Source organism: Macaca thibetana, chromosome X, assembly GCF_024542745.1.
Source record: "Macaca thibetana thibetana isolate TM-01 chromosome X, ASM2454274v1, whole genome shotgun sequence".
NCBI classification, from domain to species: Eukaryota; Metazoa; Chordata; class Mammalia; order Primates; family Cercopithecidae; genus Macaca; species Macaca thibetana.
The window spans coordinates 107,182,698-107,759,413 of record NC_065598.1 but is presented as its reverse complement, the minus strand read 5'-3'; the positions used below and the strand labels follow the sequence as shown (position 1 = coordinate 107,759,413).

At 39.1% G+C, this 576,716-nt stretch overlaps 3 protein-coding genes and 3 pseudogenes across 17 annotated transcripts; 4 read left to right on the top strand and 2 right to left on the bottom strand.

The window, feature by feature from the left end:
- The first annotated feature begins 113,098 nt into the window (after positions 1-113,098).
- Positions 113,099-439,286, top strand: TRPC5 (transient receptor potential cation channel subfamily C member 5). Its single transcript, XM_050776763.1, has 11 exons — positions 113,099-114,038; positions 236,609-237,007; positions 285,679-286,200; positions 347,471-347,807; positions 349,149-349,288; positions 354,142-354,464; positions 367,730-367,925; positions 424,425-424,628; positions 425,353-425,394; positions 427,495-427,584; positions 429,868-439,286. The coding sequence occupies exons 2-11, from the start codon at positions 236,630-236,632 to the stop codon at positions 430,558-430,560; spliced, it is 2,925 nt and encodes a 974-aa protein (XP_050632720.1). The 5' UTR covers positions 113,099-114,038; positions 236,609-236,629; the 3' UTR covers positions 430,561-439,286.
- TRPC5OS (TRPC5 opposite strand) lies at positions 294,471-324,708 on the bottom strand. 5 transcript variants are annotated; one of them, XM_050776778.1, is made up of 4 exons: positions 324,568-324,708; positions 304,139-304,284; positions 303,732-303,820; positions 294,471-298,636 (listed from the first exon to the last, which is right to left on the bottom strand). In XM_050776778.1, the coding sequence occupies exon 4, from the start codon at positions 298,324-298,326 to the stop codon at positions 297,991-297,993; it is 336 nt and encodes a 111-aa protein (XP_050632735.1). In that variant the 5' UTR covers positions 298,327-298,636; positions 303,732-303,820; positions 304,139-304,284; positions 324,568-324,708; the 3' UTR covers positions 294,471-297,990. The 5 variants fall into 5 exon arrangements, with proteins under 5 accessions (XP_050632735.1, XP_050632734.1, XP_050632737.1 ...); XM_050776777.1 differs by lacking the exon at positions 324,568-324,708 and adding an exon at positions 324,484-324,561; XM_050776780.1 differs by lacking the exon at positions 324,568-324,708 and adding an exon at positions 318,786-318,821.
- A 6,231-nt stretch (positions 439,287-445,517) lies between the features above and the next one.
- ALG13 (ALG13 UDP-N-acetylglucosaminyltransferase subunit) lies at positions 445,518-527,246 on the bottom strand. 10 transcript variants are annotated; one of them, XM_050776748.1, is made up of 27 exons: positions 527,065-527,226; positions 526,074-526,236; positions 523,309-523,447; positions 500,564-500,930; positions 499,919-500,002; positions 497,219-497,269; positions 496,411-496,457; positions 495,658-495,730; positions 488,177-488,258; positions 487,830-487,992; positions 486,552-486,627; positions 485,489-485,597; positions 484,319-484,383; positions 483,277-483,377; positions 482,122-482,249; positions 480,436-480,682; positions 480,046-480,159; positions 479,724-479,880; positions 479,197-479,317; positions 477,001-477,033; positions 476,848-476,903; positions 472,275-472,346; positions 470,570-470,735; positions 462,189-462,425; positions 453,172-453,212; positions 448,266-448,440; positions 445,518-446,433 (listed from the first exon to the last, which is right to left on the bottom strand). In XM_050776748.1, the coding sequence occupies exons 1-27, from the start codon at positions 527,143-527,145 to the stop codon at positions 446,168-446,170; spliced, it is 3,414 nt and encodes a 1,137-aa protein (XP_050632705.1). In that variant the 5' UTR covers positions 527,146-527,226; the 3' UTR covers positions 445,518-446,167. The 10 variants fall into 10 exon arrangements, with proteins under 10 accessions (XP_050632705.1, XP_050632708.1, XP_050632709.1 ...); XM_050776751.1 differs by having other exon boundaries at positions 526,074-526,132; positions 527,065-527,208; XM_050776752.1 differs by lacking the exon at positions 527,065-527,226 and adding an exon at positions 526,938-527,055.
- On the top strand, positions 488,902-491,546 carry LOC126946462 (protein DEK-like; annotated as a pseudogene). The gene has a single exon (XR_007722672.1). The product of XR_007722672.1 is annotated as a protein DEK-like (transcript).
- Positions 527,247-537,824: 10,578 nt separating the features above from the next.
- LOC126947084 (uncharacterized) lies at positions 537,825-537,944 on the top strand (annotated as a pseudogene).
- Positions 537,945-571,279: 33,335 nt separating this feature from the next.
- LOC126946466 (60S ribosomal protein L18a-like) lies at positions 571,280-571,770 on the top strand (annotated as a pseudogene).
- The last annotated feature ends 4,946 nt before the right edge of the window (positions 571,771-576,716 follow it).

Below are 576,716 nucleotides of genomic sequence, written 5' to 3'. Positions count from 1 at the left end.
GAACTGGAGAGAAAGTTGTAAAGAGAAAGCAATGCAAATAAACATCTTTTCCCCAGTTGTTTAATATTGTCACTGGAGACGACGTCCAGCCCAGCAAAGTTTAAAAGATTAAGTCTTTGATTTCTCGGGAGCTAAAGACAATAACATCACCACAGATGTGCCTAGAGAAAAACATACTTCCTCTCCCACCTTAAGAGAAGAGCACAAGTCAATAAAAAGACATTCAAAATGTGCACAGGGAAAAGCCAGTATTACCTGTGTGCAAACATTTACACCATTTCAGCAGAAAGATGTGTAGGCAATTTAAAACCATGACCTATATTTAAGGAACATATCCTAAAAGCCCCAGTCCCTTATTAATATTACAGCATATAATTATCCCTGATGCCCAGCCTATCTTGCTAGACCATGTTTAATCAGATCTTTTCTTACTTACTTGGCTGTTTCCCCTGTATATATCCCCTAACACATGGTAGAGATAAGGCTTGTGATCTATACTAGGGAAAGAGATTTATGATTACCATTGGGCACTCCTTGCTGGCCAATTTAAAAATAAAGAGTCTTTTTACAACTGTTGGTCTAAATTCTTCAATGGAGAGAGGTATGTGTATGTGTGCGTGTGTGTGCGTGTGTGTGTGTGTGTGTACCTGCACATGTGTATCTGTGAACATACACTCTAAAATCCAGGCACACTGCACATTCGGGAAATGAGATATTTAGGATGATCAACCAAGCTGCATTTACCTCACTTAAAGACCAAGAATTGGATTCAAACTTTGTTTTGTATAGGTATATTTATAAAATTATTTGATATATGTTTCCTTTTCTTAAGGTAAAATACATTTGTATAGCTCCACATTTTTTCTTAGGTCTATTAAGAACCTCATTTTACGACCTAAGACTCTTAGGTCATAAAATGACTCTTATACAAGGTAAATCTTAATGACCTTGTATAAGAACCTTAATTATACAAGGATGTTTTGAGGGAGTATAATTTGCATGTTCCCTTGCCAAAGAGTCTCAGAGCTCTGTGCTTTTGGGGTTTTTGCATCTATCTAATAAAATTGTATCCATTGTACCCTCTTCCTCTCATGTCAGTATTACACTCCTGTAAGTGCATCTGCCTAAAGCAATCCCTCTCCCTCCTAATTATCTGCAAGTTTGGAAACAGGATTCAGAAGCTGTTGAAACTATAAGTGGAATAAAAGTAAACAGGTATCAGCAAGATTGCAAAATAAAAGCTCAACACAGGAGAATCAATCACATTTTTTACATACAAACCATGAATATGTGGAAACTAATATTTTTAAAAAGTTGTGGGTGCATATGTGTATATATTTATGGGGAAATGATATGTGTCAATCCAGGCATGCAATGTAAAATAAGCACATCATTAAGAATGGGGTATTCATTCCCTCAAGCATTTATCCATTGAGTAGCAAACAACTCAATTATGCTCTATAAGTTATTTTAAAACGTACAGTTATTATTTACTATAGTCACTCTGTTGTGCTATCAAATAGTAGGTCTTATTCATTCTTTCTAACTATTTTTTTGTACCCATTAACCACCCTCACCTCCCCTGCAAACCCCCACTACCCTTCCCAGCCTCTGGTAACCATCTTTCTACTCTCTATGTCCGTGAGTTCAATTGTTTTGATTTTTAGTTTCCAAAGGTAAGTGAGAACATGAGATGTTTGTCTTTCTGCACCTAGCTTATTTCACTTAACATAATGATCTCCGTTTCCATCTATGTTGTTGGATATGTCCAGATCTCATTCTGTTTTATGACTGAATAGTACTCCATTGTATAGAAGTACTACTTTTTCTTTATCCATTCACCTGGTGATGGACACTTAGGTTGCTTCCAAATCTTGGCTATTGTGAACCGTGCTGCAACAAACATAGACATGCAGATATCTCTTCGGTATACTGATTTCCCTTCTTTTGGGTATATAGTCAGCAATGAGATTGCTAGATCATATTGTAGTTCAATTTTTAGTTTATTGAGGAACCTTCAAACTGATCTCCATAGTGGTTGTACATTCCCACCAACAGTGCACAAGCGTTCCCTTTTCTCCACATCCTTGCTAGCATTTGTTATTGCTTGTCTTTTGATATAAGGCATTTTAACTGGTGTGAGATGATATCTCATTGTAGTTTTGATCCGCATGTCTCTGATGATCAATGATGTTGAGCACCTCTTCATATGTCTTTTGGCATTTGGAAACTAAAATTTAAAACACAATACCATTTGCAATTGCTCCAACGACAATGAAATACTAAGATGTAGACAAAACAACATGTACAGCATTTCCATACTCAAAACTACAAAACGCTGATGAAAGAAATCAAGGACCTCAATAATTGGAAAGACATATCACATTTATGGATTGGGAGATTCAACTAGTGAAGATGTCAGTTTTCCCTGAATTGTTTTATTTTGTGTTTAAGCAATTATTATCAAAATTCTAGCAAAATTATTTTAGACATGGACAAGCTTATTCTAAAATGTATGTGGGAAGTCATGGGCCCCAGAATAGCTAAAACAACCTCAACAAAGAAGAATAAAGTGGGAGGAATCACTCTACTTGATATGAAGGCTTACTATATAGCTATATAGCGGATACAACCAAGACAGAGTTGTATCAGTGGAGGGATAGACACATAGATCAATGGAACAGAACAGAGAAGCCAGAAATGGACCCATATGAATATGCCCAACATATGAGAAAAAGGAAGAAAATTCAATCAATGAAGGAAAAGTAGTCTTTTTAACAAGTGGTGTTAGAACACTTGGACACTAGGGCATAAAAATGAACCTTGACCTAAACCTCACTCCCTATACAGAAAGTATCTCCAAATGGATTACAGACTTAAATATAAAACTAAAAATGTGATTTTGAAGAATAAAAAGTAAGAGAAAATCTTCATACTCTAGGAATAGGCAAAGATGTCTTAGCTTTGATAATCTACAAAAGTAATTCAGAAAAGAAAAATTTGATAAACTAGACTTCATCAAAATTAAATACTTTTACGCTGTGAAAGACCTTTTTAAGAGGATGCAAAGATAAATTACAGGTGGGGAGAAAATATTTGCAACCCCTATGTTCAACAAAGGACTAGTATTTAGAACTCTCAAAACTCAACAGTAAAAATACAAACCATCCAACTAGAACATAGGCAAGAGATACGAAGAGACAGTTCTATGAAAAGGATATGCAGAGGATAAATAAGCACATGAAAAGATGTTCGACATTATTAATCAGCAGAAAAATGCAAATTAAAACAACAATGACAAAATGTTGACACCTATCAGAATGACAAAAATTAAAAATAGCGAAAACAGCATATACCACGGAAGATGCAGTAAAACTGGATCACTTATATATTGCCATTGAGATTTTAAATGGTACAATCACTCCAGAAAACAGTTTGGGAGTTTCCTATAAAACTAAACATGCTGAGGCAGGCAGATCACTTGAGGTCAGGAGTTCAAGACCAGCCTGGCCAACATGGTGAAACCCTGTTTCTACTAAAAATATAAAAATTAGCCAGGCATGGTGGCTTGGGCCTGTAGTCCCTGCTGCTTAGGAGGCTGAGATGGGAGAATCACTTGAATCCACGAGGCAGAGGTTGCAGTGAGCTGAGATCGCACCACTGCACTCCAGCCTGGGTGATAAAGTGAGGCTCTGTCTCATAATAATATTAATAACAATAATAATATTAATGAATAAAACTAAATATGCAACTACCACATGACTCAACAAGAGCACTCTTGGGCATTTATCTCAGATAACTAAAAATTCATGTGCACTTAAAAACCTGTACAGATATCTGTACCAGCTTTATTTATAACAGCCACAAACCAGGAGTAAGACAGATGGTCTTGTGCAGGTAAAAGGTTATACAAACCATGTTATGTTTGCAAAATGGAATATTACTCAAAAGTAAAAAGGAATGACCTATTGATAGAAGCAACAACTTGGATGACTCTCCAGAGAATTATGATAGGTGAAAAAAACCCAACCCCAAAAGGTAACCCACTGCATGATTTGAATAACTTTTTGAAATGACAAAATTACAGAAATGAAGCACATATTGGTGATTGACAGGGGTTGTGGAAAGGGTGAAGACTGTGAGAGTGAGTTGAGTTTCGTTATTAAAGGGCAACACAGAGGATCCTTGTAGTCATGAAACTGTACTGCATCTTGACTGTGGTGGTGATTACACAAATATGCTCATGTCATGAAACTGCATAGAAGTAAACACACACACACACACACACACACACACACACACACACACACTACGGAGTCCAAGTAAAACTGAGGAAATCTAAATATAATAAGTGGGTTTTATCAATATTAATTTCCTGGTGTGACATGTTCTGTAGTTATGCAAGATGTCATTATTGGGGAAACTAGGTAGTGTACTTGGGATATCTCTGTATTATTTCTTACAACAGCATGTAGCTTCAATTATCCCTAAATAAAATGTTTTTTAAATCAATGCATATTTAAAAAGTAAATACATAATGTAAAACCCAAGTCATAAAACAAATGCACTTCTCACACAAAAGGAGGCTCTCCTGCAGGCTCTCATTTCAACCTATTTTGTTTTTTCAGAGGCTATTTTCTCCTTATTATCTGGTTCTCAGCTGTGTTCCCGGTGGGTTAGGTACTTTTCGGTCCTCCTCTACTTCACTGTTTATTACTTGTATTTCTCTGGTCCTTGACATGTTTCAAGTGCACTCTAACCACGAATAAAGGCACTTACTCTCTTAAAGATGACTTTGGTATACAGGTGAGTGGAAGAGAATTCCACTTGAGGGCTGTAAGACTGGATGCAAGTTATGTACATCGCTTACAACATACACATACAACAAAATACAAATAGTAGAATGGTATAACAAGAAGGAGGTGTGATATGGTTAGGCTTTGTGTCCCCCCCCCCAAATCTCACCTTGAATTGTAATCCCCATAATCCCCACGTGTCAAGGGCGAGACCAGGTGGAGGTAATTGAATCATGGGGGTGGTTCCCCCATTCTGTTCTCATGATAGTGAGTGAGTTCTTACGAAACCTGATGGTTTTATAAGGGACTCTTCTCCCTTCACTCAGCACATCTTCTTGCCGCCTTGTGAAGAAGGTGCCTTGCTTCCCCTTCTGCCATGATTGTAAGTTTGCTGAGGTCTCCCCAATAGAGCTGAACTGAGTCAATTAAACCTCTTTTCTTTTTCAATTACCCAATCTCAAGCAGTTCTTTACAGCAGTATGAAAATGGACAAATACAAGGTAGGATTCAAATAGTGGTAATAGAAGAGATCCTTCCTCATTATTCCTTTCCCTCCTCTTGCTTTGTACACTCTCTGAATTCCAACTCTTTTGCTTTTCTATCCTGCCCCTGAAAAATACAAAAGCCTACCTTCACATGGGGCAGCAACACCAGGATTTCAAAGGGAGCATGTCTTCAAATCACCAGAGCTAATCCAAATGATTGAGGACTCATGGATAATAATGGTGGTTCCACCCTGACTTCTGGTTCCTTTTGGCTTTTACTCAGGATCGCCTCACTCACTTTGGTGTTCAAATCTACCCCATTCAGGTTAGGATGCCCTGGGTAATTCACCCCATTATCTGAACCTATCCTTCTCACCAATTCTTAATTCAATAACTGGATTCTGTTGTCTACTTGTCAACTCCTGGCATTTTTGACCCCTTCGTTAGTTTTTGGCCAGAATTCTAGTTCTCCCAGCTTCAAGCCATTTATTCTCTCATACGTTCATTCAACAAATATTTATTGGGAGCCAACTATATGACAGACACAATTATAGGCTCTGGGGACACATGATAACAAATAAATTATGTATCTGATAAATAAATCAGACAAAAATCTCTGACTTCATGAAGCTTATATACTAGTAGGGGGAGAGAGAGACAGAATAAATCAGATAGGTAACTCTGATATGTGTTAGAAAGTAGAATATCCCAGTCTCTTTCCCACTGTCACATTGCATGTTGAAACTGACAGTCTGTGTTGACTTAGGTCACAACAAAGCCAAGTAGTTTTAGGCCCAATTCCTGAAGTCAGACTACCTAAGTTTGAATGATGAGTTCCCTACTAACATCTGGGGGACCTTAAACAACAAATTTACTCCTTCCTCTAGGTTTTAGTTTCCTCAGCTGTAAAATGGGGATGATCATGATTCCTACCTCTAGGTTGTGGTACGGATTTAACGAGTTATATAAAACACATAGAAGAGTGCCTGGCACATAACAAGTAAAATACTGCATAGAACACCATTAATAATGTGCCCATCACATAGTAAATGCTCAATAAAATTTAACTATTATGACTACTATCATTACTAGTCTTTTTACAATTAAGAAAGGAAATTATTAAAATGTGAGGATGATCCAGAGCAGAACTTTGCTGTGCAATGTGACTAATAGCTCCTTTTGAAAAGTATCTATCATTATTGAAAAAATGTTTGAGTAATTTTCTGGTACTGTTTAATGAGCTTGCGGGCCCCTTCTAGGAAGTGAGTTTCATCCAAATGGTCTTATGAGGAGTGACCTACACAGCAGTTAGTCTTGTGACAAACCTAATAACTTTTAACTAAATAATCCTTTCTTGAATCTAATCTAACAATGTCATCTACCACTCTTTCATTGTATACAAAGTCTCCAATAAAGAAATACAAAAGCATAAAGGGGAGATAGAATGAGGTTAATGGGGCCTCTTCCACCCACCATTCATTCATTCTTCCCCAAGTAGCTAAAAGGAAGGACAAGATGTGCCCATAGTTCGTTTCTTAGCACTGTTTCAAGGCCTTACTGGTGCATTTCAGTCTCTTGAATCTTACCTCATACCACTCTGCCCTTAGCTGACTAAATCCTTCCAACACATCTTTCTTTCCCTTATACAGGTAAAGCACTTTTCTGCCTCAGATCTTTATATCTGTTGTTACCTCTGCTTGTAATGTTCTACCCACTTCTGCAATTCCACTGCTCTCACGTAGTTAGCTCTTAATCTTCCTTCAAGTTGTGGCACAAAGAACAGTACCTAGCCCCTTAGCTTAGAGGTTATGTACAGCTATATACTCCACGACACTCCATATTTCTCCATAGTAACAATCTGCACAATTTTCATCACATGCTCTATCTCTGATATAAATCCTTCTATGTCTTAGAGGCCTTGGCACATAGTCAGCATTCAAGAAATGTTGAATGGAGGGATGGATAGTTAAATAGATGGATGGGGAGATGGATGGATGGGTGACTGGAAGGGCAAATGAATGAGTAAATAAATAGATATTTTAGATAATTTATAGAAAGAGTATAAATATTCACAGAACTATTGTAATAGAGGACAAAAGGACATGATCTTTTACTGCAGTTATCATCTTTTGTAACTTTAGAAACTGAGCCCAGAAAAAGGAATGTGGCCTGGTTAAGATCTCTAGCTAGTGGCAAAGTCAGGACGAGAATGCTAGTTCTTCCGGCTTCGAGCCATTTATTCATTCATACATTCATTCAACAAATGCTTACTGGGAGCCTACTATATGACACATACCATTCTAGGCTCTGGGGATGCATGATAATAAATAAATCATGTATCTGATAAATAAATCAGAGAAAAATCTCTGACTTCATTAAGCATATATGCTAGTGGGGAGAGAGAGACAATAAACCAGATAGGTAACTCTGATATGTGTTAGAAAGTAGAATGCCCCAGTTTCTTTCCCAGTGTCCCATTTATCTACACATGAAAGTATTTTCCTCAGAGCATGCTTCCCCCTGTGGGCAATACCAACCGCAGATCTCTTTAGTGCTCCATTTTCTGCTTAGTCACAATTTTCTTTCTTTTTTTTTTTTTTTTTTTTGGTGAGTCCTAATCTCCCACCAGCTGCTCAGTATCAGACTCTCAGACAAGGCCTTCTGCTCTGAACTTATCTTCTTCTGTATCCCTGTACTATACAGAAACGCAGTTAGAGATTAGCTATTTATGAAGCTGTGAAGAAAAATGATCATAAAAATCACGTCTACAGAAACTAATTTGGGACTTCTGTTTCCAGGAATATTCAGTAGATGTACTTTTCTCTATTTCCCCCACTAAGTACAACTATAATCCTGAAAAATACAAAAATACAAAGACAAACAAATGCAAAATACAAAAAAAAAAAAAAAAAACATGTAAGAAAATTCTGAAGGGTGGAGAGAAGAAAGCACAGCAGTGAAACACCTTGGGACCCAAGCAATGACATGGAGGGGAGGGCACTTGGTTTTTGTTTTGCCTCATATACTTCAGACTTGTGGCTGAAAAAGCCAGTAATGTCAATGGTGCAGACAAAAAAAAAAAGGCCCTCCAAAAGCTTTGTCTCTCTAACCAGTAAAGAAGCTTAGCAAGAGAAAAAACTTTTATACAATACTACTCTATTCCAGCCATACACCACAGAAAAAAATTGTGACCTCATGCCCCCACACCAGTAAAGGCTGAATAGACAGCTAAATTTCCACACTCACAAGGTTGCAATGAGGTGGCCCATCCGCCATGCTGAAGTTGTACCAGATAAGGCCAAGCAAGCAGCTGAGACTTTCATCACTGGGCAGCCAAGAATGAGCTGTCCCTCCACAGTGTCAGTGAAGACCAGATGGGGAACTTAGACTTCCATCTCTACCCCAGCATTAACAAGGACCTATCCCTCTGTTTACTCCACCTAACAAGTACAGACTACATTAGTGATATTGAACATTTTTTTTCATATAACTATTGACCATTTGTATGTCTTCTTTTGGGAACTGCCTAGTCAGGTCCTTTGCCCATTTAAAAAATTGATTATTTGTTTTCTTGCTATTGAGTTGTTGTTTTTTAAAAGGGCAAAGGACCTGACTAGGCAATTCCCCAAAGAAGACATACAAATGGCAAATAGTTGTATGAAAAAATGCTCAACATCACTAATCATCAGGGAAATGTGAATCAAAACTGCGATGAGATATCACCTCATTGCTGTTAGCATGGCCATTATCAAAAAGACAAAAGACAACTAGTGTTGGTGAGGATGGGAAGACTAGACTAGTGTCTGAAGTATATGAAGAAATTTTATAATTCAATGTTAAAAGAAACCTTAGAACAATCTGATTATAACATAGACAAAAGACATGAAGAGACATTCAACTAAAGAGTATATACAGATTAAAATTATTTCATGAAAAGATATTTAATGTCATTAGTCATCAGGGAAATGCAAATTAAAACCACAATGAGATGTCACTACACATCCATAAAATTGACAATTAAAAATTGTGACAACACCAAATGTTGGCAAGGATGCAGAAAAACTGTACTCATACATTGCTGGTTAGACTATAAAATAGTACAGTCATTCTGGAAAACAGTTTAGCTATTTAAAAAAAAAAACTACTATGCAAATACAATATGATCCAGCAATTGCACTCCTGGGCATTTATCCCAGAGAAATGAAGACTTATGTTCACACAAAAACCTGTATATACATGCTCATAGCAGCTTTATTCATGATAGCTAAAAACTATAAACAATCCAAATTCCCTTCAACAGGTAAATGGTTAAACAAACTATGTAACATTTATACCACATACTACTACTCAGCAATAAGAAGGAACAAACTATTAATGCATGCAACAACTTAGAGGAATCTAGAAAATTACGTTGAGTGAAAAAAAAATCCCAACGGTTACATACTGCATGACTTCCTTTATATAACATTCTTGAAATGACAGAATTATAGAAATAGAGAACAGATTAGTATATGCTAGGGATTAAGGTGGGGGTGGGGATGGGAGAAATGGGAGTGTCTATAAAAGAGCAACATGAGGGATTCTAGTGGCAATGGAAACATTATTTAACTTGACTGTATCACTATCAATATCCTGGTTGTGATTTCACACAATAGACTGCAAGATGTTACAATGGCAGAAAATGGGTAAAGAGTGCATTAGATCTCTCCCTACTGTTTCTGATAACCATATGTAAATCTATAATTATCTCAAAATAAAAAGTTTAGAAAATGAATTTGGGCCACTCAAAAAAATTATTTGCTTTTTTCCCCTCAAAGCTGTGTTTCTATCACTTTCATCATTGTAAGTATTTACTGTCTTTCTATCATGTTTGTCTAATGAGGTACCAGAACTAAACACAAAATGCCAACAGACAAATCCTAGGAATCAGGACATTGTACACTAAAAGATACATACCAATTAATACAGTTACTGTGGGGCAACTTCTAGGCTCCATGAACTAGACTCCTATGTGAAATACTCAAGCAAAATATAAATCTCATGCAGCAACCTCCGTACTACTTATCCCCCAATCAGCAGACCAGTACTTCACAGCCATAGTGTTTTGAGTTAGAGGGTCTGTTTCTTTAAATACCCAAGACTCCAAAGAGGACAACTTCATGCTCACCAAGCCTATAGCTTATTCACAATTAGGAGTCAAGTGGGACTTTCCAACTCAATTGGTGATGGGGCATGACAGAGGAATGAGTTGATTGTTTAAATGAGTAGACAGACGGGACAAAGCAATAAATGAAATGGCTCGAATGAAAGAGAATGTGACGAACTGAATGTCTTCTATAATAATACGTTCCTAGTCCCAATTCACAGACCTGAACATTTACTTACTTCACTCTTCAAATTTTTCAAATAGCTTCCTGTCTCTATGCTTGAAGTGAATGATCATCTTTGCTAGGGAACATCATAGTCACCATGTCAACTCTTTTCTTCCACCAACTAAAACAACTGAAAAGGCTCTGTACTTCCTGCAGAACAAAGTTCACATGCTTCACATTTAGGAACCTCCACATTCTGCCTCAATCTGTCTTTCAAGCCTCATCTATTCTTATTACTCCTATGTTGACTATCTTGTCCAGTCAAACTGGTCTGTTCACTTTTCCTAAAAACAGAAATCTTGCATTATCCTATTTCCATGCCTTTTGCTCATGCCATTAACAGTGCCTGGCATGCTTTATCTTCCATCTAAAGCTTACTTATTCTTCAAGCTCTGAATTAAATGGTGTATGCTCCATTAAGCTCTCTTTCCTTCAGAACCCCGTTGCTTATAGCTTTCATTTTAAACTTAGTATATTCCGCTTGGCATGTGAGTTAGTATTTCCCTAGTTATCATTTCATGTGTTCACAACATTATATAAAAACAATGGGAGGCCGGGCGCGGTGGCTCAAGTCTGTAATCCCAGCACTTTGGGAGGCCAAGACGGGTGGATCACGAGGTCAGGAGATCGAGACCATCCTGGCTAACCTGGTGAAACCCCGTCTCTACTAAAAAATACAAAAAACTAGCCGGGCGAGGTGGCGGGCGCCTGTAGTCCCAGCTACTCGGGAGGCTGAGGCAGGAGAATGGCGTGAACCCGGGAGGCGGAGCTTGCAGTGAGCTGAGATCCGGCCACTGCGCTCCAGCCTGGGTGACAGAGCGAGACTCCGTCTCAAAAAAAAAAAAAAAAAAAAAAAAAAAAATGGGAAAGGCTACACAATAACTGTTATGATTTAATTAGCATATATCTTTCAGTGTGTGGTTTCCTGTTCCCACTCTGCAAGAGGGTTGGTCTGTTGATGTTCACTATTTGGCTCTAGTACATTTTCAGGTTAAGGTCAGAGTCATAATATTAGGAAAAGAAGACTAATTTGTCAGCTAGGGCTGCCATAACAAAATGCCATAGACTTGGTGGTTTAAACTACAGAAATTAATTCTCTCATAGTTCTAGAGGCTAGAAGCCCAAGATCAGGGTGCCAGCATAGTTGAGTTATGGTGAGGGCTCCCTTCACGGCTTGTGAATGGCTGCTTTCTCACTGTGTCTTCATATGGTACAGAGAGGGGAAGCAAACTCTCTGGTGTCTCTTCATAAAAGGGCATTATTCCCATCTTCAGCCCAATCCTCATGACCCCATCTAACCCTAATTACCACCCAAAGGCCCCATTTCTAAATACTATCACATTGGGGGTTAGGGCTTCAACATATGAATTTTGAGGGAACACAAATATTTCGTCTATAACAGAGGCATATAATGAAAGACCCAATAATTATAACTAAAGTAACTAAAATAATTATATCAAATTAAAGATAAACTACTGGTATGCAATAATCACTCACTGGAGAGCAGAGAGCAAGCAGGCTACTCAGGTTGCACCTCCCAAAGTGCCCTTCCTGAGTGGACCCTCACAGGATCAGTATCAGTCTGGATTCAACTTTGTGTGTTCAAGAGCTTGATTTTTAACCATTTACCTCAGAGTAGTCCAGCCATAGGGGACTAATTAAATACTAAGGAAGCTCACGAGACCCTGCTTTATAAACCAGAATGCAAATTTGTTTATATTCAGGATATTCTCAATGAGTGTCCTGCTTTTCTTTAAATATAGAAGAGGTTCCGAGTGTCTAACCATGAGAAGAGTTCAACAGCGTATGTCAGAAAGCATAAGAATGACTCAGACAACTTGAAGATAGGTCAATTGAAATTATCCAATCTGAGGAACAGAAAGGCAATAATAGAGGAAAATAGACAAAGCCTCACAGACGTGGGATGCCATCAAGTATGCATAAAGGGAGTCTGAGAAGGAGAGAAATATGCAGAAAGAATACTTGCAGAAACAATGGCCAAAAACTTCCAAAATTTTATGAAAGACATGAATTTATACATTTGAGAAGCTGAACCAAGTCCACGAAGGATAAACTCAGGGATCTATATTTATATACTATATAATAAACTGTTGAAAGCAAATACAAAGAGAAAATTTTGAAAGGAACAAGAGAGGAACTCATCACATACAAAACATCAGAAAGGTAGTCAGAGGGAGGATAAATAGGGATTGGTTAAAGGGTCAAAATACAGTTAGATAGAAGAAATAAAATCTAGATTCAGTAGCAAAATAGGGTAACTATAATTAACAATAATTTATTGTAGATTTCAAAATAACTAGAATAGTAGATTTGGAATATTCCCAACACAAAGAAATAATAAATGTTTGAGGTAATTAATAACCAATTACCCAGATTTGATCATTACATATTTTATGCATGTATCAAAATATCAAATATACCCCATAAATATACACCACAATTATGTTATCCATAAAAATTAAAAATTAAAATTTTTTAAAAAGATTAGCAGCTGCTTTCTCACCAGAAACCATAAAGGCCAAAAGGCAATGAGATGACATAATCAAAATACTGAAGAATAAAAACCTGTCAACCAATAATTTTATATATGGAAAAACTATCTTTCAAATAGGAAGTACAAATGAAAATATCCCCACATAAACAAGAGCAGAGAAAGTTCATTACTAGTATACCTTCTCTACAAAGAAATACTAAAGGAGTTCCTTCAGGCTAAATGAAAGACACTAGGCAGTAACTTGAGTCCACATGAAGAAATAAAGAACTCATAATGGTAAATACATAAGTAAATACAAAAGATAGTATCAATGTTTTTGTCGTTAGTAAATTCTTCCTATTTTTCTATATAATTTAAGATATCTGCACAAAGCGATCATTATAAATCTCTGTTCATGGCCATACAATATATAAAGATGTCAATTGTGACAAAAACAGCATAATGGAAGGGAGAGAATGGAGCTATACAGGAAAAAAAATTTTTGTATATTATTAAAATTAATTTGGTATTAATCTGAAATGGATTGTTATAATTAAAGTGTTAATGATAGTTCCTAAATTAACCACATAGAAAATAACACAAAAACATAAGAAAAACTACAAAGAAATTAAAATGATACACTGGAATATATCTACTTAACACAAAAAAAGGCAGTGCTGGATGAACTGAGGAACAAAAATGACATAAGACATAGAGAAAACAAATAGCAAAATATCAGACATAAAACACACAGCTACCATCATACTTAATGGTGAAAGTCTAAAAGCTTTTCCCCTAAGATTGGAAATAAGACAAAGATATACAGTCTCACCATTTCTATTCAACATTGTACTGGAGGGTCTAGGTAGGACAATTAAGCAAGGAAAGAAATAAGACGTATGTAGATTGGAAAGGAAGAAGTAAAACTGTCTACTTAAAGATGACATAATCTTGCATATAGAAAATTCTAAAGAATCCACAAAAAACCTATTAAAGGTAATAAATGAATGCAGCATGTTTGCAGGATACACGATCGACATACAAAAAAAAAAAAAAACCCTAGTATTTCTCTGTACTAACAATAAAAACTCCGAAACTAAATTAAGAAAACAATTCCCTTTACAATAGCACCAAAAATAATGAAATACTTAGGAAGAAATTTAACTCAAGAAGTATAAGACTTGGACACAAAAAACTAAGAAACATTGTTGAAAGAAATTAAAGAAGATTGAAAAATATGTGAAAGACATTCCATGTTCATGGGTTGGAACACTTAATACTCTTAAGATGACAATCTTCTCAAACTGATCTACAGATTCAATAAAGTTTGTGTCAAGACCCTTCAAAAATCACTTGATGAGTTCACTGAGCATAACATGTATGAATTGGGGGTGAAGGTCACATTTACAGGCCTACTCTTTCCATCAGTCTTTCTTTAACTACCTATGCCCTTTTTCTTTGGTGACAGGAGAAGATGACTAAAGCAGAGGAAAATCTTATAGTGGTGAGAAAGGAAATTAGTCTTACCAAAATGCAGTCAGAATTCCAGTATAATTTGTGCTTACGATACTTAATGCCTAAGCCCATGGTGACAGTAAGCGTAAAATCAACAAAATTTCTAAAATTTTTTCAAGCCAAACGAGTCTAGGCTTTTCTCTGTGATAACCTAGGATGCCAGCGAAGCCACAGATACAAAGAGTGGTGGTTGTGGGCAGTGGTAGAGAGCAGAAGGCAAGGGCTTTCAGGAGCCATTTCATTTATAGTCTTTAAAGTTAATGAAGACTCTAGATATGCCAAATTCAAGTTTGTTGTTCTGTCCATGGTACATGTATGCCTTCTAATGGGAATATGTCAGAAACTAGGACTTTTTTACGGGAGGAAAGTATCATGAAAGGACACATACAACCTTTCAAGAGAACAGGCCAGGATGGGGCACTTGGAGAAGAAGCAATGGTTATAAGGAGGCAGAAATGTCAAGTAAGAAAGCATTAAGGCCACGCTTGACATTTTTGCTATTTTGCCACTCACTAGCTCATTGTTATGTACCATCCCTATCTTCCAAGACACAATTCTGCCAAATTCAGTGACTGGGTATTACGGCATTTTGCCAGGCCTGCTCCAGAGAATCGTTTTAGACCATTATCAGAGTATGGGGAAAGGGATTTTTCTATCTGAGTGGAAGTCAAATTGTGACCCTCTAGCTCAGGAGTCTGGCCAGAAGATCAGTACATGGATACTATTGCCATAGTACCAAGTTACCCACCGCCAATTACCATGTCAGTGACTAATCACAGGCAGGGAGCTGACCTCAAAAGGGGATGAGAGTTCCTTCCATCAGACAGCTATTTCATTTACAATGCCTCTGGCAGTGCTTCTAAACCACTCTCAGACTCAGAAAGAAGGAAATCAAACTGATATTATATCTAATTATGGCTCCTGATGAGAGAAGACAGACAAAAAAATTAGTGGAAAAGTGTTAATAACATTTATGAATTCTCCATGTGAAACGGCAAATTAGGAGCACCTCCTGTGGCATAAAAACTGCAAGAATGAATCTCCAATGAGATTTTTACCAACTCTTGGCTCTCAAGGAAAGAAAGAGAGTCAGGCTCTGTTAGAAAGTTTGTGTTTTGAGAATCTTTTCTGAGAATTAGACGATGTCCTTTGGGGAGCCGGACCTCTTTGATAGGCCCTTTGCTAAGTGAAAAGATTCCCATGTGGCCTTTCTATTGGACCAAAATGAAATTAAAGTAGAAAAGATGGTTCAAAATGAGCCAATGGCCCAAACCAGAAAGAGATCTGCTTTGCTTCAACCATGCATGGTCAACTGAACAAAAAAAGTTTAATAAATAAACATTTACTGAGAATCCACTGTATGCCAAGATCTTTTACGAATTTCATAGGTATACAAAAGAAGGAAGGAAGGAAGGAAGGAAGGAAGGAAGGAAGGAAGGAAGGAAGGAAGGAAGGAAGGAAGGAAGGAAGGAAGGAGAGAAAAAGAAAAAGAAAGAAAGAAAGAAAGAAAGAAAGAAAGAAGAAAGAAAGAAAGAAAGAAAGAAAGAAAGAAAGAAAGAAAGAAAGAAAGAAGGAAGGAAGGAAAGGGACAAGCTACTGTTTTAAGGAGAATTCTAGTACATTTTATGCGTTTTTTTTAATTTGACTCCACAAAGATGCATTATCGCATTACTGACTTTGTGTTTAAGCGTTGTGCACGTATGTAAAAATGTTGAAAATTCCTCAATAAATGAAGAGAGAAGGCTTGTCTTGTATATCTGCAATTCAGAAAAATAAAGTTTTTTGAGATAAGTGAATTTCTCAAGATCTGTTTTGTTGTTGTTGTTGTTGTCATTATTGGGTAAGTCCATATACAGTGGTGACCCATTGAGGTATTTGATCAGTCTCATTAAAAGGCTTATGTTGTTCATCACAGCATTTCAGATGACCACAGTTATAAAAGCTATTTCCTTTTTTTTTTTTGAAATGGAGTTTCACTCTTGTCGCTCAGCCTGGAGTGCAATGGCATGATCTCGGCTCACTTCAACCTCTGTCTCCTGGGTTCAAGTGATTCTCCTGCCTCAGCCTCCCCAGTGGCTGGGATGGCAGACACTTGTCACTATGCCTGGCTAATTTTTTGTATTTTTAGTACAGACGGGGTTTCATCATGTTAGGCAGGCTGGTCTCGAACTCCTGACCTCAGGTGATCTGCCTGCCTCAGCCTCCCAAAGCTATTTCTTTATTAATATAGTTCATCTGCTCATAACTGTTACACATGTACAATTGTCATTAGTATAACTGAATGTTTATGCTTACATTCAGTTATATGTATGCATATAATGTATGCATATAACTGAATGTACATTCAGTTACATTCAGTTATAATGTATATGTATGTTATTATTGCTTATTTTATTGTATAATGTGGTCTGTGAAGTGTCATGTTTTTATGTTTTTCAAATAAATCCCCTTTTTAAAATGTAAAGAAATTTTTTTTTTAAGAATTTTAAAATTATTTTATCCAGAATTATATTTTAGGGATTTTGATCTTTCAGGATTTCTTTTTCTCTTTCCTTTTTTTTGTTTTAAATTGAGATGGGGCCTTTCTATGTTGCCCAGGCTGGTCTCTAGCTCCTGGCTTCAAGCAATCTTCCTACCTTGACCTCCCAAACTGCTGGGATTTTAGGTGTAAGCCACCATGCTCAGCGTCAGAATTTCAACATTCAGGATTATGGCGTTTGGGATTGTGTCTTTCAAAATTATGATAGATTCTTTAGGAGTTTACACACTAGCTATAAAAATAAATCATAAATAAATGGTAAAAGGAATCAGGAAAGGACAATTGGTCTGGAGGCTGGGATACCTGGGCTCTAGTCCTGGCTCTAACAGGTTGCTGTGTGACTGTGGGCAAGCCCTTTCTTCTCTATTGGCCCCACTTTTCCCATTTGTAAGCTGAGAAGTTTAAACTAGATCCTGAAATGCTTTCCCAACTCCGACACTACTTAAAGTAATGAGTATAGGAAAATGGGAGCGGGGTGGGGGGGATAGTTGAGCTTCCCATGCTAAAGAAGATTTAGGTGTTTTTTTTTTTTTTTGAGGGTGAGTTTTTGCTTGTTTGTTTTCTATTCCAAGGACACAAGGTGTCTTCCCAACACTTTGGAGTCACTGAAAATGTAAGGCTGTAAAAGCCTAATGCCAGAACTAGGGAACATTTTCTCTCCAAGGATCAGTAAAATACAGTCAGGAAAGTTGGTGACTCATTCTAAGTAAGACCTCCTCAGGGAAATTCTGGAGGGCAACTCCAAAGTCAACTTCAAAGTTTCCAGACTCTCCTTTTTTATCATTTGCTGTCCAAATACAGAAGGATTAGAGTAAGATTTCTATCAGACCCATTACTTTGGCAGAGAGCCCAGTATCTGCCTGGGGATGGAGGCAGTGTTTGGTGCTCATTAATAAGGCTTGCTATTAATGCTATTCTTTGTAACATTGCTGAGGAGGCAATGCCACATTCAAGACAAAAGACCATCAGTAGACTGGAGATGAAGAGAAAGTAGTGGAATAATGGAGATGGTCTTTTATGGAGATTATGAGCAAAGGGTTTGGAGTTATTCAGCCCTAGGCTCAATTCCAGCACCAGTATCTTGAGCATAAGTGTTTAAACATTTTTCGAGCCTCAGTTATTTCATGTGCAAAATGAAGATAATAATAATACTGATTCTACAATGATTATTGTAAAGGTTAAATAAAATATTGTGTGTAAGGAGTGGGCACATGTGTCTGGCGCCTAGTAGATGCTCAGTAAATGGTAACTGCTAACATTAATTAACATAGCTATGATCATCCTTATCGTCATCATCATCATCATCATCACTGATTTCTCTCCATACTGGCAGTAAAGACATTCCTAAATAATGAAGATAACAAATGACTTACCAAAGATCATTGATATTAAATGCTCAGAAATCATCAATGGCTGTTCATTTTCTATGGTTTCAAATCCAAACTCCTTTGTTTGGCACTTGATGCCCTCCACAATTAGCCTCATCCAGTCTCTTCCATATCATTAATTTTGGAGGTTATTCACCTGCACTTCACTCCCAGGCCTGCTCAATTACAATACAAATTCTAACCATGGCTGCGGGATATAGTGGGAGCTTTATATCCTTCCGTGGGTAGGTTTGGCCTTAGTTACTATGCCCCATGCATGGTATTCAGTGAGCCTGGAGTAGTCCCTGGACTTACATCCCTGTAGCATATCGGGTCCTAAACCATGGTAATTTGATTCAATCTAGATAACTGAGTTTTGTCTTAGCTTCCCTAGAATGAAGGCTTATCTTGTCTGTCTGCCTAGATCTAACCAGTTCCTTCACAGAATGTTCGGTTCTGTACCATGGTGCCCCCAGCTTGCCTGGGGTTCTTAATACAAGACTGATGATTGAGAAACAGGATACCAAGACACAACGAATTCTGAATGTTGTCTGTCACCTAGATCTTCTTGCTTTCATGTCTCACAAATCCCAAAACATCCCTTTGAGAACTGTATTGGACCAATAATATTTTACTCCAGGCCACAAAAGGAAACAGAAGGCTCACTCAAAGAGAGTAACTGGGGAAAGTTTAATGAAATAGCTATTTAAATAATTTGAGAAGGGTTAAAAGAAACCAACAAAGGATGGTGAAGCCCCCCAAAGTTAGCAATACCAGCAGAGCCTTTATCATTCCTAGCCCTAAATAGATAAATGGAGGGAGTAGTTACTGGATCCCAGAGGGAAAAAGATCCATAGCTGTGGCTGGAAGAGATGACACTCCCCACTGAACAAATGTGTCTTTGGGGGAGGAATTCAGCCACTGACAACTAACATCAACCTGGGAGAAAAAATATCCTGACTTCACTCTCCTCATATTCACTACCACTGTCTCCAATTGGCTGTATCCAACGGATAAGTCAAAAGGCAAAATAACCCAGTTGATACATCCATAAAGGTCAGCCTCCTGGGACAAAGAGAAGAATGCAGAAAGGTAAGGGTTAGATGTAAAGGGACAAATGGAAAATATTCGGTAAAGGCAGGTACTTCTGTTGGAGACTACCCCAAGAGTTCGACCAGTTCTACAATCACAGCTCATAACCTGCTCAAACTTTCTTGGTGCTACTGAGATTTCTGACACCCCAACATCCAATTTCCCAGTCCTCAACTGCAAGTTATGCCAGAGACCAGATCTTATACATCTGTCTATATTCCCCCGTAACATTATAAAAACTTACTGATGCCCTGTTTTGCAAATGTTACAGATTTTCCAGTTTCTCTTTTTTCTGTCTGTCTCTCTCCTCATTCAACAATATTTCATAAGCTCCACCATACATCAGCAACTGTGTTAGATGGTGGGGATACAATGGTACATAAAAACATGTACATTCTCTCCTCTCATGGCACTTACAATCTAGCAGAAAAGAAAAACACGAATCCAAAAACACATTAGCAAGCAGACATTAAAAGAGCTAATATTGCCGGGCGCGGTGGCTCACACCTGCAATCCCAGCACTTTGGGAGGGCGAGGCGGGCGGATCACGAGGTCAGGAGATGGAAACCATCCTGGCTAAGACAGTGAAACCCCGTTTCTACTAAAAATACAAAAAATTAGCCGGGTGTGGTGGCGGGCGCCTGTAGTCCCAGCTACTCCGGAAGCTGAGGCAGGAGAATGGCGTGAACTCAGGAGACGGAGCTTGCAGTGAGCCCAGAAAGTGCCACTGCACTCCAGCTTGGGGGACAGAGCAAGACTCCATCTCAAAAAAAAGAAAAAAAAGAAAAAAAAAAGAGCTAATATTTACTGAGTGCTTATAGTATGCTACTGTGGTGACTTTGTGTCTAACTGGTTATAATCTGGAGCTATGTTTCCCGAAATTACTTTCCCTATATGATACCAAGTTAGAATTAGTCCCAGGAGACATATGCACAAGATTTGAAAGGCAAAAGTGAAGGTGCAGCCATTTGTAATACACTGAAGGTCATTGTGGTGGCAGGTGCTGTTTCAGTTTATGAACATGGCCGCTAATCTGCTGGCATGAAGCAGGAGTGCTGAAGGGTGCCAGCTTCTCCTGCAGGTCACCTACATCATCAAGAATGGAGGTGGTGAAAGGTAAGCATGGGTTTCAGATATCCTCATGGGATCCAGTTTGTCTTGCTAGGTTCCAATTTGTCTTTGTTATCCCCCACTTCCCCTTGTGACCTTAAGCTCAACACCAAATGCTGAAATTAACCTTATGGAAACTAATTAGCTCCCACAATTGCATAATGTCAATTCCTAAAATAAAATCCCTTACTATCTATAATCTATAGTGGTTCTGCTTCTTTGATCAAACCTTAATTGAGACTGAGATAGGTACCATTATTATCTCTATATTAAAGATGATACTAAGGCACAGAGAGATTAAGCAACTTGCCCAATGTCAAACAATTAATAAATAGAGAAAGCTGAGTTTTGAATCCAAACAGTTTAGCACAAGAAAGTGTGTGTGTGTGTGTGTGTGAGAGAGAGAGAGAGAGGGAAAGAGAGAGATTAACCACCATCCTATTACTATCTACCTTTCAAACCTGTTTGTAATTATGCACAGGTAATTATGCAGAAGTAGATAAACACTATGAGAAAAGAAACACAATTCTATGAGAGCACAGCATATAACAAAGTATCTTGTATTATATTATCTACCTGTCTGCCTACTTATCAGTCCCATTTATCTATCTACTAATATATATATATATATATATATTATTTTTTTTAATAAAATAGCTGATGCAGGAAGAAAAGCCTAACCTCCGTAAATTTGGGAAAAAGTGAAGAAAAAGCAGGAATCCTTCCCTCCACCACTATTTGGACAAAGTGTTGTCTATTCCATAACGGGGAAACTACCCTACTGAGAGCATAATTATGCAGAAATTGTTTGCAGTGCTAAACATTGATGAGGGGATAGTATAAAGTACACTAGATTGGAAATCAAGAAACTTGTCTTCTAATTCTAGTTCTGCCACTGCTTGCTGTGTAACTCTGGGCAAGTGATTTCCGTTCTGTGGAGTGTCCATTTCCTCCCCCTAAGATGATATGATTGAAATCTACAATCTCGAACACTCCTTCTAATCTGCTAGGAGACTATAACCATCGGCCTGTGAAATTACAGTCTATCCAAGTTTTCAGATAATTCAAGAAAGCAGTGGGATAATAAACCTGGGATTCCTGGGTGATTATTTGCAGTTCCAAAAGAAAACAATTTTGTTGGAACTCCTGAAGAGAAAGAAGGGATGGTAGAGCCGCTTTACCTAGTCATAAATCAGTCTGGCAATCACTGTAGGCTATACACCATTTTTCTTACCAAGATCTCTGATGAATTCTTGTGTTGCAATAAAAAAAAGATTAACACATTCATTTTGAAGAGATGATCTCTTCATCCCAAAAGTCCCCAGGAGAAATTTTACCAAATAGCAGAATGTGGAAGTACAGCATGATTCAAGGAAGCCACATGATCTTCTACCCAGAGAATGATGAATACTTTTTACCTTGGCTAGGAAGGAAACGTGGACTAGAATTGCTTTCCTCTCTTCTCTTGGGAGAAAGTGGGAGTAAAGGCGTTAGAAATCCCATTTTGAGAAGTTTGCATTAAAATCTTTGTATTTTATAGATATGTGAGAGTTAAGAGAAATAAAATACTTGCCCTGTTCAATGTCTGTTGTTTTGCAGTTTGAATTGAATACAATTATTTTCTAATTAATTTTTTTATTATACTTTAAGTTCTGGGATACATATGCAGAACGTGCAGGTTTGTTACATGGGTATACACGTGCCATGGTGGTTTGCTGCACCCATCAACCCATCATCTACATTTGTTTAAGTTCCTTGAAGATTCAGGATATTAGCCCTTTGTCAGATGGATAGATTGCAAAATTTTTCTCCCATTCTGTAGGTTGCCTGTTCACTCTGATGATAGTTTCTTTTGCTGTGCAGAAGCTTTTTAGTTGGATTAGATCCCATTTGTTAATTTTGGCTTTTGTTGCCATTGCTTTTGGTGTTTCAGTCATGAAGTATTTGCCCATGCCTATGTCCTGAATAGGACTGCCCAGGTTTTCTTCTAGGGGTTTAATGGTTTTAGGTCTTATGTTTAATCTTTAATCCATCTTGAGTTAATTTTTGTATAAGGTGTAAGGAAGAGGTCCAGTTTCAGTTTTCCACATATGGCTAGCCAGTTTTCCCAACACCATTTATTAAAGAGGGAATCCTTTCCCCATTGCTTGTTTTGGTCAGGTTTGTTAAAGACCAGATGGTTGTAGATGTGTGGCATTATTTCTGAGGCCTCTGTTCTGTTCCATTGGTCTATATATCTGTTTTGGTAACAGTACCATGCTGTTTTGGTTACTGTTGCCTTGTAGTATAGTTTGGTACCAGTACCATGCTGTTTTGGTTACTGTTGCCTTGTAGTATAGTGTAGTATAGCATTATGCTTCCAGCTTTGTTCTTTTTGCTTAGGATTGTCTTGGCTGTACAGGGTCTTTGTTGGTTCCATATGAAATTTAAAGTAGTCTTTTTCTAATTCTGTGACGAAAGTCAATGGTAGCTTGATAGGAATAGCATTGAATCTATAAATTACATTGGGCAGTAGGGCCATTTTCATGACATTGATTCTTCCTATCCATAAACATGGAATGTTTTTCCATTTGTTCGTGTTCTTTCTTATTTCCTTGAGCAGTGGTTTGTAGTTCTCCTTGAAGAGGTACTTCACATCCCTTGTAAGTTGTATTCCTAGGTATTTTATTCTCTTTGTAGCAATTGTAAATAAGATTTCACTCATGATTTGACTCTCTGTCAATTATTGGTGTATAGGGATGCTTGTGATGTTTGAACATTGATTTTGTATCCTGAGACTTTACTAAAGTTGATTATCAGCTTAAGGAGATTTTGGTCTGAGACAATGGGGTTTTCTAAATATACAATCATATCATCTACAAACAGAGACAATTTGACTTCCTCTCTTCCTATTTGATTACCCTTTATTTCTTTCTCTTGCCTGATTGCCCTGGTTGGAACATCCAACACTATATTGAATAGGAGTGGTGAAAGACAGCATCCTTGTCTCGTCCCGATTTTCAAAGGGAATGCATCCAGTTTTTGCCCATTCAGTATGATATTGTCTGTGGGTTTGTCATGAATAGCTCTTATTTTGAGATATGTTCCATCAATATCTAGTTTATTGAGAGTTTTTAGCATGAAGGGACGTTGAATTTTGTCGAAGGCCTTTTCTGCATCTATGGAGATAATCATGTGGTTTTTGTCATTGGTTCTGTTTATGTGATGGATTACGCTTATTGATTTGCATATGTTGAACCAGCCTTGCATCCGAGGGATGAAGCCAACTTGATCGTGCTGGATAAGCTTTTTGAAGGGCTGCTGGATTTGGTTTGCCAGTATTTTATTGAGGATTTTTGCATCGATGTTCATCAGTGATATTGGCCTGAATTTTTTTTTAATCTCTGCTTGGTTTTGGTATCATGATAATGCTGTCCTCATAAAATGAGTTAGGGAAAAGTCCTTCCTTTTCAATTGTTTGGAATAATTTCGGAAGAAATGGTACCAGCTCCTCTACATACCTCTGGTAGAATTCAGCTGAAAATTGATCTGGTCCTGGGCTCTTTTTGGCTGGTAGGCTATTCATTACTGCCTTAAGTTCAGAACTTGTTATTGGTTTATTCAGGGATTCAACTTCTTCCTGGTTTAGTCTTGGGAGGGTATATGTGTCCAGGAATTTATCCATTTCTTCTAGATTTTCCAGTTTATTTGAGTAGAGGTGTTTATAGTATTCTCTAATGGTAATTTGTAATTCTGTGGTCTCAGTGGTGATATCCCCTTTATGATTTTTTATTGTGTCCCTTTGATTCTTCTCTCTTTTCTTCTTTATTAGTCTGGCTAGCTCTCAATCTATTTTGTCAATCTTTTCAAAAAACCAGTTGCTGGATTCGTTGATTTTTTTGAAGAGTTTTTCATGTCTCTATCTCCTTCAGTTCTGCTCTGATCTTAGTTATTTCTTGTCTCCTGCTAGCTTTTGAATTTATTTGCTCTTGCTTCTCTAGTTCTTTTAATTGTAATGTTAGGGTGTCAATTTTAGATCTTTCCTGCTTTCTCCTGTGGGCATTTAATGCTATAAAATTCCCTCTACACACTGCTTTAGCTGTGTCCCAGAGATTCTGGTATGTTATGTCTTTGTTCTCATTGGTTTCCAAGAACTTATTTATTTCTACCTTAATTTTGTTATTTACCCAGTAGTCATTCAGGAGCGAGTTTTTCAGTTTCCATGTAATTGTGTGGTTTTGAGTGAATTTCTTAATCCTGAGTTCTAATTTGATTGCACTGTGATCTGAGAGCTATTTTTATGATTTCAATTATTTTGTACTTGCTGAGGAGTGTTTTACTTCCAATTATGTGGTCAGTTTTAGAAGAAATGTGATGCGTGAGAAGAATGTATATTCTATTGATTTGGGGTGGAGAGTTCTGTAGATGACTATTAGGTCCACTTGGTTCAGAGCTGAGTTTAAGTCCTGAATATCTGCCTTGTTGATCTGCCTTATATTGACAGTGGGCTGTTAAAGTCTCCCACTATTGTTGTGTGGGAGTCTAAGTTTCTTTGCAGGTCTCTAAAAGCTTGCTTTATGAGTCTGGGTGCTCCTGTATTGGGTACATATATATTTAGGATAGTTAGCTAGTTAGCTCTTCTTGTTGCCTTGATCTTTTTACCAGTATGTAATGCCCTTCTTTGTCTTTTTTGATCTTTGTTGGTTTAAAGTCTGTTTTATCAGAGACTAGGATTGCAACCCCTGCTTTTTTTTTTTTTTTTTTTGCTTTCCATTTGCTTGGTAAATATTCTTCCATCCCTTTATTTTGAGTCTATGTGTGTCTTTGCATGAGATGGGTCTCCTGAATACAGCACACCAATTGGTCTTGGCTCTTTATCCAATTTGCAAGTCTGTGTCTTTTAATTGGGGCATTTAGTCCATTTACATTTAAGGATAATATTGTTATGTGTGAATTTCATCCTGTCATTATGATGCTAGCTGGTTATTTTGCCCATTAGTTGATGCAGTTTCTACATAGTGTCAATAGTCTTTACAATTTGGTATGTTTTTACAGTAGCTGGAACCGGTTTTTCCTTTCCGCATTAAGTGCTTCCTTCAGGAGCTCTTGTAAGGCAGGCCTGATGGTGACAAAATCTCTCAGCATTTGCTTGTCTGTAAAGGATTTTATTTCTCCTTCGCTGATGAAGCTTAATTTGGCTGGATATGAAATTCTGGGTTGAAAATCATTTTCTTTAAGAATGTTGAATATTGGCTCCCAGTCTCTTCTGGCTTGCAGGGTTTCTGCAGAGAGATCCACTGTTAGTCTGATGGGCTTCCCTTTGTGGGTAACCCAACCTTTCTCTCTAGCTGCCCTTAACATTTTTTCCTTCATTTCAACCTTGATGAATCTGACAATTATGTGCCTTGGGGTTGCTGTTCTCCAGGAATATCTTTGTGGTGTTCTCTCTGTTTCCTGAATTTGAATGTTGGCCTGTCTTGCTAGGTTGAGAAAGTTCTCCTGGATAATATCCTGAAGAGTGTTTTCCAACTTGATTCCATTCTCCCTGTCACTTTCAGGTATACCAATCAAACGTAGGTTTGGTCTTTTCACATAGTCCCATATTTCTTGGAGGCTTTGTTTGTTTCTTTTCATTCTTTTTTTCTCTAATCTTGTCTTCACACTTTAATTAAGTTGATCTTCAATCTCCGATATCCTTTCTTCCACTTAATTGATTTGGGTTCATGAAGTTCTCGTGCTATGTTGTTCAGCTCTATCAAGTAATTTATGTTCTTCTCTAAACTGGTTATTCTAGTTAGCAATTCCTATAACATTTTTTCAAGGTTCTTAGCTTCCTTGCATTGGGTTAGAACATGCTCCTTTAGCTAGGAGGAGTTTGTTATTACCCACCTTCTGAAGTCTACTTCTGTCAATTCGTCAAACTCATTCTCCATCCAGTTTTGTTCCCTTGCTTGCAAGGAGGTATCATCCTTTGAAGGAGAAGAGGTGTTCTGGTTTTTGGAATTGTCAGCCTTTTTGCACTGGTTTTTCCTCATCTTCTTGGATTTATCTACCTTTGGTCTTTGATGTTGGTGACCTTCGGATGGGGTTTCTGTGTGGATGTCCTTTTCGTTGATGTTGATGCTATTCCTTTCTGTTTGTTACTTTTCCTTCTAACAGTCAGGCCCTTCTGCTGCAAGTCTGCTGGAGTTTGCTGGAGGTCCACCCCAGACCCTGTTTTCCTGGGTATCACCAGCGGGGGCTGTAGAACAGCAAAGATTCCTGCCTGTTCCTTCCTCTGGAAGCTTCATCCCAGAGGGGCACCTGCCAGATGTCAGCTAGAGCTCTCCTGTATGAGGTGTCTGTCGACCCCTGCTGCGAGATGTCTCCCAGTCAGGAGGCACGGGGGTCAGGTACCCACTTGAGGAGGCAGTCTGTCCCTTAGCAGAGCTCAAGCACTTTGCTGGGAAATCTGCTGCTCTCTTCAGAGCCACCAGACAGGAACCTTTAAGTCTTCTGAAGCTGCGCCCATGGCCACCCCTTTCCCCAGGTACTCTGTCACAGAGATGTGGGAGTTTTCTCTATAAGCCCCTGACTGGGGCTGCTGCCTTTCTTTCAGAGATGCCCTGCCCAGAGAAGAAGAATCTAGAGACGCAGTCTGGCTACAGCAGCTTTGCTGTGCTGCAGTGGGCTCTGCCCAGTTTGAACTTCCTGGAAGCTTTGTTTACACTCTGAGGGGAAAACCACCTACTCAAGTCTCAGTAATGGCTGACGCCCTTCCCCCCACCAAGCTTGATTGTCCCAGGTTGATTTCAGACTGCTGTGCTGGCAGTGAGAATTTTAAGCCAGTGGATCTTAGCTTGCTGGGCTCTGTGAGGGTGGGATCCACTGACCTAGACCGCTTGGCTCCCTGGTTTCAGCCCCATTTCCAGGGGAGTGAACAATTCTGTCTCGGTGGCATTCCAGGTGCCACTAGGGTATGGAAAAAAACTCCTGCAGCGTGAGATGAGATCTGGCCACTGCACTCCAGCCTGGGTGACAGAGCGAGACTCCGTCTCAAAAAGAAAACAAAACAAAACAAAAAAAAACTCCTGCAGCTAGCTCGGTGTCTGCCCAAATGGCCACACAGTTCTATGCTTGAAACCCACGGCCCTGGTGTTGTAGGTATCCGAGTAAATCTCCTGGTCTGCAGGTTGCAAAGACCGTTGGAAAAGCATAGTATCTGGGCAGGAATGCACTGTTCCTCACAGCACAGTCCCTCATGGCTTCCCTTGGCTAGGGGAGGGAGTTCCCTGACCCCTTGCACTTCCCAGGTGAGGCAACACCCCACCCTGCTTCTGCTCACGTTCCGTGGGCTACACCCACTGTCTAACCAGTCCCAATGAGATGAGCCGGGTACCTCAGTTGGAAATGCAGAAATCACCTGCCTTCTGTGTTGATCTCACTGGGAGCTGCAGACCGGAGCTGTTCCGATTTGGCCATCTTGCCAGCCATCCTAATTAAATTTTTGATAGAGTTTTAAAGGAAGTGAGAAGTTCATGTAGCATGGCTAAGGTTATAATTTAGGCAGCCATCTCTTAAATGAAGAAAAATAATAACTTCAGATTTAGTCTGATATTCTGAAGCATCTGAATCAGATAACTGTAAAACTGGGGGGAAAAGGTATTCCTCTTATCTTTAAAGAGAATGAGACAATTTAAAGAGATTGCTCTTAGTTCCATGAGGACTAAGGTCCTCCAAGTATAAGGATGGGATGAGATCACATTTCTTTGACCTACATCAATAAGGCACATTAACTAGTTATTTAAATGAACCAACCCCATTTAACAAGCTTGAGGTTGTTTCTAAAAGAAAAGGAAAGGCTTAAATAACCCCTTGTAAGTGTCCTTATTTCAAAAAATGCAAAATCCACAGTGGGAATTTGTGTTTAGAGAAAAAGTCGTATCACAGAATGCCATTTTTATCTCCTTTTCAGTTCTAGTTGCTCCTTTTATTGCAGCATTTGTTCATTCAAATATCTATCATGTATGGGTTTTACATCAGGTACTGTGCTAAGTATTGGCTTACCTCTTTGACTCTTGGATTTTTACAAGCTGCATTTAGATGTTGAGCCTCCAGAGCTGGGACTTCAATGTCAATTTTAAGATTTTTTTCTTTTGCTTGGGAATTTTCTCCCTTTCTGGTTTTCCTACAACAAATCCCTTTTATTCACACACAGACTATCAGAAAAGTGGAAGGGGGGCTGTGTCATACAAGATATCATAAGTGCATACCTCAGTTGGCATATAAAGGAATGCTTCCAAATGTCAAGACATTTTAGTGACCATATACAGCACTGCATCTCACCATCAATCAGAGGCAAAATATGCCCAGGTTCGTCAGACTCCTTTAGGACTCAGATCAATACCTGTGAATTCAAGTCTGCCACATCCAACAAAGAATAAACCACAGTGGGTAGCGATTGCTTCTACCCTAGAGCTAGCATTTGTCTTCAGCATTTCTTGCCCCTTAGTGCTAGTTTGCTGCTGTATTGGACTTTTCAGTCTCTATCTAGTGCCTTTCCTTGATTTTTAAATGTCATATCCCTTATCACCTCCTAATATATTATATTTGAAATATTATATATGCTGTTTGCAATCTGTTGAAGCCCCATGAAGACAGGGAAGTTTGTTTGTTTTGTTCACTTAATGCCTAGAATAGCACCTGGCTAAAAGTTAAGCCCTCAAAAATGTGATGAATGAATGAGTGATACCTGTTTGTTCCTTTTTGCCTTAGTTGACTCTTTGGGCGTCAAGCCTGCATTTGTCTAAGATCTACAGCAAAAACCTGATCCTACTATTCCTCTGGCATCAATCCTTCAGGTTTGTCCTACCTGACATGCCAGATTCTTCTTGGTGAACTGACCTAACATACAACCCAGAGAGGAATATAGCCAAGTCAAAGCATTTTTGCATACACAAGGACCCACACACAAAACTACTTGTTTTTTTCATTTGTCCTTAAAGCTGTTTTATTTTATGTCCCTATATATGTGAGTATGTAAAATGGTTTTGCCTTCAACTTATGGAACAGAAACATCACTACCCACCTCAGATCCCCTCTAGACCCCCACCCTTCATTCAGGCTGTTTAGCCTTACTTGATTTATTCTCCCTCCTTGGTATCAGCATTTTAATATTCCCTAGGCCTAACTTACAGGAACGAAAAACTATAGGCCACATTAATTAGGAGGCAACAAAAACCAGGGGCCTTTTAACCTACTGTAACGTCACTCTGTCTGTCCCTTCTTCCACAGCCACATTGGGTAGGCCATGCTTGACAAAGAGTTTAGAAAACATTGAATTCAAAGAATCTGTTCCTCAAGGAGAGTTCAATTCAACCAATCACATTTTTCTTTGCCAACTACCTTAGCTATGTCTGTTAGACCAGAAACCCAAGAGGACTCTTTTTTTTAATTGACAATTCAAGAGACTCTTCACACTCTTTTTGCTCCCTCTGTGTGTCGTGGATTTATTTTCTAAGAGGTGTGTGGTCAGAGGGGAGACACAGAATGAGCAATGAATTTATTTCTGCTTTGGAAGTGTCCCTGGCATATATGATGTGATTCTAGGGAAGCAATGTAGGAGTTGGGGTTGAGGTAAGGGGAGTTGCAATTCTCAGATGCTATCACAGATGAGATCATCATAAATGAGATAACTGTGATATCTGACAATAAAACAGGAGGGATGAGGAGGGGAGATCAGTTAGGCAAACAATTTTTTTAAAACTATGTATTTTAGAATAATTTTTAATTTACTGATAAGTTATAAAGATATTACAGACTGTTCCCAAACACCCTTCACTCAGTTTCCCCAGTGTTCACAGCTTACATAACCATGGTACAGTTGGCAGAGGCAAGAAATTAACATTGATATGTTCCTGTTACTAAACTACTAGATTTCACTCATTTTTCCACTAAAATCCTTTTACTGTTTCAAGGTCTAATTCAGGATTCTACATTGCATCTAACGGACAATTTTTGGCATAATGTGAGAAGATCTACTCAAGAAGCCAAGCCTAGGCCCATCGGGGAAAGCTGCTCACATTGGCCTGGGCTCTTTTTTTCCTGACTACAAGTCCTGGTTAATCTGCACTATATGGTGTAGCCAAGGGGAGCTTGGCTAAACAGCAGGGGTATGGCTCAGGCATCAAAAGGGGAGTACTGCTACACTGAATGGATTTCCTACCTTCAGCGCTATTAAGAATGACAAATCTGGCCAGGCGCGGTGGCTCAAGCCTGTAATCCCAGCACTTTGGGAGGCCGAGACGGGCGGATCATGAGGTCAGGAGATCGAGACCATCCTGGCTAATACGGTGAAACCCCGTCTCTACTAAAAAATATAAAAAACTAGCCAGGCGAAGTGGCGGGTGCCTGTAGTCCCAGCTACTCGGGAGGCTGAGGCAGGAGAATGGCATGAACCCGAGAGGAGGAGCTTGCAGTGAGCTGAGATCCGGCCACTGCACTCCAGCCTGGGTGACAGAGCAAGACTCCGTCTCAAAAAAAAAAAAAAAAAAAAAAAAAAAGAATGACAAATCTGTATTATGAAGCAGACATGTTAGAGTCACTATATTAAATATGTCAAACACATGGGACAGTCTAGACTAGGGGTTGACAAACTGCAGCCTTACAGGCCAAACTTTGCCTGTTGACTGTTTTTTTTTGTGTGTGTTTGTTTTTTAATGAAGCTATTTATTGGAATACTTAGACACTCCTGTTTGATTATGTATTGTCTATGGCTGCATTTGCACCACAAAGACAGAGTAGAATAGTTGAGACAGAGACTGTATGACCCACAAAGTCTAAAATATTCACCATCTGGCTCTGTGGAAATAGTTATCTAAATGTGATTAACAGGTAGAGAAATAAGAACCTGGATGGTCTGTATCTAGTAGAAGTTGCAAAACTGTTAGACAAAATGTACAGCCTATGTCAGAAGGCTGGGATATGGGATTATGTCAAGCTAACAACCTTCTGCACAACAAAGGAAACAATTAATAAAGTGAAGAGACAGTCCACAGAATGGCAGAAAATATTTGCAAACTACCCATCCAACAAGGGATTAATAACCAGAGTACATAAAAAGCTCAAACAACTCAATAGCAAAAAAAAAAAAAAAAAAAAAAAAACCCAAATAATCTAATTTAAAATGGGCAAAAGACTTGAATAGACATTTCCCAAAAGAAGACATATAAATTGCCAAGTATGTGAAAAAATGCTCAATGTCACAAATCATCAGGAAAATGCAAATTAAAATCACTATGGGGTATGACCTCACCCCAGTTTGAATGGCTATTATCAAAAAGATAAAAAATAACAAATGTTGGAAAGGATGCAGAGAAAAGGGAACACTTATATACTGCTGGTGGACATGTAAATTAGTACAAACTCTATGGAGGTTTCTCAAAGACCTAAAAAATAGAACTACCATATGATCCAGCAATGCCACTGCTGGGTACGTACCCAAAGAAAACAAAATGAATATATGAAAGAGATATCTGTACTCCCATGTTTATTGCAGAACTATTCATAATGGAAAAGACTGGAATCAACCTAAATGTCCATCAACAGATGAATGGATAAAAGAAAACACAGTGTATATACACAATGGAACACAGCCACAAAAAAACAAAATCCTCGCACTTGCTGCAACATGGATGGAACTGGATGTCATTATGTTAAGCGAAATAAGCCAGGCACAGAACAACAAATACTTCATGTGCTCACTCTATATGGGAGCTAAAAAAGTGAATCTCATGGAGGTAGCAAGTAGAATGGTAGTTACTAGAGGCTGAAAAGGGAAATGGGGAGGGGAGATGAACAGAAGTTGGATAATGAGTAAAAAAATACAGTTAAATACAAGTAATACATTTTAGTATTCAATAGTACAATAGGAAAATTATAGTTATCAATCATTTATCTTCTATTTCAAACTAGCTTGAAGAACTGTAATGTTCCCAATGCAAAGATAAATGTTTGAGGTTATGGATATCCCAATTACCCTGATTAAGTCATTACGTACTGTACATATCCATCAGAATATCACATATACCTCAAAAATATGCTATGTCAATTTTAAAAAAGAAGTCTAATGCATGGCCAGTGACACACCCAGTAATGAGTGAGGCTTCCTTGGAGATTCTGTGAACATCACATTGCTGAACTTGGCTTCTACCCCAGACCCAGCTCCTGAAATTTCTAATTAAGGGGAGATCACTAAACCTTGGAAAGGCTAGATGGTTGTGGAAGCGGGGAAATCACTTCTTACCAATGCTCTGAGAGTTCTTTGTTGTAAGTTAATACTGAGAAATGAAAATAAGAAAACCCATGGGTATAATCTATTTAGATATTTTCCTACTTTCCTTTGACAAGATTGTCTATTTAGGATGACTTTAAATTATTAGATTACCATAAGACAAGAGAATTTTTTATTACTCAAGTCATTATTGAATACTTAGTATATCTATGGCCCTGTGGGATTACAAAGAGGAGATAAGCCCAGTCTATGTATTATGATTCTAGTGAGAAAGAAAACACATGCACTTAACTACTTATTATAAAAGTACAATAAAGTATCAAAACATCTAAATGTCTCCATTTAGTCTCAATCCTTTCTTACTCCTAGGATGCCTCAGTCCTTCCTTTTCCTACAGCATCCTTCCAAATTTAGCTACTATGCCCTCTGAAGACACCATTTCAAGGTAAGCAAACTCCCTGACATGCTTCACCTCCTCACATAACAACTCTTTTTTTTAACTGAAATCTGGCCCTATCACAAGAACTCTGCATCCCCTTGAACTCTCTCAAGAGTAGGATGTTTATTCCCACATACTTCAGAAATCTTATGGCCACAATTGCTTTTATTGTCCCCATTTTAGTAATGAGAAAACTGAGGCTTAGAGAGGCCAAGTAAATTTCCCAAGGCCACACAGCCAGTAAGCGGCAGAGCTGGGATTAGGACCCAGATGAGAATGATGGAAGCATCATGCTCTTTACAACCACACTAGAGAGTCTTGCAGATCCTCTACAATCCTCCATCATCACTTGATGCTAAAGGTGAAACATCTAAGAAACAATAGAATTTTTAAAAAATCTAGGATCACGTACTTTCTTTTTTCCCAATATTACCCTGCACTTATTTATTCATTTGTTTTTTCTTGAGAACTTGGTCTTGATATGATTTTTTAAATCAACTTTTATTTTAAGTTTCAGGATACATGTGCAGAATGTGCAGATTTGTTACATAGGTAAACGTGTGCCTTGGTGGTTTGCTGCACTAATCAACCTATCACCTAGGTATGAAACCCAGCATCCATTAGCTATTCTTCCTGATGATCTCCCTCCCCTGACTCCCCAACAGGCCCCAGTGTGTGTTGTTCCCCCGCCATGTGTCCATGTGTTCTCATTGCTCAGTTCCTACTTATAAGTGAGAATATGTAGTGTTTGGTTTTCTGTTCCTGTGTTAGTTTGCTGAGGATAATGGCTTCCAACTCTATCCATGTCCCTGCAAAGGACATGATCTCATTCTGTTTTATGGCTGCATAGTATTCCATGGAGTATATGTACCACATTTTCTTTATCCAGTCTATCATTGATGGGCATATGGGTTGATTCCATGTCTTTGCTATTGTGAGTAGTGCTGCAGTGAACATAACATATCTTTATAGTACAGTGACTTATATTTCTTTGGGTCTATACCCAGTAATGGAATTGCTGGGCGAAATAGTATTTCTGTTTCTAGATCTTTGAGGAATTGCCACACTGTCTTCCACCATGGTTGAACCATTAATAATTTACATTCCCACCAAGAGTGTAAAAGCATTCTTTTTTCTCCACAAGCTCACCAGCATCTGTTGCTTCTTGACTTTAATAATCACCATTCTGAGTGGTATGAGATGGTGTCTCATTGTGGTTTTCATTTGCATTTCTCTAATGATCAGTAATATTGAGGGTTTTTTTCATTTGTTTGCTGGCTCTGTGAATGTCTTCTACTCAGAAGTGTCTGTTCATGGCCTTTTCCCACTTTTTTTTTTTTTTTTTTTTTGACAGAGTCTCGCTCTGTCTCCCAGGCTGGAGTGCAGTGGCAGGATCTCTGCTCACTGCACCCTCTGCCTCCCAGGTTCAAGTAATTATCCTGCCTCAGCCTCCCGAGTAGCTGGATTACAGGTGCCCACTGCTACACCCAGCCAATTTTTGTATTTTTAGTAGAGATGGAATTTCACCATATTGACCAGGCTGGATTTGAACTCCTCAATTGATCCACCTGCCTCAGCCTCCCAAAGTGCTGAGATTACAGGTGTGAGCCACCACACCCATCCTCTTTGCTCACTTTTTAATGGAGCTTTTTTTTTTCTTGTAAATTTGTTTAAGTTCCTTCTATACTCTGGAGATCAGACCTTTGTCAGATGGATAAATTGAAAAAGTTCTCTCTCATTCTATATGTTGTCTGTTCACTCTGATGATAGTTTATTCTGTGCAGAAGCTCTTTAACTTAATTAGATCACATTTGTCAATTTTTTCTGTTGTTGCAATTGCTTTTGGCATTTTCATCATGAAATCTTTGCCCATGCCTAGGTCCTGAATGGTATTGCTTAGATTTTCTTTTAGGGTTTTTATTTGTTTTAGGTTTTGTATTTAAGTCTTTAATCTATCTTGAGTTAATTTTTATACAAGGTGTAAGGAATAGACAGATCACTAGCTAGACTAATAAATAAGAAAAGAGAGAAGAACCAAATAGACACAATCAGAAATGATAAGGGGGATATCACCACTGACCCCACAGATATACAAACAACAATCAGAGAATACTATAAACAGTTTGGTGCATATAAACTAGAAAATCTAGAAGCAATGGATAAATTACTGGACACATACACCCTCCCAAGACTGAACCAGGAAAAAATTGAATCCCCAAATAGACCAATAAAGAGTTCTAAAATTGAGGCAATAATAAGCTGCCTACCAACCAAAAAAAGCCCGGGACCAGATGGACTTATAGCTGTATTCATTCAGAGGTACAGAGGATCTGGTACCATTTCTACTGAAACGATTCCAAACAATTGAAAAGGAGGGATTTCTCCCTAAGTCATTTTATGAGGCCAATATCATCCTGCTACCAAAACCTGGCAGAGATACAACAACAATCAAAAAAACAAAACTTCAGGCCAATATCCTTGATGAACATCGATGCAAAAAAACTTCAGTAAAATACTGGAAAACCAAATCTAGCATCACATCAAAGAGCTTATCTACCATGATCAAGTTGGCTTCATCCCTGGGATGCAAGATTGGTTCAACATATGCAAATCAATAAATGTAATTAATTACATAAATAGAACCAAAGACAAAAACCACATAATTATCTCAATAGACACAGAAGTGGCCTTCTATAAAATTGAACATCTCTTCACGTTAAAAAATCTCAATAAACTAGGTATAGAAGGAACATGCATCAAAATAATGAGAGCCATGTATGACAAACCCACAGCCAACATCATACAGAATGGGCAAAACCTGGAAGCATTCGCCTTGAAAACCAGCACAAGACAAGGATGCCCTCTCTCACTACTCGTATTCAACATAGTATTGGAAGTCCTGGCCAGGACAATCAGGCAAGAGAAAGAAACAAAGGGTATTCGGACAGGAAAAGAGGAAGTCAAGCTGTCTCTGTTTGCAAATGACATGATCCTGTATCGAGAAAACCCCATAATCTCAGCTTCTTAAGCTTCTTAAGCTGATAAGCAACTTCAGCAAAGTGTCAAGATACAAAATCAATATGCAAAAGTGCTAGCATTCCTGTAAACCAACAACAGGCATGCAGAGAGCCAAATTATGAATGAACTCCCATTCACAATTGCTATAAATAGAATAAAATACCTAGGAATACAACTAACAAGGGAAGTGAAGGACCTCTTCAAGGAGAACTACAAACCACTGCTCAAGGAAATCAGAGAGGACACAAACAAGTGGCAAAACTTTCCATACTCATGGATAGGAAGAATCAATATTGTGGAAAATGCCCAAAGTAATTTATGGATTCAGTGTTATTCCCATTAAACTACCATTGACATTTCACAGATTTAGAAAAAAAACTACCTTACAATTCATATGAAATCAAAAAGGAGGCCATATAGCCAAGACAATCTTCAAATGAACAAAGCTGGATACATCATGCTACCTGACTTCAAGCTATACTACAAGGCTACAGGAACCAAAACAACATAGTACTGGTTCAAAAACAGACACAAAGACCAATGGAATAAAGAATTCAGAAATAACACCACACACCTACAACCATCTGATCTTCAACAAACCTGACAAAAACAAACAATGGGGAAAGGATTCTCTATTTAATAAATGGTGCTGGGAGAACTGGCTAGCCATACACAGTAATGTGAAACTGAATCGTGCACTTTCTTACAGTACCTAATGCAAATTCCTGATGTGTCTGTAGGGGCAGGAAGGATTTCACAGGCTTATTTGATATTCTGGCAGTGGTGTCACCCACCCACTCCTCTTTTTTGGAGTCAAGACATTGTCATCAGCAATGTAATTATAGTCCTTAGGCCAATTCTCATCTGATAGAACATCTATCAGGAAGCTATATGGAAGTTGAAACCAGGAGAGGTCAAAAGAAATATAACCAGGAGAACTAGATGAGGTGTGTCTAGGAAGATGTTGTTAAACAGCAGTGCTTCCGAATAAGTCTGCCCCAGTGCTTGGAGTTATAAGTTTGCCAATAGATTAATGACATTGATCCCTCACCCCAAGGTCCCTTATTAACTCTGGTGCCACAAGTCTCTGTTTTTGTTTTTTTTTTGTTTCCACCAAGGTTCTATAGAACTATTTTCTACTCATACCAACATGGCAGTTTTATCAGACAGTGGTCTTGATTCAGACCCCAAGAGAGAGTTCTTGATCTCATGCAAGAAATAATTCAAGGGCCGGGACCGGTGGCTCATGCCTATAATCCCAGCACTTTGGGAGGCCAAAGCGGGCGGATCACCTGAGGTCAGGAGTTCAAGACCAGCCTGACCAACGTGGAGAAACCCGGTTTCTACTAAAAATAAAAAATTAGCCAGGCATGGTGGCATATGCCTGTAATCCCAGGTAGCAGGGAGGCTGAGGCAGGAGAATCAGTTGAACGTGGGAGACGGAGGTTGCAGTGAGCCGAGATAGCGCAATTGTACACTCCAGCCTGGGCAACAAGAGTGAAACTCTGTCTCAAAACAAAAAAGAAAGAAAGAAAATAAGAAAGAAAGAATTTAAGGCAAATTCATAGGGTAAAGTGAAAGCAAGTTTAATAAGAAAGTAAAGGAATGCAAGAATGGCTACTCCATAGGAAAAGCAGTAGCATGGGCTCCTCCGCTGCTTATACTTATCGTTACTTCTCAATTGTATGCTAAACACAGGGTGGATTATTCATGAGTTTTCCAGGAAAGGGGTGGCCGATTCCCGGAACTGAGAGTTCCTCCCCTTTTTAGACCATATAGGGTAACTTTCTGATGTTTCTGTGGCATTTGTGAACTGTCAGGGCGCTGATGGGAGTGTCTTTTAGCATGCTAATGTGTTATAATTAGCGTATAATGAACAGTGAGGATGACCAGAGGTCACTTTCATCACCATCTTGGTTTTGGTGGGTTTGGGCCTGTTTCTTTACTGCATCCTTTTATCCTATCTCATCATGTGACTAAGACTACTTTCACCTCCTGGGAATGCAGCCTAGTAGGTCTCAGCCTTATTATACCCAGCCCCTATTCAAGATGGAGTTGCTCTGGTTCAAATGCCTGTGAAAGCAGTGCACAGGTTTGGGCAACAGTGTTGTTGAAGATGGCTAAAGAGATATCCTGTCCACCAAAAATGTCACGCCTTATACACAATCTGTAACCTCTTTTTTCCTCTGTTCTGCTGGGATGTCAGAGGCTCAGGGTGCCTTTCAGAGGGTTTGAGTAGGGTACGGGAGGAAGTATGGAAGAGAAGCAGAGTACACCCAGAATTAGGAAAACTGATGACACACAAAGTGAAGTGGTACTTGGCCTTATAGAACAATTCCAGCTCTCTTGCCAGATCCTTTGCTCAGCTTGCATATCAGAGGCACAAGAAGAAATGAACCTATCAGCAAACAGGTGAACCTTTGCTGCAATATTTCTGTCAGTCGGATCAGCCATAATAGACATGGACTGATATCTTGAGATCACCCAAATACAAATGAAGTGATAAAGAAATAAATATAAAGATAGGTAAAATAAAACTGTCTTGGAAGGCTATATACTAAAATGTTGACAGTGGTGTTTTTTTGTTTTTTTTTTTTTTTGGCCCTTCTGTGTCACCTCATTTATTTTGCCATTGGGTATGCATCTGTCCTATAATAAAAAATGACATCAATAAAGCTATCTTCATTTTGGAAGATACCACCACCACAAAATTAAGTACTACATGACCTTGGACATTTCAGTAACTCATTTATACAGTATGAGCAGGATTGAAAAACAAAGGAAAGAAAAACAAAAAAACACCTCACTTAAACTTGGTTTCCCACCTATAAAACAGAGATAGTATCAGTGCCTGAACAGGTTGCTATGAAGAACAAAAGAAAGCGTAGCAGGCACATAGCAGAAACTCAATAAGCATTTCTTTCAAAAACAAGAAAGCCTTCTGAAAGGAGTTTCAGTGATGTAAATATGAGGTGCTTTCTGCAAAAAGTAAAACAAGAGAAGCCCTTGAATTCAGGGTCAGAGTATTTAGCTTCCTGTGCCTCTAGAGGTCAGGAAAAAGCAACAGAAAAAACAAGTCAAGTAGAATGTGGAACCTTTTGCCCAAGGGGGAAACTTACCCAAGTTCTACTAGCACAATATGCTTGGCCATTACTTATTCCCATCTTGTTTTTACCCCTCTATTTCTCCTTTCCCAGATGATATGAAAGAATTAGTAACCTAACAGTGTCCGCAAGTATGTCACTGAAAGATCCATTTAACAATCTGAGAATCTTAAATGGACAAGGGATTTGGTTTGGGCCAACTCGATCCTTTGTACATGCAAACTCATGGTTCATTTTTTGTTCTAAGAGGGTTTTTGTCTCATCTCATTCTTCCTGTCAGGTACACAAAGATAGATGCTTTCAGTGTGTTTACCTTTAAATATAAGAAATCACTTAAGAGAGCAGAATAGGGAATGCCTGCCAAGCCCACAGCAGAAGATAGGCAGCTACAATAGAAAGAGAATGGACTTAGACAGTCATCTTAGTTCAAAAAACATAATCAAAATTACTTATGTAATAGTTAATGTATGTTAGGCCCTATTCTTAATACTTGGTGTACATCAACTCATTTAGTCTTCACATAACCTCATGCAGTGGGTACTTTTATTATTCTATTTTGCAAATAAAGAAACTAAGGCACAGACACACTCAGATAATTCAGCTAGTAAGTGGTAAAACCAGGCAGTCTGATTCTATGGTCTGTGCTCATAAATACTACACGTCGCCTCTCTAGGAAACAAAGTACTTTCAAGCACAGGCTGCAGTTAACCTGAGTAAAAGAGAAACCCCCTAAGCATTCCTTCTGTTTTTTCCAGGCAATTTTTCTTTCCAAACATCCATTTTTATCCCTGCTTTCTCACTTCCTCTAGCCTGCAGTTATTCTCACCTGCATTCACTGATAGTTGAAATCTCCAAAAAGAATTTTCAACAGGGCATTGTCTCCAGCAAGTCCTAAAAATTAATCCCTTACATCTTTCCTGCTTTTTCATTCATCTGAGCTCACGTACTCTTGTCCCCTTGCTAGTTGTCAACATACAAAAAGTGTTTCTGTCTCCTGCACATCTACTACTCTTCTTCCTCTTGCCCATTTAAAAGTATGGTATTTCTAGGAAATGAAAAAAGGAACCAAAATAATTAAAGAATACCCAAAGAATGCACTGCATCCTATCTTTACATTCCCAATTAGTGGAGTCAGAGTCTACACTGGCACTTGGAGTGTTTTCACTGGACGGGGTCTCTGAAAGACATTGCTGAATAACATGGATTCTCATGCTGTTACTAATCAGCACCTTTGTAAAGAGCACCATCAATTACTCAGTAGGGCTTCTAAGAAAGGACTGATCCTTTGGATGGAGGAGGTTTCAACAAGTCAATTATTTCTTGGGTTGCAAATCTCCTTCTTCTTTAAGAGTGCTGTATTTTTGTCTATGAATTGATTTTAATGAACACATGTTCCATTTCTAATGATTACATTCTCCATTAATGGCATTTGAAAGAAAGGCAAAGTGCCACAATACTGCCACTCCTTGACAGGAAATAAACCTTAGAAGGCTCCTAACAATACACCTTCAGGACCCACCTATCTTGGGGCTAGAAGAGCATATAAAGGCAGAGTAAGAAAATATTTACAGTAACTGCTCATTCACAATGTTCCCAAAGGTCCCTTTTGCTGTTACCTGCTGGTCCAGGAGGGGTGATGCGAATAAAATGCCAAAGTAATAAAAAGTAAGGGAAAGATACTAGAGTCAAAAATATTTAAAATAAGGGGAGGTCAACAGGGGAAAGAGAGAGATTTAAGTCAGGGGACTCTGTCTGCAGGGCATAAGATTTCATATGGGTCTTGGCCCAGCAGGAGATAGGTGATTCAAGCTGATTGGAGTCTATTATTCCAATTCCCCAGGGATTTGTTGAGGACCTACCATGTGCCTGGAGCGGGAGGGTGGAGTGGTGGTGAAACCTGAAAAGAGGATTAAAAAGTAAAAAGAAATAAGGAAAAAAATGCTTCCCTTCTACAGATAGACCACTTAGCTCTGGAGACAAGACACACTGAGTAAGACAGAGGGCGGTTCATCTCAATCTATAATCAAGTGTTGGATAGGACAGTACAGTCTATTGTCTTTTCTCAAGACTAAGACCCATGTATTTCTTTTGGCATTTTACTGCTTCTGAAAATAAAGGCTTACAGTTGCTGTATACATTGTATGTAGTGCTTCAGTGTTTAGCTTTATTTTCTGAAAAGTTGCTTTTGAAATCAATGGTGCATCGTAGAAGGATGGAAATATGCTATATGGATTCTGAGTCTCTGAAATGGGAACAATCTCTGTAATCTCAGTATGAAGGATAGCCATGACGCGTGAGGCAGTATCTCATCAGGGACCCAAACAATGAGTGCAATAGGATTTGATTGGCGGAGAAGAGGAGACACCCCTGGTGTGGGGGATAGGAAAGGACAGAGAAATGGCACAAATAAGGTCAGGTACAGGAATGAATGTGGCCTGCTAATTGGCAGGGAAACCTGGCTGGAGATGAAGTTGTTTACAGAACTAGTAGGAGATCCGGCAGGAGAAATAGATAGGCCTTGCTCTTTCCCGGAGGTCTACAATATGAGGTGTCCTATATCCAAATACTCTTGGGCAGGAAGTGAGCTTATTGAGGGAGGCACCCAGAGATGATTCTTTTAAGAGAGTGAGCCTTTGAGACTCCTATGCAGCTGTAAGGAAACAGATGGGAAGCCAGGAAATATGTCAAGAGTCAGAGTTCAGGGATTATAAACCAACAGGAAAGAGTAGGCTGGAAGCACATTATACACAGGTTCTTGAATCTTGATAGGTAGAATAAGGAAGTGAGAGAGACAGTGACACTCAGCCTCCTCGGGCAACAGCCTTAGCCAGCAGCACTACCACAGTGGCATGCCTGCCAGGGCTATCTGTGGGCAGTCAAAACCTAACAAGTGTGAGGGAAAGTCAGAGAGAAACCAGACCTACCTATTCCATCTCCGCATGGTCTTAGCAGCTGACTGAGGTACAGATATTTGACTTACCTAATACTTTCTTCCAGAAAAATGAAATAAAAGTGGTTTTCCTAACCCACAAGTTCTGCAGTCACTGGGAACTTCAGCAGGATGACTGTGGAGGGAAGGACAGCTAAGGTGAAACTACCATTTTTAGGAATCACTCTTAGTAGATGACACACCTGGAGGCCAGGGGCTGGGATAACTGTGGAAAGCGTCTACCATGTACCCTTCTCCCCATGAGCTGCCAACAGAAGCAGCATCATAAAACTCTACCTACATGAGGTTGTTTTGAGCCAGTGGAAATCGTACAGGCTTTGGGGTTAGACTGTCTGGGCTTAATTCCAGCTCCACCACTTACTAATTGACTCACTATGAACAAATCACTTTAGACCTCTGGATTTGAGTTTCCTTCGCTATAAAATTAACAGCATTTTACTAACGGAATAGTTAAATTGCAAAGGGATGCATGTCATATTTTTTTATCTGTCACTAAACTATCTCCCCATGACTGCAGAGAAAGACAACGACTTGCCCCATTCCCAGAGGCTCATGCAATTCCTGCCAGCCTTAAAAGAACAGATGAAAGCCTCAGAGTGGGAGAGCATTGTGAACACCCACCCTACTCTCCTGTTTTCAAAGGAACTACCATTTAGTGACAACGTACCTTCTGCTAGGTACTTTGCATACTTCATCTCATTCAAACCTCCTCAAAACTCTATGCAGGTAGGTATTATTCCTCATCTCTATTTTATAATTGAGGAAATTAAAGCTCAGAGAGGTTACGTGTCTTTGCTAAGATCACAAAGTTCGTATTTGAAGATGTCTGACTCCAAAGTTTATACACAGAATTTTCACTCCAAATGTGACCACCATAAAGCAGAGTTTCTGGTTATGCAACAAAAGATTTTATCCTCAAGAAAAACACATGTAGGCCTCAAGGATTCCATGGTAGAAGTACTTTGTGAAGCAAATAGGATGTTCCCCACTATCCCTCTGGTAAGGGCTGTCTTTTGCCTGCAGCATGCAGAGATGAGACTGGACTCAGAATACAACCCCTTGACCAGATGTGAATACCACAATTTGCAGAATTTTAGGCCAAGCAATAATGCCGTCGAACCTCCCATCAACAACCAAAGGTACATAGGACTGCTATTATTACTCCCATTTTACAGAGCTAAGGATAGTAAGTCTTAGGAAATGAAATAATTTGTCAAGGTCACAAAGTCAAGAGCTTGACAGAGCCAACATTCAAATACAGGTTTTCTGGCTGATTTCTACACACTTGGGCTCTTTCTATAACTCCATGCTGTGCTTTGTACATCTCCACACATGGTATGAATGATCGACAAATAATCAGTGACATCTACTGCCTGGCTCCCAACCAAGAGTAGAACACAGTGAAAATGTGATCCATGCATCTTAAAGCACTGAAATACGAAGAATGGATAAATGAGGAGAACTGAACACTGTGTGCCAGGTGCTTAGTATTCATCATTTAGCATCAGCAGCAGGCATCAACACTGAGGCAATTCTATTTTCAGATGCCACTAAATAAATTCATCTCCTTTCTCTGGTATGACAGTAACAGTAATAAATTATCCTGACTTTTCAAGACAAGACTACCCCTTTAGGATCCTCTGGAGCAGAAAATACTGAACAAAATTGGAGAAAAAAAAATCCACAGCAGGAATTCCTGAATAAACTATACTTAGGGGAAACTCGTCTGTTGTAGATGGCAAAGGGCATGAAGTGAATCCACAAATTTCTGTGATAGAGTTAATAATAATTAACTAGTAGCTGATTGCTAAAATCACATTTTGCCCTTAGTCTTATCCTCCCCCATATGATTTTATCTAAAGAACTATTTCCATTTAATTGGGGCAGGTCAGGCCTAGTAGGAAATATAGTATACTGGAAAGTACTGTAGACAGGAGATTCTAAACCAAACCCTGTCACTAACAACGTCAGGCAAATCATTTCTCCTTTCATTAATGGGGATGTGTGCAAGGCTAATGTCCTCTCAGCTGGAAAAGAATATCTGACAGCTTTTATTGATTTTATATCCAATCATGTAAACACTGTCCCTACCACATTCATACCAGAAAATAATGTACCAATGAGAAGAGTGAGAAAAAACAAAAAGAAGAGTTTTCCTAGTAGTTAGGAGCAGAAAACCTGAGTCCTTGGAGAGCCATTTGTGTTGCATTGGAAAGGTTTCCTTCAGGCAGGGTTGATTCATAGTGAAACAAATGTTTCCTATAGCTTTATGGTTTTGTTGTTGTTGTTGCTGTTATTGTTGTTATCGTCATTAAACTAGGTTTAGTTTTCCACAGATCATATACCAATTCTTCTCATAATACAACTATCTACAATTTCTCTCCAAAACTTTCCTTTGTAAATAGCAAATGTAATGGTGTTTAACCGGAAGAAATATAAGTTATTTCTAAAAAATCTAGCCTGTTGAAGCAAATTATAAAAGTTGCTGGTTATTAGGGCATTATTGTATGAAGTCCTTGTTTGCATGTGGAAGAAGATATTGATGTGGAATGGGAGGGGATATTAGAACAGATTTTTCCTCAAAGTAAAAAAGAGAGAGAGAGAGAAAGAAAGGAAGGAAGGAAGGAAGGAAGGAAGGAAGGAAGGAAGGAAGGAAGGAAGGAAGGAAGGAAGGAAAGAAGGAAAGAAGGAAGAGAAAGAGAAAGAAAGAAGGAAAAAAAAGCAACCTGCCAAGCCCAAGGCCTAATAGGGTGTGATTTTTAAAAGACAAAGAATATGTTCTTAGCATAGTTCATGACACATAATAGGTGATCAACAAATCAGTAGTGGTGTTGTCTCTGTTAAACGTGTTTGGGCTGTTGCCTGTCTGCTTCTGCTTCAGTGCAGAGACAGCTCTATGTTCTCTGTCCTCCAAGGTTCTCTCCCCTCATGCTGTTCTCTGCACCCCTCAAGATAAAGCGAAACTAAATTCATTCATTCTGAAGGATGAGGGGTTGATGTGTTTACTGTCACAGAGATATTCGCATTTTGAAGGGAGGATGGCCAGGAAGGGGGAATGATTTTGCGAAAGGAATGAATCCTTTATGGTGACATGTTAACAGCTGATATACTGAACAACTGGGAAGAGATTTTTGATTTGAGAATAGGGACTGAGTGTTTTCCACTTTAGCAACAACAAGGACAATGTAATTGCAAGACTTTAGAGTTCAGCAAGCTCCTTTACATACACCACCACCACATAGGCACCTATAAGAACAGCCTAAACATTTAAATTTATTGAAAGGAACATGATTTTTCAAAAACTTATTAATATTATTTTTGATTGACAAAGCATAATTGTATATATTTATGAAGTACAATGTAATGTTTTGAGGTATGTATACAAGGCAGCATGATTAAATCAAGCTAATTAACATATCCATCACCTAGCTTACCTATCATTTTTATTGTGAGACATTTAAAATTTACTCTCTTAGTTATTTTGAAATATATATTGTTGACTATAGTCACCCTGCTTGGGGGTGGGGGAGAGGCATGCTTTATTATTCACTCCTATTTATCATTTCCTTTCTGTTTCCACACAGTTAACATTCTAAACCATTATGCCTTTCCCTAAATTCCTTAACATGGCATTGAAGACCCTTTGCAATCCATTTCTAGCCTAACTAACTCTCAGAGCTCTCCTTCCACTCTCTCACACTCTCCCAATATATAAAACACACACAGATACACACTTCCTCAGTTCCTGTAACATTTTGAAAAGTTATGCCTTCTTTCTCCCTTCACCTTCCAATTCAGTAACAAACTTGTCCAGTCTAAATGGCCACCTTCTACAAAGTCCTGCCTCCATGACTCATGCCACCAAAGCTGAACGCATCTACATAGTACTTGTCACCTAGTAAGCCCTTAAGTGTGGCTCACCCTCCCTTCCCCATGGCATTTTTTATGTACTTTTACTGCAGCACTTATCATATTATATCATAAATAGCTGCACATATATATGCTTTTGGCGGGCAGAGACTGATTTATCCCATACATCTTTGTATTCCCAATGCTAAGCACATTGCTTGACACATAAGAAGTTTAGATAAAGTTTGTGGAATGAATACATAAGATGATTATATGACTTTCCCAAGGTACACTATTAAGTTACTTGCAGAGACAAGTCTAAAACCTAGATCTACCTCCCACTGTGGACTATGAGTTCCTTGAAGGCTCAAACCTCTTAACATATCTAGCAAAGTAGAGACACACAGTAAGTGTTTAGTATATATTTCAGTGAAATCGTCAACTCCACAAATATCAATAAACAGCCACCAGTTTATAAGCCTCAGCTCCAGGTTAACTCATACTGATAGGGAAGAGGTATTCAGATTCTGCCCCAACACTAATCCCTGTATAACTCCAAACTACTAATACTTATCCTGTGCTTTGGGCACATAAGACAAACAACATGCAGCCCTAAGAGACAGGACAACATACAACAAAGCAACACTTGGTAACTAGGCTTTAAGAGGTAGATGTGAGGAGGAAAGGATCTATGAAAGCTGAGGCAGGGAGACTCCATGGAAGTGGCCCTCTCCGTGGACCCTGGAGGACAGGAAGTATTTATGTAGGCATGAGAAAGAGGAGGGGAAAGAGCGTGGCAAGTGTGGAGAAAAACAGAGGTGTAGGGACCGCTGCAGAGAATGGCACACATGGGATCCCTGAGAAGACCAATCTGAATGGGATGCATTCGGAAGGGTGGGGAGAAGGGCATGGAGCTGTGTGGAAGCAGATTAAGGGTCTTCATTGCTAAGGGGGGAATCTTGAACTTGATTGGAGACAATGAAGAACCACCAGAGGTTTGTGTAAAGAAGAATAAAGTAATAAAATAAGGTGAATAAAATGATCAAGTGTTTACCTTACCTTGGTCAGTCAATTATTAAATACCATGTGTATAACTGAGCTTCTGGGTTTACTTGAATCTAAATATGCTGGCATCAAGAAAGAGGTGTTTTTGCTATTTCCCCTCTGCATGTCTTTGGTACATGAGATTGGTACCATAAAATGACAATATTTGGGAAGATGGATGTCACATCTCAGATCAGCCACTGAACTTCACAGTGATGCTGGGTAAGCCACTGAACCTCTCTGGGACTTATTTTCATGCTCTCAAACATGTCTATCCTGCCTCTGGGCTCCAGTTCTGACGTACAGTGATGCTGAAATAATAAATGTGCAAAAGACTCTACTCCTGCCTATAACTGAAATTGCCTAGGACAGTTGTAGTGAAGTCACTTTAGACTTCTGTTTTCAAAATCTCATTAGAAGATATTGCAACAATGTGACAGAGGCAAACACACTAATGGAGAAATGGGCAGAAAAACACAAAATGGCAATTCATAGAAAAAGAAATACAAGTGGCCAATAAATATATGGCAAAATTAAAAACCTCAATGGTAATCAAAGAATGCAAATTAAAGCAAGAATGAAATTGCAATTTTTTTCTAACAGGCTGGTGCAATTTTAAAAGATAGACAATATTCAGGATGTCAAGAGTTCCCCCAAAACAGCCTTTCTCCAATATGCTGGTTAGAGTGTATATCTGTGTAAACCTTTTGAAAGTCAGTCTGGCTATACATTTCAATGGCCTTCAAAATACACATATTCTTTAATCCAATGTACTTGCTTCTAGGAATTGATCCTCAGAAAATTATTAGAGAATGATACAAAGATTTAGCCAGAGGGAGATTAATTCCATAATTATTTATAATAGCAAAAAAACTGCAATTTACATATTCAACAATAAAAGTATGATTAAATTATATCTTCATATGTTGAGAGTAGAATACTATGCAGCTATTAAAATGTTATAGAAGCATGTATAATGACATGGAAAGATGGACATCATATGTCATAATTGAGTATGATGTTTGGGAAAATATTATATACAAGCCAATCCTGTTTGGTAAAAAATTTGTAATTCTCTGTGTATATGTATGTGCACATATGTATATATACATACATATATATAATGACCTTCATATATATATATATGTATTATGTATGTATGTATATATGAAGAGAGAGAGAGAACACCAAAACATATGTACCTGGATAGCAGTCATCTCTCAGTGAAATAGTATTGCAAGGACTTTTTATTATTTTCTTTTCGCTACTACGTATTCTACATTTTACACAATAAAAACTACTATTACATTTTTAAAAGACTATTTTAAAATCATATTGGGTACCTTTTAAATATTCATTAAAGTGGCTGTTGTTTGGAAAGATATTAGCCCTTTTAGAAGACTTTCTGCTTTAGGCTGAGATTATATGACTCCTTGTTTTTATCAAAGGCAGGCAGCTTCCCTTCATCATTAGAGGCTGGAACCAAATGAGAGTCAATTTTCCTTTCTACACAGCCACCTAGGAAGCAGTGGGACACGGCAGGTTGGGCCAGGCCAATGTGGTAAAGGCAAGCGAGATCCCAAGAACTGTATGGCCTCAGGGAGCCAGGGACAGTGGCCAGAGCAGTCAAAAGTAGTGCCCCACAGATCCAGAGGGAACAGGCTAAAAGCAAGATCTCAGCAGGGGAGACTGGCAAAGGTGAGCTTTTAAACAGTCAGACTGGACTAAACTATAAAGGCAGGAGCAGAGTCCGCATTTAAAGGAGGGTCCAGGGTCAAGGCTTCAGATCAAGCAAGAAAGAATAGCTGAAGAACAGAGACTAGTCAGACTGAACAGGGACAGCAGCTCAGGAAGCAGCAAAGGAGGATGTGAGTGTTGAGGCTTTCTGTGCCGGGTTTGAGTAACACACTGCTCCCTGCTGTGTATAAACATAAAACTGCTGCCAGATGTGTGTTGCCTATCTGAATGCAGTGCTCACTAGGATATGTATGAGAGGTAGTTGTGAAGACAAATGCATGACACCTTTCTATCATAACCCACCTGTACTAGACCAGCTAAGCTATTGACCAAACTGAAGATGGTAAGGAGAGAAGAAACAAGAGTAGAAGAGCTGAGAAGCTTAGGGTGGGGTAGGGGAGATCACAGGTTTTTACAAAGTTCATAGGCCTCAGGCTGCTGCTATATAACTTCTCTTTCTTTCAGCTTCTGCCCTGTGGAAAACATCCCAATCTCACAAAACATCGGAGATAGAACTATACTTAGGGATCATTTAGGCCAAACATCCTAGATTTATACATGAGAAAATTCAAGCCCTAAGAAATAAAGGAACATACTTAAGGCTTCACTTAAAAAAATAGGGGAGGAAATAATCAAGTTTGTTCAACAGCCCCATGTCCTGCATTCAGTGGTAAAACATATTTTTAAATATTTACAGTGAAAAAATTCAGGTCAATATATTAAAGCTGCTATACTGGGTATCTTTTCAGGTATTGAATCGCTAAAACACAGACACACATACACACACACACACACACACACAAACAGTATAACAGACAACCATGTACTCAACACTCGCATATAACCAATTTTAATACCCTGTCAGCTTTGCTTTTTTGAATGTTAGTTTGCAGTCTCAATTTACATTGGAGCAATCAATTTGTTTTCTTTTATCAAACCTCTCTTCTTAGTAAGTTTGTAGTTGCTTCTACTCACTTACACCCCAGTCTCCACCCTCCAGTCCATAACCCGGTGGCTTAAGCCTCCTGTCCTGATGTGATATTGGTGGTATTACAGATATAATTATTGAGCCATCCAGGGATTTAGTCTGAGTCACTAGGCTGTGTCTGCTTCTTCCCATTTCCTTGGTATACAGCTTTATACAAGTCATAATGACAAGCAGTGGTGAAGCTGTTTTTAACTTTTTTCTAATGCAGGAAAGACTAACCAACCCCCACCCACTCCAGCCTTTGCTTCTGAGCAGCAAGCCTAACTTTAGTCTTTCATCTTATCAAGCACTTTTAGTGTTTGCTATTCCAAAAGTCAACCACTTAACCACCTCTGCCTAAACCTGGACCAGGAGTACTACGGCCCTGTGTTATCAACCTTGCTTTCAGTTTCCTGTGTTTCTGTCCAGATTTTCCACCATGGAGATATGTATCTTTTTGGAGTACAGTTATGTCTTCTAAATTTCCTCTGTCTAAATTTTAACCAGCATCGATGTATGTTAGCAGAAGGATTCTCCAAATATGAAATAACGATGCCATTTTGAATGCCTCCTGAAGTGCCTTTCATTTACTTTTATTTCTGTTACTTGATTTTCAAATAAGTTAGCTTTTTGACTTGCAACTCATTGGTAACATTTAAAATAACTGAAAGAAAAATTCCTTCTGGAGTTTGTGTCTGAAGTGAGGACATTGCTGTCTCTCTCTTCAGGAATAGTGAAACGGATTGAAAAGGACCACTCAAAAAAAGAAGGTGAAAACACTATGGAATTCTTTCAGAACAGGCTTTGAAGGAGGATAATATCCTCAATGATCCCACAATGATTCCTTGGACTGACACACAATAGCCAACACAATGGCCAATAGCCATTAAATACTGTAAGTACAATTTGATGCTGAGCTGCTAGAAACTTGGCCTAAAACTACCAGAGCCATCCAGAATAAGCCAAAAGAAACATTTCCTTGAAGTCTAAAGTTAAACCATGACACATTAATCAATATTAATAACAACATTAGTAATACCTAGGGGATACCTAGGGGAATGACTGTTGGCGATAATGTGAAATAAGGATATCCAAAAAGCCACTCCTCCATAAAAGCAATAAGAACACTGGAAAAAAATGGAAAAATCAATTTTTCTAGAACTCTGGAAATTAACCATAGGCTTGCAACAATCTAAGAAGCATTTTGCTCGTTCCTCCTAGGCCTAGCCTGAAGGTAGCCCTCTCATTTCAACTACAGAAGAAAGTGCCCCGGTCAAGTTATCATAATGTTATCCTGTTGTTATCTCTGACGGTCCTTGGAAGCCTAGAAATCTGACAGATAGAACCGCCCCGCTCCCAAATGGTATTTTGTTTTATGAATTGAATCAGACTCTCAATGACCACATGAACAACTGTGTTGTCCCACAGGGTCTACTTCTCCTTCCTTTGTTTCCCTGTAGCATTCTATTTGTAAACATGCATGGCTGTCAACATGAAAACTTTGTGATCAAAGGAGCTATGGGATCAGGGCTTGAAACAGAATTGCTGAAAAATAGTTAGATTAGTCATTGCTTCGAACAGATTAAAGCAGCATGAACACCTGCCATGCTGAGGGGACAAAAGGTAAGACTGTAGGAATAAACTAAACACACCTTACTTCCAGGGGAACATATAGGGCAAACTGAACATCATCAAATCTGTTTCTTCCTCTTCTGAGAGACTAATGAATGGAAATAGTGAAAAGACATTCGGCACTGACATGAAATCATTAGACTTCTAGCTAACTTCATTGCTAGAGGAGTAGCATAAATGTTTTTGTTACTGATATTTCTCTACGTAACATTGACATGATAAAGGCAGAGTTTGGTAATGAGCCAATATAAACTGAATGGTTAGTGCACACCAGGTTGTGGGATGGAGTTGGGGAAAGGAGTGGAAAGACAAGGAAAATAAGCATTTCCAAATAATTACCACTTGTCAGTCTCCAACTCTATAAGTGCTTCATAATTGCCTTTGGCTCGGCCTTGAGGTTTTTCCATTGAATATTTGCTGAGAAGATTAAATATCATGCACAAAAAAGGAAGCTTCTAGACAAAAAATAAAATGTATCCCCAATGTGAGACCATGCTCTGTGAGACCATGCACTGATATCAGCATTCACAGTCAGTCTGAAACTGTCTTGTGTGCCTGAACCTGGTTGAGAATGATATCCTTCCATTTGGAAAAGTTACAAAAGAAGGAGATTTAAATTCTTTGACATACTGTGACCACTCCTCTGTTTCTTGACTTTATTTCAGACAGTATGGCCAGATCTCTTTTCCATGGGAAGGAGAGAAAGCAGAGGGATCCTCAGAAGACCCTGCTTGATCTCCCGCTACAAATCCCTTGTGTAAACCAGATGGTCAGTGCCGAGAAAAGCAGAAACAAACAGTGCTTTTCTGAGTCCTGAAAAACTGGATAGGTGGGAAAATAACCTCAATTAATGCTAACAGAGTAATGGTTCTCTACTGTTTCCTCTCATAGTTCTCCATGTCCTACATTCGCCTCTATTAAAGCAAAAACCCTGGATGATCTCTTTGCACAGTTATGTAACCTGAATTCCATCCATGGATGGGCTGTGGGTACTGAGGGGGATCTATGAATCTATGCAAATATTAAGCAACAATTCACATGCATATGCCCATAGGTGCTTTTCTAAACACAGAGATTTCATAGCTTGTATCAGATTTTCAATGGGATTTTTTACTCTGAAAATTTTTAAAAACATAATTTTAGATGCCACCATTACTGAACATTTGTATGTTTTTCCTCTTGAATTTCAGCAGATTTAAAGGGAAGGGGGAGAAAAGAAAAGAAAAGGAAAGAAAAGAAAAGAAAAGGAAAGGAAAAAAAAAGAAAAAAGAAAGTGGGAACTCACAATGGTTGTGTCTCGACAGTTGAGAGGGCAATTCATCTCAGTCGGAACCAATTGGTTGGGATAATTAAAAAGAGATCGATCCACTGCCTAGGTCTCTGCCACGTTTTTTAATCTCTTTAAGATTCCTGTCTTCTCCATTCCCTCTGTTCCTTCCAGAAGGAAAGAAATCTCCAACTCCAATACAGACAAGCATTTTCTTAGAGGATCACTATCATTTATTTCAGCAGATAAATAAAAAGCCAAACTCCTTACAATGACTACAAGGTTTACATGCTAGCATTCCCATTCCACGCACCATTTTTCCGAGCTTACCTTCTGCCATCCTCCACCTGGCTCATGCTACTCCCACCACACTGGCCTTTTACTGTTCTTAAAACACACAAGCATGTTCCAGCCTAATATCCTTTATATTGGTCATTGGTTGCTCCCTCTATCTAGAAATAATCTTCCACCAGAAATCCCCAAAGCTGGCTCTCTTGCTTTCTTCAGTTCTTTACTTAAATATCACCTTCTCAGAAAGGCCTTTTCTGTCCACCTTACTTAAAATAGCGACTAACCCCCACCTCAGATTTCCCTTTCCCCCTTGCCTTGCTTCATTTTTCTTTTTAGCATGTCTCACCACCTGAAATGTAATTATTCTTTTCTCCTCCCACCAGACTGACTGTAAACTCCGTATGAAGGTAGAAACACCATCTGCCATATTCATTGCACCTTATGCCAGTACCTAGCACAATGCCTAGCACATAGTGGGTACTCGATAAATAGTTGCTGAATGAACAAGAGCAGGAAATGATGAGCAAAGGGTTCAATATCAAAGCTCCCAAACTGAGTTTCTCATTGTCAATTTAGGGTAAAAGAGATAAATCTATATTAATCATGCACTTCGTTTCAATTACAAAGCCAGATGAAACCTTGAAGTATAAGTTCCATTGCCAAGCACCCCAATCTAGATTAAAACTCTCATTATTCTTTGTCAAAGCCTCCTCCCTTTTTCTTTCATAGCACTATTCAAAATGTGTTATTATTATGTGTGTATTTATTTGCATAAAACGTGTTTAACGTCTGCTTCCTCTCATTAGAATGTAAGTTTATAAGGGGAGGGACTTGGTCCACCTTGTTGACTGCTCGTATTGCCAGCACCTAGTGCACTAATGGGGACCAGGTATACTCTCAACAAATATAAGTTGCACGAGTAAATGAACTCATGAAAGACCTTTATAGAAACAAATATTCTTTTTCCTTAGCTACACTGTCCCAATATCAAGACAAGTGTACACAGTGTAAAAAATAGATAATCCCCTCAAAATCACCATTTGAGGATTTAGAGTAAAGGTGGGAGGCATATAGGAATGTAAATTCCCAATTAACATGAATATTTTACTTTCCATTTACGACATTGTGTGGACATTGTTATGACTCCACTATCCATGTGGAGTCTGGCTATAACTTTAAGAAAACTAGTCCACAAAAGGAAGTGAAAGAAGATTCTCCCATTTGATTTGATAGATGGGGAAAATAACTTAACATCGATAACTGCTAACATTCTGTTCTCTAGGTCCATGAAAGACACAGACATGAAATCCAGCTGCAAATGTGTTGTTCTGGATTTGACAATTTTTGTTGACTGACTTGACTGTTCAAATCACTCAAAGTTGGTTGAAAGTTGTTTTGTTTTCACATATAAAACAAATGCATAAGACTTGCTCTCGTTTTCTTTGGAGATACTGTCAAATAAAATGAAATCTTGTATATGTATAGCTCTTCACAGTTTAACATTTTTACCTGTACTGTTTCTTTAATTTAATACTCACTATTCTGAGAGACAGGTACTATCAACATTCCCATTTTCCAGATGAGAAAGTTGTGGCCAAGAGAGGAACAATGACATTATTCAGGTTAAACAGTTGGTAGAAGACAGAGTCCAGATTTTAAACTAGATTTTTAGCTCCAAGTCTAGTATTCCTTCCATGACATCTTTCTGATTCCAGATTTTTCCCCCAGGGAAGTTTGGTTGTCTAGGCTGACTGGCTTGTCCCAGTTTGCTGGATCTTTCCTGGTTTTAGCACTGAAAATCCTATGTTCCAGGAACCCTCTCAGTCCCAGGCAAAATGGAATGGTTCATCACCCTAGTTGTCACTCAGACCATACATACAACCGTACTCACCTTTCTTTCCACTTTAAGTACCCATATTTCAACCCAAATTCAATGTCACTGAATTTGATATTCCTATGTTCCTATTTATCATACGTATATCCTGTGCATACAGAAAACAAAGATTTAGAGAGAACCAGTCTATGTACATTTTGTCTATCCCTAATATAGTGTCTAGTACAAACAGGCACTTAATAAAGACTGTTTAATAATTTTGTGATAGGCAATGTGATTCATGTCCCAGGAAGAAGCAATGAATTTGGAATTAGAAGACTAGATTCAAGGCGGGGGTCTGCCACTCTTTTAGCTACAGGAAAGACCCTTTCGCTCTTCTAACCCTCAATTTCCTCATGTGAAATAGGCATAATAATCCCTGCTTTGTTCATCCTATAACGAGATATGTGTGAAAATAACCTGAAATGGTCTGGGCACATCAGCAGTTTTGTATTAGAAAGGTGCGAAGCTGAGGATGAGCCTAGCATCACGGGTAGTGTGAGGTAGAACAGCCTAGTTCATGTCAGCTGTTTCTGCACTCATCACTGCCCGGGAAGACAAGCAGTGGATCATTAAAGCAGTGGAAATTAACAGATTAGCTCCATCACAATCACATCATTCAGTCTGCACAGACACAACTTTAACTTTATCCTCATTATAGCCACCTCGTGGCTAAGAACACAGCACATTTTCATCCTTCTTGGAGCCTATTTTCTTATTTACTAAATTTGCCAAATGTATTTCCCTGCCTCTGGGTGCAATTGGCAATGGGCAGGATGTGACATGCTGCCATTAGTACCTAGACCACTTCTCAGATGACAGGAAACCCAGAAATAGCCCCATGCTCATACTTCTAGATAGCCAGAGCAAATGCAATTTAACTAACAATATTCAAGCCTTGAACCTTGGAAAGCTTGTAACCCACAATTTCCTCATCCAGAGAGGAAATGACATATGTAACAAACTCATCTCTCAGACACCCTGTTTACACTAAGTAACCTGGTGATGAGTTTATAACAAAAGCCAAAGATTAAATCTGAGAAAAAAAAAAATCATGAAAAAGAGCAGAAGAATTTGCAGTTTTGCATTTCACCATGATCTGGGAACTTTTTCTAGAGCCAGAGTGGGACCCACAGTGATACTATTGTCACAGTGACCATGACAGCTGAGCTAAGGCAATGGTTTGAGTCTGAGTTTGGTGAAATCCCCCCACCAACTGCCAGGAAAAACGTTGACAACAGCAAAAGTATTAAATCAGTCATTGATACACCTCTACCTTCTTTTTTTTTTTTTTCTTTTGAGACAGAGTCTCGCTCTTGTCACCCAGGCTGGAGTGCAATGGTGCAATCTCAGCTCACTGCAACCTCTGCCTCCTGGGTTCAAGCAATTCACCTGCCTCAGCCTCCCAAGTAGCGGGGATTACAGGCGCCCACGATGACACCCGGCTATTTCTTTGTATCTTCAGTAGAGACATGGTTTTGCCGTGTTGGCCAGGCTGGTCTCAAACTCCTGACTTCAGGTGATCCACATACCTCGGCCTCCCAAAGTGCTGGGATTACAGGTGTGAGCCACTGTGCCTGGCCTCTACTCTCCTTTTTATGCTCCCTTGCTATACCCTTAACCAGTGATTGTATCCTGTCAAGACAACTTTTCTTCTACGACCTTCTTTGCTAATGACACTGAGTAAAATGGGCAATAACCTCCCAAATTAGAATCCTGCCCCTATTCTTGCCCCTCTGAATTCTAAACTTCATACAACAGCCAAGGAGATCTTTCTAAATTCTCCATAGCTCCCTATGTCATACTGTGTAAATGGCAAGTCGTGACTATTACCCACAAGGCCCTCACCATCTCTCCTTCGACTCCCCAGTTAGCTCTCTGGCCTAATTTCCTACTACTGTTTCTGTGGTTTACTTAATTTCTGCCATGCTGGTCCATTTGCTACCCTGTACATGCACCAGTCATTCTCCTACTTGAGGGCCTTTGTGCTTGTCCTGTACCCTCTGCCTACAATGTTCTTCCCCAGATATTTCTCTGTCCTTCAGCCTTTTACTCAAATCTCACCTTCTCAGTGATCCCTTCTCTGGTCTATCTAAAACTGTAACTTTGTCACTGAAGATACTTCTGATGTAATACTTCCTATCACCTCTTCCTGCTTTATTTTCCTAGCACTTAGCATGTCACATATAATAATATATTTTACTTAACATTTTTATTGTCTATTTCCCTCAAAAAGACTGTCAGCTGCAGGAAAGTGAGAACTGTTGTCTCTCTTCTATCCCTAGTGCCTCGAAAAAGGTCTCAGTCATAGCAGGCACCTATGAAACATCTGTGAAAGGAAGTAACAAGAAAACAAGTAAATGATTCATCCTATACACTAAGCTAAAGTAATAATCAGCCGGGTTTTGTTTCTTTCCAGGAGAAAAAAAATGACTACATTGTTTAACCAGTGAAAATACATATACTTCCATATACAGACAGATACAGGAGATTCTAAGATACTTGAGGGACAGGAGACTGCCTTCCCCCCTTGTCCTTAGAGGCACCATTCTCACCCACTCCCTGTACCTGAGGTCCTTAGTGGAAAAGACATATCAATGTGATGAGATGAAAGGACTGCTTCTGGTGCGGGTGAAACAAGTTTAATTATTTTATACTATCACGAATTGAGAAGTTACTATGTGCCAGGCCCTTTATACAACCACGCAAAATTCTCGCACTAACTTATCGAGATAGATATTATTATTCTCATTTTATAGAATAGGAAAGTAACACTCAGAGAAACCGAGTAACTATGAAAAACTCTCATGCCTAGAACTATTCCGAACTGGGTTTCAATCCCAGGTCAAAAGTATCCAGAGGCTCTGTTCTCTCTGCTCTATCGTGCTGCTGCAGGTGAAGGCAGGGTATGTATCTTTATCCGAGGTTTCCATTCTGACCAGTAGGTCAAACTCCTCAGACCTGACATTACTTGGCATTTTCCGTGAGCATTTTCAGTTTTCAACTACAGAAGGCCTCTGAACTGTCAGGAATTCAACTGTAGCCCTGCTCCACCCCGTGAAGCACATCATAACAAATATCAGTGTTCTCCCTTGCAGGCTATTGCCTGTGTTTCATTCCATTAGCATAATTGGAGCTGTAAGACCAAACCCAGATTTTTTTTTTGCACTCGGTCACACGGCAGTTAGATCACATTGGGAGAAGAGAAACACGTATTTCTGCTTGGTTGTGGCATGTTAATAGGCTTTAAGGAATCCCAAGTTCGCATCACTGCACAAAACAAGTTTCCAGAGACAAAATATTCCACTGAACAGCAAATGAAGCACCAAGATCCTGTGATATCTGTCAAATAATGCTCTTCCCATCCTTACAAGTACCTTCTCCCCAAAAGGAGAGTGTGTTATTCATTCAATGTATGTTGGTTGACCAGGTCCTGTGCTAGGTGAATGTGATAGAAAGGTGAATGTGATTCCGTCTAGTGGAGAAAAGAGACATGTAATCAGATGATGAATTACCACACAACGTGGCAAAGACTATGGTGGGGTTAGGAAGAGAGTTCAGGGAACACATAGAGAGGGGCAGGTCCGACTTTTACAGGCTACATGAAGAAAGGTTTCCCTAAAGAGATGATGAAGAGCCTGCCTCAGTCTCCCAAATAACTGAGATTACAGGTGTGCCCCACCAGACCTGACTAATTTTTTGTGTTTTTTAATAGAGATGGGTTTTCACCATGTTGGACAGGCTAGTCTTGAACTCCAGACATCAAGTGATCCACCCACCTTGGCCTCCGAAAGTGCTGGGATTACAGGTGTGAGCCACAGCACCCAGGCCGGAGTCATTCGATTCTTTTTTAATCAGTCAAATAAACCCAATTTGTTTTAAGGTGTGGTATTGGGCTATATTCGTCCAGAGGTTTACTTCAAAATGGGGGTTGTGAGGAGCTTACATTGTGACCAGTTCACTGAAGTGCAGTGGCCACAACTCTGTCCCATATGGACTAGTGGCTCTGTGGCCTGTGGTCCAGAGCCACAGAATTTCCTAACACTGACCAACCACCCTATAATTTCAGCACGCGGTCACAAGGGGGAGGCGGTAGCTGAGAACCTGAATTCTAGGATTCTAAAAGCTGAAAGTCACATAGAATCCATCCAGTTGAGTGCTTTGCAAGCCACGGGGCAGAGAAGGGGAAGAGAGGTCCAGTTCGGTAGATAGGACTACAGATCCTACACTCACGCTTGAAGCAGTGCAACCCTGCTGTTTTAGGTACTGAGTTTCTGTATCTACTTTTGTTTGAGATGAGAGAGTATCGTTGCTGAAAAAAAAAGTAAAGTAATTCACTTGCTCCTTTTAGAGACAAGAGAAATTCCCTCAAAGAAGGGAAATAATTTGCCCCAGATCACACGGTGTGACTTTGGAGCAAGTGACTGTACATCTGCCAGCCTCACTCAGCTCCCCCATCTCTGAAACGAGAATAATGTGTACCTCATCTGGATGTTGGGAGGATTCATTGAAATAATGCAGGCAAACACTTAGCACAATGCTTAAAACATACTAGATATGGACAAATATTGCTTACTATTACCATTTTGATGATGATGATGATGATGATGATAGTGATAATAATGATGATGATGATACAGTAGTTCCAGTTAGTCCTTGAAACTGAAGTTCTCTGCGTTGCAAGCCAGCGTTCTGTTCTATACATCACACTCGCTCAGCACAAGTCTTTCAGCAGAACTTGTCTGCATGACCTGACACAATTGACCATCCCCTCCTCCTGGATTCACCTGATTCATTAATATTTCAGGGAAACACACTCACTGATTTGTCCTCCTACCTCACTGACCCTGCTGCTTCCTCCTCATTGCCCTGACTATTAGCCTTTGGATTGCCTCAGAGCTCAGGCTTCAGATTTCTCTTCCGTCTTCTATGCTAACTGTCTAACTCACTCAGATTTTAAATTATTTCTATATGCTCAAAAATCACAAATGTATATCTCCAGCCCAAAAGCTCTTTCCTGGGCTCCAGAATTGTGATGCCAACTCAGCATCTTTACTATGTTCAACAGGCCTATCTCAAAGTAAATATGATCATAATAGAATTTCTGATTTCCCTCCTAAATTTGCTCCTTTCCCTATTGTTCCTCATTTCAGTAAATGCCCCCAACTTCCCCCCAGTTATTCAAACCAAAAACCCAGGCAACTTTCTCTTTTCCTTTCATCCCATCTCCAATTGATCAGCATGTCTTGTTATGACTCTAAAATTCGCAATCTTCACAAATTTGCCTAATTATCACCCCCTGCATTGCTAAAACCTTAGGCTAAGCCACCATTATCTTTGGCCTAAACTACAACAGCCTCCAATCTGATCTCCCTGAATTCACTCTTGTCACCATTTCTATAGACCATTCTTCATGCAGCAGCCAGAGTGATCGTTTTAAAATCAATAGTCAAGTAATTTGATTCCTCTGCTTAAAACATCCCACAGTGCCTTCTCATTGAACTTGTAATAAAATTCAAACTGTTTAGCACAGCCTACAAGCCCATATGTGATTTGGCTTGAGACTGCTCTCTCCTTTGCTTGTTGGCTTTTTTTGAGGGTATGTCCCTTGAATTTACACTTGTTTCTTCTGCTGGGATTCCTTCTTTCTCATCATTCAGGTCTCAGTTCAGATGTCACTTTCACAGAGTTTCTTTTTCCCTAGGTAAAGTAACATGTGCCTGTCCCCATTCCCAGTGTATTCTATATCCCATTGCCCCACTTCTTTTCGTCATAGCACTCATCATAACTAAAAATTATATAGACACTTTTTTTACTTGGTTACATTTTTAATGTAACCAATAGAATGTCATTGCCATAAAGGCAGAGACTTTACCTAGTCCACTACTGAATCCCCAGCACCTAAAACAGTGCCTGCACAGTAGACCCTCAGCAAATATTTGTTGAATACAAGAATGAAAAAAGAAACTTAGAGACTCAACTTGACTCCTTCTCAACATCCCCCTTGACTGTGTCTGTGAAGTCTCCTTTCCAAATGAACTTTCATTCTAGATTAGTCCAGAGAAAGTCAGGGAAGAACTTGTTCTCCATCCCACTCACACTCTGACATTAATTCACTCTGGTGAATTAAGCATTGATAGAGCTCTCTGAAAATATTCTTTTCATGGCAAAACTAATTTTTCCAGTCTACAAAACAGAGTAATTAAGAAGGATCCATCATGATCAAAAAGTATTGTTCCTAACTGTGGTCATAATAAATGTACCATAATTAAGGTATTCCAACTAGTGTCATTTGCTTGACACACTCCAATTAAGTAGGTTGCTATAAATAAAGAGGTTCAAAACATCACCTGTTGCAAACATTCTAAAGGAAAAGAGCTCCTGAACAGAACCCTTCAGGATAATAGGTCTGATGATGAATGGCTTATTGCTACAGGGGAAAAAAAGGACTTGTAGAACCACAGATACTGAGAAGGAGGGGAAGAGCATGCTGATGCGCAATGTCACCCTGAGCCAGCATCAGGAGCCCTGAAAATAGGTCATATTTGGGATTAGAAATCAAGATTGGCCCTAAGCAATATAGTTAAATCAGGGAAGTTGGCCAAGGGAGGAAGTAATGACTGCAGGGGTTCTTCACCTTTTCCATTTGTTATTCAGCTACATGGGAGGTATGTGGAGGAATAGATGAGCATTTGGCCTGGAGCTTCTAGCAAAATGAGATTAACATTGAATTCACATTAGAATCACCTGGGGATATTAAACAACACTCATACCTAGGCTTCACTTTCAGTTATTCTGATTTAATTAATCTGGAGCAAGTACCAGGCACTAGTATGTTGTTTAAGCTTCCCAGGTGATTCCAATGTGCAGTCAGGTTTGAGAGCCATTTTTAGCTGGTCCAAATCTTAGGCAGGCAGTCTACGTTTGTTCCTTTAGGAACTCAGTGGTTCTCAAAGTGCGATCCCCATACCTGCAGTAACATTACTCAGGAACCTATCAGAAATGCAAATTCTACTGAATCAGAAACTCTGGGGACAGGGCTCAGCAACTGGTGTTTGAACAAGCCTTCCAGGTGAAAATGATAAAACCACTGCTTTAACTAGCAGTAACAGATTAAATAAATATGCCCACTCTGACTGTAATGGAGTTAAACAGCTGGAGCTAAAAGGAGCAACTAGAGGCAATTTGACTCCAAACTGAACTGAAGTACTGCAGCCAGAGGTGTTTTTTTAGGGACCCCACCCCAAGAGAAGATGTTAGTAAATTAAATGAGCACTGAACTAAAATGCAACTCTAAGGTTAAATCCAAGGTTAGAAGATGATATACCTGGAAATACTTAAGATTAACAAAAAAAGGCACTGATTTGTACACAGAAGATTCTTTTCTTTATAAAAAATAGTTCTATGTGAGGTGATGAATATGTTAATTTTCTTGATTTAATCATTTCACAATGTATGCATTATCAAAACATGTTTTATGTTGCAGATATGTACAATTTCTATTTGTCAGTTACACCTTAATAAAGCTGGGGGGAAATCTTAAAAACTAGTTCTAAAGATGTGCTTTAAAAGAATTGTTAGCTTGCAACAGAGATCTATGGTCAGTGTGTTAAAAATGTAGATTCCTGGGACCCATACCCAGAAATTCTGATTCTGCAGGTCTGGAGTGGAGCCTAGAAATTTACATTAATAAATTTTTTAGGTGATTCTATAGTAGGTGGGCCTCTTACCAAACTTTAAGAAACGCTGTTCTATATGAACTTCATCTGCTTTATTAATGACTGCTCAAAAAAATTCTGATTGAAAAGTAGTGTCAGTGATCTAGATGAAACGTGATGCCTCATAGATTTAATCATGTGACCTTGCAAATAAAGACACCTCCTGGAATCATTCTAATGACCGTATCCTAATTGGGAACAAAGGATCTGATAGGAAGCAGTCCATCTTGAGTGCTGAATCTACATCCCCAGGAATACAGAGTAACAATAGTAATGGCAAAAGCAAAACCCACAAGGTGATCATGTGGAAGGTGACTGCAGCTTACTTTATATTTTCTATTCTTACTTGTGACCTACTTATTTAAAATCTATGAAAAAAATGCCTAAGTTCATCTGAGAGTAATTTTGAGGTGTTTTTAATACTTCAAAACATGTAAAGGCATAAAGAGGTCACAGCTACTGACTGACTTATCCTACAGCAGCCTAATACCATACATCTTCAGCTGTAACTATTACTATATAAATATTCAGCAATAGCAATATAATATCTAAAACGTTCTCCTTTGTCATCAGGATATGCCTGGCTGTATGCTAACATAAGCCATAAATGGAAGATGAAATAGTCTACCATTCAGCTTAAACAAGATATACTGCCACATCCCAGTTACACACACACAAACACACACACACACACACATCCCTATTACAGGACTGTCAAACTCCATGTAGCTTTGTAGTCTCCCATTCCATGGTTTGGATACTGATTAAAACATGGACAACTCATTTATTGTTTTAGACCATGGCCATTGTTTAGTCTCCTCAGAACCCTGCCTCAGGCATGGCCAACCTAGGCAATTGTTCAGGCTCTGATCTTTGACTACACATGGTGTCAGGGGGAAAAAAAATTATTGGGGAAGAAGGAGATGGTTCCAGATACCTATATGAATACGTGATCATAGGTAGAATTAAACAATCAACCCATTAAATCCTTCCACCATCGGGATAGGAATATTATAGTCCCCGTGGATTTTGTGACTTCTTCCCATGAAGCTGAGCCTGAAAGAGATTTTGAGTTCACTAAGACAGACACACTGAGGACAGGAACCTGTCATGCAATGTAGTCTGCCCTATCCTTCTCTGCTCTCCTCACCCTCATGGGGACAACCCAAAGTCAGTTGAGGAGGCAGCCCAGTGATAGTGCTGGTCTTTTCTTGTCTTCAAAGGTTTTATTTGATTTGTTCTCTTTGGTGGTTCTATTGATTTGTATGAAAGACCAAGTTGCCATCTTCTCTGATTTGGCTATATGACCCTCAACTTTATTCAGCATCCTTATTTAGTGTTGGCAAGTACAGATGGTAATATTGTAGTACCAGAAGAGAATGCAAGAGATTATCTTCCCAGTTCCTTGTTTCCTAAAAGGTATATGTCTAGAGAACCATAGAAATAAATAGCATCTCTTTTCTTTCAAAAAATCACCAGTGATAAAGATGCCAAAACCCTTAGTTATTAAACTTTAAAGATATTAGACATCAACTACCAATTTCCAAAGTAATGGAATTTATTAAGTCTAAACAAAATAAAAATTAAACAAATGTGTCACTGAAACTATCCATGTCTCCACCACCATTTATTTCCTTTTTTTCCCAGTACATTCCCCCTATTCCCTCAAGGCAGCCTGATAATGTCCTAGCTTAGGTTTTACTTGATATACTAGATATCTCTAGACCACGTAATATATGAACCCTCCAAGACACAGTGGCATTTAAGAAAAGAATTCTTGAGGCCACAAATAACCTTCAATACCAACAGAATTGGATCTCCAAAAGCAGAATTAGAGGGGACAGAGTTGATATTTGGAGGCAGTGGACTGGAAGCTTACACTGTAGACATCTAACATCATACTTAATAGTGAAAGACTGATTCTTTTTCCCTGAGATCAGGAAACATTGTGCCAGAGAATTTAGCAACTATATTTAGGCAAGAAAAAGCAAGAAAAGTTATTGAGATTGAAAAGAAAGATGTTAAACTTTTATTAGTGGATGACATGTAGAAAATATTTATGTAGAAAATTCAATTCAATCTACAAAAAAAAAAAAAAAAAAAAAAAAAACAAGAACTAATGAATGGGTTTAGTAAGGTTGAAGATAAAATATCAATATAAAAATTGTATTTATATAGATTAGCAATGAACGATCATAAATTGAAACAAAATTAGAAATACCATTTACCATAGCATTAACATATATTTAAGTACTTAGGAATAAATTCAACAAAAGATGTAAAAGAGCTATGCACTAAAAACAACAACATATTGCTGAAAGAATTTAAAGACCTAAATAAATGGAAACACATACTGCATTTCTGAGATAGAATCAGTATTGTCAAAACGTCAGTTCTCCCCAGACTGATTTATAAAATCAATGCAATCATCACAAGCAAAATTCCAGCATGAGACTGTAGTTGTAGAGAAGGAATTTACTACAAAGGGACAGAACTGGGCTACCGCTATTCTGTATTATATTCTGTATTCTGTGGTTGTGGATCCTTGTGTGGGCATTATCAAGCCTCATAGTATCATATAACATAAAGAGTGAATCTTAGTATGAAAATTCTCAAAAATGTGTTAGTATACAGACATTTTGCTATGGTATCAATATTGGTGTCCCTCCAAAAATCAAATGTTGGAACTAAATCCCCGGTGTGATAGTATTAAGAGGTGAAGCCTTTAGGACTCGGTTAGGTCATGAGGACAGAGCCCTCATGAATTGGATTAGTGCCTTTTTAAAAAAGGCTTGAGGGATCCTGTTTGCCCTTTTCACCACATGAGGACTCAGCAAGAAGGTGCCATCTGTAAAGCAGAGCAAGCCCTCACCAGACACTGAACCTGTAGGTCCTTAATCATGGACTTCCCAATCTCTAAAAACTGTGGGCAATAAATTTCTGTTGCTTTTAATTACCCAGTCTAAGGTACTTTGTTATAGCAGCAGCCACAAATGGACTAAGACATATACATTTCTAGCTCTGTCCACTAAAAGATAGAAGCAGGGACAACCTAGCAGCAATAAGCACACTTAGAGCCCAGATATTCATTTTTCATACCATTTTTCCAATCAAAGGAACCAGGGATACTTGGAGAAGTGTCTGATTTGGGGGCTGGGACAGGGAAATCACTAGGTGGGCCTGGAGCATCTTGTAGTGCCAAAAAGCAAAGAAGTTCTTAAAAGAACAAAAGAAGGGGCATGTCAAAAGAAAACATTAGTCAACCTGAAAGAGCTTTCAATGACCAAAATTTGAAAAATTTGAGCAACAAATCATATAATAATATTATTGGATTATAACTGTATTAGTCTGTTTTCACGCTGCTGATAAAGACATACCCAAGACTGGGAAGAAAAAGAGGTTTAACTGGATTTACAGCTCCACATGGCTGGGGAGGCCTCAAAATCATGGCTGGAGGTGAAAGGCACTTCTTACATAGCAGTAGCATGAGAAAAATGAGGAAGGTTGCAGAAGCAGAAACCCCTGATAAAACTATGAGATCTCGTGAGACTTATTGACTACCAAGAGAATATGGGGGAAACTTCACCCATGATTCAAATTATCTCCCACCGGGTTCCACCCACAATGTGTGGGAATTATGGAAGTACAATTCGAGATGAGATTTGGATGGGGACACAGAGCCAAACCATATCAATAACCCAAAGAATAAATATCTGTAATTCTATGCTGAGATAAATGATTCAATAAATAAAGAAATGAGAAAGAAGTAACAACTCTTCCTTACTGAATAATTCAAATTAATACATGTAGAAGGAATGGGGAAAATAGAAAACAACTTTTAGAATACCACAGTACCAGTTGCTGCAGGCAAAATACACTGATAAATGCTAAAATGAGTAGATAAAACTTTAAAGTGAAATTGAAATTGGGTATTAACATAACCTCAAAGTGTATTTTCCAAAATATTTATTAATTACTGTGGTAGTTTTAACATGTGTCCACAATTTTTTAAAAATATTCCTACCTCCTGGAGATGGAGGGAATTTAATTTTTCTCTCCTTGCATGTTGGCTGAATTCTGTGACTTTCCTTTTAAAGAATGGATTATGGAAACAGAAAAATAGCAAGTTTACAGTGGAGAAATCCATCAGACACAACCTTAACCAAGTGATCAAGGTTAGTATCACCCTTGATAAGTCATTTTGATATCATGCAACCCCTGATATTATGTGATATGTATGGCACTTTATGATATTTCGCCCCAAATCCATGCGCTCAGTCTAATAATGAGAAAACATCAGAAAAACTCAAACTGAAGGATAGTCTACAAAATGCTTGACAAATATGCTTCATAAGTGTTAAGGTCATGAGGAACATGAGAGATTGAGGAGCCATCACAGTTTGGAACGACAACTAAATGCAATGTGATATCCTGGTTTGGATCCTGAAACAATAAAGAGACATTATTTAAAAACAAAGAGAATCTGAATAAAGTCTATAGTTAATAGTATTGTACCAATGTTAATTTCTAAATTTTGGTCATTGTACCATGGTTATGTAAGATGTTAACACTAGGAGAACTTCAGCAAAGTGTAGATAGAAAATATTATGCACGATTTTTGCAACTTTTTTCTTGAGTGTTATGCTTTAATAATTAAAAAAGTATTGCAAGATTTATTGTATATAAGACTAATTCTAAAATTTGACAAACTGATTCTAAAATTTATTTGCAAATGCAAATGACCTGAAATAGTTAAAACAACTTTGGGAAATAAGAGCGAAGTTGTAGGATAAACACTATGTAATTTCAAGACTTAAAAAAACACTTTATTGAGGTATGATTGATATTTTTAAAAACTGTACAGATTTAATGTATATAACTAGATGAGTTCCTAGATAAGTATACTCTAGTGAAACCATCATTACAATCTATTGCATAAACATGTCTATCACCTCCAAAACTTTTCTCACTGTCTTTATTATTATTATCATTTTATAAGAACATTAATGTAAGATTTACCTTCTTACCCAATTTTGAAGTGTGTAAAACAGTATTGCTAACTATAAGTCACTATGCTATACAGTAGATCTCTAGGAGTTACCCAGCTTTCATAACTGAAATTTTATACCCTTGGACAAATACCTCCCTGTTTCCCTCTTCTTCCATCCTCTGGCTACTACCATTCTTATCTCTGCTTCTATGAGTTTGACCATTTTAAAAAGCAGTATCATATAAGTGGCATGATGTAGTATTTCTCCTTCTGTATACGGCTTATTTCACTTAGCATAATGTCCTACAGGTTCATCCATGTTGTTGCAAAAGGCAGGATTTTCTTCTTTCTTAAGGCTGAATAGTATTCCATTGTATGTATAAACTGCATTTTTTTAATCCATCTGTCAGTGGACATTTAGATTGCTTCCATGTCTTGGCTATTGTGAGCAATGAATGCTGCAATGAACATGGCTATGCAGATATTTCTTTGGGATTTTGATATTAATTCCTTTGGGTATATACCCCGAAGTAAGATTGCTAGATCAAATGGTGGTTCTATTTTTAATGTTTTGAGAAACCTCCATAGTGTTTTCAATATTGCCTGCAACAATTTACATTTCCACCAACAATGTACAAGATTACCCCTTTCTCCACATTCTTGCTAACATTTGTTATCTTTTTAATATATAATAGCCATCTGATATGCTTTGGCTCTGTGTCCCCATCCAAATCGCATCTCGAATTGTAATCCCCATGTGTGGAGGGAGGGACCTGTAATCCCCACATGTCGAGGGAGGGACCTGTAATCCCCACTTGTGGAGAAAGAGAGGTGATTGGATCATGGGGGCTGTTTCTCCTATGCCGTTCTCATGATAGTGAGTGAGTTCTCACAAGATGTGTGGTGTTTGACAGTTCCTCCTTCACACACTCACTCTCCTGACACCTTGTGAAGGATGTGCCTGCTTCCACTTCCTCCGTAATTGCAAGTTTTCTGAGGCCCCCTGAGCCATGCGGAACTGTGAGTCAGTTAACCTCTTCCCTTCATAAATTACCTCGTCTTTGATAACAGTATGGAACGGACTAATACACTATCCTCACTGGTACAAGGCAATTATCTCATTGTGGTTTTTATTTGAATTTCCTTGATGATCAGTGATGTTGAGCACCTTTTCATATACCTGTTGGCCATTTGGATGTCTTCCTTGGAGAAATGCATCTGCAGTTTTTTTGCCCACTTTAATACAATTATTTGTGGGGTTTTTTTTTTACTATTGCGTTCTAGGAATTCCTATATATTTATCAGGTAGATGGGTTGAAAATACTTTTCCCCATTCTGGAGTTTGCCTTTGCATTTTATTAATTGTTTCCTTTGTTGTACAGAGCGTTTTAGTTTGATGTAATTTCACGTGTCTATTTTTGCTTTTGTTACCTATGCTTTTAGTGTCATATTGAAGAAATCACTGCTAAGGCCAATGTCAAGATTTTCCTTATGCTTTCTTCTAGAACTTTTACAGTTTCAGGTCTTCATTTTATTCCATTGGTCTATATGTCTGTTTTTATGCCAATGCCACACTGGTATAAAACTGGCATAAAAACAGTTTTAGTTACTATAGCTTTGCAATATATTTTGAAATCAGGAAGTACAATGTCTCTAGCTTTGTTATTCTTCCTCCAATCTGCTTTGAGTAGGTGGGATTTTTGTTGATTTCATTTGAATTTTTGGACAGTTTTTTCCAGTTCTGTAAAAAAATGCTGCTGGGATTTTGATAGGAATTGCATTTAATCTGTAGATCACTTTGGGTAGTGTGGACATTTTAACAATATTACTTTTCCAATCCACAAATATAGGATGTTTTTCCATTTATTTGTGTCTGCTTTAGTTTTTTCCGTACATGTTTTTACAGTTTTCAATGTACAAGTCTTTCATTTCCTTGGTTAAGTTTATGAAAACACTGCAGCTAACATCATACTCAATGGTGAAAAACTGAAAGCTTTTACTGTATGATCTGGAACAAGGCATGGATACCCACTCTCACCACTGCTATTCCACATAGTACTGGAAGTCCTTGTCAAAGCAATCAGGTAAGAAAAAGAAACAAAATACATTCAAATTAGAAAGAAATAAGTATAATTATCTCTGTTCATAGATGCAATAATCTTATATGTAGAAAACCCTAATGATACCACAAAATTGTTGTAACAAATAAAAAAATTCAATAAAGTTGCAAGATACAAAATCAACATACAAAAATAAATTGTGCTTCTATACACTAACAACAAACTATCTAAAATGGAAATGAAGAAAATAATCCCATTTACAATAGTACCAAAAAGAATAAAATACTTAGGAATAAACTTAACCAAAGTGATAAAATACTTGTACAATGAGAACTATGAAACACTGAAGACCCTTTACAAAGCTAAAATAATCAAATCAGTGTGGCATTCATGTCAGAATGAATAAATGGGTCAATGGAGCCCAGAAGAGAGCCAAGATATACACATATATGTATGTATTATATGTATGCGTGTATACATACACGTATATAAATATATGTATATGAATATATTTGCCAAAAATTATATATTCAATTAATTTTTGGCAAAGAGTCAAAAGAAATTCAGTGGGAAAATGTATTTTCAGTAAGTGGTGCTCTAAAACTTGGATATGCATATGCAAAAAAATAACTTCAACCCATATCTCACATGATATACAAAAATTAACTCAAAATGGATCATAGATGTGAATGTAAACCTAAAACTTTAAAACTTCTAGAAGAAAATATAGGAAAATATTTTTAAGCAAAGATTTCTTAGGTACATTATAAGCTGTAAAACCCATACAAAACAATTGATAAATCGGACTTTATCAAAATTACAACTCCTTCTCTGAAACAGGCTGATAAGAGAATGAAAAGACAAGCTATAGAATGGGAGAAAATCATTAGGAAGTATATCTAATGAATGAACCACAAAACTCAATAATAAGGAAAACAATTGCCCATATTTTTAAACTGACAAAAAAATTCGAATAGTCACTTCAACAATTAAAGCGTACAGATGACCAATAAGCACATGAAAGGATGCTTAACTTCATTAGTCATTAAGGATATACAGATTCAAACCATAATGAGATATCACTACACAACTATTAGAATGCCTAAAATTACAAAGGTTGACCTTACTAAGTGTTGGTAAGGATGCAAAGCCATTAGAAATCTCATAAAACGCTGTTGGAAATGTAAAGTGGTGCAATAACTTTGGTAAATAATTTGGCAACTTCTTAAAATGTTAAAAGTTAAACATACACATCTGATATGATTTAGTCATTCTATTCCTACATGTTTATCTAAGAGAAAGGAGAGCATGTCTTTACAAACATTTGCATATGAATGTTCATAACAACTTTATTTGTAATACTTAGATACTCGAAACAACTCAACTGCCCATCCATATGCTAATAGACAATGTGGTGTATCCATACAATAAAATACTGCTCATCTATGAAAAGGAATAAGTTGTTGATACACACTACAACATAGATGTACTTCAAAATAATTACATTGAGTTAAGAAATCAGACCCAAAAAAGTACATATAATAAGATTCCATTTCTATAAAAATCTAGGAAAGACAAACTAGTTTATAATGACCAAAAGCCATTCAGCAGTTTCTGAGGGCTAGGAGGAAAATCCAAAGGAGCTTGCTGAAACTCTGCGGGGTGATGGATATATTTCATTATCCTTACGGTAATAACAGTTTCAGTGGGTGTGCACATATGTAATTATGTATCTAATGGTACAGTTTAGATTTTACAGTTGATACTGTATCAATTATGCCTCTATAAAGCTATTTTTTTTAAAGTACTATGGGGGGTCAGTGGAAGTAGACTCTAGATGGATCACAGCAGTAGGACATGGAGGCCTACCTTTCCTTTCCAGGGGGTGTAAGAATGATCTATAGGAGTGAGATGTCCGTTTCTACAATTTGCACTTTTCTAAAAATCATGGGAGTAAGGAAAATCCCAAACTGTATGTCCAAGTCCGAAATAATTTAGTCCCACGGAATCTAATACTTATAAGAGTTAGTGGTCCAGTGGTTTTCCAGTGCTTTGCTGCACTCCACAAAGCACTGGAGTTTCTCTGATTTCTCAAGTTTATGGTTGGGGGGATGGGAATATGGGGTTGTAGGGGATTGAAAAGACATAGAAGGTAATCCTGCTTCACTCAGTGAGGCTCCACTATTATCTGCTTTATATACTGAGTTTCAGAGTAACAATTTACTTAAAAATTAAAAGCATTCCACAACTAAGAAGAAGAATTTGAAAATCACAGGTATAGCTCAATCGGTCAGCTATGCAACTAAATTTTCACTACATTTGTTTATTGCAGTGTTGCTAAAACACTGGAGAGATTGGGAGGTCCTGCTTAATATTCTAGTTGTGTTAGCTCTAGCATGGATTAGGAAAGATGAAATTACTGAGTAAGACAGTGGAATGGGAAAGCTAGGTGAACTAATTTTTCAAGAGCAAAGCCTTTGTTTAAAACTATATAGATCAATAATGAGAATACAGCCAACAATTATTAAAGAATTATCACATAGCAGGCGCTGGGATAATCACTTTACGTATATTAATTCACTAAATTAAGGCCCCTTGAAAATCCTTAAGAATTTGTAGATCAGCTTTTCCATTTCTATAAAAAAGGGCAATAGAATTTTGATATATATTACATTGAATTTGTAGACTACTTCAGTTTATATTGTCACTTTAATTATATTAAATCTTCTAATCCATGAACATGGAATAGCTTTCCATTTATTTAGGTATTCTTTAATTTCCTAAGCAAGGTTTTGTAGTTTTCATTGTACAAGTCTTTTACTTCCTTGGCTAATCATTTATTCCTTTGTATTTTATTCTTTTTGATGATGTTATAAATTGAATTATTTTCTTAAATTACTCTTCATATTGCTCAGTGTGGGTATACAGAAACACTAACTTTCGTGCATTGGTTTTGTGCTCTGAAACCTTGTAGAATTAGTTTATTAGCTCAAGAAGTTTTTATAGGGGGATTCCTCTGAGATTTTCTATGTATACAATCATGTCATATGTAAACAAATAGAGTTTTACTTCATCCCTTCCAATCTAGATGCTTTTTATTTTTTCATCTTACCTAATGGCTCTGGCTAGAATTTCCACTACAATGTTAAATAGCAGTGGTGAAAGCAAACATCCCTGTTCCTGATCACAGGAGGAAAGCTTTCAGCCTTTCTCCATTAAACATGTGATGAGCTGTGGGTTTTCATGAATACCCTTCATGATGTTGAGAAAATTCCCCTCTATTACTAGCTTTCTTGGTATTTTTTTTTTTTTTTTTTTGTAATCACGAATGGTTGCTGAATTTTGACAAGTGCTTTTCCTGCATCAATTCAGATGATCATGTGATTTTCATACCCTTCATTCTATTAATTTGGTGTATTACATTGATTCATTTTCTTAGAATGAACCACTCTTGCATTTCTGGAATAAACTCCACTTAGCCTTGGTGTATAACCCTTTTAATATGCTGTTAGATTTAGTTTGATATTATTTTGCTGAGGATTTTTGCACCTATGTTCATAAAGGATATTGGTCTGTAGTTTTATTTTCTTGTGATATATTTGGCTTTTGTATAAGGGTAATGCTGGTACCATAAAATGAATTAAAAGTGTTCTCTCCTCCTCTATTTTTTGGAAGTTTAACAAGGATTGGTGTTAATTTTTCTTTAAATGTTTTGTAGAATTCACCAGTGAAGCCATCTGTTCCTGGACTTTTCTTTTTTGGGATGTTTTTGATTACTGCTTCAGTCTTTTTATGGGTTTTTAAAAAACTTTTTATAGGTCTATTCAGAATTTCTATTTCTTTTTGAGTCAGAATTGGTAGTTCGTGTGTTTCTAGGAATTTGTCCATTTCATCTAGGTTATCTAATTTGCTGGGATATAATTGTTCACAGTATTGTCTTATAATTCATTTTATTCCTTTAAGGTTGGTAGTGTTGTCTTCCCTTTTATTTCTAATTTTAGTTCTTTTCATCTCTCTTTTTATCTTAGCGTACTTAAATGCTTGTCAATTTTGTTGATCTTTTCCATTAACCAATTTTTGGCTTCATTGATTCCATTGTTTTTCTATTCTCTATTTGTTTTATCTTTAACTGTTCTTATTTCTTTCCTTCTGCTAGCTTTGGGTTTAGTTTGCTCTTCTTTCTCTAGATCCTTGTTGTGCAAAGTTAGGTTATTGATTTGAGATCTGCCTTTTATAGTGCAGGTTTTTACAGCTACAAATATTCCTCTGAGCACTGCTTTTCTTCATCACATAAATTCAGTATGCTGTGTTTTCATTTATGGATATTCTTTGGGAGTTAGGATGAAGGTACTTTCCTCCAGAGAGTATTTGTGTTTGCCTTGCAAAGCACTTAGGTACCTTTAAGGTGCTACTTTAAATTACATTCTTTTCTTCAATTTTTTTTCTACATTCATTTCTTGATGAGTTTTGTCTAACCAGGTGATAATTTCAGTTGCAAATATATGTGAGGACTAGCTTGTGTTAACAACTTCTTAGGGACTAGTCATCTTATCCCCATATTTTGTTCAAGGTTAAGGCAACTTTTCATGCAGTCTTCCAAGGGGGTGGAATTGCTGGGATGGGATGATCACCCTTACTCAAGGGCCTAGCCTCTTAAGATTCACTTTAATAAGGATAGTCTCCTACTAAACTCCCCACCTTAGGCTGCCGGCTGTGTATAACTTCTCTCCCACCTGCCACCATGAAGCTGTCAAAAACAAAATCTCCAGACACCTAGTTTGTCAGATCTCTTAAGGACAAAAGTGGTTTTGGAACTCAGCTTATAGCTCTCTGTTCCAGTGTTATCGTAGATGTTGGCCTTGTAGAGTATTGATATCTAGTCATCTCTTGGTTGTCTTTATTATTTTAAACAGTATTTTATACACAGTTTTTAATTCTTTAAATGGAGGGTTGGTTTAAATACATTCACCCTGCTGGTAGCTCTGTTTTTCCCTATCTCCTTTATCCCAAAGACATAAATGTTCAATTACTGAGGAATTTAAATGAAGTTGTGACCACCTCCATTGGCGGGCAGGGCTCTAAGTTAATTGTGTAATTGATAATGGATTTTCTCAATGGCTCTGTACTCATTATTAACATGTCTTCTCTCTTCCCTATAAGGATATAGGACATTTCTGTCCTTAAAGTTTGAACAACTAACAAATCAGATAATCCAAAGGGCATGTTCTATTTTCCAAGAATGATTGACAGTTTGGTACTAGGGTTTTGTGGGGGGAGTGGTGGTTTTTGTTTAACTTGTGTGGAATTGTGTGTGTGAGGTAAGGTTTTGATTGGTGCTTTTTTCTTTTTCATTTGTGAGTTGATAACGGAAGTAGAACAGTACATCTTCAAGTAAAGAAAGATTTCTTAATCCACTTTCTGTGATATCAGACTATAGGAGAAACCGTTGCAATTGTTTTCTAGATTTAATTAAATTCAGTCGGATATTTTGGATTAATAAATCTGAAGCCTCACGCCTATAATCCCAGTACTGTGAGATGCCAAGGTGGGCAGATCACCTGAGGTCAGGAGTTCGAGACCAGCCTGACCAATATGGTGAAACCTCGTCTCTACTAAAAAAAAAAATACAAAAATTAGCTTGGTGTGGTCCAAGTGTCTGTAGTCCCGGCTACTTGGGAGGCTGAGGCAGGAGAATCACTTGAACCTGGAAGTCAGAGGTTTCAGTGAGCTGAGATCGGACCACTGCAATCCAGCCGGGGTGAGACAGTGAGACTATCTCAAAAAAAAAAAAAAAAAAAAAAAAAAAAAACAAAAAAAACCTGAAGTCTTAATAGATTACACACTCCGAGAAAATACATCAAGGGCAGATAATGGACAGAAAATACTGACGCTTCAATGTGACACATATTTTTTTCTTTAAGTTCCAGGATACATGTGCAGAACGTGCAGGTTTGTTACATAGGTATATGTGTGCCATGGTGGTTTGCTGCACCTATTGACCCCGTTCTCTAAGTTCCCTCCCCTCACACCCCACCCCCCAACAGGCCCTGGTGTGAGTTGTTCCCCTCCCTGTGTCCATGTGTTCTCATTGTTCAACTCCCACTTGTGAGTGAGAACATGAGATGTTTGGTTTTCTGTTCCTGTCTTATTTTGCTGAGGATGATGGCTTCCAGCTTCATCCAAAATGTCCCTGCAAAGGACATGATTTCATTCCTTTTTATGGTTGCATAGTATTCCATGGTGTATATGTACCACATTTTCTTTATTCAGTCTATCATTGACAGGTGTTTGGGTTGGTTCCATGACTGTGCTATTGTAAATAGTGCTGCAATCAACATACATGTGCATGCATCTTTATAGTAGAATGATTTATATTACTTTGGGTATATAGCCAGTAATGGGATTGCTGGGTTAAATGGTATTTCTGGTTCTAGATCCTTGAGGAATTGCCATACTGTCTTCCACAATGGTTGGACTACTTTATATTCCCATCAACAGTGTAAAAGTGTTCCTATTTCTCCACAGCCTCGCCAGCATCTATTGTTTCTTGACTTTTAAAATCACCATTCTTTCTGACTGGCATGAGATAGTCTCTGATTGTGGTTTTGATTTCCATATCTCTAGTAGTCAGTGATTTTGAGCTTTTTTCATATGTATGTCTTCTTTTGAAAAGTGTCTATTCATATCCTTTGCCCACTTTTTGATGAGTTTTTTTTTTTTCTTATAAATTTGTTTAAGTTCCTTGTTAATTCTGGATATTAGACCTTTGTCAGATGGGTAGACTGCACAAATTTTCTCCCATTGTGTACATTGCCTGTTCACTCTGATAATAGTTTCTTTTGCTGTGAGAAGCTCCTTAGTTTAATTAAATCCCATTTGTCAATTTTGATTTTTGTTACACTTGCTTTTGGTGTTTTCGTCATAAAGTCTTTGCCCATGACTATGTCCTGAAGTTGGAGGCATGCTACCTGACTTCAAGCTATATTACAAGGCTACAGTAACCAAAACAGCATGGTACTGGTACCAAAACAGACATATAGACCAATGGAACAGAACATAGACCTCAGAAATAACACCACACATCTACAACCTCTGATCTTTGACAAACCTGACAAAAATAAGCAATGGGGAAAGGATCTCCTATTCAATAAATGGTTCTGGGAAAACTGGCTAGCCATATGCAGAAAACTGAAACTGGACCCCTTCTTTACACTGTATACAAAAATTAACTCAAGATGGATTAAATACTTAAATATGAAACCCCAAACCATCAAAACTCTAGAAGAAAGCCTAGGCAATATGACACATTTTTATAAAACATTTCTACCAGAGGGCACTGACTTGACTTCTCCTACAATGATCACACTGTGTTTGTGTTTAAATTAATGCAATTTGTGTAACTTATACTTGTGTATCTTCAAAGTTTCTCATTTTTATAAACAAATTTGAAATCATGCCGGTAAGTTAGATGTTGAATGTATGTAAGTAGCATTTGGTAACTGCTAAGAGGCTACAAAAACATTATTGGCAAAAAAGCGTTTAGTTCTGATTTGGTTGGATGATATTTTATTATGACCCTTTCTTGGTCTCAGGCTCTAATGTTTGAAAAAGAAGGGAATATATTGGGTTTTAAAAAATCAGTGTATTACAACTTGATAAGTTATTCTTCCACAGAGCTATTAGTGTTTTATATATTTATATATTTTTACTTTATTATTGTGAAAAAAAACCATACTGACTTCATAGAAAGCCAGTTTATCCTAATTAACAAAGGTTAAAATTTTACCTCTACCAATTAAAATTACAATAGATATTGAAAAATTTAAAAATAAATAATAAATTGACAGTCCTTATTTCTAGAAAGTAAGGTGTTATACAATATACAGGCATATAAACACATAAAATTGATAGATATACTAATTTTCTCAGATATAATCTAATATAATCTCTAATGGATACAATCTTAGAAAAAATACAGTTTCATTTCTTTTGAACTCTATTATAACTTCCATTTCTTTACCTTGTCTTACTCTTCTGGCTTGCATATCCTATCAACTATTTTTTAGGGTATTTATCCACCTCAACCATTTTTTGTGTTTCAAATAATCCAATTATAGTCTTAATTATTTTAAAATGTACCGTTATTTTTTTACTGTAGTCATCTATAGTAAAAAATTGTTTGTGCTATCAAATACTAGGTCTTATTCATTCTTTCTAACCAGTTTTTCTACCCTTTAACCATCCCTCACCTTCCCTCACCTCCCCACTCCCCTTCCTAGGCTCTGGTAACCATCTTTCTACTTTCAATCTCCACGAGTTCAGTTGTTTTAATTTTTAACTCCCACAGACAAGTGAGAACATGTGATATTTGTCTTTCTGTGCCTGGCTTATTTCACTTAACATAATGACCTCCTGACCTCCAGTTCAATCCATGTTGTTGCAAATAACAGGATCTCATTATTTTTATGGCTGAATACTACTCCATTGTGTATATGTACTACATTTTCTTTATCCATTCATCTGTTGATGGACACTTAGGTTGATTCCATATTTTGGCTATTATGAACAGTGCTGCAAAAAACATGGGAGTGCAGATATCTCTTTGATATACTGATTTCCTTTCTTCCTATAAACTATTGGATAGAAGTGGAGTTAGTGGCCTCCCTGTCTCAAAGGGATGCATTTGGAATTCAAACATTAAGTATAATGTTTGTATTAGGTTTTTAAAATCTCCTTAATCAAATTTAAAATATTTCCTTCTATGCCTAGCTTGCTAAGGGCTGATTTTTTATTATGAATATATGTTAAATTTTATTAAATGCTTTTACTGTATCTATTGTGATAATGTGGTGAATTACATTAATAGATTTTCTAATATATTAATTGCATAGATAAAGAATATTCACAAAGGAACCTAAAGTTTCTTTTCCTAGCATTTCTGAAATAAGACCATGCATATCTGAAATAAGCCCAGCTGGGTCTTAATGAACTATCTTTTAAAATGTTGCTGGAATCAATTTGTTAATATTTTTAAAAATATTTTACCTATATTAATGGGTGAGTTTAACCTATAATTCCTCTCACGTATATTTTACTTCTCTGATTTGTTATCATGGTTACATACTAACCTCATAAAATAATTTGAGAAGGGTTGCCTCTTTTCCTCTCCTCTAAAATACTTTATGTACAATTATTAAAACTTCTGGATCTCCTGTTTTACCTATGGAGAGATTTTCAACCAGTGAATAAGTTCCTTAAATGTTATAGTTAATAAATTTGTTTAGTTATCTTTCATAACTTACACTTTTCTAGAAATTTGTTCTTTTTGTTGTTAGTGTGTTAGCATAAGGTACTTCATAAAATTATCTTAATAATCTCTGCTGTATCACTAATTAAGTCCCTTATTTTATTCATTCTTAAATTCTTCATTCAACTTAGTTTTTATAGAAGCAATAATTTCATTTTTGTAGTCATGGTTTCATTGGTTTTCATAATACTAAAATTTCAGTATAGAATTGCAAAAATAGGTTCAATTGACTTAAGTTTGGGAACAAATACAACTATCTTTTTTAACTTTTATTTTAAGTTCAGGGGTACATGTGCAGGTTTGTTATATAGGTAAACCTGTGCCATGGGTGTTTGTTTTACAGAGTATTTCATCACCCTGGTATTAAGCCCAGTACCCATTAGTTATTTTTTTCTGATCCTATCCCTCCTCCCAACCTCTACCCTCTGGTAGGCCCCAGTTTATATAACTGTATGTTGACTCATATCTCTCAACTAGTGGCAGCAAGAGCATTCTGGCCTAATAAAGAGGCACTTAGTAACTGTAAGCATTCACAGTGCCCTGGGCATCAGCCAGTAAGTTTTACAGAGGGGCTGAAATGCACATACATAATTTTTATTGTATGTCAAATTCCCTGTCTTTATGCAGCAGGAAAAGAGTTACGTTTCAATTTGCTGAAAAGCATTTTTAACATACTTTTCAGCCACTATGCTTATGTATTTAGTGTCTTTTGTGTTCTTCAGTAACATAAGGTTTTGGTGCGTTTTTTTTTTTCCTAGAAAAATGGAAACTACTAGGCTTGAGGACTTGTCTTAAATGTTTATGATCTTCCAAGTGCTAAAAAAATACCCCTAAGTTTTGTGTACTTATGTGCAAACTCTTCATCTGTGTAATGCAGTCTTTTCCACCTAAAAATAATTCATGTTGTCTACATAAAATATCCTTGAAAAGATCCTATATTAGTGGCCATTTGGAAAAGAAGACCACAACTTTGCTTTTGATTTGGCTCCAAATAGGGACTAATAACTCTCATTGTAAAATTAAAAGTAGATACATCATGGGCTTTCTGTAAACATAATTCAAGAAAGCCAACTTAGCAAGTAGTAAGGAGAAATGCTATGAAAACATGTTACATTAACTCATTATAACTTTCAAAAAGACGTAAAGCCACCCCAGAGGCTTGCCAATAACGTGAAAGGTAGCAAGCATTTTAATGATTAACAGATGAACATTATTACACATTAGAGTTAGTAATGTTCTTTGAATTTAAAGATGACATGAGAGAGACACAAATATTATCATCTGGGCTCTCAAGTTTTTTCTACAGTCGTTTCCCTGGTTGGTGCTCTTTCCCATTACAAACAACAGATGTTTTAAACTTGCAAAACCCTCTCTAGGCCTTTTACCCATCCCAGTTAGACTCCACAGAATGCTTTGCTTCCTTTATCACTGAGGAAAAGGGAATCATTAAGTGTAAACTTCATCAACTTTCCTGCCTTAATAGTCTAACATTTCGAATAATGGCACTCAATTATTCCTCCTTTCATATTTGAGAGGCATGTGTGTTTACACTCCAATTCAAGCCTAACTACTATTGACCTAATATGTCCTGTCCAAGGCGTACACATTCTCATGTGTAAGGTCAATGCGTTTACATATCTACCCTTTCATTATTGCTCACTGCAATCATGACAACGTTCTCCACCTCTACGTTGAAGCATACTCCCTCACACATCTATCAATGGTCCGTTTTCTCTCCTGTTTCTGACCTTGACCTCACTTGCAGATCCTTCCCCTCAGCCTATAAACACATTTTTCCTTTAAAAAAACACAGTAATCAACCATGACTATTTCCAAAACTAAAGACTTTACCTCTCTGTCTTCCCTTGACTACCAGACCTCTTGAAAAAATAGTCTATACACACTGTATTTCTGCACCCCGCTCCTATTCATTCTTTTTCTTTAAACAAAAGTACAAAATGGGCCTGTATTCCCAGCACTTTGGGAGGCTGAGGCAGGTGGATCACTTGAGCCTGGGAGTTCAAGACCAGTCTGGTCAACATGGTGAAACCCGGTCTCTACTAAAAATACAAACAAACAAAAAAATTAGCTGGGTATTGTGGCACATGCCTGTAATCTGGGAGGCGGAGGTTGTAGTGAGCTGAGATTGCACAACTGCACTCCAGTCTGGGTGACAGAGCCAGACTCCATCACGGAAAATAAAATAGTACAAAATAAATGGTTGCTGGTTTTATCAAACATCAGTAATCCATTTTCATCATTAAAATTGGAAAACTGATAAAAAAAGAAACTAAGTTTTAAAATATCTATAATCTCATCATAAACATTCTTGACACTTTGATGTCTCTTTTTCCTCTACATCTTCATACTCACAAATATGTGCATATTTTTCTATAAAATTATATCATAGCACACATAGTTGTAGTATCCAGCCTTCAAGGTGACTCCCCATGATCCCATCTCCTGGTATTAACACCTTTGTATAATTCTCTCCCATATTGTAACAGGGTTGATCTGTGTGACAAATATCATATGAATTAAGTAATGTCATGATCCTTAGGGGATTAAATTATGGAAGACTGTGGCTTCCTTCTTTGACTATATCCCTACTCTCTTTTGGATTCCTAACTCTAGGGGTTGTCAGCTGCCATGTCATGAGGACAATCAGGTAGCCTATCACTTGGCTTATATGGCAAGGAAAAGAAGACTCCAGCCAATGGCTGAAGAGAAACTGAAACTTGCCAACAACCATGTGAATGAGTTTGGAAGTGGTTTCTTTCAACACAAGTCAAGCCTTGAAAACAACATCAACCCAAAATATTGCTTACAGAACAGATCAACATCTTGTCTGCGAACTGATGAAGGACTCTGAGTCAGAAGCCAGCTAAGCCACTCCCAGATTACGGACCCTCAAAAACTGTGTAATAAAAGTTTGTTGTTTTAAGCTGCTAAGTTTTGGTGTGATTTCTTGTGAAAGAAAAAGATAATTAATATAATAGTGTTCTGGAACCTGTTCTCTCAATTAATAATCTGTCAAGTACATATTTCCATTTCCATAAATATAAGCCCTACATTATTATTTTTAATGATTATATTACATCTTATTTTAAAGATATACCATAATTTGGCTAGACAGTCCTCTACTGCTGCACACTTAGGTTGTTTCCAAATGTTTACTATTAGAAACAATATTATAATTATGATTAATATACCTGTATGTTACACATTGCATATTTATAGAATTATTTCCTTGGAAAAAATTAGTGAAAGTGGAATTGCTCCTTTAAAGACTATAAATATGTTTTTAAACTTTTAAAAGACATAGTCAAAATGCCTTACAAAAAGTTCATATGACTTTATTACCCACTAATTGTACACATACCCATTTCCCCATTCCCATGCCAATACTACACACTGCTGTTCGCTTTAGCCTGTTGTCTTTTTTAAAAAAAAAAAATACATTTCTCTGATTTCAAGTAAGGTTGAGCATTTTTCTCATATGATTTCTAGTAATTTGCATTTCTTTTCTTTTTGTGAATTGCATATTAAAGTTGTTTACCCATTTCCATATAAGAATAATTAGCTTTTTATTGATTTATAAGAGCTTATTATATGTTAAGGGTATTAACACCATTTTTGACATGTATGTTGAAAATATTTTCTCCATCTTTTGAAATTTTGTTACTAATGTATTTATCATATAACAACTTTTAAGATTTTGTAGTCAAATCTATTAGTTTTTTTTCTTTTTAATGCTTTTTGTAACACACTTAGAAGTATGACACACTTATCCATCCTGCGTTCACAAAAATATTTACTTATGTTTCTTTTAGTCAATTTATGTTTTCACTTTATGTTCAAATGTATAACTAGAACTCCTTGTATGGCCTTTAGTGACATATGGTCTTTGTGACATTTATCTTCATGTAGGACCTCTATAATTTTATTTCTAAGTGTTTTAATTTTATATTAGTATGAATTGAACAGGTCCATCATATACCCTCAGTAATTTCTGCTGTTCTATAGGCAATATGCTGATTTTTCCACTTTGTTGGACTCTTATTGAGAGGTGAAGCCAGCTGGACTTCTGGGTAGGGTGGTAACTTGGAGAACATTTCTGTCTTACAAGAGCATTGTAAAATGCACCAATCAGTACTCTGTATCCAGGATTGCAAAATGCACCAATCAGTGCTCTGTAGCTATCTAGAGGTTTGTAAAATGTACCAATCAGCACTCTGTAAAAACACACCAATCAGTGCTCTGTGGATAGCTAGAGGTTTGTAAAATGGACCAATCAGCACTCTGTAAAATGGACCAATCAGTACTCTGTAAAATGAACCAATCAGCACTCTGTAAAATGGACCAATCAGTAGGACGTGGGCTGGGACAAATAAGGGAATAAAAGCTGGCCAGCCCAGCCAACAGCGGCAACCTGCTTGGGTCCCCTTCTACACTATGGAAGCTTTGTTATTTTGCTCTTCACAATAAATCTTGCTGCTGCACACTCTTTGGGTCTGTGCCACCTTTAAGAGCTGTAACACTCACCGCGAAGGTCCACAGCTTCATTCTTGAAGTCAGCAAGACCAACAACCCACCGGAAGGAACCAACTTGGACACATCTTGGCGATCACAAAGGGACTATCTCCAAGTGGTGAATACCATTGGAACCTTTTGCTTGCTATTCTGTCTTATTTTTCCTTAGAATTTGGGGGCTAAAGACCAGGCACCTGTTGGCCAGTTAGAAGCAATTAGCATGGCCACCAGACTAAAGACACGGGTGTCAGGCTTCTGGGAAAGGGCTCTCTAACAAACCCCGACTCTTTGGAGCTGGGAGCATTTGTTTACCTGGAACCAGCTTCCGCTTTTCCTGTACTTCCGGGCCGAGCCAAAGGTTGACAGAGCAGAAAGCCATTCAGCTCCGGGGTCCCGACAAAAGGTTGGTTGACCCTGCAGCCATGAGCGGAACTTTCAAAGTCATGTTGCCCAAGCGAGACTCACCCATCTATCCTATCTATCCTGATCCTGGCCTCCTGGGTCCTAATGCCTGTCAGACAAACTTCCTCCTGCCTCTCTTCTCTGTGGCTAGTTCCGCTTCTAAAAACCACTCCCTGTTTCTGGTGCTTTTCTAGTTTCTCCTGTAAGAATGATTTCTACTATAAATTTCAGAATTCTGTTCTCTTCCTTAGGCACCCAGACTCACCAAACAGAAAGGCATAATTTTTGCCCAAAGTCCTGTTGGGGGCGTGGTGGGGAGTTACTATCTGGAATTTTAGGATCCCTCCTCAGACTAGCAGGCCTAACAAAGGCTATTCCCGAAGCTAGGAGATGGGGAGCCTCAGAAATGATATCCTTCCTATTCATATGATGAGAAGTGAGGACAAAAGGTATCACTCTTCCAACTCTGGAGATCCCTTCCCTCCCTCAAGGTATGGCCCTCCACTCCATTTTGAGGCATAACATCTTTATAGGACAAGGGTAAGGTCCCAATACTAACAAGAAAAAGTGTTTAGGACTCTACCAGGCTTTCGAGAATGCATCAGTAAGGACCACTAAATCCGATTTTTCTTGGTCCTCTTTGTGGTGTAAGAGGAAAGGCAAGGGTGCAGGTTTTTGAGAATGCATCATTAAAGGCCACTAAATCCGACCTTCCTCAGTCCTCTTTGTGGTCTAATAGGAAAACTAGTGTTTCTGATGCTGCGTTGGTGAGCACAACTATTCTGATCAGCAGGGTCCAGGGACCATTGTAGGTTCTTGGGCAAGAGGGGTTTCTGCTGCTGCATCAGTGAGCACAACTATTCCGATCAGCAGGGTCCAGGGACTGTTGCAGGTTCTTTGGGGCAGGGGGGTGGGAGAAAAACAAACCAGATCCACAGGCAGTTTTTCTTTCAGATGGGAAACACTCAGGCATTAACAGGCTCACCCTTGAAATGCATCCTAAGCCATTGGGATCAATTTGACCTGCAAACCCTGAAAAAGAAGCAGCTTATTTTTTTCTGCACCACAGTCTGGCCCCAATATTCTCTCTCTGATGGGGAAAAATGGCCACCTGAGGGAAGTATAAATTATAATACTATCCTGCACATACAGCGAGATAGTCAGGCCCCTCTATACTCTAATCAAGGAGACCCAGAGGGCAAATACTCATCTAGTAGAATGGGAACCAGAGGCAGAAACAGACTTCAAAACCTTAAAGCAAGTCCTAGTACAAGCTCCAGCCTTAAGCCTTCCCACAGGACAGAACTTCTCTTTATATGTCACAGATAGAGCAGGAATAGCTCTTGGAGTCCTTACTCAGACTCATGGGACAACCCTACAACCAGTGGCATACCTAAGTAAGGAAATTGATATACTAGCAAAAGGCTGACCTCATTGTTTATGGGTAGTTGTGGCAGTGGCTGTCTTAGTGTCAGAGGTTATCAAAATAATACAAGGAAAGGATCTCACTGTCTGGACTATATGATGACTCATGACGTAAATGGCATACTAGGTGCCAAAGGAAGTTTATGGCTATCAGACAACCACCTGCTTAGATACAAAGTGTTACTCCTTGAAGGAACAGCGCTTCAAATACACATGTGTGCGGCCCTCAACTCTGCCACTCTTCTCCCAGAAGATGGAGAACCAATCGAGCATGACTGCCAACAAATTATAGTCCAGACTTATGCTACCTGAGAGGATCTCTTAGAAGTCCCCCGAGCTAATCCTGACCTTAACTTATATACTGATGGAAGTTCATTTGTGGAGAATGGGATACGAAAGGCAGGTTATGCCGTAGTTAGTGATGTAACAGTACCTAAAAGTAAGCCTCTTCCCCCAGGGACCAGCACCCAGTTAGCACACCTGGTGGCACTTACCCAAGCCTTAGAACTGAGAAAGGCAAAAAGAATAAATGTTTACACAGATAGCAAGTATGCTTATCTAATCCTACATGCCCATGCAGCAATATGGAAAGAAAAGGAGTTCCTAACCTCTGGGGGAATCCCCTTTAAGTACCACAAGGAAATCATGGAGTTATTGCACGCAGTGCAAAAATTCAAGGAGGCGGCAGTCTTACACTGCCAAAGCCATCAAAAAGGAGAAGGAAAGGGGAGAAAAAGGGGAAGGAGAGGGGATAACAGCAGCATGAGCATCTGGCAGAGGCAGGGAAAGACCAGCAGAGAGGAAAGAGAGAGAGAGAGAAGGAAAGAGAGAAAGAGAAAGACAGGGATTCAATGAGAGAAGGACACAGAGAGGAAGAGACAGAGAGACAAAGAGGGAGTCAAAGAAAGAGACAGAGAGAGGAAGAGACAGACAAAGAGGCAGTCAAAGAGAGAGAGAGAGAGAGAGAGGAAAAGACAGAGACAAAGAAGGAGTCAAAGAGAGAGAAAAAGACAGAAAGTCAAAGAGAAAGAGAGAGAAGTAGTAAAGAAAAACACTGTGTACCCTATTCCTTTAAAAGCCAGGGTAAATTTAAAACCTATATGATAATTGAAGGTCTTCTCCGTGACCCTATAACACTCCAATACCACCTTATTGTCAGTGTAAACAAGGGCATAGCCCAATAGCACTGAGGCCACTGAGAACCCATAGCCTTCCTATCAAAAATCCTTAACCCAACAGGTTTCCTAACAGGGGATCTAAATCTTAATTAATTACCATACAAAGGTTCAACCAGATCTAGGAGGAACTCCCTTCAGGACAGGAGATAGATGGTTCCTCCTGGGCAATTAAGGGAAAAAGGCACAATAAGGGAAAAAGACACAGTGGGTATTCAATAAGTGATAAGGAAACTCTTCTAAAAGTAGAGTTAGGAAAGTTGCCTAATAATTAGTCTGCTCAAACGTGTGAGCTGTTTGCGCTCAGCCAAACCTTAAAGCACTTACAGGATCATGAAGGAGCCATCTATACCAATTCTAAGTTAACACGGACTGAACGAGGTCTTATTAATAGCAAAGAATAATTGAAATCCCAAACTCACAAGGTTTTCAACAAAAGTAAAGTTTTCTAAAAGTTAACAGTGCAACATGTATTGTCCTAACTTCTAATCTTGTGGAAATTAGGCCTTATCAGTGCCTCTCAGAGCTCAAGTCCATCAGTGCAGGGCCATACAACTAATACCCCTACTTATAGGGTTAGAAATGGTCACTGCTACAGGAGCCAGAATAGCCAGTTTATCTACTTCACTATCCTACTACCGCACGCTCTCAAAGGATTTCTTGGACAGTGTACAAGAGATAACAAAATCTATCCTTACTCTACAATCCCAAATAGACTCTTTGGCAGCAGTGACTCTCCAAAACCACCAAGGCCTAGACCTCCTCACTGCTGACAAAGGAGTGCTTTGCACCTTCTTAGGGGAAGAGTGTTGCTTTTACACTAACCAGTCAGGGATAGTACAAGACACTGCCCGGCATTTACAGGAAAAGGCTTCTGAAATCAGACACCTTTCAAACTCTCATACCGACTGCTGGAGTTGGGCAACATAGCTTCTCCCCTTTCTAGGTCCCGTGACAACCATCTTGCTATTACTTGCCTTCAGACCCTGTTTTTAACCTCCCTGTCAAATTTTTTCCTCCAGGATCGAGGCCATGAAGCTACAGATGGTCTTGCAAACGAAACCCCAAATGAGCTCAACTAACAACTTCTACCGAGGACCCCTAGACCAACCCACTGGGCCTTTGACTGGCCTAGAGAGTTCCACTCTGGAAGACACTACATCTATAGGGCCCGTTATTCGCCCCTATCCAGCAGGAAGTAGCTACAGTGATCATCACCCAATTTACAACAACAGTTGGTGTGTCCTGTTTAGAGGGGGACTTGAGAGGTGAAGCCAGCTGGACTTCTGGGTTGGGTGGGGACTTGGAGAACTTTTCTGTCTTACAAGAGGATTGTAAAATGTGCCAATCAGCACTCTGTAGCTAGGATTGTAAAACACACCAATCAGCACTCTGTAGCTAGCTAGAGGTTTGTAAAATGAGCCAATCAGTGCTCTGTAAAAACGCACCAATCAGCACTCTATGGCTAGCTAGAGGTTTGTAAAATGGATCAATCAGCACTCTGTAAAATGGACCAATCAGCGCTCTGTAAAATAGACCAATCGGTACTCTGCAAAATGGACCAATCAGCAGGACATGGGTGGGGACAAATAAGGGAATAAAAGTTGGCCACCCCAGCCAGCAGTGGCAACCCGTTTGGATCCCCTTCCACACTGTGGAAGCTTTGTTCTTTTGCTCTTCACAATAAATCTTGCTGCTGCTCACTCTTTGGGTCCATGCCACTTTTAAGAGCTGTAACACTCACTGCGAAGGTCCACAGCTTCATTCTGGAAGTCAGTGAGACCAAGAACCCACTGGAAGGAACCAATTCCAGACAAAATAGCACTCTCCAGAGATTGTCTCCTCACAGAAGCATCCATTTGAACAGCCTTCTATGCACAAAAATACCTTTACCAGTGATAAGAAAACCAGGTAAGAGAGCAAAACACCTTGATGTAGCACAGCAATAAAAAAAGACACATAAAAGAGAATAGTAAGAACAGTTATACATTTCCTACATCACTCCTCCCTCAACCCCAGGCATCACAGCCTGAAAAGAGGTAACATCTGCTTGAGGGAAAGGGAAAAAAATGATCACAGAGTAACTTGGACCTCAATACTGGGCCTGCCACAGTAAAACCCAGCACTGGGTAAGCCTACATAGCCCACACCTTAGGCTAGTACCCACAGACTGAGCTTTCAGACCTGTCTCAGGGCCAGGCCAGACTCCACAGCCCCAGGTTTTAGGCCTGCACAGTGGACTTTATCTCCAGTCTGCACTATTACCAGGATGAATTTGGATGCCCCAGGTTTCAAACAGCACTCAGCAGCAAGTCAGCCCAAGTGATTGAAGACTTGAGGTCCATCCCAGAGCCATGCTGGCCTCAGCAGCTCTAGGTTTCAGTACTGCCCCAGTGGACATGGGCTTCAGGCCAGCCCCCAGAGATATAGGCTACAGGGCTATACCAGAAGAGTCAATCGATAGGTCTACCTGAGTAGGTCTAGGTCCAGTTCCAGACCTGCCCACCTGTTGACCCATGCCAGACAGCCCAAAGACTTCAGCAGCAAGCCTTTCCATGGACCACACCAGATAGCCTGCTGAGAATCTCTGGACAAGCAGACTGTTAAAGGGCTCTCCCAGATAAAGGCAGTCTAGAAAGACTGGAGTAGGTATCTACCTCTTAAAATTTGCAGATCCCAATCAAACAGCAAGAACAATCATGGAAACAAGACATCACCAAAGAGAAAATGTAAAACATCAGTGACTGACCCTAAAAATAGAGATGGATAAACTGCCACACAAAGAATTCAAAATAACTGTTTTAAGAAAGCTCAGTGAACTTCAAAAAAATACAAGAAACAATTAAATGAAATGAGAAAACAGTAGGTGATAAAAATGATAAATTTAATAGAGAGATTAAAATAATTAACAAATAAAAATTCTGAAGCTGCAAAGTACAATGAATGAAATAAGAAATGCAGCAGAGAGCATCCACAGCAGAAATGATCAAGCAGAAACAATCTGTGAACTTGAAGACAGGTTATTTGAAAATATACACTAAGACAATAAAAAAGAAAAAAGAAAAAAATGGAAAGAAGAAAGCTTATAAGATTTACAGGACAGCATCAAAAAGGAGCAAATTTTTGAGGTAAAAAAGATAAAAAAGTGAAAGAAAAGGAAGTAGAAAGATTATTTAAAGAAACAATAGGAGAAAACCTTCCAATCTGGAGAAAGGTGTAAAAATCCAAGGGGAGGATTTCTTTTTTTAACAGCCAAAGATTGCTAATCAGTTTCAATCAAAACAAGACTACCCCAGGACATATTATACTAAAACCGTCAAAAATCAAAGACAAAGAGAACACACTGAAAGAAGCAAGAGAAAAGAAGTAAACAACATAAGGGAGCTCCAACACGGCCAAAGGCAGATTTATCAGCTGAAATTTCACAGGCCAGGAGAGAGTGGGATGATATATTCAAAGTACTGAAAGAAGAAAACCTTCAACCAAAAATACTGTTCCCAGCAAAGCCGGCATTCAGAAATGAAGGAGAGATACACTTTCCCAGACAAACAAAAATTGAATGAGTTCATCAACAACATATTTGTTTTATAAGAAATGCTAAAGAGAGATCTTCAAGATAAAAGAAAATGATACTAATGAGTAACCAGTAAATATCAAAAAGTTTAAAACATGCTGAAAAAAGTACATATAACACAGTCAAATTCAGAATACTTTAATACTCTAATAGTGGTGTGAAAATCATCTATATACTTAGTATAAAGGTTAAAAGACAAAACCATTAAAATAATAAGTAACAAAAATTTGTTAAAATATAAGCATTATAAAAAGATGTAAATTCTGACATCAAAAATTCCAAATTGAGGGGAAGTAGAGTAAAAGTGTAGAGTTTCTTCTTGTGTGATCATAGTTAATTTGTCATCAGCTTAAAATAACCTGTCATATCTGTAAGAGGTTTTCTGTAAGACTCATGGTAACCACAAAGCAAAAACCTATAGTAATTTTTTGGGTAAGAACTCAAAACTACAGGCAATGAAAGTCAAAATAGACAAATAGAATTACATCAAGCTAAAAAACGTGTGCACAGCAAAGAAAGCAATCAACAAAGTGTGGAGACAGCCTGTAGAGTGGAAAAAACATTTGCAAACGATCTATCCAACAAGGCATTAATAACCAGAATATAAATGGAACTCGAACAACTAAATAGCGAAATAAAGAAAAAATAATGTGATTTAAAAAGGGCAAAAGACCAGAAAAGACATTTATCAAAAGAAGACATAAAAATGACCAATGGATATATTTAAAAAGTGCTCAAGATCACTAATCATCATGGAAATGCAAATAAAAATCATAACGAGACATCATTTCACTACAGTTAGAATGGCTATTATCAAGAAACCAAAAAATAACAAATGGATACAGAGAAAGGAAAATGCTCATAGGCTGCTTGTGGAAATATACAGTAGCACATCGATTATGGAAAACAGTATGGAGGTTACTCAAAAAACTAAAAATAGAACTACCATGTGATCCAGTGATCCCACTGCTGGATATATATACAAAAGAAATGAAATTGGTATACTAAAGCTATATCTGCATTTGCACATATATTCCACTCTGATGTTTATGGTAGCATCACTGCTAAATTCTACCAAACATTTAAAGAAACTAATACCTATGCCTCTCAAGCTACTCCAGAAAATTGAAGTCTAGGGAATACTTTCAAACTCACTTTATGAGGCCAGCATTACCCTGATACCAAAGCCAAAGTCCTGATGAAGACAGATGCAAAAAATCTCAACAAAACACTAATAATCTGAATTCAATAGCACATTAAAAAGATTATTCACCATTATCAAGTGAGATTCATCCCAGGAATTCAAGGATGATGCAACATACACAAATCCACAAATGTGATACACCACATTAACTGAATGACCAAACCATGTAACCATTTCAATAGGTACACAAAAAGCATTTGACAAAATTCAAAACCCTTTCATGATAAAAACTCCAAAGAAGGAGTAGAAGGCACACAATAAAGTTCATCTGTGACAAATCCATGGATAATTTCAAACTTATCAAGGAAAACTTGAAAACTTTTTCTCTAAGATCAGGAACAAAATGAGGATGTCCATTCTCACTGCTTCCATTCAACATAAAACTAGAAGTCCTAATCTGAATAGTTAGGCAAGATTAAAAATTTTTTAAAAAGTCAAACGAATTGGAAAGGAAGAAGTTCAGTTGTTTTTATTTCAGGTGACATTAACTTACATACAGGAATCTCTAAAGACTCCACCAAAAACCTATTGGAGCTAATAAACAAATTCAGTAAAGTTGTAGGATACAAAATCAACATACAAAATCAGTAGCATTTCTATACACTAACAGAAAATTTTCAGAGATAAGATCAAGAAAATAATCTCATTTACAAAAACTCCAAAAAAATATATACTTAGGAATCAATTTAACCAAGGAGGTGAAAAATCTACACTCTAAAATCTATAGGATACTGATGAAGGAAACTGAAGAAGCCACAAATAAATAGAAAGATAGCCCACAATCATGCATTGAAAGAATTAGTCTTGTTAAAATCTCCATACTACACAAAGAAATCCATAAATTCAGTGCAATTCCTATCAAAATACCAATGATATCCCTCACAGAAATATAATAAATAATCTTAAAAATTTGTACAGAACCACAAAAAACCCAGAATAATCAAAGCAATATTGAGCAAAAGAGCAAAGCTACAGGCATCACACTACTTTATTTCAAAATATGCTATAAAGCTATAGTAATCAAAACAATATGGTACTGGCATAAAAACAGACAGACCGATGGAACTGAATAGAAAGCCCAGAAATAAATACAAGTGTTTACAGCCAAGTGATTTTAGACAAAACTACCAAGCATACATAGGGAGAAAGCATGGTCTCTTCAATAAATTATTGAGAAAACTGGATAGCAAACATGCAGAAGAGTAACATTAGACCACTGGCTCATACTGCATACAAAAGTAAACTCAAAATGGATAAAGAATTAAATGTATGATCTGAACCTGGAAAACTATTAAAGAAAACATAGGAGGAGAGCTTGATGAAATTGGTCTGGGCAATGATTTGTTGGATATAAATCCAAAAGTGGAGGCAACAAAATCTAACATACACAGTGGAATTATTTCAAACTGAAAGGTTCTGCAGCGCCAAAGAAACAGCAATGTGAAGAGACAATCTACAGAATGGGAGAAAGTATTTTTAAACCATGGGTCTGATAAAGGATTAATATTCAAGATATATAAAAACTTAAACAACTCAATAGTAAGAAAACATAACCCAATTAAAAATGGGAAAAGAACGAAAATAGGCATTTCTCAAAAGAAGACATACAAATGGCCAACAAGTACGTGAAAAAATGCTCAAAGTCACTAATCATTAGAGAAATGCAAATTAAAACCACAATGAAGTATTACCTCACACATGCTACAATGACTACTATCAAAAAGACAAAAGATGAAAAGTGTTGGCAAGGCTGTGGAGAACAGGCACACCATTGGTAGGAAGGTAAATTAGTATAGCCATTATGAAACACAGTGTGGAGTTTCCTCAAAAAATTAAAAATAAAATTGCCATATGAGCCAGTGATCCCAATACTGAGTATATTTTCAAAGAGAATGAAATCAGTATGTTGAAGAGCTATCTCCACTCCAATGTTTAGTGCAGTGTTACTCACAATAGCTAAATTGTGGAATCAACCTATGTGTCCATCAAGAGATGAGTGGATAAAGAAAATGTGGTATATATACACAATGGAATACTTTTGAGAAGTGTCTGTTCATGTCCTTTGCCCACTTTTTAATGGGGTTGTTTGTTTTTTTCTTGTAAACTTGTTTAAGTTCCTTGGAGACTCTGGATATTAGTCCTTTGGCAGGTGGATAGATTGCAGAATTTTCTCCCATTCTGCAGGTTGTGCTTTTCTTTTTCGTTTTGGTTCTGTCTTTGTTGGATATGATTTTCCCAGATAGGCTAATTTTATAAAAGATTTGAGAGACATTCCTTATTTCTGGAACCACTAAAATTTCTCTTTCTTTGAAATAACTCACCTATGGAACTTTATGAGGTGTTATTGCTGCATTTTTGTTTTTGTTTTTTTACTTTGTGATGGAAGAATTGACAGTTGTTTAACAACTTTTTATGGTTACTAATTTTCTACTTTTCTTGAGTCACTATTTATAATTTCCCTAGGATTTTAAATTGATATCATTCTCTCTCTCCATGTGTATCTCTCTCTTTCAAAAATATACTATGTTTTTACTATATATATAAGATAAGATAGGAAGTTACATGTGGTGATTTAGACCGCAGACTTTGAAGTCAATCTAAATTTGAATTATTTGCTTGGACAAATTACCTAAACTCTCAGTAGGTTTATCTATAAAATAGCACCCACTTCATTAGATTCTTGTATGGATGAAATTAGCTAATGTATACAGAAATGTAAAACACATAGAGAGTCCCTATACTATATTTTGCCATCAATTATCAAGCTTTTATGTATATTTGTTTCCTAGGGCTATCATACAAAGTATGACACATTGAGGGGCTTAAAACCAAAGAAACACATTATTTTACAGTTTTGGAGGCCAGAAGTCTAAAATCAAAGTCTGTAAGGCCACACTCCCTCGAAAGGCTGTAGGGGAAGGGTTCTTTCTTTCCTCTTCCATCTTTTGGGGGCTTCTGGCAGTTCTTGGTGTGTGTCAGCATAACTCTAACCTTTAGCTCCATTTTCACATGGCCTCCCTCCTCATGTCTCCGTGCTTTTCTATATGCCCCTTCTATTTATAAGGACATTGGTCATTGTATTTAGGGTCCACCCTAATCCAGTATGACCTCCTCTTATCTTAATTACATTTGCAAATATCCTATTATTAATAAAGTCACATTCTGAGCTTCAGGATGGACATAAATTTGAGGAGGATACTGTTTAATTCACTGCATTATATTTCTAATATGCTTTTCAAAATTCTTTATTTCTTATATTCTTGATTACTTTTGCCAGGAATTTGTCACCTATGGGTCATTTCAAAAACTGGTTCTAATATTTATTTGTCAGTTTTTCTGGGTTTCTGTTTTCTGTTTCACTTCTTCTTTTATCTATAATAATTTATGCTTTCCAAATTTTCCTTTAGTTTGCCTCTTCTACCTTCATGCTTTATTTTTCTCCTTTTTTGTTTGACAAAAAGTCGTGCAGCTTTTCCTTTGAATAAAGCACTGGAGATGTTCCCTAAATTGTTAACATGCTTCATTCACCATTACTGTTTAAATAGAATATGCTTGAAGTTTTTATTTCTATCTTTGACTCAAAAATTATTCAGTAGAGTGTTATTTTTTTTTTTTTTATGTTCTGCATGGTTTGATTTTGTTTATTTCCCTTTGGATTTTCATGTCTAGCCTGATTGAATTGTGATCACAAACTATGAAATTATGGCCTAAACTATTTCTGCTTTCTGTAATATATTGTTTCCTTTGTGGTCTTAAATATGAAAATATTACTGTAATGTTTCATGAACATTTAGTAAAAATGTGTGTTCTGTATAGGGCACACAGGTGTAGTTATAGATATATGTATAGAGTCAAACTTACTAATTGGATTATTCAATTGACCTGTTATTTTTTGTCTATTTGGTCTGTCAAAAACTAAGACAATTGTAAGGCAGAAGTTGCTACTTGTCAATCCAACATCTGTTCTTACCTTTCTTCTTGATAACAGAGGGCCTGCCTGATTTTTACATGTGCATATTAACACCCAAAATAAAAGACTACCTTTTCCAACCTCCCTCACAGCTCCTATCTGACTAGCTTCTGGCTACTATGATTTAGGTGTGTGTGGTGGGGGTAGCTCCTCTTCCTCTTTCCTTCCACATGGAATGTAGGTATGATAGCTAGACTTCAAGAAGTAATACATTAATGATGACAGAATAGCAAGATATACAGCTCTGGAATGAATACATCCAGACTCTTTTTTCCATGGAAGGAAAATAAGCCACTATCTAGTTTAAGCCCCTGCTATTTTAAATTTTTCCTTGCCTGAAGCTAAAATAAATCCTAACTAATACAGGTGTGATAATATCTCCAATTAGGATTATAATGTTGCCAACGTTTTCTTGTAACAGTCTTTGTTTTATAAACTGTCATGCTGCATCATTCCATGTATATACATTCATGACTCATGTTTATTGTAGACTTTAGCTTTCGTCAGTAAAAAAATAACTCTCATTTTCCTAATAGTCTGTCTCTTGCTTCTTCATTTAATTCATGCAATATTAACTTTAGTATCTCTCATTTTTATTATTTGAGAATCTCTTTGTTTCTAAGTTTTCTCTTCTAAATTTCAAACCGATGCAATCTTATGTCTGCTCCCATCACTGCACTGAAAGTGCTCTTGTTAAGGTCCCTTCATTGCTAAACTCCAGTGGCCTGTTTTCAATCTTCATTATACTTTATCTTTCTGGAACATTTCACACTCTTGTGTTTCAAGATTCTATTATTTTCCTCTGGTTTTCTTCTTGAAGCCCAGAGCTATATTTTAACTGCCTAGCTGAATGTCTCATAGCCATCTCAAAATTCAATTGATTTCATCCCCTCTGAAACCTGCTTTCTTCAGTATGCTTCTTTTTGGTTAATGTCTACACAGCCACGCTTGATGTCATCCTTTATTTTTCTTTCTACCTCACTCTGTATCTCCAACTAGTTACAAATCTTGTCAATCCTACCTCAAAAATCTATCGCAAATTTTCTTAAATGTCTATTTTAGGTCAGATCCTTATTGTCTTTTGCTAGGACTGCTCCAAAATCTTATCTCCATGCCTCTAGTCTGTCTTTCATTCTCCATAAAGCTGTACCAATCCCATTCTCTGAAAAATAAAACCAAACATATTTGATCACATATTCATTTTCCTTTAAAAACAATCTCTGTTGATTCCCCACTGCCAAGCTCTGTAGTAGGGTGTACAAATTTTTTTTAAATCGGACATACTCTCTCCTACTTTATCTCCTGCCACACCTTCTCAGTCCACTTCCTAGGCTCCAGCACAATAGATTTCTCACATCACTAAAAATATGCTTTACGTAAATCCTTTTATGGCTTCCTAGTTTTGCACATGCTGTTCCCTCTGGATAGAGTACTTTCTCTATAGTCTTTCTTTGGCACACTTTGATTCATCCTTCAAGTCCCAGTTAAAATTTCACCTATTCCATGAAGCCTACCCTGACTCACAGACTGAGTTAGAAATTAGTCATTCTCTCTCTCTGCTCTAGACTCTCACTATGCTGCCCACACCGCTGGTATAGCACTAAGGCATGTCCTGACTATCTTTGGCAGCATCTATTTCCCGCCTATAGACCATGAGCTTCTCAAAACTAAGAACTAACTTATTTAAATCTAGAATCTTAGCACAGTGTCTAGCTCAAAAAAGAGGACCAACAGTCAGGGCCAAATTGAAAAAAAGATTTCTGGTCCTCAAAACACCCAGCCCCTTCCGGCTCTCTAATGCCTAAAATTCTACCTTTTCACCTTTGGCTTAAGGCACTCACCATTGTTAATACGTGTCTCCGGAATGGGCCAGAAGTGCTCATTGTCATTTTATCAGACATTTTCCAAAAGCGTACTTAAAAAGTGCATTTTCAGCATTCGGCATTAGGGAAATGGGGGGAAACAGACATTATACTTTGTTGGCAAAGTCTTTGTTTCTCTTTCTCGCTCTGTTACCCAGGGTAGAGTGAGATGGCGCAATCTCAGCTTATTGGAACCGCCACCTTACAGGCTCAAGCAATCCTCCTGCCTCAGCCTTCCAAGTAACTAGGACTACAGATGTGCACCACCACACCTGGCTAATTTTTGTGTTTTTTGTAGAGGTGAGGTTTTGCAATGTTGCCCAGGCTGGTCTCGAACTCCTGGTAAAGTGATCCTCTCGTCTCGGGCTTCCAAAGTGCTGAGGTTACAGGCTTGAGCCACCATGCCTGGCCTGTTTCTCTTTCAGTATAGTCTTGTGTCATCTTGGCAGGTAAAAATGAAGTAACTCATTATTTTTTAAATGAATTACCATGATTCTTTTGGTTGAATACACTGCTATGTGGTCCCTCCTCCTTTCTTCACACTAACTATACTGTAAATTCCACAGTGACAGGGATTTTTGTTTGGTTTGTTCACTGATATATCCCAGTAAATAATTATTTGTCAAATGGCTATGTGAATGAATAAATGAATGTATGTGAGGGTGGGGGTAAGGTTGGTTATATTATTTGATTTCAGAGTACCCATACACCTCAACAATCAAAGATGTTGCATTCTATTATATAACCTTCCCAAATTCCCAATAAAGGCATACTTTAATCTCTAAGGCTTCTTCTACATCTCAGAGTCTATCATTCCATTATTAGAATCACCTCATGGTGGTATCTGTTAGGGGACACTAAAGAATAAATGCTTACTTTGGGACATGCCCTAAAATGTTAAGTCATGATGGCATCCTCCAATTGTACACTCCAGGACAATCACTGATTTATAGTGATGTGTAACTCTCCCTCGCAGAGTATCTACTTGAGTGTGGCTTCATCCTCTTATCTTCCTATCCAACATCCTTGCTTTGCTATGTAGTGCTGGGCTCTCATAGTGTGGGGATGGCTAGTTGGTTTGTGGTTTGTGATTTCCCAATAGGAATGACTATACCATATTGTTTAGTGTAGATGTAAAGCTGCTGATGTAGCTCCTGTTGGGTCACTCTGTATATAGTAAGTCTAATGTCACTACCAATATAGCCTTTGGTGAGATAGGTGATACATTTCCCATCAGTCCTTTGCTCAATAAAAGTGGGCTTCAGAAAGCATGGCATCCCTGCTGTTGACGTGCCTGGATCTGAGGACTCACTACTGGAATGGGCCACTACTGATGTAGTCAACATATCTGTGATAGAACTAGGTCACAGATAACTGGAATAAAACCCCTCATTGACAAATGGGATGCCTATAGTTGGTTTAGACCTTTATATGAATATAATCAGAGCTGGGCATCCAGCCTTCTGTAAAGTAGAACCCTACATGAAAATTGGCAATTGTGTGGCAATTACTATAACCCAGCTACTGTTCTAAGTGTTCTTCAGCTATTAATTCATTTAATCTTCTTAACAACTCTATAAGGCAGACTCTAGTATCGTACCAATTTTACAGGTAAAAAATCTGAAGCAGAGAGGCTACATAACTTGGCAATCATCACTCAGGGTGGATGGAGCCAAAATTCAAGCTTTTGCAGTTTGGCTCCAGATCCCATATAAGCTCTGATACTTTAAGGCACCTGTCATTTGGCTAAATAGTCTCCTAACTTTCTTGTTGTTGTCATACACCAATATCTCTGTCACTTTCTCACTACTACTCCACCATCTGTATCTTCTGCTGTTCATTAGAAACTTTAAGTGCTCAACTTCCTGTACACACCAAATCCTTCCATCACCTTGGGTGACATCTATGGCAGTACAGATGATCCAGCCAATGCCCTGACCCATTGGTTATATTTTCAATTATCTCTTCCTTCACCACTGTACCTCAGCCATCCACTCTTACAGCCACAACCTTGACTTGGTCAGTATCAGAAGCTGCTCCTTCTCTAAAATGACAAATTCTGGGCCTACTGTCTTATCACAAGTTCCTATCTTCCATTGCACGCACTCTATCATTCTCAAGACAATGAGGCTCTTCCGTCTTATTGGGACCACCTGTATATTGAGCTGTCTATTTTTACTGTATCCATAGATGTCCCCTGCCTTCATTTATCTATATATTGGGCTTGGATTCAATGATCCATCACATTCCCAGCTCCCTGGATCCATTCAACTCCTATCATACCCACTTGGCAAAACCCTGGATAAATTAACCATTTTCCTTCACTGCATCTGCACTCAGTCTGTAGAGTAGTGTCAGAAGAACCACCAACCTGCTCTCAATACTGCCTGGTGATTCCAATTTTCTTAGTTAGCTGGCTTTCTCATTCTCAAAATTATTTTCTCCACTCTCATCAAACCTCCTAGCTCTCACGTCTTGAACCCTCCCTCAACAAATGATCTCATCTCCTACTACTATACAGAAAATATAAAAGAGTCAGAAGGAAATGGCCCCGACTTTGTGCCATGAAACCCACAAACTTATCTGAATCCATGTGGATACTTTTTGCTCCTTTCTTCATGTTACAATGGAAGAGGTGTCCTCCCTCCTCTCTAAGGTTAATCCTGCCATTTCTTGATCCCATCATATCATCCCCTCTTTCCTTGTCCTCTCTTTTTCTACTGGTTCTTTTATGTCAGCATATAAACATATCAAATGTTTTCTCATCTTGAAAACAAGTAAGAAACCCCAAACTCTCTTGACCCTACATCCACACTAGCTGGTCTCTCCACTTCCTCTCTTCTGCGGAATCTCTTGAACTATTTCCTCAACTCCCTCTCACTCCTCAGTCCAGTGCATTCGAACTAAAATCAAGGAATCAATCACCATTAGGTTATTAACCCTAGTAGTCACTTTTTGTCCTTATTTTGCCAGACTTCTTAGCAGCATCAAATACTGTCTATTGATCTCTCTTGAAACATTTATTCCCTTGGTCACCATATTCAAATGTTGTTTGAATATCAAACGATTCTGAGTTTTCTCCTTTCTCCCCAGTATTTTCAGTCTCCTTTGATGGCCTTTACTTCACTACCTGATCTTTAAACACTGAACCACTCCACAGCTCAGTCCTCCTCTCTCTTCTATTTATTCTCTCTCCCTAGGTGATATAATTCAATCACATGGCTTTACTATCTATACGGTGACAATTTCCCAATCTTGTCACTGACCTTGACCCCTCTGCTGTATTCCAGACTTATATGACCAACTCTCTAACATCTCCCCTTGGATGTCTCATGTCTTATACTCTCCACATCCCAAACTGAACTTATATTCTCCCCCTAAGATACACATATCCTTCAGTTTCCCCATTTCAGTGAAATTGTATCACTATTTACCTATTTGTTCAAGCCAGAAACTTGGAAGCCATGTTTGACACATCCCCCTGCCTTACCCACCATATTTGATCCGTCACTAAGTTTTATTGATTGTTTATATTAATTATCTCATGAGCCTGTCATCTTTTCTACATCCCAATGGTGATCAGCTTATTCTAAGCCACCATTACTTATTTCTGATATTATTTCAATACACTCCTAACTAGTCTCTCTGCTTCTACTCTTCTTCCCCAGCAATCCATTCTTCATAGCTAAAGTGATCCTTCTAACATGGATTTCTAGTCATATAAGTCTTCTTCAACGGCTTCTCATTGTTCTTAGGAGGAACTTAACATGGCAACAAACCCTCACATGACCACACATAATTGCATAACAGTCCCTGACTATTATTGCTGTTAATTTTTCTCTGTAGAATCTATGTGGCAGTTGCATTTCTTTTATTTCACTTCCTAGAACAGATTGTGCTTTTGCCTAGGTGTTCTCACATACACTATTACCTTTGTCTGGAATATCATCCCAAATCCTCTCTACCTGGCTTTTACTCATTATTTATGTTTCACTGTATAATAACTTTGGTAGAAAAGTTTCTCCAGGCCTCTGGACTAAATCCTGCTATCAAATCCTTCCTCTATTTTAACAACTATCACACAGCATTTAAGTTACTGATTCATTGTTTATCTTCTGAAACAGATTATAAGGTCTATGACAGTAGGTACCAATAACAGCTATATCCACAGTATCTAGCATATGCCTTGGCACACAAGAGGTATCCAACAAATATTTGAGGAAGGAAGAAAACTCTCTTGAAAGATGATTAAAGAGGCAAAGGAAGAGGGATACTGTAATTAGCATGAACAATGAATGTTGACTGGTCAGTGATGGGCTCTTACATGACATGAGAAGTTCAACATATCTTAACAGCAGTTGGGGAGAAGGTTACATAAACTTGAACCTGATTAGAGAGGGCTGGGAGTTTCCAAGACTTGAACTGATAGGCCATATATTAATAGTTATTATGAGTTCTTAAGTAGGGAAGTGTCTTGATTTAAAAGGATACTTTCAGAAGATTACTCAAACAGGATATATTGGAGGTGCCAAAACTCAATGCAAAGACATGATTCAGAAGTCTTCTGTAATTATCCAGGTGTGGAGCAATGAATATAGGAGTAGTAGTGGAAATGAATAGAATAAATCTAATCCAAGTGACAGAGAGGAACTGGCAATTGCACTTAGAGACTGTATGAGAATGGGGGACTAAGGGAGAGGGAGGAGGCCAAGATAACCTTAAGCCTTGAGGACTGGGATAATAGAACTCCCAGTTATATTTCACTTATTAAAGTGAAATGAATTTTCTGGTGTGTTAGTCCATTTTCACGCTGCTGATAAAGACATACCAGAGACTGGGCAATTTAGAGGTTTAATTGGACTTACAGTTCCACATGGCTGGGGAGGCCTCACAATCATGGCAGAAGGTAAAGAGGAGCAAATCACATCTTATGTGGATGGCAGCAGGCAAAGAGAGAGCTCGTGCAGAGAAACTCCCATTTTTAAAACCATCAGATCTCATGAGACCCATTCACTATCACGAGAACAATACAGGAAAGACCCGCCCCCATGACTGAATCATCTCTCACCAGGTCCATCCCACAACACATGGGAATTATGGGAGCTACAAGATGAGAGCTGGGTGCACACACAAAGCCAAACCGTATCATCTGATGGGATGCAATCAATTTCAGAACCACTGATGAGATGCAATCAATTTCAACAACCACTGAGTTTGAACTGATGGTTTAACATTTAAGTGAATAGATATGGGAGTGAGAGGCAGACTTGCATGTCTCTGAGAGAAAATGAGGAAGTACATATAGAAGTAAGGGTTTTCTGTTTCACAGTTATTGCATGAATATATGAGCAAGAATAGATTTACGGCTTTCCCATACTGGTCTTTTAAAAAGCAGAATCCCAAAGCAGAAGAGAAAATCAACCAAACCCAAAAGCAAGCAAATGAGAAATTGAGGAACAAAAAATATTTTATATATAGACAAAGACAGCAACGTAGCAGAAGTAAGTTCTTTCTTACAGTAATTACTTTAAACATAAATTGATTAAACTGTCCAATTAAAAGGCAGAGATAGGCAGAACAGATTCTAAAAGCAAGATTCAACTATACGCTATCTAAAAGAAGTAGACTTTAGATCCAAAGAAACAAAAGTGAAAGGACAAAAAAGATAGTCCATGCAAATAGCTAACAAAAAAGGACTGGGATACCTATAATAATATCTTACAAAATAAACTGTAAGTCAAAAATTATTACAAGAGACAAAGAAAGATATTGTATATTGGTAAAAGGGTCAATTAATCAAGAAAACAACAATTATAAACATACAGGCACCAAACAACAGAAAACCCAAATATATAAAGCAAGGATTAAAGGGAGAAATATGCAGTTCTACAATAATAGTTGGATACTTCGATACCCCACTTTCAATAATAGATAGAATAAGACAGACAATCAATAAGAAAATAGAAGACTTGAAGAAAACTATAAGCCAACTAGATGTAACAGATATATACAGAACATGTCACCCCAAAACATCAGAATAAACATTATTTTTAAGTGCACGTGGAACATGCTCCAGAATAGACTGTATGTTAGGGCACAAAACAAGTCCTCAATTTACAAAGACTGAAATAATGCAAAGTATCTTATCTGACCATGATGAAGTAAAGCTAGAAACAGAAATCAATAACAGAAGAAAAACAAAATTGTACAAATATGTGGACATTAAACAACAAACCCTTAAACAACAAATATATCAAAGAAGAAATCACAAAAAAATTTAAAAACACTTTGAGAAGAATGAAGATGAAAATTCAATATACCAAACTTATGTGGTACAGTGAAAGCAATATTCCAACTGATATTTATGTTATATACACATACATTAAAAAAGAACAACCTAAATTAATACCGTGGCTTACATTTAAGGAACTAGTAATAGAACAAATTAAACCCACAGCTAGCAGTAGGTAGATAGTAATTATGAGACAAGAGATAAATAAAACAAATATTAGAAAAACATTACAGGATATTAACAAAAGTAAAAGTTAATCCTTTGAAAAGATTAACAATATTAAGAACATTTAGCTAGACTGATAGAAAAAGAAGGAAAGATTCAAATTATAAAATCAGAAATGAAAGTGGGGACATTACTTTCAATATTAAAGAAATAAAAATAATCATAAGAGAAAACAATGAATATTATACACCAAGAAATTAGATAACCTTGATGAAATGGAAAAATTACTAAAAACATACAAACTATTAAAATTGACACAAGAAGAAATAGAAATTCTGAAAATATAACAAGTAAGGTGAATGAATCACTGATCAATCCACCCCTTGCCCCCTTAAGAAGCCCAGGACCAAATAACTTCATTGGTGAATTCTATCAGATATTTAAAGAATAATTAAGAGCAATTCTTGTCTAAATCTTCTAAAAAAATTATAATCGGGGAGGATACTTTCTAACTCCTCCTATAAGGCCACCATTACTCTGATGCCAAAGCGAGACCAAGATAGCACAAGAAACAAAACTACAGAGCAATATTACTTATTTATATGGATACAAAAATCCCCAATAAAATACTAGTAAACCAAATCTAGTCACACCCCACCATAACTGAGTGGGATTAATCCCAGGAACGTACAGTTGGTTAAACATTATTTTAAAATCTATTAATATCAATGCGATATACAAATTAATAGAATGAGGGAAAACACCACATGAACATCTCAATTAATGCAGGAAAAAAAGTTTTGACAAAACTCAACACCCTTTCATGATTAAACCACTCAACAAAGTATGAACTGAAAGCAGCTCCTTCAACCTGATAAAGGATATTTATTAAAAACCCACAGTTAACATCATAATCAGGGGTGAAAATTTTAAATATTTTCCCCTAAGATTAGGAACAAGACAAGGTTGTCCACATTTTTATTCCTATTTAACATGGTACTGGAAGTTCTATCAAGAGCAATTAGACAAGAAATAATAAATGGCATCTAAATTAGGAAGAAGTAAAACTACCTCTATTCACAGATTATATGATCTTATATATAAGAAATCCTAAAGAATCCATAAAACAATTATTAGAACAATGAAAAAATTTGGCAAAATTGCAGAGTACACGATCAACATGTAAAAGTCATTTGTTTCTGTAAACTAGTAATGGAAAATCAAAAAATGAATTTCAGAAAACAATTTAGTAATCAATAGTATCAAAAAGAATAAGATATTTGGGAATAAATTTACCCAAGACAGTACAAGACTTCCACACTAAAAACTACAAAACACTGCTGAAAGTAATTAAGGAAGAACTAAATAAATGGAAAGACATCATTGTACCATGGATTAGAATACAATATTGTTGAGATGCAAATACTTCCCAAACTATCAACAGATTCAATGTACTCACTATCGAAAGCCTAAAGGATTTTTTTGAAGAAATGGAAATGCTGATCTGCATTTGGATTTAAGGAATCCTGAACAGCCAAAACAATCTTAACAGTCTTGAAAAAGAATACCAATGTTGGAGGACTCACACTTCCCATTTTCAAAACTTAATTCAAAGATAATAGTAATAAAAACGGTGTGGTATGGCATAAAGGTGGATCTATAGACCAGTGGAATAGAATTGAAGGTTCAAAAGTAAGCCTGTATGTCTATGGCCAATTGATTTTTTTACAAGGTGCCAATATCATTCGATCAGGAAAGAATGGTCTCTTCAATAAGTGATACTGGGACAACTAGATAGTCACATGCCAAAGAACGAAGTTAGACCCCATCTCACACCATAAACAAAAATTAATTCGAAGTGGTTTAAAGATCTTAACATAAGAGCTAAAACCATAAAACTTAGGAGAAAACACAAGAGTAAATCTTTATAACCTTGGATTGTGCTACGGTTCCTTAAATACGACACCAAAAGCGTAAGTAACAAAAGAAAAACAGATAAATTGGGCTTCAATAAGCTTTAATACTTTTGTACATCAGAGGACACTATCACAAAAATAAGAAGACAACCTAGAGAATGAGATAAAATATTTGCAATATTTAGATATATTGGATAAGGGACTAGTTTATGGAACATTTAAAGAACATTTATAACTCAACAACAAAAGGACAGTCAACCCAATTTCAAAAGTGGGCAAAAGGACTTGAATGGACATTTCTCCAAAGAAGATAAACAATGGGTGCATAAGCATATGAAAAGATATTCACCATCACTTGTCACTAAGGAAATGCAAACCAAATCGGCAATGAGATACCACTTCACACACGCTAGGATGGCTGTAACCAACAAAATGGAAAATAACCAATGTTGGTGAGGATGTGGAGAAACTGGAACTCTTGCACATTATTGATAGAAATGTAAAATGGTACAGCCACTGTGGAAAACAATTTGGTGGTTCCTCAAATAGTTAAACATAGAATTACCACATAATCCAGCAATTCCTCTTAGGTTTATCTCCAAAAGATTTGAGAACATGTATTAAAATGAATACTTGTACACTAATGTTTGTAGCAGCATTATTCATAATAGGCAAAAGGTGGAAATAAGCCAAATGTCCGACATCTGATGAATGAATTGAAATATATTATATCTCTACAATGGAACATTAGTAGGTTGTAAAAAGAAGTGAAGTACTGATTATATGCTATAACATGGACGGACCTTCGAAACATTATATTAAGTGAAAAAGAAGCTAGACCCAAAAGGTCAGATATTGTATGACTCCATTTTTTAATGAGATATCCAGAATAGCTGAATCCACAGAAACACAAAGCAAATTAGCTGTCAACAGCTGGAGGGGGCATAAATGGGGAAGTGATTGATTCAGGGATACAGGATCTTCTTTTGGTATCATGAAAATGTTTTGGAGCCGGGCGCGGTGGCTCACACCTGTAATCCCAGCACTTTGGGAGGCCGAGACGGGCGGATCTCGAGGTCAGGAGATCGAGACCATCCTGGCTAACACGGTGAAACCCCATCTCTACTAAAAAATACAAAAAACTAGCCGGGCGAAGTGGCGGGCGCCTGTGGTCCCAGCTACTCGGGAGGCTGAGGCAGGAGAATGGCGTAAACCCGGGAGGTGGAGCTTGCAGTGAGCTGAGATCCGGCCACTGCACTCCAGCCTGGGCGACAGAGCCAGACTCAGTCTCAAAAAAAAAAAAAAAAAAAAAAAAAAAAAAGAAAATGTTTTGGAGCCAGGCGCGGTGGCTCACACCTGTAATCCCAGCTCTTAGGGAGGCAGAGGTGGGAGGACAGCTTGAGCCCAGGAGTTTGAGACCTGCCTGGGCAATATAGCGAGGCCCCGTTCTCCACAAAAAGGAAAAAAAAAAAAAAGACAAAAAAAGAAAATGTTTTGGAACTAGACAGAGGTGAAGGTTGCACAACATTGTGAATATACTGAATGTCACTAAATGGTATAGTTTAAGATGATTAATTTTATGTTACGAGTCACTTCAATACAAAAAGGCAGAAAGGGAGAAGAAAGGAAATTAGCAAGTTAGTGAGCTACTGCTATATATTAGGCTCTGCGCTAGTCGTATGCATTATGCAATTAAATCCACTAAACAACACTGTGAGTCATTGCCCCCAGCTTACAGATAAGCAAACCAAGGTCCATGTAACCTAATTTCCGTAGCTAATAAACATGAATCTGGAATTCAAACCCAGGTCTGACTTCAAAGCCTACACCCTTTACCACCACCTACTCTCTAGGAACCTCCCATAGCTCGCCTCTCATTGCTCTGTCCATAAGGACTTACGCCTTTGATCAAGAATAAAGCATGGCTCACCAACTACTCCTTCACAATGGCAAACTTTCCAGAGAGAAATGCTGAAATTAAAATTTCATTTTTGCACCAAGCCCTCCCTGATATCAAAAATTGCCCATTCTTGAAAAGGTGGGGAAAACCAACTTTCATGGCCCTACTCCCAGCCTCCACAGATTTTACAAAACATGATCTGCAGTTGGGGTGATTTTTAGGAGCTTCAGGAAGTCCTCATCCCAAGGACATGCATGTTCCCTCATGCTTGAACTCTTTTTATTAAAGAGATAGAGCCCTTTTCCCCACAACTGGAAAAAAATTTTAAAAAAGCTGAAGACCAATCTACTCCTGGGAGAGGGAACACATTAGTATAGGGTTTAGGACAGATTATATCACTCCATGAGGGATAGTTTTTAACGAGCTGGGGAGGGGGCCGGCAGAGTAAAGACTAAACCTACTCTTCCTGAGGTCCCACAAAGTCAGTCACAGACCAGCAAGACACAATTGGAGCCTTGTCTGTCACTATCCTCTAAACTCAGGCAAGGTGCTTCTCAGTGGTCTAATATTCTGCAATGTCCTATGATTCTGTAATTATACTTCATAAATTTGCTCAGAGCTGGCCCCATTTGCATTGCTATTAATGGTGAGGACAGCAAAGTCCTTAGCTAATCCATGAAGTGAAGCTCTGTTTACACATCTTTTATTAAGATTAATCATTAATGTAAGGCCTTATCCCTTGATTACAGGGATCCCATTCTGATATAACAGTTTAAATGTTATCTTGAAAAATGAAACATATTTTTCAATTACAGTCATTCATCGTCCCAATTCAGGCAAAGCTTTTATTTAAATAAATAATTAGTCTTGGCAATAGCATCATAATTTATGAATGTGTAAAGTTTCAATATGCTAATTGTTGGTCCCTGCATTAGTCTTTACAAGTGACATGTTGCTATGTATATGTGTGGTATTGGGCTGAGAATTATCCAAAGCGAGTAACACTGATGCAGTCCTGCCTGGCTCACTGGAAACTTACTTTCTAAGGCAAGAGCTTACTCAGCTGATTTGAACAGATATTCCATGATTCCTCCTGCGTTTTCCTTTGTTGAATTCCTGATCAAGATCCTACAACTTGCATTAGTGTTGTTTGACTTCCTGGGGTAGAGATAGTGCTGAGTGTCAACACCCATAATCACACTGAGATATTTTTTCAACACTTCACAGTATTTTAAGAATCACTTCTTTTTACCTTCCATTTCTTTTGTTTTTGCCATTGTTGGGTATTTCTCTAACATGCAAGTAGTTAGAAACTTTCCTTGAAAACAAAAACCTGCTTTCAAATTGCTCAATTTGTTACAGCCTTTGGGATGTCGTAGTCATTTTTATGCTGGATACATTGTTATGACACAAATGCCACATGCGGAGAAGTCACAAAAAAATTGTTGTAGGGCTATGCTAATTAGCAAAACAAAAATGCAATCTCTATAAGGCAGAACCTCAAAGAATAAGTCACTGTTTGGGGACAAATAAGAAATAGAAGAGGGGGCCGGGCGCGGTGGCTCACGCCTGTAATCCCAGCACTTTGGGAGGCCGAGGCGGGCGGATCACGAGGTCAGGATATCGAGACCATCCTGGCTAACACGGTGAAACCCCGTCTCTACGAAAAATACAAAAAAATTAGCCGGGCGTGGTGGTGGGCGCCTGTAGTCTCAGCTACTCGGGAGACTGAGGCAGGAGAAAGGCGTGAATCCAGGAGGCGGAGCTTGCAGTGAGCGGAGATCGCGCCACTGCACTCCTGCCTGGGCGACAGAGCAAGACTCCGTCAGAAAGAAAGAAAAGAAAGAAAAAAAAAAGAAAAGAAAGAAAAGAAAGAAAAGAAAGAAAAGAAAGAAAAGAAAGAAAAGAAAGAAAGAAAGAAAGAAAGAAAGAAAGAAAGAAAGAAAGAAAGAAAGAAAGAAGGAAGGAAGGAAGGAAGGAAAGAGAGAGAGAGAGAAGGAAAGAAAGAAAGAGAGAGAAAGAGAGAGAGAAAGAAAGAAAAGAAAGAAAGAAAGAAAGAAAGAAAAAGAAAGAAAGAAAGAAAGAAAGAAAGAGAGAGAGAGAAGAGGGAAAAAGCCAAGTTGGATTCAATCCAGAAACTGGTTATCTATGAAAATCAGTAACCTTTTACCTTTGGGGAAAGAAAGGCCAACAGTTTCCTAGCATACTGAAAGCTGGAATTCTGCCTTATAGATCTTTGCTGTAATCAATACCCTACTCATAGTGTGTGCTTGACAAGAATTTGATGGTAACCGGAAGATGGCATTGTTGATAACAATGAATTCCACCATTTATCAAAACTTAACTAATTTGTGAGGGTTCCATTTTATGTTGTTTCCTCACAAAATATTCATTATTTTCGAAGACTTCGTTCAATGCAAAATCTGGACATGCCATGTGGATAGAATTAAGGTTAACATATGGTCTTCAAAATGTGACATTACCTCAAATGGCACTCATTCTATATGGAGAGAGGATAATCTTGCTCCCTAGTGGACATTTGGCCATGCTTGGACACATTTTTCGTTGTCACAAATGGGGGGTGGGTTGCTATTGGAATCCAGTAGATAGAGGCGAAAGATGCTACTAAACATCCTACAATGCCCAGGACAGCCCCCCACCAAAAGGAGTCATCTGGCCTAAAATATCAATAGCATCGAGGTTGAGAAACCCTGCTTAATGACTGGGAAAACCCCACTCTCTGGGTTTCTCATAACAGTTTCTCTTTACCTACCATATTACATTAAACCCTGGTCTACATATACCATTTACCACTATGGTCAAGACTGTAAGAAGAGAGGAGAAAAGAATGTGTCTCAATTACATTTTGACAGTCATACCTGTCATGGTATTTGAATAAACCAGGCCATGTAAGTAAACCTAGCCTAGAAGCTAGGTAGTTCTGGGCTTAAATTATTCAGATAGTTGCTTCCATTTTTGGCTTTGAGCCACTTTTGCAGATGTAGCCTCTAGTTGCAAACTACCCTGGGAGGCATACACACTCAGTCACCAAGTGGAAAACCAGAATATTTCCCTATTGACAGAGAAGATGAGCCACCCAGCCCCGAGGCTGAGAAGCAACTTAGACAAAGCTTGGGTCCCTGCCTGAGTCAGCTTTCTAATTGCACTAGGAGATACTCTGCTAGGTTTGTTTTGAAATTCGTATAGTAATGCCTGGCATTTGTATGGTGCTTTTAACTTTTGAAAGGATTTTTCTTTATATATCCTTGATCTGAAGAGGTTAGAAGGATAGGGCAGAAACAGGATAGGGCAGGAGCAGAGAAAGAAATTTCAACCTTATCCACAATCCAATGAGAAAGCTCCAAATTTCAGAAGCACACACAATCCTCATATGTTAAAGACAAGTGCATTGTATAGAGGGGTCTTTGAAGGAAACAGCTCACAAGAATAAGGATTTCACTCTTCCTGAGCACTGCTTCTGGTTCCATCTGGGCTTGGAGTGGAAGTCTCAGCTGGACTGCAGTTTGGCTAAAGAGAGGGAAATGCCCCCAAAGTTTTATCCAGTCACATATTCTACTCACCCTCATGCCAAAGGGAAGATGACTTAATCACAACAGAGACCTCCCTTGTTTGGGAGACTATATATTAGTTGGCTGGTTCACAGTAAAACTGTCTTTGAATGAAAGGCAAAGAACCAAGTGATTTTTTTTTTTTCAGCGACCCTCTTGGCCAATCTTTAGAAACACTTCCTGAAGTATTTAAGTGGTTAGGCGGTGGAAGCTCCACCCTCACTTCTCCCTCCCCAGCACGCTTCCCCCCAGACACAAACTCTTCATCCCCCAGGGTATTAATTTTCTTTTCTCCAATACCTTGCTCCCATACAAAAGCCAAATACTCTCCAGAATATCGGACCGCCTCGGGACTAGGAGGACTAAGGACAAGGGGAAAATTTGTCTTGCTTGGTGCCCCTAGCGACTTTTCCAAGGTAGGCTAGGAGGAGAGTGTCTAGGGCTTCCACTAAACATAACTAATACCAGCTTCACAGGCTCCGCAATGAAAACACTGGGCCATTTAGGAAAGGGAGATGATTCTGGCTTTTTCAGGAGCTTACACTTAGGCTCCCAGGGTGTGCAGAGGGGGTTAAAGAGCAGCAGGAAGTTCAGTGGAGCTTTCTCAGCGCTAGGGATTGTTCTGAGAATGGGTAGGGAAAAGGGTTTCAGGTACCAGCCCAGCGTCCAGCAGAGACTCACATGCCCCTTTCCTGAGAGAGCTAGGAAGGGAGATAAAAGACAAAGCCGAGATTTGGGGCTGTGCGGCCGGGACATGAGATGCTGCCAGCTAGTGGACCTATGTGCCTGCAGGTTGCAGGTAGAAGTCTCAGGCTTGTGTTGGGGGTGGGGCTATGTAGCCCCTTCCAGTTGAGCTCAAGGGGGTGAACATTCTGGGCGCCAGGGTATAGGGTGAAAGATACAAGTGGAGAGGTGTTTCACGTGAAAGGAAGGCGTAAAGATCAAAGAGTCGCCCAAGTGTCCGGTGACACCGCCCCACTCCCTCCACCACAGACACCACTAAGCAACTTAGCCCACCCCCCGCACCCCCGCACCCCCGCCATCCTACAATATCGCTATCCCTCCCTGCATCAATTTAGGCTGGATCTTGGGAGACCGACCCTATGGGTGAGAGGGGTACGGATGGGAGAATTAGGTAGCTCCAACTAGATTAATCTAGATCTATCAGGGATCCAAGCCCGCCCGATAGGACCCCAGCGCTCCGCTGTCCCCCTGTCCTACCAGCCGCCCTCTGCCCTTACTCTCTCAGGTTCAACTCCCCTTCCCCCTGAATGACCTATGGTCACTGGAGCAGCCTGGCCACTACCGGCCCAGAGTCCGGGCTGAGGGGGGTGGGCAAAGGTCACTGCCCAAAGCAGGGGATACTCAGGCCAAGGGGCAGAGAGAGACTCTGCTAGCCCTATGCTCCGAAGGACTCCTGTCCCTTCTACCCGCACCCGAGCTTAGCCTCCCACCTCCCCTCCTGTCTCTGCCACCACCCAGGGGAGGGGGAGGTCTGGGGAAGCAAACGAACGAGACAGAAAATTCCGTACCGGGGGGGAGAGATGAGACGGTGGGACGGGGCAGCGGGGGTTGACTTGGGGCTGCGGCTGCGGCTTCCTTCCACCCCTGGCCGCCGAGCTGCAGAGAAGGCAGAAGCTGCTGCCCCTGCCGCCTGCCCCTTCCTCCCTCTTTCCCTCCCCCCTCCCCGCCTCCCCCGCCCCGCCCCGCCACTGGGAGATTGAGAGAGGCTTCCGCGGCCCGGGGGCTGGGGGAGGTGAGGGGTGCTTTTGCCTACCACGGTTGTCTCAGTCTCTCTCTCTCTCTCTCTCTCTCTCTCTCTCTCTCTCTCTCTCTCCCCCCCCCCCCTCCCTCTCTCTCTCTCACACACACACACACACACCCCACATCACAACCACGACGGGTTGTCCGCAGCTCGCAGCCACCCCAAAGGGAAGAAGAAAGAACAGGAGCAGAGGGAAGCCGGGCGCAGAAAGAAGGGAAAAGGAAGAGCTCAGGGTTGGACATTTTTGGAGACAGGGGTGGGGAGGAGAAAGGGAGCGTGCCTCCTTGATTTTCCCCTCCCCACCCCTCTTTGCTTTTCTCTCCCCTTCCCTGTATAGCATATTCCAGAAACGGCAGCAGAAGGGGACAGAAACCTCTAGTGTAGAAAAGGGTTTTGGAGGGGTGGCCAGCGCTCCCGCCAGCCGCTACCTAACAGCTGGAGCTTGAGTGTGAGTGTAAGAGTGTGAATGCGGCTCTCTCTCTCTCTCTCTTTTTCTCTCTCTCTCCCCTCTCTCTCCATCCCTTCCTTCCTCCCTCCTTCTCCCTTTCCTTCACACTACAGTGTCAGCTACCCCTGTCAGTTTCCCCGTGTCAGTTTCTTCCCTAGCTCTTATTGTGTGTGGCTGGCTGCGTGAAGGGAGTGGGTGCGCTTGAAGGGGCTCAGGTTGGGTTAGAGAGCTGGGAGAACAGGGCAGGGACATTGGTAGAGCAAAGAGTTTCGGGGCACTGGCGAAGGTGAAAGGTGAGGAGGGCCGATCTCTTACAGGGAAGTTTGGGAATAACTGAGCATCCAAAGGGGAAGCCAAGGTAGGAGCCAGTACTTGCGCTCGTCTTTACACCCCGCCCCTTTCCCTGTGCTTATCCGCCCACCCACCCGTCAGCCTAGAGGCCCCGGGCTGTCCCAGTCGGCTGCTGTTTGCGCGCCGCAAAAGAGGAGTCCGGCAAGACGCCGCACCACGCATCCTGGCCCGCGGACACCCAGACGACACAGATCTGATCCGAAGAAACCACTGGGCTCAGGGTAAGTCTACAGGCGGCCGGTGCGCTCCATTACGCTGCCTGAGCGCTGCTGAGGGGCAAGGGGCAGCGAAGTGCAGGTTGAATGAAGATGCTGGGCTGCTGTAGGCTGAGAAGCATTGACTGACTGGCTGTGGGCTCAGGGTGGTAGGGAGCAGAGGGAGGCCAGCAACAGATTGTTTTGGAAGAGGAAATGCAGTGGGGAGAAGCTCTAGGGGTGACAGGACAAGGTGCTGCCGGCGATGACCAAAAACATCCTTTCACTGGGAATATTTTCCTGAACCACATCTTTGTCCTGTCCCTGGAAAATGATTTGCTCCATTCTTGGGTAGATTTTAAGATCCCTGGGGAACCTGCTCCCAGGCCTCCTTAAAATCGATTAGTGTGGCCCTAGGACCAAGGATACCTGCCCTTTGTCAAAAGCAACCTTCAGAAATAGAGAGTCAGGAGCCGCATCATGAAGGTTCAGAAACCAGGGTCCCCATTTACCTTCTTTGTCTTGTATCCTTCGAACTTAAGAAATGGCCAGATTTGTTTGCCTGTCTTCCTTAAAGGAATCAAAAAATGCAAATGGAGGGGCATCAGTCAGATCTCTGCTTCAAAGTGGACACTTCCCTCCCTCCCTACACACACATCTACTGGGACAAATGGTCATGATTATGTCCCACATATGCAGGTACTGAGCTGAATTCACAGATGCTGATCTTTCTCCGTGGTCTCTTAGAATGAGATTAGGAGAAGGGCTTTTCCCCTATGACAACCTGGGCTCTTTGGATCAGTCATGTACCTGGTGATGGTTAAGTTTTTAGCAAGGTTATTACTCCCTCTGGAAAAGCCTGAAGCGGGTAACCAGCCTGAAAGATAGAATCTCTGAACTTTACCCGAGTTTATTATAAGAGTAGGAGAGACACAGACTAATCGATAATGCTCCTTTTAGAGATTATGCATGTTAACCATTGGCTTCAAATGAGAAATAATTAATACATTGACATGGCACACCCAGACCCACTTTCCTATTGCCATATATTGGTCTTCATGGTGTTTAGCAAGAATAACAAGTTTATATATCAGCATTCATAATTGTCTATTGTTGGTCTCATAGGTTTTTTGATGTTTAATTGATGATTTATATTATGTCTCCTTTCCCATAAACTCTTTAAAAACTGAGATACAAATGACGTCACATGATACCTTTCATCATGTTTTTAAAATCTGTTTATTCTAAATCAAAAGGCATGTTAATACATTTACATAGTACGAAGTTCGTTTCAAAGCAAATATATAGCCTGGGATAAAAGAAACTCACAGGGTCAAGGAGTCTCTGAAGCTCTCTCTGTGAGGTCGAAGGAAGAATTGAATGTCACCTAAAATCCACATTTTGGTCCCTGGAAGATGCTGTTTTCATAAACTTTCACTACATATATAGGGAGAGAGAGAGAGAGAGAGAATGTGTGTGTGTGTGTGTGTGTGTGTGTGTGTGTGTGCATATGTGTATGTGTAATTTTTCAAGGACCTCAATCAACCCCATACAATCTTGGTTCTGTGCTTTTGTAATAGAGGGGAGCAGGAGGTGAATTTGTGCTTCCAAAGCACCCAGGTTCTTCTGTTAAACTTTCTATTTATTACTACGTTACCAAAATGTAATGAATTGCCTCCTTCCAACTCAGCAAATAAGACAAACGCATTCTGCATTAAGTGAAACTGTTTATGTTGCATCAGGCAATTTGTTCTAATGTTCACTGCTAAGAGAGAGCAGAATGAGGATTACTCAAGTAGGATCTGAAAAGGTGCCCATTCTGTTACTTTTTAAAGCAACCATAAGTAAGTATTTTCTTAGGTTAAAATTACACTTTCAAATAGATATACTAAAGACCGGGTTGCAGACAGGTAGGAACGAACTGGCAGCATCATAACTGAGAGAAAACTCAAAATATCAACACGAATGAAGCCTACAGTATAGGTTTTGCTCTGTTCTTGGTGATGTGAGTATCTGGCTGTTGAGGTGAGTCCTGATGGTTACCCAGGGGATAAGCAGGTGAGCAGGTTCAGGGATTCAGAACCAATGTAGCCCCCAGCTTCATTGATACTAATTCACCTGCCTTCAGTGTACATCTCAACATGGAGACCTGAACCAGATATCTGCCATCCTTCCCAGCCATAAGAGCTATAATCCTAAGATTCTGTTCTTCCTATAGCTAACAACTAAAACCAGAATGGCATGCAGAACCACAGTACTTAGAGAAGACTAGGCCAGGAAATTAGAGATGCAGGAGGGAGGAAGATGAGAGGAATATGAGAGAACCAAAGATGTTTTGAAACAAACAGAAAGAAAACTATCCAGGTGTTTGCTTTGGCTGGGAATGGAATTAATCCAGAAATCAATGCATATGTGAAGCATCTTAAAATTGCCTGTATTTGACTTGCAAACACTGTGTAAACAATGATAGAATTCCATAGTACCAAGGAATTGGGAACCTTGGAGTACATTTTCAGTGTTGCCATCTCATTTCACTCCTTACAATATTAAATTCCAATCTGCAAGCCATTCAGGTGCTTAATTATTGAATGGATATTTCAAATGTGTCATGCTGCTTTCCTGTAGCCTATTTTTGAATGTTCTGATTTATCTTTTGCCATGGCTCCATCACTGAAGGTGGTAGACTGAAGCATTTCTGCCTGTTTTACTTCTGCCAAAGGTTCCTGTTTTCACCTTAGTATACTAAGCTGTTCAGATGCCTCCTGCTAACTGAGGAAGAATATAAGGTACAGAATCTCTCTCCCCAAAGCACTCTGTGCCACAAGGTGCCACCGGCCTAATTTGGCCCAGTCATTTTCCAGGTTTTCCGGGAAAGGTATGACGAAGTTTGCAGCCTATAGACAAAAATGATGCTCATTCTAGGCAGAAGTTATTCCTCATCTTACAGATCAGGGATAAGCTAAGGCCAGCCATCATGTCCAGAGCTAGTAGCTGATATATCGTAGTGTCATCCTTTGTAAAATTCAATGAAGCTTTTCTTCTGTTGACGGGCCCCTCAAGCTTTGTCCAATGAGACCAGAAGACCCATACTGCCAGCAAGGAGTGATTCCTGAATGACTCAGCTGTGGTCTTATAAACAAACATGTACATCATGCTCAACTGAGTGAGAAGAGATGATTTAAAGACATTATAAAAGCTGATAGGGGCTAAGCAAAAATTGCAATTCGCTGGGTGAAGGGAACTTGGCAAGTTTCTTAGGTTTTGTTCTCTGTCACCAACTGTGGAGTTGGCCCTTCGATGGAGGTGGCCAATGCAATTGCTCCAGGTTTTTGCCTTAGCAAAAGGAAAGAAAAAAATAACGACAAGACACAAGCAGGGATCTTGGCAGGGTCAATTCTCTCATTTCACCTATAGAGAAATTGAAGTCCAGAGAGTAGAAATGACTTGCCTAAAACAGACTACTAGCTAACAACAGCGGCAAAACCAAAACCCAGGACTGTTTGCTGATACTAAATACATTTTCTGAAGCTCTCTGGAGATCTTCCCAAGAAATCGAGAGGTAACTAAAGCCAAGTTTACCAAGATCATAACCCTCTACTTCCATTCCATATTTAGGGGTATACATGTTTATATTACATGCTACTATCATATCTTTGTGACTTACCTTCTCAACCATCACCTCCCCCTCACACACACACACTCACACACACAATCCTATCTTGCTAGCTAAGAAAACATTGTATGTGCCTACAGCTAGCATATTCAGATGGAAGGCAGAATTAAACATGACAAAAATTTAGCTGCTCACATTTATGTGTCTGATCTGGCTCACACCACCAACAGCAAGGCATCTAGAAATCCCAGTCTCTGCTGCACCACAGTAGTTTTGGGGAATGGAAGCTAGCAGAATCCAGTGACTATGGCTCTGGTTTTGTATACTCAATCTCAGAATCAGCACCCCCAAATGCATGTGCAAATACACACACGCACACAAACATGCACATACAGTCACACACTTTCCGAAAAATTAAAACAAAGAAAATAGAAAAGATAAGACAGGTGGTTTTTAGAGCAGAGTACAAGAAGGAAAGGTTTGCAAAGGGATATTATCACCTTCTCCCATTTTTTAACCTTACTGCCTAATTTTCATTAATTCCACCCTAATTTATTTTAGGATCTGAGAAAATAGGCCAATGCAAACATGTTTACTACAGCCAAGAAGGATGATCTGGAAAACCTCCACATTTTAGTGAGAATATCACAAGGATAGGGAAAAGGCTAGGACTTAGTGAGCTAGAGCCTTGCTACTCCAAGTGTAGTCCCCACACCAGGACTGCCACCATCCCCTGGGAGCTTTCTATAAATGTAGAATCTCAGATCCTTCCCCAGACCTACTGAATAAGAATCTGCTTTTCATGCAGATCCCCAGTGGTTCATTTTTATACTAAAATTTGAGAAGCACTGGGCTACAGCTTATCCAAAAAGCACCTGAAAGATACTTGAAAATAAACAATTACCTACCGAGCATGTAGGGACAATTCATGTGGCTTATCAATTAAAAAATAAAGTATAAACTTTTTCCAGGTCCGCTTATCTTGTTATTCACAGTAAAACCCTTGAGTGTGGGCAAGAGAGTTTCGTGTAAGGGGAGTAAGATCATAGGATTTGTCTATTTACCAGGACGACTTGGATTTGGGAACTCACACAGACCTGAGTTCAAATCCTGGCCCTGCTCACGAATTACTAGCTGTGTAAACATGCACTTTGCCTTTAAGCCTCACAGTCCCCATCTATAAAATGGGATTAATAATAGTACCAACTGGCACTAGGCTGTCATGAAAAATTAAATAAGACACTATAAGGCACTGGGATATGGTGAACAATCAATAAATAGAAGATACAATTCATATGATTTGGCCAACAATTTTAGTTTGGTAGAAAACCAACCACTAGATGTGAAGTCTTAGGGCACCTAGCATTGTTTCTAATGGACGTGAATCTTATTGGGTTTTCTACAGATAGAATGCTAAGATATACAACAGTAAAATATATTTAAATATAATGGAGGCCACTAGAAACAAAGATTTTTTTCAGAAGGAATTACAGGTGTCCCTAGTGGAATCACTCCATGGAAGAAGACTGAAGTCAGAAATGACCCTGTTCTATGAAGCATATCTCAAAATATGACTAAGTTAGAAAGTCAAAAGTGAGGCATTTTCTGCATGTTTGCATATATATGCAGCATGAAAAACACATGGATGCACACACATACATACACACACATGGACGCATCCTTTGATGGACAAACTATAAAATAATTCAAGGCTGAAATGACGTTCTAGGATCAGAACAAGGTTTCTGCCTGATAAAATCTTTAAAATGCATGAATAATAACCTCTACCTCGTAACTTGCTCATGTTGCACAGTTTAATGACTTAGGTATTACTATTTTGTGGGTGAAAAAAAAAATAAGCAACTCCTACCTCTTCCCAGCCCATGGTGCTACCCATCTGCTCAATTTTCTCACCAGTAAAATATGATACATGTGGTACTTATAAAGTCCAAGGAATCTCTAGGCATTTGATTCTATAAAGACTCATTGACTGGCATGTGCAATCTGGGCGACCTGATTGTAAAGACACAGAGACAGACACTACCACCTCTGGGTCCCAGTCGTTTGGTATGTTCCGGACCTCCAGCTTCCCCTGATTTTCAGTAGTATCAGATTAGTAAAGTATCAATAATCTTATAATAGACAATATATATCTCTAATTGTTAAGATTTCTGTGATCACTCTAAATAAACAATAGCAAGTGTTATCAGTTATTGACTATCTTTATATTAGTTTTCTATTGCTGCCATAACAAATTCTCACAACCTTATCAATTTAAAACAACACAAATTTATTATTGTTATAGTTCTGTAGTTCTGAAGTCTGACACAGGGATCACTGGGCTAAAATCAAGGTTTCAGCAGGACTGCCTTCCCTTCTGGAGGCTGTAGCAGAGAATCTACTTCCTCACTTACTCAGATTGTTGGCCTAATTCACTTCCTTGAGGTTATATAACTGAAGTCCTAATTTCTTTGGTGGCTATCAGCTGAAGCTCATTCCTAACTTCTAGAGACAACCCACATTCCTTAGTGCATGGCCCCATTCCTCTGACTTCAAAGCCAGCAAAGGCCTGTTGGGTATCCCCTTACACTTTGATGAGGGGGCACTCAGCTGGCTAACTCCTATCTCTTCTTCCTTTGCATCTCTCTCTGGCTGACTGTTCTGCCTTCCTCTTCTGCTTTGTTTTGTGCTTACATTGGGTCCACCGACATCATCCAGGATTATCTCCTATTTTAAAGTCTGCTAATTAGAAACTTCAATTATATCTGAAAAATCTTTTTTACCATGTAACATATCATATTCACAGGTTCTGGGAATAAGGGAATTGACATATTTAGGGGGTGGCCATATCTTGTCTACCATAATCCTCTGTGTGTTGAGTGCTACAAATAATGTGGTCTTAAATGACATTCACTACAGTTTCTATATGATAGGTATTATTATTATTCCCATTTAACAGATGAGGAAACAGGATGAGACAAGTTAACTGGTGTGTTTACCACTGCACAGCTTGTGAATGGTGGAGGCAGGGTTGGAACACAGGTCACTCTTCCTCCAAATCTTGAATTTTCCCTATTGGCTTACATTATGTAGCTGCCTCATTGTTGGAAAGCTCTTTTGGTGGTTTTTGTTTCACTTGTTGTCGTTATTTTGTTTTTTATCTTTTTTTTTTTTCACGTTTTTGAAAAGGTAATTTATATTCATGGTTTAAAAATAAAAATACATTAAAAGGTATTCAGTTTTCCATCTGCATGGCTGTCCCCACCCCTCCCTCGTTTGATTTGTTTCCCTCTAAAACTTCTGAATGAAAATACAGGCAATCATGAATAGATGTACAGAAATATCTTTACGTTGTAACAAAATCTCTCAAACTACAGCTCAAATCCATTTTGTCCTTTTGTTGCATTCTCATGACAATGCAACTTTGGAAGAACTAACATCTGTGTTAAGTGACAGATCTTTGGGCCAATCAGTTACCTAAGCAACTGGTGACTCCGCTTACTTTCTAAAATGCCTTATAATCCTTTTCACCCCATGATGCTCACTTGAATACTCTATACATTATGTAACCTTAATGCCTCAATATTATGTATGTCATCAATTTTATCTGAACATCCCAGAGTCCTGGAATTTTAGGAAGCACAAACATGAGAGAGAGAGAGACAGTGAGAGACAGAGACAGAAGAAGAGAAAGGAGAAGGACGTAGAGAAAACAGAAAGGAAAATACAAAAGAAGAAAAAGGAGGAGGAGGAAGAAGAAGACAGAGAGTCGGAGGAAGAAAAAGAGGAAGAAGAGGAGAATGTGGATGAGGAGGAAGGAGGAGGAGAAAGAAGAAGAGGGAAAGAGGAAGGAGAAGAAGAAGGAGGAGGAGGAAGAAGAAAGAAGAAGGAAGAAGAAGAAGGAGGAGGAGGAGGAAGAAGAAAGAAGACAGAAGAAGAAGAGGAGGAGGAGGAGGAAGAGGAAGAAGAAGGAGGAGGAGGAGGAGGAGAAGAAGAAGGAGAAGAAGAAGAAGAAGAAGAAGAAGAAGAAGAAGAAGAAGAAGAAGAAGGACTCCCATAATGTACAGTGAGAAAAAACATACACTTATGAAATATATTTTATTATTATTCCATATTGTAATGGGGTGATATTTTAGCATAAATAAGCATAATGTCTTATTTATAAATAATCTTTCATAAAATAGACACAGTTATGTATCTTGCAAAAGAACATGGAACTCTTACATAATTAGAAACACTGAAACAGACTACCATATAATCGGGTAGCATATCATATAGCAATAGGCATCGAAAACAAGATGACAAGTTTGGTTTAAACAAAGAATTGAATAAAGCTAGTAACAAAATCAGTATACCAGAAGGAATTATTTTGTTATTCCTACTATGAACATTGTTCTTTAGCTGTAATATAAGAACCTCTTCTTTCCAGCATGTCAGTAGCATACAGTATACACTTGCCTTCTAGTGGCACAAAACAGAGCATCCTATTATCTTCTGTTTGTTTTTTGTTTTGTTTTGTTTTTCTATCCTTTAAACCAGTGGTTTTCCAGCTGTGGGCAATGATTCTTTAATGCACTGTAAAATCAGTTTAGTAGTTCATAGCCACTATTTTTAAGTGAAATATAGTAAAAGAGAGAAATGTGAGTCTCAGTAAGAGCAAGTATTGTTTCATTAATCTTACTTTAGTAATGCATGTGTGTGAGTATGTTCATGTTTGTGTATATATTAGATTCAACGTAAAATGGTTTTCTTGCTGTGGGTTATTGTCCCAAAGTTTGATAAATATTGCTTTAAATTATTGGAACCACTGAACAGATGTTATATTTCAGAATACTTATAAATAAATGAATCTCTGCCCGCACCTAAAAACCTTGGCCTTCCTGAACGTATTTTCTAACTAAAAGGAGATTCCACACTGTCCCTTGGCATTGTAGTCCCCAGTTCCTGGCAATGCTCAGAAAATAGGAAGCATCCAAAGAAAAATTTAAAATCCCATAAAAAATGGGAATGTCTTTTATCTGTGGTGTATGAATATGTGGAGATTTGTAGCATCTCAAGATTTGGCATTGAGTTTCCTAGTTGTCACTTCCATTGGCATCTTATGGATACAGTAGCTCAGGAGACCCTAGTCAGTGCTGAACATGGCCTGAAAGTTTGCAACTCACATGAAATATTTAACTTCAAGAACCACCAGAGAACTTTATACTTTTGATTGTGGTCATCTTTACATAGTGGTCATCTCCAGAAACGTTTTCTAGATTAGTAGCTTTTAGTCTAATGATAAAGACCGAACAATGAAGAAAGATTGACAGGAATATAAAATGTATGTTTGTGGATACATCTAGGAAAATGCTGATGAAGTAGTGATGGGTAGGTGAAGATTGTCACAGGATATTTGATGTTGCCAAAGAGAGGATTTTCACATTTGTTACGGGGCAATTATGCCAAGGAAGAGGAAAATGAGAGGGCTAGTTGGAAGGATACAGACAAGAGAGTATTAAGGAGTAATTGAACAACTCAATCCTCAAAGTGGTAATTGAGCTCCTACTATCAATCACTTGACGAATATTCACTCAGTGTGCACTAGGTGGAAGGCACTGTTGGGAATGCAAACATCCTTGCTCTTCCTTTCCCCTCTAGGAACTTTCAACATGGTCAGAAGTGAGTGGGATGATGGGAGCAAACATGATGTGAAATCCTGGTATGGCCAAGTAGGGCATTATGCTTTAAGCCATTCATGGAAATAGAAATGGAAAGCCATTCATGGAAATAGCCATTCTCCAGGTACTTCCAGGAGATAGAGTGGGGAAGTTTAGTCTGTAGAGGCCTTTAGATGTTCAGGCTGTGCTGGATTTAATTTAGTGGATGAAAGGAAGATACAAAAGGATTTTGAGATTTAAAAAATGAAATAATGATAAGCATGTTTGGGAATGATTATTCTGGAAATGGTGTGTAGGAATTCCGGTTTGGTGGAGGAGCAAGCAATGGCAGGCATACCAGTTAGGAAGCAATTATAGAAATTTAGGCATGAAGAGTAGCACTGTGGTTAGGTACAGAATCTAGGTCCAAATTCGTCTGGGTGTGATTCTAACTGTCCCACTCTGAGCCTTAGTTTTCTCTTCTATGAAAAGAAAAAACTAAAAATACCTGCCTTAAAAGAATACTGTGAAGTTGAAATGAGTTACATGTACAAAGCACTTAGCCCAGTACCTGGCAATAGTAAATGTGTGCACGTTGACTGTTATAGTGTTGTTATTGCTTTTATTACTGCAGTGGTGCACCTGGAAAGGATGGGGTATAAAATACACTGTGAAGAAACAATAATGGTGAATGGCTGTGTGATGTGTGATGAAGGTAGTCAGAGATATCTGCAAGTTTTACCTCCTTGCTAGGTAACAGAGAAATGATGCCATAAGAAATCGTGAAGGCGAGGTGAGACAGGAAGATAATAAGTTGGTAATAAGTTTTGGTATAGAATTAAGCTCGGAGTCAGTGTGAGACATTCTAGTGAAAATGAAGCTTGGAGTCAGTTTGAGGCTTGCAGTCATTTGAAAATGACTACCAAAAAATTTTAGATGTGACACTGGAGCTCAAGAGAAAGTTTAGGGATGAAATGAAAATTTGAAAAGTCACAGATATAAGTATAACAATTTTTATCTCTGGTCTGGGCGTGGTGGCTCACACCTGTAATCCCACCACTTTGAGAGGCCAAGGCAGATTGATCACCTGAGGTCAGGAGTTCAAGACCAGCCTGACCAATATGGTGAAACCTCGTCTCTACTAAAATTACAAAAATTAACCGGGCATGGTGGCACGTGCCTGTAGTCAGCTACTCAGGAGGCTGAGGCAGGAGAATTGCTTGAACTCAGGAGGTGGAGTTTACAGTGAGCCGAGATCATGCCACTGTACTCCAGCCTGGGCAACAGAGGAGACTCTGTCTCTAAAAAGCAAACAAACAAACGAAAATTTATCGCTAAGAAATACATGTAAAATCTCCAAGAAAGAAAGAAGAGAGACAAAAGCAGATAGTTAAGGTTTAATCTGTAGTGCATGATTAGTGGAGGCAGAAGAGCCACAAGAAGAATGATTGAAGGCAAAAAGAGACCTGTTCAAGGCACTGCTGGGAATTCATAAAAAGAACATGCCCTGCTCAATAGAACTTATAGACTCAGGACAGAAGGCATTGTAAAGTATGAAATATGCAATAATGACATTCAATTTAAAAATATAAATTCTCAGTTTCAAAATATACCTTATTTTGTTGACTAGAAAAGACAGGAAGGCTTCATAAGTATTTTAGCCCTTGAATGATGAGTGACATTTGGAAATATATCAAGGAGCACATTTCAGATGAGAAGAATTATATGATCAAAGGTGAAGAGTTAGAAATGGGCACACCAAGTTTAAGAGAGAGAGAGAGAGAGAGGAGATCGATCTGACAAGAGTGAAGGAAGATAAGGAAAGGTAAGAGAGGAAAAATGTTCAAATTACCCCCATAGCTAATCTCAAGTCCCAACTGAGGGAGATTTAAAATGTTCAGTCTCATCTTAGCTTTAAAGCTGGATGTTTCATGTCATTTTTTTTTCTGACATGAAACTCAACTCCCAGCTTTCTCGGTTAAATGATTGAGAGGACAGTGATGCTATTAACAAGAATAAAGTGATAGAAGAAAATTAGCAGGTTAGGGTGAGGTGATAGGAGGGTAGAAAAGGGATGATGACTTATGTCTGGGACATGTTGAAGTAAAGGTGCCAGTGTGACATCCAAGCACAGATGTTAAACAAGCAGTTAGTTAAATGGGTTTAGAACTCAAAATAGAAGTCTGAGCTGTAGATATAGATTAGGGAGTCATTATCCCATAATAACAGGACAATAATAGCAGTGATGATGACAAATACTTACGAAGTATACTCTATCTAAGGCATGGTTCTAAGAGTTTTCCAAATAGTAAATCATTTAACCTTCACAACAACCTTATGAAGGAAATGCTATTTGTATCCTCATTTAACCAAAGGACTAAAACCAAGGCTCAGAGAGGTCTCATGCCTGAGGTCACACAAGTGGTATCTATTGGAGACAAGATCCAAACCCAGGCAAGTACAAATCCAAAGTTCATGCTCCTCATTACCACATTAAGAGTGAGTGTTAGTCTTAGAAGTAGAATCACTTACTCTAGCAGAGCACGGTGAAATAGGTCAGCTACCGATCCTTGAAAATACCAGTATTTCAGAGGTAAGTGGGAGAAAAGAATCTTTCAAAAGAGACTAAGAGCAATCATAGAGATAGAAGGAAAACTAGGAGTGAGTGATGGCCTTAAAGTCACTGAGGAGAGAATGCCCAAAAAGGGGAGTGGATATTAGCAGCATTAAGAGCTGCAGCCACTGGATTTGACAGTTCAAGGGGCTTTGAATAATGTAGTGGTTAGGAGAGGGGACAGCAAATCACAGGCCATGGGCAAAATTGGGCCCACCATCTGTTTTGGTGTGGCCTCAAGCTAAAAGTGGTCTTCACATTTTTAATGCCTGGAAAAAATCAAAAGAAAATATATTTCATGATGTAAAAGTTATGTGAAACTCAAATTTCAGTGTCTATAAATAAAGTTTTATGGGAACACAGTCACTCTGATACATTTATGTATTGTCTATGACAGCTTTCTTACTACGATGGCAGAGCTGAGCAACAGAGAGCATATGGCACAAAAACCCTAAAATTTTGTCTATTTAGCCCTTTACAGAATAAGTTAGCCAGCCCGTAGGTTAAAGGATTAGCTGTAAAGTCAGACTACCTCAGTTCAAATCCCAACTCTCCCCCGACTACACAATGTGACCTTGAAAAAGTCACCAAATGATCTAATGACCATTGTCAGTAAAATGGAGATTAAAATGGTGTTTATCTCATAGGATTCTATTTAGTTAGTTAGTTAGTTAGTTAGTTAGTTAGTTAGTTATTTTTGAGACAGGGTCTCACTCCGTCACCCAGACTGGAGTGCAGTGGTGTGATCATGGCTCACTGCAGCCTCAACCACCCCAGGTTCAGGTGATCCTCCCACTTCCCCGAGTAGCTGAGGGTACAGATATGTGACACCATGCCTGGCTAATACTATGGGGTTTTGGGGTTTCTGTTTGTTTGTTTGTTTTTGTTTTATTTGTAGAGAGGGGGGGTTACATCATGTTGTCCAGGCTGGTCTTGAACTCCTGGGCTCAAGCGATCCACCCACCTTGGCCTCCCAAAGAGTGGGGATTACAGGAATGAGCCACTTATCGAGCCCAACTTCATAGGATTTTTTTGAGGATCAAATAAGACAATTTGTGTAAAGGGCCTAACACAGTGTCTGGTGCATAGTTAGAACTTAATAAATGTCAGCTGCTGTTGACTTTTGATATGGTAGAAATGAAGCCAAATTGCAATAGGTGGCAAAAGGAATTGGAGATGAGGTCTAGACAAATAGAAACTATACTTTTGAAAACTTTCACAGTGGATTTGAGGATGGAGGAGGACGTAACTTTTGGGGGGGCCATTTTCAGTTTTAGTGGAGAGATTTGAACTCAGGGAAGGGGAGAAGTGAATGAAGATTGAGCATCTGGGAGGAAAGAAAATGAAACAACAACCTGATGAGGTAGGAAGATCAAGAGTAGAGATCAGAGATTAACCTTAGAAGGGAGTAGGAACAATTCTTCCTCAAGAAATAAAATCGAGTTCTATGCAGATATAAGATTTTACGTGGGGTGGGGGAAATTCATATCTCAAAGACTCTTTCCTTTATAAGGTTGGAGACAAGCTTTTCTGTTATGGGGCATGTTGTAGGGGAACTTGATGGAACACTGGCTATGGAACTTTCAGAAAGAAATTGACCCAGGAGATTCCAAAGAGGTATACGTATGAAATGGCCCTGTGGGCTTGACGGAGCTTGGAAAATCGAACTTGGTGGCGCCAATCTGCACAACCATGTGAATTACTCTAGAAGTGCTGAAAAACCTGAAAGAAGAAATCCAGAAAGCAGAGGGGTGAGTTGAGTCATGACTTTTAGTTGTGTTGAAATACTTGGAAAAGGTAATGTCACCATTGGCAAACATGTGAATCCCATACCAGCCTGTCATTGGAACCACTGGCTCTGGGACTCTGGTCTTGTCAAAAGGCTCTGCAGCTTGCTCTTCTTTATCCTGCCTGGTGTGGTATCATGTTTGCACAATGGCACAGCCTCCCCAGACATTTCTGGATTTCTTTCCCTGAAATCTCATTGCAACATAACAGAGACAGACGGTACATTGGAAAGCTCTGAGGAGGAACATAAACTGTGACTTTTGTGGAGACAGAATGATACTGCTGAAGCATGGGGGCTAGTGCTACAGAGTCTGAGTACCTTTCAGGACTCCATGAGCCTAGCAATAAAATCCCTATTAATCTGAGAGATTCAGGACACAAGCTTTATGGTGTCCAGCATAAATCCAAATAAAATGCTACAATGGCTGGTGTGCTGGGTTTGGCTCCCTTGAGACTCCAGGGCCAAAGTTACAGGGCTAACAGGCCAACTCCTGTCTGGGCAAACTAAAGGCAGAACAGAAGTCAGGAAAGGAGACATTGTCTGAGGAGGCCACAGATTCAGGGAACAAATGCTTTGGCTAGAAGTTGAGATGGCAAGGAAGAAATGGAACAAAGTTTCCTAAAAAGGTGCCCAATGAACCCCCTGGAGGCTTGCAGCTCAGCTGAAACTTAGCCAGGGCAGCTCTGAAGATTCCATTCAGACTTCCTCTAGAGAGCATACACATTCTGCTGGGGAAAACAGGTCTCCTGTAGGCATTTCCCCATCTTACGCTGACCTTTTGGCCCGGGACTCAGACAAGTATGCATTCCCCTTAGAGGCTTCCAGGCTCATTTGGAGATCTGCTAAAAGGATATAGAGTGCCAGTTTGCATTCAGATAGCATGCACATGCCCAAAGCACTTGCCCATCCAGCATTTTAAGCAGACTAGTATGGTGTCAAAAGCACTATACTGGGAGTCAAGAGTCCTCGCCCTGCTACTTACTAGGAGTGTGACCTTAAGCAACACACTAAGCCACTCTGAACCTCAACTTTTAGCATGTATAAACTGAGGATAATAGTAGCGCTGGCCTAATAGAGTTGTTGGGAGGATTAAATAATAGTGCTTAGCATAGAGTCTGACTCATAATAAGCACTCATTAGCTGCCATCCTCATCCTCATCATCCTCATTTAACATATAAAGAACTTGAAGCATAGATTAGGCTTAAGCCTGGCTCTGACACTTATGAGTCATAAGACCTTGGGCAAGTCACATCACCTCCCTGAGCCATTTCTTTCTTCTCAGTTTAAGGTAGACTTGGCTGATCATACAAGATACTGTGTGTGAAAATTATACAGTACTTTTCAAATACTATAGTATTCGTTTTCCTTTTCAGAGAGCATCATCTGTTTTTAAAGACAGGGAAAAGGACCTGAGAGGTAAAGGCATTTACCCAGTGAAGCAACAGCAAACCTGGAATGAGAACTCAAGGCCCTCTACTTGCAACCCAGGGCTCTTCCTAATTATATTCTCTGAGAGCAGTTTGGTCTTGTACTCAGAATAGTGTTTCACATGGTCCCAGCAGTGCGGGCTGTGCTGATGATGTGTGTGCTTCCGTGATGCTCACCAGCCAGAAGGCAGCAGTGCTGACTGGGCCTCTTGCAGGCAGATGTCAGAAGCCAGAACCTCAAGTTCTTTGTTTGCCCCTGTAGCGAGTGACTAGCATTCAAAAATAGAGAGTTTGGGCCATCTTCATACCCAAAATACTTTCTTCTCCCCACAACCACACAACCTTGGTGTATGAATCCCCATCATTCAAGCTTTGTTCCTTTTAAGCTTCAGACCTTGTTCAAAAGGTGAACTCCCTAGGACATGCATGCAATGCCTGCTACCAAGAATCAGCAATCAGAGCAACAGTATGAATGAAATTATTCAGTGCTTTTTCTCTCTGGAAGCGGGAAAGAGGGAGATTTCAAGTACAGGACACTGCTCAGTCTTCCTGGATAGCTAGAACAAACTAGAGACACCAGGAAAGATATTATAAATGGAGAGAGGAGCACATAAAGGGTAGGTTGCAAAAGCAGCCCATCCCTATCCATTTTCAAAGTGCAGGAGCAGGACAGACGGAAGAAACATCCCTGGAATGGTGAAAAGAGCATCCGTTTAGAATGACAAGGTCAGACTTCCAATATTATGGCAAATTTCCTAACCTGTCTATGCCTCAGTTTCTTCACCTGTAAAATGGAGTGATCATGATCATAGTGATCATCGACCTTACCAGATAGTTCTAAGTGTAAGAAGAAAAACATGTGTGTGAACATGCTTATAAATCAATGCCCAGATCTAAGTGATCATCAAGGATTCAGTTAACTTCTCAGAGGAGGCTCGAGGTTGCAGTGACCTTGACAGCTAAATGGCCAGGTGAGATGCACCTGGCTTTCCTCCCATCCCCTTCTCTGCTAAGTGGAGCATTTCATGCACCTGCCATGCTTCCTCTCTGAGTCTTCTCATCTCTGGCAAAGTGGAAGCATTTAGTAGCTCTCCCTGGGGCCAGCAGTAGGTCTCAAGAGCTCTGATCTGAGAGCAGTGGAGGTAGGCAGTTGGCAGAGGGCAAGGCTCTTCTGAGAAGGAATGCATTCCCACTGGCCAGCTGCAGCCTCCAGACAGATGTGGAAGTCCTGCCACCAACCCAGGGAAGCAGAGACAATTAGGATGACCTCTCAGTGACAAGACTCTGGAGTCATTAAAGCAGTGACATAATCGGCCTGACAAAGCTGAGATGGTAGACACACAGTCCAGCAATATGGCAAAATAGTTGTCTCAAGAAATAAATAAAGCAATCTATAAATAATTACTGAGGCTGTTAGCTATATCTTATCTTCTTCCCTATCCTGCTTCTTGACATTACTGGATTCAGAGGCCCCACAGGGGTGCCAGTCAGAGTAAGAGAGGTGACAAGGGAAGGAATGGCTGGAGCCAAGGACTCCAGTTGGCCAGAGGCTACTGAGGACCCTGCAAAATGTCCACCTACAAGTTCCAGGGACCCCCCTCCTCAACACAGTCTTCTGTGATGAAAGCAGGCAGGGATGGGTGAAGAGTCACCTCTAGTGAGGAATGGAAGAGAGATGGGACTGCTAATAGGACAGAGAAATACCTAAGGCCCACTTATCAGATCATGACTTAGCTCTAGCCACTACAGAGGTGACTGACTCTGGGCAAGGCTGAAGCTCCGGGTATGTATGGGAGGTAAGTTGAGAGGGTGGTAGGGTGCCAGGCTGTATAATTACCCTGAAAGGCCATTCTTACCATTTCCTTCTCTTTGCTTTTATTAAATAAGCCCTGAACTGAAAATGACAGAAATGGGGAAGGTCATGTATGAACAGGTAAAATCAGAACTGGTAAGGAGGAAACAAGGCCAGCCACATTATCCCTCAAACTGAGAAATTTAAGTTTCTTTGTACTCTGCCCTAAATTTTATTTAGTTCATTTTATTAAACACTTGGTATATTCCAGACACTAAGTGCTTTACAAATACTGACTCTCATAATCCTCATCATAGCCCTCTGAGATAAAGACTGTAATAGTTCCCATTTTACAGATGAGGAAAATAAGAGTCAGGGACATTAGGTAAATTGCCTGAAACAGCACAGCTAATAAATGGTGAAACCAGGATTCAAACCCAGGATAGCCCAATTCCGGAGAAGAGGCCATGCTCTTCACCTCTATGATATGCTTCCTGACAACTTACATTCAAATCGTACACCTACCATGTTCTGTTGATATCTGATATTTATTGGTGGGTATCTCCTCCCAGTCTAAGCATTGATGGTAGGCACCACGAAGGCCAGGGCCAGACCTTTCTGGTTCACCACCATATTCCCAGAGCCTAACACAGGGGCTGAATGATTAAATGAATTCATTAATGATTTCATGAGTATTCAATGAAAACAACTAAATGCCAAATAAAATAATTGCAATAGTTTGAGACAGGAACTCTTTTCAATGTATATGCAGAACTGTAGATGACTCTGAGCTATAGGAACACAGAAGCAGAAGGGTTTGGTTCTGCCTGGAGATGTCAGGGAGCGCTGTACAGAAGGGATGTAACATTAGAGCTGGGACTTGAAGGAGAAGTAGTATTCACAAGCAGAGAACGGCCATCAGGTGGAGGTATTCTAGACCAAGAGAAAGGCATGAGGAAAGTCAGAGCTGTCTGGGGACAGGTAGTTGGTGTGGTTGGAGTCTAGGATATGCACATGGGAGTAGCCAGAGGTACCTTTGGAGAGCTAGGCAGGAGCCTACTGGTCAATTCAAACTTGATCCTATAGCCAGAGCAGAACCATCAGCCAAGTTTTTGTTTGTTTGTTTGTTTTGTTTTGGAAACACAGTCTTGCTCTGTCATCCAGGCAAGTTCAGTGGTGCCATCTCGGCTCACGGCAAGCTCTACCTCCCAGGCTCAAGCAATTCTTCTGCCTCAGCCTCCCAAGTAGCTGAAACTGCAGGCGCACACCACCACTCCCAGCTAATTTTTAGTAGAGACAGAGTTTCACCATGTTGGCCTAGCTGCTCTTTAATTCCTGACCTCAAACAATCCATTTGCCTCTGCCTCCCAAAGTGCTGGGATTACAGGCATGAGCCACTGTGCCCGGCCCCATCAGCAAACTTTTAAGTAGGACAAAGATATGATAATCAGATTTGTGTTATGAAAATGTCATAATCCTCAAGGGAAAGATGGAAGAGACAATGAAGCCAGGAAGACCAGAAAACAGAAGGTTTGACGGCAATGTCCCGAATCGAGGACAGAGATTGTTAGAGGCTGTATTGATAGCTCTTGGTGATAGGACGTGGAAGAATAAGGGAAAAGGAGGATTCAAGAATGACTCCCAGTTTTCTGGCCTGGGAAACTGGATAGATGCTGTTTCCAAAAATGAATGTGATGGTTTCCAAAAAATATGTGAAGTAGGTTAAGATGAGCGTGGTGATAAATTTGGTATTGAGCACGTTGAGTTTAAGGTATGTGTGGAGGGATTATATACCAGTGGTGATGCTCAGTAGGCAGTTTGACATGTAGATCTTAAGCTCAGGAGAGAGAGATAAAAAAATAATTAGATTTGATATTCATTGCTGTGCAAGATCAATCATTGAAACCATGTGTGTGAATGAAACTAACTTTTTTTTTTTTTTTTTTTTAAAGAGGTAGTCTCGCTCTGTCTCCCAGGCTGGAGTGCAGTGCAGTGGTGTGATCATGGCTGACCGCAAGCTCCACCTCCCAAGTTCACGCCATTCTCCTGCCTCAGCCTCACAAGTAGCTGGGTCTACAGGTGCCCGCCACCACGCCTGGCTAATTTTTTGTATTTTTAGTAGAGACGGGGTTTCACCATGTTAGCCAGGATGGTCTCAATCTCCTGACCTCGTGATCCGCCCGCCTCGGCCTCCCAAAGTGCTGGGATTACAGGCGTGAGCCACCGCACCAGGCCTAATCTTTTCTTTTAAACTCACGCAGATCATGATTTGATCTATCCTATGATGAAAGGAAACTACCTAGGTCTTAAGATAAAAGAGAGATGCCTTCCCTTTCAAATACTCATTCCTAAACTTTTCAGTAGAGAGATTATTCCTGATACATTTCTAGATGCTTAGGGAAAGTCAGTCAATGATTATGGACGAGCCAGAAGCTTGGCTCCCATTCTGAGAGGTTGAGCCAAAGACTCTGGGTACTTCCTTTGCATTTTGGAAACCAGCTATCTGTATGAAGCTGGCACAATTGGTAGCAGCTCTAGGGTCTCCACATTGTAGGAGGGAATATATCTCTCTTCCAGTTGCCCCCTACACTTGTTGACTGACTGGCTATCGTGGCCCAAAGCAAAGGTTGTCAAATAGCCTTTCCTTTTCAGAGAAAAAGAAAGAAGAATTTTCAAAAAGGGCATTTATGCTAAAATGCTCAGTGAACTTGAGTGAGTAATTTATCCTCTCCATGCCTTGAAATATAGTGCTATCTACCTGATATAACTCACAAGAAAGTTGTGAGGATCAAATTAATCATGGAGTATTAAAATGCTTTTTAAAATACACTATAAGCAAAATATATTATAATTTCAAGCACCAAGATATCTGGACTATAGTTTCCAATCCTTCATTGTTCCAATTAAAAATGGTATTTTACTTTGCCTTCGTTTATTTTCCTATATATGACAGAAGTGATCATAGACCTTTTGTATTTTGGAGTGTGCATGTGTTTGGGGGGCAGGATGTGTGCTGGCTTGTATACAAACACAATTACCATAAATGGCTTTAGAATAAGTAAGCACTTAAAAATGCTAAGTAGGTTTTTATATGCTACCTGACATTATTCTTTTAATCTTTCACATCTCCTCCTCTGATATCTCTTTTTTCTCAAAGAATTCATGCAAGCATACACTACTGAACCCAATCCCCTGTGAGGAAAGGGGGGAAAAATGTCTTCCTGTGCCCTGATCTAGAGGCAAAAAGTGCTCGTTGATTTATATTAACAAAACAAAAATAAAATTTTTATTAGTTGTCTATGGCTGTATAAAAAAGCAGCAAATCTCAGTCCCTGAAATGTCTACAGTTCGCAAAGGCCAAAACAAGCATGAAGACATGAGCTAATATCAAGCAGAGAGGCTGTGCCGCACAGATAAGTAAGGAAGAAAACATGCCAATGGATAAAAGTTATTCAACCCCTGAATGGATTGCCTAGAAAGGTAATTTGGGGCAGGATCAACAGACTTGAAATCTGAATGAAATAGCAAGAGAGATGAATCAGGAAACAATAGAATTGGTCTGTCATAGTTTGGGTTGATTCCTACAGGCCAGAGTTCAAACAAACCAGTCCAGAATCTCTAGGTCCCTTCAAACCTCAGAGTCTCAAAATATAATTATATGAAATGCACTGAGACTAGTATTTTTTCAAACCAGCCTAAGACATCATTAAACAACTTCTAAGCAGAAATAAAAGACATTTGTGGTAATGCCACCACTATTCCTCAGTCTCATGCGCTAGTAGTTGAAGTCATCCTACTTCCATCGCTCTTTGCCCCATATATATAATTAAGTCACTAAGCACTCTTCATTTGAATTCTGCATTTTGTTATTGCTTATCTTACTGCATTTTCCACTGCTATTACCCTGCTTACTGCCCTTAAACGCAAGCTAAGCCTCCGAGCTGGTCCAGCTGCCTCCAGTCTCTCCCTGTCAATCTGTTCTGCACATAGTCACTAGATTCATCCTCCCTTGATATTACCCTACTTAGTGCCCTTATCCGCAAGCTAAACCTCCGAGCTGGTCCAACTGCCTCCAGTCTCTCCCTGTCAATCCATTCTGCACATAGTCACTAGATTCATCCTCCCTTGACATTACCCTTCTACCTTCAGTAGTTCCCCACTACCTATAGGATAAAGTTCAAACCCTTTACCCATGGATCCTAGGCCTTCCATTATCTGGCACCAACAACATTTTGAGTACGATCCTTCTCTATAAATCCTCTGCTCTAGAAAAACTATTTGCAGTGTCTCCCAGCACAACCTCTGCTTCCTCTGCATTTACCTATACCAGTATTGTAGCAAGAATATAGCTCCCATTCTAAACTGCCTCTCAAAATATGATCTATCTTTTGAGATCCAGCTCAAATTCTACCTTACCCAATAAATATATACTGCATGTCTAGTATGCACCAGGCAGTTTAAAGTCTTGCTAGCTTTCCCAGTCTTTTATTGCTCCCTTCTCTGAGTCCATTGAGCAGTGTCTAAGTATCACAATTGGCCCTTTGTAGTGATTCTCTTATATAATTATTAGCTATTGTTTTCTGTCTTAATGTTTTTTGTACCCAAGAACACTGTAAGGTTCTTGAGAGCAGGAACTTGGTTCTGTATTTCTTTCTTCCCTCACCCCTTACTCCACACCCTGAAAGTAACACATTGCTTTGCATTTTGTAGGAAGGAGATATATATTATTTTAATTATTTTTATAACAGCATATTTCCAGTCAGAAATCCTATTGACCTGAGAGAGAGTTACTACATCAGCATCAAAGCAGCCTAAATGAAGCAGAGCAAAAGTAAAACCAATTGGCTCTCTTGGAGACAATACAATTAAATTATAAGTCTAGAAGGAAAACACATCTGTTCTATGGCCTGGAGATATAAAGAATGCCTATAACATATAGGAGAAAGAGAAAGATGACTATAGCTCATAAAAGAAAACCAAACCATTACATCATTGAAATAAACTGTTCCTGGTTCTAGACAGGAGAGCTAATGCAAAACTTTCAATGATTTCCAGTTATAAGTTCACTTTACGGTTCCTTGCAGATTGAAAATTAGTGTAAAGAAGGAGCAAAGAGGTGGCTAGCACCAGAAAAACCTGCTTCTGGACTTTTTCTTTTATTCACTTTCCCTCCTTCTCCCACTATTTTCTCCCTGCTACATCTCCAACTACCACTAGACCCCCTACACACACACATACACACACGTTTTTAATAGTTGTGTGTGTGTGTGTAAACCAGTTTATTAGCTGCCTTTGTAAAGATTGCTTTTCTCTGTCTCCTTGGAGTGTTCCAGTTAAGGAGGGACCACAGCCCTAACCCCAAACCAAATACCAGAGACTCTCAGAGTCTTCCTGACCTGCTCTGCCTTCACAGCTCCTCCTCTTCTTTTGTTTCAACTCTGTTTCAGGCCCCACCCTCATCTCAGATCTGAAGACTAATATGGTCCTCAGTTTTCCCCCTCAGTATTCCTCCTCAGGCATGGCTTTGCATTCTCCCTTAGTTTCAACTCCCGCTTGGCCTCCCAATGAAACAAGCCTGTTTTGGTATCCAAGGACCATCTCCAAGGATACCCCCAGGACTTGTACACCACAGGGAATCTGACAGAGCTGAATGCTGATGGTCAGTAGGAGATGAAGATACCCTCTGTCAACTCTTGTCTCTTTTTTGCCACCCTTTCTGTAGCCTTCAACACAGATTTGATCAAAATGGATCTTGGCCATGTAGTAAACAGAGCTTAATATAGTCCAAGAAATTCTGTGGATGTTTAATTAATAAACAATTGTTGAACAGCTTCGATGGCCTACAAGCTGAATTAGACATAAATCAGGACACGGACAACCCAGAAAGTGTTTTCCCCAATATTGGAAGGAAGTTTCTAAGGAGGAAACAGAAAATTAAGGTCCGGGAAATGGCCAGTTGTTGGAGGGTCCAGACGAAAGCCAAGGCCGAGCCATCAGGCACTTTCATCTAAGAGTCCACAAAATTGGAAAACCAAGAAAGAGAGGTTTTATTTTCCCCATTTCACAGAGGAACTGTAGAGGCATGAGTTCAAAGAGAAAGCATATTGCAGCTAGCAAAGCAACCCTTTTGGGGGAAGCCTTTCCAAATAGGCTCTGCTGATGGTTCTCAGTCATATATTATTTTGGTGGGGGGAGGATATTCATGCAAACAACAAACTGCAGTTAGCAACATATTGCACAAAGTGATTTACAATATTGCTTGGGAAGTGTTGGTAGGTTCATGTGCACCCCCAGTGGAGAAACACTAAGTTAAATCAGAGGGATCAATCCAACCAAACACAGGAACCAGAAATCACCAATGTTTTTGACAAAGAACCTCAGATAACCTCAGATAAGTTTCTTTATTTCAAATCTGGTCATATCTAAGTAATGTATTAGGCTAAATACAGTACATGAATAGAAGCAGCCTCATGTTCATCAATATTGGAAAACATTATATCTTAGATCCTTCAAAAGAATATTACTGTTACAACCTCACTTTATTTTGTGAGGGAAATATCTTTTATTGCCTCTTGTTTTAAGTTCTGAATAGATGCAGGTTGCCCTGGGTGGGTACCTCTCCCTGCATTGGTATATAAGTTTGTCATTATCAGGTAGTTTGGCAAGGGGTTGCAAATGTAAATATCCTCAGGGGTCCGGCAGTAACAAAACTGTGAAAGTATTGGGTAGGAGATAATTGGGAGTAGTAAGAACTATGGTGATCAGCAGAGGGCATGCCCAACCAAGAATTTCAGTTCAAAACTTTTTAAGGCCACATGCTAGTCAAACATATGTTTCTAAGTTTTAGACTTAACCTCTGGCACCTAGTTTTCTATCTCTGGTTAAAACTCGAAGGAAAGAGGGATGGAGTTGATAAGTCCTCAGTGTCTTTCAGCTTGAATATTTGTTTATTTTGTATTAAATGTTGCAAATCAATCAGAACCCCCTTTACTGGACAGATTCTAAATGCGATTCAGTACAAATCCATTTTCTCATACCTTAATATCACTTCCCTTATTCTATTCCTCAGAATAAAAAAAAAAAAACTGCATGGTTTTCCTTTGACTGAAACATCTTCATAAAATTTCTTTTATTTACCATCAACATTGGTCCCTACCTGCTCTCTGTGAGGGCTACTCTGGCATTTTGAAGACTATAGAACTGATGCCCTAACTAGGTCCTACTCTGAGATACACATAGGTGAAAATTTGGAAACAAACACTTTAGCCTGAGTTTATGATGGTAGGGATAGATGTGGAGACTTTGGGTTATCAGAAAACCCCCGGCTTTATGTTGGCCTTTCCTTTTTGCACCTTTCTAACCTTCCATCCCTTAAATTCCAGGGTGATATAACTCAGAAGCTCCAGAAAACAACCTTGTCCACTGAGTGCATACCCTTAACCAGGCTCTTTCAATGGGTTTTACGTCAAGAATCTGAACAGTTCTAGAAATGGAACTGCGTCATGTGGCAGAGACTGTAGCAACCAAAATAACAGTAGGCAAGGAGAAGCTCTGCTGCCCATGCAGCTGCAGAGAATCTTTCAGATGTACAGTTTCTTGTAGAGCAGAGATCATTCCATGTGTTGTGCACAGAATAGCACCAAACTCATTTCATTAATGATGAATAACCACTCAGAAAGGCAGAATGGGCTTCATTAGATGGTAAAATCCAGGAGTGGCAATGCAAGATGTGGGTGGTGAATTGCGGTTCACATTTCACCATATTTGGGGCTCCTCAGAAACTAGTGAAGCTAGTTAATATTTAATACTGTTGAATCAGAATCCAATGTCAGTTTTTGAGAAGGGAATTGACATGATGGAGAGAGTTTGATAAAGAGTATCTTGGTAATCCTACCCGTTGTGTTTGAGAGACAGGAAGCCTAGTGGTTAAACCCATAGGCTCTTGAGCCAGTCTGTCTGGGTTCTTCTAATTCCAACTCTAAGGTCATCTGTGAGGTCTTGGGAAATTTTCTTAACTTTTCTGTACTCAGTTCCTTCATCTATAAGATGAAGATCATAAGATCCACCCTATAGTATTGTTGTGGGGCCTAAATATGAAGCACATACAACAGTGCCTACTATGTAATGAGTACTCAAAAGGGTTATTAAAATGCTTTCCTCTTAAAAGCTTTTAAGAATAAGAATAAAATTGATACTCACTGTTTAAAGATTTGAAGAGATCTTAAGCAAGTCACATCGCTTTTCTGAGTCTCAGTTTCCTCTGTAAAATGGGATTATGGGAGTATATGACAAGATTTTTCAAGTACTTTTTTGGTAGTGCAACCTTTTATTCAAGATTAGTTGATGCTTCTTTTTATTTAAATATTGGTATAAGGGAATAATATCCTACATATGCCTTAGATACTTTTAGTCCACAAGACTGAGAGTGACACTTTCCTCTCTGCCATTTCTTGTTTTCTTAACCCTATGACATCAGAGGCACGGAATCAAAGGCTCCTGCCCCCAGCTCATCTGCTCACACCAGCTGTTAGGGGACAGTCGAGATTTTCCTTTAGAGTGAAAGCTGTAACAAGCATCTGAGAATAATTTGTTATTTATCAAGTGTTTCCTTTTGTTCACCATCAAACCTGACACTGGTCATTGGAATCACACAAACCAGCTGGTGAGTAAAAAGACTGAGTTTCGTTTTGACTTGCTTCTCATCCTGGCCTGCTATACTTCATGTCAGGGTAAGTCTGCTCTGAAGCCTAGGTGACCAGCTCTAAGTTAGGAGAGAAAACTCTAATATTATTCTTTCTTCACTGGGTAGGGGCTCTGGAGAAATCACTGTACCTTTGTGAATCTGGAGAAAACGAGTTTGCAATCACTGTCCTTCCTTCTCTCACAAAGACACTACACAGAGAGCAGAAACAAGATTAGACCCAGGGCTAGAGAAAGGGCAAGCAAGAACAGGCATAGGTGGTGGTCTCTCTCCATTTCCATCTTTTGAATAAAATGTTTCTCCAACAGTGGACCACTAGCTACCTGAAATGAAACCATCTTGGGTGCTTGCTAAAATATTAGATTCCTAGGCCTCACCCAAACCCACTGGATCTGAATCTATGGTAGCGGGGACCAGAGATTTGAATTTTAATAAGCTCCTTTAAGGATTCATTTATCCTCTAAGAAACTCGCTTAAGAACCACTGGTCTAGTCAATCACCAGCTCTTTGAATCCAACTGGAAACGATGATCATCTCTTTGAGATCTCAGTTATGGACAGGTTAGTTATGCACAGAAAATAAATGTTAATTGTAGCTGGAAATGATTGAATGGGGTAAAAGGGAAGATTTTCTGGCACTGTGATTAGGCACATAGGAATGTGGAATCAATAAAAGCTGTAGAAACTCAGCACACATTTCTGCTTTGAAAATAAGATGACTAAGTTTGGTAGTTCAGGGAAAAGCCTGCACTATATGAAGCTTGAACTACCTGAAGGGAGGTTCATATTTCTGTCTCCAGGAATAATAATAAAAAAGTGTAAGCAAAAACATCCCTTTAATTGTGCTGTATACATTTCTTGAGCCCCTTGAAGCCAAACAACTTATTTTACAACTAAGGAAACTGAGGGTTAAAGATAGAAAGTCATTTTTCCCCGGTCACAGAGCTAGTTGATTGATTGCAAATCTTCATTAAATCATTCATTGATGAGAAGACAAAACTTACTTGATTTATTTACCTATCTGCCCACATTTCCCTTTCCTCCCCCAATTTTGAGAAGAAAACTGTTTCTCCCACTATATTTTTGCCTTGCAATTAGGCTTTAATGCTTGTCAGCTGAAGCAGAAACTCTTCTGAGCATTTAGGCAGAGCGTCTAAAGGAGATCTAATGACCCTCGTGACTGAAAGTGAAAAGATTCAAAAACCAGTGTTCACAGATCTTCAGCTGCTCTGATCAAGCCTTAAAATTGCTGAAGCTATACCTTTGGTTGCACAGCTATCTACAGGAGCAGCCAAGGAAGAAAATGTTTTCTGAATAATTTACAAGATATATGAGTAAATGTGATATTCAATTAAGCATGTAGTCATATGAAGGAAAATCAAACAATTGAAATTGCCACTCAACGGTTGGCTGTAAATGCTGCCTATGCTGCTACCCCACTTTAGAGATGCCTGCTAGACACTGGCAAGAAGAAGACAGTGCAGTTAATGGTAAAAATGGCCCCTCTCTAAAAACAGAGTTAGAGTGAACATATGCCTTCAACCCTCTTAGGAAAATGAGCCAAAACCAGCCAGTAAAATGTAGCTGCACAGGCTGCCTGGCAGAGAATTTTCATACATTGCTAAGCAGCAAAATGCATAGAACATACGGTGCTATGGCTGGAAAGGACCTTCCAGATCATCTAATTCTACTCCTTTCATTTTATAACTGAAGAAACTGAGGCATCAGAGAGGGAAAGTGATTATCTCAGTATCACACAGCTGTATAATTGGTTCTAAATATTCCCTAAATCAAACTCCTTGGTGTGGAAGCATGTTTGATTTAGTGAGATGTCAAAATTACAGACCACTTTTTTAAATGCATTTCTCTTAAGAATTCGACAAAGTTTATAGAGCAAAGAAGTAAACATCATGGATCCCAGTAATTCACAACCTTGGCTTATCAGAATCACACGGGGAGACTTTTAAGGTAGCTCTGCTATTAAGTATTCTCATGCAGGGCTACTGTATACAATTGTGCAGGCCATGCACTGCATGAGAGTGTCCACTAATGGAGGTGAATGGGAGCCCAACTTGAGCCACTGCACAGACTTACCAAGCTATGCACCCTGATGTAGGCCTGCACCTGCTCAGAGGAAGATGTACCTTTCTCTACTTTGTGAAAAGGATCAATATGGATTAGTAGCAGCACTATATTCTTGGCTCCCCACCTCACAGGTATCACTGCAACTTCCTACTTCACCCTGTCTTGATGCCCCAATATACTTTGAACGCTCTCCCACTCCCGAAATAGGCCCAATTGGTGGTTGCCTCTTGTGTGTCTCTGGACAGAAAAAGTCCTTTCAATGGGTGGTACAATTTCTCCCTCCCCCTTACTACAAATATGCAGTTGTTTAATACAATGACTTTCAAGTTTTCTTGATTTCTAACTCAATTACTAAAAAACCCCCCCAATATATGTAAATATATATATATAAATTATATAAATGTAATAATGTATATCACATGTAAACATATATTTATAACTAAACATATGCTACTGTACTATAAACACACAAAATTTCTTTAACACATATAAAAAGGAAAATTTAAAATATGTAATAAGGATGAAATTAACCATATTTAAAAATAATATATAATAAATATATTACAGTCTGAACATCTTTTTGGCTTTCACTAAAAAATTAACATTAAACTAATGTCTTTAGAGAGAGAAATGCTCTTTAATAACCTTCATTTGTTATAAAAAATTTCAATATTTCATAATGCAGTAATCTGAAGTCCTGATTCTAAATTCAGCAATTTCAATTCTTGGAATTAATGGCTGTCAACCCCCCTAGAAAAAGATACCTCACAAAGACTTACAGCAAATCTGTTTTGCCTTCTTATCAGTTTATTAATTGGAATTGTGCTGTTTTGACTTGGTAATGTGGCTGACAAAGAGCTCATCCTAAGGGTAGAAACTTCTAGAAGCAGAATGGCATTAGCTCTGCCATTTCCTTATTATTTTCTTGTGCTTACACTAAGTTTCTCCTCAATCCCTGATTTACTTGCATGAAAAATTGCAAACTACTTGCTCACTTGTGAGGATTAGGTTAATTAAAACTAGACAGTATGATATGTAATTTCAATAAGCAGGCACACACAAACTGCGGTATATTTTAACATGAGAAGAGTAAATGAAGGCATGAGGATGACTTCATCAACCCTTCTTTATTCTGGAATTTCCAAACTTCCCTTAGGATGCTTCCCGTATTGTTCATGACCTGTGACTGGCTTAGTTCCTCCAATTCCTCTCTGAACTCGAGTCCGCAAGTTTCCTCATATCCTGTCCTATAGTAACTATAGGAGACATTACAGCAGTTAGGAGGAAAACATGAACCAGGGAGGACTTCTCAGAGGAGGCTATATCTAAGCTGAATGCTGAATAATGGGAAGGATTTTCAAGGAGATGGAGAAAGAGGGCTTCTCAAGAGGAGGCGACAGTATGAGAAATGTCATAAATAGCAGAGTGGTTATGTTCTATAGGTTTTAAAGACAGGTAGACTTTTGGGTTCAGATCCCTAGTTCTGGCTGTGGTCTTCACCTCTCTCACATGTCGCTATTCAGTCCCTGTGCCCACCTGTCTCACGCCCACTCCATGAATCAGAATTTTTGAACATGGCACCAGAGTATCTGTATTTTTTAGGGAAGGTTTGAGAACTGCCATATATACCATGTTCATAACTATAGTTATGTAGTATGTTTACCCACATCTTGACCCTATCTCCTGCAGTATCGCAGAGTGGCTCCCTATTACCTATTGAGTTACATCCTCAGTCCAGCCTCCAGCACCCTAACTTCAACCACCTCATCTTGGTGTGCTACAATGTTTCCTTGGGCCCTTCAACCACTACACATTCCCTCCCTTTAGTATTCTTTAACATATGACAATCCCCTACCTTGACAATTCATCCCCTTCCACTACCAATCCACATCACTCCCTTCAAGGCTCTGCTCAGAACACATTGCCCCCAAGAGATATTCTCCGTATTCCTCTGCTCCACCCTGCCTACTTTCTAATCCCACATCACCTCAAACTGTCATAATATCTTTGTACCACCATCAAGCCTCACCTATTTTAGATGAATTGAGCATTCCAATGAATGAAGAAAAAGATCACATTTGAAGAATATGGAATGTATCTTTTTAGTACATATATCCACTCATACCAGTGACTCATAAAGTATTACCAAATAGTAGCCTAGTCATGTCTGCTTTATTCTGATTTGGTAAAGCTACAATTTGTACAACTTTAGACACGTGTAAATCAGGTACATGTGAGCTAATTCAATATATGTGACCTAATAGGTTACTTAAAAACCGGTCTATGATGTTAAGCACACTCCTACATGGGAAGGCTGGAACCTGGTTCCGTGTCTGTCTCCCTGCTGTCTCCTTTCTTCAACCTCAGGGAAAAGCATGCACCTGCAGTGCTACTCATTTTTTTCCACTTAGTTAATAACACGAAGAAATTATTTTGTACGCACATACAAACACACACACTTTCTTCCTTTCCCTTCCTATATCTCCATTCAAGCTATCCCTTACACCACCAGGCCATCTGTTCCACCACCAGCAAAATCTCTTCACCACTCACCTGTACAGCGCAAACAGTCATTCCTCTTAGCTCTCAACAATGGGGTGAAAAATATGGTTTTGACACACTAATATTAGTACCGGTGCCATGAACCTATTAAGCCCTTTCAGTGTAAGGGAACGGCATTTATTAACACTAAGTACAGACCAAGTTCTGTGATAGATGCTAAGCATACAGAATTTCAGTTAGTCCTCACTACAACACCAAAGCATAGGCACCACTGTCACCATTTTATAAATGAAACTGAAACTCAAAATACCAAAGTCACATAGCTAGAAAGTAGCAAACTCTTCATTTCTATAAGAAAATGCATGTCAGGTTCCCCAAACCAATTTAAATATCACATTCTGGAATTTGAACCATTTAAGGATTTGTACCCACAAGTAAGCTCCTTTGTAAAATGTGTCCATTTAATACCTCCAGTTAGACTGCTTTCTCCTTGAGTACACTAATGTTGTCATTAACCAACAGGTTTTCTTCATAATGCCAAATATTTCCATCTAATTTATCCCCTGACTCTTATTGCTACGCCATCCCTCAGCTTCATACTTCAGTGGGTGAGGTGAGGGGAGTCACTTCTATACTACAAAAATTATTTAGAACTTTTCATCAAAGTTTTCCTGGCACACAAAGGCAGACGTATATGCCAATGGAATAGAATATAGTACCCAGAATCACATATATGGCCAAATGATTTTCAACAAGAGTGCCAAGACCATTCAATGGGGGAAATAACAGTCTTTTCAACAAATGGAGTTGGGAAAAGTGGATATCCATATGCAACAGAATTAAGTTGGACCCTTACCTTACACCATATACAAAAATTAACTCTAAATAGATCAAAGAGCTAAATATAAGAGTTAAAAGCACAGACTTCTGAGATGAAAACAGGGGGGAAGCTTCATGATACTCATTTGACAATGATTTCTTGGATATGACACCAAAAGCACAGGCAATCAAAAGTAAAAATACAGAAATTATACTACATCAAAATTTAAAACATCTGTGCATCAAATGACTCAACAAAGTGAAAAGGCGACTTATAGAATGAGTGAAAAATATTTATAAATATCATATCTGATAAGATGTTAATATTCAAAATATATGAAAAACTCCTACAACTCAACAACAAAAAATTCCTCCAATATCAATTTTTAAAAATGGACAAAGGGCTCGAATAGATATATCTCTAAAGATATACAAATGGCCAGTAAGCACATGAAAAGATGCACAACATCCCTAATCATTAGGAAAATATAAATAAGACCCATAATGAGATACCACATCACACTCATTAAGAAGGCTAATTAAAAAAAAAAAAAACAGTAAATAAAGAGTATTGGTGGGAACCGGAAATATTGCGTCCCTTATGTACTGTTAGTGGGAATGTAAAGTGGTGCAGCCACTATGGAAAACAGTATGGTGGTTCCTCAAAAGGTTAAAAATAGAATTACCACAGAATCTAGCCGTTTTACTTCTGAGTATGTACCCAAAATAATTCAAAGCAGGGTCTCAAAGAGATATTTGTTCATCCATGTTTATAGCAGCATTATTCACAATAGCCGAAAGGTAGAAGCAGCTCAAGCATTTGTTGACAGATGAGTGGAAAACAAAATGTGACATATACATACAGTGGAATATTATTCAGCCTAAAAAAGGAAGGAAATTCTGACACACACTGCAATGAGGATGAACATTGATGACACATTCTAAGTGAAATAAGCCACTCAGAAAAAGCCAACTTCTCTATGAATCAATTTATAAAAAGTACCCAGAGTTGCCAAATTCATAGAGACAGAAAGTAGAGTGGCGGTTATCAAAAACTAGGGGTGGGGAAACGGGAGGTTGTTTAATGGGTGTAGAGTTTCAGTTTTGCAAGATGAAAATAGTTCTGGAGACTGATTGCATGCACAGCCATGTGAAATGTACTTAACACTACTGAACTGCATACTTAAAACTGGTTAAGATGGTAAATTTTATGTGATGTGTACTGTACCACAATTTAAAAAATAGTTTTCTGGCGAAACTGGCTTCAAGATCAGTTGGAGCAATGCGGAAGACATTTTTTTGTTTGTTTGTTTAATCATGAGCATTAGGCTTTTGTGTTCACTTTCATCAACTTTTGAACAAATGAACACTGCCCTGGAAAACACCTCTAATTTCTGTTCTCACTTATTGGAGGCAGACAGTGGATGGGGAAAGCAGTGGATCTTGAGAAGATATACCATATTAGGCAGGGCTTCAGCAGAAAACAGAATATACCCCAGACAGTCAAATAAATTGTACTACAGAGAATGCCTCTGTGGTGAGGCGCCCACACGCTAGCAACAGCAGGACTCCATTGTCAGCCCCAGAGGTGGAGGAACAAGACGAGGAAATAGTAGGAAATGAAACCCTGAAGGAGCTACCTGGCAGAAGCGGAAGTCCTGGCACCAAGGAAACGGCATCAATGCAGACAAGAAATATCCTGACCTCTATCTCTTCCCACCCTTCAGTCTTCTGGAAAAAGCTCCCATGGGCTGAACCAGCCAGCAAAGAGCCCAGGTTATACATTCTGCTGCAGTGCGTCTCTCAAAGCACAGAGCAGGGCAGAGAAGGACAAAGAATAGATATGGGGTATGCATGTTGGGGGTGACAAACAGAATAAGTGGCACACTTGGATTATAGTCTTAGGCCTGTTACTAACCATGGGAACTTAGACAAGTCAGTTAACGTATTTTGATTTTTGGCCCACTTAGAAATTTGCTCACAGTAACCCGTGTCTTGCCCTACTGACGGGCTTTGTGAGTCTCAAATACAATAATGGATGACAGACTCCTTTCTACCCTACTAAGTGCTATTAAACATAGAAAAATAATGTTTCTTCCACTCTTTCTTTGGTCCTTCTCTCCTCTACCTGAGAAGGGCAGGAAACAACATAACAGAGTAGGAAAAACTAAACTGACAGGTGGGAGACCTGTGATGTCAAGCAAGCAAGTGACTTTGGAACTCTGAGCCTCAGTTTTCACATCCATAAATATCTGAACTACATGTTGATATTAATGCCCTTTCTGACTCCAGTGATTTTCTTATTGAAGAGTAGGTTAGCAAGATGTACACATACACACACACACACGTCTGTCTGTGTGTACACAAGACCATGCTGATGTGTACACAGTTCTTCTTCTTCTGCCTCAAGTCACACACATATTTACACAAACCTATATGTTTGCCTTTCATCAAACCAATACTGCTATCCATGAGAGCAGGAACCAGGGCATTAATTACTACTTTGTCTTTCATGTCATACCATGTGAGAGACCCTTCCTGGGATAATCGCCTAAGGCAGTGTTGCCTAACATGGGTTCCTTCAGAATGTTAACAAGTGTTACAAGAGGAAAAAGTCAATCCAGTCTGGAAAATGCTGGGATAACAAAGCAGCACTTCTCACAGCCTTTTTTTGTTTGTTTGTTTCGTTGGCTTTTTTGTTGTTTTTGAGATGGAGTTTTGCTCTGGTCACCAAGGCAATGGTGCAATCTCGGTTCACTTGAAACCTCCGCCTCCCGGGTTCAAGCGATCCTCCTGCCTCAGCCTCCTGAGTAGCTGGGATTACAGGCGCGCACCACCACGCCCAGCTAATTTTTGTATTTTTAGTAGAGATGGGGTTTCACCATGTTGGCCACAGTGGTCTCAAACTCCTGACCTCAGGTGATCCGCCCACCTCAGCCTCCCAAAGTGCTGGCATTACAGGCGTGAGCCACCACGCCCAGCCTAGCCTTTAATATTCTAATGTACATTGTGCATCTCTGAGAGGGTAGTAAGCGGTGGGATTTTTTATTTGCCAAACTTATTTGACTGCAGAATCCTCCCACCACCCTACCCACAGCACCTCAGATTCTTTGGAATGATATGAATTGTTGGACCAAGTCCTATGTTCAGACAGCCTTTCTGTACATTCATGCTTAGGCCCAAAATACATTTTGTTCTATTTATACATTAAGAATATATTTTTATTTTAAGTCTCAGCTACTCAGAAGGCTGAGGTGGGAGGATCACTTGAGCCCAGGAGTTTGAGCCCAGCCTGGGCAACATAGCGAGATCCTGCCTCTTAAAAAACTATATATATTAAATATATAAATATATATTTATGTATTACCTATTAATTACTATATAATTAATTATGTATTTTGTATAGTATATATGTGTGTGTGTGTGTGTGTATATATATATGTATATAGTAGCCTATAATACATGCTTTATCTCTCAATTCCTGCCTTGGGGCCCCATGAAGTTGGTGGTGCTTCCAGATGAATATGGAGGGGAGGGCAACATAAGAAGGCATAATTCCTTACCCAAATCAGGAATAGGCATTCCAAAACGCCTTTAAGATAAGGCAGTCTCTTGGTACTTGGCATTGTTTAGGCAAGACGAAAGGTTGCTGTCATAATAACAATTCACATATGAAGAGCAGTTTATAGTTGCTGAGCGCTTTCACATAAACCATCTCATTTCTAAACAACTGAGGTCAGTAGGATCATCATCATTTTACATATGAAAAACAGCAAGATTATTTACCTCTTGCAAGGTTACTCAGCAGAGCCAGGACTCAACAGCAGGTCTAGAACTTCCATTTCCAGTGCTTCTTGTAATGAACCAAGATTGAAGGCAGAAAGGCTCCCTTAGCTTTCTAATGACCCAAACTCACTGGACGCATAGTGTTGAGCATTCTCCTGTTGGAGAGGCAGGATAAGGTTGTCCTCTTGCTTCCAGGGAGGGAGGGACAAAGAAAATTTTTTTTCAAGGTTTCCTTGTATTGTTTGTTTTTCTAATCCCATGAATTAACCATGCTCATTACAGAAAGGTCAGCAAACAGGAGAAAAAATTTAAATACCAATAAACACCTACCTATTCAGACACAACTACTCTTGACACTTTGGTGTTCCAGACACTTTTCTATGTATGTTAGAGTCTATGATACATTTTCTTTCATATTCTAGTGTTTCTGGAATTGGGCCATATCTTCTAATTGATGTTCATAGTTGATGTGGTAATCCTTCCTTCAGAAATATGGTTAGGGTTATCATACTGATGATGTGTCTTAAAATCATGGCATCTTAGAGTCTATGAGGGATCTTATATTTTTCCCCCAAATTATGTCAGATTGCTGTGTTGAAACCTGCTTTTACCACTCATCACTCTCCCCTCCCTTTTTTTTTTTTTTTTTTTTTTTTTTTTTTTTTTTTTTTTTTGAGACGGCGTCTTGCTCTGTCACCAGGCTGGAGTGCAATGGCGCTATCTCAGCTCACTGCAACCTCTGCCTCCCAGGTTCAAGCGATTCTCCTGCCTCAGCCTCCCAAGTAGCTGGAACTACAGGCACATGCCACCATGCCCAGCTAATTTTTGTATTCCCTTCCCTTTTATTTCTTGGCATGACGCCATGTCAGTAGATATTTTTCTACCAAAAGTATATTTAGTGAATGCAAAACCACTCCATTGATCGATTGCACTGTATTTTTTTAACCAAACACCTATTGCTGAGCATTCAAATCATTTACAACTTTTCCCAACTACAAACCGCATTGATGACAGATATTCACTGAAGAATTGAGGTTATACTAGGTGCCAGACATAATACTGGGTGCTAGACATAGAGCAATGAACAAAATAGGTGTGGACTCAACCCTCCAGAAGTTGATAGTCTAGTAGAAACAGCGGGCATTAAACAAGTAAACACTTTCATGTATATTTGTAAAGATTTATTAAATATCCAACACTGTGAAAGATAAGAACAATCTTTCTTTAGATTGGACAATCAGGAAGGGGCTCTCTAAGGAAGGAGTAATTAAGATGAGATCTGAAGGATGAGAAAGAAATAGGCAGTGAAGGGAAGGCTGCACCAAACTAGACTCCCACAAGTACAGCAGGAAATGCCCACTCTCTTGCTGATATGGAATAAATAGTCTCCTTTTTCTTTACCAATCTGGTGGAGGATGAAAGGGATCTCATTATTTTTTTAATTAGCATTTTACAAATTATTTCTAAGCTTGAACATGTGTTCTTACTTCATGTTGTTTTGTCTTCCTAGAAGAGCTCATCAATAACACTGTATTCACTGCTGTGACAAGGTCATATCTACTACACACCACAGCGTAAAGCTAGGGCAATGGCTGTTGAAGTGTGCTCCCTCTGGAACCTCCAGAGTATATCAGCATCACCTGGGAACTTGTTAGAAATGCATATTCTCAGGCCCCACCTCAGGCCAACTGAATCAGAAAATCTGGGGGTGATGCCTAACAATCTGTCTTAACAAACCCTCCACATGATTCTGATAAATTATAAAGCCTGAGAACCACTTTCAAGAAAATATTCAATGGATATTTGTAGATGGATGCAGTTCCTACATCCTAGCATCCTAGGATGCTCCTCCAAATACATAAATCAGAGGATATAGACCTCAGTTGAAGCACAGAAGGGTCTGAAAAGAGACTTCATTCATTTATCCAGCAAATATTTTTGAGCACCTACTATGCATCAGAACTTTGCTACATACCGAAGATTTAATAAGGAAATAAGACAAGAGTCCCTGCCCTCACAAAGCTAATCATCTAGTGGAGCGATTCCTTGTCAAAGTGGGATGAACGGCCAAGGAAAGTTCTAGCATGCACTGTTTTTGAACTCTTGAAAAGCAAGAAAAATGGAACAATGGTAATATAAGCACATTCTGGTCAGGATAAGTGAGACAAAAGTGGAAGGAGAGAAGCGGACAGAGATGGTGTGTCCATCTTGGTCCTGCTGAGTCTCCTCTACAAACTGCTCCAGAACAGAGGTTGATTCCAGATGGGAGAAATGCCAAGGTCCTACATAGTTATTATTATTCACATATTTCTCTAAATTGTATGCATCATTTCCCTTTTCTAGGCAGCATAGTCTCAGCTTCCTTAGATTCCTGAAGTGTGCCCCAAGGATTTGTAGCTCTATGTTAATGTGATACATAAAATAGAGTCACCTTGACTTCGCACTTATCTGGCTTATGTAAGCTCTAACCTTTTACTGCAGTGCAACAGAAATGCCAGACCCATTTTGTATGGGCACATAAACAAATACTCTGATTCTAAATCATATATTGGGGACCCTGGTGACTATGAGAGCATGACGACCTACAGGGAGTTAGGAGTTAAGCTACTGATCAAAGCTCTGGTGTGGAGGGAAGCGCCAGGCTCTGGCTCCACTTGTTTTCCCAAGAAAACTGCTCATTGCAGTCAAGTCTTTGGAAAGAGCTTCAGAATTTTTCCCTCCATTGGCTACAAATCAAGGAATCTATCTAGAGAAGGGGTCTGATGGGATCACTCTCCCACCAAGTCCGATAGCCTTGAACAAACTCTTTATAATCCTTTCTTCTAATCTAAAAGAAATAAAGCCAAAAAAAAGGTGGGGGTGGTTGTAGAGGGGGCTAGTTATTATGCATCTAGTTTTCTTTCCCCCCTAGAGCAGAGTTTCTCAATCTCTGCACTCTTGACATCTAGGCAACATAATTATTTGTTTTGGGGCTGTGCATCGTAATAGGTTTGGCAGCACCCCTGGCCTCCACCGACCAGGTGCCAGTAATTCCTCCTCAAGTTGTGACAACCAAAAATGTATCCAGACATCACCAACGTCCCCTGGAGTGTTGGGTGGAATCTCCTCAAGTTGAGAATCAGTGCTCTAGAAATTAAGGCAGTTAGAAATCCCGGATATTAACCCCTGGAAAGCCACGTGGACTTTATTTTCCCAATTTGATAAATCGAATCAGTCTAAATACAGAAGACACCACTCAAGGGTTCACAAAAATAACTTGGAAAGTTATCTCGTTCCCACTTATAATAAACCCTTAACTGCCTTCATTGACTTTAAATAGCTCAACATTATCAGAGCAATGAGATGAATTACTGAGGGCCAACAATTGGGGGACTCAAAATCCAGTTATAATGATTACTCCTTGCAAATATATGATACGTCATGTTTTACACATCTGTCACTTTGAATTCATTTTAACAGTCATTGGTTATTTCTATGCCCCAGGAGCCTTTAGTTTTCATACCTCCTGTATTAGTTTTCTGTGACTACTGGAACAAATTCTGCTTAAAACAACATAAATGTATTGTCTCACAGTTCTGAAGGCTGGAAGTTCAAAGTCAGTACCACTGGGCCAAAATCAGTGTCAGCAAGTACCTCCGGAGGCTCTAGGGGAAAATCTTTTCCTTGCCTTTTCCAGCTTCTGGTGGCTGTTAACATTCCTTTGCCTTGTGACCATATCACTCCCATTTCTGTCTCCAAAGCAACCTTACCTATTCCTCTTCTGTGGGTCATCAAATCTCCCTTTATCCCCCTCCTATAAGGTACCTGTGATTGCATCTATGGCACATCAGATAATTCAGGATAATCTCCCTGTTTCTAAATTCATTATTTGATTACACCTGTAAAGACCTTTCCCCACATCCCATCTCTTTGCCATATGAGGTAACATTATACCACCCTTGTGACGTAGGCAAAGATTACTATTTTCAGTTTACAGATGAGAAAATAGCAACACAAGTTAAATGGTTTACAAGAAATTACATACTGTGAGAGATTGGCACAGATGGGACAAGAATCCAGGGCTTCTGACTCCTCTTTTGAATTACCCATGGCCCAGAAGGATAGAGACCTATTCTCCCCTTCCTCCAGGAAACAGTTAAAAGGCACTGTGAAGTTAGTATAATCATGAAGGATTAGAGGATGGCGTTTACAGGCTAGCGAGGATTCTGGAAAGCCTCATATCATTCTGAGGGGCTTAGGGGTGAGAAATCACACAGAATTTTCCAAGATATTAGAATAGCACAAGGAAAATGAGAGGAGACAATATGGTATGAGAAGAAAGCAAACTGTAGCCTTTTAATATTCATTGAGTCCATGACAGCATGCTGTTTCACCTGCTATTTAGCATTTCACATTGGCAACACTGAGTAGGCATATGCCGTGTATAATTTTACAAAACTCTTTAACAAAATAGTCTATACTTGACTTTTCACAACATCTCTGTATGGAAGGGCAGTCATTATCATTCCATTTCATAGGTGAGGAAACTGAGGTTTGGGGAGTTAAGAGATTTTCCCAAACTAGAATAAAATCCAAGCCTTTTTCCTTTTATGATAATTGTCTTTTCTAATTATTATCTCTCATGTAAGAATGATATACACAGGTATCTGGTAAAGTTATAACCCATAGCTACGGAGTTATCAGTATAGATGACAAATGTTACTTTATAGTCAACCCTCAGGAGACCCAATACCCTTCAGGCACTTTTCATGTAATTCAGATACACAAACAACAGGTGGCAGTAAGTGCCTTAGGTAAGTGGTTTGTATGACCAAATTTAAACTTAAATATACTTATCTTAAACTATGACAAAAATGGAAGATTTTTAGGATTTTAGTTGTATTGTTTATAGTTTGCTACTCTATCTTATTCTATGCAATATGTTCAGATGTGTTTAAAGGTCAAACGTATTTAAAGAAAATAAAAATCTGTTATTTTGCTGTCTTTCAAAATAATTCCTGCTAACTGCAATTAAACTAAAGTTTTGTCTTATCCTGAGACTAAAATTAGAATGTTCATTTCCACTTTACTCTAAATATTTTTAAAATCTAATTTCTTCCTGATGAGAACATGGCTTCAAGATTTCTATTTGACTTACTGACAAAAGAGCCATGGGCTCTTTTACTCAAGTGGAAAAAGCTTTTACCATTTCCCATTTTCTCTCTAAGCTTTCAGGGAAAGGACTTAAAGAATGAGGAAATAGTAGGCAAGGACATTTCTCCTCTTTTGTTCCCTATCTCTAGCTTTTTTTTTTTTTTTTTAACCTCTTCTCAACAGAGAAACTATCAAACAGCAATGTGTTACCACTGAAAGTACAGAGTCTTTTAACTTTTTTTTCTATCAGAATGAAGTAAGTTCTCATTCTAGGTGCTAAAATAGCATTCCCCTTCCTAACAGGTATTTCCAAAAGTAGCTACTGGCTTAGTGTAACTTGAAATTTACATGTGATAAATTTCCCTAGCAAATCCCTAACTACCTCTAACATCCATACACTGGCTACTGCCACAGATAGGCTCTTTTTTCAGGGCTAAGAGATGCAAACATACAGCTCACACCAACACAGCAAATCAAAGAACTCACACATTTAAGTACTTTTTATACGATGATGTTCATTTGTTACATTAAAGATACACTGGCACTTGTAGTAAACAATATCCACATTGTCAGTCAACTTTAAAAGTAACACTAATCTAGGGTTGGCTCTGCACTGGGGACTTTTTGAGAACTCAGGAGAAATGTAAACCATAGTTCCTACCTCAAAAGATTTACAGCCTAATTGAGGAAATGACATTTCTAAATGATGCATTTGTATTATGTATCAGTATAATATGTACATAAGTTCATATTCAAGAGTGGTTACAGATAACCGTGAAGTACAGTGGATCATAGTAGAAAGGAATGTTTCATGGAGAAGAACTTAAAGGGTGAATACATTTTGCACGAGCATATAAAAGAGGCAAGAATAGTTCAGGAAGAGAATAAGCCTCACAAAGGCAGGGGGGTGAAAATGAACCTGGTAGGATTGAAGGTCAGATGGGACTTGCCTGGAAAGAGGGGAAATTTGGTAAAAAAAAAAAAAAAATGTATATATATATATATATATTTTATATATATATATATATATATATGGCTAAGATATATTACAGTCTTAAAGGTAGAGAGTTTGAAAAATATGATCAGTTTACAATACTTTTCATCTGCCCCTATATGGAGACTGGATCTAATAGTTAAAAATGAAAGTTTAAGCCAGAGTAGAAGTAGTTAAGCGTAGTGGACAGAAGAGAAGCCAGGTGTTTGGAACTGAAGAGGACTAATCCATGAGATGAGAAGAAAAGACAGGGGCCATGACCTTGAGGAGGTAAGCTACAAAGAATCAGAAAGCCATTAGCATGAATAGAAGCCCAACAAAAATTGAAAAAGAGTGATGAGTTCTATTTGGCATGGGGAGTCTTTAAGAGTGATAGGAACTTTACAAAAGAGACCACAGAAGACGGGGTCCCACGTGGAGGAAGACAGTTAAAGGAAAAAGCATCCTTGCCCCTTGGACCAACTAAACACAACCCATCATTAACATCAGAGTCCCCAGATCCAATGTGGCACCTTTTATTTTTTCTCCAAATGTTCAGCATCATTTATCTTCCTTTCTCACGGATCCTGCGTTTAATGGCTGTCACATCGCTTGGGAAACTTGACTGCAACACTGTCATTTCATGGGCACCAGTCAGAAGGCTTATACCAAAGTCCTTGCAGAAGATAATTTTCAGATAAGATATGTACTTGTCATATCTGCAGTGAGCATCTGTCAGTCTCATCATAGGCTGCACACAGAGAATTAGTTTCTAATCCTTAACACTCCAGCTTCCCATGCTGCTCCTCCTGAGTGGATTGAGACATGCAAATTAAGCTTGCTTTATTTGATTTGCATTAGAGTAATCACCTACTGTCCATAAAGTAATGATAAAACAAAAACCTTTTCCAAATGGACCAGCTTACCTAAGACCATTGAGAAAAAGAGAGAGTTGACCTATAAAATGCCTTTCAGAAATAAGAGGAGACACGTTCATAAAACATGTTGATCTCTTTCCTACTACAGAGCTATAAGCAATATAACCTGTGGGAAAAAAAAATAGATCAGATTTCTGTCATTTTCAAGGCAGTGGTCTGGAAATCAGCAAACAACACCTCAGCAAGATATCCTAAATCCTCTTTACTAGGTGAGGCAGTTGGTAGCAAATGAAAAATTAAAAAGATAGAATCTTCAAGGTCACCAGGGAGACTATGCCAACCCCTTACCCCCTGAGTTGTCAGTAGAATATAACAGTTTTAAGGATGTAGGTTAGAGAATTTGACTGCTGGTGTTCAAATTCAGGTCTGCTCACCATTAGCTGTGTGACCTTGGGCAAGTTTTTTCACCTCTCTGAACCGCAGTGCTCTTCTCTGTAAAATGGAGATAACAATATTTAGTTCACAAAGAGGATTAAATGAGTCAATGTATTGAAAACACATAACATGGTGCCTGGAACACGGTAAGTATTCAATGAATGTTATGATTATAATTTCTATTTCTTTCCAGCCATATGGCCCTTTGTCATCAGTTTCATAGATCTTAGCAGGTAACTATAATTCTAATGCTTATAATTTTTAACTTTTCTTTATACAAAAGATATTCACTTATGCCCTTGTGCCAAATGTAGCAGATGCTGTCATACCAATACCTCTTTATCCTTACCACTTCAATGCATGCCAACCTCGAATTCCTACTTCCAGCACCTGCATTTCTTTCCCTGGGGACTTTTTCTGGATACCAAACTTGTTTTGCCAACTTGTGTGGTAGGTTGGACATGCTGAAAAATTGATGGCCCCAACCAAAGACTGATAGGAGTCGGAATACCCTCATCTCTCAGGTGGGGTAACTCTGAAGGAGATGTCTTACACTGCCTCCAAGACTCTCCCCTGAAGATTTACGCCCCAGCCGCTCTGTCTGTGGCAGCAAATTTGATAGTGCTGTCTTTAACACGTGCTTACTTCTCTTGTTTCACTTTTCCATTCTTCTATCACTATTTCCTTCAACTCCGAAACAAACTACTTATACTTGAATCCCTGTCTCAGGGTGTATTCTTGTGGGAGCCCAAACTAAGATCTTCTCACAAACCTGTGAGATAATTAAGGGTAAACATCATAATTTTGCAGTTTCAGTAAGAAACTCGAGTTGTAGTTCACATGGGTAGTTGGTAGAAGAGATTGGCCTAGAACCCCTGTCTCTTGATAACCTGTGTTCTTTTTCTGTTACCAAGTATATATCATAGCTTTTTCCAGTTGCATGCAGACTAATAATGTCAGTAATTCCCTACTATCTTCCTCCTCATTGTATATCAGTTGGCCTCTGAAAAGTCTGTCTGGACCAAGCAGGAAATGGTCATATTCCAGCTGACTCTTATCACTGAACTTCCCTATGTGTGACATGCGTTTTTATCAGTTTATTCTTTAAGTGTATGGTCTTAAAAAGTCCTCTACCTAATGAACACTACATTATCTGCCAGAGTCTGGAAATGGATTGTTCTAGATCATCAAGAGTCTAGCTAATAAGGAAGTTCTGAATTAGCTGGAACTGATTTGTTTTTAAAGTAGCACTTAGCATAGTGGTTGCACTAAAAACACATTAAGTTCCCTTTGATGATTTGATCTCAGGGTCATGTATGAACACATCAATTCTTATTAGATTGAAAGATCTACAAAAGAGCTGTTTTATCTTTTTAAGCCCTTCTCCCCACCCCAACCCAAAAGGAAGGCACCCAATAACCCTGGGTACCATAACTGAAAGGCTACTTAAATTGAGCATCTGTTAGATGTAAGAGTACAAGAAGATTCTGCCCATTGAGGGCTCTTATTTGGAGAGCCTCCTTAATTAATGGCCATCTGGTCCCCAATGAAGGACTATAATTAAGAAAGCAATGTGGGAGCAGATACATCAGCTAAAAACTCTCCTGTGCTTGCCTTTCCTCCAAGATATTCAGTACTCAGGTAAATGCCAAGGTCACATTGAGCCATTTATCTTTTTCATAAAAAAAATGGTTTGGGTGCAGAAGTTGGGATAAAATAAATCACTGATTGAATTAAGTGGCAGACACAGGACTTGCTAACATCTGAATACTCCTCACTGACTCTGATGCAGCACAGATCTGCTGTTTTCATTGTCTCTTGTTTTTTTCCAGTTGATTTTAGGCTCTGTATTACAGTAATAGAGGCACCCTGGATAGATGAAACAACTGACCAAGCTTGATCCTTAGCTTTGTCAAAACGATCTGCACATGTCCATTTTTACCATGAACATGAGCGAAAACTCCTGTCATGGTTATTCCTTAAGATAATAATCAAAGATGTGTTCTTTACCCAAGCTCCCGAAGAGCATCTGCTGAGTTAGAAATCATCTCTGTTAAAACGTTCAAACCTAGGGGTATGATGAAACCATACACTTCTCCAAGTATTTGCAAAACAACAAAAAACAAAAGGAGTGACACACTGCCCCTTGCTGTCTAATCTCCTCCATCTGCAAGACCTCCAGGTGAAAACCTTAAGAGCCCCAGGCATTAGGTACAGAGTGTTCCTACTATCAGGAACTGGGGTTGCAGGAAATGGGTACAAGCCACTAGTATGCTTAAATTACTGCCCTCCCTCAGCTATGCCTTTTACATATTTCTCTGAAAAAAGTGAAATAATGAGAGTATCATTTTAGAACAGTGGAGAGCAACATGAAGCACATTATCAACTACCTCCTGGCTTTACAGTAACTTTAATGTTACTGTACAAAGTGACCCTTCACCTTTCTGAACCTTACCTTACAACAATAGCAACATTACATACCTGTACCATAACTAAGAACCAGGAGGTAAGCAAACAGGGCATCTGAGCACCAAGTCAGTGCACTTTGACTCATGTGCTTCCTTAAAAGTGAGGCCCTATCGGCCGGGCGCGATGGCTCACCCCTGTAATCCCAGCACTTTGGGAAGCTGAGGCAGGTGGATCATGAGGTCAGGAGACCGAGACCATCCTGGCTAACATGGTGAAACCCTGTCTCTACTAAAAATACAAAAAAAAAGTTAGCCGGGCGTGGTGACGGGCTGTAGTCCCAGCTACTTGGGAGGCTGAGGCAGGAGAATGGCATGAACCCGGGAGGCGGAGTTTGCAGTGCATCAAGATCTTGCCACTGCACTCCAGCCTGGGCAACAGAGTGAGACTCTGTCTCAAAAAAATAACAATAATAAATAAAAATAAATAAAAAAATTTTAAAAAGGGAAGCCCTATAGGACTTGATTCAGAATCTATACATTTGCATTGTATGCATAATTTTAACCAAGTTTGAATGTTTTCTTTCCAATCTCACCAAAGATTAGAGACATCCCGTTAAAAGCTAGTCAGTGGATGTTAAAACAAAGATAACAGAACACCTACAGCACAGGGAGAGAAAAACTACGGAAAAGTTGGCAAAATAACTCTTTGCAGTCAGAGAACATTTAATGTTTGTGCAAACGTTCATTCTTACAGCCTGTAATAGGCTCTGAGGGCATTGCTGGATACAGCACACTGAAAAGCTGAAAATCATAGTGTGGACCTTGAGTCATCAAGAAAAGATGAGACTATATTCCATACTGCCTAAGGAGGCAAGGAAGTGTACAATACATGTTAGAAAACGTTCTAACAAAAGAAGTTAAATTAAAAATTGTTTAAATGTAAAGAGGTAAATTTCTACACCAGAAAACTCTCCTATCCAGAAAGATTCTTTTTCAAAAGCTCCATCTCTTGCTGAAGCTTCACTCTTCACTGTTCTGACTTCATCATTTACAGCCTTGGTCGTCTCTTAGTGGAAGATAATGATTTTACATCTCATACTCCCTTTTACAGTGGAAAATTACATGTGCATGGTTTTGCCAAGTTTTTAAACTCTTGAAAGAAGGGGGAATCTTTATTTTTAATTGCATATGTTGTATGCTTCTGGGGGTCACAAACTGTCCCCATTCTTATATTATCAGTGAATTTCCAATAAAAAAAAACTAGTGCAAATTTAGACACCTCCCAAAGTGAAGGAAAATTACCCATAATGCATCTTTGCACTAGAAGGTTGGTCCAATTAGATTATGCAGCAATTTGTGTGGTTTCTCATCTGTACACTCAGCACTTAGTTTCCATTTCACCTCCAGCAATTGCAGCATTGACAATTTGTCTGACAAGACCATAACCCAACTTAAAAAAAAATGCCAAAGAAACAGAAGCTACCTATACTTGTAAGGTACAGTTCAGAGATTGTGGAAAAGGGTAAGAGTACAGACCCAGAGCAGAGGGAAAGAGAATTAAGACAAAGAAGAAATTGTATGACTTAGTTCTAAAAGCTACTGTGAGGGCTAAAAAGGGACCTATAGGGGAGGGCAATGCTGCAAGAAAGATTTAGGGGAGAAAAGATAAGGTCACGATGGCAAAAGAAAATTGCTATGAATGTCCCAATAAATAAAATAGATTCTAGAGGAAGTAGCCAGTACCAGCCAGATAGAGCAAATATAATTAACTATTTTTGCCACTCTTTGATGACAGTGGTGCATAGGGACATTAGAGAAGCAGCAGGTATAATCTTTGAATGGATCTGGGCCTTCAGTGTTAAGGAGTCCAGACTAGAAAAGCTAGGTGAACTAGTCCAGACTAGAAAAGCTAGGTGAAAAAGGATAAGTAGGGTCTAAGAGAAGACCCATCAAGTAAACCTAGATAATACCAGAGGAATTACCTAGGATGATAGGAATGTAATATTTCAGAGCTGTGCTTAGGAAAGAAGTATATTTTTCACTGAACAAACAATGTTTACAATTGATAGAGAAAGAAGGAAGAAAGAAGATAAAATGACCCAAGGAGATAATAAATGCAACATTGAAAGCCATTTTGGGGGGACACATTTTGAAAGAAGACTACAATTTAGTCACCAGACTTTGCTTGAAGCCTTGCTCAATTTCCTTTCCCATTGCCTTGCTCATTAGTAGAGTCTTTCCCACTACTCAGCTACATTCAAGCACCCATCAGTATCCTCTAAGTCTAAGCAAGGATTTCTGTGTAGGGAAGACATATGGAGACCAGGGTTGCTTGTAAGGGTCTCTGTGGAGAGAAGGGTCTATAGTTGGCAGAAGAGATAGCCTTCTCAAGCCAAGCCTTACAAAGCAAGCCCTGGATTCAGTGGCCCAGATAACTCTTTGTTGATAAGAGTAACATCAGCAAAATGGCAGAATAGGCAGCTCCAAACTCCCATTGTTCCACAGAAACACTGAAAAGCAAGCAGAAACTATCACAACCAACTTTGTCAAAACTCTGGAAAATAGTCAAAGATGTACAGAAACTAGGTGTATGTGAATCAAGAAAAAGGCAACTTCCCACACATTAGGAAAATTTTGTGGCATTTATTCCAGCTCTTGTCCCACCTCCTCCCTAGTTTGGCAGTGGTCTTGAAAGTGGCAAATCACATTCCTTGTGTGGGACCCTGTGCCTGATTCCAAAGGGAGTGGAACAGACCTTATCAAAGGATTATTGTGTTCATCTGTTCTAATCTATGTATGGGCTCCCCAAAGGGCTGATGCAAGGCATTCCTCTTCATTTCACCTAACTCAGAAGTCACTCAGTGTGAAAGTGGTGGACATTTCTCAAAGGTTTTGTAAGGTAAATGAAAATCCTGCACCCAACTGGGGTGAAAGTTTATGGTTGAGGCAAATAGTAGACTGCCTAAAGCCTAGAAGAAAAAGCTGGGCATAAAATTTCTTTGGGAAATTAGGAGATTCAAAATCACCCATGTATACTGGGGAATTTAGAACACCATGCATATCCCCAGAGTAGGACACATGTTCAGAAAAGACTTAAGAAGACTCTAAGCTTTCACATCTGGATGCTTTCTGGGCTCAGTATAAGCAGGAACTGAAGGCTAAGGAAGTTTTAGACAGCTGGCTAAGTGTTGAAGGAATGCCCCAAAACAGAGCTAATCTTATATTTTATATATATATACACACACATATACACTTAAGATAATAATCAAAGATATGTTCTTCACCCAAGCTCCCAAAGAGCATCTGCTCAGTTAGAAATCATCTCTCTTGCAATGTTCAAACATAGGGATATGACCAAAGTCATAAGTATGTGCAAAACATATGTATATATGAGTTCAAGGAAATATCTGTCAAAGCCCTAGCTAAACACAAGATAAAGAAGCGGAAGACTTAACTTATGACCACACATGACAAAGAATACAGTCTTTACAAAAATAGTCTGGAAAAGTAATTAAACAACTAGATGACTCTAGCTTTCGACAATCAAAAATAGCAAACCCTAGAGAAAGCGGAGAATCTGATATCCAGAGTAACCACCTTATAATATTCAAATAGCCAGTTTTCAACAAAACTTCATGAAGCATACAGACAAACAGGTAAGTATGGCCCATTCATGGGGTTTTGGGGAATAGAAACTGTCCCTAAGGAAGTCCATTGTTAGGGAAATTTATAGCTCTAAGCTCTTACATTTAAAAAAAAAAAAGAAAAGAAAAGAAAAGAAAAACTTAAAATCAACAGCATCACTTTACATCCGAAGGATGTAGAAAAAGAAGAACAAAGCAAACCCAAAGCTAGCAGAAGGAAGGAAATAATAATGATTAATCAGAAGTAAAATTAAGAATATAAAACTAATAAAGAGAAACAATGAAACCAGAAGTTAGTTGTTTGATAAGATCAACAATATTGACAAATCTTTAGTTAGACTGAAAAAAAAAGATAGAAGATATTAATGAGTAAAATCAGAAGTGAAAGCGACTTCATTACTACCAACTTTACAGAAAATAACAAGGATTATAAGAAACTACTATGAACAATTATGTCACAACAAATTAGATGAGCTAGATAAAATGGACAAATTACTGGAAACACACAAACTACCAAAAAGATCATATTAAAATAAACATCATATATTAAAAAGATTTATACACTATGACTAAATGAGATTTATCCCAGGAATAAAAGTGTGGTTCAACATTAAAAAAAAAAAAAAATCCATCAGGCCGAGCGTGGTGGCTTATGCCTGTAATCCCAGCACTTTGGGAGGCCAAGGCGGGTGGATCACGAGGTCAGGAGATCGAGACCATCTTGGCTAACACAGTGAAACCCCGTCTCTACTAAAAATACAAAAAATTAGCCAGGCGTGTTGGCGGGTGCCTCTAGTCCCAGTTACTTGGGAGGCTGAGGAAGGAATGGCCTGAACCCAGGAGGCGGAGCTTGCAGTGACCAGAGATTGCGCCACTGCACTCCAGCCTGAGTGACAGAGCAAGATTCCGTCTCAAAAAAAAAAAAAAAAAAATCCATCAATGTAAAACATTACATTAAGAGAGGGATGGAGAAAAACCATATCATCATCTCAAATGATGCAGAAAAAGCTAGCAAACAAATTCATCAAAGTTTCAGAATAAAAATCAACATACAAAATCAGTTGTGTTTCTGTACGTTGGCAATGAAGAATCCAAAAGAAAATATAAAAATAATTTAATTCAGCATAATATCCAAAAAAATTAAATGTCTAGGAAGAAATTTAACAAAAGAGGTGCAAGTGTTATACCAAAAACTGAAAAAAAATGCTAAAAGAAATTAAAGAAAATCTCCACAAATGAAAAGACATTCTGTGTCATGGATTGCAAGACTTAATATTGTTAGGATTTCAATACTGCTTAAAGGGATCTATGGATTCAATGCAATTTATATCAAAATCAATGGCATTTTATGGCAGAAATGGAAAACCTTATCCTCAAATTCATATCAAATTGCAAGGGTCCCCAGAAAAGTCAAAACAATCTTAAAAAATAAGAATAAGTTTCATGCACTCACATATTCTGTTTTTAAAAACTTACTACAAAACAGAGTCATAAAAAACAATGTGGTACTGGCATAAGGAGAGACATATACATCAATGGAATAGAACTGAGAGTCCAGAAATGAACTCATAGATCAATGGCTTATTGCTTTTTAACAAGGGTGCCAAGATCATTCAGTGGTGGAAAGAATAGCCTTTTCTTTTTTATTGAGATGGAGGTCTTGCTCAAACTTGCTTGTGGGCTGAAGCGATTTTCCTGCCTCAGCCTCCTTATTAGTTGGAATTAGAGGCACATGCCATTGTGCCTGGCAAGAATAGTCTTTTCAACAAATGGTGCTGAGATAACTAAATATCCACATGCAAAAAGATGAAATTGCACATACTTCACACCATATACAAAATGAGTCCGCAATCTAAATATAAGAGTTAAAACTATAAAACTCTTATAAGAAAACATAGAGATAAAATCTTCATGAAGTCGAATTTTACAAAGGATTCTTAGATATGAATACCTAGAGCATAAGCAACAAAAGAAAAACATAAATAATTTGGACTTCATCAAAATTAAAACCTTTTGTGCATCAAAGGATATTATCAAGAGAGTAAAAAGATGACCCATAGAATGAGAGAAAATATTTTCAAATGATATCTCTAATAAGGATCTGGTATGCGGAATATATAAAGAACTCCTGCTACTCAATAACAAAAAGATAAAACCCCTATTTTTAAATTATACTTTAAGTACATGTGCAGAATGTGCAAGTTTCTTACATATGTATACATGAGCCATTTTGGTGTGCTGCACCCATTAACTCGTCATTTACATTAGGTACATCTCCTAATGCTATCCCTCCCCCCTCCCCCAACCCCATGACAGGCCCTGGTGTGTGATGTTCCCCACCCTGTGTCCAAGTGCTCTCAGTGTTCAATTCCTACCTATGAGTGAGGACATGTATTGTTTGGTTTTCTGTCCTTGTGATAGTTTGCTGAGAATGATGGTTTCCAGCTTCATCCATGCCCCTACAAAGGACATGAACTCATCCTTTTTTATGGCTGCATAGTATTCCATGGTGTATACGTGCAACATTTTCTTAATCCAGTCTATCATTGATGGACATTTGAAAACCCCTATTTTAAATTGGGCAAAAAACTTGAATATGCATTTCTCCAAAGAAGATATATGTATGGCCAACATGCATATGAAAAGATGTTTATCATCATTATTCATTAGAGAAATGAAAATCAAAACCACAATTAGAGAGCTCACACCCATCAGGATGTCTTATAATTTTAAAAAAGACAAAAACAAGCATTGATGAAGATGTACAAAAATTGGAACTCTTGCATCTTGCTGGTGGGAATGTAAAATGGTTCAGCCACTATGAAAAGCAATTGGTAGTTCTTCAGGTAGTTTAACATAGAAATGCCATATGAATCCATATTTCTATTCCTAGCCATATACGCTATAGAATTGAAAACAGGTACTCAAGTAAGCATATGTACATACATTCCTAGCAGTCCTAATTATAATAGCCAACAAGATGGAAACAACCCAAATGCCCATCAATGGATTTATATATGGATAAACAAAGTCTGGTTGATTCCATATGTTGTCTATTGTGAACAGTGCTTCAATAAACCTAGGAATGCAGGTATCTGTTTGACATACTGATTTCCCTTCTTTTGGATATACATCCAATAGTGGAATTACTGGATCTTATGGGAGTTCTATTTTTATTTATTTATTTTTTTTTGAGGAACCTTCATACTGTTGTCCATAATGGCTGTACTAATTCACCTTCTCACTAGCAGTGTGTAAAGGGTTCCCTTTTCTCCACACTCTTGCCAACACTTGTTGTCTTTTGATTTTTTGATAGTAGCCATTCTGACTGGAGCAAGGTAATATCTCATTGTAGTTTTTATTTGCATTTCCCTGATGATTAGTGATGCTGGGCATTTTTTCATATGCCTATTGGCCACTTGTATGTCTTTATTTGAGAAATGTCTATTCCGCTCTTTTGCCCATTTTTAAATCAGGTTATTTGTTTATTTGTTGGTGAGTTGCTTGAGTTCCTTATGTATTTTGGATATTAACCTTTCATCAGATGTATAGTTTGCAAATACATTCTCTTATTCTGCAGGTTGTCTCTTTGCTCTATTTATTGTTTTTTGAGATTATGCATATAAGATCAAAGTCTATATGAAATATATATACACACACACACACACACACACACACACACACAATGGAATATTGCCTAGATTTAAAATGAAATGAATTACTGATACATGCTACAACATGGATGAACTTTGAAAACATTATGCTAAGTAAAAGAAGTCAGATACAAAAGGTCACATATTGTATGATTTCACTCATGTGAAATATCCATAATAGGTGACAATATTATCTATATCTATGTATATAGATATATATCTATGTCTATATCTATGATAATATTATCTATATCCATAATAGGTGAATTTCACCTAAATAAATAATTTTTTTAAACTTTGCTGGTACTCAACATGTGTTTTAAGTGTTAATTTTTTTAGTTAACTCCTATTAACATAATTAAGAATACACAGCTTCAGCAAACTGAAAACAAAATTAGCCGATTAGCAGGTGCAGAAATTGGAAACAGTAAGATGGAGGGAATGCTCACAGTTAAAATGACAATAAAAGCACTGTCTGAGTTTCATAGCCAAGAAGCCATTCCCAGATGCCTGTCCTTGGTTTGAGTAGAGCAGGGAAGCTATTACTCAGACCTTTCATTCAAGGCAGGGACTGGAGGGAGCAGGAAATAATCCTTTAATTCCATGTCTCAAGGAACTGTGGGTTTTGCCCCCTTTTCTTTTCTGCAGAAGATAGTTGATTGTGTTCATCTGCCCTCGGGGAACCTCCAGAGAGTTGGAGCCAGGATTTAGAAAAAAACTAAGAAAGATTGAGATTTCCGTGCTTATCAGGACTCTTATGGAAAGCAGTAACTGTGCTTTTAATGAAGGCTAAGTAGTATAGTGGAATAGACGTTAGGTTGTAGAGCCAAAAAGACCTGATTTCAAATCCCAACTCTGCCCCTTAATAGCCATGTGATGTCAGGCTACTTACTTAGCTGACTCAAACTTCAGTTTCCCCTTCTGATAAATGTAGACGTATAACTCTGCAGGATCCTTGTAAGGATTAAGTGAGATAGATATAAAATACCTAGCACAAAGCCGGGCACACAGTGGGTACTCAATACTAGTTATTTTTCTTCAGTCAAATAACAGATGTCCTCTCCATCCCACTCCACCTCCCTTGCAAAAATAGTAATTAGAATTGATCGATGATGAAGTATAGTAGACCAAAATTTCAATTACAAAAGATACTTAAACAATTATATAGGTGATGGATGCAATGCTTTTTCACCTGGTAAAACATTCTGTGTGAGAAGGGATAGCAGCAGATTCCTCCAGGAGAGATCAGCAAAATGAGAGAAAGACAAGGCCGATGGACAAATCCATCCCAGAATTCCGGTTTTTTCTATTGGCCCCACAAGAAACGAAAGCTATCCACATCCCATAAGCAATGGGAAGCTCAACAAACAGATTCATCACAATTAAACCATTTGAGCAAGAAGAGTAATGGTTTTCTTATCCTCCTTATGAAGCTCCAGGATTCAGAATGCTATAGCGATTAACAAGAATGTGTGTGTGGATTGAGAAAGATGTTGGTTCAAATCCCAGATTTCTCACTTACTAGCTGTGGGCTTTGGGCAAGTCACATATCTTCAAGGCTTAGAGTTCTCATTTATAAATAATAATACTTAGCTTGTAGGGTTATTTTATGTATTACACAAGATGATACACGTAAAGTGCTTAGCACAATGCCTAGTACATAGCCAATGACCAGAAAATAATCATTTCTGCTCTCTTTTTAATCACAAAAAATCTACTCTATTTTACAGAAAGGAGCTCTTTTTAAAGAGGAGGCTATTGGCCTGGTGTGGTGGTTCACGCCTGTAATCCCAGCACTTTGGGAGGCCGAGGTGAGCGGATCACCTGAGGTTGGGAACTCCAGGCCAGCCTGACCAACATGGAGAAACCCCATCTCTACTAAAAATACAAAATTAGCCGGGCATGGTGGCACATGCCTGTGATCCCAGCTACTCAGGAGGCAGAGGCAGGAGACTCGCTTGAACTGGGAAGGCAGAGGTTGCGGCGAGCCGAGATCGCACCATTGCACTCCAGTCTGGGCAACAAGAGTGAAACTCTGTCTCAAAAAAAAAAAAAAAAAAAAAAAACCCAACAGATGAGACTATCATGGAAATGACTCATTATTCTACCTGTCTTCTAATTTTGAGTATCATTTCAGGGTCCTCTACTTTGGGTTATATAGGTACTTATTATTCTGTCTCAATTTAAAAGTTGAGAGACAGTTCACTCCAGTTAAAATGGCTTATACCAAAAAGACAGTCAATAACAAGTGATGGTGAGGATGTGGAGAAAAGGGAACCCTCTTACACTGCTCGTGGAAATGTAAATTAGTACAACCACTGTGGAGATCAGCTTGGAGGTTCCTCAAAAAACTAAAAATAAAGCTACTGTACAACCCAAACATCCCACTGCTGGGTATAGACCCCAAAGAAAAGAAATCAGTACATCAAACAGATGCCTACACTCCTATGATTGTTGCAGCACTATTCGCAATAGCCAACGTTTGGAAGTAACCTAAGTGTCCATCAACAGATGAATGGATAAAACAAATGTGGTACATACACACAATAAAATACTATTCAGCCAGAAAAAAGAATGAGATCCTGCCATTTGCAACAACATGGATAGAATTAGAGATCATTTTGTTAATTGAAATAATCCAGGCACAGAAAGACATTATATACATATTCTCTCTTATTTGTGAGATCTAAAAATCAAAACAATTGAACTAATGGACATAGAGAGTAGAAGGATGATTACTAGAGGCTAGGAAAGGTAATGGGGAGATGGGGAGAGGGTGGGGATGGTTAATTGGCACAAAAAATAGAAAAAATAAGTAATACCTACTAAGTGATAGCACAAGAGGGTGACAAGAGTCAATAATACATTGCATATTTTAAAATAACTAAAAGTTGAAAGGCAAGAAGCTTTTGTCAGCAGAAAATTCAACAAATTAAAAGTTAAAAGCAACAGATAAACAACAGATGCTGGAGAGGATGTGGAGAAATAGGAACACTTTTACACTGTTGGTGGGAATGTAAATTAGTTCAACCATTGTGGAAGACCGTGTAGCAATTCCTCAAGGATCTAGAACTAGAAATACCATTTGAGCCAGTGATCCCATTACTGGGTATATACCCAAAGGATTATAAATCATGCTACTGTAAAGACACATGCACATGTGTGTTTATTGTGGCACTATTCACAATAGCAAAGACTTGGAACTAGCCCAAATGTCCATCAGTGATAGACTGGATTAAGAAAATGTGGCACATATAAATTATGGAGTACTATGCAGCCATAAAAAAAGGATGAATTCATGTCCTTTGCAGAGACATGGATGAAGCTGGAAACCATCACTCTAAGCAAACTATCACAAGGACAGAAAACCAAACACCGCATGTTCTCACTCATAGGTGGGAGTTGTACAATGAGGACACATGGACACAGTGCAGGGAACATCACGCACCAGGGCCTGTCACGGAGTGGGGGTCTGGGAGAGGGATAGCATTAGGAGAAATGCCTAATGTAAATGACGAGTCGATGCGTACAGCAAACCAACATGGCACATGTATACCTATTTATCAAACCTGCACATTATGCACATGTACCCTAGAACTTAAACTTTAAAAAAAGAAAAAAAGTTAAAAGCACTAAGTTTTGTCCCAGCTTTTCTAATAACTAGCACAGCATCTTTCTGGGCCTATGTTTGTATACAGTGAATAAGGAGCTTTGACTTGAGTATTCCTTCCAGTTTTAAACTTGCATGAAACTAATTATTCAGGCCAACAATAAAAGACAAGTCACCACTTTGCTAGCAAGAAGAAAAGAAATATGTACATGGGGATATTCGAGGGACCTTGAGAAGTCAACCAGTTTGCTTAATGCTAGGATGATTTGAGTCCCATACCTGGGATAGAGATCCCATACATTCTTTGTTGATGTTCTCTAAGGTTTTTCTCCCTGAAAGTAAACCTCTGTGATTTATATGTATGGAATAAGTAAAGTATGCAAATATCATAAGTATATAATAGTCACTGCACTGATGCAGTGAATCAACCTATATTCTGAGATATGATGAGCTCTGCAGTATGAAATAACTTCAAGGTACTCCGCCGGGCATGGTGGTTCATGCCTGTAATCCCAGCACTTTGGGAGGCCAAGGTGGGTGGATCACGAGGTCAGGAGATCAAGACCATCCTGACTCACACGGTGAAACCCCGTCTCTACTAAAAATACAAAAAATTAGCCGGGTGTGGTGGCGGGCACCTGCAGTCCCAGCTACACAGGAGGCTGAGGCAGGAGAATGGCGTGAACCCGGGAGGCGGAGCTTGCTATGAGCCGAGATTGCGCCACTGCACTCCAGCCTGGGCGACACAGCGAGACTCCGCCTCAAAAAAGAAAAGATAAAAGAAAAGAAATAACTTTGAGGTACTCATAAAAGAGAATCTAGAAAGATAATTTGTTATTTGGTCTGAAACTTAAACATAATCTGCTCTCAGGGCTGAGGGTGTTTTCTCCTATTATCAAACCTACGTTACGTAGTTAAACTTTGGCCCATGTATTTTGAAAGATGAAGCATAACTAAACTTAAAAAACTCCCCAATCATGCATACACATGTGCATACACACACACACGTTTTCCTTTCCTCTTAGAGGAGATAGGATCTGTTTCTCAAATTACATCAGTAAGATTTGATTCAAAGAACACTTGAATTATCTTCACCCTATAGGTGGAGCAATTTCCAATACTACCAAGAATAGAGCTTCTAGAAGGCCAAAACTTAGAGAAGGTCACTAACGGGCAAGTTCAGAGTCTTAGGATCAAGGGCAGAAATATGGTAACTGTTGCTTCTATCTCCCTAGTCCAGGAAAAAGGCAAGAAATTTCTTCAGACGAACAGAAAACTAAATGCCTCCGTGGAAGCTTATCCTCTTCCTTGACCCAAATTTCTTTTTCTTTTCTTTTCTTTTCTTTTCTTTTTCTTTCTTTCTCTTTCTTTCTTTCTTCTTTCTTTCTTTTTTTTCTTTTCTTTCTTTTCTTTCTCTTTCTTTCTTTTCTTTCTTTCTTTATTTCTTCATGGTCTCACTGTCACTCAGGCTGGAGTGCAGTGCCAAATATCTTAATGTAGCAATCTCTCTCCACAAGGCAATATGTAATCTAGAAATTCAATGTCCTACACAATAACCACCATTAAGAAACTTTCAATCCAGCCAGGACTCTACACATGCACATAGAAGCATTGACTATAGGGTTCCATGATGGTCAAGAATGAGAAACTCAAAATTAAAAAACAACAAGCATAGACTATAAGGACTGAAAGGGGTTCTTAGAAATAATCTAGTCCAGTGGTTTTTGTACTTTTTCATAGAATTTTTTTAGGGTTCCATAGAAGGGCCTCAAACTATTGAAAAAGAGTTTAGGGCATTTCTTTACACCTAGGAGGCTCTAGCTTCATGGCCTTGTTTTATTTAACTTTATTTATTGTTTTATTTAACTTTTACTTTTATCTTATTTAGTTCTACTTATATTGTTAGCAGAAAGGGTTCCATGACCAAAACAAAATGCTTGAAAACCACAGCTTTTATTCAAATTCTTCAATTAAAATATAAAGAAATGAAGGCCCTGAAAGGGTCCAGCAATCTGTCCAAAGTTTTTCTGTAAGTAATTAGCCAAGCCATGAAGTGTTGAAGAGAAGATACATTACCTTGTGACATCTCTGCTTCTTTCAAGTGCCAAATAAGTGCTGGAGACAAATCATGTAGGTGGATACAATCACAGGGGGACTTCAGTGGACAGAGAGTGCTTCATAAGGGAGATTGGGCTTGAACTGGACTATGACCTGTGAGGAGGGTTTCAAGAGTTGGAAGGAGGGTATCATGGCAGAAGTACAGTCTCAATGAAGCTGCAGGGGCACTGATGCATCCAGGAATGCTCTTATAACTGTTTCTTGTGGAAATGGTATGTTATGATTATGAAAGCTGTTAAATAATATTGAGAGGAACACTATGGTATGTTTGTGTCAGGTGAGACACAATGAGGAAGTAAAACCAAAATGCATGGAATGAAAGAAGTTTATTACTCACAGGTTCAAGAGGTTGAGGGTGCCAACAGGAGGCTAATAGGAAGCCTGGAGACAGCAGAGTGCTCAACCAGTGGGTGGGGAGTGAGAAAGTGGGTATACCTGTGGGACTATGGCTTTATTAAGGTCCATGGGCATTATGTCTTAGGTTTTCCCGTGAGAATTATGGATTGGCTTGTTTAAAGAAAACACACATGAAGAGGGATCTTATTCACATGACTCTGGTGTTCATTAGGTTTATCATGATTACCAGCTGCGGAGTGTTCTGAGGTTTGGGTTAATGAGATGCAGAATTTGTGAACTATATTACAAACACACACATGGGGAGTGGAAGTTTTAACTAGGTCAAAGGTGATGGGGGCATGACTAGGTTACCAATAACTTATGTCAGGCCAAAAAAATGAATGCCAAGGCAGTGATTATGTTAAACAAATTTATGACATGGTGTTAGTGACCTATGTTTCCTGCTCACCAAACATTTTGCTTCTCATTCTGACAAAATCCATTGCTACTGATCTTTTCAGAATGGTGTCTGTACTGGAGGATTCTGTCAAATCAGCTTTGGTATGAACCTTAATAAGCTATAATTTCTATAATTAGCATAATTGGCTAATTTTTGTTTTCATATCCATCAGCGAGCTTAGAGAGAAAATACCAAATTTTATCCCATATACTGAAATACCATTATTTACAGTGCTTTTTGATTATCTGCAGCTAGACTTTTTTCATAGTATCTGGGTACCCACTTCCAACACATAATTCTGTGTAATTGTCATGACCACAAAGACCATTATTCCTGAAAGGCATTGCATCCCCCATTTCTATTTAAAAGATACCAAAGAAAGCAAGGGATTTGTGTTGTATTTGGTATGAATAGTTTCATGGATGATTAATAAATGATTCTTGGCTAAAAGAAAGAAATGTTGGGAGTTGATATTATTGCATATTAGTGATGATTTAGTTGCTTTACTTTTTTAGCTTTACTATGGCATAGGCATAGAGTGAGATTTCATTAGAATAATTTCTCTCTTTATTAAGTAGGAGTAATACCAGGGAGGTGACTTACCCAAAGTCATGTCACACATAAATTGAGTCAGGATTACAGGTCTCTTAATCATTCACAAAAATTTCTTTCTCCAAAATCACCCTAATTTGAAATATTTTCTTAAGTCTACTAAGACTGCTTGAGACTTTCTTTCATCTTTTCTTGTGCTATTCGTGGAGCAGCTAGACTTTACTGTGTAAGAAGCCTCTTACACTTTTTTTTTTAACAGGAGTCTGGAGCCTGCTTGCCAGGATCTAGCCAGTTCAGGACCAACATGGTTGCAAGTCACAGAATCACGATCTTTGTCAGAAGTACCTGCCAAGTACTATGAGAAACCCACAAGAGGCTGGAGGTTGGAAACAGATTTCAGTGGCAGGAGGTAAATTTGTAAAAAGAAGACCAAAAAGAAAGGAGACAGAAAAGAATTTTAAAGTAACTAAATCCTGTTTGTAATAAATAAATAAATAAATAAATAAATAAATAAATAAATAAAATTCTTCCCCAATCTCCACAGACAAGTTTAATAGAGGGCTTCACTCTGTTGGAATCAGACTACATAAATGCTAATAGGTATATTAGTCAGGGGCCTCTGCAGACACTTATTATTAAAAAATTGACTTGCATGATTATGGAGGCTTAGAGTCCTAAGACCTGCAAGCGGGAGACCTAGGAAAGCTGATGGTATAGTTCTAATCTAAGTCTGAAGTCCTGAAAACCAGGAGAGCTGATGGTACAAATTCTGGTCCAAAAGCCACAGGCTTGAGATCCAAGAAGAGCTGATATTTCAGTTCAAGTCTGCAGGCAGGAAAAGACTGATGTCCTAGTTCAAGTAGTCAGGCAGGAAGGGTCCCCTCTTACTCTCAGAAGGGTCAGCCTTTTTTTCTATTCAAGCCTTCAATTCATGGCATGAGGGCCACCCTCATTAGGTAGGGCAATCTGCTTTACTCAGTCTACCAATTCAAATGTTAATCTTACCCCAAAATACCCTTGTAGACACACCCAGAATAATGTTTGACCAGATATCTGGACACTCTATGGCTCAGTCAAGTTGACAGATAAAATTAACCATCACATTCGAGATGAGGGAAACTCTTCTTTTTTGTAAGGGAAGATAGAACTTGGCAAACCATTAGTCTTCTGTCCTTCCACTCATAGATAGACCAGCATCTCCAAGCAGGCAGGTTCATTTTTAAGATGATTTAAAGCTGGATGAAGCTTCCAAGACCAGAGTTCCTACAGAAGAAATTTCTGGAGATTGAAGACACCATTTCCCTAACTCTATAAATAATGGGCGGGGGCGGGGGGTGTAATATTGCTAGTTGGAACTGCTCTTACTCCCTTTTCAATTTTTATGTATTTGGGCTGATCTCACCGTGCATGTTTCCCTCTGTTGGGGCATGGGCAGAGTTTGGAGTAGCAAATATATGCGGATATTCAGCAAGGGGACCATAAGCCATGGAAAAACATGGAAATATAGCTGTAAATGGAGGCAGATTATAGAAGCAGAATATAGGAACATGTCAGGAAAATAGTCCAGATATAGGAAGTTCACGGCAATTGCAGATAATAATGAGATAATAGGTCAGAGCCTGACAAGTAATCAATAGCAGACTCTAGAAGCTAAATAGGAAGCCAAGTCCAAGGAAAGAGTCAGAATAGTAGAAATTGACACAAGGCTCCAGAGACAAGAAGATTTATAAACCAGACAACTTCTGTCTCTGACAGGAAGCCTCTTACACTTTTTTTAACAGGAGTCTGGGGCCTGCTTGCCAGGATCTAGCCAGTTCAGGACCAACATGGTTGCAAGTCACAGAATCACGATCTTTGTCAGAAGTACCTGCCAAGTACTGTGAGAAACCCACAAGAGGCTGGAGGTTGATTTCAGGGGCAGGAAGTAAATTTGTAAAAAGGAGGCCAAAAAGAAAGGAGGCAGAAAAGAATTTTAAAGTAACTTAAGTCCTATTTGTAAAAAATAAATAAATAAATAAATAAATAAATAAAATTCTTCCCCAATCCCCACAGACAAGTTTAATAGAGGGCTTCACTCTGTTGGAATCAGACTACATAAATGCTAAACAATAAAAAGATAGAAAATGTTAGTATTGTTGTCAGTAAAGTTCATAGCAGTTAATCTTGTCCCATTAAAATGTTACTTACAGTATATCCCATGGCAGTTCATATGTTTTTATTTCTTTTCTTGAGCTTAAGGAAAAGCGAAAGGCATTACCAGTCAAATTTTCTTTTTGTGGTCATAATTTTGAAACTACCGTAAACTTTTCTTCCTCTCATAACCATGCCTTTTCTAGAGTCCATATTCCCACTCCATGACAATTCCACTACAAAGCAATGTACAGGTATTAGTTATGATGTTCTGTCTGGAATGGTGAATGTGAACACTCATTCATCCATGCAACACATGTATTGAGCTTCTACTATGTGTCAGGCATTGTTCTATGCTCTGGAGACACAGCAGTGGAAAAACCCACACAAAACTCTCCTCTCTCATAAAGCTCATGTTCTGGTGAACTTTCTAATACACTGTTTAGAGGACCTGATAAGTAGGACTTCTGACCTATCCTGGTACACACACAAAGAATCAGCTTTTCGTTTCAACCAGAAGCTCTTTCCTCTCTGGCTGTACTTTAATGGTTTAATGGAATATCTCAGTTTTAGAAAAGCATTCCTATTCTCCATCAAAAATGATATAAGATTGGGAAAACAGAAATCTGAGTGTGATTTAGATCATACTTCTCATTGTATAAATACAGTATATCCTACCTCCATAGATTTCTTATACTCTTATATACTCCAGAATGTATACCTGGGCTTGACTTCAAGCTCCTGGGCCTGCTGAAATCAGACCCTTTGGAGCCATCGTTCAGAATCTGCAGACATTTACTGAACACCCATTAAGTGCTTGTCACGTGGCTAGACACAATCAAATCATCATCCCATTTATTCCTCACACCAATTCTGTAAAAGAAAGAACAGGTGTTCTTAATCTTCATAGACTTTGGGTTTCTCAGCAAGATGTGCAGTGACTTACCCAAGATCTATAAACCAGTAAGTATTCCATGGGAATATGAAAATCATTCTTTAACTCTATGATCCTTGCCTCCTAATGTTCTTATGGGGACTCTTTTTCCCTCTTGATCACCTTCATTGAAAACATGCATGCCAACATAACACACACAGTAGCCTTGGTCTTTATTTAGAACAGGTATATTCAATTATCCTGACTGTTCAATGCCTATTACTTCCTTTAAATTCCACATTTGCATGGAAACATCAAGTGGGGACAGCAAGGTATTGGTGATAATGAAAAGACCATTCACTAGTATATGACTGAGAGTTTGAACATCTGTCCCTATTCCATTTGGTATTGATAAATCTGAGGCCTGAGCAGTTTCTAAACAGAGATTCATGCAAAAACAGAGGAAAAGTCCCAGACATCTGTATGAGCAGTGAAATTTATGAATATTCTATCATACTGCTGGTTAGTAGGGAAAAGCCTTCAGTTTTGATTCAACCTCAGAAGTTAATTAGATGGAAGCACCTATACTAATCTTCTGCAGGCCTCCCTGTGTTCTGTTTCTGTTTTGTTTATTCTACCTGCCTACTATACTTACTATATGGGTTGATGTACTGGACATCATTTGATATTGCGAATCCAGAGGGTTTTGTGGATCACCAAGTCTGTTCTCAATTATATGTAAGGATGGGGAAGACAGAAAAAAGAAGAGAAAAATCTATAGGTGATCATTCTTCATGGCTCAGTAGAATCAACTGTTTTTTTCTACCCCAGCTCCCACTGGACCTTTCCACAAAGCTTCTAACAACCAGAAAGCAAACTGATTTTCTGCCAGTTTCTTCCATTCTCCTGTGGCCCTGTGATGGAGGTGGTAATGAGGAAGATAAAGACCCTAAAGGCCAGTAGCAAATGGAAGTCATCAAGTGGCCTGAAGCATCAGGGAACTAGATAAACATCCCCGGAAGAGTTGAAAATTGACTGCTGTCATGAGTGGGAAAAGTCAGCTGCAGTCAGATTATTGATTATTTTGTAGTAGAAAAATTATCCCCAGTGTTTGAATCTTTGGAAACATGAACAATGAAAGGGTTTTCAATAAATAACCCAAGCTGATTTGACAGGGATCTGAATCAGGCCCCTGCAAAGGTAAGAAACATAGGAGGCAGCCATACCTTTAAATTCAGTCATCGACAGAGTCAAATATGATCATTGACAGTCACACCCCAGATATTTCATTTTTATTTTTTCTACCTCTGCAAAAATAATACTTGCTCATCTCATCACATTGATAATGTACTGTCAACACTGAAGGAACAAACTGTGTGTGTTTTTTACATTCGGGCCTAAAAATGTCACTCAGATAATGTTCCTTCAAGACCCCAGGATGTTACATTTCCTTCTGTGTTCCTCATCAGATCCTTTTTAATGTTCTAATCAGAGAACTTTGAAGCTCAAAGGTTATTTCCATCCTAAGCTGTTAAGATTACTTGCCTTCAATGACCCAGAACCTCTGAGTCCCTGTCTTTAAAAGACTGTTCTCAAATAATTCCATCACTACTTCATCCTGAAGGAGAAATAGAGCCATGCCTTTGCCCAAGTTACTCACCTCTTAAACAATTGGTTTAAATAAAAATATACATCTGAAAAATGGAAGATTCAGCACAATTCATGATTTAACAACCAGCATTGCTGGGCATGGTGGCTTACACTTGTAATCCCAGCAGTTTAGGAGGCCAAGGCAGGAGGATTGCTTGAGCCCAGGAGTTCAAAACCAGCTTGGGCAACATAGTGAGACCCTGTCTCAAAGGAGAAAAACCCAGTGTATTCAATGTTAGATATGAATGAGAGGATGAATCCAATGTTATATACAAAGTAGTTTTATTTTTCTAAAACTTGAAGAATAAAAGTGTTTTTAGGCTTTAAGTTATTTTAGAATGCCTGTAGTCATGGAAAAGATGAGAAAGTTAGTTTGATGAGAGATTTTAAGGTCATCAGATATCAAATGCTCCATTTGCCAGCCCTTCCAACAGTCAATAGATTCTAGAAAGAAAAAAATAATAACATGAGATGACTGCCGATGACCACTACCAGAAGGCTTCCACTCTCTAGGCCTCCATTTCCTCATCTGAAAAATGTGGGAGTTACTGGCTGGGCGTGGTGGCTCACGCCTGTAATCCCAGCACTTTGGGAGGCCAGGGTAGGCGGATCACGGGGTCAGGAGATCGAGACTGTCCTGGCTAACACGGTGAAATCCCGTCTCTACTAAAAATACAAAAAATTAGCCAGGCATGGTGGCAGGCGCCTGTAGTCCCAGCTACACAGGAGGCTAAGGCAGGAGAATGGTATGAACCCAGGAGGTGGAGCTTGCAGTGAGCCGAGATCGCGCCACTGCACTCCTGCCTGGGCGACAGAGCAAGACTCCGTCTCAAAAAAAAAAAAAAAAAAAAAGGAAAACTGGGGGAGTTATTTTATGTTGTATTTAACATGCCTTCCAGTGCTGGCATTGCCTTAATTCAAATGCCCCTTCACAGTTCCTGTGGCTACTTCCTCAATAGGCTTTCTCTAGCTCCAAAAGAATTGGCTCCTTCTGTAGACTCAGAGTTTCTTTTCATAATTTATTTCTCACTGAAATGATGGAGGCCCTTGTCTGAGTTTCCGTGATAGGCAGAATTCTAAGATGGCCTGCCAATATTCTCAGCCGCTGGTGTATACACACCTTCTCCCAGTTATTCAATCCAACACCAATCTAGATACTGCTATGAAGGTATTAGCAGATGTAATTAAGGTCCCAAATCAGGACCTTAAGATGGTATGATTATTTAGATGGGACTAAACAGTTGCATAAGCACTTTAAAAGCAGAGTTTTATCTGGCTGGTGAGAGAAGAAGTCAGAGAGACAGGATCCAGCTGACTTGGAAGAAAGCAAACATTTATCTTGTGAACTGCCTTTGGGGACCACATGGCGAGATACCGTGGGCAGCTTCTAGGAGCTGAGAGGTCGCCCGCCAACAGCTAGAAGAAAACCAAATTCTGCCAACAAGTCGAATGAAATGAGAAGAGGCCTTGAACCCAGATGAGAAATGCAGCCCCGGCCAGACACCTTGATTTCAGTTCAGTGAGACCATGAGCAGAAAATCAAAGCATGCTGTGCCCAGACTTTTCACGCACAGAAACTGTGAATTAATGCGTTTATGCTATTTTAAACCTTTAAGTTCGTATTAATTTTTATGCCACAATAAAAGACTAATATAGGTCCTTTTAACCATCAAGGCCTGGCTTCTGTTGGCCTCCCCACTTTTCTTGCTTTAAATTTCCCTTAGCTTGGGAATTATTTATTCTTCTTCACATCTCTTCTCTGAAAAGACATGAGAAAGATTTACAGATAATATATTTGTAAATGGAACAACATTACATCACGTAGTCACAGCCACAACTTCCTGTCATTAGTGAAACTAAAGACATGAAATATAGTAATATGAATTAAATACCCAGTCACCCAGAGGAATAGAAAAATAAATCCAAACTGATTCCATGAAACTTTTAGCCAAAGTTTCAGGGTTCAATACAAACCCGGATATAATATCAATTCCTTTATTCGATTATTTAGAAATATTTAGCTAGCACTATGTCAGATAGCAAGGACACCATGATTGGCAAGACAGAAAAGGTTTCTGCCCTCATAGAGCTGACGGTCTACTGCAGTGTGGTCCAGTAGAAATATAACACAAGCCACATTTGTATTAGGTTGGTGCAAAAGTAATTGTGGTTTGCCATTTGCATTTATTACCTTCAAAGATGTCAATGAAAACCAAGTGAAATTATTTCAGTGTATTTTATTTAACCCACTGTATCCAAAATACCGTTCAACATGTAATCAATATACAAAATTACCAATGAGATATTCTGCATTCTTTTTTACTGTACTAAGTATTCAAAATCTGGTCTGTATTTTATACTTACTATGTATCTCACTTCAGACTAGCCACACTTCAAGTGCTCAATAGCCCTATGTGGCTCATAGCTACTGTACTAGTTTAATAAGCGTGAACCAGATGAACGGTGGGTAAAACTGTGTTCTAGAAGAAGGAAATAGCATAAGCAAAAGACCAGCAGTGCAAGAAGATCAATGTGCCGAAAGGCTAGAGGAAAGAAAGCAGAACATTTGCAGAAAATCACAAGTATTTCAGACACTGCTGGTGTGTGGATGGGGAAGGAAGAGGAAAGGCCCAACGCCCTAAGGTCCGAGGCCCAACACCTCACTGCCTGCTGATATACTCTGTCAGCTCTGCTTCTTTCTACATTAGGTCCCTCATAAGTATATTGCTTTCTCTGTTTGGAAATTTTATTCTCTAAACCTCTCCTCCCAAGAGTATCTAACCTCTCATATCCTGTAAAATAGTAGGCTTAATTCTGCCACATTATCAGTGGCAATCACCCAAGGAGAAGGCTACCACTGGGGCCCAAAATAGTTTTGCAGTGCCTCAGACATTTAGTTTATATTGCCACCACTCTGGGCTTCTCTACCTGACCCAGAAGTTTCTCTCTTCCTCTATAAAAGTGGTAATAATCGTGGCTGGGTGCAGGGGCTCACGCTTGTAATCCCAGAACTTTGGAAAGCCGAGGCGAGCGGATCACCAGGTCAAGAGATCGAGACCATCCTGGCCAACATGGTGAAACCCTGTGTCTACTAAAAACACAAAACGTTATCTGGGTGTGGTGGCACACGCCTGTAGTCCCAGTTACTAGGGAGGCTGAGGCAGGAGAATCGCTTGAACCCAGGAGGCAGAGGTTGCAGTGAGCCGAGATTGCGCCACTGCACTCCATCCTGGAGACAAGGCGAGACTCCGTCTCAAAATAAATAAATAAATAAAAGTTTTAAAAAGGAGTAATAATGATAGACAACAATTGCTACATATTAAGTACTTAAAATGTGCCAAGCTTTGCATTTCTCGATGGCGAGTGATGATGAGCGTTTTTTCATGTGTCTGTTGGCTGTATGAATGTCTTCTTTTGAGAAGGGTCTGTTCATATCCTTTGCCCACTTTTTGACGGGGTTGTTTGTTTTTTTCTTGTAAATTTGATTGAGTTCTTTATAGGTTCTGGATATTAGCCCTTTGTCAGATGAGTAGATTGCAAAAATTTTCTCCCATTCTGTAGGTTGCCTGTTCACTCTGATGGCAGTTTCTTTTGCTGTGCAGAAGCACTTTAGTTTAATTAGATTGATTCCATTTGTCAATTTTGGCTTTTATTGCCATTGCTTTTGGTGTTTTAGACATGAATTCCTTGCCCATGCCTATGTCCTGAATGGTATTAAAATCACAATGAGATACCATCTCACACCAGTTAGAATGGCAGTCATTAAAAAATCAGGAAACAACAGGTGCTGGAGAGGATGTGGAGAAATAGGAACATTTTTACACTGTTGGTGAGACTATAAACTAGTTCAACCATTGTGGAAAACAGTGTGGCGATTCCTCAGGGATCTAGAACTAGAAATACCATTTGACCCAGCCCTCCCATTACTGGGGATATACCCAAAGGATTATAAGTCATGCTGCTATAAAGACACATGCACACGTATGTTTATTGTGGCACAATTCACAATAGCAAAGATTTGGAATCAACCCAAATGTCTATCAGTGACAGACTGGATTAAGAAAATGTGGCACATATACACCATGGAATACTATGCAGCCATAAAAAAGGATGAGTTTGTGTCCTTTGTAGGGACATGGATGCAGCTGGAAACCATCATTCTCAGCAAACTATCACAAGAACAGAATACCAAACACCGCATGTTCTCACTCATAGGTGGGAACTGAACAATGAGCTCACTTGGACACAGGAAGGGGAACATCACAAACTGGGTCCAATTGTCGGCGGGGTGAGGAGGGATAGCATTAGGAGATATAACTAATGTAAATGATGAGTTAATGGGTGCAGCACACCAACATGGCCCATGTATACATATGTAACAAACCTGCACGCTGTGCACATGTACCCTAGAAGTTAAAGTATAATTTAAAAAAATGTGCCAGTCTAAGTGCTTTACACGCATTATCTCTTTTAACCCTCACAAGAGCCCTCTATGTCAGGCTGCTTCATTATCCTTTGTTTACAGGCAAAAACTGAGGCTTAGAGTAGTGAAGTGATTTGATCAAAGTAATGCAGCAAATAGGAGGTACAGTTGGGATTCAAACCCAAGGAGTCTAAATTTGCATAGTTTACATTAAGTTATACTGCTTCACCTCCCTCTACACACACATGGGTGCATGCACAAGTACACACAGAGTAAAAGCTAAGGCTCTGAGAAATACACGGTCAAGTTCGACCGAGCCCTCAAGAAGGTGAGCTGGTGGTCATTCGGAGGAAGGAGAGATGAGAAGATGGTCTTAAAGTACTAGGATGTGGCACCAGGAAGAGAAAGCGTATCAGGACTGACCTGCCAACCGTGCTTTCTGAGTACCCCTGTCTGGGCCAGGGTTTATGCCAGCTCATCCTTACCTTGGACTATACAAGAGAAACATGGGTAAGAAATACTGAATTGCTATTAAAGTTGATATTGTTGGGCCAGTCTCTCCTTGAGATACACACACACACACACACACACACACACACACACACACACACCAACCTTCCAGAGGTACTTCTCTGTACATTGTAATGTAATTGGTGTCTCAGGGCTACTGGGCCCATTTATTGCCTCTGTTCTTGCCTTTGATCCTCTAGAGAAGAGGTGATGGATGGCAAATGCAGGAGCCACCTTGCCAGTCATTCTAAGCAAATAGAATCACTAACCAATTTCCTCCCAACCTCATCATCTCTGTTGAGTTGTTCCCCACCCCTATCTTTGTGGAGAATTAAACTTGCAAGCACTGGGCATCGTTACTTAAAGCTAACTTCGATATTCAAAAACAACCCCAAAGATTTTTTTTTCCTGGTCTGCTGCCCTGGATTAAAGGTGGCTTTGATTTGTTTTGTTCTGATTTCTTGCTGCGGGTGATATCTAATTTGCCATTGTGCTTTAACTACAACTCTCTTTAAATACTAGAAGACAGTTCTGACCGTGGCAGGGGGAGATGGAGGCAAAGATGCCCAAGCTCTACAGAGACTGAATCAGGATAAACAACCTAATTATTTAACTCTTTCTTCAGCTACTGGCTTCCTCCTATTACCCAGGAGAACATTTGCTTAGTTCCTCTAATGCACACCATTTGTCTTTCATCTGTCTTTGCAAATGGATACTTGGTAACTTTGATACAGCACTACCCAACACAGCTGTGTGGGTGTGCACACCCTCATAGTGCTTGAAAATTGTCATGGAGATTGAGGTCTAAAAAAATCAGTCATCAAAATTGTCTTTTAAGGGGCACCGGATGAAGAGAATTGTGCCCCTTCCAACAGTGGTTTACAAAGTTTAATCCCTGAACCAGCAACATCCACACCACCTGGAAACCTAGAAGTCTAAATTCTGGCCAAACATGGTGGCCCACACCTGTAATCCCAGCATTTTGAAAGGTCAAAGTGGGAAGATAACTTGAGGCCAGGAGTTTGAAACCAGCCTAGGTAACAAAGCAAGACCTCGTCTCTACCAAAAAAAAAAAAAAAAAATCCAGATTCTTGGGCCCCACACCAGCCCTACTGAATCAGAAACTCTGAGAGTGGGAAAGCCTGCATGATTCAGGTGGATCTGAAGCACGCTAAAATTTCAGGACCACTGAATCTAGGGTTAGAGAAACTCTGGTTAAAAGTCAAGAAGACTCCCGTCTCTACTAAAAATACAAAAAATTAGCCAGGTGTGGTGGCAGGCACCTGTAATCCCAGCTACTCAGTAGGCTGAGGCAGGAGAATCACTTGAACCTGGGAGGGGGAGGTTGCAGCGAGCCAAGATCATGCCATTGCATTCCTGCCTGGGCAACAGAGCCAGACTCTGAGACTATGTCTAAATAAATAAATAAAGGCAAGAAGGCAGAGTAGAGGGAAAAGTGACTTTATTTTTAACCGTGGTTTTCAACATTGGATGCATACTAGAATCATCTGGAGAGTTCTAAAAATACTGATGCCCAGGTCTTACTCCCAGAAGCTCTGGCTTAGTTGGTCTGATATGGGGCCTAGGCATTAGTAGTTTTTCAAAGCTACCCAGGTAATTCTAATGTGCAACGAGGACTGAGAGTCACTATTTTTAGAAATATAGGGGAGGATGTCATCTGGAGATCTTTACCTTTTTAGTTATCACCTGGTCCATGCCCTGTTTTGGATCAGGGGAGTGCTAGGATGGCTCATGAGAAATCAGGAGATATTACCAGTTTGAGAAGGGGAAGGAAAGGCAGCTAACGTGCACTGAATGTCTGCTATGCACCAAGCACTATGCTAGGCACTATGTCCACACATCCTTGAACAGATAGATTTACTGGCAGCAATCGCGATTGAGCATCCAAGGGAAGGAATTAGAATAAGGAGATGATTAGTTCACAGGAGCACACACAGAGAAGCTTCTCATTATAACCACTCAAGGAATAAACGCACAAATTTGTAAAGAGCCAAGCATGTATTTGGGATGAGTTAGGTAGATCCCAGTTTAGATGCAGAAGGCTGGACTAAATGACCTAATATTTCCTCAAAATTTATTCTAGAATACTGTGAAAAGGCATAATGTCAGATACAATCTGGAAGCTATTTCTGCACATTCAAAATGATGGAGAAAACTGAGGTACTATCTCCCAAACCATTCTCACTGAAAACTTTGAGATGGCTCAGGCAACCTTAAAGAGGAATGAGGTTAAGTATTACACCCATTTTATAGACTAGAACAGTGGTTCTCAATGTATGGTCCCTGGACCAGCAGCACCAGTAGCACCTGGGAACTTGTTAGAAATGCAAATTCTCCATCCCCATCCCACTTCTACTGAATGAAATACTCCAAGCATGGGGCCTTGCAATCTGTGTTTTAACATTCTCCCAGGCAACCCCGATGCATGCTTGAGAACCAGTTTTAGAACCACAGTTCTAGTGAGTTCGTTCAACTAATCCTCAAGGGTGGAGTCATTTTTAAAATTTTTTTTCACATCAGCAAGTATTCACTGAGGAGCCTGCCTATCTATACCCCAACCATGCCCTTCTCTGAATTGTACTGGAAAACTAAGAGATGCAAGGCTGCAGTGAGGACTGGCAATGTGGCTGGCGGGAAATACTAGAGACTGAGGCTCCAAATCATATAATGTGCTTGTAGTGTGACCCTACAGAGGTCACCTAACAAAATCTAGCAGATGGCAGGTGTTCAATAAATATTTGGCAGCTAAGTACCTGTAAGGATGATAGTGCTGAAGGAGACAGGATGTAATGAAGGAAGCAGGAGTCAGACATATCTCACTTTGGGTCCTGGCTCTGCCTTTGAACTAGCTCTCTGATCTTAAGCAAGGCACTTCCCATTTTAGCCTCAGTTTTCTCAGCTATAAGATGGGGGAGAGAGATTCTGATTACATGATCTCTATAGGCTCTGTTGACATCTAAACTGTTCTGTTTCAAAATGAGCCAGGCACGATGGCTCGTGCCTGTAATCCCAGCCACTATGAGAGGCCGAGGCAGGCGGATCACCTGAGGTCAGGAGTTCAAGACCAGCCTGGCCAACATGGTGAAACCCCGTCTCTACTAAAAATACAAAAATTAGCCGGGCATGGTGGCGCACGCCTATAGTCCCAGCTACTTGGGAGGCTGAGGCAGGAGAATCACTTGAACCTGGGAAGTGGAGGTTGCAGTGAGCCAAGAGAACGCCACTGCACTCCAGCCTGTGTGATAGAGTGAGACTCTGTCTCCAAAATAAATAAATAACAACAAGAACAACAAAATCTACACTGTGATCTCGAGACAGTTTAGTGATCCAGTTTCTATAAAGATAGGGCTATATAAATACAAAATGTACTGAAGCCTCAAGATACATTTTATATACAGGATCAATTTCCAGCACCCAGCAAAATACTACTATTTAACACCAACGGAAGTGGTTTAATCATTAATGTGTGGCGTGCAACCACCTGATTAAACACTGTCATAACTCACTTAATAATTAGAGCTTTCAACTGTCTGATGGTACACAGGAGTATTTCTTCATGGTAGGAAGTTGTTTGCAGTAGCTGGGAAACATTACGGACAAATAACTGGGGCAAGCTGCTTGTGTTCATTAGGATCATAGAACTGGAGGAACCCCTCAATAACCTTTAAACATTCGAAGGTGAAAAGTATTAGCAGAGTCAAGAAAAACCCTACATACAGATTATCAGGAAGAAATGCAAATAGTGAAAAGAGCAAGGGCGATGGAAAGAGGCCAGACCCAAATTCAAATCCCTGCTCCACGGTAACTGTGTGAACTCAGACATGCCATTTAGCATCTCTAAGCCACAGACTCATCTGTGAAGAGGAGATAATAACACCTGCCTCATAAGGCTGTTCTGAGCATTAAGTAGAACAATGGACTACATGTGAGAGCCTGGTATAGACACACCCCCATCCCACCAAGCTTAAGTGCTCCATCAATTAGAGATGATGTTATTATTCTGAATTGCCTTTGCATGTGAAAGCAAAGAGAATTGTGAGATCCCTGCTGCCTGCAACTTCATCAAAAAAAAAAAAAAGACTTGACAAGAACCCTGCTGCCTACTCTGTACAGGATATTGTGAGGCATAGCCAAGAAATGGTAGGTGGAATCACACAGAATTCCAGTATTTGACCATTTTACCGACAAACGCACCAATGTTATGTGGTTCAACCTAAGATAGGAGGCTGTCCCTCATTTTATATAAAGTCTGATCCTGTCAAGAAATGGTTGATGCCCAGAAAAACAATAGCAATCCCCAAATGTTTAACTAAGTCCTAAGTTGAATATATAGTAGACCCCGTTATCCACGGTTTCTCTTTCCGTGGTTACAGTTAGCTGTAGTTAATGGAGGTCTGAAAATACGTGAGTACAGTAAGATATTTTGAGAGAACATTTATATAACTTTCATGACAGTATGTGTAATCATTGTTCTATTTTATTTTTGATTACTGTTGTTAACCTCTCACTGTCCCTAATTTATAAGCTTTGTCATAGGTATGTATGTATAGGGAAAAAACATAATGCTGTATACGTGACGTTTGATACTATCTGCAGTTTCAGGCATCCACTGGGGTCTTGGAACATATCCCTCCAGGGTAAGGAGGGACTACTGTAAAGCAAAATGTGCAGTGCAGGGAGGCAGTTGGTGGCCCTAGAGGTAACAAATGCTCTATTTTGGCTGAGTGAATGACCGGACTCACCACCATTTTGATATCAAAATAGCTACCCTTTAGCCACCCACCTGGCCCCACTCCTTTCCTTGTCAGTCATGGATATGAGGGCAGTGGAACACTGAGCCTCTGCTGCAGAAGCCCTACATGCCAAAGCCCCCACTGGGGAGCCGCCCGGTTCCAGGCAAAGGAATTCAGCACAGCCAAAGCAAGGTTGAGATGAATAACTAGATTTACTCCTTGAGATTCCGAGAGCCTCCAACGGGAACAGGCTGTTTCCCAGAGCCAGTCTCAGCTGATAAGAGGCAGCAGATGACTCTTTCCAGGTAACAGTCATTATGATCCCTGTAACCTTTTTATTATAAAAATACATGCATAACCCGCAGAGCCCTACTTACTTGCACTTTCTTGGATGGCTGCTGGGTTTCACACAGGCCAGATTAGATACATTCTGACTTGTTCAGGCACTGTCAGTTTAGGTCCCTTCCTCCTGGAAGCAACAAAACCAGGCAAAGAGATTAATAAGGCCCACTACATCTAAGGAGAAATTGGGGGGCACTTTCTTAGCCAGAGGCTGCCCAAAGACAGCCCCATCCCAGTTGATGAACCGGTCTACCATGTACATGGCGTCTAGCTGATCCTTTTTTCCCCCTACACAGCCTACTCAGACATAGCCTGTATTTTACCCTTGTCAAATGGGGGAGGGTAGCGCATCCCTTCTGTAGAGGATAAAGACCACACAGCTTCCGGCCTGGACACTGCTCATGCTCTCCCTTGAGGGCAGTGGGTAACTTTCTGGCTGGCCCTCTCACAGGCAGGAAGTTTGGCTGACATACATCCCCGGTTTCACATTTACTTAACAAACAATTATGTAACAGTTTCCATGTGCCAGGCACTATTCTAGCCACTATACACTCATTTATTATCCTCATAAGAACCCTGAGAAGTACAGTTACATGTTGCATAATGACATTTCAGTCAAGGATAGACCACATATATGCTGTTGGTCACATAAGACTATAATGGAACTGCCTTATACAGACATACAATTTTTTATCATTTATATCATTTATCATTTTTATTATTTATGTATATAAATTATATTGTGTATAAATGATATTGTGTGTTAGATACACAAATACTTCCCTTTGTGTTACAATCGCCTACAGTATTCAGTACAGTCACATACTGTACAGGTTTGTAGCCTGGGAGCAGTAGGACATAACACATACCTTGGTTCCCAGTAGGCTATATCATCAGGGTTTCTGTGAGTGCACACTATGATGTTCACACAATGATCACATTTCTTAACGAGACATTTCTCGGAACATATCCCTGTCATTAAGTAATGCATGGCTGTATGTACAGTTATTAAGCCCATTTTACAGATGAGAAGCCTGGGGCAGAGAAAGATGAAGTAACTTGCCCAAGGTCACAGAGCTGCTAAGTAGGAGAGCTAGGATTTGACCAGGCTAGGATTTGAGCTGGTAAGTGGGAGAGCTGTTATTATCTCCCCTTCACAGATGGGTCTGTGGCTTAGAGATGCTAAATGGCATGTCTAAGTTCACACAGCTACTGCGGAGCAGGGATTTAAATCCGGGTCTTACCTCTTTTCATTGCCCTAGCTCTTTTCACTATTTGCATTTCTTCCTGATAACCTGTATGTAGGGTTTTTCTTGACTCTGGCTCCAGAGTTTGTTCTCTAAACTACTAGAATATCCTACCTCTTGAAGTAAGAATTTTTTAAGGGATAGGTAGAGGCAGAGGGAAGGGCAGAGGCTCTACCCACAGACGCAGCCACTTTCACCACGGCTTGAATTGAGAGGCTCTAAAATGTTTTTCCCTTGCCTTGCTGCATCAGAGTTCATGCTGTGCTCCCTCTTCTGAGGCATCCAAGGTCCTCACTCAATTATGAATAAAACTTGGCAGGAACAGTACAGTTATCATTGGTCATTAACACCCAGGCTCAAAGCGTGTTATCACATTCAAAGTCAAGCAGACTTCTGAGAATCTGGGTCCCTGAAGAGGCAAGTTGTGAAGATGAGGAAGAGAGTTTAAGAAAGGTCTATGGCTGTCAACGCTGCCTAGGAGAGAAAGGCCTGAGGATGATCATGATGAAGATACACAAACAGCCTAAGGGATTTTATGAAAATATTGGGTGCCTCAGCAGCAAGACCCTACAAGAAGAAATAAGACTACACTGAAAACAGACTTTACTCTTTCCTGGTTTGGCCCCCCAGTCTTGCTTCATAAACTACACGCAACTCAAACCTGACATATGGCAGCTAGGTTCTCTTCTGCAGTGGCAGAGGATCCCAGGGTAATCAACAAGGCCCCTGGTTAGGCAAGTGTCCAAACTCACACTTATCCTCTTCTTGGACAAAGATACAGTCCTCGGTGAAGCCTGTCCCATGCTCACCCACGCTAGGGCAGCATTTGAGAAAACAAAGCAGCAACAAAGCATCCAGGTCAGAAGGCACAAGAAAAGCCTCACATGGGCTGGGTAAGCTGGGATTATTGACTGTGGCGGTGACAGGCAGATCCTCTCAGACCGTTACAACCCAGATTCCCAGCTGGTTGTGACTGCACAGCCCACACACTCTAACGACTCAGCTTCTCTCATTATGATTAAGATTATGATGTCTCATTTATCAAACATTTGATACGTGCCAGGCACTGTTATTAGTGTTTTACATGTATTAACTCATTTAATCTTCATAACAATGTTATTAAGTAGGTATTGTTATGCCTAGAAAGACTGATGCTCTGAAAAGTAGCAGGCCAGAGGTCACAGCTACAAAGTGGAAAATTGGGGTCTTTCTCTCTGTCTCAAAAGTCACCTTCTCTATTTCTTTTTTTTCTTTTTTCTTTTTTTTTTTTTTTTGAGACAGAGTCTCGCTTTGTCACCCAAGCTGCGGTGCAGTGGTGCAATCTTGGCTCACTCCTAGCTCCGCTTACTGGGTTCACGCCATTCTCCTGCCTCAGCCTCCCAAGTAGCTGGGACTACAGGCGCCCGCCACCACGCCCGGCTATTTTTTTTTTTTTTTTTTTTTTTTTTTGTATTTTTAGTAGAGACAGGGTTTCACTGTGTTAGCCAGGATGGTCTCGATCTCCTGACCTCATGATACACCCGCCTCGGCCTCCCAAAGTGCTGGGATTACAAGCATGAGCCACTGCACCCGGCCATCACCTTCTCCATTTCTAAAATACAATAGGGTTCATACAAAAGGAGGTGATTTCTGCATGAGGCTCTATTGATCTTTTATCTCTCATCAAGGACCTAGCAGGTTGGGGATCAGGGAAGAAGTTGGCCAAGGCCACTCACATCTTCCAGCAAGGCACTCATCTCCTCACTTATGTCCAACCCCGGCTCTTCTCACCAGAGGAACTAATCCATGAGCATGTGTTTGGTGGGTTTCACCATGGATGGAGTGGAGGGCTACTTTCTTTGTAGGGTGCTGTTGAGAGTATAGCTGGACACTTCACAAGACAGGAGAGAAACAGGGAATGGCAAGTAGGATGTACGGTGGCTATTTGATGAAATTTCTCTCCCCTTAACTCCCCCTACCACCCATATGGTTAGCCCATAATTGGTAAACTCCACCATTCTGGTCCTTTAATATGGAACTACCCTACCACTGGTCAACAAGCAGACTTGCCAGGCTGCGCTGGGACTAAAACCTCCCTGATTCTTCTGGGTCCAATCAGTCCCTTTGTCAGAATGACCTGGATGGAGAGCAAGGGCATCTGCTTTGGAGCCATTTAAAGGCTCCTAGAGTACCTCTGTGTCCTAAGGGGCGGATTAGAAAGAACAGGGCCAAGGAAGTGCTGAGAACATAGGGGAGACTAGAAGTCAAGGCAATGAATGACTCTGTTATGCTGGCCTACCACAGTGTACCTGGAATGATCTTCAGGATCTGCACAAACCCTTAGGTGTGGAGGGAGGGAGCATTGATTGTCGTGCGCTCCCTAACTGAAGCCCATGTAGGAACTCCCTTTATAGTCCAAAGAAAGCATATTGGAGGAAAACTTACTTGGCCTGGCTCTGGCTCCCTGAAACAAACTAAATAAATCTCTTAAATCTCTCTTCTCACAGGGTGGAAACAAAACATAGTTTCATGGCAAAGCAAGAGACCATGTCACTTAAGGGACAGTATCCCATGTGAAATAATAACATCCATACTCATCTAAACACCAAGTATGCAGATGGAACTGAGTAGGTTTCCAAAGCAAATTTATCAGTTTCTCCTTCAGATTAGCTCCCCTTCCAATCCTTCCATTCAGTCATCTAGACGCAATCTCAGAGTTTTCACTGAAGATGGGAGGTGAAAGAGAAAGGAACGTTCATCAAAACCTACGGATTCTACTTTTCTATCCTATTATTCCTAGCCTCACCACCACCACCCCAGTTCTAGACCTTATGTATGCCACTCCGCCCCCAGTCCACCCCACCTCCCTATACTGGATACCTTCTTGACTGCCTTCCTATCTTCAGGACTAGCTTCATAGTCATGCTATCTGAGCAGGCTCATAGGTACTCACACTTGGTTTAATGCTCTGCTGTTAACATCTTGAAAGTCCTAATACGTTTTTTTAACAAGGAGCCCTGCAATTTCATTTTGCATTGGGCCCTGCAAATTATGTAGCCACTCCTGCCTGTTTCTCCCCATCTGGACCCATCTTACACGTAACGTTTATTGCCAGAGTTTTTTTTGCTAATGCCAATAATAATGCCCTAATGCATCTAATGGCTCTCTGATGCCTCCAGAATCAACCCCAAACCTCGCAGCCTGGTCTTCAGGGCCGTCTGTTACCTGGCCTCTGTCTAATTTTCCATATATCCCATATAAATTCTACTCATTCCAGAATGGAGGATGGTTTACTATTAACAACTTCAGCAGAATGATTAACAGCTCACACTGTGGAGTCAGACTCAGTTTAGGGACCTGGTTCTACACCTGTTAGCTGTATGGCTTTGGGCAAATTCCCTAGCCTCTCTCAACCTCAGTTTCCTCATCTGTAAAAAGGAGATACCAACAGTACCTGTCTCATAAGGCCAGTATAAGAATTACATGATATAATCAATAGAAATAAGTCTCTAAGCATAGTGTCTGGCTGGCCCCTAGTAAACACTAAATAAGCATTAGCTACTAATATTGTTATTTGTTGTAATTGTTACAAAGCTGAGTAGTTCTAAAAGTCACTATGCCTAATGCCTATCTAATTGGCCATATTGCTGGCTGGATTTCAGGTAACTCACAGTGACCTGCCATGTCGCTCTACTTCCCTTTTATATACATCTCAACCACCATCCTCTGGATGGAGATGATTATAATTTGCATGCTGTTGAGCTGTGTTCACCACCTCCCTCTTTTTGCTCTCCGCTAGTGTGGGAGCAACTTGATAGGCCAGCAGAAGCTGCAGAGGCAGACATGGAGGGGAAGCAGCACGTTTGCCAACTAGTGTTTCAGAGGGAAGCAGCTCTGGGAACTGACATTCAGGCTTTGACCCACCCCCCCCGCCGCCTTCCCCCTGCCAAGTTCTGTCCATTCTCCTGGGAACCCATGGTCGGTCTTGGGGGATACATAGAGATTTTGGATGAGCTTTGTCCAGGCATCTGCGTGAAACAGCTCTGGGATAGTTCCCTCTATCATATCAGGTCAATTTCAAATTTGCAGCCAAGGTTCATCCTGAGCTGCTGAAGTAATTCACAAGGTAGTCACAGAAGTGGCTCACCCTATATAAAGACTAAGGATCCCAGCTTAAGCTTTTTGCATGGGTCCTTTGCTATACCCCAGCTGTGGTGAGCAGAACAGCTCCCAGCAAGGTCACTTCCAGTTCCTTCCCATCCATTTACAGATGTGCTTTGTACTTCTGTTAGAACAGGGATCCTCAACTCTGGCTGCACTTTAGATTCACCTGCAGAACTTCTGAAACATACCAATGTTGGGCCACCCCTAAGACTAATTAAATCTGAATGTCTGGGAGAGGGACCCTGAAGTTGGTAAGATTCTTGTTGTTGTTGTTGTTGTCATTGTTTTTAATTTATTTATTTATTTATTTTTTAGTGTTAGGTTCAGGTTCAGGGGTACTTGTACAGGTTTGTTACATAGGTAAACTTGTGTCACAGGGGTTTGTTATACAGATTATTTCATCACCCAGGTATTAAGCCTAGTACCCATTATTTTTCCTGATCTTCTCCCTCCCTACCTCCACCCTCCAAAAGGCCCCAGTATATGTTGTTCCCCTCTATGTGTCCATGTATTCTCATCATTTAGCTCCCACTCATAAGTGAAAACATGTGGTATCTGGTTTTCTGTTCCTGTGTCAGTCTGCTAAGGATAATGGCTTCCAGCTCCACCCATGTCCCTGGAAAGGACATGATCTCATTCCTTTTTTATGACTGCTGGGTATATATACCCAGAGAAATGGAAATCGTTCTATCATAAAGACACATGCATGTGGATGTTCACTGTAGTAAAATTCACGATAGCAATGACATGGAGCTGGTAACATTGACAAACTCCTAAAGTGATTCTAATGTGTGGCCAGGACAGAGAACAAGATTAGATGAGAAATGTAGCTTCATAACCAATTTCCTGGTGTCCATGTCGTTCTCCTCCTTGAACCTATCTATGTCACTTCTTACTTGAAATACAAAGTTCAAGAAACCCCCAATATGACCCTGTTTATTTTTTGCTATCCCTACCCATGCACTCTACCCTATAGCCACACCTGGTTCTTTCCCAGTCCACAGACACAACACCTATATTAGTCTCATTGAAATGTTGCTCACACTGTTTCCCTGACCTAGGATATCCCCACTACTTTTCCAAAAGCGGTGGTTTTCAAATGTGAGTGTGCCTCAGAATTTCCTGGAGGGCTTGCTAAAATACAACTTGCTAAGATCCACCTCAGAGTGTCTGATTTAGAAGGTCTAACATGGACCTGAGATTTGACCTGCTAACAAATTCTCAAGTCATGTTGATGCTGCTGGGCAAAATATCACATTGTGCTGCTCTCTCCTCAAGTTTCCAAATGGCCTCTTTCAAATTGATAGTGAGGTTCCAGGAAGAAATCACCCTAGTTGGATCTGCCCTTGGCAAATTTTAGGGGAGAACAGGATTGCCTTCAGCATCCTTCTATCTCACTTTATTACCTCCTAATTGCCACCCTCCTACTTCCAAGCACTCAAGGTTTTTATACTGGTTACTACTTGCTCAAAATGCTCCACAGCAAAGGTTCTTGTGTTCCAGCCAGACTCTTATGCCCTCCGGTCTCCATACTCTGCTAAGATGTTCTGTTGATAATATAACAACAGAACATACAGAAAAGTCTGTGGTTAATTAAGCGCAACATGGGCTCTGGGGTCAAACAGGTCTGGTGGATTTGTGGATCCACCACTTCTCTGCTGTATAGCACTGCAAAATCACTAAGCTTCTCTGAGGCTACATTTCTTTATCTGTAATATGAGGCTATCATGCATACCTTGCAGGGTAACTATGAGGAATAAAATAAAATAATGTATGTAAAGAATAAACCTGACATATGTTAAGCATTCAATAAATAGTTGCTATTACAAATGCATTAAAACTTTACTATTAGCAACTGGTGGGAGATTGCCTAGGTAGCCCTTGCATTTTAACAGCAACCTTGTTAGTGAGGATCTCTGGGGAAACCCTCCATTTTTGCACTGTTGCCAGAATGATCTTTTCAGAATATAAATTGAATCACTTTGTCCCTCTGTTTAAATTTTTTCTCATTGCTTCCCTCTTGCTTGTAGAATAAAACCCTAAATCCTTAAATGACTTATATGCTCCCATATTCAGTGGTTCTTAACTGGGGAGTATTTGGAAGTTTGGGGACATTTTGGTTGTCATAAATACCAAGAGGGGCAGTGTTCGCATTTAATGTGCAGGGACTGGGACACTAAACCTCCTGCAACCTTGCATATGCAAACCAGCCCTCCCCACCCCCATGAAAACCTGTCCCACCCCAAAGCCAATGGCACTTGCATTGAGAAACACCACAGTCAAACTCTCTAGCCTCACCCCCTATCACTTCCTTGCTCTGTGTACTCCAGCCACCCTGGCCTTGTTTTTAGTCCTCCACAGCACCTTGGACATGCTGTTCTTTCTACTTGGAAAGCAGGTCTTTTCTGATGGATCGTTTAACTCCTACTGACCCTTCAAATCTCAGCTTCAGTGATACTGCTTCATGGAGGCCGTAACTCACTCCTCGTTATTGTATATACCTCCTTAGAACTGTATTCCTTTCCTTCAGAATATTTATCTTAGTTTATAATTGTGTACTCTGTAATTTTTTTGAATTATTTGATTAATGTTTGCCTCACACATAAGACCACAGGTTCCAAGAAAGCAAGCATCACATCTGTTTTTGCTCACTGTTATACACCCAGTACCTAGCCCAATGCTTGGCTAGCTGTAGGTACTCTCTCTCTCTCTGAGAAATGAATACCCACATAGGTAGCCCCTAGTCTTAATAAAGTCTTTAGGGAGAGGGGGCAGTTATTAACATGCTCTGCTCTTAGAGGTCTTAGAACAACTGGCTCCTACTGAACTCTTCGAGGTAGGAGGGGGAACTAGATAGAGTAGAAAGGTGCTTCCCTGTCATTATTCTGTTTGCATTCAAGCTTATTAGAATGCAATGGTTGGTCACAATGTTTATGTTACAGTTTCTACACATAGACATTCTGAGTGATTGCTTGCTTCCAATCCTAAATATATTAAAACAAATGAAAGATCGTTTAAAGCATGTTGTCTATTTACTTTTTGATGCTTCTAAGACATGCGGGGTACCTGGACAATTTTTGGCAAATGTGAAAAATACCCTGTCAGGAGCATAACAGTCTTGGAATATAGTACTACATGTGATAGAGCTACTTACACCTCAACTCTCTAGTGAACTCTGCATTAAAAATCAAGACATTAGGCTGCTTCAGCTTTCAGTAGCTTGGGAGTTGGTTTGTTTGTATGTTTAATGCCATAGTCCAGGCAATAAGAAAGAATGAGAAAAAGGAAGAGCAGGAGTATGTGTTTGGTGCATAAAAGAAATGCTGATTCTAGCTGGGTGTGGTGGACCAGATCTGTAGTCCCAGCTACCCAGTAGGAGACTGAGTCTGGAGGATCACTTGAGCTCAGGAGTTTGAGACCAACCTGGGCAACATAGTGAGACCCTGTCCCCCTGCCGCAAAAAAAAAAAATATGCTGATTCTGTTCCAGTGTGACTAGAACCCAATAAGCAAAGGGGAAGGTAATCTAAGATGAGGTCATAGAGGTAGCTAAGACCAGGTTAGTGAAAATTTTTGTCCATTCCTGTGAGTAGGCTGGGAGCCATGGGAGGGTTTTGAGCAGAGGAGCAGTGTGATCTAACTTATTTTTAAAACAGATCACTTTCAGTACTGTTTGAAGAAAAAATGTGTGGAGGAGGGTTGATGTGTGAGCAGGTTGCAGGGTGTAAAGGACAGAAGCAGCCAGGCCAGTTAGGATACTATTGTGATAATTCAGGTGAAAGGAGATGGAAATTATTGACCAGATGGTAGCAGAGAAGGCAGTAAAAACCGATTGGATCTTAGGTATATTTTGAAAGTAGAATGTGACGTGTGAGAGAAACAGAAATCAAGGATTCATTTTTTATTCAACAAATATTTACCGAACACCTACTATGTGCCAGGTACTGTTTTATGTGCTTAGGATATAGCAGTGAACAAAGCAAACAAAAATCTCCATCTTATTTGAGTTTACTTTTTGTTTTGTTTTGTTTTGTTTTGTTTTGTTTTCAGTCAGAGTCTTGGTCTGTTGCCCAGGCTGGAGGGCAGTGGCAGGATCTTGGCTCACTGCAACCTCCGATTCCCAGGTTCAAGTGATTCTCATGTCTCACCCTCCCGAACAGCTGGGATTACAAGCATGCACCAACATGCCTGGCTAATTTTTTCTATTTTTAGTAGAGATGAGGTTTTGCCATGTTGGCCAGGCTGGTCTCGAACTCCTAGCCTCAAGTGATCTGCCCACCTCGGCCTCCCAAAGTGCTGGGAATACAGGCATGAGCCCCTGCACCTTGCCTGAGCTTACTTTTTAATCAATAATAGATAACATGTTCTGAGCACTTCTTGTGTTCTAAGCACTTTGCATTCTTAACTCATTTAATTCTCACTACAATCTAATAATGTATGTGTGTATGGTATTACCTCCGTTTCTCAGATGAAGAAACTAAAGCACAGAGAGGGTAATTAAGTCTCTTGAGTCTCACAGCTGATAAGTAGCAAAGCTGTGTTTCCAACCCAGGAAATTATGTTTGAGAGTGTGAGTTCAAAGCACTTCATTCTACTGCTTCCTTACCAGGACAGTATTCCCACAACAGGAGTAAAGCTGGACCACCTGGGTGAAAACTAGGGCTGTAACTGCTAGATGACTCCAAGTTTTTTGGCCTGAAAAACTGTAAGGATGTACTTGACATTTACAAGAGCTTGATTCTGAATATAAATTGGTAGCCTGGGCACAGAAAGATTTGGGCCAGTGAGTACTCTCTAAAATGTCCAATATTATTTGACACAAAAATGTTGTGTCATAGCACCGTGTAAGCGTTAGCTCTAATTATCCACTAGAATGGTTAAGTGGCATTCAAAAGGGCAGAATTCATCAGGCTTGCTGAGACCCTGACACACTGCCAGGCAAATCAGGAGGCTTTGGTCAGTGAAATCGCCCTAGGACTCTTTCATAGAAATCTGCCATCAAATGTGGTAGAAATACATGGGAACAAAAGAGATAAGGCAATCAGAGATTTGGAGATATACTAATAGAAATGGCTTGCATTTCTGTTGGATGCTTACCATGTTGTAGGCCCTATCCTAAGTAATGGCAATGTATTGCATCATCTAATCTTCACAACAACCCTAGGAAGAAGATATTAGTATTTCCATGTATAAAACTGGGGGTCCGAAAGGTTTGGTGACATGCCCAGGCTCTCCTAGCTCAAATGTGGTAGCGGTGGGATGCAAACACACATCTGTTTGACTCCAAAGCCCACGCTGCTCCCCAGGAGGGTAAATTCTCCTGCTGTGCTCCCCAGTGAACCCTGTCCAGATCATCTACTTGCCTATATTTGAATTATTTCTAATACTTAAATCTGTACTTCTTTGTATATTTCTGTACATGCTTTGGTACAATCTCATTCAAACATATGTTCCATCTCTCCCATTTATTTTATAAGCTCACTGAGGTTGGGGCCCTGATTTGCTTATCTTGTTACTTTCCAGCAGTTTTAGTTATGGGAATCTGCCCACAAGTGAGTGTCTAATAAAGGTAGCTGATTGACTGTAATAAACTGTTCTAGAAATCTGCTGGTGATTCTGTATGCTTTCATCCAAGACAAGATTAATATCACAGTGGCAGGTAAAATAATAGCTGCCATTTCTTTAAGATTTAATTTGGCCGAAACATCTATACCATGCAAAGTACTTCCCATGCATTACCTCATTTAACTCTAAAAATATGAATCAGATACTTTAACTGCCTTTTAAAATTTATTATTATTATTATTATTATTATTATTATTTTGAGATGGAGCCTTGCTCTGTCACCCAGGCTGGAGTGCAGTGGCACAATCTCGGCTGATGTTTACCTCCATTTCCCAGGTTGAAGCAATTATCCTGCCTCAGCCGCCCAAGTAGCTGGGATTACAGGTGTGTGCCACCATGCCCGGCTAATTTTTGTATTTTTAGTAGAGACGGGATTTTGCCGTGTTGGCCAGGCTGGTCTCGAACTCCCGACCTCAGGTGATCTGCCCGCCTTGGCCTCTTAAAGTACTGGGATTTACAGGCATGAGCCACCACGCCCGGCCAGATACTGTAATTATAATCCCCATATTTCATGATTTAGCAGTCCCACTGCTGGGTATATACCAAAAAGAAAGGAAATCAGTATATCAAATAGATACTGCACTCCCATGTTTACTGCAGCCCCATTCACAATAGTCAAGGTATGGAATCAACCTAAGTGTTCGTCAACAGATGAATGGACAAAGAAAATATGGTACATATACACAAAGGAATACTACTCAGCCATAAAAAAGAATGAAATCCTGTCATTTCCAGCAACATGGATACAACTGGAGGGCATTATGTTAAGTGAAATAAGCCAGGCACAGAAAGACAGATATCCCATGTTCTCACTCATATGTGGGAGCAAAAAAAAAAAAAAATTGATCTCATGGAGGTAGTGAGTAGAATGATGTTTCCCAGAGGCTAGAAAGGCAGAGGGGACTAGGGTGTGAGGAGAGGTTGGTGAACACGTACAAAACTACAGTTAGATAGAAGGAATAATAACTTATAGTGTTCCTGCATGTGCTCACTCATAAGTGGGAGTTGAACAATGAGAACACATGGACACAGGGAGGGGAACATCACACCCTGGGGCCTGTCGGGGAGTGGGGGTCAAGGGGAAGGAGAGCGTTAGGACATACGGAGCATAAAACCTAGATGGTGGGTTGATAGGTGCAGCAAACCACCATGGCACATGTATACCTATGTAACAAACCTGCATGTTCAGCACATATATCCCAGAACTTAAAGTAAAATAAAATAAAATAAAATAAATAACTTATAGTGTTCAATAGCACTGTCAGGAGACTATACGTAATTAACAATTCATTGTACAATTAACCCTTGATTGTTTTCCAACCAAACTCAGACTGAACATACGTTCATCCCTTGGTACACATGGGGAGTGGCTCACGTGTACCAAAATCCACACACGCTGAAGTCTGGAATCTGGCCCTGTGGAACCCCATATTTAAAAAGTGCAGGTTTTGTATCCCGTGACTACTGTATTTCTGATGATTGGTTGGAAAAAACATGTGTGTATAAGTGGATCCATGCAGTTCAAACTCATGTTGTTCATGAGTCAACTGTACAGTATTTGAGAATCCGTGGATACAGAAGGCTGACTTTATGTATCTGTGGGTTTGGCAGGGCTGACTGCAGACTGGAGGATGCTTGGAATTTGGAATACAAGGGTCTAGGAACCAGCCCCTCGTGTATACTGAAGTATGACTGTGTATTTTTAAATAGCTGGAAGGGAATATGTAAAGCATTCCCAACACAAAGAAATGTTAAAAGTTTGAGGTGGTAGATATCCCAATTACCCTGATTTTATTATTAGATATTGTATGCATATATCAAAATATCACATGTACCCCATAAATATAAATATAAATAAATATGTCCAACTATTATGTATCAATTAAAAATTAAAAATAATTTTAGATGGCTGAATAGGAGCAGCTCTGGTCTGCAGTGCCAAGCATGATCAACACAGAAGATGGGTGATTTCTGCATTTGAATCTGAGGTCACCAACATCAAAGACCAAAGGTAGATAAAACCACAAAGATGGGGAGAAACCAGTGCAGAAAAGCTGAAAATTCTAAAAACCAGAGTGCCTCTTCTCCTTCAAAGGATCGCAGCTCCTTGCCAGCAATGAAACAAAGCTGGACGGAGAATGACTTTCACCAGTTGACAGAAGTAGGCTTCAGAAGGTCTGTAATAACAAACTTCTCCGAGCTAAAGGAGGATATTCGAACACACTGCAAGGAAGCTAAAAACCTTGAAAAAAGATTAGACGAGTGACTAACTAGAATAAACAGTCTAGAGAAGACCTTAAAGGACCTGATGGAGCTGAAAACCATGGCACAAGAACTTCGTGACGCATGCACAAGCTTCAATAGCCGATTCAATCAAGTGGAAGAAGGGGTATCAGTGATTGAAGATCAAATTAATGAAATAAAACAAGAAGACAAGGTTAGAGAAAAAAGAGTAAAAAGAAATGAACAAAGCCTCCAAGAAATATGGGACTATGTGAAAAGACCAAATCTATGTTTGACTGGTGTACCTGAAAGTGATAGGAAGAATGGAACCAAGTTGGCAAACACTCTTCAGGATATTATCCAGGAGAACTTCCCCAACTTAGCAAGGCAGGCCTACATTCAAATTCAGGAAATACAGAGAACACCACAAAGATCCTCGAGAAGAGCAACCCCAAGACATATAATTGTCACATTCACCAAGGTTGAAAAGTGGGAAGGGCAGCCAGAGAGAAAGGTCAAGTTACCCACAACGGGAAGCCCACCAGACTAACATCAGATCTCTTGACAGAAACTCTACAAGTCAGAAGAGAATGGGGGCCAATATTCAACATTCTTAAAGAAAAGAATTTTCAACCCAGAATTTCATATCCAGCCAAACTAAGCTTCATGAGTGAAGGAGAAATAAAGACCTTTACAGACAAGCAAATGCTGACAGATTTTTGTCCCCACCAGGCCTGCCTTACAAGAGCTCATGAAGGAAGCACTAAACATAGAAAGAAACAACCAGTACCAGCCACTGCAAAAACATGCCAAATTGTAAAGACCATCAATGCTATCAAGAAACTGCATCAATTAATGGGCAAAATAACCAGCTAAAATCATCATGACAGGATCAAATTCACACATAACAATATTAACCTTAAATGTAAATGGGCTAAATGTCCCAATTAAAAGACACAGACTGGCAAATTGGATAAAGAGTCAAGACCCATCAGTCTGCTGTATTCAGGAGACCCATCTCACGTGCAAAGATGCACATAGGCTCAAAATAAAGGGATGGAGGAAGATCTACCAAGCAAATGGAAAAAAAAAAAAAAAGCAGGGGTTGCAATCATTGTCTCTGATACAATAGACTTTAAACCAACAAAGATCAAAAGAGACAAAGAAGGCCATTACATAATGGTAAAGGGATCAATTCAACAAGAAGAGCTAACTATCCTAAATATATATGCACCCAATACAGGAGCACCCAGATTCATAAGGCAAGTCCTTAGAGACCTACAAAGAGACTTAGACTCCCACACAATAATAATGGGAGACTTTAACACCCCACTGTCAATATTAGACAGATCAATGAGACAAAAGGTTAACAAGGATATCCAGGGCCTGAACCCAGTTCTGCAACAAGCGACCTAATAGACATCTACAGAACTCTCCACCCCAAATCAACAGACTATACATTCTTCTCAGCACCACATTGCACTTATTCTAAAATTGACCACATAATTGGAAGTAAAGCACTCCTCAGCAAATGTAAAAGAACAGAAATCACAACAAATTGTCTCTCAGATCACAGTGCAATCAAATTAGAACTCAGGATTAAGAAACTCACTCAAAACCGCTCAACTACATGGAAACTGAACAACCTGCTCTTGAATGACTACTGGGTACATAATAAAATGAAGGCAGAAATCAAGATGTTCTTTGAAACCAGTGAGAACAAAGACACAACGTACCAGAATTTCTGGGACATATTTAAAGCAGTGCGTAGAGGTAAATTTATAGCATTAAATGCCCACAAGAGAAAGCAGGAAAGAAATAAAATGGACATCCTAACATCACAATTAAAAGAACTCTAGAAGGAAAAGCAAACAAATTCAAAAGCTAGCAGAAGGCAAGAAATAATTAAGAGCAGAGCAGAACTGAAAGAGACAGAGACACAAAAAATCCTTCAAAAAACCGATGAATCCAGAAACTGGTTTGTTGAAAAGATCAACAAAATTGATAGATGGCTAGCAAGACTAATAAAGAAGAAAAGAGAGAAGAATCAAATAGATGCAATAAAAAATGATAAAGGGGATATCACCACTGACCCCACAAACTACCATCAGAGAATACGATACAAACTACCATCAGAGAATACTATACAAACTACCATCAGAGAATACTATAAACACCTCTATGCAAATAAACTAGAAAATCTAGAAGAAATGGATAAATTCCTGGACACATACACCCTCCCAAGACTAAACCAGTAAGAAGTTGAATCTCTGAATAGACCAATAACAGGCTCTGAAATTGAGGCAATAATTAATAGCCTACCAACCAAAAAATCTCCAGGATCAGACGGATTCACAGCCGTATTCTACCAGAGGTACAAAGAGGAGCTGGTACCATTTCTTCTGAAACTATTCCAATCAATAGAAAAAGATGGAATCCTCCCTATCTCATTTTATGAGGCTAACGTCGTCCTGATACCAAAGACTGGCAGAGACACAACAAAAAAAGAGAATTTTAGACCAATACCCCTGATGAACATCAATGCGAAAATCCTCAATAAAATACAGTCAAACCAAATCTAGCAGCACATCAGAAAGCTTATCCACCACGATCAAGTCGGCTTCATCCCTGGGATGCAAGGGTAGTTCTACATACGCAAACCAGTAAACGTAATCCATCACTTAAACAGAACCAACGACAAAAACCACATGATTATCTCAATAAATGCAGAAAAGGCCTTTGACAAAATTTGACAGCCCCTAATGCTAAAAACTCTCCATAAACTGGGTATTGATGGAACATATCTCAAAATAATAAGACCTATTTATGACAAACCCACAGCCAATATCATACTGAATGGGCAAAAACTGGAAGCAGTCTCTTTGAAAACCGGCACAAGACGATGATGCCCTCTCACACCACTCCTATTCAACATAGTGTTGGAATTTCTGGACAGGGCAATCAGGCAAAAGAAAGAAATAAAGGGTACTCAATTAGGAAATGAGGAAGTCAAATTGTCCCTGTTTGCAGATGATATGATTGTATATTTAGAAAAACCCATCATCTCAGCCCAAAATCTCCTTAAGCTGATAAGCAACTTCAGCAAAGTCTCAGCATACAAATTCAGTGTGCAAAAATCACAAGCATTCCTATACACCATTAACAGACAAACAGAGAGCCAAATCATGAGTGAATTCCCATTTACAGTTGCTACAAAGAGAATAAAATACCTAGGAATCCAATGTACAAGGGATGTGAAGGACCTCTTCAAGGAGAGCCACAAACCACTGCTCCATGAAATAAAAGAAGACACAAACAAATGGAAAAATATTCCATGCTCATGGATAGGAAGAATCAATATCGTGAAAATGGCCTTACTGCCCAAAGTAATTTATAGATTCAATGCCACCCCCATCACGCTATCAATGACTTTCTTCACAGAATTGGAAAAAACTACTTTAAAGTTCGTATAGAACCAAAAAAGAGCCTGCATTGCCAAGACAATCCTAAGCAAAAAGAACAAAGCTGGAGGCATCACGCTACCTGACTTCAAACTATACTACAAGGCTACAGTAACCAAAACAGCATGGTACTGGTACCAAAACAGAGATATAGACCAATGGAACAGGACAGAGGCCTCAGAAATAATACCACACATCTACAACCATCTGATCTTTGACAAACCTGAGAGAAACAAGAAATGGGGAAAGGATTCCCTATTTAATATATGGTGCTGGGAAAACTGGCTAGCCATATGTAGAAAGCTGAAACTGGATCCCTTCCTTATAATTTATATAATAATTAATTCAAGATGGATTAAAGATTTAAATGTTAGACCTAAAACCATAAAAATCCTTGAAGAAAATCTAGACAATACCATTCAGGACATAGGCATGGGCAAGGACTTCATGTCTAAAATACCAAAAGCAATGGCAACAAAAGCCAAAATAGACAAATGCGATCTAATAAAACTAAAGAGCTTCTGCACAGCAAAATAAACTACTATCAGAGTGAACAGGCACGCCACAGAATGGGAGAAAAAATTTGCAATCTACCCATCTGACAAAGGGCTAATGTCCAGAATCTACAAAGAACTCAAACAAATTTACAATAAAAAAACAAACAACCCCATCAAAAACTGGGCAAAGGCTATGAACAGACACTTCTTAAAAGAAGACCTCTATGCAGCCAACAGACACATGAAAAAATGCTCATCATCACTGGTCATCAGAGAAAAGCAAATCAAAACCACAATGAGATACCATCTCACGCCAGTTGGAATGGCAATCATTAAAAAGTCAGGAAACCACAGATGCTGGAGAGGATGTGGAGAAATAGGAACACTTTTACACTGTTGGTGGGACTGTAAATTGGTTCAACCATTGTGGAAGATAGTGTGGCGATTCCTCAATGATCTAGAACTAGAAATACCATTTGACCCAGCCATCCCATTACTGGGTATATACCCAAAGGATTATAAATCATGCTGCTATAAAGACACATGCACATGTATGTTTATTGTGGCACTATTCACAGTAGCAAAGACTTGGAGCCAACCCAAATGTCCATCAATGATAGACTGGATTAAGAAAATGTGGCACATATATACCATGGAATACTATGCAGCCATAAAGAAGGATGAGTTCATGTCCTTTGCAGGGACATGGATGAAGCTAGAAACCATCATTCTCAGCAAACTATCAGAAGGACAGAAAACCAAACACCGCATTTTCTCACTCATAGACAGGAACTGAACAATGAGATCACTTGGACACAGGACATGGAACGTCACACAGTGGGGCCTGTTGGGGAGTGGGGGGCTGAGGGAGGGATAGCGTTAGGAGAAATACCTAATGTAAATGATGAGTTGATGGGTACAGCAAACCAACATGGTACATGTATACCTATGTATCAAACCTGCACGTTGTGCACTTGTACCCTAGAACTTAAAGTATAATAATAATAATAATAATAATAATTTTAAAGGCTGGGCACACACCTGTAATCCCAGCACTTTGGCCAAGGTGGGTGGATCACTTGAGGTCAGGAGTTTGAGACAAGCCTGGCCAACATGGTGAAAGAAACCCTATCTGTACTAAAAATACAAAAATTAGCTGAGGGTGGTGGCAGGTGCCTGTAATCCCAGCTACTCAGGAGGCTGAGGCAGGAGAATTGCCTGAGCCCAGGAGTCAGAGGTAACAGTGAGCCGAGATCGTGCCACTGCACTCCTGCCTGGGCAACAGAGCCAGACTCAGTCTCAAAATAATAATAATTATTATTATTATTTAAAAAAAAACAATTCCCATATTTCAGATGGAAGAATAAGATTTAAAGTGGATAAAAACCTGAAAGTCATTCAGCTAGTAAATGACAGCCATAGGTCTGTCTAACTCCACGGTCAGTTTTCTTAGCCCCTGGGGTTAGGGTAGAAATTATGCCATATGATAATTTGTCTCAATAAGTAAATGCAATTTTTAAAAATGTGTATCTTCAAATTCTTCTTAAAGCAGCTTTCTTGAGATATAACTGAAATGCAGTAAAAATATTTAAAGTGTACAACTTTACAACTTAATACATTTTGACATATGTATGCACCTTGAAACCATCATCACCATCAAGATCAATAGAAATATCCATCACCTTCAAAAGTTTCCATGCTTTTGTAAGCCCTCCTTCCCACCATTTTCTGGTCTTAGCCTGTGCCCAAGCACAAATTATTTTCTTGAGTGTGCAAGATAGTAACTTGGGAGAAACTCTACTTGCCAAATGATCATACCAGCTCTATCCCTCATATACTGGATTCATTTGATTACTGTCACAGTTAGCTGATCTGTGACTTGTGATTCTCAGTGCTGAACCCTAACTTGAGACTGACATCCAAGCTGAGTACAGTAATAAGAGTGATGATAAATTCTCTCTGAGTTAGAAAGCTAATATAAGAAGCCAGCTGGGCTGATTGATTTCTTCTTTTCAGAAACAAAAGATGTAGATTATTTATTAGATAGCCTGAAACCCTAGGGATCTTTTTGGGCTCCTGCGTATTAGGAAAAATGGGCTTGGTATTTATAAGCTTTTAAAGAATCTCTATATTACCCAGTAGAGAGATTTCCAGGCTATGACAAAGGTAGCATAGCCAGTCAGCAGCTAAATTCATTTTTTTAAAAAAACCTATCAAATTATTTATTTGATGAATAGACCTAAATGTGATAGATTGCTGCCAGGTTTTTAGAAAATGATGGGCAGGAGCCCTAAAGGGCTTTCCTTTATTAAATTGATTCATCTGTTAACTTTGCTCATTTGCTCATGGTGTCCTCCGCCGAAACATTAACCTAACATTTGCACTCTAAGTGGGAGAAAAAAATGGTGATGAAGAAGGATTGTATGAACATCTGAGCCTTGATGGACCATTGCCTTTGACCACTGTCACCCATTCGTCTAAATATCAGCCCCGTTTATGAAATAGGATGATAGAGAAACAAGGTTAACATTATCTAAATGATGAGAGGTTAATCTATATGGTTCAGCTAATAAGTCATAAGAGTACAGGGAAAAGAGCAGTCACTGTGTACTGAGGTGGTCAGGGAAGGCTTCTTGAAGGAGGCGCTAGATGTAGGCCCAGAGGAAAACGGGAAAGAATTCCAAATGCATCTAGCCACTGGCATGACCACTGTGTTAGAGGCAGGAATGAGTATAACAAATGCAATTGGTATAGAGGGGAAAGGGAGCATCTCCAGGACTGAAGGTCTCTAACAGCCCTGCATTGCTGAACTAGAAGAGATAGAGACACAAGGAAGGAAAGAGGAAAGAGACAGACAACTGGTGAGAGTAAAAGAGTAGTTTCTGATTAATTTTTCTGTCTCTTTTACCACATTCAGTGGCAATCAGATGTCTGGGTCTTTTAATTTCAGACAAGCCCTTGTCTACCCATCAAAGAGAAAGCAATTCTGCTTAGAGCAGTTTCTACTAGCAGTGGCAGTTAGCAAAAAAAAAAAAAAAAAAAGTAAGTTGCAGGAGGAATTTCTGCAGAGAAAACATTTTTCCTTGATTTTTCTGTCAAAAGGTGGAAGTATGCCATGGTGAGAAATATCCCAGACAATTCCATCTCTCTGTAGTAGGCCATCTGGTAACCAAGCACTTCTGATCCTCCACTGATGCCCAGACGTAGCTCATGCAGGAGCCCAGAAAGCAATCATTCGTTTAAGAGAGCTGAAGAGAACATCTTTGCTTGTTTTTGTAGACACACAGGGTTGAAATAAAGTTGGTCTGCTCTGATCTCCCAAGAGAAAATTTACCCAAAGTGGGCTCCTGGAGATGATCTTCTTTATCTCCCTGTCTTGGGGCCATTTTAATGTCATTTATTTATCCCAGAGAAGTGTGCAGCTCCATCTCAAGAGAATTTTGAGATACTGTTGCAACCTTTCACTACTGAATTTCTCCTTGCATCTTTCACTTAATGTCTTTTTTTTTTTTTTTTTTTTTTTTTTTTTTTTTTTTTTTTTTTGAGACGGAGTCTCGCTCTGTCACCCAGGCTGGAGTGCAGTGGCGCGATCTCGGCTCACTGCAAGCTCCGCCTCCCGGGTTCACGCCATTCTCCTGCCTCAGCCTCCCGAGTAGCTGGGACTACAGGCACCCACAACCGCGCCCGGCTAATTTTTTGTATTTTTAGTAGAGACGGGGTTTCACCGTGGTCTCGATCTCCTGACCTTGTGATCCGCCCGCCTCGGCCTCCCAGAGTGCTGGGATTACAGGCGTGAGCCACCGCGCCCGGCCTCTCCTTGCATCTTAAAGCCATAGGATTATCATTATTATTTTTGAGACGGAGTCTCACTCTGTCACCCAGGCTGGAGTGCAGTGGTGTGATCTCGGCTCACTGCAACCTCCGCTTCCTGGGTTCAAGCGATTATCCTGCTTCAGCCTCCCAAGTATCTGGGATTACAGGTGCCTGTCACCATGCCTGGCTAATTTTTGTATTTTTAGTAGAGACAATGTTTCACCATGTTGGTCAGGCTGGTCTCGAACTCCTGACCTCAAGCAATCTATCCACCTTGGCATTCCAAAGTGCTGGGATTACAGGCATGAGCCCCCACACCCGGCCGCATAGCCGTAGAATTTTAGAGTTCAAAGGAACCTTGGAGACTACTTAGTCTAACTGTCCCCTTTTTAAAAAACAGAATGTTCTTGATTTGAGAAAACTAGATAAAAAATATTTTTATTTCGGAATAGAATGCTACAGATAAAGTTGGCAAAGCTTTCCCAATCCAAGAAAGCTTATTGTGCCTTCATTTTTGCCCCAAAGGTAAAATGTGTTATTGGTTTCCGAATTTTCTTACAGATCATTTTGATACTTCTACATATGTGAAAATATGTAGTATTATTTTGTGTGTTTTAATTTGTTTCAAAGGTACCATACAGTATGCATCTTGCTTTCTTCATTCATCATTGTTTTGATATCTAGATCAGTCTTTTTAACTGCAGCTCAATATTCCATTGTATGAAAGCATCACATTTTCTTTATCCAATTCTCTCTTAATTTGTATTTACAAATCTGCTTTATGGAGATTGATATATACATGGTATAAAGGTATTAGTCTGGCATATGTCTTTTTCTCCATCCCTGTACATAAGGCCCACCAGAAGCAGTTCGCTTTCATCTGGCAAGACCAGCAATACAACTTCATGGTTCAACCTCAGAGTATATCAACTGTTCACCCCTATGTCATAATATAGTTCAGAGGGATTTGGATCACTTTTTCCCTTCCACAAGATATCACACTAATTCATTACATTGATGATGTTCTGCTGCTTGGACCCAGTGAACAAAAAGTAGCAACGATTCTAGGCTTATTGGTAAGACATTTGTGTGCCAGAGAGTGGGAAATAAATCTGACAGAAGTTCAAGGACCTTCCACCTCAGTAAAATTTCTTGGAGTCCAGTGGTGTGAAGCCTGTCAAGATATCCTTCCCAAGGTGAAGGATAAGTTGCTATATTTGGCCTTTCCTACAACCAAAGAAGCACAGTGCCGAGTGGACCTCTTTAGATTTTGAAGACAACATAGTTCTCATTTGAATGTGTTACTCCATCTTATTTACCAAATGACCTGTAAACCTGCTAGTTTTGAGTTGGGCCCAGAATAAGATCCAGGCTGCTGTGCGAGCTTCTCCGTTGCTTGAGCTCTATCACCCAGCCAAACCAATGGTGCTTCAAGTGTCAGTGGCAGATAAGGAGGTTGTTTGGTGCCTTTGGCAGCCCCCTGTAAGTGAATCACAGCGCAGGCCCTTAGGATTTTGCCTTCCTCTGTGGTTAACTAATCCCCTTTTGAGAAACAGCTCTTAGCCTACTACTGGGCCTTAGTAGAGACTGAATGCTTGAACATGGGACAGAAAGTTACCATGCAACCTGAGCTGCATATCATGAAATTGGTGTTTTCTGATACACCAAGCTATAAAGTTGAGGTCACTTCATCATCAAATAAAAGTGGTATATACATGGTCAGGCCTGAGTAAGTTCTGAGGGCACATGTAAGTTAAATGAAGAAGTGGCCCAAATATCCATGGTTCCGTCTTCTGCTACACCGACTTCTGTCTCTCAGCCTATACCTATGGCCTTATGAGGAGTTCTCTATTATCAGTTGACACAGGAAGGGAAGACTCAGGCCTGGTTTACAGATAGTTTGACACAATATACAGGAACCACCCAAGAGTAAACAGCTGCCACATTACAGTTCATTTTAGGATGTCCCTTAAGGGGAGTGGTGAAGGAAAATCCTCTCAGTGGGCAGAATGTTAAGTAGTGTACCTAGTTGTTCACTAACTTGAAAGGAGAAATGGCTGGACATGAGATTATATACTGATTCATGAGCTGTAGCCAATGGTTTGACTGGATGGTCAGGGACTTGAAAGGAACATGATTAGAAAATTTATGACAGGGAAATTTGGGAAAGAAATACATGGATAGACCTCTCCGAATGGGCAAAAAAGTGAAGATTTTGTGCCCCGTGTAAATGCTCACTAAAGGGTTAACACAGCAGAGGAAGATTTTAATAATCAAGTGGACAGGATGATGTGTTCTGTAGATAGTAGTCAGGCTCCTTCCTCATCCACTTCTGTCATCACCAATGGGTTTATGAAGAAAATGGTCATGATGGCAATGATGGAGGTGATAGATAGGCTCAGCAACATGAACTCCCACTCACCAAGGTGTACCTGGCTACAGTCGCTGCTGAGTGCCCAATCCGATAGCAGCAGGGACCAATACCTTCTACAAAAACTATCATTCATGGACTTACAGAATGCTTTATCCACCATCATAGTATTCCACACTGCATTATTTTTGATCAAGGAACTCTCTTCACAGCAAAAGAGGTACAGCAGTGAGTCCACGGTCATGGATTTCACTGGTCTTACCATATTCTCCACTATCCTAAAGCAGCTGGCTTGATAGAACAGTGGAATGGCCTTTTCAAGACTCAGTTACAGAATCAGCTTGGTGACAATACTTTTAAGGTTAGGGCAGGTTCCTCCAGAAGGGTCTATACGCTCTGAATCAGCATCCAATATATGGTGCTGTGCTCCCATAGCCAAGATTCACAGTTCCAAAAATCTAGGGGTATAAATGAGAGTGGAATCACTCACTATTACCCCTAGTAACCCACTAGCAAGATTTTTGTTTCCTACTCCCATGATCTTATGCCTTGCTGACCTAGACGTCTTAGTTCCAAAGAGAGGAATGCTTCTACCAGAAGACACAATAACAATTCCATTGACCTGGAAATTAAGACTGCTGCCCAGCCACTTTAGTCCCCTCACACATCTGAATCAGCAGGCAAAGAAGGGACTTACGGTGTTGGCTGCTGTGATTGAGCCTGAATACCAATGGAAAATTGGACTACTACTCCATAATGAAGGTAAGGAAGAGTATGTCTGAAACACAGGAAATTCCTTAGAGGATCTCTTAATATTACCATGCCCTGTGATTAAGGTCAGTGAAAAACTATAACCCAATCCAGGCAGGATGCTTAATGGCCCAGAACCTTCAGGAATAAAGGTTTCAGTTATCCCACCAGATAAACAATTATGACCAGCTGAGATGCTTGTGAAGGCAAAGGGAACACAGAATGAGTAGTGGAAGAAGGTAGTTATAAATGCTAACTGTGACCATGTGGCCAGTTACAGAAATTAGAATTATAATTATCATGAATATTTCTTCCTTATTTTATAATGAATATTATATTATTCCATTCTCACACTGCCATAAAGGACTACCTGAGACTGGGTAATTTATGACTAAAAGAGGTTTAATTGACTCACAGTTCCGCAGGCTGTACAGAGGCATGGCTGAGAGGCCTCAGGAAACTTACAATCATGGCAGAAGGTGAAGAGGAAGCAAGCATGTCTTACCATGGTGAAGCAGGAAAGAGAGAGCGAGCAAGGGGGGAAGTACCACACTTTAAAACCATCAGATCTTGTGACAACTCACTCACTATCATGAGAACATCATGGAAGAAATTTGCCCCCATGAACGAATCACCTCCCACCTGGTCCCCCCCCCGACATGTGGGGATTACAATTCGGCATGAGACTCGGACTGGCACACAGAGTCAAACCATATCTAATAAGTTTGTGTTTATATATATTAAGCAAACATCTTTGTATTATTTCCTTGTTTATTCCTTTATCATGAAACATAAAATGTATTAACTTTACATCATGGTAATTAACTTATGAGATATCAAGGCAAAAAGTAAACATCACTCAAGGATTTTACCTCCTCTTCTAGAGAAGGGGTTAGTGAATTTTTGGTTGTACACAGGACAACCAAAATCATGTTAGGCTGAATTATGACCTTGTTATTGTTTTTATTTGGAGATTAAGTGTGGTTTAATGAGATGTATTTAGGTGCCAGATTGACAAATGGTGGACATGTGATGCTTAATTTTATGTCTCAACTTAACTGGGCCATAGGGCAATGAGATGTTTAGTCAAATGTTATTCTGGGTGTGTCTGTGCAGATATTTTTGGATGAGATTGACATTTGAATTGGTAAACTGAGTAAAGCAGATTGCCCCCATTATTTGTGTGAACCTCAATCCAATCAGTTGAAGGCCTAAATACAATAAAAATGCTGACTCTCTTATGAGCAAGTGGGGACTCCTCCTGCCTGACTACTTGAGCTGGGACATCAGTCCTTTTTTTGCATTTGAACTTGAACTGAAACATCAGCTTTTTAGGGGTCTCAAGCCTGCTGGTTTTTGAACTGGAACATATGTCATCAACTCTCTTGGTTCTCAGGCTTTTAGAATCAGACTAGAACTACACCATCAGCCCTCCTGGGTCTCCAGCTTGCTGATTGCAGATCTTCGGATTTCTCAGCTTCCATAATTGCATGAGCCAATTATTTATAATAAACCTCTCTCATACACACATACATGGATATATACATACATACACATAGAGAGTCTTCTCTGTATATACATATACATATAAATTTATGTATTAGTCAGAGTTCTCCAGACCAACAGGATGTGTGTGTGTGTGTGTGTGTGTGTATGTATATATACATATACATATATATATATATAATATATATATATTAGAGTTCTTCAGGCTAATGGGATGTGTATCTCTGACTAATACATAAATACATTGCAGATTTTATTGATATAAATGATGTGTAGCACACAATTTAGAAATAATAATGAAATATACAATACTCTATTGTAAATTCCATAAAGCCTACTGAATCTCACAAAATGCTTTCAATGACTTTTACTGAAGCTCGGATCCTTCACTGGGCTATGTTTGCAATTGATGAAGGAGTCAAGTTTTGATATGAACATTGGTTGATATTTTTATTTAAGTTAATGAGTGAAACTAAAGTGAAAAAACAATGATGTATGTTGAAATTTTACTCATCCATCAATGACATGAATGAATTCATTGATTAATCTGAATTCAAATACTAAAATAATATTTCCTCAATTTTTGTGTGATTTACAATTGTAATAAGGTATAGAACAAATAAGAAACTGCACATAAAGTGCAAAATCTGGTAGGTTTTGACATATATCCCATTAAACCCCTGAAATCACCACAAACGGACATATCTATCACACCCAAAAGTTTCCTCCTGTCCCTTTTGTAATGCCTCTCCATTCCCATCATCCACAGGCAAACATTGATCTTTTTCTCACTATAGATTTGTTTTAATTTTCAAGAATATTATATAAATGGAAGAATAATGTGTATACTCTTTTTCTCTTGCTTCATTCACTCACCATACATATTTTGAAATTTATCAATATTGTAGCATGTATTGACAATTTATTCCATTTTACCACTGAATAGTATTCCATCATATGAATACACCTCAATTTACTTATCCATTTACCTGTTGAAGAACAACTGGATTATTTCCAGTTTGGGGCCACTAAAAATAAAGCTACTATGAAAATTCACGTACAATTTTTTGTATGGACATATACATTAACTTTTCTGGGATAACTGCCTAGGTATTTTAGACTGGATCATACGGTACATGTATGCTTTTAAAAGAAATTGCTAAACTGGTTTACAAAGATGTACCATTTTTCATTCCCTCTAGCAGTATATGAGAGTTCTAACTCCTTCACATTCTCACCCATGCTTGGTATGGTCAGTCATCTCTTATCCATTACCCCCTAGCAACCTTCATCAGAAGTCCACCGGGCTCTGCTTCAGTTCCCTCTCCCTGAACCATGACCTGGAAACTCTCTCAAGATAGCAAGCTTAGAAAATTATACAACTCTTCTACCTTGTTTCCCATCTCTCAGAGACCACTGCTTTTCATTGGCTAGTGCCCTGTGTCTTGAAAAATCACCGTATTTTATGTTTTCTTTTATTTTTTGGTTGTTTCAAGTAGGAGGTTAAATTTAGTCCCTGTTACTCTGTTTTAGCCAGAAGTATAAATCCCCTCCATGACACACTTTTAAGTTTAATATGCATTATTAATATTTTCCCCATCACTTCTTTAATTCTAAACTTTTGACAAAACAGTAAATCTAGCACTGATCTGTAACATTTGCCAATTTATATTTTATATATACTCCCACTATGGCCAATTTCAAGTTAACAACATATGTAATATTTCTACAACATATATAATACACTAGATATAAATAACTTCAGGAGCATAGATTCTCCTGTAAATGAAGTAAAATAAATAGGAAATTACTTTGTTTTCAGTATTTGTTTCTAATCTAATTTGTTTAATTGTAAGTTGAAATAATTTAATTTTTAATAACTGTATTTAAAAACAGCTTACAAAATTTCTGAAAATTTAACAATCTGTTCTTGTGAGATAGTATGAGCCATCTGCATGCAGTACACTACTGCTTCTATCTCTGGAGATTAGAATCACTGTGGAAACATCACTATAAGCCGGTACGCAAGGAGAAGAATTCATCCACCTAGGGACATGTGTGCATGCTGCCTGCTAACCAAGACATTAAGCTACCCTAACACATATAAAAAGCAAGCGTTTCACCACTTTTTTCTCTCCAGAGGAAAAATATTATTCTTAGAATTCCACCATTAAAGATTCATTACTACAGATCTTGAAGCCTTTTCAATTTCTAAGAATCCTCTATTAAAATGGCAAGATATTCCCTGTGAGCAGTGATAGTTTAAGCCTTTTAATCAGCTAATACCTTTATGGATGGTACATAGCTAAGTAAGAACAAGGCCTTGTGTCATTGGTTCCCTAGGCTCTGTGCTTGGCAGAGGCAGTGGAAATAGATGTAGGAGGGAAATTAAAAAGGGAAAGTAGCAATACTCCAATTTAAAAGTGCCTTTTTAATTGACTTACAGAAAGTCAGTCCCAATATATCCATATATAGGACTGGGTTTTTACATACTAAGAAAATAGCTGGTGACTCCTCTTATCTTGGCCTGACTACCCACTAGCAGTGAAGGTCACATGAGCTGCTAACCATTTTGTCTTGCTCATCTCTGGGAGAACATTCTAATGTTGGAGGAAAAATTGAAAGGTGAAAAAGATAGGAAGGCCATCTATAAACCTCAGAAGTTTAAAATACCTTTACAACAGTAGCCATGCCAAAATATTAAAAAGCTAGAAATGTTCAGCAGTTTATGTAAGTAAAGAAAAAGAAGGCCATAATGAGAAACAAAAGAAAAATGAGGAAGAATAATTCTCTAAAGACAATGGGGTTTGTGAGGAAATTGTCACTTTCGACGAGTTCAAGATAATATTTTTTCTCGAGATTTAATAATGAAATTAGAAATGGGTGATATTTGGCAGCCCATTCGTAAATATGTAGAATGCATACAACCTTTGAAGAAGGAGAGTGCTAAGAACTGACCTTTGAGGAAGGAGAGTGCCACGAGTCAGACCAAGGCCCTCTAACCACAATCAGCAATTCCTATACAAAGCTGTTAGACCCACACACCAAGCAGGCAGTGCAAATTCCGAGTCAGCTACACTGAGTTCCCAGGGGCAGAACACTGCTGACCCCTTGCCCCTGTAAAATCTTTGTATCGTTCTCTCTTGTGCCCCTTACTCACATAGTAAAGTTTTCTTCCTACTTCCTAACCCCAAACCCTAGGCAACCTCTCAATGCCTACTATACGTGGAGTCTATTAATAGTAATTTAGATTGCAAAACTCTGGAAGGAAACGAGCAGAATTGACTTGTCCCCATCTACACAGCTGTTGGAATGTGAATACCTTCTTCAGATTTCTGAATTTTTCCAAGGCAAGAAGAAATCTGAAGTGGGGAAGTTCTCTGTCACTGAAAAGGATTGTAAGCATGGTCCAACTTGGTAAAGGGCCCAAGGAAAGAATCATCTCTGGAGCTTGAAAGGAACATGGTGGCAGAACGGCAAGAGATGCAAGACAGGGTAATTGTAACCTGAGGCAGTGGGAGAGACAGAACACTGAAAAGAAGCCAAAGTTTGCAGCCAAGAAGGATACATTTCATACCAGTATTTAATCCATAGAGCAAGGTAGATGTGATGGGTATCTAGGAGAATAGATAGCATGAGAGGAGGAGGATTGAATTGAGTCAGGAGATGAAAAACTTGTTGAGCAGAGCTATTATATGTGTTAGTATGCTCCTGTATTCACATGGGGGCTCAGCACATATCGAAGAACTAGATTAAATGCTTAAAGAAATTAAATTAAACTTACAGCGATATTTTATAGGGCCCATAGAGAGCATCCTGACTTCCAGGTGATCTTTCATCCAGATTTCTGAAGTACTGAGGTTAAGTTATGAATGACAGAATCATAAGCAATCATTAACAGGCAATAGAGAGACCCTGGGAATAGTCTTCATTTTTGGAAGGGACACAGGGGAAGAAAACCTCTTATAACAACACACTCCTCAGTTTCTATTAGAGGAAAGATCTTGGGCCGGTTTCCCTTAAGATTGAAATCACAATGATCGCGATTCATTAAGATGGCTTTGAGCAGTATGACTGTTATTTCTGGGAAACAGCACTCAAGAGGCTACAGTCACAGACCTCAAAAAATCAGAGCAACTCCATCTCTGAGTTAAGATGTACTACCTTTGGAGTACAGGTTTACAATCCAAACTTGGATTGCCCCTGCCCTAGTGTCAAAGGGAATTGAGATTCTATCTGGATTATCTAGTTTATTTTATCTATAAAACAGCCTAAACTGATAATTGAATCTCAAACTTCATGTCTTTTAGTCTGAATCATCCTGTTTGCCTGTCTTCATAGTATAAACAAATAGCTAACTGATAAATGTGTCCTCACTTGGTGCTGTATGTAACCCAATAGTCTCTAAGTACCATAATTGTTGGTAATACTTTGCAAACTTTTATTGTGTTAATAAATAGTTGATGTTAGGGCTGACATCGATAACAATCACCTTGTCTATCCCCCTCATTTTTCAGAAAAGGAAATGAAGACAAAGAAGCGGTAATGTGGCAGGGCGTGGTGACTCATGCCTGTAATCCCAGCACTTTGGGAGGCCGAGGCAGGCGGATCACGAGGTCAGGAGATCGAGACCATCCTGGCTAACACAGTGAAACGCCGTCTCTACTAAAAATACAAAAAATATTAGCCGGGCATGGTGGTGGGCGCCTGTAGTTCTAGCTCCTGAGTAGCTGAGGTGGGAGGCTGAGGCAGGAGAATGGGTGAACCCGGGAGGCGGCGCTTGCAGTGAGCTGATATCTCGATTGTGCCACCGCGCTCCAGTCTGGACGACAGAGTGAGACTCCGTATTAAAAAAAAAAAAAAAGGTAATGTGACTTGCCTGAGTTCACACTTCAAGTTAGTGACAGAGCTGGGACTACAATATACGTCTTCTTATTCCCAGTACATTATTTTTAAACTGCACCAATTTACAAATAGAAGTACATATCATTACTTTCACAAATGTTCCCTGATAAGTTTTTCTCTTTCATTATGAAGCTGTTCTACTGTAACGTTTTAAGTCTTAATGTTGTATGTGGGGGCAGGCAGGAATGTGCTGAATTACCACTTTGCAGGAAACATGACCTTGTAGAAAAGTAAAACTCTCTGAGTAACAATAAGGTTGACCTGGTTTTAGAGTACCCGATATGCAAAATGAGAAATTTATAAGATAATCACACTGAAGGTGACTGCAGTATAAAGGAGTACTCAGCAGAACTTCTTGAGTGCATTTAAACATTTAAGATCATTATTTGGCAGAACTCTCTGGGGCCGATAAACAAAGTTAAAACGTGAAAAGTTACTGCCAAATGAAAACCAAAAAAGCAAATTCAGCATCTTTGAAAAAGAATAGAAGTCATGAAGAAATAGAATCTATTTGACAGGAACTCAGATTCTCCTGGAAATATCAGGACCCTGGTAATCAGCCTAGTAAATGGCCTTTCTCAGTCACACAGAGAGCAGCACTATAACTCTTCCAGTCTTAAGGCTTAAACTTGGATATTATTTTAAGGTTCCTCCTATGCCTCATTCTCTAGAGTTTATTCATTAACAAGGCTTGTTTTATCTTCCTTTGAAATAACTCTAAAATTCACCTCTTCTCCATTCAGACTACCACCATTCTAGATAGAATCTATTAACTTATGACACAGTCCCATTCTCTCCTACTCTAGTTCACCATTGACATAGCCATAGGAGTCACCTTATAACATACAGCTTTCTTGATCACTTCTTTAAGAACCTAGAGTGTCTCTTCAATGCCTATAAGATCAAGTCATAGCTTCTCAACCAGATGTTCAACATCCTCCAACGAGTAGGTCCAGCTTACCTACTCCTACATTCTTCCCTCTCTTTCTAAATATTGCCCTATCCAAGACAGTACCAATTCTCACCCTTGACTTGCATCCCCACCCCACATATAATGAAAGTTTTCTCCCAGCTCCTACATCTGTCTATCTATATCCTACCCAGCCTTTAAAAATCAGCTCAACTTCTACCTCTTCCATATAACTTTCCTATCCACCACCCAATAACTTCAGCTAACATTGATATTTACAATTTCATTTAGTGCTAGCAATGCTCTAGACACTGATATCCTCCATGTGTTTTTATAATTGGAAAAAAATAGCAGGTAAAATTTGGAACTCATTTAACAAAGTCTTGTCCTGAAACAGAAGGATGGTCAAATGTTTACAAGCATACCTCGGAGATATTGAGGGTTCAGTTCCAGACCATCGCAATAAAGTGAATGTTGCAAGTCAAACATTTTCATCTCCCAATGCATATAAGATTTATGTTTACACTATACTATAGCCTATTAAGTATGCAATAACATTGTTTAAAAAATATACAAACATTAATTTTAAAATACTGTATGCTAAAAAATGTTAACGATTATCTGAGTTTTCAGCGAGTCATAATCTTTTTGCTGGTGGATGGTCCTGCCACAATGTTGATGACTGCTGACTGATCAGGTTGACTGGTAAGGGTGGTGGTTGCTGAAGGCTGAAGTGCCTGTGGCAATTTCTTAAAATAAGACAACAACTAAGTTTGCCACATCGATTGACTTTTCCTTTCATAAAAGATTTCTCTGTAGCATGCAATACTGTTTGATAGCATTTTACCTGCAGTAAAACTTCTTTCAGTTTTGAAATCAATCCTCTCAAACCCTGCCACTGTTTTATCAACTAAGTTTATGTAATATGCTAAATCTTTTGTTGTCATTTCAACAATGTTTCACAGCCTCTTCACCAGGAATATATCCCATCTCAAGAAACCACTTTCTTTGCTCATCCATAAGAAGCAACTCTTCATACATTAAAGTTTTATGAGATTGCAGCAATTCAGTCACATCTTCAGGCTCCAATTCGAATTCTAGTTCTATTGTACTTTTACCACATCTGCAGGCCATCATTTGAAGGGTTCCTCAATCTTTTTTTCTTACAAGATGGAAATATCATCTATTGGAACATCTTAAATGTACTTCATTCATGACACATTATTCATTTATTACAGAATCAGAGAATCTTAAGAATGTATGAGAGGGGAAGGGACTTTGGATCATAAATCATACATTGTACATGAAGAAACTAAGGTTCATCTCTGTTCCCTAGGATTTCTTTTATTTTATTTAGATTTGGAGATACATGTGCTTGTTTGTTAGATGGGTGTATTGCATACTGGTGGGGAATGGGCTTCTAGTGCACCCATTATCCAAATAGTGAACCCTACCTGATAGGTAATTTTTCAGCCCTCATCCCCCTCTATAATCCCCATTTCTGAAGTTCCCAGTGTCTATTATTTCCATCTTTATGTTCATGTGTACCCATTGTTTGGTTCCCACTTATAAATGAGAACATGTGGTATTGGTTTTCTGTTTCTGAGTTAGTTCACTTAGGATAATGGCCTCCAGCTCCCTCCATGTTGCTGCAAAGGACATGATTTCTTTCTTTTTGTGGCTACATACTATTCCACATTTTTTTTTTTATCCAGTCAAATGTTGATTGTTTCCTGGGATTCCTGATATGTTTTCATTCCCCTTAGAAAGCCACTGCTGTTAAATTAATAAAATAATTTAGGAAGAAGTTCAGCAGTATGTATTGAGAGCTTTAAAAATGCTCCCAGGTTTTGGTCCAGTAATTTGACTTCTAGGAAGCTATACTGAGCAAATAACCTGGAGATATGTGAAGATCTTTATGTACAGAAATATCTGTCTCAGCTTCATTTACAACAATGTAGATCAATGGAAGAAACCTTAAATATTCCCAAGCTGGAGACTAGTTAAATACATTGTAGTGTACTTGACATGACCGAATGAAATATTATGTAGCCATTTTAGTAAGGTATTGTAACACAGGATGGTACAAAGCACACTATCTCAATCTCACCTGTCAGAGCTACTTCCCCACAAGAGAAATTGGTGGTGGGAAGGGCAGTATATGCAAAGAGCATTATTACAGATAATTATGTATGAAAAATTCCTATACAATATTAAGTAAAGAAAACTGGGTACAAAAATGTGTGTTAAGGATGAGTTAATTTTAAAATGCATGGGGGAAGAAGACAGGAAAGATTTATTTTAAGTCATATAGTTTGATTTTATGTATTCATGATTTGCTGGTTTAAGTAATTTTTTGCAATTTTTATTTTGAAATAATTTCAGAGACATAGAAAAGTTACAAAAATAGTAAAAAGAACTCCCATGTATCTTTCACCCAGATCCCCTAACTGTTATCATTTAAAAACAATTTTGAAGACCAGGCGCGGTGGCTCACGCCTGTAATTCCAGCACTTTGAGAGGCCAAGTAGGACAGATCACAAGGTCAGGAGTTTGAGACCAGCCTTGCCAATATGGTGAAACCTCATCTCCACTAAAAATACAAAACTTAGCCAGGTGTAGTGGTGAGTGCCTGTAGTCTCAACTACTCAGGAGGTTGAGGCAGAAGAATCACTTGAACCTGGGAGATGAAGATTGCAGTGAGCCGAGATTGCACCACTGCACTCCTGCCTGGGCAACAGAGTGAGATTCCGTCTCAAAAAAAAATTCATATGGGGAGGGGGGAGGGGGAGGGATTGCATTGGGAGTTATACCTGATGTAAATGACGAGTTGATGGGTGCAGCACACCAACATGGCACAAGTATACATATGTAACAAACCTGCACGTTATGCACATGTACCCTACAACTTAAAGTATAATAATAATAAATAAATTTTAAAAAAAAAAGAAAAAAAAATTCATTCATTCATTCATTCATTCATTCATAAAATAAAACAATTTTGTAAAGTAGTCCCTTTGTCCCATTTAAGGAAGTTTGGCCAATAAGCTTCTGTGTGAACATTGTCACATTAGATTCCAAAGTAAAGGGGCAATGGAAATGGGACAGGCTAATTTCTGATGGCCTGTGGGATCTGGAATTAAAGCCAATTCAAAACTAGTTATCAAACACAAGACTTTTAATGAGTTACACTGCTTATTATTTGCTGTTTTAGTGTCATTCCATTCTGCTTTTACCTTGACTACTTCAAGGAACATCATGCAGACAAAGTGATAATGAGTGTTGAGCAACAGATTTAAAATCCCCCATGCAGCTGAGTGACTTAAGGGAAACAAATATATAACTTTTTACTTACGTCTTCACCTCAGTGAAAATAAAATATATTGATTTAGTCCAGATGTCAGTGGTTATACAAACCTCCTCTGGACATTGGAGAGAAGGAGAAGAAAAAGCTTACAAAAATAAAAGCACACGTGTTTATAGCCATGAAAATACATTATGCAAATGAAAGCACTGACATTTTAACATAGATACTGCATTTTTAACCTTAAAATTGAAAGAGTCCCCTGTATTATAGTCATTTTAGAGGCAGAAGAGAAATTTGGGTCATTTGGCACTATCCAATAAAACTTTCCACAATGATGAAAATGTTATATGTCTATACTTTCCAATACAGTAACCATGAGCCACATGTAGCTATTGAGTGCTTAAAATGTGGCTGATGCAACTGAGGAATTGAATTTATTTCATTTTAATTTATTTAAATTTAAATAGTCGCATGTGGCTAGTGGCTACTGTACTAGACAGTGTACTAGACTTCCATCCTAAGTAGAAATTTCATTTCCAGTTCCCCTGATCTCTTTGCATTCTCCCTCATGATCATATTAATTCCTAATTGCTCCAGTTACCACTTAAAATATGATACTTCATCCTGGCTGCATGTTATGTTCACCTGGGGAGCTATTTTAAAATGTCATTGTGGAGAGGAGGGGTGACTTAAGCATGGATATTTGTAAAAGGGTATTTAATATGTAGCCAGGGTTGAGAACCTTTCATCAATATGCGATGATTCCCAATTTTATATTACTAGCTCTCAATAATAAGCTTCAGATGCTGACTGGATCGCTCCTCCTGATGTCCCCTACCCCAAAGAAAACCTCAAACACCAACATATCCAAATGTGACATGATTATGTCCTGTTGCCCTCACCCAAATCCTTTGAATTGTAATTACTGGACTTAATTCTGCCATTTTACCATTTATTTTCTACATGTCACATATTTTTTGCTCTTCAATTCCTTCATTAATACCTTCTTTTGTATTTGAGTTTTGTAGTATATCATTTTAACTCACTTCTCATTTCCTATTCTAGATATTTCTTAGTTATTTTCTTAGTGGCTACCATGGAGATTAAAATTAACATCTTAAATATATAGCAAACTGGCTTGAATTAATAACATAGCTTAAATAGTATAAATAAATCTGTTCCTATGCAGCTCTCTTTTCCTTTATGTTGTTATTGTCACAACTTTTTTATCTCATGTGTGTCCACCAACATAGATTCATAATTTTGGTTTCATGCATTTGTCTTTTAAATCATATAGAAAAAAACAGGGCTTACAAACCAAAAGTACAATAACACTGGCTTTTAAATTTAGCTATGTAGTTACATTTATCAGCATTCTTTATTTCTTCATATGGCTTCAAATTGCAATCCAATCTCAAGGACTCCCTTTAGCATCTATTGTTGGAGAGATCAGTAAACAACAAACTTCCTCAGCTTTTGTCTAGGAATGTCTTACTTTTGCCTTCATTTTAGAAGAATCATTTTGCAGGATATAGAACTCTTGATTGAAGATTTTTTATTTCTTTTAACGCTTATCATCTACTGAATTTGGATCTCTGTGTGTGGTTTCTGAAGAGAAACTGGATGTTAATTTTGTTGAGCATCCCTTGTATGTGACGAGTCACTTCCCTCACTGATTTCAAGATTCTCTGTCTTTGGCTTTTGACAGTTTGATTGTGGTGTGTATCAGTGGGAATTTCTTTCAGTTTTTCCTTATTGGAGGTCTTTGAATTTCTTGGATGTGTAGAGTCACAAAATGCAATTACTTTTCCACCAACCTAATAACTTAGCCTTAGAATAATTAAGACTCATTCCTTGAGGTGAAGGAGGCGCTTCTTGCCCAGCCCATGACTGCATGGGGATGTGGTTAACCTTAAAAACAAAAGCAGGGCTCTGCCAACAGAGCATTCTCCCATCTCTATCCCCACCATTCTTTCATGTAATAATTCAATACATGTTTATTAGGAGCTTACTATGTGCCAGGTACTGGGAATAAAATAGTGAACATGACTGATGAGGTTCTGGCTATTAGGGAGTTTACATTTGGGTTGGGAGAGCCAAATGTTAAAATAGTAAACAAATGAAAATATAGTTAATTCAAATAATTATAAGTTCTTGAACTTACCTTGAAAGAAAATGTAGACGGAAATCAAGCTAGGATAGTGAGATGCAGAATGACATGTGTGGGGCTTGAAGGAGTGGTCTCGAAAGGCTTCGCTGAATATCTACTATTGCTGGCACTCTCACAGATTTTGTGGAGCATACAAAAGAATCTGCCTTCATTGAAGTAGTTCAGGACATTTGTTCTGAAGCTACACGATAGGAGAGAAACTGTGCAGCTTTATGGAAGAGGACTAAAATGTAAGGACCCCTAATTGATCACATGCTTGACAGGTTTAAGGAACGGATAGAAGGCCAGTGTGCTCTTAAATACATTGTGTTTTATATACCTACATCTGAGCACATGCTGTATCTACAACCTAGAATGACCATCCCTAGCTCATTGCTGTCTCGGAAACTCTTACCAACCCTTCAAGACATAGCTCAAATATTACCTCCCCTGTGATGCCTTCCCTTATCTCCAACAGTTGAAGTTGAACACTTCCTTCTTTGTATCCCTACTATCGATTTGAATCCCTATCACCCTGCACTATGTTTAACTTATTTACATTTTTGTCTCCCCCTCTGGACTTGGAGTCGCTTGACAGCAAGGGCAATGTCATTTATATATGCATATTTGTGTTCCCTACTACTAAGTGCTCTGGGCATGACAAATACTAGATGTACAGCAAGTACTTATTGAACTGAAACACTGAATATCTACTATTGCTGGCACTCTCATAGATTTTGTGGAGCATACAAAAGAATTTGCCTTCATTGAAGTAGTCAGGAATGTAGACTCTGGTGCCAGAAGCTTGACTCCAATCCCATTCCCACCACTTACTAGCTGCGTGACCTTAAAAAATTACTTAACCTCTCTGTGCTTCGGGTTCCTTATCTGTAAGGTGGGAGATAATAGTGGTAACTGTCTGAAAGTGAGTATTAATTTAAATAATGTATACAAAACATTTAGCATACACAGTATCTGGCACAGAATAAGTGTTGAGTCTTACCTTATTTATAAATTAAGGAAATAATTAGATTGACAAGATTTATACACATGAAAAACAAAATACTACAAATATATTACTACACAGAACGGTTTAAAGTGCCTCCTGAACCAAGATGTTGCAGTACTATGACCTCAACAAAGCATTGCTGAATGAATGAATGAGTGAGTGAATGAATGAACTAAAAAAAAAAGCCACAGTATAATCTGTGCTGGTCTGACCATTTCTAGAGCACTGTGTTCACTTCTGAATATTACACTTTAAGAGAAACAAAGTACTTTATAACTAGAAGCAGACCAGTAGGATACTGCAAAATCTGGGAAGTAATAACAGTGATTGAAGAAACTGAGAATAGTTAGGTAGAGGAATACATTACTGCTGACATTAAACATTTGAAAGTTGTCATGTGTAATAAAGAGGAGCTTTGCTTGATGCTGCTCTAGAGAGCAGAACTTGGGCCAGGGCATAAAAGTTATAGGCAGGTGATTTCAGCTGAACGTAGGAGAGTATTTGCTGAAAGTCAGTGTTCACCATGCAGGTGAGGAAGTGGTGAGTTTTCCATCTGCGGAGGTGCTGATTAACCGAACAATCACCTAACAAGGATACTGTCAAGGGGACTTTTTCATTGGGCTGGGGGTTATTCTAGATGGACTTTGGAGTTCTTTACAGGAGGTTCAAGATCTGGACCTTTCAGGGAAAGAATCGTGTCATTACATTAAAATTAGTTCTCAAAGTGATAATCTCAAAGAAGACAAAACGCTCTCATAATCAACATACTCATAACTTTCCCATGACCAGCACCCTCCTGTGCTTTTTATACATGACATTTCCACTATAGTCACTTTTTGGATTGCTCATTCAAGGTCCCTGTTCAAGTATTAGTTTTTTTTCCTAAGAGAAGTATAGTTTTAAGCCAGTCAGTCATTATCATCAGCTTCTATTATAGTGCCTGGTATATATTAAGAATTATTTATTCAATGTGTTACCAGTCATTCACACCTTAGATCGTACAAATTTATCAGATTAAATTTACTTGCCTTAGAAAGACCCTGAAGAGATAGACAACTGGACAGATAAGTTTGGAAAATTGTGAGAGGTCACAAGGGTTTTACCATTTAAGCTGCAGTCTTCATGACACACGGTGCAAGCTGTGCACAGATACGGCGACACTCTGAAGGTACTGATGTTTTCTTAGTTAGGTAGAAGGCCAGCCTTTCCTCCTCACAGACGAAGTCTAATGCTGGGCAGCAATCTGGGCTGGGATTTGCCCAGGCCATTTTGTGCCCTGGCCTTCTGCCAAGTCCATCGATACAGCTCTTTGAATCGCATCATTTAAGCCCACAAATGACACAGATTCTATTAGACAAACTCCTCCGGCCGGCAGCAATAAAAGAGAGAACATGATAAGCCCTCTGAGGCAGCCTGTTAGACCATTCTTAATCTTTCATGGTTGGAGAACTACATTGTGAGTGGGGTTCACTGGCAGAATGGCATGAAATACCGGCAGCTTTTCTTTCTTTAGTTAAGAATATACCTCGAGGCTTAGCTTTGGTTAATGGCAGATGAGTGCATCTGCCAAGTATAAAGGTAAACAGTAATGGGAAAAAAACTTCCAAATAATGCATTCTTCTTTTTTTTCTTTTTTATTATACTTTAAGTTCTGGGGTACATGTGCACAACGTGCAGGTTTGTTACATATGTATACATGTGCCATGTTGGTGTGCTGCACCCATTAACTCGTCATTTACATTAGGTATATCTCCTAATGCTATCCCTCCCCCGCCCCTCCTCCCCACAATAGGCCCCGGTGTGTGATATTCCCCTTCCTGTGTCCAAGTGATCTCATTGTTCAATTCCCACCTATGAGTGAGAACATGCACTGTTTGGTTTTCTGTTCTTGTGATAGTTTGCTGAGAATGATGGTTTCCAGCTGCATCCATGTCCCTACAAAGGACATGAACTCATCCTTTTTTATGGCTGCATAGTATTCCATGGTATATATGTGCCACATTTTCTTAATCCAGTCTGTCATTGATAAATATTTGGGTTGATTCCAAGTCTTTGCTACGGTGAATAGTGCCACAATAAACATACGTGTGCATGTGTCTTTATAGCAGCATGATTTATAATCCTTTGGGTATATTCCCAGTAATGGGATGGCTGGGTCAAATGGTATTTCTAGTTCTAGATCCTTGAGGAATGGCCACACTGTCTTCCACAATGGTTGAACTAGTTTACAGTCCCACCAACAGTGTAAAAGCGTTCCTATTTCTCCACTTCCTCTCCAGCACCTGTTGTTTCCTGACTTTTTAATGATTGCCATTCTAACTGGTGTGAGATGGTATCTCATTGTGGTTTTGATTTGCTTTTCTCTGATGGCTAGTGATGATGAGCCTTTTTTCACGTGTCTGTTGGCTGTATAAATGTCTTCTCTTGAGAAGTGTCTGTTCATATCCTTTGCCCACTTTTTGATGGGGTTGTTTGTTTTTTTCTTGTAAATTTGTTTGAGTTCTTTGTAGATTCTGGATATTACCCTTTGTCAGATGAGTAGATTGCAAAACTTTTCTCCCATTCTGTAGGTTGCCTGTTCACTCTGATGGTAGTTTCTTTTGCTGTGCAGAAGCTCTTTAGTTGAATGAGATCCCATTTGTCAATTTTGGCTTTTGTTGCCATTGCTTTTGGTGTTTTAGACATGAAGTCCTTGCCCATGCCTATGTCCTGAATGGTATTGCCTAGGATTTCTTCTAGGGTTTTTATGGTTTTAGGTCTAACATTTAAATCTCTAATCCATCTTGAATTAATTTTTGTATAAGATGTAAGGAAGGGATCCAGTTTCAGCTTTCTACTTATGGCTAGCCAGTTTATCCACCACCATTTATTAAATAGGGAATCCTTTCCCCATTTCTTGCTTTTGTCAGGTTTCTCAAAGATCAGATGGTTGTACATGTGTGCTATTATTTCTGAGGGCTCTGTTCTGTCCCATTGGTCTATATCTCTGTTTTGGTACCAGTACCATGCTGTTTTGGTTACTGTAGCCTTATAGTATAGTTTGAAGTCAGGTAGCGTGATGCCTCCAGCTTTGTTCTTTTGGCTTAGGACTGTCTTATCAATGCAGGCTCTGTTTTGGTTCCATGGGAACTCTAAAGTAGTTTTTTCCAATTTTGTGAAGAAAGTCATTGGTAGCTTAATGGGGATGGCATTGAATCTATAAATTACCTTGAGCAGTATGGCCATTTTCACGATATTGATTCTTCCTATCCATGAGCATGGAATATTCTTCCATTTGTTTGTGTCCTCTTTTATTTCATCGAGCAGTGGTTTGTAGTTTTCCTTGAAGAGGTCCTTCACATCCCTTGTACATTGGACTCCTAGGTATTTTATTGTCTTCGAAGCAATAGTGAATGGGAGTTCACTCATGATTTGGCTCTCTGATTGTCTGTTATTGTTGTATAAGAATGCTAGTGACTTTTGCACATTGATTTTGTATCCTGAGACTTTGCTGAAGTTGCTTATTAGTTTAAGGAGATTTGGGGCTGAGATGATGGAGTTTTCTAAATATACAATCATGTCATCTGCAAACAGGGACAATTTGACTTCCTCTTTTCCTAATTGAATACCCTTTATTTCTTTCCCATGCCTGATTGCCCTGGCCAGGACTTCCAACACTATGTTGAATAGGAATGGTGAGAGAGGGCATCCCTGTGTTGTGCCAGTTTTCAAGGGGAATGCTTCCAGTTTTTGCCCATTCAGTATGATATTGGTTGTGGGTTTGTCATAAATAGCTCTTATTATTTTGAGATATGTTCCATCAATAGCGAATTTATTGAGAGTTTTTATCATGAAGGGCTGTTGAATTTTGTTAAAGGCCTTTTCTACATCTATTGAGATAATCACGTGGTTTTTTTGTCTTTGGTTCTGTTTATATGCTGGGTTACGTTTATTGATTTGCGTGTGTTGAACCAGCCTTGTATCCCAGGGATGAAGCCAACTTGATCATGGTGGGTAAGATTTTTGATGTGCTGCTGGATTCGGTTTGCTAGTATTTTATTGAGGATTTTTGCAATGATGTTCATCGGGGATATTGGTCTAAACTTCTCTTTTTTTGTTGTGTGTCTGCCTGGCTTTTGTATCAGGATGATGTTAGCCTCAGAAAATGAGTTAGGGAGGATTCCCTCTTTTTCTATTGATTGGAATAATTTCAGAAGGAATGATACCAGCTCCTCCTTGTACCTCTGGTAGAATTCGGCTGTGAATCCATCTGGTCCTGGAGTTTTTTTGGTTGGTAGGCTATTAATTATTGCCTCAATTTCAGAGCCTGTTATTGGTCTATTCAGGGATTCAACTTCTTCCTGGTGTAGTCTTGGGAGAGTGCATGTGTTCAGGAATTTATCCATTTCTTCTAGGTTTTCCAGTTTATTTGGTTGAGGTGTTGACAGTATTCTCTGATGGTAGTTTCTATTTCTGTGGGGTCGGTGGTGATATCCTCTTTATCATTTTTTATTGCGTCTATTTGTTTCTTCTCTCTTTTCTTCTTTATTAGTCTTGCTAGTGGTCTATCAATTTTGTTGATCTTTTCAAAAAACCACCTCCTGGATTCATTGATTTTTTGGAGGTTTTTTTGTGTCTCTATCTCCTCCAGTTCTGCTCTGATCTTAGTTATTTCTTGCCTTCTGCTAGCTTTTGAATGTGTTTGCTCTTGCTTCTCTAGTTCTTTTAATTGTGATGTTAGGGTGTCCATTTTAGATCTTTCCTGCTTTCTCTTGTGGGCATTTAGTGCTATAAATTTCCCTCTACACACTGCTTAAATGTGTCCCAGAGATTCTGGTACGTTGTATCTTTGTTCTCATTGGTTTCAAAGAACATCTTGATTTCTGCCTTCATTTCGTTATGTACCCAGTAGTCATTCATGAGCAGGTTGTTCAGCTTCCATGTAGTTGAGTGGTTTTGATTGAGTTTCTTAATCCTGAGCTCTAGTTTGTTGGCACTGTGATCTGAGAGAAAATTTGTTATAATTTCTGTTCTTGTACATTTGCTGAGGAGAACTTTACTTCCAACTATGTTGTCAGTTTTGGAGTAAGTGCGATGTGGTGCTGAGAAGAATGTATATTCTGTTGATTTGGGGTGGAGAATTCTGTAGATGTCTATTAGGTCTGCTTGGTGCAGAGTTGAGTTCAATTCCTGGATATCCTTGTTAACTTTCTGTCGCGTTGATCTGTCTAATGTTGACAGTGGGGTGTTAAAGTCTCCCATTATTATTGTGTGGGAGTCTAAGTCCCTTCGTAAGTCTCTAAGGACTTGCTTTATGAATCTAGGTGCTCCTGTATTGGGTGCATATATATTTAGGATAGTTAGCTCTTCTTGTTGAATTGATCCCTTTACCATTATGTAATGGCCTTCTTTGTCTCTTTTGATCTTTGTTGGTTGAAAGTCTGTTTTATCAGAGACTAGGATTGCAACCCCTGCCTTTTTTTGTTTTCCATTTGCTTGGTAGATCTTCCTCCATCCCTTTATTTTGAGCCTATGTGTGTTGCTGCACATGAGATGGGTCTCCTGGATACAGGAAATGGATGTGTCTTGACTGTTTTTCCAATTTGCCACCCTGTGTCTTTTAATTGGAGCATTTAGCCCATTTACATTTAAGGTTAATATTGTTATGTGTGAACTTGATCTTGTTATTATGATGTTAGCTGGTTATTTTGCTAATTAGTTGATGTAGTTTCTTCCTAGCATTGATTGTCTTTACATTTTGGCATGTTTTTGCAGTGGCTGGTATCGGTTGCTCCTTTCCATGTTTAGTGCTTCCTCCAGGAGCTCTTGTAGGGCAGGCCTGTTGGTGACAAAATCTCTCAGCATTTGCTTGTCTGTAAAGGATTTTATTTCTCCTTCACTTATGAAGCTTAGTTTGGCTGGATATGAAATTCTGGGTTGAAAATTCTTTTCTTTCAGAATGTTGAATATTGGCCCCCACTCTCTTCTGGCTTGGAGAGTTTCTGTTGAGAGATCCACTGTAAGTCTTATGGGCTTCCCTTTGTGGGTAACCCGACCTTTCTCTCTGACTGCCCTTAACATTTTACCTTCATTTCAACTTTGGTGAATCTGACAATTATGTGTCTTGGAGTTGCTCTTCTCAAGGAATATCTTTGTGGCGTTCTCTGTATTTCCTGAATTTGAATCTTGCTAAGTTGGGGAAGTTCTCCTGGATAATATCCTGCAGAGTGTTTTCCAACTTGGTTCCATTCTCCCCGTCACTTTCAGGTACACCAATCAGACGTACATTTGGTCTTTTCACATAGCCCCATATTTCTTGGAGGCTTTGTTCATTTCTTTTTACTCTTTTTTCTCTAAACTTCTCTTCTCGCTTCATTTCATTCATTTGATCTTCAATCACTGATACCCATTCTTCCAGTTGATCGAGTCAGTTACTGAAGCTTGTGCTTTTGTCACATAGTTCTCGTGTCATGGTTTTCATCTCTATCGGTTCGTTTATGGACTTCTCTGCCTTGGTTATTCTAGTTAGCCATTTGTCAGTCTTTTTTCAAGGTTTTTAGTTTCTTTGTGCTGGGTTCGTAATTCCTCCTTTAGCTCGGAGAAGTTTGATTGTCTGAAGTCTTCTCTCAACTCATCAAAGTCATTCTCTGTCCAGCTTTGTTCCATTGCTGATGAGGAGCTGTGTTCCTTTGGAGGGGGAGAGGTGCTGTCACTTTTAGAATTTCCAGCTTTTCTGTACTGCTTTTTCTCCATCTTTGTGGTTTTATCTACCTTTGGTCTTTGATGATGGTGACGTACAGATGGGGTTTTGGTGTGGATGCCCTTTCTGTTTGTTATTTTTCCTTTTAACAGTCAGGACCCTCAGCTGCATGTCTGTTGGAGTTTGCTCGAGGTCCACTCCAGACCATTTGCCTGGGTATCAGCAGCGGAGGTTGCAGAAGAGTGAATATTGCTGAATAGTAAATGTTGCTGTCTAATCGTTCGTCTGGAAGCTTCGTCTCAGAAGTGTACCTGGCCGTGTGAGGTGTGAGGTGTCAGTCTGCCCCTAGTGGGGGATGTCTCCCAGTTAGGCTACTCAGGGGTCAGGGACCCACCTGAGCAGACAATCTCAAACTTCCGTTCTCAGATCTCAAGCCCCGTGCTGGGAACACCACTACTCTCTTCAAAGCTGTCAGACAGGGACATTTACATCTGCAGAGGTTTCTGCTGCCTTTTGTTTGGCTATTCCCTGTCCCCAGAGGTGGAGTCTACAGAGGCAAGCAGGCCTCCTTGAGGTTCGGTGGGCTCCACCCAGTTCCAGCTTCCCAGCTGCTTTGTTTAGCTACTTAAGCCTCAGCAATGGCGGGCGCCCTTCCCCCAGCCTTGCTGCCGCCTTGCAGTTAGATCTCAGACTGCCGTGCTAGCAATGAGGGAGGCTCCGTGGGTGTGGGATCCTCTGCCAGGCACAGGATGTAATCTCCTGGTGTACCATTTGCTAAGACCCTTGGTAAAGCGCACTATTAGGGTGGGAGTGACCTGATTTTCCAGGTGTTGGGTGTCACAGTTTCCCTTGGCTAGGACAGGGAATTCCCTTCCCCCTTGCACTTCCTGGGTGAGACGATGCCTCACCCTGCTTTGACTCTCACTCTTTGGGCTGCATCCACTGTCCTGCTCCCACTGTCAAACACGCCCCAGTGAGAAGACCCCGGTACCTCAGTTGGAAATGCAGAAATCACCTGTCTTCCGTGTTGCTCATGCTGGGAGCTGGAAGCTGGAGCTATTCCCATTCGGCCATCTTGGCATGGATCCCCAAATAATACATTCTTAAAAGATACCAGAAACTCCATCACTAGCTACTTATTCTCAGAATGATGGCACAGTAGGCCTAACAGCAAGCATGCAGAGAAAGGATTGGCCTCTGAGCCTGGAGTGAGGCTGAGGTTAAACCTATGAGTGAGGGTCAGGTGGCTGCGGCTGGGGGGATTGGAAAAGGGCAAAGAATTAGGCAAGTCATTAGACAGCTATGAGTCTGCATGTCAACAGACAATGCAGGAAATCCATTTTTGCATTATTCTCTATTCATAGTATAGAGGTGGGCATGACTACTTAACAGAGATTTCCAAGGCTGGATAACAGACCTTTCCTTTACCCTCCATCACTTCACCCCCATTCTTTTAGCCAGACATTGCTTTAATTCCAAAGACACAGCAATGTTCCTAATGAAGGAATTCATGTTAATATATTACTCGTGTTTAGCCATGTGATTTATTATTTCATCCAGGGGTAGTTTTGGCAATGTAGTCCCTTAAAGCAAGAGTGACTCTAATGGTACAATCTCAGGCAAACCCTTGTAGATTTATTTTTTCTAAAGAGGAATACTATTAAGGCCTCTTATAACAGAGACCACTGGAAAATTGTATAGACCAGACTAATTCCAACTGCAGGAGATGAAAATTAAAACTGGACTTTGAACTGACTATATATCATCCAATTATACTTGCCTCAAATTACAGATTAGCATGATTTTACTGTTGTCTCTCTTCACTACTTTAACCCATGCATCTGGCACATAGTGAGAATTCAATGAACGGTACTGTTTGTTGCCTTCATTATGATTACCATTAGAGGCAGTGGTAGTAATAGTGCCACTCTAGTACCTGGCACCATACCTGGGCCATGTTAAATATTCAAAACTAATGATAATTTTTATAACTTTATTGCCCCGGCTTCTGGCATAGTGCCTGGCACATAATAGGGCACCAATTTAGTTAGTTTCCTTCATTCTCACCTTTCCCTGGGATGCAATATTCTTCTGCTTCCCCCACAACTGTGCCTTACTAAAGGAGTTGCAGATCTTCCTGTAGCAGTAATGCTTCCTGTAGCAATAACACCACCAGTGACACCATCTGAAAGGACATCTAGCCTTTTCTTCCATGGTAGCCTCTTAAATGGCAAATGGGTAGCAAGTGTTCAAGACCATTTTTCAGATGGGGATACCAAGATTATGAGCTATTGCCTTGGAATGTTAGCTCACTTCTAATCCCTTTATTCTATTAAGTTGAAAAAATAAGACCCCTCACATTCCCCCCAACCCATCACCCAACTAGGCCATAACTGGTCTCATCATCTTTCTTGTTGTACTCGGCAGTGCCTGGACTGCCCCCACACTTTCATGTTTAATTCATCCTCCAAGGATTAGTCTAAGAGCTACCATCTTTATGAAACTTTCTGTGAGACCTCCAGCCTTCAATGAGCAGGGTTGTGTTGTTTCCTGTCCCCCAGCAGGGGCTAGCAGAGTGCTAGACACAATAGAGGCTCTCAGTGTGTTTGTACTGATTAAATAAATAGAAGCTAATTGGGTTGTTGATCCTCACTTTAGGAGGTCACACTATCCCTTCTCTCTCCAACTCATGTTTGTTTACAAGGTAAAGGCAGGGAGGCAGTCTACAATTAGTATCATTAAAGTTTTGTGCTGTGTATTGGCAAATATAAGTGCTGCTTTCCTTTAGCCACTTTCACTACTTTCACTTTACTTGAAAGTAGTGAAAGAATGTATCAGTGCTTCTTGAGGCAGTGAAACAGCACCCTGTTCTCCTGGGGTTTAGATGTGGAGAGAAATTTGTCATTTGGACCTGCTCAGGGCAAGAGGCAACACTCACCTTCAAATACTAATTTCCCAGAGGGTCACAAGCACGTGAATTGCAAATGCCACTTGATATAAGATATGCCTCTCCCTCTGCCAAAGCAGGGATGTCATTACCTGGAAGACTGAGGTAAATGTTTGTGGAAGCTTCATGTCTTTATCTTTTCTTACAACCAGAAGGTGAGAAAAGAGGCTCTTTATCACATTTCCATGTCCTTTAGCTGGAAAAACAGTTAAGTAATTGGAATAGGTCCATCCAAACTCAGTCTCCAGAGGGGCCTGGAGGCCTCAGGGATGAGAGGAAAAGTGGAGCCAACACCCAATAGATCTGAGCCTCATTTTCTCCCTTGGAGAGGATAATCATTCCCATCTCACAGGGATACTACAGGGAGTTAATGAGGAATGTGTATAAATTTTATCTGTAAACCATGAGGCAAGAGCTCTATACTGTGATTCATTCTATGTGATTGAAGACAAAGGCTGTCTTTTTACCTTCATCTCCCAGAGAAAGTTTAAACACATTGTAGGAGCTCAATAAGTAGGTTTTTACTTTAAAATGAACTCAATTAAATATAACCTGGATTTAGGTATGATACAAATAAAACAGACCATTCACTTATCAGAATTTAATCAAACGGATTCTCAGATCTGTTAGCTTTTCATTTGAAACGGCAGAGGAAAGAATCATGAGAGGGCACAGAGAGTACATGCTTATCTTTTGCAGTTAGCTTTGGCCTATTGGAGTCAATACTCCTTCCCCCAGTGAGCAGCAGCAAGAAGCAGGGTTGTAGTTAGAACTGAAATAGGATTTCAATGCAGGATGTGCATCTGGGACAGTTGCAAATGTAATCTTGAAAATTAGCATAGGACCAGAGACCTAGAGCCTGAAGGAAATTGACCAAAGATGATTTCCACCTTTGCATCACTAACCAGAAGTGTTACCGTGAGTATTCTCAGGCACCACAAGAGAAGGAAGGTGGGAACTAGCTTATGTCATGTCGTAGGAGATTTACCCAATGCCGGTTGCTTTGATAATGTATATCTTATTTAACTCTCACAATAGCTTTATGAGGTAGGAATTATTCTGTAGCACAGGACCTGGCACACAGTAAGCCGTCACTAAATGATAAATGCTAGTAATATTATTAAGATTGATAACCTTAGTAATAATAAATAAAGCACAGAGGGCTTGAATAACTTACTTAAGGCCACGGAACTGGTAAGTCATAAAACCAGGATTTAAGCCCAGGTCTTCCTGACCCCAAAGCCTGGGCTTTTTCTGTTATACTTCTTTGTAAGAGGAAAAAAGATTGTGTCATTGAAGTAGTTTAGGATTTTCTAACCCTTTAGCAGGGCTGCCTCCATAACTGGCCACTTGAGACCTCCAGGTATCTAAGGATATTTTTGGTCTTTCTCTGTTTTCTCACTCAGCTTTCTAAATTGCTATGAACCATGGCCCAGCTGTACTACAAAAAGGTCAACTACTCACCGTACAGAGACCGCATCCCCCTGCAAATTGTGAGGGCTGAGACAGAGCTCTCTGCGGAGGAGAAGGCCTTCCTCAATGCTGTGGAGAAGGGGGACTATGCCACCGTGAAGCAGGCCCTTCAGGAGGCTGAGATCTACTATAATGTCAACATCAACTGCATGGACCCCCTGGGCCGGAGTGCCCTGCTCATTGCCATTGAGAACGAGAACCTGGAGATCATGGAGCTACTGCTGAACCACAGTGTGTATGTGGGTGATGCATTGCTCTATGCCATACGCAAGGAAGTGGTGGGCGCTGTGGAGCTTCTGCTCAGCTACAGGCGGCCCAGTGGAGAGAAGCAGGTAAGAGAAATTCTTACAGGCTGGGAAATAGCCAGGAACAACAGGGCACCAAATCAGAAGCCCTGAAACTAGGGAAGGTTAGGTGGTCTGGAATTGAGAAACCCTATCTCGGAAATTGCACCAGTGATCTCAGGTAGCATCCAGAGCTACCCTACGTGGCCCATGCTGAGTTTTACTGATTTACCTTTTCCTTATAAGTGTTTGCCCATATACATTCAGTACTCACTCAATGTACTTAGCAACCCAATGATGTGTTCTTTGTTTCCAGACTATTCAAGCCCCTTCTAACCTTCGTACACCCTGCTTTCTATCTTCAGTTTCCTCCTCTACTCAAAGATTATATTCTAGAAAAGGAGAGACAAAATACAGACTTGGGCTTTCTGCTTCTCATCAGCCTCTCTCTGAAGACAATACAGGAGGCCTTTAAACTTGAGTGCCATAGTGCAGATGCTTATGGAATAAGGCCTCGTATATTTTCCCAGTACCTGTCAAGTGACTGCATTCCACCTCTAGATGTTTGGGGTTTTGCCTCTGTGATTCTCATATCTTCCAAGGCACCTAGGTTTGATACTCTGAAGTCATCTTTTATTTGTCTGTCGCCCTTGCCCCCATGTTCAATCCCCGAGTCCTGTGGTTCCTTCCTTCCAAATATCTTTCATATAATTTCTCTCCTCTCTAGTTCATCTTTCACCAGTCTGACTCTGGCTCTCAACATCTCTCTCTTAGATGAGTGGTTCCTAAAGTGTGGTCCCTTGACTAGCAGCATCAGCATCACCTGGGAACTTGTTAGAAGTGCAAATTCTCAGGCCTCCGCCACAGCCCTGTTGAATCAGAAACTCTGGGATGGGGCCCCAACAAGCCCTCCAGAAGATTCTCATGTGCAATCAAGTTTGAGAACTGCTGTCCTAGATTAATATGAAGCTCTTCTAACCAGTCTCCTTGTCTCTAGCATGTTCCCCTCTCTCAAATCCTGAGCAATAATGCTGCCTTATTCTCCCTAAAATAGCATTATGAGCCTGTCATTCCTGTGCATCCTTTTGCAGCTTCCCTTCTGCCGTCTAAAGGTTGACTGAAAATGAACTCACAATAGGCAGATGAATAGGAGAAACGGGCATACAAAATTTATTAACAGGCATATGGACATGGGAACCATGCACAAAGTTTGAGGCTCAAAGAAATGTTAGATGTTTGAGACATAAATACTCTCTTCATAGGGGAGAAATGTATGGACCTGGGAGGCAAACATTATTATATAAATGATTATCTTTGGACTCTGGATGGTGCCAAGAAGTTAAGGAAAAGTGAGGGGTGAAACTGCACAAGAACTAATGCTGTCTTTTTTTTTCTTAAATTTCCATAGATTATTGCAGAGCAGGTAATGTTTGGTTACATGAGTAAGTTCTTTAGTGGAAATTTGGGAGATCTTGGTGCACCCATCACCTGAGCAGTATATACTACAGCCTATTTGTAGTCTTTTATTCCTCTCCCCCTTCCCTTGCCCCCTGAGTCCCCAAAGTCCATTGTGTCATTCTTATGCCTTTGCATCCTTATAGCTTAGCTCCCACTTATGAGTGAGAACACACGATGTTTGTTTTTCCATTCCTGAATTACTTCACTTAGGAAAATGGTCTCCAGTCTCATCCAGGTGGCTGCATATGCCATTAATTAATTCCTTTTTTTTTTTTTTTTTGGAGACAGAGTCTCACTCAGTCGCCCAGGCTGGAGTGCAGTGGTGTGATCTCGCCTCACTGCAAGCTCCACCTCCTGGGTTGATGCCATTCTCCTGCCTCAGCCTCCCGAGTAGCTGGGACTACAGGCACCTGCCACCATGCCTGGCTAATTTTTTTGTATTTTTAGTAGAGAAAGGGTTTCACCGTGTTAGCCATGAGGGTTTTGAGCTCCTCACCTCGTGATCCACACTCCTCAGCCTCCCAAAGTGCTGGGATTACAGGCGTGAGCCACCGCGCCTGGCCAATTCATTACTTTTTATGGCTGAGTAGTATTCCATGGTATATATATGCCACAGTTTCTTTATCCACTAGTTGATTGATGGGCATTTGGGTTGGTTCCACGTTTTTGCAATTGTGAATTGTTCTGCTATAAACATGCATGTGCAAATATCTTTCATATAATAACTTCTTTTCCCTTGGGTAGATACCCAGTAGTAGGATTGCTGGATCAAATGATAGTTCTACTTTTAGTTCTTTAAGGAATCTCCATACTGTTTTCCATAGTGGTTGTACTAGTTTACATTCACACCAGCAACATAGAAGTGTTCCCTGTTCACTGCATCCACGCCAACATCTACTATTTTTTTAATTTTTTTGATTATGGCCATTCTAGCAGGAGTGAGGTGGTATCACACTGTGGTTTTGATTTGCATTTCCCTGATCATCAGTGATGTTGAGCATTTTTTCATATGTTTGTTGGCCATCTGTATATCTTCTTTTGAGAATTGTCTATTCATGTCCTTAGCCCACTTTTTGATGGGATTGTTTTTGTTGTTGTTGATTTGCTTGAGATTTTCATTGTGGATTCTGGATATTAGTCCTTTGTCAGATGTATAGATTGTGAAGATTTTTTTTCCCACTCTGTGAGTTCTTTGTTAACTCTGCTGACTGTTCCTTTTGCTGTGCAAAAGCTCTTTAGCTTAATTAAGTTCCAGCAATTGATCTTTATTTTTATTGCATTTGCTTTTGGATTCTTGGTGATGGAATCCTTGCCTAAGACAATGTCTAGAAGGGTTTTTCCAATGTTATCTTCTAGAATTTTTAGAGTTTCAGGTCTTAGGTTTAAGTCCTTAATCCATCTTGAGTTGATTTTTGTATGAGGTGAGAGATGAGGATCCAGTTTCATTCTCCTACATGTGGCTCGCCAATTACCCCAACACCATTTGTTAAAAAGGGTGTCCTTTCCCCACTTTATGTTTTCTTATTATGCAGATAAAGTCCCCTAGGTAATCTCTTGGAGCTGCCCTCAGACAAATACATGAAAAGTCCATTGGGTCATGGTGATGACCGCCTGTCTCTTCTCCGTGGTTGATCTTTCTTGGTTATTTGATTAGATTTCTAGGGAGGGAGTCTTAAGACAACTGCATTTCTTTTGGAAAGAAGCTTCTTTACTCAGATAAGGAAGTTACAGAGTCTCTCAGGGTGTGTCCTTAAAAAGGATCAGAGAGACAGGGAAGTGGACAAAGGTCAGAAAAAGAGAGCTCAGTTTTGAGGCTCATTTTTGAAGTCTTTCCACTTTCCTTTTTTTTTTTTTTTGGAGATGGAGTCTCACTCTGTCACCCAGGCTGGAGTGCAGTGGTGCAGTGGCAGCTCACTGCAATCTCCACATCCTGGGTTCAAGCAATTCTCCTGCCTCAGCCTCCCAAGTAGCTAGGACTAGAGGCACACACCGCCATGCCCGGCTAATTTTTTTATTTCAGTAGAGAGAGGGTTTCACCGTGTTGCCCAGGCTGGTCTCGAACTCCTGAGCTCAGGCAATCCGCCCACCTCAGCCTCCCAAAGTGCTAGGCTTACAGGTGTGAGTCACTGTGCCCGGTGGTCTTTACATTTTTCAAAGCACTCAGCATGCTTAAGTGCCATATTTTGGGGAATTATTTTCTGTACCCCAACATTTTCAATAACTACAATGTCTCCTCACTAGAAAAGAAACCAGGCCGGGCGCGGTGGCTCAAGCCTGTAATCCCAGCACTTTGGGAGGCCGAGACGGGCGGATCACGAGGTCAGGAGATCGAGACCATCCTGGCTAACACAGTGAAACCCCGTCTCTACTAAAAATACAAGAAAATTAGCTGGGCGAGGTGGCGGGCGCCTGCAGTCCCAGCTACTCGGGAGGCTGAGGCAGGAGAATGGCGTGAACCCGGGGAGGCGGAGCTTGCAGTGAGCCGAGATCGCGCCACTGCACTCCAGCCTGGGGCACAGAGCAAGACTCCGTCTCAAAAAAAAAAAAAAAAAAAAAAAGAAAAGAAACCAATCCATGAAGCTTGGCACCTCAATGCCCTCATGCAATGGTCTTTCCAGTCCTGTATTCCCCTAGCCCCTTCTAAACACCCCCTCAAGTCAGAGAGGTCTCTCTTCACTGTCTCTCTTCTTTAGGAACACAGAATTAGGCACATAGTAGGGACAAAAAAAATACTGAATCATCAAAATTGGAATACCTCAACACTTTCCAAAAAGTAGAAATAATACATAACAAACCCAAAATTGCAAATTTCTTAGAAATAGTAATAATAGAAACACTCAGCATAAAATCTAATGGTATACGGCCAAAGCTGAATTTAAAAGAAATTCATAGCTTTCATATTTGCCTAATCAAACAAAAAAAGAATGAAAATAAACTTAATTATAACTCACAGACTAAGAATTGTAATAAATGGAACAGAAAGCAAAGACACTATGTTATAATAAAAGTTCCTTGAGTAAAGGGCCTGAATCCCCCTCTGCCATCAGCATTTAACACAGTATCAAGAGAGTAGGACTCTCTCGTTCACTGCTGTATTACATCACTAGAAAAGTTATTGGTACATCACCAACACTTCATAAATGTTTATTTAATGAATGAGTAACATACAACCCACACTGTGCTAAGTATCTGACATGGCTTATCCCATTCAATCCTCTTAGCAACTCTATTAGGTAGACAGTATTATTATCATCCCTATTTTACCATAAGAAAAATTGAGGCCGGCTACAGTGGCTCATACCTGTAATCCCAGCACTTTGGGATTTACCCAAGGTGGGCAGATCACTTGAGCTCAGGAGTTCAAGACCAGCCTGGGAGAAACCTGGTCTCTACTTAAAATACAAAAATTAGCTGGGTGTGGTAGCACAGGCCTGTAATCCCAGCTACTCAGGAGGCTAAGACAGGAGAATCGCTTGAACCCAGGAAACGGAGGGTGCAGTGAGCCAAGATCGTGCCACTATATTCCAACCTGGGTGGCAGAGAGACACTGTCTCTCAAAAAAAATAAATAAATAAATAAATAAGAAAATTTGAGTCACAGGATGATAAGTTCAATTGTCCAAGATCATAGCTAGTAAATGTGAGAGCCAGCATTCGAACCCAGGCATCCTAGCTCTTGAACACACTCTCTTAACCACTAAGCCACACTGCTTCCCTAGCAGTCTGAGTAAGTCAGGATTCCCAGCACAGAAGTTCTGAGACAAAGTAGATCAATGGAGGATATATCAGCCCTCTGGAAAGGAAGGACCTGAAGGATTTGGATGACTAGCAAAGCAGAGAGGTGTGAATATGTTCCTGACTTGACTCAGTCCACCTCACCATCCCCATTAAAACTGATATGCTTTATTCCCCATTTCCCCAGAGCCCTGCCAAGTGCCTGGGTGATTTAATGTGCTATTCTACACTAAGGCTTACCCAGCTACCCTACTCCAGAATGACCTTCCTCACCTCTGAGAATCTGCAGCCCATTGGCTCTTCCCTTCACTTGACACCACTCACATATCATTTTGTATTATTGGCTAGCCTTACTTGTGTAAATGTCTGATCTCTATAATTAGATTGCTTCTCAAATGTGAGGCAAAAATCTAATGCTCAATGGTTTCCATGTTTCCCTCATCAGTACTTAACCCAGTGCCTAGTACATGATGGGTGATATATAAATGTTTGCTGAGGAACATAAAAGAGTTAAGTGAATTTTCCAGAAAAGCATATGGCTTGCTGATTGAACAAGACCCTCTGGACTTTCATATTCAACTTGATTTAACTTCATTACTGTTTTGGGAATGAGGAGATCACAGAGAAGTTTCCAAGAAGGAGGCTAGTAATGCCAGCTCTGCCTGAGTTTTGAAAGTGGGCCAGGTTCTCATTTGATGGCTCTCATTTCCTCCATCTTTCCTCCATGCTCTAGTGAATGCTGAGACTCTACCAGTCAGGAAGAAAGACACTAGGCAAACTTATACTAAAGTGCGAGCAAAGGCATGACCTCCCTGGGGAAAGGTAGTATTAACTTTACAGGAATGAACCCACTGACAGTGGAAAGTCAATCCTATGGAACCTGGGTAAAGCTACCTGGCTCAGGCAGGTTTTTATCAGGACCCTTTCATACACATTCCCCATATAAGACCTACTTTGTCCATACTTAGATATCACACTGTATGTACAAACCCACAAAGTTAGCAGCTCCATTCACAAGTCTCTTCAGCAGCCTTCTCCTCCCTTTCTCCTCTCTCCTTCTAACCCCCACCATGAGCCTCTGCTAAATTTCATTTTCTTCCATTGCTCTGACAATCGCTGTGATAAGTCATACGTCAGTAACTATAACTGTCACAGTACTGGAGCCCTGTCTTTCTGAGAGATAGAAACGAAGTTTGTTTACCTGGGAGCCGTCAGGGATGTGAGCAAACAGACCTTCTGAAGGACCTTTGGTCCAGATGGACAAGCCATTTTCAGGAAGGCCTTTCTCCCACACATGGAATTCAAACAACTGTTCTTTTTCACCGAGTCCCTCCCTTATCTCTCCAGGAGATTGGGCACAGTCGACCTCCATCACTCTTGGGAAGATAAACCACTGCCTTCCTTGGCTTTACTGGGCAAGGGCTTTAGCTCCAGGCTAGCAGTAAGAAGCTGTCTGCTCTGTCCTTATCCCAGACTCTTGTGCTCTTCCCCCTCTTTTAGTCTATCATCTCAGACAAAGGTCAGGGGCTGGGCATAAGGGACTGACAGTAACTTCAAGGATCAACTTTGATATGGAGACCTTCATTTTTAATAAGATGAAATCTTTAAAAAGATGATCATACTGTATCAGGTAGAATTTTCTGCACCAAACAGGGGTGTGTGTGTCTATGTATGTCTGTATATGTGTACATTATATGTTACTCTGTGGTCTTGCTATGCCAGAAATCTGACCCTCTTGGCCCACTCCCTAATCACTGTGGCCTATTTACTTAGGGGTAGATTTTGACAACCTGAGAAATTTGTGATTTTTGTTGGGTAAATCATCTGAAATTGGTCTCAGAATTCAAAATTCTCGAGACAACATAAGGTCTAATGCCCACTATTTCTGGTCTATTATGCTTGCTACCTTTGAACCACTGACTGTGGAAACCACTAGAGGAGTACTGCCATCAGGGAGAGCAAATCCAATCGCAATTCAGAGAGGAGACTCATGTCTGTGCATGCTCAAAACCAGCTCTAAATCAATTGTTGTGCACATGAGAAACTTGTCAAAATGCAGATTTCTGAGCCCCACTACATACCTACGGAATCAGAATCTTGGAGTTTAGGCCTGAAATTAGAATTTTAACAAATGCGCCTCCACCTGTTTCTAGGTAAGAGGTCCATGTACCTCTCTGTATTTGTTTCCTAGGGCTGCCATAATAAATTACCACAAATTGGGTCACTTAAAACAACAAAAATGTCTTCTCTCACAGCTCAAGAGGTCAGAAGTCTGATAAGAATGTATCAGCATGATTTTCTTCTGGAGGGAGAATCTGTTCCATGCCTCTCTGCTAGTCTCTGGTGGTTGCTGATAATCTTCTGCGTACCTTGGCTTATAGCTGCGTCACTACAATCTCTGCCTCTGTTGTCAGAGTTCTCCTCTGTATCTTTCTTCTCCGTCTCTGTAGCTTTCTTCTGTGTCTCTGTATCTAAATCTTCCTCTCCTTTTTATTATGAAGATACCAGTCATTCAATTTAGTGCCCACCCTAATCCAGGATGACCTCATCTTAACTTGATTAAATCTGCAAAGATCCTTCCTCCAAATAAGGTCATATCCACAAGTACCAAGAGTTAAGACTTGAACATATGTTTTGGGGGACACAGTTCAACCCACTATACTCTCTATGAGAAATACTTGTCTAAACAAGTGGTTCTCAAACATTTTCAGCAATAGAGTATTTCATTAAATGAAAACCCACTCAGATGCAAAACAGACCCAAGCAGAGCTTCCCTAGTTTAAGTGCAGGTTGGGTTTCAAACCCACTTGTTCATTTTCTCTCTCTCTCTCTCTCTCTCTCTCTCTCATTCTCACCCACACACACACACACACACACACACGCGCGCGCGCGCGCACACTCTTCTACTCCCACACCTCCTTGGCCCCTGAGGAGTGAGCACAGCTTAAAAGCCACTGGCCTACAAGACAGAGTGACAGACTCTAATTCACCATTCATGGTGCAAACCAGCTTGTAGCTAACACTGTGACCTTGGGCAAGTCACAGAATCTTTCTGTAGCTCAACTTCACCATCTGCAAAATGAAGCTAACAATACCTAGCCCTACCTAATCCAGAAACCTATTGTGAGAAAGAAATAAGGTTAAGATACGTCCAAGTCTTTTGAAACAAAGGTTTGAAAAATGATACACAGAGATCAATAGCTATTATTTTCAGCTTTACTCCATCCATTTGACTTAGCATGTCGTATGGTATGGAGAGACCAGCTGGCAAATGGTACTCCTCACAAGGCACCACCAGTGGAGTGAGAGGAAGAGGCTGGTAAACAAGCCAACTTAGTTCTAAGATTACCTCCTTCTGCCTGGCCCTGATGGCAATGCTCTCCCGTCTGTTGCCAGGCAATCTGCATGACCTCAAAGTCATCCTTCCTTTTTCACTAGAGTCTAAAGATTTGAGCAACAGGGAGGTAGAGTTTCTGGCCTCTGTATCAACAACCCACCCAAGTAATTTTCTTTCTTGGTCACTTGCGTCAATGCAAGCAGGTGAAAAGAGGCTAAGCCAACCTTCTCCCCATGGCCCGCCCCTCTGGGCTCTTCCATAATTACTCATTTGTCTGTAGCAGATGGCTCAAAATTAAAATTGGTCTCACAGATGAGCTAGAGAGATTAAATCTCAACAACACTGGTAAGTGTTTATGTTGAGATTATAGAAAATCAGCAACAGGACACTTCATTTACTCCTCCTCCTGTCTGATTTTTTGTCTCAGGCTGAGATTACACAGTGTGGAGGGGGACACAGAGGGCCTGGAAAAAGGTGACTGGATCATGGAGAAGGAACATAAAATGTCTAACCTGTAAATCTCAAACACTTAATAGGAAAGCAGAAATTCAAGGAGAAAATTATAAAAGCCATCCTGCTATTTATAGATAGCCTGCAGTGGTAGAAAGACCATAGACTTTGAAGTCAGCCACTTATTCGATGTGTTTCCTTGGACAAATAATTTAATCTCTCCAATCCCCAATTTCTTCATTTGTAACTAGGAATGATAATGAAGTCTATTTCTTGGTGTTACAGTGAGAATCAAATGAAATAATACATGCATATTACTCAGAAGAGTTCATAATATCTAGTAAGTACTCAATAAAAGGTAGCTAGTATTACTCCTACTCCCACTAGTTGAAGCCATGCTGCTCAGATCACCTACTGGCTAATGTCATTTATTCATTAAAAAAAAATGTATTAAGCACCCACTAGCACATAGTGGTTAATAATTCAGACTGAACGACCTTGGGAAGGTCATTCACCTTGTTGAAGCATCAGTTTCCTTATATGACAAATAGGTTTAATGATGTGATATCATGATAATTCTATTATTTGCTTTGATTCCCATTCCAAAGTCAAACTTCTAGGTGAAACCAAAGGATTTTGTCAATCAAATCAAGAAAATAAGTCATTTAGTTTAAATTGAGAGAAAAGGATAGAATGACTGCATGGCATCATACTGGCCAAAGTGAAAAACTGAGTTACCTACTCTCATGTATCTGTGCTAACTTTCAGTAAACATAGCTTACTTCATTCACAGAATGGAATTGTAGAGAGTTTCAAGATCATGTACTCTGAAGTGACATGTTCAAGGTCACTCAGCTGAGCCTGAACTGACACAAATACCTCCTGTTCCCAAAGCTACTCTTTCTACTACCCCACTTTGCCTTTGAGGAATCACCAGAAATGCTACCATTTACGATGGAGCTGCAAATAAATAAAGCAGCTACAAGTAGTATCTATCAAGAACAATTCATTGATGACAGAGTTTCAGCAAATGATTAGCTCTATTTAGTTCTGTTCAATTTTCTAAGTATTTTTGACTACTAATCATATGCCTCACAATCAAATTGAAATATCCAGTTAGTGCTTTCAAGAAATGCATACTCAGAGTGACATCACCAAGATCGATGGCTGATTAGGGGTACCTAACACTCATCCCCTCCACAAAAAGTTCAAAAACAAAAATTACACGACTACACTTCAACTAGAGTATCTAAGGGAGAACACCAGAATATAGCAAGGGACTGATGAATATTCCCTGTGGAGCAGGGAAACTCATAATGGCAGTGTAGAGAGGGAATTGAAGCCCCCTGGCTCCGTGACCCTGTCTCTCTTGCTGATACTGGCTCAAAGACAGCATGGGCTTCTCATCATGGGGAAAATATAAACAGAAGATACTCAGCAGCCCTCATTACTGCCATTGACACCTGCAGTCCTTGCTACAGCAGAGTCCCACAGTCCTTACAGACACTGAGCCCAGTTTAGGGAGCTGCCTGGAGTCCATGCAGCTGCGTTGTTCCAGAGGAGGAGCCCACATGGTGTACCCTCCCTCACAGCACTATCTTGAGACTGGAGCCACTGCTAGAATGCATCTTGCTCTGGGGCCAATAGCCACTGTATCTCCCCCTTTCTGAGGCCCCACTGTTATTCCATCATACTCACACAAGTGGCTGCAATGCCACACCCCAGTTGCTTGGAGCCTAGACCCAGTAGAGCAGCTGTGACTTTGACATCCAAGCCTATGTATATGCGGTGCCCTGCATTTCAAGGAACAAGCCACCCTGCCCAGTGGGGAAGCCATTTCCACGACTGGTGGAACTGCCACACTTTGCACATCCCTGACCTACCCAGCAGCATCATTACCAGCAAAGCCACACCACCGCCTCTACAAATACCCACAGCCTAGGGTACTGAGGCACTTGCAGACACTATTGATATTGATTATAGCTGAAGAAATTAAACAGAGACTACTTTATTGTGCTTATACAGAAGCAAAGCGAAAGCACCCCACCAAATCAATACCCTAAGACCCATCTTCAGGAAAAAGTCTTTCCCTACTGTTAACTTAAAAATCATACAAGATCTATAAATTTAGAAAAGGAGACTATTTATTTTACAGGTTAGAGCCTGCAAAGTGGTCATATCACAGGCTGGGAAGAATAACCATCAGCAAAGACCAGAGACAGGCACATGGAAGGAAGGGTTGGAGTAGGAGCTTTATGCTGAATGGATTAGCTAAGCATATATAGTTAACAGGTTATAAGAGGTGATATGAATATATATGAAGGTGGTCCTGACATGTACATATTGATGAAACATGCATGCAACATACAACTCATGTTCATTTTAAGGTGGAGACTTAACATGTAAATGTATTACAGTTAGGTCCTATATGTCAAAAGGTGAAGCAGCGACATCAAGGCACTCAAGTGTGCAGCCTCTGTAAACCCACCAGGACCAGTCCATGGTTGGTGCCCTTTTTATCAGGAAAAGTTACTGAAATCAGTCTTTTGTCCAATCAAAAGAAGAGTGGCTGGGGGCTAGTTAGCATACAGTGAAACTGAATTTGCTTTAACATTGCTTATCTCAAGACCAGTGCTTGTTTAGCTGCTAGAGAAAAAGAATAACCTCATGACAGTAGGAACATAGTTTATTCTCTCTCTCTCTCTTTTTTTTTTTTTTTTTTTTTTGACGTGGTCTCGCTCTGTCGCCCAGGCTGGAGAGCAGTGGTGTGATCTTGGCTAACTGCAAGCTCCGCCTCCTGGATTCACGCCATTCTCCTGCCTCAGGCTCCCTAGTAGCTGGGACTACAGGTGCCCGCCATCACACTCAGCTAATTTTATTTTTTGTATTTTTAGTAGAGATGGGGTTTCACCATGTTAGCCAGGATGGTCTTGATCTCCTGACCTCGTGATCCGCCCACCTCCACCTCCCAAAGTGCTGGGATTACAGGCGTGAGCCATTGCGCCCGGCTGGAACATAGTTTATTCTTTAAGTGTCAGGGTGCGTGATTTCATGCTTGGCCTGACATGGCTTTAGGTTTTGTTTATAATTTGATACAAAAAGTCCAAATCGTCCCACTGCACTCCAGCCTGGACAGAGACTCTGCATCTTCTCCAAACACAATGGAATAAACCAGAAATAAATAATAAGAGGTATTTTGGAAACTAAACAAACACATGGAAAGTAAACAATATGCTCCTGAAAGAATAATGGGATAATATCTCATATCTTGAGATACATGAACCTATAGAAATTAAGAAGAAAATTTTTAAATTTTTCAAAACAAATGAAAATGGAAACAAAACACACCAAAATTTATAGGATACAAGGAAGGCACTACTAAGAGGAAAGTTTATAAGTGCTTACATCAAAAAAGTAGAAAAACTTCAAATAAATGACCTAATGTTGCATCTTAATGAACTACCAAAGCAAAAGCAAACAAAACACAAAATTAGTAGAAGAAATAATAAAGATTGGAGCAGAATGAAATGAAATTGAAACAAAAAATAGAAAAGATCAATGAAATGAAAAGTTGGATTTCAGAAAAGATCAAAATCAACAAACTTTTAGACAGACTAAGACAAAAAGAGAGAAGGCATAAATAAATAAAATCAGAGATTAAAAAAGAGAAACTACAACTGATGCCTCAAAAATTAAAAGGACCATTACAGTCTACTAAGAGCAATTATATTTAAATAAATGGAAAGATCTAGAAGAAATGAATAAATTTCTAGATGCATTCAACTTACCAAGAATGAACCATGAAGAAATCCGAAACCTAAATAGACCAATAACAAGTAATGAGATCAAAGCTGTAATAAAAATTTCCCAGCAAAGAAACACAAGCCCAGGACCTGATGGTTTCACTGCTGAATTTGACCAAACATTTGAAGAAGAACTAATCCCAATCCTACTCAAAGTATTGTGAAAAATGGAGGAGGAGAGAATATTTCTAATTCATTCTAAGGCCTGTACTACCCTGATACCAAAGCCAGATAAAGACCCATCAAAAAAAAAGAAAACTACAAATCAATATTCCTGAGGAATATTGATGCAAAAATCCTCAACAAAATACTAGCAAACTGAATTTAACAACACATTTAAAAGGTCACTCATCATGGCCAAGTAGGACTTATCCCAGAGATGCAAGGATGGTTCAACATATACAAATCAATCAATGTGATACATAATATCAACAGAATGAAAGACAGAAACCATATGATTATTTCAATTGATGCTGAAGAAACATTTGATAACATTCAATATCCATTCATGATAAAATCCCTAAAACTCTGGATATACAAGGAATACATTTCAACACAATAAAAGTCACATACAACAGACCACAGCTAGTATCATACTGAATGATCTTTTCCTTTCCTCTAAGATCTAAAATAAGACAAGGATGCCCACTTTCATGACTTATATTCAACATAGTACTAGAAGTTCTAGCTAGAGCTATCAGACAAGAGAAAAAAATAAAGGGCATCCAGATTGGAAAGGAAGAAGTCAAATTATCCTTATTTGCAGATGACATGTTATATTTGGAAAAACCTAAAGACTATAAAAAAACTATTAAAACTGATAAACAAATTCAGTAAAGGTGAAGGATACAAAATCAACATCCAAAAATCAGTAACCTTGCTGTATGTCAACAGCAAACAATCTGAAAAATAAATCAAGAAAGTAATCTCATTTACCATAGGTACAAATCAAATACCTAGCAATAAATTTAACCAAAGAAGTGAAAGACTTCTACAATTTATACTATGAAACACTCATGCAATATATTGAAGAGAACACAAAAAAATTGAAATATACTCCATGTTCATGGAAGAATCAATATTGCAAAAATGTACATACTACCCAATGCAATCTATAGATTAAATGCAAATACCAATGGCATTCTTCACAGAAATAGGAAAAACAATCCTAAAATATGTTTAGAACCACAAAAGACCCAAAATAGCCAAAGCCATCCTGAGCAAAAGGAGCAAAACTGGAGGAATCACATTACCTGACTTCAGATCATACTACAGAGCTATAGTAACCAAAACAGCATGGTACTGGCATAAAAACAGACATAGACCAGTGGAACAGAATAGAGAACCCAGAAATAAACCCATATATCTACAACAAACTCACTTTCAACAAAGATGCCAAAAACGTACATTGGGAAAAGGACAGTCTCTTCAATAAATGGCACTGAGATAACTGGATATCCACATGCAGAAGAGTGGAAGTAGACTCATATCTCTTGCCACATACAAAAATCAAATCAAAATGAAATAAAGTCTTACATCTCAGACCTCAAACTACGAAACTACCAAGAAAAAACATTGGGAAAACTCTTCAAGACATTGGTCTGGGCAAAGATTTCTTGAGTAATACCCCTCAAGCACAGGGAACTAAAACAAAAATAGACAGATTGGATCACATGATATTAAAAAGCTTCTGCATAGCAAAGGAAACAATCTACAAAGTGAAGAGGCAGCCTACCAAATGAGAGAAAATATTTGCACACTATTCATCTGACAATGGATTAATAACCAGAACATATAAGGAGATTAAACAACTCTATAGGAAAAAAATCTATTACTGTATCATATAGGCAAAAGATCTGCAAAGACATTTCTCAAAAGAACACATACAAATGGCAAACAGGTATATGAAAAAGTGCTCAACATCACTGATCATCAGAGAAATGAAAATCAAAACTACAATGAGTTATCATCTCATCTTAGTTAAAATGGCTTGTATCCAAAAGGCAATAAAAAATGCTGGTAAGGATGTGGAGAAAAGGGAACCCTTGTACACCGTTGGTGGGAATGTAAATTAGTACAAACACTACAGAGAACAGGTTGGAGTGTCCTGAAAAAACTAAAAATAGAACTACCATATGATCCAGGATTCTCACTGCTAGGTGTGTGCCCAAAAGAAAGGAAATTACTATATTGAAGAAATATCTTCACTCCCCTATTTATTGCAGCACTATTCACAATAGCCAGGATTTGGAAGCAACCTACTTGTCAATCAACAGATGAATGGATAAAGAAAATGTGCTGCATATACGCAATATAGTACTATTCAGTCATAAAAAAGATGAGGTCCTGTCACTTGCAACTACCTGGATAGAGCTGGAGGACATTATGTTAAGTGAATTAAGCCAGGTACAGAAAGACAAATTTCTCATGTTCTCACTCATTTGGGGGAGTTAAAAGTTGAAACGATTGAATTCATGGAGATAGAGACCAGAATGATGATTACCAGAGGCTGGGAAGAATAGTAGTTGGGGTGGGGGAAGTGGATATGTTTAATGGCTGCAAAGATACAGTTAGATAGAATGAAGAAGAGCTAGTATTAGCATAGCTGGGTGACTACAAACAACAATATTTTACCGTACCTTTTAAAAATAACTAAAATGGTATAATTGGAATGTCTGTAACACCAAGGAATGAAAATGCTTTAGGTGGTGTATACCCCATTTATCCTGATGTGATTATTATGCATTGTATGCTTGTATCAATATATCTCATGTACCCCACAAATATATAGACTTTCTATGTACCAATAAAATTAAAAATTAAGAAAATCAGCTCAAAATTGTTTAAGACATAAATGTGAAACCTGAAACCATAAAATTACTCAAAAACAAACAAACAAACAAAGAGGAAACACTTTATGGCACTGGTCCTGGAAAGAATTTTTTGGATAAAAGCTTAAAAGTACAGGCAACAACACCTGTAATCCCAGCACTTTGGGAGGCCAAGGTGGGCGAATCATGAGGTCAGGAGATCGAGACCATCTTGGTTAACATGGTGAAACCCCATCGCTACTAAAAATACAAAAAATTAGCCGGGCGTGGTGGCAGATGCCTGTAGTCCCAGCTACTCGGGAGGCTGAGGCAGGAGAATGGCATGAACCCGGGAGGCGGAGCTTGCAGTGAGCCGAGATCGTGCCACTGCACTCCAGCCTGGGTGACAGAGCGAGACTCCATCTCAAAAAAAAAAAAAAAAAAGTACAGGCAACAAGAGCAAAAATAGACAAATGGGATTGCATTACACTAAAAAGCTTTTGCACAGAGAAGGAAATAACAGAGTGAAGAGACAACCTAAAATGTAGGAGAAAATATTTGTAAACTATACATCTGACATGGGGTTAATACTCAGAATATATAAGAAACTCAACTCAATAGCAAAAAGGCAAATGTCTGATTATACAATGTATACATGTATTGAAACATCACACTGTACTCCATAAATGTGTACAATTATGAATCAACTAAAAACAAAATTTAAAATAATAATAAATAAAAATAAATTAATTTGGGGGATGTTATAAAAAAAGAAATTTATAGTCTCATGGGAAGAATAGTTATGCATATGCTGACCAGTCAGATCACTCCTCTTAGGCATGGCTTTCTGTGTTTCAAAAGACACAAAAGACTTAAAACAGTGATGCTTAGCTCTCAGAAAGAAAAATATAATTATTTAAACTTGATCTAATGTGGACCAAGGCAGTTGGCTTCACACTTCACAAGGAATAAACTATGAAATAACCTTGAATGGTACTACCTAGGTTTTCCTCTAGGGTTTCTATGGTATTAGGTCTAACATTTAAGTCTCTAATCCATCTTGAATTAATTTTTGTATAAGGAGTAAGGAAAGGATCCAGTTTCAGCTTTCTACTTATGGCTAGCCAATTTTCCCAGCACCATTTATTAAATACGGAATCCTTTCCCCATTTCTTGTTTCTCTCAGGTTTGTCAAAGATCAGATGGCTGTAGATGTGTGGTATTATTTCTGAGGACTCTGTTCTGTTCCATTGGTCTATATCTCTGTTTGGGTACCAGTACCATGCTGTTTTGGTTACTGTAGCCTTGTAGTATAGTTTGAAGTCAGGTAGCATGATGCCTTCAGCTTTGTTCTTTTGACTTAGGATTGTCTTGGAGATGCAGGCTCTTTTTTGGTTCCATATGAACTTTAAAGCAGTTTTTTCCAATTCTGTGAAGAAAGTCATTGGTAGCTTAATGGGGATGGCATTGAATCTATAAATAACCTTGGGCAGTATGGCCATTTTCACGATATTGATTCTTCCTATCCATGAGCATGGTATGTTCTTCCATTTGTTTGCTTCCTCTTTTATTTCACTGAGCAGTGGTTTGCAGTTCTCCTTGAAGAGGTCCTTTACATCCCTTGTAAGTTGGATTCCTAGGTATTTTATTCTCTTTGAAGCAATTGTGAATGGGAGTTCATTCCTGATTTGGCTCTCTGTTTGTCTGTTACTGGTGTATAAGAATGCTTGTGATTTTTGCACATTAATTTTGTATCCTGAGACTTTGCTGAAGTTGCTTATTAGCTTAAGGAGATTTTGGGCTGAGACAATGGGATTTTCTAAATATACAATCATGTCATCTGCAAAGAGGGACAATTTGACTTCTTCTTTTCCTAACTGAATACCCTTGATTTCTTTCTCTTGCCTGATTGCCCTAGCCAGAACTTCCAACACTATGTTGAATAGGAGTGGTGAGCGAGGGCATCCCTGTCTTGTGCCAGTTTTCAAAGGGAATTTTTCCAGTTTTTTCCCATTCAGTATGATATTGGCTGTGGGTTTGTCATAAATAGCTCTTATTATTTTGAGGTACATTCCATCAATACCATTCAGGACATAGGCATGGGCAAAGACTTCATGTCTAAAACACCAAAAGCAATGGCAGCAAAAGCCAAAATTGACAAATGGGATCTAATTAAACTAAAGAGCTTCTGCACAGCAAAAGAAACTACCATCAGAGTGAACAGGCAACCTACAGAATGGGAGAAAAGTTTTGCAATCTACTCATCTGACAAAGGGCTAATATCCAGAACCTACAAAGAACTCAAACAAATTTACAAGAAAAAAAACAAACAACCCCATCAAAAAGTGGGCAAAGGATATGAACAGACATTTCTCAAAAGAAGACATGCAAACAGCCAACAGACACATGAAAAAATGCTCATCATCACTGGCCATCAGAGAAATGCAAATCAAAACCACAATGAGATACCATCTCACACCAGTTAGAATGACGATCATTAAAAAGTCAGGAAACAACAGGTGCTGGAGAGGATGTGGAGAAATAGGAACACTTTTACACTGTTGGTGGGATGGTAAACTAGTTCAACCATTATGGAAAACAGTATGGCGATTCCTCAAGGATCTAGAACTAGATGTACCATATGACCCAGCCATCCCATTACTGGGTATATACCCAAAGGATTATAAATCATGCTGCTATAAAGACACATGCACACGTATGTTTATTGCGGCACTATTCACAATAGCAAAGACTTGGAATCAACCCAAATGTCCATCAGTGACAGACTGGATTAAGAAAATGTGGCACATATACACCACAGAATACTATGCAGCCATAAAAAAGGATGAGTTTGTGTCCTTTGTAGGGACATGGATGCAGCTGGAAACCATCATTCTTAGCAAACTATCACAAGAACAGAAAACCAAACACCACATGTTCTCACTCATAGGTGAGAACTGAACAATGAGATCACTTGGACTCGGGAAGGGGAACATCACACACCGGGGCCTATCATGGGGAGGGGGGAGGGGGGAGGGATTGCATTGGGAGTTATACCTTATGTAAATGACGAGTTGATGGGTGCTGACGAGTTGATGGGTGCAGCAGAGCAACATGGCACAAGTATACATATGTAACAAACCTGCACGTTATGCACATGTACCCTAGAACTTAAATTATAATAATAATAAAAATAAAAATAAAATAAAAATAAAAAAATAAAAATAAAAACTAATTTCCCATTGGAAAAAAAAAAATAGAAATAACCTCGAAAGCAATTCACTTAATGAAAACACGTGAGTGTTTTGTTTTCTTGTTTTTTGTTTTTTTTGCCACAGCCCCTCTTTCTTCATGGTTACCATCAACTCAGGGCTTCCCTCCTTTAACCTCATGCATCATGATTATATATAGCCCTTATGCACATACACATGTCTCATTAGAGTTTCCTGTTGTCTGTTCCTGGGCAGATATGTTTCATCTGCATGTGATGTCATGTCCTCTCCCTTCACTTCACCTGGACAGTTGTCTAGTGGGCAGCCATTTTGTCTCATTTTCACCCCAGGCCACTCAATGTTTACTCTGTTATTGTTTTTTCCAACTTATGACTCTTATTGCAAACTCAATTCAAGTGTGAAACATCAGTACAAAATTCAGAGCCACCCTTCCTTCTCTCCTTGGAGCTATCGTATCCCAGCACACCAAACACTATTCTGTACTGATTTATTTCCATATGCTAACAACAAGCATGAGACAATAACAGTAGAAGGAAATGCATGCTATACCATCCAAAATGTATGAAGTGGACAATATAAGAGGCCACTCAGGATGCCAGTAGATAGGGCAGTTTCAAGTGAGGAACATTTCAGAAAATAAATAGTCTTTGAGCTGGAACAGCAGAAAGAAGATGGTACGCTGGTCAGAAGGAAGTGAATGCGCAATGATGTGGGCAGTGGAAATGATGGTAGCTTGTTCACCATGGGTGCCAGAGTGAAAAGTTGGTGATGAAAGCAGTGCTTGTGACTTATGTTACCCTCATGAGATTAGCCTCATGGAGGAAGGCCCTGTATATTTCACTCAGATCCAGGACACTGGGCTAGGTCGGTACTAAATCTGATCACAAATAGCTGGGTTGCTGTGCTCATCTGCCCACCCTCTTTTTTTCTCTGATCTCAGTTGGGATGTGTCTATGGCCATTGATTGAATGACTTTTTACTTGGGACCTTGGTGAACAGTCAGCATCATCCCAGAATGTTGTTAGCAGTTTTCTGACTGGCAGTCAGGACAGAGAGGACTAGAGTATGGTGAAAGGAAGGGGCCAGGTCCACTGATTACCCAGAGGTCTAGTTGGGCAGGGCTTCCCCTTAGCAAATATTGGTGAGAAGCTGGCCATATTGGTCTTTGACCCTCTCTTCTTTCATCTGTCTTCTTTCCCAGATGATACTCTTTCCCTCCCCTCCTGTAACCCCATACACATAGGTCCAATGTCGGTGTCCCATTTTTACAGCTTTATTGAGGTAAAATTCATGTGTTAAAAAACTGCATGCATTTAATGTATCCAGTTTGATGTGTTTGGACATATGCATATACCCATGCACCAAAATCAAGGTAATAAACCTATCCATCACCTCCAATAGCTTCCTGATACCCCTTTGTTCTGTCTGTGTCCCGTTTTTATTGGTTGATAGTCATTGATTGACAACAATTTTGACATCCATGATACCATGCCTCAGTAGTTATCTTCTTATGTCTCTGACCATTGCCTTCATCTCTTTATCAGAATCCTTATCTTTTTCTCCTTTAAATATTAGTGCTGCCCAGGATTATTTCACTCCTCCCTTTGTAGCCAAATATCTATCAAAGGCCCATGATTTATTTTGCAACTTTCAGCTAGATATACCCACCCAGATGTACCCCAAACATTTAAAATTCTCTTTGTCTAGTAATAATATTAGCAAATGCACTTTGAGCGCTTACCTTGTGCCAGTATCCATCCTAAGAATATAATATGCATTATCTTATTCGATACCCACAACCATCCTGTGATGCAGAATAATGCTATTATCCATATTTACAAATGGGGACATCAAGGCACAAAGAGGTTAAATAACTTGTCCAAGCTCGTACATCTAGTAAGTGGATGCAATGGGATTAAAACCTAGGCAGTCTAGCAGTTGTATCTGTATTCTGAATCCTTGTTCTAGCTTCATTTCACCCTCCTCATTGTCTTCTTCATCCAGGGTATTCTTTCTCAGGCAATGGCACTGTTATACTTCCAGTTTTCTAGATTTGAAACATTGCAGTTGTCTTCCTTTCCAACCTCTCCTTCAGTCACCCACACTCCATTAGTTACCAAGTGCCTTTGAATAACTGAATTGAGGTGAGGAGGCAAACATATGAATAATTAACGGAAAAAGAAGTGCTGTTAGCGATGAGTGCTATATATGTGGGAGCAAAGATATCTGATCATGTCACTCAAGGACTGAACTTGCTCCTTATTTCCTATGAAATAACGCTCAAAATACAGGCACAGGGTTGATAGTTTGAGGAAAGAGAGCTGCCTAATGACCCCTCAAATTATGCCACATTATCACCAATAAATCTAGCTGTAGGTTTGGAGGGATTTTGAGGCCAACAGGCAAGATAGGATAAGGAAAAGAGTTTCTTCTCCTATCAGCAGGAAGTCTCTGGCGTCAGAAGGAGAGCCACCTTACCAATGGCCAAAATGAATTCAGGGACCTACCTACGGATAAACCCAAACAGTGTGTTGCCTCTTGCAGGATTAAATGACCCCAATGCAGCAGCTATTCTCTGTTGTAAGAAGTATGTCAGCCTCTGAAGTTCACAGTGGAGAGGAGGGAATGGTACATGATTAGCAGGAGTTTGAATAAAGGAAAACTTCCTGTTTCACCTTGCTGTCGATGAATTGCTGTTGCCTGTCCATTAGTAAAAAAGGGCTGTGAACCAGGTAAGAAAAAGGTACTGAAAGAACCTTCCAGAGAGGCAAACCAGAGAAGAAAGAGGCAGCTGGTCACAAAAGAAGAGGAAGACTTGCCTCTGAGTCTACCATATTTAATTCTTCACCAAGGAAAGGGGGGTGATGACCCATAACAGACACCTCTCAAGCTGGAGAGCAGAATTTCCAAATCTCCCTCTGCTTTTCAAGGACTGTCTGTGATGATTTAATGTTTGTTGCCACCATCAACTCTATTATTCATATAAGAATTGTGGATAGAACTTTGGAGCTAAAAATGATCAACAGAGCTCCTCTGAGCCTACCCTTGTCAGCAAATCAGCCTTGTACTCAAACCACCAAGTAGATAGTATCTCTCTTCTTCACAGTGTGCCTGCATAGGAAAGGACTTCAATGTCCACTGAGAGATCCAGAGTTTAGAATAGTTTGAGCTTTGTCTACCCAAGCAAAATGAAGATGTGTCATATTTACTTAGGCAATTTTCTCCCTCTAACCCCTAATTTCTTAACTCCAAATATAAGATGTGAAATTATTCAATTATCAGGTTCCTAGGTCACCACCACCCTTCTCCACATTCATTTATCTTGAAGTTGTAAAAATAATGCATGTTAGCTATAAGAATTATAACAGCATAAAAGGATGTAAAGGAAATCATCCCCTATTTCCCACTCTCAAAATAATGCACTAGAAGTCATTACTACAGACAATTTATGTGTGTCCTAGGTATTTTCTATACATAGTCAAACAGAAACACACACAAATACACAAAGACTTTTTTTTAACAAATGTCCTACAAACCTGTTCTTTTCTTTTAACAATGCATTGTGGATATCTTGCCAAAGCTGGGCACAACACTGATGAAGTGACATTTGCACTGCATCTGCTACTTGGCCTGGCTGTCATCTCCCCCTGCCTTCCTCCCTGTCCTCCTCCTCCTTTTAGGTAACCTTGAGAGTCTGATGACTTTCCAAGCACAGGCCAGTGAACCATGGACTTTACCTCTAAGCATGTGATTGGCTACTTCCAGGGTGATCGGGGCCTCATCCCTCATTCTCCATTGGCATGCATGCCTGCCAAGAGCACCAGGTGATTTTCCAGGGCAGTGGCTTCCAATGGTGCTACATGAGTCTTGATCTGGACTACCATCTCCCAACCTTCTTGAGGGTGTGCAAATCCTGGGCATGAATAAATAGCTGCAGGCTAGCTACCAAATTGCAGCTACCACTGCCACTACCCTGAAGATGGAGACAAGAAGAGGCAAGGAATATGTCCTCACCCCCTGCGGTATGCCACATTGCTTCTCAGAAAAAGCATTCTTTATTTTTTTATTATTTTTTTAAAGACATATTCTCCGTGTGTTGCCCAGGCTGGAGTTCAGCGGTGCAACCTCAGTTCTCTGCAACTCCAGTCTCCCAGGTTCAAGCTATTCTCATGCCTCAGCCTCCCAAGTCGCTGGGACTACAGGCCTGCACCACCACGCCCAGCTAATTTTTCTAATTATTATTATACTTTAAGTTCAGGGATACTTGTGCAGAATGTGCAGGTTTGTTACATAGGTATACACATGCCATGGTGGTTTGCTGCACCCATCAACCGTCTCTATTTAAAATACAAAAGTTAGCTCTTAAGAAGAGCTCTTGGCGCCTGTAGTCCCAGCTACTCAGGAGGCTGAGGCAGGAGAATGGCGGGAACCCGGGAGGCGGAGCTTGCAGTGAGCCGAGATCGTGCCACTGCACTCCAGCCTGGGCAACAGCGTGAGACTCCGTCTCAAAAAAAAAAAAAAAAAAAAAAAAAAAAAAAAAAAAAAAAAAAAAAAGAGCTCTTAAGAAGAGCTAATTTTTGTACTTTAAGTAGAGACGGTGTTTCTCCATGTTGGCCAGGCTGGTCTCGAGCTCCTGGCCTCAAGTGATCCACCCGCCTCAGCCTTCCAAAGTGCTGGGATTACAGGCGTGAGCTACCGCACCCGCCAGAAAAGCATACTTAATAAAGAATTATATGCTAGAGAAATCAGCCTGAGAGTTTTAAGTAGTGTTTGATGAGGAAGAAGGAAATGTGGCCACCCAATTTCAAAACCACAATCTCAGCACTGGAGACAAATGGAATGCCATATCACCACATGTTTGAACAGAGGCAGAATGGCTACTGGGAAGGAGTGTTACCAAAAGGGTTAAACATGTATCTGTTATGAAGGTGGACTATGGCATCTCCAAGGTCTCTTCTAACTGTGATTTTGCAGTGTATATATCAACTACGATTTATGATATGATGAACAAAGTCTGAGAGTGGAATTCTCATGTTGATTTCATTCCTCAACTTTTGGCTAGCTGGAGACAAATACTCAACCTCTCTATAGCTTAACTTCTTATCACTGAATAACAAAGGAATAATGCTAAATAATCCCACAGGGATGCTGTGAGAAAATGATCGGTATTTTGAAATTGTTCTAAAAGTACCTCATAAACACACATTAAATAGGTGCTGTTCCCGACACATAATTGACTTAGTAGAGAGGCAAGAATACAAAGCTCCAGTAAATATAAAAACCACAGGGGAGTTATAATTCCACAGGTAGGAATGGCACTGACACATTTCTAGCATAAAACATCTGGAGTTGTGAGGGATAACTATTTAGCTGTGGTCCACTTAATCATGGAATCATAAGGATTAAATGAAATATACTGGCAATCTAGTCCATTCTTCTGTCACTGCAATCAATCCAAGCTGTATTAATCTCTAGCCTCTGAAAGAGTTAAACATGCAATGCTAATTTGATGGAACACAACCTTGGCAGGGTATGAAAGAAGTCCCAAAGCAATTCTGTGGAAGAGTCAGTTGCCCAGAATTCTCAAATGTATGTCTGGGGCCTCCAGGGAGTCTCAAGTATATGAATGAGGTCACAGATGAGGAAGAGTTGGCTGGGAGCTAGGGCTCCTCCTTGCATACCTAATCACCGTTGCTGCTCTTTTCTAACAAAAGACAAGCAATCCCTGCAAAAGAGCTGGGTGTACTATTTCCTTCTTCACTTGCAACTTTTCATCCATCTTTGAGATTCTTATCCCCTATTAACTAAATATGGAGAAGAAAACTAAGCAGTAGTAAATTTCATTTAGAACTCCAGTCCTTTTTAAGGTCTCTTTTGGGTTAACCCTGGCCTGTGTTCCTGAAAAGGTGCTGCAGAGTGAAAGACTGCTTTGAAGCTCTGGCTATATGTGTTTCAGATAGATGGACATGTTTTTTGCAAGTGATTGGAAATTCATCATTATGTGTAAACTGTCTTTGCTTTCTAAAGTTTCAGATGTGAAATTTAATCCTGGCCATTGTGTACTGAATAATCAATGTCTGACTTCAGGGAAATAAGGACAAGACAGCCGATGTTTCCCTAATTCGTTCTCGATCAGCACCTAGCTTATTTTTCTCTAGGGAGACAGCAGCCCTCACCCCTAGCCTAAGAGGACACAGTGAGAGAGCCAGGCAAGAAACAGCAGCCATAGAGCTAGAAGTCCAAAGCAGCCCTCCCTTCTCCCAACTACAACAAAGCTCCTTCTCCTTTCTCTTAACACTTGGTCTGCTGTGACAAGAGCAAAAGGTATTCTACTTGAGACTGCACTATTGACAATGCAGCTGCCAGTTCAAAGCAATAAAATTGGAAGTAATACCAGAGAGAGAGAAATTATGGGAGAGGGACCTTGTTCTTGAGTTTTTTTTTTTTCCTCTCAAAATGTAATAGAGGGAAAATATGTGAGTAAAGGCAGTACATTATAAAAATATTAGAAAACATTTACTTGTCACAAATTACGTTTGGAAAGAACTTGCTTGCAACCAAATGATGTTAACATGACAAGCATAAGTTCAATCACAAAATGACTTTGTCTACTTTTCCTGGCAACCAAAAGTTACATATTTTTTAAATGACTTCCGTTTTATTAGTGACCCAGTAATTTAATCCTGGCCATTGTGTACTGAATAATCAATTGCTTATCATGATGGGGGCACAGTCATGGCCACGAAACAGAAACTTTTGAATCCTGTTTTTCTGATAAAGAAGGAATAAATATTCTTAAAATGTGTCGCATTCAGATGTCTGTGCTAGATGAACTTAGGCATTTTGATGTTATTCAGGCCCAGGCGTCTTTTCTCATTGGCTTCCCAACCCTAATCAATTCTTGCTACAGAGTGAGGGGCTCCTGGGTGCATGGTTGTTTCTGAGAGAAGCCATTCAGAAATCCCAAATGGGGAATTCAAGCAGAAAGATCCTAAATACAGAATTGCCCCAGGGTGCTTCCAGTAGTACCAGCTAACAAAAATGTTTTCCACCTTGGGGATAATAGTATAAAAAAAAAATCCCACCATTAATAGTAGTCATTGTAGGTTTGCCTCATGTTTGCCTAGAATATCCATAACTTATGGAATTTTTGTTCTGATGATAATCAAGGGCCTGTGGTGTTGCCATGAGATACATGTCCACTGACTTCTTTTTAGCGTAGCTAAGAGTAATAGCACCATGCCATGGAGAGGCAATCTCCATAATGACCTGCCCAGTTCCCTGTCACAGTAGCCCTTAAGTCCTCCCCATCCTCCACGGCCCCCGATGAAGACACTTCATTCCCATGGATTGACTCTTCTATCCATTACTATGAGATGACTCTTCTAGTCCATAGTCTGAGATTAATCCTGTTTCTAGCCATAGAGACTCTTAGAACTAAGGGCAATAGCTCAGCAGTGCAGCATCAAATCAGGCAAGCTGCTGATCCCTTTTGAATCTTGTATTTTGGTAGCTATGCCTGAGCCCTTGCCTTATTGTCATGGGACCAAGACTGTTTTATGATCCACCTCAATGATTCTAAAATGCAAGTGATTTTGCCCCCCGGGGGACATTTTGGCAATGTCTAGAGATGTCCTTGGCTTTTACACTTGGTGATAAGGTGCTACTGATATCAAGGGGGTAAGGCCAGGGATGCTGACAAACATCCTACAATGAACAGGATGGCTCCCCACAATGAAAAATCATCTGGGCTAACATGTTAAGAGTGCTGAGGTTGAGAAACCCTGGACTAATTTCAGTAATGGAGTCCCTGTCACATATCCTTCCCAGTATCCCTATTCATGTTTCTAGACCTCACAATACTAATCACCTAATCACCTTTTTCCTAGACCACTGCCTACATTTACATTATTCTGATGCAATGTTTTGTCCACATACTGAGAACCCTCTCTTTTATCTACTATCAGCATAACTGGGCTGTTTCTGATGCCACCAGTCATCCATCATCCCACCAGACCACCTTGAGTCTGTATATCATGTTTGTTTAACAACCCAAGCTTTGGATACAACCTACTTGAATTAAAGTCCTGGCTCCTCCATTTAGTAGCTGTGTAAGAGCTTAGACAAATTACCTTACCTTTCTGAACGTCAGCTTCCTTATCCATGAAATATAAATAGTGGCAGCTGCTACCTCATAAAGGAGATAATACATATCAAGAGCTTAGCAAACTTCCTAGCATATTTGTAAGTGTTTGGTAAATGTTAACTACTGCTCATTGCTAAGACATGTGTGGATTGATTCCGCCTCTCTCTTTTACAGTGATTATCAAGCTTCTAGAGCAGCATTATCCAGCAGAACTTTCTGCCATGAGGGAAATGTTTTCAATCTATGCTGCCCCATAAGGTAGTCATGTGGCTATGGAGTAGTTGAAATGTAGACAGTGTGACTGAGGAACTTTATTTTTTAAGTATTTTTAAAATGTTAATTTTCAGACATGACGAGGGATGTTATCATAATGCACAATGCACTTTGAAGAGTTTTTCAAACTCAACATCTCACCAAAAATAAAATTCCAACAAACTCTCCTGGGAAAGGGAGGGGCATTCTTACTCTCTCCTTCCAGACATTGAGAACCATTGTCCTAGTGAGGCACTGTACTGATGGGAGTGTATTGTAATCCTCAGGTGGGTTGGGAAATAAGAAGGGGCTAAGACTGGCATGACTAATTCTAGCTAGTTCTGCCTCCCTCTGCTCCACTGAGCCACTGTCAAAAAAGCCTCATACCCAGAACCCAACCAGGGTCATATTGCTCCCAGGAGACATTTGGCAATGTCCAGAGATATTTTTGGGTATCAATTCTGGGGGAGAAGGGAGAGCTGTTACTGTCATCTAATGGATACAGACAAGGGATGCTGCTAAACATTCTACCATGTATGAACAGTCCCCCACAACAAATTATCTGGCCGAAAATATCAGTCATGCCAAGAATGAGAAAATGCCCTAGAGAGATCCCTAAACAATCCCACACAGGGGAGCATCACTCTGTGTTTAAAAGTCTCCAAAGGTAAGGGATCTCTAACCTCCCTGGGAATTCAGTTCAATGTTTCCACTACCTTCAGTTTACTCCCTTCAAATTACCTGGAAGGAAATGGTTCCCCTCCATATTGGGAGCAGATATTAAAAACCAACAATTATTCAATCTGGGAAAATGCAGACAAAGGAGAGAAACTTCTAAAATGATGGAAGCTGCAGAGAGGGAGAACTGGGTTTAGTTCACCAATTGTTAGGATATCAGAAAGAAAAGAGTTTTTGAAACCTGCCAGGATTTTACTCTAAGTAATAGACCACAACTCCCATGGTATGCAATAAAACAACTTGTCCTTATTACCCCCCAAAAGATAATACAGTGTAAAAGGGTAAAGATGTTCTCAAAAGGGGTTGGATTTAAATGTTTGCGACTTCTAAAACTATAACAGACTACTTATAGGAGCCAGAAATATTAGGACCACACTTCTTTGAAATCAATAGCATACAAGGAATTCCTGATATCTTCCAACACCACCTTCTGTGCCTCAGACACGGAAATCTGGGCTGAAAGGCCCATGGAGCTGAGCCAGTCATTGGACTAGATCTTATATTTCTGGGTTGCATGAACTTCTCCATGCTGCAGTTTAGGTACATCTTTTCCTGTGTCATCGTCAAGGAAAAAAATTGAAAGCTACTGTGTTCACTCCAGAAAACTAAACTAGATAGGTAATTCACATCATAAACCCGAATTTCTTCTCCTATCTCTGAGCTTGGAGAAACTGAGCTGTCCTACATAATTGTCCCTTACTTTCTCCTGCACTTTACATGGCAAATGCCTCTATGTGACAGCAATCAGCAAGGCTGAAAATGCAAAATTTAACCCGGCAGATGCCTCTCCACTATCAGAGGTTGGAAAGATAGTAAAGGACCCTTTAATGTTTATTTCCTGAAAAGATCAAGGATAGCCACAGGAAGAGGAATTAACTCCTGCTGCTCTGGAGGACATTTAGAGCAACTGCCAACAGGTCAGCAACAGTATTCCACCACTGGAGACCAGTGTCAGCTGCCTGGCCTGCCTCAGGTGTGGATAACTGAGAGAAAGAATGTGAGACTCAATAATTGTTTAATGAATGTGACAAAATCTCTTCTTTCAACACTTATCCTCCAATCGTATCACGTAACCTTACAGTCAGATGGCTACATATGAACTAAGCAACCAAACAAACATCATTTGACATGTATATGGAGCATGGAATGAAAATCATGGGGGGAAAGGGAATGCTTTTGATGTTATTTAACATGAATTTTGCTTCTAGATTTCTGATCTGGTTTCCTTTTTATGTCTTTTTGTTTGTTTGTTTGTTTGGGTTTTTTTTTTGTTTTTTTAAGGCCTCTTCCTACTGTGAGGCTACTTTAAGGCCTTTTTCTTCTTTTCTTTTCTTTTTTTTTTTTTGAGACGGAGTCTCGCTCTGTCGCCCAGGCTGGAGTGCAGTGGCACAGTCTCGGCTCACTGCAAGCTACACCTCCCGGGTTCACGCCATTCTCCTGCCTCAGCCTCCCGAGTAGCTGGGACTATGGGCACCCGCCACTACGCCCGGATAATTTTTTGTATTTTTAGTAGAGACTCGGTTTCACCGTGTTAGCCAGGATGGTCTCGATCTCCTGACTTGATCAGCCCTCCTCGGCCTCCCAAAGTGCTGGGATTACAGGCGTGAGCCACTGCACCCAGCCCCAGGCCTTTTTCTTTATTCAGGTGCAGCCCACACTGCTTTTGTGAGTAAGGGTGAGAACTGCCCTTTTGTAACTTTCTTTTTGCCCTCTGAGACCCAACTGAGTTCATTTTTATCCCCCAAGCTCTCAACTCCTCTTCTTTATTCATTCTGATTTTGTTTTGCTGGCAAATGTGCTCTTATCAATATCAGTACCCATTAGAAAAAATATAAAATAATAAGTCTTTATATTAAGTCTTATAATATACTTAATAGTAATGTGGTTACCCTGGCCCTCCAATGATACTCTCTCTGCATCTGGGTTCTCAGCCCTGTCCAGAAACTTTTATCATGATATCCAAACTCACACTAGTCATGTGATAAGCAGTGATGTGGAAAACTCTAAATCAGGTTGTCACCATCCTCTTTCCAGGAAAGCAGTCTACAAGAGAAATTTAATTTAAAAATCACACATTGATTTATACAAAATGAAGCAAGAACTATTATGGCTTTCCTAAAAAGTTATTTGTATCAAGCTCCACAGTAGGGCCACCCTACAAAACTGACTGTACACACTGGTAGACGAGGGCTTCATTCTTCTGTGCAATGCTAGAGACCCATTGATCAGTCCTCTGCTTCTGACATTTTTCCCATCTCAATAATAACCTACATCTGCTGATTGACTCAATTTCTGGTTCATCACATCGCTTTCACAGTTTTCTGGAAAACGTCAGACCTCAACTGTACACAAAATGCCTTCAGGGAGGGCTGTCTCTCCAAAGGCCACTCACTCTGTATTCCCTTCCTCCCTTGGAGCCTTTTACCTTTTTTGGTTTTTTGTTTGTTTGTTTCTAATATCCATCCCAGGGTGGACCTAACTTTCGGAGTCAGTGGTTCCCATCACTCATTATAACCCATATTTTACAAAGAAAATATATGGAATGCTTCATTTACCTGTGACAAAAATGCTTTTCCACATTTTATCAAACTACAATTCTGAAATTACAAACTTTCATAACCTATGGAATTAGTTATGAATTTTTTTTCTCATAGATTTAGCTCCTATCTTTTGAAAACTTAAGGGCCTCTATGTGATGAGAACTCGAGAATAGTTTTGTGGGCTGCCAAACGTTAAACAATGCTATATAATGTTTGTCTAGACGGTTTAAAGTAGAACATTAGTTGATAAGGTTAATTAATATCCAACAAAACCTGCAATATGTACTTAAGATATGTCTTTATATTCAGCGTTGTGATTTTAACATTTGTTTATTGATGTAATAAATCAAATTGTTGGCCTTTTGCTGGTTAGGGGTGGAGCTGTATAGTGGTTAACCGTACAGGAGGCTTTGGTACCAAACTGCCTGGGGTCAAGCTCGGGGTTCTCTACTTCCTAGCTATGTTACCTTGGGCAAGGCACTTAGCTTCTCTACGACTGAGTTCCTCGGATATAAAATGGGAGAAATTATTATGCCTATAGCATAGAGCTATAGTGAGGACTAAATAAAATACTCCAGCATTGTACTTGTGCCTGGCATATGGAAAGTGCTCAACATCCAGTAGCCATTAGTATTACTTTTATCACTGCTGCTCAGGCTAATCCTGGCTATTGTTTTATGTATATAATTGACCTGTATGTATCAATATTGACATTTTTAAAGGCCAGTGGGTTCTGTGACATTATCCCCAAGTATATTTTGTCCATTTCAGTCTTCCAGTCTCAATTATATACATCTTGGCCTTGAAAGCTGAGATCATCCAGCAAATCCTAATTCTGATGCTTCTGTTTTTACCAGATTCTGAGAAACAGATACTTTTCCATCTCATGCCAATGGTTGCTCCAAAGTAACACACACATCACCACTACTAGCTAACTAACCTGATAGATAGGCAGAGCAGGCAGCTGGTAATGTGAATTGATTAGATGCTGGTGTTTTTCACTTCTGAGTAATACAGAGAAATGAAATTTCGTTTCCACACATTTCTTGGACTGCTGAACACTGATTTTATCTGGCATGTTAGCATGGAGGGAGGAGAACACAGCAGGTGAAAAAAGAGGGATTGCAATTTCACTAAATCCAGGCATAAGACAGGAGGTTCATTTCCAACATGATGCTATCAGACCAGCTGTGTGAGGAAGTGCCAATTGGAGAGGTTGGGTCTGTGAGCAGGCAACATTGTGTGTATGAATGAGGTGGCTCTTGATAAGGGTCTGGCCATTAATTACAAATGGGGGATTTAATTTCAGAAGCCTGTGATAAACTCCACCAAGGGTAACGATAGGGTTCAGAAAAACTCCAATTAGCAGATTGTGTCCAGTGATGAGGTTAATGGAAATGAATGTATCATTTGAGCCCTTGGTGAATAATAACCTTGTAAAAGCTTTAGCCATTTCTGACAGTGGGGAGAAAGGAGTATCATCTATCCTCTAGGCTGTCCTCTGGCAATAGAATTTAGCTGAAAATACAGAGAAGCTGACTGTAGCTTAATCTATTCGCTGCATTGCAAGTGTTTTATGTGATGAGCTCTGACCTGAGTGGCTCTGTCCTGTACTCATTCATCTAGAAGGATCCCCAAATAGGATCCTACCTTTTCTACAAGGAGTCCTTGGACAGATCCGGTAGCAAACTCATTATGGCCTGAATGAAAAGTCCCAGGGAAAGGCAAGACAATGTAACTTCTTTACTGGCCATGTCCTTAGCCCACATCATTGCAAATTTTAAAATTCAGTCGAGATGGTTGATGTACCAGGTTTCTTTAGAAGTACAGTTATAGATAATATAAGCCAAATCTAAATTCTTGACCTATTGATTTCCTTCCCTCTTCCTCACCTCTCCCTACCTTTATTTTTCCTTTTAAAAAACATGATTTTAAACAGAAAGTCCAAGATCTTTCAGTATGATTTTGGAGTTTAAAAAGAAAGCAAAACTTGATAAGAAATAATCAAATTGAATTTTTCACCTGACCTCAATCTGAACACAGAATGGCTGTTAAAAGATAATTTCAAAAAAAAAAAAAAAAAAAAAAAAGGTTAAATTGTAATCTTCATACAAATTTAAAGTAAACATGTCAAAGATTTTATTCAACTCATTAATTAATGAGGGAACGAGTAGGTAGGCCAAGAGTCTGCAAACTATGGCCTTCAGTCCAAATCTGGCTGTCAACTATTTTTATAAATAAAATTTATTGGAGCACAGCCATACCCATTCACTTACACTTATGGCTGCTTTCATTTTACAATGAAAATGAAAGTTTCATTTCATTGTAATGAAATGACACTGTAATGTAATTTGTTGTATGGTCCACAAAATATCAATTACTGTCTGGCTTTTTACAGAAGTTTGCTCTCCCATGATACAGGTCATCAGAAATATAGAAATAAACTCATGAATGGATACAAAGTAGTCTATATCCACAAGGCAATAATCAATTACATTCCACCCAATAAGAAATAGTTGCATTACAATTTACAGCGTTTTAAATTAAGTCAAAGAGAATCAAAGGCATGGATAATCCAGAAAACATACTAGACAGGACCTCCAGTTTATGTTTTTTCACGATCCAAAGTCTTTCACAGTTTTTCTTAATAGCTACTAGGAGAAACCTTATGTACAGAGCCACCACTAGTAGCAGAGTCCACTCTATCTGAAAGTGGAGTAGGAATCAAGCTGTACAGTGGATTGTGAGGCCTGAGAAAGACCTTCACCAAACTTAAGTCCCTACCAGCCTAGTCCTCCTTGAATTTCTTTTTTTTTTTTTTTTTTTGCTAATGCCAAGGTGTTCTTTCTAGGTGCCACCAATTAAAATGTAAATACCCCTGCTCGGGACATCTCCAGATATTGTTATCAATATTAGTAACTTGGTATGGATTTTTTTTTCAGAGAATAGCAGACCAGCCACCTAAAGGGACCCAAAAGTCCAGGGGCCTGGATGAGAAACTGACACAATTTAATGAACCTAATCTAAAATATAAGAACAACCCATAAAAGGCAGCACTGGTTAAGCCTGCACAGGAGGCTTGCAAGACATCACTGGGTTAACTTGTATTAAGTTAGGTAGAACTTTAAAAAGTACACAAAATAGAATTGAAGGGGGGTGCTCATAAGGTTTCCATATGTCACAGTTTTGCCCAGGACATGGTGAAGAATAAACCATTATTGTGCTGGGGAGTTTGCTTTTGATTGAGATTCATTTGTTTTGTTTTGTTGAGGCAGAGTCTCGCTCTGTCACCCAGGCTGGAGTGTAGTGGTGCGATCTTCGCTCACTGCAACCTCCACCTCCTGGGTTCAAGTGATTCTACTGCCTCAGCCTCCCGAGTAGATGGGATTACAGGTGTTTTCTTTCAAAATAGGAGACACAAGTCCTCCAATGGTTCACAGGTGTATCGAGGCTGGTCTGGCTGATTCGGGGACTCCTGAGCTGTCAGTCCTGTAGGTTCCTTAGGAGGTGTCTAAAGTTTAACTCGGGTGTGGTGAATCTAAGATTCCACTCCTGCCACTTTAACTGCAGTGGGGGTAGAGAGGATTACCGAGTATGGTCCTTCTTACAAAGAATCGGTAGATGGGGAGGTAGAGGGGAGGGATTTGACCAACACTAGATCTCCCTCTTGGAACAACTCTTTTCCTTTTTCTCTGTGATATCCTTCGGGTAGGTTTTTAAGGTTTCATTGATATTTTGCCAAAGAAGTTATGTCTTTGACCAGGTTGGCCATTTCCTGATCAAGTAGGAGGTTATTTGTGAGAAAACGTTGTCCATACAGCATTTTACGTGGACTGAGTCCTATTTTGTGAGGAGAATTTTGGATTCTTAACAAGGCCATAGGCAAAAGAGTAGACCACAGGAGATGAGTTTCTTGTGTTAGTTTCCTTAAGTGTCTCTTGAGTGTTCCATTATGCCTTCTCGACCTTCCCTGAGGACTGTGGCCTCCAGGCGCAGTGAATATAATACTGTATCCCTAGAGCCCTGGAAATTTCCTGAGTTATTGTGGCTTTAAAAGCCGGACCATTGTTGCTTTGTAAGCTTTGGGGAAGCCTAAACTTAGGAATTATTTTATGAATTAGGACTTTAACCACTTCCTGAGACTTCTCTGTCTTGCAGGGGAAGGCTTCTATTTAATTTGTAAAGGTATTAACACAGACCATCAAGTGTTGAAATATTTTTGACTTAGGCATATGGGTGAAGTCTAGCTGCCAGTCCTCTCTGGGATAGTGACCTATTCTTTGTTCCCCTAGAGGAGCCTTACACTGAACCAAGGGATTATTCTTTTGGCACACCTCACAGGCTTTGACTACTTGTCGGATGGTCCAGAGGAGATTTGGCCCTGTAAATAGGGATCTGGCCATTTGATGAGTGTTCTCAATACCTATACGAAAAGTTTGGTGGAGGGTTTTAAGTATTTTCCACAGGCTGGCTTTGGGTATGAATACTTTTCCTTCTTCTGTCATTAACCACCCCAAGGGGAGAAAAATATGCCCTTGTGAAAGTCCTCATTCTGTTTCAGTCACGGAATACTGGGGCTTAATTTCTTGGAGAGGGTTGTTCCATACCAAGGGACCTTCTATAGATATTTCTCATGGAAGGTTCCACCTGGCAGCAATTTCAGCCTCAGTGTCTGCCCAACAGTTTCCTTCTGCCTTTTCTTCTTCACCTTTCTGATGGCTTTGGCAGTGTAAGACTGCCACCTCCTTGGGTTTTTGCACTGTGTGCAATAACTCCATGATTTCCTTGTGATATTTAATGGGGGTTCCCCCAGAGGTTAGGAACTTCCTTTATTTCCATATTGCAGCATGGGCATGTAGGATTAGATAAGCATACTTGCTATCTGTATACACATTTATTCTTTTTCTCCTTTTCCTAGTTCTAAGGCTTGGGTAAGTGCCACTAGTTCTGCTAACTGGGTGCTGGTCTCTGGGGGAAGAGGCTTACTTTTAAGTACTGTTACATTACTAACTATGGCATAACCTGCCCTTTGTATCCTATTTTCCACAAATGAACTTCCATTAGTATATAGGTTAAAGTCAGGATAAGCTAAGGGGATTTCTAAGAGATCATCTCGGGCAGCATAAGTCTGGACTATAATTTGTTGGCAGTCATGCTCAATTGGTTCTCCATACTCTGGGAGAAAAGTAGCAGGGTTGAGGGCTGGATATGTGCGTATTTGAAGCACTGGTCCTTCAAGGAGTAGCGCTTGGTATCAAAGCAGGTGGTTGTCTGATAGCCATAAACTTCCTTTGGCACCTAGTATGCCATTTACATCATGAGTCATCATATAGTCCAGACAGTGAGATCCTTTCCTTGTATTATTTTGATAGCCTCTGACACTAAGACGGCCACCGCCGCAACTACCTGTAAACAGTGAGGCCAGCCTTTTGCTACTATATTAATTTCCTTACTTAGGTATGCCACTGGTTGTGGGGTTGTCCCACGAGACTGAGTAAGGACTCCAAGAGCGCTTGCTGCTCTCTCTGTGATGTTTAAGGAGAACTTTTGTCCTGTGGGAAGGCTTAAGGCTAGAGCTTGTACTAGGGCCTGCTTTAAGGTTTTGAAGTCTGTTTCTGCCTCTGGTTCTTTTTCTACTAGAGGAGTATTTGCCCTCTGGATCTCCTTGATTAGAGTATAGAGGGGCCTGGCTATCTCACTGTTTCCGGGGATTCATAGTCAGCAAAAGCCAGTGATTACAAGGAATCTCTGCAACTGTTTTAATGTTTTAGGGCGAGAATAGGCCAGTATAGGCTGTATTTGTTCCTTGCTGAGGGCCCTGGTTCTTCTGGCTAAAATTAGACCTAGATATTTGACTTGTTGCAAACGGAGCTGGGCCTTCGATTTAGACCTTGTACCCTTGATTAGCTAAAAAGTTCAAGAGATCTAGAGTACTCTGCTGGCATGAGGCTTTCAAACTGGTAGCCAAAAGGAAATCATCCACATACTGAAGGACCAGAGTGCCTGGACTTGAGAAGTGACCTAGATCTTGGGCCAGTGTGTGACCAAACAGATGAGGGCTATCCTTAAACCCTTGGGGCAAGACTGTCTGTGTAAGTTGGGACATGTGGTCTATGGGATCCTCGAAGACAAAGAGAAACTGGGAGTCAGAGTGCAGGGGAACACAGAAGAAGGCATCCTTGAGGTCCAGAACAGTGAACCATTTTTCTTCCTCTCGTATTTGAGAGAGCTGGGTATAGGGGTTGGGTACAACTGGATATAGAGGAATTACTGCCTCACTGATGAGTCTAAGATCTTGTACTAGCCTCCACTGACCATTCAGTTTTTGTACTCCTGGAATTGGGGTGTTGCAGGAACTGCTGCTTTTTTTTTTTTTTTTTTTTTAACTAAGCCTTGAGCTTTTAAATGTCTGACAATATCCTATAATCCCTTAAGAGCTTCAGGCCTTAAGGGATATGGTCTTTGATAAGGAAAAGTGATGGGGTCTTTTAGCCTGATTTGGACTGGGCGGGCATTTTTTGCCCTCTGAATTGTCCTTCTAATGCCCAAACTTCAGGGTTGATTCCCTTCTCAAGTAGGGGACAGCAAATGGGTAACTTGCTCCCCATATTCATATAGATAATAGCTCCAGCTTTGGCTAATATGTCCCTCCCTAATAGGGGTGTGGGACTTTCAGGCATAACAAGAAAGGCATGTGAAAAGGGCAAAGTCTCCTAATTACAGCTGAGGAGGTGGGAGAAATAACTGGTTCCAGGCTGTCCCAGGATTCCTCGGATGGTAACAGACCTTGAGGACAGCCATCAGGGGCAGGATATTAACACTGAGAAAGCTGTGCCAGTGTCCAGGAGGAAGTCAATTTCCTAGCCTTCAATGGTTAAATGTACCCGGGGCTCAGTGAGGGTGATGACATGAGCTGGTGCTTGCCCCAGGCACCCTCAGTCCTGTTGTTTGAACATCTGGTTGGGGGCTTTTGGCCAAGATAACTTTTGTCCTCTGGGGCAGTGTGCCTTCCAGTGATTGTCTTGGCATAGTGGACATAGGCAAGGGGGCAGCTTGTTTCTCGTTGGACAATTTTTTTAAGGTGTCCTTGCAAACCACACTGGTAACAAGCCTTACCGGGAGATTGGCCTGCTGCATTTTCTGTCGTCTTTGAACCACCAAGTTTTGTTTGTCTGAGGGCCATGACTAAGGCTGTGACCTTTCTCTGATCTTGCTTTTCCTTTTCTGCCTGTTCTTCTTAGTCCTTATTATAGAACACTGGGGTCACCAGGTTTAACAATGCCTCCAGATTTTGTTCAGGGTCTAGGGCTTGCTTTTTGAGCTTTCTCCTGTTATCTGAGGCTGATTGGGTAATAAACTTACCTTTTAGGATTAATTGACCCTCGAGGGAGTTGGGGGACAGGGGAGTATATTTTTTAAGGCCTCCCTTAGCCGCTCAAGGAAGGCAGAAGGATTTTCTTCCTTTCCCTGAGTTATGGTGGACATCAGTGAATAATTTATGGGCTTTTTCCTAATTCTCCTTAGTCCTTCTAGAACATAGGTCAACAGATGTTTGTGACTCCAGTCTCCATGATCTGAGTCAAAGTCCTAGTGGGGTCCATACTGGGTACGGCTTGCTGACTGGTAGGGAATTTTTCCCTTTCTTCAGCTGTCATTCTATTAGTTACTTGACTAAGATACCAGGTATCTCCAAACTCTTGGGCTGCAGCTAAACCTACATTCTTTTCATTAAAGGCCAGGGTTTCATCTAACAATAGCATGACATCTCTCCAAGTGAGGTCGAAGATTTGCCCTAGACCCTGTAGGACATTTATATACCTAACAGGATCATCTGAAACCTTCCCCAGGTCTGCCTTGATCTGCTTTAGAGAGGGAGAAGGGGACACGTACCCAGGTTGGGTCAAATTCCTCTCCCCCTATAGCTTGAAGGAGACATAACCAATAGCCTGGGGGGGGGTTGTGGTCCCTTGGAGATTTTTTTGCTTGTTTCCTTCTAGGTGGGGGAGATTAGAGGAGGCTTATCATTAATAGGAAGGGGAGCTGTAGGGAGGCTAGGATATGGAGGTAAGCTGAGAGGTCCTTCTGTGGAATGTAAATTGCAAGCTTTGTATAGTGGATTCTCTTTCAATGAAAAGAAAGCTTGGACATAAGATATTTCACTCCATTTGCCTTCCCTCTTACAGAAAAGGTCAAGCTGCATGATAGTATTGTAATTTATACTTCCCTCAGGTGGCCATTTTTCCCCATCAGAGAGAGAATATTGGGACCATGCAGCAGTGCAGAAAAAAATGAGCCACCTCTTTTTCAGGGTTTGCAGGTCAAATTGATTCTAATGGCTTAGGATGCATTTCAGGGGTGAGCCTGTTGATGCCTGAGTGTTTCCCATCTGAAAGACAAAACTACCCGTGGTTTTGATTTGTTTTGTTTCTCCCTCCTGCCCAAGAACCTGCAACAGTCCTTGGATCCTGCTGCTCAGAATAGCTGTGCTCACCGATGCAGCAGCAGATCCTCCTCTTGCCCAAGAACCCACAACGGTCCTTGGACCCTGCTGATCAGGATAGTTGCACTCACCAAAGCAACAGCAGAAACACTAGTTTTCCTCCTAGACCACAAAGAGGACCAAGGAAGATCGGATTCAGTGGCCCTTACCAATGCATTCTTGAAAACCTGTACCCTTGCCTTTCCTCTTAGACCACAAAGAGGGCCAAGAAAAATCAGATTTAGTGGCCCTTACTGACGCATTCTCAAAAACCTGTTAGAGTTCTAAGCATTTTCTCCTGTTAGTATTGGGACCTTACCCCTATCCTATAAAGATGATATGCCTCAAAAATGGAGTGGAGGGCCATACCCCAAGGGAGGGAAGGGATATCCAGGACTGGAAGAGTGACGCCTTTTGTCCTCACTTCTCATCATATGAATAGGAAGGATATCATTTCTGAGGTTCCCCATCTCTTAGCTTCAGGAATAGGCTTTGTTAGACCTGCTAGTCTGAGGAGGGATCCTAAAATTTCAGATAGTCTCCCCCTCTGATGGGGCTTTGGGCAAAAAATATGTCTTTTTGAGTGGTGAGCCTGGGTGCCTAAAGAAAGGAACAGAGTCTTGAAAATTGTACTAGAACTCATTCTTACAGGAGAAACTAGAAAAGCACCAGAGACAGGGAGTGGTTTTTAGAAGCAGGACTAGTCTCGGAGAAGAGAGGTCAGAGGAAGTTTGTCTGACAGGTGTTAGGACCCAGGAGGCAAGGGTCAGGATAGATAGGATAGATGGGCGAGTCTTGCTTGGGTAACGTGACTTTGAGAGTTCAGCTTATGGCTGCAGGGTCAACCAACTTTTTGTCAGGACTCCAGAGCCGAATGGCTTTCCTCTCTGTTGACCTTCGGCTCAGCCCAGAAGTACAAGTAAAGCGGAAGCTGGTTCCAGGCAAACGAACGTTTCCAGCTCCAAAGAGTCCAGGGTTGTCAGAGAGCCCTTTCCTAGAAAGCCTGACACCCATGTCTTTAGTCCAGCAGCCACACTAGTCACTTTTAACTGGCCGACAGGTGCCCAGTGTTTAGCCCCCAAATTCTAAGGAGAAATAGGACAGAATAGCAAGCAAAAGGGGTCCGATGGTACTCACCACGTGGCAATATCCTGGACAAGCCCCCAGTATGTGGACAGAGTTGGTTCCTTTCAGTGGGTTCGTGGTCTCGCTGACTTCAAGAATGGAGCTGTGGACCTTCGCAGTGAGTGTTACAGCTCTTGAAGATAGCACAGACCTAAAGAGGGAGCAGCAGCATGATTTATTGTGAAGAAGCGAAAGAACAAAGCTTCCACAGCATGGAAGGGGACCCAAGCGGGTTGCCGCTGCTGGTTGGGGTGGCCAGCTTTTATTCCCTTATTTGTCCCTGCCCATGTCCTGCTGATTGGTCCATTTTACAGAGCGCTGATTGGTCCATTTTACAAACCTCTAGCTAGCTACAGAGAGCTGATTGGTGCATTGTTACAGAGCACTGATTGGTGCATTTTACAAACATCTTATGAGACAGAAAAGTTCTTCAAGTCCCCACTCGACCCAGGAAGTCCAGCTGGCTTCACCTCTCAGAAGCCCTCCTGAAAACAATGTGGACACAGTCACATCTCCTGATCTTTCCATCTCCTGATCATCTGCTGATTTAGTCACTATCCAAAGTACTCTGATTATCTTGGCCTCTAGATCACAGTTGTCCTCTCCAGCCCAATATGTGTCATCACCCTGAATGACTTCAGCACCCACCCATGTGGACAATACAGCCAGCATCCTGACCCATCAGCTCCTTGACTTCCCCGCTCCACTGACCTCCACATCCACTCTACTTCAGCCCACTGTGCCCATGACCAACCCACAGCTGGTCATCATTCAACACTGCTCCACTGTGGACAGCATATCCACTAGCACCCTACTCTCTGTCCACAGTCTCCTATCCTCCCAGTTTGCCTACTCTCTCTGCCCTTTGACTTCAAAGAGACCTCAAGTCCCTCAATGCCTCCATTTCCTCCCAGACTTTTACCCTTACCTATCTGATCTGGTCTTCAAGTGCAATCACCTGAACTACTTCATACTCAACTTCCTCTCACTGGCAAAACCACAATCCTGAATCTATCCAAAAATCAGAATTCTCCATCCCCACATCTGGACTGTCAAAGCTGCTGGAGAGAAAAAAAAGCCACATTCTTCCATGCATCATTGCCATTACAAATTTACAGCTGCTAATTTACCCAAGATTTCAGGACTGTTAGGCCATCCTTTTACTTTCCTTTGGTCAACTTCCTCTTTCTCTCCCTTTAGCAAGTCTTCCATACATTGAACTCTCTCCACACACCCTTCCAACTTCTCCTCCCTCACTCAAAGCATCTGATCTCACCTCCCATTTCAATGAGAAAACTGCATTTTTAGATGGGAAGTACTTCAGCTTCCAGCCCTCTTCAATAACAAACTTACCAACAGCTCCATTCAACTCACCTTTTTTCCTCCAGTCTCTGAGGATAAGGCATCCTTATTCCAGACCAAGATCAACCTCCACCTCACCCCAACGTTTGCTCTGGACCTCATCCCTCCTCATCTCTTCAGGCACCCTGATCTACCCACAAGCCCCCTCTTTCCTTTGTCTATAATCTCTCCTCCTCCCTGGGTCCTCCCCATGATCTAATCAAGGTGCTCAAGATGCAGCCTCATCTCCTCTTCACAGCCACATTTCATTAAAGAGGCCTGAGATATTAGGCCAGAAACTCAGGTAAGGGTGAAGCCTTGTTTTAAAAGCTAGGGCACAGGTGCGGTAGAAGCTGCAATTAAGAAACAAACAGAACAAGAATGTCCCATTGCAAAAGCCTCAACAGTAGGAATTTGGAATGATGGAACCTGATGCAGGCCTCCTACGTGCTTCTTATTTCAAGCCTCGGTTGCCCTGGAAACTGGGGCTGGACAGAGTCCTTGGAGTAGATTGGTGGAGTCACTTGTGAGGAAACAAGGGCAGACAGACGTTGACCCTGTCCACTCTTGGTTTCAACTACTATTACTGACTGAAGACTCTCACATCTATATTTTCAACCCTAACTTCTTCAAGATTCATGCTGGAGTTATACAATTTCCTGATGCTTTTCCAGTAGGGACTTCAAAGTTAACAAGCACAAAACTGAACTTTTAAAAACATTAAACCTGCTCCTGTATGCAATATCTCAATTAGTGGCACTACTGTTCAACCAGGCATTGGAATCTAGAGACCTAATACCCTTGATTTCTTCTCCCTCCCTTCCCTGACACATCCAATGAATGCCTTAAATTTGTTATTTTTTGTCTATCTCTAGAATCACTATCTAATTTAAGATCCTTGCCATCTCTTCACCTGAACTAATGATATCTTTTAACTAGTCTTATTCTGAAACACATGGTGGTGTGCTTGGAGCTGGCTCAGGCCAGCTGGCGAGAGTGGGTTATCTACTCCTCTTCCCAACTCCATGTTCCATGATGTCATATTGGTAGCATGAAACTGGCCACAGTGGGAGTATTTACACCACAAAAACTGGCAAACACCAAAAAACAGGATCTTTTTTCCTCCCCTGTGGAGAGCTGGTTGTTAAACATTTATGAGCATGATTACCACTGCCCATTTCCCACACTGTGGCCAAACTAATCAACTATGCCACTCTCCTGATTAAAACCCTCAGTAGTTCCCTGTGGTCAAAAGATAATATATAAATTCCTTAGCGTGGCGTATGAGGCCTTTTATCATTTGGCCCTTGCCTAAATGTCCAATATCTTCTCCCATCTCTTTTTAGTCTCACAACTTATGTGCTAGCACGAAGGTCACAAACTGGTTCACTCAAACCAAATGGGTCTCACATATGTATTTTGCTTGGCCTGCACACTGTCTTTAAAATTTTTGAGCCAACATTTATAACTTTAAGAGCTTCTACCCCCAAATCCATGTTTATGGCTTCTTTTCAAAAATTTATAACACTGCTCCTCACTTGTGCTTATGACAATTTACAGGAGCTGAGTAGTAGCTGCCCCCTTTGAGAGGGTCTCTGCAGTTTACCAGTTTCTATCATTCACTCACCCAAATTATACATATATACCTACACCTGGTCCTCATTTCTGTTACCCGTTTGGCCTGTATTTTAGACAACATCATAAAATCTAGATTATTATCAGAATCTTCTGACGCTCATTATAGAACTTTCTCTTCCTCGGGAGGCTGAGGCAGCAGAATGGCGTGAACCCGGGAGGTGGAGCTTGCAGTGAGCCGAGATCGCGCCACAGCACTCCAGCCTGGGCGACAGAGGGAGACTCTGCCTCAAAAAACAAAAAAACTTTCTCTTCCTTTACTTTGGCTGTTCTGATGATAGTCCATGGTCTCTGCACAGCCTGGGAAGGAAAAACAGAAAACAAAACAGCAAGATGATGAAGGAGAACAAAGCAGAAGGGGTAGAAGGAGTAGAAAGAAACCCATACTCTATGGATCAGTCCCCACTTTGAAGCAATGGAATTGTGAAAAATACAGGCAGAAATGTTGCAAGTTTGTGAGACCTCACAGTAGTTCCCTGCAAAGCTAGTCATCTAACCCTTCTTGGAGTCTTGGGATGTCTGCCTTCTCAGCTGGACATGGGAAGGAGAGGTCCAAGGAAATTAGCTCATATTGACCCAAATTGTGGGAGTCAGGTTTGTAAACAATAGAGTCAATTTCTCTTTTATTTTCTTTATTTTTTTATTGGAGACGGTCTCACTCTGTTGCCCAGGCTGGATGGAGTGCAGTGGCATGATCACAGCTCACTGCAGCCTCAACCTCCCAGGCTCAAGCAATCCTCCCACCCCAACCTCCCTACTTGCTGGGACCACAGGTGCTTGCCATCACACCTAGCTAATATAATGTTTTTTGTTTTGTTTTTTTAGAGACAGAGTGTCACTATGTTGCCCAGGCTGGTCTTGAACTCCTGGACTCAAGTGATCCTCTCACCTCGGCCTCCCAAAGTGCTGGGATTACAGGTGTGAGCCACCACGCCTGGCCCAAGAGAGTCAATTCCTTAATGTGAAAATAGGAAATTTAATTTATGTTTGCTGAGTGTCTGCTGTACGTCTAGCACTGTGCTAGATGCCATAGGGGAAACAAGAGCAGACCAGGACAACTCTGCCTTCAAAGAGCTCATAACCTTATCAAGGAGGCAAAAAGTACATGTGTGAAGTAATTTGAGAATAATATAAGACAACATCAGAAAAGTGATTTTCTTGCATGTAACCTTGTGCCCGCAATATCTGAGTGGAGAGCAAGAGATAAGCTCAAAGTTAGAAGAAGGAGCTATTGAAGAAGTCAGAACTTGCAACGGCCCTTGAGTGGCAGAGAAATGGGGCGAGAGACCATTCCACACAGGGAATCCACAAGGATATACACACAGAAAGCAACCTGTGAGTGGCAACACTGATAGAAGGAGGAAAAACAGTCTGGGTGGGAGGGCAAGGTTGGTCACTGTAGACCAGTTTTCTTTTCAAAAGGTTTCCTCTCTGGCGTTAGGTACTCAGGAAGTCAAATGGAGAATCATAAAGTTCCTTGTTAGACAATATAATCAGATACTTTCAGAAAGCATTTCATTATTCTACGCATGAACAACCACAACCTTTTGGCTGTATCAGACAAGTGGGGCTAAACACTATTCACAGGTATTGCTGTGTGTCTTGGACAGGACTGGCAGCACTGCCACGGAAGAAAAGAAAGGAAAAGAGTAAGAAAAGTAGAAAGAATAAGGAAGAGGGGGAGAGAGAGAAAGCGAGAGAGACAGCAAGAGAGAGAGAGAGAGAGTGAGGAAGGAGGAATAGCATGGTAGGAAGCAGACCCATACCCCCAATCTAACCCAGGAAATCCTGTGCTACAGGTTAGCCTCTCTTCCCTTCTGCTCAACACTTTCAGACCCAGACAGAGATTGAGGAAGGCCTCTGCCCAGAGAAAGGGCAGAGTTCTCAGATCTGAGCTCTCTTCTTCCTGGGGAGACTGTGACAAATTTCTCACTTCCCCATCTCTCCCAACTCTAGGCTTTATGCTGATGGTGTTTATATTCATTTCCAGGCCCACTCAGACCTACTTCTTCCTTAGCCTGTAGGCTTATGTTAATTTCTGAGATTACTCTTTCCTATGTCCAATTTACTTTATGAGCCAGTTGCTGACTTCCTGCTGTCTTGTTTGTAGCGGCTCCCTCTAAATGTTTAACAATGTTTACTCGCTGTTCCATGCTAGCAATTAATGACCATCATGCAGTCAGCTTTCAACTATTGAGAGGCTGATGCAAGCACTCAGTAAGGAAACAGATTTCTTGCAAACTCCTCCTCCTCCACCTTTCTACTACTCTATGTTTTCTGGCCACTTCCCTGTTGGAGAATCCTGCGCGCAAGGTGGGAGGGAGGCAATGATGTTGAAAAACAGTAACTCATCCCTTTGTCAGTTAGCCAGTAACTGTGGGTTGTTGTTTTATTTTTTAAAGAAGTTTTGAGAGTAAAAAGAACCTATTGATTAAAACACGATTTGTCTCTCTTATTTAGAGAGATAAAGAAAATTAAAAACAAAACAAAAATCCCATGATTTGTCTATTCGATGAGACTCCCAATTATCCACGGTCTGTCCTACCCAGTTAAAATGAACGTTTGAAACATTTTTTCCTAAAGTGTAATAAAATCAATATTTCTCAATTTTCTGGAATCCTATCCATGTTTTGGATACTGGGCTCCACCTCTTCATAAAGCCTCTGTTGCCTCTATTGACTATTCCAGTCCTCCCCTTCTCTAGCTCTAGATCCTACCACACTTAAACTCCTCTGTGAGTCTAGCAAGCTGCCTCAGCTTCCCTACTGGACTGAGAAAAGACTGGGTCCTAAAAGAGACTTCTTTTTTTTTGAGACTGAGTCTTGCTCTGTTGCCCAGGCTGGAGTGCAGTGGCGTGATCTCGGTTCACTGTCAGCTCCGCCTCCTGGGTTCACGCCATTCTCCTGCAGCAGCCTCCCAAGTAGCTGGGACTACAGGCGCCCGCCACCACACCTGGCTAATTTTTTGTATTTTCAGTTGAGACGGGATTTCACTGTGTTAGCCAAGTTGGTCTCTATCTCTTGACCTCATGATCCACCCGCCTCAGCCTCCCAAAGTGCTGGGATTACAGGCGTGAGCCACCGTCCGTGGCAAGAGACATTTCAGAGTTGAAAGATTTTTTAATTCATTGATCAGGTTCTGCGCACTCACCCAGAAGTGCCCCTGAATACCCAAAGAAGCCCCCACCTTCATCGCTGCTATTTACACTAAACATTACATCATGGACATAAAAATTTTATCAATGATCCTTTTGCTATCAGTATCCCATCCCCAAGCCGAGAAGTCTTCATTTTCAGAGTACTTCTTCCTGACCCTAACGAATTATCTTTACCTTCCTGGGACCTACAGGAAGTTGGACAAACCCTGTCTCACCTTGGTCTTTGGTCCCCTGAAGTTATATATATGTGTGTGTGTGTGTGTGTATATATATACACTTATGCATATATACGTGTATGTGTGTGTGTGTGTGTGTGTGTGTATACGTATATATATGTGTGTGTGTGTGTATATACGTGTATGTGTGTGTGTGTGTGTGTATGTATACACACACACAAAGTTAATGTAATCATTTGAGAGAATCTTCTCTTCAGCCCCCGGGGTTTGATTTAATGATACAGTCTTGAAGATTACTGGTTGTCGTTAGCCTTTCTTTTTTTTTTTTTTTTTTTTTTAATTTATTTATTATTATTATACTTTAAGTTGTAGGGTACACGTGCATAACGTGCAGGTTTGTTACATATGTATACTTGTGCCATGTTGCTGTGCTGCACCCATCAACTCGTCATTTACATCAGGGATAACTCCCAATGCAATCCCTCCCCCCTCCCCCCTCCCCATGATAGGCCCCGGTGTGTGATGTTCCCCTTCCTGAGTCCAAGTGATCTCATTGTTCAGTTCCCACCTATGAGTGAGAACATGCGGTGTTTGGTTTTCTGTTCTTGTGATAGTTTGCTAAGAATGATGGATTCCAGCTGCATCCAAGTCCCTACAAAGGACTCAAACTCATCCTTTTTTATGGCTGCATAGTATTCCATGGTGTATATGTGCCACATTTTCTTAATCCAATCTGTCACTGATAGACATTTGGGTTGATTCCAAGTCTTTGCTATTGTGAATAGTGCTGCAATAAACATACGTGTGCACGTGTCTTTATAGCAGCATAATTTATAATCCTTTGGGTATATACCCAGTAATGGGATGGCTGGGTCATATGGTACATCTAGTTCTAGATCCTTGAGGAATCGCCATACTGTTTTCCATAGTGGTTGAACTAGTTTACAATCCCACCAACAGTGTAAAAGTGTTCCTATTTCTCCACATCCTCTCCAGCACCTGTTGTTTCCTGACTTTTTAATGATTGCCATTCTAACTGGTGTGAGATGGTATCTCATGGTGGTTTTGATTTGCATTTCTCTGATGGCCAGTGATGATGAGCATTTTTTCATGTGTCTGTTGGCTGTATGAATGTCTTCTTTTGAGAAATGTCTGTTCATGTCCTTTGCCCACTTTTTGATGGGGTTGTTTGTTTTTTTCTTGTAAATTTGTTTGAGTTCTTTGTAGGTTCTGGATATTAGCCCTTTGTCAGATGAGTAGATTGCAAAAATTTTCTCCCATTCTGTAGGTTGCCTGTTCACTCTGATGGTAGTGTCTTTTGCTGTGCAGAAGCTCTTTAGTTTAATGAGATCCCATTTGTCAATTTTGGCTTTTGCTGCCATTGCTTTTGGTGTTTTAGACATGAAATCTTTGCCCATGCCTATGTCCTGAATGGTACTACCTAGGTTTTCCTCTAGGATTTTTATGGTATTAGGTCTAACATTTAAGTCTCTAATCCATCTTGAATTAATTTTCGTATAAGGAGTAAGGAAAGGATCCAGTTTCAGCTTTCTACTTATGGCTAGCCAATTTTCCCAGCACCATTTATTAAATAGGGAATCCTTTCCCCATTTCTTGTTTCTCTCAGGTTTGTCAAAGATCAAATGGCTGTAGATGTGTGGTATTATTTCTGAGGACTCTGTTCTGTTCCATTGGTCTATATCTCTGTTTTGGTACCAGTACCATGCTGTTTTGGCCTTTCAAATAAATATTCCTGCAGCCTCTACTGCCCATTTGGAACTGAGCAGATATACTATGTACTGTTACCAGTTTTATGTAAGTTTGCTCTACCCAAATAATTCTCCAGGAGGTCAGGAAAAAATGTCCTTTACTCCTCTGTATTCTCCAGTATGTCTCAGACAGAAATGGGCATGTTGTCATTGCATAATTGACAACGTGACTCTAGAGCTCGGCTCTAGACTCTTGCTTGGGTTTGAATCTTGGCTCTGCTGACTAAAATCTTTGTAACCTTAGGTGTGTTCATTAATCTCTCTGTGTCTCAGCTTCTTCATATGGGAACAATATTTACCTCACAAGGTTGTTGTGGAGATTAAATGAGTAAAGACATGTAATGTGCTTAGAATAGTGGCTGGCACACAATAAGTATTCCATAAACATTAGCTATAAGGAAGGAGGTTTAGGAGGTCAAAAAATTGAAATGAGAATGGAGACTCTAATTCCTGAATTGCCAGCATTTTATAGGACCTATGCTTCTCTCTCCAAACTTTAATCCTGCCCTTCTATGCTTCTCATTTCTTGTACCTAGGTCCCCACTCTGATGATGGACACACAGTTCTCTGAGTTCACACCGGACATCACTCCCATCATGCTGGCTGCCCACACCAACAACTACGAAATCATCAAATTGCTTGTCCAAAAACGGGTCACTATCCCACGGCCCCACCAGATCCGCTGCAACTGTGTGGAGTGTGTGTCTAGTTCAGAGGTAGACAGTCTGCGCCACTCTCGCTCCCGACTGAACATCTATAAGGCTTTGGCAAGCCCCTCACTCATTGCCTTATCAAGTGAGGACCCCATCCTAACTGCCTTCCGCCTGGGCTGGGAGCTCAAGGAGCTCAGCAAGGTGGAGAACGAGTTCAAGGCCGAGTATGAGGAGCTCTCTCAGCAGTGCAAGCTCTTTGCCAAAGACCTGCTGGACCAAGCTCGGAGCTCCAGGGAACTGGAGATCATCCTCAATCATCGAGATGACCACAGTGAAGAGCTTGACCCTCAGAAGTACCATGACCTGGCCAAGTTGAAGGTGGCAATCAAATACCACCAGAAAGAGGTAAGCTGAGCTCATGTCTGCTTTCAGGGAAGCTTAAGGCCTCCAAAGCCTGGAGCAGCAGAGCAAGAATCAGCATTTTTCTACCATTTCGCTCTCTAACAAACAAATGGTTGGGCAGGCCTCACAGCTAGGCCCATTTATCCAAGGCACAGACAACCTTTTTGTATTTTCTTTATGGCCAGATAAGTAACCATCTGATTCTTTGATGGAAAAGCATTCATGCATTTAACAAATGCTTACTGAGCACTGTTCTGAGTGTTTGCAATACAGAAGACAGACACTGACCCTGCTTTCATGGAGCTTACAAGCTGGTAGTGGATATAGAGTAAATGATCACTGTAACGAATATATAGTTACCTACTAAGATATGTACTTTGAAAGAACAGTGTCCTGTGATAGCACATAACAAAGTATCCTATCCTATATACTGGGGACATAGTGGGCAGTGATTACAGAAGGGTCACTGCCTGGATGCTGCTAATTGTTGGCACAACTGAATCCCTGGCAGCCCCTTAGTGAGAAGGCTAAAAAACACAGTTGAAAGATGAAGTCATACTCAGGGTTTGTAGTTCAATAAAAGGTTGGAGCAGGATCTGCTATGGTATGACCTCCAAAATGTTAGGTTCCACCTCTTTGAAGGAGGGCAATTCAAGCAGGTCACAGGTGAGGCTCTGCTTTCCATTTAGGCAAGATTTACAATCAAGCAGGTGTAGTTCTATGCCATCTTATCAAACAGTTTGGGAGAGCCTCCTAACAAGGCTAACTTAGCCCTTTAAGGAAGCAGCATGATACCATGGAAAAAGCAGGGACTGTGGAGCCAGAGCAACTGAGGATAGAATTTTAACCCACTAGCTGTATGACCTAAAGAAACTCACTCCTATTTTCAGGGCATTAGTTTTCTCATTTATAAAATAGAGATGAAAATAGTTTCTTCACTTCATAGGGGATTGTGGGAAATAAGAAAATACAGCATTCAGTGCATGGCACCAGAAGTACTTTAATGTCCATTTCCATCTCTTTTCCATGCTACCTGGAGTCAAAGCAGCTGAGGGGTGCCTGCCAGCTGAAGGGCAACTGGCAGTGCCATTCCTTCATGGATCCAGGCTCTGAGACAAACCTCATTGTGTGTTTATCTGGTCCCTTTTTCTCAGACAAAAATAAAAGTACTATGCCTTAGAAATGAGGCAAAAAACAAATACCAGGGCAACCTGGAAAGGGATAAAAAATGAAGAAGAGCAACATGGAGATCGAAAGGGCTATACTGGAGGAAGTGGTAAATGGTTAGGCCTACCTATGAGTCCCCTTATTTTATTTTTGCCATTTACCTGCTTTAAGTTATTTCAATAAGCCTGGTGTTGTGCTTACTTCCCTGGAGAAATGTAAAGATAAAATAAAATAATAAAATAAAATAAAATAGGTAATGTACTTATGCATAGCGAAATACTGAGCATACAGTAGCAGTCAATAACTATTAGCTGAGCAGGGTGTGGTGGCTCACACCTGTAATCCCGGCACTTTGGGAAGCCAAAGTTGGCAGATCATCTGAGGTCAGGAGTTCGAGACCAGCCTGGTCAACATGGTGAAACCCAGTCTCTACTAAAAATACAAAAATTAGCTGGGCGTGGTGGCAGGTGCGTGTAATCCCAGCTACTCAGGAGGCTGAGACATGAAAATCACTTGAACCTGGGAGGCAGAGGTTGCGGTAAGTCAAGATTGTGCCATGGTACTCTAGCCTGGGCAATAGAGTGAGACTCTGTCTCAAAAAATATTTACTATTAGCTGTTAAAATTATTCATTTTTATTGTTACACATGGAGGACTCGTGGCATATGGTCTAATTCTGTACAGTAAAATGGCAGGTAATAGATATAGTAAAGGCCCATCCTTCTCTTATCCCGCCCTCTCTCCCACAGCCCTGCTGTTGATATGAAGTATCAGTCATTGTGTTAAGCAGTCTGCTGTATCTACACTTTGATATAAGTATATATTTCCATTAAAGATGTATATTATTGTTTCAGTGTGTTTTCACTTTACATAAATTGTTATAATACTGTGAGAAAGAAAATCACAGATATTTTTAGAACATGAATTGCTTCCAAGTGACAGAATGGTTAATGGGAATAAAATAGTTTTTAAAAAATAGATAATTGCAGAATACAACTAAAGTTTACAATCCTCGCCCCGCTGAATATGAGATAAACTTTACAATTTTAGGCACCCCATGCTCTTTAAAATTGAGAATGCATTTATTTTCAAACAATTTCACTGCAATATTTCATCAATTTTGTGTTGGTAGGTCACCTTCTATTGTATGGCTTGACTCCACCTGCTCATATGATCTTCATTTGCCTGTTTTAGTTACTGTTGCATTTGAAAACCAGTGTGATGACTTTCTCACTGTCATGGGGATCTGCTTGTCACATGACCACGGAATCACTTTTGTATTATACATTAACTGCCCCCCAACCCTCATTAACCTTCTCATCACTTTTTTCCACTTTGTTTTAGTCCTTTTACTGTCCAGAAACTTTGTCCCTTGTATTCTTTATTCCATAATTTCTTATCATTGTTTTTACGTAATATCTTTATGCTACTATATTTTCATATATTTCTTAACTATCATCCCACTAACCTGAATGTGGTGAGGGGCCTTATTTTTTCTTGCTCTCTTGATTAATCATCAGAGACTCCAACATTGTTTCCAGGGTCCATTCCTGTGTACACTGAAGTGGAATTTTTATTGTGGTAAGATATACCTAATATAAGATTTCAAATTTTAACCACTTGTAAGTTTACACTTCGGTGGAATTAAGTACATTCACATTGTGCAACCATCATCACTAGGATTCATTTTTGAAGATGCACAAGTTTTGGAGTGTCTATTTTACTTTCAATAGTGAACCTATCTAAGTATAGTTTCATATTTCACAAGGCCATTTTTTCAAAAAATTTATTTATTTATTTATTTATTTATTTATTTTTGAGACGGAGTCTCACTCTGTCACCCAGGTTGGAGTGCAGTGGCACAGTCTCGGCTCGCTGCAACCTCTGACTCTTGGGTTCAATCGATTCTCCTGCCTCAGCCTCCATAGTAGTTGGGACTACAGGTATGCACCACCACACCAAGAAAATTTTTGTATTTTTTTTTAAGTAGAGATGGGGTTTCACCGTGCTGGCCAGGCTGGTCTTGAACTCCTGACCTCAAGTGATCTACCCACCTCGGCCCCTCAAAGTGCTGGGATTACAGGCGTAAGCCACCGCACCCAGCCTATTTTTATTATTTTTAGAGACAAGGTCTCACTATGTTGCCTAGGCTGGTTTCAAACTCCTGGCCTCAAACTCCTGGCCTCAAGTGATCTCATCTCAGCCTCCCAAAGCGCTGGGATTACAGATGTGAGCCACCATGCCCAGCCAGCTAAATTATGTTTAATCCATAACACTAGCAAAGTAGCCTTTCTTAACTATTCAATATTATGGATATTCAGCAGTAATCAAAGTAATTTCAAAAGTTAGTAATCAAAGTAATTTCAAAAATCAAGTAATTTCAAAAGTAAATTACTTTTTGAAAAGTAATTCAAAAAGCAGTCTATTTATGCAAAGATCAACAATTTTAGGCCTGGTGCTATTCACTGACATTTGTGAATCAAATAAATGAAAACCATGGTATTTAGTAGACTGAATTGTTTCCATCAGATCACATCAAACTCTAGCTCCAGGTATACAGCTGGGATACTGAGTGACTGTCAACTTCAATGTCAGTAGTGATAAAGAATATAATTCCATAGAGCCACTGAAATTCAAATATGGCCTAAAGTTTAGTCTCATAGCCAGAGACTTCAGAATCATTTGGAGATTTATATTTATATATTTTGCTCCAAATTGTCCAAGATAAATTATCTTAGCAATGGCTATACATCAATTTTGACATAATTAGTTTCTCTTCAAACTAAGCCATACTGATTAGAAAGGCAGGCTTGAGAAATCATATATATCTCAAAGTTTATACTCCAAAGGCATTGCTTCAGGAATGTAAAACATAATTTATACTCATCAAACTCTATAAATCCCTTCTGAATTGTGACTTCATTTCTAGAAAAAAAAACAAAAAACAAAAAAAAAACTGTAATCCTTCCCAACCTGTGAATTCGAGTTTTTTAAAAATATGTGGTTTCATTGAGTCTCAAATGCATACAGCCTCTAATTTCTCTCTATTCAATTCACATGTCTAGTTTAAGGCTGAATAATCCCACTTCTTAAACAAATCAGCAATGTCCTTTTTGGAGTTGTGTTTTTGTAATTTTAACTTTAGCATATAAATTTAGCTCAATGATGTGAGCTACTGAGGTTCCAACAATTCAAGTGTCTGTGAGAACTTCGTTCTCAAATGTTCTTGATTTGAGGAATCACACTGATAAGTCTGTTCAATACATATCCAAAATCTAGTCTTTAAAAAAAAAACTGAAACACTCACACTGTGCTTAGAACCACAAGCATAAAAACGTCATGATTTTGATCTTTATTTTATCATGTTATATAATACACTTGATTTTTGCAGTATAAACTCTTCTCATGTAGGATTTGATGAAACTAGACAAACCAATCTTTCCTTTCGATGCAAATAAATGAATGAAACCTAACTTTATGCTTCCATTATTATTATTATTTATTTTTATTTTTATTTTCGAGACAGAGTTTCACTATGTCACCCAGGCTGGAATGCAATGGTGCCATCTCAGCTCACTGCAACCTCCATCTCCCAGGTTCAAGTAATCCTCCCACCTCAGCCTCCCTAGTATCTGCATGCACCACCACGCCTGGCTAATTTTTGTATTTTTAGTAGAGACGGGTTTTACCATGTTGGCCAGCTGGTCTCAAACTCCTGACCTCAGGTGATCCACCTACCTGGGCCTCCCAAATTGCTTGGATTATAGGGATGAGCCACCACACCAGTCCTATGTTTCCATTATGTTTATGGCAATTAACTCAGCTTTTCCATGTTAGACAAAATTTCTCAAATTCTTTGAAGGCATATAGTTTATGTGTGCTAACTCATCAAGAAAAACACATATTAACATCTTAAGTGGGTCACACTCCAGGATTTAGAGGAACACATTTTCCCTGAGGGTTACATATCAGGAGCCCCAAACCAAGATGGAAACATTTTTTAAAAGGACATTTTTTTTTTCAAATGACCTTCATACCCTAAAGACTGTAGGAGAATGCACAAGAATTATTTCCCAGGATCAGAATTATTCAAAGAGAAACTGCCTCTAGATGAGAATGAAATAACTGAGCTAAAAGAGAAAAGTTGTCTTTTCCATTTGATTCCATGCTTAATAACAGTTGGACCATGAGGTTCTGTCTTCAAGGATAGATAGGATTACTTCCTCAATGTCTGTAATCAGGAATAGGACAGAGCAGATGCACTACTTCTCCACTCTCTAGTGCCATCCCTGATGACACCTTGCTAAATCTTTTAAAGTGTGCTGTGATTCCAACTGGGGAAAAAATGAAGAAATACCCAGTACAAATGGAAATTTTCCCAATGAGTCGAGGTTTGTGGGAGAGAAGCATCAAGAACTCCGGCACCTTGGATAAGGACCCAAAGATAAGCCCATTCACATCTTAAGTTTCAAATAGACAACATGTCTTTTTAGAACTTGAGCCTAAAAGCTGTATTTCACACAAAACATTTTTTTTCTCCATAAAATGAGCTGCAACAGAGCTGATTTTCCAAAGCTGGAAGTTAGGGGTTTGCTTACATTAAAAATTTAGAAGTTATAGTTTCAAGAAAGGCATGTTCCCCCAAGTTTAAGTAAGAATAAAGGTATTAGAATAACCAATATTTCCAGAATTTGTCATAATATGGAGGCATGTGTATTTACGTGCTTTCAACAACAGATTTTGTCAATGACACCCTTTTTTTTTTTTTTTTTTAAGACAGGGTTTCGCTTTGTTGCCCAGGCTGGAGTGCAGTGGCATGATCTTGGCTCACTGCAACCTCCATCTCCCAGGTTCAAGCTATTCTCATGCCTCAGCCTCCTGAGTAGCTGGGATTACAGGCGCCCACCACTGTGCTGGCTGATTTTTTTGTATTTTAGTAGAGATGGGGTTTCACCATGTTGCCCAGGCTGGTCTCGAACTCCTGAGCTCAGGCAGTCTGCTTATCTTGGCCTCCCAAAGTGCTAGGATTACAGGCATGAGCCACCGCGCCCAGCCAGTTAATGACATCTTTGATTAGAGGAATCTGAAACACTAAAGTTGTGTTTCATAAACATTGCCCCCTTGTCCACCTTATATGAATATTTGGGGTAAACTTAAAATTATCTTTTGAGATGCCTTCAGCATTTTTCTTTTTTTTTTATTTTTTTGAGAAGAGTCTCGCTCTGTCACCCAAGTTGGAGTGCAGTGGTGCGATCTCGGCTCACTGCAAGCTCTTCCTCCCAGGTTCACGCCATTCTCCTGCCTCAGCCTCCCGAGTAGCTGGGACTACAGGCGCCCGCCACCACGCCCAGCTAATTTTTTGTGTTTTTAGTAGAGACGGGATTTCACGGTGTTAGCCAGGATGGTCTCAATCTCCTGACCTCGTGATTCGCCCACCTTGGCCTCCCAAAGTGCTGGGAGCCACCACGTCCGGCCACCTTCAGCATTTTTCTAGGGTCTTTTAAGATGAAATTGTGACCAGGTATAAAGACTTCAGTGATTTTCCTCACCTTGTAAAATGCAGTTCCAACCTTCATAAGTATAATGGCAATCACCTTCAAGGATTATTTATTACCCTGAAGAGATGTGATATTGGAAGCCGACAGTTTTATCAATACAAGTAATTCACAAATAACTAACTTCAGGAACTAGAAGTTATTTTTTATTTCTTTAGGGATTTTCTGTTGGTTGGTTGGTTGGTTTGTGAGCTTACTGAGGGTTAAAGAGACAGAAGAAACCCAGTTTTAAATACGGGCTGGAGAGAGTAGGATCTCTGAAAAAAATATAAGAAATATTCCCAAGAGGAATCAGTAAGTACATCTAGTCTATTAAGATAAGACTGTCAGTACAAAAACACAACAAAAATCATAAAAATCAAGTTGGATCATAGTGGGTTAATAACGTTCAGAGTTACATAACCCCCTCAGGAACAAAATCTTAGCCTTGAATGGAATATAATTCATTATTTCCTGAAGGGCTTTTTCATATTGTTTTTTTCCTCATTGTTATTCCTACTAGAACTCAAATAGACTCCCCAAAAGAATTCAGTTTGGTAAAAACAAACAAACAAACAAACAAACAAACAAAAAAGCTCCAAAGAATGAAACAATAGCTGATTTCCAAACTCTAACTTTGGCATGAAGTAGAATAAGAAAGCTCTAATCTCTTAGAAAACAGGTGTAAAACTATTAGATAATTATTTCATGTCAAATAGACTTTCAGGTATTGTCATACAAAGTTTTTTTTGCAGATGGGTGAATTTTCTTTTTAATTTTTAAGTTCTGGGGTACATTTGCAGGATGTGTAGGTTTGTCACATAGGTAAACATGTGCCTTGGTGGTTTGCTGCACTGATCAACCCATCACCTAGGTATTAAGTCCAGCATCCATTAGCTGGGAATCCATTACTGATGCTCCCTCTCCCCACCCCAGCCCCCAACAGGCCCCAGTGTGTGTTGCTCCCCTCCCTGTGTCCATATGTTCTCATTGTTCAGCTCCCACTTATAAGTGAGAACATGTGGCTTCTGGTTTTCTGTTGCTGCTTTAGTTTGCTGAGGGTAATAGCTTCCAACTCCATCCATGTCCCTGCAAAGGACATGATCTCGTTCTGTTTTATGGCTGCATAGTATTCCATGGTGTATATGTACCACATTTCCTTTATCCAGTCTATCACTGATGGGCATTTAGGTTGATTCCATGTCTTTGCTATTGTGAATAGTGCTGCAATGAATATATGCATGCACATTTTTCAGATATTCCTGAAAAGTCCTGATTTCATATATTGTCTCAATGTCAGATATGTCATGCCATGAAAACCATTATTTCAATTGTTCCTTATTATCACTGAAGGTAAGCAGAAAATTTATTAATAACCCTCATTTTGCAAATGAGAAAGGACTATGTTTAGAGATTTGTTTAAGATCATCTGACAAAGCCAGAAGTAGAACTTCAGACTCCTAGTACAACATTCTCTCTTATTATGCTCTGCTACCTTATGTTGAGTGAAGTTCTTGTGTGCCCATTTGGTAGCCTCCAAATTCACCACCAGGTATTTTAAGATGACCACACCTTTTTTGATTTGTGAATGAAAGTTTATTAGTTAAAATCTCTTGAAAGAAAACAATAAAATGGTTTAGATCAATAGCTAATACAGATTTTAAACAATCATAAGATAATAACTAGCAGTAATCATCACACATAAGAATTTATATAGGCACAACTCCCCACATATTTTAGCCCAAGCAAATCAGGGTGAAAACTTGTACTACCTAATCTAATGCCATCTACCAGCCTATCTTCCTTGATTTTCACACCTTTAAGCTTGTCTCAGAATGATGAGCCCCTCTCTTTTCTGCCATGCTATATAATAATTGGCTTTAGCATTGGTCTTAAGAAGATACAGAAAAGGGCTAATTTGCATAAAGGATCAGCCGCTCACTCCATTCTCCTGGAGGAGATGCAGGATTTCAATCAGAGATATCCAATCAGTGGACTAAACTAGTTAATAATTCTCCATCTAATTGAGCTTTCAGATACACGACTTATGTCAATCGCCTACCAGCTATTTATAGCAACATCTTAGGGTTGGCTAATTTGCAGAAGACAAAAACAGGGCTTTGGTCATAAACCTGTTTAGAAACTAACTCCATATCATGGCTTTCCATCGTAAACAGTCGCATAACTGTTGACAATTTATTAATTTGCTTCTCTCTCCTGAAAACACCATCCCCGCTAGTTCTTGTTCCTAAGTATTGTCTTATTTCCTAAACATTTCTTTTCACTATTAACTCTAATTCTGTTCCATAGAGAAAACATACTTAATACAACAATCCATTCCTTGGAGCAGGGGTCATATCTTAACAATTCTTAAGCGCATACAATTACAGAATCAAGGCAAACACTGGAATATATCTTATCTAGTTCCTGAGGTACCGTTACAGTACAATCTGTCCAGGTGACCCAGGCAAACAAGGGGCCCGCCAGCTCCACATATTATGAGGTTGTAGCATGTTCCTGCTTTGATGCCTAAGGACTATATTAAACATTACGGGCTGTCTTATGGGCTGGTTCAAATCTTTGTCCTGTTTCAAGGTCTAGAGTAGTCTCACGGATTTCTCTTGATGTAGTTTCATAACCTCCTTGAGTTAGTATGGTTACTTGTGTTCTCTTATAATACACTAACAGTTTTAACAAGCTTACATTAATCTGTTATAGAATTGTTATAAAGTCCATATTCCAAAGTTCTACTCGGAGGAATAGCTACATTTTGGAATCTATCATGTTTAAGAGCACCAGGTCTGTCCTGCTACAGTTAAACTGCTCAACAAATAAAATTTGTAGCGGACTGGTGGCTTCTCCTTGGATGTGTTCTCTGATATTGTCCAGGTATTTATGCTTTGAGTTTTATTGTGACACAAAATTATAGCCCAGTTTCCTAAAGTCCAAATCCTTGTGGGGAGTGTGTATCTTCCCTGGCTGTTTCTGAAGCTATAATTAAAGCAAAGGTTCCTTTAACTTTTATCTAGTTCTCATATTTTTATTCTTATTTACTAAATGTATAACTTTTCTTGTTTAACTGTTATCACTAATCTTTCTAGTAAAACTGTTCCTAATGGAATGGAGTGATAAACTGTTTCACCTTGCTTTCCCACTACTCTATTTAGGTTAATTTGGCATAGTCACTTTGTACTCCATCAATTATTTGCCATTTTTGACATAACTGCATATCTAGAGTCCCCTATACTGGGAAAGCGAGATAGTAAGATTCAGTTTGTCCAGTGATTGTGGCAGTAAAATCCCTCAATCTGCTATCCCATGTGGATTTTAATTATCCAGTTGTTGTTTTATGATATAATTTTTATTTTTCCTATTTGTGTTTTTCTTTGCTCCTCTAAGTCTCCTGAATCTTCACCTACTCTTATCAATCCTTTCACATAGTAGTCTATTGTAGAAAGTTCTCATATTAATATTTGAATAGTTCCATAAATTCTGATTTGCAAAGATTAGCTCTGAAGTCATCTGTGTTAAATATCATTTTAATCCTTTTGACTATATGCTTTAGGCCTTTATATGAATTGCTATAGTCCAATTTCCACCAGTGTGGATTTCCTTCTACATCTCATTTCTTTGCAGTTTGTATATAATACATTGTCTAGTGATATACCTTTATATCTTTACCTAGTTGTTGCCCATGTCATGAGATGCAATGGTCATTCTCTAGGAAGGAGGGCCATAGTGTCCATGGGCTTGTCTAAAAGGTAGCTATTTTTCCAAATACAAATGAGGGTACTGTATGGCATGCAATTGATATGGTCAGTAAATTTCCTGCATATTTATTTCGTCTCTTTCTGTTTTGATTTGTGGGTCCTTCAGCTATTCCATTTTCCCCTTCTGGCATATGCAAAATTATTGTGGCTAAATACCAACCCATATGTTATCTAAATTCATTACTGTACCTATCTCTCAACAGTAAATATTTCTGGTCTGAGGTTGCAGCAGATTCACTGTAATAAGCCTATTAACTATTCTTTTTAAATTAAGCTGTATTCAGGAAGATATATTTTATCCACATCCAGTGCGGATAAATTACATACCATTACAGAATCAAGGCAAACACTGGAATATATCTTATCTAGTTCCTGAGGTACCATTACAGTACAATCCGTCCAGGTGACCCAGGCAAACAAGGGGCCAGCCAGCTCCACATATTATAAGGTTGTAGCATCGTCCTGCTTTGATGCCTAAGGACTATATCTAGTCCACAGATATCTAGTCCAATATGGTGAGTGTTTGTCTTTCCATCGGTGAATAATCCTTGTAGGGCTTTCCTTAGCCCTTCTATTACTTCTCTCTTTGATTATTTGGTATAGTGTGCCTTTTCCATTTGGGGAATAACAGTGCAAAGTAGCTGCAGTGTGGTCAGAATGTGCAAGAACAGTCCTGCATTGGAACTCTTGGTCCCAGCTTTTTCAGTTTTCTCCTTGGCAACAGTCATTTGAAAATCCTTCTGCACTTTTATTATCTGGTAGATAGTGCTCTTTTAAAATTACCTCCCTTAGTCTGCTATAGCATTTTTAGTTGGACACATGCTCTCTAAAAGGATAAGTTAGGAGTTATATCCTTTCAAATAAAAGCATCCCAACATTGTCTTGTTAATGTGAATGTATTCATTTACTGTGATGCTACCCTGGGGGATATTCCCCTTTTCATTTCCACTCATTGGAGAGCAGTGAAATTAGTCCCAAGATGTGATAGAGTTTGTCAGTTCTCCCTTCCATAATTAGGTGAGGAATTTCTTTTCTTTACTATTGTTTGCTCCCATCATCAGAAATTCTAGCATGACAGTAAGTACAGGTAAAGGGAGACCTACATGGCAAAAGCCAGAACTTTTTGAATAATAACAAAGAGGAAAAAAAGATCAGCTTTTGCTAGAAGTAAATCAAGTCTTACTTGTTATATGGGTTATTAGTAATGAAAATGTGCAGAACTGTGAGAAAACACATATTGCTAATATACAGAAAATAAGAATATATTGAAACAGAGAAATGATCAGTTTTCACATCCCTGGGGGCGGGGGCAGAAATTGGGTCTTAGTCACTTGTTAAGTCATCATTTATACCAGAGACTGTATCTTCATATAAGTTATCCATGTCTAACATAGCCTGATCTATATCAAACATTAGGTCTTCATCCTCTCTTGGTGTAAGTATTGAGTCTAAGTCTGAGAGATCAGGGAGATCTGGTAGCGAAGGCTCCTCAGGAAGAGGTGCATCTGCTTCAGTCTCTTCTGCTCTACCATTTTCTTCTACATAAGGAACTTCTTGTACTTGTATAATGAATTGTAAAAGCTCATCAGCTATTCTTATTAACTGGGCTACACAAGCAACAAGTCCATCAATGAGTACAGGAACTGACACAGAATCCATGCTGCAGTGCTCTTCTAAATAGATAAAATATCACTACAAGCTCTAGCAAATGGACTCTCGGTGACAATGGATAGTATAAGGGGCTAACAAAGGTTCTGTGGTTGGTTTAGGCCAGAAATTAAGATGTTGATATGATTATGATGCTGATCAAGTACAGAATGAGAACAGTAGAACAATAGAACTTTTTGATGATGTTGGTAAACCGTGCACAGAATTTATATATGGTACTCTTGTTTGTACTAGTGGTGAACTGCTATTATAATGACCATCAGGCGGACTGTCACAGCCAAGAGAAAACAGCAAAGCAGACCTAATAATAAAAAAGAGAGATATAAAGATTAGTATCTTTGAGCCTTTATCCATCCTACAGGCTACAGCTACTGGTTACCCCATCAAGAATTGCCGTTAAGCTTGAAATGATATGTCTAACTATAGCCCCTCCTTTGTTGCTGGCCTTGTGAGGCTCTACTACTTCTCTTTCCTTTGAAAACCTCATGGTCTTTATCTCTTGTTAAGAGATTTGGTAGAAAAGTAAGCATAGGCAGTTTGTCTGTCTTTCCTGAACATCTCATTTGAGGAAGGATACACTCACTCAGGGTCTGTCAATTATTAGCACCTTTGCCTCATTGCCATTTATATCTGGTGCTGCTGAATTCTTTCTGTGTTTTTGGAATCCATTCATTAAAATTTCCAGATGCCCTGCAGCCTGGGGAGTTTATGGTAAATAAAAGTCCTATATTCTCTGTATTTTGCCAAACTTTGGAGAATTTCAGTTATAAAACTAGTTCCTTGATAATTTCCTATTACTGCCCCTCTTCCATATCTAGCAGCTCGTTCTTCCAACTTTATCTAAAGCTATGGTTGTACTATTTTCATCTGCATTTCTGGTGGGCTCTTTGCAAACCCACTTTCTGAGTAAGTATATACTTGTGTAAGGCAATATTATTTGTTTGAAAATCTAGATATTGACTCAATATAATCTACCTGCTACATTTGTCTGGTTTACCACTCCCCACCACACTTAAAGTGAACCTGTTGAGGATGCAGGAAGTTTTTAGTATTTTGACATATCTCATATTTCTTACTCACTTGTTTATTTGATTCTGTTTTTCTAACTCTTTCTTCTCTACTAACCTGGTACATACATGCCCACATGCCCTGAGGTTTCACAAGCCAATCCTACAACCTTAAATTGAACTGAAAAGGGAGCCGAGTTGAAACTTAGAGTCCCCAAAACTTCAGGGTATACATTAGTTTTGGGGGCCTAGATTATCTCCCCTCTCATTCCAAATAGATTATTCTGCTTTTCCATTCTGATGAGCTGATACATGTCTTTATAAGAATTTCTAAATTCCTTTCACAAATTTATTTTCATATCTCCCTTTACCAGATTGTATTTCCTGCAATAGTCCAGTTCTGTATGGCTGATCAGTGTAGCTATGTACCTTTGGCCAGTTTTTTTTTTTTTTCTTGGTTATATCTACATGTTAAATTTCTGGCTATTAATTCTGCAAATTGGGTTAACTTTCTTTCTCCAGCTCCAGTCAGGCTTTTCCTAGTTGAAAGCCTTAGGAGGTAGTCATCTATATAACTCCTTTAGGATTCTACCAAGTCTATTATTGCCCAGTTTTCAGCAGTTCTGACCAGAGTGGGGCCCAGCAAGCCACAGACTTCACTTTCAGCTGACTGTAATCCTTGGATATTTATTGGGGTACAGAAAATCATCAGCCAGATGATCTGTGATTTGCACATAGAGCTTGCTGGTCTCCACAGGGCCTTTTTCGACCCACTCAGTTGTATACTATCTCCACTTAGTATAAATCCTGTAAGATCACTACATTTTTTTTTGTCCCAAATCCTAGCAGTAGACATGGGGTTTGCCCTGATGATAAGGGTCACAACAATAATGACCAGAAGGCACGATTTTGTTGGAGGCAATTTTCCATATGGAATATAGGAGAATGGGTACTAGAGGCAGAGCAATTTGTTTTATTAATTCAAAGGATCTGTTTGTTTAAGAGAAAAACGTCTCATGAAAGAAAATATGGAGAGAAATCAAGGAAAGGAATTCGGCATTTATTTAGAACATGCATCAGCTCATCAGAAGGAAAACACAGAAGAAAGATGTGTGTTAAATATTGTTAGAGAGCACCATCACATTTTTCAAAGGAAGCAATAACTACTATATGGTATATACAGCCCAAAGGCACAAGAAGATGACAGGAACACCCTCACACAAAACCTATTTAACTTCTGACTTCCCATTCACCCAGTTTTTTTTCTCAACTTCTCTATCTTCCTCTGGGACTCCTTTATTCCTCCTCTTGGTCAATATGCTTCCATTTATTCACCTATGTGTTTCATTCTATTTCACACCCTCTCTATCTCCATCTACTCTTACCCTTTTCCATCATCTTTTCTTGTCTCTCTCTCCTAAAACTGGGAAAAAAACTGGAATAAATTATATTTGATTCATCAAATTTTTATTGTATTTATTGAGTTGTACATTACACAACCTAAACATAAAAAGCAGAGAGGTAGAACATTCCATATTTTGCTCTCTTATAAGACAAATGTAGTTACTTATTACTTTTTGTGGCCCTTGATTTTTTTTGTGGGGTGGGGGACTCAGTCGCTTTTGATGGGAAAAACAATTAGTGACCTTGCCTTAACTTTCTTGACCCTTATATTAGCTGATCCACCATTTTTATTCTCAAACCATCTCAGAACTTAGCAACTAGAAGGTGAGGAGAGGGCAAGAAGAAACTTGAAGAAACTGCTAAGTATTCCAATAATAAGAAAGAGTAACAGTGTAGCATCAGCTTATGCCAGTTATGGCAATTTCCAAAGCAACCAACTCTGGACACCTCAGCTAGCCTAAAGGAGTATTTTGGATAGTTTATGCCTAGCCTTAACTCACTTTAAGGGACTTTTTATTAGCTATATCCTCTGCCTGGGATTCCTTTCTCCTTGGTGGGGGAGGAGTGGGGACTTCGGGTCATTCTGATATCTACTTTAATATCACCTCCTCAGATTTCTTACCCCTCAACCTGGGTAAAGCCCCTAATCATCCCTTTCCCATTACACACAAATTTCATTTTTGCATGATGGTATCTATAGCTAGCTCATATTTTCTTGTTTAATTATTTGTTTTTCTGTCTCTCACCTTACCCCTACATACATATAGACTAAAATGTAATTGTCATGAGACTAAGAAATCTGTCTGTTTTGTTTTCTGCTATACCCCCAAAGAACAGAAGAGTGCTTGCCAGCATAGTATGTAATCAGTAAGTGTCTTTGAAAAAAACGAAATAATGGAAGGAGGGAGGGAGGAACAACTTTCAGCACATTCATTCCGTAAATATTATCAAGCTTCAATCATGCATGTGGGAAACAGGGGATACAAAAATGGACCAACTCATCAAAACATACAGTTAATAAAATGAACAGGCAACCCAAAGACTGAGAGAAAATATTCACAAAATATATATCTGACAATGAACTTTCAACCAGAATATATATATTCTGGTTGAAAATATATAACATATGTATACAACATAAATATATAACAGAATATATATATTCTGATTGAAAGTTCACTGTCAGATATATATTTATATATATATGTGTGTGTCTATACATATATATATAAAGAACCCCTACAACTCAATAATAAAAAGACGAACAACCCAACTTAAAAATGGTCAAAAGATCGGAACAGACAATTCAAATGAAGAGCTAATAAGCACATGAAAATATCCTCAACATTATTAGTAATCAAAGAAATGCAAATTGACATCACACTAAGATACCACAATACACTCAGTAGATTGGCTAGAATTAAAGACTGATAACATCAAATATTGACAAAGATGTAGAGGAACCAGAATTCTCACACACATTTATACTACTGGTAGGAGTATAAAATCGTATTATGTTTTTGGAAAAACATCAGTTTCCTATAAAACTAAGCATATACCTATCTATATCCCAGCAATTCCACTCCTAGGTATTTACCCAAGAGAAGTGAAAGTTTACAAAGTGACTTTTACAAGAATAGCTATAGAAGTTGTACGCATAATCACCAAAAAGGAGAAAGAGCTCAGGTATCTATCAAGAAGAGAATGAATAAGCAAACTGTTGTATAGTCACACAACGTGATACTGATAAGCAATAAAAAGAAAGGCACTACTGACAGGGACAACAACATGGAGGAATAATCAACATTATACTTAATGAAAGAAGCCAGACACAAAAGATTACATGCTGTATGATTCCATCCATACACAATTTTAGAAAATGCAAAATAATCTATGTAGAAAAAAAATCAGAATAGTGGTTGCATTTATGGGAGTAGGAACTGATTGGGAAGGGGCATAAAGGAACTTTCTAGAGTGATGGTAGTGAACATGTTTAGATAAGGTCATGGGTTACACAGGAGTATGCATGTGTCAAAACTCATTGAATGGTACTCTAAAAATTTGTACATTTCGCTATATGTAAATTTTACTCCCTTCAAAAAATTAACCAAGCATAATCCCCAGCCTCTGAAAGCATATGTCAGATGCAATGATGTGCCCATAAAAAATTTTCTAATAAATTGTCACATTAATGGGAGACCTATTGTGTATCAAGGACTGTAAAATCCACTTTTCTTATATTACAGGTTGAGTATCCCTTATCCAAAATGCTTGGTACCAGAAGTGTTTTAGATTTCAGATTTTGGAGTATTTGCATATACATAATGAGATATCTTAGGAATGGAACCCAAGTCTAAACATGAAATTCATCTATGTTTCATAAACACCTTATACACATAGCCTGAATATAATTTTATAGAATATGTTTAATAATCTTGTGCACTAAACAAAGTTTGTGTACTCCAAACCATCAGAAAGCAAAGGTGTCATGTTGGTGCTCAAAACGTTTTGGATTTTGAAGCATTTAGTATTTCAAATGTTGAGATTAGAGATACTCAACCTGTAGTACATTTAATCCTCACAATAAAATCATCCTATGAAGTTATAGGTGGAAAAACTGAGGATCAAAGAGATTCGGTAATTTGTCCATGAGCACATAAGTAAAGGTGCAGAGATGGATATCAGCCCAGGTCGGACTTCTAATATCCTATGCTAGAGGGCACAAATTTAGGTGACTACAGGAGCAAATCTGCCTTATTCAGGGCCAGAGCTGACATCTCATTCTCCTAAGCAGAAATAGAACTGAGAATGTTAATGTCATTTGCTATCCCTAGAAACTGGCTGAATTCCAAGTTGAATGTGACTTAGGCAGATTAGTCCCCTAAGAAATTCCCACTATCTGTGACTGGGAGGTTCAGGGATATATCCATTATCTATCCTTCCACTGACCTACTGAATTGGCCCAAATGTTCATAAACTACTTACCTGAGATAGAGCTGAGAGGGATGGGGGTATCAAGGCTCAGCCTATTAAACAATTTGCAGACTTTGCTTCCAAACAGGATGTGAACGTTCCTGCAAAAACAACAACAAAAACAACACCCCCACACACACCAAAAAAAAAAGATAAATTGCTAAATCGATAAGCAAGGATGAGATTAACCAACATTTCAAAGAGCAAAGAGCCCTTTCTAAGTGAACTGACAATCGGACTTTTTTCCTTCCCTGTGACATTTGCTAATTCTGGGCACTGTTGAAGATGAAGCTTGACTGTAAAGCAGAAGGACTCTCCTGAGGAAAGGAGAAATGAGCATAACTTTTGGCAGTTGGGAGACACTAAAATAATGGGCTGGAAACTTGAGAAGCCCAAAATGCAGGGCTAGTTTTTCTTACCTGAAGTCATCTGAGTTCTGGGCTGGTGTCTGGGCAGGAAAGGCACAGGAAAATCTCCTGCAGTCTCCTGGTACTTCAGAGACAAATTCTCCCTCTAGAGGGGAACTGCCCCAAACAGGCCACCAGTCTCCACTTTAAAAGGTTACCTAGATTTTGAAGTTAGAGGGACAAAGGGAAAACTAATGAGTCAAAAAGATCAAAACCACTCCCAAAGGGCAATTTGGACAAAATGATTCTAAAATGCATAAAGATACATAAAGGGCTAGTGATATTGAAACATCTTCAGGAAGAACAAATTGAAGGACATATGCTACCAGATATCAAGGCTAGTTATACAGTTACAGAAATTAAGACAGCATGGTACTGGCTGAAGGACAGACAAATCAATGGAACCATGACCCTTACCTCATGCCAGATACCAAACTAATACTAATAATGATTTGAAATGAATCATAGGCCTAAATATGAAAGTTAAAACAACAAAGCTTCTTGATCACACCACCAGAGAAAATCTTCATGATCTTAGGTAGGCAAATACTTCCCATAGGACAGAAAACATTAACCATGAAAGAAAAGATTAATTACACCTTAAGAGGATGAAAAGCCAACCACAGACTGGGATAAAATATTCACAATATATATCTAACAAAGGACTTATATCCACTACACTCATACATTTTTTAAACTCCTACAAATCAATAAGAAAAATATAATCAGTCTAATTTTTTAAAAATACAAAAGAATTGAACTGGCACTTCATAGAAGAGAATATCCAAATGGCTCATAAGCATATAAATAGGTGTTCATCACTATTACTCATCAGGGAAGTGCAAATTAAAACCACAATGAGATGGGGGGGGGGGGGGGGGGGGGGGGGGGGGGGGGGAGGGGTGGGGGGGGGGGGGGGGGGGGGGGGGGGGGGGGGGGGGGGGGGGGGGGTGGGGGGGGGGGGGGGATGCAAAACCCACCAGAAGAGCTAAAATGGAAAAGACTGACAACACCAAGAACTGAAAACATGGAACAACTGGAACTCTCATAGATTGCTGGTGAAATTGTTAACTGGTACAACTACCTTGGAAAACTATTTGGCAGTATCTGCTAAAACCAATCATACCTCTATCACATGACCCTGGAATGCTACTCCTAAGTATATAACCAAAGGGCGTACAAATATCCACCAAGATACAGGTACAAGAATGTTGAAATAAACCAGATGCATGAAATTAGCTATCATATCACTCCATTTACATGAAATCCAAGAACAGGCACACAAATCTATGGGAAAGAAGTGAACAAAGTGGTTACCTCTGGGTAGGGGGTTATTGACTCGGAAGGGATATGAGAAAGCCTTCTGGGATGCTGGGAATGTTCTACATCTTGATATAATCACATATGTTAAAAAACAAAAGCATTGATATGCACCCTTAAAGTTTGTGCAGTTTACTATATGCATGCCATACCTCAAAAAAATAGTTTTATTTTTTAAATTTTAGGCCTCCATCCTACAAAAACTAATGAGGACAGCAAGACAGTGATAAAAGTCTTACCAGGATTCAGCAAGCCAGTCATCAAAGTTAATGAAAATGGAATGAAGTATGAATATGCAGGGGAGAGTCCCTTTGGCCTGTGTGGCTCTCTACTTCACGGCAGTGCTAAGGCAAGAGACCCTTATGGCTAGGCAGAGTTTTTAATTGATACAAGATGAGATAACCTATATCTTACAAGTAGCTCATAAAGACCCCTGAGGCAGAGGCCATACTATCCATCTGGTAACTGACATCTTTGACCCCATTAAATTTTTATTAATCTCTCTCTCTTTTGACATTTTCTGTCTGCACAACTAATCAAAAGTCACTATTTTTCTTTTAGCTGAAAGTCCTATCTGGCAATTTTGCAATGCTCCTAATTGGAAAATTGGCAATAAGTGTCTAACAGTAGGATGGAAAAAAAGCAAAGAAATCCAAATCCTCTGGGTCTATCTTTATAGTTGATAAGCTTCTTTGTATTAGGTAAGGTAAATTAGTTCATATCCAAGGAGAACAGAGGCAGTTATGTGGGAAATATTAAAATGTACCTTTAGTGAGGGTGGGTGCCAGATTCCTATTTACAAACAGGTAAATTTTTTTTCCATAGTGCTCCCTTCTCCAATGCTACAGTAACATTTGGATACATGCATTCGATATAGATTGTTTTAAAAAAAAAACGCCTACAGACATATAACTTCTCATTGCCCTCTTCACCCCTTGAGGAAACGTCAAGAGAACTTTATCCACAAAGGGGCAAATTTTCACAATTTTGACATAACAGAAGCATCTCTAGGGGCTTTTGTTCATAAAATGAACAAAAAACAGTATTTACACTTTAAACTCTTTCTGAAAAAGCTACAAACTTTTGCCTTTAAAAAAATAACTGTGTGCAATACAGCATTTGCCTGTTATAGGATCTGACATTTAAAAATCCCCATGAAGCATCTTTAATTTATCAAGAAAGAAAGGAAAGAATTGTGCAGCTGAGGAGCTAAACATGGCCCCTTCTTGAAAATATATGAAAAATTCAAACCTAAAACTAAAAAAAGGGGGAGTAGGAAATGTCCTTATGGTCAATTTAAACCAAACTCTACTGAATTTCTTTCCTCCTCCAAATTTGTTCATTGCTTCAGAGAAAAATCAGACTGGCTTACCCTTCAGAAAAACAACTTAGTAGAGAAAAACAACCACTTTTGAAAATACATCTTGGTTATTTTCCTAGACAGATACAGTGTTTCCTCAAAATACTGTTCGAACATGAGGATAGACACTCAATCTTAACCTGGTAGGACCCTACACAGGCTTGCCCCTGAGGCTTGGCCACTATGAGATGCTCCCAGGCCCTTAGAGAGTCTGGAAAGAGATGTAATACTTCTAGAAAGATTTTTTTGGTTTTCAAATATTACAGTGCAGATGACAGGGTCTAAAATAAGGGAAATAAAAACAGAGCTTGGAGGTAACAAGAACAGGGGTTCTATTTCCAAGTCTTTCTTCAGCTTTCTGAGAGGGGAAAAAAAAGTTGTGGTTGTTTGTTTGTATATGCTTTTTGGGAGAGATATAAAATGATACCAGTGGTTATAAGGATAGGATCTGGTATCCAAAAAAAAAAAAACACACAAAACCTGTATTTGAATTTCAACTTCACCACTTACTAACTAGAAGGTTGCTAAGCTACTCTTTGTGTCAGTTTCCTCATCTGTAAGATGAAGATAATGACAGTGGTGAGAATTACATTAGTTAGTTAGCACAACAAATTTTAAATGGTGTCTGGTATATAATTAGCACCTAATAAATGCTAGCCGATATAATTGCACTGGAGAAATTCCAGGATCTGGGAAATAGTATGTGGTACATCATGACTAGTGAATAGCTACCTATGGAAGGCAGGAGAAGAGATGGCTGCAGGCATTACAAAAACTGGAAAGACATGCCAGAGACACAATTCATCTCAGAGTTAGAACCAATATTCGATGATGACTTTGAGCTTGGGTAAAAATGTGAGGGAACAAGACTGTCTTGAAGCTGTAGTTCACCAATGACCCTTTCAGGAGACCTAAGGACAATCAAAGACTGTAGAGAATCCTTGAGGATTAGCAAATCCTCCTAGTCTAACTTCCTCTGAAGCACTTCCTTATTCTGGCTTTGAGCTTTGGTGGGACTGTAGCTCACATGCACCACTCCTGGCCTGGTGAAAGCTAACTACATTGTGAGCTACACAGTGACTATGCCTCCAACATACTGCCAGTTACACAAAGCATGCCCTCCACCTGGTATTGTGACAATGATTCTTTCGAAGCATGAAATCCTTAGAAACATTTACTTGGAAAGTAATCGGCAAGGTCATTGAGACAAGACAATAAAGGCCCATTATCCTATGTCTAGCGTGACTTCACCCAAACTAATTCAAAGTTTCAAGTATTCCTTTGTGAATCATTTGGATAAGAAGGAGAGCATTATGCAGATATCTTTGTGTACTTTTTACTTCATATCATCCTAGCCTGGATTTAGTCCCTAACTTCAGAAATATATCTCAGAAATTTGATAAGAGAAAGACGAAGCACCAGTTGTGGCCTCCTCTATGTTTCTATGGCAAATGCCAGCTTGCCAAGAAAGAACAGGTTAGTGTATTTTACCACATGGAAAGATGATCACAGATTACAGATTGCTTCCCTCTGCCTGCAAATGTGCTTAATGCCTGTCCACCAAAGGAAAGGCCCTTCTGTTTTTAATGATTTCAAAATAACATTCCATAGCATCCCTTGGTAATTCATTCCAATATGTTATAGTTTCTTTCTTCTGGTAATTATATCCTCAACTATGTTCACATACATTAACTTATAATAATCCTGTGTAGTGGCCATGCGCGGTGGCTCATGCCTGTAATCTCAGCACTTTGGGAGGCCAAGGCAGGGCAGGCGGATCACGAGATCAGGAGTTCAAGACCAGCCTGGCCAGCATAGTGAAACCCCATCTCTACTAAAAATACAAAAAATTAGCCGGGTGTTGTGGTGGGCACGTGTAATCCCAGCTACTCTGGAGGCTGAGGCAGGAGAATTGCTTGAACCTGGGAGGCAGAGGTTGCAGTGAGCTGAGATCGTACCATTGCACTCCAGCCAGGGCGACAGTGTGAGACTCTGTCTCAAAAATAAAATAAATAAATAAATAAAATAATCCTCTGTAGCAAGGATTATACCTATTTTACAGTTGAGGAAATGAAGAACCAAAGAGGGTAACTGACTCGCCAAGATTGCATAGCTGATTAGTAGCAGAGCAAGAATAAGAACCTGAATTCTTGGCTATTATTAAAAAGTCAGAAAATAACAGATGCTAGTGAAGTTGCAGAGAAAAAGAAATGCTTATACGTTGTTAGTGTGAGTGTAAATCAGTTCAGCCATTGTGGAAGACAGTGTGGCAATTCCTCAGACCTAAAGACAGAAATACCATTTGACCCAGGAATCCCATTACTAGGTATGCACCCAAAGGAATATAAATCCTTCTATCATAAAGACAGATGCACACATTATGTTCATTGCAGCACTATTCACAATAGCAAAGACATAGAATCAATCTAAATGCCCATCAATGGTAGATAGAATAAAGAAAATGTGGTACATATACACTATGGAGTACTATGCAGCCATAAAAACAAGATCATGTCCTTCACAGGGAAATGTTTGAGCTGGAGGTCATTATCCTTAGCAAACTAACACAGGAACAGAAAACCAAATATCACATGTTCTCACTTATAAGTGGGAGCCAAATGATGAGAACACATGGACACATAAAGGGGAACAACACACACTGGGGCCTATCAGAGGGTCAAGGGTGGCAGGAGGGAGAGGATCAGGAAAAACAGTTAATGGATACTAGACTTAATACCTAAGTGATAAAATAATCTGTAAAACAAACACGCCATGACATGGGTTTACCTATGTAACAAACCTGCACTGGTACCCTTGAACTTAAAATAAAAGTTAAACATTTTTATTTAATTTTAAAAAGAACCTGATTCTTCAGATTCTTGGCCTTCTTCAGACTCTTGACCTTCTTCAGACTCTTGGTCTGACTAATGATGCTCCGGGAACCTCCACATCACCAGCAGAATAAGAACCAGTGTTAAGACATCAACAAGAACACAATATGTTTGTCTCTTGGTGTACAAAGAGGACTGGTTCCAGGACTTTCCACAGATACTAAAACCTGTGGATGCTTAAGTCTCTGATATGAAATGGCGCAGTATTTGCATATAACCTATGCACATCCTCCCTCATACACTTTAAATCAGGGGTATCCAATTTTTTGGCTTCCCAGGGCCACACTGGAAGAATTGTCTTGGGCCACAAATAAAATACACTAACACTAATGATAGCTGATGAGCTAAAGAAAATTGCAAAAAAAAAAAAATCTCATAACATTTTAAGAAAGTTTATGAATTTGTGTTGGTCTGTATTCAAAGCTGTCCTGGGCGACAGTTTGGACAAGCTTGCTTTAAGCCATACCTAGATAACTTATGATGCCTTATACAATGTAAATACTATGAAAATAGTTTGTTTTACAATATTGGTTTAGGGAATAATGACAAGAATAAAAAGTCTGTACATGTTCAGTAGAGATGCAATATTTTAAAAATATTTTTGATCCACAGTTGGTTGACTCCATGGATGCAGAACCCACAATACAGAGGGCTGATTGTATAGCCATGATAGTTTGCTTACCAAGTGGATCAAAGGCCAAAAGTCCCCTTGAGGACAACCATTTCATTATTGTCATCCCTACATACTATCATTCCCAGAGTGTCCCTATAGTAGAAAGCCCTGCTAAAAAAAGAAGATACAAAAAGCCTAGCTGAACATTAAAATCACCTTAAGATCATATGCTGATCCATGAAAATAAAAAATAAGGCAAGAGTATGTGGTTTCCTGCTTTCTAACTTCTCTATATTTACCTCTGAGATAGATACACTCAGAATAAATTGAAGAAAATGAGGCAGAAAAAAATTTCCGAATATCCTAAAGAAAATGCTTTACCCTTGGCCATGAGCTTCCTTTCCCTTTGAGGATTTCGTACCTCTACCTCCCAAAGTTTCTAAGGGAGCCAAAGGTTAGCATTTTAAACATGGGCAAAGAGTGAATCCCATTGCTTTATATGCTTGACACTCAGAAAAGCACATCAGGGTTACAACACAGTCCTCTGGCAAGAGCCCTCCCAATACTAAACCAGCATGCTGTTCAAGTGACAAGATAAATGGAGTTTTCCTTGTATGATTTCTTACAGTATTTCTTTTTTAATATTAGCTAGAGCCAGGGGAATCTGAAGGCAGGCTCACTCAATAGGAACAAAATTTCCCTCTCATCTGTTATGACTGATATTACCAAGGTTAAATACTTATGTCCTGAAACTCACTTTTAATTAAATATAATGGCCACTCCACCTTATTACCCTTGTTAAAGTCACCAATGACTTCTGCACTTCTAAATCCAATTATCAGCTCTCCGTCTCATCTTACTTGTCCTATAAGCAGGCTTTAACATGGCCAATCACTCCCCAAGTCCTCTTCTTCTTCATGTGTAGTCACTCTCTTGGTGATCTCATATGGGCTGCAGATAAAACCTATAGGCAGATGGCTCCCAAATTTATTTAGCCAGCTTAGGCCTTTATCTAAAATCTCATACTTGTTTATCTAATTGCATTACATTGATTCCTGTAAAATTCAACATAGTACGTTCAAAACTAAATCCTTGGTATTCTCTCCCAAACTTACTCCCTTACAGCCTTCCATCTCAGTACATGGTAATTCTATCCTTCTAACTACTCAGGCCAAAAAATCCACAGTCAATCCACCAGGGTATCCTGTTGGCTCTGCCTCTAAAACGTATCCACATCCACAATCTGATCACTTGTCATTGTGAGACACCATCATCTACCCTCTCACCTTGATTATTTTGACAGCCTCCTGACAGGAGTCTCTTTGCCTTGCCTCACTACAGCCTCTTTTCTTTTCTCTTTCTTCTTTCTTTTTTTTCTTTTTTTTTTTTTTTTTTTTTTTTTTTTTTTTCTGAGTTAGAGTCTTGCTCTGTCACCCAGGCTAGAGTACAGTGGCATGATCTCAGCTCACTGCAACCTCCACCTCCCAGGTTCAAGCCATTCTCCTGCCTCAGCCTCCCAAGTAGCTGGGATTACAGGCATCCACCACCATGCCCGGCTAGTTTTTTTTTTAAATAGAGACAGGGTTTCACCATGTTGGCCAGGCTGGTCTCGAACTCCTGACCTCGTGATCTGCCCACCTTGGCTCCCAAAGGTCTGGGATTACAGGCATGAGCCACCGCACCCAGCTACAGTCTCTTTTCAACAGGACAGACAGTGATCCCTTTAAAATGGAAGTCAGATCATGTCACTCCTCCATTTAAAACCCTCTGATAACTGCATTTCCTTTAGCATAAAACCCAAATCCTTATAGTGGCTTATATGGCCCTGCATAATATAATCTGCAACTTTATCTTCTGTCTTTCTCTCTCCTGCTCTCTTCTAGCTCCTCTGGCCTCCCTGTCATTCCTCAAATTCACCAAGCATACTTCCTCTTTAGGTTCTTTATACTGGCTAGTCTGCCTGGAATGGTCTTGACTCAAATATCGAAAGAGCTAAATCCCTCACCTTCTTCAATCTCTTTACTTCTATCTTGCCTTCTCAATGAGTATTTCACTTACCACCTTTGTAAATTTTAACCTCCCCCTCCCAACTTGGCAGTCCTGAGTCTTCCTTATTCTGCTCTAACTTTTTAAATTTTTCTTAGAAATGTATCACTTTCTACATATATAGTTTACTTATTTATTATGATGATCATTTATTTTCTGGTCTTCCTCTCTAGAATGTAAGCTCCATGAAGGCAGGGATCTCTGTTTTATCTAAGTGCAAGAACAGTATCTAGCATATAGAAGATATTCAGTAAATATTTGTTACTAATAATTTGTAAGGACTAATAATTCCTTACATTTTTATAGTGTTTTATGCTTCTAGTGCTTTCACATGGTATCCCATTTAATCATCTTAATTACTATATGAGGTGGGTAGGGCAACACAGAATTTATCTCCATTTCACATTTAGGAAAATTAAAATCCAGAGTGGTAAAATGATCTACCCAAGAGCTATTCTACATAGCTGGAATGTGGTAAGACCAGAAACCTAGCTTTGCACCCTTTTTCTGTAGCCTCCAATATTATACTGCAAAGCCCGTAGTCCTTGAGGAAAGACCTTCCAGATTCTTTGTTAGGAAGGGAACATGCCCAGCTTGTGCCACTAACCCAGTGCCTTGAAGCTTAATGTGTTTTACCAGCAAATGCAAAGTCAATTAAAGACCTGAGCTTATGTGGGGAATCGCCTTGTGAATATGAGAGAAAATGATTCCCAAATGGCACTCTCTCCAAGAAAGAAAGAAAGCAACATTTGAATATCCCAGCTACTTAGTGGAATAAATTATTCGTTTCTTCCTAACTAGCTCTGCCTTCCTCTGGCATTACCCACTAAACCAAACAGTTCTCCAAAGCAATGTAATAGCATAAAGGAGAAGTGAGAGTCCAAAAAGGCATCTGCGACCTAACATACATCCCAGTGGCCTCTTCCACTGTGCCACCATCTAAGCCACTAACTGCCCATGTTGAAGCTTTCCCACATTGCCACTGCCAAACAGAAAGAATGGAGACTGTCCCTTTAAATGGACCACCAAACAGGAAGCTGATGTTTACTTGGCAGGGGAAGAACAAGATACTTTCATGCTTGGCATACTGCTACCATTGGCATCTAACCCAGAAGCTGCTGCATTCTGCAGGGGTGGCAACTATTTTGTCCTCAGGATAACATAGTGGAAGATGCAGCTATATTTACATACAGGCTTTTTAATAGAGATGCCTGTCACCCCTGGTAAGCTCACAGGAGGCAACAGAAATGGCACAGTCAGAAAAGGCAAGCCAAGTCCTCAGTACCTTCTGGCAACTGAATCCACAGTACCAGAGAGGGAGGCCTTGATCTCTTTCTCTGGCCCCCAGAATGTCTTATACCAGGGGTATATCCAGAAACCCTCTGAAGTATTACTGAGTAGACCGGGTTTGTCTTCAGTGCCCTTGTCAGAACTGTCTTTTCCAAGATCACACCAAATCGAGTAGTTGAGGCTTGACTCTACTAAGTCAACTCTGATGCAAGCCTCAACAAATATCCCATAATGAAACAGCATGCAACAATTCAATAAATAAAACCTCTGGCTGAAAAAAAGAAGTGTCATTGCAAGCACAATCTACCAAACGCTTAACAGATTTTAGATAATACATGGATGCAAACATCACTGAAACATGCAGAAACGTACAACCACCTTGGCGACATGGGTATGTACTGAAGTATCTGACACTGAGAAAGTAGGAAGGATGGAAGAAAAGACATTATTTTATTTTATTTTATTTTATTTTATTTTATTTTATTACAAAGTTTCGCTCTTGTCGCCCAGGCTGGTGTGCAATGGCACGATCTTGGCTCACTGCAACCTCTGCCTCCCAGGTTCAAGCAATTCTCCTGCCTCAGCCTCCCGAGTAACTGGGATTACAGGCGCCCACCACCATGCCCAACTATTTTTTGTATTTTTAGTAGAGACAGGGTGTCACCGTGTTGGCCAGGCTTGTCTCAAACCCCTGACCTCAGGTGATCCAGCGGTCTCGGCCTCCCAAAGTGCTGGGATTACAGGTGTGAGCCACCAGGCCTGGCCGAAAAAACATTATTTTTAAGGGGAATATTGACTTTGAAGGCAGAGAAACCGAGGTTCAAGTCTAAAAGTTTTCTTGCCTTAGATCACTTAAGCTCACTATGACTCACTTTCCTGATCAGAAATAAGGATGATGACAATAAGCAAGTATTAATTTTGTGATGTAGACAATGTTTAATTATGGGGAGATGCCCTATTGCTTTAGTTTTTTAAAAAGTGTGGCTTTTGAGTTTAAACATAGATTTAAACTGCACTTCTGATACTAATTGTATGGCATTGCAGAAGGCACTTATTCTCTCTAAACCTGAGTTTATTCATCTATATTTTGAGGATGATGTTGACACCTATCTCAAGTGGATGCTATAATAATCAAACAAGAAAATGTTATGAATGTGTTTTATAAGCCATGAACTCCAAGACAAAGAAAAGTTGTTTTTTGTTTTTTCTTAAAAAAAAAAAACCTTTGATTGGAGTGGCCAACCAATCTGACTTTCCAGGAATAAGGGGTTTTCCAAGACCCAGAGTTTTCAATGCTAAATATAGAAAACCTTAGGCAAACCAGGATGAGTTGGGCACTCTAGTCTTGACTAACCTTTAATTAGGCCAATGTCCTCACTAGACCTTAACTGAGATGGCTAGGCCTTAACCAGATTTAGTCCCTGGCTCTGCCTTAAGTGGACTCTTACTAGGACTTAACTAAGCTTACCCCTTTCTAGACCTAACTGGGTTAAATAGGCCTTAAATAGGCCTAGGTCCTTGCTACACATTAAATTAGAAATGAATAGGCCTTCTCTAGACTTAAGTCCTGGCAATGCCTTATCTAGACTGATTAGATATTAACTAGGCATAGTCCCTGGCTAAGCTAACTGGGCTGTGACTAGGACTCAACTAGGCATAAGCCTGGTTCCACCTTCACTGAGTTGACTAGGCTTTAACTAGGCTTAAGCCTTGCTTTTGCCTTAACTAGACTCTGACTAGGCTTTAACAAGACTTAAGGCCTGCATTTGCCTTAACTAGACTCTGACCAAGCTTTAACTAGACTTTGGCCCTGGATAGGCCTTAACTGGGCTGGCGATCTTAACTAGGATGACTAGGCCCTAAGTAGGCTCAAACTCTGGCTGGAACTTGACTAAAGTCTGACCACAGCTTTTCTAGGCTTAGACCTTGACTAGGCCTTAACCGGGTCCAGGTTATACCTTAACTAAACTCTATGTCTCCTTTAGAATTATGCCCTAGATAGGCCTTAACCATGCTTTGACTAGGACTTAAGTAGGCTGATCCTCTGGATAGGCTATAACTGGGCTAATTAAACCTTAACTAATATTAGCCCTCACTAGGCTTTAACTGGGCTGGTGAGACCTTAATTGTGTTAAATAGCTCTTAACTAGTCTCAGGCCTTTGCTATACTTGAACTAGACTCTGACTAGGCCTTATCTAAACTTAGGTTATGACTAGACCTTACCCAGGCTTAGTCCTTGGCTAGGCTTCAGCTGGCTTCTGACTAAACCTTAACTGGACTTTGGCCCTGGTTAGGCTGTAACTAGGCTAGCTAGGTTTAAACTGGGCTCAGGCCATTGTTACATTTTAAACTATATTTTTATGAGGCCTTAACCAAGATGGCTAGCCTTTAAGTAGGCTTGGGCCTTGGATGTACCTTTAAAAGACTCTGTTTACACCTTAATAAGCTAGGGCCCGGCACTAGCTTAACTAGTTTCTGATTAAATACTTAAGTAGATTTAGGCCTTAACTGGGCTCTGACTAGGCCCCTAACTAGCTCTGACTAAATATAAACTAGGCTTAGGACATGAATAGTCCTTAAAAATACTCTGATAATACCTTAACCAAGTCAGTTAGCTTTTAATTAGGCTTACGCTGTGGCTATACCTTAATAAAACCCTAGCCAGGCCTTAAATAAACTTAAGCCCTGACTATACCTTAACTAGTTTCTGCCTAATACTTAACTAGACTTAGGCCTTACCTAGGCTCTGACTTCACCTTAATTAGGCTTAAGGCCTGACTAGGCCTTAACTGGGCTCTAACAAAGTCTAAACTAGTGTTAGGTAATGGCTAGGCCATAACTGGGCTTTGACTCACACTTAACTAGGCTGAAGCCCTGCCTATACCTTGATTAGGCTTCACTACATCTTAACTAGGCTTAGGTCCTGGCCAAGTGTTAACTAAGTTCTGATTAGGACTAAACTATATTTATAACCTTGCTAGGACTTAAGTAGACTAGAACTACAACATAATTAGGCATAGGCCCTGGCTAGGACTTAACCTGGCTCTCACTAGACCTAAATTAGGCTTAGACCCTGGCTAGGGCTGAACTGGCTTCTGACTAGACCTAACCTAAGTTTAGGCATTGGTTATGCTTTAATAATACACTGATGAGGTCTTAAGCAAGCTAGCTAGCTTTTAACTAGGCTTAGTCCTTGGCTATACTTTATCAAAATTCTGACAGGCTCTTAACTATGTTTAGGCCCTGACTAGGCTTTAACTGGCTTAACTAGACCTGAATTAGGCTTAGGCTCTAGCTAAGTCTTAACTGGGCTAACTAGGCCTTAACTAGGTTAAGGCTTTGACTCAGTCTTAACTAAGTTCTGACTAGGACTCAACTACACTTATGATCTTGCTAGGGCTTAACTAGACTAGGACTGGAAATTAACTAGGTTTAGACTCTGGCTAGGGCTAAACTGGAATGACTAGGCATTAACTAGGCATTGGCCCTGAATAGGTCCTAGTTGGGCTGACTAGAACTTAACTAGCCTCTGACTAGACCTAAATTAGGCTTAGGCCTTGCCTAGGGCTGAATTGGGTTCTAACTGGACCAAAACTAGACTTGGACACCAATTATGCTGCAACAATATCCTAATGAGGTATTAACCAAGCTAACTAGATTTAACCGTGCAATCTAGACCAGAAATAGGCTTAGGCTCTGACCAGGTCTTTTTTTTTTTTTTTTTTAAACAGAGTCTTGCTCCATTTCCCAGGCTAGAGTGCAATGGCACGATCTCGGCTCACTGCAACCTCCGCCTCCCAGGTTCAAGTGATTCTCCTGCCTCAGCCTCCTGAGTAGCTGGGATTACAGGCGCCCACCACAATGCCCAGCTAATTTTGGTATTTTTAATATAGATGGGGTTTCACCATGCTAGTCAGGCTGGTTTTGAACTCCTGACCTCAGGTGATTCTCCTGCCTTGGCCTTCCAAAGTGCTGGGATTACAGGCATGAGCCACCGTGCCCAGCCGGCTCTGACTAGGTCTTAATTGGGCTGACTAGGACTTAACTAGACTTAGGCTCTGTCTCCACCTAACTGATTTCTGAGTAGGCCTTAAGTGGGCTTAGCCCCTGGTGAAATTGTAACCAGGCTGCCTAGGCATTAACTGGGCTGAGCAAGCCTTAACTAGGCTTTGGTCTTGGCCAAGTCCATGGCTAGAGCTTAACTATGCTTAAGCCTCAGGTAAGCCTTATCTAAGCTGAGGTGCTGGCTAGGCCTTAACCAGACCTTGGCCCTAGTCTTGTCTTGATTAAGCTGTAGTCAGGCCTTGGCTAAATTCCAGCTACTCTTTCGTAAGGATCACCTCAATAATATATTACCTCTAGCCCTCAGCTCCTCCAGTTTGTATCTGTCATTACCTCAGTTATCCTGCAGTTTCAGGCCCTACTCTGGGTCATAAAGAAGTCAGAGGCAGGACCCCTACCTTACCACACTGCAACAGGAAACAGACTGCTTATAGGCTCTTTGCAGCCAGATGCACTTATAGTATAAAACAGGAAGCAACCCCTGAATTGACACTCCCAAGAAATCAGGGGGATACTCTTTTATGTAACACTCCACTCAGAATTATATTTTTATTTCAGCCAATGAGAATGGTCTGTAAAACTTCTTCCAGGACACCGACATTTTGTAATAAGGTTATAACAAACTTAAAACATAACATAGCATTCCTAAGTACAGTACAGCAGGTGACTCTATGGCTTTTGCCCATAATGTGCAATTGGCACTTTAGAAGAGAGATCTTCCTACCTACCTTACCACACTGCAACAGGAAACAGACTGCTTGTAGACTCTTTGCAACCAAATGTATTTATAGGACAAAACAGGAAGCAACCCCTGTATTGACACCCCCAAGAAACCAGGGGACACTCTTGTATGTAACACTCCACCTGGAAGTATATTTCTATCTCAGTCAATCAAAATGGTCTGTACAACTGTTTCCAGGACACTGACATTTTGTGACAAGTTAGTAACAAACTTATGTAACAAGTTTGTAACAAACTTAGAACACAGCATTCCTAAGTACAGTACAGGAGGTGATTCTTTGGCTTTTGCCCATAATGTGCAATTGGCAGTTTAGAAGAGAGATCTTCTTACCTACCTTACCACACTGCAACAGGAAACAGACTGCTTGTAGGCTCTTTGCAGCCAGATGTATTTATAGGATAAAACGGAAGCAACCCCTGAATTGACACCCCCAAGAAACCAGGGGACACTCTTGTATGTAACACCCTACCCAGAAGTATATTTCTATCTCAGCCAATCAAAATGGTCTGTACAACTGCTTCCAGGACACCAACGTTTTGTAACAAGTCTGTAACAAACTTAGAACATAGCATTCCTCAGTATGGGAGGAGACTCTATGACTTTTGCCCTTAATGTGCAATTGGGAGTTTACTTACCTTACCACACTGCAACAGGAAACAGACTTCTTATAGGCCCTTTGCAACCAGATGTATTTATAATATAAAACAGCAAGCAAACCCTGAATTGACACCCCCAAGAAACCAGGGGATACTCTTCTATGTAACACTCCACCTGGGAGTATATTTTTATTTCTGCCAATCAAAATGGTCTGTGCAACTTCTAGGACACCGACATTTGGTAACAAGTTTGTAACAAACTTAAAACATAGCAGGCCGGGCACAGTGGCTCACGCCTGTAATCCCAACACTTTGGGAAGCCGAGGCCGGTGGAGCATGAGATCAAGGGATTGAGACCATCCTGGCCAATATGGTGAAACCCTGTCTCTACTAAAAATACAAAAAGTTAGCTGGGCGTGGTGTTGCGTGCCTCTAGTCCCAGCTACTCGGGAAGCTGAAGCAGGAGAATCACTTGAACCCAGCAGGCAGAGGTTACGGTGAGCAGAGATTGCACCACTACATTCCAGCCTAGTGACAGAGTGAGATTCCATCTTAAAAAAAAAAAAAAAAAAAAATGAAAGAAAACCACAAAACAGCATAGCATTCCTAAGTACAGTACAGGAGGTGAATCTACAGGTTTTGCCCATAATGTACAATTAGCATTTTAGAAGAGAGATCACCAATGCACTAGATTGCAGTAAAGGGAGTGTAAGCTTCACCAAGCTGAACTTTGAGCATTTGTAGAACCTATGAACTCTCCACAGTTAGTTATCAGTTCCATTGTGAGGAAGTAGCCAGTCTGACATATACTGGCTTAGCCTGCTATAGGATACTGAAATACTTGTTTAATGATGATAAATCCAGACCAGAGAATAGGCAATCATTCCTATCTATTAACTTCATGGATTCCTAGTGATGAAAGACTGGTAATTGGTTCCAACCTTGGCTATATTATTTAGTTTGGGAGCATTTATTTGTATATACACACACCTTCTAGTAAAATCCATTTGATTCATTGCACATTGGGAGTTCACTTTGGCCCAACTAATCATTTTTGTCATCTGTACCAAGTTCTAAGTTAAACTTATATCGGCCTGTACAGTCCTATCAACCTTTTCAAGTACACAGTGACTTAGGTATCAGTCCTGCATGAACTAACTGAAGTTTGTAGGTTCTATTCAGAGCAAAGCAGGTAAGCAGCTCTGTTCACAGGATAGTGCCTGGACAGGTCCTGTGGCTGTGGGATATAACCAGTCTTTACATTAAGCTATGTATAGCAGTATGTCAAAAGAACTGATCTGGGCACCAGCACTGGAAAGTTAATACATTCATTCATTCATCCCACAAATATTTATTAATCATCTTCTGTGTGCCGGATATTATCCTGAGACTGGGAATATGATGGCAAGCACATATAGCCACAACCCTTGACCTAATGGAGTTTTCATTCAACAAACAAAATCAGGAGAAGATCTGCACAGCCATGAGTTGAAGCCTAGATTAAAACAATCTGTTTGCTACAAGGCAAGGTCAGATGTGATAGGCAAAGCCTACAATGACAGAACAGCTGTAGGAAAATAGCCATGTGGTTAAAAAAAAAAAGCAGCAACAAATGAATATCATCTTCATTTTAAAAATATGAAAACAGAGATGTTTCCTAACATCACCACCACCACTACCATGTCATTCTGAGAAAGCCATTTATATTTTTTGGTCTTTGATTCTTCCTTCTATAAAATGGAATCACTTACCCATTTGGAAAAAAAAATGAAGAGAAACTGGACTAGGTAAGTAAATCCTAAATTACACTAGCAAAATGGATAAGAGCCACAGGCTTTAGAGTTGAACAGATGGGGGCTTGAATCTCAGCTCTTGTCACCTTGTAGCTATATGCCCCTGGCAAGATTTAACCTGACTGAGCCTCATATTTCTTTCTCTGTAAAAAGAGGATAGATACTAATCATGCCTATCTCAGGCTGTCATGGGGACAACATCTAAGAAAACATGGAAAATGCTTACTGCAATAAATTGCCATGCTCTGTTAAGAAACAGGAAGGAGGAGCTATGCCTTGCACAACCTTGATTATTTTTATTTGGATGCATAACTCTTTAGTGTCTTAAGAGTATTTAGCAGGTACTTGATAAAGATGTGCTGACAGGTTTATTGGACTTCACCATAGGGCAATAAGAAGATTCACAGGGCAATAGCAAGGACCAAAGCCTGGAAAAGGTGAGAGAACACAGCAACAGATCAGGGATTTTCCTTATCCTCACTCCTAGTCAGCTTAAGCCACATCCATTCATTCCCTTTGACCATAAAAAATAAACATCTTTCTGGGACCACAGGCCCCATTGGAATGATACATAAAGTCTCAGGAAGACATTTCAAGTTCAACCTGAAGAATGAGAGTCAAGGTCTCCTGAATTCTCTGCTCTGAATGAGCACTGAAACCTTCTCCACCTTTCTTTTACAACTCTCCCTCTTTTTCTCTCTCTTTCCATTCTCTGGCCAATCTCTGAGGAGGCTACCAGCAGAGTTACAATCTAATACTTGAAAGATGCTTTGAAAAGAATAAGTGTTATCAACTATTAGTTGCACTGTATGAACAAATTCATAAATACTTCCCTTACTGTTGCAGAAACATTACACACCACTGCTGTGACTAGACCTCTTTCTAGCTTAACTTTGATATTCCGGATCATAAGGGAAGTTATGTTGGCATTATTTCAGTACTTGGTGTTTAAGTGCAAGTGCGGAGCCATTCACTCACTCCAGGGAGAAGCAAAGAAAGGAATGACTTTAAGGGTCTCAAAACTGAAAACAAATAACCAAGAATGTTATACATGTCTTTCTGTAGGCTGTGAACTGGGTAATAGTGTTTCTCACTCAAGGAAGACTTTGGATTGCCCCTGCTGAAGGACAAAGGGATAAACAGACTAGGCCCAGATCACCTGAAGCAGTGGTTCTCAGGGCTGATGTCCCTCCGCACCACCCCTCCACCCACCTGTCTGCCCACCAGGAGCATTTGACAATGTCTGGAGAGGCTTTTGGTTGTCACAATTGAGGGGAGGTGCCATTATCAATTAGCGGGTAGAGGTTGGGGAAATACAAAACATCCTACAGTACACAGAACAGTCTCCAAGAATGAAGAATTATATAGCCCCCAAAGCCAGTACTGTTCAAGTTAAGAAAATCTGACCTGGAGAATCTTTCCATCCTAACAACCAGCAAATATTTCTGAAGGTCTTTCTTGTAGCCACTGTGATTTACTATATAAGCCATAGTCTCTGCCCTAAGGAAACTTAGAGTCTAACAGGGAGATCAGCCAAGCACACTGAAGCAATCAGGAAATAATAAAGTATATCAATCGGTTTTTTTTTTTTTTTTTTTTTTTTTTTTTCTACAGAGTGTGGTCTAGCCTCTGGGTACTATAGGAGCATTTTTAAATTTTATTTTATTTTTAAATGACATAATAATTGTATTTATTGATGGGATAGAATGTGATATTTTGATATATGTTTACATTATAGAAGGGAGAGAACAGCAGGCATATCAAGTTCAGGAAAACTTCCAAGAAGAGTTGGATCTTGAGCTGATGTTTGAAGGAGGCTATTACTCTTTCCCTTCTCCTCACTGCTGGCAGAAACGTGAATCTAAGCTTGCTGCCCATACTTCTTTACTTCCCACTCTCTGTCAGTATCTTGTAATCTGATTTCAGGACTCCATAGAAAATTTATTTTTCTTAATCACCAGAACCTATCACCTATCCTCAATATTAATCTACATCAACCCTCATCTTTTAAAATTTTCCTTCTTTATTGACTTCTGTGACATCATCATTGTGTTCTGGTCCACTTTTGACTTCTCATGACTCAGCCTCAGGTTTCTTTTTACAGCCAACCTACATAGGTAGGTGTGCAGCCACCTCCAGCCTGCTGCCTTTTTCTTTCTCACAATTTCCTCTTAATTATTTTATTCATTCATTTATGCCTCTTCTCATTCCACAAAGGATTTGCAGTAGTTACAATCTCATGCTATGCATTTTTCCTTAATTATTATACCAACTCCTGTGGTTTCACCCATCATCTCTATACAGGCAACTCCCCAAGCTGTGCCTCTGACTCTGACTCTGATGTCCTTCCTACACACCACACTACCTGCCTGATCACCTGCTGAACACCATCCATATATGCCTCAAATCCAGCATATCCTAAACTTGAGGTTTACCCAGGACTTAGTTTTAGCACTGAAAGTTCCATGTCCTCGGAATTCCCTCAGCCCCGAGCAAACCAGGACAGTAAGTCACCACAACAAAAATGAACTCAACAGTGTCTGTTCCAAACCCATCTTCTTCATGAACTCCTAATTCCTCTCCATCATTTAGTAGCAGAGATATCCTCCTTCTGCATAAACCTCAACTCCTCTTTGCCTTCCATCTACTCATGCAACTGATTGCCAGATATTGTCAGTTTTATCTCCAAAATATCTGCTTTACTATCACTTCCTTTCAACTTTCACTGCTCTAATTCAGGTCTTTATTACCTCTAACCTATACAATTACAGGAGACTCCTAATCAGTCCCCCTGCCTCCAGTCACTCTATCACCCTACTCCCATCCCTTTTGCCAATTCATCTTCCAAACTGCAAAGATTGATCATTCTGAAACCCAAATGTGATCATCCATAGATAGTACTCTTCTAATCAATATTGAAGTTTTATAGAATGAACTCCGAGAACAGCATTAAACTCAGGCTCCCAGGCATTTGAGCATGATGACTACACAATATGACACTTAAGAAATGTTGTTATGAATGTCTAAAATACACAGAGTATTAATATGAGCTCTAAGTGAAAGGGAAAATCAAAAGAAAACAAAAACTACCACCATCCCCTTGAGAAGCCAGGAACTGAGTTTGTCGGTTCCAGTTTTGCATCTTTTCATTTCTTTGGAGAAGTATATGATAACCACAGTTAAAGAAAGTAAATATTGCCAGGGAATTCTGGGTGGTAGAGACTCATTAAAGCCTTGATATTCATATGAAACAGAATCATCTGGAAGTCGTATTATGCAGAAACTAAACTTGAGAGAGAATTCACTTGTTCCCTCAGGGCGTTAGGTCTTAATTCATCTGTGGCCCTACTCCCTAATTACCTCTGCTGCAAGAGCCATAGGCTTTCCATCTCAGACTGGCAAGGAAAAAGAGAATTTACATGAATGATGTTTATATCAGTGACAGGAAATATGTATCCCACTTGAATAAGGGCTATGGCGCTCCCAATATAGATTATGAAAAATGAAAAACTGCCAGGTGAAGAAGGCAAGCGCTTTCCCTAGAGGAGAGAGAGCTCGTCCTTTCCTCTCTGAGGAAAACTTACCTATCCTCTGTCTTCTCTCATAGACTTGCAAGTGGTAAATTGTTTATGAAGCAACTCACCTTAGGAGTGAGGGGTTGACCTTCACAGAGATGTTAGGAAAAGATGGCTACCACAAACATCAGAGACGTAATCCAAAGGCTTACCTCTCTAATGGTAGGGATTTTCATCACATGGTAGGTAACCTCCTCTTCCGTCTACATAAATAAGAGATATAGCTCCCACCTCTTCAGAAACCTCTTCCAACTATGGTCCTGCGTTTTTTGTTTGCCACATTTGTTTTTTCTAGTTTTTTTTTTTTTTCTCTCTAGCTTAATAGGACATTGAAACATTGTTGTGTTTCATTTATCTCCCAAAGACCTTGCCTGTGAAATTTATTATCCTTTCATTTTAGGTACTTCCCAGTCAGAAACCCACATGCACACACACACAGACACACACACCATGAACAAAAACACATCCCTTCTTTGTTTAATAGCATCAACAGCCTCCCGCTCCCTCAACCTGGGAGATGTGAACAGCCATAGTTGCTACCCTAAAGGAGTTTAGGATCTAATCAGAGGCATCAACCAAGCACGACTAAGAACAAAGAAGTACATATGACAGTCCTATTTTTTCTACAGTTGCTGCAGGAACTAGGAGAATGGGGAGGTCAGCATAAACTGCAATATTTAAGAAAACATCACATTAATCAAAGAATGGAATCAGAGTCCATTGAAGTGTAACACAAGGGAAGGATTTTGAAGACACCAAAAAAAAAAAAAAAAGAAAGAAAGAAAGAAAAAAGAAAAACATCACAGAACTGGAGATTTTCTTCCTGGGCCCCACACATACACACTTCATTGTGGTCATATATAGTTCTGGCTTAAAGCTTTTAATGGCTTGTACTAGAGTGAATCCTCTGCTGTCAGTTCCCCTCCAGGCCAAAACCACCGTGTTCACTGCCCTGTCCTGCTAATCCTCATACTTCTACCTCTAGCCCTAAACTTCAGTCTTTTCTTCAACAACTCAAGGCACTAGAAATGTCAGCAAGAATAAGAAAACGACAAATACAGGTATTTGGTTTTTAAGTGAACATTCACTATGTGCCAGGCACACAGCCACATTCTATCTGTTCTCATTACTACTCCAAGTAATTTAACTACCATTTTTAAGAGTTTACTATGTGCCAGGCAACCAAAACTATGCTAAGAACTTTTCATGCCTAGTAGCTCATTTAATCCTCATAGCTACCCTATAAGCAGTATTATTATTCTCATTTTACAGAGGAGGATACGGAGGCACAGAGAAGTAAAAGAACTTGTCCAAAGGAATACTATTAATTAATAAATGGCAAAGCCAGAATCGGACCTCAGGTCTGTCTTACTCCAATGCCTACATACCAGAGATTGTGTAGTATTATGGTTATAACAGGACCCAGAACTCTTTTGTATACAGGGCCCGTAGCAAATATTTTAGACACTGTTGACCATATGGTCTCTGTTGTAATTACTCAACTCTGCACAAAAGCAACCACAGGTAATACATAAACAAATGAATGTGGCTGTATTCCCATAAGACTTCATTTACAAAAGCAGGCAATGGGCTAGATTTAGCCCACAGGTTAATAGTTTGATGACCCCAAGTTAGAGCACTAGTGGTGTACTCACATAGACCTGGGTTCAAAACCTGGCTCTCACCACTTAACTAGACAGAACATTTAGTCTCGCTGTGTCTCAGTTTCTTCATCGGTAGAACAGCAACAATACCACCCTCATAGAGTCATCATGAGGATTAAGGATTAAAGGCATGCTTGGCACATAGCCAACTTCTCAGAAAGTCATTATTATTAAAAGCCCACCACATGCTGGCCCCTAGAAGGAAGGAGAAAGGACATGGATTAGAATAATTACAACTCTCTTTAAAATCAAGCTACCTGGGCCCCTACGGTCTTGATACTCCACAGAAATAATTACTCTCTCAGGATTCCAGCTAATTTGAGTCTCCCTTCAGCTACATGAACCATGTTCTCTTGTGAGTTTAGTTTCCTGTTTCAGTCATTAGCAAGAAAGTCTCTTGACTTCATTATAGCTTTTGTCAGGCATTGGGAACCCTATCATGGTAGAACAGGAATCTGATTTTGTTATTATCTGTTAGGTGATCCCTTCAGGAATGAGATTCTGACCACTGAAGTCATGCCTGTGTCCCAAGTACTTGGCATGGGGCCTGGCACAGAGTAGGTGCTCAGTGAATGTTGCTGGCTTAATTGAACTGGCTACATTTGGGGTGGTCTTACCTGGAAACAGATGGAAAATGACTTCTTAAAAGCCCTCCAAGCATTGAGGATCCTTCCTTTCTCTATCAGAGAAAGACAGAATGTGTGGCGAGGGCAAGAAAGGTGTAGGAGTGTGGTGGATGGTTGGAGGGGCAGGGAAGAACAGCACATACTGTTGCTGGTTACATTAAGCACACAGGAGCCAAGATGCATTCGTGTCTTTAGGCCATGTTCCTGAATAATAACCTGGTAAAAGCCATTTTGAGCAAGTTTTTTTTTGCTTTTTTATTTCACATTTTAATTATTTATTTATTTATTTATTTAGAGACAAAATTTTGCTCTTGTCGCCCAGGCTGGAGCACAATGGCGCGATCTCGGCTCACTGCAACCTCCACCTCCCAGGTTCAAGCGATTCTCCTGTCTCAGCCTCCCTAGTAGCTGGGATTACAGGTGCTCACCACCACGCCCAGCTAATGTTTTGTATTTTTAGTAGAGACGGGGTTTCACTATGTTGGCCAGGCTGCTCTCGAACTCCTGACCTCAGGCAATCCACCTGCCTTAACCTCCCAAAGTGCTGGGATTATAGGCATGAGCCACCAGGCCCGGCTTCAAATTTTATTAAAGGGCACACGTGTAGGTTTGTTACATGGGTAAATTGCTCAGTGCTGAGGCTGGGGGTCTCAATGATCCCATCACCCAGGCAGTAACCATAATACCCAACAGGTGGTCCTTCAGCCTAAGCCCCTATTTCTCCCCTATCTAGTGATTCCCAGTGTCTGTTGTTCCCATCTTTACATTAATGTGTATTCAATGTTTAGCTCCCACTCATAAGTGAGAACATGTGGTATTTGGTTATCTGTTCCTGCATTAGTTTGCTTAGGAATCGCCTCCAGCTCCATCCATGTTGCTGCAAAGGACATTTCATTCATCTTTATGGCTGCAAAGTATTTTATGGTGTCTATGTATCACATTTTCTTTATCCAGTCCACTGCTGATGGGCACTTTGGTTGATTCCATGTCTTTGCTATTGTGAACAGCACTGCCATGAATACGTATCTTTTTGATAGAATGAATTATTTTAGGTATAGGTATCTTTTTGATAGAATGAATTATTTTCCTTTGTGTATACACCCAGTAGTGGGATTGCTTCATCAAATGGTAGCTCTATTTTATGTTCTTTAAGAAATCTCCAAACTGCCTTCCACAGTGGTTGAACTAGTTTGCATTCCCACCAACAGCGTATGTGTTCTCTTCTCTCCACAGCCTCACCAACATCTGTTGCTTTTTGACTTTTTAATAATCGCCATTCTGACTGGTATGAGATGGTATTTCATTGTGGCTTTGATTTTCATTTCTCTGATGATTAGTGAGGTTGAGTATTTTTTTATGTTTATTGGCCACTTGTAGGTCTTCTTTTGAGAAGTGTCTGTTCATGTCCTCTGAACGAAAGTTTTTTGCTTTGAATCAAAACATGCTTAGGCAATCTTCCATCTCAGCTTTCAAAAATACCCTGAGATACCTCAACTTGTCAGTCAGCCCTGAAAAAGCCATACTTCCTGCAATCCTGACTTGCCAATCTTTCTCAATGAAAAATTCTCTCTTTTATCTACCAAGTTGTCTCCAATCCTCTAAAATGTGTCTTGTATAAATTCAGTTTGTTCACTCTGGAATTTGTTAGACTTATTTATAGGATCTGACTATACAACGAGGACTGTACTGACTGCAATTGGATGTACTTCTCCAACACACTATTCCTCCCCTACCTCACCATCCCTACCACCTACTACCACCACTATCAGTCTCCTTTCCAGAATTCTAAGCCAGTAATTGGCATGACAGAACATACCCTCAAAACATCCAGAGGAACAAATAATGGAAACAGTACTGATGCATGCAAACTCTGTCTAGGCATCAACTAGGTATTCTAGTTCATTCTGTGTTGCTAAAAAAGAATACCTGAGGCTGGGTAATTTATAAAGAATAGCAGTTTATTTAGCTCACAGTTCTGCAGGCTGAGAAGTTCAAGGGCATGGTCCTGGTTTCTGGAGAGGGCATTTGTTCTGTGTCACAACATGGCAGAAAAGGTCAAAGTGAAAGCAGACAGGTGTGAAGAAAGGAAAACCTGAGGGGCATCCTGGCCTTATTACAACTCACTTTCAAGGAAACAAATCCATCCCTGCAAGAACTAATACAGATTTATAGGAGTGAGAACTCATTCCTGCAAGAACAGCCATTCATGAGGGATACACCCTCATGACCCAAACACCTTTCACTAGGCCCCACCTCCCAACACCACCACACTGGGGATCAAATTCAAAATTAGTTTTGGTGGGGACAAACAAACCATGTCCACACCATAGCACATGGAGTGTGTCAAATCACATATACAGCCACTTAAAGACTACGTATCCAGAAGTGACAATTCTACATCTCGTAAGTCATAATGATGAAAAGAGCTAACATTTATTGAGTGCTTTCTTGTTTAATTCTTACAGTAATCCATGATGAAAAATAATAACACTGGCTTCCTAGTTGCCGGGCATTTAATTAACTCTCTTAATCCTCATAATGACCTCATGATGTGAGTTACCATTCTAATCCTCATTTTGCTGATGAGGAAACTGAGGGCTGGAGAGGTTAAGTAACTTGCCCAAGGTAATCCAGCCAGGGAGTGGTGGGACTGGAATGTGAACCCCAGGTCAGTCTGTCTGACTGCAGAGGCCAAGCTCCTAACCCTACTACACTACCTTATTAGAAACATCTTTGGGCATGCAGACCACATTATCCTGTTATGATTTTTTAAAACTGCATGAAAATGCCTGCTTCCATCTATTTGGTGTTAAGAATGTTTCAAAGCACTTTCCCATCCCTAATGCATTTGATCTTCACAGCAGTCCTGTGAGGAAGACAGGCATAGGCAACACCACCATTACACAGATAAAGACCAAACACAAAAGCTTGCCCCAAGTCTCACTCCACAAATGAGAGACCAAGCCAGAGTCAGAGTTCAATACGCAGCATACATTTTCAAAATATGTGATTTGTTATAGCCAGGGGTTAAGTCTCCTCCACCTCCTTCATTCTGATTTCATCCTGAAGATTTGAAAGGAAGTGGGCAGCCGACAGCAGGTCATTAAACACTCCAGCCAAGCTTTCCTATAAATATAAAAACTACTTGGGTATACCTCACTTTGTCTTCCACATACCCCTCCCCTTCACGATCTGCAGTACCTGACCACATCCTGTGTCTTGAAAGAAAAAAAGAGGAGGGACCTTGACCCTTAAAAACTGGATACATTGAAGCTATGAACACATCTCATTGTGGATCTCACAGTTTAAAAAACATTTATTGGACAATTACAGGTCCAAAATTCCAAAAGCCACCTGGCAGGTGAGCAATACTCACCTGGCAGGGGAGATAACATGATCACAAAGCCCACCAAGTTCTGAAAACTGAAAGTTTTTTTAAATAAATTCCCTATCAAACCTCTCACATGGCGGCAAAACCTGATCTGCACCGATGGGAGGCAATTTATGGTGTTTACTTATCCCATTGAGTCTAAGCATTCCCAGGTTTCACTGTTGAAAATTTAGTGTGCTTGATTATAGTAGGGTTGCCAGATAAAACATAGCACACAGTTAAATTTAAATTTCAGATAAATAATGAATAATGTCTTCGTATAAGCATGTCCCAAAATTATAAGGGGCATTTAGTTATACTAAAACATTTTTGCTGTTTTGCTGAAATTCAAATTTAATTGAGCATCCTGTATTTTTATTTGCTAAATTTTGGAACTCTAATTATGGGTGCTGCCTCAAACCTCACTGGGAGTGTTATCTAATATATGGCATAGAGGGCATATTAACTGTTCTAAAATCTGATAAATTTAGAATTCCAAAACAAATCTGGCCCCAAGAGTTTTGAAAAAGGGATTGTGGACCACTGGACCTATAGCATCCTCCCAGCACTGGGCTTGGTACTTCATGGAGACTCAGCTCCCAAAGAGCAACAATCTCTCAAAGAATTATGCCATCACAATGCCTTGCCTCTTGAGCTTTCATTAGATTTCCTCTCTGCTCTCTTTCATAGGTCATTAGCTTTGATATATTTATTCTTCAAGGTATTTCCCCTCTAGCGTCCTGATTTAAACTAGCAGGACTGCAGCTCACAGCTGACCTAACCACACTTTCTGTGATTTCTTACTTGGCTTTAGTGAGTTTCCAGCCTCTCCTGTTCAATTGCTCTGACATGCTATGTCACTTTCTTCCTTCCTGGTAAGAAGCTTTCCAACACAGACTCTCCTTTACTTCCAGAACTCTCCTCTGTAGTAGGCAGTGAGTTCCTACCACCCTCTGCTGCCATCTCATGGCTAGAATAAGCCATTGCATTAGTCTTAATTCTGTTGCACTAGTTCTTTTTAGAGTCCATCACCGCCAACACAAAATTATAACATCTGCCAGGAAACTCCATTGGGCTAATTCTGACGGCTGTATGCACTTGCAAATGGAAAATTATACTTTAAAAATTTTTCAACCTCCTCCTCCAACCTAGCCTCACGTTCCTCTATTTAGTTCTAAGTAGTGAGGCTTAGCCCTAGTTTGAAATTAAAGATAGGGCTTCCAGTTGACTGATTTTCTGAGTCTGCACCTGTGTTGCCATTGATATTGGCAGCCCAGCTTGGGAACTAAGTCTGCTAGCTAATTGCAACAACAGAGCCAGCTTAGAACAAAATGTCTCAGTAATCCTTGGGTAAGAACACATCTCCTTTTTTAAAAATAAAACGCACCATGGATTAGTGATCTCAGTGGTTAAATATTAAACTATGCTAGACAGAGAGTACATGTAAAAGGTAGGGGCTATTTCCAATCATTATCTGGACCTAAACTTTTGTCAAAACCTATTTCTTGATCTCAAATGTCTGCTGCAGTGGTTTACCAAAAAAAAAAAAAAAAAAAAAAAAAAAAAAAAAAAGCTGCACTGCTTAATGAAAGTATGACTCAGCAAGCTCACTACAATGGTGAGGGAAGAAAGGTGCTTGAACATTTCTTCCTCTTTGGGAACTTTTGCATTGCCACTGATTTCCTTTTTGGGTGTTTTTCTCCTTTTCAGAGCCCAGCTTGATAGGCAACTACAAAACAAACAAAACTTATTCTATCGAGGGTCATTTCTGTAGAGGTGGCTTTTTAAACACATCCTTACGGACAACCAGACTATCTCCTGAAGAACTGATATCTAACACAGTACACATTGTGCCCATTTCTATGTGCAGCCATTCACTGAAGGGAGTAGGATGCAGTTCTTAAAAGATCAGTAGACTTTTTCAAACCACCCAGGAAGGCCCTTACCTCAGTTCTTACTATAGCCAGTAACTGCTGTTTCTTCCTGATCCTCACCTTTTCCTCTGGGATAGGGGATGACTCCTTCTCACCCTTCAAATTTTCTTTTCCTCTAAATGGACTAAAGGAAGAAGGTTCACAGCTGTAAGTCTCCCAGCTCAAAGTCAGCTGATTTCTTTTAGGAGACATAGGAACATAACTCACTGCCAATTACTTTAGAGAACCACAGACCTTACTGCTTTATAAACCTCTGAATATTAAACATGTGTCAAGGTGACCTTTTAGTCTCACCTATTGTACTTTTTTGTACACACCTAAAAATTTAGAATAATCTGAAAATAACCAGTTAGGTGGCTTAACTGTGAAACTGACTTGTTTTTATCCTAATGTTTTTCTTGCTGATAGCCTTCCCAGCAGGGAACAGGGTGGACTGAGCAGGGTAACAGAGATATTTCTCCTCTGACCATTGTCCATTCCTAATGGAGCCACTGGAAGCTTACTGCTGTGGTTTTTCTCTACCTCACAGCCTGGCTTACTTCTCAAGAGCCCATCCCTACGACCAGATCCTCTGCTTCTATGAGGGGACTTTCCCTTTTTTTCCATTGCCTCCTCAAGGAGTGGTGACTCAATTAATTGTCAGGGAGGTCTATCTGTAGCTCACTATTCTTAAATGAGCACTTAAATACAATGTTTGACATCCAGTAGTCACTCAAATGTTAGATGTTGTTATTATTACTATTTAACCTCTCTGAGCCTCAGTTTTCTCATCTGTAAAATGGGTATAATAATAGTGCCAACCTCCTAGGTTTGTTAATACATATAAACTGCTTTTAAAAGTATCCCAAACTTAGAAAGTTCTGTGTACATTTTATCTGTGACTATTAAGACTTCTACTAGAGAAATGATTTAAGGGCAGACTGCAAGGTGAAAAGAGAAACGTGTGTGTGTGTGTGTGTGTGTGTGTGTGTGTTTGGGGAGGCTGGCAGGGGGAAGAGTTCTGTGTGGATTATGTGTTTGAAATATGTTTTAGCAGCCGAGGAGAAATGCCCACTAAGGAGTTAAACATTCAGGTGTAAATTTTAGCTGGGACGGAATGAAGAATTTTTTCACTTTAACAAAAACAGTAAATGCCTGCAAAGAACTTTGGGGATAAGAAATGACATATATAGAACTGTTCCTCCACTTCCTAAGCTTACCGTCTACTAAGAAGGCTGAGTCACTGATTCTACATAGAAGTACATGTAACACAAAGTAGGCTCTGAGAGGTACCACAAGAAAAAAGCAAAGTGGTATGGGCTCCAGGAGAGAGAGGTCACACCTCTGGCTGAAGCAATCAGGGAAGGCTTCCAGAAGGAAGTGATTTTCTGATTTCATTATTCACTGCAGCCTTTTCTTAGGACCTAGTGCCTGCTGATTTTTTCCATCTCTGAATGCTTTAAGATACCAAAGTGTGGCTCATGACAAAGCAGTGAGCTTTTCCTAAAGTTAAATAGATCCAGATTGAATGACTGTCCTTCATTCCATCCTTTCTTTTATAAAGTGGTGGTAACAGGAGATCAAAGGGATGTGGGCTTTTCTCATGTTCTTACTTGGCAAAACAATCTCCTGATTTGGAGAGGAGTGGCCTTAACCACTCTGTGAGAGCCAACCATCTGGGAACCTGACATGTTTACCATCTGTACCATTTATGTGGGCATCTGAACACAAACATTATTGTCCTGTTACTTGTTTCATATGAGTTAGGCTAGTATCCCTTCAAAAGAGCTCCTGCAGGCCAGAATCATGGCTGGTCTCTCTTGTGATGACCCTCTCCCACAGGCCACACGGAGCTGGGCACAGAGCAGGTACTCCAAAATACTTGTTGAAAGGCCTAAACCGAATCACATTAATCTTGCACTTCCCTTGCGGTAAGCAAGTCAAATTCTATTCTGCCTTGAGTTAAGCATGTGAATCAGGCATTAAATCCTATTGATCCTTTAGACAGCTGTAGAAACAAAAGTCACATACAATAGACTGGTGAGGGGCTGGGAAGATAATTGTCTTCACTGAATGGAAAAATTCAGAACTCTGCTGCAGTGAAATCAAAGCTATTTTGCTAGTTTTCTGGGAGAGGGGTGGTCTCTTTCCAGTAGAACCTGACATTATTCCTATCAAGAAATATTCCTAGGAGGGGCCGAGAGCCATTGGGTCCCTCCATTGACAACACAGCTTTATGTCAAAGAAAGCCAGGGCTTTTCCAAAAGTTGTGTGCAGTAAGGAGAAAATACAATAATGTTCAGCCCTTGTCTGGGAGTATTGGAGAATTGAAGCGTTGCAGAGGGAAAATACCCAACAACTGCAGTGAGGGTCCCAGCTCATTTGTGAAGAAAAGATTTAGACAGATTAAACAGGGGCATTCCATACAGATCTGGCCTGGGGCGGTCCCCATCACTTCTGGGCTTTGCTAGCCTTCAGGTCCCTTAACTGGCTAATATGATATACCCACTATAAGCTGTTAAGGTAGTTGATAGTTTTGTATATTACCACTTCCTACAAACATGAATATAGTTTCAATGCTTTAATCCAAAGCAGTAAATGATGTGGGCATTTCAATCACTGGCGGCAAGGCCAATGGGGAAGATACTGGGAAATTTAGCTTTCTGCATGCCTCCGATCATACCATCCATGGATTGTCAGAGAGTGCAGTGTTTAAAAACTTGGTCTATGGAATCAACCAAGCTAGTTCTCCAGTCCTGACTCCACCACTTACCAAGAAATGTGACATTGGGCTCTGTCCTGTCAACTGCAAAATGATATAATTCTATATCTGCCATTAGCATTGATGTGAGATGATGCATATAAAAAATCCAGTACAGTTTCTGGCATTATAAGAGCTCAATCTTTGATATTTAATCTTCCGATGTTAACCGTAGTTCCTAATTGCAATTCCCAGGAGACTTGTCTTAGCTACTAGACTCTCTTCACACACTAAGAAAAGAAGACTTTGGGAAGAGAGTATTCCACTAAGATTTATCCAGCACAAAGCTATTTACTCAATCACTCATTCAACAAATATCTATTCAGCATCCATCTTGTACCAGGCATTTTGCAAAACGTTGGGAATATAATGAAGAAAAAGACAAGCTCCTCGTCCTTGACCAACACTCAGTCTTATGGTTTTTAAGAAGCTGGCCGGGCGCGGTGGCTCACGCTTGTAATCCCAGCACTTTGGGAGGCTGAGGTGGGCAGATCACGAGGTCAAGAGATCAAGACCATCCTGGCCAACATGGTGAAACCCCGTCTCTACTAAAAATACAAAAAATTAGCCGGGCGTGGTGGTGCACACCTGTAGTCCTAGCTACTCGAGAGACTGAGGTGGGAGAATCGCTTGAACCCAGGAGGCGGAGGCTACAATGAGCAGATATCATGCCACTGCACTCCAGCCTGGTGACAGAGTGAGACTCCAAATAAAAAAATAAATAAATAAAAATATAAAGAAGAAGAAGCTGCTAGAGGCCAGGCACAGTGACTCATGCCAGTAATCTCAGCACTTTGGCAGGACTAGGTGCACAGATTGCTTGAGCCCAGGAGTTCAAGACCAGGCTAGGGGGATAACATGGTGAAACCCCCTCTCTACTAAAAATACAAAAATTACCTGGGTGTGGTGGCACGCACCTGTAATCCCAGCTACTCGGGAGGCTGAGGCATGAGAATTGCTTGAGCCAGGGAGGCGGAGATTGTAGTGAGCTGAGATCGTGCCACTACACTCCAGTCTGGGCAACAGAGTAAGACTGTCTCAAAAAAAAAAAAAAAAGAAGAAGCTATATTCCTTAAACTTTTTAAGCCCCTGAGGAAGGGAATTAATTGAGCAAGGGCTATCATTTGCACTAACCCACACACAAATGGAACAACATAGCCTCCCATAAAAAGTTAAAAAGTCACAACAACAGGTGCTGGAGAGGATGTGGAGAAATAGGAACACTTTTACACTGTTGGTGGGATTGTAAACTAGTTCAACCATTATGGAAAACAGTATGGCGATTCCTCAAGGATCTAGAACTAGATGTACCATATGACCCAGCCATCCCATTACTGGGTATATACCCAAAGGATTATAAATTATGCTGCTCTAAAGACACATGCACACGTATGTTTATTGCGGCACTATTCACAATAGCAAAGACTTGGAATCAACCCAAATGTCCATCAGTGACAGATTGGATTAAGAAAATGTGGCACATATACACCATGGAATACTATGCAGCCATAAAAAAGGATGAGTTCGTGTCCTTTGTAGGGACATGGATGCAGCTGGAAACCATCATTCTTAGCAAACTATCACAAGAACAGAAAACCAAACACCGCATGTTCTCACTCATAGGTGGGAACTGAACAATGAGATCACTTGGACTCGGGAAGGGGAACATCACACACCGGGGCCTATCATGGGGAGGGGGGAGGGGGGGGAGGGATTGCATTGGGAGTTATACCTTATGTAAATGACGAGTTGATGGGTGCTGACGAGTTGATGGGTGCAGCACGGCAACATGGCACAAGTATACATATGTAACAAACCTGCACGTTATGCACATGTACCCTAGAACTTAAAGTATAATAATAATAAATAAATTAAAAAATAAAAATAAAAATAAAAAAAAGTCACAAGGGAAAGTACTTCCAGAATGGCAGAGTTCTGAAAATCTACTCTTCCACAAAAGCTACGAGACATTGGACATTTTTTTAAATTAACTTTTTCACAATTCTGGAAATTAACCAAAAGTTTACAACGATCAGAGGAGCATTTACTCAAGTAAAATAGCTAAGTTTTGGTAAGAAAAGCAAGTTTTATGATATTTTAATTTGCCCAATTCCGATCTTCCTTTACCCAGCTCAACAGCAGCTTTGAAAACCAACAGCCAGGCCGGGCTCAGTGGCTCACACCTGTATTCCCAGCACTTTGGGAGGCCGAGGCGGGCGGATCACTAGGTCAAGAGATGGAGACCATTCTGGCTAACATGGTGAAACCCTGTCTCTACTAAAAATACAAAAAATTAGCCAGGCGTGGTGGCAGGTGCCTGTAGTCCCAGCTACTCGGGAGGATGAGGCAGGAGAATGGCGTCAACCTGGGAGGCAGAGCTTGCAGTGAGCCAAGATCGTGCCACTGCACTCCAGCCTGGGCGACAGAGTGAGACTCCATCTCAAAAAAAATATATATATATAGAAAAGAAAACCAACAGCCTTGGAACCATAGTAGCTATAAAAAGCAGCAGCCTGGCACCCACTGGAGGGGAGCACACTGGTTTTGGAGCATCCCAGATAGACCCATCCCCAGAGAACTGTCATTATATGACCTGTCAAGCAACTTCATTAAAAAACCCAATTCCCAGGACTGGTATTCATATGATCTGACTCAGTACCAATAGTTCTTTTCCTGGAGGCATTTGTTTAAAAAAATCAACAACAGTTGTTTAATATGAAGGCTGCCTGAGGCAGTAGATAACAATTGGGTCAAACAATAGGCTAAACAAAAAGCAATCTAAATCCAGCAACATATAAAAAGAATTAGACACCATGACCGAGTAGAATTTATCCCAGGAATATGAGGGTGGTTCAACATAACAAAAATCAATCAACGTAATACATTACATTAATGAAAGGAAAGACAAAACCATGCATGATCATTTCATTTGACACAGAAGAAACATTTATCAAAATTCAACAAACTTACATGATAAAAACAAATGGAAAACTGTGAATAAAAGAGAATTTCTACAGCCTGATAAAGGCCATCTATTAAAAACCCATAGCTAACATCACACTTAATAGGAAACTTGAAAGCTTTTCTTCTAACATCAGGAAAAAAACAGGGATGTCCAGTGACAGCACTTTTATTCATCATCATACTAAAGATTCTAGCCAAGTCAATTAGGTAAGAAAAAGAAATAATAGACTTCCAGTTTGGAAAGGATGAATTAAAATTGTCTCTATTCACTGATGACATGACCTTGTACAGAGAAAACCCTAAGGTATCAACAACAAAAATTATTAGGGCTGATAAGTGAGTTGGGCAAGGTTGCAAGATAACATACAAAATCAATTGTGTTTTGTTCAACAAAAATTATGGAAGGCCATTGTTTTGGACTGAGGTCCCATACTAGGCCCCCACAGACCAGATCAAACCAAAATGGAATCACCTGTTAATGCCATATAATCAAACTGAAACTTTAAGAAAGCAGATACATCCCCAAACAGACCAGTTTTTCCTGAAAATAGGAGATTCTACTCCACCTGAGTCCATGTAATATGGAAGATGCCTCTGTTTTAACCCTTGCCGAAAAAAGTAACCTGATGTTAACCAATATTCGTTTTCCTATTGTTCTGTTTCCTTTTTCCCACCTTACAAAACCCACTGTTCTGCTATTGCCTAGTAGAATGGAATGTCTCATTCTATTTTGTAGAATGGAGGCTTCCCTGATTCATACATCATGAAAAAAGCCAATTAGACCTATAACTAAATTTGTTGAGATTTTGTCTTTTGACAGTTTCTATACACTAGCAATGAACAATCCAAAAATGAAATTAAGAAAATGATTCAATTTACAATAGCATTAAAAACAATAAAATACTTAGGAATAAATTTAACAAAAGAAGTGTAAGACTTGTACACTGAAAAAAACAATAAAACATTGTTCAAAGAAACTAAAGAAGATCTACATAAGTGGAAAGATATTCCATGTTCGTGGACTAGAAGACTTCATATTGTTAAAATGGTAATATTCTCCAAATTGTTCTTACCTTTATGGTTAACTGATTTTCAGCAAGGGTGTCAAAACAATATAATGGGGAGATAGTAGTGTTTTCAAAAAATAGTGCTGGGACTAATGGATATCCACATGCAAACGAATGCAGTTGGGCCTCTACCTCACAAAATATGCAAACATTAATTCAAAACGGATTAAATACCTAAATATAAAAGCTAAAGCTATCAAACTCTGAGAAGAAAACAATGGTGTGAGTCTTTGTGACCTTGGATTGGGCAATGATTTCTTAGATGTGACAACAGTAAGTCTGTCAGATTAGTATTATGTAGGTTCAGTCAAAACCAACCATGGATTCGAGTTGTTATGCTATATAACCCTATACATATACACATACATACAATATACATAGAAGTATTATTACTTTGCCTTTATAACAAAACCCAATTTATAATTTTCAGCATTTATAATGTTTCAGTTTATAATTTCAGCTTAAAGCAAAGAGATTTTAGTTCCCAAAGTTGGGGAAAATGACAAAACAGTAAGGGAAGAAAGAACCAGGCCTTAGTGCCGTATATTTTTCTCTTGAGAATGTAAGGCAGAGTCTCATTCTTTCCAGAGCACTTTATTATATTTCACTTACAGACCTAATTTTCTGTGTCAAAGTATAATTCCCATGCAGAAGCTCTAACTTAAAAACGCCAAAAAAAAAAAAAAAAGTTGTCTTCATTGTACAAACATATGCATCACTTTAACGAGATAAGGGAACAAAATTTAGAATTCAAGCTAAGTAAGAATACTGTTTCAATGAACATGCCCCTAAAATAAACCAGCATTAGCAGTTAATTTACGCGTCTAGAAAATCTCAGTTCCCACCAGTAAAAATATCCTCAGTGACTAGTGCACCTTGAAAAAAATCTGGCATACTAAATAAATAATGTTCATGTGGGAGCCAGGAGCTGGGTAAGCCTTGCCTTCAGACTACTCTGTGACTACAAAAATAAAGCCTGCACTTTTGGAACTAATAAGCCTTCCCTTGTCAGTATCATAAAGAGTATTGCCCAACTAAACTTTTCTCCCACTGGTTCAGTAGTTACTTATTTCTACCTAAGCACTTACCTTCCGATTTTACCCAAGTATTTAAAATCGAAAGAAAAAAGCATTATATTTCAGCACTACTTCACCCAATTACAAAATGAGTCATTATTTTTAGCTTCAAGTCACAAAAAAAATTGACAGGTTTTACATTAAAGTTAAAAGTTGCTAAAAGTTACCATTATAACCTGTAATTAAAACGGCTAAACATGAATTTGCATGCAAGGTATACAAAAACACTAAAAAGTGGTTTTCTTAAAAATTATAAGAAGGCATAAAAATGTACATTTTGCTTAAAAAATTGTCTTAAAATTAAATAAAATAAAGTGGATGGTTTAAGCAAATTATATAGACACTATAAAAACTAATCCTGCAAATAAAACTGTGTGTGTAAACATATTAACTAAACTCAAAAGAACATTATATTTCTTTTCTGTAAATTAAACACTAAAATAAAAGCACCACAAAGTTTTCTTAAAATGCTAATCTACTCTTTAGCAAAACTTGTCAAGGGTTATAACGGGTATGTAAAAATCTTACTTCATGGTCAAACTGGTTAAAACTAAACAAAATTATCTATAAGGTTTCATTAAAATTAAGGTTAACATTAATAGCAAACTAAGGCAAGGGTAAAATTTAACTTTCTCTCTTAAATACAATTTTCATATAATTGAAAATGTTCATAAATGGTTTTTGGTTTTCCAGATTGTTATCTCATCATTTTGGCAAAACAAAACAAAACAAACAAACGGAAAAACAACTTATGATAATCTGAAGTTCTATTTCATAATATCAAAGGTTTTAAATTTTAAACGTATTTAACAGCCTTCTCAAAATCAAACTTTACTTTCAAGGTTGTTTTTCCTAACCCCTGGCTTTTGGGTGCTGCACAGGACCCCTGAACCACCCAAAGAGGTAACCAGGATTATTTGGCAACATAAAATTGCCAAAATAATGTCTAATACATTATATTTTAGGGAATATTATTAACATATGTTCCAAAACTGTATGGAATGTCTAAGGTTCTTATGTCTGAATATGTGCTATTAATCACAATTAAAGTTGTTATGTTGGGTTATTGTAAACCACAAAAATAACCAAATTTCTTTGTCAATTGTGTTTCTATCCGTATCCAAACTGGACATTTTGTTATTTACAGACTATTGTTATTTTGTTTTAATTCTCTTCAAAATATTGTTTATATTCAAGCTGTGGAACTTTAACAAGTGCTCTCAAATGTGGGTTACTCATAACAACAACAAAACACACAGAACTCATAAAAAGCTAAAATGTTTTTAAATATCAAGCAAAACAAAGGTTAATAAAATGGAATAAACTAATAAAAAACAAAAACAAATGTTTACCTTTTACTTAGAACACTGCTAATCTTTATCTTATTTTTCAGAGTCAAGAAAACTTGTCTTAAGCTAGCTACAGCCTTTAACAACTACGTAAAGTATACTCCTGTGAATAGAATTTAAAGCATGTTTGCTTCTCTCTGCCTAGTTCCTCTAGAATTTAAAAACTAGTTATAAGTAGGCCCGGCACGGTGGCTCACGCCTGTAATCCCAGCACTTTGGGAGGCTGAGGCGGGCGAATCATGAGGTCAGGAGATCAAGACCATCCTGGCTAACACAGTGAGACCGCGTCTCTACTAAAAATACAAAAAAAAAAAAAAAAAAAAATTAGCCAGGCGTGGTGGCAGGCGCCTGTGGTCCCAGCTATTTGGGAGGCTGAGGCAGGAGAATGGCGTAAACCCAGGAGGCGGAGCTTGCAGTGAGCTGAGACCTCACCACTGCACTCCAGCCTAGGCGACAGAGCGAGACTCTGTCTCAAACAAACAAACAAACAAACAAAAAAACTAGTTGTAAGTATACTTAAATTACGATATAGTTGTTTGCATCAGTGCAATAAGAATCTATTTTATTTTCTAACAGAACACAATTTTTTTAAAAAACTGGTTATTTTACCAAGGCTTTGACTGCAACGGTGTGCTCTCCTTTAAGGAATCAAACTTGACTTATGGAGCCGATAAAACCCTTGGAAACTGGCCTCATATTTTGTGTACACAGTCCCTGTACAGGGTTTCTGATCTGTAGTAAGTAAAGAATGTCACTTTCTGACAGGCCAGGAACCCCCAAGTTATCTTAAAACCTCAAGAAGAAACGAATTCACCCGACTCATAGGTATTTAATGGTACAAATCCATGTCTGAGTTTGGCTTTAACAAGCCTTATCTCAAATTCCTTCTATGTAACAGAGTTCCATCAAAGCCGATTTAAAAGGCCTGTGTAGCAAGTAATTATTCTTGCTGCACTGTATACAAATAAGCCAAATATAATAAAGCAAACCAGTCCTACTGTAATTTGTCTTTTAATAAAAATAGGAAACCAAAAAGTAAAAATTATGTTTCAAAACCTATAGCACACCTGTTGTTAAATTCTAGTCTTGCCTAATGTTTTTCAATTTTTATTATCTTCTACAGTTTAAATTATAAATTTTATTATCTTCTAAAGTTTAAATTATATCTGTTACCGAAATTGACTCCTCAATACATCACACTCAAGTCAAAGCCTATAAAAAGCTGAGAAAGCAACCTCTAACAGCCCAGAAAAACGTCCTAACAACGTAAAAAAAAAAAAAAAAAAAATCTTAAGCTGGAAATCATAAAAGCCAACAGAATCATGGCCATTTCACAGACAACTATCCAAAAACATCTACAAACGGTGTTGCTCCTGCAGTCAATCCAAGACCAAAACCCTATCTGCCTCAGCATCAGCAGGAAGTAGCCAGAAAGAACACGTCGCCCCTTGTCCTTTTATAACTATAGGGTCTGGAATGACAGAGCAGGACCACCATCATCTCAGACAAACACCGCCACTTTAAGTTCCAGCTGCCTTTCCAGCTTCATGCATTTCAAGGAAATCACTTCTTTTCTAACTACAAGCAGCCAGAAAAGAGCAGACAGTAAAACACAGATAAGATGGCTGGGGCACAGAGCAAAGCAGGGGAAAGTCTCTTGGGGAACTGCCAAACTTCACCCTCATACAATGGGCCCCAGTAAAACAGTAGGCCTTAATAAGCACATTCCTTTCCCTTCAGGTACACTAAGATAGGGAAGCTCAAAGCAGACTCCAGGGATATGCCTGCAGCTGCAGAAAGATGTAGGGGAACAGACATACAACTCTCCCTCCCAGATAAGCACAACAAAGAAACACAGAAGCAGTCCAAGCCTCTGATAAACTCTCCCACCCTGAATCCTTAAAAACTCTTAGTCTGTAAGAGATTGCGGCTTCTGGCCTAACTCGGTCAGACGTCCCTCCCAGGTTGAAAATAAACCTGTTGACTGTGGAGCCGACCTTCTTGTTTCTCTCCTCTTTCCTTAATTCCTTACAACAACGAAAACTACAAATTGGACTTCATTAAAATAAAAAAACTACTGCTCCGGGCTCTGGACACTTTGGCTTTTTGTGCAGTGAGGCATCTAGTGGGTACACACGCTGCAGTTTTTCTTGCCGTTCTTCTTTCGGAGGCGTTCTTAGAATTGACTAGAGATTGATTACATAACCGGTCAAATGCGAACTGCAGTGTGCAAGCAGAATCAGGATTGTGCTTTCAAAGCTCACAACTGTGTTTAGATGAGATACTACATGGTGGCTTAATAAAAATTTCCTTTATCATATTCTAATTGCAGTTTGTTCTGCCAGAATCCACACCACCCTACACTACTTCTGTCAGATATAAAAATAGAAGATAAAAACCTGTCCAACTTTAAAATTGCCCAGCTTGAGCCAAATTGAAAATCAGAGTAGAGGCATTGAAGATGAAGGTTGGATGGTATATCCACTATTAAAAGAAGCTTCACTTCTGCATTTGTTCCTTTGCAGAAAGTGATTTCTGGGGTTGGAGTTCTTGGGAATACATAAGGGGAAGTCACATGAGGTCATCAAGACCATTACTGAAGAGCTCTAAATGTCTGTTTGGTTCAGGCTGATGCAGTAGCATAGGACAGAGATTGGCAAACTACAATTTGCTGCCTGTTTGTGTGAATAAAGTTTTATTGGCACACAGTTAAGCCCATTCATGTACATATTGTCTATGGCTGAGTTTGCACTGCAACAGCTGAGTTAGGTAGCTGCACCAGTGACAGTGTGGCCTGCAAAGCCTAAAGTACTATGTGGCCCTTTACAGAAAAATTTGCCAATCCCTGCCAAATAACATCAGTATTTGATGTCAATCTGGATATCTCCATTTAGATGTCTCATAGACAAATCTAGTTTGACAGATTTAAAAAGGTATGCACTTCCATAAACCTGTTTCATCTTCAGTGTTCCCTCTCTCAGTTAATGGCACTACCATCACCAATTCACCTGAATGAGAAGCCTCCCTCCCCTTTACCTCCTGCACCCCATCCATTACTCCATTCCCCATCCATCAGCACATCCTGCCAATTCTACCTCCTCACTGCGTTTCAAATCTGACCACGTCTCTCCATTTCCACTACCATTTCCTTAGTCTAAGTCACCATCATTTTGTTCAAGACTGGCAACAGTTTTCTAACTAATCTTTCTGCCTCTAGTTTTGACCGCCCTCTGCTTCTAATCTATCCTCCACCCAGTAACCAGAAGGATCTTTTCAACATCTAAATCTAATTTTCTTACATGCATAATAATATATGTAGCTAAGATTTAATGAGCCTTTACTATGTGCCAGGCATAGTTCTAAGCACTCTGTATGTAGTAACTGATCTTAATCCTCACACCAACCCTATAAGGTAGATATTATCATCTCCATTCTTTAGAGGAAGACATTAAAACAGAGTAGAACTTGTTCAGTTACACTGTTAGTAAACAATAGAGTCAGTTGTAACTGCTTTATTATACTACTCTACACACACACACACACACATACACACACTCACACTACTTATGGCTTCTCATTGCTCTTAAAATAGTCCATACTATGGTTATTTATTTATTTATTTATTTTTGGAGATGGAGTCTTGCTCTGTTGCCCAGCCTAGAGTGCAGTGTGCAGTGGCGCAATCTCGGCTCACTGCAACCTCCACCTTCTGGGCTCAAGCGATTCTCCTGCCCCACCCTCCCGAGTAGCTGGGATTACAGGCACACACCACTACACCCAGCTAATTTTTGTATTTTTAGTAGAAACGGGATTTCATCATGTTGGCCAGGCTGGCCTCAAACTCCTGACCTCAAGTGATCTGCCCTCCTTGGCTATTATTATTATTATTATTATTATTATTATTATTATTTGAGACAGGGTCTCACTCTTTTGCCCAGGCTGGAGTGCAGTGGCACGATCTCTGCTCACTGCAGCCTCTGCCTCCTGGGTTTCAAGCGATTCTCTTGCCTCAGCCACCTGAGTAGCTGGGATTACAGGTGCACGCCAACATGCCCCGCAATTTTTGTATTTTTAGTAGAGACGGGGTTTCACCATGTTGGCAAGACTGGTCTTGAATTCCTGGCCTCAAGCGATCTCCCCGCCTCAGCCTCTCAAAGCGCCAGGACTACAGGCATGAGCCACCGTGCCCAGCTGAGTCCATACTATTTTTAATGGCCAAAGACCATCGTCTTGATCTTCTCTAACCCCTGTTTACCTCTCCAGCCTGGTCACTTGTCATTCACAGCCTTGCAATTTAAGCTGCAGCCACCCCGACTACTGTAGCCCCCCACACACAAGACAGGCTCTTTTTCACCTCTATGCCTTAGTCATGTGATCGTCTCTGCTCTGGCTGTTTACTCTCTTTTCTTCTCCTCTCCCACACCTAGGCAACTGTTGCACATCTTTTAATGCTCCAGGCAGGTATCACCTGCTCCAGGAAGCCTTCGCTAATCGATCCAGATTTGTCCCTCCTTCGTGCTCCAATTATGACATGGTCATATCGTTTTCGGTGCCCTTACTATACAATTGTGTAACTCTCCTTTTGTGCTTCTGTTTCCCTCAGTAGAATGTGAGCTCCCAGCAGTTCTTCTGCTGCAAAGGTCTTGCTTTATTGTTTGACTTTTCTGTATTTTCTTGAACTTCATCATCCCAGCCTTTGGCATAGGCTACTATGGCCAAAAAAAAAAAAAAAAGGTAGAAAGGGACTATAGGATTTTGTCTTTTTGTGTATGAATGTGTGGAAAGGAAGTGTGAGGACATAATGGAGATCATGAATATGTTTGGAGGAAATGAGATCACAGGATGAAAACATTTTAGAGTTTATTTTTGGTAGTTTCATACCAGTAATCTTCATTAGGACAGGCTAGACCCCAAAATATATAATGGCTCTAACACAACAGAACTTTCTCCGTGATGTAACAGTCCAAAACAGGTATTCTTGTTCAGCAGGCTAGTTCTGCTAACACGGTTATTGAGGGACGGGGGCTGACAGAAGCCCCTAGATCACGCCAGGTTATCACATCCCAGTCAGTCAGAAAAGGAAAAGAACATGGAGGAGCACACATGGGAGACTTCTATAGGCCAGGCCAAGTAGTGCCACACAGCATTTCCCACAGTGAGAAATTAGTCATGTGGCCACACCTCACTGCAAGGGAGCCTGGGTAATGTAATCCAACTATGTGCTCAAGGAGAAGAAGAATGGTTTCTTTGTACTAGTAAGCTAAATGGTGCAGCTCTGTTTAACCTGTCCCATGGGAAGCTGGGATTGTCAAATGTAGGCAGTATTTAAAATCATAGTTGACAGTTGAGCTCCCTGTTGAGTCACTCACCAGGAAGTAGCAGCTGGATAATGATTTGCAATGCTGATGATTCCTTAATTATTAATCACTGACACTTTGTAGATTGCCTTCGAGTAAAATCCCAGCTGGGTTAGTATGCAATAGCGTAATGCCAGCCCCCCAATATTTTTTCCTCTTTTGCATGTCTAGACTAGAGACGGTGTTAAATAGATGGCACAGTAGCAACCTGATTCATTACAAGCTAACCAAGAGGTGCTCAAAACAAAATCAAGAATAATAAAACAAAATATAAAAGGGAACTCATTTTCATTTCAAACCCTAGCTACAGGCATGGGTTTATTCCCTGCCAGTTTATGTTTGCCCAAACAGAGTGCACATTGATGATGACCTCACGTAGACTAAGGGAGTGAGCAGATGTGAATCAATTTGAAATGAATTATCTCCATGGTTCTCTGCTAAAAGGCATATAAGTTCCCAGGAGAGTTTGTAAAACAGCTACCCAGGCTCTACTACCTCCTCCATCCCCACCCCAGAGTCTCATTTAGTGAGTCTGTGGAAGGACGTGGGGATTTAGATTTTTTAATATTCCCTGGATGATTCTGATATAAAACCAGGTTTGAGGAAACACAACTGTGACAGGGTAGGAGGGACAATAGGAAGGCATGCCAAAGCACGAACCAGACAGAGTGATTTTGTTTTAATATATTAAAAAATAATGAACACTAAGGAAAATCTAGTTTCATATTTTGACATGTAGAGCCATCTCTGGGGTTAGATGCAGTCACAGGAACCTAGAAAACAGGCCTCTTCTGGGGATGGGCCATACAACCCCTTGCCAGAACTGACTGTAAACTAGGAGAGGTATTATGATGGTAGACTTTCTCCTGGACATTCCAGATGCCTAACTTGTTTTCTTCTTTTCCCAGTTTGTTGCTCAGCCCAACTGCCAACAGTTGCTTGCCACCCTGTGGTATGACGGCTTCCCTGGATGGCGGCGGAAACACTGGGTAGTCAAGCTTCTAACCTGCATGACCATTGGGTTCCTGTTTCCCATGCTGTCTATAGCCTACCTGATCTCACCCAGGAGCAACCTTGGGCTGTTCATCAAGAAACCCTTTATCAAGTTTATCTGCCACACAGCATCCTATTTGACCTTCCTCTTTATGCTTCTCCTGGCTTCTCAGCACATTGTCAGGACAGACCTTCATGTACAGGGGCCTCCCCCAACTGTCGTGGAATGGATGATATTGCCTTGGGTTCTAGGTGAGTCAAAGGGACCAGGAGCTATGGCCAGACTGCCTGATAGTCCTGTTTAAATAAACTACTAGAACAGGCAGTCAGACTAGCTCTGAGCTAGGGTACCCCCAGCCCACCCCCATGCAGTGTGGTAGTCCTTTCTTGGGAGTCTCAGAAATGTAGTTCCTTCTGTCCCAGACCCTGGTCATTCAATATTGCCTCGTCCATGGTGAGATTGGCAGTACACCTAGGGCTTGCTTTTGCTAATCTAATATCTTCAAGGACAGAGAAGCTGTCTGTCAGTTATTCTAGAGACAAAGCCAAGTATCAGTCAGGACAGGCCTCAAGTAAGGTAGGCAGAGCAAGTGCTGATCAGTCTATTCAAAGCACCTTTTCCCATAACTAAGGGACACATGAATCTGCTAATTTCTCATAGCTACTCCACGTGACTCAGTTCTTGTTCAAGGTCTACATTCTATTTGGACACTGATTTCACAACCAAGGGGGAATTCACACACATCATGGTAAAAGCAGCCCTACCAGCAGTCTCCAGGCATAATTAGATTGCACTGGAGTCTCCAGCACACGGCCATCTTCTAAGTCCTTGCTACTCGAACTGTGGTCCCCAAACCAGCAATACCAGTACCACCTGGGAGATTATTTGACACACAGAACCTCAGGTGCCACCTGAGATCTGAATTTTAACATGATCTTCAGATAATTCACATGTACTTTAAAGTCTGAGAAAGTGCTGCCCTAGACCACAACCACACCTTTTACTATTTTCTTTATTTCAAGGCTGAAGAAACATCCATGTCATCAGGTAAAATTTTACAACACTTCTACTTGATGAAAGAAAAAAGGGGGGAAAAATGAGTTATAAATTATGTTGGGCCCCATTGCCTAGCTTTAGCCCCAACATCTGGTAATTTGATCTATGATCAGCTTGCTCACCTCAAAACACATTGAGAAGTTTTCTTTCCTGAACCTAGTGGAAAGTAAGGACTATGGGATAATACCGATCTAATTAATTTATTGATGAAATTACTCCCATTCCAAAATGGAAAGAAAGTAGAAACAGGCACCCAAAATTGCAACAGCATTTCAGTAACTATAGTAAAAATGCTAAGAGTAGTACCCAGAAAGTATAACATATGGGCATTCTCAGGAAAAGCCTATCAAGTTTGGCAAGTTCAAAACTGGGAGGTGGAGTAGGAAAGCAAGTGATTATTGTCTCTCAAGGCTTCACTCCACTGAGACCCTAATTCATTCCTTAATTCCATCCTTATTCACTTCGAGGGGGGGATCCTTCTATGATGACCAGGGCTGACCCTATGTAGAAATAAACTGTTTGCCTCCATTATTCAGGTTTCATTTGGGGTGAGATTAAGGAAATGTGGGATGGTGGATTTACTGAATACATCCATGACTGGTGGAACCTGATGGATTTCGCAATGAACTCCCTCTACCTGGCAACTATTTCCTTGAAGATTGTGGCCTATGTCAAGGTAAATTGAAATGTCTGCCATTTTTCCTACACAGCGATTTTGGCTACATTAAGCTTTTGCACTGAGAGCATAAAAAGTTTTGAGAAAAAGTGATGATGATGATGGCTCAATCCATGTGGGAAATTACCATATAAACAGACATTCTTTCAGTGGTTTGTAAGCAGTGTCCACCTAAGCAAAGAAAGTGGAAAATGGAACAATTTGCAAATGAATCATTAGCTTCTGAGGCTTTCAGGATAAAGGGGTCTTCAGCTTTCAGTGTTTAAGTGCTCTCTACGATGTCCTTGCCAACATAATGGCCCAATGATGCTTGCATGGGGCTGGGGCAGAAAATTCACTGAATTCACTGTCTTCAAAAGCTTCTCTTAATCCTTGTCACCTCATTAAAAAGGGCTACTTTATATATGTCTAATATTATTCTCTCTGTGACATAATCATTAGTAATTCTTCCTCCCTGTGGGGTCATACAAAACAAGACTGTTTCTTCCTAACAATGCTTCTGATATGACATCATCTCTCCCTAACCCTCTGAGTTGTCTCTTCTCAAAGCTAAACATTCCCATTTCTCTCAACTGCTCTTCATATAATGACAAGTAGCGGAATCCCAGACATTTGACTACAGGTGGCATAGACTTTTAATAGCTTCTTCCTTGCTCATCACTTCCACCACCAGGATAACCACTCAAGCAGTTATAAATCCAGCATTTTTAGTATCACCCAACCTGTGCTTCTCTACCAATTCAGATGTATACACACACACACACACACACACACACACCACCTTAATGCTTTTCCCTCACGATATTCAGCTCGAATTATCCTGAAAAAAACTTTATGTCTGACGTCTTACTTTGGGTAATCACAGGCTCTGAGTTCAGGTCTGGTGCTTATTAAATCATGGGATTGCTGTCCTCCTTGTAGCCTGAGTTAAACTTCTCCATCATGCTGACAATTCAGTCTCCAAGATTGTATAGTCAGTCATGCTTTTTGGCTCTAAATTCCACATTAAGGACTTTTAGAATGGAAATATGGCTGTCCCCCAAATCTCCAACAACTTAGTTTATTTTTGTATCCCTAATATGCATATTGCATAAATTTTAAGACCTTGGGAGTTATGTAGAGCATGCATATTGAATGCAGTCATGAAACATTTTTGAAAGGAGCCCAAGAGTAGGCCCTATACATGTGGTGATCATTTAACACATACTTACAACTTCCTTAAGAGAAAAAGCTGGTGAGGAAAATGTTTGAATCCCTAGTTAATGTGCCTGGGTGAAATCCATGTCATTCTGGCACTCTGCTGACTAAGTAACATTGTTAAGTAAAGGGAAAAGTTCTTCCTTTGGAAATGGTATTTATACACTGGAGGGACCATAAATTATCAATCTAGAAATTGGTGGGTTTTGTTTAAACAGGAAAGCTTAGAATAAATGATAAAGAAAAGGATTAACATTTGGGGATATGAAAAATGTATCTGTAGATTCTCAACATTAGCTAATCACATGACCTGTCCGACTTTACTGGAGAGGCTTCCAAAGAGTTAGATACTTCTCCATCACAAAATATAAGGATAAATCTGCTCTATTAAGCTGGGTAAATGCCCCTTAACTGGCAAACACTTTATTCAAAGGAGACCTTTGCCAAGAAGTTGGAGTCCTTCCCAAAAAAGAATTTACAAAGCAAGACAGGCCACATGCAAAATTTGGATTTGCAATGAGAATTTATAAATGAGGGTAATCAGATCTACCCATCCACAGAAGTCCAGGCTGGATGACTTTCCCCAAGCAGGCTGAGCCAACTTCTATGAGGCAAAGCCATAAGAACTGCTCCACAGGCTCCTTGAACCTTTTTCAATCACCATGGTACTGAAGCAGTACAGAAGCACCAAGGAATGAGCTGGTTTTAAAGATCATTTATTTTATTAGAGTGCAAAATTAGTCAACAATATCTGTTCCACTTTACATGATCTAAAGCAAGAACCAAAAAGCACACATCAAAATACTCAAAAGGAGCAAATATATATAAGATTGACCCTTGTTGCCCCCAGATGATTCCACAAATGGAGAATAACCATTCTTTGCTTTTCTAGGATACTACTACCACCTAGATCTATTCCACCACTGCCTCGTTTCCATGTGTGCCAAGTAAATCTGGACTATGCTACCCACTGAGTTAATGGCCTTTTTTTCAGTCAGTGCTTAGCTAAAGACATAATAACACCCCCCTCAAATTCTTATTACTATTGAGTCCCCACATTGAGCTGTTCCTCTTCATGTTTTGCTTTAGGGTTTATAAAATGCAATTTACATCCTTTGAAAGGCAAGAAGGCCAATTTTCTAACTGCATTCCATTTCAAAGGATGTAAGAAAAATCACTTGTCTCCAAATATTACTAACTCAAGAGTCAGGAGATCTGAATTTAATTCCCAATCTCATACGCATGAGCAGGATTACCATAGGCAATCCCTCTACCTTTCTGAGCTGTAGATTCTGCCTCTGATAAATAAGCAGTAGATTAAACTAGATCAATGGTGCTCAACCTTTTAAAATTTTTTCCTCGTGTTAGCACATCTTTAAGCAAAAACTCACACAGTAATCCAATATATAAAAAAGCCCAAAGGACTGAGTTTGGCTTGAGGAATGAGTCTTCTAAGCCTCCACTTTGGCTTCCACAGTAGCTATGAGATGCCTCCATTAAACCCCCAGGCTCTAAGGAACACAGTTTAAAACCACCGTGTTAGATCAGGTGTCAACAAACTATGGTCTGTGGGCCAAACCTGGCCTTCTGCCATGTCCATGTGGTTGCATATTGTCTAGGGCTGCTTTAGGATTACAAAGGAAGCATTGAGTAGTTGTGATGGGAACCATGGAGCCCACAAAGCCAAAAATATATACTATCTGGTTCTTGACAGAAAAAGTTTGCCAATCTCTGTGCCAGATGAGTTCCATGTTTATTCCCTGCACATACATGCTATATCTTTCTCCAAAGGTGCAAAGTATCTATGTTCAAAGTATAAATTTGCCACGAGAATCATGTTTTACACTTCTGAGTGTTCCACAAATTCAGATTCACCATCCCATGGGCAGCAGACATCCCTGAGGTTACAGTTCCAAATGAGGAGAGAGAAAACCCCAAATTATGAGCTATACATGTTCCAGTTGGTGATTTCTAGTTTTAAAACATAGGTCTGTTTTGTTATCAGCAAAGAGACTATCTTTCACATATACCTCAAACCTTTAAAAGCTAATCTATCATCTGTGCTGTGATGTCAACTATCATATAAGTAACATTTAATAGAAATAGTGCTAGACTGAGTGTCTGGAGACCTGTGGATTACTTCTTGCTGGCTCTGCCACTGACTTGCTGTGTGATCTTTAGCAAGTCACTCTGCCTATCTGGATTTCTTCCATTTGTAAAACAGGCATAACCGTTCCTACCCCTCACAATAATGCAGTGCATGTTTGTTGGGGGAGGAAAAATGTAGAAATATAAGATTTGGCGAAGAGTACATAAAACTGATTGGCCACCTAAAGCCTATCTGAAGCAGAAGTACAAATGTGGCATGGTTTCTCCAAGCTCCTCTGACAGTGAAGAATATTGGATACACACAAGTGATTTTAACCGCACCAGTTTCCTCAGTTGTTGGAACTGAAGCACATTTTAGAAATGCTAACAATATAATTTGGCCCCCAGTGCAACATTTTCTCAGGAAAGTTGTTTACATTTAGTCCTGAGAAATTGTGATATTTAAATGTGAGCTCAAGGCAATATGCTTCAAATTAAATTCCAGGCAAAATCTACTTCTGTCTTGGGAAGGTAATAAGTAATTCCTTGTATTTCCATAACATCTCCACTTATGGAGTACACAGACTTTTGCATATGGATACAGAATCACAAACATGTGCAGTGGGTAGGAGGCATTATCCTCATTTTATGGTGAAATTAAAAGATACAGGCAGTTTTAAGTGACAATGCCCAAATTGGAGCTCAGATCTCAGGATGAAGTCATCTTTCTAAAAGGCTACTCCTAATGTGCCGGGAGCTGGAAACCTGGAATGGGTAACCAACCCAATAAGTAATGGTTCTTCCCCTCCTTCAAGCCCCTGGTTTTTCATGTGTGCTGAAGGAACATTCTAACTTACAGGGTTGTCAAATGAACTGTAAAATACATCCACACACCACTGTGTGGGGCAGTACTAAATTCATTACCTGAAAGGTTGACATGCCATTTGCAGTAGTGTAGAATACATTACAGCCTGCTAAAAATTCAGCAGAAAGCTCCAGTGAGTGGCTCCCTAAGGATCCTCCATCAGCCCCAAACTGCAGTCAGCAAGGATATGAGAATGAACACTGCATACCGAGAAGGCTGCTTCTACCCCTTGTCTTTCAGTAACAGCAGGTTGTCCATGGTGCTCAGAGCCCAATGAGGGCTTGAGGAAGTCCATTTGATTTGAAATCTTTGGGAAGCAGGGTGATTTTTCCCCACTACCTTGGGCATACTAGTGCCTCTGTCTCGGTGACACTCCCCAATAATCTGGTAAACCCACAGTTAGAAAATGTCTATTGATAAACCACAGGAGGTTGCTCCAGATGATTGATCTAAAATGTATTCTTCTGCGTGTACATCCTAGGTATATATGTGGATGGGAGTGGGAGGAAGAGAGTTGTTAGCAGCACATATTAATTGGGTGGGGTGAGAAAGACAAATAGTGTCATGCATGGGGCCTGTTGCATAATGAAAGCTTGATGCATATTTTGGTGGCTTTGTTTGGGTATGGAAGGAAGGAAAAAAAGGGAAAGTTTTAAAAATGCTCACTGTACCTCTCATCTTGTGCACTTGTTATTTCTTTCAGTATAATGGTTCTCGTCCAAGGGAGGAATGGGAAATGTGGCACCCGACTCTGATTGCAGAAGCACTCTTCGCGATTTCCAACATTTTAAGTTCGTTGCGTCTCATATCCCTGTTCACAGCCAACTCCCACTTAGGACCTCTGCAGATCTCTTTGGGACGCATGCTGCTTGATATCCTCAAATTCCTCTTTATCTACTGCCTGGTACTACTAGCTTTTGCCAATGGACTGAACCAGCTTTACTTCTATTATGAAACCAGAGCTATCGATGAGCCTAACAACTGCAAGGGGATCCGATGTGAGAAACAGAACAATGCCTTCTCCACGTAAGACAATCCCCTTTCCTTTTTTATCTTTTTTTTTTTTTTTTTTTTGCCATTTTTCCGCTTTTTCCATTTTTGTCTTGTTTTCAGCCTACAGTTTCATCACTGTCACTTGACTGTGAAGGCAGTGCTCACTGTGGATCCACCCAAAGGGTCAGAGGTGGAAGAATGTTCTTCTCTCGCTACAGGGTACTAGGAGACGAAGTGAAGTTAGGTGAGGTAGGAAAGAAACAAGCACACACATGGGATTCCAGGAAGTCATCTAAAGAGTTGGTTCTGAACTACGTTGGTAGCATTACATATTTTTAAAAGAATTACTTGGGGTGAGGTAGATAATTCCTCACTCAAAATGTGGCACCAAGGTAATGAAACAACAAAGCTATTCCTCTGAATGAGTGGCTACCAAAGCTAACTTAACTATTATGAATCAAGGAAGAATGCAAACATATCTTAATGCACCCCCATTCATAGGTGTAATCTCGAGAGGGGACAGGCTGAAGGTAGGACTAGAATCCACTCTCCTGCTACATTAATTTAAGGTTTCAGGTGGGCCAAGTGGAACCCAGCACTAATTAGAAATGTCCCAGGACACAAGAGATAACTCATGATTCTGTCCACAAGTCCACTGCCTCTGAACACATGGAACTCCTATGCCTTTGCTTAGTACTGTCAAGACCTACTTTTCGGGGGACCTTCAAGCCTTCAGAATGGCTTTCATTTTCTGATAAATCAATGCTAGAGGAAATAGACAAGAGAAAACAAATAAGTACATGTCAGGCTGTTAGGAGCTGTCCTGGGCTGACCCTGAACTCAGTGTTCTACACCTTGTCCATCTCCACCCGTACTTCTGGAGAGTGCAACTCATCACTGGTATTCATAGCAATGACCCCAAGGTCATACAAGATTCTTAGTCATTAAACTAAGATACAATTGTTTCCTTACAACTCCATAAACCAACACAGTTCAGTGGACTTGGAGATTCTAGAAATATGCTCCACAACAAAGGCCAGAGAAAAAAAGGACTGTTGCATTGATAGAGAAAAACAAAAAACAACAACAACAACAACAAAAAAAAAAAAAAAACAGTGCTATCTAGCTGATTCTCGTTATTTGTCTCTAGCAGCATTTCCTAAAATGGATTCACACAAACCACAGCTCAGTGGCATGTTAATAGACAGGAGAATGGAATCTATGATTAAACCTCCTGCACTAGGCCATGCTCCTTGTCTCTCTTCCCGAAACTCAGGGCTAAATCTTGGGTGGGAAACCAGATTCATGTGCAAGGAGAAGGGGTCCAAAATGGGTTGACAGAGAGATAGTGCTGCTTTGGTTAAGCCAACCAGGAGTGCATAACATCAGCTTATCAGCTTCCTAGTGCCTCTTGACTAGGAATGGCTTCCTCTCCTGCATTACTCTAGAGACAGAACTCACAGCAACCTATTTTCAACATAGAGAGCAATTGTGTAGTGGCTTGAGCACCAGGAGACTGCATTTGTTCCCATCAAAGTGTTCAACAGAATTAAATACATGAATGAGAGGTGCCTTTCAGGAGGTCAGGTCCCTGCCAATTATGCTCTCACGTGCACTCTGCTGAGGAAATTTATGAAATGCCTCCTTGCAAGTTTGTAGTGATTATTAACACCCCTGTTGCCAACTGACATTTTGCTCCTATCACTTGCCTAGCAGTGATGATTGAAAAGAATGGGCACCTGTCATACACAAAATTATATCTTGGGGTGTCAGATATGAAGAAGCATTGTCATGGTCGGGCCAAATCAGCAGTAATGTTACCTCAACTTTCCCTCTATCAGTTGATTTTTTTCCTCCATAAAAGGCTGCTTTCTTTTAAATGCCTCAACTCAGGCATTCATTCATTCATTCGAGACTGAGTCTTGCTCTGTCACCCAGGCTGGAGTACAGTGGCATGATCCCAGCTCACTGCAACATCTCTCTCCCAGGTTCAAGCAATTCTTGTGCCTCAGTCTCCTGAGTAGCTGGGATTACAGTTGCCCGTGACCATGCCTGGCTAATCTTTATATTTTTAGTAGAGATGGAGTTTTGCCATGTTGTCCAGGCTGGTCTCGAACTCCTGACCTCAGGTGATCCACTCGTCTCAGCCTCCCAAAGTACTGGGATTACAGGTCTGAGCCACCGCACCTGGCCTCAGGCATTTATCATACCTGTTAAAATACACGTTACTCAGCCAGGGAGTAAGAAAGATTCTGCTTTTAGAGAAGGGGATAGTTTGTTTATGTATCTAGTGGAAAGTTTGGTACCTGCTTATTGTCATCCTTTTCCTTCTGATTCTCCAGAGATGCCATTGCTTTTCTTCCACATAAAAAAAGAAAAAAACAGGCCAGGTGCAGTGACTCAAACCTATAATCCCAGCACTTTGGGAGGCCGAGGCAGGAAGATCACCTGAGGTCGGGAGTTCAAGACCAGCCTGGCCAACATGAAGAAACCCTGTTTCTACCAAAAATACAAAATTAGCCAGGCGTGGTGCCACATGCCTGTAATCCCAGCTCCTCGGGAGGCTGAGGCAGGAGAATCGCTTGAACCCGGGAGGCGGAGGTTGCAGTGAGCTGAGATCCCACCATTGCACTCCAGCCTGGGCAACAAGAGCAAAACTCCATCTCAAACAAACCAAAAAAAAAAAAAGAGTTTTCATGGAGTGGCTATTCAGAATTGGCAGTTACCACATTCTGTTCAATTTAACCAAACTGGCTTTTTTCTGGCTTTTTTTTTTTTTTTTTCTAGCGAAGGATCAGTTTTAAACAAACATTGGGATACCAATACAGACAACTTGAGACAGTATTTGTATATTTTAATCAGTGTAGCTGTGTGCTTCTGCTCCTCAAGAACTGGATCCATACAGGATGTGTGCCATCCGTCCTCTTGAGGTTCAGGACATTCTAAATTGAATATTTCACGGTTTGGGATGGTATCCAGAAGTTTTCCCTGTAACTTTATGTTTTGTATTATGTCAAATGTTATGGCAGGGCCCAAATAGCATAGCCACAAGTTTGGTTTATGTGGGCATAAAACTCTAACCAAACTCCAGACATAGGGAGTCATTTGGAGAAAGCCTGTATGTGGTATTTTAACCCAATAAAGTTTATGAGGGAAAAGGGGAGAGGAAGCAAACATAAAGCGGGTAAAGCGTAGAGCATCTTTTATATCTCAGGCGTGGCTTCTTCAGTGGACCAAGCTGCAATGCAGTATTGACATGACAGAGCCTCTACTTCTGTCTCAGAATGGCTCCAAATGATTTCTGTACTGCAAAATAAAGCCAAATTGTGGGGAAAAAAATAAAGAGAAAGGAAGGGAGGGAGGGAGGGAGGGGAGGGAGGGAGGGAGGGAGGGAGGGAGGGAGGGAGGGAGAGAAGGAGGGAAGGAAGGAAGGAAGGAAGGAAGGAAGGAAGGAAGGAAGGAAGGGAGGGAGGGAAGGAAAAAGAAAAAAAATCTTTTCTCCTTAGGCATACAATTTAAGGGAAACTCACTGTCTTTGCTGACAACCACATGACAGTACTGCTGGGGGTTTGAGTTTGGTATTGCATACTGGGAATACGTGGCCTTCATCTGCTGTCAAGAGAAATAATTAGAAAGACATTATCATTCTGAAGGCACAGGACTTGTGAGAGAAAAAGAAGCTAACTTGTTCCAGCCCTCACCTCCTGAATACACCTGGCTGTTTCACAGGCCCTTCAAATACAGGATGTCCACAACTAAATTCCTTATCCCTTATCTCTGTATATTCACTTCCAACCTATATCCCCTTTAATTCCTCATCTCATTAAATGACACTAACCAGACTCCTCCCTCATGAAACACATCATCAAGTATGTCACTCAGCCCAATCAGTTCTACTTCCAAAATATCTCTTGAATACCTCTCTCTCTCTCACACACACACACACACACACACACACACCACACACACACACACTCATCCAACCATCCTGGTTCAGGCCTAAATTATTTCTCCCAAGGACTGTGGCAACAGACCCTTGACTGGTCTCCCTGCCTCCAATCTGGTCTTCTCTCCAAACAATCTCCCACCTACTATGCGGAAGTTTCTTTCTAAATACCCGTTGCATCCTGGCCCCCACTGGCTTCACGCCTGCCAGAATATCTGAATCTTCTCCAAAAAATCCTGCCTCTTTACCATAACACACATAACACACAGGGCCTGGTAATCTGACTCTTGCCTCTCCGGTCTTTTACCGCTCTCCTCCTTTGTCAACATTTTGCTGTTCTCCAACTACAGGAAAGTGTCTTAATCCTTCAGACCTTTGTGCATCACACGCCATTCCCTCTGAATGGAATACCCACCCTCGCCTGGCCAGCCTGGCAAACTCATACCCATCTTTTCAGTTGATGGCAAAGGACTACCTGCTCTAAAGCCTTTCTTACCCACTCTAACCCCACTCTCAGCTGCAGGCTTCTTCTAGAATGCATGTTTCCCATGGCATTCTAAACACATCTCCATTATGTTACATAAATTGTTGTATTTCAGACATTTGTGCCTCTCTCTCCCACCAGACTGAGACTCCCATCTTAGTAAACTTTGCATCTGCCATAGAGGGGCCTAAGACATGACGGTGCTCAACATGGCTACTGAACAATTGAGTGAAAAGACGAAGACGACGTCCAAAAGCAATCCTCTTTTTAAGCTTTTTATTTGGAGATAATTTTAGTTACATTGTAATTGTAAGAAATAATAGAGAAATCTGTAAATCCTTCACCCATTTTTCCCAGGCGTAACATCTTGCATAGCTGTAGCACATTATCACAACCAGGAAATCAACACTGATAAAATCCAGTGGCCTTATTCAGATTTCACCAGTTTTCACGGGTATTTAGAAAGAAACTTCCGCACACGTGCAAGCCATTTACAACAACATACATGGGCCTAAGAGTAATCTTGTCTTTAATTATAGATAATCTACTTCTGCTTCTGTCCACCCTGCCCCCCAGGGTGACTGAAGTATCTGGCCAGTCGTGTCACTCTGCTGATCCACTTTGAGCTTACTTTCAGCAAAAACCCTTGGCCTTTCTCCTACCTCTCTCATCCTGTACTTGGGCACTTGGCCCAAGAGCAACGCTCTACATTGATCCCTACATATTTCATCTCATTAGTTCCAGCCCCTTGCTCCAAGGTGTTGAAGTCTTTCTGAGTCTTTATCCTGTCATCCAGTTTATCAGCTTTCCCTCTAGTCTTGTGTCATCTGAAGATCTAAGAAGCATGCCATCGATTTCCATCCAAAGCACTGAAAAAAGTGTCAGGCAGGCTTGGTATTCGCTGGGTGGAATATTGGGCAGCTATTAAAATGATACGCATGAAGACTCTGTATATACATTAAAAAGTGTCTAAACCCAAAATGTGTAATTTTTTTTAAATCACAGAGATTGGGCTGGGCCCTGTGGTTCACACCTGCAAACCCAGCACTTTGGGGGGCCGAACCGGGCAGATCACTTGAGGTCAGGAGTTCGAGACCAGCCTGGCCAACCTGAGGAAGCCCCGTCTCTACTAAAAATACAAAAATCAGCCAAGTGTAGTGGTGGACACCTGTAATGCCAGTTACTTGGGAGACTGGGGCAGGAGAATTGCTTGAACCCGGGAGGCAGAGACTGCACACAGTGAGCCAAGAGGGCTCTGTTGCATTCCAGCCTGGGCAACAGAGTAAGACTCCGTCTAAAAAAAAATTTTATATATATCTATATACACACACACACACACACACACACACACACACAGATAGATAGATGTTAGATAGATAGAGCGATAGATAGATCAATAGATCGATCCCAGGCTGAGAGGGTGGCTCACACCTGTAATCTCAGCACCTTGGGAGGCTGAGGCGAGTGGATCACCTCAGATAAGGAGTTTGAGACCAGCCTGGCCAACATGGCAAAATCCCGTCTCTACTAAAAATACAAAAATTAGCTGGGCATGGTGGCATGAGCCTGTAATCCCAGCTACTCAGGAGGCTGGGGCAGGAGAATCACTTGAATCCGGGAGGCGGAGATTGCAGTGAGCTGAGATCGCGCCATTGTACTCCAGCCTGGGCATCGCATAGAGACTCTGTCTCAAGAACAAACAAGCAAACACTAGAGATTGTATAAATTATGATCGCAACTATGTACAATTAGATATTCAAATGAATAATCTATAAAGACAAAGGAATGTAAAATAACAATGTGGAAGATTTAATAATAATAATGAAAATAATCAGCATTTACTGAGTGCTAGGAACGGGCACTATTACAAACCAGCTTTTCATGAATTAATTCATGTAATCCTCACTACCATGCTATCAGGTAGACAGTGTTGTTCTTACCCATTTTACAGATAGGGAAACCAGAGTACAATGTAGTTAATCAGGCTGTCCCGAATTGCATAGACGGTAAGTAGCAAAGACAGGATTTCAATCCAGGCATGCAAGCTCCAGTCTGTACTTTTACCTAGGGATACAGGTGTAAGTCTGGTTTTGTAAAGGTACATAAGATTTGTTGTATACAGCTGCAATAATCATGAATACATGAAAAACTAAATAGGACAGAGCCGTGACCTAGCAGTCCACTGCGACCTTCTTCAAGGCTATTACCATTCATTTGTAGCTACTTCTACTTAATCAGTGGTGATTTCTCCACCCATCATTCAGCCAATATTTTCCTATCTTACTAACATGGATACACATGTAGTTCCCATCAAACACTCTTCTTTTTGTTCTGGTCAGGTCATAAAGGTTCTTATTGGTTATCTCTGGCTTTTCCTCCTAATTCCAGTCCATATCCTTCCCAATGCTATTATCACAGGATGGTGCTACTCATTTGTACTTTCTTTGGTTATGTGTTTCTCCTGTCATCTTTTATAGACTCCTTCAATAAACATTTCTTCAACAATTCCTATGTACCAGGCAATGAGGATACCTAGGAAGATGGAATCCTTATCCTCAAGAAGTTCATAGTCTAATGGGGAATGCAAATAAACAATTAGAATAGCTGCTATTATTAATGCTTACCATATGCAAAGTACTTTAAAGTGCTGAGCACTTTACATGCAGTATGTTAGGTTATACAGTTATGAGGTTACATGTGTGGGCTTCAGAGTCAAAAGAGCTGGGTACAAATTCTACCTCTGATACTTCCTGCCTGTGTGACCACTCTGTGCCTCAGTATCTCATCTGAAAAATAGAAGAACAATAGTCGCTACTTTATAGACATATAGCCAAATATAATATAATCAGCCCTTCATATCTATGTCTTTTGCTTCCATGGATTCAACCATCTGTGGATCAAAAATATTTTTTTAAAAATGAATGGTTGCATCTGTACTGAATATGAACAGACTTTTTTCTGTCATTATTCTCTAAATAATATAATATGGCAACTATTTACATGGCATTCACACTGTATTACCTATCATAAATAATCTAGAGATGTTATAAAGTATATGGAATGGGCCAGGCATGGTGGTTCATGCCTGTAATTCCAACACTTTGGGAGGCTGAAGCAGGAGGATCACTTGAGGCTAGGAGTTCAAGACAGGCGTGGGCAATATAGCAAGACACCTGTCTCTCCAAAAACTGTTGTTGTTGTTGCTTGGTTTTTTGTTTGTTTTTTGTTTTTGAGATGGAGTCTTGCTTTGTTGCCCAGGCTGCAGTGCAGTGGCACGATCTCGGCTCACTGCAAGCTCCACCTCCCAGGTTCACACCATTCTCCTGCCTCAGCCTCCCAAGTAGCTGGGACTACAGGTGTCCGCCACCATGCCCAGCTAATTTTTTGTATTTTTAGTAGAGATGGGGTTTCATCGTGTTAGCCAGGATGGTCTCAATCTCCTGACCTCGTGATCCACCCAACTTGGCCTCCCAAAGTGCTGGGATTACAGGCGTGAGCTGCTGCATTTTGAAAACGTTAGCTGGGTGTGGTGGTGCATGCCTGTAGTCCTACCTACTCAGGAGACTGAGGCAGGAGGGTCACTTGAGCCCAGGAGTTCAAAGCTGCAGCAAGCAATAATTGTGCCACCACACTCCAGCCTGGATGACAGAGAGATCTTTTCTCTAAAAATAAATAAATAAATAAAAATAAACAATCAAAATGAAAAAGTATATGGGAGGATATGTGCTTACATTATACATAAACACTATGCCATTTTATATAAGGAACTTGAGCATCCATGAATTTGGGTATCTGCAGGAGGTCCTGGAACCAACCCTTTGCAGATATTGAGGGATAACTGTATATGCAAAGCACTAAGCATGATGCTTGGCACATAGTAAGAGCACAATAAATGTTAGCAATTAGTATTTAACCTACCAAGAATCATTTTTGAGATGAGGAAAACTTGAAATTGAAAGAGGCTATGTAACTTTCCCAACGTTATTTAATAAACGGTGGGATCTAAAGTTCTCTCTTAGGCACTCTCCTCTATTGCCTCTACAGTGTGATTTGTGCATTTATGGAAAAAGGCTTGGGTGCTATGGGAGCAAAAAAGAGGAGCATCTAACCAAGCCTGTTAGGAAAGGAGTTGGGGCAGGCTTCTAGTGGAAGTGGGGCTTCAACTGAGCCTCAAAGGTCAAACAGGAATTAGACAGAAAAGGAGAAAGGAAAGAAGTAGAAGCTAGAGGTTGGGGCAGGATGAAGGTATTCTATCTAGAAACAGGAGTTTGTCAAAGGCATAGAATAATGAGAAATAGTAGGTCCAGGGAACTGTAGAATGGGTAAGGATGACACCAAAGGGTCACCTGGGTTGGAATTATAGCTTTTGCTCCATTTAGGCTATCAACATACAACTTGGAAAATATAGGATGATGTCCCTGCTTTCTCCCAACAAGCCTTTAATTTGTTCACCCTCTAGTTCTTCTTTGCTGGTCTGAATTAGGTCCAGAGGAGTAAATCCTCTCCATACTTCTACTTTTTGAAAGAGTAATTCCTCATCTCAAAGACGAGACTTTCGGCAAATGTTCAGAGGACTGAGTTCCCATCTCTATTTTACTGTACACCTCTTAGCTTTGTGATCTATTTGTGGATGGCTCCCAACATGTGCAAGTTCTCCCTTAACCACCTGGTATGGATTTGTCTTCTGTGCATTTAATATCAAGTTTTCCTGAATCTTTGTGTCTTCAATCTATGCCCCTTCTTTAGCTAGCAAGTTCCATATGTTTGTTTACTCTCTGCTAAATAAAAATGGACTAGTTGCTTTTTCTAAAATAATCCCTCTTTAAAATTGAAAAGATATTCTATGTTATTAAGATTCTATGGTTTGTCAACAAGTCTTTCCATCCCTATGATGACTTTATTATATAAATGACTTTATTATATATAGACCCAACACCAAGTAGTACACCCTCACTGCCACCAATGGTGGCCCTTTCCTGTGTATTAAACTGAGTCTAGAAGTCACAGAACCTCCAACGATGTCTTACCAGAATATTCTTTTCCACCTCACATGCCAGTCCCTCATTTTACCTGGGCATGCTTTTAAACGGGCCAGCTTCTCCTGACCACACTGTAACATTTTGAGAAACATGTTGAGGCCATTCTCACTACCAACCACCAAAACAGAGGAATGATCTTTCCTATCCCTCCCCATTTTCCCCTCTTGTACAGTTTTATCTATAAGGTTTCCCTGACTAGAATATCAGCACAGTAGAAGGCAGATTTATTTATGCATGCATGCATTGTTTGTTTATTATTTATTTATTTACTTATATGTAGAGAGAGACAGGGTCTAGCCCTGTCACCCAGGCTGGAGTGCAGTGGCATGATCACAGCTCACCGCAGCCTCAAATTCCTGGGCTCAAGCAATCCTCCCACCTCAGCCTCCCACGTAACTGAGACTACAGGCACACGCCACCATTCCTGGCTTTTTTTTTTTTTTTTTTTAAGATAATGGGGCTTTGTTATGTTGCTCAAGCTTGTCTCAAACTCATGGGTTCAAGTAATCCTCCCAACTTTGCCTCCCAAAGCTCTGGGATTATAGACATGAGCCACCATGCCTGGCTGAGGGAAGATTTTAAATGCTCAGACTTTTACTTTTAGGGAACGTTTGTATCAGTCAGTCGAACAACTAGCAATAAACTCTATCCTCAAGCATAAGCCATTGCAATTTTAATTGTTGTAGGGCTAGAGGTGAATGTAACATCTATTCAGGAGAAGCGACTAATTCAGTAAGACCCTACCAACATATTGATTGCATATTTGCCCTAGTTGATGGCTTTAGTGTCTGTCAGGAAATCAACAAACACTTACTGAATGCATTCTGTGTTCAAGGTCATTCAACTTCCAGGGACTCTGGTTCCTTAGAATGACATTCCTACTCACTGCAACTGCTTTTTAAAATTCTGAGCTACAATCTGCCCTGGCTTCTGTTACCTAGCAGCTGTGCTAGCTGCTTGTGCTATTTACTGCTGGCCTCCTGCCTGCCTGATTGCTGGTATCTAATAGACATCATCAGGTTTTGACTGTGCCCTCCTAGCAGGGGCCAGATTACTTAGCCCCATGTATTCCTCATTTTTCAACCTTCTGCCTGGTTCTGTGATGCACTGTATTGCCTGGCCCTGAAAATTAAGGTCCTGTGATAGGTCTGACTTGCCATATTGTCTGGTTCTTGTGCCCTGGCCCCTGAACTCCAGACTCATCTTACTGTTGATTCTCAAATGCTTCACCAGCTGGCATTTACTTTCACCAAACAAAAAGCAAATTTATTCCTTTTAGGCTAGCTCTCCAGCAGTGTGATGCTGAAAAGATCATGGAATTTATCTATGATAATCAGAGAAGAGCCACTTAACAAGTTGAGAAGGGCCATGTGCACATTGCTCAGGCAGCCCTGAAAAGGGCCCTTGAGAGTCAGGTCAGTGCAGAGCACAGCCTTAAACAAAATAAACTAGCCATTATTGTGCAGCCTTCTGAATGCAAAATTGTCAATGGGATTGGAATCTTCTCTACTTTAATCTAATGATTATACCTGATGTAAATGATGAGTTGATGGGTGCAGCACACCAACATGGCACAAGTATATATATGTAACAAACCTGCACGTTATGCACATGTACCCTACAACTTAAAGTATAATAATAATAAATAAATTAATTAATTAAAAAAAAGAAAAAGAAAAAAAAAGAAAAATAAAAAAAAGAAAAAAAAATCTAATGATAACAGTAATAGTAATAGTTTACATGTATTCATTCACTTATTCAATAAATGTCATTTAGTGCCTATTACGTACCAGCTATAGGGTAGCTATATGTCTCTGCCTCCATAGAGCTTATATTCTAGTGGAGAGGGACAGAAAGTAAACATTTAAACCAAAAATCACCTAATATAATTTTATGAAGCTTCAAGTGCTACAAAGAAAATTAAACAAGGGAATAGGATAGAGAATAACTGATGGAGCTACATTAGGTAGAGCAACCAAGAAAAGCCTCTCTGAAGAAGTGACATTTGAGCCGAGACCTTGATGATAAGAAGGCAGCTGTGTAAAGATCGGGGGACAGACCACTTTCAGACAGAGGGACTCTTTTTCTTTTCTTTTTTTTTTTAATTTATTTTATTTATTTATTTATTTATTTATTTATTTTTTTTTTATTTTTTTTTGAGACAGAATCTCGCTCTGTGGCCCAGGCTGGAGTGCAGTGGCGCGATCTCGGCTCACTGCAAGCTCCGCCTCCCAGGTTCACGCCATTCTCCTGCCTCAGCCTCCCGAGTAGCTGGGACTACAGGCGCCTGCCACCTCGCCCGGCTAGCTTTTTTGTGTTTTTTAGTGGACACGGGTTTTCACCGTGTTAGCCAGGATGGTCTCGATCTCCTGACCTCATGATCCGCCCGCCTCGGCCTCCCAAAGTGCTGGGATTACAGGCGTGAGGCCTCCCAAAGTGCTGGGATTACAGGCGTGAGCCACCGTGCCCGGCTGACAGAGGGACTCTTTAAAGCACCTCTCACTCACCTCTAAAATGAACCAAAGAACAAATCCCTAAGACTCTCAAAATACGTTGTGCTCATTAAGAACAACACATTTTGAGTACACTGAAAAATGCATCCATTCTTAAAGTAACATTTCTTATGTTCTGCATGACTTCCACAGGCTTGGGCAATGGCTAATCTCTGCCACCCACGAGCTGGCTGCATTTTTATTGCTGTATTCAGATTTCTGAATATAAAGCAAAAGAAACCCTAGACACCAAAAGCATATCATTGCAGTTACATGTTTGGATGTGAAGACTAAGAGAGGAAATAATAATTTGAGAAGCCATTAATATAGTGTTTTTGGAAGGGCAGAGAGACCTAAATTTGAGTTCTGGCTCAAAACTTACTAGTAAGGTGTCCTTGGGCAAGTCATTCAATCTCTGAATCTCTGTTTCCTCATCAGTAACAATAAAATTTTACAAGGATCATAATGATGATGTATGTATGTAAAAGTACCTAACATGCTTATAAGTTTTCGATAATAGTTGAGTTCTCAATAATAAAAGCCTCAATAATAGTTGGTTAATGTATCATTAACAATTATCTGTATAAAGTGTTAATTTGAGAATCCTCAAGCTCCTCCATGCAGTTTAGAGCTATCTGGGTCCTGTGAGAGCCACAAAAGAAGTATCAGAAATGGTAATTTGTTCTCATGTTCACTCAGCCAGCAAATGCCAGAACTGAGATTCTAACCCAGTGCAATCTAACCCAAGCATCATTCTCCTGCCTCAGCCTCCCGAGTAGCTGAGACTACAGGCGCCCTCCACCGTGCCTGGCTAATTTTTTATATTTTTAGTAGAGACGGGGTTTCACCGTGTTAGCCAGGATGGTCGCGATGCCCTGACCTTGTGATCCGCCTGTCTCGGCCTCCCAAAGTGCTGGGATTACAGGCATGAGCCACCACGCCCAGCCTCAAGCACCATATTCTTAACCACAGTACTTATTGCCTCTGTGTAATTAGAATGGTAAAAAAATCACATGGTCTGAAGACAAAAGAGAAAGTTTGGTAGAGGAAGTAGCTCTTGAAATAAGCCTTGAAAATTTTTAGGCTATGCGTAGACTGAGAAGAGGGAATGGTATTTCAGGTAGAAAAGCAAAGCATAAGACATAGAAGTGGAAACAAACAAACAAATGGACATGGATGGTCAGTCTGTGTTAGGGAAGAGCCCAAAATATGTGAGACCACTAATCTATCAGTCACAAATCTGGCAGCCCCTTCATTAAGCAGATCACCTTTCATTTTCTCATTCTTTTCTTGCTCTTCTTAAAGAATTAACTAACCTGCTCTTTGATCTCTCTTAGGCTCTTTGAGACTCTTCAATCACTCTTCTGGTCTGTATTTGGCCTTTTAAATCTATATGTCACCAATGTGAAAGCCAGACACGAATTCACTGAGTTTGTAGGAGCTACCATGTTTGGAACATACAACGTCATCTCCCTGGTAGTGCTGCTGAACATGCTGATTGCTATGATGAACAACTCCTATCAGCTTATTGCCGTGAGTAGATTTGCTTTACAAGGGTGCTTACTTTCGTTTCAGGATGGGGCAACATTGGCATGGAGTCCATTAGAAGCTCAATGAAAGAGTTCGTCTGCCTCAATTAATTTACATTAGCTTTCCTAGTTGTTAGAGTGAATTATTTCTTTCCAATGCAATTGAGTTTGGACTTTCAGTCTATAGAATCTTGATCATTTAATATAAGTTATTCTAGTGAATAAGATTTTCTAGTTACTTATTGAAAATATTTCTAAATTTCAGAATCAATTTTCTTGCCTCAGTGGAAAACTTGGGGTTTGAGCACAATTTGGCTACAATGTGTCACCTCACTCATCTCCAGGGTTAATTCAGCTGATCTGGTTCTCTAGCCAAGAGAGCCCTATCTCCCGCTTCACTGCAAACATCTCCCTCCGAAAACTAAGAATCACATTGACAAGGATGGTCTTCTCAGAGAGAGACAGAGAGGGGAGGGGACTACATTTTTTCCTATTTAAAAAATAGAGATGGAGTCCTGATATGTTGCCCAGGCTGGTCTGAAACTCCTGGCCTCAACTGATTCTCCCACCTCAGCCTCCCTAAGTGCTGGGATTACAGGCATGAGCCACTGCACCCAGCCAGTGGCTATTTTTCAATCAAGTATATATAAGTAACTGCACTCCATTGTGAGACACTCTTAAGTAGAGTCCATTGCTGAATTTTTTTGCGCCATCATGTTACCATTTAGATCAGCAGTGTTGATTACCCTAGACTAGAAATAGTGAAAGTGTAGGATACATTATCAATTCAGTCCCTGCCCTGATTTTTTATGTCAAAGTAGCTATCCAACCTTAGCTTATTTTATTTTAATCTGCATATAATTCCTAGAAATTGAGTTTCAGCAAAGGAGTCCTCATTACCTGAGGTCTGATTTAGTCAGGCATTAGTAAATTTGGATGCGTAGTTCCTACTATAATGCAAGAATACCCACTCTGGATCAGTCTGTTGCTGAAAGTTTTTGCTGTAGCAGAGAAAGTACAAAATAAAAAAACCCAAGTCTTGTCTTCCTTTCTAGATGCTATTTCTCAGATTTGGTTTGCCACTGAGGAGTTATTTAGCCTATAGAAAAGAAGCTTAAATTATTTGTTACATATACATAGATTAGATATATATGTATATATATGTGTGTGTGTATATATATACATATGCACATATATATATGCGCTCACACACACACATACCCATACATACACATTGTCCACATCTTAAATATTATTAATAGTGAATGTGATCCATTTCCACTAAGAACAGAACCAAAAAGAAATGGAGCAGGAGGCTTTTGAGTTACCTATTTGGGAGAAATTCCTAACTATAAATGGCAATGTAATAAATATATTCTCACAGGTGGGTCTATAGAATTTCTGTTATTGGAGAATTTAAAAAATTAGGATATAAAATTGTCTGCTAGGATAGTTTAGATAGTAGGTATTTAGGTGGTAGAGAAGGGAGAGGACTGTAGTGGAAAAAAAGATTTGAAGTTAATAAACCAGGGACTCTAATCCTGGCTCTGTGGTTTATAACTGTATGTCTTTAGTAACTTACTTTCCCCTCTTGAGCCTCAGTGTCATCATCCAAAAAGTGAGGGTTTTGAAATAAATGGTTTTTAATATCCTTGCTAGCTCTGGCATCCTATGAGTCTGGGTGCCTACAGATTAACAAGATAGGCTCACAAGGTTCTTTCCAGCACTGAAATTCTGTTCTTCTACTGCATTTGAAATGCAATATAGTTCAATTCCATTCATTCATTCCCCCTCATTCAAACAACTAGGCCAAGAACTCTGAAATGATTTATGTTCACTCCTAGTCTATCTCTATAAGGGGGGGCAGGGGCAGGCATGGAGTCTCAGGAGTTGACTTTTCCATCCCCTCTGCTTGGCATTCTATCCTTCACCCCTGCCAAAGATGGCAATATTCATGCAAAGGTATTTGTAGTTTTTTCACTGGGTGTCTGACAGCAGATTTTTCCTTGTGACAGTAGAAAAGGGAGAGCTTTTCTTGTCACCTAATGCAGGGCTGTGGTCCTTCTCACTGAGCTCAGTGACATTTTCTAGGAAGGGTGAAAATAATCAACTCCAGCTCTCGTCACCACCTGCTGGTAGTAAGTTTTGTTTTAATGCCACCTACTGCTGCACCCAAAGAAAGCACATTGGCTTGGGAGGGAACCAATGGTAACTAAATGGAGTCTATACCATCTCATAAATCTGAAGTCATGGCCAACTATTCTGAATAATATCTTTACTGCTGTTGGATCCCATGGGATGTTTTTTACCATTTGTAAGTGGATTCAGTGGGATCCAGTGGGATGCTGATACTGGACAACCTGATTCCAAAAATACCTGGATCTGCTTAAGTGATAAGGACCAGACAGTAGATTTAATTTCATTTGCAACATCTCTGCTTCAGTACTGAATGTAATTTTTATAAGGTCCTTGGTATAGGGAGGAAGATTACAGAAAGGGAAACCACTGAAGACAAATTTCTCCTATTATAAAGGTATCACAGGCTGATTCAGTCTAGGTAGGGACTGAGTTGTCGACATGCCTCACTGTGAATCTAATTTGTGTACATTCTAGGACAGTCCTCAAGAACACCAGGTAATACCAATCCCTTGAAGGGTTAAGCTCTTTATCAGTGTTCCATGCAGGATTCAGAGCTGCTGGTGATGTGAATATATGGCTCTGTAGCAATTTGTATTTCCATGTCAGAGGAGGCTCTACCACAGTGGTGTATAGAGTTATCCTTAACATACAGTGAAGCAGGAATCACTCCAAGCCTGTGCTCTGTGGTCCCAGCATCAGCAGGTGAAGCTGGCCATATTGTATATTATTGTTATTGGCAATTAGCAGTTATTTACTTCTCCTTTTATTCTTATATCTCCCTCAATCTCCTTATTACTCCCAATGACATTTTTAAAAATGCATCTACCTTGTCACTGCTGTCTTTGATGTATAGGCAGAAGCTCCATCAAGCAAAGCTGCCCTTGGTGCCGTGTTAATCAGATTCATCCATTTAAAAATATTAGGTGGAAGAGATAAGATCAGTCCCACAAAGTTCATTACCTTAGGCCCTATTCCTATCCCCTACCCCACCCACAATGGGCATCTCTGTTGCCTAAGATTAGTCCTCCCAAAACATAGTGCTCATAATGGTCTGTGATAAAGCCTTATTCAGCAAGTTAATAAGAACCCTTGGTTTCTTTGGCTGCTGTGGAGCATTTGCTCTAATGCTGAAAATAAGTAAACAGCACTTGCTTCACTGAGCCACAGCTGCTGGATGGCTTGGGGAGAGTCCAAATATATGTAATTGGTTGTCTCCCTTAGGGTGGCAACATTTGGAGGCCCAGATGATGAATGGACTCTCCCACTGCAGAAGACATTCATGCAAATGATGACATTCATCCAAACAAACCTGGCACCACAGGATAAGAGGCAGGACTAGAGAGGGCTGTTGCATACCATCTAAGTGCCAAGAAGGGCAGGTGGTCTCCCCACCCACCCCCAGTCATCTAGGACCAACCTCAGATTCTCAAAGCAGAGACTTTCAAAGCAGCACTTCACACACAATACCATGATTTTAACTCTCTATCAGCCGGACTGATAACCAACTGCTACGCACTGATATGGCTACTCAATTGTTAAAATATTGAAACATTTCCATACCAGTTGGTAAATAGCTGTCACTCCAGCTGTTCCTTCTACGACATACCCAGACCTCCCCACAATCCAGCAAGTAAAGGTTAACATCTGGAACAGCTGGTAGAATCTAGGACCCTGCTCCAGCACCATAACTGGCCTATATTTGGATTGACTAGTTTCTTAAACAGTCTGAATATCACTATAGTAGGCAAAACCCTAAAATGTTCCCCCTAGATTTCCCACTCTAATAATCAAGACTATTAATATGAAGAGATACCACAATTGTGATTACGTTGTATTATGTGGCAAAAGGGATTCTGCAGATGTAATAGAGGTTAGTATTCAGGGAGATTATCCAGGTAGGCCTAATCTAATCACATAAGTCTTAGGAGCAGAGTTTTCTCCAACTGGTAGCAGAAGGGAATGTCAGTGTATTAGTCTGTTCTCATGCTGGTATGTAGAAATACCAGAGACTCGGTCATTTATAAAGAAAGGAGTTTTAATTGACTTACAGTTCCACATGGCTGGGGATGCTTCATTAATCTTATAATCATGGCAGAAAGAAAAGTACGCAGGTCTTACATGGTGGCAGGTGAGAGAGAGTGAGAGGGAAGCGGGAAGAGCCCCTTATAAAACCATCAGATCTCATGAGAACTCACTATCATGAAAGCAGCATGGGGGAACTGCCCCCATGATCTAATCACCCCCCAGGATGTCCCTCCCCCAACATGTGGGGATTATAACTTGGATTGTAATTCAAGATGAGATTTTGGGTGGGGACACAGTCAAACCATATCATTCCATCCCCGGCCTCTCCCAAATCTCATGTCCTTACATTTTAAAACACAATCATCCCTTTCCAACAGTCCCCCAGAGTCTTAACTAATTCCAGCATTAACCAAAAGTCTAAGTTCAAAGTTTCATCTGAGACAAGGCAAGTCCCTTCTGCCTACGAGTTTGTAAAATAAAAAAAACAAGTTAGTTACTTCCTAGATATAATGGAGGTACAGGCATTGGGTAAATACACCCATTCCAAATGGGAGAAATTGGCCAAAACAAAGGGGCTACAGGCCCCATGCAAGTCCAAAATCCAATAGGGCAGTCATTAAACCTTAACATTTCAAAATGATCTCCTTTGACTCCATGTCTCACATTCAGGTTACAATGATGCAAGTGGTGGGCTCCCATGGCCTTGGGCAGCTCCACTTCTGTGGTTTTGCAGGGTACAGCCCCCTTATCCTGGCTGCTTTCACAGACTGGTGTCAAGTGTCTGTGGCTTCTCCAGGTACATGGTGCAAGCTGTCAGTGGATTTACCATTCTGGGGTCTGGAGGATAGTGGCCCTATTCTCACAGCTCTACTAGGCAGTGCCCCAATGGGGACTCTGTGTGGGGGCTCCCACCCCACATTTCCCTTCTGCACTGCCCTAGCAGAGGATCTCCATGAGGGCTCTGCCCCTGCAACACACCTCTGCCTGGACATTCAGGTATTTCCATGAATCATCTGAAATCTAGGTGGAGGTTCCCAAACCTCAGTTCTAGTCTTCTGCCCACCTGTAGGACCAACACCACATGGAAGCCGCCAAGGGTTGGGGCTTGTACCCTCTAAAGCCATAGCCCAAGCTGTACCTTGGCACCTTTTAGCCATAGCTGGATCTTTTGGAAAACAGGGCACCAAGTCCTTAGGCTGCACACAGCAAGGGGGTCCCTGGGCCCAGCCCAGGAAACCATTTTTCCCTCCTAGGCCTCTGGGCCTGTGATGGAAGAGACTTCTGTGAAGGTCTCTGAAATGCCCTGGAGACATTTCCCCCCATTATCTTAGTGATTAACATTCGCTTCCTCATTACTTATGCAAATTTCTCCAGCTAGCTTGAATTTCTCCCCAGAAAATAGGTTTTTCTTTTCTATCACATTTTCAGGCTGCAAATTTTCCAAACTTTTTTTTTTTTTGAGATGGAGTCTCACACTGTCACCCAGGCTGGAGTGCAGTGGCATGATCTCAGCTCACTGCAACCTCTGCCTCCCGGGTTCAACCGATTCTCCTACCTCAGCCTCCTGAGTAGCTGAGATTACAGGCGCCTTCCACCATGCTTGGCTCATTTTTGTATTTTTAGTAGAGACGGGGTTTCACTATGTTGGCCAGGCTGGTCTCGAACGCCTGACCTCGTGATCCACCCTCCTTGGCCTCCCAAAGTGCTGGGATTACAGGTGTCAGCCACTGCGCCCAGCCCAAACTTTTATACTCTGCTTCCTATTGAATGCTTTGCTGCTTAGAAATTTCTTCTGCTGGATACCCTAAATCATATCTCTCAAGTTCAAAGTTCCACAGATCTCTAGGGCAGGGGGCAAAATGCCACCAGTCTCTTTGCTAAAGCAAAGCAAGAGTCACCTTTATTCCATTTCCAAATAAGTTCCTCATCTCAGCCTGGACTTCATTGTCCATATCGCTATCAGCATTTTGGTCAAAGCCATTCAACACGTCTCTAGGAAGTTCCAAACTTTCCCACAGTCTCCTGTCTTCTGAGCCCTCCAAGTATTTAAGAAGTTTCAAACTTTCCCACATTTTACTTTCTTCTTCTGAGCCCTCCAAACTGTTCCAACCTCTGCTCATTACCCAGTTCCAAAGCTGCTTCCATATTCTCAGGTATCTTTACAGCAGTGCCCCACTCTTGGTATGAATTTACTATATTAGTTCATTCTCACGTTGCTATGAAGAAATACCCAAGACCGGGTAATTTATAAGGAAAAGAGGTTTAATTGACTCACAGTTCTGCATGGTTGGGGAGGCCTCAGGAAACTTACAATCATGGCGGAAGCCACCTCTTCACAGGGCAGCAGGAGAGAAAATGAGTGCCAACAGGGGAAATACCAGATGCTTATAAAATCATCAGATCTCATGAGAACTCATTCACTATCATGAGAACAGCATGGGGGAAACTGCCCCCATGATTCAATTACCTCCCACTGGATTCCTCCCATGACACATGGGGATTATGGGGATTATAATTCAATATGAGATTTGGGTGGGGACACAGCCAAACCATATCAGTCAGCTATCTGAAGCACAAGGAAGATTTGATGTGCATTGCTGGCTTGAAGATGGAGTGGGGCAAGTAGTAAGAAATTCAGGCAGTGTGCAGGAGATGAAAGAGGGCCCAAGCTCTCACTATAGAAATGAATTCTGTAAACAACACATATGAACTTGGAAGCAAATTCTTCTCCAGAGCCTCCAGATAAGAGCTCAGCCACATTAAGACCTTAACTTCAGCCTTCTGAAGGCCAGTATGACTGGAGTGGAGTAACCAAGGGAGGAGAGGGAAGTAGGAGATGGAGTCAGAGAAGTAATGGGAGTGAGTGACAGATCACCTAGGGCCTCATGGACCATTGGAAGGATTTAGGCTTCTATTCTAAACATGATAGGGACCCGTGAGAGGGTTTTGAGCAGAAGAGGTACATGATCTAACTTGTAGTTTAGTAAGATTGCTGTGTCTGATTGGGAATAGACTAGAGTGGGATAGGGGCAAAGACAGAGAGACCAATTATGAGACCATTGCACTAACCCAGACAAAAGCTGGTGGTGGTTTTGGCCAGGTTGGTCATGATAGCAGCAATGAGAAGTGGTCAGATTCTGGATATATTTTGAACTAGATCAGATGTGAAGTGTGAGCAAAAGAGAGTAGTGAAGAATGTCATCCAGGTTTTTTGGTCTGAGTAACTGGAAGGGTGGAGTTGTTCATTACTGAGATGGGGAAGAGTAGGAAAGGAGCAGGCCTGGTGGGGGAAGGAGGTGAAACAAAGATCCAGAGTTGACTTTTAGATATGTGGAATTGGAGATGCCCATTAGACATCCAGGTAGAGGCATTGGGTAGGCAGTGGCCTATAGGTCTAGAGGAGAGTTCCAGGCTGGCAATAGAGATTTGAGAGTTACCAACATATGCGTAGTATCTAAAGCTATGGAACTAGATGATATCACTAAGGGAGTGAGTGTGGAGAGAAAAGAAAAGAGATCTGAAAATGAAGTCTGGGGCACTCCGATATTTAGAGGTTGGAAAAATGAGGATGGATTATCCAAAGCGACTGAGAAAGAACAGCCAGAGAGATGGGAGAAAAATCAAGATAATGTGCTATATTATAATACTATATTATTCCCAATATGCTAATAAGTCATATGCTAGTAAGTGGTACTGTCTGGATTTAAATTGAGGTAGTCTAACCCCAAGACCCACGCACAGAACCTCTACACTATCATGTCGACACTTACCTTGAGATCAAGAAGCACCTGAAATGCACTTTCACTACAAGGGCCCTAACGGACCTTCTTTCCTTTCCTCATTTTATCACAACTCTGAACTGTTCAGTCTCCTTGTCCTATCAGTTCCAGGGATAAAAGGGCTCATTATAATCCTGAGGGGACGAAGAGCCCAATATCTGCCCTAATTTCTTCCAGGATAAGAATCACTGATGCTTCATCAACATACCTATTGTCTGTATCTCAGCTCCCAAGAGCCATCTCTTAAGAAAACAGAACAAAACGTAAACCCTGCCACCTTTCATTTCCACTAAACAGTCCAAACCATGGAAGCTATAGTAAGTCTAAGGAATAGTGTAGTCTCTATTCAGGTGAAGGAGTTGCTCAATTCAAGCTGTAGGAATATCATGACATTGGAGCAAAGCCATTTCAAATTTTAATAACTGTCTCTTCCCTTTGGGATACCCTCCAGCAATCTAGGTATTTTTCTCATCTCAGCTTGTGCTTTTCCCTGTTGCCAAACCATTGTCTGGAATCTGATCAAGGGTTGCTACATTTAACTGAGGAGAAAGAAAACATTCAGAACTATGGAGGACATTTTAATAGTGCCCTCCTCCCTTGGGTAATGTGGAATCTATGAACACCTGCTGATAATCTCATTTCAGTCAACAATTTACATTTTCTGGTAGATTCTGTAAGAGTTACAAGAGCTAGGTGCTGTAAGTGGTATAAGGGGAAAGACACAGTTGATACCATTAGGGAACTTGTAGTTTACAGGGAAAGTCTGACATGAGTAAAACAACAATAGCACTATTATCACGAGAATAGTAGCAGTGATTTCAGACAGCATGGGCTCAAGAGTAGTCAGACTGCCTGGATTTGAAACCTGGAGAACCACTTACTGTGGTTTTGGGCAACTTGACCTCTTTCTGCCTCATTTGACTTCTCTGTAAAATAGAGAAGATAACCAGGCTTTTCATTTGCTGCTTACTCTCAGGCCTATTCCCTGCCTGTTTCTTGTATCAAGAAACATTCCTCACAATCCTTTGCCCTTTGGTGTCTGAGCAGATAACCAATCAGATGGTAGGAGGAAGGGAGAAGCTAGAGTGTTTCTTCCCCATCCCATCCTCACTTATTTCGGTGCCTCCAGCAGCAGCTGTAGCTCCTCTGGGGCTCACCTCCAAATACCACCAGCCATCTCCTCCCTACTTGGCCCCAGCTTTTCAGTGACTCACCATCTTGGCTCAAGCTCCAGCCAGAGTGCACTAGTCTTGGATCTAAGAACACTACCTCTTCCTGTTGACCCTCAAACTCCAAGGATAAGAGGGGCTTCCTGTTGTTGCTAATCTCTAAGTTGCCTTACTATTCCCTTTTTAACTTGTCAACTCTTACATGTAACCAATCCCTGCATTAAATCTTGATTTGAAAGTCCTAGCGTGGGCCGGGTGCAGTGGCTCATGCCTGTAATCTCAGTACTTTGGGAGGCCGAGGCAGGTGGATCACTTGAGACCAGGAACTTGAGTTCGAGACAAGCCTGGCCAATGTGGTGAAACCCCGTCTCTACAAAAAATACAAAATGAGCTGGGTGTGGTGGTGCATGCCTGTAGTCCCAGCTACCCAGGAGACTGAGGCACAAGAATTGCTTGAACCCAGGAGGTGGAGGTTGCAGTGAGCCGAGATTGTGCCACTGCATTCCAGCCTGAATGACAGAGCAAGACTCTGTCGAAGAAAGAATGAAAAAGAGAAAGAAAGAAAAAAAAGAGAGAGAGAGCGAGAGAAAGAAAGAAAGAAAGAAAGAAAGAAAGAAAGAAAGAAAGAAGAGAAGAGGAGAAGAGAAGAGAAGAGAAGAGAAGAGAAGAGAAGAGAAGAGAAGAGAAGAGAAGAGAAGAGAAAAGAAAAAACAAAATGAAACAAAGTCCTAGAGTGATTTCTGTTTTCCTGGCTGCACCCCAACCAACACGTATCTGATTGAATCGTTGTGAAATACATTTAGGAAGTACAAATTGAACCGAGCCTCGAAGAATCAGTCAAATTTGGAAAGATAGAAAAGTAGGGACGTGGTATCAGATTTCATTTTTGGCAAGGAAATAGCTTGCACAGCAGGGGGGATTGGCCTAGTGTTTATTAAAGGCAGTAACACTCTAAGGATTGGCTTCAGTCTTCTCTGACTCCCATACTTTAATTCCCCAGGAAAGTATCTTTTCAATAGGCAGTGAAGTCCCCCCTGCCCCAAAAATGAGGAGAAGCAAATACAGTAGTCGCATCTTTAGGAACTGCATGACAAAGTGCAGAGTCTACCTTTAGAAAAATAACACAAGGAGATGAGGTACCTTTGTGTCTTCCCACATCCCAACTCTGGGTCCTCACATTGCTGTCTACCTGGCTTAGCACAGAACCCTAGACTGCCTGACCTGGAAAAGCCCCAGGCACCTCCTCTAGGCCCAAACTGTGCTCTTTCTCATTCACTAAGGCTTAAAGAAGTCAGTAAATATGAATGTAAGAAATAATAATATCTAGCATATAGACAAGCCTTTATTAAATGCCAGGCACTAAGTGCTTTCTATTACTATTATAACTACTATTAATAACTACCATTTCTTAAGCATTTATGTGCCAAACACTACACACAACACTTTGTACATATTATCTCATTAAATTCTCACACCAATTTTATAAGATAGGTACTGTTATTAACTACATTCTATGGGTAAGGAAACTGAGGCACAGAGATAAAAGTGACTTGCCCCAGGGTACACTTTTTTTTTTTTTTTTTTTTGAGACAGGGTCTTGCTCTGTTACCCAGGCTGGAATGCAATGGCATGATCTCAGCTCTCTGAAACCTCCACTTCCCATCTCAAGCAATCCTCCAGCCTCAGCCCTCCGAGTAGCTGGGACCACAGGTGCAAGCCACCATGCCCAGCTCATTTTTGTATTTTTTGTAAAGATGGGGTTTCACCGTATTGTGCAGTCTGGTCTCAAACTCCTGAGCTCAAGCGATCCAACCGCCTCATCCTCCCAAAGTGCTAGGATTACAGGCATGAGCCACCACTCCCTGCCAAGGGCACACTCTTAATAAGGTCTGTCTGAACCGAAGTAACAAAGATATTTCACTTTCTCCTTTCCTGCCAGCATCTCAAGCTCCCAGGCCCTGATACACAAACCACACCAGACCCCTGCCCAATCTCAGACTTCCCTGGCTTCACCCTTCCCCTTGGTTGACTAACTTGCTGACTGTTCCCTAGGTTCTAACCAGAAGGATCCTTTAAGGAGCCTTTCCCTTGGTTCTGGACACAAAGCGACTTATTTCCTAAGCTGAGATCCCCTATCACCACCCCCAACACACACCAACTAGCTCTCTTTTTCTCCTTTAGTGTGTCCAGCAGACTTCACACATCCAGTTTCTTCTCAACTCTGCCCATGATACTTCCAGCCTCCCCAAATGAGCAAGCAGACAACCACAGCCACAGGGAGTAAATGGGTCAGCACTACCAAGCTCAGTCGCGTGACAAAAATTCCTCATTGAACTAACACATCCTGCCTTGAGACATCTCAGCCCTGTTCTTTGCCAGACAGCTCTTTGCATGCCTAAAGCCTCTCTTGACATTATACTCACACCAGTAAATGGACTGTACAATATCCAGCTTCAGGGAAGGAGGGAGGAGCATTGTCTCTGCAAACGCTGCAGGGGGCACCAAAGGCTGACTTTTCAGACAGACCTACCCATCCTGCCTGGGCCTGGCCCTCCCCCTGGTGGTCTGAGACAGCAACAGATTTCTTGGTCATTGTGCATCAATGCCTGCTCCTGATTTTGTCAGCAAGCTGTCTGAGAGGCTGAGAGCTCTTTGTCACAAAATTCTCAGGGTGTACTTTGGCAGGTCTGTGCCAAGCAGCAATCTCTGCTTCCAACAGCAGCAACATCCTTTGATACTTGCTTCTACCTGCTAATGATTTTGGTGACTGACAAAGATGCAAGTGGAAATGGGATGAGGACAAATGAGAGGATGTAGATTTTCTTTTCCTGTCCTAAAAGGCAACAAAACAGGGCAGATATGTGAGCTACTCCTTTGGATCCCAGACTCAGATGAACATCAGGAACATTGGTAATTGTCATGAAGACTATCTTGAGTAACTCAGAGACAAGACCAACAATGCCAGTGACAGAAAGGTTCCAGTGCTCCCCCAAAAAATACCTCTCCCCATCTGCTGGCTGATGTCCCTTACTCTTGCATTCATTCACTTAACAATAAATTAAAAATTGAATAAATATCTATTGTATGGATAAATGAGTAAACTTAATAACTTAATAAACATATGTATTGAGGCACTACTATGTGCCACACTACATTCTTGGCAGTGGAGATACAATAGGGTGGTAGGTGAACAAGATAGAGTGGGTCCCTGTTCTCATGGAGTCCACATGGACTCTCCAATCATGGGACCACAGTTTCAAATTTCACTATTTGCATTTTGCTTCTTTACCTTAAGGCTGCCCTTAACCTTTTATGGGTCACAGATTCCTTTGACAATCTGATGAACATGAACAAGAAAAAAGCATATATTAGCAAACATACATAAAGTTTAGCATCTCAAAGGGTTTACAAGCATCCTCTCACTATCATGCAGAAATTCCTAACCTTAAGATTTGTCCTCAGTTATAATGCAAATATGCTCTGAGCTATGAGTAGGTCGCTTAGGACTCAGTGTAAATGAGTATGTCCAATCCCTTATTGAGATCAGGTTTTCCTATGTGGCCAAGTAAGTGAGAGGTACCATAAGGGAAATGTGCCTGAGGAATACTGAGGAGGGGACAACAAGAAGAAAAAGAGATTGGAGGCACTGAAGGAAAATGTCACCATCATCACAGTTTTGCAAAGAATCAGGTCTGCGTAGTAGTCCCCAAGTCAAAGGTACCTTTGGCCTCTACATAAAATAACAATTACCCATGGACATTCCTGAGATAAAAACGACTGTGTTTTTATTTCAAAAAATATCAGAGTTGAGGTTCAGAAAGTATTGTTCTTTGTGGTGTTCCTGGACCACTGTCCACAACACTCTGAAGGGTCGTGCCAACAAAAGGGTACCCCTGAACCTAAAACAAAACTTAAAAAATAAAGAATTCATCCTTGTGGGATACTTAGGCTTCCTACTTAAATTGGTCTCTGAATGTTCTCTTCATAGGATACAAACAACATCTGTAGACAAGTCAAATGTCCATGGCCCAAAGGTCATTGTCTGAGGGTGTGGTTCTTTTCGGCTTCTGCCTTTTCCCCATAATCCTTGTTCTGGGCACCAGGAATCATTTGACTAGAAAGCTAAGAGATACAAACTTTATTTATTTCTGAGAAACTTGAGGTGTAAAAACTAAATGTGAGTTCTGAGTTATTAATATTAATAAGGCCCTTTCTCTTCCTGTGGTCACTGCAGCCCTGTGCCAGAGCCTGGCTCAGTGTAAGAAGCAGAAGGGCAAGGAGGTGTCCTTTAGCTGTAACAGAGAGGTCAAAATACTCAGTGGAGCATCAAAGATTACAACCCACTGCATTACCCTGCATTTTACTTGAGATCTGACAGCAGAATTACGTTATCTCAGCTGTCAAGGTAAATCTGCTTTTCTTTAAAAGACGAAATAGAAAAAAAATCTAAGTAAAAATGTGGCAGGGGAAAGTCATTGTATTTCTCTCTTTTCTCACAGAATTTTGCTTTTTCCTCTCTTTTGTTCTATATCCCAATTTCCCCCCTGGGTATTTGAACTTACAGAATTCCTGGGCCTATAAAATTGTGAGCTAATCACAAAAACATGTCAAGGAATGTATTTATCTCAAAGTCCTTCCTACTAAATGTAGCATATCAGGAGTTTCCCAGAACATAAGGAAAGGCCTCCTCATTCATTAGGAAATCAACACCAATTATTAAAGAAGGTTTGGACTAGTGTCATTAGAAACATCTCAACTGATTCCATCAGAGCTCCCACTGCCCTGGCCCTAAAGATTCTTGGGGGTATAGAGAAGTTTCCATTGCCCAATGGATATTCTAGGAGGTTATACCACAGGGTTTTTCTCTTAATACCTTATTTCATATATTTCATGCAAGCACACTAATCAACTCAGATATTTTCTGCTGAAATCTCTCCACCCTTAACCAGGATACACTTTCTGGCACATAGTAGGCTTTCATTTAATATTTATTGAATAAATGGACAACTTAATTAATTGCTAACGCATAAGACTTCCAGGAAGATTTTAAAATGAAGACAGAGCAACTGACAAAGCTGACTTAACTCAAGTTTATTGTCTTCTTGTTCAGAGGTTAGCAAATGTTGTCTGTAAAGGGCCAGATGGTGAGCGTCTTAGGCTTTGTGGACTCTGTCTCAACTACCCATTGTAACACAAAATTGGTCATAGGCGGTACAGAAACGAATGGGCATGGCTATGTGCCAATAAAAAATGTACTTATTGACATTGAAATTTGAAATTCATATAATTTCAAGTATGAAAAATATTATTTTAATTTTTTCAATCACTTAATAATGTAAAAAATCATTCTTAGCTCATGGGCAATACAAAACCAGGTGGCAGTCCATATTTGGCCTGCAAGCCATAGTTTACCCCCTCCTACTGTAGTTGCTTCAAAATGTGTCTATTTTCAACCTTTGAGAACTAAAGCTCTGTGAAGACATGGGCTCTGCTTTAGGTTTTCTCTGTATTTCTCTGGCGCCTGGTAAAATATGGAACATATAGTAGATGCTCAATAAATACCTTTTCACGGATTGATAGGGAAAATGTTGGGGAAATCTCTGATCTATAGTTTGTCAACTATGTTAAAAAAATACATGATGTCAATTTATATCCACTGCAAGTACTTAATGTTTAGAGATCAATAAATTTCTATGGCAGTGGGTAGGGGCATTATCTAATGGAAAGAAAATCTACCTAGATGATGGATTTTATAATTATAGTCAATACAGTGCTTTATACTTTCCAAAGCACAATTGCATAACATATTCTCTTATTGGATCCTCACAAGAGCTCTATGAAAGTAGGCACTATTATCTGAATGTTACAGATGAGGCAACCGGCTTCCAGAGATTGAGACTTGCCTGGGGTTTCATGCCAGGTGTGTTTGTTCATTCAATCATTCTTTCCATAAGAACTTGTAAGTCTGCTATGTGCAAGGAAGTAGGTGAGAGGGAACTCAGGTATAGTGACCCCTGAGGTGATTTTTAGAAGCTATCTGTAAGATGGAAGTATGGCTTGGGAAGTTAAAAGTTAGCTCCTGATAAGTGAGGTAGGAAGTTAGAAAACACACATTATGACTATCTGAGTACATGATACTGGTAACAATTCCAGCTGGGGACAGACCTGCAGCTTTTCCCATGTCCCAAGTGATAAGGCATACCTCTATCTTCATCCAGGCTCAGAAATAGAGGTTCTGATTGGCTTAGTTCCAGTTATTTCTGAAAACTGCAGGTTAAACTCAGCAAAAACCACCATTCTCACCACATTATGGTAAATGTTCCCTCACTCCCCAACGGAAAGACACAGGCCAAAAGAATGATCTGTGCCTCCTTGACTCAAGGCTTAATTTACATCTCTGGAGACGCCCAGTAAAGGTGACAAGCAGTTCAATGGGATTCAGGAATCCCACATCTGCTAGAATGTGCTCCCAAAATTGTGCAGTATATGACCTGCACAGCTGAATGCAGGATCTCTAAAGGGTCACTTCTGAAGCAGAAAAAGCTGCTTTTTTCTGCAGGAAACATAAGCAAAAGAGAAACCTGGGCAGTCAAAGACCTGGCTGAGTATATACAGGGATATGTTCTTCAAAATTTCAAGGCCCTGGTCAGGCTCTGTTTCTGTTTCTACACATTTTGTGGGAACCTTCCTGATGCTGGTGCACTTCCCAAAAAGAACGTATATCTCAGTGGTTAAGAACTTGGCATCCAGAGTCTGCCCCATTCAGATTTGAGTTGTAGTCCACCAGTTTCTAGCTGTACATTCTTAGACAAATTTCTTCACTTTGGTGAGCCTGTTTCCAAATCTATAAAATGGAAAGAGTAATGGAACCCATCTCATCGAGCAGTTATTAATATTTAATGATATGCTTGAAAAGTAGCCAGGCACGGTGGCTCACACCTGTAATACCAGCACTTTGGTAGGCTGAGGCGGGTGGATCACCTGAGATTGGGAGTGCGAGACCAGCCTGACCAACATGGAGAAACCCCGTCTCTACTAAAAATACAAAAATTAGCTGGGCGTGGTGGTGTGCACCTGTAATCCCAGCTACTCAGGAGGCTGAGGGAGGAGAATCGCTAGAACCCGGGAGGCGGAGGTTGCAGTGAGCCACAATCGTGCCACTGTACTCCAGCCTGGCGACAGAGCGAGACTGTGTCAAAAAAAAAAAAAAAAAAAAGAAGAAAAGAAAAAAAGTGGTTGGTAATATTGCTGATGCTACCCTCAGTTTCATATCTGCCTTTAGGTCTTTAATTAATTTCTTCTACAAATTTGATTGTACATCTACTTTGTGCCAGGCTCTAGGACTGACCTCGAGGACTACAATAGTGAACAAGACAAAGTCTCTAACCTCAGTGGACTTCGATTCTACTGGGGTAGCCTAAGAATAGGCAAGTAGAGAGGAATCAATTAATAATTATTTATTTGCAATGATTGGTATGAGAAAAAATAGAATAATAGAGAAGTACACTTTAAGTTGGTTGCTCAGGGAAGGTCTCTTTGAGAAGGTGATACTTGAGCTGAGAACTGATGGATGAAAATGAGCCAGCTCTATGTTCCTGTTTAGGAAAAAAATAATTGAAATATATGAGGCAAAAATCTCCCCCCAATTGCTGTCCTTTTATCCAGGCCTTTAGGCCTCCGATCATTTTAAGGAGGTTCTGAGGGAGTCAAGCCTTGAGTTGCAGTTTTACTGGGGAAATGATAGAGGGCAGAAGGAGCATTTGTTCGGTGGGTATTGGTGTGCCCATACCAAAGCGCAGAAAGGTTGGCAGGAGAGTGAAGACCAGACACAGGTGTTTGGGAGCGAGGACACAAGAAGTTCAAGCTAGCTGGCACTTCTGATGTGAAGTGGGATGTGGCAGGTTGCTAAAGAGAGGCTAATCTCTCCAGTTGTTATCCCACTGAATTCTGTGAGGATACTCCGGTCCAGGCAGTAACCCCATAGATAGGAAACGAAGTAAGTAGCAGATGTGCATGAAAGCAGATCGATTCTAGATCTGCTTTATCATTGACTAGATCTGTGACCCTAGAGAGGTAACTTCTGTCTCCAGCACCTCAGTTGCCGTATCTGTGCAAGGTAACAACTTCATAGGGTTTCCCGCCGACTTCATAGTTCACAGGGTGGGTGTACAAATCAGATAAGAGGCCGGGCGCAGTGGCTCACACTTGTAATCCCAGCACTTTGGGAGGCCGAGACGGGCGGATCACAAGGTCAGGAGTTGGAGACCAGCCTGGCCAACACAGTGAAAACCCCGTTTCTACTAAAAACACAAAACTTAGCTGGGTGTGGTGGCGGGCGCCTGTAATCCCAGCTACTCAGGAGGTTGAGGCAGGAGAATTGCTTGAACCTTGGAGGCAGAGGTTGCAGTGAGCCAAGATGGCGCCCCTGCACTCCAGCCTGGGTGACGGAGCTAGATTTTGTCTCAAAAAAAAAAAAAAAAAAAAAAATCAGATAAGAGAAAGTATGTGAATGTGCTAGGAAAAACATAAAACTCTAGACAAATGTGAGGTACTGGCTGTCTAGTGTCCCTTTCCCACTGATAGGCTGACAGGTGAAACACTTGGCATTTCATTTTCTGGTCCATCTGTTTGAGATTGGCCAGAAAGCCCTTATGTAGAGAAGACAGTAGCCCCAGAAAGTCCAGAAAGAGTCCCATCCCATGGTGGCAAGCACCACTTCTAAGGATGTAGGGAAGATTCTTCCACTATGTGAGCTCAGAGGGCCCTGCGAGGCCATTATTTCCTTGGAGTACCACCTGAGATATCACAAGAATTGTTTCTGCAGTGATAAACTGGAGACTTAAAGGAAGTAACATGTTTATTTACAAGTCTCAACTATAATATACATATTTTATATTACCCAGAGGCCTCCATGGTGCTGTTCTTTCTGACCATACATAAGGCACCCTGCTCTCAACTTCTCCCTCCATCCTACTCCATTAAGGCCCCACCTTCCTTCCATAACAATGGAGAGGGATGGCATCTACTAAGAAAGAGCCACATTTTGACAGTTCCAGCCTCCAACTACCTTGAACTTTTTTTTTCCCTTCTCCCCTCACCATTACCCCACTTTGTGGTAGGACAGGGAGGACAGGAACAGGAGAAAAATTGAAACTGACAAGATGACAACAGAGAAGGTACGGGAAACTGAAGAAGCCCTGCAACTCTACTGCTTGAGGTTGATTTCATGAGAAATCGTGAATTTTAAAACTGCCCAAATTTCATTCTGACTTTCAGAAAGTAAATGACTTTGTTGAAGGCAACAGAGGGGTCAGAGGTTAGATCATAGATGAAGGAATCCTGGGGATCCTGTGCTCTCACCAATTTGCTTGCAACTTTTCCTGCCACATCCCTTGGAATCAGAGAGGGAAAGATAACTAAGGCCCATTGTTTATGGCCTGTATTGTTTTTATGAGTACACATGTGTTCTATATACTAAATGCTCTTGGTTGGTGACAGTCTCTCTAAATAAAGTCCAGTGATGACTGTGAAGACCTTGCAGGACCATTTTAAAAGATGAAAAGGAGATCCCTGTGCTGTCTCAGGGACCCAATACACCGGATCGATTGCAATTGTCTTTTGTTCTGCCACTTTTACTGTTACCCATGCAAGGCAGCCTGCTGGCTTTCCATTAGAAAGACCAGAGAGTGCCAAGCCTAAATAACCACTAAATATCCTTTCTATCCCTGCTCCCTCCCTCTCTCATTCATTAGTTAAAAGGCCATTTCTACATTAGGAAAAGCTGGGGAGACTACTGGTTGTTTATTCTGTCTTTGTTCCTCCTTCTCCTCACTATCTTCTTTCCATAGCAGCCTGATAAACTAACTTCATTCATTTTGCTATATGGCCTGATAACATTATCACCAGGGAGGCACAAATTATACCTACTCTGCAGTGTCCTGTGTCCTATCAACAGAGAGACGGAAGATGACATAGACAGGCGAAAAGAGGGACAGGTGGAAAGGAGGAAGAGTTGCTGGTTAGCTGCTTTGCCCTGCTGAATATATACATACACACACACACACACACACACACACACATTTTATATATATATATATATATATATTTATATATATATATATTTTTTTTTTTTTTTTTTTTTTTTTTGAGAGTGTCACTCTGCCTCCCAGGCTGGAGTGCAGTGGTGCGATCTTGGCTCACTGCAACCTCTGCCTTCTGAGTTAAAGCAATTCGCCTGCCTCAACCTCCCAAGTAGCTGGGATTACAGGCGCGTGCCACCAAGCCTGGCTAATTTTTGTATTTTTAGTAGAGACGGGGTTTCACCGTGTTGGTCAGGTGAAACTCTGACTCAAGTGATCCACCTACCTCGGCTTCCCAAAGTGCTGGGATTACAGGTATGAGCCACCTCGCCGGGCCTGAATATATCTAGATTAGCAGGTAGAAACCCTGAATTAGTGTTTCTGAAAATGGTCAGAGACTACCTGCGTCAAAATCACCGAAAGAAGCTTGTTAAACAACAAAGATTTTTGGGCCTCCCACCCCCAGAGCATCATTTTTTTGTGTATCTGCAGTGGGACCCAGGAATCTGCATTTTGGCAAACACCCTAGGTCAGTCTGATATCCACTGAGGTTTGAGAACTCCTGATGTAAACAAATTCCAATACGTTCACCCAGTTTCAAAGGCATGCTCAACCTCTATATTCTTCTTGAGTTTTCATATTGTATCCTCTTTCTGAGGATTTCCTTCCCTCTATCTCTGCCCAGAGATACCCTGCTAATGTCTCAAGGCCCAGCTCAAATATAACCTATTTCGTAATGTCTTCTCTGCTTTCTGTTTCTCATCTGCAAATAGCTGGGATCTCTCTTGAAGCAATGAGACAAAATATTGACTTGATGTCAGTAGTGGAGTGTGAGGGGAATTGGGAACACGAGGACAGGAGAGCTGGAATGGAGCTGGATCATGAGTTCTGAGGTTTGCCCTGAAGTGTAGCACCTGAGTTTGCACACTGAAGCTGAGGTGGTTAAAAAGGCTGGAAGCTGAGTACTAGTAAAAAAAAAAAAAAAAAAAAAAAAAAAAAAAAAGTAACACATGCCGAGGCCTCAAATGGTCAGAGCAGTAACCCCAATCACCTAGAAACCATAACTGGGGAGGGGGATTAGCAGCCCTTTCATGCCTGAGGATGTGGGTGGGAGACAAACAGAATGGCTGCCCACTAGACTACTGCATATGCTCAGTAGGCAAAAGGACCTGTTTGTAACACCCATCAAGGGGGCTCTTGCAGTTTGGGAAGGGTTAAAGGGGCTACTGGGAAGCATCAGTACTAGGGTTCAAGGGAGTCTTGGGGGCAGTGGATGGGCAGTGAATAAGAACTGAATGGACAGCTCTCTTTTTGGCCCTGACACTTTGTAGCTGAGTTTGTACACATAAATTGAAGTTGCTATGAGGGCTCTAGACTAGTTAAACCAATCTCAAAGTGATTCCCAGCAGGCCCCAGAATGACTAGAACAGTAAATTCTAACCACCTAGAAACCTTAGAGAGTAGATAAGGATTGTGGACTATTTTGTGGCAGGGAATTGGCTCCCCGTAGACCACACTGCATGGATGCAATAAGTTAGAGGGGAGGGCATTGAAGGATAATGGAGTACTTGCTGAGGAATGTTTCTCTGCTTCAGGGTCTCCACAAGGTTGAGGGAGGCTTTGACTACCTCCATATTTTGAAGATTCCTGTCTATTTTTTAAACAAGTTGAAAACATGAAGTTAAGAATTATAATATCTTCAAAATGCTTACATGTTTTTAAAATTACATTTTTAGTCCCAAAGCAAAACTGCAATACAATGATAACTTCTGGTGAGGTCCAGAAATCTACATTTTTAACTAATGCCTCACATGATTTTGATACACACCAACATTTGAGAAGCATGCCCTGAATTCTACCAAGAGAAGAAAGCAATCCAAGTGAGGTAGACTTCCCTTGTCAGGGAAAATGAACCCTCTCGCTTCTCTTTGGCATGTTTATGTCACAGCAATTTGTATTGTTTTCCCATCAAAGTGAAGTAGAGCTGGTCTTACACTCAAGGGAAGTAGGTAACTACCAGTTAAAGTGAAGCCTCTCAATATGTCCCCCTGCCCAAAATATCTCTTCAACCAGCCTGCCCATAGGGCCTGAGATTCCTAGGAGCAGCTTTTCTCCTTAAGAGTTATTATGAGCTCTGCTTTTGCTTTGTTTGTGCCTGCCACTCTCCCTTTGTATTAGGTTATAAAGTTTTCCAATTTGCTAAACAAGATAGTTGCTTGCAAGAAATCTGAAAGAATACATAAGACTTTGTCAAAAACTGGTAAGAAATTGGCCTTGTAGTTTGATTGCAAGGAAAATAACTGTGAGCTTGGATTGGTTGAGAAATGTAAAATTGAAAAAGCATGTTCATTTAACCTCTAGCTATGGCCATGTACTCATAATCTGGACAAGTCAACAACATTTGAGGGTGTGCTCTAAAATCAGAGTATATATACTCACACTGTGAAAGGAACTAAAACAGATAGAAGCCTTGGCCTGCTCTACAGGAGCTGACAATCTGAAAGGCAATGCAGGGCACACACATGAATTGGAACACATCTGCAAGGCTATGTGTCATTAGGTGCACATTATAGCTGCACAAAAGTCCTAAACACTGTGGAAAGTTGAGAAAAGGCAGGACCACTATCTATGGTTGTATAGTTTGTCTCTTACACAAAACCACCCAGCCAGGAGCTGATCTGGGAAAATGTTCCAAAGTCATAGTTGGGTAGAGAGGGTAGGACAGAGAGTAGAAAAGGGCATCACTACCAAACACTGAAAGTAAACAAGGGAACAGCCAATGTCCAATTTGTCTATCAGATAAAGTGAAAGGCTAGTCCCACGAAGATAAATGAAAATTTATTGGGGATGATATCTCTTGGGAAGTTTTAGATAAGTATGATTACAAAAGCACATCCATAATGTTATAATTCAGTTTAAATCAAGGGTTATAAATAAAACAGATTTATATATACCAAATGATTTTGTCATCCATATTATTCACTGCTATAATCCCACCACCTAGCATCTAGCAGGCAATCAACACATATTTTTGAATGAATTAATGTATGAATGAATAGTTACCTTACCTTACTCAACAATTAACAGCTTACTGTGTTTATCCAATCCTTCTGGGTGGGCTATAGTTGCTGATCTTTAGGATTCAGGTAATATCACTATACTCTAATTGTATTCTGTGTGGCATTCCCACCACCACCCCTGGATAGTCATCTCTTTATACCCAAAACTATACAGAACACTTGCAATGTGGGAGTTGCTCAACATAGGAATAAAAAAAAAAAGGACAATTAGATAATTAATTGATGCATGATAAATGCATGGAAAAAGACTGTTGAGAAGAGTATGTACAATAATTTATCTGCTAAATTATTGCATAGTAATTCCCAACATGAGGTCACGTGAGCACCAGAGGAATGGAATAGGAGCAGTTGGGGTCCTCGAGCTCTTTTCAAAATGCGTAGCTAAAATCATATCCTCACATCAGTGGAGTGGGCGCACACACAGAAAAAGTTGCCTATGGTTTATCATTTGGCCCACTGTATGTTTCCATTCTCTGTCAAAAATCAAGTATTCTTCCCTCAAAACCTTTAGAAAATTTTTTAAAGGACATAACTGCCTATTGTTTGAAATACACACAAGCAAAAAGCTAAACTCACGTTGGGATTAAAAAAAAAAAAAAAAACCGGCATTTCCAGATACCAAGACATCTAGCCAAGTTTATTTAAAAAATGGCTGAATACCCACAGGAGTTGAATCATCATTCTTCCTTTTTGAACATGTCCACAGATGGAAATCTGTGCTTGAAAATGTGATTCAGTTCATTTTAAGAAATACTGATTGAATATCCACCTCATTTCAAGAGCTGTGGTAGCAAAACATAAATGTATTTCCAAGGATGAGAGATTGCTGCTCTGGACCATCAAAGAGTAAAATGTGAACTCAAGGTTTGTTCCTGGTATTATAGGTTCAGAAGTACAGGGGAAGGAATCAACAATTATATAGCTCTTACTACATACCAGGGAGTAGCCTAGGAATTTTATATTGACTTCTACAACCATTCTGCTTGGTAGGTATTTCCTCCCATTTTTACTGTTGAGAAAACTGTGACTCAAAGACTTGAATTTACTGGTCTGAGATCACATAGCTAGTAAGTAAGTACAAGAGGAGAATTCCAAACCGTTCTGTGTTGCTTGACCCCCCAAAACCTCTGCCCTTTCAACAGTGGCATGCTGCTTCTCAATATTTCATACTGTTCTTACCTCCTATCCTCCTCTGCATCCTAATTTGCCTACAGAAACACTGTATCCCATGGCAAATTTCAGGGCAGTGATAGTTCATTATAGCCATAACTCTGTGTGTGTGTGTGTGTGTGTGTGTGTGCCCGCGCGCGCACGCACAATCTCTCATTGGAATACGGTAGACATTGACATTTAAAATAAAACTATGTAATTACTCATTTAAATGCATCCAATGGAATCTGAATACTATAGCAACTTCTTACTCATACCCATATGTTAAGAAAATAAACGGCTTAAGTCTTCTTCAGGGGAAGAAAGTTTACATCATTCCTTTGTCTCCTTGAATTCTCATTTCCATTCCACATCTCTACAAAATGTTATTGTAATGTTATATAATTTTTGCATTTAAGTATTTTATTTTTTATTACTTTGTCATATTTCTTCATAACAAAGCATAAATTGAAATTTAATTTTTTATTCCCTATTGCCATAAGGTAATAAATGTTAAAACCATTTTTCTGAATTTAATAGTCATTCAATTATTAGTAGTACCAAACTACTCAAAAGAACACAAATATAATATAAATTCTGATAAAACAATTATTAGAGACAAAATTACACTTTTATTAAAAATACCTTTCTTCTTAAAAATGTGATTAGGGCTTTTCTCCCAACTAGGTATTATATTCACAGATGAATATTGAATAACATTCAGGAACAAGATTCGGCATCAATTATATTTTGTTTCCATTTTTATAAAAGTAAATGTTATGAAATCTTTTTCATACCAATAATTATATGTGAATTGATAGAGTTTAATTATGTTACTGTCACTCAATTTTTTTAACTCAGAGTTGTGTGCCAGAAAGTCATATAATTATTTTTCACAAAATAATATTTTTAACAATTTATTATCTGAATACTTGATTAAGTTCTCCTTAAATGTTATTGAAGTCAATAAATTAGAAACCACCTGAGATAGAAGACAATTTGTTACCTAAGATTAGAGTCATTCAGTTTCTCAGTTCCCAGTACTACTCTGGTAGGCAGCTTCTGAGATGGACCCCTGTGATCCCCACTTTCTGGCATTTAAGTCCTTATGCAGTCCTCTCCCCATGAGTGTAGGCTAGACCCAAGAACTCACTTTTACCAAATAGAATATGCAAAAGGTCCAGGCAGAGTGGCTCATGCCTGTAATCCCCGCACTTTGGAAGGTCAAGGTGGGCAGATCATGAGGTCTGGAGTTCAAGTCCAGCCTGGCCAACATGGTGAATCCCCATCCCTACTAAAAATACAAAAATTAGCCGGGCATAGTGGTGGGTGCCTGTAATCCCAGCTACTCGGGAGGCTGAGGCAGGAGAATTGCTTGAACCCAGGAGGCAGAGGTTGCAGTGAGCCAAGATCACACCACCACTCTCCAGCCTAGGCGACAGGGCAAGATTCTATCTCAAAATAAATAAATAAATAAATAAATAAATAAATAAATAAAAATAAAAAACAAAGAAACAAAATGAAGAATATGGCATGGTGACCATAGTTAATAGTAATGTATAGTTGAAGTTGCTGAGAGAGTAGATCTTAAATGTTCTCACTGCACACACACAAACAAAATGGTAACTGAGGAGGCAGAGCAAGATGACTGAATAGAAGCCTCCAACAATCATCCTCTGTGCAGGAACACCAAATTAAACAACTACACACACAGTACAGCACCTTCATAAAAAGAAAATCAGGTGAGTGATCATAGTACCTGTTTTTAACTTCATATTGCTGAAAGAGACATTGAAGAGGGTAGAAAAGACAGTCTTGCATTCCCAACACCATCCTTCCTGCACCTCTGGCAGTGGCTGCATGGCATGGAGACAGAATCTGTACACTTGGGAGAGGGAGAGCATAGTGGCTGAGACATTGCATTGAAATCAGTGCTGCCCTGTCACAGCAGAAGCAACACTGGGGAGAACTCAGCCCACACCCCTGGAGTGAGCATTTAGACCAGCCCTAGCCAGAGGGGAACTGTTCATCCCAACCATCAGAACCTGAGTTCCAGCAAACCTCACCACCTCAGGCCAAAGTGCTCTGGGGTTCTAAACACACTTGAAAGGTAATCTGGGCCACAAGGACTGCAATTCCTTGGCAAGTCCTGGTGCTGTGCTGCACATGATGCAAGCAGACTTGGGGTACATGTGACCTAGTGAGACACCAGCAGGGGCGGCCAAGGAAGTGCTTGTACCACCCCTCTCACAACCCAGGCAGTGCAACTCATAGCTCCAGGTGAGACCCCTTCCTTCTGCTTGAGAAGCAGAGAGGGAAGAAACAAGAAGACTTTCTCTTGCAACTTGGATACTGGCTCAGCCACAGTAGGATAGGGCACTGGGCAGAGTCCTCAGGCCCCCATTCCAGGCCCTGGCTCCTAAATGACAATTCTAGACACATCCTGGGCCAGAAGAGAACCTGCTGCTTTGAAAGGAAGGACTCAGTCCTGGAAGGATTCAGTGTTAAAGAGCCCTTGGACCCTGAATAATCAGGAGTGTTAGCCCAGTAGTACTCACTGTGAGCCTTGGGTGAGACTAAGAAATATATTGGCTTCAGGTGTGGCCCAGCATTATTCTCAGCTATGGTGGCTACAGAGAAGGGCCCCTTCTGCTTGAGAAAAGGAGAGGGAAGAGTAAAGGGGACTTTGTCTTGCAGCTTAGGTATCAGCTCAGCCACGGTGGAGTAGAGCATGAAGCAGTCTGTTTTGGTCCTTGATCCCAGGCCTTGGCTCTTGAACAGCATTTCTGGACCTTCCCTGCACCAATGGGGGTACCACTGCCCTGAAGGGACAGTCCCAGGCCTGGCAGCACTCACTGCAAGCTGACTGAAGAGTCATTGGCCCTTGAGTGAATATCAGCAGTTGGCAGGCAATACTTGCTATGTGCCTGGTGTGGTGGTGACCATGGGGAAAGATTCCTCAGCTCATAAAAAGGGGAAGAAAGAGTGGGAAGGGTTTTGTCTTGTGGCTTGGGTGCCAGCTCAGCCCTAGTAAAATAGAGCACTGGGTAGATTCCTAAGGTTTCTGACTCCAGGCCCTGGCTCCTGTATGGTATCTCTGGAGCCATCTGGGGACTGGGGGAGCTCACTACCCTGAAGGGAAAGACACAAGCTTGGCTGGCTTTGCCACCTGCCGATTGTAGAGCCCTAGGGCCTTGAGCAAACATAGATGGTAGCCAGGCAGTGGTCACCGCAGGCCTTGGGTGAGACTCAGTGCTGTGCTGGTTTCAGGTCTGACCCAGGGAAGTCCTAGTGGTGGTGGCCACAGTGGTGCTTGTGTTACCTCACCCCAGCTCCATGCAGCTCAGCATTCACACACACACACACACACACACACACACACACAGAGAGAGAGAGAAAGAGAGAGAGAGAGAGAGAGAGAGAGAGAGAGAGGCTCCATTTGGGAGAAAATAAAGGGAAGACAACAAGAGTCTCTGCCTTGTAATGCAGAGAATTCTTCCAGATCTTATCAAAGACCATGAAGGCAGCACCTCTACCAGTCTGCAAGAGCCACAGTATTACTGGGCTTGGGGTATCCCCTAATGCAGATACAGCTGCAGTGACAAAAACCTTAGATCACAACACCTAAATCCCTTCAAATATCTGGAAAGCCTTCCCAAGAAGGCAGGCACAAACAACCCCAGACTATGAAGACTACAATAAATATCTAACTCTTCAATGCCCAGACACAGATGAATATGCACCAGCATCAAGATCATCCAGGAAAACAAGACTTCACCAAATGAAGTAAATAAGGCACCAGGGACCAATCCCAGGGATACAGAGATATGTGACCCTTCAGACAGAGAATTCAAAATAGCCGTTTTGAGGAAACTCAACAAAATTCAAGATAACTCAGAAAAGGAATTCAGAATCCTATCAGATACATTTTTAAAAAGATAGAAATAATTTAAAATAATTGGGAAGAAATTCTGTAGTGGAAAAGTGCAATTGGCATGCTAAAGAATGCATGAGTCTCTCAATAGCAGAACTGATCAAATAGAAGAAAGAATTAGAAAGCTTGAAGACAGGAAAATACACAGTCAGAGGAAACAAAACAAAAGAAAAAAGAATGAAGTATCCCTACAAGATCAAGAAAATAGCCTCAAAAGGGCAAAGCTAAAAGTTTTGGCCTCAAAGAGGACGTAGAGACAGAGATGGGGGTTGAAAGTTTAGTCAAAGAAATAATAACAGAGAACTTCCCAAACCTATAGAAATATATTAATATTCAAGTACAAGAGGGTAATAAAAGGTAATAGAACACCAAGCAGATTTAACCAAAAGACTGCCTCAAGATATTTAATAATCAAACTCCTCTCAAAGGTCAAGGGCAAAGAAAGGATCCTGAGAGCAGCAAGAAAAAAGAAGCAAATAACATGCAATGAAGCTCTAATACATCTGGCAGCAGACTTGTCAGTGGAAATCTTACAGGCCAGGAGAGAGTAGCATGAATTATTTAAAGTGCTGAAGAAAAATCTTTTATCCTAGAGTAGTATACCCAGTGAAAAAATATCCTTTAAACATAAAGGATAAATAAAGATTGTCCCAGATAAACAAACAAACAAACAAACAAAAGGTAACTGTTTGAGGTGATGGATATGTTAATTAGCTTGATTTAATCATTTTACAATTATGTATAAATCAAAACATCATGTTGTACACCATGAAAAATATACAGTTTTTGTCAGGTATACATTTAAAATGCCAGGAGAAGAAAAAGAATATGGCAAAAGTGATGTCATTTCCAAGATCAGGTTACAAAAAGACCATGGATTTTCTGTCTCTCACTTTGAGTAAAGCATGCTACCATGCTGTCAGTTGCCCTGTGGAGAGGCCCACATGGCAAGAAACGGAGGGAGGCTTCTGTCCACTAGCTAACAAGGCTCTAAGACCTTCAGTCTCATAGCCTATGAAGAACTGAACCTGCCAACAACCATGTAAGTGAATTTGGAAGAAAATCCTTCCTTGGTTGAGTCTTCAAATGAGACGTTAGCTCTAGCCAACACCTTGTCCATACTCTTGTAAGAGACTTTGAGCCAGGGGCACATAACTTTGCCACACCCAGATTCCTGACCCACAGAAACTGGGATAATAAATGTTTGTGGTTTTAAGCTTTAAGTTTTTAGATAAAACCAAAAAGGCTTTACTAAAACTTATCAAATAATTATTAAATATACAAATTACTCTTTTACTTAGAGGTACCTTGTTTAATCCAATATATTAAGCAAAAATCATGATATAGAAAATAGATATTTTAATAATTTTAATACATCTTTACCAATAAAACATTTTTATTAAATGCTTTTATATTATCACATGCTTTGAATATAATTTTACCAAAACTATAGAGCTGCAGATTTAGCAATTTACAGAAAATATTGGCCGAGTGCTGTAATCCCAGCACTTTGGGAGGCTGAGGTGGGCAGATCACTTGAACTCAGGAGTTCAAGACCAGCCTGGCCAGAGGTGGGCAGATCACTTGAACTCAGGAGTTCAAGACCAGCCTGGGCAACATAACAAAACCCCATCTCTACAAAAAATGTAAAAATTAGCCAGGTGTGGTGGCATGCACTCATAGTCCCAGCTACTCAGGAGGTTGAGGTGGGACTATCACTTGAGCCTGGGAGGCGGAGGTTGCAGTAAGCTGAGATAGCACCACTGCACTCCAGCCTGGGTAACAGAGTGGGAGCCTGTCTCAAAAAATATATCTATATCTATAGATGGATAGATAGATAGATAGATAGATAGATAGATAGATAGATATCTGTCATAGCCTAACTGGCATAATTTTCATTTCCAAACCAATTGGCTAAATCACACTTACTTATGTTCTGTCTCAAAAAATATGGTTTGATTTTTCAGCTCAATAAATATGTCAATAGTATTCATGTCATTTGCCTACTTTAGAAAACAGTATGAAGATTCCTTAAAGAGCTAAAAGTAAAACTACCATTTGATCCAGCAATTCCCCTACTGGGTAGCTACCAAGAGGAAAAGAAGTTATTATAAGAGAAAGACACTTGCACACACATGTTTATAGCAGCACAATTTGCAATTGCAAAAATATGGAATCAGCCTAAATGCCCATCAACGAATGAGTGGATAAAGAAAATGTGGTATATATACACCACAGAATACTACTTCACCATAAAAAAGAATGAAATAATGGTATTTACAGCAACCCGAATAGAATTGGAGACCATTGTTCTAACTGAAGTAACTCAGGAATGGAAAACCAAATATCGTATGTTCTCATTTATAAGTAGGAACTAAGCTATGAGGACACAAAGGCATAAAAATGATACAATGGACTTTGGGGACTTGGGGGGAATGGTGGGAGGGGGGTGAGGGATAAAAGACACCCATTGGGTACAGCATACACTGCTGGGGTTATGGGTGCACCAAAATCTCAGAAATCACCACCACTAAAGAACTTATCCATGTAACCAAAAACCACCTGTTTCCCAAAAACTACTGAAATTTTAAAAAGCATGGATAATACAAAAAAAGTCAATACTTATCCATGTCATGACCATCTCACGAGTAAATTTTAATTGTAGGATGGATAGACAGCTAGAAAGATATAGATAGACCTTTTGGAAGATGGCCAAATAGGAACAGCTCCAGTCTGCAGTTCCCAGCATGATCGACAGAGAAGACGGGTGATTTCTGCATTTCCAAATGAGGTACCTGGTCCATCTCATAGGGACTGGTTTGACAGTGGGTGCAGCCCATGGAGGGCAAGCCGAAGCAGGGTGGAGCGTCGCCTTAGCTGGGAAGCACAAGGGGTCGGGGGATTTCCCTTTCCTAGCCAAGGGAAGCCGTGAAAGCCTACCTGGAAAAACATGGCACTCCCACCCAAATACTGTGCTTTTCCCAAGTCTTAGCAAACTGTAGACAAGGTGATTCTCTCCCATGCCTGGCTCAGTGGGTCCCACGCCCACAGAACCTTGTTCACTGCTAGCGCAGCACTCTGAGATTGATCTGCCAGGCTGCAGCCTGGCTGTGAGAGGTGTGTCCGCCATTGCTGAGGCTTGAGTAGGTAAGCAAAGCACCCAGAAAGTTCGAACTGGGCGGAGCCCACCATAGAGGTGCCTCAAGAGTCCACCTCTGTGGGTAGGGCATAGCTGAACAAAAGGCAGCAGACAACTTCTGCAGACTTAAACATCCCTGTCTGACAGCTCAGAAGAGAGCGGTGGTTCTCCCAGCACAGCGTTTGAGCTCTGAGAATGGACAGACTGCCTCTTCAAGTGGGTCCCTGAACCCGTGTAGCCTAACTGGGAGACACCTCCCAGTATGGGCTGACAGACACCTCATATAGGCGGCTGCCCCCTGGGACAAAGCTTCCAGAGGAAGAATCGGGCCAGCAATATTTGCTGTTCTGCAGCCTCCACTGGTGATACCCAGGCACATCGAGTCTGGAGTGGACCTCCAGCAAAATCCAACAGACCTGTAGCTGAGGGACCTGACTGTTAGAAGCAAAAGTAACAGATAGGAATAGCATCAACATCAACAAAAAGGTCATCTACACCAAAACCCCATCTGTAGCTCACCAACATCAAAGACCAAAGGTAGAAAAAAAATCACAAAGATGCAGAGAAACCAGAGCAGAAAAGTGGAAAACTCTGAAAATCAGAGCACCTCTCTCCTCCAAAGAATCGCATCTCCTCGCCAGCAACGAAACAAAGCTGGATGGAGAATGATTTTGACAAGTTGACAGAAATAGGCTTCAGAAGGTCAGTAATAACAAACTTCTCCGAGCTAAAGGAGGATGTTCTAACCCATTGCAAGGAAGCTAAAAACCTGGAAAAAAGATTAGACAAATGGCCAACTAGAATGAATGGTGTAGAGAAGACCTTAAATGACCTGGTAGAGTTGAAAACCATGGCATGAGAAATTCATGATGCATGCACAAGGTTCAATAACCAATTTGATCAAGTGGAAGAAAGGGTATCAGTGATTGAAGATCAACTTAATGAAACAAAGTGAGAAGAAAAGGTTAGAGAGAAAAACAGTAAAAAGAAACAAAGTCTCCAAGAAATATGGGACTATGTGAAAAGAATAAATCTATGTTTGATTGGTGTACCTGAAAGTGATGGGGAGAGTGGAACCAAGTTGTAAAACACTCTTCACAATGTTATCCAGGAGAACTTCCCCAACCTAGCAAGGCAGGCCAACATTCAAATTCAGGAAATACAGAGAACATCACAAAGATACTCCTTGAGAAGAGCAACCCCAAGACACATAATTGTCAGATTTACCAAGGTTGAAATTAAGGAAAACGTCTTAAGGGCAGCCAGAGAGAAAGGTCGAGTTACCCACAAAGGGAAGCCCAACAGACGTTACCCACAAAGGGAAGCCCATCAGACTAACAGTGGATTTCTTGGCAGAAACACTACAAGCCAGAAGACAGTGGGGGCCAATATTCAACTTTCTTAAAGAAAAGAATTTTCAACCCAGAATTTCATATCCACCCAAACTAAGCTTCACATGTGAAGGAGAAATAAAATCCTTTACAGACAAGCAAATGCTGAGAGATTTTTATCACCACTAGGCCTGTCTTACAAGAGCCCCTGAAGGAAGCACTAAACATGGACAGAAACAACTGGTACCAGTCACTGCAAAAACATGCCAAATTGTAAAGACCATCGATGCTATAAAGAAACTGCATCAATTAATGGGCAAAATAACAAGTGAACATCATAACGACAGGATCAAAATCACACATAACATTATCAACCTTAAATGTAAATGGGCTAAATGCCCCAATTAAAAGACACAGACTGGCAAATTCGATAAAGAGTCAAGATCCATGAGTGTGCTGTATTCATGAGACCCATCTCACGTGCAAAGATGCACATAGGCTCAAAATAAAGGGTTGGAGGAACATCTACGAAGCAAACGGAAAGCAAAAAAATGCAGGGGTTGCAATCCTAGTCTCTGATAAAACAGACTTTAAATCAACAAAGATCTAAAGAGACAAAGAAGGCCATTACATAATGGCAAAGGGATCAATTCACAAGAAGAGCTAGCTATCCTAAATATATATGCACCCAATACAGGAGCACCCAGATTCATAAAGCAAGTCCTTAGAGACCTACAAAGAGGCTTAGACTCCCACACAATAATAATGGGAGACTTTAACACCCCACTGTCAATATTACACAGATCAATGAGACAGAAGGTTAACAAGGACCTCCAGGACCTGAATGCAGCTCTGCAACAAGCAGACCTAATAGACATCTACAGAACTCTCCACCCCAAATCAACAGAATATGCATTCTTCTCAGCACCACATCACACTTATTCTAAAATTGACCACATAATTGGAAGTAAAACACTCCTTAGCAAATGTAAAAGAACAGAAATCACAACAAACTGTCTCTCAGACCACAGTGCAATCAAATTAGAACTCAGGATTATGAAAGGCACTCAAAACCGCACAACTACATGGAAACTGAACAACTTGCTCCTGAATGACTACTGGGTAAATAACAAAATGAAGACAGAAATAAAGTTGAAACCAATGAGGACAAAGACACAATGTACCAGAATCTCTGGTGCACATTTAAAGCAGTGTGTAGAGGGAAATTTATAGCATCAAATGCCCACAAGAGAAAGCAGGAAAGATCTAAAATCGACACTAATATCACAATTAAAAGAACTAGAGAAGCAAGAGCAAACAAATGCAAAAGTTAGCAGAAGGCAAGAAATAACTAAGATCAGAGCAGAACTGAAGGAGATAGAGACACAAAAAAACCTTCAAAAAATCAATGAATCCAGGAGCTGGTTTTTTTGAAAGATCAACAAAATCGATAGACCACTAGCAAGACTAATAAAGAAGAAAAGAGAGAAGAATCAAACAGATGCAATAAAAAATGATCAAGGGGATATTACCACTGATACCACAGAAATACAAACTACCATCAGAGAATACTGTAAACATCTCTATGCAAATAAACTAGATAATCTAGAAGAAATGGATAAATTCCTGGACACATACACCCTCCCAAGATTAAACCAGGAAGAAGTTGAATCTCTGAATAGACCAATAACAGGCTCTGAAATTGAGGCAATAATTAATAGCCTACCAACCAAAAAAACTCCAGGATCAGACGGATTCACAGCCGAATTCTACCAGAGGTACAAAGAGGAGCTGGTACCATTCCTTCTGAAACTATTCCAATCAATAGAAAAAGATGGAATCCTCCTTAACTCATTTTATGAGGCCAACGTCATACGATAGCAAAGCCTGGCAGAGACCACAAAAAAGAGAATTTTAGACCAATATCCCTGAAGAACACTGATGCGAAAATCCTCAATAAAATACTGTCAAACCGAATCCATCAAAAGGCTTATCCTCCATGATCAAGTTGGCTTCATCCCTGGGATGCAAGGCTGTTTCAACATATACAAATCAATAAATGTAATCCATCACGTAAACAGAAACAATGACAAAAACCACATGATTATCTCAATAGATGCAGAAAAGGCCTTTGACAAAATTCAACACCCCTTCATGCTAAAAACTCTCAATAAACTACGTACTGATGAAACATATCTCAAAATAATAAAAGCTATTTATGACAGACTCACAGCCAATATCATACTGAATGGGCAAAACCTGGAAGCATTCCCTTTGAAAACTGGCACAAGACATGGATGCCCTTCTTTCACTACTCGTATTCAACATAGTGTTGCACGTTCTTGCCAGGGCAATCAGGCAAGAGAAAGAAATAAGGGTATTCAATTAGGAAATGAGGAAGTCAAATTGTCCCTGTTTGCAGATGACATGATTGTATATTTAGAATACTCCATGGCCTCAGCCCAAAATCTCCTTAAGTTGATAAGCAACTTCAGAAAAGTCTCAGGATACATAATCAATGTGCAAAAATCACAAGCATTCTTATGCACCAATAACAAACAAACAGAGAGCCAAATCAGGAGTGAACTCCAATTCACAACTGCTACAAAGAGAATAAAATACCTAGGAATCCAACTTACAAGGGATGTGAAGGACCTCTTCAAGGAGAACTACAAACCACTGCTCAATGAAATAAAAGAGGACACAAACGAATGGAAGAATATTCCATGCTCATGGATAGCAAGAATCAGTATCATGAAAATGGCCATGCTGCCCTAAGTAATTTACAGATCCAATGCCATCCCCATCCAGCTACCGATGACTTTCTTCACAGAATTGGAAAAAAACTACTTTAAAGTTCATATGAAACCAAAACAGAGCCCGCATTGCCAAGACAATCCTAAGCAAGAAGAACCAAGCTGGAGGCATCACGCTACCTGACTTCAAACTATACTAGAAGGCTACAGTAACCAAAACAGCATGGTACTGGTACCAAAACAGATGTATAGACCAATGGAACAGAACTGAGGCCTCAGAAATAACACCACACATCTACAACCATCTGATCTTTGACAAACCTGACAGAAACAATAAATGGGGAAAGGATTCCCTGTATAATATGTGGTGCTGGGAAAACTGGCTAGCCATATGTAGAAAGCTGAAAACTGGATCCCTTCCTTACACCTTATACAAACATTAATTCAAGATGGATTAAAGACTTAAATGTTAGACCTAAAACCATAAAAACCCTAGAAGAAAACCTAGACAATACCATTCAGGACATAGGCATGGGCAAGACCTTCATGACTAAAACACCAAAAGCAATGGCAACAAAATCCAAAATAGACAAATGGGATCTAATTAAACTAAAGAGCTTCTGCACAGCAAAAGAAACTACCATCACAGTTAACAGGCAACCTACAGAATGGGAGAAAATTTTTGTAATCTACCCATTTGACAAAGGGCTAATATCCAGAATCTGCAAACAACTCAAGGAAATTTACAAGAAAAAAACAAAACATCAAAAAGTGGGCAAAGGATATGAACAGACACTTCTCAAAACAAGACCTCTATGCAGTCAACAGACACATAAAAAAATGCTCATCATCACTGGTCATCAGAGAAATGCAAATCAAAACCACAATGAGATACCATCTCACACCAGTTAGAATGGCAATCTATTAAAGAGTCAGGAAACCACAGATGCTGGAGAGGATGTGGAGAAATAGGAATGCTTTTACACTGTTGGTGGGAGTGTAAATTAGTTCAAACATTGTGGAAGAGAGTGTGGCAATTCCTCAAGGATCTAGAACTAGAATTACCATCTGACCATTACTGGGTATATACCCAAGGGATTATAAATCATGCTACTATAAAGACACATGCATACTTATGTTTATTATGGCAGTATTCACAATAGAAAAGACTTGGAACCAACCCAAACATCCATCAATAATAGACTGGATAAAGAAAATGTGGCACATATATACCATGGAATACTATGCAGCCATAAAAAATGATGAGTTCATGTCCTTTGCAGGGACATGGATGAAGCTGGAAACCATCATTCTCAGCAAACTATCACAAGGACAGAAAACTAAACACTGCATGTTCTCACTCATAGGTGGGAATTGAACAATAAGATCACTTGGACACAGGGCAGGGAACATCACACACTGGGGCCTGTCGAGGGGTGCGGGACTTGGGGAGGGATAGCATTAGGAGAAATACCTAATGTAAATGATGAGTTGATGGGTGCAGCAAACCAACATGGCACATGTATACCTATGTAACAAACCTGCAGGTTGTGCACATGTACCCTACAACTTAAAGTATAATAATAAAAATTAAATAAATAAATAAATAAAGATACAGATAGAACATGCAGGCTTGCTATGAGTTTGTCACCATTATGAAATGAGGTGATATAGATAGTTCTTCTAATGTTACATTGTCTTTTTTGCTTTTCCTTTACAGAATTCTCCCTCAGGAGTGATATATTCTTTGGGCAATAGTTGAGAAATGTAAAGAGAGGTCATTAAAAGAAAATTATCATCACTCTTGTAATGCCATTACAAATTATCCCAATATCCCCCAAACCAGATAAAACACTGTGTTTCTAATTCTAAGATTCACCCTTAATAAAAATATGTATAAGGTGCAGAGTGATTTTTAAAAAGTCAATGATGCATGTATGGTACAGTAATTAAAGGTGTTGTCTTAATATTTTAATGGCATGGATTTTTTTTATTGCTTTGTGAAGTCTTTGGATTCCTTATCTAGAATTATACTTTGAAATATATAAAAATATAATTTGCTTTGCAGAAATTGACAAGCTGCTCCTAAAATTCATATACAAATATAAGGGACCCCAAAGAGCCAATACAATCTTGGAAAATATCAGTGAAGTTTGAAGTTTATCAATGAAGTTTGAATTTTCCAAATTTCAAAACTTACTACAAAGCTATAGTAATCAAAACGGTGTGGTAGTGGCATAAGAATTGCCATAAAGACCAATAGAATTAAAGGTCCAGAAGAAATAATTTTTTATGAGTTTCTGTCAAGGGTACCAAGACAATTCAATGGAGAAAGATTAGTCTTTTCTAACAAACGGTGCTGAGACAACTGGATTTCCACATGCAAAAGAGTAAAGTAGGGTTCCTTTTTCACACCATACACAAAAAATAAATCTATATTGAGCACAGACCTAAATGTAAGTGATAAAACTCTTAGAAGAAAACCTAGGAGTAAAATCTTTGTGACCATGGGTTAGACAATGATTTCACAGATATGACACTGGAAGCAAAAGTGATAAAACAGATGATTCATAGTTGAGTTTCATTGAAGTTAAAAACTTTTTGCCTCAACATATACTATCAAGAAATCAGAAGACAGCCCACAGAATAGAAGAGAATATTTGCAAATCATAGATCTAATAAGTAACTGGTATCCAGAACACACAATGTTTACAACTCAATAATACAAAGACAACCTGATTTTTTAAGTGGGCAAAAGATATGAAGTGACATTTCTCCAAATAAGATATACAAATGGTCAATGAGCACACTATAACATCCTCAACATCATTCAGCATTAGGAAAATGCAAATTAAAACCAGAATGAGATACCACCACTTCACACTAGGATGGCTATAATAAAAAACATGGACGGTAACAAATGTTGGTGAAGATGTGGAGAAATTGGAACCCTCATATATTGCTGATGGGAAAGTAAAACTGTATAGCCACTTTGGGAAACAACAGGGATATCCCTCAGACAGTTAAACATACAGTTATCATATGACCCAGCAATTCTATTCATAGGTATATACTCAAGAGAATTAAGAACATACACTTCCATAAAAAATTGTACACAAATACTCATAGGAGAATTGTTCAAAATATTCCTAATAGCAAAGAGTGGAAACAACCCAAATGACCATCAATTGATTAATGGATAAACAAGATGTCTATACAAGGAAATATTATTCAGCCATGGAAAGGAATGAAGTACTGACACGTTACAACATGGGTGAACCTTGAAATCATTATGCTAGGTATAAGAATACACACACAAGGGACCAATATTTTATGATTCCATTTGTATGAAATGTTCAAAACAGATAAATCAGTGGAGATGAAAGTAGATTGATTAGTGGTTGACAGAGACAAGAAAGGGCCTCAAGAAGGGAGTGCTGGAAAGTAACTGCCAATAAGTTTATTTTTGGAGTGATGAGAATATTTTAAATCTAGATAGTGGTGATGGATGCTGAACTCTGTGAATATATAGCTGACCCTTGAACAATGCACGGGTTAGGGGTGCTGATCCTTTGTGCAGTCAATAATCTGCTTATAACTTTTGGCTTCCCCAAAACTTAACTACTAATATACTAATAGCCTACTCTTGATGGGAAGCCTTACTGATAACAGTCAATTAACACATATTTTGTATGCTATACATATTATATATTGTATTTTTTTTTTTTTTTTTGAGATGGAATCTCACTCTGTCACCCAGGCTGGAGTGCAGTGGCATGATCTCTCTCCACCTCCTGTGTACAAGCGAGTCTCCTGCCTCAGCCTCCCGAGTAGCTGGGATTACAGGCATGCACCACCACAAAAGCAAATTTAGTAGAGAGGGGGTTTCACTATGTTGGCCAGGCTAGTCTCGAACTCCTGACCTCAAGTCTTCTTCCCACCTCGGTCTCCCAAAGTGCTGGGATTACAGGCATGAGCCATGATGCCTGGCCAATTTTTGGATTTTTAGTAGAGACAGGGTGTCACCATATTGGCTAGGCTGGCCTCAAACTCCTGACCTTATGATCCACCCGCCTCAGCCTTCCAAAGTGCTGGGATTACAGGCACGATATATACTGTATTCTTATGATGAAGTAAGGTAGACAAAAGAAAATGTTATTAAGAAAATCATAACAAAGAAAAATATATTTACTATTCATTAAGTGGAAGTGAATCATTATGAAGGTCTTCATCCTTATCATCTTCACATTGAGTAGGCTGAAGAGGAAGGGAAAGAGGAGTGGCTGATCTTGCTGTCTTAGGGGTAGCAGAGACAGAAGAGGTGGAAGAGGTGAAATGGGAGGCAGAAGAGGCAGGTAACCTCAGTGTGAGATTTTACTTTTTCATTTCTGTAAAAGTTTTTCTATATGGTACCAATCCTTCCACCATTTGCTTTAGTTTTCATGCCCATATCATAGAAGGGTCCCCGTCATAATGAAGTCAAAAGCAGTCTTGAATAATCAGAACTCTTCTGCCAGGTTGCCTAATGTTAATTTGTTTTCTGGCACTGCTTCTTCATCTTCCTCATTGTCTGTCACTGGTTCAGAAGCACTTATCTCCATCAAGCGATCTTCTGTTAATTCCTCTGCTGTGGTATTGGTATCTGTTAGCTCTTGAATTTCTCCAAGACCCAAACCTTGAAACCCTTCATTTATCACCCTTTTTGTTTTTTTCCACATCCACAATTTCATTCATGATTTCCCTGATTGGCTCTGTCATAAATCCTGTGAATTCATGCACAATATCTAGGCACAGTTTTCTGTAGCAGGAACTTACTGTTATGGGCTTTGAAGGTTTTTACGGCTTTTTCCATAACAAAGGTGGCATCCTCAATGGTGTAATCCTTCCAGACTCTCATAGTGTTCTCTTTATCAAGGTTTTCTTCCATAGCATGGACAGCACTTTCCATAGAGTACCATGTGAAAAGAGTCTTAAAAGTCCTTATGGCCCCCTGATCTAGAAACTGGATTCGAGGTGTTGTATTTTGGGTCAAGTAGACCACTTTGATGTCTTTGGTGTTGAATTCACAGCATTCTAAGTGGCCAGGGGGCATTTTCCAATACCAAAAGATCTTTAAAAGGCAATCCCTTACTAGCAAGGTACTTCCTGACTTCAGGGACAAAGCATTGAGGGAAGCTATCCAGAAAAAGGGTTCTCATTGTCCAGGCCTTCTAGTACAAACAAAAGACCAGCAACTGGGCTTTATTTTTTTTCCTTCAGTGCTGAGGGGTTAAAAGGTTTATAGATAAGGGCAGTCTTGATCATAAACCCAACTGCATTTGCACAAAAGACGAGAGTTAGCCCATCTCTTCTTGCCTTTAATCCTGGGGCCCACTTCTCTTCCTTACTAATAATTGTCCTTTGTGGCATTTTTCCCCCAAGAATAGAACACGTTCATCTGCATTAAAAAACTTATTCAGGCAGATATCCTTTCTCTTCAAGAAGAGTCTGCGAATTCGTCAGCTGCCTCTTCATCAGCAGAAGCTGCTTCTCCTGTTATCTTGACATTTTTAAAGCCAAACCTCTTTCTAAAATTATCAAACCATCTTTTGCTGGCATTAAATACTCCACCTTTAGATCTTACACCTTCCTTTTGCTTTAAGTTTTCATATAACGACTTCACTTTTATTTGAATCATATTAGAATCTATAGGTATGCTTTCCTTATAGCAATCCTGTACCCATATAAAAGGTGCATTTTCAAGACGAGATAATAAAGGTATTTTGCAAAAAGTGCAAAGTTTTTACACATGCTGGAATAGCTGCAGTGGCAGCTTCACAAATTTACTTTTTTTTTTTTTTTAAATTGTCCTTATGCTGAATCCATTTATCTTGAAATAGCGGGCAACCACAGCTGCAGACCTCAATCTACAATACATATCAAGAAATTCAACAATTTCTTGTAATGTCATAACATTTCTGTTTCTTGGGAGTACTTCCAGCGTTGCTAGTGACACTTCATATGGCCCCCCTGGTGTTATCCAATGTTTGCAGTATTGCACTAAATACAATAAAAATATGCGAGAACCACAAGAGATCACTTTTTACTGCAATATGCAATTTATTGGAGTAATTGTTGATGTGGAGATGATAAGTGGCACACAGCATTTTAAATGGACACTCACAACACCTGAGCTCACCACAATGGCAACAGGAGGTGGATACAAAATTTTTATAGCAGTAGAGTATGTATTACAGTTCATTTCATACGGTTGTGATTTAATACTTCATCTTTACATTTGTTTACATTTCTCTCGACTTCAAATGGTCATGTATGCTTTATGTGTGCATACAATTTGATAAATTTTAACTTTTTATAATAGTTGTGTATATTTTATGGTACTAAATAATAGACTAGTATCACACATATTTTATGCATTCAGGATATATCCTTTTTTTCTTAATTTTTCAATATTTCTAGGCTCTATGGTTCATCTATGAGTTATTTCAAATTGTTGAAAATATCCAAATAATTTGCCAGTAAATTTATTTTTTAGAAATCCACATGAGTGGGCTGACACACCATTCACATGCTATTCAAGGGTCACCTGTATTAAAAACTCTTAAAATGTACATTTTAAAGGATTAATTTTATGACGTATATAATATATCTCAATAAAGCTGTTGCTAAAAAATAAACTCATAAAAGAAAACACAGTAGTAAATCTTCATGACCTAATGTTAGGCAACAGTTTGTTAGATTAATACAGCAAAAAAATACACAACAAAAGAGAAAATAGATAAATTGAGCTACATCAAAATAAAATATATAGAATTACAAAAGAAAGAAATGTTGAAATACAGTCATCAAAATATTTTTAAACACAAATTTGTGATATGGTAATATATGTGCTTCTTTATTAATTCATTAAATAACAAAATCTACCAGTGGATCTAGTAAGTACCTAATTTTATCTAAAGGCTTTATTTTTATTTTGAACTTACTGCGCACTTGGCCCAAAACCATTTAGTCCCTCCTAGAAAAGATAGAGGTATCTCCGCTTTATCCATTAATAGCTGATTAGGATCTCTTATTCAGAAATATGCAATGAGGATCTCAGAAATCAACAGAATCCTCTACTTCAGTAGTTCTTAATCATTTGGGGATGTGCATTTTCCTTTGAAAATATATTGAGAATCCGGAAAAATGCAAAACTTTCAATATTTTACATACAAGTTTAGTAGATCCATTGACTCCATTAACTTTATTCATAGAATCAAGTTTAACAATCCCTGTTTCATTAAATGACATTATTGGACTCAATCTGCTAATCCTTTAATATGACAGCTAAGGACTGCTACCTTGGAGAGCAAAATGAAAGCCTTCATGGAATATCTGAACGGCCAAAGAGAAAATTCTAGGATTTACTGACAGACTGAATGTTCACTCAAAAACCACTGTAAGCCAACATTGTAAGGCATAGTTCTCCTTTTAAAAATCTCATGTGCAAGTAAAGAAAGAGATTTTTATTTTTTTAAAGTGGCAATTTTTTAACAGCACAGCAGCCTAAGGCAACAAGGCCAGTTAGGGCTAAAAAGAGGCTGACAAAAAAGTGTAAAGGAAAACATGGGTAACAAGATGTCCATAGGGGGCTTTGAAAACCTCCAACAGAGTTCTAGGGATCTAGAACGCCGTAGACATGTACAGGGCTGTGTGCATGCCCAGAAACATCTGAGAAGGCGCTAATCTCTCCCTTCTGGCTAATCTTGAGCTCTGCACAAGCAGTAAAGAAAGGCCAAGGCAGAGTTTTAAACTGAAGGAGCTTTGAAGCTGTGTCACAATACATGAGCATCTTAGCAAAGAGTGGTAGAACTATTGATTCAAGGCATTTGATAAAATCACTGTGCAATCACTAATTGAGCACTAGACTGAGAATAGACCTCAATGGCTTTGTAAGACAAAGAATACAGGCTTATAATAATCAGTCAAAGAAAGTCACTAAACAAGCACCAACAAAAACAAAACCTGGTGGGAGGGGCTCAAATTTCCAGAGTAATCACATTAAATGTTTTAAAATGTCTAGTTTTATAAAATACAAAACATGCAAAAAGGCAAGAAAATATGGCCCATATATAGGAAAAAAATATATCAATAGAAACTGTACTTGAAGAAGACAAGATGTTCCATTTACTAGACAAAGACTAAACCAGCTATTTTAAATGTGTTTTAAATATGACATCTCCTATGTCAAAGAACTATAGGAAACCATGTCTAAAGAATTAAAGGAAACTCTGAGAATTTTTCAACAAATAGAGAATATTAATAAAGTGATAGAGGTGATAAAAAGAGAATCAAATTGAAATTCTGGATTTGAAAAGCACGATAACAGAATGAAAAAGTCACTACAGAGGCTCAATAGCAGATTTGAACTGACACAAAGAATCAACAAACTGGAAGATGGATCAATTAATACTTCTAGTCTGGGGAACAAAAAGACAAAAGGGTGAAGAAAACTGAACAGAACCTCAAAGACTTGTGGGACATCAGATGTACCAACATATACATAATGGATGTCCCAGGAGGCAAGGATAAATGGAAAGAAAGAATATTTGAAGAAATAATGGACAACATCTTACCAAATTTGATGAAAAAAATTAATCTATACATCTAAGAGTTCAAATAACCCCTAGCAGGATAAATACAAAGATATTTACATCATAGTCAAACTGACAAAGTGAAAGACAAATAAAGAATCTTGAAAGCAGCAAGAGAAAAATTATTATTTCATGTACAGGAGATCTTCAATATGACAACAACAACTAATTTTTTTAAAATCAGAAACCATGGGCACTAGAAGTCATTGTGATGACATATACAAAATACTTAAAGCAAAAACTACCAAACAAACAAAACTATTTATAAATAACCAAATGGGATTTATCTGTGAAATGCAAAGTAACCAATCATATTAACAGTTAAAACAAGAAAAAGCCCATGATCATATCAATTGATGTAGAAAAAGCATTTGACACACTTCAACATACATTTATGAATTTTTTTTTAAAAAGGTCTCAACAAACTAGAAATAGAATGTAACTTCCACAACCTGATATAAAGAATCCACAAAACCTACAGCTAACATTAAACTTAAGGGTGAAAGATTGAAGGCTTTTTGTCTAAAATCAGTAATAAAGATAATATATCTACTCTCACTACTTCTAGTCTATGTTGTGCTGACAATTCTAGACAGTGAAATAAGAAAAAAAAATCATTAAGGATATACAGATTGGAAAGGAAGAAGGAAAACTCTCTTTATTTAGAAACAATATGATCTTATGTGAAGAAATACCTATGGAATCTACAAAAAAACTTTCTAGTACTAAAAATTAGTTTAACAAGACCACAGAATGCAAGGGCAACACACAAATTTCAATATTTACTAGCAATAAACCATTGGTAACTGAAATTTTAAAATACAGTTCTGGCTATTATCTGAATGTTTTGTGTCCCCTTCCCCCAAGTTCATATGTTGAAAACCTAATCATCAATGTGATGGTATTAGATGGGGCTTTTGGGAGATGATAAGATTATAAGGGCAGAGTCTTCTTGACTGGAATTGTGCTCTTATAAAAGAGGACCCAGAGGACACTGCCTTGCCCCCTTTTGCTTCATCATATGAGGTTACATCAAGAAGGCCCTCACCAGATGACAGCAAATCTGCTGGCACCTTGATCTTGAACTTCCCAGGCTCCAGAATTGTGAGAACTAAATTTCTGTTGTTTACAGGCCACTCAGTTTATGGTATTTTGTTATAGCAGCCCAAATAAACTAAGTCTCATTGATAGTTACTGCAAAGAAAATGAAATACTTAGTTATAAGCTTAACAAAACATGTAGAGGACCTGTACACTGAAAACTATAAAACACAATGAAAAAAAATGATATACTGTATTTGTGGACTAGAAGACTTAACAGAATAAAGATATTAACAATCTTGACAAAGAAAAAGTGGAAGGAATGGAATTGCGCTACCTAATTTCAACAGTTACTATATAGCTACAGCCATCAAGACAGAGTGATATGATGCAGAGATGGACATATAGATTAATGTAACAGAACAGAGAATTCAGACATAGACTCACAAAAATATCCCCAACTGATTTTTTCTTTTGCATTAAAAAAATAAGTCTTACTAATATATAATTCACATACAATAAAATGTACCCTTTTAAGTTGTATAATTCAGTGGTTTTTAGTATATTTGAATATATGTGCAGCCATTACTACTGTCTAATGCCAGAGCATTTCTCATTTAAAAATGAAGCCCCATACCCCCTATTCCCTTCTCCCACTAGCCCCTAACAGCCACTAGTCTACTTTCTATTTTTATGGATTTGTCTATTCTGACCATTTCATAGAAATTGAATCATAGAATACAGCCTCTTGTGACTGACTGGCTAGTTTCACTTAGCATAACATTTTCGAGGTTCATCCATGTTGTAGCATGTATCAGTACTTCTTTCCTCTTTAATGACAGATTATATTTCATTGTATAAAATTTTGTTCATCCATTTATTTGTTGATGGACTTTTGGGTTATTTGCATTCTTCAGTCATTATAAAAATGCTGTTATGAACATTTGTATACAAGTTTTTGAGTGGAGATATGTTTTCATTTCTCTTGGGTATATACCTAGGAGTGGATTATTTGCTAGGTCATGTGGTAGCTCTATGTTTAACAATTTGAGTAGCTACCATATTGCTTTCCAAAGTGGCTATACCATTTTACACACACACGAGCAGTGTATGAGGGGACCAATTTATGTATATCCTCACAAAGAGTTGTTATTACCTGTCTTATAATAGTCATCCTAGTGGGTATGAGGTGGTATCACATTGAGGTTTTGATTTGAATTTTCTTAATGACTAATGATGTTGAGAATATTTTCAGGGGCTTATTGGCCATTTATATATCTTCTTTGAAGAAAAGTCTATTCAAATGATTTTCCCATTTTTACATTGGTTTGTCTTTTCATTGTTGAGTTGTAATTTTTTTACATAAATTACCCAGTCTCAGATATTTATTTATAGCAATGCAAGAACAGCCTAATATAGCAAGCGTCACTCAGATCTACTTTCTTTACAAGAGTTCTGGGAGCGGCTCCTTCGGGACGCTGATGGGACTCTTTCTAGGGATGACTTGTAAAAGGAGGGTTGGTAGGATGAACTACAGCCCCCCTGCAGCTGCAGCTGGTCTTGAGGCTGTAGCTGATATTCATACCCCTGCTCCTCTGCTGTGCATTCTGGATTCTCCTTACCATCGACGAGTCCCTGTGAAGGTTTAGGTGACTTTCCTAGTGGGGTGACTCAGACTCTCAAAACGGAGGCATTCTGGTTCCTGTTTGCCATATCTTCTTAGGCTGTAGCTGCTGAACTTGTCCATTTGCCATCAAAATTGTGCAAGGTGGTACTAACAGATGTCCAAGCTGATAATCTGGGTATCAAAAATATGCCTCCTGCCTCCATTGTGTAACAATAGCTGGACTGCCTCTTTTAGAGTCAATCACCCCAACCAGGATCCTTTCCTTGCCTGCTGGTCCTTGGCCTGAAGGGCCCAAAGTGCCTGGATGATGAGTTAGCTTAAAGTTCATTGAAGACTCTTGCTGTGTTCCCTGGTGGAAATGTTTCCCCTTTGGGAACCAAGACCTTTGACCCTGTGGGCTACATTTGTGAGAATGAAAACAGAAATTTTTTAAGTGGGTCACTGGGACTGATAGCAAGTGGGGACACTGCTGCTCCCACACCATGGATTCCTCTCCCAGGTATTCTGTTGGGGATACAGCACTATATAATGGTGATTGTTGTGGAGGGTAGTGCTTTTTTTTTTATTATTTAAAATTTTAAGTTCTGGTATACATGTGCAGAATGTGCAGGTTTGTTACATAGGTAAACATGTGCCATGGTGGTTTGCTGTACCCATCAACCCGTCATCTAGGTTTTAAGCCCCACATGCATTAGGTATTTGTCCTAATGCTCTCCCTCCCCTTGCCCCTCAGCCCCTGATAGACCCTGGTATGTGATGTTCCCCTCCCTGTGTCCATGTGTTCTCATTGTTCGACTTCCACTTATGAGTGAGAACATGTGATGTTTAGTTTTCTGTTCCTGTGCTAGTTTGCTGAGAATGATGGCTTCTGGTTTCATTCATGTCCCTGCAAAGGACGTGATCTCATTCTTTTATATGGCTGCATAGTATTCCATGGTGTATATGTGCCATATTTTCTTTACCCAGTCTATCATTGATGGGCATTTGTGTTGGTCCCAAGTCTTTGCTATTGTAAATAATGCTGCAGTAAACATACATGTGCATGTGTCTTTACAGTAGAATGATTTATAATCCTTTGGGTATGTACCCAGTAATGGGATTGCTGCATCAAATGGTATTTCTGGTTCTAGATCCTTGAGGAATCACCACATTGTCTTCCACAGTGGTTGAACTAATTTACACTCCAACCAACAGTGTAAAAGCATTCCAAGGATAGTGCTTTATCCTCACAGGGTATCACTTCCAAGCTGGCACTTTAGCCAAGCTTTCAATAGGCTGTTCCATTGCTTATGAGGCCACTAGCTTGGGTGGTGTGCCATATGATGGGTTCAGTGGATTCCATGGTCATGTGACCACTGTTGTGTGTCCTTTGCTGTAAAGTAGGTCCCTTAGTCTGCTGCAGTGATACATGGAATGTCACATTGGTGGATTAAATATAGCATAAGCCTTTGGATGGTCATGTTGGATGAGACTCTGCAGGTAGGAAAGGCAAACGCATACACAGAATACCTGCCTGTTCCTGTGAAAATGAATGGCTGCCCCTTTCATTATGGAAAGGGTTCAATATGGTCAGCTTGCCACCGAGTGGCTGGTTGGTATCAAGGGATATTGTTGTACTGAGTTTCAGCAATGGTTTTTATTGGTGTCATGGTGATTATTTGTCTATGACAGTAGCTTGGGCCCATGGATAGCTTCCTTCTTTGCTTCTGTGTCTCCTCTGTTTATGAATCCATTGTGCCAGGACTAGGGTGGCTGATGAGAAAGCTGGCTGACATCAATGGGTTGAGTCATTCCACTCAGTTATTTAATGCCTCTTCAATGGTAGATGCTCTTGGGATCTGTGGAGGAAAAGGATGGAAGCAAAATTGGCAGAAAGAGAAAGTGGGCTGCAGTGTAGTCAAAACCAGTCCTCAGCCAACCCTATGGGGAATTCTAAAGCTGGGATGATGCTTCAGAGATGTTCCCTGAGGAGGTGAGGGGGTCAGGTCTTTTGTTTCTTTGTTTTTTTGTTTTTCGTTTTTTGTTTTCTTTTTGAGATGTAGTCTTGCTCTGTGGCCCAGGCTGGAGTGCAGTGGAGCAATCTTGGCTCACTGCAACCTCTGTCTCCTGTGTTCAAGCGATTCTCCTGCCTCAGCCTCCCGAGCACCTGGGATTATAGGTGTGAGCCACCATACCCAGCTAATTTTTTGTATTTTTTAGTAGAGATGGGGTTTCACCATGTTGCCAAGGCTGGTCTTGAACTCTTGGCCTCAAGTGATCCCCAGCTTTGGCCTCCCAAAGTGCTGGGATTCCAGGCATGAGCCACCACGGATCAGGTCTTAACAGTCCCACATTGACTAGTTATTTGTTGCAAGCTGTCCCTAGAAGGTGGCAGGACCTTGAATAAAGCAGCTTCCTTTAGCAAGTCACTGAAGAAGGCTGTCAGCATACAAGCTTCCCAAAAGCTGGGGGAATAAATCCTTCAGTCTTTTCTTCCCCTATGTATGTATGTATGTATGTATGTATTTATTATACTCAAAGTTCTAGGGTACATGTGCACAATGCACAGGTTTGGTACATAGGTATACATGTGTCATGTTGGTTTGCTGTACCCATTGACTCATCATTTACCTTAGATATTTCTCCTAATGCTATCCCTCCCCCAACATGAACAGACACTTCTTAAAAGAAGACCTCTATGCAGTCAACAGACACATGAAAAAATGCTCATCATCACTGGTCATCAGAGAAATGCAAATCAAAACCACAATAAGATACTATCTCACGACAGTTAAAATGGCAATAATTAAAAAGTCAGGAAACAATAGATGCTGGAGAGGATGTGGAGAAATAGGAACACTTTTACACTGTTGGTGGGAGTGTAAATTAATTCAACCATTGTGGAAGACAGTGTGGCAATTCCTCAAGGATCTAGAACTAGAATTACCATTTGACCCAGCAATCCTGTTACTGGGTACCAAAGGATTATAAATCATGCTACTATAAAGACACATGCACACATAAGTTTATTATGGCACTATTCACAATAGCAAAGACTTGGTACCAACCCAAATGTCCATCAATGATAGACTGGATAAAGAAAATGTGGCACATATACACCATGGAATACTATGCAGCCATAAAAACAGATGAGCTCATGTCCTTTGCAGGGACATGGATGAAGCTGGAAACCATCATTCTCAGCAAACTATCACAAGGACAGAAAAATGGCTTTTGTTGCCATTGCTTTTGGTGTTTTAGTCATGAAGTCCTTGCCCATGCCTATGTCCTGAATGGTATTGTCTAGGTTTTCTTCTATGATTTTTGTGGTTTTAGGTCTAACATTTAAGTCTTTAATCCATCTTGAATTAATGTTTGTATAAGGTGTAAGGAAGGGATACAGTTTCAGCTTTCTACATATGGCTAGCCAGTTTTCCCAGCACCATTTATTAAATAGGGAATCCTTTCCCCATTTATTGTTTCTGTCAGGTTTGTCAAAGATCAGATGGTTGTAGATGTGTGGTGTTATTTCTGAGGCCTCAGTTCTGTTCCATTGGTCTATACATCTGTTTTGGTACCAGTACCATGCTGTTTTGGTTACTGTGGCCTTCTAGTATAGTTTGAAGTCAGGTAGCGTGATGCCTCCAGCTTGGTTCTTTTTGCTTAGGATTGTCTTGGCAATGTGGGCTTTTTTTTGGTTCCATATGAACTTTAAAGTAGGTTTTTCCAATTCTGTGAAGAAAGTCATTGGTAGCTGGATAGGGATGGCACTGAATCTATAAATTACTTTGGGCAGTGTGGCCATTTTCATGATATTGATTCTTCCTATCCATGAGTATGGAATATTCTTCCATTTGTTTGTGTCCTCTTTTATTTCATTGAGCAGTGGTTTGTAGTTCTCCTTGAAGAGGTCCTTCACATCCCTTGTATGTTGGATTCCTAGGTATTTTGTTCTCTTTGCAGCAATTGTGAATGGGAGTTCACTCCTGATTTGGCTCTCTGTTTCTCTGTTATTGGTATATAGGAATTCTTGTGATTTTTGCATATTGATTTTGAATCCTGAGACTTTTCTGAAGTTGTTTATCAGCTTAAGGAGATTTTGGGATGAGACGATGGGGTATTCTAAATATACAATCATGTCATCTGCAAACAGGGACAATTTGACTTCCTCATATCCTAATTGAATACCCTTTATTTCTTTCTCCTGCCTGATTGCCCTGGCCAGAACTTCCAACACTATGTTCAATAGGAGTGGTGAAAGAGGGCATCCTTGTCTTGTGCCAGTTTTCAAAGGGAATGCTTCCAGTTTGTGCCCATTCAATAGATATTGGCTGTGGGTTTGTCATAAATAGCTCTTATTATTTTGAGATACGTTCCATCAGTACCTAGTTTATTGAGGGTTTTTACCATGAAGGGGTGTTGAATTTTGTCGAAGGCCTTTTCTGCATCTATTGAGATAATCATGTGGTTTTTGTCATTGTTTCTGTTTACGTGATGCATTGCATTTATTGATTTGTATATGTTAAACCAGCCTTGCATCCCAGGGATGAAGCCAACTTGATCGTGGTGGGTAAGCTTTTTGATGTTCTCCTGGATTCGGTTTGACAGTATTTTATTGAGGACTTTCGCATTGATGTTCATCAGGGATATTGGTCTAAAATTCTCTTTTTTTGTGGTATCTCTGCCAGGCTTTGGTATCAGTATGATGTTGGCTTCATAAAATGAGTTAGGGAGGATTCCATCTTTTTCTATTGATTGGAAGAGTTTCAGAAGGAATGGTACCAGCTCCTTTTTATATCTCTGGTAGAATACAGGTGTGAATCCGTCTGATCCCGGAGTTTTTTTGGTTGGTAGGCTATTAATTATTGCCTCAATTTCAGAGCCTGTTATTGGTCTATTCAGAGATTCAACTTCTTCCTGGTTTAGTCTTGGGAAGGTGTATGTGTCCAGGAATTTATCCATTTCTTCTAGATTATCTAGTTTATTTGCATAGAGGTGTATATAGCACTCTCTAATAGTAATTTGCATTTCTGTGGGATCAGTGGTGATATCCCCTTTATCATTTTTTATTGTGTCTATTTAATTCTTCTCTCTTTTCTTCTTTATTAGTCTTGCTAGTGGTCTATCGATTTTGTTGATCTTTTCAAAAAACCAGCTCCTGGATTCATTGATTTTTTTGAAGGGTTTTTTTGTGTCTCTATCTCTTTCAGTTCTGCTCTGATCTTAGTTATTTCTTGCCTTCTGCTAGTTTTTGAATTTGTTTGCTCTTGCTTCTCTAGTGCTTTTAATTGTGATGTTAGAGTGTCGATTTTAGATCTTTCCTGCTTTCTCTTGTGGGCATTTGATGCTATAAATTTCCCTCTACACACTGCTTTAAATGTGCACCAGAGATTCTGGTACATTGTGTCTTTGTTCTCATTGGTTTCAAAGAACAACTTTATTTCTGCCTTCATTTGGTTATTTACCCAGTAGTCATTCAGGAGCAAGTTGTTCAGTTTTCATGTAGTTGTGCGGTTTTGAGTGACTTTTGTAATCCTGAGTTCTAATTTGATTGCACTGTGGTCTGAGAGACAGTTTGTTGTGATTTCTGTTCTTTTACATTTGCTGAGGAGTGTTTTACTTCCAATTATGTGATCAATTTTAGAATAAGTGCAATGTGGTGCTGAGGAGAATGCATATTCTGTTGATCTGGGGTGAATAATTCTGTAGATTTCTATTAAGTCTGCTTGTTGCAGAGCTGAGTTCAGGTCCTGGATGTCCTTGTTAACTATCTCGGTGATCTGTGTAATATTGACAGTGGGGTGTTAAAGTCTCCCATTATTATTGTGTGGGAGTCTAAGCCTCTTTGTAGGTCTCTAAGGACTTGCTTTATGAATCTGGGTGCTCCTGTATTGAGTGCATATATATTTAGGATAGCTAGCTCTTCTTGTTGAATTGATCCCTTTACCATTATATAATGGCCTTCTTTGTGTCTTTTGATCTTTGTTGATTTAAAGTCTGTTTTATCAGAGACTAGGATTGCAACCCCTGCATTTTTTTGCTTTCTGTTTGCTTCGTAGATGTTCCTCCATCCCTTTATTTTGAGCCTATGTGCATCTTTGCACGTGAGATGGGTCTCATGAATACAGCACACTCATGGATCTTGACTCTTTATCGAATTTGCCAGTCTGTGTCTTTTAATTGGGGCATTTAGCCTATTTACTTTTAAGGTTAATATTGTTTTGTGTGAATTTGATCCTGTCATTATGATGTTCACTTGTTATTTTGATGCAGTTTCTTTATAGCATCGATGGTCTTTACAATTTGGCATGTTTTTGCAGTGGCTGGTACCAGTTGTTTCTGTCCATGTTTAGTGCTTCCTTCAGGAGCTCTTGTAAGGCAGGCCTAGTGGTGATAAAATCTCTCAGCATTTGCTTGTCTGTAAAGGATTTTATTTCTCCTTCACTTATGAAACTTAGTTTAGCTGGATATGAAATTCTGGGTTGAAAATTCTCTTCTTTAAGAAAGTTGAATATTGGCCCCCACTGTCTTCTGCCTTCTAGCGTTTCTGCCAAGAAATCCACTGTTAGTCTGATGGGCTTCCCTTTGTGGGTAACTCAACCTTTCTCTCTGGCTGCCCTTAAGACTTTTTCCTTCATTTCAACCTTGGTGAATCTGACAATTATGTGTCTAGGGGTTGCTCTTCTCAAGGAGTATCTTTGCGGTGTTCTCTGTATTTCCTGAATTTGAATGTTGGCCTTCCTTTCTAGGCTGGGGAAGTTCTCCTGGATAATATCCTGAAGAGTGTTTTAAAACTTGGTTCCACTCTCCCCATCATTTTCAGGTACACCAATCAAACATAGATTTGGTCTTTTCACATAGTCCCACATTTCTTGGAGGCTTTGTTAGTTTCTTTTTACTCTTTTTTCTCTAATCTAGACATCTCACTTTGTTTCATTAATTTGATCCTCAATCTGTGATACCCTTTCCTCCACTTGATCCAATCGGCCATTGAAGCTTGTGCGTGCATCACAAAGTTTTCGTGCTGTGGATTTCAGCTCCACCAGGTCATTTAAGTTCTTCTCTATACTGTTTATTCTAGTTAGCCATTCGTTTAATCTTTTTTCCAGGTTTTTAGCTTCCTTGCAATGGGATCAAACATCCTCCTTTAGCTCAGAGAAGTTTGTTATTACCGACCTTCTGAACCCTACTTCTGTGAACTTGTCAAAGTCATTCTCCATCCAGCTTTGTTCTATTGTTGGTGAGGAGATGCAATCCTTTGGTGGAGAAGAGGCACTCTGATTTTTAGAATTTTCAGCTTTTCTGCTCTGGTTTCTCCCCATCTTTGTGGTTTTATCTACCTTTGGTCTTTGATGTTGGTGACCTACAGATGGGGTTTTGGTATAGATGACCCTTTTGTTGATGTTGATGCTATTCCTATCTGTTTGTTAGTTTTGCTTCTAACAGTCAGGTCCCTCAGCTACAGGTCTGTTGGAGTTTGCTGGAGGTCCACTCCAGACCCTGTTTACCTGTGTGTCACCAGTGGAGTCTACAGAACTGCAAATATTGCAGAATCGTAAATATTGCTGCCTGATCCTTCCTCTGGAAGCTTCATCCCAGAGGGGCAGCCGCCTATATGAGGTGTCTGTCGGCCCCTACTGGAAGGTGTCTCTCAATTAGGCTACATGAGGGTCAGGGGCCCACTTGAGGAGGCAGCCTGTCCGTTCTCAGAACTCAAACGCTGTGCTGGGAGAAACACTGCTCTCTTCAGAGCTATCAGACAGGGACATTTAAGTCTGCAGAAGTTGTCTGCTGCCTTTTGTTCAGTTATGCCCTGCCCACAGAGGTGGAGTCTAGAGGCAGTGGGCCTCATTGAGCTATGGCGGGCTCCACCCAGTTTGAGTTTCCCAGTCACTTTGTTTACCTACTCAAGCCTCATTGATGGCAGACGCCCCTTCCCCAGCCAGGCTGCTGCCTTGCAGATTGATCTCAGACTGCTGCGCCAGCAGTGAGCAAGGCTCCGTGAGCATGGGACCTGCCAAGCCAGGTACAGGAGAGAACCTTCTTGTCTGCCAGTTGCTAAGACCTTGGGAAAAGTGCAGTATTTGGGCAGGATTGCCCTGTTTTTCCAAGCAGTCCTTCAGGGTTTCCCTTAGCTAGGAAAGGGAAATCCCCCAACCCCTTGTGCTTCCCAGGTGAAGTGACGCCCTGCTCTGCTTCAGCTCACCCTCCATGGGCTGCACCCCCTGTCCAACCAGTCCCAAGAGATGAACCAGGTACCTCAGTTGGAAATGCGGAAATCATCCGTCTTCTGTGTCAATTACGCTGGGAGCTGCAGACCAGAACTATTCCTATTTGGCCAACTTGGAATGCCCCACCATAATTATTCTTTATATATTGTGATACAAGTCTCTTATCAAGTAAGTATATGATATTAAATTATTTTCTCACATTGTATGAGTTGTCTTTTCATTTTCTTTATGCTGTCCTTTTATGTAAAAATGTTTTTAATTTTGATTAAGTCAAATTTACCTATTTTCTTTTGTCACTTGGTTTTTGGTGTCATATCTAAGAAATTGTTTTATCCAAGGTCAAAAAGATTTACTCCTATGCTTTCCTATTAGAGTTTTATAGTTCTTATCTGCTAAGTATAGGTCTATGATCCATTCTGAGTTGAGTTTTGTACGTTTTATAATGTAGGTGTTTACTCTTTTGAATGTGGATGTCTAGTAGTCCAGCATGCCCAACTGATGTTCAGCAAAGGGGCAAAAGCAGTTCAATGGAGAAATGAGAGTTGTTCCAACAAATAGTGTCAAAGTAATTGTTCACTCATATTTTAAAAGAGAACCTCAACATAAACCTCTTCCCTTATGGAAAAATTAACTCAAAATGGATCATAGAATTAAAGGCATATCTTACGACTATAAAAGTTGTGGAGGAAAACATAGGAGAACATCTTCATGACCTTGGGTTAGCTGAAGAGTTCCTGGACATGACACAAAAAGCACAATCTATAAAAAAATTGATAGTTTTATAAACATGATAATTTTGACTTTCTCAAAAGTAAAAGTTTGCTCCAGTAAAGACATCATTAAGAAAATGAAAAGACAAGATACAGACTGAAAGAAAATACTTGCAAGTCATATATCTAACAAAGGGATTGTATCTAGAATATATATATATATTCTATATTATATTACGTATATATAATAAAAATGGGCAAAGGATCTGAAAAACACTTCATCGTAGAAGATATACAGATGGTAAATACGCATGTGAAAAGATGCTCAACATCATTAGCCATTTGGGAAATGCAAACTATAACCATAATGAGATCCCACTACATACTTGTTAGAATGACTAAACTTTAAAAACCTGACAAGCACTAAAGAAGATATAGAACAATTAGTGATAATGGAAAACAGCATAGCCACTCTGGAAAACAGTTCGGCATTTTATTATCAACACACCCTTAACACACGATCCAGCAATACCACTCTTAGATATTTAAGTTAGAAAAAATAAATGTATGTTTAGACAAAAACCTGTACATGAATGGTCATAACAGCTTTACTCATAATTGCTAAAAAACTGGAAATAACCCAAATGTTCTTCGGTGGGTAAACAAACAAACCATCGTGCATCCATATAAAAGAAAACTACTCAGCAATGTGATTGAATGGGCTATTGATACATACGAAAATACAGATGAATCTCAAAGGTGTTATGCTGAGTAAAATGAACCAGTCTTAAAAGGTTACCTACTGTATGATTCCATTTATATGACATTTTGGAAAAGGTAAACTATAGGGACAGAAAACAGAGCAGCAGTTGTCAGAGGTTAGAGGTTGGGAGAGTTTTATTACAAAGAGGTAACAATAGGGAACTTTGAAGGGTGATAGAACTGTTGTGTATCCTGATTGTAGTAGTGGTTACATCAGTCGATGCAGCTCTTAAAACTTCTAGAAATGTACACTGATGTGTGTGTGTGTGTTGATTATAATGATTGTTACATGGGTATATATACCTGTCAAAACTCATCAAACACTTTAAATGGTTGAATTTTATTCTGTGTAAATCATGCCTCAATAAAGTTGATTTTTCTTTTTTTATAAAAGAGCCTCCCACCACAATCCCACACCTTAAAAATAACTACTATTGACAGTTTAGTGTGTACTTGTCTAGAACATGTAAGCATGTTAATATAAAAGATTTTTCAGTTGTATAAATAGAATCGTTGTACATAATATATGTTGTGCTCTATATTGCTTTATTCACTTAGAGGGCTTGGACAGATGCATATAGATACATATATATAATGTTTATGGATCTACCATATTTTAGTAGTTGTATTTATACTATTTTGTAGATATAACACCATTTATTTAACCAGTTCTACTGTTGATTATTTAGATTGCTGCCAGTTGTTTTGCTACTATTATCTGTGCTACAGTAAACAACCATGTACATACATGTTTTTGTAAGTATATTGATAAGATATATTTCTAAGAGTAGGGTTACTGGGTGACAGGGTATGTATAATTTGAATTTATATAGCTCTTGACTTATTGCCCTCTATAGAAGCAACTAGAAAGTTTAGAATGAGAAGTGAGTACATCGTGCAGTTTCCCATCCCAAATCCTTGAACTTCGTTATCTTTCATAGGATCATGCTGATATCGAGTGGAAGTTTGCAAGGACAAAGCTCTGGATGAGTTACTTTGATGAAGGTGGCACCTTGCCACCTCCTTTCAACATCATCCCCAGCCCCAAGTCATTTCTATACCTTGGTAACTGGTTCAACAACACCTTCTGCCCCAAAAGAGACCCTGATGGTAGACGGAGAAGGCGCAACTTGAGAAGCTTCACAGTAAGACTTTTAATTTTAAAAAAATAATTTTAAAAAATTGAGATGGAGTCTCACTCTGTCACCCAGGCTGGAGTGCAGTGGCATGGTCTCAGGTCACTGCCAACCTCTGCTGCCTGGGTTCAAGCAATTCTCGTGCCTCAGCTTCCCCAGTAGCTGGGATTACAGGCGTCCACCACCACACCTGGCTAATTTGTTGTTGTTGTTGTTATTTGTTTGTTTGAGATGGAGTCTCACTCTGTCATCCAGGCTGGAGTGCAGTGGCACCATGTCGGCTCACTGCAAATTCCACCTCCCGGGTTCAAGCGATTCTCCTGCCTCAGCCTCCCAAGTAGCTGGGATTACAGACGAGCACCACCATGCCGGGCAAATTTTTGTATTTTTAGTAGAGACAGGGTTTCACTATGTTGGCCAGGCTGGTCTTGAACTCCTGACCTCGTGATCCTCCCGCCTTGGCCTCCCAAAGTGCTGGGATTACAGGCATTAGCCACTGCACCTGACCAAAATTATGAATCTTATTAAACAAAACTGTTTCCTCCTGTCCCTCCTTTGTGACACTCACTGTTTTAAGCATCATAAAATCATTCCAACATATATTTGCTTTGGGGGTTTGTCAGGCAGGAGCTCCCGTATCATTCTCCAGTCCTAATATTTAAAAATATATTCAGATGTTTGGGTGGGTAGGGTGCTGGGACTGCTCATGTAACATCTCTATTTTCAATTATAGGAACGCAATGCTGACAGCCTGATACAAAATCAACATTATCAGGTAAAGCTTCCTCACAGGGATGAAGCACAATAGTTGTTGGTTGGTTCTGTGGAGGAGAAGCAAACTTCACTCTGGCTATGTCTGGACATGATCCCATTTGACTGGGATAGGAGGCTTGGAAAGGCTGTAATTTATCAAGGACTGACGTACCTTCTCCAAGTGGAATCACCTGCTTTATAATCCTGTTCATGGCCCTTATGCATTGCCTCGGCTTGATCAGCAACAACTATGACTTAGAAAGCTGTCTTCATTGAAATTACATAAAATAGAATATGTGGTTGGTCAGTCAGTCAAATATATGAGTACTTACTGTACATAAAATACTACACTAGATACTAGAAAAATCACTATGAACAAAAAAGATGCAATCTTTCTGCCCTTATGAAATTTGTTATCTAGCAGGGATAAAATAACACGTCATTAAAATTACAGTTGACTCTTGAACAACAGAGGATTGAACTGTGTAGATCGACTTACAGGCAGATTTTTTCCACCAAACGCAAATAGAAAATATAGTATTCATGGAATGTAAAACCACATATACAAGAGGGCTGACTTTTTGCATTTGCAGGTTCTGCAGGATGACTGCAGGACTTGAGTATGCATGGATTTTGGTACACGGGGCGGGGGTCCTGGGACCAATCCCCAGAGTATAACAAGGGATGATTGTATTAAAATTAAGTGATTAAAAGGCTAAAAACTGCCATGTAGAAAAAATACATAGGGTAATGGTAATATATAACAGGAGGAAACTAACCTCAATGAAGTAAAAGCTTATCTGAATGTCAGGAACTTAGATCTTGATAAATTACAACATGACTTTAATCAAAGAAATAGAGAAGCACTTCTGTATTTTGTTAAAAAAAAAAAAAAGTAATAAACCTAATAAACATTAGGGCACTCTTCCCACCAGCTAGAAAACAGCCAAGCATACAAATATCACCAACATCTCTTGAGAATAATCCTTGCAAATCACAAATAAGAGACAACCATCTCTCACCATCCTGATCAAAAGAAAACCAAAGTAGAAAAATGTTCTACAGCGTTTGAAGGAAATGCATCCTTATTCTATAGGTCACTTCTCCTAACTTTGTTCCCCTTAGACCATAACTAACAAAGAGAAGCAGAAAGTACGGTATTTTGTATGTAAACCTCCTCTCCCTACTCCCGCCTTCAAATGTTATTCCTTTTATAATAACAAACCTTAAATAAGATTCATTGTCTTCATGTTCTGCTTCATAGCCCTCAACGATAACAAAAAAAAAAAAAAAAAAAGATTCCTGCACATCTCAGTGAGTTCCTCAAGTACACATAGTAGAAGCAGCAATACCATTGGCCTTAAAATAAGACTGAAGTAGAATGAAAGTCTAATCTTGACACTTACTAGTTGTGTAACATTGGATGAGTCAGCCTATTGAGGCTTGACTTCCTCATCTGTAACATGGGGATAGTAATAAAACTTAACTTACAGAGTTGTGAAAATTGAGTGATGAGTATGTATAATATGTATTATGTGCATGTGTTGCCTGACACATGGCAATAAGCGGTAGCTATCATCATCACCATCACTAATACAAACTGTACTGACCACGTGCAGACTACTCCCCTGGGAGCTAAGTGAAAAGAGGACATTCCTGTATAGGAGAAGTGTAGGTTGACTATGAGAAAAATATCTTCACTATGTAATTAGTGGACATTAAAATCAGCAGACTTAGTGACTCTGAAGAAAATTCTCTCAATTTTATAAAAGGAGAATAAAACTCTCATTTTACTAGGAGTGTTAACGTGCAATCCATCCTAAAGGAAAATAATATTAACTATATGACCATGCAAGAATTATTCCACTGGAAATACATGTTTACCTTATGCTCGGGTAAAAAATTTTCCTTTAGGGTGAATTTGATTCTGACACTAAATTCAGAGACACAATAGTTGTTTAGCCAATGGACTTAACTCATTTTTTATAGTAAAAGGCTGGATCCTATGAGGATTTTCCACTGGAAAGGAGGTCTAAGCATGTTTTATTTCCTATGTAAGTTTCTTATTGTACTGAGAGCCTGAGAAGGAGATTGAATGCCTCTTCATGTTTTGTAATTCCAGGAAGTTATCAGGAATTTAGTCAAAAGATATGTGGCTGCTATGATAAGAAATTCCAAAACAAATGAGGGGCTAACAGAAGAAAATTTTAAGGTAATTTAATCATGAAGTGGTTTCTCATTTTACATATCATAAGCATCATTTAATCTTCACAGTGTGTGAGGTTTCTGGTGATGGAATTTCATCTGCTTACGATATAGCAAACCCAGTTATAATGCTTATTCTCTTAGAATTGTCTCTCATCCAGTAGACCGAGAGATTTTACCAATGTATGTCACACCACAATCAGTGTCATGAAAGAAGGAAATCTGCTGTATGCGTTCTTTTAATATTCTGAGTGTTTCTCAGTGTGGAAATTGAATGCTTTAAATGATGTGGCAAGGATGCATGGTGGTGAGGGACAAGATAGCAAAGGGAAGATGCCTGGAGACTTAAAGATCTTCTTTACTTAAAAGATATAAAATCAAAAAATCTGTTATTGAAAACCAAACACTGCATGTTCTCACTGATAGGTGGGAACTGAACAATGAGATCACTTGAACTTGGGAAGGGGAACATCACACACCAGGGCCTATTATGGGAAGGAGGGAGGGGGGAGGGATTGCATTGGGAGTTATACCTGATGTAAATGATGAGTTGATGGGTGCTGACGAGTTGATGGGTGCAGCACACCAACGTGGCACATGTATACATATGTAACAAACCTGCACGTTGTGCACATGTACCCTAGAACTTAAAGTATAATTTTAAAAAATAATAATAATAAATCTGTTATTAAATATAAAGTCTTAAGAAACTCTACCATTAAACATTAAAATTCTACTACTGGCATTAGCCTAAAACAACTGTTTTCAACCAGGGGTAATTTTGTCCCCAAAGCCACATTTGGCAATGTCTGGAGATATACTTTTGGTTGTCACACTGGTATCCAGACAGTAAAGACAAGGTTGCTACTGAGCATCCTACAATAAATAGTACAGCCTCCCACAACAAGAAGTATCCAGCCCAACATGTCAATAGTGCCAAGACTGAGAAATCCTATCCTAGAACACATCTATATATATTTTTCTTTTTTAAAATTTTTATTATACTTTAAGTTCTGGGATACATGTGCAGAACGTGCAAGTTTGTTACATAGGTATACACGTGCCATGGTGGTTTGCTGCACCCATCAAACCATCATCTACATTAGGTATTTCTCCTAATGCTATTCCTCCCCTAACCCCCACCCCCCGACAGGCCCCTGTGTGTGATGTTCCCCTCCCTGTGTCCATGAACGTCTATATTTTCTAAGGCACACAGGAAGGCCATTATTCTAATTCATAGACATAATTCATCTACCAAGGGTCTGCTATGTTCCAAGCACTCTTCTACGTGCTCTGGTACAGTGGTGAGCAAGATCTAACCAGCTCCTACTCTCAAGGAGTGACAAACAATAATAAAGGGTGATGAACAATTGTGTATTCTGACAGGTTAAACACAGGCCACTGTGGAAACACAGAGAGGAGGGACTCTCAACTGGGACTTGGGGAGTCAAGACAGACTTTCCAATGGAAGTGATGCTTAAGCTGAGGCTTGAAAGCAAAGCCAGCCAGATAAAGGGGAGCTGGGGAGAAGAGTGTTCTAGACAGAGAGAACAGCACAGGCAAAGGCCCAGAGGCAAGGGAGAATATGTCCATACAGGTGGACAGCAGAGAGCCTAGGAAAAGAGTAGAAAGATGAGACTGGAAAAAGCACAGGTACTAGGCCTTGAAAAACCTTGTAGTCCATGGTATGGCATTTCTATTTTTTCCTAAAGTTAGTGACAAGTTAGTAACAAGTTTTGAGCAGGGGAAGTACATGAATAAATTTCAGCTTGGCTTTTAAAGAACAGTCTAGTATGTAAGCATTCAGTTGGAGATAGAAGACATTTCATAAAGGTTTGAACAGGGCCCCCTGTCTCAAAACAGCAGTCTCATCACCTGACATTCCACTTCTCTAGTTTCACTCGTTAGAGTCTTAAAAGCTTTTTCCTCTTCAGTAGTCCTTTTATATGCAGACACCTGTGAGAGCCAGTGTCCTAATCTAATACCTTGTTAGTTAATACTTGAGCAGGAGTTAGTCCTTATGAAAGCGCCTCAACAGACTAATCCCTACTAAAGTGTTAGCTAATCCTGAATCAACTTTACCCATTGTACAATTTTGCCAGTGGCCAGCCCTGCGCACGGAATTATTAATATGTTTTTCTTGTGTTTGAATAATGGCAGATTTTTCTGGTGTTTTATTTTGTGATTTACTACTAGGCAAAAACCTGGAACATTCCAAAGGTATCTAATGTGCCTACTTTGAAATAAAGACCAAGTTTCTTGACATAATATGTCTCCTCTCTTTTCCTAGGAATTAAAGCAAGACATCTCCAGCTTTCGGTATGAAGTGCTTGACCTCTTGGGAAATAGAAAACACCCAAGGAGAAGCTTTTCCACTAGCAGCACTGAACTCTCTCAGAGAGATGATACTAATGATGGCAGTGGTGGGGCTCGAGCCAAATCCAAGAGTGTCTCTTTTAATTTAGGCTGCAAGAAAAAGGCTTGCCATGGGCCACCTCTCATCAGAACCATGCCAAGGTCCAGTGGTGCCCAAGGAAAGTCAAAAGCTGAGTCATCAAGCAAACGCTCCTTCATGGGTCCTTCTCTCAAGAAACTGGGTCTCCTGTTCTCCAAATTTAATGGTCATATGTCTGAACCCAGTTCAGAGCCAATGTACACAATTTCTGATGGAATTGTTCAGCAGCACTGTATGTGGCAGGACATCAGATATTCTCAGATGGAGAAAGGGAAAGCAGAGGCCTGTTCTCAAAGTGAAATTAACCTCAGTGAGGTAGAATTAGGTGAAGTCCAGGGCGCTGCTCAGAGCAGTGAATGCCCTCTAGCCTGTTCCAGCTCTCTTCACTGTGCATCCAGCATCTGCTCCTCAAATTCTAAACTTTTAGACTCCTCAGAGGATGTATTTGAAACTTGGGGAGAGGCTTGTGACTTGCTCATGCACAAATGGGGTGATGGACAGGAAGAACAAGTTACAACTCGCCTCTAAGTCAAGCCCTAATCATCTGTTTTGGAACTCAACAGAAATTTGTAATTTCCTTGCTCTCAGAGGTGACACAGAATATGATTCCCTCACTGCCCCTGCCCCCAAGAAAGGAGAGTGAAACTCCTATTATTTGCATCATCTTTTATAGCCACATTCTCCATTTTTGTTCTTGTTTTATTATTACTTTCATTATTATTTGCCTTTTTAATACCTGTACACACTAAGTCCATCTTACAACCAACTGAAGGGGTGTTGCACCTAATCAGCAGAGGTGCAGTTGGGTGCTTAACCCTTTTGCTTTGCTTTTCTCACCCATGCTTCCTTGAAGCCCCAGGTGCCACTTTGCTACTCTTGCTGCTACACAGATTCCTGACCATCCTCAGGATCTCATGCCATCTTCCCACAGAGCTGAGGGATGTGGTCAACAGTCCCCACCAGCTATCAGATAAGGCAAACTACCCTGCCCATCTTTGTTGCCATTCAGTGCTACACGCTGCCCATGCTGGGTCAATGAACAGCATCAAAGGGAGGCTGAAGAGATTCCAAAGAATTGTCAGCTTGTGGTTTCTAGGTATAAGTGGCTTGTTTCGTTCTTAAATACTACAACTTCTTATTGTGAGGGCTGTTGAATTTTCTTGTTTCTTAAAGATGTGTTAGTTTCCTAATGTGTGCCAATGAAATATTTACCCCATAGTATATGTCATATCTAATAAGTTAGGTGAATTATTTTTCTGTGTTTGTGTTTCAGTCAACTTACTACATTTTAAAATTTGATAGTATCAAAATTAGTATTTAGAATTTGTGCTGTTTTTTAAAAACATCTACTACACTCTAACCAATAGTCACCACATCTCATACATTGGCAAGATAAATAGTTGTCATATTTGTTGGGTCCTACTCTACTGTTGATAGTTTTAATTATCATAGCTATCAAAGAATTTCTAAGATAAAAGCCTGAATTTGAAATATTTTTATCAGAAAAAAATGGCATATTGCTGAAGTGTCAAAATATGAGAAAAGAGCATCTTCATTTTAATTAATTGCTTTATAAAAATGGCAATTCTAGGTATAGATAACCTAATTCAGGTTGCAGTTTTAATATTCATTGGGGCAGTGGAATTGCATGTGTAAATTATGTTAGATATATAACATAACAACCCTAGTGGATTCATGGAATTATAAACGTGATCCAAATTCTACTGTCTTCCAAGGAAGCCACATTTATACATCCAAACAAGTTCTTTTCCACAGCTTAAAAGTACCTCATCAGAATACAGTAGTTGAAGTTAAAAAATAAAGTCCATAATGCATCTGGTCATCATTTTAGACCTAATAACCACCGAGAACCTGCTGAGCAAGGACGGTTTTTACCAACGTTAGCACAAAGGTTCCCTCAATTTAGACTCTAACATATGACCTGAAACAACTCTAGGTCTGAGTCCTAGAGATTATATTAATAGTGTGTAGCCCAGAAAAGTAAAATAGTTAGGTGTCACCCTGGTTTTTTTAAATGTCCAATAGGAATCCATTTAGATTAATATATGTAAACATACAAGTAAGAGAAATGAGGAATTTTCACTCTGCAAATATGCCTCCAAACTAGCTTTTGATAGTGTGGTTTCTGTTATTTGAATGGATTCCCATCTCTGTCTCTAGCCTGGAGAAGAGCAAAATGGAGGGGGAGGGGCCAGAAATAGGAGGAGGTTTTGAAGAATAAAGCCTCAGATCCAGGGAAAAGTGATCAAGTGAAAACGCTGCGTCAAGACCCATTTGGCAAGAGGTTGTCCGAAAATAATTCCTTGATCATATCTGAAGTGGTTATTTCCTCAAATCAATTTCTGCCCTGCTTCACTGAGACTATCATAAATGGCCTTGACATTTAATAACAGGTTACTTTCCAGAAAGGTTTCTAAACTTACAGATTCAGCTTTCCAAATTGTCAAATTCACTTTGAATAATAATAGAACCTGGGCTACATTCCTAACTCATATTAACAGCACCAAAATAGCATATAACCCCATTTTATAAAAAGAAAAACATGTTTTTCTCAGAAATGTATATCACTTCTGAAAACTTACGTATAAGTGTTCTAGCAGTGACCTTATCAACTTGTCAGAAAACAGGCTAGCCAGACATGGAACTGTATTCCAAAAGTCTTCTGTCACTTATGTTCTAAAGAGATAATATGTGTAAATCAATCTCTACTATTGAAAGAACCAGTGTCATATGTCACAGGAGTACATTCCTTTTCAGATCTTCTCAGGGTTATCGTTGTGACTTGGGCTTAGGACTTCACTAGCTATAGTGAAGCCTCATTTAGGATGGGGGTTAAAGCTAAACAGCTATTGCCCTAACTTCCATGTTGGTGACACCAACATTTTTATTAACTCTTATTCAGTACAAAGTAGGAAAGGAAAAATATTCTGTTCACTTCCTTATTCTCTTGATCAAGTATCATAAAAGGTATTTCAAGTGAATATGCTTAGGTGTATCTTCTGACCCCAGAGGAGCTATAAGCCAACTTGAGAGTACATTTATAAACACAAAAAGTTAAGAACTAAAAGAGAACTTTATAAAGGATCTACTCTATTCCAACCTCATATTCTACAATTAGAAAATAAAGAGGCCCAGAGAAGGACAATGACTTGCTTAAGGTCACAGAGCTGGTCAATAAACTCAAGCCTTCTAGATTATAGAAGACATTTATTAGTAAGCATATATGTCATATATATATGTGAACATGAAGTGGCCACTACAGACACCCTTTTGTTCATTTGCCAAAAATGCTGCGAACTCCAAAAACTTCAGACTTACATTTTTAAATGTAAAGTTAAAAATGTACTGCAAAGTCAAACACAAATAATACAAAAGTCATTTACTACTTATCTAAAATATCCATATCATGGTCCACCTACATTACAGTTGGCTTATCACTTCCAGACACCTTGGATTCATTTATTTGATCTCATAAAGTCACCCTAATAATAAAGGTAAAAATTACAAAGAAAATATTTGAATTCTATTAGAAAGTGACCATTATTGAAGTATCTCCACTTCCAGCTTTAAGTCCAGTGAAATGCAAAGACAGAGGAAAGATTCTAAATTTAAAATCATTTTTGGAAAATGCCAAACTTAACAGGGATATAAATGCTTCAAGTTATGCTTCTGTCTACTTACATGGAGATATTAAAAAATTCCCTGTTCCGCCTCCATCATTTTTCATTCCACCGTGACCTAACTTAGGCTATTTCAGCTAAGTCATAAATACCTGTCTGCAATTTGATTAGATAATTTTTAAAAAACGAACACCTCCACTTTTCAAATGACTTAATACCTTTTCCAAAAAGAACTTTATAGTTCTTATGGCAGTGCAAACCTCCTCTGAAAACTTCAGTGGGAACTTTAGAGATAATAATGAGGCCATACCTTAGCCTGAAAATACAAATAACCATTGACATTCACGTTGCATCGTGGGTGAAACTCGAGTGGTGTTTTGCCTAATAGTTTTAGTGCTCCAGACCTTGGTTTGTTAAATCATCAGGTAAAAAGTACTTGAAGATAGGCAGCAAATCCTTTGTTTAAAAGTACCTAAGAAAAAATGAGGCTGGGCATGGTGGCCCACTCCTGTAATCCTAGCACCTTGGGAGGCCAAAGTGGGCGGTTCACTTGAGTCCAGGAGTTCGAGATCAGCCTGGCCAACATGGTGAAACCCGTCTCTACTAAAAATACAAACATTAGCTGGGCATGGTGGTACACGCCTGTAGTCCCAGCTACTTGAGAGGCTGAGGCATGAGAATCACTTGAACCTGGGAGGCGGAGGTTGCAGTGAGCTGAGATGACACCACTGCACTCAAGCCTGGGTGGCAGAGCGAGACTGTCTCAAAAATAAATAAATAAAGGTACCTAAGAAAAAAATAGTATATTTTCTTGGTAATCAAGTTTTCAAAAGATTGCTCATATAGACATAGTAAATGCAAATTGATTCAAGTGTTCAGATCATTTAAATAACCTCTTCATACCTACTTCACAGCTCTCCCTACCTTCAACCCCTGCAGCTTTGCCTCAAAACTATGGATATTTTAGATTGTTTCTTTGGCTTACTTTATCTAGATAATTGCTCCAAATATCCACCTTGTTGGTGTAGAACTCCACAGTGGGATCTGAGTACCCCAAATGAATGTGAGCTTTACTTTAGCACAGAGAAACATTGTTACCATTATATTTCCAATGAACCTTCCTGTTGTAACTTTTTTCCAACAGATGTGGGTTTTGGCTTGCTTTGCCTTTTGAGGGATGTCTGTAAAAGTGAGAACGTGTTTATGTATATACATACACACACATAACAAAACTTAATAGCATTTGATTGTTCTGCCCTTGGCCCTTTATCCCTTTAGGTAATTACTAGATCATTTTGAAGAGAGGGAAGCAAGAATAACTTTTCAATGGAGACATTTCCTGAGCTGTGAGGAATTGCCAAAATGAACTGCCATGACAGCATCTTCCGTAGCACTTTTATATTGAGAGCTATCAAAATTTGAGGTGTCTGGTTTTGTTAAAAAGAAAAAAAGCATTTAGGTCAGAATAACTTACCTGGAAGATTCAAATATACACATTTTTGGCAAAATAAAGTAAGTCTGCATACTTCAGATTTACTGTATACCTGAGATTTGATGCATACTTGAGGTGTTAATATTCATTCATATGCTGGCACATGGCCTAGGATTTTCATCTATTGTGTGGTGATCCAGAGGACGTGTTAGTGGGTGCCTTGTGAGAGCTTTACTTTTAGAAAATGTAATGTTTAAGAAACAGAGTTAACTGCTGGAATGATAGAGGCAGCAAGCCAGTGTGCTCTAGCATCTTTAGGCTATTTGTGTTATCCCCAACTTGAGTGGACTTGTATCTTGCACTTGATTATTGGATCTGTGTTCATTCTTTTTCTAAAGCTATACCATCAATGTTTGTGGTACCTGAGAGACATATACATATTAAGAATTATAATATTTAAATATAAAACTAAGTGGAATGCCCTTATGCCAAAAAGCTAGTTTTCTTATCTGATGTGAAAAGTTGTGAAAGCTCTAGAGGCTTCCTGTTACTACACAAATAAATGGCAAACAATTTCTGTAGGAACATAAACAGCCCACAACTTTTGATCATTGAAATCAACTGTTATACATCCATCAAAGTAGCATGTATCTGTCCTACCCTCTTCCCCCTCAAAGAACTTTCTTTATAACTCCAGTGACTTGATAGAACCAAAAAAGACTAACTGAAGTAGGTTAGAATGGCTTGCAATGTGAAGGTCATTTTCACAATTTTTCAGCATATTTGCCCTTTGACTTTAGCAGGTTTGGGGGCAACCTAACATCCCAGGAGCTTACATACGTACACACAAAAGGCACTGTCCTCAATGGCACTTGAATGAATATGTGGCAGTGTGCCTTTTATTTAAACCTAAGGCAGCCAACCATTTGAAAGTACAATTAAGCTGGGATTGGCCATTTTATATTGTTTCCCCAAAGTTCAATATATCCCCAAAATACTCATTGCCACCAATTGCCTTCCAACCTAGGAACCGTCTTGACAGTTATCCAGTCTTACACAACTCTTAAAGCTGATCCTTGGAAGGAAGAAAGGAGGCTTTGGATTTTTGCTGGGATTGGGAAACTTAGATGGTGATAGTGTAGTAAAGAGACGGTTGGAAAAGCCTTTGAAGTAAGGACGAATGAGGATATGCACTTTAAAACATGGGGCTAAACCACCAAATTGTCAACTTTTTGGATGACCAAATTGAGATGAATCACCTGAATAAAAAATGTAATTTAAAATGGTTAATTAAAACATTAACATCACCATTTCTCCTTTAATTAAATTCAAAAACTGCAACAATATATGAAAGCAGAACTACCTGTAAATCATTCTTCAAATTTTGGGTCATATTTGGGTTAAATTTCAGGTGTTAACAAGTTCTCAACCTTGGGATCACTGTAAATATAAGTGCAACACACCACACCCATAGTGAAATACCACAGATGGGCTTTTATAAATATGTACATTTTAGCCAATTGGAAAGATCACTTTCTTCAAATTTTATCTAAGAAATAAAGTGGGTTTGTCAAAGCAACATGAAAAAGAAATGAAAGCTAAAATTAAGGAAGGGTACTATGGCAAAAAGTCAGATTATATATCTGCTGTCATCTTTTAGCCTCATAATTTGGAATAAATATAAAATAGGATTATAATGACTGATATTTTCATAAACATACCAGAATTTATGCACCCAAATGAATGTGGTCCTTTAGTCACCTTAAAAAGCCATACCCATATTCTAATGATGCTGCCATTACTCAACCCACTTTGGACTTGTGCTTTTGAAATGACTTTCAAAGTCCACAGTACAATCTCTGAATATCCTCAATGGTAGAAAATCAGGATCCTATAAGATTAAATTTTTAGGAATTTAGAAATTGCCAAAAGTAATTTTAGATCCACACTTGGTAAAACATGCGGTGGTCAAGATGAGTACCACTTTCTCTGGTTAAAAACAAACAAAAAAACAAAAAAAAATTTTCAAGTGCTATTACACAATAGGCACTTTGATAGGCACAATTATAAAATAATGAGACTGTCTCTTGTGGGATTTGTAAGGGATCTGGAACTGCTCTTGGGAATCTAGTTTTTTCCCCTAATTAACTTTATTGAGGAATGATTTATGTACAATTACCTGCATCCATTTAAAGTATACAAATTGGTGAGTTTTCAGAGTTGTATATACCCCTGGAAACACCAGCCAAAATCAAGTTATAGAATATCTCCGTCACCCCCTCAAGAATCCTTGTTCCCCTTTGTATCCTGGAATCTAGTTTCAATTATGCTTGGAGCAGTGGCAGCCTTACATGAATAAGCACATAGCCTCCTGAAGAGAACACCTTAAAGAGCAATATATTTAGATAGAGAAGCTTCACTGATTTGGGAACCATAATGATTAACCCTTGAAACATTTGTGTTTAAATAGTAAAATGCATTGAGTTCCAATGGCTTATTCTGTAAACTCAGAATTGACTCCTCAAACTTATTTGATCCTTAAGAAATGACATTGTATAGCACGGAGGCTCTGATGACTAGGCTGTTATCAGGGAGGGGGGTGGTAAAGAAAAACCACTAACCTCCATAGAGAACAGAAGGGAGGATTTTGGACTCATAAAAACCCATGGTGGCAGAAGCAATGGAAAGAGACTCTAATGGGAAGATGGCAGCCAGCTAGCTGAATATGTTCAGGTCATTTGAAAGTCACATATTCAGATTAGGTATTTCCTGTATAAGATCTAGTCATAGTATTTAAAGTATAGCCTCATCATGTTGTGGTCACACCTTGCAGGACCTCCTTGTAAAACATATTAAGCAATCAGTTTAAATATCCAAAGCAAAGTAACCTGTAGTCCAATAATCAGTGATAACTGTGCTTATCGTACTTGGGCAGGAGAAGCAGACAGAATTCTCGAGTGTCTTAACAGGATAATTGGGACCAATGGCACCAAAATGAATATTATGTGAGCACAAGAAGAGTCCTCTAAACCCAAAGGGTTACACATTAGTCTGTGGTTTAGTATAAAAGGAAATTCAATTCGATAAATTAACTTTAAAATTAACTGTTCAAATTATTACCTTAAAGTAAAAGTAAAGCTTTATCTTATCTCAACAGTAAAGACACAGACTTTCCCCAGGATACTTCAGATAAGGATAAACACATCCTTCTCAAGCAAATACATATTAGTTTGTTTCTTATAACATAAGAATGCACACCAGAGGTACTCTTCAACAGAAGAATAAACTCTTCACAGGATTTAATTTATTCCACATTTCTAAAAAATGGGGTTGAAATTAGGGATGGGAGTTTCTTTCTACTCAAAACAATGAATGCAGTCTGCAGCAACAAGCTAATATTTGGTAGCAGGAAGGAGAATACTAGAAAATATGGGCTATGTGTAATTCATCTTCTAAACCTAGTTGGCAGCCCCAACCACATATCACCATAGAGAAAGTGTGTCAAATTTCAGTTTAAAATGATACACCTCTAGCATAATCATGAAAAGGGAAAATTCCAAACGTGTCTGTGTAAATGGCATTGGCTTTGAAGAGTATTTTAAAAGTGGAAATCTCTTTGAATAACTATCACTTTTATTTAAACACTTTCTGTAAGTGCATAGTGTCAATCTTAATGTATTAAAAAGAATCTGGTACAATAAAATAATTTTGTGTATTTTTAGCTTCAGTATCAATAAAATATTTACTTTTTTTCCCTTAAATGTGTGACAACTCAGATTTAAGGTGTTATGTTCCTCCCTTTTTCAGTGTAATCATTTGTAGCCACCTATTATTAACATTTATGAAAAACAGATTTCACAATGTAATTTGCCTAGCAGAAACACTAACGGGAGACCTCCACAGTCTAATATATTTTGAAAAGTATATGAGAATAAATATTCTGATTTTTGTATCTTCCATTAAACAAAGCTGACTAGTAATTAAGAATTCAATAATAATTTATAAGAACTATGGGCTGAAGTAAAGAGACCAATACAGCTTTAAAGCTATTGCTTACAACATCGAAAAACCTTAGAGGCCCGATCCCGGAAATTAATTATTCTTCACTGAGTACTTAAAGTATGATACATATTGCATAGAACAGTTGGAATCTGTGAGACAGTGAGAAAACATATAAACGGAGGCTAAGCTGGTCATGATTAAACCAGTGTCATGTGAGGACATTTGAGCAATAATTCCAGAATCAGTTGACATTTCTCCTTCAGATTTTTTTTGTAGTAACAAACTTTTCAGCAACTAGCGTTCCACTAATTCAGATTCCTAAAGTTTGTCTTATTTTACTGATTAACTTTTATACCAGCAGGGCACTGGTTAGTATATCAGAAAAGCTTAACTTTCAGCTAAATAACTCACCTACAAGTCCTGGCCTAATTATTTTAAGCATAAATGAGTGTACAACATTTACACACTGGTTAGATAAGGATAATTAAAATAAGCAGAAGTATACCTGACAAGATTTGCAACCAGCATATACAAAGAACTTCTATAATGCAATAACAAAAATTATGTGAACACACGTCACAAAGGTATACAAATGAACAAGCACATAAAAATGCTTGATATGAAAAACAATCAGGGAAATGCAAATTAGATACCACTTACTACAATGAGATACCACTTACTACACATCCACCAAAATGACTAAAATAAAAACCACTGACACCATCATCTGCTGATGGTAATGAGAAACTGGAACTGTCATACACTGCTGATGGGAGTTTAAAATGGTACACCCACTTGAGAAAAATGTCCTGCAGTTTCTCATAAAAAAAAAAAAAAAAAACTAAACATGCACCTCACCTATGACCCAACAATTCTATTCCAGGATAAATGAAAACATGTGCTCATAAAAAGACTTACAGAAAAATATCCATAGAAGCTTTATTTATAACATGTAAAAAAAACTGGAAACGGTCCAGGTGTCCACCAAAAGGATAAACTATGGCATATTCATACAATGAAATAATATTCAGCAATAAATTTTTGATACACACAACATAAATTCCAAATACATTATGCTGAAATAAGTCTTATACAAGAGAGCATATACTTTATGTACAGTTAGAAAATCAGAAAACTAATCTATTGGGGAAAAATCAAAACCAAGAGTGGTTACCTAGGGGAATGGGATAGAAAGATTTGACTGGGAAGAAGCATGAAGAGACTTTCTGGGGATGATAATGTTATCTTGATCAGGGCTTGGGTTTCACAAGTATTTATCAAACCTCACTGCATCTAACACTTAAGATTTGTGCATTTCACTGCATGTAAACTTTACCTCAAAAGAAAAAAATCTTTAACTACTGTTGAACTCTAGTTAACAATATGCATGAAGTGTTTACAACAGGTAATCTGTACTTAAGTTTGCAATTTGCCTTGAAATGCATCAAAAATAAGGACTTATAGATGGATATGTGAAAAAGCAAGTACAGGAAAATGTTAAGTATAGAACTTAGGTAGTAAATATACAGATGTTAACTGAACAATTCCTTCAACTTCTCTGTGTTTAAAATATTTTTATAATAAAATGTTGGAGAAAAAATAAGCAGTGAGTAAAGAAAAAGAACTAAATTAACAAAATCCTATGCCATGTTTCAAAACAACCAGGAAAGGAAAAACTTCTTGGGTAGTTGAAGCTATTTTAGCAGAGCTAAAAGGAATTAAAGAAAATCGAAACAAACTTCAACTGCTAAAACAAACAAAACAACTGAATATAAAATAGCTTTTTATGAAGGTAAAAATTTTCACTTTGAGGTAGCCAATATACCAGAGAAAGGAAATAAAACATTAGTTTAAGTCTAGTATTAGGGTAGAATTTTTTCAGCAATTCTGTAAACAATTTGGAAAAACCTGTATTATATAGTCTGGAAAGAGTCAAAAGTTCTGCAAGAAAGATTTGCTAATTAGGGTGAGGGGACTGACCATCCATATAACACTAATAGATCAATACTATGAACCAATAATGTTTGGCTAGAATAGATTTTAACCTTTTTATCCACTGACTGGTCTGAATTTACAAGAACTGATTCAGTTTAACCACAATATTGTTAGTAATGACCCCACCCCCTTCACAAAAGGTCTACTCAGTGGCAAGAGACACCTACCAGGAAAAAAACTAAACAATAGTCAGATTTTCTTGTTTCCAAGATCACCCCTCACCAGCGGCCATAAGAAAAAAAGTAAACTCAAAAGTGGTGGTGATTGGCCAGGTGCGGTGGCTCACGCCTATAATCTCAGCACTTTGGGAGGCCGAGGTGGGTGGATCATCTGAGGTCAGGAGTTCGAGACCAGCCTGACAAACATGGAGAAACCCCGTCTCTACTAAAAATACAACATTAGATGGGTGTGGTGGCTCATGCCTGTAAACCCAGCTACTCCAGAGGCTGAGGCAGGAGAATCACTTGAACCCGGGAAGGGGAGGAGGTTGTGGTGAGCTGAGATCGCACCATTGCACCATTGTTGCCTGGGCAACAAGAGGGAAACTCCTTCTCAAAAAAAAAAAAAAAAGTAGTGATTATTGGGAAAACAATTACTGAAACAATAAAACCTGAATTGGTTCATTTACCTCAATTAGTTTCCACTACAAATAAATGTCATGTGTTTATTAAAATTGGTTTTATGTGTAGCTAGCAAATATTAATTACAGAATTTCAAGAACCCATTTTCCATCCCATAGCTTTCCCCAAAACTCCAGATGTTTTAAAGGGCGGACTTTATGTGACAGCCTCTCTACAACCTTATAATTCTTTTCAGGATTCAAGATAACATTTCAAAAAACCCAAATTCATACTAACTTCATAAGCAAACATCTCCTCTCCAGATGGCAGGTTATCAAGGTAGTTTTTATTATCAAAAATTTCAAACAAAATAGCATAATGAACCCAAGTTTCAATGATAATTATTCAATGACACACAGCTAGTGTCATTGAATAATTAAGTTTGTGTTCTTTCATCTATAATACTCATCCTGAAATTATTTTGAAGCACCTCCCATAATCACTCTAAAGCAGTTTTAGTCACACAGCAGGTCATTACCTAAACTCAGGTCAATCCTTTCCTGAAGCTACATCTCCCACACACAGGCACCCTCCATGTCCATGAAAACTATTTTAGGGAAAACTGCCTTTGGTCATTGAGGTGGAAGAGAAGACAAGTGTTCTAAATCAAGCTGCTCCTACTGAAACTTAACATTCTAGGTAGGATGGAGGGAAACAAGAGGTTGTCTCTGGCTATATAGAGTATCCCTTATCCGAAATGTTTGGGACCAGAAGCGTTTGGAATTTCAAACTTTTTCAGGTTTGAGAATATTTGCTTTATATTTACTGGTTGAGCATTCCTAATTCGAAATTCCAAATTGCCACAAAGAGCATTTTCTTTGAGCAGGAAGTCAGTGCTCAAGAAGTTTCAGATTTTGCAGCATTTCGGATTTTCAGATTAGGGATGCTCATATTAGTTCTGTTGAATTCTTATATAAATTATATGAATTCTTCATTATAAACGTAAGTATAAAAGGCCTTAAAGAGGTTTCATATGAAATGAACTAAATTTGGCCCAGATTTACAAAAGTCTAGATTAAGTTCATGCTCCACCCTTCCCAATAGACTATATCATTCATTATCTATGGAGATTTGTTTAAGTTCTGAATGTCTGGTGTTCACATAAAAAAAATCCCATGATTTGTTTATTCTTTTAAATCCAAAGCTTTTAAATCCAAAGCTTACACCTTGATTATAAGCTTTAAGGAAATGAAAGCTGTTTTAAATTCGTAAGTCTTACATTTCAACAGTAAAACCAACTCAATGTTTTCATCTGCTCTTAATCAAGGCAGAAAGCCACAATCAGTTCTGAGAATATATACAGCATACAAATGAATTTAATTATTTTTCCTCGCTATGAGAAATTATCCAGCTATTTACCTTTAGCGTAACCAGATTCATGTCAAGAAGGGGCTGTAAGTAAAGGGTTCCAAACAAACTACAGTGCCTTTATATTTCCTTCCCTAAACAATTCTAAATGGATGAAATTTGGTTAAAAGCAGAGAAAAGACAGGATACCTTTTGCAACAAGAGCAACTTAAGAGGTAATCTGTAAAAAGGAGAAGTCTACCACTATGTTTATCCTATATGGTGATTAAGTGTTAGGGTTTTGTTTTGGTTTTCATCACAAAAACCACTTCCTTTTTACCTGGCAGCTGCCTCCAAGAAAGACTGCAGACTTCTGCAGCAGTACAGGTTACCCTCACCTCTACCCCAACAATAGGAAGGCCAGGACTCACTCCTTGATTATTTCTTAGAGAAGACTGATTGTAATACATAAACAAAGAGAACTTGTATGATTTAAGCAGGCCATAAACACTGACCTCAATTGATAGTTAGTTCACAATCTAGTACACACATTGCTTCCAGGTTACGTTAATACCAATCATGATTAAATTTCATTAATTGGTAATAGAGCACAAGGCAAGGCAGCATATACAAGTTTGAAATAAAAACAAATCTACTGGAAATCTAAGGCAGATGCGCTTGTCTCAAAATCCGCCAAATTCCAAACCGGTATTCTCAAGACTACAATCTTCTAAAACACCCCTTAGAAGCTAGTGAACCACTGACAGCTGAAGACAGAGGACAATCACTTTCTGTGATATGTATACTTCAGAAATGTTTGCACATTCAAAAAATGTTGGGAAGGGGCTATTCCATGTTATAAGCTTGAGTAAAATAAACCTTCATGCAAAACACAATTTGCAGGCTGCATAAATTGAGAACCCAGGAGGTTAGCAGAGAAGTTAAAACACTAATACACACAGTTGGTTGTTATAAAACATTAGTGCACTGCTATCCACCTTAAGTTGTCAGATGCTAACTTGTAGTGCAAGGCCTTCTTAAAATCAAGGATACAAAAACAAATCCGATCAGTACTATTATGAAGCAGAACCCTTTACCACATTGGCTTATTTAGAACTCATCAATATCAATCATCTTGAGAACAGTACATTGAAGATACATCTTCTTTGCAATGTTCCACTCCAGTACCTTCAACTGTTCAAGTACTTCAAGCCCTGATGTCTCAAATTGTTCTTTTTGGCCAGGGTGTAGCCACAGGGGGAAAGGAGAGACTGATTCACAAACATAAATAACCTTTTAAGAAAGTGATATAAATAGGTTTTGTGGCAACCAAAGAACACTTTTTAAATAGCTGTTTGTCAGGTGAGACAGAGCAAAGCATTCAGGATTATTTTCCCCTCAGAGAAGAACTGATCAATACAGGACATCTTGTGGTCTTCAGATAGATGAAAGGGAGAAGGCAAAAAAGGATGATGAAATGTATCTCACAGCAAGCCAAAGACAAGCCAGGCCTTCAGAGATACAAGATTAAGTCTAAAAACAAAAACGGTAAGATATGACAATGTCTGGACTCAGAAAACAATAACCCTGAATGAAGGCCTCAGTAGCAAGTTTTTCTCTGACCTTCTCCTGCCCTCCTGTCTCTCAGTCTCCTTCTTCCTCAAAGCTAGCCATAGAAACTAGAGTCCCTCTTCCCCAAGGTGGGTCATAGAAACCAGAACCCCTTTTTCCTGAAAGCCAGCCACAAAACCTAAAAATATTACTCGAACTTTTCTAAAACCTAAAAATATTACTACACCTTTCTGTGTAAAAACTGGCCATAAAACATTTATCTGATCTACCTGGTTTGACTGTCATCATAAGACCCCCTATTCCAGAGAGGATCCTGCCCCATACCCAGAAGGAAGGAATGTGTGCTCAGAGAGGCCAAGAACACGAATAAGCCTTGTTGGGTTTCCCCTACTCAAGTCCATTAGCAGATCATACCCTTTTTGTCCAATTATATTTCCACATGGCTGTCCATACTTCGTTGAACCTAAGCATAAAAATGGACAATTTCCCCTGTATTTTTGGGTCTTCATTCTGAAGGTTCCCGTGTACACATTAAAATTTGTATGCCCTTTCTCCTCTTTACCTGCCTTTCGTGAGCTTTCGGTGAACCTTTTAGAGGGTGAAGGAGTTTTCCCTTGGCCCCTATAACTATTGAAAGTATAGGACAATGAGAAGTCTAAAGTTCTATAAGAGGGTTATAGATGCTTTAAAAAACATGCACACACACAAAAGAAACATTTTCCAGAGAAAAGGCGTAGATATGGTAGTATGTGCTGCAATGACTCTAGATTAAATAACATTTCAAGTGGCTCTGCAACTACTCCCCACCAGTTTATGCTAAAAATTCACATTCTTTGACAACCAAAATGCCAGAGCCAGAGAAAAAACATGTTGAAACAATCAAACGTCCGGTACTCTTTGCTGACATAAAAACGCAAAAAGAAAAAATCCCACTTGTTTTGGCAATTTTAAATGCTATTTTTTATTTACTGCTAACTGTGCAAAAGACACCAATTCAATACAGTGCAGTAAAACACTTACATACATCCAGTATTAAACAATAGCGTATGGGATAAATCTAAAGCAGAGAACCATGTGCCTTCAAAACTGATATCACAGAATGCAACTGGCTTCAGACAATTCTCAAGAAACCTGAAGAGCTCTTTAATTTAATATTAAGTGAGTTACCCAGAAGCAAAGGCTCTTGGTTTTACTTTCTAGAAAAAAGTTCAAGTTATTCCAATTCTGCATGGTTTAATATGATGTGTGATCTCTGAACCAATGAAATACTTTATATTCATTTTATCAATTGGTACCATCAGCTAATATAAAGCTGACAAATGGCTGACAGGAAAATAGCTGAATACAATGAAGTATGCTCAATATGGGGCTAGTTGTACATCCATCTCAATTTCCTTAGTCACAGCCCAAAATAATATCCCTTTATTTTAAAGTACTATTTTAAATCAAAAGGTAAAATAATTTTAAAGACAAATACAATAGTAAACACTAATCACCTAAATCATTTAACCACTAACATAAAAAACTTTCTAAAAACAAAAACAGCAAGAAAATGGCAGTGCAAGAATACTTCATACTGCTGGATCTTACATACCCTGAGGTACATAGTGAGAAGCTGGGGGAGATGGAGCAAGATAGCCAATTGGCCCAGGATTTATAGCACCATGAATTTGAGAAGAACCACCATATGCTGTACCAACTGGATGCCAGGGGGGAACACAGGAATAATCTGGCACAACTGGGAGGCAGGAGTCAAAACCTGGCAAAGGTGGCTGCCCATAGGGATCTGACATTACTGGATAATAGACTGCTCCATGAGGGACAGATGAAGGATCAGCATTCGGAAAAGTATCTGAAAGAAAGAATGTATACAGTCTACTTTACATACAAAAATTCACCAAAACAAAACCCCATGCAACATAAGTGGATGTTCTTATGTGTGAAAATAAAATTTATTAACTATAAGAAAGATCACAGCAATTGCAGGAGGAGTACTTTAAATACAAATAATGACTAAATATGAAAATTTCCAAATTAAAAAACTGTGAAATACATGTGTCAAATCTATTCAACGTACAGACAGCTATCTTTCTGGGATGATTTAGGTATTAACAAGCTAAATACATAAATATTCTCTAGAGTCCTTCTAGTTAAATTCTTATAAGAGGTGGTCACAATTGAGTTATCCAATAGTTTTACAAGAGACATCATTCGAATAACCATTTAGCAATGAAAAACTCAGGTGTCTGGACAGTCTGGTCTATACTTGAAAGTATAATTCTGAAGAGCACCCTAAAAGTGTCATCTCTTGAATGTCATTAAGATCAAATTTTAATTTCATAGCACTTTTGCCACAAGTCAGTTCCAGTGGAAATAAATGCTGTTTTGATCTTGCTATAATGAGCATACACATTAGACAAAAAAAAAAAAAAAAAAATTCATTACTTGGGCTTAGATTAACTCTGTGAAATTAAGACTGCCACTGCCTCATAGTTAATTACAATTAAAAATAGCTCTATAGAAGGTATATTGCACAAAATTAAAAAAAAAAAAAGACTGACAATGTAATATGCTTTAAAAAAGGAAAGGAAGAGAGAAAGTAGTATTCCTAATATGCACCAGGTAATAGCATACTTATACATAAGGTCCCAATTAGTTCTGTAACAACCCTGGCAAGTCAGGTACGAACTCCTGAACTCAGGTGATCCACCTGCCGCAGCCTCCCAAAGTGCTGGGATTACAGGCGTGAACCACCAGTATTTTAATACCTAGCCTTTCAGGTAATTGTAGATATTCTTTGATGCTACACCCAAACTACATAAGTGGTAGTTCCTCAAAGGTAAAACTCCTCCTTCACTGAGTTATGCAGATCTTCCAAATGTTGACACATTTCCTCATACAATTTAAGAAACTACATTCAGCTCTACTTATTACAGGAGTTTCAGTTGGTGGGAAGGTGTCAAGCTCGTGGTGGAAAATAAATGTTTTCCTAAATTCTAATTTTTATTTGAAAGCTAAAATTGTATCTTTGAAAACAAATATTACTAGTTATTTATCCTAAAGTGACAGGCTCACTTTGTTCATTTAAGAAAATGCCGACCAGATCAACTAAGTGTGAATAATGATAATTTATCCCTCTTTCAAGTCAGCAAGTACAACTCATAACTTAATAGCACAAGTCTTTTTCCTTAAGTTAATCATTATACTTCATTTAGTATGCAGAAGTGTTTTATAAGTAGTTCCATTTTTGTCACAAAGAAAAATACAACTATTCAAGGATAAAAATTTAGTAAAAATGTTTTTGATTAAACAAAAAAAAAATAAGATTGGCATTTTTGTACCATGGGTGTATTGCAGTGAGATAAACACTGATTACTAGCAGAGTCTGGGGCCACTACCAATTTGTGCTTAGGTGCCAGCAGTTTTACCCATCACTGGTTTCTATACCCTCAATGAAAATACAAGCCAGTGAAAGAGGCAAATAAAATCTTAGTATTATTATGAACACTTCTGACCTCATGACTCCCTTGAAAGAGTCTTAGGGACCACAAGAGGTCCACATATCATGCTTTGAGAATCACTGGTGTAGTATATGGACCTCATGAAACATATGAAAGTTATTACTGAATTACACACAATAAAATCCAACTGTCTTTCTTGCTGGCAATCTCATTACATACTCACCATTTGCTGATGCTTCCGCCTGTGTGCCATCTTCTCTCCTCACCTCACTGTAAAATTGAGGAATGGTTGGATCTACCAGAGGTGGCTCAGTATAGACTGGATAATTCTCTACATGAAGCTGCTGCTGCATCTGTGGCACATAGACCATGGAGTGCCAGTAGTTGTGGTAATAGCACTTGAGCAAGAAAGGGCAGCAAAAAAACAAGAAACTTTACTTTTCTCTATTCTTAATGTAATACAGTTCCCCACAGACCAAAAAAAAAAAAAAAAAAAAAAAAAGTAAGAATTAGGACATGATTTTCAGGTGAGGTAGCAATGACTTTTTTGACCTAGAAACTTGACACTTTAGTCTGTTCTCTATAAGAACTTCAGGATCTTTTGCAGAATTTGTATCTCATATTTAAACCTAAAAATTCTTTCAGGGAATCGTCTAGAAGACCTGTATACAAAGGTGTCTTTTATAGTATTTTTAAAAGCAAAACACATCACACATAGTATTTAACAACAGGGAACTGGATAAATTATATACCCGTAATGAAATACTATACAGGCAACGAAAATCATGCTGTAAACTATTTAAAGAAAAAATGCCTGTATTATTAAAAGATTAAAAAATTATACAGCATAATCCATAGTTTGTAAAATACAAAAGTTGTAAGAAAATATATGAAAGTATACAGTGATCATAGAGGTGATTTCAGTTTTCTTTATACCATAGTTTCAAAATGTACTACAATAGACACTATGATTTCTAATAAGAAAAATATTGAAATATCTACTCAGCATCTCCTGGTATTCCATGATGTAAAAGGCAGGAAAATATTTTTAAATGCCTCAGTGAAATAGATTACAAAGTTTCCACATGTGACTATAATAAACTAACATAACAGAAGGGGCAAGCGGTTTATCAATTCTTGAAACTGAATTTAGGAAAAATAGTCTCAAAGAACAAAAACCCACCCCATTACTCTTAATTTATAGATGTGTACTATTTGGGAAGACAGTTTTCTTGGCACTGACATGTCTAAAGCTTTAGGGAAATCAGTGTCAGGGAATATGAACTAATCTGAGCATTCATCCAGGACAGCATAGAGTTTATCATCATCTGAGAGATCTTAAGATGCATTATTCCTTTCAGTAAATATGCCATGTTGTTACATTTTAAGTCAAGTGTATTTCAGAGGGAAAGTGATCCCTGAAAGACTAAAATAAAAGAGCTCTCACCTCAAATCAGAGACACCTTTCATTGATGAAGACATTTGTCAGTACCCACCTGCCTCTACAACTCAGGGGAGTGGTGAAAAACCAGTGTTGAGCAAGCATCTTTGAACACATGAGTGCTTTAAAAATGCAGCTCTTTATTTTTATTTTTATATTTAATTTATTATAAGTTCTGGGATACATGTGCAGAACACGCAGGTTTGTTACATGGGTATACATGTGCCATGGTGGTTTGCTACACCCATCAATCCATTATCTACATTAGGTATTTGTCCTAATGCTCTCCCTCCGCTTGCCCCCAATCCCCCAACAGGCCCCAATGTGTGATGTTCACCTCCCTGTGCCCATAGGTTCTCATTTTTCAACTCTCACTTATGAGTGAGAACATGCGGTGTTTGGTTTTCTTTTTCTGTGTTAGTTTGTGGAGAATGGTTGCCAGCTTCATCCATGTCCCTGCAAAGGACACAAACTCAGTCTTTTTTTATGGCTGCATAGTATTCCACAGTGTATGTGTGCCACATTTTCTTTATGCAGTCTATCATTGATGGGCATGTGAGTTGGTTCAAGTCTTTGGTATTGTGAATAGTACTGCAATAAACATACGTGTGCATGGGTCTTTATAGAATGATTTATAATCCTTTGGGTACATACCCAGTAATGGGATGGTTGGATCAGATGGTATTTCTCATTCTAGATCCCTGAGGAATCGCCACACTGTCTTCCACAATGGTTGAACTAATTTACAATGCAGCCAACAGTGTAAAAGCGTTCCTATTTCTCCGCATCCTCTCCAGCATCTGTTGTTTCCTGACTTTTTAATGATTGCCATTCTAACTGGTATCTCATTATGGTTTTGATTTGCATTTCTCTAATGACCAGTGATGATGAGTTTTTCATGTTTGTTGGTCACATAAATGTCTTTTGAAAAGTGTCTGTTCATATTCTTTGCCCACTTTTTGATTATTTCTTGTAAATTTGTTTAAGTTCCTTGTAGATTCTGGATATTCGCCCTTTGTCAGATGGATGGCAAAAACTTTCTCCCATTCTGTAGGTTGCCTGTTCACACTGAGTTTCTTTTGCTGTGCAGAAGCTCTTTAGTTTAATTAGATCCCACTTGTCAATTTTAGTTTTGCTTTTGTTGCCATTGCTTTTGGTGTTCTAGTCATGAAGTTTTTGCCCATGCCTACGTCCTGAATGGTATTGCCTAGGTCGTCTTCTAGGGTTTTTATGGTTTTAGGTCGTATGTCTAAGTCTTTAATCCATCTTGAGTTAATTTTTGTATAAGGTGTAAGGAATGGGTCCAGTTTCAGTTTTCTGCATATAGTTAGCCAGTTTTCCCAACACCATTTATTAAATAGGGAATCCTTTCCCCATTGCTTGTTTTTGTCAGGTTTGCCAAAGATCAGATGGTTGTAGATCTGTGGCATTATTTCTGAGGCCTCTCTTCTGTTCTGTTGGTCTATATACCTGTTTTGGTACCAGTACCATGCTGTTTTGGTTACTGTGGCCTTGTAAAATAGTTTGAAGTCAGATAGCATGATGCCTCCAGCTTTGTTCTTTTTTGCTTAGGATTGTCTTGGCTATACGGACTCGTTTTTGGTTTTGTATGAAATTTGAAGTTTTTTCTAATTGAAGAAAGTCAATGGTAGTTTAATGGGAATAGCATTGAATCTATAAATTACTTTTGGCAGTATAGTCATTTTCATGATACTGATTTTTCCTATCCATAAGCATGGAATGTTTTTCCCTTTGTTTGTGTCCTCTCTTATTTCGTTGAACAGTGATTTGTAGTTCTCCTTGAAGAGGTCCTTCACATTCCTTGTTAGTTGGATTCCTAGGTATTTTATTCTCTTTGTAGCAATTGTGAATGCGAATTCACTCATGATTTGGCTATTATTGGTATATAGAAATGCTTGTGATTTTTGCACAGATTTTGTGTTGCACACAAGTTCAGACTTTGCTGAAGTTGCTTATCAGCTTAAGGAGTTTTTGGGATGAGACAATGGGGTTTTTAAAATATACAATCATGTCATCTGCAAACAAAGACAATGTGACTTCCTGTTTTCCTATTCATATACCCTTTCTTTCCTTCTCTTGCCTGACTGCCCTGGCCAGAACTTCCAATACTATGTTGAATAGGAATGGTGAGAGAGGACATCCTTGTCTTGTGCTGGTTTTTCAAAGGGAATGCTTCCAGCTTTTGCCCATTTAGTATGATATTGGCTGTGGGATTGTCCTAAATAGTTTTTATTATTTTGAGACACGTTCCATCAATACCTAATTTATAGTGAGTTTTTAGCATGAAGGGGTGTTGAATTTTATAGAAGGCCTTTTCTGCATCTATTGAGATAGTCATGTGGTTTTTGTCATCGGTTCTGTTTACGTGATGGATTTGCTTATGTTGAACCACCCTTGCATCCACTTGATTGTGGTGGATAAGCTTTTTAATGTGCTGCTGGATTCAGTTTGCCAGTATTTTACTGAGGATTTTCACATTAATGTTCATCAGGGATATTGACCTGAAATGTTCTTTTTTTGTGTCTCTGCCAGGTTTTGGTATCAGGATGATGTTGGCTTCATAAAATGAGTTAGGAAGGAGTCCCTCTCTTTCTATTGATTGGAACAGTTTCAGAAAGCATGGTACCAGCTCCTCTCTGTACCTCTGGTAGAATTCGGCTGTGAATCCATCTGGTCCTGGACTTTTTTTGGTTGGTAGGCTATTAATTACTTCCTCAATTTCAGAACTTGTTTTTGGTCTACTCAGGGATTCGACTTCTTCCTGCTTTAGTCTTGGGAGCGTGTGTGTGTCCAGGAATTTATCTATTTTTTCTAGATTTTCTAGTTTATTTGCATAGAGGTGTTTATAGTATTCTCTGACAGTAGTTCGTGTTCTGTGGTATCATTTTTTATTATGTCTATTTGATCTTCTCTCTTTTCTTCTTTATTCACCTGGCTAATGGTGTATCTATTTTGTTAATCTTTAAAAAAAAAAAAAAAAAACAGCTCCTAGATTCAGATTTTTTGAAGGGTTTTTCGTGTCTCTCTCTCTTTCAGTTCTGCTCTGATCTTAGTTATTTCTTGTCTTTTGCTAGCTTTTGAATTTGTTTGCTTTTGCTTCTCTAGTTCTTTTAATTGTGATGTTAGGGTGTTGATTTTAGATACTGCCCGGTTTCTCATGTGGGTATTTAGTGCTATAAATTTCTCTCTAAACACTGCTTTAGCTGTGTCTCAGAGATTCTGGTACATTGTGTCTTTGTTCTCATTGGTTTCAAAGAACAAAACACAGTGCCTTAAGTATCTTTGAATCTGTCTAATTTTCACATAAAATGGAAAGATAGTCATAAAAATATTTTAGGATAATTCATTTATTTTGAGACAGACCACCACAGTGAAAAGTTAGTATGTAATGTTAAATATGATGGCTAATCTAATATATGCTGAGGTTGTGCTGCTTACAGCCCAGTACCCCTCTCTTCAGTTTAATGAGTATTTTGTAAGAGAAACTAAAGAACTGGGAGGCTAAAGCAGACAACCGAACTACATCATCTTGAGAGATCTCTCAGACAGAAATAAAATTTTTAGTCCCCTTAGTGCTTTTGGTTTTTGAAGTTCAAGGGTCTGATTATCAAAATAGTCTATACTTTGAAAATAGGGCTTATCAAAGAAATTTTAACATGGCACTTACCTGTAATCCTAGATTGAAATAGTACTGCAAAACTTTTGTATCTAAAATTAAAAACCAAAAAAATTAGTGACTTGACTGACATAAGCAATTAGAATTATCTTTTAAAAGCTCTTCTGGCTGGGCGTGGTTGCTCATGCTTGTAATCCCAGCACTTTGGGAGGCCTAGGTGGGCAGATTACTTGAGGTCAGGAGTTCAAGACCATCCTGGCCAACATGGTGAAACCCCGTCTCTACTAAAACTATAAAAATTAGCTGGACGTAGTGGCAGATGCCTGTAATTCCAGCTACTCAGGAGGCTGAGGCATAAGAATCACTTGAATCTGGGAGGTGGAGGTTGCATTGAGCTGAGATCATGCCACTGCACTCCAGCCTGGGTGACAGAGTGAGACTCTATCTCAAAAAAGAAAAAAAAAAGAGCTTTTCTGTTTCAGCATTATTAAGATATCAATGTAATCTTGCCACATTAATACCATTCTCAATTTTACCTTATAGTAAATGACTACTTACCTACCAATATAGGTAAAATTATTTTCTCATCTAAGGTTTAGTTACCAAATAAAATTTTTATTTCTAATCTTAATTTTAGGCAGATGTTAAAAGAGTGTCACTTGGGTAATATTTAGGAAGAATCCAATAAAGGCATTTTCTTGTTTGTTTCAAAATGGAATTTTTACTTTAATACACTTCTAGAACATAAGCAATTATTTTGGTCCTCAGTTACTAGCACTTACATACAATACAGACTAATACTCTACTGACAGAGATTAGGGATGCCTGCTGAGACAATTAGAACAATATGAAACAATTCATCCTGTTTTTATTTGCCATGACTGACATACCACCATCAGAACTCCAAAGAGAAGGGCAATGAGCAAGGTAATTTTTCTTGACATTATGAAACTGAACTATTTCATAAATGAACAAAAACTGCTTTTAGCATTCCAATTGCACCTCTAAATGTATTTTTATTGCTTGACCTGAGATCCACACATATTTTTATTTACAAAGTAATATAATCTGAGTTCCACTAACAGATGAACTTTCAGAAAACCCCTCTTTAAGTTGGAGACTCCCTACACATACAAATACATTTATTGCCATTTTTTAAAAAATCAGCTTGTTGGGCAAGGACTTCATGTCTAAAACACCAAAAGCAACAGCAACAAAAGCCAAAATTGACAAATGGGATCTAATTAAACTAAAGAGCTTCTGTACAGCAAAAGAAACTACCATCAGAGTGAACAGGCAACCTACAGAATGGGAGAAAAGTTTTGCAACCTACTCATCTGACAAAGGGCTAATATCCAGAACCTATAAAGAACTCAATCAAATTTACAAGAAAGAAACAAACAACCCCATCAAAAAGTGGGCAAAGGATATGAACAGACACTTCTCAAAAGAAGACATTCATACAGCCAACAGACACATGAAAAAATGCTCATCATCACTGGCCATCAGAGAAATGCAAATCAAAACCACAATGAGATACCATCTCACACCAGTTAGAACGGCAATCACTAAAAAATCAGGAAACAACAGGTGCTGGAGAGGATATGGAGAAATAGGAACACTTTCACACTGTTGGTGGGACTGTAAACTAGTTCAACCATTGTGGAAAACAGTGTGGTGATTTCTCAAGGATCTAGAACTAGAAATACCATTTGACTCAACCATCTCATTACTGGGGATACACCCAAAGGATTATAAGCCATGCTGCTATAAAGACACATGCACATGTATGTTTATTGCAGCACTATTCACAATAGCAAAGACTTGGAATCAACCCAAATGTCCATCAGTGACAGACTGGATGAAGAAAATGTGGCACATATACACCATGGAATACTATGCAGCCATAAAAAAGGATGAGTTCATGTCCTTTGTAGGGACATGGATGCAGCTGGAAACTATCATCCTCAGCAAACTATCGCAAGAACAGAAAACCAAACACCGCATGTTCTCACTCATAGGTGGGAACTGAACAATGAGATCACTTGGACACAGGAAGAGGAACATCACACACCAGGTCCTATTGTGGGGAGGGGGGAGGGGGAGCGATAGCATCAGGAGATATACCTAATGTAAATGATGAGTTAATGGGTGCAGCACACCAACATGGCACATGTATACATATGTAACAAACCTGCACGTTGTGCACATGTACCCTAGAACTTAAAGTATAATTAAAAAAAAAAAAAAAAAGGCAACCTATGGGAGAAAGACTATAGGTGTTTTTTTCTTTTTTTTTCTGAGATGGAGTCTTACTCTGTCACCAGGCTGGAGTACAGCAGTGTGATCTCGGGTCACTGAAACCTCTGCCTCCTGGGTTCAAACGACTCTCCTGCCTCAGCCTCCCGAATAGCTGGGACTACAGGCACACACCACCATGCTCAGCTAACTTTTGTATTTTCAGTAGAGACGGGTTTCACCATGTTAGTCAGGATGGTCTCAATCTCTTGACCTCGTGATCCACCCACCTTGGTCTCCCAAAGTGCTGGGATTACAGGCGTGAGCCACTGCACCCGGCTGTTTTAATTTAATACTTTTGTGCATTTTCAAACTTTTCTATAATGAGCTTTAAAAAGTATAAGCAAAAATGAAAAACAAAGTGAAACCACACACACAAAAAAAATCAGCTTGTATTTTGACTATTATATAGGAGCATAGCAAAAAGCCCAGTGCTCTAGCTACAGAATATTTTTTAAAAATAGCAGGAAATAAATTCATGAGTGGCATGAGATTCTACTCCTTGATACATATATGTATCAAATAACTTGTATACACAAATGCACATAGCAATATTAATAGCCAAAAAAGTGAAAGCAACCCAAATGTTCCTCAACTAATAGATAAAATATGATACAGACATACTTTGGAGATATCATGGGTTTGGTTCCAGAAAATAGTAAAGTCAATATTGCAAGGAAGTGAGTCACACCAATTTTTTGGTTTCCCAGTGCATATAAAAGTTATGCTTATGGCTGGGTATGGTGGCTCAGGCCCGTAATCCCAGCACTTTGGGAGGCTGAGGTGGGTGGATCGTGAGGTCGGGAGATCGAGACCATTCTGGCCAACATGGTGAAACCCCATCTCTACTGAAAATACAAAAATTAGCCAGGTGTGGTGGCACGTGCCTGTAATCCCAGCTACTCGGGAGGCTGAGGCAGGAGAATCGCTTGAACCTGGGAGGTGGAGGTTTCCGAGAGTGGAGATCACGCCACTGCACTCCAGCCTGGGCGACAGAGACTCCATCTCAAAAATAAATAAATAAATATACAATACAATACTGCTAAAAAAAAAAAAAATGCTGACAGAAATGAAAGGAGAAAAGGGAGAACACGCTGTTGGAAAAATGATGCCAATAGATTTGCTTGACACAAGGTTCTCATAAATCTTCAATTTGTAAAAAAATAAAAATCACAGTATCTGTAAACCACAATAAAGCAAAGTGCAACAAAATGGAGTATGCCAATACATCCATACAATGGATTTTTTTTGGCCATAAAAAAGAATAAAGTACTGATACATGCAACAACATGAACCTTGAAAATAGTATGCTTAGAGAAAAAAGTTAGTTGCAAAAGCCCACATATTGTATGATTCCATTTACATGAAATGTCCAGAATAGGCAAATCCATGGCCAAACTAGAGGAGTGATTGTTAAGGCCAGGAAGAATGGGGAGCACCTACTAATGAATACATGATATACTCTCGGGGTTAATAGAACTTAGATGGGAGAGTGAATGGGGAAAGAATTTGAGTTGAATCACCATGCCAGCAAAGCCTTAGGAGAAGAAAACCTGCTACATAGAGTTCACACAGGAGTAGAAAGAGATAAGGTTGGAAGACAGACTAGATTGTGGAAAGTCATAAATGCCATACTTAGTCTGTTGAACTTTAATCTACAGAAACCAAAGAATCACTGAAGAGTTCTGAGCTAGGAACACACACAAAGTGGAATAGTACCAGAGCAGCGAGACCAATGGAGACGCTACTCTAACTGTTCAGGGACAAGGTTATAAAGGCATGACCCAGGAAAGAGGCAGTGGGTATTTTTTAAAGACACTCTGTGAAACACTGATTTTTAATAAATCAGCCAAGGTTAACATGCAAAAATCAATTTTATTTTTATGTACAGGACAAAATAGGAAAATAAAAGTTTTAAAATTCTACTTACTACAGCTCCAAAAACCCAAATACATAGGAACACATTTAACAGAAGATGTAGAAGACTGCTACACCAAAAACAAAAACAAAAACAAACAAACAAACAAAAAAAACAAAACAAAAAAACGTTGAGAAACCAAACGCAACCTAAATAAATTAGCAGGTATACTATGATACCATATTCATGAATTCAAAGAGACCATACTGGTGAGCACTAGCATTCTCCCCAAATTAAGCTATAGATTATAAACACAATTCCTAATTTCCAGAAGGTTTTTTTTTTTTTTTGGTAAAATTTGATAGTGTAAGAGACATGCAAATGACCCTACCTTACTTCAAACCTTACTAAAAAGACAGTACAGTACTGATGTAAGGATTAAAAAATTGATCAACGCAACAGAAGAGGGCACGAAAATAGACGTGCACTTAAAACAGTCATTTGATTTTTGACTAAAACACCAAAGTGATCCAACGAGGAAAGGAAAATCTTTTGCACAAATGGTACTGCTGGAATACTGGAGATCCATAAAGAAAAAAAAAAAAATCACCTCCACTATCCACAAAAATGAATTTGAAATGGATAGTGGACTTAAACATAAAACTAAATGCATTAAGCTTTTAAAGGAAAACACAGGAAACAATCATAATGACTTTGGAGAAAGGCAAATAAGGCAAAGGGTTTTTGTTGTTTTTTTGTTTTTTTTTAATTTAAGTCAGAGTTTCACTCTACTGCCCAGGCCGGAGTGCAGTTGCATGATCTCGGCTCAGTACAACCTCCACCTCCTGGGTTCAAATGATTCTCCTGCCTCAGCCTCCCAAGTAGCTAGCATTACAGGCACGCACCACCTCTCCCAGCTAACTTTTGTATTTTTAGTAGAGACAGGGTTTCACCATGTTGGCCAGGCTGGACTCGAACTCCTGACCTCAAGTGATCCACCTGCCTCGGCCTCCGAAAGTGTTAGGATTACAGGTGTGAGCCACCACGCCTGTGGTGATTACAAAAGCAATATATACCAAACAATGATCAATTAGATTTTAATGGGTAGAATTAAAATCCTCTACCCATCAAAAGGCACCATGAAGAAAATAGATAAGCCACAGAATAGGAGCAGATACTCATAAAACATACCTGACAAAAGACTAGCATAGAGAATATGTAGAGAACTTCCACAACTCAATAACAAGCACCCAATAAAAAACAGAGTAGTCAAAATATGTGCACACTTTACAAAAAATATGCAAATAGCCAATAAGCACATGAAAAAAGTACTCAAACAACTGGATATCCACATGCAAAAATATGAATCTACACATACTTGACATACAAAAAAGCAACTAAAAATGGATCGCAGACCTAAAAGTAAAATGCAAAACATAAAAATCCTAGACGATAACACAGGAGAAAATCTAGATGACCCTGAGTCTGGCAATTACTTTTTAGATATAACACCACAGGCATGATCCATAAAAGAAATAATTTATATATTGGAGTTCTTTAAAAGTAAACACACCTGCTTTGCAAAAGACACTTAAAAGCCACAGGCTTGGAAAAAATATTTGCAAAAGATATACCTGATATAATGGACTGTTACCCAAAATATACAAAGAATTCTTAGAACTCAGTAAGAAAACAACCTGAATTAAAAATGGGCCAAACACCTTAACAGATGTTTCACCAAAGATATATAGATGGCAAATAAGCACATGAAAAGATGTTCCACGTCGGATTTCATAAGGGAAATGCAAATTAAAACAATGAGATATCATTACACACCTATTAGAATGGCCAAAATCCAGAACACTGACAATACCAAATACTGGTATGAATGTAGAACTATAGGAACACTCAATTCGTTGCTGGTGGGAATGCAAAATGATATAGCCACTCTGGAAGACAGTTTGACAGTTTCTTACAAAATAATACATATTCTAATTCAATAGAGCAATTGTAATCCTTGGTGTTTACCCAAAGAAGTTAAAAATATATTTCCAAAGGGTGCGGTGGCTGATGCCTGTAGTCCCAGCACTTCGGGAGGCCCAGGTGGGTGGATCATGAGGTCAGGAGTTCAAGACCAGCCTGGCCAACATGGTGAAACCCCATCTCTACTAAAAATACAAAAATTAGCCAGGTGTGGTGGTGGGTGCCTATAATCCCAGCTGCTCAGGAGGCTGAGGCAGGAGAATCGCTTGAGTCCGGGAGGCGAAGGTTGCAGTGAGCCAAGACCGCACCATTGCATTCCAGCTTGGGTGACAGAGCAAGACTCCATCTCTCTATATATATTTCCACAAAAAGACTTGCATGCGAATGTTTAGGGCAACTGTAACCAAAAGTGGAAGCAACCAAGATGTTATTCAGTAGGTGAATGGATCTATAAACTGTGGTACATTCGGATAATGATTTGGTGAGAAAACAAATACATACTGCTAAGAGCCACTCTGAAAAGGCTATATATTGCATGACTGCAACTATATGCCATTCTGGAAAAGTCAAAACTACAGAGACAGTAAAAAATAAGAGATTGCCAGGAGTTGGGGGATGAATACTAACAGGCAGAGCACAGATTTCTGGGGTAGAGATGCTCCATTATAGCATCCATGTGATGCTATAATTAAGGATACATGTCATCATTCATTTGTCCAAACTCATGAAAGCGCAAGAGCAAGAATGAACACTAATATAAACTATGGCTCCTGGATGATAATGATGTGCCAAGGTAGGTTCATCATTGTATCAAATATACCACTCTGGTATGGTGGGGGACACTGATAATATGGGAGGCTATGGACATGTGGGGGCTGGTGGAAAAGAGCAAATCCCTATGCCTCCCTCTCAATTTGGCAAGGAACAGAAAACCGCTCTATAAAATAGATTTTTTAAAAAACATGATCAGTCACCAGAACGGATAAAGTTAAAGAGAGTGGCGACAATAAATGTTGGTGAGCAAGACAAACTACTGGAATTCTCATATACTGCTGGTGGAAGTGTAACATGGTACAACTTTGGAAAAAATGTTTGGCAGTTACTTATAAAAGTAAACACATATCTCTCTATGACCCAGCAATTCCACTGCTAGGTATCTGCACAAGGGAAATAAAAACGCATGTTTACAAAGACTTTTACAAGAATGTTCATAGTAGCTTTTTTCATAACAGCCCCAAACTGGAAATAGTCCAGCTATCTATCACCAACAGGAGAATGGACAAACTGTGGAACAGTCATACAATGAAATGCTACTTGGCAATGAAAACAAATGGACTACTGACACATGCAACAACAGACAAATCTCAAAATTATGCCAAGTTTAAGAAGCTTTCTATAAAGATTATATACTATATGATTATATTTCTATAAAATTCTAAAACAGGTAAAACTAATCTATGGTAGAAAAAAGTACAAACAGTGGTTACCTCTAGGGGGAGCATGGAAAAAACTGGGAAGGAGCATGAGGGAAATTTGTGGGACAATGTTAATACTTTATACCTTGATAGGGATTTGGGTTACACAAGTGCATGCATGCATATGTTAAAACCAAGCTAATGTGCATTTAAGTTTTGTACATTACATGTAAACTGTACATCAAAAGGAAAAAACTATTTAATGATATCTATCCTGAAGTTTTTATGGGGAAGTGTACAAATGTCTACAATTTACTTCTAAATGTATCAAAAAGAAGATGGATTAATAGAGATGAATGGAGGGAAAGATGGACAGATATGTGATAAAGTATAAACGTTAATGATAGAATCTAAGTGATAGATATTACTTCATTTTAAAATTCAACTTGGATGAATATTTGAATATTGTCATAGTAAAATAATGGAAAAATACAAAATCAGCATTATGTGGTGACTAAGTACATCTCGGGCATATGTAGGTAAGGGAAGGGAGAGTAGTAAAGAAATCAGGGTTTAGATATTGGGCAAATTAGGTGGAAATGATACCACTATTAACAAAATAAAAAACCAAGGAGAAAAGCCAACGTTTTGTGTGGCCTGGGGAAAAGATAAATATGAGGAATTTCATTGTTGAAATGAAAACTAAAAAGCTAAGTGAAAATGTCTAGCAAGTATCTGGAGACAAGTAACTAAAACTTCTGATGCCAAGGCTAGCTAGATTTAGGAATAAACTACGTAGAAGTAACAGTGAAGTTTAAAGGTAGGGAAAAAACAGAAGGAAGTTAAAGAAAATCTTGGTTATTAGTGGTTGGAAAAAAAAATCAAAAATAGAGAAGCAGCTAGGAAAACCAAGAAAATGTTATAGCAAGAAGGTATAAGCTACAAACAATTCTCAACTATAATTCTCTTGAGAAATATGCCAAACTGAGGAGTAATAAAGAACCTCCAATGAAAAACTACTCCTTAGATGTTTAAGAAAACACAGCTGAAATTCAAGGCAGATAAGACTCCTAATCCCCACTCCCCCAAATCTTTAAAATTCAATTGAAATTCTAAATATAAAAGACTGCAATAATTCATGCACTTGTGGAAAGAATTTAAGAAATAAAGAAAAATTTGATACCAAGTCCTGTTTTGCAAGAAAAACAGTTAAGAAAAGCAGACATCCATTTGAGAATCTTCTTCAGGGTAGGCATGTAGCTACAAACAAAACAAAACAAAACAAAACAAAATAGCAGCACACGTCAACTCAACCATCCACTTGTTGGTTATGTAGAAGATATTCTCAGTTTTCTGCTTTTAATTGCTCCTTTCCTTAGTCACTTCCAGCATTGTGTTCTCAAGTCAATTTTCATTTGGTTCCCCATTCCCCAATAGGTCAACCAAAGACAGATATGCTCTAACAGTATTTTTTAAGTCTCAGACCCCTCACCTAAATCTCAAAATCTACTTACCTTGAGGCAAATCACTGCCACTTGGATCACAGGAATAAGGTGGAGGTGGTAGTGGTGGTGGTGGTTGTAAGTTTGAAGCCTCTCCCACATCAAGAGGAGGAGGAGGAGGAGGAGGAGGAGGAGGTGGTGGTGGTGGTGGTGGCGGCGGTGGTGGTGGTGGTGGTGGTGGTGGTGGTAGAGAGGCACCAGCATGAGGAATAGGAGCAGAATGGCATGGATAGGATGGTGAGGCAATCACTAACAAAGAAACAAAACATAAAGTAGCAATACACAACTATAACACCTTATGAACAGCAGGCTCATTTACTTTTCTTGTCTCCAGTATGGTCAAAGAACTCTTAATTCTTATGGTTTGGCTTTAAAAAAAAAAACTTGGACAGTGAATTGTCTACATTCTCTTAGACATACCAATGGAGAGCTTGTTCATAACAAGTCATTTTGATTTAAGAAAAGTATTGGAAATTAAAAGGGAAAAAACTGGAAGAGGCAGAGCTTTGACTATCAGACTTTGAACATTTAGCTAACAGGTACATAAGTAAAACATAATTAAAGCAAAATTTTTACTTAGTTTAATACCCAATGCAAATTTAAGAATGTTTTCAGCAATCTGTCACTCTCAGTCAAATCACAAAATGCAGAAGCTAATAAGAGATGGACTAAGTGCACAGACTACAGATTTTAGCAATCCTAGAAAGTTTCTACTGGTAGCATCTCAGGAATATAGGGAATTTTAAATCATGAACGTTCCATTTCTAAGAAGGTACAGAATCTAAAAACAGGATAGATACAATATCTTATCCCTTTAGCTTTCTATACCTGTTACTATAGCTTAGAAATAATCAATATTTAAAAGTTTGTTTTTGACATAAGAAATTCAGATGTAATTATATTTAAATATTAATCCTCTGTGACGATAAAGGAAACAATGTGGTTACAACCTAGTAAAAACACATACCTGCATATATATATAACATGTAAATTTGTTAATTTTTTTTACAAAAGATGAATAATACAAACCCTTCAAGTTTAAACTGAATCATTTTAGCCAGCTGAAACCCAAGTACAAAATTTCATCATTTTGTTATCTGCATTATCATCTTAACCCTAAGAAACATAGAAAGTTTAGTCTTATCATTCTATAAATGTTTAAAGTCAGAGTTTCAGCACACTGAGTTTAGCATAGGAACAATTCACACAACCTGAATTTGTTACTCTGATATTTTAGCAAGACATAATCCACATTGTTTCCGTTTAGTGACCAGTACTAACAATATACTCATCTATATCTTTCGTACATTTACAGGCTAACAGTAATAGATCTGTGTCTTCAGGTGATCTAAAATTTGATAAACAACTGTTTAGGAGTGATGCAATTATCTCTTGATTGTGGTGGTGGTTACACAACTCTATGCATTTGTCAAAGCTCACAGAACTGGGCACCAAAAAAATGAATTATTCTGTATCTAAATTAAACAGTAAATTTTTAAAGCTTGCTCAACTAGCTGTTTTGGAGTTTTGTCATATATTTAGGAATCTCTACTTTTACAGTTTTGGGAGAGGAATTTAATTTTCAGAATATCCCCAAATGTTCTAGACATACATTTTTTTAAAATAAAATGGCTCCCCCAACAAAGCTCTGCTCTTACTCCTTTTAAACTAGCACTGAAAATGTATCATACCATTTAAAAAAAAAAAAGCAAATGGAGAAAGGCAATTAGCTGAAGACAGTAGCATGTGATTATGATCACTAGATAAAAACCAACTACTAGACATAGAAGTGGCTAAATACATTCTCATGTGCCTGAAAGAATCAAGAGTAGACACAATTTGGAGGTTACTTTGTCTGAATTCACCTTCCTTATAAATGCACAGTATTACAATAAACCCTCTAAGTAAAAGCTTTTACAATTTCAAGTTTCTAAAGAGATGCATGAGCATCTCATCCTCAGACTTAAGAAGAGCTCCACAGGCTTAACAGATACACTTCAAGGAATGGCTCAAGAATTACAGAAACGTCTTCTAAAATATTAGTAGAAATCAATGTAATGCATTCAGAATGCTTATTTCCCCTGTCCATGTAACTGTAGTCTGCTTCAGGACACTTCAGAAGAGAACATAACTATAATAAGATACTGCTGCTTCTCTAGAAATCACAGAGCAGGGCCAAGGCCAAGGTGTGGTGAGATGCTCCAGTGCAAAATTTAAGGGGCTACCAAAACTAATATAAAGAAAACTATTATGAATACAACATCAAAATTTTCAATAAAGACAGGATCTAACCCTGTACTTACATGACCCCAAGAGTATATGCCTTACTCAACTCACCTTAAACCTGATCCACAGATCCTGTCTTTATTTAAAATTGATACTTTGTTCTCAATTTTTTTTATAATCATCTTTATTTTTAAAAACGATGAATTAAAGTGTTATTATCTTGATTACTGTATTTTTTTTTTTGGCATTCCATTAAATTTTGCATTCAGGGACAGTCACTGATCCCAGCCCTGGCAAAAGACTTGGGAACATTTACTGAAATCCAGAGTTTGAAGTTGACAGGATTTAATGCCTAAAAGGAGACTCATACTTAAAGGTAATCATCATATCTTGTTACCTTGCAGATTAGAAGTCACTTAAGGATGGAAGGGGCCTGCCAGAGAGACATATGAAGAACAAAGTGGGAAAAATCAGTTGTTTCATCAATAGGATTGACAAGAATGACAAAGAGCAACTAAAAAGCAGCCGGATCTAGTAAAGATCTATAGTTGAGGTTCATTAAGTGACTGAGAGAACAAAAAGTAAATAAATGAAGGCAGTATGCATTTTTAGAAAAATCTGGCATTTAAATGGTAATCTTTCAATGATTCCACATAAATAAAACATTACAATGCTTGCTTCATCTGTCACTTGAATTTAAGCTCAGACAGCTGCTAAAAGCAGACAGCAAACACTTTCCCTTACAACTAGCATAAAGTAGTAAAAGTAGGGTCTACATTAACATTTCCAGTGAAAAATTTATATCATCATCAACATTTATTGTCTGTTTTTGTTCCAGGCACTGTGCTAGGCACTTTTGTGTTTTTTTGAGAAAAAGTCTCACTTTTGCCTAAGCTGGAGTGTAATGACATGATCTCAGCTCACTGCAACCTCCAACTCTCGAGTTCAAGTGATTCTCCTGCCTCAGCCTCCAGAGTAGCTAGGATTATAGGCATGTGCCACCATGCCTGGCTAATGTTTGTATTTTTAGTAGAGATGGGGTTTCCCCATGTTGGCCAGGCTGGTCTCGAACTTCTAACCTTAGGTGACCCACCCACCTCGGTCTTCCAAAGTGCTGGGATTACAGGCATGAGCCACCACGCCCTGCCCAATTTTTTTTTTTTTTTTTTTTTTGAGACGGAGTCTCGCTCTGTCGCCCAGGCTGGAGTGCAGTGGCACAATCTCCACTCACTGCAAGCTCCGCCCCCCAGGTTCACGCCATTCTCCTGCCTCAGCCTCCCATGTAGCTGGGGCTACAGGTGCCTGCCACTGCGCCCGGCTAATTTTTTGTATTTTTTAGTAGAGACAGGGTTTCACAGTGTTAGCCAGGATGGTCTCGATCTCCTGACCTTGTGATCTGCCCGTCTCGGCCTCCCAAAGTGCTAGGATTACAGGCCTGAGCCACCACGCCCGGCCCACTTTATCTTTTTATGAATAAAACAGATATAGCAAACAAATCAAATACGTTGCTTAATGAGTTATTTTAATGTGGATACTACCCACGTCTAGAAATACTTTTCCCTCCTACCATAACCAACCGTTGTTTTGACTTTAATAGTAATCACTTCCTTGGGGTCTTTTCAGAGTTTTGTCACTCAAATGTGCATCCTTGAACAGTTTTTTAGTTTTATCCATTAAAAAAATTGGATATTTCTTGACTGTATTAATCTATTGGTCCTTCCTCCATCCATTTCCTGACAAGTTCTGCTTTAAAGAACCTGGGCCCTTTGATCTGACAAGCTTCCCATAGTCTGGATTTTGCAGATTACATACTCATGCTGCAATCCAACATGTTATTCTGTATTTCCTGTCAATAGGCAGCTAGATCAAGGAAACTGAATCAGATTCAGGACTGATTCTTCTGGGACATCTATAGCTAAAGTTTGACTGACTTTGCAATCTTAGTAGCTACTGATGTTTAATGTTCATCCATTTAATAGGGACTGCAAAATTATTGTCACTTTTTAATTGATTAGTTAGAATACTATTACAAAAAGATACTTACCCTCATCTATTTGTTTATTCAGTGGTATAGTTCATATAAGGAAGGCAGAATAAATGCTTGATTATTTCATGTTCCAGTTTTCAAGAAAATTTATTGATTTCCTATCATCCTCTTAAAGTAAGCAATTTTTAAAATATCACTAAGAACTTTTATATTCAACATACTTGGTATATTCCAATCTATTGCAATGATCATTGAGGCTCAAATTGTTCCATCTTTGGCCAGTGGGAATCTCTCTTTGTGATGGTTTCTGAGTCCTTTTGACATGATGCCTATACTCTGATAATGTTCCTTGCTATCTGGTATGACAGGATGTTCCAGGATCATCTTGAACATTTCCTGCCCAGACCTGGAGTCAGCCATTTCTCCACAGAGCCCAGTTTATTTTAAAAGTAATAAATGTTATTTTAAGACCACAAACTAGGTGCTAGGAATACTTATTGTTTTCAGGCCTTTCAGTGGACAGAGCGAGGAAACATTTACATATATTAAAAGATAAAATATCTCAAGTTCATACTGATACTTCTAATTCAAATTCAAGACTATAAAAGCTTTTAATTAGCCTCTATAACATCTGTATTACCTTTTTTCCCACACTAAGAATCCTGGTTCATTAGGACACAGGGGATAAAATTTGAATATCCCATAATTACTCATTTGCTTTAGCCCACATTACACAGTCTCAGAATAGCTTTCTGAGTATTAAAGAATCTGATGTGACTGACAGCATGCAAAAAGGCTTTGCCCATAGTCTCTCAATTCTATCATCTAAAAAAATAACTACATCTATACCCTCCAAACATAAGGCTATTACATAGTACAGTCTCAACTTCTCAGCCCTCACATGTCTTACTTCTACGGGTAACTATGTATTTAATACTTATCATCACGTCTTATGTCTCTAATGTCTTTAATTGTTCTGCCTCTAATTGTTCTGCTACAGAATAACAGAACAATGTCTCTAATTGTTCTGGTAGCCTAAAACTCTGGTAACCTAAAACTCAAAGTTCATTCTCTAGTACACTGTTGTGCAATACAACTTTTTGTGATGGCAAAAATATTCTATATCTCTGCTGTCCAATATAGTAGCTACTAGCCACATGTGGCTTTTAGCACTTGGTATGTGGCTGATGCAACTACAGATTTACTTAACTGTAATTAACTTAGTTTCCACACATGGCTAGTGATTACCCTGCTTGACAGCACAGCTCTCACAGATTCATCAGGAAGGGTTCATGGGAATAATATTCTTGGGTTCTCACATGTTGTCCTTTGTGCTTGAAAATCAGTTTGAATGGATACAAAATTGTTGGTTCACATATTCCTTCCTTGGGTATCTTAAATGTTATTCCACTTTCTTCCAGCATAAAACAATGCTGTCAAAGTTTGATGATTATCATTGTATTTCTCTTATATGCCATAAACTCTTAGATACTCAGGACTTTTTAAGTCTGACAATTTTATTAGAATATTCTTCTGTCCATCACTCTGGGTCAATATTCTCAGGTATTCAGGGTGCTGTTTCAAGTACGTACTTTTAAAACTTTTTAAACTTATGCTTTGACTCTGTGTCCCCACTCAAATTTCATCTTGAATTGTAAACTGAGCTGTAATCCCCAGGTGTTAAGGGAGAGGCCTGGTGGGAGGTGACTGGATCATGGGAGCGGTTTCCTCTATGCTGTTCTTGTGATAGTGAGTAAATTCTCATGAGATCTGATAGTTTTATAAATGGCAGTTTCTCCTGCTCTCTCTCTCTCTCTCTCTCCTGGCACCTTGTGAAGAAGGTGTCTGCTTTCCCTTTGCTTTCCGCCATGATGACAAGTTTCCTGAGGCCTCCTCAGCCATGCAGAACTGTGAATCAATTAAACCTCTTTCCTTTATATGTTACCCAGTCTTAGGCATTTCTTTATAGCAGTGTGAAAACGACCTAATACAAAACTTCAGCAAAGTTTTCTAAATTATAGCTTTTAGTATTATTTTGTTCCTTTACTTTGGTTTTCTTTTTCAGGGACTTCTATCCGTGTTTGATCTTGTTTGCCTAACTTCAAATATGTCGCTTTTAAATCTTTATCTTCATTTTCTTTCAATTTTAGATTTCCCTCTTCTTACATCTTTATTTAAAAAAAAAAAAAAAAAAAAAAAAAAGGTTTACGGCCGGGTGTGGTGGCTCATGCCTATAATCCCAGCACTTTGGGAGGTTGAGGTGAGTGGATCACTTAAGCCTAGGAGTTCAAGACCAGCTTGGGCAACATGGCAAGACCCCGTCTCTACAAAAACACAGTAATTAGCCAAGTTTGGTGGAGTGTGCCTATAGTCCTAGGTACTAGGAGGCTGAGGCAGCAGGATTGCTTGAACCCTGAAGATCCAGGCTGCAGTGAGCCATGATCATGCCACTGCACTCTACCCTTGGTGACAGAGCAATACCCCGTCTCGGAAAAAAAAAAAAAATTAAAGCCTACAGCACTCATTTCTCTTAAAGCATTATCTGCTGTACATACAGTGTGGGTATCCCTAATTTGAAAATCTGAAATTCAAACTGCTCCAAATTCCAAAACTTTTTGAGTGCCTACATAGTGCTCAAAGGAAATGCTCATTGGAGAATTTTGGAAATTCAGATTAGGGATGCTCAACAAGTATATTGCAAATATTTTCAAATCTAAAAGAATCCTAAGTCCAAAACACTTCTAGTCCCAAGCATTTTGAATAAAGAATACTCAACCTGAATTTGCTCAAGCTCATTATAGTTTAGTTTCCATTACTAAAACGACCTTCTCCCATTTATAATTCTTTTCTGAGTTCTATTACCTCGGGTAAGTTTTTCTAATTCTGATTTATGTTATTCCTTAATGTTTTGTATTATTAAAATCTGTAGCTCATTTTGAACTAGTTTGTCACAGTTTTAGTTTGTTTAGTTCTGTTTAGTGTTTCACTTCTAACATGTTTTCATTGTCTGTAGGGACATTCTGCTTTTTATTCCTTAAGATATATTCGTGTAGCATTTGACCTTAATCTTTTTCTTTTGTTCTTTTCCCTGACCTGCTCTTTTCTCTATCCTGATCGATTCAGATTCCATTCTTTAGCAGTTTCTTCCCAGTGAGGAATACTATCCTAAAAGGGAGCTCTGGCAGGTCAATTTTGAAGAGTTAGAGGTTAAATTGTTTTAAGCCCTTTAAGTCCTTCTACTATGTGCCGCATGCACTCATCCAGTATTAGAGAAACCAAATCCCTTCCCAGTTTTGGCTGCTGCTTCCAAATTTTCGGCCCCACTTTCCAGTAACTTCTTATTCACTGGAATTCTCAGGTACATAAGACAACATCCTCAATGCTTCTATGTAAGAAGAGGTCTGCTCCCTCACAGACCCTGATAGCACGCAGGTCTTGTGACTGGTGGTTTGTCCCTACCTGCTTAAATCCTGGGGTTCATGGGGATACCTCGTCACCTAGTTTTTTGTAGGTGTCATGGGTTTTGACTTCACTATTTCCATTTTTATTCTGAGACTCAGAAAAGCTAATGCTGTTGTTGCCACCACCTTCCTAAAAGTCTGCTGATAACTTAAAATTTTATTAACTCACTGAAAATCCACAACCACTTCATAAATTGGTACTATCAGTACCCCCAAGTCACAGATAAAAAGCTTCAACAATTTGTACAAAATTGTACAATAAGTTGTAAAACCACAATTCTAACCCAGATCTTTTAAATTCCAGAGCCTGTATCTTTTATTATGATATTTACAGGACAATTATTCATTACAAAGGAATGTATTTTATAGAATTCCTGAAAAGTTTGCTATAAGGTGAGAAACATCATTATCTTAACTCTTATACGATAAAACTTAACTCAAGGTTTGAGAAACTAGTACAAGTCCCCTAATTCAGCAGGTAGCAAAATGAAAGGTATAAAATCTTACCTGCACGAAATTTGCAATAAACTTGAATCCCTGACTCTCAAATCTCATGGATTTGAGATTATGTTCAATGGCAGAACATAATTTATTAAGTAGGTTAAATAAATTTAATTCTGGAAATTAAAGTAATGGTATCTGATAACCAGAATAGCTGGATGTGCATGTTCATGAATAGGAAAAGAGGCTTCCAAAGTAAGCATCCGCTAATAACCTACCTGGCCTGCCGTGTGTAGGTGGAGATACAAATAGAGGCTGTATAGCATTCTGTGAGGAAACTGAAGTAGTACTAACAGCTTGATTAGCTGCTGCACCATTAGATAAGACTGGAGCTGGAACATTATTGGCACAGGAAGCTGCAACTGCTGCAATATTTCCCATCACCTGTAAATGTGGAAGAAAGTTCAAAACTCTAAGTTTGGTTTCTCAAACAGTAGATTATCTGAACCTAAACTTCAGAAAACAGTAATTAGACAACTAAAACACTGAAAATCAATCTTTATGTAAACCTTATATAGGAAGGTTATTTCTTCCAGAAGATCTTAGGTCACTTGAGAGCTTTGATTTTTTAATTCATTTATTCCTTAAAAGGTAATACACTAATATGATTTGAAAATCAAGTATTAAATCGTATACAACGGAAAGTTTTCCTCCAAGCCCTGTCCTCCGTCTGCCTAGTTGCCTGCTCCCCAGTTAACCTCTGGGCTTCCTGCATATTATTCCAAAGATTTGTAACATATATATATATTTTTGAGACAGTGTCTCACTCCCATCGCCCAGGCTGGAGTGCAGTGGCATGATTTCATTCACTGTAGCCTCAACTTTCCAGGCTCAAGTGATTCTCCCACCTCAGCCTCCCGAGTAGCTTAGGACTACAGTCACGCACCACCACACGCAGCTAATTTTTTATATTTTTAGTAGAGATGGTTTTGTCATGTTGCTAAGGCTGGTGTTTAACCCCTGGGCTCCAACAATCTGCCTGCCTTAGCGTCCCAAAGTGCTGGGATTACAGGCATGAGCCACTGCATCTGGCCTACACTTTTTTCTTTTTTAAAGAGAAAAGGTGCCTTGCATTTTTTATAACATTGTAAGACTATATTTTTTTTTCTGCTTAGGCCACAGCTCCTTAACAGAATAAACTATTTTTCCACAGCACGCAGTACAGGGCTGTGCACAGAAAGATATTCAATAAATGGTAACAGAAGCCTCTTGAACATACTGTCCTCACTGGGAGTCTCCATTTTCTTACCACCCAACCACAGTGTGGCTGCTACCCACACTGGTTTTCTGAAACTGTATTCAAAGTCACTAGTGGTCTCTATGGCAACAGATCTTAATAGACTTTTGTTAAGCCTTATGTTGCTTGACCTCTTGGCAGCAACTGACACCTGGCTGCTCCTTGAAACATTCTCTTCCTAGGGCTTCCATAATATTCCTCTCTCCTCCCTCCTTGGATGTTCCTTCTCTGCCCATTTTCTAAAATTTGATAATTCATGGGCTCTGTTCCAGATACTCTTCTCAACCTCTTCCTTTGCCCAGGATGATCTTGTTTACTCCTATGGTTTCAGCTACCTTTTTATAATGCTGACTCTCGATTCTACAGGAAAGCTTTAAAATTAAGTTTCAGTTAATGAGACAGAATTGACAGGTAATTTAGATTAACTCACTCTTTATATAAAAGAGGTTCACAGTAAACTATGAGTAATCTAAAGCCAGCACATAGAACAGTGTCTGGAACACAGTAGATGCTCAATAATTTGTTGAATTAATTTACTAATCACTGTGTCAGACACCAGAAGGTACAATAATACCTAAAGGAACGAAAGCAGTTGCTTTGAAGTATGATGAAGGTAAATGAAAAGAGAAAATTCATTTTTCTCTGTTCAGGCCACTGTAACTGCTTAATAACACTATGAAGATTACCTTCTGGGGGTAGTTGTACGAGGTAACTGTGTCCTGAGGAGACATAGAACATGATTTTCTGTCCTGAAGAGACTTTAATGAATACAAAAATATAGTTACATAAAAAAAAACCACATCAATAACTTTGTTTCAACTATATGAAAGTGTTCAGTCCTGAAATAATTCAAATTTGGAAGTGACTCCTAAGACAAAGCTCTAAAAGTTGTCACTCTAAAACGTGATGTAGGTGACTGTTTTGTTACGTATCTACAGAAATCCTCAGCACATCTAACTCAAGTCCTGATGTAGATACTAAAATGTAACTGATGATTGAAATCTAAACACCTTTTCAGTGATCTTTACCTTAAAAGCTTCAAGTACCATAGGACCAACAATAGTTTTGCTTAAAAAAAAAAAAAAAAAAAAAAAAAAGGCATTCTATCTGAATATGTAGCTTGGTACAAGGGTAAACTGGTTATTCAGCTGCATTTTATCTAAGTGGGATTTAACAGATACTGTAAGATTCAAATATCATTCTCCTCTGGCTTAAGACCCTGTCTTTCTAAAAGTAAAAATGATTTTGAATGGCTTGGACACATGAATGATAGACTGTCATGGCAGCAAGAACTCTAGCAGCAGAGACTGGTTACATTAGTAAGAGCACAGACAGAACAGGGAAAGGAAATCACAGGAAACAATGAGAAGTACCTTACTGTGAAAAGGTGAGCCCCACTTAACACGGACAATTCCAAAGTCTGTGTTCAAGTATAGCCAAAGCCCCTGCCAAAAAGCAAACATTTGCCCTGGCTCAGAAGTTCCCAAGTGAATACCAAATGCTTCTACAGAAACATTTATTTGAGTGTTAGACATGGAAATAAGAAGTATAAATAAATGTTCATGAGTTCTTAGAAGGCTGTGCCTGGAAATCTTTATTCAAAGAGCCCTGCGTTGGACAAAAACAAAGATAAATAGATGGGACTTAATTAAGCAAAAAAGCTTCTGCACAGCAAAAAGAAATAACCAGCAGAGTAAACAGACAGACAACCCACAGAGTGGCAGAAAATCTTCGCAATCTAGCAATCTATACATTCGACAAAGGACTAATATCAAGAATCTACAAGAAACTCAAATCAGCAAGAAAAACACAATCCCATCAAAAAGTGAGCTAAGGACATAAATAGACAATTCTCAAAAGATACACAAATGGTCAACAAACATATGAAAAAGTGTTCAACATCACTAATTATCAGGGAAATGCAAATAAGAACCATTATGTGATACCGCCTCACTCCTGCAAGAATCGCCATAATAAAAAATATCAAAAAATAGATGTTGGCATGGATGTGGTGAAAAGGGAACGTTTTTATACTGTTGGTGGGCATGTAAACTAGCACAACCGTGTACACTATTTTCCACTATGGAAAACAGTGTAGAGATTCCTTAAAGAACTAAAAGCAGAACTATCATTTGATCTAGCAATCCCACTCCTGGGTATGTACCCAGAGGAAAATAAGTCATTACACAAAAAAGATACTAGTACATATATGTTTATAGCAGCACAATTTGCAATTGCAAGAATATGGAACCAGCCCAAATGTCCATCAACCAACAAGTGAATAACGAAAATGTGGTGTATATATACCACGGAATACTATTCAGCCATACAAAGAAACAAAATAATGGCATTTGAACCAACTAAATGGAATTAAAGACCATTATTCTAAGTGAAGTAACTCAGGAATGGAAAACCAAACACTGTATGTTCTCACTCATAAATGGAAGGTAAGCTATGAGGACACAAAGGCATAAGAATGATACAATGGACTTTGGGGACTTGGGGGAAATGGTGGGAAGTGGGTGAGGGATAAAAGACTATACATTGGGTACAGTGGTACACTGCTCAAGTGATGGGTGCGCTGAAATCTCAGAATTCACCACTAAAGAATTTAGTCATTGTAACCAACCACCATCTGTTCTCCAAAAAACCTATTGAAATTAAAAATTAAAAACGAGGTTTTTTTTTAAATGTATGCTGATAATTCTGAAGACATTTATCCTTTATTTTAGCAACAACAGAAATTTGCTATGGATTTGGTGATGGGGGCAGGGGGCTTGGAACATATGAAGAAATTGAAAGCTACTGGAGTTGTTTAAATTCAGAACAAAAAGGAACATGTGACAAGTGAAATTGAAGGAACAGAAAAAAAAGTATTATCATCCCTCATGGTAAGATTCTTACTTGCCTTTTCACTTGGATGGCTACTTCAAAAGGTGATATCAAAAGCACACGATATGAGAATAGTAATGGTGGCAGGAAATGGGGAAAAAAACTTTCTCTGGAAGGAGCAAAGTAAAGGAAGGAGAAAAAACAGAAAGAGAATTACGTATCAGAGTTTTCTTCTCCTTCCTAAGGTATATTGTCTAAACAGTAAAAACAAAAAATTAGTACACGAAGCTGCCACAGTTAAAATTAGTCATAATTAGAGAATTTAAGGTAGTTATTCAAGTTCTTCATAAATATTCCAGTTCTCCTGAATAGACGGTAGGATTGCCCTTCCCAGCTCCATCCAAAGTCAAGAATGACCATGTTACTTGGTCAATAAAATATGAACAGAACCGTTAGGAGTCAGTGTTCAATTTCTGTATCTTTTGCCCTGCTGCGATGATCATGATGGCATGTGCCCATCAGCCTGGGTCCCTGAGTGACTATGAAGAACAGTCACAGTCTGGCAGCCTGCTGCCAACTCGCATTGAACTATATAACATTAGCATGAACAACTTTTCCTGAGTTAAGTCACTGAGACTTTGGGGGTTGTTACTGCAGCATAACCTAGCTTGACTAAGACAGAAATTGGTAACTAGAAGTAAGGTACAGCTATAACAAAATCCTAATTAAGAAGGAGATTATGAACATGCAGCTCTCAGGGTAAGCAATTTAGAAGACTGGATGTTAGTATTGTGCTTTGATTACTGTTGGCATGGTTTAAAGCAAGTTATTTTAAGACAGGTGTGTGTAGGACAGAATTAGTAGTTTGCAGGCAGGAATGAAAGGGAATAGATTCCTTGAATACAGGGACTCACAGGGTTGAAGGAATAACTGTTTCAACCCTAAACTATAAAATGTAGTATTGACGAATGGTTTCAATGACGACAAACAGTGAAAACTTGACCTCACAGCAAGAATCAACTCTTTGGTTAAAACCTGAGTGCATTAAGATGTCTCAAAGTTGAGTTCAACTAAGGATGTAACACCTAGTAAGTCCTTGCACTTCAACAAAATGGCTTGTAGAAAAATGTCCAAAAGGCATGGCTCTTCCATCAATGCCTGATGAACTCAAGCCACTTGCAATCAAATAGACAGAAATAAGGATAAAACCACAAAGAATTATAGCAAATCTTAGGAGTATATCTATAGAAAAAATTGTAGTATGGCTATTGGTACATGAAACCAAAAGAAATCAAACAGAAGCAGAATAAATTAATCTTACAGTCAAAGAAATCACGAGTCAGAACTAAAACCATTCAACTGAGATAAAACCACCCTTGCGCCTCCAATCTTCTATAAGTAGCAAGCTTAGAAAGTTGCTCTGTTGCCAAGGAAAGATTATTCTCCAATGCCTACTCCAAATATTGCCAGGAAGGATGGGCCTTGGGAGTAACCAAGAGCCCCAGAAAATAAACGAGAGATCCTCCAGGGAAGAGTCTCATGAGTACGTTGGGTGCCCTTACAACGTCTGCCCATGAAGTTCTCAGAATTGCTACAGGCCAGTAACTGTTTTTTTATTCCCCATTTTCTCCCTTTCTGAATAGAAATTTCAGTCCCTGCTTCAGCACTGTAAACTGGGGAGGGAGGGGGGAAAAATAAAAAACCTCCATATTTTTGGTTTTAGGTCTCAAGATCACAAGAAGCTACATCTGGACCCAATATAACAAGTACTACACATAGCTCAGAAACTCTAGGCTTTGAGTTTGATTACACTGAATGGGACCTTTTAGGATGCCTCCTTTGACATAGAAACAAGTATTCTGCCTATGAGAGGGAAGGCAAGTTGAATGATACAGTTCTTAGTGCTGCTAAAATGTTTCTTTTTGCCTTCCAGGCACAAAGAAGTTAGACTCTTCAGTGGGACCTGCTCTGGCCAGCGAAATGGAAAAGGTGACATGTATCACCTCTGGTGGAAGTTGTAAGAGCCAGTGCACCAGTTACCAAATTTTATTTCCTGCCTTGGTAATCGTGGATGAATTTCCATCAGCCTGAGTACCTGAGCAAGCCCTTCTATAGACCTCTACTAGACATGTAGCATAAAGGAGAAGCAAACTTTTGTTATATTGAGATGTATGATCCATTATAATAAAAAAAACATAAAACCTTCTAAAAGATCATTACTGCCTATGTTAGAATATCTCTAGAATATCTCTAAATATATTAGTTCCAGAAAACGAGTTAATTTCTGTCTCAATTTCATCTTCAAAATGAGAATGATACTAAGCCTCACAGGGTTGTTCTGATTTAAATACATTTATATGTATAGCTCTTAACAGTGCCCCAGTACATAGTAGGCGCTATAACTCTTTGCTATTATTAAATACCTACCAAGTTTGCTGTAGATGCAGTTGTGCTATAAACACCTGAAGTTTCATAGTCTGGCTCTAGAGAATATAGCCAAAGTAAAAAATGAGCATTATTTTATAGCTTGAAATTCTATAAACAATGATGAATGCCAGATCACTTCTAGATCTTACTGACCTGCACGATAAAGATATTCTTCATGATATCCCCCTGGGGAAAAAAGACAAGACAGAAGAAATGTGTTTATATAGGCCTTTTTAGCTCAGCAGAGCCAAATGGCCAGCACTTGCTTTTTCCACCAGTTTTATGGTTATATGTTCAAAACTAAAATGCATACATCCTGGAAAGTGATATGAGCTTTCACACTAGTCAACAGATATTGAAGCCAGAGATTAGCTGTACGCTGTACAAAATTTCTCCTCCGAAAATCCACTTAGCTCTTAGAGGTCAGGCAGAGGTGAAAACTCAGTTGTGTCCAATTTTTCCAGTGAGGCTACAGTGTGGTGATTAAGCACATAGGCTCTGAAGTGAGGACTGCCTAGATTTGAATTCTGATTAACTACACTACTTTAGGTAACTTACTTAATCTCTGTGCCTCAATTCTTCACTGTAAAATGGAGTAACAGTACCTAGCTCATAGGCCTTTTGAGGATGGTTAATGGAAGTAAAAGTAACTTAGCATAGTGCTTTACATATACTAAATACTCAATGGTGACTATAAAGTATGAGTATAATCTACTGTTTCCTTAGGTGGACATTAAGGGAATATGTTATGCCTCATCTGTTTTTCAATCTGTTTCATGTAAGTAATACATGTACAATCAGTGTGTCCTCAAAGGATGGCTCAGTAGACTGAACTACTTTTAAGATTTCTGTACCATCGAAATGCAGAGAAAGTCAATATTCAACCAGATGGTTTTCCACCAAATATAATCTGGCAGTTCTAAACTAAATTTGATTATTAAACACACCACTTATCAAACACACATGCATGAAACTCCTCCAGATTTAAGGTGGGAGCAAAGATTTGGTTATTTCAAATATGCCACACCACCCATAGAGCTAAAAGACAAAAGGGTCATCTAAATAAGAGAGCAGACAGTAAATGTCCTTAAGCACACGCATGCACACATGTACAAAGTTTTCACAGATCATTCTTGTACTAGATTTTTTCACTCATTAAATTCCTAAAAATATCTATTTTTTTTCTATACTAGCAGAAAAAAAAAGTACCACAAGAAAATAAGAAACTTATTCATAAGTTAAGTCATTGGGAATGCCTGACACCTCCTTAAGCCATTCAATGCTCCACAATTGTTTCAATAGGCATTTACAGTATCTTTTAAAAGGAACAAGGTAAAAACAAACACATTCCATGGTAGGAGTCAATATAAAAACTGTTAAGGGTATGTGTGTATATATGATTCCAATTATATAAAATGTCCAGCAGAGGCAAATCCATAGAGACAGAAAACAGACTGACGGTTGCCAAGAGCTGGGGGTTGGGGCAAATCGGGAATGGCTCCTAATGGGCACAGGATTTCACTACTGTGGTGATAAAAATGTCCTAATATTAATTGTGCTGATGGTATGCAACTCTAAATAAAAAACCCACTGAATTGTATTCTTTAAATAGCTTCATTGTATGATATGTAAATTATATCTCAATAAAACAGTTATAAAAAATTATATCTCTGCCATTTACCAAGGATATGACTGTGGCCATGTCATTTACCCTCTGAATCTCAATTTCCTCATATGTAAAATAGGGACAGCACATTCCTCAGAAGAACACATGAAGGACTATATTATGAATATAATGACTTAGTAGAGTGGATATCACTCTAGTAGTGGATACTACTAAAGAGTAATGTTTATAGATCAAATAGACTTATTTGGGCAAAGAAGTTACTTCATAGCAGTCTTAAAAAATAACAGCCAGTTACACGAAAAGCCTAACATATACAAATGATGAGGACAACTACATAGTTGTGTATTTGTATAGTTGTATATTGTAGTTGTATAGCTGTATAGTTGTATATTGTATAGTATAGTAATAGTGCCTTACTAATAACGAACAGATGTTTTCCATACTGGTATCTGACACCAAGTCAAAAACTCACTAAAGACCTATGCAGAGAGCTGAAAACAAGTTATAACAATGTAGCAGCCTACTGAAATAGAAGTCTATTCTTCTGAGAAATACCAGGACATATTCAAAAACCCAGCAAGCATTAAGAACTTATATAAATCTTTCAAAACTAAGCTAGTGGAACAGAGAGAGACCCCAAAACCAAATTGGTCTACTTCACCGTCCTGATGTGCCAATGCCACAAGAATCTTTTAAAAAATATTTAACTGTAATTGACTCACCATTTTCACTCTGGCCATTGCCCTCCTCTAAATTCAAAGTCTGTTTGCCTGAGCTATGTCCCCGCCTTCCAACACAGTATCCTGAAGTAGCAGGAACCATTGTAGAGGGACCTCCATGATTCTGTATCAAAGAGACACATATACTGCAATTCTCACTATATAGTCAGGAAAAAAAAGCTACAGGGACGTTTTAAAAGGCAGTTTAAAAACTAGCCTAACAATGTGAACTTCTGTTGTAAGAGAATTCTGTAATTGTTTTCCATGCAGTTTAGAATACAAAAAATATGAAGTCACAATCAAGAAAACAGAAAATATTAACACATACTCTATAGGCAAGATTAAGTCTACCTCTATTCCCTTTTCTAGGAACAGCTGGGAGAAAAAGTCTCTTTTCTCATTTTCAATTTTCAGAAAAGGCTTTGTTTGGTTATTTGTACAAAATCTAAAATTTATCCACATTGCCTTTACTTCAAAAAAATAAATGAAAAAAGTAAACAGCTTTTTGAGTAAAGCACTGATCCACTCACAGGTAAAGCTGGATAAGCAGTCTCATCCCCTTCTTCAACTTCATAAAAAGTAATAGTTTCTTCTAAGCCCCTGGGCATCTGTCCATTCCCTGGGGCAAATCCATACTGGGACTCCTTGTTCATACAACTCATCTGGCGGTGACTACGTCTAAATGAACTTAAGTGGTTCAAAGAATAAAAAAGTAAAAATGATGAAATATAACTTGTTCCTAACTTCTAAATAACAGTTCAAATATCTCAAAGTTGACACTTTTTAAAACACTAATGTTCAGCAATGAACTCAGACTTACCCATTTTCTCTGACTTTCAACACAATACTCACCGAGATCTATAAGAGAAGTTATCATAGCTCTGGCAGCACCTTTTACCTGGGCCTGGGTAAAAATCAACTTTAGGGCCCGGCATGTTGTGCCTGTTTATAAACCGAGATGAATTCCTAAGAATAAAGAGAAAGAAAAATAAAACTCTCTATTCACCAATATCTAAGTAGTCAGTCTCTGTAGTTAAATAGAACTAATCTGTCTTTCTAAAAACATTCAACTAGAAAGAGCTCTGCTCTCTGCAATATTGGCATTAGGCCTATCTATTATTAATGAAATACAGTCTGTATGTCACACAGACCCTCATCTTGATGGCATTCTATCTTCTTGGATCTCTTCAACTGCTTCATATTTCCCTAGACCATGAAAATACAAATCTGTCAATGTCTTACCTGGGCATCCCATATCCCCGACCTTGTCTCGGAGATGGATGTTGAGGATGAAAATGTTCATTAGACATAACATTGCCAGCTGTCTGTGAGTAGTGCATTGGAGGATCATGCCCATAATGCATACTGTGTTGTAGCCTGGGTGGGAGGAGGGGTTCTCCCTTGCCATAAGCCATAGTCATGTAAACTTCTTTTCCTCGAATTTTCTTGAACATCTTCTTCTGTTGCTTTATGTCCATCTCTGATATAACTTTCAGGCAAACAAAGAAGTAGCAAATAAGCTCATAATCAAAGCAAAAGGCCCAGTGTACTGTCACCACCACACTGCCTTAAACTTTCCAATGCTTCCCCTAGGAACAAACCAAATAAACATAGGGAGGGAATTTTTGTGTTTTTGAAGGATATACTAAATCTTTTATTTGGAAGGACAAAACCAGCAGGTAATTTCTGTATCAACAGGTATATCTCGGCACTATCCCTAGTATGGGCAGGTTAGTATAGGTCATCAAAACACTGAGTCATCCATGGCCAGGCACGGTGGCTCACGCCTGTAATCCCAGCACTTTGGAAAGCTGAGGTGGGTGGATCACCTGAGGTCAGGAGTTCAAGGACAGCCTAGTCAACATGGTGAAACCCCGTCTCTACTGAAAATGCAAAAATTAGCCAGGCGTGGTAGTGTGTGCCTGTAATCGCAGCTACTCAGAAGTCTGAGGCAGGAGAATTGCTTGAGCCCGGAAGGTGGAGATTGCAATGAGCCAAGATTGCGCAACTGCACTCCAGCCTGGGCGACAGAGTGAGATTGTCTCAAGAAAAACAAAACAAACAAACAAAAAGCCCCCAAAACACTGAGTCATCCAATCACATACATTACCATTCTCTAATAAATTATGCCTGTTAATATCCCCGGCTGCTTCTATGAGGTGTTTTCCTAGTTCTCTAAGAAATATTTTTCCCCCTCAGGTTAAGATCCATGTCAGCTTAAGTTTTTAAAATTAATTTTTATAGGTGTAGAACAGTATGTATTTATGGGGTACATGCAGTATTTTGATACAAGCATACAATGTATAATGATTAAATCAAGGTAACTGGAATATCTATCACCTCAAACATTTACCATTTCTTTATGTTGGGAACATTCCAAATCCAGTCCTCTAGTTGTTTTGAAATATGCAATTTGTTAACTATAGTCACCCTATAATGCTACCAAATACTACATCTTGATCCTACTACCTAGTTTTGTACCCATTAACTAATCCCTCTTTATCCCTCACCCCCACTACCCTTCTGAGCCTCTGGTAACCATCATTCTACTCCTCATCTCCACAATATCATTTTTTTCTTTTTAGCCCTCAAATATGAGTGCTCAAGTTTATACAAAGTCCCTTAAGAACCATGGTTCTCAACCAGGGACAATTTTGCCTCTCCCTCCTCTAGGAAATATTTGGCAATGTCTGAAAACATTTTTGTTTCTAGTGGATAGAAGCCAGGGATGCTATGAAGCACCCTACAATGCACAGGACAGCCTCCCGACAATGAAGTAGTATCCATTCCATTATCAGTAGTGCTAAAGTTGAGAAACCCTACCCTACAACAAGACATATGACATATCTTTAAAAAATAGTACAATGTAGGTAAGTAAAAGCAGGTACATGAAGGGGAAAATAAAATAACAACCTTTAGCATACAAACCTATTTCTGGGACATATCCCCCAGGCATTTTCTGATAACCTCTTCCTTTCCGACTGGGCATAGCATTCCAGGCAGGAACAGGCATCACTTGGGTAACTGGTTTTAAGTTAGCCAGTGGAACAACATGCCTTAACAGTTAAAGGTATCACCATGAAGATACTGCAACACAGACTTAACTCTCATTCAATACACGTAGCCCACCCCTTATATTTCAAGTGTATTCTATTAAAACCTGGTTGACACCAGTTTCCTTGTTTGTTATTAATTTAGAAAACCTAAGAGTAGTTTGTGCAATTTCACTGCTGTTTCTAGTACCGATCACATTTCAGAAGAAAGACTGGTAGACCATATTAATTCACAAATATTTGCTGCACCTCCTTGGAGGATTAAATCTCCCCACCCCCTTAACATGAGGCTTGGGAATGTAAACCACTCTGCTTAATAAAGTATGAGACATTTTAAGATTCAGACAAGTGGTTTGTTCTCATTTTATTCCCCATAATCATGGATGCACGTGTTAAAACAGGATCTCTGTTGAACCAGATCCCATTTGCTGACCCACTACGGACATGCTAAATGAAGGAGAAAGGACCTTACTGTTTTAAGCTGCTGAAATGTTTTGGTTGTTAGGGCAGCATAGCCTCATTTAATGGTTCTCAAAGTGGACCAGCAGCATTACCATCACCTGGAAACTTGTTCAAAATTAAAATTCTTGGGCCCCACCTCAGACTTACTGAATCAGAAACTTTAATGACTGGGCTCACTAATCTTGTGTTTTCACAAGCCCTCCAGGTAATTCTGGTGCATGGTAAAGTTTGAGAAAGACTAGATTAGTTTATCTTCATACTGGCAGAGGCTCAGTAATCCAACTTTGCAATTACTGTGAACAGTTTTGTATTAGAATTCCGTTGTACTTAATATTTCTAATAACTAGGTGAGTGTCTAAGATTTGAAAACTTTTATACATATCTAATACCTATATTGAGATTTCATACTTCAGCACATGCTTTTATAATTCAAGGTAAGTCATCCTAGGCCAACACTAGATACAATTCTGGTTCTCTTACTAGCATCCTGGTAATTCTCAATTTAATATTACAAAATGGAACCAAGAACCAAAGATTTCAGTAATTCAACAAATTATCATATTCCTACTTTTCTGCCAATTCTTCAATGAAGACTGTTACTGAATTGTTCTCATTTCCAACTTCCTGGATATGAGCATTATAATATCTTCCATCTGATTCCAAGCAAACCTGAAAAGAGAATACATCTAGTCTCAAAACTAGTGACAGACACGGCTACCGCCAAACAAAATACCACTTTTCCCCAAATGGAGTTCAGTGTCTACTTTTTAAAGTAATTCACATCAACACTGCCAGTCTGGATCAAAGGAGGCAGCACATACTGAAAGAACCTTACATCTAATCACTAAATTTGTAATTAAAATTTAACACAGACATTAAATAAACATTTTTTTTTTTTGGCTGGGTGTGGTGGCTCATGCCTGTAATCCCAACATTGAGAGGCCAAGGTGGGAGGATTGCTTGAGGCCAGGAATGAGACCAGCCTGGGCAACACAGTAAGACCCTCTTTCTATAAAAGAAAATAAAAATAGGTCAGGTACGGTGGCTCATGCCTGTAATCCCAGCCCTTTGGGAGGCCAAGATGGGTGGATCACGAGGTCAGGAGAACAAGACCATCCTGGCTAACATGGTGGAACCCCATCTCTACTAAAAATACAAAAAATTTGTCAGGCATGATGGCAGGCGCCTGTAGTCCCAGCTACTTGGGAGGCTGAGGCGTGAATCCGGGAGGCGGAGCTTGCAGTGAGCCAAGATCATGCCACTGCATTCCAGAGCCTGGGAGACAGAGCAAGACTCCGTCTCAAAAAAAAAAAAAAAAAAAAAAGAAAAGAAAAATTTAAAAACTTACCCAGGCATGGTGGTATGTGCCTGTAGTCCCAGCCACTAGAGAGGCTGAGGAAGGAGGATCACTTGAGCCCAGGAGTTCGAGGCTGCAGTGAGCCATGATCATACCACTACACTCCAGCCTAGGCAACAGAGCTAGACCCGATCTCTTTAAAAATAAAAATAAAAAAAGTTTCTAGTACTTTGTAAATAAGTCTTGCTCAACTCATATTATGACTACAAGCACATTCTTAAACAAACTACTGATTCTTGAAGAAGGAACTAACCTGACACTTGTCTCCCAAATAGTACTGTCTCCCAGCATACTCCATGTAATCAGATTTTTGAAGTTCTATTAAAAGAAAATGAAGATTCAAGCTCAACTAAACTGGTTCCTTTCCTATATCATTTAATTTCCTCATTTACTTTTACCATGTTACCGTAGTGCCGTTGACAATGCTACCACTATAAGTGAAAATAGGGGTAAAGTGCCAAAGGGCCATCCTATCATTCTGGATGACTTATTTCTGCAGTTAATTTAAAGAGATCTGCCAGAATAATTTTGTGCTTTAAAAAAACAAATACGTGGAAATTGGGAGTTTCTAATCAGAGATAGTCAAACACTAATGAGGTACAATTTGAAAGCAACACTATTCAGCTTCTTCAAATCAACCTATATATTTTTTAACAACTTACTGTGTTTCCCAAGGTCTTAACCTCATTCTAGATTGTTAACTGCAGCTAAGTTTACCAGGGTTCAAGCAGTTGAATGTGAAATACTAAAGGCTTATCTTGAAGGCAAAACTTTAAGGCCTAGGTTGATCACTTTAGTTATAAGGAGAGAAACAATGACCTGTTTTCAAAGGTTGGTAAACTTTTTCTGTAAAGAGCCAGATAATAAGTATTTTCAGTTTCTTGGGCCATACATTCTGAGAGTCTTGAGTAGACTCTCAGAACTACTCAAACTCTGCTGTAAAATGTTATGAATGCTGAAATTTGAATTATATAATTTTCATGTGTCACAACATATTATTCTTTTAACTTTTTCTGCCATTTAAGAATTAAAGACCATTCTTAGCTCATAGACCACATAAAAACTGCTGGTGTGTCAGATTTGACCCACAGGCCTAACCTACTCATTTATCAAGGAAGGTGGTCTTAACACCTGGAATTTAAGATGAGCTTGTTTTCAGTCACTAAGTTTCTTAAAGCTATCTAAAAATTATCTCCACACAGTCTTTGCAAAGTTGAAGTCCCAGGCAAACATCAGACTCTAAAAAATCCCTCCCACATCTGAAGCTATGTTCCCTCCTGTGGATTTAAATCATATATAAAGATAAAAAGCATCAGGCTGTTTTTTATAACAGTATTTCTGATAAGAGGTGTTCACCATAATTTGCAAAATTATACTCCTGAAGTTGTCAGGATTCAAAAGTATTCTGTTGATATTTCATTACCTTTTCTGCTGTCCAACCAAACATCAAACTCTACATTACGATAGATTTCCGGATCCAGGGCTTTGAGCACCTTATAGGGGAAGGGCATCTTTGATGGATGTTCTGGAGACTAAAACAAAAATAATCATGCTAGAAACTCACAATCCTTAGTCTTCCTTCTATGAAGAAGGAAAAATTAAGTTGCTTCCTTCTTTAAAAAAGTTGTTCTTTATTAAAACAAGAAATAAATCGCACAATAAACTTTGCCATATATTTTAAAAATCAGGAGACTAAAGTAGCAAAATGCAAGTAATCTAAAAGGTTTTAGATGGCAGAAGGGAAATAATGTCTAAATGAGGCAATGACTCAGGACACATCCCATATAAACCAATGCAACACAAACCAGGATTAAAAATTCAGAGCTATTCAGGAAGTGTTATGATATAGACATGGAGGTGCAAGTATTTCTGTACTCTACAATACCTGGAAATATCTGAAGCTTACTTCATTTTGGTCAAATCCTGTTAAAATTTCCAAAGGAACTACCATTTTTCTTCTGCTTTCCTAGAATTTCACTATATTCAATACTATTCCAAAATTACAAGCACCTCAGGTACACACAGAGATTACTATAATAGTATTTGACTTATTTAGCTAGCCTCAAACTGAAGGCCTATTTGATTTTAGTCCTATATGGATGGTGAAATGTCTCCTGTTTCTCTAACTTTAAACCATGATTATCACCTAGTTTGAAGAAAATAAAGATAGGCATTGTATTCCTTAATGGAAAAAACCTTAGTGTCACAAGACTGATTACAAACTAAATATTGGGTTTGTAATATTTAACTTAAAAGCATATTGCTCCGGGAATTTCTGAAGTGTTGTTTGTTCTGAAAAATCTAAAATTCTGTAAAAATAAGAATTCAAAGAACATTAAGCATGCATTTTAAGTTTAAAGATAGGTAAGACTTTCACAAAGGAAAATGACCAACTCCTCCCTCAACCCATATAACTAGAATATACTATCTGACTTTAACTAGTTTGTCATGAGTATGAAAATTCTTTGCCTTAGAAAATATCAAACCTTTGTTTCTTCTGTTCCTTTATTGTAGCTCTCTGGTATATTTTCAGCATTGTAGCAGGCACCCCACTCTTCCATCCTATTTCAAAATATTTAGAGCAAAGAGCTTTTTATAAATGCAGAATTTACTTATCTTAAGCCTAACGACTACATCACCACCTAGTGGTAAATTAGCTCAGTTCTAAAACTAAGGCAAATGCTTTTTCATTCCAACATTTGCATTTACGCTTCCTTTTTATAAGTATGTGCTACAATATACTTAGCAGATTACCTCCTGTATTTTACAACTCCTGTGAGAACACACTCTTAGGGTGATCCCTATGATCCCTGCCTCATTCATTTTACTGGTCTCTCTCTCTCTCCTCTGCCGCCTATAAGGAAGCAAGCAGCCATGTTCACCACCACAATGTAGCAGAGGTGAGGTAATTACTTCCGGCCAACTGACAGCAAAAACTTGAAGCTCTCAGTCCTATAGTTCAAAGGAACTGAATGCTGCCAAGAACCATGAGTGGGGAAGTGGATCTTTCTCCAGTCAAAGCTCCAGCTAAGAACTCAGTCCTGACCAACAACCTCATTATAGTCTTATGAGACACTCAGCAGAAGATCCAGCTAAGCCATGCCCAGATTCCTAATCCACATAAATTGTGAGAAAAGTATGCTGTTTTAAGCTGCCAACTTTATAGTAACAGTGTTACACAGCAAAACATAACTAATACACCTTGCCTTCCGACTACTGTAGTTTCCGTAAGCCTAAAGTCCTTAAGACAAGTGATCAGTGACAAATGAAGCAACCTTTACCCTAATACATGGTTGCCACTCCCGGCAGTCCCAAATGAGCTTGGTGCTACTTTAGAATAAGTATTTTCTCAAAGTATGATCCACAGCCTACCTACATCAGAATGCTTAGGCACACTTGTTTAAAAAACAGATTCGTGGTCCCATCCTGACCTCAAATTTTGTGACAGTAGGCGCAGGAACCTACCTTTCTAACAAGCACTGTAATTCTTATACAACTAAAGTTTGAGAACCATGTAATTAGATAGTTCTGAACTTTCTTCTAGCAATACAAAACGAAACTGAACAAAACCCCCAAAGTCTGGGCATCTCACAATACATCTCTTTGGTAAAACTCTCCCCCCATTAAAAATATATATCCTAACATATGTGTATGTGTGAATATGTAACCTAACTCATAAGCTTGCCAGGCCCCTTCCACTTTCAAATGACTATGCACATAAGTATGAAACATAATTATTATAATATCCCCTTTCCCTTTATTACCTATTCTGATTTGAACTCTTGTAATCAGTATGGGCATCCTCGCTTCCAGTCACAGCATTATTTCTGTTCTTCTTAGAACCACTTCGAAACAATTTAATCGCAGTTTTCAACTCTTCTTCATCCACAACAAACACATCTTTATAGAGAATTTCATACAATACAGCTGAAGAAAAAATGGCCGAAATTCCAATTGTCAAAATAAGATTTATATTAACTACGTGAAAATAGTCATAAACCTGCGTGTGAATAGGTACCAACAAGGTTTTAAAGGCGCTATTCATGGTAGGTCCCTGAGTGAAAACAAGTCATCTGAAATCACACCCAAAATTTATAAAGCCTTCACATACCCTGACAAACAGCTGCACTTGACTGAAATTGTTTTGAGTACACAGAATCGTAGTGACCACTATTTGAATAGCAGAGTAGAATCTAAAGAAAAACACACAGAACAATTAAGTGAATGTTACACATCTTAAAACCATGAAATTAAGATGATAATTAACTTGAAATTGAGTCAGTAGTCAGTAACTGATAACTATTTGAATTTCTTTTTTTTAAAAGTGATTTTTAAAATCTAAATATAAGGAAACGCAACCTGTACCTCATAAAGATTTTCTTGGCAGTGACTTTTAAATGCCAAGATTAAAATTACTACTAAGGTTACACTGTGAGCCTTAATCACATTAATATGCCAAACAAGTCCTGATTTACAAATTTGCTAAAAAAAAAAAAAAAAAAAAAGGAACACTTAGAAATTGAGTTATTGAACATAACAGAAAGCCTAACAGATGCCAAAAGACCCAGCTAACTTCTAAGAATGACTGGAAAAATTAGGTCAAATACCCAAATACTCCAAACTCAAGACTAAGGGAGGAAAGGGATTTTATTCAATTATTTAAAAAGTTATCAATTTTGAAAATCTTGTTGATTCTGGGGAGCCGAGCGCGTGGCACGAGCGTCACGCCAAACAGCCCACTCGCCTTCTCCTCGGTGTCGGCCGCCGCCACCTCCCAGAACCTCCTCGTGCCCTCGTGTGCCAGGCCCACGGTGGCCGAGATCCACAGTTCACAGCATGTCCGCCTTGGCCCCTGCTGCGGAGGGAGAGGGAACCCCCACCCAGCCCGCATCCGAGAAAGAACCCGAAATGCCCGGTCCCAGAGAGGAGAGCGAGGAGGAAGAGGACGAGGACAACCAGGAGGAGGAGGAAAAAGAAAAGAGTCTCATCGTGGAAGGCAAGAGGGAAAGAAGAAAGTAGAGAGGTTGACAATGCAAGTCTCTTCCTTACAGAGAGAGCCATTTACAATTGCACAAGGAAAGGGGCAGAAACTTTGTGAAATTGAGAGGATACATTTTTTTCTATGTAAGAAGAAAACCGATGAAGTTAGAAATCTACACAAACTGCTTTACAACAGGCCAGGCACTGTGTCCTCATTAAAGAAGAATGTGGGTCAGTTCAGTGGCTTTCCGTTTGAAAAAGGAAGTGTCCAATATAAAAACAAGGAAGAAATGTTGAAAAAATTTAGAAATGCCATGCTAAAGAACATCTGTGAGGTTCTTGATTTGGAGAGATCAGGTGTAAATAGTGAACTAGTGAAGAGGATCTTGAATTTCTTAATGCATCCAAAGCCTTCTGGCAAACCATAGCCAAAATCTAAAAAAAACTTCTAGCAAAGGCAGTAAAAAGGAACGGAACAGTTCTGGAATGGCAAGGAAGGCTAAGCGAACCAAATGTCCTGAAATTCTGTCAGATGAATCTAATAGTGATGAAGATGAAAAGAAAAACAAGGAAGAGTCTTCAGATGATGAAGATAAAGAAAGTGAAGAGGAGCCACCAAAAAAGATAGCCAAGAGAAAAACCTAAACAGAAAGCTACTTCTAAAAGTAAAAAATCTGTGAAAAGTGCCAATGTTAAGAAAGCAGATAGCAGCACCACCAAGAAGAATCAAAACAGTTCCAAAAAAGAAAGCGAGTCTGAGGATAGTTCAGATGATGAACCTTTAATTAAAAAGTTGAAGAAACCCCCTACAGATGAAGAATTAAAGGAAACAATAAAGAAATTACCGGCCAGTGCTAACTTGGAAGAAGTCACAATGAAACAGATTTGCAAAAAGGTCTATGAAAATTATCCTATTTATGATTTAACTGAAAGAAAATATTTCATAAAAACAACTGTAAAAGAGCTAATTTCTTGAGATAGAGGACAGAGAAGATGACTCGTTCCCATAGATTTGAAGATCTGACTTATACCATTATACCAGCAGAGAATGTATTTCCTTTTCTAAATCCTTGTTAAGCAACGTTAGAACTTACTGCTGACCTTTTTATCTTGAGTGTTATGTGAATTTGAGTTTGCTATTTTAAATTGCATTTCTATGCCATTTTTAGTTTAAAATCTTACATGGCATTAACTGTTCCTTGCTTTTATAGTTGTATTTTGTACATTTTGGGTTTCTTTATATAAGGTCATAGATTCTTGAACTGTTGTGGTTTTTAGTGCACTTAATATTAGCTTGCTTAAGGCACACTTTTAATCAAGTAGAACAAAAACTATTATGACTGGGATTTATACACACAGAGATTGCAGTATTTAGTATATGAAATATTTTGAATACACATCTCTGTCAGTGTGAAAATTCAGTGGCAGTGTGTCCATCATATTAAAAATATACAAGCTACAGTTGTCCAGATGACTGAATTGGAACTTTTCTCCTGCATGTGTATATATGTCAGATTGTCAGCATGACAAAAGTGACAGATGTTATTTTTGTATTTTTAAAAAACAATTTGTTGTATACAAAGTTTTTAAATTTATTTTGTGCAGACCACTTTTTAAACTCACATAGGTAGGTATCTTTACAGGTGTAGACTATGGAATGTCAGTGTTCAGCCAGACAGTATGATGGAGCAGTGAAAGTCAATTCAGTGATGGAACATGAAGGAACAGACAGTTATCCTGCTTTGTCTCGAAAGTGTCATCAATTTGTAATTTTAGTATTAACTCTGTAAAAGTGTCTGTAAGTACGTTTTATATTAAGGACAGACCAAAAATCAACATATCAAAGCTTCAAAAACTTTGGGAAAGGGTGGGATTAAGTACAAGCACATTTGGCTTATAGTAAATGAACCGATTTTTATTAACTGCTTTTGTCCATATAAAATGCTGATATTTACCGGAAACCTAGCCACCTTCATGATTACGATTAAAGTACCAGATTATAATGCCAGAATATAATGTGCAAGCAATCGTGGATATCTCTGACAAAGTGTATCTCAAAAATAATATACTTTTACATTAAAGAAATTTGATGTTTCTCTGGAGTTGGGGCTCTGGCTTTTAAAGTTCGGCTAATCAGTGTTGATTCTAGATGATCAACATAATGGACCACTCCTGAATGAGACTAATTTTGTCTTTCAAATTTACTGTCTTAAATCAGTTTATTAAATCTGAATTTTAAAACATGCTGCTTATGACAGAATGACACATTTGATGTACCAATTAAGGGTTGAAAAATATCTTTGCATCATGGAACAGAAATATATATGTTGAATGTTAACAGGTATTTTCACAGGTTTGACTTGTTTGATAGTTACTCAGACACTAGGGAAAGGTAAATAGAAGTGAACAAAATAAACAACTAAATAAGACCTAATAATTCGTCTTCGATTTTAAATATTTAATTCATTCTTATAAACCTTGTCAATAAAATTAATCTAAATTTTAAAAAAAGTTATCCATTTAACTGAATAGCAATATATCAATACACTATATAGCACCAATACTGCTAGAGAGACTTCCTCAATGAATTAAGGCACATCTCAGGCTACAAAAATGACAGTTTAACGTCTGAGCTGATTCCTTGAATCCCTAGAGGTTTTTTTTTTCCCCAAAACAATTCAAAGGCCATGCTTGTTAAGCAAAATTTTGTCAGTCAAAATGTTGCATGTGATGAAATTTGTTTACATAACTGTTCCAAAACCTTTCTGAATTTTTGTTAAAAAAAATCTGTCTTTGCCAGGTGGGGTGGTGTGTGCCTCTAGTCTCAGCTACTACGGCAGGAGGGTCACTTGAGCCCAGGGGTTTGAAGCTGTAGTGTGCTATGATCTCACCTGTGAATAGCCACTGCACTCCAGCCTAGGCAACATAGTGAGATCCCCATCTCTTAAAAAAAAATCTGTCTTATATAAGGGATATAATCCCTAGTGATTAAGGTTCTTCCATTTTGAAGGTATCAGCAACCTGAGTTACTCAAAATGATTCTGCAATCTGTAGAAAGATGTTGCCACCAAGCCTCCTTGGAAGAAAAAAAAATTATCCTAAGCATTCTTTTTTTCTATCTTCCTACTCTTCCCTGGGCTAACTTCTCCCAATAATCCAGTTATTTGATCCCAGGTCTATTATTCTTCACTCATCTTTTTGGAAATCACAATTCTATTTCAGTAATAATCCATTTCAAAGTACTGAAGTCAAATGTCAAGCTAAAGTAACTCACAGTAAAGTTTAAGTTATAAGTTTCTCCTACCACAAGGGGTATCTGCATTTAAGAGTTTATTAACCCATAAGAACAGTGAGCAGATTGTGAGCAGAGAAACCCTTTGTACTTTGGGCTTCAAGAACTGGGAACTCTAAAAAGTATTAATAACTAGAGGTAGCTGTCAAGGAATAAAGGAATTCAGTTAACCAGACTGATGAACAAGCAGTTCTTATAGAAAGAAGACAGACAACTATATAATTTCTCTATTAAAGTAGCAAGAATTTCCATTTTGACTGGAAGAGGCAAAACAAGGCATGATGGCTTTTATGTTTCTCATGGTATCCCAACATGAAATAATAATTCATACATACTTGTGGGTGATTTGTTTGGGAGTGGGCAGATGGGATGTAATTAATGGCAGTAAACTAGTGAAAAAATGGGGTAGACCTATATTACTAAGAAGGATATTTAAAAAGAACAAGTAACAATGTTAAATATGAGCCCATCTACATTTAAAAGACAAATACAAAGAAAATGATACAGAAAGATACTCACCAATACTTAATAGTTTGTTACTTTGAAGTACATGAGAACCAATACTTGTTACTTCGAAGTGCATAAGATTGAAGAGGATGAGTGGGGACTTTCTTACTCTACGTTTCCAGACTTAATTTTATTTTGTTTTTAATATAAGTACGTACTTCTATTTAGATAGAGCAAATGAGCTGAGTGAAGATGGCTCGATTTCAGCTGAATACACTTAAGAAACTGAAGATAACTATGTAGAATGCAGAATTAAGTCAACACAGAAGGTGAAAGATACCGAAGTGAATATTAAGACATTTATTTCTATGAAAGTTTGTTCTAAAATATTTTTAGAAGGTTCGTTAATAATGGTCACGCCTATAATAAAGTCATTTTTATTTATTTATTTTTGAGATGGAGTCTTGCTCTGTCGCCCAGGCTGGAGTGCAGTGGTGAAATCTCGGCTCACACAACCTCCGCCTCCTGGGCTCAAGCGATTCTTCTACCTCAGCCTCCCGAGTAGCTGGAATTACAGGCATGTACCACCACACCCAGCTAATTTGGGTATTTTTAGTAGATACGGGGTTTCACCATATTGGCCGGGCTGGTCTCAAACTCCTGACCTCAAGTGATCCACCTGCCTCGACCTCCCAAAGTGCTGGGATTACAGGCATGAGCCACCACACCCGGCCTCATTTTTAAAAACTCGGTCCTGATGCCAATCTTAGGAGGGTGAACTGAGATAAAGCAACAAAGTTTTAGGGAAAGTAAAGCATCACAGAATAAAAGCACCTGGCTTTTCAATATAAACACACACCCCCACTCTATAAATTCCCAAATCAGACATATATATGCACTACCCTGTACATGCAAATACCCAAGTGCTGGTAAGCATTAGCTCTGTATACATGTATGGATATTTGTAGGTTGTACACACTCAAAAGGTCTGACATTTTTGTATTCTCATGGTTCCCAATGGGTAATGTTCCCCCTAAATTAGCTAAATAATCTCTCTGTAAGATACACAAGACATTTAAAATGGAACTGTGTAACTGCAGGAACTAAGTGGTGGGTACATGAATGTTTACTACATGAGTCTTCAAACCTCTCTGTATGAAAAATTTCAGAATACAATGTTGGGGAAAAACTGAACTGGAAGTTTAAAGATCCCTGGTAAAGATCCAAATTTCATCTCAAGCAATGCTATGTACAACTGCTTAGATACAAAAGCTAACACTCCTCTTCCTCAAACAATTCAGATTATGTCACACCTTTGCCTAAAAACTTTCCATTAGTGTTTCGGGTCAGGTGTGCTGGTGTCTGAAATTTACTTTAAAATACATCAAAAAAGAAAGATGGACAGATGAATGGATCGAGGAATAGATATGTTATAAGAATACTAAGATGTTAACAGCAGATTCTAGGTGGTGAGTAAGTATATGGATGCTCACTGTAAAATTCTGTTAACTTTTCTGTATGTTTGAACATCATAATAAAATGTTGGGAAAAAGTTTCAAATGACTATTCTGTACAATGAAAAGACAAATTATTTGGCATGGCTTGCTCTACCTCTTACTATGTAACTGTAGCCTATCTTTCCAGCATCACCCTCCTCACATCCAACTACTTAAGTGCCAAAGGGTCTCTTGCTTCTATGCCTCTGTATATAGTGTTTCCTCTGAATACACTGCTCTTCATATTTGACGGACTCTTTTATATTCCACTTAAATGTCACTACCACCATGAAGCTTTCTAAACTCCCTCAAGCAGAAAGAAGGGGTTTTTCCTTTGTGCTTTTAGCACAGTTTTTATTATTATAAAACTTACCACTTTGCTGTAATTAACCCTTTGCAGTTCTGTCTTCATTGCCCCTTAAGCTCTTGGAGGGCAAGGATTTCACTGTATTCATTTTGGTGTCCCCAAAGCTCAGAAAAGAGATAATTAATGTACCTCATTCGTACTTATCTTCTAAGTTATCTCCTACTCAGTCTTCTCTATTCCTAATGCTACTTCTCCTTAGTTGAGATATTCCCCCTCAATTACCATAACAGCATCCTAACAGTTCTCCTGGTCTCTAGTCTTGTCTTGCCATCATTAAAATTTTGTCTAAATTGTGTTCCATGTTGTGAAATAAGACATATAAAACTCAAACACTATGTAGTCTATATTTCACTAATAAAATAATCAGGATAAAGGTTTTTCTTTTATAAACTTTTTGGAGGAGAAACTGTATGCTGAAAAACAATTTATCTGCTGAGTATTCTCAACTAACAATCAAGTACTTTACCAGGCAGTAGTAGACACTGTCACTTCCCTCAAGAAACTTTCAGATAATGAAAGAAATACATATGAAGACAAACACAATATAATAAATACTACAATTACTTGGGAGCTGCTAGGGGAGAACAAAGTGAGAAAATGACTCCAGGGGCATTGGGAAAGTTTCAAACACAAAGACACAAAGTATGAAAGGCAGAATACCTGGAAGCATGGCATAATAAGGATGGAAGAAAATAAAGCTGCTTTGGGACCTTTCAGGATGCTGAATGCCTAGCTTCAAAGTTTGAACCTTATCCTTTTTAGTCACTGAGAAGCCATTTAGGGTTTGGGGTGGCTTTTTTCCTATCACAGAGAAATGACAATCAGATCTGTTTAGAGGGCTAACAACACTGAGATTAACTGACTAGAGAGGAAAATGCTAGTAACAGAGAAACCCGTCATTCAGACTATGCTTTTCGTTAATTAGGTTAAAAAAATGATTTAATATCCAGGCAAGCCAGAAGCATCATTCAACTTCTTTTATATAAGTCAACATTCACTCATCTTCTTACCTTGTCTTCATAGCCATTATCTGTGACATAAGTTGGAGGTTTTCCAGGAAAGCGATAAAGAATGAAATCCCGACTACATGGGGAAAACAAAGGTTAAGTGGGAAGACATAATTTGGCATATGTAAGAGATGGTTATAGGAACAACTATTTCTGCTTTTAAAATGCCTACCTTATTCATATAAAGCAATATAAATATCCGGTTTAATGTTTGGCTTTAAAATAATCCAAAAGGGCTAAATGACGTTAATTCAAAGTAGATGGCTAATTGCCCCTAAAGTCCTATGGATTTTTTTTTTTAATGTATCTTAATTTGGGAGGAGAAGGGGTAAAGACAATGAATTATTAATTGTATGTATGGCTGTGAGTTGGGGGGTGGTGCTCTCCTTTATTTTTTGGCAAAAGGCTAGAAAATAGGCATTTCAGCTTTTGCAGACTATATGGTTTATTCAACTTTGCTTTGGTAGCATGAAAGCAGCACAGACAATGCATAAGTGAATGAGCATGACTGTGTTCCAACAAAGCTTTATAGACACTGAAATCTGAATTTTATATAATTTTTCCATCCCATGAAACATTCTTCTTTTGACTTTTCAACCATTTAAAATATTTTAACACTCTCTCTTAGCTTTCTTCATTCTAGATATCAACACATCAAATCTCAAATTTCCCCAATCCTGAAGAGACCGTTAATTGAGATCTTATACACACATGCATGCAAACACCCACTCTCAAAGAAAAGAGGATATAACTTACTTATAAATTAGAGAAAGAGCTCTTATTTCCAGCTGGCCAGCACTTTCCTAAACATAAATAGTGTATAGAGTTTTAAAAAAACATTCTGTAGCTAGGAGGTAGTTTTTTCAAGTTCAACAAATTTTTAGCTGCTTAGCACTATTTTAGATGAAGAATTTGTAGAACACACTATAACCTGTTTTAAGGCTTGGAATACTGTGATAGCTACTTATTAACATAAACTTATCCTGAATAAAGGATCTAAAGCCCTACTTAGCCATTAAGTAATAAGGACAGTTAATAGGAGAGATTTTAAAAACACAATAAAGATGGAACTAGTATAATAAAAAGGCAGTAGGGATTTAGTAAATGTGTTTTTTAAGTCCAGAACCATGGAATTAACTTTATCATATAAAAATTATTTCTAAATAAAGTATGAATTTATGAATTTTACTCCCACATAAAAGGAAGAAAACTACAAATCAGGGGAATTGTTTAATAACAAAATAATGACCTCTTTGTAAAATTCATTACCACCCTCCTCCTCCATTAAAGTGAAAAGGCTTAAGCTTCTCCTGTTTCCAAGTAGTATATACTCTTTTGCTAGTCTATGGTTGATGGGATTCTTAACACACAATTATCAATATTCGACACAAACCAATAGGTCAATTTTCAGCCTCTAAACTTATGCACGAACTATTGGATTCAACACAGTTGACTACTAAATAAAATAGTTGGGGTCTGGCTAAAATAATACAGCTGAATGAATAAATTTACATTACTATTCCAAATAACTCTGAAAAGATTAAACCCCCATATTTGATCTTACCTTGGGATCTCCCAACCGTTCCAGGTATTTCTCAAAAGATCCCTCCACATACTTCAAAAATAAAACAAACTCGACTTAACCAAATACACAGCATTACTGAAATGTGATTATATTCTACAATATTATCCTGCAATGGGTTTTTTGCTCAGCTCAACAATTATGGTAGTAAGTTTCTACTTTGCACAGCACCTCAAGAAGATTTGCACATACACAAAAGTCATGAGTGGAGAAAAACTGGAGTATAAAAATATCTTAGGAATTGGTCCTGGCATATCCACATACCAGTGCATTTCATCAAATGGTATGCTTTTGAGTTTCATTTGAAACGCCGATTTAAGTAATGACAATTTTCATAAATCAAGCAAGACCAGTATTTCTAAGGATTTCAAATTTCACAAGACATGCATTTACAAAATTAAACTGAGGAACTTTAAAGAGAATTTCATTCGTTTCTAAAAAGACCATGGGACAAGGGAACTTTTTAGGGGTGATGGAAACATTCTATATCTTGACTGTAGTGGCAGTTCCATGATTGCATATTATCGCCAAAACTAAAAATGGTAAACTTAAAATGATGAGTTTTATTGTATGTAAAATATGCCTCAATAAAAATGAAATTAAACTCAGGACTGTAATAGATTTATTTCTAGTTCCATGGATACATATCATTAGACTTTTAAAAAATCATTTAAATTTTCCTTTTAAAAAGTTTTGAGATATAAATGACACACAGGCCGGGTACGGTGGCTCACGCCCGTAATTCCAGCACTTTGGGAGGCCAAAGTGGGCAGATCATGAGGTCAGGAGATCAAGACCATCCTGGCTAATACGGTGAAACCCCATCTCTACTAAAAATACAAAAAAAATTAGCCGGGCATGGTGGCGGGCACCTGTAGTCCCAGCTACTTGGGAGGCTGAGGCAGGAGAATGGCATGAACCCAGGAGGCAGAGCTTACAGTGAGCCAAAATCATGCCACTGCACTCCAGCCTGGGCGACAGAGCAAGACTCTGTCTCAAATAAATAAGTAAATAAATAAATAAATAAATGACATACAATAAACTGCCCAACTTAAATAGTACAAATTTTGACTTATGTATACACCCATGAAATCATCATCACAATTGAGATAGTGAATATATCACTTCCATAAGTATCCTTGTGCCCCTCTATAACTCATATATAACCACTGATCTGCTTTCTGTCACTATAGATTGGCTTGTATTTTTTCTAGAGTTTTATATAAGGGAAATCAAACAGTATAAACTTTGCAGGGGATTTGGTTTCTATCACTCAGTATTGAATTGAAATTCATTTACATAGTTTTAAAATTTTACACACATCTTTGTTATTCAAAATGTTGTCCACAAACCAATAGCAAACATTACTTCAGAGTTTGTTAAAAATGCAGAAATCTCCACTGAGCGCAGTGGCTCACACCTGTAGTCTCAGCACTTTGGGAGGCCAAGACGGGCAGATCACTTGAGCCCAGGAGTCTGAGACCAGTCTGGGCAACATGGCAAAAACCCCATCGCTACTAAAAACACAAAAAACTTAGCCCAGTGAGGTGGTGTGTACTTTGGAGGCTGAGGTGGGAGGATTGCTTCAGCCTGGTAGAGGACGCAGCAAGCCGTGATCCTGCCACTGCACTCCAGCCTGGGCAACAGAGTAAGACCCTGTCTCAAGGTAAGAAAAAAAAGAAATCTCGGGCCACAACTCAGACCTACTGAATCAAAACCTGTATTTTAACAAGATCTCCAGGTGATTTGTATGCACAGAAACACTTGAGATGCACTGCTTTACACTGTGGTCTTGCATTTGAAGTAATGTCACGAATAATCCTTTCTCCAGGTGTAGAGAAGACTACAATCAACTTCAAGGTAACAAGCTTTTAAGTCAAGAAGTCTTCACATAGTTTTAAAATTCACTGAAACCAGTTGAGAAAATTAAGAGTAAAACTCGAACAGCAGGCAAATACCCACAATAAATAGAAGAAACAAATAGCACTGGAAGGGCCAGAAGTGTTTTAAAACACACACACACACACACACACACACACACACAAAAGGAAGCCTCCAATTTCATTAACAAGAATTCAAATACATGAAGGTGTACAAATGTCTTCTGTAAGTTGTTTTACCTAAAGTTAATCATTAGTGGCAGAGCTCTAATTACACAATTTGTCACATGGAAAGACTAGATACTTAGACTCATTTGTTCCCTTACAACTAAGTTTTACAAGATTCCTCAAATTGACTGGCTGAAGATTACTGTCCACAGGATTAAGCAAGAAAATAGAGGGGGTTCCCATTTGTACATATTTTAAAATATGCACTGCAAAACATTAACAGAGCCAAACCTTTCATGAATTGTTATTAATTGTTCAATAAAACTGTATGGATAATATAAAACAGCAATCAAAATGTAACTTTTTAGGGTCTGGAGTTCTTGGTGTAGGACGAGGTAAGTAGTGGGAAAATGTAGATTATTCTTGATTTTTAATTAACCTTGATTTTTAAACAACCTAATTCTAGCAGAGGGTCCAGAAGCACGTTAGCTACTGGGAAGGGAACCAGTTGGGAATTAAATATTTGCTATTGAGGAGACTGCATGATATAGTTTAATTTTGGTAGGTGCTCACAATTACTTTCCCACCTGCTACATAGTCTACCAGCACTCCCCTGGGTATGTATTCTACTTACAGACTCAAAAGTTTGTTGATTTTCCCTCATATATGAGACACAAGCCTTCCTGATTTCCAAATGATGGACCTGGCTGCAAAACAACTAAAAAGAAGAGAAAGACCAGCCCACTGTCAGTAGTCATTTAAAATAGGCACTTCTAAATCAAGACTATGAACTGGACACTTAAGCCTTCCTTATTCAGAACATATGTAGAAAATTCGGAAATTAAATCATCTTACTCTAAGTTTTTCTTAATATCATCTTCAACGAAATTGGGGAAGGATGACTGTCATGCCCCATCCCCTTTTCTACTCCTTATGTGCACAGCCTATAATTTTTTTCTTAGGTATTAGAGGAAGCAGGGGATGCTTACAAAGGATCAAGATATATTTCAAAGTTGTCTTTAGCCTCATCTTACCCCTCCTACATTACAAACTAGCATTTAAAAAACAGAAAAGATAGCAAAGGTACAGCAATATAGACTATTCAGCAAAGGCATGCGCCAAGCTAATAAGAGCAAGCAGCTTCTCTCTAGGACCTGATAGGCCTGATGTTTTCACTAGAAAGCAGGGGAATTTTTTTGTTTCTTTTGGCAAACTACAGGACCATCCCATGTCTCAAACTCTGAAAACTCAGTACAGGGAAGATATGTTTTCCTTTTACCTGCTCCGAAATAGCCCGAAAGAGGCAAGAGGCATCCTTGGCAGTCAGCTTTCGAAACAGCCCTAAGCTGCCTAAATATTCATCCATTGATGCCTCATTCAAAGACTTCTGGCTGCAGTAGTTTTTCCATCCTTTATGCATTTTGTACAGGGTGGGGGTGAGAGGGAGAGGAAAAAAAGTGTGGCAAGAGGGAAAAAGCAGGGTGCAGGTAGGATGGGTAGCAGTAACAAGGGCTTGCTTATGCAGGTATCCGGAAAGCAGCCCAAAGTCTAGGCCTGAGAAGGCAGTTGAAGTCAGCGCTGCAGAATCTTGGCACTTCCCAGGAGCAGAAGCAATGGACTTGGCTTGCCCAGGACAAGTCAGGACCCTGTGAAAAGAAGAGGAAGAGCCAATCCTCCTAGGAATAGGGAACTCAGACTGAGGAGGAGACGTGGGAGGGAGGGAGAAAGTGCTTAGAGTTACCTCCTTGGGAAAGAGTGGGATTAACCCAATCAGACCAAGGTTGAGAAAAGTATGCATAAGCAGCTGAGCTTTGGGACTAGAAGGAAACTGACTTTGCAGCTTAACTCAGGGCAACTGCTGCACGAGGCTGAAAAGGGACTACAATAAGGCTCAGGTGTGTAGGTTGCAGCCTGGTCAACATTACATTGCTTTAAGATCTCTAGCTGAATATTCAACTAGTCTCTCCCCCAAATTCCCTGCTCCTTTCATAGTTTCAGGGAAACATGGAGGGAGGGAATCTTGATGAACCTAGTTAACCTGTGAGTATTTGCATTAGTATCTTTTTAATGCACACAAAAAAGGAGAAGGTACTTCCCTTAATCTATAGTGGCAGAGGGCACAGTTCAAGCTAAGTACCAAAGCTATTACCTGGATATTCCAGATATAGGGTTGAAGTAATCTTCTAATTCTAGCTAATAATCTCTGCCAGGATCACAGAAACTAAATCTTATTGGCCATGCTAGGGAAACCTTATACAATTCTTGACTAAGGCCTCCAAAGTATTATATGGCACCAATAAAAAAGAAAAATGCAAAAAAAAAAAAAGTGTGTTTCTTTAAAAATGGAAATAAAAATTTAAATGGAAGCAGCATGAAAATATCCATAAACTTTCTAATAGACTACATTTGAAATGGTATGGTACAGTATGAGATGAGGTAGACAATGAGAGATGTGTTTCAATGTTTTACTAGCATACTTTTCCAGAAACATAACTCTGGATTCTGAGAAAAAACACAGAAAATAGTAAGTGCCAAAGGCAGGCCCAATTGCTTGTATTATTTGTTCCTATTATCTATGCTATCTAGCGTCTTTTATTTTTATTTAAACGCAAAAATCCAATTCCTTTCTTACATTTTTTAAGTATTAAAAAAATAAATAGGTCAAAAGTTGGCTTTAGAGAAGGCACAACATTAAGCTGCTTTCAAAATTGTTTTTTCTTTTTTTTCTTTTTCTTCTTTTTTTTTTTTTTTTTTTTGTATCTGTGGATCCAGTAGTAATCATGACTGCTCCCTCTAGGAAAAGGAGCAATATTTTATAATTTAGGAATGAAATAATATTTGACATGGTAAAAAAGTATAAATCTTGACTTCCTTAGCATGCCAATTTGAAATTACCTTAATTTCTTTTTTTTTTTTTTTTTTTTTTAATGGTCTCACTCTGTCACTCAGGCTGAAGTGCAAATGCAGTGGTGTGAATACAGCTGACTGCAGCCTCAACCTCCTGGGCTCAAACAATCCTCCTACCTCAGCCTCCCAAGTAGCTAAGACCACAGGTGCATACCACCACACCCAGCTAATTTTTGTATTTTCTGTAGAGTTGGGGTCTTGCCACATTGCCCAGCTGGTCTCAAACTCCTGGGTTAAAGCTATCCTCCCACCTCAGCTTCACAATGTGCTGGAATTACAGCCATGAGCCACCATGTCCAGCCACTAATTTCTTTTGTAAAGAAACTGTCACACTGGAGAAGTGATGCCTTTTGCAAAAGTTCTGAAACACACTGATTGGGAAGAGAGATTGCCATCTTTCGACAAGGTCACTAATTCACTGAGAAAAATTAATTAAGGGTTATAATTTGGCCAGGTGTGATGGCTCACACCTGTGATCCCAGCCCTTTGGGAGGGCGAGGAGGGCAGATCATGAGGTCAGGAGATCGAGACTATCCTGGCTAACATGGTGAAACCCCATCTCTACTAAAAATACAAAAAATTAGTTGGGTGTGGTGGGCACCTATAGTCCCAGCTACTCCGGAGGCTGAGGCAGGAGAATGGTGTGAGCCGAGATCGCGCCACTGCACTCCAGCCTGGGCAACAGAGAGAGACTCCATCTCAAAAAAAAGGATAATTTAAAAGTTAATTTGTTTCCAGCATATTGTACTTGTAGAGAAAAACACAAATGCTTCACACATCTGCTTTTTAAACTAAAAATAAGTATGATATATAAAACAATGCAATCTAAATGCTTCATTTTGAGGAAGGGAATGGGAGAAGGGAAAATGGGAGAGGGAGGGAATCAGAAAAGTAATAGAAAACTGAAAAAAAGAAAAACATAAGTAGGGACAGGAAGACAAAAGGAGACAGAGCAAAAGAAAAAACACACAGGGAAGCACACAGAAGTAGATCCACACAAATATGGTCCATCGATTTTTGATAAAGGTGCAAAATCAGTTCAATAGCAAAAAGATAGCATTTTCATCAAGTGGTGCCAGAACAATTGACCATCCACATGCAAAAAAAGGATCCTCAACCTATATCTCACATCTTGTACTATAAGTAACTCAAAGTGGCATAAATGTAAAATAAAACTTCAAAATTTTGAAAAATAAAATATAGGAGAAAATCTTTAAGATCCTGAATTAGGTAGTGAGTTCTCAGATACATAACAGGGAAAAAAAAATTAACTCAATTTTATTAAAATTTAAAACTTTTGCTCTGCAAATGACATTGGTAGAATGAAAACACAAGCCAAAACGGGGAGAAAATATTTTTACATCACATATCTAACCAGAAAAACTTTGTACTAAAATATGTAAAGAACTCTGAAAAGTCAACAATAAAAAAAATCCAATTTCTTAAATAGACAAAAGATTTGAATACACATTTCACCAAAGATACAAGAATGGCTAATGAGCACATAAAAAGATATTTGAAATCATCGATCGTTAGGAAAACGGAAATTAGAATCACAGTAAGACATCATTACATACCCACCAGGATAGCTATAATAAATAATACAAACAATAGCATTAACAAGGATTGGAGAAACTGGTCCTAAGAAGATGGAAGCAAAAACTGTATGATTCCAAAAGGAATATGATTCCATTTATAAGAAATATGCCAAAAGGGTAAATCTAGAGACAGAAAGCAGATGAAGTAGTTGCCCGGGGATGGAGTGAAAATAGGCACTGACTACAAATAAGCACAAATAATCTTTCTGGAATAACAAAAATCTACTAAAACTATTTTGTGGTGATATGTGTACAATTCCGTATATTCACTAAAAATTAAATTGTACTCTTAAAACTGGTAAATTTAACGGCTTTCAGGTATGTCACATACCATATAATTCACTCACCTAAAGCATACAATTCGATGGTTTGTTGTATAGAGTTGTGCATCCATCACCATAATCAACTTTAGAGCATTGTCTTTATCCCAAAATGAAACTCTGCATCCTGTAGCTGTCAACCTCTAATCCCTCTATCCCCACCAACCGCAGACAACCACTAATCTACTTCCTGAATCTATAGATTTCCCTATTCTGAACATTTCAAATAAATGGGATCATAAAATATGTGGTCTTATGTGACTCGCTTCTTTTACTTAGCATAAGGTTTTCAAAGTCCACCCATGTTGTAGCATGGTGCATCACTACATAGTTCAATCCACTGTATAAAACAAAATTTGTTCATCCATTCATTAGCTGATAGAAATTTGGGTTGTTTCCACTTTTGGGCTATTATGAATAGTATTTCCATAAATATTCACATGCAAGTTTTTGTTTTGACTTATGTTTTCAATTATTTTAGGCATAATACCTATGAGTGGAGTTACTGGATCATATGGTAACTCTATTTAACCTAATGTTAGGAACTGTCAAACTTTTTCAGAGCAACTGCACCATTTTACATTCTTACCAATAGTGTATGAGGGTTCAATTTTTCTCTAGATCCTTATCAACACTTGTTATTTTCCATCTTTTGATTATAGTCAACCTGGTGGGTGTGAAGTAGTATCTCACTGTGGTTTTGATTTGCATTTCCCCAGTGGCTAATGATATTGAGCATCTTTTCATCTGCTTATTGACCATTTGTATATCTTTAATGAGATACCACTACATACATCTTAGAATAACTAAAATAATTTTTTTAACTGACAATACCAAGTGTTGAAAAGGATATAGAACAACTGGAACTCTCTCATATGTTGCTAGTGGGAATGTAAAATAGTACAACCACTGTGGAAAACAGTTTAGCAGTTTCTTATAAAATTGAACAGAGTTACCATATGATCAAGCAATCCCACTTCTAGGTATCTACATAAGAGAAATGGTAACACAAAAACCTCTATGTGAATGTTCATAGTAGCTTTATCCATAATCATGAACTCTCAAAACTGGAAACAATCTAAACATTTCTCAGCTGGTGAATGGACAAAAACTGGTACATTCAAACAAAAGAATACTTCCTAGGAATAGAAAATAATGAAATAATGATACATAAAAGAACATGTATCTCAAATGTAACATGTGAACCGAAAAAAGACAAGATTCAAAAGGCTACACACTGTATGCCTGCATTTATATGACATATTGAAAAAGGCCAAAGGATAGGAAGGGAAAACAGATTAGTTTTTGTCAGTAGTTGGGGTTGAAGAGCTGATTACAAAGAGAAAGGATAAATGGGGGCACTGGAATTGTTCTGCATCTCGACTGTGGCAGTGGTTACATGATTATGCCTTTGTCAAAATTATAGAACTATATAACAGGCTAATTTTACTGTATTTAAATTTAACAGTTAAGTAAAACAAAAAAGCAGAAGAAATAGAGTTGAGGAGCTCACAGAATAGTCAACGATATTGGAAAGAAAAAATAAGAAAATTAGATTATCAATCTAGGAAAGCCAACATCTAACCAACAGGAAGCCCAAAATGAGATGAAGCAGAGGGAAAGAAATGATAATGATGATGATGATAATATAAAAAAATTCTAGCACTGTAGAACATGAGTATCCATATTGAAATTGAAAGGGCTCATGAAGTAGTCACAACAATGAAAGCAAAAAAGATCATCATCCCTGGATATAATAATAAAGTTTCTGAAGTCAGGGGAAAAAGAGAAGATCCTAAAGCTTTCAGAGAAGAAAAACAGTTTATACACAAAAGAACACAAATAAGAACACAATATACTTCTCAAAAAACTGGGATTCGGAAAACAATGAAGCTGCAGATTACAGAGGAAGTTATTTCCAACCTTTATTTCTATAGCAAACTATCAGATGAAAGAGTAAAACAAGGTGTTTTCAGAAAAAAAAAAAAAAGATTTAAAAATGTTGCCACCCTTTCTCAGAAAGCTACTGAAGATATGTGAAACCAAAATAAAGAATTTTCTTTTAAAGTCTGGGGGTGTCAGGGAGCAATATTGGAGATAGGAGATTCAACACAAGAGAAAAGCAAAGAGAAATTACAGGATAAGGATGAAGGGGAAATCACAGGAAGACAGACACTCAGTAGGACTAGAAAATAAGTATTTCCAAAAACAGGATGGAGAACTCCAGTGTGGATATCTCGAAAAAGATAATAAAGGTTTAGATAACTCGATGTGTTTGAATATAACGAGAGATGTACACTTCTGTTGGAAAGTTTGGAGATGTTACTATTAAAAACTGAGAAAATGAGAAAATAACAAAATGAGATAAAATGAAGTTTTACAGGAAAGGAAACAAATCATTGAACACTACATGGCTCAGATGTGAATAATACTGTAGTTAAGCAGTCATGGCAATATCAACATTGAAAATGAATCTCACAGAACTGATAAAACTAAATTAGGAGGATGGGAAGGAAAATGGGGAAGAGAAAAAAGAACAAGTCTGCTCTTTGGGACCTCATGACCCCTTTTTCAACAATGGACAGATAACCTAGACAGAAAATCAATAAGGAAACATCAGACTTGAATTATACTTTACACCAGATGGACCTAACAGACATATACAGAATATTCAATGCAACAGCAACAGAATACATATTCTTGCTATGCAGACATGGACCATTCTCCAGGAGAGATCATATTGTTAGGCTAAAAAACAAGTCTTAACAAATTTAAGAGAACTGAAATCATATCAAGTACCTTTTCAGATCACAATGGCATGAAACTAGAAATCAGTAACAGAAAGAATCTTGAAAAATACACAAATATGTGGGAATTAGACAAAATGCTTCTGAACAAGTCAATGTGTCACAGAATAAATCAAAAAGGAAATTTTAAAAAAACCCTTGAGACAAATGAAAATGGAAACAATAAACAAAAACTTACAGGATGCAGCAAAAACAGTTCTAAGAGGGAAATTTATAGTGGTAAATGCCTACACCAAAAAGGAAGAAAGATCTCAAATAATCTAATTATACTTCAAGGAACTAGAAAAAGAAGAACAGCCTAAAGTTAGCAGAAAGAAGGAAACAAAGATCAGAGCATAAATAAATGAAAGAGACTAGAAAAACAATAGAAATATAATAAACGAAACTAGAAGTTAGTTTCTTGAAAAGATAAACAAAATTGACCTACCCTTAGCTAGACTAGGAGAAAAAGACTCAAATCAGAAATGAAATAGGAGACATTACAACTGATATCAAAGAAATACAAACGATCACAAGAAACTACTATAAACAATTATATGCCAACAAATTGGATAGTCTAGAAGAAATGGATGAGTTCCTAGACACATACAACCTGCCAAGATTAAATCATGAAGAAATAGAAAATCTGAACAGACCAATAATGAGGAAGGAGATTGAATCAGTAATAAAAGTCTCCCACCAAAGTCCAAGACCTGATGGCTTCACTGCTGAATTCTACCAAACATTTAAAGAACCAGTACCAATCCTTCTTAAGCTCTTTCAAAAAACTGAAAAAGAAGGAATATTTCTAAACTCATTTTACAAGACCAGCATTACCCTGATACCAAAGCCAGACAAGGACACCACAAAAATAGAAATTTACAGACCAATATCCCTGATGAACATAAACGCAGAAGTCCTCAACAAAACCCTAGCAAGCTAAATTCAACAACACACTAAAAGACTCATTCCCCATGATCAAGTGGGATTTATCCCTGGGCTGCAAGGAAGGTTCAATATATACAAATCAATAAATGTGATACACCACATTAACAGAATGAATAAAAATCATGATCGTTTAAATAGATGCAGAGAAAGCATCTGACAAGATTCAACACCCCTTCATAATGAAAAAACAAACAAAAAACTCTTGGCCGGGCACGGTGGTTCACACCTGTAATCCCAGCACTTTGGGAGGCCAAGGTGGGTGGATCACAAGGTCAGGAGTTTGAGACCAGCCTGGCCAATATGGTGAAATCGCATCTCTACTAAAAAAAAAAAAAAAAAAAAAAATGAGCTGGGCATGGTGGCGGGCGCCTGTAATCCCAGCTACTCAGGAGGCCGAGGCAGGTTAATCGTTTGAACTTGAGAGGCGGAGAATGCAGTGAGCTGGTATCGTGCCATTGCACTCCAGCCTGGGTGACAGGACGAGACTCCGTCTCAAACAAACAAAAACCCTGTCAACAGATTAGGTATACAGGAAATGTATCTCAGTACAATAAACACCACATATGATAAACCCATAGCTATGACCATTTTCAAGGGTGAAAAATCGAAAGCTTTTCCTCTGAGATCAGCGACAAGACAAGGATGCCCCCTCTCACCACTTTTATTCAACAAATTGTAGCCAGAGCAATTAGGCAAGAGAAAGAAAACACATCCTACTAGAAAAGGAAGAACTGAAATTATCTTTATTTGCTGATAACATGCTCTTGTATATAGAAAAACCTAAAGACTACACACAAAAAAAATGGTTAGAACTGATAAAAAAAAAAGAGTAAAGTTGAAGGATACAAAATCAACATACAAAAAATCAGTAGTGTTTCTATGTTATCCAAAGAGAAAATTAAGACAACAATCCCATTTACAATAGCAACAAATACGTAGGTATAAATGTAACCAATGAGGTAAAAGACTGATATAACACTGAAAACTATAAAACACTCATGAAAAAAACTGAAAAAAAAAAAAAAAACAAAAACCCACAAATAAATGGAATAATATCCCATGTTTATGGATTGGAAGAATATTGTGAAAATGTCCACACTACCAAAGTGATCCACAGATTCAATGCAATCTCTATCAAAATTCCAATGACATTTTTGCAGAAATAGAAGAAACAATCCTTAAATTTATATAGAACCACAGAAGATCCCAAATGGACAAAATAATCTTCAGTAAAAAGAACAAAGCTGGCAGCATCTCACTCCCTGGCTTCAAATCATATATAAAGTGAGTATAATCAAAACAGCATCATGCTGGTATAAAAACAGACACATCAAAAAAAGGAACAGGATAGAAAGCCCAGAAAGAAATCTACACATTTATGGTCAATTTTCAACAAACGTATTAAGAATAATGCACAATGGGGAAAGGACAGTCTCGTCAATAAATGGTATTGGCAAAACTGACTATCCATGTGCAGAAGAATGAAGTTGGATCCTTTACATCATATTAAAAAATCAACTCAAAATGGATTGAAAACTTAAATATAAAACCTGAACCTGCAAAACTACTAGAAGAAAACATAGGGGAAAAGCTCCACAGTTCTTCGGGCAATGATTCTTTGAATATGACCCTGTAAGCACAGGTAACAAAAGCAAAAATAGACAAATGGTATGGCACCAAACTAAAAAGCTGCTGCACAGCAAAGGAAACTATTAACAAAGTGATGAGACAACCCACAGAAATTGAGAAAATACCTGCAGACTATACATATAATAACGGGTTAACATCCAAAATATGTAAAGAAATCAAATAACTCAAAAAAAAAAAAAAAAAAAAGAAACCTGTAAGGAAATCAAACAACTCAACAAGGCAAGAAAACAAGTAACCCAATTTAAAAATGGGCAAAGGAACTAAATGAACATTTCTCAAAAGACAATATAAAAATGGCAAACAAGTACATGAAAAAATGCTCAGCATCACTAATCATTAGAGAAACGCAAATCAAAACAATGAGATTATCACCTCACAACTGTTAGAATGGCTTTTATTTAAAATGATGAAAGATAAGTGTTGGCAAGGATGCAGAGAAAAGGAAACTGTTGTACATTGTTGGTGGGAATGTAAATTAGTACAGCCATTATAGAAAACAGTATGGAAGTTCCTCAAAACATTAAATAGAACTACCATATGATCTAGTAATTCTACTTCTGGATATATATCCCAAGGAAATAAAATCAGTATGTCAGGGGATACCTGCACTCCCATGTTCACTGCAGAATTATTCACGGTATCCAAGATAAGGAAACAACCTAAGTGTCCATCAGTGGATGAATGGATAAAGAAAATGTGGTACATATACAAAATGGAATGCTATTCAGTGTTTACAAAAAGGAAATTCTGTCATTTGTGACAACACAGATGAACCTAGAGGACATTATATGCTAAGTGAATAAGCCAGTCACAGAAAGACAAAGAGGGCAAGATTTACATACAGAATCTAAATAAGTTGAACTCATAGAAGTAGAGAGTTAGAATGATGATTACCAGAAGCTGCGGGGTGAGTGGGAAAAGAGAAAAGGGGAGTTGTTGATCAAAGGGTACAAACTTCAGATAGAAGACAAGTTCTGGGATCTTTTGTACAGCAGAGATGCCACGGTCAATAATAATATATTGTGTACTTCAAAATAAGAATTTCAAATGTCTCACCATAAAAAATGATAGGTAAGTGAGGTGGATATGTTAATTAGCTTGACATAATCATTCCACATTGTACACAAATAGCATAACATTACATTGTACCCTATAAATGTATATACAATCGTGACTTGTAAATTAAAAACATTAATTTTTGAAAGTCTCCTCTTCCATATAGGAAGCCTAAACTGATATTCAAATTTAAAAATCAAAACAAAGCCAGTTTAAGCATATTATTTATAAAACATAAAGTAATATGGTCACCTGTAAGAAGCAAGTAAAAGAGATGGGAAGGAGTAAGACATACAACTGCTGTTCCTTGTTGTAAGCCTTGCAGAATTAACATTTTTAACTATTCACATGTATTACCTTAATTTTTAAAAGTAAATTTAAACATTTTATCATTAGTGAGCAAGAAACGATAGCATCATAAACTGGGAAAACAAGTAATTGGAATTTTACAGCTCCAAAGGACCTCTTATTTTACAGATGAAGAAACAGGTCTGAAATAGTTTTAAGACCTAAGTTTTCACATCCAATCAGCAACAGTACTGAAACTAAAACTATATAAAATCTCCTGATGTTTGCACAATTGCCATAAAGAGGAATTACATACCAAGGCAGAAAATACATGAACAAAGGCCCAGAAGTGGTAAAGCAGAGGTTCCATTCTGCAGATTAGTAGAATAGAATATTTTAAAGAGACCTGTGGGTCGATGCTAGACTTTGTCTCGCATATAATAAAAAGCCACTTCAAGGTGCTTAATACTGCCCTTTGAAATATCGCACTTGAAATCCCAATTGGCTTTCTCCACAGCAAACTACTTTAGTCCTGTAAACCTCCAGAACAGTGGTTCTCAAGTGGAGGGCTTGTTAAAAGACTGCCTCTTGCCCAAGGGATTCTGAGGCAGGTCTGAGATGAATCACAAGAATTTGCATTTCTAACAAGTTCCCAGGTGATGATGATGATGCTGGTCCAGGGAATACACTTTGAAAACCACTGCTCTAGAACAATGTATTCCTAAAAAGAGAATTTCAAGGCCAAAATTTCAGCAAACTTTGCATATTATAATCCTATCCTTGAGATTCACAGTGCCCATTAGCAACATTAAAGGTTCTAAGGAATGCTTACAGTAAATGCTTCACATTTTTGACCTAGCCTTTACCAAACACCTTTTTCCCTCCATAGATCACCTATCAATGTTTCAAAGTTTGAGAAACACTGCTCTAGAAATTTTTGTGACTTAAACCTAAGGTTGTTAGAATAATACATAAGATACCGTATATTCAGTGTTTAGCACATTCGTGCTTAAATATGGATTGCTGTTAGCTGCTACCTGACAAAACATTCACCAAATAATCATTCTTTGGTACAAGAAAAAAAAAAAAAAAAAAGATAAGAACCAGAGCAATTTCACTGAAATTCTACTGGAAATGAAAGTTCTAACATGTGTCCATATCCTGTTTCTCCATCCCTAATGAAATTATTCCCTTTGACATCTAAGTATAATGGAAAGAAAATGATTGTCTTAAAAAGGACGTTTTAAGCACTGTACCTCTGGGCACAAATTAAAATAAATTGAAAAAATATTAAAGTAACTTTAAATAACATAGTTTACCTGTCATGAAATTGATGGGCTTTAATTTTATGACTACTTTTTATACTGAAATTTAGCTAGAATATATAATTTGTCCTTTTAATTGCTATATTTATTTCACCACTGATCAAAAGAGGAAACTGTAGTGTGACATATAAATACTAATGATTTTAATTCTAAAATAACACTTCACATTTCAACCAATTAAATGAGCTATATGTCTGGAATTATTTTTTAAAGCATACATTACCTGTGACACACAAGGTATAGTTGTAAATGTATATGACAAAATGCTATGAGTTATTGGTTTCTGAGAGGCAATATGGTATCATGAAAAGAATATTATGAACTTGGCTGTACCACTTTACTCTAAGTCTCAGTTTCCTCATCTGTAAAATAAAGTAGATGGGCTATATAATCTCTAGCACTCTTCCAAATGTAGGGAATTACTCTGTGATTCAACAGTGGATAACAGACTTTAGGTGGTAAAATTTGTAATCAATATTAAAATATTGATAACACCTTCCTTTAAGTGGTCAAATATGTGATAATATTAAAAATAGCTTTTGGGTTATTAGCCTATTATCTTGGCAAAAAGTGGGGATGACTGGCCCACATAAAAATGAATAAATCTGACATTACCACATAAACAGACCTAGATTTTTAAGATAACAAACCCATGTATTAACACATAACAACTTGTAACAGAACCTACTGAAAAGCCAGTATGTTAAAAATTAGCCATAAATAACTTCAATTATTTTTAGTACCAAATAACATGAAGCCAATTAAGGGAAATTACAGAACCTCTTTTTAGGGTCTTTCATTACTGAAAACATAATGGTAATGTTTTTTAAAAGTGTATTTTAACAGAACCGTGGAACTACAGCCTATCAACTTTTCAGGGTGAACATTCAAGCAGAATTAGTAAAGCAAGATTTATGAAGGAAGGGAACACAATGGTTCTAAAACAAAGCGTGGCCTGGCAGCCCTGTTCAACCTCCTCCTCAAGTTTTAGGAGAAAATAAAGGCAAGATAAAGAATGGATTTCCCAAAGAAGTGATCCTTGTTCGGAAATGCAAAATAAAATATTACCAAGAACCACTTGCTTTCATTTTCTTCTCTTCCCCATTTCCACCTGATAGCATGACAATACAGATTTTTTTTAAAAAGGAAAATACTACTTTGCTTTAAAATATATCGCACTGGCACAGAAATACTGAGGGGATTTTTTTTGAGACGGAGTTTCGCTCTTGTTGCCCACGCTGGAGTGCAATGGCGCAATCTCGGCTCACTGCAACCTCTGCCTCCCAGGTTCAAGCAATTCTCCTGCCTCAGCCTCCTGAGTATCTGGGATTACAGGCATGTGCCACCATGCTGGGCTAATTTTGTATTTTTAGTAGAGACGGGTTTCTCCATGTTGGTCAAGCTGGTCTCGAGCTCCCGACCTCAGCTGATCTGCCCGCGCTGGCCTCCCAAAATGCTGGGATTGTACAAGCATAAGCCCCCACGCCTAGCGGAGGGTTGTTTTTTGACTTAAGATACCTGCAGTGTCTGATCACTCTAGAGACAGGATTAGGGGAAGGAGGGAAAAAATCCAGAACATTTGAAGCACTGGAAAGACCCATTCACTTAAACTTCTAAATAAACTTAAATTATCTAACTATAACCCCAATTAGAAACTGAGAATGAGTTTAAATATGAAATTCAATGAAAAATCTGCTTTCTGAATCATTTAGGACTGTATTTTGCAAATTCTAAAAATAAATCTTAGTCCTACTTCTCAAAATGAAAACTAACCAAGAGAAAATGTGTTATTTCAACAGCATTTTTAATTTTTAAAACATGCCACACAACTAGGTTTATGTCTTAGAAATCACCTGAGAAGTTAGTTTTATTAATTCACAAACAGGAAAACTGAGATCCAGAAAACTACTAATTTAGGCTAGGGACTTAGGAATGTTTTTCACTACTAAATTTGGGGAGTGTATTATCCACTCACTTCACACTGGCAGTGGAGAATTGACCAGTATGTAATGCTGCACAAAAGGAGAAATGATCAATCAAAAAGATGTACTATAGGCGTCTCACAGACATCACTCCAAAAGTGACTATCAGGGTCCTGCAAACAAGTACTTTAGAAGCACACTTAACCATGAGCAAATACAATATTATGTTGCCTTACTGGATTTCTTCACCAGTCTATTGTAGGATATTCTAAAATAATTACTACAAATAAAAAATTCCATGTAGTCCTTGTTATCTATTAGAAAAGGCACTACATAAGACATTATGGGTTACAGATACTGAGTTAATAGCATAAGAATATTAAGGTTAGTTTCAAAAATGTATTGGCTGGTATGCTTTAAACTTAACGAAAAAAGTATTGAATTTGTGTTACATTATAACTGGGAATTACTAAATTTAAACGTAATTAATCAAAAGGGTTTAATTACAAATGAGTCTAGGAGTTAACACCAAAATAATAATGAACAATGACCAAGAAATGAAGTTAACGAAGTTGCCTCAGCCTATGGATTCTTAACGTGGGGCCACAAGGTCCTGCAAACTTCCTGAAAGTCAATGCAAAATCATGTATATATAGAAGAAAAGCCATAGTTTTAAGAAAAGTCATAGTTTTAAATTAAAGAGTTCCATGGCTAAAAGAAGCTTAAGAACCACTGCCTCAGAGAACAGGACTGCAGCCATCAAATAAAATCATGTTCAAAGCTATGATACAAGTGTCAATCAAAATAAGTAATTCTGGCCATGACATGGTAAAAAAATTTATAAGACAATGAAGATCTAGAAATACCAACATAGATAGTATATAACTGTATTAAAAGCCTGTCAAAATATTTTTCAAGACTCAGTATCAACATTAAGACGCATGTATTCTGGCCGGGCAAGGTGCCTCATGCCTGTAATCCCAGCACTTTGGGAGGCTGAGGCGGGTGGATCGCTTGAGGTCAGGAGTTCAAGACCAGCCTGGCCAACATGGCAAAACCCCGTCTCTACTAAAAATACAAAAATTAGCCAGATGTGGTGGCAGGTACCTGTAATCCCAGCTACTCAGGAGGATGAAATGCTTGAACCTGGGAAGTGGAGGTTGCAGTGAGCTGAGATAACGCCACTGCACTCTGGCCTGGGCAACAGAGCGAGATTCCATTAAAAAAAAAAAAAAAAAAAAAGCAGCATGTATTCTACATTCCTGTTTGAACCTAGCCAGATTTGTCTACCTTTTGTTTAGCCGCCTACAAAAAAAAAAAAAAAAATTAAAAACTATACAATACATAGAGCATTAATGTAGGGAATTAGCCATTAGCCATTTAATAAGTAATTAAATATCATTTGATGACTGGGCGCAGTGGCTCACGCCTGTAATCCCAGCACTTTGGGAGGCTGAGGCGGGCACATCACTTGAGCCCAGGAGTTCAAGACCAGCCTGGGCAACACGGCAAAACCCTGTCTCTACAAAAAATAAGCCAGGTGTAGTGGCCCATGCCTGTGGTTCCAGCTACTCCAGAGGCTGAGGTGGGAGGGTCACTTGACCAGGGGAGGCAGAGGAGCTGCCACTGCACTCCAGCCTGGGTGACAGAGTGAGAGACCCTGTCTCAAAGAAAAAAAAAATCATTTGGTAATATCCTAAACCTCTATGTAAGCTTTTACTAGAAAACACTATAGTTACTGCTTTTTATATACCTGATTTTTAACATCATGTTTTGCCACAAATCCCCAACAGGTACCATTATTTGACAGACCCTTAAATACCATTGAGATATTGCATAGAATCAGCACTGTTATATTTGGTACGCTATTCTTATATGTGCTTGATCCTACAAACTTACCATACAATATGATGGTCACATCTTCTGAACAAGAGACTTACTAGATACTTTGCTGTCAAATCAAAGTCAGTATGAAATAAATGTGTGCAAGATGACAGTGTTTCCTAGAACAATACCTAATCCTAATCAAGGTAATCAAAAAAGAGTACTAAGTTACAAAAGTGACTTCATCATTTATGGAAAGCCTACTGTGTTCCAGACAAAGAACTCAAAAATGAGTAAGACATAGGTCCTCCAGAGCACGAATCATGTCTTGGATCCTGCCGATACAAAAGGTAGATTCTCATTATGCATTTATATTAAAAGACTCAATGATGAATACATGAGCTTTAGGTACTTAGGAAATAAAGCTGTGAGTACCTAGAAACCAATTAGATATAAGGGGTTGGAGACAGAGTTAAAGGCTAGAAGAATGACTAAATGATGATACCATTAATAAAGATAAGCACCTCAGAAGAATGAAAAGAAATATTATTTCAGTTTGGGGCACACATTGAGTTTGAGGTGCTTACAGAATTAACAGACAGGACCAAAGGCAATTGGAAATACCATTTAGGAGTCCAAATCAGAGTTGGGAGATACAGATAAAGGAGTCAACAGTAGAAGCTGTGGGAATGATGAAAATTCCAAGAAAACAAATAAAGCAAGGACCAAAATGAAACTTTAAAATACAAATATTTAAGAAAAAAGAAAAAGATTTGTGAATAACTTTCAATCAGGTAAACCAATTGGAAGAGTTTCTCCACATGGATTCTACGAGTAGCCATCACTGTGGTTTTTTAAGTAACAGTGTAAAAATTCAAAAAGGTTATACGCCTATGGCTAGCATACAATCCAAATTTCTTAGGAAAATCCTCTGATTTCAAATATTCTCTCCTACTGTCCCCATAAAGGATGGAAGTATACTGGAATTCTGTGTTCAAATTACAATTTCCACAACATCTCTTGGACCCTAAAATGGAATACAACTTTTTTCACATTATGTCATTTGTAGAATGACATAGGATTATTTAAAGATTAAATGAGTATATATGCATAAAGTGCTCCAAACAGTACCTGATACACAGAAAGCACTAAGTGTTAACCAAAATTATTTTTCACTCCCCACTCCCCAATAAAAATATGGTATTACGGTCAGGTGCGGTGGCTCACACCTGTAATCCCAGCACTTTTGGAGGCTGAGACGGGAGGATTAGCTGAGGTCAGGAGTTCGAGACCAGCCTGGCCAACATGGTGAAACTCAGTCTCTACTAAAATGACAAAAATTAGCCCAGCGTGGTGGCACATGCCTGTAATCCCAACTACTCAGGAGGCGAAGGCAGGACAATCACTTGAACCTGGGAGGTGGAGGTTGTTGTGAGCTGAGATCACGCCATTGCACTCCACCCTGGGTGACAGAGCGAGACTTGGTCTCTAAATAAATAAATAAATAAATAAATGGTATTACATGTACAGCAGAAAATTGATCACCACATGGCTATCATGATGACCCTTTCCAAATCTTTCCCAAAAATTAATTTCAAATAATCTGTCCATATGTGTTATTTCTCAGACTATATGCAGGGTTTTGGTCATCTCCACAAATTTTACATTATGAACAAATCAGAGGAATTACGTGCTTATACCATAATAAAAGGCCAGGAAGAATATTTATATTACTGCTAGTCATTACCTACTTTAGTCTTGGAAAACTCCTCAAACTAAATATTAAAGTGGCAAACAATCTTTTTGTATTGTCTTTTTTGTGCCTATATATGACTTGCCTTTAAAAGAATACAAAGTAAAGCCAGGCGCAGTGGCTCACGCCTGTAATCCCAGCACTTTGGGAGGCCGCAGCGGACGGATTGCCTGAGCTCAGGAGTTCGCAACCAGCCTGGGCAACACAGTGGAACCCCGTCTCTACTAAAAAAGTAGAGGTCTAAGGTGTCCAAAATCAGATACTTGACGGTACCTGCAGATAATGACTACTTTTAAATGTTCCAGAACCCTATGTCAAATTCATTGGTTATACTATCTTACCAACAAATCCTTCAGGCTTTCTTTCCTCCCAAATTATAAGCATCTAAAATCCTTAATTCCCAAGGTCATCCCATAACATCACATCTCTTTTCATCTACTTCAACCCATAAATGTTCTATTAACTGTCTACCTCTTAATCTATCCATGGTGCAAATTTCCCAATACTGAACTCTCTCTTTCATTTCCTTGTCCCTGAAAATTTCAGTATCTGTAACAGAAAACTGCTAAATAAATTGCATTCCTCTTACTCATTAATATCAAGAACCTGCAGCTCTATCATGTAATGAAACCAAACAAACTGAGCAAACATTTCAAACAGACTTTTGGTTACCATTCTTTAATAAGGACTAATAAGATGTAAATGTGGTGATTAATTTAGCATGTTTCCTCCTGTAAAACTAGTGGTTTAAAATATTCTTTAGATTATCTCCCAACTCCAAAGTCTACAATTATGTCTTAAAGTCTTAATATATTCAATCTACTATCAATCCTACCCAGAGCATTGTCCTAAATTCCAAAAACTCAGAAATCACAGATTTCTAAGTCCTAGGTAAGGCTGTCATACCATTGAGATATTGCATAGAATATCAATATTTTCCAGCCAAAGGAAAACCCAGTTAAGTGTGAAATTCCTACTAAATAACTTTCATAAACAAACAAAACCTACCTTGCAAGGGATTCAAGTAACTAAAATGAATACTAGGCAAACCACTATAAAGAAACAAAAAGCTTACAACATATATTATATATGGTAGAAAGAGCAGGGGACTGGGAATCAAGGAGCTGCTCCTAGGGGCAGTTCTGCCAAAAGGTATTACTTTAAGCAAATGGCAAAATCTGAATATAATGGAATTGGACTAGATAATTTCAAGAATCCCTGCCAAATCAAAATGATTCTAAAGTCTCCTTTGACTTAAAAATCCAAATTGACACAAAATTCCACAAAAGCGTAGTCAGAGATGTTACTGCGCACAATTGACAACAATGGCTTAAGCCTCTGCTAAATGAAATAATGGAATTTAGGTTATGCATTATTCTGGGAAAGTAGATAGCAAAGGATTTAGGGGCTGTATAGGCTTTTAGTTGTCTGATATTTGAGTAGACCTTGCCTTTCATTTGTTTCTCTTTAATTCTTCATCATAAACTATAAACTAAGTGACCAACATAAACTTTGAGTCACAATTTTCTCAAATGAGAAAAACATATTTATGAGGGCCCAGAAAACACTAAAGATTCTCTCCCTGGATTTGAATAGGACCTTTCCTAAAACATTAGTATAACACCGATATGCAATTATGATTATGGTGCTGTGAATTCTCAACCAGATTACTCACTTTTTAGATTATTCTCAGCAAAATTTTAATCCAAGTTGGCTTCCTCCTGCTACCCAGAGTATTTCTTTGTCACCACCTTCTACCACTAGTAAGCATTTTTTAAATATTAGCCTAAATAAAACACAATCAGAAAAATAAACCTATAAAAACATAAAATGCATTCCAAATAAAATGTTTGGAACATTTAGCATTTTGGGATAATATGACTGGAATGGAAGGGAGGTCTTCATAGTGAATGTTCTATTTTGATAGATAAACTATATCTAAACACTGTACCAGAGAGCTATGGACACTTAAGGATAATCTATTGTAAAGGTCTTGAGACCACACACTCTCATCAAAGAACTTCATAATGTATCTTGCTCAAGTTAAGTCAATTTTAAAACCATATATTTAAGCCATTATATGCATCAGTTTATTGTTCATTCATAAAACTAATTTCATAAGCACATAAATTATAAATTTGTTACAGTTAATGTTTCATTACCACCGTGAGAGAGGATCCTTAAAAAAACAATAGTAAGTCCTATTGGTATAAATCCTTTTTGATTGTTCTTCTCAAACCAGTAAAGTTTTGACATTAGGCACGATTCTTTTAACACTTTGTATATATGTTTTAGAAAAAAAAAGTGAACATATCCACTCCACTGTGTTCTTTAGGAAAAAAGTAGCTTTTCCCAGTACAAGAGATCAACTAACTTGATAGTCTTTTCATTTCACAGAGCGTAATCCATCATTTTTTAATTTGGTTCCTTAGATTATAAAGCTAAAGATGCTGACTCTTATGTAAAATTTTTTTTAAGTTGTTACTGTTTCATTTTTTATTCTAAGGAACATCAAACTACATTTATAATCTTTGTGAAAGTTTTCAAATCTCATTCATTTTCATGATTCCAATTCCACTTGAGATTCTAGGAGAAAATCTGTGAATGCTTACTACATACTGAAGATTAGAAAAAATCTAGAAAGTTTACTAAACTGCAATTAGGATTTGGACCCAATGCAAATGTGCACACCATAAAATTTCCTATACATTCTATAGATGTAGGAAGTTTATTAATTATATTATTTTGTAAATATATATATTATGTATTTAATTTGATTTAATCACATTCCATAGGTTGAATTTGGGGGTTGCTTTTAAAGTGTTGAGAGTTTAGTGTTTATTTTTGTAATCCAACAACTTTATCCAAAAATGCAGAAAATTTTTCTGGCTGGCCAGGAGGATAACATTTCAGTGTTGATAAGTCCATTGACTGTAACAGCCCAGGAAGCGTGCTAAAACAAAAGAAGAAAAATATTAGGCAACATGGGAGAAAATTCCATACTTTATCTGCTGCCCACTGATGACTGAATCTAACTTCCAAGAATATAGTGGTACTTCTAAGAACTGCACATGCGAATTTGTATATATTTTAATATTATAAGTATACATACTAGGATTATTAAAGCAATACAAAGAGTACTATAAAATGTCAATATAAATTCAGCAGATACCTTATCTCCTATGTCAACTATTTCAGAAATGATATTTAAAAATTGAAACCAAAAATAATAGCTGCTAGACAAGATAATAAGCTGGGGAAACTACTAGACCACGCATGAAGATTGTGAAATAATCTTTGCCAGTAATTTACTATCATGACTTCATATATAATTAAACAATATACCACACCACCATGTATGCTAGAAATAAGCTTTTAAACATAGAACTATTACTTCAGAAATTTATTTAAACCAATCGCTTAAATTAGAACATACATATCACCCCCCAGCCTAGGTTTGGGGAAAATAAATGATTTACCGAAAATGAAAATATAACCAATTACTGGCTGGACGCGGTGGCTCATGCCTGTAATCCCAGCACTTTGGGAGGCCGAGGCAGGCAGATCACCTAAGGTCAGGAGTTTGAGATCAGCCTGACCAAGAGAAACCCCATCTCTACTAAAAATACAAAATTAGTCCGGGCATGGTGGCGCATGCCTGTAATCCTGGCTACTCAGGAGAATCGCTTGAAGGCAGGAGGTGGAGGTTGCGGCGAGCCGAGATTGCACCATTGCACTCCAGCCTGGGCAATAAGAACGAAATTCAAAAAAAAAAAAAGGAAAAGAAAAGAAAATATAACCAATTATTGACTTACTGCTTACTACTTTTATGTGACTTTCTTGAAATTAATATAGAAAAAAAGCCATTTAAAACTGTAAAAAAAAAAAAAAAAGAAAAGAAATTGGAGACTTGTACAGTTTCCTTCCTTTTCAGCATGAGTAAAAAATCAGGATATGTTTATGAAATCAATGTTTTCCTTTTAATGTGCTAACATAAAATCAAAGCTGATTTAACATTTAGAATGAAAATACTAATTAAAAGTATCTGGAAAAAATTGACTTGCATAAATCAGTTAGGAAATTAAGTTTATTCCTCTTTAATCTAGCTTCTCTCCTGACTCACTAAATAGTTCAAGACTGGCTTCTATATTACACAGCTACCCTGACATTCCCTCTTCTCCAACATTATAGTGATAATGACACCAACAATTTTACTCCTGAAATAATCAATGAATCTTCCTCCTCTCAATAAGAACAGGAGTCTTTGTCTGTTTTGTTCACTGATGTATACCAAGTGCCTAGAACAATGCCTGGCACATAGAAGGTACTCAATAAATATTTAATGAATGAATAAGTATTTACTGAGTGCCTAAGAGACAGAAGCAGTAAAACTAAAAGAAAAGCTTATGCTCTAGCCAGTTTCTTCTCAGGTTTTTTATTTTAAAATTAATTTCATTTTACTATAACGTAAATAAACATATATATACACATATATAGTAATTCTATGAGGCATTTACTTCTTGAAACATCAAACTAGGATAGGTTTTAAAGTCAAACAATTGGGAATTACTGACCTGGCCCTTTGGCAAGCTTCTAGTGTCTCAAAGAAGAACTAATAGAAAACAAACAAGCAATTTTCTTCATCCTTCTATTACGATGATCAGTTCCTGTTGAATTCTAATATACTTGTAGAAAATAATACTCCTTACCATAATTTCTCTGCTTAAAATACTTCAATGGCTTCTCAATAAACATCAATAAAATCAGAACTCTTACATAAGCTACCCCCACCCAGCTTCATCTTCTATTATATTGCTATATTGCTCACTATGCTCTGGCAACACTAATCTTCCCTCTGTTCCTCAAGCACACCAAGCTCCAAGTTCATTGCTGACTTAGGCTTTTGCACTTGCTGTTCCTTCTGCCTCTAAATCTTCATATGATTGGCTCTTCCTTGTATTTCGAGTCTAAGATCAAAATGTTAGGTACTCTGCCAAGCCTTCTCTGACAATTCTAATCAGTCTTCACCCCAGTTACCCATCACCCTGTCTTACTTTCTTCATAGTACATTTCACCATGTGAAATACCTTGATCATTTATTTGTGAACTTGTTTACTATCAATTTTCCACGACCAGAATGTAAGCACCATGAGAACAGGGACTTTATCTCATGTTTACTACTGTATCCACAGCACCTAAAACAGTGTCTTTTATATATTCGGTGTAACTGATTAAATGAAAGAGTAAACATAATTTACGGATTCTAGTGGATTTACTATAAGCAAAACTTTTAACTAAAATAAGCAAATGTCTTCCTTGAATAATGAAAATCTAAATAATGAACTCAAAATTTAGAACTCCAAAATTAGTGTCTCAGAGACATGCGCGTCTAAACACACACACACACTCTCTCTCAGATATTCACATATGCAAAGAAACAGCCACAGATACACATAGAAATACAACACAGAGATTGCAAAGTGGGAGACAAACAAATGGGAGTGTTTTAGAGCTGAGAAAATCAAAAAGTTTGGTAAGTGGGAGAAGGTAAGAGGCAGAAGAGACAGATGAGGGAGGTAGGTGGATAAGAGGAACAGCAAGGGACGAATTAAAGCAAAAGATCAAAAATAATCAGTCTCTAGTATACCTGCAGGTACAATAAAAGAGATGACCCTCTTTGTGTAGCTGCTTTGCCAGTTCCAGCTGATGATTGTTCATCAACTTTTCGTTTATGACCACTACGAGTGGCTTTCCTTTTTCCAGAGCCTCCAAACAGCTTCCTGCACCTACAAATATAAATTAAATTTGTTTAACACAATTTAAAATAAGTTAAGGTCCCCACGAAGTTTTATAGCTAGAACTCAAAAGTTAAAAAACTTAAGTTGACAGAACTACAAGCTAGGTCTTTCAATTATACATTCAAAATGACAAGAGTATAGTTATCAGTTGCTCCCTAATAAAAAGTGTTAGAAACTTTATTTGAAAAATACATTATTTTATCACTGATGATGACATTATGGCCTATGATTCAGTGCTATGCTACTTGCTCTCTAGTACCAATGACCCTCGACTTATGATGGGGTATAACCGCATCATAAGTTGAAAACAGGCTGGGTGCAGTGGCTGATGCCTACAATCCCAACGCTTTGGGAGGCCGAGGTGGGAGGATCGCTTGAGCCCAGGAGTTCAAGACCACTCTCAGCAACATAGAGAGACCCTGTCTCTGCTAAAAAAGAAAAAGAAAAAGAAAAAGAATTAATAAGGCATGGTGGCTGTGGTCCCAGCTACTGGGGAGCCTGAGGCAGGAGGGCTGCTTGAGCCCAAGAGTTAGAGCTTGCAGTGAGCTATGATTGCACCACTGTACCCCATCCTGGGTGACAGAGAACCCACCTCAAAAAAAGGAAAAAAAAAAAAAGCGGTTGAAAATATTCTAAGTAGAAAATGCATTTAATACACCTAACCCACCACACATGACAGCTTAGCCTAGCCTACCTTAAACATGCTCAGAACACACTTATATTAGCCTGTGGTTGGGCAAAATCATTGAACACAAAACCTATTTTATGATAAAGTGTTGAATATCTCATGCCATTTATTGAATACTGCAAGTGTAAAACAGAATGGTTGTATGGGTACTCGCAGAGCAGTTTCTACTGAATGCATATGTGTATTGCTTTCACACCACCATAAAGTTGAAAAACTAAGTGAAACCATTGTACATTGGGCCATCTGGAGTATGCTTTGGGCATGGCCTTCAATGCAGATAAGATCGAGGTTTCACATACTGTATGTGAAATTATATTTCATTTCTATTCAACCCCAGGTAGAAAAGCAAGCCTACAATAGAGACAGGCAGGCATCAATAACGAAAAACCTTGACCACTTTGTATGGGTTTACATGTGAAGTGCTATCCCAGAAACAGTCAAGAATGATTTCCATAAATATGCAAATATAAAATATTAGGATCAATTAAATTCTGAAATGTAAAATCATCTAGCTATTTTAAATGAGAGCAAAGAGACTGATACGTGAATAGATAAATCCTTTTTGGGTATCTTACGCTAGGGTGGTTAGTTAAGAACATTAACTCCGGAGGGGCACAGTGGCTCATGCCTATAATCCTAGCATTTTGGGAGGCCAAGGCGGGTGGATCGCCCGAGCTCAGGAATTTGAGACGAGCCTGGGCAACACGGTGAAACCCCGTCTCTAATAAATAAAAAAAAAAAAAAAATTAGCCGGGCGTGGTAGTGTGCGCCTGTAATCCCAGCTACTCGTGAGGCTGAGACAGGAGAATCGCTTGAACCTGGGAGGCGGAGGTTGCAGTGAGGCGAGATAGCGCCATTGCACTCCAGCCTGGGCAACAGAGCGAAACTCTGTCTCCAAAAAAAAAAAAAAAGGAAAAGAAAAGAAAAGAAAAAAAGAACATAAACTCCAGCACCAGATTGTTATCTGTCCACCACTTCCTGGCTGGACAAATTACTTAACCACTCTTGTGTCTCAGTTTCCTCGTGTAAAATGGAGATACTAACAGTACTTAGTTCACAGGATTGTTTAAAAGAGTAAAGTTAATACACACAAAGCAGTCAGAGCAGTGCCAAAGGCTGTTACCTCCTAGGAGATACATTTTTTAATCACCAATCTTTTGGTAATGTCTATTTCTAAAGACTTTTCTCTCCTCAAACTAGACTTAAAAAAATAATAAATAAAAATAAACCTTATTTAACAAGTCAAAACTGCATTGCTCCCCAAAAGCAGTTCTTCTGAATGCACTAGAAGTCTAATTAAGTAGCCCATCAGGGCGGTCCTCTGAAGAGGAAACAATTTACTCAGTATGTAGCTGTTACTATTTTTGACTGGATTCATTTCACTCACATTCAACAGAAGTGTAAACAATCTTACAATTCCACTTACTCCATGACCAATCCAACCAATCAGCAGGCAGAACACTCCTTTAGCTAAGCCCAAGTACTAATGTCAAGTTGACAATTTATTACACTTCACCGGGTGAATTATTTTGCCCCTCAGTGTTTAGGGTTTTTTATTGTAAAGATGGGCTACAGTGATTAATTTCCCATTCTTCTCTCACCCCAAAATACTAAGTTCTCTCCAATAAAGTTCTCAATTATCATATTCAAATAAGTTGTGTATTCAAAAAGGGCTACAGTGAGTTCAGCTAGCGATTTTATTTTACCTCGAAAAGGTTCAAGTGTCAGTTCCTTACTGGAGGGAGAGCATCAGGATAAAAAGCTAATGGATGCTGGGCTTAATACCTAGATGATGCACGGTACACGTTTACCTTTGTTAACAAACCCGCACATCCTGCATATGTGCCCCAGAATACCCCAGAACTTAAAAAAATAATAATAATTAAAATTAAAAGACCCAACCCTGAGATTCTAAGGCACCTTTACCTGCGTGACTAATAACAAGATCTGCTTTCTGGATGTCTTCTCTCAAGGAATCCTTGTACCTGTAAACATCCAGAGTAAACGACTCAGTACTGAAGGGTTCAGGTACCACCGTTCCTCTACCAATTTGCAGGATAAGTCGGTTGTAACCGAGGCTCTCGATTTTCTGAAAGAGGAAATCAGAACACGAGGGCCTTTTAAACTATGTAAAACAGAGCAGGAACCACCATCACTACTCAAGTTTGACGTTAAGACCGGGGCACGGCCGCCAAAGAGCCTACCTGTGGCCAATTTCACTTAGTTTTCAAAACTAACGTATTCTCCGGTCCGGGGCCCGACGAGGAACCTCCCGAGCACTCGTGAATCTAAGCGACCCAGCTCGCAGAGTCCCGCTAAAGCCACAGCAGGAAAAGACTTTGGAAAAGGAGTCGCACACTCGGGGGGAACCCAGGGACTACCCGTTCTGCCTCACTTGCTGAACTGCGAGAACCGGGAGCCCTGAGGGGACCACGCGCGCTGAGGGGAACCGCGCGGGCTCCGGTCAAGCGCTGAGGGGAAGGAGCCGGGCTCTGAGGCGAGCTCGGCTGACTGAGACGCCGGCGCCGACGCGCGGTCCACAGGGGGGCTGAGGAGAAACTGCCTAGCCCGGTGGAAAACCCGGGCTCGGAGGGGCGGAGCCGTTGGAAGGAGGGGCGGAGGACGCGGAGGCGGAGAATACAGCGCGGGGGAAGCCCGGGAAAGGAGCCGAAGAAATGAGGGAAAGGAACGGCCTGGGTAATGGGAAGAGGAAACATGCGACCCCGAGTAGCCGGGTAGCCGAAGGGCCCCGCCGGGCGTAGGCAGGAGCCAGCTAAGAGACAGCGGCACCTGTGGTAGAGTTGCGGGGGTTTCTTTCCGAGCGTGACGGTCAGGCAAGGCTACCGCGGCTGGCTCAGTAAGGCCGGAGACGGCGGGTGGCGAGCCAAGCCGACGCCTGCTCGCCTCCCTCACTCACTTGCAGACTGTCGGGCGCCGACACACACGCAATGAGGTCGTCAAAGCTGGTGGTCCCTACGGTAACAAACACGCACTTCATGGCGCGGGTTCCTCAAGCCCTGATCGCAAGGGCCGGATGTGACGCAACTGAGGCCACGCACGTTGCAGCGGCTGCCTTCTGTGAGGGAGGCGGAAATCCGTAATGGCCGCCAGGGGGCGGAGGGGCCCCGGGCTGTGTCACCGGTTGGGTGGGGCAAAAGTCTATTGGTGGCCTAGGTGCCAGCCACTCTTCTAAGCCCCTTTATGTGTAGGAGCCAGCTCCTGAGACCCCTCACTATAAGGGAATGGGGAATTGCCAAATGTAATTAACTTTTTCAAAACTGGTGGGTAAAAAAACACCATACCCTAAGTATTGTGTTGGTGTCATTGCGTGGGTACCACAATCTTTTAATGACAGACAAGTTTGAGATTTTTTTGTTTGCTGCCAAGTTTTGTCAAGATACATTTAAGAGATGGTTTTACTTCGAGTTGGCTAAGGGAATATCAGAAATAAAAGTGCCTTGCCAGGCACAGTGGCTGTAATCCCAAGCTACTGGGAAGAATCGCTTGAGCCCAGGAGTTTAAGACTAGCCTGGGCAACATAGCAAAACCCTTGTCTCTTAAAAATATTATTTTTTAGGCCAGGTGCCAATGGTCAAGTATGTAATCCCAGCATTTTGGAAGGCCAAGGCAGGTATATTACTTGAGGTCAGGAGTTCCAGACCAGCCTGGGCAACATGGTGAAACCCTGTCTCTCCTAAAAATACAAAAAGCCAGGCATGGTGGCAGGTGCCTGTAATCCCAGCTACTCAGGAGGCTGAGGCAGGAGAATTGCTTGAGCCCAGGAGGCAGAGGTTGCAGTGAGTCCAAGATCCTGCCATTGCACTCCAGCCTGGGTGACACAGAATGAGACCCTGTCTCAAACAAACAAAAAAATGTAATTAGCCGGGGGTGGGAGCACCCACCTGTGGTCCTAGCTAGTCAGAAAACTGAGGCTGCAGTGAGCCATGATCACACCACTGCACTGCAGCCTGGACGACATTGAGACCCCGTCTCGAAAAAATTTTTAAAAAACTAAAAATAAAAGGCATCTTATAAGGTATGGGGTCTTGCTCTGTTGCCCAGGCTTGATTCTAACTCCTGGGCTCAAGCAGTCCTCCTATGGCAGGCCATGTCTCACTAACGAAGGCCTCCATAACAACTGTTTCAGTACTGAGTGGTGAAGTTAATATTAAAAGCTAAAAAAAGTCAGTGCCCTTATACAAAGGCTGGAATGTAGCTAAAGCCCACCAAGAGTTTTGCCTAGGCCTTTCCTGGACCTTAAAACATGACAAAATAACAAAGGAATTATTGACCCATTCAGGATTAAACAAGTTTTATTGTAGGTCTGAAGAAACTCCCCCAGGGCTCCACAAACAAGTTTGTTGGAAGTGGAAGGAACTCTCCAAACCTCTGTGATTTAGCAGGAGGCAAGATAAGGGTAATCACACCAGCACCTGGACTCATTTAGTTTTTTTTTGAGACGGAGTCTCGCTCTCTCACCCAGACTGGAGTACAGTGGCATGATCACGGCTCACTGCAAGCTCCACCTCCTGGGTTCACGCCATTCTCCTGCCTCAGCCTCTGGAGTAGCTGGGAATACAGGCGCCCACCACCACGCTCAGCTAATTTGTTGTATTTTTAGTAGAGATGGGGTTTCACTGTGTTAGCCAGGATGGTCTCGAACTCCTGACCTTGTGATCTGCCCACCTCGGCCTCCCAAAGTGCTGGGATTACAGGCATGAGCCACTGCACCTTGCTGGACCCATTTAGATTAAGTAAATTTACTGAGGTTCCAGAGGAAGGTCTTCAAGATTCAGACCTTATTTATAGATTTTAAAAAGTTAATCACTTATGTCTTTAGATGAATGCACACTTACATGTAGACATATAGCTTAGAAGGTATATAATCTCTGGAAATCATCGTGATTTTGAGTTGGTCTGGTGATAATTTCCAGGCCTTCTCCCTGTAAACAGTTACAGAAATAAAAAACTCTCTTCCTCCCCAGTTTGTTTGCATCTTGTCATTGAGTCACGAAAAATAGTAGGCCCACCCTCAGTTTGGTCTGAGATCACTCCCATCTCCACCTCCGCTTCCCAAGTAGCTGGGCCTACAGGTGCATCAAAAGTGGCTTTTAGAAAATCACTCTAACTGGCTGGGTGCAGTGACTCACACTTGTAATCACAGCACTTTGGGAGGCTGAAGCGGGTGGATCACAAGGTCAGGAGTTCGAGACCAGCCTGGCCAACATGGTGAAACCCTGTCTCTACTAAAAATACAAAAATTAGCCAGGCACGCTGGTGAGCGCCTGTAATCCCAGCTACTTGGGAGGCCGAGGCAGGAGAATTGCTTGTACTTGGGAGGTGGAGGTTGCAGTCAGCCAAGATTGTGCCACTGCACTCTAGCCTGGGCAACAGAGCAAGATTCCGTCTCAAAAAAAAAAAAAAAAAAAAAATCACTGGAACTTGGGCTCTTTAGGAACTGTGGTTCTCAGAAAACCAGGGCCCTCCAGGGTCCCCTGGAAGCTGCAAGCAGTTAACCCCCATTAGCAAGCATGACTTGTAAAATAGAGGTGATAAAGCCTGAAGCCTTGATCTACAATCTATTGAATTATTCCACTGAACCATTTAAATGTAAAATTACACATTAGCACAATAAAGTACCACAGATAACTTACACTTAGGCAGGCATGTATAGGAGAGGCTATTTCTCAAAACTCCCCTTTTTTCTCCTACCATCATACCATTGTTAAGATAATTGCTCACTCTATCTCCTTCTAATGTTTTGTGTATTCCCTATTTAAAGTATCACCTTAGCTTATATTTGTGCTTTGCCCTGCCTGGATATATACAGAAGACAGGCTGTGAGAAGAAATTATTTCAAGGAGAAAAAGGATTGGAGGTAAATTGGGCCTAGAACATAGCCTGAGAAGACCCTTGGGCTTATTTCTACAGGGTGTTTCCTTCAAACTTAGGCAGTTGTCTTTTTGAAGAGTAACATGCACAATGGCAGGAAAACTTGCCAGCTGCCTTTCTGAAAGTGACATCCAACAGAGACTTCTGGTTGGGACTTGGAAACTACCCAATCAGGACTCAGCTGTTTTCAACTAATGGGGACTACTTTTGAGTTATTTATTTGCATACACAGACTTGATTAAGGGCTGGGAGGAGAACTTTCCCTATTTAAGCCAGACCCACTCTTTGTTCTTTGGAGCACACTTAGTTTACATTGGAGGCTATGTTTCCCCATCTGCAGATCTCCTGCTTTTAGGTTGAGGTCTCCGAGACTGTTTTCTCCAAGGAGCACATTCACCTGGCTCTATGGGCCCTACGGGGTACACTCACACTTTGTGGAGTACTTTTGCATTTTGCAATGTACTTGTGCTTGGTGGAGTATGCTCACATTGCAAGTTTTGTGGGGACACTCATGCTCTGTTGCACTCAAAGGGATGCCTTTGTCACAGTGCTGTGGGTAACCCATGTTCTAAGGTAATGGTCTCCAACCAGCCACCTGATGATGCACCAATGAATTTTATATTTAAAACCTGTGGAGAACATTCTTGTGCCTATTTAAGGCTCTGGATAAAATTAACCCAGGCTGATTTAAAACTCTTTTGACTAAATTGGGGAACTTTCTGTATCCCTAATCAAATTTATTTATGCATGCAATTAGAACAGAGGAATCTAGGTCTCTCAAAGACAATACAAGGCTTTCTTTAATAGATACTATGAAAACTCCAAATGCAATCAGGAATTTCAGATTGCCTTCTTGAGAGAAACTAATTCTGAACTCAGTTAGTGCCTCCAAAAACTTGAAAATCCTCCTAACCCAGATTATATTCCCAAGAAGGACTCAAACCCTTTGTTCCTCTTCCTTTCACTCCCTCTGCACTACCTCTACTTTATTCTCCTCCGCCACTACCTTCTTCACTTTCTGAACTTCCTTTTTTCTCCTCACTGTCTATCCCAGGCACACTACCCATAACCCCTCAACTCCTCTTATTGCCCCATTTAAAATAAGTGAAAATGCAGAGGGAGGTTAGACCATATCTTACATTCCTTAGTCTAAATCTGAACTCTTGGCGATTGTCCTAAAACTGACTTCCTTGAATTTGAATGCCACTTTGGTTTCATCGTAAGTGCGTACTAGCACAGACTCACCAAAATCTATCAATTAATTCACGTGCTAGGGGTCATTGTTGTAGCTCAAACATGTATATGCCTAACTAAATGGATAAAACCTCTAGAGGACTTCCATTTCAAAAGGGACATGGCCGTAACAAAAGCAAAGAAAATAACCTGTGATTTGTTGAAGGTCATTCCAGTGCTTTTCCTCTGGCAAATTAATTGGAAAGCCATTGAACGATTCACTCAAATAAAAGATGAGTCTGTCTTAGATTATTTTGACTGGTTCAAAAAAGCTTTCCAAGCTGGGCGCTGTGGCTCATGCCTGTAATCCCAGCACTTTGGGAGGCTGAGGCAGGATGACCACTTGAGGACAGGAGTTCGAGACCAGCCTGGCCAACATGGCGAAACCCTATCTCTACTAAAAATACAAAAATAAGCTGGGCATGGTGGTGCATATCTGTAGTCCCAGCTACTCAGGAGGCTGAGGCACGAGAATCACTTGAGCCCAGGAGGCAGAGGTAGCAGTGAGCTGAGATGGCACCACTGCATTCCAGCCTGGGCAACAGAGCAACACTCTGTCTGAAAAAATAAGAATAAAAATAAAAATCTTTCCAGCAAAATTCTGGTATCAAGGACTTAACAGAGGATACCATTAATCTTTTTGATTCCAGTTTTCTTTCAGAGCTTAAATGAACTCTTAATGCCTTAGTCAAACAATATAACCTCAATTGGACCTTTAAGAAATCCCACAAAATTGCCTCCTTGGCAAACTATCTCTCTAAGACTTTGTAAAGAGACAAAGGAAGAATAAATAAGACACTTGATTATCAGGAAAAGGCCACTACGTTCATGGCCCTACATATTCAGCAATTTAAAAAACAATCACAGAACCAAAATGTTCTCAAGATTCTGGGAAACAGGATCTATTTCTTTCACAAGGGCTTTTATCACTACAAAAGAGGTTATGAAAAATACAAATGATGGCTTCAGAAGAACCCAGATAAAGCTAAGAAAAATGCAAGATTTTTCTTCATTACAAGATTGGGGTGCTTCAGGGAAATAAGGGCAATCTTATTCCTTCTGTGAACCAGCTAAAGAAGGTTGGTTTGCAAATAAATAACAAATTGGTCCAGGCATGGATAGATACTGGTGCCACACTCTCAGTGCTGAACTCCAACTCTTTTTCAGATCGCCTTCCCTAGAGTAGTCAAACCACCCAGATGATAGGGGTCCCCAGCCAGCCAATGATAGTCAAGCCAAATCCAATTCCTTATCAGATAGATCCCATCATTGGATACCATAGCTTTCTCCTTCTCCCCTCTCTTCCCGTACATTTATTAGGAAAGGATTTCCTTGAAAAGAGTCAAGCCAACATTTTTTACCCATAAGGGAAATGTGTTATTTTAGGAATAAACTCACCTGAGACCTCTACCTTAAAAAACAAAAACAAAAACAAAAAACAAGGGGGACTTGCTCTGTCACACAGGCTGGAGTGCAGTGGCACAACCATGGCTCACTGCATCCTTGACTTCTTAAGCTCAAGTGATTCTCCTACCTCATCCTCCTGAGTAGCTGGGATCACAGGTGGTCGCCACCACAGCCGGCTCATTTTTTACATATAGAGACGAGGTCTCACTATGTTGCCCAGGCTGGCCTTAAACTCCTAGGCTCAAGCAGTCCTCCCGCCTTGGCCTCCCAATGTGCTAGGATTACAGGCATGAACCACTGTGCCCAGTCTAAGACATCACTTATGTGTTTCCCTTGTGAGCCCATGTCTGTCCAGCCATTTCTGAATAACCTACCTTAAGGGAATTATCTGAGACCCTATGGGCAAAAACGAATACCAATATCTGTCTTTTTCACTCAGCACCACCAATTTTCATTCAGATAGATCCTAACAATTCTCTTCTAAATGCGAAAAATACCCCCTCAATTCTGAGGCATTAGCAGGCATGGAACCTATTATTGATTATTTTATTTCTAAGGGACTCATTGTCCCCTGTACTAGCCCATGCAATACCTCAATTTTACCCGTGCAGAAACATAATGGGAGAGGATGGAGGTTTGTTCAACAACTTAGAGCTGTAACCAATATTGTTATTCCTGACACCCCATTGTGCCTGATCCACCTACACTCTTACATAATGTGCCTTCTGACACCCAATATGTCTCTACTCTTGACCTCTGTGTTGCCTTTTTCAGCATCCCTGTTTACCTGAAAGTTTCTTTTCACCTTCATGTGGAGAGGCCAGCAATATACATGGACAGTGCTTCCTCAGGGATATACTGAGAGCCCTATCTATTTTTTCCAGATTCTTTGAGCAGACCTGAAAAAGGTAACCTTTTTATAAGGTTCAACCCAGTAACAATATATTGATGATATGCTTTTATGTTCGCCCTCTCAAAACACTTACCTTGCTGACACTCTTCATTTTGTTTCTGTCAACTGACCCTCAATAAATGTCATAAGGTCTCTAAAGAAAAATTGCAATTTGGTCAAGATTCATCTAAATTTCTTGGATATGTATTAACTTCCTCAGGGCTAAGCCTTGATCCCTCTCACATTCAAGTCATCTTTTTCCTCACCTTACTTGCTACAAAAAGGCAGCTCAGAGAATTTTTAGGGCCTGTGGATTACTGCAGAATATGGAACCTAATTTCTCTCTAATGGTACAACCGTTATATTCCTTACTTAAAGCCTCTTTTCCCCATTTCCTTGTCTGGATTACTGATGGTGAACAAGCTTTCCAAGTTTAAAAAACTCAATTGTCCACTACCCCTACCTTATGACATCCAAATTATTATGATTTTCCCTTTTTGTGCATGAAGGAGAGGGTAACACATTAGGGGGTTTGCCTTAGCCCCTTGAGGGCAACTATCAACTGATTGGCTATTATAGTCAATAGCTGTACCCTGTGGCACAAGTATTGCCCCCCTATCTGAGAACCATTGCTATTACTTCTATGTTTGTAAAGGCCACTAAAAAATAGTCATACAGTCCCCTCTCACTATGTATGCCCCTCATTCCATTGAAAGCCTCTTCACTTTTCATCATACCCAACATCTTTCAGCCAGCCGATTAACCTCCTATGAGATACTATTTTCTTTTTCTCCCAATTTAGCCATTGCCCACTGCAATCTATTAAAACCCTTTTACCATATCCAGTGGAAGACATCCTGTGACTGTGTCAGTTTTACAGATACCCTCCTTTTACAAACCAGCATATACCCAAAGGAAATGCCTCTACCCAACCTGGACTTTGTCTAGTACACTGACGGGTCTTCTCTCAAGAGCCCTGCTGGCTCTTACCTCACAAGATATGCCATAGTTTCCCTAGCAGAGACTATTGAATAGGTCCCCCTACCCACAGTCTGGTCAGCTTAACAAGCAGAATTGCATACCCTCACATGAGCCTGTTTGCTGGCTGGAGGCAAAACAACTAACTTTTTATACAGATGGTAGATTCGCCTTTGGGTTGCACATAATTTCGTATGCCCTGGAAACAATGAGGTTTTTTGACCTCCTCCAGACAACCTATTAAAAATAAAGATTTTTGTTTTGACATTTTTAAAAGCTATTCAGGCTCTATTATCTCTTGCCATTATCAAGATCCAAGGACCCTCCCCTGAAAACTCTGAAGACAGTAAGGGCAAGCATCTTGTTGATGCAGCTGCTGAAGCTACAGCCCTACAAGTAACTCCCTTTATAGTAACCAAGGAACTCATTTAACTGACCAAGTATTAGCAAAAATTTGGAACATTTAGCCCATTCTGCAGCATTTTCATTATGCATACCACTCCAATCTTTTGGGCTGGTTGAATAGATAAATGGGGTTATAAAAACCCAATTTGCGAAGAACCTACGTATTTTTAACCTGCCCTGGCATAAGGCCCTCCCATTGACATTGCCAGTTTTACAATCCACACCTACTAGGAAACACTCTCTCTCCCCTTTTGAGATCGTTGCTGGTCTGCTGATGTACCTGGCTGAAGAAATGTTTTCCCTGCTCAGTTACAGGGAGACTTCCTAACCTACTACCAAGGCCTTGTCAAAGCTTTAAAGACTAACCACCACCAGGTTGTGGAATCCTTTTACAGGCCCAAATCAGATGGCGACCTCTAGCATCGCAGCCTCCACCCTAGTGATCATGTACGTTGGTAGAGACATCAATTGAAAGACTACCTTCAGCCCTGTTGGAAGAAGAACTCTTTTCAGCTACTGTTAATCAATCTCTGTGCTGCCAAGTTACAGTGTATTGACTCTTGGATACATATATCTCACCTAAAAATGGCACCAACTCCTGGACAATCTTGGACATCAATGCCAGTGTTTAATACCAAATTCAGATCACTAAAACCCCATCTCCAGGCCAAGAAGACAACATATAAGGTTGACAACTAACCCAGGATTCCAGACCAGGCCTGTATGAGTAATATGCTCAGCCCTTACATTTACTTTATTTTTGCCTTGATTGTCATAGCTTTGGGAATTCTGTGTATTTTAGACATTTTTTGACATGTTAAAATTTAAAATAGTTCCCAGACAGGGCAGTTCCAGATGAACATCCTGTTTGAGCCTCTGAGCTAAGGCAGTGCCTGTAACCAGTAATTGGAGCTGAGACACAGTGGCAGGAAAACTCCCACCAGCAGCCTGAAAGGAGCATCCAACAGAGACTTCTGGTTCTGGTTTGAAAACTACCCGTTTGGTAGTCAGCAGTTTTCAACCAATTCGGGCTGAAAGAGTTTGCATTCTTCATTTGCACATATGGACCTGATTGAGGGCTGGGGTGGGAACTTTCCCGATAGCATGCTTTCAGTTTACAACAGAGGCTGTGATTGTTTTTTTAGAAAATAAAACTCTTCGGCCAGGTGCAGTGGCTCACTCCTGCAATCCCAGCACTTTGGGAGGCCAAGGCGGGTGGATCCCCTGAGGTCGGGAGTTCGAGACCAGCCTGACCAACATGAACAAACCCCGTTTCTACTAAAAATACAAAATTAGCCAGGCATGGTGGTGCATGCCTGTTATCCCAGCTACTCGGGAGGCTGAGGCAGGAGAATCGCTTGAACCTGGGAGGTGAAGGTTGCAGTGAGCCAAGATTGCACCATTGCACTCCAGGCTGGGCGACAAGAGTGAAACTCTGTCTCAAAAAAAAAAAAAAAGAAAACTCTTCTTTGTTTTTCCTTTGCAGACCTCATGGTCTTTTGTTAACAAAATTAATGATAATGGTGAAACTACAGTTTTATAACAATAAATATAGAAAGGTCATGGTTGAATAATGAAACAAGCATAATCATTTTCTGCCCAAATAGAGCATAAAATATGAATATTTAGTGAAATATAAAGACACAAATATTCAAAAGTATTACTTGTCCTAAAAAAAAAAAAATCCAGGACTTAAGATTTCTACACATGAATCAGAGACTATAATGCCTCATTTGCTATGAATTATACCACAAAGCACAATAAGCTACAGAGACCATTTCTTATATGTGGACTAAGAAAGAAATACATTTACTATTAAAATAAAACCCTAAAAATAGTTTACAAAACCACTTCTAGCTGATACATTAGAATAGAAGCAGAATAGAGCAATGTGTCCTAGATATCACACCACCCCGCTACTCTAGCTATATGACCTCAAAGAAATCATTTAACCTCTGTTGAGCCTTAGTTTTCTCACTTACAATGAAAATAACAGATTCAGATTAGGTCTTTTAACTATACACTCTATAACTCCAAGAGCAAATATTCTGCTGTTTGATGACAAAGCAGGAAAAAATAAAATTCTTAATACATAATATAAATCCATATTTAATGTTAATGTCACATCTTGTACTGATCATATTGATTCTTATATTTATCACTAACATTTGTATGGCACTTTACAGTGTTATTAAATGTCTTCATGTTCATCATCATATTTTAATTACACAACTTCCCTATGGAGTAACAGAATGGGAGAAGTTAAGCTGTTTGCTCAAGATCACATATCTGGGAAGCAACTTACTGAAGAAGTCCAGCTCTTGAGCTGTTTAAGCCTGGGCAGGTCTTTTCTTGCCTCCCTGAGGTAAATCAAAGCAACCAATGAACTTTAACTTTGTACACTCTGTTTCATTTGTTATTCTCCTTCCTGGGTTATTTTGGGGGTTATTATTTTATTTCTAATTTATACATGACCACTAGGTTATTCCCATTTGGTAGCAGCAATAGCTGGGAATCTGATATTATTGCATGTTTATTCAATCTCTGCATTAATGGGTTATATAGATTAATAGTAATGTATTATAAAGGACTATTTCCTGTTAGGCAAGAGACAACAGAATTCCCTTATGAGTTTTGTCTGTCTGCCAATTTTGTCTTCAAGTCAATTAAAAATTTATGCTGCCAGGAAGAAGAATAGTTTTTGATATCAGGATTGGCAAATATTTGTGTTTCTATGTTTAATCTTGATCTGTGCCTGAAGTTGTAGATCTGAAGTTATAAGTTCTCTGTGAATCTGTGTGGCTATAATTCAGAAAGATCTTTACATCTCATTGAATCTGTGAAACTTTTTCCTATAAGATATTAAATTAGTCTATGGCCATACCACCCTGAATGTGCTTGATCTCATCTGATCTCGTGAAGCTAAGCAGGGTGGGGCCTGGTTAGTACTTGGATGGGAGACTGCCTGGGAATATAAGCTGCTGATGGCTTTAAAAAAATTTTTTTATATATTAAAAATAAAAAAATAAATTAAAGGAGCACTGTTCTGAATAGAGAACATAAGTACATGTATGAATTAAATGTTAAGTTCCCAGAAAACAAACAAATTGACTTATAATACTTTAAATGTACTGGACTTTAACAAAACATTTCTTACAGAAACTAATTCAGAAACCAAGATTACATAATTAACATTATTTTGACAATTATGGTTTTTTCTGACTTATTAGTGTAAAGTGAAATACAAGCATAAATTGTATTTTACTTGGATTTCTTTTTCCTAAACTTGCATAGTTTTACTGATCAAATAAATTGACATTATTCCAAAAAATGTTTATGATTATAAAAGATGTAAAGTTGTATTCAAGAAAATGAAATCATTACTGTGATAAATTTTATATCAACAGCTATTATGCTTTGAAGTAGGCCAGATTGAAGATTATTTCCAAGATCTTTAAGCAACTCAAAATCATGGACTGACATTAAATTGAGTTAATTAATGGGTAATCATTGGACAGAATTTTTTTTTTTTTTTTTTTAGATGGAGTCTCACTCTGTTGCCCAGGCTGGAGTGCAGTGGTGTGATCTCGGCTCACTGCAACCTCTGCCACCCGGGTTCAAGTGATTTTCCTGCCTCAGCCTCCTGAGTAGCTGGGATTACAGGCACACGCCACCACGCCTGGCTAATTTTTGTATTTTTAGTAGAGGCGGTGTTTCACCATATTGGTCAGGCTGGTCTTGAACTCCTGACCTCGCGATCTACCTGCCTCAGCCTCCCAAAGTGCTGGGATTACAGGCGTAAGCCACTGTGCCTGGCCAGAAATATTTTATTTTCTAAGTAAAATAGAATATTAAACACTGGTTTAACCTAAACATAATTTTAAATTTAAATGTTTTTGTTTCTTATTTTTAAGTGCTGTTAAGTGGCTAGCTATATCTTGGAGTCATGTCATGAATGCATTTATTTTTGCCACTTTAGGAAGTTATAAAAAGAATTTGTGTGGCTATAGAAAGTTTTGTCATATGTATTCTTAACCTCTGCTACTCTATTAAAATGGTTGTATATGCCAGACACTTTATTTTCCTTCTGGCTCTTTTCTTTTTAAAACAGAAATTAGTTACTTTGATTAAAAGTTATAATTAATATGGGTGGTTTAAACTCTTTAAGTAATAACACTGACAGAGAATTACAACAGTATATGTGCTTTTGTTTTTCAAAGGAAAAAATTAGGTTTTTCCTTAAGTAGCTTGTTGGTTTCCAGACCTTTTTACACTTTTAAAATTTATTGAGAACCTCAAAGAGCTTTTGCTTATGTGATTTATAATGTGAGTTATAAATATTGATATTTACCATATTAGAGAAAAAAGAAAATTTTAAAATATTGATTGATTCAGTGAAAAATAGCAATGATGAACACATTGCATGTTGACATAAATGATCTTTTTTTACAAAAAGTAACTATTTTTTAAAACAGAAAATTTTATGAGAAGAATATAATTGTTTCACATATTCGCATATCTCTTTCTTATCTTGGCTGGTAGAAGGCACCTGGATCCTTGTATCTGCTTCTACTAATTTTATTTTATTTTGTTTTATTTTATTTTATTTTTTGAGATGGAGTCTCACTCTGTTGCCCAGACTGGAGTACAGTAGCGTGATCTTGGCTCACTGCAATCTCTGCCTCCTAGGTTCAAGCAATTCTCCTGCCTCAGCCTCCCAAGTAGCTGGGATTACAGGCTTGCACCACCATGCCTGGCTAATTTTTATATTTTTAGTAGAGACGGGGTTTTGCCTTGTTGGCCAGGCTGGTGTCGAACTCCTGGCCTCAAGTGTTCCACCCACCCCGGCCTCCCAAAGTGCTGGGATTACAGGTGTGACCCACCGTGCCAGGCCTAACTTCTAGTTTTAATCCTTTACAATATCATATATTAAGTAACCTATGGAAAACAACACTGTATACTCATGAGAGAATGAGAGTCAAATAGGCAGATGACATTATTATGAAAATTGTTTTGACCTCACAGATCCTCTAAAACAAATATGAAAGAGCAGAAAGAAAAACAAAACTTGGAAAGTGCATTTTATTTGCCTTGATTTATAATACTTGAGTCTGAAAATAAGCTATTAAATATAGTAAGATATTTACAATGGTCCCTCTGCTTAGATGGGTTTTGCTTCTTTTATTTAGAACTTAATACTTCTACCTGCAATGTAAAAAATTAATCCTTATCTTCTGTGTAATCTATGTAAATAGAAGAGATTCTGTGCCTTTCAAGAAAAATGTTCTATGATTACATTGTCTTTATTATGTCCTTATCTATGGGAAAAAATCCCATAGAACATATGGTTTTTACTTATGAAATAATGAACAATTTTACGATAGTGTTACCTTCTGTGTTTTTTTTCAAATGCTTTATTTTTACTTTGATTAAATAGGTAAAGAAGTCTTATTTCTCAGGCACTCATGATCTCACCTAATCAACTCCACAACTCTTAATTTTGCCCTCTCAAAATCAGTTCCTAAATTTGATCAAATAAAATAAACATTTCATATATATATATATAATTGTTTGTTTTTGAGATGGAGTCTTGCCCTGTCCCCCAGGCTGGAGTGCAGTGGCACGATCTCGGCTCACTGCAACCTCCACCTCCCGGATTCAAGCAATTCTCCTGCCTCAGACCTGAGTAGCTGGGATTACAGGCATGCACCACCACACCAGGCTAATTTTTGTATTTTTAGTAGAGACAGGGTTTCACCATGTTGGTCAGGCTGGTCTTGAACTCCTGACCTCGTGATCTGCCCACCTCGGCCTCCCAAAGTGCTGGGATTACAGGTGTGAGCCACCGCGCCCGACCCTTTAGGATATATTTTATACCTAAAACTAAAAGTTTTAACCTAAAACCACTGAAATTTCTCAGAGGGCCTTTGGAAAATCACAGAGATTCATTATTTGACCTTATGAAAAGAGATGTTGGAAATAGTTGTTAGACCAAAAAAGATACTCAGCCCTCTCTAAGTTGTTTTAATAAAATGTTATTAAAATAAGTATTTCAGAAATTGTGTGCTTTATGGGAAGTCCCTGGCACTTTTCAGTGCCCTCCCTGTTCATAATGTTATTTTACTTTCAGGTGTAACCCTGATCAAAACTGTTATGTGTTACTATTGTAAAAGTTGCATGGGAATAATTGTTATACAGAAGTGACATTCAATCTTCCCTAAGTTTGTTTTGATAAAATGTAATTAATATAAATATAAACCCCAGGTTTTCTATTTTTTCTAAAGAAATATATACATTTACCCAGATAAAATAAACATGTGGCTATTTCTGAGAATCTAAAGGAAATATGGAAAATAAAGTAGCATAAGTTATTATATGATAAAGGTGATTTCATACCCATTTTATATAACAGGATATATTTTATTTTAAAAATTTAGAAGGAATTTGGAATGAATGTATGACATATTCATTTATTTATAATCTTTACATTTCTTTGTTATTGCTCTTGCTATTAACCTCTGCTGCCTCATCAATATGGCTAACTATTCCTTCAAGATTCATCAGAGGTGTAATTTCCTCCAGGAAGCCTTTCTCCACCCCTTTTAAGATTGTGCCCATTTTGTGCCACCAGTAACACTCTTTGGCTACCTCTGTCATAATTCTTGATGTTTAAATCACCTGTATACTTTTCTCCTCTTTTGTACTGTAAAATCTTAAAAGGTGGAGACCAGATTTAAATCATCTCTAAATTCCCAGGATTTAGTGGTATTCCTGGAAACTAGATGATACTCAATAATGTTTATTGAACAAAAAATAAATTACTAGTTACCTAGTGGGATACCTAGGCCTGTTGGGATTACAAAGATAAATAAAACATAGTTCCTATTCTATCCCAACAATAGATGATTTGTCTTATTCATGGGTTGATTAATGGTTTGTGAAATTTCAAAAGATTAAAAAGAAAACTATGGAATCCATTATTTTTATTTTATGGACAAGAAGCAGAAGCTCAAATCAATAGTTTTTTTGTTTTATTTTTTTCAAAATTATACTGGTAATAGCAGAGCTAAGGCTTGACTCCAACCCTTCTGATGCCTGCCCTGTGCTCCTCTACACTGTGCTGACCTTTCCTTTAATGAAGAGCCTTCAATAGTGGCATATGCATTAAAATATAAAGTAATGTAACTTGAAAGGATGACAAATCATAAATGTCTCTTCTTAATCTTTTAAACACAGCACATTGCAGAATCCTTGAAGTGACTTTAGATTCATTTCTTTAATTTTCCATCATTCATCAAAACTTTCTGTATATTTTTTTCTTTATTATTATAGTGAATGTCTTCGAGCAAAGCTGAAAAGTTTCGAGTTATAAAACCCACTTATAATCTCCACTTTGTGGATGTTTACGTTCTTAGGAAGTTGCCAAAACCTAACATATATATATACACATATATATCTCAAGGGGAGTTTATTAAATATTAACTTACACGATCACAAGGTCCCACAATAGGCTGTCTGCAAGCTGAGGAGCAAGGAGAGCCAGTCCGAGTCCCACAGCTGAAGAACTGGGAGTCTGATTTTTTAGGGCAGGAAGTGTCTAGCACAGGAGAAAGATGTAGGCTGGGAGGCTAGGCCAGTCTCTCCTTTTCACGTTTTTCTGCCTGCTTCATATTCACTGGCAGCAGATTAAATTGTGCCCACAAGATTAAGGGTGGGTCTGCCTTTCCCAGCCCACTGACTCAAATGTTCATCTCTTTTGGCCACACCCTCACAGACACACACAAGATTAACAATTTGTATCCCTCAATCCAATCAAGTTGACAGTATTAACCATCACAATACTATTATTATTGGCAACTGTCTTACTTTTAGGAACACCAAAATAATTATTTTCTGGCTATATTGGTCAAATCCAGAGTTAAAATAATACTATAATAGAGTCAATTTCTGGATAACCTCAAAATTGTTTAATTTATTAATGGATATTTTTACTGAAATTATCTTTAAAATGTTTATAGTAGGTAGCTTTGTTTCTCAAGATTCTAGCAAGTAAAACAAATTGCTCCATTCACCCAAGGGCGAGCAAGAGAACTGACAAAATCAAGATTCAAAAAGAATTAAATAATGGCAACTTTGTAAGAATAAATGTGTTGTGATTCTTTTGAAAGAAATAAACTCATTTGGATACATGAAAAAAGATATGAAGGAAATTTTTTAAAATATGAAGTAGCGAAACAATCAGCTGAAATAAATCAGATCAGTCTTAGCTTAAAAAAAGCAACTGTGCAGTACAAAATTGGAGTTTTAATGAACTATAATAAATGAGAGTCGGCTGTATCACTACTTGTGTCACCAGAGGCAGAGAAAGAAACTAATTTTTGTTGAACACTCCTTATGTGCCAAGCATTGTGGTAAACACATTATATATTTGATCCAATTTTATCCAAATACAATTTGAAGATTTTTATAAAACCAATCTTTACATGAAATTGCTGCTTATAGAAAATTATACTACAAATCATATTAAAGCTATAATATTACGGAAATAATTAAAATAAACTCGTGCTTTTTTTATTGTTGTTGTTTTGTTTTGAGACAGGATCTTGCTCTGGGGTGAAATGGGATGACGATGGCTTAGTGCGGCCTCAACCCTCTGGGCTTAAGCAATCCTCCCATCTCAGCCTCCTGAGTAGCTGGAATCACAGGCACATGCCACCACACCTGGCTTTTTTTTTTTTTTTTTTGAGACAGAGTCTCGCTCTGTCGCCCAGTCTGGAGTGCAGAGGCGCCATCTCGGCTCACTGCAAGCTCCGCCTCCCGGGTTCACGCCATTCTCCTGCCTCAGCCTCCGAGTAGCTGGGACTACAGGCGCCCGCCACCACGCCCGGCTAATTTTTTTGTATTTTTAGTAGAGACGGGGTTTCACCGTGGTCTCGATCTCGTGATCCTGACCTCGTGATCCACCCGCCTCGGCCTCCCAAAGTGCTGGGATTACAGGCGTGAGCCACCGCGCCTGGCCCACACCTGGCTATTTTTAAATTTTTTTGTAGAGATATTGCCTAGGCTGTTCTAGCCTTGAGTAATCCTCCCACCTTGACCTCCCAAGGTGCTAGGATTACAGGTGTGAGCCACCAAACCCTGCCCTCTTGTGCCACAGTGACAAAGATTAAAAATCATGAAAGGATCTCTTTAAGTAAAATCCATTGAATATGGAGCAAGTCACTTTGGTCAAACATTTAACTGTATTATGGTGACTACTAGGCTAAATATATCTCAATACCAAGTATTTTGAAAAGGAGGAAAATATATTTATGTGAACTTGATTATATGAGTATATGCCTCCTGTATGGATCAGTGATGTTATTAATGAATCCCCTGATTTGTAAAATTATCGTAATCAACTATGCTACAAATGATAAAATGTTTGATTTAAGGACACTGAATATAGTCTGAGTATAGCCCCTTCAATCAATAAGTACTCAAAATCTAGACCTTGCTCTGAATCTGTTGTATAATAAAGGGCTAGTGCTTAAATGAGACAGGATGTATTATGACTTGGAAGTTTCTTAAGAAATTTTCAAAAAGATTCAGTCATACCCAGACCTCAGCATCACACGATATAACTTTGAGACAAACCTGCACATGTACCCCCTGATACGTAAATAAAAATTGAAAAAGGAAAAAAAAAAAGTCTGAATTGTGTTAGTTTGTTTCAATCCTCCTTAATTTTTACTATCATACAGCAAAAATAAAAGAATATAACATACCATTGTTCATAAATGTCAGATGCACAGCTGTATCACTTAAAACAAGTTCATTCAAGGATATTCATTAAGCACTTACTATGTGCAAGGCCTCTGCTATGCACAGATGCACTAGACGGTTTGCAATCTAGAAGAAACACACAAACATGAATGCAAACATGTTTTTATAAACTGTGGTAAAGAACAGAGCCATGCAAGAGAGCAGGCGATGTGTAACTGGGGTGGGGACCAACTTTAGATTTAATGGTCAGGGAAAGCTTCTTGGCAGAAGTGACATTTAAGCTGAGGCTTGAAAACTAAGGAGCCAACCAGGAGAAGACAGAGGGAATAACCTTCCAAACAAAGTGAATAGATTGTGAGCAGGCCATCAGAGAAGGGGCTTAGCTTGTTTGAACAAAGAAATGAAAAAGGACAGTATGTGTAGAGCACAATAAGCAAAGGAGCCAGCAGAGACCTCAACAAGCCCTACAGGTCATGGGAAAGAGTTTGGTTTGTATTCCTCAAGAATTGAGCAAGTGGAAAACGTGACAACATATTTAGATGGCTTTTACTTGTCTTAAAAATTATGATTTCCAGATTAGAACATGCACACAACACATCCCAGAGTAATTAAGCTAAGTCCAAGTGTATTGTTCATGGGAATAACTCCTTTAAAAAAACAGATTTTTAGAGATAGGATCTTACTCTGTTGCCCAGGCTAGAGCACAGCGGTCCCATGATAGCTCACTGCAACCTCAAACTGCTGGGCTCAACGAATACTCCTGCCTCAGCCTCCCAGAGTGCTGGGATTACAGGTGTGAGCCACTGCCCCTGGCCCTGTTCATGGGAATAATTCATTTGAAAACTAAAATGTTAATTTTATTAAATTAATGCCGTATGCACAGATTTTAAAAAATAGTATACTGAGAAAATCCCATCTCCATTTCTAATTCTCACTACTGAAGGGCAATAACTTTAAACAGTTTTCGCTATTCCCTATGGTGTTTACTACCACGTTTCCATATAACATGCTTGTATTGCTATATCTTGATTGTTTAGCTTTAATCTATTGATATTTTTATTATAATTGGTGACAATTAGGCTCTCTTACATAGCCGTAAACACATACCGTCTTTCCTCTCAGAATATTCATACCACAATTTTTGGTGAAATCAATATTTAGTGATTATATTATTATGACTTTGTAAACATTTTTCGGAGTTTAACTATGTATTAAGTATGTTATAACATTTCCTTCTCTATAAAATTTTGTCATGTTTTATTTAATTTTTATTTGCTCAAGATTTTCTCTATGAATCTATCACTCATTCTCAAACAGATCTTTCCAAAAGATCTGTACATCTTCCCTTTGTATGTTCAAATACATTAGGTTATCAATAACTTTCTTTTTTATGATTAGTAAAGATGTCTGTGCTAGATATTTTTGTCCTTCTCCAGTTTGAACTGGTTTAGTCCTTATAAATAGCTGTCCTCTGGGATTTCCCCTCACCCTTATCCTGAAAATCTCTTTTGCCTATCTCTTATGTCAGATTCTATTTTCTGGACTCTGTCTTCCTTACTTTCGATTTAACTTCCTCATTTTGGTGGGCAAATATCTTCCAATGACTTCATGAGAAAAGATGGTCAATTTTTTAGATTTTACACATCTGAAAACACCTTGTTCTAATATTTCATCAGATTGTTAGTTCAACTGATATATAATTCTAGATTGGTGTATTTGTTTTCTAATGTTACTATAACAAATTACCACAAATTTTGTGGCTGAAAATGACACAAGTTTATTATCTTTCCATCAAAAATGTGAAATCGCTTTCAATGATCAAGGTGTTGGCAACACTGCTTTCTTCTGGAGGCTCTTCCGAAGAACATTTTTTTCTTGTTCTTTACAGTCTCTAGGGGCTGCCTGCATACTTTGGCCCATGGACCCTTCCTCTATCTTCAAAACAGATTACTCCAACCTCTGGTTCAGGTTTCACATCTTACTTTGGTCCTCCTGTTACAAGGGCCCTTGTGATTACTTCAGCCCCACCCAGATGATCCAGGATCATCTGCCCATCTCACGATCCTTAATTAATTGCCATCTGCAAAATACCTTTTACCATGTAAGGTAACATATTCATAGGTCCATAGATTAGGACATCTTTGGGTGGGGTTTGGGGGGAACATTATTCAGCCTACTACAGTTGGAAATTTTTTTCCCTCAGAACTTGTCTTCCAGAGTCTAGGGATACAGTTGAGAAGTTCGTACTTAATATTATTTGCAATCCTTTGTATATGACCTGTTTTTCCTCTCTGGAAGCTCTTAGAATCTTCTCTTTAATCCATCTTCTGAAATTTCACTGTCATGTACATTTGTGGAACTTTTCTATCTGTATTATCATCTGTATTAGTCCATTCTCGCATTGCTATGAAGAACTATCAGAGACTGGCTAATTTAGAAAGAAGAGAGACTAACTCATGGTTCCACAGGCTGTACAGGAAGCATGGCTAAGGAGGTCTAAGGAAACTTACAACCATTGCAGAAGGCAAAGAGGAAGGAGACATTTTTTGCATGGTTGGAGCAAGAGGAAGAGAGAGAACGTGGAGGTGCTACACACTTTTAAACAACCAGATCTCGTGATAACTCACTGGCTATCACAATAGCAAGGGGGAAGTCTGCCCCATAATCCAATTACCTCCCACCAGACCCCTTTTCCAACATTGGAGATTACAACTGGACATGAGATTTGGGTGGGGACACAAATCCAAATCATATCATCATCCTAGAGTGCTAGGAATTTTCTTTGCATTATTTATTTAATAATTTATTTTTTTTTCTACTTTCCCTATCCTCACTTTCTAGAACTTCTGTTGTTGTAATTTGGCCCTGCAGTACCAAATCCTTGCATTTCCTCATATTTTCTCTATTATTTTTCATTTCTTTTTCTGTTCATTCTACTCTCTAGTAGATCTCCTCAACGTTAAATTTGTATTCTATTTATTTCTTAGATTTCTGCTATATTTTGACCTTCTAAGATCTCCTTCTCATTCTTTAACAGTTCCATTTTTTATAGCATGCTGATCTTTTGTCTCTAATGTATCTTCTTGTATCTTTCTGAAGAATATTATTAATTATATTTTAAGTCCTTTTTATTTTCATTCCTTCTGTTTTCTCTTTTCCCTTTTACTTTTGTTGTCATTGTTGTTGTTTTGGTCTCTTTCATTTTAGAAACTGTCGTCAATGTCTAGTGATTTAGCCACCATAAATAAAAGTGAGGTGCTAAAATGATGACTGGAAATTGTGTTTAGATTTTTGAGCTTCACTAAAGAGTAACTGGACATAAATCCAGTCTTCTATAGGAAAAACTCAAACATCAGTATCTGTAAGGCTTTACTTTAGAGCTAGTCTGTTTCTCAAGAATCCTCCAATCTCCTGCTGAGCTGCCAATATCTTAGAAACCAAGTGGCAGGCCGGGTGCAGTGACTCATGCTTGTAATCCCAACACTTTGGGAGGCTGAGGCGGGAGGATGGCTTGAGCTCAGGAGTTCAAGACTAGCCTGGGCAACATAGCGATACCCCACTTATACTTAAAAAAAAAAAAATAGCCAGGCCAGGAGTGGTGGCTCATGCCTGTAATCCCAGCCCCTTGGGAGGCTGAGGTGGGTGGATCACCTGAGGTCAGGAGTTCAAGACCAAGCCTGGCCAACATGGCAAAACCTCATCTCTACTAAAAATACAAAAATTAGCCAGGCATGGCGGTGCACATCTGTAGTCACAGCTACTCTGGAGGCTGAGGGAGAAGAATCCCTTGAACCCAGGAGGCGGAGGCTGCAGTGAGCCGAGATCTCACCCCTGCACTCCAGCCTGGGCAACAGAGAGAGACTCCATCTCAATAATAATAATAATAATGATAATAATAATAATAGCCAGACATGGTGGTGTGCACCTCTGGTCTCAGCTACTCAGGAGGCTGGGAAGATTGCTTGAGCCTGGGAGACTGAGGCTGCAGTGAGCAATGATCACGTCACTGCATTCCAGCCTCGGTGATGGAGGGAGACAGAAAAAAAAAAAAAAAGAAAGAAAGAAAGAGAGAGAGAGAGAGAGAGAAAAGAAAGAAGAAAGAAAGAAAGAAAGAAAGAAAAAGAAAGAAGAAAGAAAGAAAGAAAGAAAGAAAGAAAAGAAAGAAAGAAAAGAAAAAGAAAGAAAGAAAAAGAAAAGAAGAAGAAAGAAAGAAAGAAAGAAAGAAGAAAAGAAAGAAAGAAAGGAAAGAAAGGACAAGAAAGAAAAAGAAAGAAAGAAAGAAAGAAAAAGAGAGAAAGAAAGAAAGAAAGAAAAAGAAAAAGAAGAAAGAAAGAAAAAGAGAAAAAGAGTAAGCAGCAGAAAGCAGAAAGGTGCTTGGGATGGGGGTGTGGAGTTAGGGTGGGGGTGTCTTACCTTTTAGTATATAGAGACTTAATCACCATTTTCATTATAGTTCATCATCTCAACCCTCAGCTGTGCCTGTTTATATGACTAGAGCTTCTTTTCTGGAGAGATGATTTAATTACTCCAGAAAATAAAACTTGAATCTTTTGTTGAAATGGACAAGGGACTCTTGAGATCTAATTTCTTCTTTTTTATTTTTTATCTTGCATTTATTTATTTATTTATTTATTTATTTATTTATTTATTTATTTTTGAGAAGGAGTCTTGCTCTTGTTGCCCTGGCTGGAGTGCAATGGAGTGATGTTGGCTCACTGCAACCTCTGCCTCACAGGTTCAAGCCATCTCCTGCCTCAGCCTCCCCAGTAGCTGGGGTTACAGGTGCCCACCACCACACCCAGCTAATTTTTGTACTTTTAGTAGAGACGGGATTTCACCATGTTGGCCAGGCTAGTCTCAAACTCCTGACCTCAGGTGATCCACCTGCCTTGGCCTCCCAAAGTGCTGGGATTACAGGCCTGAGACACCACACCTGGCCTGATCTAATTTTTTCTTGAGTTGGACTTTCAATCAATTTTCCTTTGCAAGCTTTCCATTTACCCTGTACCTCAGAGGTATACTGTACCTCAGAGGTATTGAATACCTCTAAGAACTGAGCCCATCACCACCAGCCTCAGGGTTCAGCTTTCTCCAATTATGTTGGTTTAGCACTCATCTGATATATTGTGTTCCAGCCTCTGAATTTTTGATGAATTTACTTGTTTTCTGTTATCTTCTCTCCTGTTCTCTTTATCCTTCTGCATTTTTGGGCGGGGAGTGTGGTGGGGAGGGAGCCTCATTCTGTCGCCCAGGCTGGAGTGGAGTGGCGCAATCTTGGCTCACTGCAACCTCCACCTCCCGGGTTCAAGCAATCCTACCACCTCAGCCTCCCAAGTAGCTGGGATTACAAGCGTGAGCCATCATGTCTGGCTAAATTTTTGTATTTTTAGTAGAGATGAAGTTTCACCATTTTGGCCAGGCTGGCCTCGAACTCCTGACCTCAAGTGATCCTCCCTCCTCGGCCTCCCAAAGTGCTGGGATTACAGGCATGAGCTACTGCGCCTGGCCCCTTCTGCATTTTTTTTAGAGATGAGGTCTTGCTATGTTGTCCAGGCTGAAGTGCAGTGGCTAGTCACAGATGTAATCATAGCACACTACAGCCTCTTAACCGCTGGCCTTAAGTAATCCTCCCACCTCAGCCTCTGGAGTAGCTGGGACTACAGGTGTGCATCACCATGCCCAGTATCCTTCTGCGTTTATACTGCATTTGTCCTTTTGCACCTCACAAAATTTTTTACTGTTATTTTAGTGGAACCTCACAAAACAGCAGAGATAAATGCATGTGTTCAATCTGCCTTGTCTAACTGGAAGTTTATAGCACATTCTATATTGAGAAATAATATGGCCAAAAGCTGATAACACTAAGGGTGTGAAAATAAGAAGCCCACTTTGCAACACAAACGTGAAAATCTGTTTCAGAGACAGATGAAATTTAAAAATTCTATAAGCCATATATATGACTATTCACTGCTCTGTGAAAAAGCAAAAGCTCTGTTGCTATAGAAAACTGGATTACATGAATTTTCAAATACTTAAAATTATAGATAAGTCAATAAATCAACATAAGATATATGGGCTTGTCTAGTGATTTGTGGATACAGAATGTATTCAGTGTATTTTATGAAAATTGCCTTTAGACATTAATTAACCACATTTAGGAACCTTAAGAAGCATGCTATTTAGTGACTCATTGGAACAGCTCCAGAATGGAAGGATGGAGCAAGGCATTTAATGTTTTAGATTTATGAAATAGGTGAATTGAAGACACAGTTTTTAAACAAATTTTCAGACAGAACTTAAGTATTTTTAAAAAAGACTCTGCATGGTCTTCCTCTATCATAATCCTGACCACACCCCAGCCTGTATATAAATTTGAGTAAAAGGGTACAGTAAGAGCAAAGAAGTAGAGTTTCACACAATACATTTATTGACACGTATTGAGTGTTTACTATGTACCAATAATTGTGCTAAACACTTTTCATAAATTATTTAATAGCAAATGGGTAGTGATTATTTGATAAATATATTTAAGCAGTAAAAAAGGAAGGATAAATGAGAAAGGAGGAGGAGAGAGGTTGCAAACACCACCAAATACTTATGGTGTTCTCATTTTCTTTCCATCCCCATGCCTTCCAATCTCAAGGAATGTTCTAGACTTATTTATATTCATAGCATAATTTTGAACGTTATCATGCTTTTTGATGTTCTTTTAGTATGTTAATATTAAATAGTTCATCTTAGCTACTTGAATTTGAAGATTAATGATTTGAAACTTCAAGCAGGAGCTTTGATTTTGCATATGTAGTAAATGTTCAAATCACACATAGATTACTGTTTTCCAAAATATGCCATTCAGATACTTTGTAAAGAAAGAGATAGAATAAAAGGAGAGAGAGAAGAAAGAGAAACCTGCCAAGGCATTACTACGATTTTAAAATCTGTTTTTGAAAGGAATGTGGCTGCTGTTTTCAAATGACCAAACCTTTACAAAAGTCTTAAATAATATCAGCGTGGGAAGACTTAATACATATCCAGTCAAACAAATTAACAAGAACGCAAAAGTCTGGAACATGTATAAAATTGGTCTAGGATTAATGGAAATAATCTAGAAAACGAGAATATAAATAATTATCCAAAAGACTAGTAAGATATACTTGAGCCTATAGATTATTTAAGAATCAGAATTTCTGTTATTCTTTTTTATTGTAAAAGAAGAGGCCAAGTGTGATGACTCATACCTGTAATCCCAGCACTTTGGCACTTTGGGAGGCCAAGGCGGGCGGATCACCTGAGGTCAGGAGTTCAAGACCAGCCTGGCCAACATGGCGAAACCCCGTCTCTACTATACAAAAAAATTAGCCAGGCATGGTGGTGCATGCCTGTAATTCCAGCTACTTGGAAGGCTGAGGCAGGAGAATCGCTTGGAAGAACCTGGAAGGCGGAGGTTGCAGTGAGCCGAGATCGCGCCACTGCACTCCACCCTGGGTGACCGTGAGAGTCTGTCTCAAAAAAAAGAAAAAAGAAGGTAGATTTCTTTCTTACTTACTTTTTATCTACTGAGTACCTGCTTTGTGCAAGGCATTGTGATAAGCATTATGGAGGAAAAAATATTAAAAAGTCTAAGATGCTCTCTATTTTACCAAGAAGCTCATAATCAAGTGTTGAGGATAAGACATATACAAAATAACTGCCAAACTCTACACAGTATTACATGAAAAATACCACATGAATGACACAAATATTTTCATTTTCCATTTTGCCAACTTGCAATATATATAGAATGAATTATATAGCTGACATTCCAAATATATGTGCTTCTTTGTACCCTAATCATACATGTCAATCTTCTATAACAGCTACAAAACACCCTTGAAAGCATTTTAGGTACAGCAAGTCTAGAAAAAGGGCTGCCAGCTATGTCATGCAAGGGAAAAAATTTCTGATTTCAAAGATGTACATGTGTATGTGTTTATCTCAATGGAATGCAAAACTTTTTAAAATGCCTGACATAGAAAAGTATTTATTTTGTTGTTCGAATAAGAAAACAACATTGTGAAGATTTCTATAAATGTATTCCTTGTAACCGGAAATAGTAATGGAAACAATATTATACTTGGATGTCTGTATTCTAAATGGCTAACAGTTTTGTTACTTGGGGTTACAAATGAGAAGTGATGCCCTATGATGATCTAGTCCATCAAAGTGTCAAGTTTAAGTCTCCTGGTTCAGAATTAAAGGGAGCCATAGGGTGAGAAGCAATCTGTGTCCATAATTCCATCAACAGCAGTTTTCTTCAGGCTTTGATTCATAGCTCATCTGCTCTGTGCCAATTGTCCTGAGTTCAGCGATGCCTTGCCAGTTTCCATGGTGCTGATATGCATATCAAATCAGAACTTGTATTTTTGTGTTTGGCTCATATGGAATATGTAAGTTATTGAGTGTTAACTACATTCCATTCAGCCAATTGTGTTAGGTATATATCTCATTTAATTTCACAATAACCATATGAGGTCAGTATTATTTTTGTCACCACCTTACAAATGAAGAAAGTGAGGCTCAGAGAAACTAAGTAACTTGCTGTGATGGTTAATACTGAGTGTCCACTTGATTGGATTGTAAAAATGCAAAGTATTGATCCTGGGTGTGTCTGTGAGGGTGTTGCCAAAGGAGATTAATATTTGAGTCAGTGGACTGGGGAAGGTAGACCCACCCTTTATCTGGTGGGCACAATCTAATCAGCTGCCAGTGAATATAAAGCAGGGAAAAAAATGTGAAAAGGCAAGACCAACCTAGCTTCCCAGCATACATCTTTCTCCCATGCTGGATCCTTCCTGCCCTCAAATATCAGACTCCAAGCTCTTCAGACTGGTTCTCCTTGTTCCTCAAGCTTGCAGACAATCTACTGTGAGAACTTGTGATCCTCTAAGTTAATACTTAATAAACTCCCCCATATATATATATCCCCTATATATATATCCCCATATATATATTCCCATATATATCCCCATGTATATATTCCCATATATATATCCCCATGTATATATTCCCATATATATTTTTTCCCATGTATATATTCCCATATATATATTTTCCCATGTATATATTCCCATATATATTTTTTCCCATGTATATATTCCCATATATATTTTTCCCATGTATATATTCCCATATATATTTTTCCCATATACATATTCCCATATATATATTTTCCCATATATATTCCCATATATATATATTTTCCCATATATATTCCCATATATATATTTTCCCATATATATTCCCATATATATATTCCCATATATATATTTTCCCATATATATATTCCCATATATATATATTCCCATATATATATTCCCATATATATTCTCCCATATATATATATTCCCATATATATATTCTCCCATATATATATTCCCATATATATATTCTCATATATATACTCCCATATATATACTCCCATATATATACTCCCATATATATATTCCCATATATATATTCCCATATATATATTCCCATATATATATATTCCCATATATATATATTCCCATATATATATTCCCATATATATATCCTATTAGTTCTGTCCCTCTAGGAAACCCTGGCTAATACACTTGCCCAAAGTTACGGAGCTGGTATATGATGGAGTCAGGAGTCCAACCCAGTCTGTTTAACTCCTGTGGCCTGTACTGATAGCTATTTGGCTCTGCTGTCTTTCCTGTGGAACATGCTAGTGGAGATGTCTAGGAGGTATGTAGGTATCAGGAGTTTAAGAGAAAGGGTTAGGCTAGAGATACAGATTTAGTAGTAATCAAGATGTGTTATATTCCTCAAATATAAGGAGACTTCAAAAGAAGACACTAGAAAGTTTCCCTTGTCAACTGGATTATAAAATCTTTTATGGATATCAATGAATGAATCAAATGCTTATTCTTGGCATTTGAAATTTTAATCTAGTAAAATAATTATTTAAAGCTACATTATATAAATACATGAATTTTGCTGTGTCGCTTTATCCCATTTCATGAAATAATTCATTTGAATTATGCACATGCATTTTGAACATCACTAGAGTCTAGTTTTGTTATATAACTGTTTTTCAGAGCTCATTGTCCTCATTTCTAGGTTACATGACATATTATATAAAACTATTATTATCATCTTGCTTTCAAGAAAATTTTATCCCAGGTGACAAATACTCATTCACATAATATCACATATGCAGTGGCGATGTCATACCCCTGGAATAGCTGCTACATTAGTATTAAATTGATACTTTTATGTATGTATGTATGTATATGCATTTGCTTGCTCATGTTTAATATTTATTTTTAGACTAGCTTTGATGTGGGTTATTTCATGCAAACATCATAGTGTCAATAAAAACCTTTGGAGTAGAAAAGTAGATAGGTCTCCAGTTTAAAAAAAAAAAAAAGGCAATGATTCACATGACAACTGTATTAAGCCAGAAAAACATATACTTTTCCAAAACAAATTTCTCACATTTAACTGAGATGTGCTAAAACTTACTATTTAGTAGGTGGAACTAACTTATGAAGGAGAACTAACTTATGAAGGAGGAAAAAAAAAGAGCAGAGAAAAGATTTTAATTCAGATCTAACTCAAGCCCATGTTCTTTTTTTTTTTTTTAACCCCTGCTGTAATTTGTGATTAATAGACAATATATAGTTGTGAGATGACTGATGACCATGGGACAGAGTTCAGGTAACTGGCCTATGTGTAAACACAGAATGAATGACCAATTTTCTAGCACACTGTTTTAATCAATTACCATGCCTTCTAAGGAAAAATGTCATATTACAATATATGGGGGGATCACTTTTAGAGAATTCCAATAGGGAAATGATGGAGAGAAGAGCAAAACTAGAAAATGTGGGTAGTGGTGTGTGAAACAACAGTTATTCTGCATTAGAGTAGATTAGAGTTTGAACCATTTACAGTTCTTGCATGTATCTGAACCCAAATTCTCATGGCAAAGCTATCAGGTAAAGACATACATGACATCAAAAGACACTTTGTTATTTAAAACACAGCCATTGTGAGGTCATAGGCCTTACTTCTAGATATTTTAGTGTTAATGTAACAAAATTTAATTTATCAAGAACTTGCTAAATTAAAAAAATGTAGTCACATTTACCATTTAAATCTAAAGCTTTATTATATTCACTTTCCTACTATTCTCATACTACAGTTACAAAGAATAGCACCCATTCAGTGCAAATCAGAAAATGGACACAATAAATGTTAAAAGAAACTATATGTTTTCTAAAAATGGCAGCTTTTGCAACTATAAAAAAAGTTGCTTTGCTTATATCTATAAATGTTTTTAGGTTTTAGTTAGAGAAAATCCACCAGATGGCAACCTCATCTACATGTGAAACGTGATGTGCAATCCTCTGCAACCCATTACAGGTCCCTTGAGCCAGAGGTTCCCTGATTAGTTGCTGATTTATATAGTGATCCGTAAATGGATACTAGGTAGTCATTTGGGGGTGATTATTGGAAATTGGGGGATAGACAAAATTAGGCCATAGTTAGCATCAAGGGTGAAATAGTTTTAGTATCATTCTTTTTTATTAATATTGAAACAAAAAGTATAGTATCTATGTCCATGTTGCCCTCTAATCATATTTTTGATTTGAAACTAAAAGGAATTATATTCACTTCTTCAGCGTACGAAGCTACAGACAGCATTATTTTTTCACGGATCACAAGTTATTCTAGTTGGTTCCCTTGTACTTAATGGAAGTCTGGTAGCTAGCTGGCTTATTGTTTCAAATGCAAACAATCTTCCTTATATCTAAACCTGACAGTATGCAGAAAGTACTGCTGGGAATATTTAATATGTCCCTTATTGTTTTCTGTTTATAAACAAACTGCCCTGAGGTACTAATTAGGTAGAAGAAACTGCACATTATTTAGCAAATACTGTTGGTGTTTTTCCATACAATGTCTGTGGTCAAGGTGAAAGTCATTGATGGGTTGGTTATATGAACTGCACATTTCTGAATGTGTGCATGATAATAACTGTTCCAGAAAAGGAAAAAAAATAGACTTGTTGAAATTTTTATTCCTGAATAGCTAGAGTTCTAATTGCATCTGACGTTTAATTAATAAATCCATTTCCAAAGTGGCATGTATCACCTGTATTAAACTACAGCTGTATAAGACATCCGTTTGATTTAAATATCTACAATACCTAACAGGTTGCCTGTTTTTTTGTTTTTGTTTTACTATAATGGACTTTTTTGTTATCTGTATGTTTTCTAAAATTCATATAGTAACTCAAGAACTATAGTTTTTTCTTTCTCCTGGGTATTTCTTTATTGAGGCATATTTTTAAAAATCATATAATTTACCATTTGAAGTATAGTATTCAATGATTTTTAGTAAATTTATGTCTCCTGGGTATTTTTAAAGTTGTATTGCTATGTCTAGATGCTGTTCCTCATTACATGACGAGTATTCTAAATTTTGGCAGCTCATCTATCCTTGGTTCCATATGTGCTTGCTTTTTGATATTGTTTACATAAATAAAGAGCAGAAAATATGACTCTTATGTGTCTAAAATTTTGTTAGTATCAATGTCTCAGTGACCCATCTTCTAGATTTGGGTGGACAGATTTGTATTGCATAACAGAGTTGGAATTTTGGGCTTATTTTCAGATAATACTAACAAATTGGCCGGACGCGGTGGCTCACGGCTATAATCTCAGCACTTTGGGAGGCCGAGGCAGGCGGATCACAAGCTCAGGAGTTCGAAACCAGTCTGACCAACATAGTGAAACCCCGTCTCTACTAAAAATACAAAAAATTAGCCAGGCATGGTAGCACGCGCCTGTAGTCTCAGCTACCCGGGAGGCTGAGGCAGGAGAATCACTTGAACTCGGGAGGCAGAGGTTGCAGTGAGCCGAGATGGTGCCACTGCACTCCAGCCTGGGCGACAGAGCGAGACTCTGTCTCAAACAAAAGAAAACAAAACAAAAACAAAACAAACAAACAAACAAACTAACAAATCTAACCTTCAAAACTACCCACACTATTGGAGCTAGTGATTATTATTTTAACACATGTGCAGTACTGACATTACATTAAAGCATTGCACAGCATATAAAATACTGTTTTTACTGTTAAAGCCTTTACAAAGTAATTGAGAAAATTGATCTAGGTATAAAGAGGTCTTAATATGTCCTTTTTTGAAAATGATATGTTTATATCCACTGCTATTATAGTACTGCAGTCTTTCTCTTCCTTCAGATCTATTAATATCTGTTTTATATGTTTAGGTATTCCCATGTTGGGTGCATACATATTTACAATCACTTTATTCTCTTGATGAATTGATCCCCTTATCATTATACAATGACCATCTTTGTCTTGCTTTACAGTTTTGACTTCAAGTCTATTTTATCTAAGTATAGCTACCTATCCCCACTCTGTATTTCCATTTGCGTGTAATATCTTTTTCCAACCCTTTGCTTGCAATCTACTTGTGTCCTTAATGGAGAAGTGAGTCTTTTGTAGGCAGCATGTATTTGAGTCTTGATTTTTATTCATTCATTGTTATTCATCCTTCAGTAGGTGGATCAAAAGACTTTAAGTCTGTGGGGGCATGTCTGTCTCAGCCTAGAATTCAAAGGGTGGAGGCCCATGGAGCCTCAGCACAGGACCGAGGCTGCGTGCCACCCCGAAGGCAAAGCTACCACAGACAGCCTCCACTAGGGCAGTGCCTAATGGAGCTGTGAGACTCTAACACTCTTGGGGATCAGTGGTGACCCTGTACCCACAGCTCTTCTGGGCATTACCCCAATAGGAACTCTCTGCAGTGGCCCTGCCCCCACATGGCTTACTACCTGTGCCCTCATAAGTTCATTTATGTCTGTGCAATTAATTCTTGTTTCATTTGTGTCCACTGCATTTTGGATGAAAGTCTTCCTTCTATTTCTATACTATAAAGGTTCCTGGAAACACTCACTCCATTCAGTCTGAAACTTGTGTAAGCAATATACTAGTCCGTTCTCACATCACTATAAATATAGAATGAGACCACCACTTCTGCTGTCTTTCCCAGCTTTTCCCCATCTCCCCTTTTCCCTAGTTTATAAGACAGGAGAAGGGAGAGAAAGCAAAAAGTTGGAAAGAAACAGAAGTAAGATAAATAGCTAGACGACCTTGGCACCACCACGTGGCGCTGGTGGTTAAAATAATAATGATAATATTAACCCCTGACCAAAACTACTAGTGTTATCTGTAAATTCCAGACATTGTATGAGAAAGCACTGTAAAACTTTTTGTTCTGTTAGCTGATGCATGTAGCCCTTCGTCACGTTTTCCACACATGCTTGATTTATCATGACCCGTTTACATGGATCCCTTAAAGTTGTAAGCCTTTAAAAAGGCCACGTATTTCTTCTTCAGGGAGCTCGGTTCTTAAGACGCGAGTCTGCCCACGCTCCCGGCCGAATAAAAAACCTCTTCCTTCTTTAATCCAGTGTCTGAGGAGTTTTGTCTGCGGCTCGTCCTGCTACATAAAAACTACCTAACATTGGGTAATTTACAAGAAAAGAAGTTTAATTGACTTATAATTCCACAGGCTTTACAGGAAGCATGACTGGACAGGCCTCAGGAAACTTAACAATCATGGCAGAAGGTGAAGGGCAAGCAGGCACATCTTACATGGCTGGAGAAGGAGGAAGAGAGTGAAGAGGGAGATGCTACACACCTTTAAACAACCAGATCTTGTGAGAACTCACTATCATGAGACCAGAAAGGGGGAAATCCGCCCCCATGATCCAATCATCTCCCACCAGGCCCCTCCTCCAACATGAGATCTGAGCAAGTGTGTATTCTTAAAGTATTACTAGTTCAGAGGGCTGAGTGCGGTGGCTCATGCCTGTAATGCCAGCACTTTGGGAGGCCGAGGCAGGTGGATCACGAGGTCAGGAGATCAAGACTATCCTGGCTAACACGGTGAAACCCCGTCTCTACTAAAAGTGCAAAAAATTAGCCGGACATTGTGGCGGGTGCCTGTAGTCCAACTACTTGGGAGACTGAGGCAGGAGAATCACTTGAACCCAGGAGGCGGAGGTTGCAGTGAGCCAAGATCACGCCACTGCACTCCAGCCTGGGAGACAGAGAGAGACTCCATCTCAAAAAAAAAAAAAAATGTTTAGAGTACCTGATATAATCCTATCCACAAGTCACTGGGATTGTACTTTTGTTGTAGACACAAATTCCAACCAAAACCTTATAGTAGAGACTTTACGCATGCATCAGGAATCAGAAATCTGTCTAATAATGAGGCTGAGAGGGTATTGTATGGTTAGTTTATTACAGTCACAAATATTAGATTGGCAGACAGTAAAATTCTCCACTGGCACACAGAACAGAACTATTTCATAAGGGTTTGATCAATGTTTTCCCCTGAGTTTAAAAACATACTTCCCAGTGAGGACATTGACAAATCTCCAGTGTTTTCTCATACAGTGCATAATTTCTGAAATATTTACATTAATACCATGTTATCTATTCAAATTTAACCTAGTATGGCTAACCATTGGTTCAGAATTGAGAATTTACAATGGTGTTGAGTTTACGCAATATGAAGACTGTATCCTCAAAATTGTATTTTAGTTTTTAAAAATTGGAATCCTTTCTTGGGAAGACAAAATCAAAACAACTAGCCAAAGTCGATTGTCGATTAAGATGAATCAGGAGTACCTTAAAAACAATGTTTGGTTATCTATTTAATAAAAATGACAATAAAATATTTTAAAGTAATTATAGAGGAAGGTAACATGGTTATAAGAAAACTTAGTTCTTTCATCTATGTTCTTTGTTTCCCTCTTTGGGTGTATATATATATTATATATATAATATGTATCTATGTATATTTAAATCAAGGACATGATAGAGACAAAACAATGCAGATTAAGTTATTCTTGTGATATATGAAATCTCTGCTATCAGGCATATTATACAGAAGGTAAATATATCCTCTTATTACCCCCTGAGGAGAGCTTGAAGATCAATTTCTCATTTAAAATCTTTTTTGTTTTGAAATAATTGTAGATTCACAGGAGGCTGCAAAGAAATGTACAGAAAAGTTCTATTTACTCTTCCCCCAGCCTCCCACAGTGTTGACAACTTATTCAACCACAGAACAGTATCAAAACCAAGAAATTGATATTGGTACAATTTACAGAGTTTATTCAGATTTTAAATGTTATACATGCATTTATTTGTGTGTGTGTGTGTAGTTTTATGCAATTTTATCACATGTGTAGCCTTGTGTAACCACCACTGCAATCAACATATTCAACTGTACCATCACCACAATACTCCTTCAGGTTATTTTTTCTCCTTTCCACCCCTATTTCCTGGCAACCACAAATCTCTCCTCCATCTCTACAATTATGCTATTTAATGAGTATTACACAAATAAAATCATGTGGTATGTGAGTTTTTAAGATTGGCTTTCTTTTCATTCAGCATAATGCCCTTGAGATCCGTCCAAGTTGTTACATGTATCAATAATTCATTCTTTCTTTAATTGCTGAGCATTTTTTAACCATCCATCTACTGAAGAGCATTTGAATAGTTTCCAGTTTTTGACTCTTATGAATAAAGCTGCTAGGAACATTCATGTACAAGTTCCTGCATGAAAGTAACTTTTCAATTCTCTGGGATAAATGCCAAGAGTTCAATTGTTGGATCATATGGTATGTCCATTTTTAGATTTGAAAGAACTTGCCAATTTTTCAGAGTGGCTGTACCATTTTACATTCCCACTAGCAATGTATGAATAATCCAGTTTCACCACATCCTCACCAGCATTTGGTGTTATCACTATCTTTCATTCTGTTCATTACCCATTCTGACAGGTGTGTTGTGATATCTCATTGTACTTTTAAATTCCATTTATTTAATGGCTAATGATATTAAACATCTTTTCATATGTTTATTTGCCATCTGTATATCATCACTGATTAAATATCTATGCATATTGTTTGTCAATTTCTTAATTGAATTGCTTGTTTTGATATTGAGTTTTGAGAGTTATTTACAGATACAAAGCCTTTATTGGATATAGAATTTGTCCTTTCATTCTTCTAACAGAATCTTTTGTAGGCAAAATTTTAAAATTTTGTTGAGGTCCAATTTATCAATTTTTCATTTGATCAATCCTGTTATTTTGTGTCAATTCTAAGAAATTTGCTTAGTCTTACTTAGGTCTCAAAGATTTTTTCCTATATATATTTTTAGAAGTTTTGTAGTTTTACATTTTATGCTTATGTTCATTATCCATTTTGAGTTAATTTTAACATAAAGTATGAAGATTAGGTCAAGGTTCATTTTTTTTGTTTTTTTTGCTAATGGATATCCAATTTGTTCAGCCCCATTTATTGAATTGCTTTTGCTTCTTTGTCAGAAATTAATTGGACATATTTGTGGGGATATATTAAACTGGTGCAAAAGTTATTGCAGTTTTTGCTACACTTTTAATGGCAAAAGCCACAATTATTTTTGCACCAATCTAAAATTTCTGGGTTTTATATTCTATTCCATTGATCTATTTGCATGTCCCTTGGTAATTTATCATTTTAATACAGAGAGAGCCAAATTCTAGTTTTGCAGTAATATTGGCAGTAAAATTTCACAAGCTCTGTTTTTGCTTATGAACAAATCCTTTAAAATTGAGTCAAATTTTGGCAATTTTTTACACATTTTATTACTTCTTTTCAGAGTCAGTACTATAAACTATGGCAAACGAAAATGTTCTTTCTGAAAATCTATAACTTTCTGTAACTTAAAGCTTTGTGTTTTCCCATCTTCTTTTAAATTATAGATCAGATGCTTTAAAGAAAAAAAAAGCATTAACTTTTTATCTTGATAAAAAAGCACATAACCTTATATACCCAGGTTTATTTCTCTGTTACTGTTTTTCCTAGAATAGTTTCAACCACTCATGCTAATAATAAGTTTTAACCAGAGTAACTAAATTCCACTCACAGAAAACACTGGGAGGTAAATAATTGAGAAATGCCACACACTAGAATTTAAGCCAACTAGCAAAGCTTATGAATGCACAATTTTTTACAGACTCAAATTTCTTTTTACATCTTAATGTGTCAAAAAGCAAATGTCTGTTAACATGACCAAAGACATAGTCACCCTATAGCATATAAAAAATACGAAGTAAATGTATGACAGTTTTAAATTATGCTCAATAATCATTATTTTTAGTATTCTACTTCATCTAGAAATTATCTAGCAATCAAAAATTATTCATTAATTGGTTTAATTTGATTGAAATCTAAGTGTTTAATTTACCTAAGAATATTGCAAATCATGTTCAAGCTACAAAACATAGAGTAGAAGTAAAACACTTGTCAGAAGATGACATTTAATAAAATACGAATCTACATTTTCATAATCTTACAGATTATGTAGGAGTGTTGGCTTGTTTGATTGGTAAACCAAAAGATGTTTAAGAAGTTCACATTAAATAGTCTCTTCATGAAAGAAAACAATCTTATAAAAATAAAATGTAAATTTTATTATACTTAATAAAAATTTGAGAAAAAGACCTAGAGATTTCCTCTTTCTTTCTTCAAACTGTTTTTTTCTTTTCTTTGAGACAGTCTTGCTCTATAGCCCAGGCTGGAGTGCAGTGGTGCAACCTTGGCTCACTGCAACATCTGCCTCCTGGGTTCAAGCGATTCTTCTGTCTCAGCCTCCCAAGTGGCTGGGATTACAGGTGCGCACCACCACACTCAGCTAATTTTTGTGTTTAGCAGAGACGGAGTTTCACCATGTTGACCAGGCTGGTCTCGAACTCCTGGCATCAAGTGATCCACCCACCTTGGTCTCCGAAAGTGGTGGGATTACAGGCATGAGCCACTGTGCCCAACCTTAAATCTAAATTATCAAACCAATCTAAACTGTCCAAAGATTCATCTTAAGTAAACATTAATTCTTAAAATGTTTCTGAGCTAGACATTTCTGTAAGAATTTGTAAATATATAGCACATTTAAAGTATTAGAAGTTCATTTAAACATTTTCTGTTATTTATAGCACTGTTAGATTCATATATTATTACCTATAAATTAATCACAACTGACCTCCTCAGAGATACATTATGATCAGATTTAGTATTGCCCTTCATGGGTAGGAAATTATTTTATACTTTACATGAGAGAGAAAGAACTTTCTAATTTACAGAAAAACATAAGATATATGGAGAGTTTATTGCTTCAGTTCTACAGCTTCTACCACAGGTCGAGTGTAAACGTATAAATACAAAACTCTGTTAGTCTAAATGTGAAAGAATTGTTCTCCTTCACAATAGGCACAAAATTCTTAATTGATTTGATTTTGCAAATAGACAAGCAAAAAGCCTAAACGAACCAGTTTCTCTGCTTCTCACCCAACAGAGAACAGTACTTCACCATCTGCCCAGTAGAGATCACCAAATGGCCAAACAATAAAAACAAATTCCCAATTGTTGCTGCCACCAAATGAAAATAACTTTTTGTCATGTGCAACACAAAAATCAATAGCAAGAAGAAAATTAAAGCTACAGAAATAGAATCAGCAATGTTAAAGTTCTCTTGCTGCCTGGGATTCTTCTGGCAGCCAAGAAAAATATGCTTGGGCTTGAATAGACTTGAGGTGCATTTCTCCAGGATCACAGTTTACTTGTCTCCATCAGGTGAGTCAATTTGAACATCTCCATGCACCCTCCAAAACTGTCGATATATAATTTCAAACCATGTAAAATCATAACACTCAGGCAAATATAAAGTGAACAAGTATCAAAGATTTTATTTGACTCATTAATAAATGAGAGAACCATTAAAATGTCATGATTGGGTCAAACACCATTTTAAAACATAGAATATTGATAGGATGGTAAACTTCCTGGATTAGATACAAGGTGAGTAATGTCTCATGGAGCCATAAAACTTTGAGGTTATCTCTCGACTGGACAGAAATTATCTGCATCTAGACCAGACAAAAATCTACATGTTAATATGCAACTTCTCTAAATCTGGAACCTTAAACAACTAGTAACAGTGAGTTGAATGACTTACTAACCTGGGCCCCCTAGTCCAAGGGTCAGCAATTTACAGCCTGTGGGCCAATCTGGCCATGCTTACTTGTTTGTATATTGTGTATGGGTGCTTTCATGCTACAAGGGCAAAGTTGAGTACTTGTGAAAGAGACCATATGGCCCACAAAGCCAAAAATATTTATTATCTTGACCATTACAGAAAAAGTTTTCTCACCATTGCCCTAGGCAATTCTTGAGTTGCCTGCACCTTCTTATGAGATTGAAACTATGTGCCCCTTAACTCTTTTTGCATTACTTCTAAGTTTCAGATAATTTTTCTAATACTGCTTTGATTCCGCCTTGGTAGAAATGCTCTCCCACTTTTGGGTTCATGCATTTGTTTATATCCCTCTTATAACATTGTATTATGGTATTATGATCTTTACTAGATTTCAACTTATTGAGAAGATTTCATTTATCTTTATATCTGCTATAGCACTTAGCACAGGGCCTTGAAAATAGTAAATATTCAACAAATCTTTGCTGAAATTAATGGAATCAAAACAAAAATGTGAATGTGAAGGCTCAGGGAAGCCTGGAGGTTAGCATTGTTTAGGGAGGATTGCAAAGATAGTTGGCTGGGGGAGTAAATGAAGTCTTATACAAAATTATAAAAATGTAAAAATATTGCTAATTCTTCTGCTGAATTTATTTATCTTCAAGGATCCAATCACTTACCTACAATGTGCCATAGTGCCTCCATCTCTGTGGTATGAATATAATTTATCAGTTACCTATCTGGAATATGTCATAGTTGGTTCATGTTGCTATGAAGGAATACCAAAGGCTGGGTAATTTATAAAGAAAAAGGGTTTATTTGGCTCATAGTTCTGCAGATTGGACGAGGAGCATGGCACCAGAATCTGCCTTTGGTGAGGTCCTCAGGCTGCTTCCACTCATGGCAGAAGGTAAAGGGGAATTCAGCCTGTGCAGAGATCACATGGTGAGAGCAGAGGCAGGAGAGAAGAAGCAGGTGCCAGACTCTGTTTAACAATCAACAACCAGCTCTCACTGGAACTAATGGAGTAAAAACTCACCCATTACTCAGAAGACTGAACTAAGCCATTCATGATCTGCCCCATGGCCCGAAAACCCCCATTAGGCCCCTCCTCCAACACTGGGGATCAAAGTTCAGCATGAGATTTGGAGGATCAAATACCCAAACTATAGCAGAATGTCATTAGACCCATGAAATATAACTTGCATTTTATTGTTCTTACTAGAAATTAGCACATTTGATCAATAAAAGTTTAGCCAGTATTGACAATGCCAAAATGTTGAAAAGTATTTTTATGTAATAATATGTTTCAATTAAAGAAATGGAACCATGTTGTGACAAATACTTTTTTTGTTACTTTCATATGTAACATATAATTTAGAATATGTACAATTGACTTTGTATTTGTTCAGTTTATATTTACCTTGAACAATGTGAAGGTTAAGAACTCTGACCCCTACACATACAGTTTAAAATCTGCAAATAACTTATGACTTCTCCAAAATTTAACTGCTAATACCCTACTGTTGACAGGAAGCCTTACTGATAACAGTCGATAAACACAAATTTTATATGTTGTATGTATTATATATGGTATTCTTACAATAAAGTAAACTAGAGAAAAGAATATTAAATTATCAGACAGATTAAATATATTTACTGTTCATTAAGTGGAAGTGGATCATCGACAAAGTCTTCATCTTTGCCATCTTCTTGTGAGTAGGCTGAAGAGAAGAAGAAAGAAGAGAGGTTGGTTTTGCTATCTCATGGGTGGCAGAGTTGTAAGAAGTGGAGGAGGTGGAAGGGGAGGGAGGCAGGAGAGGCAGGAACTCTCAGTGTAACTTCTGTGGGAAAAAAATCCACGTGTAAGTGAACCTGTGTAATTCAAAATTATGTTGTTCAAGGATCAGTTGGAGTTTGAATGACGAAATTTTGGGTTTTCCAGGATATTTGGGTGGTATATGAAGACAAGTAGGCTGAATGTTACCTTGACTGCCCTAAAGTTTCAAGTCATCATGCAAATTGTACTCAGGAAATATCATCTGAATTAATTTGAAATATGGTTTTGTCCTATCATGAAAGGGAAGGAAGTGGATAAACAGCAAATGCTTTCATTTTTAGCTTATAAATGAGCAGTTCAAGCTTAGTCTTACTGCCATTAGCAGGCTTTGACCCTGGCTCATCTGACATTGAATCAAATATATCTGTAAATAAACTCTCAAATTATGAAATATATTATTTCAGCTTGAGATATTTGTAAAATCTCTGGGTTTTCCTAAAATACAATAATTTTAAGCATACTTAAAATATTTTACTGCCTTTCCAAGTTTACCTGAGCCTATATTTTTGTGTAAAGGGTTTTAAAATTTTTGGTATGAAGGATCGTTCAGCTAATGGAAGATACTATTGTTTTAAAAAGTAATTAAATGGGCTAGTCATTTCAGATATTTAAGTGAGAACGCAATTTAGTTGATTTCACAGTTAACAATTTAACATCAATAAAAAGGAGCTCCTAGTTTTCTCCATGGGCTTGTGTGAAACAAATGAATACCAATTAAAATATGATATTTCCACTAGGGCTTAGACCACCATTTTTCTAATTATGGTATAAATCTCTCAGTGGAAAATAATCTTCATCTATAAAGAAATAATTCCCAACAGAAATCTTATATCTTGTAGAACACCAATTATTATACATTTCCCAATACCTTTGCCAGGGGAAGTATGCATCAGTCAGTGAATTAAAATCATGGCATTTAAGGGAAAGATAAACTATATTGGAAGCAAGTAAAGCATCGAGTACATGAAATAGCTCATTCAACTTTATGTCTTGATTTTGTTTCACTAAATTGGGAGTGTTTTAATATCTGTTTTCTGCTATTGGGTAAAATTGAATGAGCTTTATTTCATAAAGAATAACGCACTCTTATACTCTTATTCCCTCTCATTTAGTTTGCTAGCTGTATAAAATGGACTTACTGCTCATGACATAATTTGAATGGTAATATAATCTATAGCCCTTAGACTATTGGCAAGGCTTACATGTTATGATTTAAATGGACATCAACAAGGCTATATATATATAATAAAAACAAACAAACAAAAACAAGGCCATTTAATTCATGCCGATGACAGTAGCTTAATTATTTGTATGGTGGTTTGTAAAAATTAGTTGGCTGAAATGAATTAACCTTCATGCCATAATCCATTCATCTCATTCACTTGGACATGGAATATGGGTTCTTCATTAAAATAGAAGTATATTACATTTATTTATTAAATCTACTTTAAAACATTTAGAAACATCAGAAATTTATTACTCACAATTCTGGAAGCTGGGAAGTCCAAAATCAAGGCAACAGCAGATTGTCATTTTCTGGTGAGAGCCTGTACCTCATAGATGGCTCCTTCTATGTGTCCCACATGGCAGCAGGGAAAAGGGGATCCTGCAAGTCTCTTTTATAAGAGCCCTCTTATATTCATGAGCCCTCATGATCTAATCATCTCCCAAAGATTCCATCTCTTAATACTATCACAGTGATGATGAAGTTTCAACATATGAGTTTTGAGGAAATATCAACATTCTGACCACAGTAATATGTCTATGCTCTCTGGGCATTTATGTTTCAGCTGGAAAGGTTAGAATGCATCAGGAAACAAGCCAGGAAGAGACTGTGGACCCAGAAGCAGGTAAGATCCTGAGGGAAGTGGGCAGGGAAAGCCCTGGGGAGGTAGTGCGTCTGTACCTAGTGTTCAAGGCATGGCAGGATGTGAAGGTGCATGGGCAGGCAGAGAGTTGGCAGAAAGCATCAAGAAAGGCATGGGTTGGGGAGAAGACAAGGTGTGGTAAGAGGCAGTGAATAAAGAGTCCCACTGGAGTAGATTCCTTGGAGAGGAGCCAGGAGCTAAAGGGCTATTTCTGATACAGGAAACAGAGCATCCCGCAAGTGTCACTCTGGGTATGGGGAATCTACGGGCAGTTAGTGGTTTTTTTTTCTTTAAAAAAAGAGAAAAACTCCTATTTTAGGTTTGCGGGCACATGTGAAGGTTTATTACATAGGTAAATTTGTGTCGTGGGAATTTGTTATACAGATTATTTCATCACCCAGTTATTAAGCCCAGTACCCAATAGCTATCTTTTCTGCTCCTTTCCCTCTTCTCACCCTCCAGCTTCAAGTAGACCCCAGTGTCTGTTGTTTCCTTTCTTGTATTCATAACTTCTCGTCATTTAGCTCCCACTTATAAGTGAGAACATGCGATATTTCGTTTTCTGTTCCTGTGTTAGTTTGCTAAAGGTAATAGCCTCCAGCTCCATTTGTGTTCCCACAAAAGACATGATCTCATTCTTTTTCATGGCTGCGTAGTATTCCACAGTGTATATGCACCACATTTTCTTTATCCAGGTTGTCATTGATGGGAATTTAGGTTGATTACATGTCTTTACTATTGTGAATAGTACTGCAATGAACATTTGTGTGCATGTGTCTTTATGGTAGAATGAATGATTTATATTCCTCTGGGTATATACCCAGTAATGGGGTTGCTGGGTCAAATGGTAATTCTGCTTTTAGCTCTTTGAGGCATCACCATACTGCTTTGCACATAGTGGAACTAATTTACACTCCCACCAACAGTGTAAGTTTCCTTTTCTTCCCAACCTCACCACCATCTGTTACTTTTTGACGTTTCAATAGTCATTCTGACTGGTGTGAGGTGGTATCTTATTGTGGTTTTGATTTGCATTTTTCTAATCATCAGTGATATTGAGCTTTTTTTCATATGCTTGTTGTCCACATGTACGTCTTCTTTTGAAAAGTGTCTGTTCATGTCCTTTGCCCAGTTTATTATTATTATTATTATACATTTTTTTTTTTTTTGAGATTGAATCTCTCTCTGTTCCCCAGGCTGGAGTACAGTGGCATGATTTCAGCTCACTGCAACCTCCGCCTCCCGAGTTCAAGTGATTCTCCTGCCCGAGCCTCCTGAGTAGCTGGAATTACAGGCGCCTGCCACCATGCCCAGCTAATTTTTTGTATGTTTAGTAGAGATAGGGATTTCTTTACATCAAATGTTTTCATAATGTCTCAGAATTGGAAGAGAAGTCATCTAGTCCAACTTCCCACTCACTGCAGAAATCTGACCTGTAGTTTGACTAATACGCAGTGTCCCATGGGAAAAAATGGGCTTTGCAGTCAGACCTGAATTCAGATCCCAGTTTTACAATTCATTAGCTGTGTTACTCAACATTACTTAACATGACTGTTTATCTCCTAATCAGTAGAATAAAAATAATGATGATGTTTACCTAGGCTAGTATTTATTGAAGCAGTCATTATGTGCTAGGCTTTTTTTTTTTTTTTACATAGTAAGTACTTACATTTTAACCACCCTTCCTTGTTTGTCATATTTAGGGTTTCCTAAGCAATATGCGTTAATTGTTTAGCATAACATAAAATACTTTTCCTTTGCCAGGTACAGATCAATAGGCCAGTAGCTACAAGAAGTAAGAGCTGAAGTTTGTCTTTAGCATACTCGGCTTCGCCTTCTCACAAACACCAAACAGATGAGAGAGGAAAAAAATAATTTTGGTCTAAAGCAGAGGTCTCTAGACTTTTAATTGCAGGCTCCTAACCTGGAGCAACCCCCCCAAATTTAGTTATAGGTAATATACATTAATTACTGTACTACTATGTTCATTGTAAAACATGATAAAAATTAGAAGTTGTAAAACAAGATGAAAAAAAAATCTTAATACAAGAAACTGCTAGCTGGAATATACAAAGAACTCTTAAATCTCAACAACAAAAAGACAAATACTCCAATCTAAAAATGGGCAAAGGAACTGATTTTTGACCAAGGTGCCAAGAATACATAATGGGAAAAGAATAGTCTTGCCAATAAATGTGTTTGAAAACTGAATATCCACATGTATGAAAATAGACCCTATCTCACACATTATACAAAAACCAACTCAAATTGAATTAAAGACTTAATAGTAAGACCTCAAACTATCAAACTACTAGAAGAACACTTAGCAGAAAAGCTCTATGACATTGAAGCAGGATTCATTGGTCTGGGCAATGAATTCTGGATATGAACCCAAAGTACAGGCAAAAAAAAAAAGCAAAAATAGACACATGGGATTACACCAAACTGAAAGACTTCTGCACAGTAAAGTAAACAATCAACGGAGTGAAGAGACAACCTACATAATGGTAGAAAATATTTGCAAAGTATATATCTGATAAGGAATTAATACCCAAAATATAAAGGGACTAAAACAGCTCAATAGCAGGAAAACAAATAATCTGATTTTAAAACGAGGAAAGCCCTTTCGCGGGTGGAGGCGAGTTCGGAGAGGCCTCCCTGAAGGCATAGGGCACACTAGGAGAGTATAAGGTAGTGGGTCCTACCCGCCCACCCCCAAATGCCACACACCGCCCCTCTACCTCATGCGAATCTTTGCACCTAATCATGTCGTCTCAAAGTCCAGCTTCTGGTACTTCGTATCTCAATTAAACAAGATGAAGAAGTTTTCAGGGGAGATTGCCTACTCTGGGCGGGTGTATGAGAAGTCCCCTCTGCGGGTGAAGTACTTCCGCATTTGGCTGCGCTGTGACTCCCTGAGCCGCACCCACAACCTTTATCGGGAATACCAGCACCTGACCACCGCGGGCGCTGTCACCCAGTGCTACCGAGTCTTGAGCGCCCGGCACTGCGACCAGGCCCACTCCATCCAGATCATGAAGGTGGAGGAAGATCGCAGCCGGCAAGTGCAGCCGCCGTCCTTTAAGCAGTTCCACGACTCCAAGGTCAAGTTCCCGCTGCCCCACCGGGTCCTGCGCCGTCAGCACAAGCCACGCTTCACCACCAAGAGGCCCAACACCTTCTTTTAGATGCAGGGCCCTCGCCCAGATGTGCCCCAAATAAAATCGGGAAGGCCAAAAAATAAAAATAAATAAATAAACAAATAAATAAATAAATAAATTTAAAAAAAACGGAGAAAGGGCCTGAATACATATATCTCAAGAGAACACAGGCAAATAGGTCAACAGGTATATGAAAAAATGTTCAACATCACTAATCATCAGGGATATGCAAATTAAAACCACAATGAGATATCACCTAAGACTTGTTAGAATAGCTGCTATCAGAAAGACAAAAGATAAATGTTGGCGACTATGTGGAAAAAAGAGAACCATTGCAAACTGTGGGTGGTTATGTAAATTTAGTGCAGCCATGATAAAAAACAGTACAGAGATTCCCCCAAAATTAAAAATAGAGCTACAATATGATCTGCCAATTCCACTTCTGCCTATATAGCCAAAGGAATTGGAAACAAGATCATGAAAAGAGAATACTCACTCCAATGTTTATTGCAGGATTATTCACAATAGCCAAGATATGGAATCAACTTAATTGTCTATCAACAGATGAATGGATATATGGAATATATACACAATGGAATACTATTCAGCCATTAAAAATAAGATAATCCTGTCATTTACAGTAACATGGATGAACTTGGAGGAAATTTTGTTAAGTGAAATAAACCAGACACAGAAAGACAAATACCACATGATTGTACTCAAATGAAGTATCTAAAAAAGTTGATCTCATAGAACTAGAAAGTACAATGGTTGTTACCAGAGTCAGGGTGGTTGCGGGAGGGAGCTGGGATGATGTTGGTCAATGAACACAAAATTGTCAGGAGAAGTAAGTTCAAAAGATCTATTGTACAACATGGTGAATATAGTTAACAATAATATGTTATATTCTTGAAAAATGCTAAGAGAGTGAATGACAAATGTTCTTGCCACAAAAAGTACTACTATGTAAGGTAATGAGTATGTTAATTAGCTAGATTTAGTCACTCCATAGGGTATATAAACTTCAAAACATTATTTTCGGCCAGGCATGGTGGCTCATGCCTGTAATCCCAGCACTTTGGGAGCCGAGGTGGGTGGATCACCTGAGGTCAGGAGTTCAAGACCAGCCTGGCCAACATGGTGAAACCCCGTCTCTACTAAAAATACAAAAATTAGCCGGGCGTGGTGGCAAGTGCCTTTAGTCCCAGCTAATCGGGAGGCTGAGGCAGGAGAATCGCTTGAACCCGGGAGGCGGAGGTTGCAGTGAGCTAAAATCGCTCCACTGCACTCCAGCCTGGGTGACAGAGCAAGACTCTGTCTCAAAAGACAAAAGCAAAAAACATCATTTTGTACATAATAAATACATACAATTTTATGTGCCAATTAAAAAATAAAATAGTAAAAATAATAATGAAGTATGTACTTTTTTTATTATTTAATGGAAGCTTGCTCTGTCACCCAGGCTGGAGTGCAATGGTGCAATCTTGGCACACTGCAACCTCCGCCTCCTGGGTTCAAGAGATTCTCCTGCCTCAGCCTCCAGGGTAGCTGGGATTACAGGCGCCTGCCACCACGCCTGGCTAATTCGTGTATTTTTAGTAGAGACGGGGTTTCACCATGTTGGCCAGGCTGGTCTTGAACTCCTGACCTTAGGTGATCCGCCCACCTTGGCCTCCCAAAGTTCTGGGATTACAGGCTTTAGCCATTGCACCTGGCCAAAGTATACACTTTTTAATGTCCAAAGAATTTGGATAGATATTTCTTCAAATAAGACATATAAATGGCTAATAAACACATGAAAAAGTTCTCAACATCTTTAGTCATCAGAGGAATATCAATCAAACTCACAATGTGATACCACTGTGCACGTATTAGGTGGATATAATCAAATAAATGGAAAATAACAAGTGTTGGTGAGAATGTGAAGAGATGTAAACCCTCATACATTCTTGGTAGAAATGTAAAGCGGTACAGTTGTTATGGAAAATAGTCTGGTAGTTCCTCAAATGGTTAAACACAGAGTTACCCTGTGGTTCAGAAATTTTACTCCTAAGGTGTACAGTTGACCCTTGAACAACATCAGTTTGAACTGCACAAGCCTACTTATATGCAGATTTTTTTTCAATAAAAGTTTCAATGAATGTTCTTGCTCCTCCACCTCCTCTTTACCTCTTCCAACTCTGCCACTCTAAGACATGAAGATCAACCCCTCTTCTTCCTTGTCTTCCTCCTCAGCTTACTCATGTGAAGATGATGAGGATGAAGACCTTTATGATAATCTACTTCCACTTAATGATAGCAAATATATTTTTTCTCCCTTATAATTTTCTCAATAACATTCTTTTTCCAGCTTACTTTATTGTAATAATACAGTATATAATATATATCACATAGAAAGTTTGTGTTAATCAACAGTTCTCAGCAAGGCTTCCTCAACAATAGGCTATTAGTAGTCAAGTTTTCAGGGAGTTGAAAGTTATTTGTAGATTTTTGACTGTTCAGGGGGTCAGCACTCTTAAACCCCATGTTGTTTGAGGATGTATGCTCAAGAGAATTGAAAACATTTGTACTAACAAAGACTTTTTGCATCAATGCTCATAGCAGCATTAACCATACTACCCCAAAATGGAAACAATCCAAGCTTTCATCAGCTGATAAATGGATAATCAAAATGTGGTATATCCATGCAATTAAATATTTTTGGCATTGAAACAATGAAGTAGTGATATACGCTACAACATGGATGAAACTTGAAAACGGTCTGCTAAGTGAAAGAGTCCATCATAAAAACTAATTATATGATTCCACTTATATAAAATGTCCAGAATAGGAAAATCTATATATAGAGAAAGAGTAAATTAGTGGTTGCCTGGAGATCAGGTAAAGGAGGGATGGGGGTGACTGCTAATAGAAATGAGATATCTGTGGAGTAATGAAAATGTTCTAAAATTAGATTATAATGATAGTTGGACAAATCTGAATATACTAAAAACCACTGGCTTTCACACTTTAAGCCAGTGAATGTTATGGTACATAAATTGTAACTTGACAAAGCAATTTTAAGAAATAAACCCCTGTGACACGTCCGCCTGTATAACAAACTTGCACATGTACCCCTGAACCAAAAATAAAAGTTAAAAAATAAAACAAAGTAAAAAAATAAAAACAAAAGAAATAAAAAATATAAATAACGGTTTTTCTGTTTTCCTTCTCATACTTCATGGTCTTGTTCATGTCCTGGGATGTACATGTCTAATTTGGAAACCTCTGGTCTGAAGGTCCTTCTCAGTGGTCCTGAAAATAACCTTATATTGGTAGCCAAAATTTCAGATAGGTAAGATGTAACCCCTAGCGTTAATGACTGACAGCTCAATAGTAAATTGTTGGAGGAGTGAAAATAGCAACTTAACAATACTGAATTGGACCTCAGTTGACCTTCATTTCATTTCCCTGTTGGGCCTATTTTCCCAAATGGGGATTTCCTTAACCAAGAAATCATGTTAACCAATTTTATTCTGATCAAGGATATTGACTGTGACCTAAGGGATAGTAAACGCATGATTAAACTGTTGCCTATCATTTTTCTGGTGGTTACCACAAATATTCAGAGATTTTTAAATGACTGTGACTCTTATACCAAACTCACTCATATCATTTTTAGTAATTGCCATCAAAATTAAATTGGCGTAGCTCCGTGTTAACGTAGTATGGGATCATTCTTCTCAAGGCATCTATCTCTGTTACTAATGTTTCTTTGGCTCTATTTTAGCTACAATGTTTTTACACTGAACTTTTCTCACTGCCACAAATTGTGCACTGCAAAATCATGTAACATTGTTGAAACCCTGTAGAAGATACATTATAAACATTGACAACGTTTTTATAAATTCTAGTAAAATGCAAAACTGCTTGACTATGCAAAATAGTGTATTGTTTCAGGAACAATGTAATTTTATTTGTGGAAAAAATGTTATGAAGGCCGGGCGCGGTGGCTCACGCCTATAATCCCAGCACTTTGGGAGGCGGAGGCGGGCGGATCACTTGAGGTTAGGAGTTTGAGACCAGCCTGGCCAACATGGCGAAAACTCGGCTCTACTAAAAATACAAAAATTAGTCAGGTGCGGTGGCGGGGGCCTGTAATCCCAGCTACTCGGGTGGCTGAGACAGGAGAATCGCTTGAACCCGAGAGGGAGGGTGGGGGTTGCAGGTGAGCCAAGATAGCATCACTGCACTGCAGCCTGGGCGACAGAGCACTCCAGCTTTGGCGACAGAGAGAGACTCCGTCTCAAATAACAATAATATATAAATAAATATATATATATATTTAATCATAGTCTCGCTCTGTCGCCCAGGCTGCAGTGCAGTGGTGTGATCTCAGCTCACTGCAACCTCCACCTCCCTGCCTCCCCGATTCAAGCGATTCTCCTGTTTCAGCCTCCAGAGTAGCTGGGACTACAGGCGCGCACCACCACGCCCGGCTAATTTTTTTATTTTTAGTAGAGACGGGATTTCACCATGTTAGCCAGACTGGCCTTGAACTCTTGACCTCAAGTGATCTACCCACCTCGGTCTCCCAAAGTGCTGGGATTACAGGTGTGAGCCACCACGCCCGGCCCTAAAATAATAATAATAATAATAATAATAATTTAAAAAATAAAATATCGTGAAATTAATGAATTGCTTTGAATAGAGGACTTTGCCAATTTCACTTATGCAGAAAAATAATCAGTTAAGTATATACATATCGCACACCAGACTTTAGAAAACCATGTAATGTATTTTTATTTATATTATACGTACAAAAAGTCTGAATTCAGCATTTTGTTATAGATTTGGGACAGGTTTTTGTGAAAGTTCAATTTGAAGAACAGGAATGGAGAAAAGTGTCTCTCTCGTAATTTCACATTTGTGTACACTTTACAAAGCTGTGCAAAATATCCAAGTCCTCAAGTCCTGAATCCGCATTTCTCATTTAATCTGGTTGCAAACTTTATT

What these genes read in the sequence shown, in the direction of transcription:
- TRPC5OS (XM_050776778.1), bottom strand. Translation starts at nt 298,326, where the DNA reads ATGGATTCTGTGTCAGTTCCTGTACTCATTGATGGACTTGTTGCTTGT.
- ALG13 (XM_050776748.1), bottom strand. Translation starts at nt 527,145, where the DNA reads ATGAAGTGCGTGTTTGTTACCGTAGGGACCACCAGCTTTGACGACCTC. An exon ending in ATCAACAAACTTTTGAGTCT is followed by an intron (nt 497,270 to 499,918) that starts GTAAGTAGAATA and finishes TTATTTTTGAAG; the next exon opens with TATGTGGAGGGATCTTTTGA. An exon ending in ATAATGGCTATGAAGACAAG is followed by an intron (nt 488,259 to 495,657) that starts GTAAGAAGATGA and finishes GTTTTTCTTTAG; the next exon opens with ATTCTACTCTGCTATTCAAA.
- TRPC5 (XM_050776763.1), top strand. Translation starts at nt 236,630, where the DNA reads ATGGCCCAGCTGTACTACAAAAAGGTCAACTACTCACCGTACAGAGAC. An exon ending in GGCCCAGTGGAGAGAAGCAG is followed by an intron (nt 237,008 to 285,678) that starts GTAAGAGAAATT and finishes TCTTGTACCTAG; the next exon opens with GTCCCCACTCTGATGATGGA. An exon ending in CAGAACAATGCCTTCTCCAC is followed by an intron (nt 354,465 to 367,729) that starts GTAAGACAATCC and finishes GATCTCTCTTAG; the next exon opens with GCTCTTTGAGACTCTTCAAT.